This window comes from Pinus tabuliformis, chromosome 9 (genome assembly GCF_031772625.1).
Source record: "Pinus tabuliformis cultivar Carrire ecotype Pingquan chromosome 9, CPIR1, whole genome shotgun sequence".
In the NCBI taxonomy this organism is placed as follows: domain Eukaryota; kingdom Viridiplantae; phylum Streptophyta; class Pinopsida; order Pinales; family Pinaceae; genus Pinus; species Pinus tabuliformis.
This window is the reverse complement of record NC_142307.1, coordinates 1,361,668,429-1,362,245,144: the sequence shown is the minus strand read 5'-3', so window position 1 is coordinate 1,362,245,144 and position 576,716 is coordinate 1,361,668,429. Positions and strand designations below refer to the sequence as shown.

Here is a 576,716-nt window from a genome sequence, read left to right as displayed (position 1 = left end):
ATTGGGAGCTCAACAAGCTCACTATTGAAGATAAATTTCCCATTCCTCTCATTGATGAATTATTGGATGAATTGCATGGAGAAATTTACTTCAGCAAGTTGGAACTTCATGCAAGATATCATCAAATCAGAATGAAGATTGAAGACATTCTGAAAACAACATTTAGAACTCATGAGGATCATTATGAATTTTTGGTCATGCCTTTTGGCCTTACCAATTCACCTTCTACATTTCAAGGTTTGATGAATTTTATTTTCAAACCCTTCCTTCAAAAATTTGTGTTAGTATTTTTTGATGGTATACTAGTCTACAACAAGTCTTGGAAGGATCATGTTCAACATGTTGATAGAGTGCTCAGACTATTGGAGGAGAAACAATTATATGCAAAAACATCCAAATGTTTCTTTGGAGTACAAGAGGTGGAATACTTGGGTCATATTTGATCTCATGAAGGTGTTAAGGTAGACCCTCAACAACAACAAGTTCAACTCTTAAAGTATAACCTCACTTTGGCACAGAATAGAATGAAAAAACAGGAAGATCAGCATTGCAGTGAAAGAAGTTTTGATGTAGGCGACTGGTATTTCTACAGCTGCAACCATACAAATAAATGTCCCTCAAGCAAGCTAATAAGGATAATAAATTATCACAAAAGTATTACGGTCCTTACAAGGTGTTGCAAAATATTGGTACTATGGCATACAGATTGGAGCTTCCTGCATCTTCCCGAGTGTCCCTAGCTCTCCATGTTTCATGCTTAAATAAGGTTATAGGTGACAAGTTCCCAGTTCAAACAATATTTTTGGAACTTAACGAGGAAGGAAAAATCATATTGGAACCCGAAGTGGTCACAGAAACCATAACCCAACCACTACAAAATCTATCAATATCATAGTATCTTATCAAGTGGAAGAACTTACCCGCTGAAGATTTCACATGGGAGGATGAGAATTTTATATAGAAGCATCCAGAACTACTCAAGCATTGAGGACAACAATTTTTGAAGGAGAGGGGTATGTTAGGTCCCTATACTACTAGTGTATCCCTTTATTTTTATTATTGCAACCCCCTTATTGTATTGTTGTGCCCATGTAATCCCTATGTTGTTATTATTATGCCCCATAGAAGCCCACTATTGTTATTGTTGTGCCCCTACAATATTATTGTTATGTAGGCTCTAATTATATTGGGACCACTTAGACTCCTATATATAGAAAGGAGGTATTGTCATTTTTATCATCCAAGAATTGTTCATTTGTGTAATGTAAAGGAGGTTTCACCCTCAAAGACGCTGATTTTGAAGGCGTTGATCTATCTTTTATTCTATTTTGTGAGCTGGTTTCATAACAAAATGTGCCCTCGAAAAGCAAGGGGGTGTGTCTAGTGAGTGTTCAGTCGTTTGTGTGTTAAAGTTATTTTATTATGGAGGGGGGAGGAGAAGTGAACCTTTAAGAGAGAGGTAATAGTACCACCCTAGTAGAGGCACATGTAAACTAGAATAATCCGTTCAAAAATCAAGCAGAATAGTCCACAGAGATGTGATGGTAATTATAACCAATGAAACAAGGAAGATATGTCTAATATCTGATGGAATATTCCACAAGGATGCAACAAGGATAATAACAATTACAACACATTCTCAATATGATAAGTACCAAAAAAACCGAAATAGCTCAATTACTTTAGCATAGATGAAAGCAAACATGAATTACAAACATTCACAGAATAGTCTTAAAAATATCCATAATCCATGCATGAAGAATGTGTTGGCCATAAGGCTTCTGCTATTAAGTAAAATTTCTAAGACACATGTATACAATGAACACCACTAGCTCCAATAGTGGAGTATTGGAGCCACTCCTTGTTCCTCAAAATAACTAGTCTGTCTCTCTAATGCTATGCGAGAGGAGCTAAGGTGAAAATTCCCTTTCTCATATAATGAGGGTTTATATATAACCAATGAGGAGGTGGCGATTCACCTTCCTTGTGACTCTTGACTGTTTGACTTCCTATGACTTTTCAACTTTACATGACTCTTTGTATTTTGAATGTGACTTATGGACTTCCACTTTACAATAAATTTTGAATAGATAATTTACATCATCCTTAATATGGTGTGGCATGGGAAAAATCATGACATGACATGACATGACACTACTGACATAGACTTCTTGATGATATGGAAATTCCAAGCGACTCTTGTTACTCCTTTCTATGTGTCTTCTCAAGAGTGTTATTATATCCACCTCTATATGACTTGAGAGTAAGGATTCTTCAATGATATCAAGCCTTGAGTTGTGGTCACAAGATGGTCCCCCTTTGCTTTTTCTCGGTTGATCATCTTGCATACTCAGCTACAAAGAGTTCTTTCAACATGTTTCCCTTCTTCATCTCCTTCTTCATCATCTTTCCATGGAATAATAAGATACCTACATCTACGATTCACTCATGATGAGACGACATTAGTCCAACAAAACCCCTAGTCTAAGATAGTGCATGTTGGTCCATTGACTAACTCGGAACCGTGTGACAAGCTAGGAGAGGGGCTCAGTGACTTTGTAATTGCATAGTTCAAGTAGTCATGGGTGAGCCTTGAGCCTTGAGACTACACAATGCACGGTTTGGGCTGGGCTGAGGGAGGAAACTGCACAATTTTTAAGGTCAGTGTGACAGGATGAGGGGATGGGCACCGAATCATCCCATTATATCGAGGTATTTTCAGATAGTGATCAAGAGGATGATGTGGACTTTGAGGATGGTGAGGGAGAAAGTGAGGGTCGTACAAAGAGGGGACCACCACCACCACCACCACATGGGGGAGCATCTTTTACACCATCTAGGGGAGTCCTTGCTTCCTTGTGCGGGGTCCCCAAATTTCTGACCCTGAGGATCACATGCATAATGCAAGGGAAACATGTCTCAGTCCTAGTAGACAGTGGGGCCACCCACAATTTCATTGATGCTAAGATGGTCTAGAGGAGGGGAATCACCACAAAAAAGTTTGAGGGGTTTTCCATTCTGATACTAGGGGACAGGACTATGCAGTGCACTCGGTATGTTCCCGCCTTGACAGTAACCATGGGGAACTAATCGATGAGGGGCCATTTCTTTGTAGTGGACATGCTAGACACCAACGTAGTGATGGGTATCCAATGGCTATAATCCCTTGGCTGAGTCACCACCGATTGTAGGAAGCTGGAGATGGAGTTCGTCGGACCAGATGGAAAGTTGGTAGTCCTTAGGAGAATGCACTTTTATCCTCCACAGACAGTTTCAGTACATCCGATGGAGGTAAATTTGATGCACAAGGACATAGCATGGGATGTGTAGCTAAGGATTTCAGAGGCTGGGGGACTAGACCAAACACCACACCTGGACATACAGGTCATCTTAGAAAAATACTCAATAGTATTTGGGGACATCCCACCGAGGCAGCCACTAGACAGGGGATTCGAGCACACCATTGAGTTGGATCCTAGTGTGTAGGAAGTTATCACCACCCCTTATAGGCACGCTAATTCCTATAGGGACGAGATTGAGAGGGCCACCAGGGATTTGTTGGCATTGGGCCATATTAAGCCAAGTTCTAGCCCATTTTCTTCTTCAGTGGTGTTGGTGAAGAAGAAGGATGCAACCTTGCACATGTGCATTGATTACAGAGTGCTCAACAAGAAGACTTTGAAGAACCGATACCCCATCTCACACATTGATGAGTTGATGGATGAGATTAGAGGAGCTAATTACTTCTCTAAGATAAATTTATTCTCATAGTACCATCAAATTATTGTGAGGGATCAGGACATCCCTAAGACGAACTTCGGATGCCACTATGGGCATTTCAAGTTTCTGGTCATGCCCTTTGGGTTGACCAATGCACCTGCCACCTTCCAATCATGTATGAACCATGTGTTCTAAGGGAATTCGAGGAGGTTTTTATTGGTGTTCTTCGATGACATTTTGATATACAGTAGAACCTTTGAGGAGCACCTGCAGCACCTAGAGGTGGTGTTGCGTATTTTGGAGGAACAACAATTTTATGCCAAATTGTCCAAGTGTGAGTTTGGGCTGACATAGATGCTCTACTTGGGGGCACATCATTAGTACAGACGAGATGAAGGTGCATGAGGAGAAGATACAGGCCATTCAGGATTCATTGGTGCCTAGAGATGTGACAATGTTGAGGGGGATTTTGGGCATTTGCACCTATTACTGGAAGTTCATAAAGGGATTCTCACAGTTGGTGGCACCCCTCACAGATTTGACCAAGAAGGGGACTTTTGCATGGATAGATGGAGCCCAGCTAGCTTTGGATCACCTCAAGGAGGTGATGAGTACTTTCAGGGTGTTGGCACTCCCAGATTTCACTCAGTCGTTCACAGTGGAGTGTGACGCATCAATAAAGGAGATTGGGGCAGTATTGTCCCAGGATGGACATCACATTGCTTTCAAGAGATGGAAGCTCCTACCACATGAGAGGTCTTATTCTATATACAACAAAGACATGTTGGCCATCATGCATGTGTAGGCCAAATTCTGGCAGTACTTAGTGGATAACCAATTTCGGTTGAAAAAAGATCACAAAAGTCTTCGCCACTTCATGGGGCAGCATGACCTCAATGACAGATGGAAGAGACAGGTAAGAAAGGTGCAGGCCTTCGATTTTGATATTGAGTACATGCGAAGAAAGAAAAATGTAGTGGTTGATGCATTATTTAGGAGACTCACAGGCCTCTCACTCATGAGAATTTTCCATGACTTGAAGGCACAATTGTTGGTGGAGTACTCCAAAGATCGATGGGAATGCAAGATCTTGGAGGGAACACATGCAGATGAGCGTTATCAAGTGATGGTCGAGATCATATATTACAAGGGGAACATATGCTTTGTTAGGTCCCTATACTACTAGTGTAACTCCTTAATGTTATTAGTACAACCCCCTTATTATATTGTTGTGCCCATGTAGTCCCCATATTTTTATTATTGTGCTCCACAGAAGCCCACTATTGTTATTATTTTTCCCGTACATTATTATTGTTATGTCGGCTCTGATTATATTATGACCCCTTAGACTCCTCTATATAGAAAGGAGGCCTTGTCATTTGTATAATCCAAGAATTATTCATTTGTGTAATGTAAAGGAGGTTTCCCCCTTGAAGAGGCTTATTTATAAGGCATTCATCTATCTTTTCTATCTTTTTGTGAGCTAGTTTCATAACATTTGGTATCAGAGCTTTGGATCTAGGGTTTCGCTGCTCCAAACAGGTCATTGTGGAATTTTCGCTATAACTTTTTTTCTGCGATGTTTCAGAAGCTAAAACAAAAACTCATTTGAGAATAAATCTCACTAAACCTTGGATTTGAATTTTAGATCTTGTTGCACTATATTTTCGGAGATATGATCTGAGGAACTTAGGGTTTTTGCAAGCTCCAGAATTTCAACTAAAACTGGTCATCGTGGAATTTTCTCTATAACTCTTTCGCTACGAAGTTTCAGAAGCTAAAAAAACAACCCATTTGAGAAGAAATCGATCTGAACCTCAGTTCTAAATATTAGATCCTATCTTGCTATATTTTTGGAGATATAATCTGAGGAATTTAGGGTTTTTGCAGACCCTCAAATTACATTCCAAACATGTCACCTTGGGAAAATTGTCATAACTTTCTCTACAAGCATCAGATAGAAATTTCATAAGAAGTTACAAAAAGAGGACGGACTATAGTTTTCTGTGTATCGGTTTCAGGTCCTAAGGTTGAAACAGTGACACGTGGAACTTCGTACAATTTCTCTCTACTGAACCAGTCTATAATCAAGTCATCGTGGGAGATTGGACATAACTATTTCTTGCAGAATCTAATCTTGATCAAACTGATGGGGTTAGAAAGAGGACTCAGAGGGCTATAGTAGGACACAATTTTAGTACTTGAAGATATGAAAGTACAAAGTTATAGTCGTTTCAAGATCGAGCTCCTAAAATCAAGAAAAGGCAATATGAGGAAGTTTGATGGCAAGGATCCATTAAATTGGATTTACAAAATGTACATATTGCATCTTCATATTTAGAACCGGATCAATTTTTATGGTATAAAGGGCTTTGTTCTTGTAAACCACTTGTTACGTTGTCAATTTTCACAGAGGAAATAATAGCACATTATGAGAATACAAAGAGAAACACCTTCTTTATCCAATTGATAAATCTCAAACAAAAGTGTTCAATGGTAGAGCACATTGAGGACTTTCAAAAATTGAATATTAGGGAAAATTATATTCCAGAGAAGTAGAGGATTGATGTCTCCATAGGGACTTTAAAGGATAACATTCAACATGAGGTTCGTCTTTGGGAACCTGATTCATTGGAGAGGGAATTCAGGTTGGCAAGAAAAGTGGAAAGAAAAATTATGGAAACAAAGAAGTCTACCCCTCACAACTATAAATATGGAAGTGTTGTTTCTCCTAGCCTTCCACAACCTACAAGGTTGACACCACAACAATTGGAAGAAAAAGAGCAAAGGGATTTGTTACAATTGTGATAACAAATACATTAAAGGTCATAAGTGTTTTGAGAAGAAACTATTTTACATTGATTATGAAGAGGAGGAAGAAAAGGATCAAGAAACATCAAAAGAAGAGGATATAAAACAGGAACCAACTCCAGAGAAAGAAGAAATGAATCCGGCCATATCTTGTAAAGCATTGGCAAGAATTACCACTCCTAAAACTCTCAAGATAGAATGACATATCAATAAGAAAAAGGTTCAAGAAGTGAAAGATCACATCGAGAAAGAAGAAATGAATCTGACCATATCTTGTAATGCATTGGCTGGAATTTCCACTCCTCAAACTAGCAAGATAAAAGGACATATCAAGAAGAAAAATGTTCAAGAAGTGAAAGATCACATCGAGCATCAAGAAATGAATCTGACCATATATTGTAATGCATTGGAAGAAATTACCACTCCTCAATCTCTGAAGATGGAAGGACATATCAAGAAGAAAAAGATTCAAGCAATGAAAGATCACATCGAGCATCAACAACAAGTTCTCCAACTTTTAAAGGATAAAGCCACTTTGGTGCAGAATCGAATGAAACAATAGGTAGATCACATCGCAATGAAAGAAGTTTTGATCTAGGCAATTGGGTATTTTTACGGCTACATCTCAAGCAAGCTATTTATGAGAAGGAAATGTTGGAAATACTACATGAACTTAATAAATGGTGACCTTACCTAATGGGAAGACACTTCAAGCTAAAAATGGATCATGATAGTCTTAAATACTTTTTAGAACAAAGATTATCTTTAGAAGAACAAAAAAAAAATTGGTCACAAATATGTTGGGCTATGACTTTGAAATCATCTACAAAAAAGGGAAGAAAAATGTTGTTGCAAATGCACTCTCAAGAAAGGATGAGGATGTGGAAGCATTGTTTTGTGCTATTTCTATTATCCAACCAAAATGGATAAACGAAGCAAGGGATGAATGGAAGAAGGATGAAGAAGTGTGGCCACTCATTCAAAAGTTGCAGAAGATCCCAATTCAAACAATATTGCCAGAACTTGACGAGGAAGGAAAAATCATATTGGATCCTGGAGCAGTCACAGAAACAAGAACCTGACAGCTATGAAATCGATCAATTTTAGAGTATCTTATCAGGTGGAAGAACTTACCCGTTGAAGATTCCACATGGGGAGGACAAGAAATTTATACAAAAGCATCAAGAACTACTCAAGCGTTGAGGAAAACACTTTTTGAAGGAGAGAGGCATGTTATGTCCCTATACTACTAGTGTAACCCCTTATTGTTATTAGTACAACCCCCCTATTATATTTTCATGCCCATGTAGTCCCCATACTATTATTATTGTGCCCCATAGAAGCCCACTATTGCTATTATTGTGCCTTTACATTATTATTATTATGTCGGCTCTGATTATATAATGACCCCTTAGACTCCTATATATAGAATGGAGGTCTTGTCATTTTTATAATCCAAGAATTGTTCATTTTTGTAATGTAAAGGAGGTTTCCCCCTCGAAGAGGTTGATTTATAAGGCGTTCATCTATATTTTCTATCTTTTTGTGAGCTGGTTTCATAACATTCTCCATACTGGGCTCATAGTTGAGGGAGAGGGTACTCCATGCAGCACATGATTCCCCATTATCCAGGCATCAAGGGTTTAGGAATACATACATGGTAGTCAGAGAGCGCTTCACCTAGAAGGGCCTCAAGGGGGACGTGTTGATTTATGTGTAGGAGTGTGAGGCATCCCCAAGGAATAATGGGGAGTTGACCTATCAGTCGGGTTGTTGCAGCCTCTTCCCATTCCTGAGTGGAAATGAGAGAGTTTCCCCATGGATTTCATCACGGGGCTTCCAATGGTGCAGGGCAAGGATTGTATTTATGTGGTGTTTGATCGGCTGACCAAATATGCCCATTTATTCATCATCCTGACCTGGAATTTAGCCTCACAGGTGTCTAAGTTGTTCTTCAGGGAGGTGTTTCCTTTGCACGGACTCCCTAAGACCATATTCAATGACAGGCACAGTCGATTCATGGGGGGATTCTGGCAGGAGCTCTTCAGATTAATGGGTACTGAGCTCACCTAGAACATGAGTTACCACCCACAGATGGACGATTATACAAATCAGGTTAATAAATGGTTGGAGGTCTATCTCAAGAACTAAGTGATCAGGAAGAAGAGGGCATGGATTCAATGGATGCACTTGGGCGAGTATTGCCACAACACCACTTAGCACATGTCCATCAGTATGTCACCCTTCCATGCTTTGTATGGTTATGATGCCTTGTCTTTCGCTGACATTTTTTTTGGAGACAAAAGGGCCCCAAAGGCCAAACATTGGATCCTAGAGAGCTAAGACATTCTCAAGGCTCTCAAGGACAACTTATTGACAATGAAAAATCAACAAAAGATGTATTTTGATAGGCATAGGGTTGAGATGCATTTTGAGGAGGGAGACTTGGTGTTCATATGAATACAACCATATAGACAGTCTACCTTGAAGCAGAAAGGGGCCGAGAAGCTGAAACCACATTTCTATGGGCCATATAGAGTGGTTAGGAGAGTTGAAGAGTTGGCCTATGAGATGGAGCTTCCCTCGGGCAGCAATATTAACAACATATTCCATGTTCCATTCCTCGAGAAGGTGCTAGGCCAACAATAGATGACAACTTTATAGTTTCCCTCTCTTGATGATGAGGGGAATTTGGTTCTGGAAGCAGAGTGATGAGGCTCATCAATAGGTAAACTATATGGGTCACAATGCCACTCTCCAACTTATTAAAATTGACTTTTCTCACATTTATTTACATGTTTTGTTATATTTTGCTTAGTGATAAGGGTAAAGGTGATTTTCTATGTCATGTGGCCTAATATGTATTAAATGCAAGAATTGGAGCAGTTTTGGGCTAATTTAAGTGCGGGAACTGAAGGTGGATAGCAAGAGATATTTTAGGAGATTGGTCTCCCTCCTTGAATCCTTAAATCATTCGAAGATTCCTCCACCATATCTCATCAGCTCGGAGTTGCTAGTAGCCAAGCAAGCTGAGTTCATTTCCAGCCAAGAAAGTGACAGTCAAAAACAATTTATTCTTGATTTAGGGAGCCAAGTCCCCCTATTTTTTAGGAATTTGTTGGCAACTTCAGTTTGTATAAATAAGAGAGCCAAGGGACTCATTAGGATTCGAGTTTTTTGTTGTAGCCAAGAGGCCATTTTGAGCTAAAACATTGTAAATGTTATTATTATGTTGTAATTGACATTTTAAAGATAATGAGAAATTATGTTTTGATCTAGCATTGAGTTAACTCAGAGGGCTGAAGCTCTTGGGTTAGGGCCCAACCCTAGCAGTTGAAGTTCCTCTTTTTGTATCTGTATTCTTAGATTAAGATGATAGTTAGTTGCTGAAATTATTTATGTTTTGTTTAGGTATTTTAATGATTGCTTAATCTTGTTTACATTAGTTTGAAGAAGTAGATCAATGGTGCAGTAGTGAAGGAAAGTAATTCAGAAAAGCTTGTGACAATGGCCTCTTCCTCATCTCCCTTGTTGGATCATGATTAAAGGGCCCCACTCTAACAACCCCAAAAACAGGGTTTGTCTTTTGGTCATTACATAGATTAGGTTCCATGATTAAATATATCAGTATTTATGATTTCTTGGAAGCACCTACAATTTTTATTTTGTGTCTTAATTTTTCCATAGCTTAGAAGGCATTCAATTCCATAGATCTAGCGATTAGCAATAGATAGATCAGATTTCTCAAAATTCAACTCATCTTTTCCATGTTGGTATATAGTGATACATAGATGAAGAGGAAAATACGTTTTGTTGTAGGGATTGTTGATCTGCAGGGAGGAAATCATCCAACCAACTTCACCTAAGTCTTCTCCACCTTCTGCCAAGGCATACTAGCCCATAGTTCAAATCTTTATTTCGTAGCCACCATGGACAACCACCTTGGGCAAATCCAACCTTCCTGGAGTGTTGGACTTAGCCTTTGGGTAATGTGAGCCTTCCTTACACCTTCTATCACTGTCATACATCACTCTAACACCTTATTCCACTATTCTTGCCCCCCTAAATCTTTCAGCTAATTTCCTATAGAAAACCAAGACAACCTAAAGCAGTTCTTGTAGCAACTACAAGATCTCCTGTAGCAGCCTATTTGACCCTATTTTGATCAGAAATGTGAGTCTAAGTATAGGTTAGGCCCTCATCTTCGATTCCATGCCTATAAGTGCCACCTGAGACCAACTCTCCCAAGCCTTTTTCCCCCTGCAAGATCAGATAACATAACATAGCATTTACATTTCTGAATTTAGAAATTAAAAGACTCTTTTTTTGAAAATGTTGTTGGCATTATGATGCATGTGTTGTACTTGATGGCAACCCTCTCATAGAAGAATATCTCTCTTATGTATAACTGGATGAATCTTCAGAAGAGATATCAGATGTGACTGATGGAGGACAGCTCAAAGGAATCAGATGATGAATCTTCAGAAGAGATATCAGATGTGACTGATGGAGGACAGCTCAAAGGAATCAGATGATGAATCTTCAGAAGAGATATCAGATGTGACTGATGGAGGACAGCTCAAAGGAATCAGATGATAGTTCTAAGTGTGACAAGTGCTCAAAGGAATCAGATGATGAATCTTCAGAAGAGATATCAGATGTGACTGATGGAGGACAGCTCAAAGGAATCAGATGATAGTTCTAAGTGTGACAAGTTAGTTTTGCCATCAAGTCCAAAGGGGGAGATTGTTGGCATTATGAGATAAGTGTTGTCCTTGATGGCAAACCTCACTGATGACAAATCATAGTACAGAAGGACAGCAGCAAGGAATTGATGATCAGACTATAAGAAGAAGAGAAAGTTCATACACGCAGGTTTGTTAAGCCCAAGTCGCGTGTACACGCAGGTTGGCTTCAGCAAAAGCGCGTGTATGTGGAAAAGTACCTTTGGTCCATGGCGGTTAGTCCTTGGAAGTTGTGCCTATGGTTTCGGACCATTGTGTCTCGACGGGCGTGTCGATCCCTAGTTTTGAAGTTGATGATATTGTGTTACTATGGTTTTGGCTCTTGGTATTGAACAAGGCCTAAGGCTATATAAGGAGAAGGAAATCATTAGGCAAGTGCATCTGAAATGTCTTGAATATCTGATGAAGCATTAGATCCAGTATGCAGGGTTATGGGTTGATGATGCATTGCTAGATCTGAGCTAAGGAGAGATCTCATTGGTTGATGGAGAACTAGATCTAAGGAGAGATCGGGATCAAATGGTTTGAAATGAACTATCTTTATGATGCTTATTCTAGATCTACATACTGACGCATGTATTGTTCTATAAGTGTTATGAGTATGACTGATGTCTGGTACAACTGCAAGTTATGAGAAATTATTTTTAGATCTGTACGCGGGTTGTCTTTGGCAAAAGCGCGTATACACGCGGGTTTGATTCATCGAAGTAGCGTATACATTGAAAAGCTTGATATTTGAAGTTGCAGATGGATCTGATGGTTATTACAGAGTTCTGTGTCTGCTCTGTGTTTTGGTGACTGTTGTTAACAGGGTTTCAGTGATTCAGGGTTTGATGATTGTTTTGAGCTTCAATGATAGTTATGGGTCCAGTATGAAAAGGTGAATGAATTGTGGCCTTCAGATTGTAATGTTGTGCTTCAGGAATATCCAGTCTGAAAATGTATGAAAAGTGGTACCTGGAGATGAGAAGATTGTAGGCAAGCACCTACGTACTAGTATCTAAGCTAGTACAAAAGCTAAAGGAGATCTTTGGAGCATTGTAGCAGGTAGCAGCCTGCGTACTAGTAAATGGATTGGCTAGTACAAGAGCAAAGGGGGTTGTAGCTCCCGTACTGGTATAAGACTGCACCAGTACAAATATTGTAAAAGGATTTTCTTATTAAGAAGAAGATTGAGATGACTTGCAGCAGGTGGTTTTCACCCACATTGGGTTTCCACCTTATATCTTTGTGTTCATGTGTGTGGCTCTTGTGTGATGTTCTGTTCTGTTATTCTGCACCTGTTTACTGTTAATATGCTTAATAATGATCTGATGTATTTACTGAAGATTGAGCTAACTGAATTATAAGATCTCTGGATATACGCGAGTTTCATTAGACACAGTAGCGTGTACACGCGGGTTCACTTAATTGAAGTAGCGTATATGTTTCTGAGTATGAAATTGAAAAATATTGATTGATCTGATAATACTGATTCACCCCCCCCCCTCTCAGTATTATTTCCAACAAATGCAACATGACATAGTGCATGCATATATGAATCATAAGATGATAGAACAAATTTCCATGCCCGATTAGTCCAAATATCTAGATCATAAAATGCAAGGTTAGCTTAGTTATTTCCTGCAAGTAATTTGTGTCATTTCCTAGCTAGATGATTCATGGCATTTTCCATTCAGTAACTTTCATTTCCTAAATAGAAAAGAATTTACTTTCCTGTATTAGAACTAGCTTTACATTCACTGTCAGTAGTCAGACTCCTTCTAGTCAATAGAAGACTAGTTTGAAACCCTAGTGGTCTATCGCCCCAGTTGAGAAGTGACATGAGTAGAATGTTGCATCTGTTGTGCATATAGCACTGTCACCTCCAAGTTTGTACGAAACCTCGGGTTGATAAAGTAAAGTTGGTAGCCCTAGGAGTTGTAGCATCCTTGCTGCAATACTAAGGCTCATCACTTTTTAGCGTCATTGCCGGGGAGGTGTCTAGGTAGATGTAATTTCTACTTTTCTTTCTATTTTGCATTCAGTAGATAGTTGCAATTTCTGCTTTCTTTCTATTTTGCATTTAATAAATAGTTGCAAATTTTGCTTTCTTTCTATTTTTCAAGTGATTATGAAAAATACCTAAAACAAAAAAGATAAATTTTATTTCATGCCTCGTAGGAGTAGAGACAATTTAGGGAAAATTTTCTAAATACCTCCACACCATCAGATAGTCAACCTTCCCTCTTCTTCGGTGGTTGTCAGCTTCCCTCTCTGACTGCAGGGGAGCTAGAGGACCCATTAGGTGAACAACGAGAGATCTTTGAAGAGCTTATTGGGGAAGAATAGGAAGAAACCCTTCAACACACTTACAATATGGTTGAAAATAGAAATGAAAGTGTGTTTCCCATTAGAGAGACTAATGGAGATGCTAGGATGAAAAACATAAGCCCCTATGCCCTTCCTCACTTCCATGGCTTAACCTCAGAAGACCCTGATACCTTCTTGTTTGAGTTTGCTATCATCTGCAGAACTTATGATTATACCTCTGATGACCAAAAGTTGAAGTTGTTCCCATCCACCCTTTAGGATGCATCCTTGCGCCGGTTCATGGGTTTTCCTGGGGACAACATCACTACCTAGGCTCAAATGCAACAATCCTTCAATTCAAGTATAGGGACTACTGTAGGTCTAAGGACACCAAAGAATAAATCTTCAGAATGACCTTGGGACATGATGAATCCTTGGAATATTATGAGGAAAGGTTCCAAATCAACTACAAAAGGGATAGATGCACCCTTGATCTTGAATCACTCAAGTTATTCCTCATTAGAGGGATCAGGGAAGATATCCTAGAAACTCTAAACATTTTGTCTGGAGGGGACATCTATCAGCTATCTTATGATGATATCAAGACATTTTTCAAAAATCATTCTAGGGCTACTAGAAATAAGGGTAGGGCTAGTCAAGCTTTGGCCAATTCATCCTCCTCCAATGCATCTATCAAGAGTGAAATTGGAAACATGTTGGATCACTTTAAGAGTGAAATGTTGCATACCCTTGCTTTGTAAATGGACACCATGCAGATCAAGAGGAAGCAGGAGGAAGCAGAGAGAGCCTTAGTTGTCTTTTGCCCTAGATGCACCAGAAGGCACCTCAAAAATGAATGTCCATTCAATGTTATAGAGGTATGCTCAATTTGTGAGAAAAACCACTCCACAGATAAGTGCCCTTCTCTACCTAGATTGAAATTTGTATATCAAGGAACTGAAGGTGTGGTTGAACAACTCTATTACATCAACCAAAGGAGGCCTCAAGGACCTCAACCATACCAGCAGGGCATGCAAGGGGAATCCTAATTGTATTAAAATTCCAATAAAAATGCATCCCTTCCCCTTTGGTGTTCTCTTGCTCATCCTACATGGTCCGCACCTTCGCCCTGGTCTTATGAACCTCAATACCATTCCCAACCTATGAATCAATCATTTCAGCCATATGCTCCCCCACAACCTCAGTGGAATACCCCATCACAAGGGTGGAGGCCCCCATTCAACCAATCTCCAACCTTACTACCTCCACCTCCATCTCAACCACAACTTCTTCATCTTGCTCCACCTAAGCAACCTCATATGCCTGCTCAAACAAATGCAAACCCGAACAACAAACATACATAGCAGGTCTATAGTGGAGAGACATCTTACCCTGCATATGCTGTGGAAATTCAAGAAATCAACCTCAGCTCTGGAAGAGTGCTTCCAGATAACTAACCTCCATCACCACCTAAGGAGCTTGAAGAGGAAAAGGAAGAGAGTGTTCTTAAATCTAATCAACCTCCTTTTCCTAAAAGATTGATCCATTCCAGTCAACACACCCTAGAAGAGATTGAACTTCTGGGAGAATTGAAAAAATTGTGTTAAAACCCCCCTCCTCCAAGAATCAAGGATGTCCCCATCTACAACAAGCTAATTAACGAGAAATACTTCAAACATCCTGGGAGGAGAAAGAAACACACCCCTACCATTAATTTCATTGGACGGTTGTATGACTTAATGTCAGGGAGAGTGATTTGCCCAAAGTATCTAGACACTGGGAGTCTTATGGTAGATGTGCACATTAATGGTATCAATGTCCCCTGCACCTTGATTGATCTTGGGGAAATATGCTGAGAGAGAACTTGGATGCATTTTCCTAGATCTATAAAGAAATGAAGGGAGTGCACCCTTCAGCGTGTACTCACCACATCTACTTCAAGGAAGGTTGCAAACCAGTGTGCCAACCTTAGAGGAGAATGAAACCAACCCTCAAAGACATAGTCAAATAATAACTACAGAAGTTGTTGGATGCAGGGTTCATTTACCCCATCTCAGATAGTGAGTGGGTGTCTCCTCTAGTTCTGGTCCCAAAGAAGAATTGAAAATGGAGGATCTGTGTGGATTCTAGAGAGTTAAAAATGTCAGGCCAGGAGTAACTCCAGTTTGGCAGAAAAATGATTCGATTTATTTCATTAGGTAGCTATTGTTATATACAAAGGATGTGACTGCTCAGTTCATCTCTTGATGACTGTTCACATTCCTAATTTAACTATTTACACAAATTCACCCAATCACAGAGGATTAGGTGTCAACATTCCCCCCTTAATCTGAAGGGATGTTGGTGAGTCCAAGCATCGTTCTGAATCTTTCAAGCTTTTCTCTTCCAAGCGCTTTGGTGAAGATGTCTGCAATTTTCTCATTTGTGGAACAATGACGGAGATGGATTGTTTTGGCCTCAACATGATGTCGGATCAGATGATATTTAGTATTGATGTGCTTTGTATGATCATGGAACTTTGGGTTCTTGGCCAACTTTATTGTAGAGGTGTTGTCGATCATGAGTGGAGTTGATTGTACTTGTTTTACCTGCAAATCTTCAAGAATTTTCCAGAGCCACACAATTTCTTTTGTTGCTTCAGCTGCTGCCACGTATTTTGCTTCTGTTGTGGAATCTGCTGGAACTGATTGTTGGCGTGATCTCCAGGAGACAGCTCCTGATCCAAGACTCATAGCATATCCTGAAATAGATACCCCAGTTTCTTTGTCTCCATCAAAGTCTGAATCAGAGTATCCAATCAAGCTGAAGTCGTCCACCTGTGTATACTTGATTCCAAGGTCTTGAGTTCCCTTCAAGTACCTTAGAACACTTTTTGCAGCAGACAAATGTCCCTCACAAGGCTTTTGCATAAACCTGGAGAGGATTCCAACAGCAAATGAAATGTTTGGTCTGGTAGTAGTGAGGTAGATGAGACTTCCTACAAGCTGTCTATACTTTGTTGCATCCTCAAATTCCTTTCCTTCAATAGATGTGAGCTTTAAGTTTTGTTCCATTGGAGTAGAAAGAGGATTGCACTCTGTCATGCCAAATCTGTTTAACAAATCTCCAATGTATTTCTTTTGAGAAAGAAATATGGATTTTGGATGTTGGGTTACTTCAATGCCAAGATAGTAATGAACATAGCCCAAATCAGTCATTTCAAAACTTTTCCACAATTCCTTCTTTATGGATGCAATGTAGCTTTCGTTATTCCCTGCCATTAAAAGATCATCTACATATACCACAAGATATACAACTATTTTTCCAACTTTCTTGACAAATAAAGTTGCATCATCAAGATCAAAATGATTGAAGTTGAGTTTCAGAAGATGCTCAGTTAGTTTTTCATACCAGGCTCGTGGTGCTTGTTTGAGGCCATACAAGGATTTCACAAGTTTTCATACTTTATGTTCATGTCCTTTCACAAAAAATCCTTCAGGCTGGGACCTAAAAACATTCTCTTTTATATCTCCATTCAAGAAGGCAGTTTTTACATCCATTTGATGGACTTTCCAACCGTTCTGAGCTACTAGTCAAAGAGTGTCTGGATGGTGGCCCATTTTGCTGTGGGGGCAAAAGTTTCCTCATAATCGACCCCTTCCTTCTGTGCAAAACCTTTTGCCACAAGCCTAGCTTTGCGCTTGTCAAGTAAGCCATCAGCTTTGTACTTGTTCTTGTAGACCCACTTGCAGCCAAATGGTTTGGTTCCAAATGGAGGATCAACCAGCTTCCAAGTGTCGTTCTTTATGAGGGCATCATACTCCTTTTGCATCACTTCTTTCCATTCATCATGAGAAGTAGCTTCTTTGAAGGAAGTTGGTTCAAAATCTGTAGACAAGTTCAATTCACAATCATAAGAAACATCCATATCAACAAGTGAATTAGAGTCATCTACATCACCTCCATTTTGCCGGTTTGAATTTCTAGTTCCTGTTTTTCCAATTTCATCAGGATGAACACTTTCAAGTGTCTTTGTCAACCACTTTGGGGGACCTTTCTAAGATGGTCCAGGCTGTTCTGTTGATTGAGTTGGGACTGAATCAAGATTGAGTCTCCCAATTCTATCAATTACATCACTTAAAGCATCATCCGTTGTTGGAGTTTCATTCGGGGGAGAGTGTTCTTCAGAAGAAGATTCCACATGTTGATCTAGAATAGGAATCCCCCTTCAAGATGTGGAATCTAATTATCAAATTCTTGAAATGATTTTGTTTTAGCGAATCTATCCAAGCGATCAAGTTGCCGCTCAACAACATTGTCAGTTTTGGATGATTCAAGAAAAATTACATCTCTAGATACAACAAACTTTTTATTTACTTCATCATAGAGGCGGTATGCTTTGGAGGTGTTTGAATACCCCAGGAAGATACACTTACAACTTCTAGCACCAAGTTTGTTTCTATGTACCTTTGGTATCAAAGCATAACAGGTGGAACCAAAGACCCTGAGATGTTTTACCGAAGGAACATGTCCATACCACAATTCATAAGGAGTCTTGTTTCTTATAGCATTAGATGGACATCTATTCTTTATATATGCAGCACATAGAACAGCATCAGCCAAAAACATTATCTTTACATTTTTGAAGAAAAGCATGGATCGTACCATATTCAAGATTGTTCTATTCATTCTTTCAGCTACACCATTCTGTTGGGGATTATAAGGCACAGTTGTTTGATGTTTGATCCCATGTTGGCGAAGATAGTTTTCAAATTCATTTGATGTATATTCTTTTCCATTATCAGTGCGAATAGACCCAATATGAGATTGTGCATCATTTTCAATCCATTTATGAAAATTCTTGAATGTTTGAAAAGCATCAGATTTGTTCTTCAATAAATAAACCCAACACATTCTGGTGTAATCATCAATAAATGTCATGATATATTTATTTCCATTTGCAGAAGGAATAGGCATTGGACCACATAAATCTGAATGAATGAGTTCAAGTTTCCTATGTGCTCTTGAATGTGAATCATGAAAAGACTGTTTGATATGCTTTCCTAGAATGCAAGCATCACATTGCTTATCTTTCCTAGGAATTGTAGGCAAACCAACAACACCATTTTTCTTCAATAAGCGGAGACTGTCATAGTTTAAATGTCCAAATCTAGCATGCCATAATAAACTTGATGGAAGTGTACCTTCTTCATGATGAGAAATATATGAGAAATGTTGTGCATGAGCAGAGGTTCCTTGCAGTTTGAGAAGCCTTTCTTCTTCTATTCCCCTCATGACAAGTGAGTGGTCAGATGCTTTTCTTACCTCAAGCTTGCCATCAAACATATGAATGGAGTGACCTTGCTGGCGGATGTGGACCAAGGACAGCAAGTTTCTTTTGAGCTGTGGGAGATATAGAACATGATCCAGAAGAAAGTCTAGAAGACCAAGCAGTTTAAGCCTGATTGTGCCAAGCCTTGATAGCTTGATTTTTGACTGATCTACAAAGTATACTGCTCCATCAACATTGTCAGTGAAATCTTCAAAAAAATCTTTTCTATGAGTCATGTGACAGGTTGCTCCTGAATCAAGCAACCAATCATTTTTCGAAGAAGCAAGTGAAGAATTAAACAAATCTTCATTTACTCCAATGTTACATTGTGCCTCAATATAGTGAGCAGATTCAGATGCTTTACCTTTGTCTGTATCATCAGTTTTACCTTTCTGTTGGTTTCTTTTCTGCTCAATTTTGTCCCATGGTAGCTTGCATGTAGAGGCATCATGTGATCCATTTCTTTTGCAGCGAATGCAGTGTAAGTCCGCCTTTTCTCCTTGAGAATGTCTGCCCCCCCTGCCTCTGAAATATCTTCCTCTTCCTCTTCATCCACCTCTTCCTCTTGTAGAATCTTGAGCAGGATGCTTTTCTTTATGAGCAAGGCACACAGAGTCTTCAGAAGATTCAGGGGCTGTCTTCTTTCCAAAAGCTTTCTCTCTTTCAGCAAACTTTTTCACAAGAGAGTCAAAGGTTATATCTTTGAGATTTCCATTTGCTTGCAAAGACTCAAGATAATTGGAGTAAGTAGGATAGAGTGCCTTGAGAAAAGCAATAAGAGGATATCCAGCTCAACCTTAGTGGAATTGATATCATGCATTATAGACTTTACTTTAGATGCAAGAGCAAGAGGATCATTATTTTTCAGTTCAAGAGTGAAGAGTTTAATCATGAGCTGAACAACTTCAAGTGAAGAATGTGAGTCATAGAGTTCTTTCAACTTTTGTAAGGCTTCAAAGGCAGTTGAATATGACAAAATATGGCGACTCACCTCTTCATTTACAGATGCTGCGATTAATGCATAGGCTTTGCTGTTCTTGTTTTCCCAAATGACGAGCTCTTTGTCTGAGGTAGGCTGTATTGGGTCTTTGTCTCCTTCTCTGACACACACTCCTTTCCACAACTCATTGAAGATGAGGGTGTGTTTTATCATCCGGGACCATTCAGGATAGTTCTCCTTGCCAGTGAGAACTATTCCTAACATAGAGATGATTGAATGCATTCTATAAAAAAAATACTTCTGCTGATAGGAAAAAAAAAATACTTCTGCTGATATACAATGAAATTGTACTCAAAAGGGCATTCTCAAAAGATTTCAAATGTCTTCCTTACGCTACAACTTTATGCACTATATTTTCTTCAAATCCCTCCAATGTTTGATAAAAGCATCAGCATTTCATTGAAATATTATGTACATATCACTTCAATGTTTTAAAATGTAATATATTTATATATTACATATCACTTTAATGCTTTAACTTTACAACGCAGCAGGGTAACATTACCATTCAAATGATTTAAATGATTTTAAAAAAACTGCGCATTGATACTATTCACCTCCACAAAACTTGTGACTATGCGGCTGTTGTGAACGAGGTCTCGGTTCATAGTCGTTCACAAAAATAAAACCGCAGAGACCGACAGTTACCCTTCAGCATTCAACAAACCAATCAACACATATCAGTCTTAAAATGTAGCATTCCGGTCTTCACTGCACAATTCTTCAGCCCATTACACGGTTTTCAATTCAACACACAGGAGTAACACAACGTTCGACGCACTGTAGGTTCCAAGAGACGTATATGCAGGAATTGCTCCAACACAATCGACTTCATACATAAGACTGCTACAACGACTTTTCAAAGAATTAATGCACTGGACTTCATACATAAGACTGCTACAACGACTTTTCAAAGAATTAATGCACTGGATGAAGGAGAAGGTTCATCGCACAGAGAGGTCACAGTGCTGCCGATTCATGTCTGTAACCGAAAGGGTTTGCAGGCCGCTTATGATGCCCCAAGCCAAACGCCCTCTGCTCTTGTTATTCGTGAACAGGTATTCGCACTATGTGAACAAACCTTAAAAACGTCTATGCTGACAAATGCAGAAGCTTCATCGATGGTGGCACCCTGGCATGAAATGCTTGTTTCGTAGCTTGGAGGATGTGAATGAAATGAACGAAATTACAGAAGAGAATGGCCAGCGTATTCAACATACACCACTCAGTATTCAACGCAGATTCAAGGAAACATCGATTGCTAAGGAATCAAAGTAAGGCAGAGATCATTGAACGCAAAATACCATGTCAGACATCAGCGCTAAAACAAGAAATGACAGTGCTATATAAAAAATTTAACGTACAACACTTCTCTCTGGATAGCATGGACAGATGTGCAGCGCTGGCAGAGGTAGGTTATTTCAGGACAGAGGGGAATAAGGCATAGGCAGAGGCCAGGACAGAGGAGTTATAGGAGCATAATAGCTAAAACAAGGAGCTGTCTTTGATACCATGTCAAGCCAGGAGTAACTCCAGTTTGGACAGTATGGACAGATGTGCAGCGCTGGCAGAGGCAGGTTATTTCAGGACAGAGGGGAATAAGGCAGAGGCAGAGGCCAGGACAGAGGAGTTACAGGAGCATAATAGCTAAAACAAGGAGCTGGCTCTGATACCATGTCAGGCCAGGAGTAACTCCAGTTTGGCAGAAAACTGATTCGATTTATTTCATTAGGTAGCTATTGTTATATACAAAGGATGTGACTACTCAGTTCATCTCCTGATGACTGTTCACATTCCTAATTTAACTATTTACACAAATTCACCCAATCGCAGAGGATTAGGTGTCAACAACAAAAAAAACCACTAAAAAAGACTATTTCCATCTACCTCTCATTAACCAAGTCTTAGATGGTCTTGCAAGCAAGAATTTCTTCTCTTTCTTGGATGGATTTAGTGGTTACAATCAGATCTAGATCAACCTAGAGGACCAAGATAAAACCACATTCACTTGTCCTTAGGTTACCTTTGCTTATAGGGTCCTTCCTTTTGGATTATGTAATGCCCCTGCCACTTTTCAAAGGGAAATTCTGAGAATATTTGTTGGGATAGTCCATGACTCTGTAGAAATCTATATGGATGATTTCACTCCCTATGGGTGTTATTTCCTAGAGGCTCTCTCTAACTTGGGGAAAGTATTAAATAAGTGCATCAAAATGAACCTATCCCTTAGTCTTGAGAAGTGTGAGTTCTTGATGAATGCAATGATTGTTCTAGGTCACTCAATATCCTACGAAGGACTACAAGTAGACCCAACTAAAATTGTTATCATAAAAAGGGTCCCTACTCCTCAAAAGCATAGGGATGTCAGGAGTTTCTTGGGCTTAGCAGGATGTTATAGGAGGTTTATCAAAGACTTTAGCAAAGTAGCCTTGCCATTCTTTGGACTACTAGCCAAGGACTTTGAATTTTGCTGGTAAGAAAGTTGCCAAGAGGCCCTAGAAATCTTAAAGGACAAGTTGACTATTGTACCCATACTCTAAGGCCCAAATTGGGCTCTTCATTTCCACATCCATGCTGATACCTCTGATAAATCTATAGGAGCATCTCTAGGCCATATAGATGACATGTTGCCTTATGCCATTTACTTCATTAGCAAAAATATGTCCAATGCTGAATTAAACTACACTGTGATTGAAAAGGAGCTCCTAGCTGTTGTCCATTCAAGTTTAGACACTACATCACTAGTTATGATGAGGTTCATCAATAGGTAAACTATATGGGTCACAATGCCACTCTCCAGCTTATTGAAATTGACTTTTCTCACCATTATTTACATATTTTGTTATATTTTGCTTAGTGAGAAGGGTAAAGATGAGTTGCTATGTTATGTGGCCTAATATGTATTAAATGCGGAATCGGAGTTGCTAGTAGCCAAGCAAGCCAAGTTCATTAGCAGCCAAGACAGTGAAAGTCAAAGACAAGTTATTCTAGAGTTAGGGAGCCAAGTCTCCTTATTTTTTAGGAAGTTTTGGTAACTTTAGTTTGTATAAATAAGAGAGCCAAGGGACTCATTAGGATTTGATTTTTAGTTGTAGCCAAGAGGTCATTTTGAGCTAAAACATTGTGACTATTATTGTTATGTTGTAATTGACATTTTGAAGATAATGAGAAATTATGTTTTGATCCAACACTGTGTTGAGTTAGAGGATTGAAGCACTTGGGATAGGGCCCAAAACTAACAGTCAAAGTTCCTCTTTTTGTATATGTATTCTTAGATTAAGATGATAGTTAGCTGCTACAATTATTTATGTTTTGTTTATATTAACAAGTATTTGAATGATCGCTTAATCTTGTTTCCATTAGTTTGAAGAAGTAGATAAATGGTGCAGTAGTAAAGGAAAGTAATTTAGAAAAGCTTCTGATAGTGGCCTCTTCCTCATCTCCCTTGTGGGATCATGATTAGAGGGCCTCACTCTAACAACCCCAAAAACAGAGTTTGTCTTTTGGTCATTACATAGATTAGGTTTCATGATTAAATATATCACTATTTATGATTTCCTGGAAGCACCTGCAATTGCTATTTTGTTTCTTAAGTTTTCCATAGCTTAGAAGGCATTCCATTCCATAGATCTAGCCATTAATAATAGATAGATCAGATTTCTCAAAATTCAACTCATCTTTTCCATGTTGGTATATAGTGATGCATAGATGAAGAGGAAAATAGGTTTTGCTGCAGGGATTGTTGATTTGCAAGGAGGAAATCATCCAACAAGCTTCTCCTAAGTCTTCTCCACCTTATGCCAAGGCATACTAGCCCATAGTTCGAATATTTGTTTTGCAACAATCGTGAACAACCACCTTGGGCAAATCCAACCTCCCTGGAGTGTTGGGCTTAGCCTTGGGTAATGTGCACCTTCCTTACACCTTCTCTCACTGTCATACATCTCTCCAGCACCTTATTCCACTATTCTTTCCCTCCTAAAGCTTTCAACTAATTTCCTGTAGAAAACTAGGACATCTTGTAGCAGCCTATTTGACCCTATTTTGATAAAAAAAATCTAGTTTGAGTATAGGTTAGGTCCTCATCTTGGATTCCATGCCTATAATTTCCACCTGAGACCATCTCTCTCATGCCTTTTTCCCCCTGCAGATCAGATAACATAACATAGCATTTACATTTCTGAATTTAGAAATTAAAAGACTCTTTTTCTACAAATGCAACATGAGATAGTTAGTGCATGCATATATGAATCATAAGATGATAGAACAAATTCCCATGTCCAATTATTCCAAATAGCTAGATGATAAAATGAAAGGTTAGCTTAGTTCTTTTCTGCAAGTAATTTGTGTCATTTCCTAGCTAGATGATTCATGACATTTTCCATTCAGTAACTTTCATTTCCTAAATAGACAAGCATTGATTTTCCTATATTAGAACTAGCTTTACATTCACCATCACTATTCAAACTCCTTCTAGTAATAGAAGACTAGTTTGAAACCCTAGTGGTCTATCACCCCAATTGAGAAGTGACATGAGTAGAATGTTGCATCTATTGTGCATATAGCACTGTAACCTCCAAGTTTGTATGAAACCCCAGGTTGATAAAGTAAAGTTGGTAGCCCTAGGAGTTGCAACATCCTTGCTGCAATATTGAGGCTCATCACAGAGGCCATTCTAGAGACTCGGGAAAGGATGGTAAGGAGCCAAACCATCACAGAGTTTTTGGTGCATTGGAAGAGCTTACCGGATGAGGATGCCACCTAGGAGGGTGAGAACACATTGGAGCATCAAACAACATTTGGGAGGGGAGGATTGTAATGTCCCTTCCTAAATTATTTTGTTGCAGGTTTAATTTCCCATTATTTTGGATAGTTTTGGAGGACATCGAACCCACTCAATTTTGATATAGAGACTTAGGGAAAAAAAGAAGGCCTTATTATTTTGTTAGTGAAGTGTGGGGGCCACTCACATGAATAAAAATGCACTTGGCCAAGTAAAGAGTTTGAATAGCCTTGGAGGAAAGTTGAATGGAAAGGTGGAAGGGCCCACATGGGAAGGAAGGCCCGTGAAATTATAAATATGATGAGCTCATAATCATAATGGATATTTTTTCCAATTGAACTCATCTTAGTTTCATGAACTGCTTAGCCAGGTCACTTGTTTTTTAGAAACGAGTTTTTCGTGCAAATAAAAACACCCTTTCTTCAGGGGGCTTCAAGTGCCACCCTAGAAAGGTTTTTTCACATCAATCTGGAGGAAAGATGGGGAGATTTCAACATTTACATTAAGACATTCGCTCAGTCATAGCATGTTCTAGGAGGAGACAAGAGGAGCACATGTGGGGCTTATTTTTGGGATTCTTCCAGAAATCAATTGACGGGAGAATTTTGGTGAGGAAAGCTCAAGAAAATAACAGACATGGGGTGGAGTACATGTGGGAGTTGGAGGATTATGTTGTCAGTATGGTACTTGCAGGGGGGATAAGGGAAGCCTTTAGGGGAGTGTTTGCAGCAATTTGGGAGTTCTTGGTGAAGGATTTCACTGGTGTTCAGGTAGGTCATACTCCCTTGTAGTTTGTGGAGGACATGCAACTTTGGGGCCCGAATTTTGGGGGTCAAACCATTTATGGGTTTTGGTGGGTTTTGCTTGAGGAGATTGGGATTAATTTAGCATAATTTTCTAAGCACCAGAAACGGGGTTTTTAGTAGCATCTTCATGGGAGATAGTACAATTTTTCTAAGGTAGCGTAGGGCATCATTGAGATAATTGATTTTCCCATCTGGTTTTGTAGTCTTATCACCTGGGCTTTGCTATGCTTTCCTTTGGGTCAGACCTAGGTGCACTCCTCCCATATTATTGTATTATTGTTCCAGATTCATAATATAATGGCTCAACTACTTCTCACTTTCAGTCTATTTGTGGGTGTGCACTAAAGTTTAAAATTTTATGTTGTTGAATTTCTTGTTTTCTTTGCAAATCACTATTTTTCCTAGTTTGGAACATTACATTTGGAAACACTTGTACATGCCAAATTCTGCTATGGAAGGGCATGCCACCATGAAGTGCCCCATTGATTCCATGACTTATAAGCCCTTGTACTTGAATATTTAGATGTTTTGTTATATTGGAGGGCAAGGGGACACATTGGATCTTATGCATGATTGTAGTTGGGTCTCCATTTTGGGCTTAGTCTCCCTATATGGGGTCCTAGCCCTCCATAGGTCCACATTGGAACTCGTAGGGTGATAATTGAGAGACATGCCCCCCCAACATAGAAGATAATACTTCATGGATCCCCATCACCACTCATTGATTTCTCATGTTCCACCTTTTGGATGAGGATGACGCACCTGGTTAACCATGCCCATCCAACTCCACACATACACCATACACTTGACAGATGCTCCAGGGTCTAGAGGATGTCTCCCGCTATAAAGGGGGGGATTATGCCAGCACAGGAATTTTAAATCCACTTGGAGACCCATGAGGATGTCCTTGTGCCCCCACACTTACTTGGGAGCACCATAGGTTCTTGCTTGGAAACGAAAAGGGCCAACCCCTTTTACACTATGTTTGGAGTCTAGTTCTACATCATGGCACCCCTTGGACTTCATTAGGCCTCCTCAAAGGCCCAACAACTCACTATATTGATCATTCTTCCCTCTTGAGAGGCTTATTATTATGTTATTAATCTATTTTGGTGGGTTTGTCACCAAAAGTATTGTTATTATGCACACTATTTTATTTTAGGGGCATTATTAGTCCAAATTAGGCCATTTGAATCCCTTAGAGGATTCTAGGTAAAATTTTGGAGCTTTCTTGATGCACTATGATGTTTTAATTTTCGCTATTGTCTTTGGAGCTTCTTTCTAATGCAAATTTGATGAATGGATATAATCTCTCTCATGTAAGTCAAATTTTGATGTTATTCTTATTATTTTACTAGTTTAATGCATGTTATGATTATCATTATTCTTGTATGGATTAAAGTAAATGAGAAATTCTTCTAGGAACCATGAATAAGTGATTTAATGCTTGCATTATACTTGAAGAGAGTGGGTGAATTTTCCTAGAGGCACCTCTTAGGTTGAAAGACCTAAAAACTTCATCTCTTTGACTAATTTGAGTATAAATCCCTATTGACCTAGTTGCGGCCATTGGAGAGGCTAGCAATGATCAATTGGGGCTCCTTAGCACATTAAATTCTCAATCTATGTGTATCTTGACTCCATTAAGCCCAAGGAATAAGGCATTGATCCTCGTATCCCTTTCATGGTCAAATTTCCCTCTCTTTTAGTCACTTTTCCCAATTCTAGGACTAACCCCAAAAGGTCTCCTAGCACATCACACAAAATATTTTGTAGCTATCTATTATCACTGTAGTAATTCTTTTGAAGTAATAAGAAATAAAAACCAAAGGTAACCACCATCCACTTCTAGAGATCAGGACCTAGCCTTCCTGATGCTCAAAGAGGGCTCTCTCTTTAAAATTTAACTTTGTTTAGTAAAGATGTTTTTAGGCTAGTTATGATTTTTCAAGGGGTGTTTGATTTTGTGTGAGATTGGGTGGTGGGATCTCTTAGACAGATGGATAAATTGATGTATTTTGGACTATTGGGATATGGAGTTAACTAATAAGGGAGTAAAACTAGATTAACTCAGTAAAGGGGATGTTCCAAGGGTAAGATAGCAGAGTGTATTTCAAATATTTGAGACAGAGGGGTGAAAGGGTTTCACTCGGGGTGAGAGAGCAATTATGGGTTCTCAGACACGGATAATGAATGAGGAAGGAAGGGGTAATCAAAATAAAAGGGAAATTAAGGATCCTTTAACCTGGATTATTCATGAAATCAATCTAAACCAAAGAGAAATCAAGAATTCTTTAATTTAAATATCAGAAGAAAACATTCAAATGCTTAACTGTTAAGACAAAGTGTGATTAAACAAGTTCTGAAATATTATTCCAGTTATAGCATTTATATTGAGAAACACATTTAAGATTATGAATAACTTTGAGAAAGATGAAAATAACATATGAAAATACTTGTCTGAAATTCGCTCAACACATGAATCCTTGGAAAATTCTGATCTTTATTTATCAATCTATCTTGCTGGCTCATCAACTAATACAATAACCTTCTGGGTCTTCTTGATCAAAAAGTCTATAGAAATGTCTAATAGAATCCACCCTACATACTTCAAATTGTGAAGTATTTATACAAAAGTTTATTACAAAATATCTCAAACTAATTTGAGATTTAATCTAAGAAAGAATAATATCTTCTTGCAAGAAGATAGAGACAACTATTGAACTATTTCATGCTAGCCCTTTTATTTTGGTACTGCTGGCTTTTATGCTTTGATTTTTAGCCCTTTATGTTGCTTTGTTGTTTGATCTTTCACACTAGAAGCTTCATTTACTTTAGGCTTTCATCTGATACACTTTGACTCTACAGAACTGGCTACATTCTTTTACCATGTTGTTTTATTTTGACTGTACATTAACTTTTTTACTACATTTTACTATAGTAAATCAGTCAATTTCTCCCATGTTTCAGCATCAGGTAATTGGATTTTTAGCATCTTTCTATATACTTCATCTGCCTCTGTGTATTTGGAAAAAGTAGGCTTATTGATAAACAAGTGTTTTACCTCATGCTAGAGGTAAAACAAGTTTTCAAATGTTTGGTAGAGTACTTTTCATGTTGGCAATGCCTTCATTGATGATGTATTCACTTGATCCTTTGCTACCTCTCTGATTTTCCTATTGTAATCCTCCTCTATCATGAGCTTGTCATTTATCACTAAGGGATTGGGTAATCCCTTTTCTCTCAAAATTTGGAACTTAGCCATAAATTTATCGATGGCTATCTACATATTCTGACACTTATCCTCTAAGTTTTGCATTAAGTTCCTCTTGGAGAGGACCTTTCTAACCTCCAAAATTGTCTCTGTTTTGTCCTCAATTTCCAATTCCTGAAGTCCATACTTATTCTTTTCGTTAAGGAATTGGATAATTCTGGTAGCTTCTTCTGGAATTTGTCCTAATTCTTCTGTTACATTCTAGAAGTCTTGTGTAGTGAGCTTTATCAAATCTACTTGCTCAAAAATCACCTAAATAGATGGCCAAATATCATTGATAGAGTCAATGATATTGGCCCATAGTTGTTCCTTAGCCTGCCCAAGGGGTTCTTTTAGTGTCAAGTCCTTTTCTAGGGCTTTCAATCTTTCACTCATCCTAGTAGCCTTCTGCACTTCTTCTTTGTGCATGATTTTGAAAAGCTTGTAATCAATTTCCAAGCTTGTCACTTTCTCTTTGAGCTTATTCATCTTTGTGGCTTGTATGGACATGGCTTCCATAGCCTTAAGCAACTTTTTTGTTTCATTACCTGATGTACCTGCTGTTGATGTCGATGTTGTAGAAATCGGTTTTGTTGCAGCCATTGGAACTATAGGAGCCAACGAGGTTGTGAATGTGGAAGGAATAGCCATGGTGACTGTTGGGATAACATTCACCAAGGTGGTGCCAAGATCAGTTTGCTTTGATTGGATCAAGTTGTCCAATTCTTTTTCTATCTCCCTCAACTGATTATTTAGTTTAAGGACTAAGTCCATCAACTGTTCATGCTTTGTTTGGATTTTCAAAACTTCATGTGTCTAGGGGTGCTATATTTGAGGCATTTTCAATTGTTTCTTGAGGGTTGCAATGTCCTCATTCTTCTTTTTGATTAGTTGCTCAATAGCCTTGATGTCTTTGGGATCATGTCATGAAACTATTTTGAAACTTTATTTGTTGTAGAATTTGATCTGCTTCCTCCCCTACCTCTCTAGAATTGCAAATGAAAGGGCCTAACTAGTTTTTTACCTTGAACTGAGACCTTTTCTTGGCTGAGACAAAGTTGATCTCATCAGATTTCATTATATGCCTATAATACTCCAGAGAAACTAACCTCATGGGAAGGTATTTGGGGAGTTTGTATAGGGCAAGTTGGCAACCATAGATTCTTATTTTGGTGTGAATTTGGTACAGGTACCAATCTCCCACCTTACTTTGTTTGGACAACTGGAGCACTCTTTTGATTTCTTGTCTTATTCTAGGTGGAGGGCTTCCTGTCAACATGGTCATGACTGGATGGACAAAAGAGTCAATGAAGTCTGTGTAGGTATATGGTGATGAAAACCTGTGGAATAATGGTGTCCAAAATATAACAGACCTAGGGTAGCCTTTAGTATCCAACTTATAGAGGGTGAATGGAAATTTGTCTGACTGATAGTATAAAAACATGTGGTAAAGAACATATTAGTATTTGGATACTCTCTCATTGTGCATTCTGGTAAATTGTTCATGCATCCTTTCAACTATGAACTGGGCATAGTTATACAAAGTAGCAAGAGGCTTTCCTGGGGTGAAAATGGACATGAAGGCCAGGATAATCTCATCAATGAATTCATCTGTGGTATAGCCTAGAATACATGATATCATGGTTACAATTTGCTTCCCCCTTTCAGAGAAAACGGCAGACACATATGGAGGGATATTTGTAGGAATGTGTTGCTCCTTTACAATGAAAGTTTGGATTATTTGGGCTAGTCTGGATGGACTCAATTTGGTGTATTGGTCTAACAAATCCCCAATGGAGAGTGGGGTTAGGTTTGGACCTAGTTGAACTTGCAACATCTCATTTATTGACTCATCTTTAATAGTAAACAAGATTTTTTGGTCTGGGGACATTATAGCTCTCTCACTGGGAATGTAACAAGCGTGACACATATGAAAAATTTTAGGAAAGACATGTACCTCTGGAAACTGGTATTTGGGAAAATTTGACTCCCAAAGGCAAATGTCATCAATATTGTTTAGATATCTATCCTTACTTAAACAATGAATTTTAAGCATGAGAGTATAGGTACTTGTATCTTTGATTTGAAAATTCCTTTCAGCTAGGGGAAGGTGGTCAAGGTCCAAATGGGGGGTTGTTACAGATCTGACATCCATGGCGATGGGGGCAACCATAATTCAGTTCTTGTGGATTTGAATTTGGCAATACAGGTTTATATCAGAGGTTTTGAAGGAAATTTGGAAGCTTTCAGAAGGGTTTGGGTACACACTTTAATTTTTAAAGTAATTTCAATTAATTTTACTTAATTAAAACATTTTAAAGACTGAACATTTTCGAATTGAAAGGGCATCTGGTAATTTGTCTTCAAATACCTGGAATTTGGAAATTCACTTCAAATTCGGTGTTCTCAGCAACTGCAGAAGTTTGAATGGCTCTGGTACGAACTGAGAGGTTGATTGGGGTCTCTGCAACTTCTTTAGGAGTGGGATTTGAGGTCAATTGGCAATTTCAGCATTTGCAGGTGTCGCAATGGTTTGTAGAGGTTTACAAACAAAATGAGTGAAAAAGGCGAAATAGGGCTTCTCGGCCTTTTTATTGAGCAACAATTAATTTTTGGCGAATAAATTACAAATGAACAATGGGCGGTTTTTCGAGTTGGGTGGAGAGGTGGTTTCCCAAGCCATTGCACCGCTCTTATGGAGGAGGCGGTATTTTGGAGGGTCATCCAATCTATTAGCACGTGACACGTAGCATATGGGGGCTGGGGCAAAACCACTTTATCAGATGGGTAAAGGTCGGTCATCGAGTGAACCCGATATAGCTGTGGACCATTGGATGTGAGCGTTGATGATCGGACGACAGTTGGGTGACAGATGTGCACAAATGAAATGTGCAATGGTTTCGGGGGTGGCCAAGGCTTTAATCCTTGGAAGTTTGGGATTATTTATGAGTTAATGATGGGATTAAATGATCAAGTGGGATTTAATGATGGGGTTATCTTAGGTTTACCAAGAAGTGGTGAATTAAGAGGGTTTTTTCGGGGGTATGGGTTAAAAGTATATTTTATATCTAAACTAAGGGTTGGGGTATTATTTACGGGATTTATTTATATACGGGAAAAGGTATATCATGAGCTATAGTATTATGTTAAAAATTTATATGAAATGAAATGAACGGAGTGAACATACCACTAAGCATAATGTAACATTTGCGGATTTTCTTCACATGCACTTTATACTTAGGATAAAATCCTTTTGTGGGTATTTTGAATGAAATGAAATTTAACATGGGGTTGTTTACTTTTCATAAGCAAATGAAGTTTAACCTTAGGAAAAGGGGTTTTATTAGGGTAATGAAGGGAATGAATTTTCTGAAAGGAATTCTAACACTTGATGTCCATAAGTCATTAAGCTGAGGGTCTGGTCCCACCAAAAGTCAGAGAAATGCTCTGAGCCTTTATGACTTGAAGGATTTTTTGTACTAGAATATACTTGTAGATGGGAAATTAGTAAGTATAGGGATGAAATGAATGAGGGGGAGTTAATTAAATCAACTTGTAAACCATTGTTTTTGCTTTCTTAATTGCTCATGCACATTGAAAGATATGATTAAGCATGATAAATGTGCTTTTGTCCAATCAATTTTATACTTCAACAACCTTTCTTCTACTTACCCATTACTTACCCTAAAAATTTTTCTTCATTTATTTTGGTGCATTTAGGCTAGCAAACCCTTATCACTCTTTTTCTTTTTTAAATTAAACTATCTAATTCTAACCTTATATCTTCCTATGGCTCAGATTAAGCTTATGAGCACATTTTATTTCTCTACCTAACTAATGATCTGCCAAGATTAAGTTGTCTGGTCAGATTTTATTCTCTAACTATAAACATAAACTTCAAAGCATGAAATATTCAAGATTAAACAATTTGACTACCATGGGTTGTGGCATGTAAGACAAGCTACACACAACTAATATTTAAAATAGTAAAGCAGTAAAATAGTAGTGGCATTTAGACTTGCACACTTTCATGATCTGTTTTTGTTTTTGGGGTTCATATATTTTCCTTTTTTTATCTTTCCTTATTCTTTTTGTCCTTTGATATTTCTTTTAGGACATACCCTCTTTACATTTTTTATGTTTTAATATGGAAAACATTTGCAGAAAGTAAAGGTATGTACAATATTATAAGGCTTAACCTTAGCCAATTCAAAATTATGAATCCTATCACTATAGGACTCTAAGAGTGGCTCCACATGGGGATGGAATTTCTTAGTGAGATGTCAAGAACTCTAAAGATCAGTAGCCTTTGAATGTGGCTGAAGTTACATTGCAAAGTGTCCTTTGGTGAATCTGTATTATTGATACTTATGACATTTCTTAGTGAGATGGCAAGAACTCTAAAGATCAGTAGCCTTTGAATGTGGCTGAAGTTACCTTGCAAAGTGTACTTTGGTGAATCTGCATTATTGATACTTATGACAACATATCTTTCAAAGCTTAGGGCATTCTCTCTGGGCTTCAACTTCAAAGGATCACCATCCAATCCAATCTACACTCTGCAATGTTATATACAATGATGCAAAGTAAAGTGAACTATTGTAAGTCAGTGGAAAAGTAATGCTTCAGCATCCTACCTTTAACAAGTCCTCCTAGTAGATCTGATCCATCTATGTTTCTCAAGAAAAAGCCATTGTTGCCTATGTAGCCATAAATGACATAAGGCCCTTGCCACAGAAAATCAAATTTTCCATGCTTGCCTTTGTTTTCTATCCTTGAATCCCACTTAAGGACTTTGTCTCCTGTGTGAAAATCGTCTGCTTTAGTCTTTTTTATCAAAGACTCTCTTGATTTTTTCCGGGATTATTTGGGATTCTACATATACTTCTTCTCTGATATGCTGTAGGTTTTTAGTTTGATTTATTCTTCTTTGAATATCATTTGGTTCCACCTGTAATTCCTAAAGGATCTTCATGACTGGCACTCCCAAGGATGATGGGAAAACTGCATCCATACCATAAACTAGCTGATAGGGTGATGTTCGAATGCAATTGTTAGTAGTCATTCTATCTACCCATAAGGCATTGACTAACTTCTTGTTCTGTGTATTTTTGTTATCCTCCAGTAACATTTTGATAATATTAACCAGAATTTTGTTCGATGACTCTGCTAGTCCATTACCTTGAGGGTAATAGGTTGTGGAGTGACCAAGGGTGATGTGGTATTTGTTACAGAAATATACCATTCTTTTGGACTTAAAGGTTGCTTCATTATTAGTAATAAGCTTCTGGGGACACCTAAATCTTGAAAGGATATTACTCTATAGGAAGGTGATTATGACAGTGTATGTGGCTTGCCTAGAAGGTATGGCCTCTATCCATTTGGTAAAATAATCTGTGGCTGTCAAGATCTATTTGTGTTGAGCTGAGGATGCTGGGTCTATTTCTCCAATGAAGTCTAACCCCCATTGTTGAAATGGCATCTTAGTGGAAATTGGTTTAAGAGGTAATGGTAAATTTTTTCTCTTTCCCTAAAAAATCTTGCATTTATGATAGGAGGTCACATGTTTTTTAATATTTGCAAATAAAGTAGGCCAATAAAAAGTATCCCTCAGAATATTGTCAGCAGTAATCTTCTAGTACAAGTTCCCTCCACAATCCCCTGCATGAAACTCTTGTAAAATCTTGTCAACATCATCTTTTAGTAAACAAGTTAAAAGAACACCACTATTGTCTTTCCAAAACAATGCATTATTTATAACACAATATCTTATTGACTTCATTTTTAAGAATCTATCTTTAGTTCGTGTCAATCTAGGGGGAGCTTGTAAGTTTAGTAAAACAAATGTAATATTTGCATACCATGGTGAATCAGTAAAAGGTTCACTGGTTTGTGGAGTCGCCATCTCCTCCTGATCATCAAGGGCACTGATGAAGTTGATATCAAGGGCCTGACAGCTCAATTCAACCATGAGTTTGGCTAAACCTTAGCCTTTTATGAGCTTGGTGGGTTTTACCTCTATGTCATATTCTAATATTGTGGCAATCCATTTGCCTCTACCCATCTTGAGTCAAAATATCCTTAACTACAAAGTTTGGAACATAAGCAATAATGTGAGAGTACAAAAAGTATACTCTGAAGTCTTTGATAGCCTTAACCAAAGCTAAAGCTTGTTTTTCCACGATATTATATTTGAGTGTGGCATCTCTTAAAGATTTACTAAAGAATGCTATTGGCAGTTCATATCCTTGATTGTTCTTTTGCAGTAAGACTATTGCAATGGTGTGTTCTGAAGCAAAAGAAAAAATAATAAAATCTTTATTAAAATCAGGACTAATTGAGACTAGAGTGTTGGTCAATGATTCCTTGATAGCTTCAAAGGATTGTTTTGCCTGCAATGTTCATTTAATTGCTGAGTCCTTTCTTAGCATGTTATTTAATTCCCTAATTAATTCTGCTAGATTTGAGATGAATCTCATAAGAAAATTAATCTTACCTAGAAATTATTGTAGCTCTTTTATGTTTTGGGGATGGGAAATGGTCAAAATGGCTTGTATTCTAGCAGGGTCTATGCTAATCCCATCTTTGGATATGAAGTGTCCTAACAACTTTCCCTCTTCAAGACCGAAAAGTGCCTTTTTAGAATTTAAAGAAATCCCAAATTTCCAGCATTTGATAAATACTCTTTTGAGGTGGTCTAAGTGTTCATTGTCAAATTTAGAGAAGATTGTGATGTCATCTTGGTATACTACTAAGAAATCATGGATTTCCTTTGCAAAAGCTATATCCATAGCTCTCTGAAATGTGGCACCTGCATTCATTAATCCAAAGGGAATCTTCAAATACATGAAGTTTCCCCAAGGAGTGGTAAACGCAGTTTTGGCTTGGTCCTCAAGTTGGACTAATATCTGGTTATAGCCAGAAAATCCATCTAATAGTGAAATCCTAAATGAGCCCACTACCATTTGCAATATATGGTCCAATTTTGGTAAGGGGTAGTTGTCTCTTAAAGAGACCTTGTTTAAGTTTCTAAAATCTACACAGAGTCTAATTTCACCTGTCTTTTTCCTAGTTGTAACTAAGTTTGAAATCCAGTCTGAGTATCTAATGGGGGCTATTATTTGGGCATCAAACATTATTTTAACCTCTTTCTCTATGGATGGCATAAGAACTGGGTTTATCCTCCTTAGTTTCTATTTGAAAGGTTTATGATCTTCTTTTAAAGGTATTTTGTGTTGGATTATGCTGGTGTCATAAGATTTTAAGTCTTCATAACTCCAGGAAAATACATCCATGAACTCTTTAAACAGATTTACATATTTAACCTTTTCCTCTGAGGGTAAGGCTTTAGATATCTTGATGAGTTTTGGATTGTCTTCAGTTCCTATATTAACCTCTTCTATGTCATCTCTCAGAGGTTCCATCTTAGATTTCCTAGCTACATCATTAGAGTCAAAAAAATCTTCTAAAGGTACTAATCCTTTTGGCAAAAAAATATCTTTCAAATTAATAACATCAGGGTTATCATCCATTATTTCATCTATATCTACATTTTCTAAACTATCTATTTCTATTTTAGTAAATTTAGTTGGTTTATGTATATCAAAAATATTTACATCTAAACTGCTTTCTACATTACTGTCTATTGTACAATCAGTGTCTATTTTAGAATTCCAAAATTCACCTTTATTGTTCATGAAATCATAGATCTGAGAGTCCTGGGAGAAAATCTGCCAATACTTTAGGTTGTCTGGTATAACAGGCCTATGTTTGATCTCTGCAGTGTACTGGTGGTTTGGTTGAAATGGTAATTTACAAGTACTAGCAAAGGTAGCTAGACTGTGGGCCTGCATATTTTGTTTTCTAGGAATGGCAACAAAGTTTGATTCTAGGAGGTCCTTGATCAAGTCTAAAATAGTATCCCTATATCTACCAACCCTAGGGTTGTTGACAGAGTATTCACCACTGATCTGTTTGATAATTAGTTCTGAGTCTCGCATGACAGAAACTCTTTTGGCTCCCAATTTCCTAACCAATTATAACCTTAGAATTAGGGTTTCATATTCAGCCATGTTATTGGTACATTTTAAGTTCAATCTTAAAGCATGTCCCTCAGCATGGTTATTTTCTATATTATGGATCCACACTCCCGCATTAACCCCTAACCTATTGACAGATCCATCAAAGTCTAAATGCCAAAGTGACTCATGGAATATGTTCTCACTATCAGTTGTTCTGTACTTAAGGTATTTGGCTATGATTTCCTTTTTATCACTTTATGCATTGTATAAGATGAAGGAGTCCATATATGAATGCATGGAGTATATGGGAAATTTTTTTGAATTTTCCTTACTACTGACCATGTACTTCATCAAGGTCTCCCTGTATAATTTTCTTGGTTGGCCAAAAACAGATATGGTGGCATAAGACATATCCAACTGCAAGGATCCTTGCAGTTTTTCTCCCAGTGAGCGAGATAGTAGCATTCCATATTTTGGTGGGATGTCTGCAACTACAATGTCCATTAGAATGCTCTTTGTAGGTCACTGGACAAGAGTTACACATAAGTCTTTGATTATACCAAGACATTTAACCTGGCTAGAATTAAAAGAAAATAAATCCTTATAAGGCCTGGTAATGTCTAGGTTCAATCTTTCCATTATTACCTTTGGCATCAAGTTGTGGGATGCTCCTGAGTCCAACATAGAATTATGCAAAATTTTATCATGAATGCTTAGGCTGATGTAAAAAGGAGGAACTCCCCCTTGTTGATGAATTCCATTGGCCTCGGGTCCAAACAACAATTTAGGCTAGTCATCATTCAAATTAACAGAATCCTCTCCCTCCCCTATATTCAAAGTCTCAGTTATCTATGACCTATAAGATTCATTCTTTACAAGTTCAGTCAAAGGAACTGATATCTTTAATTTAGCTATTTCATTTTTAATGCTGAAAGGGAGCTGAGTTTTGTTTGTTTGATTTTGATCTTCCTTAGTGTGTGCAGTTTGAGTGTCCTTATTCTATTTTTCAATGGTAGGCATTTCAGTTTGTGTTTCTATTGTTTTGCCTTGATTTCTTTTATTTTGATTATTTTCAGGGATTGTTTCTATTTGGGTTTCATTGAAGGTTATATCTACAATCCTAGGGGTTGAAGTCTCTGGTGTTCCTCTAGTGAGAATCTGCAAGACTTTGTTAACTGGAGCTTCTTTCATTATCTTAATCTAGGTTTGGATGGATATTTTAATGGGAGTCTCATTATTCTTCTTACTTCTCAAGCTACATTGTTTATGTACCTCATATATAGCTAACTCATATCCCTATTTAAAATCAAAGGATTCACTAGATTTTGATTGCTTTGTTGAAGCATATATAACTCTTGTTCTTCTTGAGTAAGAAAAACAGCGTTTTCTTCTATGGTTTCCAGCAAGTTAATATGGGTATCATCCTCTGCTTCTTGGTTCTGTAAATCCTCAACATAGTTTTCATGGAAGGGGGGCCTAATTTGTTGGTCTAGTGTATCATTTTTTGTAGTATTAGGGTTCTTCCTAAAATTTGGGTTTCTTATTGGGGTTTGTTGTTGTTGATTCTCCCATTGATTTTTTCTCTCCATGTTATCTAACCTATCCATGATTCTTTCTAAACTTTTAGCTAAAACACCTACTTTTCCATCTGAAGCTAAAGCTTCTTATTTAAATACAACTTTCTTTTCATTCCTCATTTGTGCTTTCCTAACTAACAGGTTGGCCTCTACATTGACAACGTTACTCTGCATTTGTTCTAGTGTTTCAAGATTTCTTTCCCTCAGCTGGTATGACATATCAGCATCAAAACCATCGGGGAATTTAATTAATGTTAGGTCAAGTGGAGGCTTAATGTTGGCTGGAATTGCATTGTAGCTATTATTAAACCTAGTGCAATAGTTCTGAACTGACTCCTTAGGAGCTCTTTTAATATTCTCATATTTAGGAAGTATTTGCAGTGGGTTTTTCTTTCTCTCCCATCTATCAATGAATAACTTATGAAAATTTGCTAAGTCTGCAATATGGTTATCAAGAAAGGATTTGAACCATTTCTTGACATCACCAGTTACAGTTTGGGCAAACAATCTCATTTCGACATCTACTTCATCTATTTCATGCAATTCAAAAAAGTCAGACATCTTGTTTACATGCTGCTGGGCAGTGTAATGTCCAATAGCATCAAACATGAAAATCTTACTTTGATAATCTGCAGGCATGGGATGGAGTTGGGCAGGTAAAACAAGAGGAGCATATATGTTTGCCATTGCTCTGATTCTAGTTTGACTTGGGGGTAAAGTTGTGGTGGTTGAAGAAGGGCTTAAAACTAATGGAGGTGAACTAGATGATGATGAAGATGATTGATTAATAAATGGTTTAGGTGATTGGATTGTGGTAGATACAATTGATGAAGTTGTGGTAAAGGAAGGTGGATTTACAGGGAGTGAAGTTTGTGAAGAAACTCCAAGGGGAGTAGTAGTAAGGGCAGCTAGTTTTTGTAGATTGTTGAATGTAAGAGTCATCTATATTACTTATCAATTTTGAGGCCCAAGCTTATAATTTTTCAAAAGTCTCAACGACTAATTCATCTAAATCTGAATGAATGACCCTCTTTGATTCAATGAGTTGAAGAAACCCAGGATCTAAGATTGTTTCATGGATTGCATTCTAGGATTTACTTCTGAATAATGAGAGGTCAAATGACAAATAGAAAGGGATGTCTTCTAAAGTTTACAGCTCCTTAGGGAGTAAATTGGATCTAACTAACCTACTACTACTGGCTTGAGTTTCTATTGTTTTAGGTTGTCTTAAAATCCTTTCTCGGTCATCCACTATAGTTGCAGGGTTTGGATCTGGGTTGGCCCTAGTATAGTGAATATTTTTAGGAGCCAGAATTTTAAGTTTTTAAACTCTTTTTATGAAATTTTCTGAAAACTTACTTCAAGTAATGACCTTAAGGGTCTCAGGATTTAAATTAAGGTTTCCTTAAAGTTTTATGAGACTGAGGATTGAAGTTCCCAGTATGGTCGGCAGAAATGTTATCACTCTAGTAATTCCTTTGAAGTAATAAGAAAGAAAAACCAAAGGTAACCACTATCCACTTTTGGAGATCAGGACCTAGCCTTCCTGATGCTCAGAGAGGGCTCTCTCTTTAAAATTTAACTTTGTTTAGTTAAGTTTTTTTTAGGCTAGCTATGATTGTTCAAGGGGTGTTTGATTTTGTGTGAGATTGGGTGGTGGGATCTCTTAGACAGATGGATAAATTGATGTCTTTTGGACTATTGGGCTATGGAGTCAACTAATAAGGGAGAAAAATTGGATTAACTCAGTAAAGGGGATGTTCCAAGGGCAAGATAACAGAGTGTATTTTAGATATTTGAGACAGAGGGGTGAAAGGGTTTCACTCGGGGTGAGAGAGCAGTTAAGGGTTCTCAGACCTGGATAATGAATGAAGAAGGAAGGGGTAATCAAAGTCAAAGGGAAATTAAGGATCCTTTAACCTGGATTATTCATGAAATCAATCTAAACCAAAGAGCAATTAAGAATTCTTTAATTTAAATATCATAAGAAAACATTCAAATGCTTAACTGTTAAGACAGAGTATGATTAAACGAGTTCTGAAATATTATTCCAGTTATAACATTTAGATTGAGAAACACATTTAAGATTATGAATAACTTTGAGAAAGATGAAAATAACATATGAAAATACTTGTCTGAAATTCGATCAACACATGAATCCTTAGAAAAGTCTGATCTTTATTTATCAATCCAGCTTGCTAGCTCATCAACTGATACAATAACCTTCTGGGTCTTCTTGATCAAAAAGTCTATAGAAATGTCGATTAGATCCACCCTACATACTTTGAATTGTGAAGTATTTATACAAAAGTTTATTACAAAATATCTCAAACTAATTTTAGATTTAATCTAGGAAAGAATAATATCTTCTTGCAAAAAGATAGAGACAACTATTGAACTGTTTCATGCTATCCCTTTTATTTTGGTACTGTTGGCTTTTATGCTTTGATATTTAGCCCTTTATGCTGCTTTGTTTGATCTTTCATGTTGGAAGCTTCATTTACTTTAGGCTTTCATCTGATTCACTTTGACTTTGAGACACTTTGACTCTGCTGATCTGGCTTCATTCTTTTACCATGTTGTTTTATTTTGACTGTACATTAACTTTTTTACTACATTTTACTATAGTAAATCAGTCAATTTCTCCCATGTTTCAGCATTAGGTAATTGGATTTTTATCATCTTTATATATACTTCATTTGCCTCTGTGTATTTGGCAAATGTAGGCTTATTGATAAACAAGTGTTATACCTCATGCTGGAGGTAAAACAAGTTTTCAAATGTTTGGTAGAGTACTTTGCGTGTTGGCAATGCCTTCATTGATGATGTATTCACTTCATCCTTTTCTACCTCTCTGATTTTCCTATTGTAATCCTCATGTGTCATGAGCTTGTCATTTATCACTAAGGGATTGGGTAATCCCTTTTCTCTCAAAATTTGGAACTTAGCCATAAATCTATCGATGGCTATCTGCATATTCTGACACTTATCCTCCAAGTTTTGCATTAAGTTCCTCTTGGAGAGGACCTTTTTGACCTCCAAAATTGTCTCTGTTCTGTCCTCAATTTCAAATTCTTGAAGTTCATACTTATTCTTGTTGTTAAGGAATTAGATAATTCTGGTAGCTTCTTCTGGCATTTGTCCTAATTCTTCTCTTACTTTCTGGATGGCCTGTGTAGTGAGCTTTATCAAATTTACTTGCTCAAAAATCACCTGAATAGATGGAAAAATATCATTGATAGAGTCAATGATATTGGCCCATAGTTGTTCCTTAGCCTACCCAAGGGGTTATTTCAGTGTCAATTCCTTTTCCAGGGCTTTCAATCTTTCACTCATCCTAGTATTCTTCTGCACTTATTCTTTGTACATGATTTTGGCAAGCTTGTAATCAGTTTCCAAGCTTGCCACTTTCTCTTTGAGCTTATTCATCTCTGTGGCTTGTATGGACATGTCCGCCATAGCCTTAACCAATTTCGTTGCTTCATTACCTGATGTACCTGCTGTGATGTCGATGATGTAGAAACTGGTTGTGTTGTTTCCATTGGAACTGTAGGAGCCAACGAGGCTGCCAATGTGGAAGGAATAACCGTGGTGACCGCTGGGATAACATTCACTGAGGTGGTGCCAAGATCAGTTTGCTTTGATTGGATCAAGCTATCCAATTCTTTTTCTGTCTCCCTCAACTGATCATTTAGTTTAAGGACTAAGTCCATCAACTCTTCATGCTTTGTTTGGCTTTCCAAAACTTCCTGTGTCTGGGGGTGTTGTAGTTGAGGCATTTTCAACTGTTTCTTAAGGGCTGCAATGTCCTCATTCCTCTTTTTTATTAGCTACTTAGAAGCCTTGATGTCTTTGGGATCATGTCATGAAACTGTTTTGAAACTTCATTTGTTGCAGAATTTGATCTACTGCCTCCCCTGCCTCTTTAGAATTGCAAATGAAAGGGCCTAACTGGTTTTTGACCTTGAACTGAGACCTTTTCTTGGCTAAGACAAAGTTGATCTCATCAGAGTTCATTATCTACCTATAATATTCCAGAGAAAATAACCTCATGTGGAGGTATTTGGGGAGTTTGTATGGGGAAAGCTGGCAACCATTGATTCATATTTCGGTGTGATTTTGGTACAGGTACCAATATCCCACCTTACTTTGTTTGGACAACTAGAGCACTCTTTTGATTTCTTGGCTTATTCTGGGTGGAGGGCTTCCTGTCAACATGGTCATGATTGGATGGACAAAAGAGTCAATGAAGTCTATGTAGGTATATGGTGATGAAAACCTGTGGAATAATGGTGTCCAAAATATAATAGACCTGGGCTAGCCTTTAGTATCCAGCTTCTGGATGGTGAATGGAAATTTATCTGACTGATAGTATTAAAACATGTGGTAAAGAATAGATGAGTATTTGAATACTCTCTCATTGTGCATTCTGGTAAATTGTTTATGCATCCTTTCAGCTATGAACTGGGCATAATTATAAAAAGTAGCAGGAGGCTTTCCTGGGGTGAAAATGGACATGAAGGTCAGGATAAGCTCATCAATGAATTCATCTGTGGTATAGCCCAGAATACATGATATCATGGTTACAATTTTCTTCCCCCTTTCAGAGAAAATGACAGACACATATGGAGGGACATCTGTAGGAATGTGCTGCTCCTTTACAATGAAAGTTTGGATTACTTGGGCCAATCTGGATGGACTCAATTTGGTGTATTGGTCTAACAAATCCCCAATGGAGAGTGGGGTCAGGTTTTGACCTGGTTGAACATGCAACATCTCATTTATTTACTCAGCTGTAATAGTAAACAAGACTTTTTAGTCTGGGGACATTATAGCTCTCTCACTGGGAATGTAACAATCATGGCACATATGAACAATTTCAGGAAAGACATGTACCTCTAGAAACTGGTATTTGGGCAAATTTGACTCCCAAAGGCCAATGTTATCAGTATTGTTTAGATATCTATCCTTACTTAAACAGTGAATTTAAAGCGGAAGAGTATAGGTACTTGTATCTTTGATTTGAAAATCCCCATTAGCTAGGGGAAGGTGGTCAAGGTCCAAATGGGGGGTTGTGACAGGTTTGACATCCATGGCAATGGGGGTAGCCATAAGTCAGTTCTTATGGATTTGAATTTGGCAATACAGGTTTATATCAGAGGTTTTGAAGGAAATTTGGAAGCTTTCATAAGGGTTTGGGTACACAGTTTAATTTTTACAGTAATTTCAATTAATTTTACTTAATTAAAACACTTTAAAGACTGAACGTTTTCAAATTGAAAGAGCTTCTGGTAATTTTTCTTCAAATACCTGGAATTTGGAAATTCACTTCAAATTCGGTGCTCTTAGCAACTGCAGAAGTTTAAATGGCTTTGGTACGAACTAAGAGGTTGATTGGGGTCTTTGCAACTTCTTTAGGAGTGGGATTTGAGGTCAATTGCCAATTTCAGCATTTGCAGGTGTCGCAATGGTTTATAGAGGTTTACAAAGAAAATGAGTGAAAAAGGAGAAATGGGGCTTCTCGGCCTTTTTATTGAGCAACAGTTACTTTTTTTCGGATAAATTACAAATGAACAATGAGTGCTTTTTTAGGTTGGGCGGGGAGGTGGTTTCCCAAGCCATCATACCGCTATTATGGAGGAGGCGGTATTTTAGAGGGGCCACCCGATCTATGTTAGCACATGACACATAGCATATGGGGGCTGGAGAAAAACCACTTTATCGGACGGGTAAAGGTCGGTCATCAGGTGAACCCGATATGGCTGTGGACCGTTGGATGTGAGCGCTAATGATCAGACAATAGTCAGGTGACAGATGTGCACCGATGAAATGGGAAATGGTTTCGAGGGGGGCCCAAGGCTTTAATCCTTGGTGGTTTGGGATTATTTATGAGTTAATGATGGGATTAAATGATTGGGCAGGATTTAATGATGGGGTTATCTTAGGTTTACCGAGAAGTGGTGAATTAAGAGGGTTTTCTCAGGGGTATGGGTGAAACCTATAGTTTATAGCTAAACTAAGGGTTGGGGTATTATTTACGAGATTTATTTATATACGGGAAAAGGTATATCATGAGCTATAGTATTATGTTAAAAATTAATATGAAATGAAATGAGTGGAGTGGAGTGAACATACCACTAAGCATAATGTAACATTTGTGCATTTTCTTCACATACACTTTATACTTAGGATAAAATCCTTTTGTGGGTATTTTTAATGAAATGGAATTTAACATGGGGTTGTTTACTTTCCATAGGCAAATGAAGTTTAACCTTAGGAAAAGGGGTTTTATTAGGGTAATGAAGGGAATGAATTTTATGAAAGGAATTCTAACACTTGATGTCCATAAGTCATTAAGTCGAGGGTCCGGTCCCACCAAAAGTCAGAGAAATGCTCTGAGCCTTTATGACTTGAAGGATTTTTTGTACAAGAACATACTTGTAGATGGGAAATTAGTAAGTATAGTGATGAAATGAATGAGGGGGAGTTAATTAAATCAACTTGTAAACCATTGTTTTTTCTTTCTTAACTACTCATGCACATTGAAAGATATGATTAAGCATGATAAATGTGCTTTTGTCAAATCAATTTTATACTTCAACAACCTTTCTTCTACTTACCCATTACTTACCCTAACATTTTTTCTTTATTTATTTGGGTGCATTTAGGTTAGCAAACCCTTATCATTATTTTTCTTTTGTAAATTGAACTATCTAATTCTAACCTTATAGCTTCCTATGGCTCAGATTAAGCTTATGAACACATTTTATTTCTCTACCTAACTAATGATCTGCCAAGATTAAGCTGTTTGGTCAGATTTTATTGTCTAACTATAAACATAAACTTCAAAGCATGAAATAGTCAAGATTAAATAGTTTGACTACCATGGGTTGTACTTGTGGCATGTAAGACAAGTTGCACACAACCAATATTTAAAACAGTAAAGCAGCAAAATAGTAGTGGCATTTAGACTTGCACACTTTCATGATCTGTTTTTGTTTTTGGGGTTCATATACTTTCCTTTTTTGATCTTTTCTTATTCTTTTTGTGCTTTGATATTTCTTTTAGGACATACCCTCTTTACATTTTTTTAATTTTTAATATGGAAAAAATTTGCAGAAAGCAAAGGTATGTACAATATTACAAGGCTTAACCTTAGCCAATTCAAAATTATGAATCCTATCACTATAGGACTCTAACAACGTCCAAACACCTTGAAAATTGGTCCATAACTACGTTGGGGTCTTCTTAAGGGTCCTCTAAATTTGCGCTGAATTAGACGGTGGAAACTCGAGATATCACAAGCCCTAGCTATAGGATCATTTCTCTCCCTAGGTTGATTTTGGGTTAGCGTCCTCACTTGGATCAGTGCATTCAAATTTCAAAATAAAGTTAGTTATTTGATCTTGTTCTCTTCCCTAATTATCTCAAGCCCCTATTTGGTCCATCAGCTCCATACCCTTGACCTTGTTTGGGTCCACTTGGGTTCTCTCTGGTCCTGCAAATTTATAACTCGAATTCCACAAGGACTACATATAATCCATTTCTCCATAAGGATCCGTAAGTCTGGGAAGCCCATTTTCAAGGCATATCCTCTAACCCTAGGCGAAGGTATTCTCTTGTCCCTTCTTAGAGAACCTATCACCTTACTTCTCAAGCAAGTAAACTATTTAATTGAGTCTCTCTTGTGAATATGCTTTAGGAATCACTCCTTATCCGATCATTGATCCATTTTTCATTTTGATTCCTCTTATACAAGGTCTCCTCCCATCAGTGAAAGTATGTAAAGAGAAGAGAGCCTTAGCTGAGGTGCCATTGGGACATTGCTCCATTTTTTCCCCTTGACCTAGTAGTTGCTCTATAGGATCCACTCCTAGGACCCTTGCTAGTTTGAGAGGTAACAAATCCCATTCAACGTGATCCTTGGTGGCCATGTATGCCTCCAAGGTTACCATCCAATATCCTAATGTTTGAAAGAAATCCTAGAGAGAATCCTCCACCCGTATTACCACTTACCATTTGTGGTGTTCTTCAAACTCTTTAGTGGATGATTCGATCAAATTAACCTTGTTCCAATGTACATTAACTTGAGATGCTACCAAAATTTGAGTTGGACACCACATCTTACAGTGATTTTGCATCCTTGGCCTAAAATTTCTTGACCCATTTCCAGTTGCCTATGAGATATGACATTAATTCTGACCTTTTGTCTAACTTTAAACAAGACAATGCTACCTTAATTTCTAAAAATATCCATGAGTGGCAGCATTGCAAGAGGTTGGTTAGAACCAAAATTCCTTATGAAATATTATGAAAATGGTTCATTTGATCATTACAATCTCAAATTGCTAAATATGTCTCTATGTATAGAGTTGTTATAGAGGAACAAGCCATCTTATTTGCTCAGCCACTAGATTTGATTTATTCTCAGTCTAGCACACTTTGTGAAGTACTCCCAAATTCTCCATGACCTTCCATTGACCCACCTAAACCTACTCTTGGCCCACACGCTGATGGTGTGATTGGGTATGTTTCTGATTCCGTAATCCAACTTGTTACCCAACTTGGGAAATTACTTGTTACATTGCAAGCCCTAGAAGTGTGTCTGCCTCTACAAAAGAACCTCCTTCTGAGCAGTCCACCGATGTTCTAACGGTGAAGTCCACAACACCGAAGAACTATCAGCAATGTGGTGGTAAAAATAATAAGAAGAATAAACAAAAAAATAAAACTACTCGAGAGCCTCAACCAAACCCACCAAATTAGGGAGAGGGCACATTTGAGTGTTGTCATAAGATTAAGTTCCCTTGTAAGATTTGTCAAGGAGATAATTTGACTCATGGGTGCCCTTAGATGTATGAAGTTCATAGGATTCTTGCACCGCCACCTACTACCCAACAACCTGTTGTTTTAACTCATCCATTTCCTACACAACATTAATAACAAATGATTTCGCATACTCTTCCACCTCCACAAAGGGGAAATGAGGGGTCATTTTTCAATCCTACAAACAATTATTTTGTTTTTATGTGCAAAGAAAACATCAACGTGACTATGCGAACTAAATCCTATGATGTTCCTAAGTCAAGTTCTTACTCTAAGGACTCCACCACTCCACTTCCTTCCACTAGACCTCTCACATTAGATAATCCTATGGAACTTGTTTATTGCCCACCTAAGGTTGTCATTCATAAGACAACACACAATCCATCTGTCCAAGCTTCTCATCACTACAATATTGTTAAATATCTAGCCCAAGCTCCCTATGCCATGTTTGCCTTAGAGGCCTCGCAAAGTTGTCTTCATCAACGTAAGGTTTTGTTGTATGTGATTGGCAGAGTGGACCCCTCAAATTTGAATCTTATCACCTTAAATGTTGACAAGGTTGTCATTTCTGTATTCAAGCTTATGTGATCCATAATGAATTAAACAAAGTCTTTCAGAAGAAATCACATGAGAGAATTTTTTGGCCGATGCGTTTCAAACCAACAAGTGTGGTTAATCATCAGGACCAGATGAAGAGGCAGACCATGGCAAAGGCTTAAATAGAGAGCAATGTAGAGACACAATTTCAAGTAACGACTATATTTGAACAATAATGTTTAAATTATAATATTAATTTATTAATATATTAAAAACAAATATTATTAAGTAACGACTAGTTTTTGAAAAAAATATTTAAATAATGATATTATTTCATTAATTTATTAAAAATATTAATAGGTAGTGACTATATTAAATGGCTAGTTTTTGAAAAAATAATATATAAATTAATTTATTAAAACCAAATATTACTAGTTCTTGAGAAATAATATTTAAATGATGATATTAGTTTATTAATTTATTAAAATATTAATATGCAATGACTATATTAAATGACTAGTTTTTGAAAAAATATTTAAATAATGATATTATTTCATTAATTTATTAAAACCAATTATTACTAGTTCTTGAAAAATAATATTTAAATAATGATATTAATTTATTAAAATATTAATATGGAATGGCTACATTAAACAACTAGTTTTTGAAAAATAATATTTAAATTAATTTTTTAAAACCAAATATTACTAGTTTTTGAAAAATAATATTTAAACTGTGATATTAGTTTATTAATTTATTAAAAACAAATATTAATAAATAACTGCTATATTAAACAACTAGTTTTTAAAATAAATAAATAAATAATCAAAGTCAAACTTCAAAGGAGGGGAATAAAAAATTATAAAAACGAGTGAAGACCCTAATCAAGACAAGATCATCTGATAAATAAAATAACTAATGCAAATAAAACAAAATAAATTTAAAATAATTAATGGAAAAATAAATAAAGTAAAACAAATATACACAAGTCAAAATAAATATATAAATTAAAATAAAATTAAAATAAATAAATAGAAATAAATAAATAAACAGAAACAAATATATCTATATATATATACAAAGAAAAATAATCAATAAATAAAACGGGGTCAACAATAAAATATGGGGCTCAGGCCCAGTAAACAAATAACAAAAATACTAAAAGGAGTTAAGAACGAATATGATGATAAAAAACATAAAAAAAAACACGGAGGATCAAGAAAATAAACTCTAATGAAGAATAAATCAACAACAAATACTATAAAAAGGATGCCAATACCTACATAGATGACAAAAAAAAAAAAAAAAAACTAGGAGGACAAGACAGGGACCCAACTTCTACTAATATTCCAACCATCATCTCTATTCAAATTATTGGGTCTTTCTTCAATTTCTAGGGCCTTTCAGATTATCATGCAAGTATTTCATAAGAATATTCATTGCACTTTGGTGGATGAAGGCTCTTCCACTTGTGCCATGTCAGCATCATCTTGGAAGGCTCTCAACTCTCCATCGCTCGCTAAGTCTAATACCACTCTTCAAGCATTTGATGGAAATAATTTTGTACCTAAGGGGGTTCTTCCCAAGTTTTCCATTGATATAGGAGGTAAAATTGTTTATGTCGATGTTGAATTCGTCAATTCCACCTTAGGTTATAACCTTCTCCTTGGGCGTAGTTGGTTTTATGCCATGACCGCAATCTTCTCATCCATTTTCCATGTCCTTTACTTTCCTCATTAAGGAAATATTGTCACCATTGACCAACTGGACTATTGTGTACCATCGTCCCACATTACCACTACGGGGAGTTCGATCCCACTTATTAGAAATCACACTAGTCAGTATGAGAGTGTTGGTACAAGATGTTTTAAATTCTCATCTCTTATTGGGGTATTACCTCAATTACTACTATCCAACATTCCCTCATCCTCTTCTAAAGCTCCTATGCATTTGATCTCTTTCGAAACCTATGGATCCCATAGACCTCCTAATCCTTGGGTGGTGTCTCATGATCTTATGGAAGTTGATCAAGCTAGTAGCATCCTTTCCTACCTATTGCGGAAGATATTTCCTCTTCAACCATTCTGTCAGTACCTCTTGACACTAGTCAAAAACTCCATCACAATATGGAATATGACTAGGATCCTTTTCCCACATGGGCCATCACTTCACCTCTTTATCGTGATTCCCTTGATGATATGTCTTCTTCTCAGGAAGTTATCTCAAAGATCATTTCACCTATTGATCATTGTAGGGAGTTTATGCCTCTTCCTACCTCTAGTCTCTCTAATGTGGAATAGGTAGATATTGGAAAACAAAATCTTGAATCAATATAGAGGGAATCTCCTCGCCCCTCCTTAGAAGTGCCACCCTTGGACTGAGTCAAGTCTTGGGTTTCTAATGCTAAACTTGGTAATGAATTGTCTAACTCACATCCACATGTTGACGAGTGCCTTGTACCCCTTTTATGTCTTTATCATATTGGTCAAGGAGCTACCCTAGCTCATGAGACCACTCACCTTGTATGTCCTCAGGTCATTCCTGATAACATTATGGTTCTAGGTGTTCCCTGGCATCATCAACCTTTAGGAATCAGGTAGTTCAACTTTCTATGGCATGGCCCCATCATGGTGTGCCATATGGTACCTCCACTCCTCCATGAGTTCATGTATGGAAATCCTTGGCATGTGCCTAGCAATGGGCACACTTTGACATGACCTATTAGACTGAGTTGCACTTATACATATTGTATATAAGAGTGTGATGATTTATCTCTTTTTTAGTTTGGTGTGATGTGAATATTTTTCATGCTTTATTTATGCCAAAAATCCAAAAAAAATAAAAAATTTAAAAATATATGGTCATGTTTTTATATCATCCATGTTTATTTCTTTAATTATGTGATTTAACCATGGGTCTAGTATCTCTATATGGATTTTACAGGATAGGGTGGCATTTTTATTGCGACATTCATGAACCTTAGGTACATTTCTCTTGAACCTGACATGTAGGGGGTAGGTCATATATCATCGTCCTCATTTGCATTTTGACCATCAATGCCATATTTATGCCTTAGGTCTGACCCCATCAAGTTACGACTTTAACCAATATCCTTTATGCATGTTGTTTCTTGGTGGTAGAGCTTACCTAATCATCGATACACTAGTATAACACCTCTTTGTCGTCATAGTTTCCACACAGTAATTCTACTCTCTTTTGCAATCCCTCCTTTTGACCCACCATGACCTAAAATCTAAGCTTCATGTTCTCTTCTTTGTCATATTTTCGGCTTTACCTCAAGAGGATTCCACCTTTTATCCCTTGTGATTTCCACTTTTTATCAGCTTACTTTTGCACGATGAGCCTTGGTTTCTTCATTTTTTCACCATCATCTACTTGGCCTATCATCTGCTTTCACTTGTTGTTTTACCCTTTCTTGGAGGAACTGCTGCGATGAGTGGTCTCATTAGCCAGCCTATTGACCTCTACATGTCTTGAGCAGTTCCACCATGACCAGAACTAATTGCTACCCCTTATACCACTCATTACTACAAGAAGACTTTTCTTTAATCTCTTTTTAGACTCCTTAAATTAGAAAATATTGTCGAGGGAACTTGTCTCCTTCACGCTCGTTAAAGTACTTGAAGTGTCTTCCATTTAGTATAAGTTTAAACCTTTTCCAGACTGAGTAGACTAGTTACGAAAAAGGAATACTCTAGTCTCCAATGGCTAGAAGGTTCTCCCTTTTATTTTTTAATCTCTTTTTCGGGCTTGGGGGACTAAAATTATGAAAAAGGAACCTGAAAAGAGAAATGGAAGGGAAAATTCATCTCCATTAGTCACTAAATTGGAAGTGTCAATCACGTCGCCCTTGAACATGACACATGTCTACATCATTATCTCACAATTTGGTTTTAGCTTTCCTAGGAGTCATACCATCCATATGAGTTTATTTATTCCTCCAGCTGGTTACTCTTCCATTCATATGGAGCATGTTTCAAAGCCTCCTACATTGTTGCATGATGCCATGTGGTGCACATTAGTCATGCTTCCAATTCACTCTTGTTTCATGCCATTATGTGTTCAAGGGAAGTCGTCAGCTATGTCAGCCATATGTAGTAGCTTATTGACCTTTTTGAGTCGATCATCCTTGTGTAATTTATACTTCATCACTTCATGACTTCATCCATGCATCACATCATCTTGGTTTGTTTTGTGTGAATTGATGAGGGATACATCAAGGCCCTTGTTGCGACCAATCTAGGGTTCTAGATTAGACTAAATTTAATGTCAACCAAGGTAGGTAAACTCAGAGGCACGTGTCTAAAGTTTATAGACCTAAAAGGATCTAATCTATCTAAATAAGCGTCTATTGTGACAGGCTACAACACTCTTTTACAAGAGATTGAAATATGTTTCCTTTCACAATTTAAACACTTATATCATCTAATTTAATTAACTGTTCAAAAAAACACAGAGTGTTACTAGTCTGAGTTCTCAATCCTCTTACAAGGATATAATTCACAAAAACTCTTTCAAGATAACACACTAAGTAGATTAAAAACCAAATTCATGAAAACGGAGTTCGTAGAAATATTTTGAAATTCAATGTTCAATTAAACCTCTTACAAGGTCTTATTCAATAATTTTGCAATTGAATTTTCAAGCTACTACTACGAATCATAAAATAGCAATCACAAGAACTTCTAATTGAATTGATAAACTCACAAGAAATGGAATGAAATAAAACACTATTCAGATCTGAAGACTAAATTCTATGAAACAGAAAAGAAAGTGTACCAATCTTCATGTAGGGCCCTCCCACGCTTTGATGGCACACTTAGAAAAGCTTCAGGTGATAAGAACGTTAACTCATAAACACCATAATTGATGAAATTCTGCCTTTGATTAAGTTCTGAGAATAGATTACATTCAAACAGAGTTCTGGAATACGCTTAAGTCTTAAGTCTGTTCTCCTCCTTTGTCTTTACTAACATTCCTCTTTTTATTAAAATTTACAACCCAAAAAGGCTATCTTCATTCTTCCTAATCCTAACTGATTTCTATAACTTTAGATTTTTCTACTTTTACAACCAAAAAGGCTATTTTCTAATCCTAACTAATTTCTAAAACAAATCGAAATCAGTTTAGGTAACTTCAGATTTTTCTGCTTTTACAACCAAAAAGGCTGGGTTTGACCAACATTGACCATGTATTCAGGAGCTCCAAATTCGATGCTAAATAGATTTTCCACCATGTATGTACATCCTAGATCACATCCTTATCTTCTGTTTCGATTTTCCTGTCATGCCACATGTCACAACATAAACCAATTACAGGAAGTCATTACATCCCATAATTTTGTTGAAAAATTCCAATTTTTAACATAAAAGCCCATAAATTAAATTTAATGTAAAATAACAATTATAATGCTTCGTTAATTAATTTCAATGGACTATGAGGAGTTTATGGAAGAAAATGATATATAAATGATGGATTTTTAGAAGAAAAGAATAGAAATAAAATAGTACCAACATCTCCCCCAAACTCAATGATTTAGCATGTCCTCATGCTAATCCTGATGTGTTCCCTTTATATTCTGTTTCTACTTGTGCCTCTGCTACTTGTAGCAATACATCTACATTCTTCTGAACTCGGGACTCATGTTTCATATTCTTATATTTTTCTTTGAGAACTTTTTTCTGAGTGTACCATTTTGTCGCCCATTTGCATATTTCAACTTGATCAGTTTCAAGTTCGTTGACTTTGTTCTTCAATTCCTCATTTTCCTGCTGAATCTTCTTGCTCTGAGCTCTCAACATTTCATTTTCCTTCTTTATGACCTTCTCTAGCATGTTTGCTTCCATCAATTCCTCTTTTAGCTCTTTAATTTGTTTCTCTAACCTTCTATGTTTCTTGTTTGTAGGTGCTGGCTCTTTCCTTTCTTCCTTGTTACTCTCAGTTTCCATTTCTGCTTCCTGTCCTGGCTATGAGTTAGCACTGCTTTCAATTTCCATTGGTGCTTTTGCATTCAGCTCTGATTGATCATCTTGTGTCTGATTCCTTCTTATTCTCCTTGATCTTCTCTTATAAGTAGTGAAGATTTTATCTTTTTCAATTTTCTTGGCAGTTTCTTGCCTCATCCTTCTTGTCGTTACACTACTTCTAGGTTGAGGGACATTTCTTGACTTAAGCTTAGGGATTTCCTCATCAATATCAATCATAAACTCTGTTCTTTCTTGCTTTTCCTGTTCATCTTCTTTAATTTTGATTTGATTATCAATTAGAAATTCTTTCCATGTTTTTCCTCTCCTCTGCAACTCAAATTCAATTAAAATTTTGATTAAACCAAAACGATACAAACTCCTATCTTCATTACCTTTTTGTTTCTGAATGGTCTTCGACATTTTAGCCAAGCTTTGTAAGAGGAAGTTGGGAAAACTGATAGTGCATTGACCTTTTAAGTGCAACAGAATTTTTATGTGATATAGGTATACTATATTGTAACGTCCTTCACATGTAACAAATTTTTGAATAATGTATACCATCTCGTCCCATGGGTGAATTAGCCAACTTCTGGGAACACCCTTTTTCCAATTGACAGAGGAAACCCTTGACCTACACATAAACTGAGTCCATGATTTTTCTCTAAATTGCTTGGTTTTGAAATATTTTTCCCCTTCTGGACTGATTTCCAATGTTTGTGCTATGGTATCCTCTGAAATTCTAAAATAGAAATTTCCTATTAAAGCTTTCTCTCCATTGAAGGAAAATGCAAATTGCTTCGTAACCTCTTCATTATTTCCATTAAATTTCTCTAGAAAAGGTAACCAGTGTTTTTCCCTTAAAATCTTGACACAGTCTTCATGATATTTTGAACTATCAAAGTTTTCGGGCTCTGCTCTATTGGTCATTTTAAAAATCTCTGTTCTAACCCTTTTTTTATGCTCAAAAATTCAATCAGGGTTTTCAACTTGTTACCTCTTTTCCTGCGTTCCACTGAGCTGACCTGGTTAACATCCTCAATTCTCTGAGCTTACTTCTTCAATTCCTGAGCTGACCTGGTTAACGTCCTCAAATTCTGGGCGGAAGTAATAAAACTCTGGATAAGCCTGTCTGCTATATTTTCTCCCTTTATAGCACCTACTATCTCGGCCCTCTTTAAGAAATTCAGAGTCTAAACATTAACTCTGTAACTAACTTTATGAACTCAGAGTTTTATAGTATAACAACTCAGCAGCCGACCTTCATTTTGCTTGACGTCACAAGATCTAATTGCTATGATGATAACGCATAGAACAGAGTCTTCAATCAGAGGCCGTAAGTTTGTTTACAGAGCCAGAAGGCACATTCAAATCATGAATACAAAGGAGCAGTACTGATTTGTAGAGGTATAATCATGATAACACAATATGCAAATCGTGTGATGATAACGGATACATTTCATAAGCAGATTTGGGTCAGAAGATTGTTTTTATAACTCCAGCAGTCGAAATGAGTGAAATCATTTGAGGACAGATGGTTTAACAAATGTCTTTCCATTGAACGGACTTCTCCATTGAGTATCCACTACTTGTTGGTACTTTATTGACAGAGGTCAAATGATGAGTTTATGAAAAGGTTTGAAGAGCGTAGTAGGAATAGAAAATGAAAATAGGCTAAGGTGTGATAGGGGAATGGAAATGATAAGCAGAGTGATAATGAGATGAGTATTTAGGAATATTACAAAGGTTATGGGTATAAGGATTTTTGAAATTGATAACAAGCAATAATAATCATCATTTTTAACACTAAAATAATTTAAGAATTTTAAATGTTAAAAATAAAAATTTCAACAATACATTACACTTGTTGGTTGACAAAATGCTGATTTGGCTTGCACAGGTATGACTGATCTGTTTGTACAGGTATGACTGATCTTCATTTTCTAAAATAGGTCCCTTTGAAATGAAATTGAATATAACAGGTCCCTTTAAAATCTGAAGAACTCTGAAGAACCATGCTTGTGAAGCTTCTTTTATCCTTGGTGTTGATGTAGCCTTGATTATAATTCTGATGATAAGCAACCTTTGAAAACTTTGTTGAAGTAGCCTGATGTATCTTGAATGCAGTCTTTAACAGGTCCCTCTGATATTGGTGATGTTGACATAGCCTTCTGAACAGGTCCCTCTGATATTGATAATGTTGACATAGTCTTCTGAACAGGTCCCACTGCATATCTCATTGCTTGAACAGGTCCCTCACTGTTTCTTCAATGTTGACATAGTCTTCTGAACAGGTCCCACTGCATATCTCATTGCTTGAACAGGTCCCTCTAATTAGAACAAAAACAATTCTTTTATTGAAATACTGAATTATTGAAACAAAATCCTTGAAGATTTAAAAATGAGGAGATGATGAGATAGGGAAAACCACTGTTTCTTCTCCCCCACTAAGTCTTTGACTTGTCCTCAAGACATTATTGAAGTGCTGAAAAACAGTAAACAAGTAGAAAAAAGAATTCTTACCAGCCAAATGATTGGTTTTCTAGTAAGAATTCAGGTTTAGAGTGTGCCAGAGTCTGGTTTTCACATCTAAACCATTATTATTTTTATTATTATTTTTTTTTTGTATTTTTTTTTTTTGTTAAAGCGAAAATGAAACTGAATGAACTAAGATAGAGATATCACAGCTGAAGGCTACAATATCTCAACCTCCCTTTGCTGAGATACAGTTTGAAGAAAATCTTCCTTACTGATGGGCTTATGATAGAGTTTCAACCTATGTCCATTGACAATAAAGGGGTTGCCTTCTCCATCAATTGTAGTAAGCTTGATTGATCCATTTTCATATACTTGAACTATTTCATATGGGCCCATCCAATTTGTTGTAAATTTGGCTTTATGATCTCTGAATTTAGAGTCAAAGAGTAAAGCCCAGTCTCCTTCCTTGAACTGTTTCTTTTTAATGTGTGCATCATGCTATTGCTTCCTTTGTTGCTACATTAGGATTGTTCTCTCCTCTGCTTGCTGCCTCATTTCATCTAACTAGTTCAATTGCATAATTCTCTCTTTTTGTGCTTCATTGAGATCAATTCCTAAATCTGCAGCCATCTTATAAGTATGTATTTGAAATTCAATAGAAAGCATTACCTCTTTTCCATACACCAGCTGATATGGTGTAAATCCTGTAGTGTTTTTCCACGTGATTCTGTAAGCCCATAGTGCATCTTTGAGCTTCTCTTCCAATTCTTTCTGTTCATTGCTACTGTCTTAGTGATAATTCCTTCCAATGTTTTATTTGTAGATTCCACCTGGCCATTGGCCTGTGGATGCTAAGGTGTAATTTTCCTGTGCTTGATTTTATATTTTTCTGTGATGTCTTTGACCAACTTTGAAGTAAACTGAGTACCTTGATCTGTCACTATCTGCCTTGGTACTCCATACCTTACAAAAATTTCTTCAAAAAGGAAGTTTACCACTGTCTGTTCAGTTGCCCGGACTAGTGCTTTTGCTTCAGCCCATTTCGTCACGTAATCAGTACAAACTAGGATGTACTTTTTGCCTTTGGAAGTTGGATTGATGGGCCCTACAAAATCTAGAGCCCATTTCTCAAATGGCTCTAAATGTACTTGAGGCTGAAGTGGCATTTCATCTGTAGCTGTTGGTCTGCCCATTCTTTGACAACTATCATAACTTTTCACATACTTCTTGGAATCCTTAAAAATAGATGGCCAATAGTATCCAAGACTGAGAATCTTGAATGCTGTCCTTTTTGCTGCAAAATGCCCACCACACGGTTCATCATGACAAGATTTTAAAATATCAATTATTTCATCATTTCTTACACATCGTCTAATAATCATATCATAACTGATGTAAAATAAATCTCCATTAACCCATGAATATCTAGCACTTTGTTTGATCAGCCTCTTCTTTTCCTTTGGAGTAAAATATGGAGGTGTTTTTCCTGTGGACAAATAATTAGCTAAGTCAGCATACCAAGGATTCACTATTGAAATTGCAAATAAATTTTCATCTAGAAAAGAATCTTCAACGAGAACAACCTCACTTGAATTTTGCAGTCTAGAAAGAAAATCTGCCACCTGATTCTCCTTACCTGGTCTATCTAACACTGTAATATTAAATTCCTGTAATAATAATAGCCAACTGGTAGCTCTGCCATTAGTGATTGGTTTATTCATTAAATAATTAATGGCAGAGTGGTCAGTATGTAAAAAAAACTCATAACCAGTTATATAATGTCGGAATTTATTCACAGCATGTATGATTGCAAGCATTTCTTTTTCAGTGACTGTGTAGTTTAATTCTACAGGTGCTAGATTTTTACTAATGAAATAGATGGCATAATTGAAAGACTCTTCTTTTTGGCCTAATGAGGCACCTACTGCAGTATCAGATGCATCTGTAAAGATGTGAAATGGTAGGGTCCAGTTAGGGCCTTTTAAGACTGGTGTGGTTGATAACTTTTCCTTGAGTGTTTCAAAAGCTTTCTGACAATTCTCATTCCAGTTAAAAGGTGTATCTTTTGCTAGAAGCTTAAACAGAGGTAAAGCTATTTTACTAAAATGTTCAATAAACCTTCTGTAATAGCTTGCATACCCAAGAAAACTTCTTACCTCTTTTTGAGTCTTTGGAATTGGCAAATTGACAATGATCTGGATTTTTGATGGATCAACTTTAATGCCTTGAGGGAAATATAGTGACCTAATACTATCCCTTCATTTAACATCATAAAACACTTTTCATTGCTCAGGGACAGATTAGCTTCAATACATCTCTTCAAAACTTTTCCAAGATTTTCTAAGGAATGCTCAAATGAATTACCATACACTGAAAAATCGTCCATATAAACTTCAACACATTCATGAACTAAATTAGCAAAAATAGCTAATACAACTCTCTGAAATGTAGCTAGAGCATTGCAAAGTCCAAATGGTAAAACATTATAGGCATAAGTGCCCCAGGGACAAGTAAAAGTGGTTTTGACCTGGTCCTCTAAGGCTATCCTGATCTGGTTATAGCCACTGAAACCATCAAGAAAAGAGAATGATGATTTCCCAGCTAATGTGTCTAGCACTTGGTCAATAAATGGTAGTGGGAAATAATCTTTGAGGGTTGCTTTGTTCAATTGTCGGTAATCAACACAAATTCTCCACTTGCCATTTTTCTTGGGCACTACTACCAATGGGGATACCCAATGACTATCAGAGATAGGATAAATAAAATTGACTTTCAATAGTTTTTGTAATTCATCTCTAACAATATCCTGAAGAATGGGATTCATTCTTCTTTGCGGTTGCCTCACTGGTTTGATATTACTATCCATATAAGTATGGTGAGTGCATATTTCAGGGTGAATTCTATGCATATCGGTGTAGTCCCAAGCAAATGCTTTCTAGTATTTTCTCAATAATTGAATCAATTTTTCCTCCTGAGATGAGTCTAGGTGAGTGCTAATATTCAAATTTTTTCCTGGACTAATCTCTATGGTCTTGCTCTGTGTGTTTGTGATAGATTGAATGGGAAAAATGTTCTGAAATGTTGTTTTCAAAGAATGAATGGTGCATGTTTCCTGAAAATTCTGTGCCAAAAGTTCATCTGCAGCATGGTATTGTTCATTTATTAATTCTTCAGAAATATCAAGTTGAGAAAGGAACAATTCTACCAAATCATCATTATTATGTTCTTGAAAATCATAGATTTGATTGATGCTGAAAACAAATTGAACTTCTTCCTTATCATTGTATTTATCATCAAGCCATAAATTGTGTGCTACTGCTGGTGATTGTGCTGATGGGTAGAGAGTGAGTTGTTTTCTTTCATTTCCTCGTGAAGTAATCATATTACCCGATCTACATCCTATGAATGCATCAACAGTTGCTAACCATGGTCTACCAAGGATGATAGGGTGTCCTCCTAAATTAGATTTTGGCTGAAGAACTAAAAAGTCCACTGGATACTCCCAAAAGTCCAGTGAAACAATTATGTCCTCCAAAATCTCTTCAGGAATCACTTTAGACCTATCAGTTAGTTCTAGAACAATTGTTGTGTGCTGCAAGTTTGTGAGCTGTAGTGTTTTCATTGTTTCAAGAGTCATCACATTTATTGCGGCCCCAAGGTCAATTAAGGTGTTTGGAATATGTATGTTGTTAATGATTGTAGTGACTTTGGGAATACCAGGATCAACATACTTTTCCATTGAGATGATGTTTGCCATAAGGCCAGCTAAATGTCCAATAACATGAATAGTTTGTGGATCAAATCTTTTCCTGGTAGGCTTCTTGAGGCATAGTTCTTTGATTGCTTTAGTATATATCAGAATGTCTTTTATGGCTTGCAATAGTGGAATTTTTATATAGACATTCTTTAGCTCATCTAAAACATCAAACTGTGGTATAGACATGGGAAGTTTTGCTTGGACCAATCTTTCTGGAAAAGGTGGTGGATGCAACGGTTGCATTTGTTTATTTTTGATGTCATCATTTTGTTTCCTTTGAGTTGGAGTTTCATTTTCATTTTCTTCGTTTTCTTCTTGTTTTTCAGCTATTGGAGGTTCTTTTTGAAGTACCTTACCAGACCTCAGCTCGATATTTTGTAAAGGTAATGTGGGATATGATGGTCCCTCATCTATACTGTAAGCTGGTCTATCTGCTCTATTATTTGGATTTGGTACAGGTTGAGCAGGAATCTGAGTGGGTCTAGGAGGTTGGTTAGATGGAAGTTGTAATTGAGGTGGATTTATTGGTGGAGGAGCAGGCAATGCTTGTTGAGTGTTTTGGGGTTGATAAACAACTTGCTGCTGAGGATATTGTTGATATGTTTGAGGATATTGCGAATATGGCTGATGATACTGTTGATATGGCTGATGATACTGTTGATATGGCTGAGAATATTGTTGGTATGGTTGAGGATATGGTTGATATTGTTGAGAGTATTGCTGAAATGGTTTCCATTGTTGTTGTGGGTAATTTTGGTGTTGCCATGGCATGGGTACATTCCAAGAATTCTGAACATTCATCTGATCTTGTGCAGGAAATTGCAAATTTTGGTTTGGAAACATACCTGGAAGTGGAGGTATTGGTTGCCATGGCCTCTTAGCGCCCATGAAATACACATTCTCCATATCTGTGTTAGCTTCCACATTACAATTCTGCAAAATATTGATTTTAGAGCAATGAAATATATCATGATTTTCAGTACAAAAGGCGCAAACTTGAATGTTTTCTAATGGGCAGTCTTTCAAAGCATGTTTCTTCTGGCATTTTGGACAAAAGACAGCCATTAATTGATCTTCCTCTTCTTGTCTTTTCTTTTCTTTCAGAGTGTCGATTTGATTTCCTAAGGTACTTAATAGATCTGTTTTGAATTCTTCTAACAAGTTTCCTATTTCAGCCCTTGTGACACTTGCTGAAACAGATTTTGTGGCTTTGGATGATATAGCTCTTTTTCCATTTCTGGCTTTGCTCCTAGAATACTTTTCACATAAATTAGCAATTTCTTCGAAAGGTAAAGTGGAAATATCACCTTTGCCCATCAAATTAAGGTCATCTAAGTATTCCTCTCGAACGCCCTTCAAAAATATTGTTCGAATCAGATCAAGAGACATGGTTCTACGTTTTTTACTTTTGTAAATTGTAAACAAATCATTCCAAATACTCCTCTAAACTTTCATCCTCTTGTTGATTCATTCTAAAGATATCATATTTAGAATCTTTCGATCTACAATAAGGTTGGTATTTCCTTAGGAATATTTTTCTCATGCCATCCCAATCAGTTATTGCATGTTCACCAAGTCCCATGAACCATCTTAATGTTGATGCTTTTAATGTTGTTGGGAAGAGTCTAAGCCTATGGGCATCATCTGTGTAACCATATGTTCGGCATACTATGTCAAATTCAAACAAGAATGAATCTGAATCTTCTGAATCCATGCCATAAAAGTTTGGTAGCACAGATGGAGGTATGTTTTTCATTTTTATTTCCTCATCATAATTTTCTCCTGGTTCTTGAATAGGAAATTTAAAGGTTGACTCTTCCTCCTCTCTTCGATCTTGATTTTGTGGTCCTCTTGCTGATCCTCCTCCTTCCTCAGCCATTTTGATAGGTTCCTCTGTTGATTTAATTTCTTGTTCAGTGTCACTTGTTTCAAAGAGAAGTTGTTCTAGTGATTTTTCTCCTTCTTGAGATTTTTCAAAATCAGTAGGTTCAAGGAGAGATTGTTGAGTTATTTTGCTACTTTCTCTTTTTATAGAGGATTCAGGGAGATGTTTCTTCTGTGATTCGTGTGCCAATAGAATTTGTCTCTCAATGAGTGTGAGTCTTTGCCCTGATTTCTATTTATCCTCTAATTTTTGTATGGTGACTTTCCCAGCTGGTGTTGTGTGTTCAATTTTTCCTAAAGGGTCTGCTCCTAGTGGTGGATTAGTTTTTGGATGGGGGGTTTTTATGAATCTACCTTTATCATCTCTAGATCTAGACATAAGTAAACATGACTTCTAAAATGATCAATTAAAATTAAATCTATGTTTTTGTTTGTTTTTGTTTAATTTTTTTTTTTTTAGAAATCCTCTAGTTGCGCCTCCCCGGCAACGGCACCAAAATGTTGTGACCAATCTAGGGTTCTAGATTAGACTAAATTTAATGTCAACCAAGGTAGGTAAACTTAGAGGCACGTGTCTAAAGTTTATAGACCTAAAAGGATCTAATCTGTCTAAATAAGTGTCTATTGTGACAGGCTACAACACTCTTTTACAAGAGATTGAAATATGTTTCCTTTCACAATTTAAACACTTATATCATCTAATTTAATTAACTGTTAAAAAAAACACAGAGTGTTACTAGTCTGAGTTCTCAATCCTCTTACAAGGATATAATTCACAAAAACTCTTTCAAGATAACACACTAAGCATATTAAAAATCAAATTCATGAAAACAGAGTTCATAGAAATATTTTGAAATTCAATGTTCAATTAAACCTCTTACAAGGTCTTATTCAATAATTTTGCAATTAAATTTTCAAGCTACTACTACGAATCATAAAATAGCAATCACAAGAACTTCTAATTGAATTGATAAACTCACAAGCAATGGAATGAAATAAAACGCTATTCAGATCTGAAGACTAAATTCTATGAAACAGAAAAGAAAGTGTACCAATCTTCACATAGGGCCCTTCCACGCTTTGATGGCACACTTAGAAAAACTTCAGGTGATAAGAACGTTAACTCATAAACACCATAATTGATGAAATTTTGCCTTTGATTAAGTTCTGAGAATAGATTACATTCAAACAGAGTTCTGGAATACGCTTCAGTCTTAAGTCTGTTCTCCTCCTTTGTCTTTACTAGCATTCCTCTTTTTATTAAAATTTACAACCCAAAAAGGCTATTTTCGTTCTTCCTAATCCTAACTGATTTCTATAACTTCAGATTTTTCTGCTTTTACAACCAAAAAGGCTATTTTCTAATCCTAACTAATTTCTAAAACAAATCGAAATCAGTTTAGGTAACTTCAGATTTTTTTTCTTTTACAACCAAAAAGGTTGGGTTTGACCAGCATTGACCATGTATTCATGAGCTCCAAATTCGATGCTAAATAGATTTTCCACCATGTATGTACATCCTAGATCACGTCCTTATCTTCTGTTTCGATTTTCCTGCCATGCCACATGTCACAACATAAACCAATTACAGGAAGTCATTACATCCCGTAATTTTGTTGAAAAATTCCAATTTTTAACATAAAAACCCATAAATTAAATTTAATGTAAAATAACAATTATAATGCTTCATTAATCAATTTCAATGGACTATGAGGAGTTTATGGAAGAAAATGATAGATAAATGATGGATTTTTAGAAGAAAAGAATAGCAATAAAATAGTACCAACAACCCTCCTTCGACAGATCTTCTCCTATCAACTTCAACTCATTATCCAAGAGTTTGATCTAGGAACCAGTAGTACCTTGGAGCTTACAAACCTTAGTGGTAGGATTCCTCACGATCGACAATGGGTTTACATCATTGACTCCTCATTGATCGAGTTGACTGGTGTTCAATGTCATCTCATTCATTCACACTTAGTGGACTATACTAGGTACCTTAGGATCCATTTTCCTCATTGGTGTATCCCCTTGCATCTGTTATGGGTTTACCTCATTGGATGATAATCAAGCAATTTCTACCATGCTCAACCTCAGCACATCTATTCAAATGTTGTAGATTCGTACCATCGAGGTCATGTCAAAGACCCTAGGATAGGGACATACTCTTATTGTTAAAAATAGCAACAAGAAATGATAAAAATAGAATCCAGAATATTCCAATTTTAATTTGTCCTTGGATTAAAATTCGAATTTAGTCTCACCAGCTTCTTGGAAATAATTAATTAATTCATTATGGATTAATTGGTTGGAGAAATTCAAGTTAGAAGTCTTTCTGAAGTAATGCAACAGATATTCCTTAAATTAAGGATATTATCCCTTAATTAAGGAGATAAGATTGAGTTATATTTGAGTTGTGATTAGTTAGCTCAATTTACTGATTTAAGTCTAGTTAAATTAGTTCCAAACTGTTTGAGAAACTAATTGTGAGTTATCAGTTAGTTGATGCATGCATGCACTCAACAAGTGTACTCCAGATAACTGAAGATTCACTCATCAAAAACTCATGCATGTCTATTCTAAGAAAGACCTAGTTGAGCTAAATGTCAAGGACAGTGTACTATCAGTTGCATGTTTTCTCCTATAAAGGAAACTCATGCATGCAGAAGGAACAAGGTTCCTTGAGGATTTTGTAGTTCAGACAGGGTGTGAGATCAATGTTACACTTGGTAATAGTAGGATCACCTAGGAGAAACTACGCAAGGAAATGGGAGGCTTGGAGGGCAGAGAAGAAGGTTTGTGAGAAGCCTTGTTTGCCTGTGAGCATCCAGGAGGATTGTACTGAGAGCTGGCTAGATGTGAGAGCTAATGCTTTGTGTAATTCTGATACATGTCCACCTTGTATGATAATACAGATAGTGGGTTTTTAATTGAGTCTTTCCCCTGAGTATTTTCTTTATTTCATGTGCATTGATTCTTCTTCTTATGGTTAAATGTGTTCAGCTCTGATTCAACTAGATCTTTAAGATTCCACAAAGTAAATTGGTAGTAGAAGTAGATTATAGTATTTTTCTTTGGTATATTGCATTATCGAGTTAATCTACAATCAGATTTTCTACATGATATTAGAGGTAGATTTGTAGAGAATTTGCAGAATTTCTACATTATATCGGAGCTGCGTTTATCGGAGCAATGAACAATATATGGAGAAGAGAATTCGAAGTTTGAAGTTCGGGGTTGCAGGTGCAAATCAAATTCATATCATACTTCGGGTTCGTCAATGGTGTTCTATGGCTTGAGACTCGAATATGCCTTGGATGGTAGCTCGAATTACATAGCATGGAAAGATCGCATGGAGGTTGTATTAGAGGACAATGGATTGAAGGATTTCATTGATCAAGAAATCCCAAAGCCAGGTTCAACTAGTGCACAAGAGTTGGCTGAGTGGAAGAAGTGTGTGGCGAGGGTGAGACGGATCGTCCTTAAGGGAGTTCGAGACCATATTGTCTCGAGTCTCCATGGGAAGGATACTCCATATTCAACGTGGAAGACATTGAAGGACCTCTACCAGAACAGTAGCGACCAAAGGGAATTGGCACTCAAGGATAAGCTTCGAAGAATCAAGATGGAGAATAACGATACTATTTCCACATATCTGAACAAGCTCACCACTTGCAGAGATGAGATTATCAGTGTGGGAATAACTACTGTCGATGATGATATGGTGAGCTTCGCTCTCCTTGGCCTTCCAAAGGGCTGGAATAGCTACCAGGACTCTGTGAATGGAAGGGAGAAACTTCCAGATTAGGAACGAATGTGGTCAGATCTGATGCAGGAGGAGATCAGGAGGAGCACATGAGATGGTTCTTCATCCAAGGATGAGGATGAAGAAAATATGGCCTTAGTGAGTAAGGCAAGGAAAGGGAAGGAGAAGGATTCTCATTCCAAATCAAATTCTTCTCATAGAGGGAAGAAGGTTGATAATTCTAAAGTGAGACGATTTAATTGTCATGAGATGGGTCATTATGCGACTAATTTCCCATCAAAGAAGTCCAAGAAGGGATCCTCAGAAGGATATAAAGGTGAGGCATTAGCCTCTCAGTTCTAAATGTACTTCACCCTCATCGCATGCATGTTGTCATCGATGATGGGTTGTGGTTGGTATCTTGACAGTGGAGCCTCATTCCACATGACCAGCGATAAAAGTTTATTCAGTACCTTGGAGGAGAAAGGCCTCAAGATGCGCATTGAGATGGGTGACGATGAAAGGTATAGTGTTTCAGGAGTGGGCATGGTTTCTTTTCATAGGGAGCATGGAGCTCTTATCACCTTGACAGAAGTGAAGTATGTGCCTAGACTGAAGAAGAACTTGGTATCAATCGCGATGTTGGAGGACAAAGGCTACGATGTTGTCTTCGGTAAGGGAAAGGTTTTCCTTAGACACATCACCACGGGACATGTGAAACAAATCGGTTCACGAGTTAGGAACCTGTATGCTCTTGAGGTTCAAGATGCAAAGCCTTGAGGAGTAAGGAAAATGTTAGAGACTTGGTGGTTGAGAGGGAGAGTAAATTACCTCTTAACATGCAGCCTCAGATGAAGTCTCAGACAACTGTGGAGGAGCCACAATTGGAGAAGTGGACAGAGGGATCACATGCAGCCATACCTCCAGGTGTGAGGTGGGGCGATGTGAAGTGATAGTCCTAAGAAGGCTAAAATTGGGTAGGGTCGATTGAGAGGTTTTATCTCATGGATCGTACCTTGCTACGGGAGCCCAAAGTACATAGTAGCAGGAGGAATCAGGGGATTGATGCAGTCAGAGATCAAAGTGATAGAGGCTAGAGCAGTCAGATACTGAAGAGAACAAAGAAGGATTAACAACTGTGTAGAAAGGCAGAGTCAGTAGAAGCACAAAGTTTTCAGTCGATAGAGGCAATAGCAGTTAGAGACTTTGATGACAGATGCATCATACTGATTTAGGTTGGATGTTTTTTGTTTTTGAATTTGCTGGAGAAATAACACTAGAGAGAAGTGTTGCATGCATAACATTCCAAAGGTTCAGGATCGGGATCAAGTTCAATTCCTTTCTTGTTGAGAGGGAGTGTTGAAAATAGCAACAAGAAATTCAAGTTAGAAGTCTTTCTGAAGTCATGCAACAATTATCCCTTAAATTAAGGAGATTATCCCTTAATTAAGGAGATAAGATTGAGTTATATTTGAGTTGTAATTAGTTAGCTCAGTTTACTAAGTTAAGTCCAGTTAAATTAGTTCCAAACTATTTGAGGAACTAATTGTGAGTTATTAGTCAGTTGATGCATGCATGCACTCAACAAGTGTACTCCAGATAACTAAAGATTCACTCATCAGAAAATCATGCATGTCTATTCTGAGAAAGACCCAGTTGAGCTAAATGTCAAGGACCACTTGTACTATCAGTTACATGTTTTCTCCAATAAAGGAAACTCATGCATGCAGAAGGAACAAGATTCCTTGAGGATTGCACAGTTCAGATAGGGTGTGAGATCAATGTGAGTGATTATTGCTACACTTGGTAACAACAGGATCACCCAGGAGAAACTGCGCAAGGAACTACGAGGCTTGGAGGATAGAGGAGAAGGTTTGTGAGAAGCCTTGTTTGCCTGTGAGAATCCACGAGGATTTTACAGAGAGTTGGCTAGCTATGAGATCTAAGGCTTTGTGTAATTCTAATATATTTCCACCTTATACGATAATAAAGATAGAGGGGTTTTTAGCTGAGGCTTTCCCCTGAGTATTTTTTGTGTTTCATGTGCATTGATTCTTCTTCTTATGGTTATATGTGTTCAACTATGATTCAGCTAGATCTTTAAGCTTCCACAAAGCAAATTTATAGTAGAAGTAGATGATAGTATTTTTCTTTGGTATATTGCATTATCGAGTTAATCTACAGTCAGATTTTCTACATGATCTTAGAGGTAGATTTGTATAGAATTTGCAAAATTTATACGCTTATATGACACCCTCCCCGAGTTGCATTGGATTTACGTATCATTTATGTACTTTGAGGGATATTATGGGGCACCTCATGTCTATCATGTGTCCATAGTCCTACTAATGTATACTATGACATAGATCCACATTGTATTTGCTAGTGGATATGCTCTATCTAATGAGTCACATGGATCCAGTGTTTATTCTTCATGGCCATGCCTTAACATTTCATGTCATGGATCCTCAATGTATGTTTTGGTGGCCATGTTTAGTATTTCTTTATGACTGACCATGGGTATGCCTGCCTCGGGGATGTTATCAACACAAATGAGACTTCATCATTTGGTGTCTTTCAATCTGGATTCTTGGCTTTGTTTCCTTCCTCCCATTTTGACCTCTAAGCTCTATTGCAATGCATTTCGACCATCGTTTCTCTTTGTTAGGTCCCTATACTACTAGTGTAACCACTTATTGTTATTAGTACAACCCCCTTATTATTTTTTGTGCCCATGTAGTCCCCATATTGTTTTTTTTTTCCCCCTAGGAAAAAGTCGTAATTTTATTCATAATTGATAAAATTACATTTTGTAGATGCCAAGGCATATGCAGATGGCTGATCCTGTAATGACAGGCAGCGAAAAAATAGAGACAATAACACTAAATAGAAAAGAACTATTCCTGTAAAGACAGGAACCAACAGAGTAACAGAAAAAGAAAAAAAAAAATGTGTTCCAGCAAGCCTATACTTTTCTTCCCTTCTTCTTCTCCACCCGATGCCATCCACCCGAGTCAGCAATGGGTGTAATAATAGCTAGCTGGTTTTCCATTGTGTTCATTTGTAGTTCTTTGTCTGATTCTGAGCCCTCTGAGCCGTGGGTTCTCTTTATGCCACTTACTTCCATTTGTAACTCTTGATGCAGATCTGTAATGATCGGCCCCGTGTGAGTAGAAGGGGTAATTGCTTCCTGAGTTTGTTTCTGTCCCATTTGAGAGTCTGGTTCCGTCTGGTTCTCTGTGGGTTCCTCATTTATGTCCTCTTCTTCCAATGGGTCTGTGTGCTGCCAGCCTTTGGGCTTTTTTTGTTGTTTCTTAGTTTTCCGGGGGTCCTTTCGAGCTAATGGGCAGTCATATTGAAGGTGCCCTGTCTGCATACAGCTCCTGCATCGGAATGCTGTGTTTTCGTAGTCAAGCTGCTGTATCCATTGAGTATTATTAAAGTTCAGCGTGATGTGGTCAGGTAGCCCCTCACTCAAGTCCACTTCTACACATATTCTGGCAAATGTAAAGATTCCCCTGATAGCTCTATCTTCATCCATTTTTAGGAATTTCCCTAGAGAATTCCCAATGGCGATTAACACTTTTTGATGCCAGAAGTGTAGTGGGAGTCCATGTAGCCTCACCCATACAGGCATTTTTGAGACTATCATTGTAGTAGCATCAAAATCCGAGAACCAGGGGGTGGTAAAGAGGCCGGCACTGCCCCAGAACCAAGGCCCCTGATTGATAATGCTGTCTCTTTCCTGTTCTGTATTAAATCTAACTATGAAAAACCCCTTGGGGCAGAGATAAATTTCATAGTTAGGTGTCCATGTTGAGTAGATCCATTGATGCAAGGCATCTAATTTAGGCCAGAATCCATTGAATCTACAAATAACTGCAGTATTAGATAAATCGGTGTATAGGCTATTTACCTCTGGCATAGTTACTTGTAGAGTTGGTGATTCTGGCTTTTGTTCAACGATGTAGGGTCCTGGCAACCCTGATGGTGGTACTGTTTTATTTTCCATTTTTTTCCCTTTCACTGCATCCCGAAAAGAGCTGGTATTTTTTGAGCTGGAACCAGTGCTTCCACCACACAGTCGCAGATTAAGAGTGATGGTTGAATCGTTGGTAATGCCGTAGTGCTGGAGTGTTTGGTTGTCCTGCAAACTGAACCCAGAATATATAAGGTTTTGATATTGAGCTGGGGTTCCAAGGTGACCCTGGATCTTCTTCTTTAACTCGTGTATGCTCATCCCCTTACTGATTCTCATGCAAAAATGTTTGCCTTCAATCGATTTAATGAAGATCTGGATCAGATCTGTGTTCGTGAGGAGTAGGCCCTGATTCACTGGTTTATGAGCCAGATCTGGCGGAAATATGGCAGATCTGGGGTTCACATATCTTCCTACTGTGGGAGAGAAAAGTCCGCTTCCATCCAACGATTTACCCGATGCTGCTATCGCAGATTCGATGTGAACTGCGGCAGATCCAGCTCTTTCAGCAATGATGTCCATGAGAAAGCCCCAGATCTGGCCATCCTCACTCTGTTTGGCTCCCGCACACATAGCCATCTCCAGCCATTCCGCTTCGCCCTTGTCCAAAAGCGCACATAATGTCTGTGATTCAAGATGGTGTTCTGAATACGTTTGCGGATCTGGTCGTTGGCTAGTTGTATCATCCTTGCCGTGACCTGTTTCAATAGAAGTAAACAATTTGCAATAAAAATGACCCTTAGACAGGTAATAAGGGCTCGTCCATGACCTGTGGGCAGTCATATCGGCCTTCAGGGATCGATTTGGTGCAGAAAGATTGTGTTTTGTTCCGCTACGGTACCAAATCCATGACGGCATGTACATATCCATTATTCCTGCGGTCGATTTCCCCCAAGGTCTCTCCATTTCCTCAGTCCCTTCGCAGTGCTGCAGAGTGTTGGCGGCCCCAAAAACCCTAGCCATCTTCACCGATTTCTCCAGATCTAGTTTCTCCAAGCGAAAACAACTTCCCTCCTCCCTTACAAAGTTCAATTACTTCAAAACAAATAATAATTATTCCCCATATTGTTATTATTGTGCCCTTACATTATTATTGTTATGTCAACTCTGATTATATTATGACCCCTTAGACTCCTATATATAGAAAGGAGGCCTTGTCATTTGTATCATCCAAGAATTGTTCATTTGTGTAATGTACAAGAGGTTGCCCCCTCGAGGAGGCTGGTTTCTAAGTCGTTGATCTATCTTTTCTATCTTTTTGTGAGTTGGTTTCATAACATTTGGTATCAGAGCTTTGGATTCTAGGGTTTTGTTGCTCCAAACAGGTCATCGTGGAATTTGCGCTATAACTTTTTTCTCTATGAAGTTTCAGAAGCTAAAAACCAAACCCATTTGAGAAGAACTTGGTCTGAACCTTGGGTCCGAATTTCAGATCTTGTCTCGCTATATTTTCAGAGATTTGATCTGAGGAAGTTAGGGTTTTTGCAAGCTCCATAATTTCATCTCAAACAGGTCATTGTGGAATTTTCACTATAATATTGTTTCTATGAAGGTTCAGACTCTGAAATTAAAACTTATTTGAACCGAAATATTGGTTACGCTTGGGTACGAATTTCAGATCTTGTCTTGCTATATTTTCAGAGATATAATCTGAGGAAGTTATGGTTTTTGCAAACTCCCGAATTGCATTATAAATAGGTGATCTTGGGAAAATTGTCATAACTTTCTTTATAAGCATCAGATTGAAATTTCGTAAGAATTTATAGAAACAGGACAAACTATATTTTTCTATGTATATTTTTTAGATCCTAAGGTTGAAATAGTGACACGTGGAACTTCGTACAAGTGCGCTCTACTGAACCAGTCTATAATCAGGTCATCGTGGGAGATTTGACATAACTCTTCCTTGCATAATCCAATCTTGAGCAGAATTGCGGGGTTAGAAGGAGAAAAAAGAGGGCTACTGCAAGACACAATGTCAGAACTTGGAGATCTAAAATTATAGAATTACAGTCCTTTCAAGATCAAGCTCCTAAAATCAAGAAAAGGCGATATGAGGAAGCTTGATGGCAAGGACCCGGTAAATTGGATACTACAAATGGAGAAATATTTGATTTACATGAGATGAAACTATTACAAAAGGTATGTATTGCATCTTCATATTTCAAACCGGATCAATTTTTATGGTATAAAGGGCTTTTTTCTCGTAAACCACTTGTTACGTGGTCAATTTTCACAAAGGAAATGATAACACATTATGAGGATACAAAGAGAAAAACCTTCTTTAGCCAATTGATAAATATCAAATAGAAGTGTTCAAAGGGAGAGCACATTGAGGACTTTCAAAAATTGAATATAAGGGAAAATGATATTCCAGGGAAGCAGAAGATTGATGTCTCCATAGGGACTTTAAAGGATAACATTCAACATGAGGTTCCTCTTTGGGAACATGATTCACTGGAGAAGGCATTCAGGTTGGAAAGAAAAGTGGAAAGCAAAATTATGGAAACAAGGAAGTCTACCCCTCAAAACAATAAATATAGAAGTGTTGTTTCTCCTAGCCTTCCACAACCTACAAAGTTGACACCAATTAGAAGAAAAAAGAGAAAAAGGGATTTGTTACAATTGTGATAACAAATACATTAAAGGTCATAAGTGTGCCGAGAAGAAATTATTTTACATAGATTGTAAAGAGGAGGAAGAAAAGGATTAAGAAACATAAAAAGAAGAGGATATATGCCAGGAACCAACCCCGGAGAAAGTAGAAATGAATCCGACCATATCTTGTAAAGCATTGGAAAGAATTACCACTCCTCAAACTCTCAAGATAGAAGGACATATCAAAGAGAAAATGTTCCAAGAAATGAAAAATCACATCAAGAAAGAAGAAATGAATCCGACCATATATTGTAATGCATTGGAAAGAATTAACACTCCTCAAGCTATGAAGATAGAAGGACATATCAAGAAGAAAAATGTTCAAGAAGTGAAACATCACATCGAGCATCAAGAAATGAATCTGACCATATCTTGTAATGCATTGGAAGAAATTACCACTCTTTAAACTCTCAAGATAGAAGGACATATCAAGAAGAAAAAGATTCAAGCAGTGAAAGATCACATCGAGCATCAACAAAAAGTTCTCCAACTTTTAAAGGATAATGCCACTTTGGTGCAGAATCGAATGAAACAACAGGTAGATCAACATCGCAAGTGAAAGAAGTTTTGATGTAGGCGATTGGGTATTTTTACGGCTACATCTCAAGCAAGCTATTTATGAGAAGGAAATGTTGGCAATATTACATGCACTTAAGAAATGGAGACCTTACCTAATGGGAAGACACTTCAAGGTAAAAATGGATCATGATAGTCTTAAATACTCTTTAGAACAAAGATTATTTTTATAATAACAAAAAAAAAATGGGTCACAAATATGTTGGGTTATGACTTTGAAATCATCTACAAAAAAGGGAAGCAAAATTTTGTTGCAGATGCACTCTCAAGAAAGGATGAGGATGTGGAAGCATTGTTTTATGCTATTTCTATTATCCAACTAGATTGGAAAAATGAAGCAAGGGATGAATGTAAGAAGGACGAAGAAGTGTGGCCACTCATTCAAAAGTTGCAGAAGATCCTAGTTCAAACAATATTGCCAGAACTTGACGAGGAAGGAAAAATCATATTGGAACCTGGAGCAGTGATAGAAACAAGAACCCAACAGCTACAAAATCGATCAATTTCAGAGTATCTCATCAAGTGGAAGAACTTACCCTCTAAATATTCCACATGGGAGGACAAGAATTTTATATAGAAGCATAAAAAACTACTCAAGCATTGAGGACAACACTTTTTGAAGGAGAGGGGCATGTTAGGTCCCTATATTACCAATGTAACCCCCTTATTATATTGTTGTGCCCATGTAGTTCCCATGTTGTTATTATTGTGCCCCATAGAAGCCCACTATTGTTATTATTGTGCCCTTACATTATTATTGTTATGTCAGCTCTAATTATATTATGACCCCTTAGACTCCTATATATAGAAAGGAGGCCTTTTCATTTGTATCATCCAAGAATTGTTCATTTGTGTAATGTAAAGGAAGTTTCCACCTCGAAGACACTGGTTTCTAAGTCATTGATCTATCTTTTCTATCTTTTTGTGAGTTGGTTTCATAACACTCTTATAACCTCATGCACTAGAGGGAATCTGTTATAACCCTAGTTTCCACTCCATTATAGTGAGAGAAACCCAAGGTCAACTTACGTTAGTTGTTGGCTAAAATGCATCCCCTTTTCACCTTTTCTTTTACTCATGTGATATTTGTCCCATGTTAAAAGGGTGAAATTACATAATTGAGCAATTTCTCATAATTATTTTACTAAAATATTATAATTATGAGATAATTGAGAAAAAGCTCATAGTTGTGAAAAAGGTTTCTAGAGTTTGTCATTCCTAAGGAGATCAACTTAACCCACTTGTGTATAAGTTGGCTAGGGGTCCATTATTGTAGAATTTTCCTAATTTCTCAAGCCCCTAGGTATTTATATACATTCTCCCAAAGGATAGAATAAACCTATATAATCTCAGCAAGAGGAAAGGGAGACAAAGAGTGAGAATTATATTGAGATGTTGCTACGTTGATTTAGAGATTGAGAGACATACCTTTTTTTGAGGTCGTATTTCTTAGAGAGGGCGAGACTATATTGGATTTTGGAGAGTAGACATTATGCTTGAAGGTATAATTGTACAATTTGATTATTGATTAATAGAGATATATGTTCATTTCCTTTCAGATTTGTACTTGCAACTATTTGTTCATGGTATTGTTTATTACTTTGAATTGATGATATTCTATGAAAGATCACTTCTTGTCCTTGTTTGTTTGTGCTTGTGTGCAGGCTTATATCAATGGTAGAAAATTGGGATCTCCTAATTGAAGTGAGAGGACTCTACATCGAACTCAAGATCCTTCGCCAATCTACAAGGATACTAGGAGTTGGTTCAAACCCTATAGAATTAGGGAATGCACGATTGCTTTTTTGTATGATCATATGGTTGGGGATTTTCTCTTGGATAGGACAAGGAAAACACATGATCTTCCGCAAAATATTTTCAGTTCAAAGCAATAAAATAAATAAATAAAATAAAATAAATAGTTGCAAATACAAATCTGAAAATATATAACATATACAACCATGACAAATTTTCTAAAGTGTAAATACATGTACATATAAACTTATTGAAAAGAGAAATGAAATAATCATGCATAAGAGATATTAATCTTGAGTCAAATATTTTGCAATCGGGAATTGAAGAAAGGTGAGCCACTCTCCACCCGACCATAGTCTCAGTTATGTTGTTGTCCTTCTCTTAGTTGACCACCCTTGAGCCATATTCTGATGCCCTAGTGGTAAAAATAAACTCAGGGATTTAACACACAATTTTCAAGTCATATTTAACACAAAATGTGAAGGCCACTCTCCTCCACACAAAGGAAATAATGTCACTATTCAACATTTCCATTCTTTGACCAAGCCCATAAACATTCACAAAGGACAATGCGGGTCTGCATAACACAAGGGAGTCCTTCTCTAATCTCTACAGTCCCTCATCCCTCCATTCTTCAATGCACTTTGTGCCACACACAAATAAGACACCTCCTAGTCCTCAGAGCCATAAAATCCAAGGAGAAAGCACTGCAATACATTTAATTCTCATTACACAAGTTGTCACTAATTATCATTCCAATTCGAATTTTTAGTGAGAAAGAGAGAGATGTATGAAATAGTAATAGAAGAGAGGAAAAATAGAAGCTTAAGAACAAAGAAGAAGAACCCCTTGGTTGCTTCCTATATTTTTATAATCACACCTTTATCATTCATCTTCCCAACCTTTCAACTTCTTGGGAAGACTAATTAGCACATCAAAGAGAATATTCCCCCAAGGTATATTTTTCTTCTTAAGTCAACTTTTACCCATCCCCAAGGCATCATAATATATTGGTTGTTCCCTATATTCATCTTTAGAATTTTTATTAATAAAAATAAGCATTACATCATATAATAGAATTTGACATCATAGCATCAATACTAGAAATTTATCACTATCTGTTCTTAATTACATCACAAAATTTAAGGTAATGAAAGGGTTGTCACAATCCCCTTCCCCTTTAAGGAAAATTATCCTCAGTGTTCTATTATACGTAGAACCATTATATGAAAAAAATGAATATGTCACTTTCATATTAGCAACATTTTCCATGTCCTTAGTTTCCACTTCGAGCAATGTCATTCATTTTTCACAGTCTATTTACCTCTAAAATTCCTAGCATTCTAGAAAATTATTGCATGGTTTTTCGTTGCTTCATAAGGATTCCACAACGAACAAGTTCAACTCATTGTTTTCTTGGATGCACTTGATGCATTCATGATACTAATGAGTATGCACATGAATCATTGAAAACCAATTCAGTCAAGTCTCCCCTTCCTTGTATTCCCGTCCAAGTTCAAGCATCCCCCTTTCTACCTCTGAAGTCCCTCGATTGATCCATTCCTTGGCAAGGCATCCTCGCATAGGAAGAGTGATCTAAAAATGGGGCTCTTAGGCTTCTTGTCTAGCTTACAAGAACCTCTCCCACTTCCAAAACTTGAATTTTCCTACGTCTTTTATGATTAACCAATGCGGAATTAAGAAATGTTTGAAAATATAGGCATATGCTTGTTTTTATTGTTGGTTGTTATGTGCTTTAAGATCTACTGTGCATGCTAAAATTTAAATGTGCTTGAACATATACATAAATGCATATAACAGTGAGTAAGGCAATAGTAAAAATAGACACATAAAACAACAAATTAATTTGGAGCTCACCCACCACTCTTGGGCTACATCTCCGTGAGCTCTTGTCAATTTGACTTGGCTCTCTGGGATTATGGTGTAAGTCTTTTACAAGTCTTTGCCTCAACTCTTGTTGTTCTACACCTAAACAGTGGGTTCAGACGCCTTTTTATCCCTTGGCTCTTGAAGCTCTGGCTTTTGGCTCTTGCCTCTTGGCTCTGGCTCTTTGGCTCTCGGTTCTGGCTCTTGGCTCTAACTCTGGCTCTTTGGCTCTAGTTCTAGCTCTTGGCTCTAACTCTTGTCTCTTTGGCTCGGGTTCTTGGCTCTTTGTCTCTCCTACTCTAGCTTCTTTCTACCTTTTGCAACCTTCATGCTCTCTGGCTTTTCACTTGAACTTCAAGGGACCCCAAAGGCTCCCTCAGTTGCTTTTCACTTCTCTGCTACTATTACTTTCAGCATTCAACAACAAACAACAACTTGGCCACCAACATTAACTCAACATCAAACATAATTTGGCCACCGTTATACAACCCAGTAGACCTTTGTCTTTGACATTTCATGGCTTAAAAGCCAAATCAGTGCTGCCCGTTGGTTTTTCCTTTTCAAGCTCTCGGTCTTCTAGCCACTGTCCCTTCATTTTCCTCCTCTGAGCATTAGCAATCATTGCTAAACGCTTCCTGGGATGGATGCCACTTATTTGGTAACAGACAAGGCAATCGACGCTTAAAATTCCTCTGAGCAGTCATTTTCTGTTTACATAGAGAAATGCTGCCAAACACGGAAAAATCCATAGAACACACAGTTCTAAACTTCAAAGTTTTATAATCCTACTTTATATCCCTATGGGATCCACTTGGGGATCGCTTATCGCAATCACAATTGGCCTGCCCCTTTCTTTTTCGTTTAATAAATGAAAAGGTGAAATACATTAAAATCGCATTTGGCGGATTTCAAAAAAAAAAAAAAAAAAAATATATATATATATATATATATATATATATATATATATATATATATATATATATATATATATATATATATATATATTATATATATATATATATATATATATATATATATATATATATATATATATATTTCCATTCAGGAACCCTATCGGGTCCGGCCATATCGCATAACTAGTCGCAACGGCCCTTTGGCTTCCCCTTTGGTATCGCCGACGTCGATCCGCTGATATCAGCGATCACAGTCGGACTATCGCACATATATATATATATATCTATATATATATATATATATATATATATAACATGGACGCTCTATTGTGTTCGCCGATGGCGATCTGCCGATTTCAGCGATTGCTCCATCGCATCGCCCCAGTCCATCGCGCCATGCCTCTGCTCTGACCCGTCGATGCGATATGCCGATCAGATCTAGACCATTGATCGGCCAGATCTGACGACCCCTGTGCATTCATTGTGCCAGCCTCCCGATATGCCTCATTTCGCTATTTTCTCATGTTTTTAAGCCTCCGATAGTGTTATCCAATGAGTCCATAACTCCTCCTTTTGTGCTTGTTTTTCTCTTTTGGGAGATTTGGAAGGCTTAGAGGGTTTTAGACCCATTTGCAAGGGATTTTTCCTCTTTTTCCTTTGAAAAAGGGCAGCTTCATTTTATGATAGCTTTCCCATCTGAAATCCATTTTCGCCCATTCAAGTTGCGTTGGATTCTGAATGGAGGGATCCCTACAATGAGACTATGTCTGAGAGCAGCCTACGACTTTCATTTTCCTCTGATTTACAAAGGATGTGTGCCATTTGGTACCTTTCACCTCTTACATGAAGTCTTTTAGACTTAGAGGTTTTTCCAGGATCCAATTTTGGATCAAAGAGTTTGGAGACTTATGGAGTCTTGTAACACTTTTATTCTATTATAAGACTTATGGAGAATTATAACACTTTTTTATTCTATTATAAGACTTATGGAGACTTATGGATATTCCATTTTTTATTCGAAAGAATTTATGTTCCCTTTTAAACCATCCATCATATCATTCATCATTGCTTCCAATTCATTTTTTTTTACTGTTTGTGAGAGTGAAATTTGTCACACTTGGCCTCGTAAATTTGATATATCATGTTGCACTTCTTCCTCTTCTTCATGCATCATAGAAGAGATTTTTGATTTATTACAAGGTGTGTCCATTTTTTTTCGAGGCATTTTGGAATCAAACAATGATATATAAGCTTCACTATGCTTGTTTGAAATAAATTGATTTTTGAAACAAAAGTTATGCAAAATTTAAAAAATACACATTGTTTTATTGCATTTTAGGAGCTCAATATTGAAAATGTTGTATCTCTGTAATTTAATATCTCAAATATATGAAATTTCTTCCTATGGTATCCTTCTGAGTTTTACTTCCAACCCCACAAGTCATTCCAAGAGTGGATTCTTCAGGAAAGAGTTATGACCTATCTCCCACGATGACCTGATTATAGACTAGTTCAATATAGATAACTTGTATGGAGTGCCACGTGTGATTGTTTCAACCTTCGACCCTAACAATGATACTCAAATAACTACAATTCGTTCCCTTTCAGTCACATTTTACAAAATTCAAATCTGACATTCGGAAAGAAAGTTATGTTTATTTTCCCTAGGTCACCTGTTTGAGATGGAATTATGGAGCCTGCAAAAATGCTCACTTCCTTGGATCATATCTCCGAAAATATAGAGAACCAAGATCTTAAATTTGTACACAAAGTGCACCAATATTTTGGTTCCACATGGTTTCAATTTCAGTTTCTCAAGCCTCGTAGAAAAAAGTTATAGCTAAAATTCCAAGTTGACTTGTTTGAGAAGTGAAACCCTAGAATCCAAAGCTCTGATACCAAATGTTATATAACCACCTCACAAAACAAAATAAAATATAGATCAATGACTTAAAAATTATCCTCTTCGAAGGGGAACCTCCTTTAAACTTTCATAAATGAACAATTCTTGGATGATACAAATGATAAGACCTCCTTGGTATATATAAGAGTTTAAGGGGTCACAATATAATCAACACCTACATAACAATAATAATGTAAGGGCACAACAATAACAATAGTGGACTTCTACGGGGCACAACAATAAAAATAGGGGGCTACACTAACAATAACAATAAGGGGAATACACTAGTATTATAGGGACCTAACAATAATTCAATCACTTTCAATTAATTTAAAAATATTAAACTGAAGTGAAGCTAGCATTGCATTATTTGTGTTCATCACAATCATTCCAATCATTCTATAATGCATTCAAACACTTATTCCAACAACCAAAGGGTCAAGATGAAAGATTCATATATCTAAATTCATGAGCAATTAGTGTCCACTTTACTTTGCAGTATGATGGATTCATGCCACTCATGCCACTCATTCCACTACTCAACAATTCCTCAAAACTATTAGGATTTATTTTTTTTAATGACATTCAACCATCCAATTAATTGTCTCATACAAGCATACATGAACTCAATGCACTAAGCATATATTCTATCGTGATTCATAATATGAGTGTCATGACAAAAACATGCCATAGTAGCTCATGGATGCATCAAAAAGATTATATCAATATTTACATACTAAAATCTTCTTCCCTTTGTCATAACCCACTAATTATTATGACAAACTTGCTTTCATATATGGATAATTCCATACAACTTTCACATCTACTAGAAAAAAACCAATCCTTCGATTACATGTTCTTTAATAACAAACTTAACATTATATGATAGAATCATTTGTCTCAAACATAAAGACTATTGTGCCAATACGCATGGAATCATTAACACAATTGCAGTCCCCACATTTGTTTCATACATCCCACATTTTAATGCATTCTCTCAATGCATTACCAAACATATTTTATCTCATGAGTGTATTATTCATTCATTTAATATTTTTTCAACATGGTAGTTCAATGCATGCACACATTATTAATATTTTACTAAATCTTTTTGTGTTGACAATTTTCCTCCTTAACCATACCCCTTCTTGGACATCCATGTAATGCATACATTAATTTGAAAAGTAAAGGATTTGAAATTCAGATAAAAATAATTCTTACCCAATTCGTTTACCATTTTTTTCCTTTGCTTTCTACTTTCCATACTTACTTGGCTACCATCACATGCATTCTTAGCTAAGATCTTCTTAAGGATTTTAACTAAATTGTTAACATACTTGATGTTGCAACATTCAACAACCACTGAAATGATCTCAATATCACATATTAGTCACAACTCTTATCATTTCATCTACTTACACACACATTTAAATGAATATTCATAAAGAAAAATTTCACTTTGTATCCAATTTACACATTCAAACAATTCCTTCATCCATATACCCAAACATGTGCACATACATCTTTTCATGCATGTGCCATACTTGCATATATTCCATGCTATTCATGCAAATTTGTTTTTAGCCTCTCTTTTTTTCAATGATTCACATGACAAGTCTTATAAACATAAGCACACTAGTTTCTTTCATGTGGTAGTTAACAACAAGAGATCACTCTTGGAAAGTTGCCATATGAGCCTTCCATGTGACATGCAATTCATTAGGTAAACTTATTGTATTACCCAAAACATAGCAAGTACCAATTTATATTTTCTTACCATTCAATCATTCTAATTGATTTCATAAGTAAAATAGATCATCTAAGCACAATTTTTAGTTAAGGGAAACTCCTTTCTTAAGCCATTTTCATAGTTTGACTCCACTTTGTATCTAGTTCATATTGACTCAGTAAAGCCCTCCTTGACAAATCGTTCGTCCACATATTCCCTTTAATGAAACTCTACAAGGAAAGCTTCCAATATTATTAGGAATTTCATCACATGAATAAACATGACAATTTTATTAAACAAATAAATATTTTTTCTCAAACTCTTAGTAGGCTCAAAACCAAAATTTCTTCCTTGTAACATTTATGGGGTCCCTCCTCCTTGCACTCTTGTGCATATCATTTGTCTCAACACACAAGTACAATTGTCTCAGAAAATGGTCACTCCTTCATGCAAACTCACAAGCATATACTCATATCATGCACTTAATCAAGAATTCAAATAATTCTTTAAGTGTGCATTAAATTCAAGAGTCATAATCAATCATTCTTGGAACACTTATCTAGAGAAAACCACTGACTAGTAGCAAATCTCTTATTTCCTCTTAGACATAGGATTTGTTGTTTCTTTTTAGTTCAATAATCAGTCTTTCTCATGTTGGATCATGACTCCACAAATACATTGGCTTACCAAGATCCAAGTATGGTACATAACCAATATTGAACAAAAACTAGGTCAAGGAACCAACACTGACAACTTCCAACTAATGGGCTCACATCCCTCATTAGCCCCTATCTTTGTTGGATAAGGATGTATATAGTTCTATGACTCCAAGAGTTATTTTTACCCTCACAATTTTCTAGGCACCTTCTCGTCCCTTATATGGGCAACGTACCAAACCCCACAACCTCCAACCAACAAGCTCACATACCCCATCAACCCACTTGACCCAAGGTAGTGCACCCCCTTCACTAATCACGATAATCTTGCGGGCTATGCCACTATCCTTCTAGGGTCTCCAAATTGATTTGGTCACGAATTTCTTCAAGCCTTATGGATTATAGGAGTTTCATATATCTTCATGGCTCCAGGTACTTTCTAGACCCCACACAAACACTTGTACCTAAACTCTTCCCTTCAGGGCTCCAATTTTCCACAAGGAAACCCAAGGAGAAATGAACTCACAACATTGTCACAACATACATATCAACATGTATAAGTGCCACTTGTACCATTATCTCATAACCACCTTATCCTCCACAACCTTGATTCCAAAAGACTACATTCAACACCTTCATTGGCTTCCCAATTATGTTGTCAACTTGTTCCTGGTTACATGTTCACCATTAACCACTATTAGTCATCTAAATCATGTTATGAAAGCTAACTACCTCGAATATTTATGCATGCACATATATTACTATATGCACCTAACATATCTTCATGCATATAACATATCATTATTTAATATCTATTCAATGGACACACATCATTGAACTATTTTATCACTTTCATTTTTATCATGCCTATACAATTATTCATCAACATATGAAAATTTCTCAAAATATCAAAGAAAGTTATTAAAACTAGAAAGAGACAAGTTAATATATTCTCCCTCATACTTATGGCTACATCACTCAGCCATAACCTTTTATAATTATGTTGAGCTACACTAGGGAATCTAGTCAACACACTACATGTTTATCTTGGAGCATCAAACTCAATTGAATCTTTAAATAGCATCAGTGTTTTTATATATGCAAAAAAATAAATTTAGATAAGTACACATGCATGCATAGATATTAATTTAAAACTTAAATTATTTCTTATACTCGAGCCCATCAAGGTTCAGTTTTGAACCTTAGCTCAGATGCCACTTTTCCACATAGTATTAGAGCTCCCATTTCCTCTGTTCTTGAGCCCATCTAGGTCTAGTGTTGAACCATGCTCTGATACCAATTGGTCACATACCCAGTGCCTTATTGCTTGATTAAATATATGGGGTATTGAATTCTCTTCTTCTTCATGAGCTTAACAATCAAATCTGATACCACTTTGTAACATACAAACTGAAATATATTGCTCAATCATGCAACTTTGAGTTATGCCTTTGATGTATTTTATCAAATAGTTTGTATGCAAATTGTAATAAAACATCTTTAACACATTCCTTCAAATGATTTGCATGCAAACATGCATAGATCAACTACAATAGTTATATCAAAGAACAATACTAACATACAACAATACGATCCCCATCCAAAAAACAACATTTTCATTGGGGAGTTTCATCAAGAAATTTGTATGCAACGAATCATTAAACTATTTAGGCATTTATTCAAACACTTTTCATGCAAACTAATATAATAACTTCCTTAGGGAATATGTCCTAATTATAGTAGTTCAAGTTTTGAAAACTAAGGCAAATGATTAGTGGTAGTTCCTTGCATTATGGTCCAAACTTCAAGCTTTGGAACTTTCCAAATGGAAAATTATAGCACACATTCCAACATGAAATGTTTGATGCATGATTTTAAGAGCATTGAAGCTCAACTTCCAATGATCATATTTCCTAAACTACTGTGACCCAATATCTTAAATTTAGACCATATAATCAGTGATATTTCCCTCACTATGGTATAAGTATCAACTTCTAAAACCTCCTAGATGAAAAGTTATAGCAAAATGACCTGTTTGATGCGTGATTTTAGGACCATCAAGGAAGATTGACTTATTATGATCATATCTGCTAAAATATCATAACCCAAGATATGAAATTTGGATTATATGATCAACAAGATTTCCCCTCAATATGGTCCAAATTTCAACTTCTAGAACGTCCTAGAAGAAAATGTATACCAGAAATGCCAACATGGCCTATTTAAAAAAGAATTTAGTAAGCTTATCTTCCTCAACCAATGTTGTTACAAAATTTAATACATATAAAAATATACATTCAAATCATATAACAATTATAGCCATGATAAATTTGTTGAATGGTAAATTCATGTGCATAGAAACTTGTTGAAAAGAGAAATTAAATAATCATGCATACGAGATACTTATCCTGAATCAAATATTTTGCAATCTGTAACTGAAGAAGGGTGAGCCACTCTCCATACAACCATAGGTTTAGCTATGTTTCAATATTTCTCATCATTTTCCAACCCTGAGCCAAACCTTGATGCCTCGAGAGAAAAGCTAAACTCAAGGATTTAGCACACAATATTTAGACCATATTTAACACAAAAAGTGAAGGCCACTCTCCTCCACACAAAGGAAAGAATATCAATGTTCAACCTTAACATTACTAGACTAGGCCCATAGACATTCACAAATGACAATATAGGTTTGCACAACACAAGTGAGTCCTCTAATATCTGGAGTCCCTTGGCCCTCCCTTTTTTTGTTCTTTATATGCCATGCCCAAATAGGACAACTTCTAGTCCTTAGAGCCATCCAATCCAAGGAGAAACGACTACAACACATTCAATTCCTATTACACAAGTTGTCATCAATTATCATGCCAATTCAAATTTATTAGTGAGATAGAGAGATAGATATGTATGAGAGATTAATAGAAGAGAGAAAAACTAGAAGCTTAAGAACCAAGAAGAATAACCCCTTGATTGCTCCTCCCTCTTATTTGTATAATCACACGTTGACCCTTCATCTTCTCAACCTGTCAACTTATTTAGAAGAATAATCATCACATAAAATGGAAATATTCACCCAAGGTATATTTTTCCTCTGAGGTTAAGTTCCCCCCCACTGAAGGCATCATAATCTGTTGGTTGTCCCATTTCCTAAGCTATAGCATTTTTAATAATAAAATTAAACATTACATCATATAATATAGTTTGACATCATAGCATCAATTCTATCACCCCATCATTATGTTCTTAACTACATTACAAAATTTGGGGTTATGAAAGGGGTCCCACAACCATATAATACACTGCTCATTTTATCTCAACAATGGGTCACCCCTGAATTGGGGCTTCGAGTCCACAAGAAAAAAACTTATCCAAAATCAGGTACATGAACCATACCATCAATAAATAGGGACAAGGTATACCAAACCTTAGCATCCTCCAACCTACAATCTTACATCATCCATCAAACCCACACCCAAGTAATGCACTCCCTTCTTTGTACTTGCGGTCCCTCCAATTGTGCCACTACCTCTAGATTGACTAATTTGGACAACCATGGATGTATATAGAATTATGATTCTAAGACTTTTTGCTTCCTTCAGGGATGTCTAGGTACCCTCAAGGACCTCATACCAAACCCTAGTAGCCTCCAACCTACAAACTCACATCCCCTATCCATCCCACACCCAAGTAATGCACCCACTTCTCTACACTCGTAGTCACTCGAATTCTGTCACTACCTCCATGGTGAACAAATTAGTTTGCCAAGGATTTCCAAATAACTATGGGTCTAGGAGCTCTTGTTGCCCCCATACAAGGAGATCTTCCCCCATAATACCAACATCCTTACTTTTATATGCATGTCATTCCTTCAACACTTGGTACCCCATAAAGTTACTTGATGGATTTTGGTTAAACAAAATGTGCACTTTAATAAATATTAAGTCATAAAAAAACTATTTTAACACATAAGGATTCTTACCCCCCCTCCGCCCACCCCCACCATACTCTTTTCATTTGACTTGGTTTGCAAAAATAATGCATATGTTTTTTATTAACATGCATGAAACTTCATATCTACCAAACAAGGATCTTCAACCTTAAAAAACATCAAAACATATGCACATTGGCACATTTCCCCCAAAACATATACACACAAATGTACATGGGAAAATTGGCCCCAAAAATTCACTCCTGGACTCACCAGCCTAATTAATATGTATTGGCTCATCAACCTAAAATTTGTATGTACATGTTACTTAAAATCCAAGGTCGATTTTGGGTGTTATAGCCCATGACCCCCTCCAACATATTCCTCCCCATCTTGATCTCACAATCAACCTAAAAAGAATAATATTGTTAAGGGTTATTTCACACCTTCCCCTAGCTCTACCTTTGTTAGTGCCTCTCAACCAATCCAAACTGAACCCACCTTAGATACACATTGGGAGAAGAAATGAAAATGAATTTTCTTTTGAATACATTGTCAAATGAAAGTATGATGTATATAACCCCTTCAATGATGTCTTCACACCTTATTACCAAGCTATGTGGGACTCTATTTTTGTTGCATGGAAGGGATTCAAAGGCCATGGTTTGCATGAATTGAGTGGATCTCTTTTTCAAAAGGAGGTTTTTGCCACAAATGAATGTCTTAAGGAGATTAGAGAATCATGGGTCAACATAGCTTGTACTATCATGTTAGATGGATGGATTGATGGGACAAATATACTATCATAAATTTCCTTATAATTTTCCCTCAAGAAACTATATTTTTGAAATTAGTTGATACAACCAATATGGTGAAATATTGAAACCTATTATTTGATTTTTTGAATGAGATGGTTAGGAAAGTGGGGAAGAAAAATGTTGTTCAAGTCATCAAAGATAATGCCTCAAACTATGTTCTTTCTAGCGATGCTAGATTCCAAATATAGGACCATATTCTAGACCCCATGTGTTACACATTGCATGGATCTCATGTTGAGAAAATTGTAGAGCATGTCAAGTGTATCACAAAATGTATCTACAACCACTCATGGGTATTGATCCTAATGAGGAAAAAAACTAGGAAAATGAGATTGTTAGGTCTACCACCACAATATTTGCAAATAACTTTCTCACATTGCACTCTCTACTTTTCCAAACACAAAACTTGCAAGAAATGTTTTCTAGCGACGATTGGAATGTATCTTGGTCGACTTGCAAACAAGATGGAAAATACACCAAAAAGAATGTTTTTGATAATGTTTTTTTGAAAAAAACATTAGAGACTATGAAAATTGGTGAGCCCCTTGTTAAGGTGTTGTAGTTAGTGGCCATGGGTTACATCTATGAGACTATGGATCGAGCAAAGGAGCATATAAAATTAATATAAAAGAATGAAGTAGATAAATATAATCCTATTTGAGAAATCATTGATAATAAATGGAACACTCAACTCCATTTCCTATACATGTAGTTGTGTATTTCTAAAGCCCACAATATCATTACAAAGCTTGGTTAAGATAATCTTAGACTTCAAAGGTCAAAAATTGGTAGCGTGATTGGAGGACATGGTCCCTAATGAGTATGAGCAGCTGGAAATACATCAACAAATTAGTGCTTTCAATAGGGCCCTAGGTACCTTTGGAAAAACATAACAAAAATTGCAAGAGATGTTGACCAACTAGTTAAGAAAATCCAAAGCTTTTTTAAAGTTCAATTTTTCAAAATTCAAACTGTAAATACTTGATTTTTTAGCCAAAGTATTAATTTTACTAGGGAAACGCTAGAACAATTTTCTTATACAGATAACACAATCATTATTAGCATTAACATTTTTCATCTTGAAGCAATAGTTATAAATTCATTCATAAGCATGAAATAGAAGTAGAAAATAATAGTAGAAACACAAAGAAACCATGAGACAAGAAACACATAAGTTAGGCATGAGGCCAAGGAAAAACCCACAAGGGGAAGCCTAGAAATATTTCCTTATGAGAGAGAGAGAGAGTTGAAGATACATCGAGATAATAACCAAACCAATACCCAAGAATGAGAGATATGCCAATTTAAGTCCCATAGACCTCCCTCATATTTTCATCCTCCTTATCTCCTCCTGAAATTCACTGGATCAAAGATGCACAAGATAAATTCAATGTACAAAATGAGTGATCTATTTTACAAACTTGAAGGTGATAGAAAATATGCAAGTAAAATTTTATGTCTTTTAGGCAATGGATCACTTTGTAAAATCACATAAAATAATGGTTTTAAAACTCAGTTTACAGCATAAAAAATAGAGACAAATATACCATATACAGTAACACAAGACAAAAAAATGATAAAGGAGTTCACCTCTCTTGGCGTACATCTCTTGGTCCAGCTTCCAATGTTGGGCCTCTTTTATTAAGTGCTCAAATTTTTGTTTACATGTATTTAAAGTACTTAGAATGTAAAAATAATGTCTCCAATGGCTCCAAAACAATCAAAAACCCCAATTTGGGCTCTTGTTTGGGCTCAATTTGGCCAAAAACTGAAGAAGTTATGCTCTAGAGAAGTTTTGTTGCTAACTGCACTACAAACTAGACTCCCTTGCTAACTGTTCTATGAATTCTTCCTTTTCCGAAACCACCAAGCTACATTTTCACCCAACACTTGCAAGATTCACGTTGTTTCGAGTGTAATTTGTTGGTTCCTTTAAATTCCATATGACCCCTTCGGGCGGAAAATAGGGCAACATGGTCCATACGCCCAGGGACTGGGGATAACCACTCGCCCCCATCGACATAGGCCCCACGTAGTTTGGGTCACGATTATATCACGCCATAAAACCTTGGGCTATCCCAAATCTTCGCACCTGTCATTTAACCCACACCTATGGTTATTTTTCTGTGCCTTATGACATGTGCCTAGGGCTGATGTCTAGCCCCTGTCCAAAACATTTCAACCTCCGCTCTACTATCGGTCTTATGGTTGGCCATGGGACCTTAACCTGAGGCCTTGTCCCAATCCCCCGCTTGTTAAACACCAAAATCCCGTGTTGTTGTGGGCATATGTTCTAGTTCTGGAACCTTGGGATGGGGTTAACGCCAAACCCTCGAATCCTCTCCGCCTGCAATCTCGTGGGTTGTAAGGTGACCAGGGGCTAGGGCTTAGCATCAGCCTCATCCCACATATCACAATCAATGAAACTTTAAATAGAGTTTTCAGCCTCTATGGTTAAGTCCCATCAACATCATAATGGTAGAGAATTGCACTGATGAGAGGTTCTGTGTTCGACCCCCGCGAAGGCTAGTTCGGCCATAAACACAATTTTACACGACCCCTAGGGTGCCATGTGGTAGCCTGTGATTGGGCCACGTGGCACCCAATCATTGGGCCATGAAAAATTCCATCAACCAACCACAAGTTTCCAAATCAAACTAATCTGGTGAGGCCACTTGGTAGCCTACCATTGGCCTGAGAAACACAGTGAGCCTGTTCAAACAGTCTGCCCAATCAGCGTACAAACTTCCCAGTCAACAGTCTTGCACCCAACTTGCAAAGGCTTTACCTATTTGGGAAAACAATCAGAACGTGATATTGGAAGCATACAATATCAGTTTTGAGAAATTCAAGTTGTGTTGGATTCAAGTCAGCGAGATCTACACTTTGGAACTAGTTTCAATCACTTTTGAACATTGTCATTTTTTATCACTTTACTGTTCCCTTGGATCACTCCTCCCGATTAGAAGCTTTTAGACCTCCAAAAGACTATTTTCAGTCAAAAAATAGATTAGGGTACAATTCCTTCACCCTCCCAATCTCAATCCATTTGGATTTTCTTGGATTTGTACCTTTGAGCTTCACACGAAGGTACTCCATGTTCCCTCTTATTGAAGTTCTTGTTTTTCTGTCAAGGATAGTATCTTGCTGCAATTCTTCAAGAAATTCAGGAGAGAAATATTCTATTGAAGGAATTTGAACACTCTCTCCTTAATCTTAAATCAAAGGAGGTTTATATAATATCAAATTCTAAACATTAACAATTGCATAAATTTGCATATATGGAGGCAAATCCAACCAGAAGGCATTATTACCAATATTTTCTAAAATCTTAAAAGGTCCATATCTAATTGGTTTCAATTTTTTACCTTCTCCTTGAAGCCTCTCCTTGCTAATGTAAAGCCAAACTTCATCTCCAACCTAAAAATTGTGGTCAACACGATGCTTATCATGCCTTGTCTTGTACTTGGCTTGACTCTTTTCCAACTATTCTTGAACCATCTAATGCACCAATTGAACTTGTTCAATGAATCACTTGGCCTTATCTATGTCACTATGTCCATCAATAGCAACATCTTTCCCAAAGATAAAATCTAAAGGAGATTTTGGTAAGTATCCCAAGCATGCCTCAAATGGAGATGTTTGAGTTGATGAATGCTTGGCCCAGTTGTAAGCATGTTGAATGTAGTGTAAGTGTTCATCCCAAAGTTTAGGATGTTTGTTGCAATAACCATGAAGAAGATGTACTACTGTTTTGTTCACCACTTCTATCTGACCATTGGTTTGTGGATGGAATGTTGTGCTCTTCTTCAACTTGGTGTCCATGAGTCCCCATAATCTTGACCAAAGTTCCTGACAAATCAAGAATCTCAATCAGAAATAATAGATGTGAGCAACCCATACATTTTGAAAGAAAATTTTTGCAGTCTGTTTAGCTGTAACCTGCTTCTTACAAGGCATCAAAATACACATTTTTCTAAAATAACCCACCATAACATAAAGATAATCATGATTTTTCCTAGACATAGGTAGACCTCCTACAAATTCCATAGAAACACTTTCCCAAGGACGGGAAGGATTTGGAAGTGGAGTATACAATCCTAACTTTCTATTGCTAGGGTTACTAGTAGCACATAAAGAACATCCTCTTACATATCGTGACATAATTTCTTTCATATGAGGCCAATAACAATACTTATGTAATTGTGCCACCGTCTTACTTACACCAAAATGGCTAGCAAGAAGAGAAGTATGCACTTCCCTCATTATGTTGACTCTTTCACCCTATGGAATGCTTAGCTTTCCAAGATGATACAATAATTTATCATCAATATGGTAATCTAATTCCTCTATTTGGTTGCCTTGACACAAAATTGCATATACATCCTTAAAAAATTCATCTAAATCATGTTGTTCAACATAGCTCTCATGTATGATAAACTTGTGCTTAAGAATAATTTATGCACTAATAATAGGTGTAGATATCATATCAACAACTTTGTGATAGATACTTTTCTTATACCTTATCACCAAGTGGAATTGCTGCAAGAAACCCATCCATCTGAAATGCCTCGCTTGTTGTAGCTTGGTTTGTGATTGCAAGTATTGCAATGGTTGATGATCAGTGTGAATGATAGTTTCCTTTCCCATCAAATAGTGTTTCCATTTTTTCACACTTTGCACCAAAGCATACAATTATTTGTCATATGTTGGATAGTTAACTATTGCACTATTAAAAGTTTTAGAATGGTAACAAATAGGCTTACTATGTTGCATCAAGACTGCTCCCATAGCATAGTCACTTGCATCAGTTTGTATCTCAAATGGTTGTCTTAAATCAGGAAGTGCAAGAACTGGTGTTGTACTAATTCTCTCTTTCAATGCATTGAAGGCTTTATGTTGCTTGCCTCCCCACTGAAAAACATGTTTCACACTTTTCAAGGCATGTAATGGAGCTGCAATTGATGAGAAGTTAGAAATGAACTTTCTCCAATATTGGGATGCTCTAAAAAGCTTCTAACCTCTGTTACATTATTGGGTTTAGGCGAATTCATAATGACTTCGACCTTTGAGGGATCTATCTTCAATTCACTCCCTCTAACAATATGACCCAAATATACTAACGATTTTTTTTCCAAATTCACATTTAGAAATATTTAAAAACAACTTTTCTTTCTTTAAGACATCTAAGACTTGCCTAACATGCTTGAAATGCTCTTCACGAGTCTTGCTGAAAATCAATATGTCATCTAAGTAGACTATCACAAAGTCATCAAGAAAAGGTCTTAAGACATCATTGATAACTCTCATGAATGTTGCAGGAGCATTACAAAGCCCAAATGGCATAACCAACCATTCAAACAAACCTTGCTTTGTTTTGAAGGTTGTCTTCCATATGTCTCCTTTAGCAATCCTAATCTGATGATAGCCACTTCTCAAGTCCAACTTAGTGAAATAAACAACATCTTTCAACTGATCAAGTAAATCATCAATTCGAGGAAGAGGGTAACGATTCTTTACTGTGATCTTGTTCAAGGCTCTGAAATCCACACACATGCGCCATGTACCATCTTTCTTTGGTACTAAAACAATTGGAGACCCACATAGCGATGTGCTTGGTATGATAACCCCTTTATCAAGAAACTCTTGGATTTGTTTCTTGATTTTTTCATTCTCCATGACTGACATCCTGTACATGCCAATGTTTGGAAGAGGACAATCTTGTTGCAATTGGATCTCATGTTGGATTCCTCTTTTAGGAGGAAATCCTTCAGGTTCCTAAAACATCTTATCATAGGTGTTAACAACCTCAATCAAATCAGAATTTAATCTTGCATCACATCCTTGGAATGCTACATTTTCAAAATACTCTTTGGGTTTGAACATAAAGAGTAAAAAATTATTACTAGCATTAACAAGCCTCTTCATTTGTCCATCATTCACAAGAGATAAATTCGACTTCTTGCTATGTGCTCTAACAATGTACTCAATCCCATTCCTAAACAAATGATATTTATTCTCATGGCGATGAAAGTTGGTTCTCCTATCATATAGATATGAGCTTCCCAAAACAATACCAAAAATGTCAAGTGGAATTACATCAAGCTCTACCTCATCTATAAAGTTTGCAGTGATAACAAATTTTAGTTTACATCTTTTTGTCACATGCAATTTTTCATTGTCACATATCCAACCTAAAGGATAAGGTTTAGGATGAGGAATGGTTTCCAAGTTTAATTTCCTAACAATGTCTTCTGAAATAAGGTTTTATTGTGATCCACTATCAAATAAAGTATCTACTTTGTTATGTTTTGTGATGAATCTAATATGGAAAAGCTCTATTATTTCTTTTTCATTTTTAATTTCAATGGGCTTGCTAGAAGAACTTGTACTTGCAATATAGTCCTTACCTTTAAATCCCATCGCTGTGATTTTTGTTTCATCTTCAGAATTAGATCCTAGATCTTGTTGATTTGTAGCAACAATCTTTTCTTTCTCCTTGTTGTTAAACTTTTTGGGTCTCATCTCAAGATGAAGTTTCCAACAGTGGTCTTCATCATGGCCTTCTTTTGAACAGTGTTTACATGTAAGTTTTTCTCCCTCCTTCTTGACTGAAGCATTATTTTTATCCTTGCATTTAAACTTCCCATTTCCTTTGCCTTCATACTTAAATGACTTCTCACTAGTTTCTTTAGAAACATTCTTCCCTCTTGCTTCTAAATGAGTTTCCTGTACACAAAACTCATCTAGCTTTCTAGGGTTAAACATGAGAATTGTGTGTATCAAATAAATATGCAAACCTCCAATGTATTTTAGTAGAGTACCTTGAGAGGATAAATCTAGAACCAAAATCAAAGCTCTTTTCCTAAATTTTTGAGTATAGCTTTGCACACTTTGCCCCTTAGATTGCCTAAAGTTTTTCCAATCCATTATAGATTTTTGCATATATGCTAATGGATAAAATTTTCTTCTTAGCTTTTCTTCATGTCCTCTTGAGTTTTGGCCTCCCACCAAATGAGTGTTTCACTTTCCAACCTAAGAGAAGCAAGTTGAATTTTGGTTGCATCATCCTTGATTCTTTGTATCCTGCAATAAACTTCAATTTGACGAACCCAATTATCTAATTTCTCAGCATTTACCTCTCCATCATACATAGGAAATTCAAACTTTATGTCAAGCTTTAAAAAAGGAGTTTTACCATGTCCCTTTGGAGAATGTGGAGGTGTTTGTGAAGGGGTTGAGGTAGAAGAAGATGAGGGTGAGGATGGAGGTGAAGGTGGTGGCTTGTCACCATTCCCTCATTCCCTTTTTGAGGTTTGTATCCATTTCATTTTGAAAGTTTTGAGCTCTCTCCTTGCAATCTTGAGTTCCTCTCCTCATAAAGAACTTCCTTCATTTTAGACATTTCAAAGAAAGTTGTTTTTGAAAGTTCTCTCATCCTTAGATATCCCTTCATGAGCTTCTTCATGTGCCATGACTGGTGAATCTTGAGGTATGTGTAGCTTCCTTGAACCCAATTGAGGTTTTGGCTCTACAAGCACTCCTCCTCTTTTCAGCTTCAACCCTGTAAGCATCAGAAAACACTTGCAGACAAAATTAAACCTTCAAAATAACCTTGAGTTATGATACCAAACTAATATGTTTTACAAACTTGAAGGCGATATAAAAAATGCAAGTAAAATTTTATGTTTTAGGTAGAGGAGGAATGACCTGTTGTAGAGCTTTATGAACCCAACGTTTCGGACTACCAAGTGAGTCCATATCAGGGGAGGATGCGTCAATAGATATTCTTAAGATCTTAATGATGTATCCAAGAGCTATAATTAGGGTATATATATAAGTTATTAAACAAAAGAAATAAGAAAATGGGTCAGCTCTTATCTTTTTATTTAATTAATTAATTAAATTATTTATTATTATTATTATTATTATTATTTTTAATTAATTAATTAATTTATTCAAGGGGATAACTTAATCGAATAATTTTATTATTTATAGAATTAATTATTATGTTTATTAATTCTATTTTAAATAATTGGTTCAATTGATTCATTAATTTGTTTAAATAATAAATTAATTTGTTTGATTAATCAAATTAATTAATTTAATAATGTATTCTTTATTAATATGTTTATTCATTTATTTACATTATTAATTTATTAATTTGATTAATTAATTCATTAATTAATAAGTTTACAGGGTTAAATTAATTACTTATTTTTCTATTTCTTGAATTAATTATTAGGTTTAATAAATTTATGAAAAATTAATTAATTTTTTTTTTATTGATTAATTACTATGTTTTACTAATTAACTAATTTTTGATAGTTAATTAAACGAATAGATTAGTTAACAAATTTATTATTTATTATTATTATTATTATTATTATTATTATTATTTAATAAGTTTATTAATTTAATTTAATGTACTTATTTCTTTGTTTAATTATTTATTTATTTGATTAATTTGTTTTATTTGCTTAACTAATTAATTAATTAATTTTTATTTTTATTTTTTATATTTTAATTATTTTTTATTTTTTATTTTTTTGGTTTTAGTGAGTTATTTATCTATAATTTCTAGAGTTTATTTATTATTATTATTATTTTGAAGTTTTGAGTAATTACACCTATATGCATTCTATTAGTTATTTTTTTAATGATATCAAATGATTATATGTGAAGAAATCTATTACTAATTTATGTTTATGATTGTTAATTAAATCTATTGTTTTAAGGAGGATATTACATAATTGATGATTTTATTATTTGTTTATTTTTACTTTTTTTAAGTTTTTTAAGGGAATATAGTTAATTATTGGCTTTTAAGGTTTCAAGTAACGGTTTCCAAGTGTTGCTTAGTTTTAATCCATCGTCCTGGTTCAGGTTATTCTTCCTTTTTTCTATTTCAATGGCTTCCTTGATTTTCCTTTTGAGATAGTGGTCTTCTTTTCTAACCAGTTTGACGTCTTCTATGCAGATGTAATGAGAGGAAGAGTGAACATGTTCAACTAAGGCTGATTTAGAGGTCCTTTCTCTTCTTAAGTCAGCAGTGTGTTCTTTGATTCTAATATTAAGAAACCTACCCGTTTCGCCTATGTATTCCTTACCGCATGAGCAAGGAATCACATAAACACCTTTTTGAAGTTTAGTGTTTATGGGATCCTTGACAGAGTTGAATAATTGTCTGATGGTATTAGCAGGGGTGAATGCTACATTAATGTTATGTTTATTAAGAATTTTAGAGATTTTATCAGTGGTGCCTTTTATGTATGGAAGGGAGACTTGAGGAGTGGATAAATTTTGATTTTTAATATCATTGTTAATCTTGTTTAGGGATAGGTGCATAACTTTCTTGATGGTATTTCTATTATAGCCATTTAGTTCAAACACCTTGTGAAGATGGTTAAGCTCATCATTTAGATGGTCCGCATCAGATATTCTGGCTGCCCTAGTAGTTAAGGTCCTAATGATGCCAATCTTTTGTTTAGGGTGGTGATGGGAATTTGCATGAAGATATCTTTCTGTATGGGTTTTCTTTCTGTAGACTTGGAAACCAAGAGACCCATCTCTTTTAGTTAGAAGGATATCGAGAAAGGGAAGTTGGTTGTTGTTTTCAATTTCAATAGTGAATTTTATATGGTCAGAGAGGCTATTTAAGTGATTGAGGAATAGGTCAAGTTTTTCTTTTCCATGACTCCACTTGGCAAATATGTCGTCAACAAACCTTTTCCATTCTTCAGGGGTGTATGGAAATGACCTAAGAGCTTTCTGTTCAAAGTGCTCCATAAAGATGTTGGCAATTATGGGGGATAGAGGAGAGCCCATAGCCACACCATGAGTTTGTTCATAAATTTTACCTTTGAAGCTGAAGTAAGAGGATTTCAAGCATAGTTCCAGAAGATCCACAGTTTCTTTATCATTGATGTTTCTCATGATCTCAGTGGCTTCATCAATAGGAATCCTGGTATAAAGGGATACAATATCAAAGCTAACCATAAGGTCTTCATCTTTCATTTCTATGTTATTAATCCATTGAACAAACGAATAGGAGTCTTTAATATAAGAAGGGGTATTGCCAGACAGGGGTCTGAGTTTTTTGGCTAGGTGTTTTGCCAAAAGGTAAGTAGGGGAACCTATGGTATTAACTATAGGTCTGAGAGGAATGTTAGGTTTATGGACTTTAGGAGCTCCATAAATTCTAGGAATAATGGAACTATTAGGGATGATTTTCTTTTTTGTGACATCATCCAGAGATGATTCTTTGATTTTCTTAGTTACTTCACGCATGATTTTCTCACTAGGATCTTTATTGATAATTTTATAACATCCACTATTATTTAAATGTTCTTCCATTTTATTGTCATACTCTATTCTGTTCATAATTACAGTAGCGTTGCCCTTATCAGCTTTTAGGATGACTATGCTTTTATTTTTTCTGAGGTTGTTTAGAGCTCTTTTTTCTTCTCTGGAAATGTTAGATGTAGGCGGTTTAGAGGTTCTCAGAATTTTTGCAATATCTTGTCTGATTTCTTCACTTTTTGCTATATCTAGGTTTTTAATAGCTACTTCAATATTACTGATGACTTCCTCTATAGGAATTTTATTCGGGGTTATGGCAAAATTTAGACCTTTTTTCAAAATGGATTCAGTTGCATAATCAAGACTGATGTCTGATAAGTTAATGACCTGGGCTTTGTCTGAAATCCTACTTTGATCAGGATGAGTGGTTTGAGATTTTAAACTGGTAGATGGGCTGATGGTTTTATCTACATTATTTCTCATATCTACACTGTTCTCATCAGTTGATTTATACCTTTGTATTTTCTTAACTTTTATAGTTGCGTTATCATTATTTTCTATGACATCAAATGGGGGATGCCATCTGGAGTGATCCAGAGTGTCCAGCATATTGCTGTGCCTGATGGAGAGACCCATTATGTCCACATCGCTAATATTCTGAACCATCTCCAAGCTGTTTGTTCTTATTTCGTCATCACTCTTGTTGCTGATTTCATTTATACCCACACTGCTCCATTCTTGATTAATAACTGTGTTGTTTATAGGATTTGAATCTAAACTGGCTTGTGCTCTAGAGGCATCAAGACCAGGCACAGCTTGTAAGCCGGATTGTTCATTTATACCCACGTTGCTCCATTCCTGATTTATACCTGCGCAGTTTCTGACATTTAAATCTAATTTGTTCTGCGCTCTTGAGGAAAGAGGTACAACTTGTAAGCCGGATTGTTCATTTATACATCCATCGATCTTGATGAGGTACAGATTGTAAGCCGGATTGCGTTATGGAGGTATCCTTTCCGTCTATCAAGTTTTCTCTCCACGCATCTTCACTTACACACCCACTATTCTTCACTACGCTGTTTGTTATACACCTACTGTTCTCATTAATTGTGCTATTTAATTCAGAAATGGTGAGAAGAGGAACGTTGTCAGTGGATGAGGAGTTTGGTAGGATGTCATTAAGCGGATTCTGCTGCATTTGTTGAGCTTGAATTATGGTGTGGCCATCAAGATTTCGGATCCTTGAACTAGAATAAGAGTGGTGTTTATGAGAGCACTGGTTATGCTCTTCACAACCATTACGCAAATTGTTTAGCTTCTTTAATTTCTGTCTGGTGTCTTTAATTAGCCATTTATCCGATTTTATAAATGTAACAGCATCCAAAGAATGTCATAGATCCTGTCTAAGATATGAGGAAAGGTATAGATGGGAGGAAAAACGTTTCTGAGAAGTTTTAACTAATTTTGACCTAAACCATTTGATTTCATTTCTAACCAGGGTTTCACTTAATTTTCTGAAGCTTGATAGATTTCTGCCAAACTGGAGAGGATGTTTGCATATAGAAAATTTAGGAATGAGATTGTTATCTCTACAATTTTTAAGAAAATTTAGATAGGAAATGAGTTTAGCTCTGGATAATCTTAATTTCTTGAATTCTGATGCGCTGTCCATCCTATCCCTTCCATGGTAGGATTTGATGTTTTTAAATAATGAATCCATACATGTGAGGATAATTTCAGGTAGAGGAGGAATGACCTGTTGTAGAGTTTTATGAACCCAACGTTTCGGACTACCAAGTGAGTCATCGTATCCCTTCCATGGTAGGATTTGATGTTTTTAAATAATGAATCCATACATGTGAGGATAATTTTAGGTAGAGGAATGACCTGTTGTAGAGTTTTATGAACCCAACGTTTTGGACTACCAAGTGAGTCATCCTATCCCTTCCATGGTAGGATTTGATGTTTTTAAATAATGAATCCATACATGTGAGGATAATTTTAGGTAGAGGAGGAATGACCTGTTGTAGAGTTTTATGAACCCAACGTTTCGGACTACCAAGTGAGTCCATCATCAGGGGAGGATGCGTCAATAGATATTCTTAAGATCTTAATGATGTATCCAAGAGCTATAATTAGGGTATATATATAAGTTATTAAACAAAAGAAATAAGAAAATAGGTCGGCTCTTATCTTTTTATTTAATTAATTAATTAAATTATTTTATTATTATTATTATTATTATTATTAATTAATTAATTAATTTATTCAAGGGGATAACTTAATCGAATAATTTTATTATTTATAGAATTAATTATTATGTTTATTAATTCTATTTTAAATAATTGGTTCAATTGATTCATTAATTTGTTTAAATAATAAATTAATTTGTTTGATTAATCAAATTAATTAATTTAATTATGTATTCTTTATTAATATGTTTATTCATTTATTTACATTATTAATTTATTAATTTGATTAATTAATTCATTAATTAATAAGTTATTAATTAATGAATTAATTAATCAAATTAATAAATTAATAATGTAAATAAATGAATAAACATATTAATAAAGAATACATAATTAAATTAATTAATTTGATTAATCAAACAAATTAATTTATTATTTAAACAAATTAATGAATCAATTGAACCAATTATTTAAAATAGAATTAATAAACATAATAATTAATTCTATAAATAATAAAATTATTCGATTAATTTATCCCCTTGAATAAATTAATTAATTAATTAATTAAAAATAATAATAATAATAATAATAAAATAATTTAAATAATTAATTAATTAAAAAGATAAGAGCCGACCTATTTTCTTATTTCTTTTGTTTAATAACTTATATATATACCCTAATTATAGCTCTTGGATACATCATTAAGATCTTAAGAATATCTATTGATGCATCCTCCCCTGATGATGGACTCACTTGGTAGTCCGAAACGTTGGGTTCATAAAACTCTACAACAGGTCATTCCTCCTCTACCTAAAACTATCCTCACCTATATGGATTCATTATTTAAAAACATCAAATCCTACCATGGAAGGGATATGATGGACAGCGCATCAGAATTCGAGAAATTAAGATTATCCAGAGCTAAACTCATTTCCAATCTAAATTTTCTTAAAAATTGTAGAGATAACAATCTCATTCCTAAATTTGCTATATGCAAACATCCTCTCCAGTTTGGCAGAAATCTATCAAGCTTCAGAAAATTAAGTGAAACCCTGGTTAGAAATGAAATCAAATGGGTTAGGTCAAAATTAGTTAAAACTTCTCAGAAACTTTTTTCCTCTCATCTATACCTTTCCTCATATCTCAGACAGGATCTATGGCATTCTTTGGATGCTGTTACATTTATAAAATCGGATAAATGGCTAATTAAAGACACCAGACAGAAATTAAAGAAGCTAAACAATTTGCGTAATGGTTGTGAAGAGCATAACCAGTGCTCTCATAAACACCACGCTTATTCCAGTTCAAGGATCCGAAATCTTGATGGCCACACCATAATTCAAGCTCAACAAATGCAGCAGAATCCGCTTAATGACATCCTACCAAACTCCTCATCCACTGACAGCGTTCCTCTTCTCACCATTTCTGAATTAAATAGCACAATTAATGAGAACAGTAGGTGTATAACAAATAGCGTAGTGGGTGTGTAAGTGAAGATGCGTGGAGACAAAACTTGATAGACGGAAAGGATACCTCCATAACGCAATCCAGCTTACAATCTGTACCTCATCAAGATCGATGGATGTATAAATGAACAATCTGGCTTACAAGTTGTACCTCTTTCCTTAAGAGCGTAGAACAAATTAGATTTAAATGTCAGAAACTGCGCAGGTATAAATCAGGAATGGAGCAACGTGGGTATAAATGAACAATCCGGATCACAAGCTGTGCCTGGTCTTGATGCCTCTAGAGCACAAGCCAGTTTAGATTCAAATCCTATAAACAACACAGTTATTAATCAAGAATGGAGCAGTGTGGGTATAAATGAAATCAACAACAAGAGTGATGACGAAATAAGAACAAACAGCTTGGAGATGGTTCAGAATATTAGCGATGTGGACATAACGGGTCTCTCCATCAAGCACAACAATATGCTGGACACTCTGGCTCACTCCAGATGGCATCCCCCATTTGATGTCATAGAAAATAATGACAACGTAGCTATAAAGGTTAAGAAAATACAAAGGTATAAATCAACTGATGAGACCAGTGTAGATATGAGAAATAATGTAGATAAAACCATCAGCCCATCTACCAGTTTAAAATCTCAAACCACTCATCCTAATCAAAGTAGGATTTCAGACAAAGCCCAGGTCATTAACTTATCAGACATCAGTCTTGATTATGCAACTGAATCCATTTTGAAAAAAGGTCTAAATTTTGCCATAACCCCAAATAAAATTCCTATAGAGGAATTCATCAGTAATATTGAAGTAGCTATTAAAAACCTAGATATAGCAAAAAGTGAAGAAATCAGACAAGATATTGCAAAAATTCTGAGAACCTCTAAACCGCCTACATCTAACATTTCCAGAGAAGAAAAAGAGCTCTAAACAACCTCAAAAAAAATAAAAGCATAGTCATCCTAAAAGCTGATAAGGGCAATGCTACTATAATTATGAACATAATAGAGTATGACAATAAAATGGAAGAACATTTAAATAATAGTGGATGTTATAAAATTATCAATAAAGATCCCAGTGAGAAAATCATGCGTGAAGTAACTAAGAAAATCAAAGAATCATCTTTGGATGATGTCACAAAAAAGAAAATCATCCCTAATAGTTCCATTATTCCTAGAATTTATGGAGCTCCTAAAGTCCATAAACCTAACATTCCTCTCAAACCTATAGTTAATACCATAGGTTCCCCTACTTACCTTTTGGCAAAACACCTAGCCAAAAAACTCAGACCCCTATCTGGCAATACCCCTTCTTATATTAAAGACTCATATTCATTTGTTCAATGGATTAATAACATAGAAATGAAAGATGAAGACCTTATGGTTAGCTTTGATATTGTATCCCTTTATACCATGATTCCTATTGATGAAGCCATTGAGATCATGAGAAACATCACTGATAAAGAAACTGTGGATCTTCTGGAACTATGCTTGAAATCCTCTTACTTCAGCTTCAAAGGTAAAATTTATGAACAAACTCATGGTGTGGCTATGGGCTCTCCTCTATCCCCCATAATTGCCAACATCTTTATGAAGCAATTTGAACAGAAAGCTCTTAGGTCATTTCCATACACCCCTGAAGAATGGAAAAGGTTTGTTGACGACATATTTGCCAAGTGGAGTCATGGAAAAGAATATTCCTCAATCACTTAAATAGCCTCTCTGACCATATAAAATTCACTATTGAAATTGAAAACAACAACCAACTTCCCTTTCTCGATATCCTTCTAACTAAAAGAGATGGGTCTCTTGGTTTCCAAGTCTACAGAAAGAAAACCCATACAGAAAGATATCTTCATGCAAATTCCCATCACCACCCTAAACAGAAGATTGGCATCATTAGGACCTTAACTACTAGGGCGGCTAGAATATCTGATGCGGACCATCTAAATGATGAGCTTAACCATCTTCACAAGGTGTTTGAACTAAATGGCTACAATAGAAATACCATCAAGAAAGCTATGCACCTATCCCTAAACAAGATTAACAATGATATTAAAAATCAAAATTTATCCACTCCTCAAGTCTCCCTTCCATACATAAAAGGCACCACTAATAAAATCTCTAAAATTCTTAATAAACATAACATTAATGTAGCATTCACCCCTGCTAATACCATCAGACAATTATTCAACTCTGTCAAGGATCCCATAAACCCTAAACTTCAAAAAGGTGTTTATGTGATTCCTTGCTCATGCGGTAAGGAATACATAGGCGAAACAGGTAGGTCTCTTAATATTAGAATTAAAGAACACACTGCTGACTTAAGAAGAGAAAGGACCTCTAAATCAGCCTTAGCTGAACATGTTCACTCTTCCTCTCATTACATCTGCATAGAAGACGTCAAACTGGTTAGAAAAGAAGACCACTATCTCAAAAGGAAAATCAAGGAAGCCATTGAAATAGAAAAAAGGAAGAATAACCTGAACCAGGATGATGGATTAAAACTAAGCAACACCTGGAAACCGTTACTTGAAACCTTAAAAGCCAATAATTAACTATATTCCCTTAAAAAACTTAAAAAAAGTAAAAATAAACAAATAATAAAATCATCAATTATGTAATATCCTCCTTAAAACAATAGATTTAATTAACAATCATAAACATAAATTAGTAATAGATTTCTTCACATATAATCATTTGATATCATTAAAAAAATAACTAATAGAATGCATATAGGTGTAATTACTCAAAACTTCAAAAAAAAAAAAATAATAATAATAATAATAATAATAATAATAAATAAACTCTAGAAATTATAGATAAATAACTCACTAAAACCAAAAAAATAATAAATAAATAAATAAATAAAATATAAAAATTAAAAATTAAAATTAAAATTAATTAATTAATTAATTAATTAAGCAAATAAAACAAATTAATCAAATAAATAAATAATTAAACAAAGAAATAAGTACATTAAATTAAATTAATAAACTTATTAAAAAATAATAATAATAATAATAATAATAAATAATAAATTTGTTAACTAATCTATTCGTTTAATTAACTATCAAAAATTAGTTAATTAGTAAAACATAGTAATTAATCAATAAAAAAAAAAAAATCATAAATTTATTAAACCTAATAATTAATTCAAGAAATAGAAAAATAAGTAATTAATTTATCCCTGTAAACTTATTAATTAATGAATTAATTAATCAAATTAATAAATTAATAATGTAAATAAATGAATAAACATATTAATAAAGAATACATAATTAAATTAATTAATTTGATTAATCAAACAAATTTATTTATTATTTAAACAAATTAATGAATCAATTGAACCAATTATTTTTTAAAATAGAATTAATAAACATAATAATTAATTCTATAAATAATAAAATTATTCGATTAAGTTATCCCCTTGAATAAATTAATTAATTAATTAATAATAATAATAATAATAATAAATAATTTAATTAATTAAAAAGATAAGAGCCGACCTATTTTCTTATTTCTTTTGTTTAATAGCTTATATATATACCCTAATTATATCTCTTGGATACATCATTAAGATCTTAAGAATATCTATTGACGCATCCTCCCCTGATGATGGACTCACTTGGTAGTCCGAAACGTTGGGTTCATAAAACTCTACAACAGGTCATTCCTCCTCTAACTAAAACTGTCCTCACCTTTATGGATTCATTATTTAAAAATTTTATGTCTTTTAGGCAATGGATCGCTTTGCAAAATCACATAAAATAATGGTTTTAAAACTAAATATGTAGCATAAAAAAATAGAGACAAATATACCATATACAGTGACACAAGATAGCAAAATGATAAAGGAGTTCACCCCTCCATGGCTAGATCACCTGGTCTAGCTTCCAATGTTGGGCCTCTTTCATTGAGTGCTCAAATTTGTATTTACATGAATTTACAGTGCTCAAAATGTAAAAATAATGTCTCTAATGGCTCCAGAACAATAAAAAACCCCAAGTTGGGCTCTTGTTAGTCTCAATTTGGCCAAACACTGAAGAGGTTATGCTATAGAGATGTTTTTCCACTAACTGCACGACAAACTGGACTCCCCTACTAACTGTTCTACGAATTCCACCTTTTCTGGAACCGCCAAGCTACATTTTCGCCTAGTGCCAGCAAGATTCGGGTCGTTTCAGGTGCAATTTTCCGCGTCCTTTAAATTCCCTATGACCCCTTCGTGCGGAAAAACATGGCCACATGGGCCATATGACTAGGGGTTGGGGCTAACAGCCTGCCCCTGACAGCAAAAGCCCCACATAGCCTAGGTCACAGTTATATCACGCCATAAAACCTGGGGCTATCCAAAATCTTCGCACCTGTCATTTAACTCGCGCCCATGGTTTTTTTCCATGTTATATGACTTGTTCCTAGGGCTAATGTCTAGCCCCCTGTCTGAAATGGTTCAACCTATGCTTTGCCGCCAATCTTATGGTTGGCCATGGGACCTCGACCTAGGGCCTTGTCAGAAGCCCTGCTCGTTGAACACCAAACTCCTACATTGTTGTGGGCATATGGTCTGGTTTCAGAACCTTGAACCAAGTCTAAGCCCAAGCCCTCAACTCATCTCTGCCTATGGTCTTGTGGGTTGTAAGGTGACCGAGGGCCAGGGCTTAGCCCCAACCCCGTCCCCCATATCACAATAAATGAAACTTTAAATAGAGTTTGTTGCCTTTATGGGTTAAGTCCCACTGTCAACATAATGGTAGAGTGATGCATTAATGAGCTTAAGGTTCTGTGTTCGACCTCCACGGAGGCCAGTTAGACCATAAAAAAAAATTTACATGACCCCCAGGGTGCCACGTGGGAGCCTGTGATTGGGCTAGATGGAGCCCAATCATTGGACCATGAAAACTTCCATCAACCAACCACAAGTTTCCAAATCGAACTAATCTGGTGAGGCCACTTGGCAGCCTGCCATTGGCCTAAGAAACACAATCAGCCTGTCCAGTCAGTGCATGGATTGCCAGTCAGCATTCCTACACCCAACATGCAAAAATTTTACATGTTTGGTAAAATAATCAAAACGTGATATCAGGAGCATACGATATTGGTTTTGAGTAATTCAAGTTGCATTGGATTCAAGTCAATGAGATCTATGTTTTGCCATTGTTTTTTAGCACTTTTGATCACTTTACTTATCCCTTGGATTAATGAGGAGAAACCTTCTCCTTTATATAGACTTCCAAGGGGGTCGAATGGGTGTCTTGTTGGAGCCCAACCGACTTGAAAAGCCATGAGGCCTAGTTTTAAATTTAGGATGGAAAATTTAAATTATAAATTTTACAATTTATTCCTTTTATTTTCATTGAGGGAAATACTAACCATGGCTATAATTTTCAACATTCCCTGTTAATGAGTGAGGTATTTTCATTATCTTCCATCATAAGGAGAGAATATAGCATCACAATCCACTTTCAATGCTTCCTCTCAACTAGGCAGGTATTATTCTGGTAGCTCCATAGATCTCATCTCAATTGAACAATGATGTCTCGATCCACAATGGATGATAGGGGAGATAAATTTTCCACAACCAAGTCCATGGAAATCACATTTGACCTTGGTAAATATCACACACACCCTACTGGTGTCCAAGTCAAGCCCCATGACATAAAAGAGTATATCATAGATATCATCTCATATGTACATGCCTCAACATAAGGAAAGATGATTGTTGCATCGTTATCTCATCTCATCTCATATTGTCTCATCTTAGAAGAATGATCCATAATTACAATAGGGGAGATTGATTTACCATAACCAAGTACACGACATCCATTAATTACCTTCGTAAGCTGACACACACCCTATGTCTACTAACTGATCATCACCCAAATTAATCATCAATGATCAAGTGGTAGAGCACCTACATCCAACACTTAGGGAGATCAATTTACCTTAACCAAGTCCATGGTAGTTGCATTCGACTTTGATAAAGATCACACACACCTAAGTCTCGTCACCCATTGACCAGATGGGTGGAAATCCCGACAAGCTTAACCAAGTCAATGGCCCTTGGTCAATAAAGAAACGAAGGTGACTTGCAGATATGATGCATACTATTGGGTTGTGTTATATTCTTTCCATGACTAGCCCACATAGTTAACTAGGGGGTTAGAAGGGGGGTGGAGTGCCCCCTCCGTTGCACCGATTGCGTAGCGAGGGGAGTCATAGGGGGTTTGAGGGGTGCAGGTAACCTCATTCTATGGTGTCCGGGGCAGCGCCCTAGAAAATTTTGTTTTTGGACCCTATATTAGGTTGGGCGGACCTACCTATGGTTTGTGCATGATTTTTCACACATGGTTTTGGACGTGATGGTTTTCGATCTATGGTTTTGGATGCGATGGTTTTCGGTCCATGGTATTGGATGCTTTAGCATGTCTAAATATGTATTGTAACATTGAAAAGAATATAATGAAAAATCAAGCTAGTAGTCCCGGTTTTGGAATCCAGGGGAAAATCTCTGTGTATACGTATTTTATGTGTTATGCTCTCGCATTGTTTATTTTTGGTGTTTTAGAATTCGTACGCAGGTAATTTCCATATGGGGTTAAAACCTAAATTTTGTACCAGAGTTGTTTTGGCTTCAAGGGGACGCCTTTGTTGCTGAGGGGTTTTGCTCGGGCCTGTGGTAGACCCTGTTCAATGGGAGATCTGCGGGATCAATTATGGTGGTGAAAGAAGATGGTGAGCAGTGGAAAGATAGAGATCGAGAAATTTAATGGTCAAAGTTTTGAGTTGTGGAAACTAAAGATGGAGGATTTGTTGGTGGATAAAGATCAGTGGATCGCAGTAGATCCGGGTACTAAACCAACGGGAGTGTCCGATGAAGAATGGAAGAAATTAGATCGGAAGGCAAAGAGCACAATACGATTATGTGTTTCAGATTCAGTATTGTTGAATGTATCAGGGGAAGCTACGATGAAGGCTTTGTGGGACAAGTTAGGGACTTTGTACCAATCTAAGTCTCTGGTGAATAAACTGTTCCTATAGAAAAAGTTGTATAACCTGAGGATGAAAGATGGAGACTCGGTGACATAGCATCTGAACACATTTAATACTGTGGTAATTCAATTATTATCTGTTGATAAAATTTCAGATGAAGATAAGTGCATCAATTTGTTGTGTTCTCTACCAAATTCATGGGATAGTCTAGTTATTGCAATAGGTAGCAATGCAACTGCCTTGTAGTTTGATGAAATAGTCTCATCCTTGCTGACGGAGGAAATGAGACGGAAAAATATGGAGAGCCAGAATGGTGATTCCTTGTTTGTATGAGGACGGTCCCAGAACAGAAACAAAAATAAGTCATTGAGTGGGAGATTTAAATCTAGAGGGAGATATAAATCTCTGGGAAAGCTGTAAAGGTGGTGTGCTGGAAATGCGGAAAGGAAGGGCACTACAAAAGGGACTGTAAATCTAAAGCTCCTGATAAAGGAAATGGATCTGATGGTGCTCCTTCTGCAGAGGTGAAAACCACCTCAGATGAAGGTGGGGATGTGTACTTGGCTTCTTCAAGTACACATGTAGATCATGAGGCATGGTTGATTGACTCAGGTGCATCCTTTCACTTCACTCCCCATAGAGAGTGGTTCTGTGAGTATGAGAAATATGATGGTGGTGATGTCTTCCTAGGGGATGACAGGAAGGCTAGAATCGTTGGCCGCAGAAAAGTAAAGTTGAAGTTTCAAGGTGGAAGGGTTAGAACGCTTCTGGGTGTTCTGCATATTCCTGCATTGGCCAGAAATCTGATTTCTCTAAGCAAGCTAGATGATGCAGGTGTAAAAATAGTGTTCGAGAATGATACCTGCAAGATGGTTCTGGGAGCACTAGTATTGATGAGGGGAGTTCGGATTGGAACTCTATACAAGCTGCAAGGTAGCATTGTTGTTAATGGGTGCAACAGCTCTGTGGTTCCTGAAAGTGGAGCAGAAAATCTAGTGGTCTCTGGAGAGAAGACCATGCTGTGGCATCAAAGTCTTAGACATATTGGAGAGAAGGGCCTTCGAATACTTCATGGTAAAGGTATGGTAGAAGGTATGAGTAATATCTCTTTGGATTTTAATTTTTGTGAAAATTGTGTATATGGGAAGTAGAATTGGGTGACTTTCCCCTCTGGTGGTAAGAGGGCGAAACAGATATAAGAGCTTGTGCACAATGATGTGTTTGGACCTGTGAAGGTTCCATCATTGGGTAAGTCTATGTACTATGTATCATTTATTGATGACTTCTAAAGGAATACATGGATATATTTCCTTAAGAAGAAATCTGAAGTCTTTGACAGGTTTAAAGAATTTAAGGCTCTAATGGAAAACCAGACAAAGAAGAAGATAAAGGTGCTGAGGACAGATAACGGTGGAGAGTTTTGTAATAATGAATTTGAATAATTTTGTAAGAAGTGTGGTATAGCATGGCAGAAGACTACTCCATATACACCTCAGAAAAATGGAGTTGCAGAAGGAATGAACAAGACGTTGATGGAAAGGGCAAGAAACATGCTCTGTGGTGTCGAGTTATGACAGGAATTCTGGGTAGAGGCGGTGGAGACAACATGTTACCTGGTCAACAGATCACCTTCATCGGCGTTGGAGGATAAGACTCCACAAGAGGTATGGACTGGTAAGAAACCCTCTCTTTCACATCTGAGGGTATTTGGATGTGATGCATATGTACATGTTCCAAAGGAGAAACGAACCAAGTTGGATAGTAAATCTGAAAAGTGCATCTTTATTGGGTATAAGGATGGTTTAAAGGGTTATAAGCTTTAGAACCCAATAACAAGGAAGGTTGTGTACAACCGATATGTGGTGTTCAGAGAGGTGAAAGATGTTATTAAACATGAATTCAAACCAAAGGAACCTGAGGAGATAGAGTTTGAGCTAAAGGAGGAAGAATCATACTCTATAGTAGAGGAGGAATCAAAAGATGAAGAGCCACAAACTCCAGATGTGAGAAGATCAGTTCGAGAAATAAGGCAACCAGAAAAGTATAGTCCATCTGTTTTTTGTTAAAATTTTGTTTTATCTATTACTGATGATGATCCCAGAACTATGAAGGAAGCAGTAGATTCAGAGGAAGGAAAACTCTGGAAAGAGGCCATGGTTGATGAAATGGCATCTTTGCACAAAAATTAGGCTTGGGATCTGGTGGAGTTGTCAGCTGGAAAGAAACCCATTGACAGAAAATGGGTGTTCAAGAAGAAGACAAATGCAGAAGGAAAGGTGGGGAGATACAAATCTCGGTTGGTAGCAAAAGGTTATTCCCAGGTGTTGGGAATTGATTTTGGTGGTATTTTTCTCTTGTTGCCAAGGCAACTTCTATTAGATTACTTTTATCAGTTTCTGTTGCGTTTGATTTTGAGGTAGAACAGATGGATGTGAAGACATCATTTCTTCATGGGGATCTGGAAGAGGAGATCTACATGAAGCAACCTGAAGGCTTTTTGGTGAAGGGTAAGAAAGAACTGGTATGTGTTGATCCTCAAACTTGCACCTTCATATACACCCTCTCAGCCTTCTTTTTCCACTTACTTCATCCACCAAGCTGTTAAATCATTGCATTATAGTCTAAAAAGAGCTTCTGACATGGTTTTCTAACTATGCTTATGACTGTTGTTTGGTTTAGATTTTTGTTCAGGCAGTTGCAGAAACTAGCACAGGTTTCTGCAGCCAGCACAAGTTTTCGCAGTCATTTTGTTAAAGGCTATGCTACAGGTGTCCTATGAAGAAACGAGCCACATGGGCAAGCTACAGGTGACATGTACATGGAACGTGTCCCTTCAGATCATCCAAATCATCCATAAAAGGTCACGGTCAACAAGGGTCAAAGGCAAAGCCAACCAAGGAATTTAGCGGTGGCACGTCTCTGTTTTGAGCACGTGAAGGTTTACGTGGCACAGTCCTCAGCTCACGGAGATATCGGCACACCTGGAGATCAACCCTGTAACCTGAATCCAGCAGCTACCACTCCGAGGATTTAATGGACATAATGACCATTACGCTAAATCTTGGGCTGAAGAGATCTACGTGTCTCTGGCAACGCAGTTAACAACATAGGATTTAGGAGTTAGTTACAACACTTTTCATTATAAATAGCACGTTGATAAACGTTGTATGGTTAAGTTTTTGAAATGTAATTTTTGAACTGTTGTTATCACTCCACTGTACCCTGTTTTACGTGTTTTGCTGCTGCTTTAATACATGAGAAGACTACTTTCCTGAGCTCGTTTTTGTGACTGTTCATTGACTGGCTGAGGTGGCAGAGGGCCCCTGCGCACTAAAGCCCTGTATAGTTTTCATTTTATTTTATTATGTTTCTGCTTTCATAATCATTAGCTTGTATATAACATGTTGTTTTGATGTTTTTAGTTCACTGCTATTTACATTTTCATTTATGTTTTCCTATAGCTGTCAGCTGATCAGTGCTTTTCTACAGGTTTTCTTAGGCAGCCCGGGCAAATTTTCATCTTTTTGATAACTACTGACATATGAGATCATCTTGTCCTTCTTGCTAATTTTCATTTTCTGAAGTTAAATTCCAGCACTGTCATTTTTCAAATTGTGTTTTGCTTATTTATTTTTCTGCTACTTAGACATCATACTACTCATTTGTTTATGGTTTCTTTCTATAGATAAGTGACTCTATTAGTAAGGAATCAGAATATTACTTTTGTAGTGTGATTTAGTTTGCTTTCTTGCAATTTAGATATCATATTGCTTAACTTGTTCATGATTCCTTCCCATAAGGTAGATTGAGCTGAACGGTAAAGGATCAGAAGAGTTGAAGTAGTGTGATTAGTTTCCTTTATGCAATTTAATTTCTTGCAATTTAGATATCATATTGCTTAACTTGTTCATGATTCCTTCCCATAAGGTAGATTGAGCTGAAGGGTAAAGGATCAGAAGAGTTGAAGTAGTGTGATTAGTTTCCTTTATGCAATTTAATTTCTTGCAATTTAGATATCATATTGCTTAACTTGTTCATGATTGCTTCCCATAAGGTAGATTGAGCTGAAGGGTAAAGGATCAGAAGAGTTGAAGTAGTGTGAATTAGTTGCTTTGCTTTCAGTCTTTGAGTTGCTTTAAGTACAATTTTTACTTTCTTTTTCATACAGCAGTAAGGATACTGGGCCATTGTCATTAGTTCATTGTTTGATACATTTACTTCCTTTTAAGAATTGATTTCATTACAGTTGTTTTAGAGCTTTCTTTTCGAACAATTTTAAGTTTGGAAAATCACTGTAGAAATCACCATTACCATCCATACTTAACTTTCATTTTCGCCATCACACATTAGGGAATCCATAAAAGATAAATCCAAAAACAAACTAAACACTTCACTTCATCAGTTTACGAATCTCGGATTGACATTTTAATCAGCAATTTAGAACACACTAAATTGACCAAACAGTATGCAAGTTAAAGAAGTCTCTATATGGGTTAAAACAATCACTAAGGATGTGGTATCATAAATTTGATACATTTATATGGGGACTTGATTTCACTAGAAGCAAAGAAGATCACTGTGTGTATTTTAAATTAATTGGTGATCATTTTATTTATCTGGTCTTGTATGTGGATGATATGTTGCTGGTTGGAAATGACAAAGAAATTATCTAGGATTTGAAGACCCGTTTGTCCTCCAAATTTGACATGAAAGATCTTGGTGCTGCAAACTATATTTTGGACATGGAAATTAAAAGAGATAGGACAAAGAGGAAGCTATGGTTAAATCAAAGGAAGCATGTCAAGACAATATTGCAGATGTTTAACATGCAGGATAGTAAATCAGTGAAGGTTCCTATTCCTGTAGTTGTAAAGTTATTTGTTGAATAGTGTCCCAAGACACAAGAAGAGGAAGAGGACATGTCTCATGTTCCATATGCAAGTGTATTCGGTAGCCTAATGTATGCAATGGTCTATACTAGACCAGACATTGCACATGCAGTGGGAGTATTGAGCAGGTTTATGTCAAAACTAGGGAAGGGGCACTGGAGAGTAGTGAAGCGGGTTTTCAGGTATTTGTGTGGCACTAGTGATTATGGTTTGTGCTACCAAGGAAGACCAGGATTGGACAGAGTGTTGGATATTCGTGGCTTTGTTGATGCAGACTGGGTTGGAGATCTGGATCAGAGAAGATCTACAAGTGGGTATGTGTTTAACCTATTTGGAGGTGCAGTCAGTTGGATGAGTAAGAAACAATCTATAGTGGAACTATCAACTACAAAGGTTGAATACATGGCAGCCACTCATGCAAGCAAGGAAGCAGTTTGGTTGTAGAGATTATGTTCAAGTATGGGGTTAGTACAGGGATCTATAAGGATAGACTGACAGCCAAAGTGCAATTTTCTTGGCAAAGAACCTTGCATATCATTCAAAGACAAAGCACATTGATGTTTAGTATCACTTTGTGAGGGATATGATAGAAGACAAAAAAGTGTTGCTGGTAAAGGTGGACACTTTGAAGAATACTGCAGATGCATTGACAACATCTATGAGCTCTGAGAAGTTCTCTTGGTGTAGAGAAACAATGGGTGTTGCAGGGCTAAATAAATGACTAAGCTCTCTTGTGGCCCCCTATGGAAAGAAAAAAACAAGTGGGAGAATGTTGGTTTGTGTTATATTCTTTCCACGACTATCCCACGTAGTTAACCGAGGGGTTAGAAGGGGGGCAGAGCGCCCCCTTCTTTGCGCTGATTGCATAGTGGGGGGAGTGACAGGGGGTTTGAAGGGTGCAGGTAACCCCACTCTATGGGTTCGGGGCAATGCCCTAGAAAATTTGGTTTTTGGACCCTATATTAGGTTGGGCGGACCTACCTATGGTTTTGTGCATGATTTTTCGCACATGGGTTTTGGACGCGATGGTTTTCGGTCCATGGTTTTGGACGCGATGGTTTTCAATCCATGGTATTGGATGCTTCGACATGTATAAATATGTATTGTAACATTGAAAGGAATATAAGGAAAAAACACACTGGTAGTCTCGGTTTTGGGATCCAGGGGAAAATCTCTGTGTATATGTGTTTTATGTGTTATGCTCTCTCATTGTTTATTTTCTGCGTTTTAGAATCCGTATGCAAGTAATTTCTCTACGGGGTTAAAACCTACACATATTGGAGCATGTATTCAACCAATTACATAGCTTTAAGGAGTACCCTCACATCCAAAAGCCTCATTGCTCATCCCCCCTCACCAAATCCATGGATAGTCAAAATACCGAGGGATAGCATATGGTCAATGTTCCCAACCAGCAATGTTCCCTCCCAAGGAGGGATACATTCTCCTACACTCCAATCTACTCTATGAAGAATAATAAATTTTCTTTCGGCAAAGTCTTTGTGAGAATGTATCCAACCTCCTCATTTGTCGAGATTTGTTGGAGCCTCACTTATCCTCTTTGTACCATATCCCTGACATAAAGGTACTTGATCTTAATGTGCTTTGACATTTCATTGAACACTGGATTCTCTGATATGGTACAAAGTGATGAGTTCTCAAAGTAGATCCAGTAGTCAGGATAGGAGATAAAAGAAGCACAACACCAAGCATGGCACATGAAATCACTATTCGTGCAATGCGACCAACTTGTGCTTATGCTAGTCCTACTAGTAATACTACTACCATTGAGGTTTCAAAGGTCCTTGAGGACTCTGAGGAGTTTGAAGACTCTGAGCTAGATAATGTTTTTGTAGATCCTGCTAATAATCTCATTTCTAGTGGTACTGAATATGGTGATGATTTTGATGAGTAATCATGTTGATCAATGATTTATAGTAGGACAACAACTTATATCATGGTTTTTGGACACTAAAGACCATTTAGAGCCTTGTTAGTTACATATTTTGTTGCTAATATGTATTGCGCTCAGTGCCATTTTGATATCTTTGCATAGGTTATATCTAATGGTTTGGAATCATGTCTTGAGATGTTAAAAATACTTTTTTCATTAAAATTTAATTATTTTATGTATTTTTTAAAAACAAAGTCATTGAATCCAAGTCTATCTGATTCTAAGTTGAAATCCGACTTGACTAGTGGTTAAGTCAAAGTCCAAGTCCATATATTGAAACTATGGGTTGGACCTCTCAGATGCTCATAAACATTGCTTGGACCATATCAATGAACTTCATGAAATTTTTTAGGTTACCTTGCATCACACTTTTGTTGTTCAACAATAGAGGGAAAGGTGACGTGACAAATTTCAATAAGAAGAAGAATTTTTGGGCTAGAGGTTATGCCTTTTTATATGGTTCTAGGTTCAAAGAATTCAAATGAAACTTTTGTACGCTTCCATTAGGGCCATAGGAGGTTGATATTATTTATAATAATGGCTCTATCAAGTTGCATCCCATTTATAAAGATCGAATACCTCTAATGACAAATTAACATTTATTGAGGTTTTATCAAAAGCCGCTATCTAAATATGTCATTTTATCATACCATTTATTGAAATTTGGAGATTTCAATATAGTAACAACACCCCCTTTACTTTCCACAACATGGTACTCTTAGTTACCTATCCAAAAAACAAAAAAAACAAAATTCAATTGTGAAAATGACTTTTGGTATGCGGTCGAATCAATATTGTTGAAAACTAGGTTGCTGGCAAATAATATTTTCAAAAATAAATAAATAAATAGAAGAAAAGAATTTGTCATTTTCTCACTGGTTTATTTACATTATAGATCAATTGTTTGTGACAAAACAAATTATCTTCAATTTGACCATTGTTGTAAATTATGTTCATATTTTCTCATTGCTATGGATATTCTCTAACAACTATTATAGATCCTTCGACCATGTTCACTTTGCTGATTGCTATACAAATCATCACCATTTGTCTTTATTGTTTATTGTTGATCCATAGACCTTGTGTCATTTTATTGTGTCGAGAGGCGCTCTCCAACCTAGTATGGAAGAGAGGTTATAATGTCTTATCGTGTTCTATCTTGTTTAACATTTTGACTCGGTCAAATTATACATAAAAATAAAAATGAAATAAAATTTAAAAACTCTCCAACCTAGCACGAGAGAGATATTGTGATTTTTAACATTTTGTCTCAGTCAAATTACATAAAAACAAAATAAAATTAGAATTTAATAAATAAATAAAATTAAAAACTAATGATTATAATTATTAATAAAACATTTTGAATCCATATAATTACATAAAAAAATAATAATAAAACAATAAATAATAATACAAAAATAAATAAAATATTTTTTTTTTATTAAAATAAAATAGTCAATTTTCCCTTCTAAAGCATTTTGACTCATGGTTTTCACAACTTTGACTCATGGTTTTCATAGCCCATGATTTTTTGCCACGGTATTCCTCTCTAATCTAACCTATAAAATTTAAAATATATATATTTAATTTAAAACAAAATAGTCAACTTACAATTATGTAAAACTTTTGGCTCATGGTTTATACAACCCATGGGTTTTTCAAATGGTATTCTTTTGTAATGTAGCCTATTTAAAAGCATAAATATCTAATGATTTTTCCACATAAAAATAACCAATTGTAAATTTGTTATGCCAAATTTGAATCTTTTTGTGTGAGATCTATATATTGTTCATTTTCTCTTAGAGATATATTATTCTTTGCTTTGATAATTGAATTTATATTCTTTTCATATTTACATATTCATTCACCCCATAACATCATTGCCGTAATATGCAATTAGATAGAAAGAACAACATAATCAACAATGCAATAGAAATAAAAAGAACATCAAAAGAAAAGCATACACATAGAGACAGCAGGATTGGTTGGAGACCAAGGGAAAACCCCACAAGGGGGAAAACCCATAATTCAATTCTTCTTCTTTTATTAGATTTCATTAATTCTTTAGCTGAGATACAAAGTACAATAGGTGTGAGACATCAAACACATGAGGCCTTCTAGGGTGAATAAGAGTCAATTCACAACTACATTTGTGAACTGATGCTAATCCAAAAAGAATTGATATCATATCACCATCTCTAACATGGTGGAATGTCATCATTGTTAAGGCAACACCATCACTGTCATAGCAACATAGTCATTTTTTCTTCACTAAATTACTGGCAATATTTCTAGGTCACATTGATAGGGTTTCAATATTTTATCTAATGCATACAATGTCATATTAATATTAATATGTATAATTCTGCCACATCAATACCAACATTTTCTCATCCCTAACACTCAAATTTATATATTGAAATTCTCTAAAATATTTCATTGTGCAGAGACGACAAACACCATATTGTTGTACCGAGAACATACATATTGTTGAGCCAAGACAATTTTGTTGAACCCCCCTCCACCCCACACACACACACATAAAGTGTTGAGATCATACAAATTATATGTACCATATATAGGGTGATATTGAGACCATACATGTATCATATTGTCGTGACCATGCATATACTGTACTGAAGTAAGATCATATATACACTTCACTGAGGCAAGAGCATACATAACATTATACTGTAGCAAGACATGGATAACATTGCACTGTAGTGCAAAGGGTGTAATACATAGATACTATTTATGAGACACATAAGAGCTATATATATATTGATGCACATACCATTAATCAATCATGATTTCATTATGCAAAGCATCTGTATGTCAAAGCCACGAAGGAGCCATACATCTAATTATGTCTCACAACCAAACACAGAGATGTCAAAGAACTATGTATCAAGATGCCATACAAACTAAGCATAAGCCATTACAATTAATGTGAGAGTCATTTTAGAGATGTGATGCAATAGCCATTACTATGAGACAAGAGGTATTTCAAAGATGTGATATAATATCCATTACCAACGATACCATATATTGCGATGAACCCATACATCAAAGTGGTGCTATGGAATATATATTTTTGAGCCTCATAATAGTGTGATGCCATATATTAAGGTGAAATGTGAGACAACAAAGAATACCATCTATAGAAGATACCATAGAGTATAGCGAGCCAGAGAAATTTTATGCGAACCTCCGTTCCATATCAAGTAACTATAGTTTGTCGAGCCTTCACGTAATTTTAACCAATCCGCACCTCCGAGAATAGTCAACCATCCATATATATTTTTATTCGATAATGCGTCCCTTTTATATATAAGTTCCTTGGGCTAGATAAACACAGAGTCGATGTTGAATTAAGAGGGAAATAATTTTGGATTTTGAATTTCCCTAAATCATTTAATTTTAAATCTCTAAAACCACTTATAAATAAAAATTTTCCGCAAATTAATATTTAAATATATACTTCCAATTATAATTACTTGCCCAAATATTTCCATTTTATAATTCTTCCTTTGACTAAAATTTCTTCAGCTCAAATAAGTTATTCTTAAATTTCACAAGATGAGATTTATATGGGGCTCACGTGTTTTCTCTTCAGGACTTAGGCTTTTCTTTAGGGAAATATGTCCCAAGGTTGCCCAATTTTAATATATATATGGACACAAAAAATTCGTAGTAAGACTTTGAGTTGCCAATCTTATAGGTGGATATTATTGGTAAAAGTAATCCTTCCCCTGCAGAACACCCAGGGAAAATTTTGATAAAATATTTCATTATAATTTCTTAATTAAAAGAATAAATATTTTCTCTTTGTTTTTTTTTTTTAAATTGTATTTTAAATATTTGGTGAATGGTTTATGTAAATAAAAAAAATATCTCAAACCAAAAATATCTTTATTTTTTTTATCAGGGTGTTTTATAGGCAAAGTTTTCAAAAAAAAGAATAGGGAATCTCATTTCAACGATTTTGTCAATGTATCTATAGTCTTTATGTCTAAAAATTTAGGCTTTATTTTTGTATAATTATTGTAGTCCTCCAAAGTGAGAGTGCCTTATAGGAAAAGTTTTCAAAAATATTTAGGGAAAAAAGTAGAAAACATTTTTCATTATAATTTGTTAATTTAAAATAAAATAAAAAGAAGAATTATTTTCTCTTTATCTCGTTTCAATGATTTTGATTCATGTATCTATAGTCTTTATGTTTGAAAAATTAGGCTTTATTTTTTAGAGTGCATTATAAGTAAAGTTTTTTTTAAATTAGGTAATCTCATTTCAATGATTTTGATTTTGTATCTATAGTTCTTATTGCTAATTTTCCATTTTTCTATGCTTAATGCAATCACTTAGCCAAATTCTTTCTTTAATTAGCAATCATTTTCAAAAAAAATAAATCTTCCAATGATAATTGTAGATAGAACATTAAATTCATTATGCAATAGAAGATAGTCAAGAGCAATGACAAGAGATATAAGATTTGGTCAAAGACCCAGGAAAAATCCTACAAGGGGGAAACCCTTTCAAATTCTTCTTCTATTAGATTGTCATCAAATGTTTAGCAGAGAGATACAATGTTCCAATAATGAGTCAAAGGTCAACAAATTTGATTATCTAACAATTCACTAACTAATATCTAAGAGATGATCCCAAAAGTAAAAAATGGTCAACAAGTTAAATCTGCAATTTCTATCAAAGTCAACAACAGTCAAAGATTCCCTAACCAGTCCTCAAGGCAATGGTCAAACAACCTCCAAATAAGCTCGGTCAAAGGTTAAAATATTTGGCCTCCTTTGTTGGTCAAAGTCAAGTCAAAATAATCCAAAAAACAACTTAGTCAAAGGAAAGAGAATATGCGGTCAACCCCAGTCAAACAACCCAAAAATTTCAATTCCTCCACAGAAAAATTTGACCTCCAAAAATCAAAATTTTGCAAGTCAACCAATGTCAAAATGCCAAATCAAACATGGTCAACAATTGATCAAACTATCCAAGCATAAAATTCAACAAAAATTTCAGATTTTCCCTTCTTTCCTTTGCACGTGTGAACTCGACTACCTTGTTTCAGACCTGTATGAAACAATCACAAGAGGGAGAGAGAGAGAAGAGATGTGATGTCAAAATGAAGTTGCTTTGATGTGTATTTATATGCTTCTTTGGAGACCCAATTATGATTTTAAGCCGACCTGTACTTTTGTGTACTTGTGGGTTTTTCATTAAAAATAATATTTTTCCTTGACCAAATTAAATTCTTCCAAGGGAAAAGAGGGTATTCTCTAAATGAGGAGGGTTTTCTAAAGGAGGGAATTTGTCCCCGAGTTGTCAAATTAACACTCCCTCTTAGCTAGGGATAAGTTTACAACTACAACATGGATCTCATCTTAATAGTCATCGCCATCACAGAATCGAGTCATGTCTCATCTCGACTCATCTATACTCATCTTTGCTCATTTTTTGAACATTTTCGAATCTAAAGAAGAAGAAATTGACATCATAGGGAGATCAAGCTACCACCCTCTATCCAAGGACAATAGGCGAGATCTACTTACCACAAGGGTAAGCATCACACTCTATCCTATTAACCTGTGAAATTAGGCAGGATAACACTTACCATAAAGGTAAGGATCACAAACTATCCTATTTTCCATTGATCTTCCTAACATGGCCCTCAAGAGTTAGTGGTAGAACACCTACATCCAATCACTTAAGTAGATACCACTTACCATGAATAGTAAGGATCACAATCTATCTCAAGTCAGCTCACCCATTGGTCGGATGGGGCAAAACAATCCCGACAAGCCCAACTTGTGCGTAGGATGCCAACTGGGTTATACTATGTTAAGACCAAAGAGAGACAATAAAAAGGATATGACTTACTGTGGAAGGTAAGGATCACATGCTATCTTACTGCTCGACAATAGGCAGTATATGACTTACCATGTAAGGTAAGGATCACATACTATCCTATTGTCCAGAGTTCCTTCAAACCCAAGAGCTCTCCAACTTAATTCCTCTCCCTATGATCTCAAACAAGGTTCAAATCCACATTGCTTCTCGTGAATTCAAGCTTCACCAAGTAACTATCAATGTAGACATACCAGGCTCTAAGGGGTTGCTTCAAACCATATAGTGCTTTCTTCAACCTACAAACATGAGTCTTCCTGTACTTCACTTCAAATCCCTGAGGCTACTCAAAATACACTTCTTCCTAGAGTGTGCCATGAAGAAATGAAATCTTCACATCCATCTATTGGAGGGTCCATTCTTGACTAGTAGCAAGGGAAACAATGGATCTAATAGTGGTATAGCAGACAACTATTGAAAATATATCATCAAAGTATCCTCCCTCTTTCTGGGAGAAACCCCTAGCCACAAACCTAGCTTTATATTTTTGAATACTTCCATCAACTTCATGCTTGATATTTTATAGCCACTTTGAAGTCATGATAGAATTTCCTTTGGGTTTCAGAACAACATCCCACGCATCATTCTTCATAATGGATTCATACTCTCTAGCCATGGCATCCTTTCAAACCTTCTCTTTCACTAATTCTTCAAAAGTGCGAGGATCAACCTGAATGATGGAGCTCATAGCTACAACATACCCCTGGTATCAACATGGATTCTTTCTTTCTCTAAAGGTTCTTTTGGTAGCGGCATGTCTTTCGACATCTTGTAATATATCACGAAGCCAAATGGGTCTCTTCCTGGTAGGTGGATCACATGGAGGGGGGATCCAAGGGGTCCATAGGCTCCATGGGATCATCAACAATATCATTCTTAGATTCTGGCACAAAAGGACCTTCTTGTAGGTCCATGATATCATCCTTCTTCTCAATAGGAGGAGGTGGAGGAAGTGCCCTTTCTTTTCCAAAAATCTTCACCAAAGGTTACATCCCTACTAAACTCGATTTTCCTTTGACCAAAAACATATATTATAAAGGTCTTAGAATTTTCACAATATCCGACAAACATACCTCCTTTTTCAGTGGCTTTCATCTTATTCCTCTTGTCCTTCGACACATGAAATTATATGGGGTAGCCAAATATCCTTAGATGACCAATGTCAAACTTCACACTTGTAAACACTTCTTCGTGAGGGCTTGATGAGGAACATTATTTTGAACATAGACTACAGTATTTGTTGCTTCTCCCCAAAGGAACATCGGTAGCTTTTGATCATGCAACATGGCTCAGGCAGCTTCCATGATAGACCTATTCGTTCTTATTGCTTGGGATTATATGGTACAATAGTCTCTTTCTTAACTCTAGCCTCCTTGCAAAAGTCAACGAACTCATTTGAGGTATATTCTCCACCATTTTCGGACCTGAAAAATTTGATTCTCTTCCCTTCTTAATTCTCTATCAACACCTTGTAATCCTTGAACATGTCAAATGCTTCGTTCTTATGCTTCAAATAGAATATCTATGTTTTCCTAGAGAAATCATCAATGAAGATCATATAATAGAGATAGCCACCAAGAGAGTGCACTAGCATGGGTCCACATAAGTCAGAATGAATGAGTTGTAGGATATCATTGATCCTAGTTTTACTGGAGGGGAATAGTACCCTTGAATTCTTTCCACTTGCACACCCTAGACATACACCATCACGACTATATTGAACATCAGGCATCCCAGAAACCATTCTTCTAACTTTAGGCATGGATTCATAGTGTAGGTGTGTCATCTTTCGGTGTCATAGTTCATTTTGATTATTGCTATCATGAACCAATGGTCGCAATGGTCTTCCATTGACTCTATAATGTCCATCAATTCTAGATCCCAAGGTGAAAGAATCCCTCTTGCAAGACTCCATAGGCCAGGTGAGGACCTTTCCTCTTATGAAGGAAACTCTCATCCCTTTATCTTCCAAGGCAGCTATAGATACCAAGTTCTTCTTTAATCCCAAAACAAACATAACACCATGAAGAAGAACAGATTCCCCAGAGTCCAAATGAAATTTAACAGAACCAAAGCCCTTCATAGGATATGTAGAGTTGTCCCAAAAGATGATCTTTAGATTAGACTCCTTCTCAACTAGATTTGAGACAACTTACCGATACCCAGATAAATGTCTAGAAGCCCCACTATATACTAGTAAACTATCACAATAATCTAGAGGAGAGGAAATAGAAAAGTTATAAATAAGAATAAATTCAGATTGAGTGCCAACTACATTATTTCCATACCTAGAATTTCTTGATCTCTTTTGAGGAGGAGGGCCTTCTTCACAATCATCAGGAGCATCTCTCCTTCTTCTATCATCTCCTCTTCTTCTATCATTAAACATGTTGTTGTTGAAGTCATGATTTTTATTGTAATTGGACCTTAGAGAATCTCCCTTTTTTAGACTGTCTCGGGCATAGTGACCATGCTTGTGACAATTGTAGCATTCAATATTCCTTAATCTTCTATTAGAGTCCTTTGATTTAGGGGCAGGATTTCTTGAACTAAATGGTCTCCCTCTTCCTTTTCTCTTCTTGTCTTGAGCAACAAATGCAGAGGGCTCTCCTTCTTCATGCTTTTGAATCCTCCCTCTGGAGATCATCCTGGTTTCTTCTTGAGTACATTTACCAACGAGCTCATCAAATGTCGAGAACTTGTCATTGTTGCTTATAGTAGTAATGAAGGTTTCCCAAATAGGAGGAAGACCTTGAAGAGTAACCAACACCAACTCTCTATCAGATATAGGCTCACCAACAGTCTGCAATTGATCCCTTAGTTGGGATATCCTCATGACATAGGATTGCACATATTCCCCCTTATTCATCTTAATGTCCTTGAGTTGATTCTTCAAGGAAAGATGTGATTCAAATTGTTGACCTCATACATCCCAACCAGCTTATCAAAGATATCCTTAGACTTCTTCAATTTTCCAACATAAGTAAGAAAATGATCTTTCAAAGAATCAATAAGAATTTTCTTGGCTTTGAGCTCACCTTTCTTATATTTGGACTTGGTAGTAGTAGGAGCATTTTCTGGTGGCTCAGGTACTTTTCCTTCCACATATTCCAAAACATCATTATCATCCAATATGACTTCCAACCTGATCTTCCAAGCAACAAAGTTTGATGAGTCACCCAACTTCTCTGTGTCCTTGAAGTAAGAGGTAGACATCTTGACCAAGTCAAATAGGCTCCTTTAGCTTCTTCCAAAGATGATTTCTCTTGTCTCTTGATTCCTTGGGCTTGTCTTCACCTTAGCTCTGATACCATGTTAATTTTCTATTGTTCTATGCTTAGTACAATCACTTAGCCCAATTCTTTCTTCAATTAGCAATCCTTTAAAAATAAATCTTCATTTGAACATTGTAGATAGAACAGTAAATCCAATATGCAATAGAAGACAACAAGATCAATGTCAAGAGACACAAGATTTGGTCAAAGACTAGGGAAAAACCCCACAAGGGAGGAAAACATTTCAAATTCTTCTTCTATTAGATTTTCATCAAATGTTCAGTAGAGAGATACAATGTTCCAATAATGACTCAAAGGTCAACAACTTTGGCTATCCAACAATTGACTAACCAATATCCAAGAGATGAGCCCAAAAGTCAAATCTTGTCAACAAGTCAAATCTGCAATCTCTATCAAATTCAACAACAGTAACAATGGTCAAAGATACCCTAACCAATCCTAATGTCAATAGTCAAACAACCTCCAAATTATCTTGGTCAAAGGTCAAAATATTCAGCCTCCTTTGCTGGTCAAAGTCAAGTCAAAATAGTCCCAAAAAGAACTCGATCAAAGGAGATAGAATTTCTAATCAAACCTGTGGTTAATTTGCAGTCCAGGGTCTATGGTCAACCCTAGTGAAACAACCAAGAAAAGTTCAATTCCTCCATAGAAAAATTTAGCCTCCAAAAATAAAAATTTTGCAAGTCAAGCCATGTCAAAATGTCAAGTCAAAATTGGTCAATAGTTGGTCAAACTCTCCAAGCAAAAAAGTGAACATAGATTTGGAATTTTCCTGTTTCCCTTTACACGTGTGAGCTTGGCTACCGTGCTTCAGACCTATATGAACCAATCACAAGAGGAGTGAGAGAGAAGATGTGATGATATAATGTCCAAATGAAGTTGTCTTGATCATCATATGCTTCTTTGGAGACCCAATTATGACTTTAGGTCGACCTATACATTTGTGTACTTGTGGGTTTTCCATTAAAAATAATATTTTTCCTTGACCAAATTAAATTCTTCAAATGGAAAAGAGGGTCTTCTCTAGATGAGTAGGGTTATCCAGATGAGGGAATTTGTCCCTGAGCTATCAAATTAACACTTATGTCTAAAAATTTAGGCTTTACTTTTGTATAATTGTTGCTATCTTATAGCATCATGAGAATTTTTTATAGTAAACCAAATCTCAATTTGTTGTGTCAAATTTGAGATTTGAATAACAAAAATTGTATTGAGTTCTCATTTTTTTGAGGTAGCAAAAAACCATTATATTTTGAGAAGTGTTGATTCAAAATACACATTTTTTTTGGAGCATATTTTTGACACTTTAAATTTTCTTATGTATAAAATATGAACATTTTTGTTTAATTGTTAATGATTTTCATGTTGATTTTGAAAAGTGTTGGTGCAGCATCAACCCTTTCATTTAGAGGGCTTATTTTTTACACTTTAAATTTTCTAATGTATTAACTGTGGATATTTTTTTTTAAATGTTGGTGATTTTTATGCAGATTTTGAAAAACATCAACATTTTTTTAAGGCATATTTTGACACTCTAAATTTTCTTATGTCCCAAGTATGCATATATTTTTTTTAAATGTTGATTAGTTAACCATTGTTCAAGTTTTCTTATTCCTTTCTTGTTTTTCATCTTAAGATGTTTGTTTTTCAAGGGTTTTCTAAGCATGTTTTTTTTGTTTTTCTTTGCAATATTTTTTTATAATGAGATTTTTAATTATTTTTGTAAAGTTTACAAAAAATAATAACATTAATATTTTCATGTTAATATTTTTTATGTATTTATATATCGTTAATTAATACTTCAATACACATAAAATAATTGCCACTAAAAAATAATAATTTTAAACACTTACAAAAAATACACATTTTGCATATAGATATAATTAAAAAAAAAAGTATTTCAAAGCCTTTTTTGCTAAAAATGACATGTTAAATAAAATCTTTTTATGAAAGATTAAATAAAAAAAAAAAAAGTTGAAAAAATATCAAATTTAATAAAAGAATTATGAATTTTATATCCAAAGATGATGACATTGGAAGTTTTTATTTTTCAAAAAAAATATCCAAATTTTTTTTTAAGTATAAATAACAAAAAATAATGTTAAAAAATAAATAGAACATACAATTAAAAACAAATACAATTAAATTAAATTTAAAAAAAAACAAAAAAAAAAAAAAAAAAAAAAAAAAAAACAAAACAAAACAAAACAATGAAAATAAAAAATAATTAAAATATTAAAAAATAATTAAAATAAAAGAAAACATTAAAATAAAAAGGCATTAAAAAAAAATTAAAATAACTAATAAATAAATAAAAACATTGTTTGAAACTTCCGAATATGAACTATGTGGAAATTTTCACTGTTCGTCGTTTTGGATGGTCACTCCACCCATCTTTAGGGATTAGAAACCAGATAGATATTAAGTGTGAGAGTTGATCAACCTTATAAATGGTGAAAGCATGAAGACCAGAATAACAGTCATTAGGGTGAAAATATTAAAATTCTGAACGATCAAACGAATGAAGGGTCAACAAATTTTGAAGGAAATGACATGGTCAAAGAAATACTTACCAGAATAAATAAATAAATCAATGAGAAATTAGACAAAAGTTAAATTAGAATAGTATATTTTACTGATAATTATCATTAAATGGTAAAAGGTTTCGAAACATGATTATTACTATTAAGGGGAACGATATAGAAATTTTGAGAAATTAAGTCAAAGCTTGATAATATAATAATATATTTAATTAATTAAATTTTTCAATTTTAATAAATACAAAAAAAATTGTGTTTGAAGATTTATATGGTGAAGATCTTGATGTTGTGATGTCAGAAATCGTTACACAATAGACATTTTTATAGTCGATGTTTTGAGTCTAAACCAAGACCCATCATCGAACCTCAACCATAGTTAGATGGAATTATTAGAAAGGGATACTTTGGGAGATTTGTAGATGTCAAATATCCATCAAGAGAGGAAAATGACCAAACAGAAGCACAAAATATTATGGAAGAACACAATAATGAAGCTCTAGAAGATAATGAGCATGGATTATAAGATAATGTTAATTAAATTTAAGTTATTCTTGCAAATCAAGCTCAATTTTGAGAAGTATTCATTAGTTATAATTGTAATGTTGACTTTGAGATTTTATGATCGAGTTGAAGAGAATGAATATTAAATAATATAAATAGGAGAGAGAAAGCTATATAAGAAATTGGCCAACCAATTAAGATTAAATCAAATTAATGAATATTAAAAAGTTCATATATGTGTGTGTGAGAGAGAGAGAGAGATGCTGGAGGTCTTAGTGATATTTATAGTTATAATTAATTAAAATATATGAAGTAATATTAAAAATTGTGATAAAAAAATTTAAGTTGTTAATTGTCAAGTTAAATAAAATTTAAGTTGCTAATTTAAAAAATTTATTTGTTATGATTTAGTAGTTATGTTAAAAAAATTATAAGTTATTACTTTATAAGAAAATATTTCAGAAATAAAAACTAGGGAATAAAAGAGGGAGAGGTGCAGCATGAGAAGGTTGAGGAAGGGAGATTAGTCATGGTTGATTAGAGTTGTGGTTAAATGTGAGCAGGGGGATCCAACTCTTGCTAACCTCTATCCGTCCATCTCTGTTGAGACTGTTGGGATGCTTCATGATTTCCAAAGCCTCACATATCTTCCTTTTGTAATAATGGTTCTCTTTAAAGATCATTTATGTGTCTTCCATGCATACATGGTAATTGGCCTTAGAAGAATATTTGGAAAGTGTTGAGGATCTAATTCTTCCATCCCTGATATCTACTCCATATTCCTTGAGTCTAATTTTGAAGGGTCTTCATGTCTCTCCAATGTAACATTTTCCACACAAACACTTAACTTTGTAAACCCCTTATTGTTGGAAGTTATCCAAGCTATCCTTTATAGATCTCATATTTTGGTGGATAGTATTCAAGGGTTTGAACAAGGTTGGTATTCCCTTCTTTCTTAGCACCCTGGCTAATTTATCAGTAACACCCCAGATGTATGGGAGATACGACTTTTGATTTAGGGTTTAGGAGCTGGGTGAGGGGGTTCTAGCTATGGCTCAGGATTTGGCTTTTTTGACAGCTATATTGATGTCTTTTATCTTGTAGCCAGTATTTAAGAAAAAAATTCTCAGACACTCTATTTATTCATCCACATGCTCTTTGTCGGATATCCTTAATGCTCTGGTGAAGAGTGTATTGAGTACCCCCATTTTTTTCATCAAATGGTGATGTCAATTGGCATGGACGTAGTTATCAAAGTGAGCCTTCTTTGTGTATACTTTGTGCCGGGACAATCCATCTCTTTTTCTTAGAAGAATAATATCAAGGAACGAAATGCAGTTGTTATCCTCAGTATCCATTGTAAATTTAATGTCATCAGGAATGTTGTTTAGGTGGTTTAGGAAGTTGTTCAACTCAGTGTCCCCATGTGGCCAATTCACACTTGTGTCATCAATGAACCTTATCCAATATTTGGGTTTAAGAGGGTAGGATTCCAAGGATTTCTTCTCAAATTTCTCCATGTAAAAGTTGGCTACAATGGAGACCCCATAGCCACCCGAGTGGTCTACTCGAAGTACTCACCTTAGAAGGTAAAGAACATGGAGCAAAGAATTTCTATATATTAAATATTATTATATGGCTAATAATTTAGAGTTTTTGTAGATAAATTATTATAAATAGATTGAGTGATAGAGGAATAAATGGAGGGATTTATTTTAATAATTAAAAAACATAAATAAATAAAAAATTATATATAACCCCCCCCCCCCCCCCCCCAAAAAAAAAAAAAAAAAAAACCGAGGCTCCTACGGGCGAGGCAAGGCCGATTCCCAAAATTGGCCTTGCCACACCCAAGGCCCGTGGGGCTGCGAGTTTTTTTCATTTTTTTTTTTTTTTTTTTTTTTTTTTATAATTTTATAATTGTTTTTTATTTGTTTTTTTTAATGTTTTTTATTTTTCTTATTTTTATTTTAATATTTTTTCTTTAATTCTTTTTTATGTTTTTATTTTTTTTTTGTTTTTATTTTTAATGTTTTTTTTTTTTTTATTTTTTTTTTCCCCTCAGGATAAATCGTAACTTTCATTAATATGTCTGAAAATTACATGATGTAGATGCTTCACAGGAAGCATAGATCAAAATCTAGTGGCAAGCCACATATTGTAAAAGAGTTTGTTACGTAATTGTAACCTATCCCATGATAAATATACAAACGATAATCTAAATATATAAGTCTGAAATAAGAAAAAAAATCTATCATAAAACGTAACGATCCCATAATCAAGGATGATCATCCCGCTGTGAGTGCTGATCATCCCACTGTGAGTGTTGATCATCAAAAAATCTGTGGAAGTAGTGGTAGAATTCATGTCCATTCTGGTCTTGTATCATCCAGTGATTGTATGGATGGAGCATTGCCTCCTTGGAAAGTAGATCGGAAAGGTGGTTCCTCTCTCTATAAATATGATGACATGAAATGATATCAAATTGTGATTTTAGTAATAAAAATTCATCCAATAGGTTCTGAAGTGTGTGCATGTGACATAAAGATCGTTGATTGAATCAATTGATGATAAGTTTAGAGTCTCCAAATATTTGAAGGTGTCTGCATCCATTTTCAAGTGAGAATGAGAGAAGGTGTTTGAGGCTGGGTAGTTCAGCAAAATTGTTTTTTTTAATTGTCCAATATTATTTGTTTGTTTTTTATTTTTAATTTTTTTTCCTTAAATTATGTTTTTTTTGGAAATAATTCTTGTTTTTATTTATTTATTTATTTATTTTATTTGGTTTAAATTTTTTATCTTTTATAGGTTAATTTTAAAAAAAAAATTGGGTCATGCTTTTTATTTTTTTATGTTTTAATATAACTTTTTATTTATTTATTTATTTTAACTTTTTTTTTAATGTTTTAATTTTTTGTTTTCTTTTGAATTTTTCATTTTTATTTATTTATATATTTATTGATTATTTTATTTTATTTATTATTATTATTTTTTTCTGCAAGGTTGTCAATCCTCGACTAGCAACATAATCCCATTATATGTCAATTTGATAGTTAATTTTAAAGTTTTTGTTATAATCGATCGAGTATGCCCCCGCAATGTGTCAATTTCATGGTTGGTCTTTAAGTTTTCATTACAATGGGTCGATTTCATCTACATTGTGTGTCAATTTCATGGTTGATTTTTAATTTTTTGTTGCAATGTGTCAAGTTGACTTAGACTAAGATTTTAAAATCACTATATTTTTAGCATTTAAAAAAAATTATCTTGGTATAATGACTCTTTCATTCAAGTGATCATTTTTAAATATTTTTTAGTCATAAAATTTTTCCATAATTCATGGTTGAAATGTGTTGAAAACTTATGGTTTTTTGTAGACATGATCTTTGGTTTTAATTTCATGATTGAAAATTTATCAAAATTTTAAAGTTATTCTAAGTCATAATATTTTATCTTTAATGTTATGGTTGAAAACAGTTATAAATAATTTTTCTTTAACACCATGGTTGAAAATTGTTGAAATTTTAAGACTTTTCACAAACGTGATATTTTATCTTTAATGTTATGCCTAAAAATCGTTGGAATTTTGAGGCTTTTAAGAGACATGATATTTTATCTTTAATGTCATGCTTGAAAATCATTGGAACTTTAAGGTTTTTCATAGTCATGATATTTTATATTTAACGTCACTATTTAAAAATGTTGAAATTTTACCCTGCAAAAAAAAAAAAAAAAAAAAAAGAGGTTATTCCAACATCAACACTTTCCGTCTTCAGCGTGTTTTTGACCTAAAAAAAAATGGTTTTCACTGTCATTTTTAAAAATGTTAAAAATTTAGCCCAGAGGAAAAAAAAAAAGGTGTTGATGCATCATCAACACTTTTCATTTTTTGGTTGTTTTTTCATGTTTTTTTGGGGTTTTTTCGCTAGAGTTCTCATTTTGAGTTCATAGTTCCTGTTTGACAGTTTACTTTGTTGAATGGTTTGTGTAAATAAAAGAACATTCTCAGACCAAAAATACCTCTATTTATTGTTGTTCTATGGCATGAAAGTGTTTTTATGAAAGTGTATTAACTTCTTCCTTTAAAGCTTTTGTGAATGGTCCTTATGTTTGAAAAGTTAGGCTTTATTTTTATATGTCTTATAAGCAAAGTTTTAAAAAAAAATTAAGAACTCTCATTTTAATGATTTTGATTCATGTATTTATAGTCCTTATGTCTGAAAATTTATGTTTTCTTTGTGTATAATTATCTTTTATGTAAACCAACGTAGATCCTTCTTAACTTTGGATCTATCAAGCACTGAAATGGATCAAATCTCTCGATGTGAAAACCTTTCCTCAAGTTCAATATTTAAACCTCTTTTTGAGTGCAAAACTTAAGGCAATGTTTGCACCTTGAGAGATTTGATCCCTCTCGGCGCTTGACAGATCTAGAGTTAATATGGATCTACGCTGGTGTTTACTACTACTTCATAGGATTTGTCTCACCCTGTCATTTTTATTATCACTAAAAAACTACCATCATGCAATGAATTACAAGTAATTACAAAGGTATGAAATTCCTCTACACTTCCAATTTTCAATAAATGCCATATTTATTTATTAACAATACTAACACGTACATGATTTCCATTCCATCACATCACCACCACCATCCACAATTCCACTTTGTTGCTAAATATTTTTCCATCATTAGGCATATCTCCATAACTATATGTGCTTAAACATGATTTTTCCAATTTTACCCATTCTCGGCATCATTTTTTCATTGACCAGCTTTGTTACGATTCTAAAATTGGAGACTTCATTGCTATTGCATGGTGTATCCTGAACATTGCTCCTATTTGTTGTTACTCAATTTGTTTCACCTCTATCCTATCATTCTGGAGTCATCATGGGTCGAACTATAGTTCAACATGAGCCCATAACTTTGGTCCAATTATGTATCCATCCAAGTGCTCCATATATTTCAAGATCTAGGTTGGCTAGGTTATTTCAAGCATATGCAAGGGTTTGAGACTATTGTTGCATTAAAGTTTGCTTAAATTTTTAGCCACACATTGTCATCGTGAGGTATGTGCATTACAGTAACAAAGGAGATTATGTCCAGGGTAATAGGATTACCCAAAACTAGCGAAATATGGTTCAAATGTAGGGTGGTTTATAATTAGAGGCGTATTGAATTTCTTCTTGAATATGAGAGGGTTGAAGATGGAGGAAACGAGTTAATAATAACCTATTTACAAATACCATGGAACACTATTGCATGATGTTTGCGGAAATACCCCACTTGCAAAGGCTCACACAACTTTTTGTTCATCTATCATGTCAATTTTGTTAACCATCCAAGGAATTGGAGACTAGAAAATATTCCTTGTTATTATAATTCTTGCAATTCATAGCTTAGAAAATTAAGGGGAGCTAGAACCCTATTATTAGTATTACCCATAAAGGTTTAATCAAGTTAATTGTAAATAAATTATCTTTCATGAACAAACTATACCTAAGAAATTCTTCAACAAGAGCCTCAAATGGTTGCGGTAACACTTGTAGCAAAATAATATGTAGAAGTGGAGAAGGAAGAAGATTTAGTAGAAGAGGTTCATGTTGTTGAAGATGGAAGACTTGAAAGGGAAACTCAAGAAGATAATGCAAAGGAAGAAAGTGAAGTTCAAATTATAGGGGAAATGTGTGAGGGTTTGAATTCACAAGATGTCCAATCATAGAATAAACTCATGTGACTGAAGGAGGACTCCTGAGAAGCAAAAAGAGGAAATCAAAAGAGATTGTCCTGCCAACTCATTCTAAAAATGAATACTTGGTTTGATGCTAAATACATCACTAATGCTACACAAGAACCAATAGTTGTAGAACCAGTGGTTGGAAAACTAGTTGCTCCAAAACATATATTCCTTCTCTTTAGGAATATGTTGAGTTTGCTTCCTGAAATTCCAATATATAATTTTCCAGAGAATGTTGAACAAGACGCAATCCAAAATCCAATCATACCTAAGTCAAAAATCAAGAATAGGATTGAAATTGTACTCATAAATGTCATATGAAACCCTCTTAATGCACAATTCTAAAGCTCAATCGTGAACTAAAGAAGACAAATAAGGTTTTTCACTATAAATGGGACTCTAGAAGAAGAGATTTGAAGACACATAAAAACCAAACAAGATTGAACACCTCAGCTCAAACTCTTAACACATTTTCTTGGTCACCTTCTACTTTGCATGAAGGTGACTAAGAAAAAAAAGAAATAATTGATATTGATCCACTATATATTGCCACAAATATTATTAAACATATTCATGAACCTAAGGATGCTATTACATCTATCGCTACCACTCAATTTGTTGAGGCTATAATTAATCTCAGTCATAAAATACTAGTGTTGTTATTTCAATTGATGGAGGAAACTTTTGTGTCTAATGTTTTTGTTATTCCCAAAGATGAGGTTATCGTACCTACTACTAATTTTGATCCCATGCCAAATTTTGATTTTGTTACTATGAAAGAAGTTGTATCTAAAGTTTCCATTGAAGCTGCCATAGAATGAGTTGTCAAAGCAATGTTGAAATCACCACAAAACTCGTTAATGAGATCATGGATATTGTTATGGACCCTAATGACAAAAAAATCACCCAATACTCTACAAAGATTTTGGATGAACTTATTAATTATGTAATAATCTTGTAATCGAATCGAAATTGATCTCATTCTAACTCTAGAGGAGGCTTTGTCTACACAAGTTATTGCAAAATAAACTGTTAAATATATGGAAACATGGAAGTATGTTGAGAATTGTGCTCAAGGTTTACTTGAAGATTATGCTATGGAATTTGAACCTATTTTTCAATCGATAGGAATCCAAATAGAATAAGTCAAAGCCGAAAATTTCCTTAAAATATCCAAATTGAAACTAAGGGATGCTAAGTGCAAAACCAAAACAAGATCCATTGAAGAAGGTTTGTTCCCAAAGGAGGAATGCATATATACTATGCACATAATGAGAGAACAATGGGAAGAATTCTATTCAATGGATAGAATTAAGTTGCAAAAATGGATGGAAGATGAACAAAGAATTCCCTAGTTAGAGGCTAAGATAAGAAAACTACATAATGAAAATAAGAAACTATGTAATCTGGCTCAGAAATTGCCTAGTTGCAAGTGGTATTCACCAGCGTATGCAATAAATCTACAAGAGAGACATTTCATGTTTTATTTAAAGGCATTGACTATTAGGAAACATGTGACACCCATTTCATTACCCCAAAAATTGTGTTATAATTAAGAACATATAATGTTGGGCTATCAGCATTGATGTTATGATGTCAAATTGTATTATATGATGTAATGTTTAATTTTATTAATAAAAATGATAGAGTTGAAGAAATGGGACAACCAACGGATTATGATGCCTTAGGGAGGGGGGAAACTTGACTTAAGACGAAAAATATACCTTGGGTGAATAGTTCCCTTTGATGTGATGGTTAGTCTTCCCAAGAAGCTAAAAGTTTGGGAAGATGAAGGGTTAATATGTGATTATAAAAATTAAAGGGAGGATAAATCAAGGGGTTCTTCCTCTTTGTTCTTAAGATTCTAGTTTTTATCTCTTCTATTACTCTCTCAGTCATCTCTCTTTCTCACTCAAAAAATTGAATTGGCATGGGAATTGGTGACAACTTGTGTGACAGGAAATGAATGTATTACAACACTTTTTCTTTGGAGTAGATCACTCTGAGGACTCGGAATTGTCCTGATTATGTGTGGCACATAAAGCACTGAAGAGGGGAGGGCCAAGAGACTGCATAGATCAGAGAAGGAATCCCTTGTGATGTGCAAACATGCATTGTGTTTTTTGTGAATGCGTGTCTGGTCAAATATAAAAAGACTAATCATAGAATTTTCCTCTATATGTGTGAAGGATAATTGCCTTCACTTCTGGTGTTAAAATCTGGTCAAAATATGAGTGTGTGAAATACCTCTGAGTTAAGTTCTCCTCAAAGAATCAAGATATGACATGGAGGTAGCCATCTATGAGAAAGATAAAAGCACAACTGAGCCTATAGTGGGGTGGAACATGGCTCACACTACTTCATTTTCTAGTATTTTTTAGATGCAATAGATAAATATTTATTTGTGTTAATGATATTTTGGCATTGATGGTTTAGTGACATGCATGATTATTTAATTGTTTTTTCCATCAATTTTATATGTACATGAGTTTTCCCTTCACCAAATTTATCATGGTGGTAGCTATTATACTATTTGGTTGTAGCTTTTTATATGTATTAAATTTTATAACAACATTGGTTAAGGAAGATAGACTTCCTAAATTCTTCTTTAAACAAGTCATGTGGGAATTTTTACTATAAATTTTCTTCTAGGAAGTTCTAAATGTTGAAACTTGGACCACAATGAGGGGAAATCATGTTAATCCTCTAGTCCAATTTTTAGATATTGGGCTGTGAAATTTTAAAAAGGTCACATTGGCATTTCTATTATAAATTTTATCTGGGAGGTTCCAAAAGCTTAAAATTGAACCACATCGAGGGAAAATATTGTTGATAATCTTATCCAACTTTTAGATCTTGGGTCACGATATTTAATAGATATGATTCGAGGAAGTCAAGATATTTATGATTATTGACTATTCATGATATTTATGAATAGTAAATAATTAATACAAAAAAATTGCTCCTAAAATCCCTCCAACGTTCACTTGTTGAGGACCCTCTCAACTCAAGACATTCATATAAATAGTGACCCTCACATCCTCCTCTAGTAGGGATTTTGTGGCTTCAAACAGGTCATCGTGGAATTTTCCCTATAACGTTTTTTCTACAAAGCTTAAGAAGCTAAAATTAAAACCCATTTGAGTCGAAATCTTGATGAACCTCATGACCGAATTTAAGATCTTGTTTCACTATATTTTTGGAGATATGATCTGAGGAATTTAGGGTTTTTGCAGGCTCCCAAATTCCATGTCAAATAGTCGACGTTGGGAAAATCTTCATAAATTTCTCTCCAAGCATTGGATTTAAATTTCGTAAATAGCGATAGAAAGAGGACAGACTTTAGTTTGTTGGGTATCGTTTCCAAGGCCGAAGGTCACAATAGTAACACGTGGCACTTCTTACAAGTTTGCTCTACTGAACTAGTCTATAATTAGGTCATCGTGGGAGATTGGGCATAACTCTTTCTTGAAGAATCCAATATTGATAAGACCTATGGAGTTGGAAAGAGGACTCGGAGGGCTACCACAAGATGAAATTTCATACCATGTAGATCTAAAATTACATAGATACAATAGATTCAATATCAAGCTCCTAGAAGGCAAGAAAAAACATCCATTCAAGGATCACTGCAGCAAGGACCACACATTAACAGTCAAGGGTAAGTTTCCTACAGCAAGATATTTATGATTAGTGTTCACATTTTAATTTTGAGTATCATCTCTCACATGTTTTTGCAAGATAGCTTAAGTATATACAGGGCCTCGGTTATATCTTTATGTCCCTATATGTCACAGTTAGTTTTGATACCACATGTCGGATGTCTTATTCTTGATACTACACATTTGATGCTACATATTCTTGATGCTACACCAAGTCCGCTAAATCTATATGATGTTGTAAGTTCATGTTACTTGTCTTGTCATAGTTGATAGAATGGTCTTTGTTGTTGTAATTAGAACTTGGTCCATCACAAATCTAGGGTATGTCATCAATTTTTATTGTATATATCTTTAGGTCAATTTTGGATATAGTATTGCATAGAGTCCAAGCCTGTATCAAGAGTGGGAGTCTTTCTTTACTACTGCAACAAGTCAATAACAAAAGTGACAAGCACAGTTCAGGTACACATTGTAATTTGTATTTGGATTTATTCATTATTATGCACTTACATGTGTTTTGCAGGCAAAGGTAAGTTGAAGGGTATTTCTTTTTGTTTTGGGATTGGTTTCATCGGGAAAATTTTGCATGCAAGTATAAGAAGATTCAGGTTCAACATCAAGCAATAATTCAAGAGCAGAAGTATCAAATCAAAGGAAGCATTACAGTGGGACATCCTTGAAGACATGACAGCCATCCAGATATTGTAAAGTATTGTTAAGGCCAAGTGTCATCATTATAAAGTTGTAAAAGAGTCATCATTGTAAAAGAGTCATTTGTAATAGAGTCATCATTGTAAAGTTGTAAAAGAGTCATCATTGTAAAGATTGTAAAAGAGTCATTCTGCCTAGAGTCAAATAGGCAATGTTGGGAGGTATAGGAGTCACTGTTGGGATGATGTCATGGTTGGGTTGTAGGTCATAGAGTGATTGGGCATTTGGTCAAGTACACAAAAATCATTATACATCTTATTGTATCGTGGATTGTTGTCCTTGGTTTGGGAATCAACAATCTTGTCTTATTTTAGTCATTATAGGGTGCGAGGGAAGTGCTAGGCAGGTGTATGAAGTCACCTACAGGTTGGGGCCTGTGAACACTTCAGGGTGGTAGGGTGGTGTTACGGCGAGTTGTGGCTCGCTAAGGTGTTGGGGCATCCATTTAGTTGATTACTGAAGAAACTAGGGCGTTGGGGTGTCCTTCAGGTGGGAACGGGAGAAGAATGTTTTTCTAGAATTCTAGCAAGTTGTTGATTTCATTTCAGTTGGGGCTGAAGATTAAACAATTTATTAGAAAAGTGTTCGGTGGTTTTTGACCCGAAGGGGGTTTTCCACCTAAAATTATTGTGCCTATTGTGTTATTTTATTTACTGTTATTACTGTATAAACATTAATAATAATTGGAGATTAACTAATGCTCAGGAAAGATTTAAAAGTGTTAATTGTTAAGGAATACTAATTCACCCCCCTCAATATTTCCAACATTTTGCTCTCGCAAAGAGTAACCAAAAATGAAATGGAAGATAAGATGGATGGTTTTAAGAATGGTTTAAAAGAAGACATGGAATGTTTGAAGGATGGATTAAAAGCAAACATGGAAGCTAAGATAGGTGGTTTAAAAGAAGACATGGAAGGTTTGAAGGAAGGTTTGACAAAGTTGCTACAAGAAATGCTTCCTAATGATGAAAAGTCATTCCATGAAAATCATGATGAGAAAAAAATGGAATATTAATCATGATTTTAGAGCTAACTTCGTATTGAAGAACAACCACATTCCAAAGATCGATATGAGGAATTTTGATAGAAAGGATCCGGTAACATGGATACTACATATGGAGCAATATTTTGATATCCATGATGTGCAACACACACAAAAGGTACGCATTGCATCTTTATATCTAGAACTCAACCAGTTTTTATGGTATCTTTGGCTTTATTGTCATAAACCTCTTATCACTTGGTCAATTTTTATGCAGGAAATGATAGCACATTATGAGGATACAAAGAGAAACACCTTTTTTAGCCGATTGATCAATCTTTAAAAAAAGGGTTCAATGGCAAAGCACATTGAGGACTTCCCAAAATTGAATATTAAGGTAACTGGTATTCCAAAGGAGCATAGGATTGATATCTTCATAGGAACTTTGAAGGATAACATCCAACATGAGGTTCTCCTTTGGGAACCTAATTCATTGGAGAAGGAATTCAGGGTGGCAAGTGTTGAAGAATCTAGGGCAGTTAGCATTAGTAAGATTCTTCTAGACTTGATAACAATTTGTGAAGTGATTTTACAATTTATCTTAGCTTGATCTTATTCTTCTTATTAGTGTGTGTGTTTACTTCATCAAACTGCTACCAAAAACAAAGAGACAAGAACTCAAGAAGTTGGCATTTTGCAAGGGCCAAAACCTCTCCCTCTTGGAGAGGAAAACACACATGTAATTATTCTTATAGAAATTCCAATTGACGAACACCAAGACCATGAACCTTGATCTACTTCCACTCCAAGACCAAGACACCAATCCTCTTCTTTGTCACTACTGAGATCATCATCATTGTTGTGCCATTGAGGCCATCACTACTACATCATCGATATCTCCATCACTATTGCAATATCGAGATTATCACTGTTGTACCACTGAGATCCTTATTGTTGTATACTCATCGAGATCTTCATTTCAACAAAGATATCTGAAATATATATATATATACACACACACACACATATAGGAGAGTTCCACTTAGTTTTACCGAGATATTAAACTTCTCTATTGAGGTCATGACTGTAGCTATACTAAGATCATACTTGCATCTATTATGACTACTTCTAGACTATATATTGAGACAGAGTGTGTCTTCATGAGATCACTGCCTTATGAAAATAATGTCGAGATTGTAAGGTTGCTTCAAAGGTCACTGTATAGATAGACCTAGACAATGAACACCGAGGAGATGAGGACTGTAGCTTTCTCACTATAATTATTGCAGAGATATCTGTGATACACCCTATTGTACCCATCGAAGTTCCTAAGCTTGAGGATAGGCCTCCGAGAATGTCATCGAAATTCTTCCTGTAATTGTCTTGTACTTCCCGCACCTATACGAAATTCAGAGAGAAACTGAGTTCTATTATGTCTGTGGTAACCCTAGCCGCATATAAATTGTGGTTAGTCTCCCATATTTAGTCGATGTGTCAGTGTGAAGTGTTGTGTCTATTATTTGAGTCGACTTGTCATTAATATATATTTTGAAGCCGACTTGATTGTCTTTCACATCGTTTTGTTGGCAATCTTCTTCTTTGGAGGATGGTGCTTGTCTTGGAGGGCTACTTGACACTAGGTTGACCCATGTACATTACATAAATGCTCAAGAAGAGTTTTTTAACATGATTTTGACTATTTGATTTTCCTAGACCTATGGAATGAGCAAGAAACTCATTCATATAATTTGTAAAAATAATATTTCTTTTCTTGACAAGTACAAAGATCAAAATTATATTTACGAATACCGAATCTAGTTACACTTTTCTTCAACACTCCCTCTTAAATAGGGAGGTCTTTACAATGGTACTTGGTTATTATCAATTTGAAGAATTTCTCATAAGAAGAATCAGATTGGTAATCCCATCCATATAACATCATATCAACCAACATCGTCACAGTGTAAGGCCTTGACTAATAGCTCCATCTCTCTACAAGACCATGAGCTACAATGTTGGTGAGACCAATGATTTATAGAAACCTTAATCATTGTCTCTCAAGGTACATACCCACCCGGGTGTTCACTAAGTATGAACTTCTAGAACTATTCTTATCTTGGGTTCCCAACCCTCAAAGAATATTATTCCTCTTGCCTACTCTTATCTTGGATGCCTACACATCCTCAAAGAGTATTGGATGACAGATGATTACCCAACCCTCCATTATTTCTTCCCAGGTGAAGACAATAATGTTGTGTCTATATTTTCATTCATGGCCTTCACCTAGACTTACGCCTGTTAGTCCTGGTCTAGTGCATGACACATGAAATAGAAAAACACAATGGTCACTCCTTTGTAATCAGGGATGATTTAATTCAAGATCCATTTTGATCAAGGACCTGTCAGATCTCCTTCTTAACAAGGGAATCTTATTTTCATCAGCAGCTTCTTCTTCGAGGGTCCTTCAACTGCTTGATAAACTTCTTTCATTGATGTCATAGACTTTAGTTGAGCTTCTTCCTTGTAGGGCATCATTCATTGATCACTTTCCTTCTCAGTTTGTCATGGAAAGTGGCCTTCTTGATACATATATGGAAACATTGTCATGTAGCTACTTCTTTCCCATCATGCTTCTTTTAGGGCCACATGAATGCCAGTTGTACTTGTACTTACAATTCTTGTTTTAGTAGCCCTGCATGCACTCATCCATGATTTAATTCAAGAAATCAAAACATAACATTAAATTAAATTGTACCTTACTAGATGGCTCTTCATCATGACATCTTCATGTAGGTATCATCATCTTGCATTCATGTTGATACATCTCCCAAAGATGTCCATTGTCAAGGGTCTTCATCTTTTCCATCAGAGTCGTCATATCTTTCTGGGAGATTTCCTAGTCAAGTCTTCTTGGTCTTTGGATGTTGATTGCCTTCATTAGGGTTGCATATCTCATGATCTCTTCCTTCCTCACACATTTCCTTCCCAGGTGCTTTTAATCAGAGTTTCTTAATTGTAGTCAACCACCTCATACTTCATATGAAGACATATTATGTTGATTTCATCTAGTGTGTCTTATGTCTTTTTGCATACTTTCATAGGAGGAAATCCTTTTTCTCTTGATCATGCTTCTCAAGATACAAGTAATGATCCATGTTACCTGCAACCATATGACATGTCATTATAATATAAAACACACGCATACATACCTTATTTTACCTTTTGGTCATCGAGGCTTCTTCCAACATCTTCCTTGATCGAAGAGATCTCCAATCCCTTGATCTGATTCATGTCATCACATGATTATCTCATGGATTCCATAAGTTGGAATTCTTTTTGAAACACTTGATTCCTCTCTAGATTAGAGAACCCTTCGATGAGGATTCAATCACAGAATTTTGAGGATCTTGTATATCCCCACCTGGCATATGTTTCCTTTTTGACTTGATGTATGATGAGCCTTAGATGAATCCTTTCTTTTCTTCGATGTCCACTGAGGTTCCCAAGAGCTATATACCCTACATGTTTGTCTGCCATGGATTTTGTCCTTCTTGATTCCCATGGTGATATCACGAGCTCTTTTTTCTAGTGCTTCCATGATGCCATGATGCATCTTATTATCATAGTCATATCTTATAACACAAGATTTAGGAGCTTATGATATGACCCTTTTGTGAGGGATACTATCTTACTCATAGGAGAGATTTGTTACTCCCTCTTTCCTTGGCCCTTTTCTTCAGCTTCCTCCATATTTTAGTGATATGAGCTTCCAAAATATTTCTATAGCATTGAATCTTAGTTATACTTATTATGTCTTGTTTGAGGACCAACCTTGCCTTTCCTTTCTACACATGGTTGAGTTCTTTTGACCTTCAATATTTTTGTCATCAAATGGTATTTCTCTATCTAGCATAGAGACCACAAGTTGTTGAATGAGGTAACCTTCTTGTTCATGGACATTTGTTACCTTTCTTATCAATTAGAACGATGATGATTATATTCCTCCCTGTATCTTGTAGATGAGATCTTATGAAGATATACTACATCCCTTGATATCCTTTACTTTCATGTAGATCAAATTTCATGTGACCTTATTCATTGCATCTTTAGAGAATGAGTTTATCATATACATCACTTTGATGTCTCCAATTTTTCTATGTGAGTGGATGTTTCATAAGCATCCCTTTCCATAAATTCAGAGGAGACTTATCGATATGTTTAATGACTTCAGCTTCTTAGAGGACTATGACTATCCTCCTTCTTCATGCAAGGAATCTTGATGACCCATCCAACCTATAGATGTCCTTGCAATCATGAAATCATTTAACCAAACTTAATTATAGAATGAAAATATACTTATTTGTCATGTGAAGATGAAATCTTCACCTTTATCATGTTGGAAGTGGTTGAAGCAGATGCATTAATGCTTCCTCCGGATGAGATCCTTGTTGTACTGATAGGAAAATTGCCTTCTTTGCCTTCGAGTTACTTAGACTTATACAACTGACAATCTTTTGATGCACTTGGGATGGCATTGCATTTCTATCACATAAGTAGACCATGGAACCTTGTAGTATGCAACATTGTGTAGAATCATAGAGTATTGAGGTCGCTTTCCATGATGTATAGAGACCCATTAGTTATAATTGTTGTATCATAGGACTTCTTCATTTTATATTGAGTATTGTTTATACAAGCTTCTATATATATGCCCTTGAATATATATCATCAAGCTCTGAGAATTTGAGATGTCAAGACTATTCTTTTTATAGAAAGGATTCAATCTGAGGTTGACATCTTCATATAATGGCATCGAGACTGTTGGTAGAATGGGACTTGTATAATAAATGTCATCTGGATGTGTATATCCGAATTGAACTGATGTATGAGCTCTCCTAATCGAGTCTTCTGCCTGTGATCATTTTCATCTTTTCTCCGAGTTTTCAGGGGCTGAGAATGTGGGAAGAATCCCAGTATAGGTCATCAAGTTGAGAGATACTATAATTCAAAACTGTGAAATTGTATATTGTTGTTGTAGATTGATCCTTGAATGTCTCTTTTAGCTGCCATTCCTTTGACTTTAGCACCTTAGCTCTGATACCATGTTGAAGAATATAGGGTAGTTAGCATTAGTAAGATTCTTCTAGACTTGATAACAATTTGTGAAGTGCTTATACAATTTATCTTAGCTTGATCTTCTTCTTATTATTAGTGTGTCTATTTACTTCATCAAACTGCTACCAAAAACAAAGAGACAAGAACTCAAGAAGTTGGCATTCTGCTAGGGCCAAAACCTTTCCCTCTTGGAGAGGAAAACCCGCATGAAATTCTTCTTATAGAGATTCCAATTGACGAACACCAAGACCATGACCCTTGACCTACTAGACCACTCCAAGACCAAGACACCAATCCTCTTCTTTGTCACTGTTGAGATCATCATCATTCTTGTACCATTGAGGCCATCACTACTACATCATCGAGATCTCCATCACTGTTGCAACATCGAGATTATCAGTGTTGTACCATCGAGATCCTTACTGTTGAATACTCATCGAGATCTTCATTTCAACAAAGAGATCTGATATATATATATATATATATATATATATATATATATATATATATATATATATATATATAGGAGAGAGGCACTTAGTTTTACCGATATACTGATCTTCTCCATTGAGGTCATGACTATAGTTATACTAAGATCATACTTGCATCTATTATGACTGCTTCTGGACTATATACTGAGACAGAGTGTGTCTTCATGAGATCACTGCCTTATCACAATAATGTCGAGATTGTAAGGTTGCTTCAAAGGTCACTGTATAGATAGAATTAGACAGTGAACAACGAAGAGATGAGGATTGTAGTTTTATCACTGTAATTATTGCAGATATATCCGTGATGCACCCTAATATACCCATCGAATTTCCCGAGCTTGAGGATAGGCCTCCGAGAATGTCATTCGAAATTAATCATGCAACTGTCGTGTAATTCTTGCACCTATACGAAATTCAAAGAGAATATGAGTTCTGTTTTGTCTGTGGTAACCCCAGCCACATGTAAATAGTGGTTAGTCTCCCATATTTAGCCAACGTGTCAGTGTGAAGTGTTGTGTCTATTATTTGAGTCGACTTGTCATTAATATATATTTTGTAATCGACTTGACTATCTTTCACAGTGTTTTGTTCGCAGTCTTCTTCTTTGGAGGATGGTGCTTGTCTTGGAGGGCTACTTGACACTAGGTTGACCCATGTACATTACATAAATTCTCAAGAAGATATTGTTAACATGATTTTGAATCTTTGACTTTCCTAGACCTATGGAATGAGAAAGAAAATCATTCATATAATTTATAAAAATAATATTTCTTTTTCTTAATAAGTACAAAGATCAAAATTACGTTGATGAATACCAAGCCTAGTTACACTTTTCTTCAACAACAAGAAAATTTGAAAGAAAAATTATGGCAACACAGAAGTCTACCACTCACAACTATAAAGATGGAAGTGTTGCTTCTCCTAGCTTTCCATAACCTACAAAGTTGGCACCACAACAATTGGAGGAAAAAATGGAAAAAGGTATTTGTTACATTTGTGATAGAAAATACATTAAAGGTCATAAGTGTGTTGAGAAGAAATTATTCTACATATATTTTGAAGAGGAGGAAGAAACGGAACAAGAAACATCAAAAGAGGATGATATATACAGGAACCAACCCTAGAGAAAGAATAAATGAATCCGACCATATCTTGTAATGTATTGGCAGGAATTACCACTCCTCAAACTCTCAAGATAAAAGGATATATCAAGAATAAAAAGGTGATAGTGGCTATTGATTTGGGTAGTACCCATTATTTTGTTCATTGTAAGATAGCCAAGGAATTGAATTGCTTCCTATATCTAGCACTAGAGTGCCAAGTGACAGTTGAAAATGGGGGAGCTATAAATTATTCTAGAAAGTGTCATAATATCAAGCTAACCATGGGGGAATATGTATTGAATAGTCCAATTCTTTCCATTCCAATGGGTGGTGTTGATGTTGTACTAGGAGTTCAATAGTTACAATCTTTGGGGATGATAGATTTTAATTTTAAACAACTTTTCTTGAATTTTTTTTGGGAAAGAAAGGAAGCTGAATTAAGAGGTATCACAGGGAAACTAGGAAAGATAATCAACTCTAATGGCATCACAAAGATTCTGAAAAGAGAAAAACAAGGTGTAATTGCACAATTATTCTCACCATAGGTTTGAACATCGAAATCATCTATTTATCTAGATCTCCAAAAAGTCTTGGACAATCATTCCAATGTATTTGAGACTCCCAAAGGCCTCCCACCTATTCGCGATCATGATCATGCTATTCATTTGACTCCATGAAGTGTGCCTCCAAACAACATACCTTACAGATATTCTTATGCCCAAAAGAGTGAAATGGAACTTATGGTTGCAGAAATGATAGAGGCTGATATAATTCAAACTAGTCAAAGTTCTTTCTTTGCTCCAGTAATATTGGTGCACAAAAGGGATGGATCATGGCGTATGTGTCCAGATTATAGGGAGATTAACAAGATCACTATTAAATATAAATTTCTCATTCATGTCATTAATGAATTGTTGGATGAATTACATGGAGAAATTTACTTCACCAAGTTGGATCTTCGTTCAGGATATCAACAAATTAGAATGAAGACTGAAAGCATTATGAAAACAACATTCAGAACTCATGAGGGTCATTATGAATTTTTGGTCATGCCTTTTGGACTTACTAATTCACCTTCCACATTTCAAGGTTTTATGAATTCTATTTTCAAACACTTCCTTAGAAAATTTGTGTTAGTATTTTTTGATGATATACTAATCTACAACAAGTCTTGGAAAGATCATGTTCAACATGTTGACATGGTGCTCAAACTATTGGAGGAGAAACAATTATATGAAAAAACCTTCAAATTTTTCTTTGGGGTATAGGAGGTGGAATATTCGGGTCATATTGTATCTCATGAGGGTGTTAAGATAGACCCTAACAAAATTAAAGCCATTAAGGAATGGAAAATCCCCACAACCATAAAGCACCTTCGAGGATTTCTTGGGTTGATAGGGTATTATCGCAAATTTGTTAAGAATTATGCGAGAATAGCAACACCTATAACAAAATTACTAAAGATAAATGCATTTTCTTGGAATCCAGAAGCAACTAAGGCCTTTGAAAAACTTAAAGTGTAAATGTGCCAAGCATCGGTCTTAGGTACACCAGACTTCACACAAACCTTTAGTGTGGAATGTGATGCCTCAGGAAATGGAATTAGTGATGTTTTAAAGAAAGAAGGAAGACCCATTGCTTTTGAAAGTCATCCAATCAAAGGAAAATATTTATACAAACCTATTTATGAGAAGGAAATGTTGGAAATGCTACGTGCACTAAAGCAAAGGAGACCTTACCTAATGGGAAGACACTTCAAGGTAAAAACAAACCATGATAGTCCTAAATAATTTTTGGAACAAAGACTATCTTCAGAAGAGAAGCAAAAAATGGGTCACAACGATGTTGGGTTATGACTTTGAAATCATCTACAAAAAAGGGAAGCAAAATGTTGTTACAGATGCACTGTTAAGAAAGGATGAGAACGTGGAAGAATTTCTTTGTGCCATTTCTATTGTCCAACCTGATTGGATAACTGAAACGGGGGATGAATGGAAGAATGACGAAGAGGTGTGGACACTCATTCAAAAGTTGCAACAAGATCCCAGTACATTTGTTACATTTAGCTAGCAAAATGACTCATTATGGTACAAAGATCGCTTATATCTTTGTAATAATTCCCAACTCAAGCAAAAGATTCTTTTGGAATTGCACACCTCCCCCTTAGGAGGGCACTCGGGATTTTTAAAAACTTACCATAGGGTCAAAAAGGAATTTTTTTGGAGGGCCTTAAATATGATATTTAGAAGTTTGTGGTAGAATGTTTGATTTGCCAACAAAATAAAGTTGAGACAATTAAGACCCCGAGTCTTTTACAATCTGTAGCCATTCCAAGTCAGTGTTGGGAGGAGGTCTCAATGGATTTTATCACAGGTTTACCCAAGTCTGAAGGAAAGCATGTCATCATGGTGGTAGTTGATAGACTTACCAAGTATGCACACTTTTGTGCATTATCTCATCCTTTTAAAGCTAGTACAATTGCTACTGCATTTATGGAAACAATTCAAAATCTACATGAAAACCCAAAGATTATTGTAAGTGATAGAGATCTCATTTTCGCTAGAAATTTTGGACAAAATTATTTTCTTGTCTTGGTACTCAATTAGCTCATAGCTCATCTAATCATCCTCAATTTGACGGGAAAACTAAGATACTGAACAAATGTTTGGAAGGATTTCTTTGTTTCTTTGTATCTGATAAACAAACACAATGAGTCAAGTGGTTACCTCTAGCTAAATGGTGGTATGACACTTCCTTCCATACTGTAGCAAAAATGTCCCCATTTATGGCACTTTATGGATATCACCCACCGTCCATCACATCATGTTTAAGAGAAAATTCCAAGGTTCAAGCAGTGGAAGATCACATCAAGCATCAAAAACAAAGTCTCCAACTCTTAAAGGATAACCTCACTCTGGCACAGAATCGAATGAAACAATAGGTAGATCAACGTTGCAGTGAAAAACATTTTGATGTAGGCAATTGGGTATTTTTACGGCTACAACCATACAAACAAATGTCCCTCAAGCAAGCTAAGAAGGATAATAAATTATCACCCAAGTACTATGATCCTTACAAGGTGTTGCAAAAGATTGGTACTATGACATACAAATTGGAGTTTCTTGCATCTTCCTGAGTACACCCAGTTTTCCATGTTTCATACTTAAAGAAGGTTGTTGGTGACAAGCTCCCAGTTCAAACAATGTTTCCAGAACTTGGCGAAGAAGGAAAAATCGTATTTGAACCTCAAGCAGTCATAGAAACAAGAACCCGACAAATACAGAATCTATTAATTTCAGAGTACCTCATTAAGTGGAAGAACTTATCCATTGAAGATTCCACATGGGAGGATGATAATTTTATATAGGAACATCTGAAACCACTCAAGCGTTTAGGACAACACTTGTTTAAAGGAGAGGGGCATATTATGTCCCTATAATATTAGTGTATTCCCCTTATTGTTATTGTTAGTGTAGCCCCTTATTGTAAGTTTTTTGCCCATGTGTCCCCCGTGTTGTTATTGTTGTGCCCCATATAAGCCCAATATTGTTATTGTGGTTCCATTACATTATTATTGTTATGCAAGCTCTGATTGTATTGTGACCCCTTAGACTCCTATCTATACCAAGGAGGTCTTATCGTTTGTATCATATAAGAATTGTTCATTTATGTAATGTAAATGAGGTTTCCCCCTCGAAGAGGATAGTTTTTAAGTCGTTGATCTATATTTTCTTCTACTTTGTGAGTTGGTTGCATTAAAATAATCAAGTGTTACCATTTAATGTTTAAAAACATGTTAGTATGAATCACAGGTTGAGTTGGATGATTGACCACTCCTGGTTGTATCCTTGTTCCCATGCTTAAAATTGGTGGTTTTCCTCTACCCCTAGTGCATTGTTACCTTCCTTGAGGCTTTCTATCCATTATCTAAAAGGAGAAAAAATAGGAGGCAATGATTGATGTTCTATGCCAATGGTAATCCATACTTGTCACCTTCCATCTCTCCCTGATTTGGTATCCCTATCATTAGGTTGATTGTTATCTATCACTAGTATTGATTTCATGTTTTCATCATTCTTCAGTAGAGGCCTAGAAACTTTTCCCTAAGAGGATGACGCAATAGAAAGAAAAGAAAAAACATGAAGCATAGTGATAAAATGCAAAATATTGGCTAAATATTAAATTAAGTGCATGGAAAATCCTATCCTAAGCTCTACCCCCTCATTAAACATCACTCAGTTCCCAACAAATGCATGAGAAAATCAAAATAAAAGGAACATTGGTATCCAAAACCTTATGAGTGATAAATTTCTTCATCTTTAAGGGGTAATAAATTCATAATCAAATCTTGTAGCCCAACCTATGTAAGAACCATAAAATCATTAAAAAAAGGCACACAAGATGGGTGGGAAAAGTAGGTCGAGGAAAGGAGTAACTTAAGTCCCATGATTTCTTCCTTTTCTCATTAGAATGCTCAACAATGATGGTATTTCTAGCTAGTAAACCAATGATGGCATCTTCCATGCATCAAACACCCACCATACCACCATTCATTTGCACCCACTAATTTATGGGTCAGCATAGCAACTAATACTCCCCTTGAGGTTGTGTTAGACTCTGTCTTGTCTAGTCCTCCGTCAGAGTCAAATTCAGACAGGTGGCTGTCAAAGTTTCAATAACACTTGCAGGCCAGAAGGGAGCTTCGATAAGTTTTCATTTCAGGATTGTCATCGTCAAAGTGCTCAAAGGTATTTCTTCTTCAAAACTCGGTTTTGAAGAAGAAATTTTCAAATTTGTTTTCTGTAAATATGCTGCCATGCTACTAGTGTACTTCTCAGAGATCAAAAGGTTTACCATGTATCGTGATTGAGATGCCAAAGTTAAAGACTTGTTTTGAAATGCCCTGATTTGGATAAATCAAGTTTATTAGCACCTGCAGCAAGAACTTTTGCTAAGTTTCAAAATATGAACTTTCTCATATTGTTCGAGTAATGGTATGTGGGGCAAACTACCTGATTTGCATAAACTTGAGAGTTTATTGGTAGTGGAGGATTTTATTTCAGAGCAGCTGAACCTGATTAAAGATTCAATTTCTGATATCAAGAAAATTCATTCCAAATCAGAAATTCTCAAAGCAGGGGTTGGAAAATATAATTCTGGAAGCAGGGATAGAAACATTCTTCAACGTGATATACCTCCTCTGCGCGTAGCGCGCACCTCCAGTGTTGTGGTAAGATTCAGTGATCACACAGCTGTTGTTAAGGCCATTGTTTGGTCCCCCATCAACACAGCCTTCTCGCTTCTGGAGGTGGGACAGCAGACAAGCGCATTCGCTTCTGGAACACTTCAACAGGCTCTCACCTAAATAGTATGAACACTGGTAGTCAGGTTCCATGTTGAATGGAGGAGCCTATCCACATCAGTGATACATTATTTGAGCACCATCAAACTGCTAACCTTTATGGTCGAAAGTTCCCTCTTTGGATATCACATGATTCAGATAGGAATATTAAGAAAATCTTTTGCAACAGATCTCTTAATATGAAGAGCATTATAGCAATTGGGTTTGACATGGACTACACACTTGCACAATATAGACCAGAAACTTTGAAACTTTGGCATATAATGGCACAGTTAAGAAGCTTGTTTACAACTTGGGATATCCTAAAGAGTTGTTGCAGTGGAAATTTGATTGGAGATACATGGTCAGAGGTCTTGTCCTTGATAAGAAACGAGGTAACATCCTAAAGATGGACCGTCACAAATATGTAAAAGTAGCATATCATGGCTTCAAGGAAATGTTGAGGGAAGATCGTTTTGCAACTTATGGAAACACCTTATTACAAGAATCCTTTGATGAACCTGATTATGCTCTCATTGATACGTTATTCTCCCTTGTTGAAGCATATTTGTTTGCTCAGCTTGTGGAGTTGAAGGATGTTCATCCAGAGAATCTTCCTGCAGGCACTGATTATAGTCAAATCTATAAAGATGTCCGAGCTGTTGTTGATTTGTGTCATAGGGATGGAACTATGAAGCAGGTTGTTGCAAGTAACCCTTCCAAGTTTATTGATGAAGATCAAATGATAGTACCAATGCTTAAAATGCTTCGTAATTCTGGTCGGATGACATTCCTAGTTACAAATAGCTTATGGGATTATGCCCATGTTGTTATAAATTACCTTTGTGGAAAGTGTGGAGGAAGTGGAACTGCACCTCGTGATGATGAATGGCTAGACTATTTTGATGTAGTCATTACTGGCAGCTCAAAGCCTGGATTTTTTAAGGATGAGAATAGGGTTCCATTGTTTGAAGTGGATATCAGAACAGGGATGCTACAGAACGCGGATAATGGCACTCCACTTGCACAGATTGGAGGAAGTGGATTAAGCCCAGGGTCACTCCCTCAAAAAGAGGTGAAGCAGGGATGCAGGTTTTTCAGGTATGTGCTTAGGGAGGGAACGTTGGTCACCTTCATCAGCTTCTTTCAATTGAAACAGGTTCTCAGGTCCTATATGTTAGAGACCATATTTATGGAGACATTGCGTAGCAAGAAGCAGCTCGGTTGGAGAACAATGCTTGTAGTACCAGAGCTTGAAAGGGAAGTAGAGTTGATTTGTGAGTCAAAGGACATCCGCAAGGAATTTAGGTGGTTGCGCCAACAGAGGGATCTCATTGATGATAAACTACAATGGCTGAAGTGGGCTCTCAAATATAAGGTGAACGATGAAGAAGAACAACATCAAGCATCTTCTGAAGTCAACAAGTTGCAGGTAGAGATAGAAAGAATTCGTGAACTTCATAGAAAGACACAAAGGGAATGTCATGAAAAGTTCCATAAAATATGGGGTCAACTTCTGAAGACTGGCTATCAGAACTCTCGTTTCACAAATCAGGTCGAGCGGTTTGCGTGCCTCTACACAAGCCAAGTTACGAATCTGTGTTACTATTCTCCAAACAAGTGCTACCGAACAAGTGAAGACTGCATGCCTCATGAGTTTGACATCCTAGAACTTTGAAAGATATGTTGTTGAAATTAATTCAGGGAATTGGTAGAATACATGCCAGAAGAAGAAGTCAAAGCACGGAAAAATTAGAACGCAAAATATATAGGAACGAATTTGCCTATTTTTATCCTCAGTCCTGATTCTATGGGATCTGCGCTCTAGTTTTGCCTCTTAATTAGCCAATCATCAGAAGATTTAGAACACATGAAACGCTCTTTTCTAATTTTTGTAATTTCAGTTGAAACAACACCTTTGTTGTTGGGTCGATTTGTTTTCCCACAGAGGAACTTATTGTAATGTATTGAAAAATCATTTTGTAAAGGGAGAAAGAGGAAGAATGATGAGAGGTGTGCGTGGAGAAAAACAGAGCATCTATTGTACAATTTTGACAGGGATTTTAATAAAAATGCAGCTCTGACCCCTAAGATTCCTGTGGTATGAAATTTAACATTTGTGTCATCCTTTGTTTCATATGTAGCCTGTTATGTTTTCATTTCATTTCATAATCATTTCTAAATGAATACTTTTAAGTGAGAAAGGCATAATTCAATTTATTTGCTCTGTCTTGAGGAAGTGTTCATATTTAATGTTTTCTTCTGTTTGACAAGAATTAATCTTCTATGCCCTTGTCAACCCCTCTACAGTTCACCCACTTCACAATGTTTCAAATTTGATGTTAAATTTCTTGCCTATCTTGCCTTAGGAGATAATCTGTGTTTTCTGATTATCTTTCTCTGTTTCAAGCTATTCTTTGCCCATGCAGCCCAGAAACCCCATCATTAAAACCCCTTTTCCTATCAATTTACTAGCCTAAAATCGATATTCCTTATTGGTCATCTCAGCCCATTTGAAGATTTGTCTGTCGAGATAGACCCAGAGAGAGCCCTCTCCTGTCCTCGTAGGGCTATCTATGAGGCTGAGCTTGGTTTGATGTTGCCTCGAATTTTGCCTTCTTCAGCCTGAGGCAAATTTGAGCGTTAACATAGTGGCGACCATACTGGGGAAGATGGTTTGCTGTTGATGTGACATTCGACTTGTAGATTGTCTTGTCCCAGTACATGAAATCAAATTGCAGATCTGATGCTGATGGTGGACAGCAGTCAGACACTTATGAAGGCTGAGACATTCACCGGGCGACTCCAACTCGATCCAGACAGTCCAGTGCTCGCTGATCCATTTATGCAATGGTGGGGTATGTGGCAAACCCTGCCCTGTGTGAAGCTGTAAAAGAAGTAAGAAATCAGTTAGCAGATTCTGAAATTAATGAAGAATTTTTCAGTGCCTTGCTTCAATGTTTGAAATCTCCAAAGTTCCCTCTTGAAGCTAAAACTAGTGTTTGTGAGTTAGTTGTTGAAAGAGTTGAGAAGGAGATTCAGTGTTTAGATGAGCAGACCCAGTCATATGATTTCTGAGACCCTAAAACGTTCTTGGAAATCATTCCTCCTTCGAAACAAGCAATAATAGAGTTGCCTACAGATGTTTGCATTGACAGTGTGCAGCTGGAAATATGTATTGCGGAATTGGGGCAGCCAACAGAGTCTGGCTTCCGCGATCCAATGGCAACATACATGGAAATGTTTTTCAGTTTGATTGATAGATCAGGCTGTTTTCTACGTGATCAGGCTCATTACGTGCATGAAGGGCTGCCAACAATTACATCTGTGTCCTGGTGGAAGCATTCTCAAGCGGCATCATTCTCAGGTTTACTTGAATGGTTGATCTGGCATTTCAGTATTACCTGATCTACTGTTTTTACAGCAAAGTAGGGTAGATTTTGTAAATAAATAAGCAGCCAAAGGGCAACATTTCATTCTGAGTTTCATTTACAGTTGTAGTGTGAAGTTTGCTGAGCAAGTTTTTCGATCATTTCAGTCAAGTTTCAGTCCATAAATGAGTCGGAAGTCTCGTGTTGTCTGTTGAAATAATGACTCCATTGCCCAATGGACGGAGGCACTGTCTGCTCTCCCAAAGCTCTGCGGTTCTTGGCACCTCCAAAAAGCGGCAGCTGCCATCCCCATTGGAGCCAATGTTAGACTCTGTCTTGTCAAGTCCTCTGTCAGAGTCAAATTCAGACAGGTGGCTGTCAAAGTTTCAATAACACTTGCAGGCCAGAAGGGAGCTTCGATAAGTTTTCATTTCAGGATTGTCATCGTCAAAGTGCTCAAAGGTATTTCTTCTTCAAAACTCGGTTTTGAAGAAGAAATTTTCAAATTTGTTTTCTGTAAATACGCTGCCATGCTACCAGTGTACTTCTCAGAGATTGAAAGGTTTACCATGTATCGTGATTGAGATGCCAAAGTTAAAGACTTGTTTTGAAATTCCCTGATTTGGATAAATCAAGTTTATTAGCACCTGCAGCAAGAACTTTTGCTAAGTTTCAAAATATGAACTTTCTCATATTGTTCGAGTAATGGTATGTGGGGCAAACTACCTAATTTGCATAAACTTGAGAGTTTATTGGTAGTGGAGGATTTTATTTCAGAGCAGCTGAACCTGATTAAAGATTCAATTTCTGATATCGAGAAAATGCATTCCGAATCAGAAATTCTCAAAGCAAGGGTTGGAAAATATAATTCTGGAAGCAGGGATAGAAACATTATTCAACGTGATATACCTCCTCTGCGCGTAGCGCGCACCTCCAGTGCTGTGGTAAGATTCAGTGATCACACAGCTGCTGTTAAGGCCATTGTTTGGTCCCCCATCAACACAACCTTCTTGCTTCTGGAGGTGGGACAGCAGACAGGTGCATTCGCTTCTGGAACACTTCAATGGGCTCTCACCTAAATAGTATGAACACTGGAAGTCAGGTTCCATGTTGAATGGAGGAGCCTATCCACATCAGTGATACATTATTTGAGCACCATCAAACTGCTAACCTTTATGGTCGAAAGTTCCCTCTTTGGATATCACGTGATTCAGATAGGAATATTAAGAAAATCTTTTGCAACATATCTCTTAATATGAAGAGCATTGTAGCAATTGGGTTTGACATGGACTACACACTTGCACAATATAGACCAGAAACTTTTGAAACTTTGGCATATAATGGCACAGTTAAGAAGCTTGTTTACAACTTGGGATATCCTAAAGAGTTGCTGCAGTGGAAATTTGATTGGAGATACATGGTCAGAGGTCTTGTCCTTGATAAGAAACGAGGTAACATCCTAAAGATGGACCGTCACAAATATGTAAAAGTAGCATATCATGGCTTCAAGGAAATGTTGAGGGAAGATCGTTTTGCAACTTATGGAAACACCTTATTACAGGAATCCTTTGATGAACCTGATTATGCTCTCATTGATACGCTATTCTCCCTTGCTAAAGCATATTTGTTTGCTCAGCTTGTGGAGTTGAAGGATGTTCATCCAGAGAATCTTCCTGCAGGCACTGATTATAGTCAAATCTATAAAGATGTCCGAGCTGCTGTTGATTTGTGTTATAGGGATGGAACTATGAAGTAGGCTGTTGCAAGTAACCCTTCCAAGTTTATTGATGAAGATCAAATGATAGTACCAATGCTTAAAATGCTTCGTAATTCTGGTCGGATGACGTTCCTAGTTACAAATAGCTTATGGGATTATGCCCATGTTGTTATAAATTACCTTTGTGGAAAGTGTGGAGGAAGTGGAACTGCACCTCGTGATGATGAATGGCTAGACTATTTTGATGTAGTCATTACTGGCAGCTCAAAGCCTAGATTTTTTAAGGATGAGAATAGGGTTCCATTGTTTGAAGTGGATATCAGAACAGGGATGCTACAGAACACGGATAATGGCACTCCACTTGCACAGATTGGAGGAAGTGGATTAAGCCCAGGGTCACTCCCTCAAAAAGAGGTGAAGCAGGGACGCAGGGTTTTTTAGGTATGTGCTTAGGGAGGGAACGTTGGTCACCTTCATCAACTTCTTTCAATTGAAACAGGTTCTCAGGTCCTATATGTTGGAGACCATATTTATGGAGACATATTGCGTAGCAAGAAGCAGCTCGGTTGGAGAACAATGCTTGTAGTACCAGAGCTTGAAAGGGAAGTAGAGCTGATTTGTGAGTCAAAGGACATCCGCAAGGAATTTAGGTGGTTGCGCCAACAGAGGGATCTCATTGATGATAAACTATAATGGCTGAAGTGGGCTCTCAAATATAAGGTGAACGATGAAGAAGAACAACATCAAGCATCTTCTGAAGTCAACAAGTTGCAGGTAGAGATAGAAAGAATTCGTGAACTTCATAGAAAGACACAAAGGGAATGTCATGAAAAGTTCCACAAAATATGGGGTCAACTTCTGAAGACTGGCTATCAGAACTCTCGTTTCGCAAATCAGGTCGAGCGGTTTGCGTGCCTCTACACAAGCCAAGTTACGAATCTGTGTTACTATTCTCCAAACAAGTGCTACCGAACAAGTGAAGATTGCATGCCTCATGAGTTTGACATCCTAGAACTTTGAAAGTTATGTTGTTGAAATTAGTTCAGGGAATTGGTAGAATACATGCCAGAAGAAGAAGTCAAAGCACAGAAAAATTAGAACGCAAAATATATAGGAACGAATTTGCCTATTTTTATCCTCAATCCTGATTCTATGGGATTTGCACTCTAGTTTTGCCTCTTAATTAGCCAATCATCAGAAGATTTAGAACAGATGAAACACTCTTTTCTAATTTTTGTAATTTCAGTTGAAACAGCACCTTTTTTGTTGGGTCGATTTGTTTTCCCACAGAGGAACTTATTGTAATGTATTGAAAAATCATGTTGTAAAGGGAGAAAGAGGAAGAATTCTGAGAGGTGTGCGTGGAGAAAAACAGAGCTTCTATTGTACAGTTTTGAGAGGGATTTTAATAAAAATGCAGCTCTGACCCCTGAGATTCCTGTGGTATGAAATTTAACATTTGTGTCATCCTTTGTTTCATATGTAGCCTGTTATGTTTTCATTTCATTTCATAATCATTTCTAAATGAATACTTTTAAGTGAGAAAGGCAGAATTCAATTTATTTGCTCTGTCTTGAGGAAGTGTTCATATTTAATGTTTTCTTCTGTTTGACAAGGATTCATCTTCTATGCCCTTGTCAACCCCTCTACAGTTCACCCACTCCACAATGCTTCAAATTTGATGTTAAATTTCTTGCCTATCTTGCCTCAGGAGATAATCTGTGTTTTTTTATTATCTTTCTCTGTTTCAAGCTGTTCTTTGCCCATGCAGCCCAGAAAACCCCATCATTAAAACCCCTTTTCCTATCAATTTACTAGCCTAAAATCGATATTCCTTATTGGTCATCTCAGCCCATTTGAAGATTTGTCTGTCGAGATAGACCCGGAAAGAGCCCTCTCTTGTCCTCGTAGGGCTAGCTACAAGGTTGAGCTTGGTTTGATGTTGCCTCGAATTTTGCCTTCTTCAGCCTGAGGCAAATTTGAGCGTTAACAGGTTGGAAGTAGGTAATAGGGCCCTAAGATAGCCATCCCATATCTAAGCCTATTTACAAACCCTAATTTATAAAGACATTTGAAGATGATGGTTGTGTGAAATACTCTTGTGCTTTTTACATTAAACTTTTGTCCACTGTGATACTTTTATGGTTTCTTTACCTATGATGATGATCTCACTTGATTTTGAGAGTATGTTTCAAATATCTTCTCCCAGGTACAACATCTATCCCTTAAGGGATTTGATTGAGATTTCTCCAACACACTAGATAGAATATATAACCCCACTTAATGAAACCTGAGGGGACTATAGTTAGGGCATTGGCCACTCATAGAAGAGCATTGACCTTGGGATTGATCTGAAATTGATGATGACCCTCTTGTCTCCCTCCAAAGCCCACAACACTACCCAAAGAAGCTAGGACATTGCTAATCAAGATGATGTACCCCAGAGATCACAGGACTCCCCCACCCCAAGGTTGGCCTTGCATATTTTTGATGGAGATTTCCCAATTCCTGAACTAGTTTGATGGTGTCGATGACTCGATATACCTTTGGAAGGGATGGTATACATTCCTTAATGATGACATCATGCTCTAACCTTGTGACACCACCCTCATGAGGGATGAAGTGACTATGTATGCTTTTCTCATGGAGATATCTTGATCTAGAGGGTTTTTCTTGACCATTGGACACCTTGTTGATGAGGAGATGACTTTGAGTGAGGAGCACTCATGCTACTCATCTTTATATCTTTTTTATGGAGATCTTCACTCTTGGATGATGACATCACGTTTAGAAGCCTTTTTACTCACATTTGTGGGTAAAAAGGTTAATTATTACGTTTTGTTATTGAGAGAGCTATATTTTAGGTGAACTTGTGACCTAATTAATTTGTAAACACTTAAAACATTTATTTAGGGCATTTAGTGTAAATATTACCCCAAATACACTTGGTTACCTTCCTTTAAAAAAAGGGGATTTGATTTGGAGAGGATCATAGTCATAGACACTCATCATTTCTCTTGTGAGAGAGTGCAGACTACTTCTCATGTCTTGGACGCAATGGATCACTAAAGGATAATTAAATATCTTATGGAGGATAAAATTACATAGAGGATTTTATTTTGGATTGATGAAGTGATGCCAATGGTGAATTATGGTATTTTGTTATATCTTCTTCCATTTTTCAATGTTGTTGGATTTGGATTTCTATGAATTTTTCATGATATGTTGATGATTTTATGGCTCTAACATCTCCTTTGCAAGTTGTGTCACCTAGTACCCATTAATGAAACTTAGAATATCATGCCTTAACCTTAAAACTTCTACTTATTGAAAATCACTAGGGTTTAATTGAGATATTTATCTCTCTTACTCATTCCATCAAGTTCCTTTGCCTTTTACCTCACCCTTTATCAACTTAATATACCCAAGATTGATAAGGCACTAGTCCTCGTGTGTCAATCCACTAAAAATTTTATCCTTTCTTCATTTTTCATGGTGAACTAGAGTTATATTACAAAAAAATCTCTATTAAATAGCATAAAATACCTTAAGTGTCATAGTCTTAGGGTTAGGGTTTGCATCTATTAATTTGAAAAAGGAAAAGCATGATTTTTATGCATTTTTCAATGACGATTCTAGGGTTAACATCTAAGGTTTCCTAATTGTTCTATGCATTTTCAACAATTGAAAATTTTATCTAATCTTTCTCTTGCTTACGCATTCAATATCCCTTGATATTTTATTATCTATTATAAATTATAGGCTATTTTTATTATTGTTATAATAAATTTTGCATGTTGTAAATGGAATTTATTTGAAACCCTATTATATAACAACAATCTCTTGTTTCAAGGTAGCAAGTGTTTGGAATCCATTTCAACATATCTAGGAATTATCTCAGTCCTCTACACTTAGCCATGGGTTTTTTGAAGTCACTACCTTATCTTAGTCTGAAGCATCTCTATATTGAATACTATCCTAGGATGTTTATTTAACAATGTCCTTGTAAGGTATTTAGCTTAGGAATCATTGGGCTATTTAATCCCTTAGACCTATTGGGAAATATTCCCTTGTGGGAATATTATATATCCACAAAACAGAAGGGAAAAAGCCACTAAAGTTGCAATGGTGACCACTCTCATTGTTTCCCATAACCTAGAGAATCTAGTGAGGCTTTGCACTAGGTTGCTAGAAGTATAATAACATTGTTGGCATCATTGTCGGAGACGAGTTCAGTCCTCCTCGTGATTTGAAGTTTATGATTCAAATTATTTTAATGAGATCATCCTAATGCCAAGGATAAAATTGCTCATCTGACAACTCCATTGGAAGAAGGAAGTTCTAATTCTTCATTAATCTCCAAAAAAAATTGTGCTTTTAGGGTGAAGCAAGTGTCTTTCAGGGCATTTAAATCCACCCTAGAAACTCCACAATTTTGGCTTATTAAAATTGCATGGGATATGAAATGGTTCTTTGGGATTTTAATGATATGTACCAGGCTACTTTAGATGTTCAAGATGTTCTTGGATATTCAAATAATCTTCCCCCATATTTCTATAAAATGTGTCCCGAATTTGGTGGTGATCCTTCTTTAGCTATTTGTGATGTGGTAAGATTCCTAAAATATGCTTTAGAAAATAATGTGGTTCACAAAGATGCATTTATGAGACTCTTTGTTAATGCTTTTGAAGAAAATAAAAGGAATTGGGTTAAGTATTTTTGTTATCCAAGAGGCATATCTTCTAATACAATATTTTATGAAGAATTTCTCAAGTTTTGGGGACCAATATCTCAAAATCATGAAGATAACCTTCAAGACTTGACCAAGGCCATGGACAAGGAAAATCTCATACATCTTTTAGAATACATGAAATGGGAAGACACAGAAGAAGAAGATTACCAAAAGAAACAAGAATAATTCCTTCTTGATCATCTAGAAGCGCATATTGAAGAAGATCCTAAGGAAGATCATGTTCTTGATAATGATTTTATTATTGAATATTATGTCTATGAAGAAGATCTTAATGAAGATCACGATCTCAATGAAGATTTTAATATTGATGAAGAGGGTCCTATTAAATATGATGCATTTTACCACAAAGATGAGGTAAGCTCTGTATGCTCCAATGCTTTTGAGTTCAATGATACATCTTCCTAAATCCTGGAAAAGCAAGATCTTATTAGGCCTTCAAAAATTGAAAATAACATTAATGATTTTCTACATGGAAAAGGGTAAATGGGATAGGAGTTGTTATCATTTTGATAGAGATCGAATTTAGGATATTGATAATGATCATGTAGAATCTTTCCTTTAGGACAACCATGCTTCACAAGGATATGTTGGGAGGATGCTTATGATCTCTTCCAACCATACATATCTAGTGGTGATCAGGGTTTTGAGAATCATAAAAAGGACATGATCATAGACTTGTTTGAGCCATCTTATAATGTTGATCTTTAGTTGTCCCCATGTTTATATTCAACCGATTATCAATATGATTTGGTGTACCCTTTTGAATCTGATATTTGTGAAGTGAAACAAGTTTTTCAAAATAGGATCCATTAGCCATTTCTTCCTTTGTGCCATCCACTCATCCCTAGGAACACAATTAAGAATTGGATGTTTGGTGTTGAATTGACTAGGGGACAAGAATGTGTTCAATTCATAATTTGTTGTGGAAATTTTGAGATGAGGGGAGAGATGCAACAAGCCTTGGAATTTGAGTGAAATTTTCTTTCATGTTTTTCCTTCCCTTTTCATCCTTGTTTCGTTCAAAAAATTTCCCACTTTTTGTAGATCTCTAATGAACCTTTATTAGCATTGCCAAGATGATCTCGAGGAAAGTTGTATTGATCACCTTCTTAACTTTCTTGGGTTGCATCATGAGAACCCTACTTCTAATAAGGATGAGCCATTATTGTTTTATTGCAAACCTTTTGCAGCCCATCCTTATGGCTTTGATCCTATTCTTGAGAATTGTGAGATGATCATCTCTAATTATGATATGCCCTTATTTTATCTCATGATTAAGCATAAGGGTAGAGTGTTTGATTTTCATATTGATAATATGTTGACTTCATTTGTTATATTATTATACTTGGCCCTTACTTATAGCATGTTAGAGTAGGTAGTAGGAATATGTGCATTACATCCTCGATTTTGCATCCTTCTTTGTTGTCTTCATCCTAATTTTCTTGGATAATTAAAAAAAAAAATTGCATTTCATACTTTAGTTAAACTTTATATTTTCCTATATTTTAAGGGTGACAATCAACACCCTACTCACTTGCTATCAACTAGTTTTTCTTAAGTGATATGGGTAGTATGTTTGTGAGCACCAGGAATTGATGGTATTCTCATGCATTATTCATTCAAACACATGGATCATGCACTCCACGATGAACACGTCCTTGAGGTGGATCCATATGTTACCCAATGAATTGGGTGACCATTAGGAGAAAACTATTCTCTGATTTTGTTCGACTTGCTATCCAATGGCCCTATATGACCTACGGATAGCTAGCCTCAAGCACCCTCCATTTATGCTCTAGTCAGTGCTTTGTGGCATCTAGCACTTTTCAGATAAAGGTGGGTCATACATCATAAGGTACACTGTTTGTAATAAAAAGTGCTTTCATTCAATGTTTAAGAGCATATCAGTATGAATCGCATGGTGAGTTGAATGATTGACTGTTTTTGTTTGTATCCTTGTTCCCATGCTTCACCTTGGTGGTTATCCTCTACCACTAGTCTAGTGTGATCTTCTTTGATGCCTTTCTTTCCATTACCTAGGAGGGGCACATATAGGATGCACTAATTGATGTTGTGTGCCCATGGTAATCCATACTTGTCACTTTCCATCTCTTCCTCATTCCAAGTCCCTATATTCGAGTTGATTTTTATCTATCAAAAGTATTGTTTCCTTGTTTTCATCATTCTTGAGTAAGGGCCCAAATTTTTTTCCCTAAGAGATTAATGCAGTAGAAGAAAATAAAAATCATGAGCCATAATGATAAAACGAAAAATATTGGCTAGGATAAAATAAAGTGTGTGCACAAAATCCTAGCTTGGGATCTACCCCCTCATTAGTGATCACACAATTCTTGGCAAACGCCTCAAAAAATCAAAATAAAAGGAACTTTAATATCTCAACCCATATTAGTGATAAAGTTCTTCATTTTCAACGGGTAATAAACGCATAATCAAAGCTTCTAACCTAATTTATGCAAGAAAAATATGCACAAGAGGGGTGGGAAAAATAAGTCAAGCATGTTGAAGAAAGTGTATCTAGGTTCAGTCTTCATAAATGTACTTTTGATATTTGTATTTATTCAAGAAAAGAAATATTATTTTTGTTATATTTATCAATGAGTTTCTTGGTCATTGAAATAGGTCTAGCACATGTTAAAGTGCTATAGGTAAGTCAAAGAGTCAAAAGAAAGTTTGAAGATCCTTAAGGGCATGTTACACCATGTACATATTTGTATAAGAGTCAAAGAATATCCCTCCAAGAAAAGACAAGTCCTCTCCATGAAACGACATCATCAAAGGAGAAAAAATGATGAAGGAAACTCAAGTCGGCCTACATTCATCATGTCAGCCTCAATTCGGACTAAGGGAGGGACAATCCTATATATTTATAGGTTGTCCACTCCCTCAAATGACAAGAAATCTACCTCTAAAATAAGCTAGCAGGAAATACCAAGAAAATGGTGAAAAAGGAAGATTATAAGGAGCCTCTAGTGCAATGAAGAAGGAGAAGTCATCACCGAAGGTTGGAGGATTGTTTCTAGGGTAAAACACAGTCACACGTGCGAGAAAAGGAGGCATCTATGCGGTCATAATAGCAGCACCATAATAATCTCATACTTCTCATTTTTTGGGATTGAAACATAGGCCTATAATGCCTCCCACTAGAGCGAAGAAGAGACTCTCCCAATTGAAGAAGAAAGGAACCAAATACTCAAGGAAACCTCCCACACGTGCGAGAATTTAGGGCTGCAGGACAGTCATTTCAAGTCTGTAACTACACCTTGAAGAAGGAGCTCGGTTTGTCAAGAGGAAGGAATGGATCATCACAACTAGAGGTTCTCACTAAATATCAAGGATAAGTGTCTCTTCTAGAGGAAGTGCAACAAGGACTATCAATAGTTGTAAGAAGAACGAAGTGTTGAAAGAAGAAGGGCAAAGTTTTAGAGAACAAAGTGCAGGAAGGAGGAAGGACTTGACTTGTGCTTGGAGGATATTCTTGTCAAGGGTCTAGGGTTTGGCATTGATCAATAGAAGCTTCAAAAAGAGAAATTTATGAAAGGGTTTTCCTCTCTAAGAGAGAGAAGTTTTTCCCTAGCAGAGTTCCAACATCTTGTGTTCTTGCTCTTATTTTTTTGGTAGTAGTTTGATGAAGTAAACACACATGCATTAATCAAGAAGAAGAAGATTAAACTAACAAAATAAATAGAAAAGAGCTTCACAAATTGTTATCAAATCTAGAAGAATCCTACTATAGCCCATTGCCCTAGATTCTTCCACATGGTATCAGAGCTAAGGTGACACATCAAGGAAAGAGCATCTCAAGAACACTCATAAGGTGACTCATCTAGGAAGGACATCTCAAGAACATCTAAAAGGTTGAAGCATCAAGCCAAGATGTCTCAATCACATAAAGGACAAGAAGGTCTACTATATACTATTCATCAAGGAAGACTACAAAACAAGAAGAAAAGACTTATATAAAGGTACCTACAAGAAAAGAAAATCAAAGAGGGACCTACATCAAGCTACAAGTCATCAACCAAATATCATCATCAAGCAAGTCCATTTGGACAAAGCAACATGAAGAACATCAAGATCGAAAGAAGGCAAGCCATCAAGTCTTCAAGAAGAAAGCAAGTCCATTACATCTCAAACTCTATCAAGTATATTTCCCCTTCCAAATATACATCAATGTCTTTTTGCAAGGAAAAAAACAAATTGGTTGGGACCAATAACTTCTTTGCATGGAAAAAGAGGATCGATTTACCTCTCAAAGAGAATGAACTTCTAGATCACATCAAAGGGAATATCACCATCCCTGCTAAGGAACAAACTCAAGCCTTAACCAAGTACAATAAGTATGAGACAAGAGCTCAAAGGATTCTAATAGAATTTATTAAGGACTCTTTCATTCCTTATGTATCCAAATTTGGAACATCAAAAGAAATCTATGACAAGCTAATAGAGCTATTCTCAGTAAGCACAATTGGAGAAGTGATATCTCTACGAAATGATTTGTACAAGATAAAGATGTAAAAGGAAGGAATAAATCCCTAATTCATGAATATGTCTGAGATGAGGGATCAACTTCAAGAGCTAGGAGAATTCATGTCTGACAGAGAAATGACAACTTTAGTACTCAATGCTTTACCTGAGGATTGGGGAAACTTCACATCAAGCATATATGCCAAAAAGGAAGCTACCCCACTAAGTGAACTATGGTCTCTATGCAAGATAGAGGAAACTAGACTCAAAGCAAAAGATGATGTGGGATCAAAGGAGAAAGCATTTGCTACCATGGCCAAGAGAAAGGGAAAATTTGGAAAATTTGGTCCACGAAGATCAAGCAATAGAGATATGTCCAAAGTCCAATGCTTTGGATGCCAAGAATATGGACACTACAAAAGGGATTGTCCTAAACTTAAGAAGGACAACAACAACAAGAGAAAAAGGGAAGAATCTCATGTAACTCAAGAAGTGAAAGAGGAAGACAAGAAGCAGAAAAAGGAAGATCCTGCATATCTATACTATGACTAAGTCAACCTCTTTACTTAAAGTCTTCTTTCAAAGTTTTGAGTAGTATAGGAGCATATAGAAATAGAATAGATTACATGTTTAAAGATATCTTCTAGAATATAGGAGCATGGTATAGATATATCTCAAGATAGTCATATAGAAGTGCATACTTGTTATAGGACCTCATCCACAATGAAAGAATAATTGATCATGATTGAAATTCATACAAGGCCTCCATCATAAAAGAAAGAAACATTTGCAAGATAAGGGTCTTAAAGATCCTCTCATAGAACCTTCAAAAGAAGGTTCATACATAAGGGTAGATGTCTCATTGGGAGTCCCATTTATGGGATTCAAGAAAGGATGATGTGCAAGCAAGAGAAGATGAAGCAAGAAAGGTTACACCAATCGAGGAGAACTATCAAATGAAGTCAAGATGATCAAAGCAGAATCAAGATGAGGTATGTATGCATCAAAGTTTAAGTCATGTCATCATATATATTGGGTCATGGGAAAAGTTCTAGAAGCATGATCAAGAATAAAAGGATCTCTTTCACTAATGATATGCTCAAAGGCATGTACTGCAATGTAATAAAGGTCAACATGAAGAAGTGCTCTCATAAGGAGTATAAGGTGGTTGACTAATAAATCCGAGAAGAAGCAAATGAAGAAATATATCACGAAGGAGAAAATGAAGAAAGAGATCAAGCATGTGAAGAACACCATGGTCACAAAGAAACACTATCTGACAAGATCCATTAAAGACATCTCCCAAAAGAAGGCATGACAACTCTGACAAACAAAGAAAAAGATCAAAGGATGCTTGACACCTATGAAGGCCTTGGAGATAGTGAGGTGAAGATAACTGATTCAACTCTATGAATATGTCATGATGAAGAAGCCATCCAACAAAAACACCATTTGATGTTGGAGAAATAATAGGATGAATTCATGAATGGATACTAAATCAAAGTATGGGAACAAGAAAGTACAACTAAGCATCTATGTGATAAGTATTCTTAAGCATAGAAAAGATGACAAAGGAGTAGCCAGATGACAAAAGGACTTGATATATATCAAGAAGGTCACTTTCCATGAAGGGAGCAACGACATGACAAACCAGGAAGGAAAGTGATTGATGGTCAATTCCCTACAAAGAATAAGTTCAAAAAAAAACTTCATGACATCGAAGGAAAGAAGGAGATCAAGCAATTGAAGGACCCATGAAAAATAAGTTGCTAATGAATGGAAAAGTCCCTAGTCAAGAGGGAGTTTTAACAAGTTCCCAACTACAAAGGAGCTTGGGCAAGTTCCTTGTCAGAGGAAACTTTGGCATGTCTTCCTCAATTAAGAGGAAGAAATAGACACAACATTCATGTCTTCACTTGGGAAGAAAGAATGGGATGATTGGGTAATCATTTGTCATCTGATACTCTTTGAGGATGTGTAGGGCATCCAAGGCAAGAGTAGGCAAGAGGACTGATATTATTTGAGGGCTAGGAACCCAAGACAAGAATAGTCCTATAAGGTCATACTCAGTGAACTCTAGGGTGGGTATGTACCTTGAGAGACAATGACTAAGGTGTCTATAAGTCATAGGTATCGCCAACATTGTGCTCTGATCTTATGAGAGATAGAGTTGTTAGTCAAGGCCTTGCAATGAACAATGTTGCTTATTATGATGCTATAACAGATGGATTGCCAATCCGATTTCTCTTATGTGAATTCTTCAAGATTTAAAAATAGCCAAACACCTTGTAATGATTTATGAATACCTCCCTAGTTAAGAGGGAGTGTTGAAGAAAGTGCAACTAGGTTCAATCTTCATAAATGTACTTTTGATATTTGTATTTATTCAAGAAAAGAAATATTATTTTTGTTATATTTATCAATGAGTTTCTTGCTCATTGAAATAGGTTTATCACATGTTAAAGTGCTATAGGTATGTTAAAGAGCCAAAAGAAAGTTTCAAGACCCTTAAGGGCTGTTACACCATGTACACATTTGTATAAGAGTCAAACATTATCCCTCCAAGCAAAGACAAGTCCTCTCCATGCAATGACATCATCAAAGGAGAAAAAATGATGAAGGAAACTCAAGTCGGCCTACAGTCATCATGTCAGCCTCAAGTCGGCCTAAAGGAGGGACAATCCTCTATATATAGAGGTTGTCCACTCCCTCAAACAACAAGAAATCCACCTCTGAAATCAACTAGCAAGAAAGACCCAGAAAAGGGTGAAAAGGGACAAGTATAAGGAGCCTCTAATGCAGCGAAGAAGGAGAAGTCATCACCGAAGGTTGGAGGACTGTTTCTAGGGTAAAACATAGTCACATGTGCGAGAAAAGGAGGCATCTATGCGGTCTTAACAACAACAACATAACAGTCTCATACTTCTCATTGTTTGGGATTGAAACTTAGGCCTATAGGGACTCCCAACGGAGTGAAGAAGAGACTCTCTCAATCGAAGAAGAAAGGAACCAAATACTCAAGGAAACCTCCCACAGAGAATTTAGGGTTGTGGGACAATCATATCAAGTCTATAGCTACACCTTGAAGAAGGATCTCGGTTGGTCAAGAGGAAGGAAGGGATCATCACAAGTAAAGGGTTTCACTAAAGATCAAGGATAAGTGTCTCTTCTAGAGCAAGTGCAACAAGGACTATCAATAGTTGTAAGAAGAGTGAAGTGTCTAAATAAGAAGGACGAAGTATCGGGGAATGAAGTGCAGGAAGGAGGAAGGACTTGACTTGTTCTTGGAGGATATTCTTGTCAAGGGTCTAGGCTTTGGCATTGATCAATAGAATCTTCAATAAGAGAAATTTATGAAATGGTTTTCCTCTCTAAGAGAGAGATGTTTTGCCCTGGCAGAGAGCCAACATCTTGTGTTCTTGTTATTATGTTTTTGGTAGCAGTTTGATAAAGTAAACACACATGCATTAATAATAATAAGAAGAAGATTAAGCTAACAAGATAAATAGAAAAGGGCTTCAAAAATTATTATCAAATCTAGAAGAATCCTATATACCCCATTGCCCTAGATTCTTCAACAAAGCAAAGGGCTAACTCAAGTCCCATGTCCCTCTTCTCATTATAATGATGAAGAATTGTGGTATTCCATAAACAACAAACTAACAATGGCATCTTCCATGGAGTAAACCCCCACCATCCCATCATTCACTTGCACCTAATGGTTGATGGGTCAACCTAGGAATAAGTCCTCCCCTTGAGGTTGGAAGCAGTTAATACTAGGTCTTAAGATAACTCTCTCATATCTAACATGGTAACTTGTATACAAACCCTAAGATAGAAAGACATTTGAGATGATACTTATGTGAAGTATTTTTGTGCCTTTTGCTTTTAAATATGGTCTAATGTGATACATTTATGGTTTCTTTACCTATGATGATGAACTCACTTGATTTTGAGAGTATGTTTCAAATTTATTATTTGAGGTACGATAACTATCACTTAAGGTATTTGATTAAGACTTCTCCAACACACCATAGAGGATGTCCAACCCCACTAGATGACACCTTTGTTGGAAATACTGAGAGGGGAGTGAATCAATATTTCACTTCAATTACTTAATTTTTAATCTTCAGACCATCAATTAACATTAGCATCAAATCAAAACATAAATCAATAATACCATTCAACAATGCACAATATAAAAGACAATAGACACAAGATTTTTAGATGGGAACCCTTATGGGACAAAAAAACCAATGAATGCTTCTTAATATAGTTATTTTCAAGGTTACATCAATGGTAAGCTCCAACTTCCAAATTTATCAATTCCAATTAAAAGGATGCTCCAACACCCTGGTTTACCATCTCCAACTAGAATGACACTCCAACACCCCAGTTTACCATCTCCAATTGGAAGGATGCTCCAACACTCTGCACAAGCTCCAACCTGCCCTAACACCACCATGTCACCCTAAAGTGTTCTCAAGATCCAACCTAAAGGAGACTCCACTCTCCTGCCTTGCACCACCCTGCTCAACAAGCCACCACTTGCCCTGAAGGCTCTAATGCCCAATTCACCATAGTGGACCAAGTTTCATAATTTTCAAATTGGATTCACTTGTGCTCTCACTCCTTAATCGTAAAAACATCAAAATACCTTTCTACATATCAATATTAATATCAATTGAAAAAAAAAAATCAGTTAGCTTTGTTAATCTGCAATACTGGCACGAGGTCGTCAACAACAATAACAACTTCCTCTGCTCAAGAGATCAAACTCTAGTAGCTTAAAATATCTCAATTCTCTACTTAGCATCTTTGAAACAACAACTGTCAGTAACCAATGTGATCTCTGTGATAAACTGTTAATTTTATGGTATGTTCTATGCTTAAAGCATTTTAATTATCTTTCTTATTATAATCCACAGATTAGCAATCACATGTACATAAGTAAAGTGCATATATAACATTAAACGATCAATAGAAAACAAGCCAAGACAAGAGACACAAGATGTGGCGGCTAGCCAGGGACAAACCCCAATATGGGGAAACCCTTTGATCAAATCTTCTTTTATCTTCAATAATTCAACAGAGAGAAATAGTACATAAATCTAATTTACATCAGCAACAGCAAACCCTAGATCAGCGACATCAGCATCATCGGCATCAATATCATCGGCATCACCGGCATCATCAACATAACCGGCATTAGCATCATCAGCATCACCTTCATCATTGGCTTCATCGACATCATCGGCATCATCAGCTTCACTGGCATCATCAGCTTCACCTGCATCATCGGCTTCACTGGCATCATCGACTTCACCGGCATCATCGGCATCACTAGCATCATCATCATCGACATCACCGGAGTCATCGGCTTCACCGGCATCATCGGGTTCACCGCCATCATCGACATCACCAGCATGATCATCATCGGCATCAACGGCATCATCACCTTCACCGGCATCATCGGTTTCACCGGCATCATCACCTTCACTAGCATCATCGGCTTCACTGGCATCATCAGCATCGTCGACTTCATCAGCTTCACCAGCACCATCAATTTCACCTGCATCATCGGTATCACCGACATCATCAGCTTCATCAGCATCATCGGCATTACTGGCATCATTGGCTTCACCGACATCACCGGCACCATCGACTTCACCTTAGGATCTCTCCTCCTACTAAAACCCAAAGACAAGTAGAGAGAGGAAGAGATCCAAGTGTCTGTAGAAATGACTTGAATTCCTCTTCTATTTATACTAAAACGTAGAGGTTGAATAGACATGACTATTGGGCTTCTGAGCCTACATAAGTTGTTGGTCGACTTAACAATTTTTCCATAACATAAATAAATTCATAACTTCATAAATACTTATCGGAATCGGATGATCTTTAGATCAATCCTACACCTCTCGATGAGAGGAATCTAATAAAAATATTATCAGCCATGAATAAGATGACCCACATGAAGTTTGGCCCTAGTTGCCAATTTTAATACTCCCTCTCAACTAGGGAGAACTTCATCTGCAATCTGTCTGTCCGTCGCTATTATTCATCCATCAAATGCACTGCCCTGTACAGCCTGACCCTTGCCCTGCTCTGCTCTATTTTTCTTGCTCTGCTTTGTCTTATTCTGCTCCGCTTTTCTCCAAATTATGAAGAAGAAGAAATGATCGAGGATGTATCATACTGACTCAAAGTCAGTCTCATAGTATGTACCACTGGTCCCAGACTAGTCTCAACCAACCCGAAGTCAGCGTCATAGTGAGTATAACTCCTACCACTGGTCCCAGACCAGTATCATCCTCCACTGACTCAAAGTCAGTCTCAAAGTGCGTACCACTGGTCCCAGACCAGTCTCAACCGACTCGAAGTCAGCGTCATAGTAGGTACCACTCCTACCACTAGTCCCAGACCAGTATCGCAGTCTCAGAGAGTGTACCACTAGTCCCAGACCAATCTCAACCAACCCGAAGTCAGCGTCATAGTATGTACCACTCTCAATGGACCCAGACCAGTACTGCACTGACCAGAGGTCACTCTCAAAGTATGTACCACTAGTCCCAAACCAGTCTCAACCGACCCGAAGTCAGCGTCATAGTGGGTACAACTCCTACCACTGGTCCTAGACCAGTATCGCAGTCTCAGAGAGTGTATCACTGGTCCCAGACTAGTGTCAACTGACCCGAAGTCAGTGTCATAGTATGTACCACTCTCACTGGTCCTAGACCAGTACTGCACTAACCAGAGGTCAGTCTCAGAGTATCTACCACTGGTCCCAGACCAGTCTCAACTGACCTGAAGTTAGCATCATAGTGGGTACAACTCCCACCACTAGTCCCAAACCAGTATCGCAGTCTCAGAGAGTGTACCACTGGTCTCAGACCAGTCTCAACCAACCCAAAGTCAACGTCATAGTATGTACCACTCTCACTGGTCCTAGACTAGTACTGCACTGACCAGAGATCAGTCTCAGAGTATATACCACTGGTCCCAAATCAGTCTCAACCAACCCGAAGTCAGCGTCATGGTGGGTACAACTCCTACCATTGGTCCCAAACCAATATCGCAGTCTCAAAGAGTGTACCACTGGTCCTAGACCAGTCTCAACCAACCCGAAGTCATTGTCATAGTATGTACCACCCTCACTAGTCTTAGACCAGTACTGCACTGACCAGAGGTCAGTCTTGGAGCATGTACCACTAGTCCCAGACCAGTCTCAACCGACCCGAAGTCAGCGTCATAGTGGGTACAACTCCTACCACTGGTCCCAGACCAGCATCATTGATCCTAGGTCAATGAAGGTCACCCTAGCATAGGGAGTACGGTAGATACAGCGATGCATCCATCGGTACTACTATGGTCCCTATCCTCATTTTCCTGCTCATTGATCAGATGAGAGGTACTTCCCATGACTCCCAAACTACATGGGTAGGATCCCTCGACAGGAGAACTTAATCAATCATGTCCTCACCGAAGAACTAATCATCCTGCTACACAATCACCATGGAGAACACATCATCCAGGCCTCACAGGAGAACTAATCATCCTGCTACACAATTTTCATGGAGAACACATCATCCAGACCTCACAAGAGAATTAATCATCTCGATACACAATCGTCATGGAGAACACATCATCCAGACCTCATAGGAGAAATAATCATCCTGCTACACAATCGTCATGGAGAACACATCATCCAGACCTCACAGGAGAACTAATCATCCTGCTACACAATCATCATGGAGAACACATCATCTAGACCTCACAGGAGAATTAATCATCTTGCTACAAAATCGTCATGGAGAACACATCATCCAGACCTCACATGAGAATTAATCATCCTGCTACACAATTGTCATGGAGAACACATCATCTAGACCTCACAGGAGAATTAATCATCATGCTACATAGGAGAGCGAATCATCCTGTCCCACAAGAGAGCGAATCATCTTGTCCCACAAGAGAGCGAATCATCTTCTTCACATGAGAGCGAATCATCTTGTCCAGAGGAGAGCGAATCATCCTGTCCCACAAGAGAGCAAATCGTCTTGTCCACAGGAGAGCGAATCATCATATCCATAGGAGAGCGAATCATCTTGTCCCACAAGAGAGCGAATCATCTTGTCCCAATGCGCACCACCAGGGGAGGGTGAGTCACCCTGTGGTTATATGTTGCTCCAGTAAGAATCACAAGCCCCCAGAGCTCCCAGAGCTCAATGTATGCAACATGCAGGACCCTTTTACAAGGGTCTCTCGATGACTCCAAGTCGTTTGGGAAAATCACAAATTTGATCTTTCCTCGGGGCTTTGACAAAGTGTAGCGACTTGTACATCATCTCAGTGCGATGGAGCCTCCTTGCTCATCGACTTACCATATCCCCAATAAGGCAGTATCTAATGTCTTTCTACTGGAGCAATCATTGAATATGGGATTCCTCAATAATCGAATCCCACCTCTGGTTGTCACAGAGAATCACAATGGTATTCATCATGTGTACTCACTGAAGACTTTCCACAACCAGGCAACTTCATACGAGGTCATACTCGTAGTTATGTATCCGGTCTCGACGGTACTTATACCAACCAATTTCTACTTCCTGCTCATCCATGATATCGAAGCAGAATCCAAAGAGAACCGGTACTGAGAAGTGCTCTAGTGATCCTCCACACTGCCTGCCCAGTCAACATTCGAATAATCATGCAGTTTTCATATTTTTGGCAATGTATCTCAATCCATGAGAGATTGTGCCTCAAAGATATCTCAGAGGATTCTTGGCACCAATCTAGTGAGCCTCAACCAAATATGAGCTCACCATGCTAACTACAAAACATATGTCCGAAGAAGACCAAGAACATCAACATGATTGAGTTTATGAAACTCAGAGGCATTTCCAAAATCTGGTCTGACATCACTACCATATAAATTCTTAATGTTAATATCCTCGAGGTAGTCACAAGATTGCAGTTTATCATTCCACATTCGAAATCCAACTCCCTCTTACTTCTGCAAATGAGAGGTTCTGCACCTGTCAAAAATAGATTGTCCTTATGAGGTGCCAGTATGAGAGGTCTATCATCCACAACCTTCGGGTAATGGTTTGGATCGGTTTCACTCCTAGTGAATCTCAACTTCATCAAACAACTATCAACCCTCTCATACTACGCCCGGGGTGTTTTGCTTCAAGACATAGAGGGCTTTCTTCCACCTATATACATGAGATTCCCATTCATGAATCTCAAACTCCATAGGTTGTTCCAAACCTATGGACCTGCCACATGAGGGGAATGGTCCCCTTGTAAGATTTTCCTTCGGTACATCTTAGACATGTACCTTCATGTTCTTTTTGAATTCAGGCATCCCATTCACCATCTGACTCACAGACCTCCGGTGTTGTGTCAATGGACATGGTCCCCAGTGGACTTCCTACAACTTGATACAACCCTGAACTCAAAAACATCTTTGAAAAAATCTATTTTCAAACACGTACCTTTCCATTGATGAGTGCCACCCTGTAACCTTTAACTCCCATTGCTGAAATGGACACCAGGTTCTTCTTGCGATCAGGTACATAAAATACATTTTGTAAATGAATCGAGTTACCTTCATTCAATTGAGGGGTAACATTCCCTACACCCTTAGATCTGAACTTCCCAATGAAGTGATCTTTAAGTAGGCCATCAGAAACTTCTGCTGCGCCATTCTGATAATATTCTCTGCTTCCACTTCACCCTTGGTGAATTTGAACCCATTGATCCTTTTGTCTTGTCCCAACTGTTGTCGGTGATTTCTCTTTCACTCTTCCTTGGGTATTGTCTTCACCTCAACTCCGATTCCATGTTAATTTTATGGTATGTTCTATGCTTATAGCATTTTAATTATCTTTCTTATTATAATCCATAGATTAGCAATCACATGTACATAAGTAAAGTGTAGATAGAACATTAAACAATCAACAGAAAACAATCCAAGACAAGAGACACAAGATGTGGCGGCTAGCCAGGGACAAACCCCAAAATGGGGAAACCCTTTGATCAAATCTTCTTTTATCTTCAATAATTCAGGAGAGAGAAATAGTACATAAATATGATTTACATGAGCAACAGCAAACCCTAGATCAGCGGCATCAGCATCATCGGCATAAGCAGCATTAGTATCATCAACATCAATGGCATCATTGGCATCACTGGCATCAGCATCATCGGTATCACTGGCATCAGCATCATTGGCATCACCGGCATCATCAGCTTCACCTGCATCATCAGCGTCACCGGCATCATCAGTTTCACCGGCATCATCGGCATCACCGACATCATCTTCATCAGCATCACCGGCATCATCGGCTTCACTGGCATCATCAGCATCACCGGCATCATCGGCTTCACCGGCATCACCAGCACCATTGGCTTCACCTGCATCATTGGTATCACCGGCATCATCGGCATTACTAGCATCATCGGCTTCACCAACATCATCGGCTTCATCGGCTTCACTGGCACCATCGGCTTCACCTTAGGATCTCTCCTCCTACTTAAACCCAAAGACAAGTAGAGAGAGTAAGAGATCCAAGTGTGTGTAGAAATGACTTGAAGTACTCTTCTATTTATACTAAAACATAGAGGTTGAATAGACATGATTGTTGGGCTTCTGAGCCTACATAAGTTGTTGGCTGACTTAACAATTTGTCCATAACATAAATAAATTCATAACTTCATAAATACTTATCGGAATCGGATGATCTTTAGATCAATCCTACACCTCTCGATGAGAGGAATCTAACAAAAATATTATCAACCATGAATAATATGACCCAGATGAAGTTTGGCTCTAATTGCCAATTTTAACATAAACAAATATATTGAATACTGCATCAAACCTTAGCTGGATAATCCAATAGCAAGACCCTACATAAATAACTCTGCCAAACAACTATGCTCAAGAGATATATGTGCCTTTGTCATACCATAGCCACAATTGGCCACAACATCACTCTTCGTAATGTGTGTACACTTGAAAAACCTTAACAACTCTACACAACAAAATCATCAAGCCAAATTCAAACCCTAGTTCTGAAAAACAATATATCACAAGGTCCATATAGAGGTCGTTATTCATTTGTATAAGACAACAGTCTTTTGATTTTATTGTTCAAATACTTAGCCAAGCAATGGCTGCAATAACCCCTACAACACAGACCATAATTATGGGTAACACATCAGCAAGCAATAAAAACTCTCATAACATCATCATGCAACATTCATTTGCTAAGTAATCATTAGCACTATGGTAACAAGCATTCTTCAAACCTTAATCAACAAGCCTTTGAAGCCGATGATGTCGGTGATGCCGATGATGATGATGAGCTTGTTGTTGTTGGTGTGACTATTTCAGATTCAGATATGGTGAGGATTGCTTTGAAAGGGTTCACCAAGGAATGGAAGCCAATCATCAAGGGGATCATTGCTAGAGAGAGGTTTCCAGACTGGAATAAGATGTGGCATGACTTCATTAAGGAAGAGTTGCAAGATGAGGATCTTCATCTGAAGAAGAAGGATTCAGATGATGACGTGGAACTTGCAACACAAATGAAGAGTAAGTATAAAGACTTGAGTAAATCAAGTGTTTCAACTATGGCAAGATAGGTCTTTTTTGTCGAGATGTTCGATGAAGAAGAAGATGAGAGATGATGAGAAGAAGAAAGGAAAACAGGTCGTCGATGTTGCCACTTCTACCGAGATAAATTCTCTCACTAAGAGGTTGGAGGAGGAGGAATTTTATATGATCCCTCGATCCTTGTAGGGTACCATCAATGATGATGCATGGTACATGGACAGTGGTGCATCAAAACATATGACAGGGTCACAGGAGGTATTCGAGACTCTAGCTGCGTGAGACTCAAAGTTGCACATGGTGTTGGGCGACAAAATTCAGAATGAGATCTAAGGATTGGGAGTTGACATTCAAGATGGAGTTAGGATGGGTAATGTGGGTCCAGGATATCATGTTTGTACCACGACTCAGATATAGTGTGATATATGTCTTAGTGATCGAGGAGAAGGCATTTTAGGTCTTATTCCAGGATGGGAAGGAAAGACTCAGGCCCAGAGGCTCTAGCTTTGCAAGTATTGTGATTGGAGTTAGAGAGCATGGTCTATACAAGTTGATGGGAAAAGAAGAAGCAGGAAGACCAGGTACAGGTTCCAGAGAAGTAGGTGTAGGTGCAGGGTTCAGAGGGGCATGTACATGTTACAGAGAAAAAGGTCCAAGTTCCAGAGGCTCAGAGGGATTCGAGTTCTAGAGGGAGTTTGCAAGTTCAGAGGGGCATGTACAGGTTCTTGAGAAAAATGTCCAAGTTCCAGAGGCTCAGAGGGATTCGAGTTCTAGAGGGAGTTTGCAAGTTCAAAGGGAGGCTTTGCAGCCCAATAAGAGTGTGTGGGTAGTGGGGAGCAAGGGTGCTTCTACCACTACCAAGAAGGAATCATGGAGGGATTGGAAAATGATACAAGAAAAGAAGAAGAAGCGGGAAGCTTCCAAAGACAGCGACACTTCCGACAGAGGTGTAGTTCACACTACAGGGATCGCAGTAGTTGTGAGTGCTAGGAGTTAGGCAAGTGTTACGAGTAGTGATGATGATGATGAGCTACTTCCTAGTCTTGGAAGTACCTCCCTCGCTAAGAGGGATTGTTAATTTTTGATATCTTGGTAGGTACTCCAAGCCCTAGGGTTCAGTGTTTGGAGGTTGGAGCACCACAAAAGTCATTTGTGGGCTTGGAACCCAAGGTTGGGGTTTTGCACCCATTGATGTTTGGGTCAAAACCATGGAGCATTTTGGACATGTGATGGATGGAGATGATAGAGGACATTGAGGAGAATCCAACGCAATGAAAATCGCCGAATTCTGAGTTTTCTATGATGAGATATGAATTTTTGAATGTAATGATGGGTTTTAGACATACAAGTCATGTAGGTTTGAGATGGTTACGTCCAAAAGTCATGTCTCTTCGAGAATTCGTGGAGTCGTTATTTTGTATATAAATAGAAGGTGTGTGGAGGTCATTTCAATCATCCCAAGTGCAATAGTCATAGAATATTAACTTCTCCGAGCTATAGGAGAAGGAGTACGAAGAGAAGAAAGGTTTGTTTTAGGGTGAGTTTATATATGAAACTAGGTCGAGGAGCTACAGGAGGACAGCTGCAAGGAGGAAAAAAAGTAAGAGGAGCTAATCCACAATTGTTAGGAGGCATAGAACAAGTATTGAAGTGGGTTGATGTGGACTGCATTCAATCCCTAACCAGGCATCCTAACCTACAACAGTGTTGAACTAGACTTGAGGTATGTTTGTGTTGAGCTTATGTTGAATTGTTGCTAGGTGGATGGTGTCCAATTGTGGACAGTTGGAAGCCTATGGAAGCCAAGTGTAAGAGGGCTAACTAGGATGGTTAGAGGCCCTTTCCTAGGAGTAGATTCTACAATGAAGTATTGAGCATCTTTGGACTGATGGATGGCAGTGTGTAGATGTCCAAAGTAGCCCTTGAATAGGTGGACAAGAAGGGAATTGACAACTGTGTGTTGGGTGAATATTTGAGCCTATGTGTAGCTCTTTGATGGATGAAGGAGGCTACTAAGAAGGAATATTGATGCTCAGGTATTCGCAACCTAAAGGAGCAGATTGGATCAGCCTGTGTTCATTGTAGCATAAGTGACTTGCAAGAATGATAGGTGGCAGCCCTCCTAGAGTCTCTATGTGTTGTTTCTTGATGGACTAAGGGGAAACAAGAGATAAGATTGAAAGCGAAGGACCAATAGGATGAGATATGACATAGAGGTTGTGATTGTACCCTAAAGTAGCGAGATTGCCATTGTATCTTGTACTCTTGTACTTGTGGATATTTGAGGGTCATTGTCCCTTATACAGGAGCCCTAAACAGTTGTATTATATGTTAATAATATAACAAAGTTGGGTTACATATATTGTTGTCATTGTTCTTATTGCGCACATGGTTGGTTTACTACATTATGTTATTCTGTTGTGTTAAGTAGCTTTGTTGAGATGCTTGGTTTTGGTAGCGTCAGAGATTTAAGATTTTATCCTAGATACCAAGCTCATGGAAATTCAACAAAGGGAAACAGACTTCTACTTCTTTCTTATCCAAGATATCATGGTAGATCCAAGGCTAAAACAACACCTTGATGTGCTCTTCTCATCAATAACATTTCTGGCGCAGTTAGCATCAGTGTAACCATCAAGTCTCACATCTGCAAAAATATATCTCAGACCAAGATTAATCGTCCCATGTAAGTATCTCAGCACATGCTTAGTTGCAACCTAGTGTGTGTGTAAAGGCTCAGTCATAAATTTTATCAAAGTGTTAATTGCAAAACATATGTCTGAATGAGTGTTCACTCTTGATTTTTTATAGCTTGGGAGCTACTCCAAGCCCTAGGGTTCAAGGTTTGGAGGTTGGAGCACCACAATAGGGCATTGTGGGCTTGTAATCCAAGGTGTGGGCTTTGCACCCAAGCATGTGAGTGTGAATCCATGAGGTATATTGGACATGTGATGATTTGAGGATCCTGAGAGCAACCGGCAACATCAAACATCACTCAAATATGAGGTCTAGAACTTGAAATTTGAATTTTTTAATGTAGTTGTGGGTTAATGTGGCACCTAATGGAGGTCGGCTTGATGTTTTAGAGTGCCACAAGTTGTGTTGTTGACACCACATGAGTTTTGTATAAATCTAAGTGAGTGGAGATGTCATTTTTTCCATCCAAGTGCATCCATTCATAGAAGATACACCTCTGAGGCAACCGAGTTAGAAAAGTAGGCATAAGAAGTTTCGTTGGGACGTTTTGTATGGGTTTTTGTGTCTCTTGTAGGGCTAAGTAGCTATAGGAGGAAGCTACAACCTCTAGGGACAACTTGAAGTGGTGTTGTGGCATGATTTTGGGTAGACCTTCTCTCCATCAGTTGGTCGCAACCTTAGAAGCTTGTTAAGGGTAGGTAGCAGGCCTAATCATCCTAGAACAAGAGATCATGTGGCTAAGAGGAAGGCCACAAGCCTATTTTCCTTGAGAAATGGTGGACATGAGGCTTGTTGGAGGGTGAAATCAACCCAAAATAGCAAGGGAAGGTGGGCATATCATTTTCAAGGTAGGTTGTAGCCATGGAGAGGGTCTAGAAGTGGATAAAACGAGTTGTAGCACTCTCTCAACAACCCTAACTAGACTACCATATGTGTAGCAACTACACCAATCCTTAAAGATGTCAGGTATGTGATGTATTTGTGTTGAATTTGATGCTAGAGGATATGTCCAAGTGTGGACAAAAGTATTTGGCACTTTGTGGTTGGTGGAGGGCAACATGTAAGTGTCCAAAGTAACCCTAGAAGCAACAAACAAGAATGATTTGGGACAGTTGTGTGTTGTGTGAAGAGTTGATAGCCTATGTGGCACTTTCATGGACCAAAGTGATAACTAGGAAAGGCAGTTTGGTGCTAAGGGATTGGCCATCCTAGAGGAGCAGATTGGATTAGCCAAAGTTCTTTGTAGCAGAAGAGTCATGCAACAGTGATACGTGGTAGAACTCCTGGAGTCTCTAAGTGTTGTTCCTTGGTGGACTAAGGAGCAGATTGGGAGCAAAAGGACCAACAGGTTTGTTAATTTTAGGTATGTTAATTTTGTTAATCACATCAACATTAAAGTAAATTGCAGATAGAACATAAATATAAATCGCAGAAGACATGCTAGGACAAGAGGACACAAGATGTGGCGCTAGCCAGGGACAAAACCCACAATGTGTGGGGAAACCCTTGATCAATTCTTCTTTTATGTTCTTCAAAATTCAGCAGAGAGAGAGAGAGTACATTTACAACAGAAGTCAACATTTTGACTTATCTAGATCTGAGCATAGATCATCTCCTATAACGATGATACCTAATATTAGTTGAAGACATTCTGCTTCAACTGATTCTCCAAGGTGACGGCTTCACCTATCCATTTCATCCATTTACCACACCTTACCATGTAGCACCATCTCATCTATTTTTATCATCATGCTGCCCATTATTCAACATCTTCCATCGTTATGCAACCCTAGTCATCATCATGCTGCTCATGCCCATTATTCTGCATCATTCATCATCTTCTGTCTCATCCATCAGCATGCAGTCCATTACTGATCATGCATATATATATGATGCTTGTCACTGTTTTCTGAAACATGTTGAGACTACCGTATGCTACGGACCTCTTCATTGAACCCTTATCTCATTACCACGATTGCTTCTTTAGTTCTGTGGCTCCTTAACCAATCCGAGGATGCAGCCAAACCCTATATCCAACCTTGACTGCGGTTGACTGCAGCTTCCTTCCTTACTGCGGCTCTATTATGATTGCAGCTTCGTTGTCTTATGCGTATAGGTGTCATATGAATGACAGCGTATGAATCTTTATGCCCTGCGTAAAGAACAATGTATATAGGTAATACATCTCAGGACAGCGTATAAGTGTCGTGTAACTGCGTCCTTGACTGTGTTCATAACTGTCCCATTAACTCCGTGTAAGGGTTTAGCGTATGAGTGCAATTTTCCTTTGACTGCGTTCATCCCTTGACTGCGTTGCGTGTTGGGGCTTCTGGACAGCTTATGATGCTGCGTTCCCTTGACGGCTATACCTCAGGACTGCGGCTCCTCTTGCAGCTCCATGTATTTACAGTGGCTACACACAGCGTTTATCATGCGTGTGATGCGTGTATATGCCTCCACGAGCAGCAATTATATGACTGCGTTGTGACTGTGTTGATGCGTGTATCCACGAGCAGCGATTATTATTATTATTATTATTATATATATATATATATATATATATATATATATATATATATATATATATATATATATATATATATGCCATGACAGCGTGTATGTACAGCGTGTCTAATTCTGTGTATAAGTTTCATTAGTGACCAGCGTAAGTGTCTCTGCCTGCGTTTTTATGCCCAACGTATATTCCAACATTGTGCGTATATATATTCATGAAGTTGTTGTTGTTGCGTATCCACATACATTCATGAAATTGCTGCATATTCCAGTTTATATGTTTCCATGAACAGTGTAGGGTTTCACTTCCTGAACAGCGTATAGAGATTTATCATACTGACTGTAATTTAGGGCATCATCTGAGTGTGAGCTAGGGCATCATCTAGGCTAGCGTATTCTATGTTCTCTCTTTCTCCAAAAACCCAAGACGTGGAAAGGAGATCACCTCAACAATATGTGTGTGAAATGACTTCAAGTCCTTGCCAATTTATACTAAAACGTAAGTGATAAATAGGCGTGACTATTGGGCTTTTGAGCCTACTCAAGTTGCTGGTTGGCTTGATAATAATTTCATAATCAAAATAAATTCATATCTCCATAAATACTTATCGGAATCGGATGATCTTTAGATCAATCCTACACCTCTCGACGAGAGGAATCTAATAAAAATATTATTAGCCATGAATAAGATGACCCACATGAAGTTTGGCCCTAGCTGCCAATTTAACAAGGTTACAAGGTATGACAAAGCAGTTGTGTGGTGCAATACATCAACTAGACCTCAAATAATATTGTATTTGTTTTCTTGTACTTGTGGATATTTGAGGTCCATTATCCCTAGTATGAGAGCCCTAGATTGTTGTATTATTCAGTTGCATTAATATAACATAGATTCAGTTGTTGCACATATTTGTGTAAAAACTTATGTATATTTTAGTAGATTTACAGTTGTATATCATTTTGCTGTGAAAAGTATCTTCATTGTGATTCTTGGTTTGGTAGTGTCAGTGATCTAAGATTCTATCCTAGACATTGGGATTGTGGAAAAACAACATGGCATCAAAGCATGTCTGAGCTACTTTGAAGGGACAGTGAATCAGAGTGTGCACAGTGAAGTACAACTTAAGAGGGAGTTGGTCACATTGCAGGTGAAGCAGCTCACTACAATGTCGAAGTTGCAAGTTGGTCTCCGATATGAGGATAGGTTGGAAGAGTTGTCCAATAATAGTCCATGGAAGGAAAGGATCAATTTGCTCTTGCAGGTCAACATAATCTGGGAGTTCACCGAGAAATCCATCAAGAAGCCAACTAACCATTAGGAGTTGGAATTGTACGAAGAATTGGAGACGAAGGTGAGATTGATCATCCTAGATGGTGTGAATGTCCAGGAAGAACACCACTCATGAGATGTGGATGTCTCTTCAGAATTTTTTCCAAAATAAGAATGAGAACCTGATGTTGGTGTTGGAGGACAAGTTGAAGCCCACCAAGATGTTGTAAAGTGAAGGAGTGACTTCGTATCTGATGAGGTTGTCTCAGGTCAAAGATGAGCTTGATATTGTTGATGTGACTATTTTAGATTATGATATGGTGGGGATTGCTTTGAAAGGGTTCACTGAGGAATGGAATCCATTCATCAAATGGATTGTTGCCAAAGAGAAGTTGCCAGACTGGAATAGGTTATGGGACGAATTCATTCAAGAATAGTTGAGAGGCGAGGATCTTCATACGAAGAAGAAGGCTTCAGATGACGACATTGTGCTTACAGCAATAATGAAGGGTAAGCATAAGGACTTGAGTAAGATCAGGTGTGTCCATTGTGACAAGATGGGTCATTTTTCAACTAGATGTCTGATGAAGAAGAAGGTGGGAGATGACGATAAGAAGAAAGGGAAGCAGGCCGCCAGGATTGCCACTTCTGCTAAGATAGATGCTCTCCCATGAGATTGGAGGAGGAGGACTTTTCCTTGATCTCTCATTTCTCTTAGGGTACATCGATGAGGCTACACGATACGTGGATAGTAGGGCATCGAAACATATGACAAGGTCATAGGAGGTATTCAAGACTCTAGCTGAGTGGGACTCAAAGTTTCACATGGTGTTGGGCGACAAGAGTCAGAAGGAGATCCAAGGATCTAGAGTTGTTCAATTCAGGATGGAGTCACGAAAGGTGATGTGAGCCTAGGACATAAGTTTGTACCAGGACTCAGATATAGCGTGATATATGTCTTAACAATCGAGTGTAAGGGGTTTTAGGTCTTGTTCGAGACTAGGAAGTCCAGACTCAGGCCCAAAGGCTCTGGCTCTGCAGGTGTGGTGATTAGAATTAGAGAACATGGTTTATATAAGCTGACGGGCAAGCCTATGGATATTGGGAAGAAGCAGGAGAACCTAGTGTAGGTTACAGGGAAATAGGTGCAGGCTTCAAAAGAGTAGGTACATGTTTCAGAGAAGAAGGTCCAAGCTCTATAGGCTCAGAGGGAGTCAAGTTCTAGAGGGAGACTTTACAGCCCAAGAAGAGTGTGTGGTCAGTGGGGAGCAAGGGAGATCCTATAGCTACCAAGAAGGAATCATGAAGGGATAAGAAATTGTTACAGGAGAAGAAGAAGAAGCAATGTTATTCCAGAGACAGCGACACTTCCAAGAGAGGTGTAGTTCACACTACAGGGAATGTTGTAGTTGTGAGCCCCAAGACATGGGCGAATGTTGTGAGTAGTGACGGTGATGATGAGCTGCTTCCTAGTCTTGGAAGTACCTCCCTCACTAAGAGGGAGTGTTGATTTTTGATAGCTTGGGAGGTACTCCAAGCCCTAGGGTTCGAGGTTTGGAGTGCCACAATAGGGCATTACGGGATTGGAACCCAAGGTGCAGGCTTTTCACCCAGGCCTCTGGGTGTGAATCTGCGAGGGCTATTAGACATGTGATGGTTTGAGGTAATAGAGGATCCCGAGAGCAACCGTGAGCATTGAAAATCACTCAAATACGAGGTCTAGAACTTGAGATATGAATTCTTTAATGTAGTTGTGGGTTAATGTGGCACCTAATTGTTGGAAATACTGAGAGGGGGGGTTAATCAATATTCCTTAGAAATTATCACTTTTAAATATTTTCAGAGAATTAGTTAATCTTCAATTATTATTAATGTTTATACAATAATAACAGTAAATAAAATAACACATTAGGCACAAAAATTTTAGGTGGAAAACCCCCTCCAGGTCAAAAACCACCGAAGGCTTTTCTACTAAATTCTTTAATCTTTAGCCCCAACTGAAATGAAAGTAACAACTTCTTAGAATCCTAGAAAAGCATTCTTCTCCAGCTCCCACTGGAAGGACGCCCCAATGCCCTGGTTTCTTCAGTAATCAAGTTAATGGATGCCCCAACACCCTAGACCAACCTACCACCCTGAAGTGTTCATAGGCTCCAACTTGTAGGTGACTTCATGCATCTGCCTAGCACCTCCCTTCCACCCTATAATGACTGAAATGAGACAAGAGTGTGGATTCCCGTACTAGGGAAAACAATCCACGATACAATATGATTTACAATGATTTTGACTGAACACCCAATCACACTATGACCTGCAACCCAACCATGACATCATCCCAACAGAGACTCCTATACCTCCCAACAATGCCTTTTGGACTCTAGGAAGATTAACTCTATTACAATAATGACTCTTGCAATGATGACTCTTTTACAATGATGATTCTTTACAATAACGACTTTTGATAAGACGTGACGCTTCACACTGCTTCTTGGATCACTTGTAGTTGTTGATGCACTGTTGTGCTTGCTTCACATGATGGTATCTTGGTATTGCACGTTCTTCCAATATGTGTCCAAGTTGTCCTAGAGTGTCCTCCTTCCCGCAAATGCATTAACAAACAAGACCTTGTTGTATCATACTTACCCTTGTTGATGTATGGTCCTTGCTAGCTGCAGTGATATTTTGAATGCATCGTAGATATACTTTTAAATTGCAAGGCTTAAAACGCTTCAAAAGACTATTGTCTTTGATTTTTTGCTAATGTCCAAAGCACCTTTTTGTCTTCTTCCTTGACTTACCTTGATGCAGGAAGAATGTATTGCAATGTTGTCTTTGTCACCTTGAAGTCTTGATGGAACACACAACCCTTACTGCTCTTTTTCTATCCTTAACGATGAAACAATTTGTAAATGAAATTGTCCTGTACTCGTGCCACTGTTTAGCGTTGTAGTTCTCATTTTCTTTTATTCAACTACTTCACTGTAGGGTCAGGGTTTTGCTCATCATGTGGACTGTATTAAAAGGATATTGTTAATCTTTGTCAAGGAGACTATCTTAAGAAAATGTGTCTCTTGTGGCAGCAAATGGGACACTTATGCTACCTCACTGCCTTAGTGAAGCTTCTCTCTTGTAGCCGCATATGAGAAACACCCTTTTGAAAGGATTATGGCTAAAACAAGTTTGTGGCCTTACCCATCAAACTTCAGAACAGCATATCCAACGAATCACCAAATCCCAAAAATAATGTAATAAGCCCTCACTTCTGTGTCATTTTCATAAGGATAATGTCTAATGATCTACGTTACTTCCTTAGGGATGACCGAAAATAATCAAAAAAATAATGTAATAAGCCCTCACTTCTGTGTTGCTTTCATAAGGCTGATGTCTAATGATCTACGTTACTTCCTCAGGCATGACCGAAAATAATCAGAAAAAATATGTAATAAGCCCTCACTTCTGTGTCATTTCTCATTAGGTTGATGTTTAATGATCTGCGTTACTTCCTCAGGGATGATCGAAAATAATCAGAAAAATAATGAAATAAGCCCTCACTTTTGTGTCATTTTCATAAGGCTGATGTCCTGCACTCAAACAAGTCTTTAGCAAAATTAAACTTTCAAAAGAGATCAAATCCTGCCCCTTACTAATGATCTGCTTTACTTCCTCAGGGATGACCGAAATAAAATCAGAAGTAACCTTATGGATGAGTCATTATAAAAGTACATTATACAGAATGATGTATATTATCTCTTTTATAGACTAAGGTTTAATTGGAAGGCACTTGTAAATATTAACGTTAGAGAGTTTTATGAGGTACACGTTAGTGAGGCATATTAGGAATTTAGGAATTTAAAAAATTATTTTAAATGTGCCATGTAATCCAAAGGTCTCATATTTTAATAACTTAGTGATTCTTAATAAATACTAAATACTTTAAAAAATAGCTTTAATAAAACTCTTAATACTTATTACTTAAATAATAATAAATATCCTTAATTTAATTAATTACTACCCCTTATTAATATTTATATAGAAAAAAAATTCAATTCCACTAAAATTTTGAAGTCAATGATTGGCTTAGTGCATATGGTCCTACCCGAGAGTAAAGTCAATGATTGGTTTACTATATTTTGATTTTCAATTTATTCAACTTATACGAGGTGAGATTATAATGAGAATCCCTGACATATATTGACAATCATTGGGGAATAAGGTGATATCTCAACCCCTGGGGTTTTAGCCCACTAATGGCGGTTTCCAACTTCAAATGCAGATAACTCTCAAGCTGTGAAGAACTAGGAGGCGTACCATATATCAACGGAAACATCTCGATGAGTAGAATCCATCGAGAAGTTCTTTGATGAAAAATAATATGAGTTGTCAAGTCAAAATGCCCATGCAATATTGGGGTAGCCCCTGATGCTGCTTGGGTTGACATCAATGACAACCATTGTTCAACAATCTCCCCCTTTGGCATTGATGGCAACACAAGTACTCCCCCTATGATCATGACACCTCTTTGTACTGCCTTCTCTCCCCCTTTGTCATCAATTGAAAAGGGTAGCTCCCCCTGAAAAACATCCATCCTGCGGAACTGTACACACCTCCACTCCCTCTTTCTACTCGAGTAGATAAGATAAAGATTCTAATGAAAATTTGGGAGAATCCCTAGCTTTTTGCGAAGATACTCAAATGATTCACGAGATAATGGTTTGGTAAAGATGTTAGCAATTTGTTCCTTTGTGCCAACATATTCAAGCTTGATATCCCTTTTGGCGACCTGCTCTCTGAAGAAATGATATTTAATCGGAATGTGCTTCATTTTGGAATGCATCACAGGATTCTTGGAGATACTGATGGCACTGGTGTTATCACAAAAGATGGGAATAGGTTCATCAAACTTGACTTGAAGATATTGCAAATTTTGCTTTATCCAGAGAACTTGTGTACAACAAGTTGTTGCCACGATATCTTCTACTTCTGTTGTGGATAGCGAGATTGAAGACTGCTTTTTACTTAACCATGAAACAAGATAACAACCTAGATAGAATACTGCTCCACTGGTACTATTACGATCATCAACACTTCCTACCCAATCTGCATTTGTATAAGCTTGGATAACCAGATCATTTCCTTTGGGATACCATAGACCATATTCTGTTGTGCCCTTAAGATATCAAAGAATTCTTTTGATAGAAATAATATGAGATTCTTTTGGTGGTGCTTGGAATCTTCTTACTTGTCCAACTACCTGCATCACATCAAGCTGGAAGGCTGTCACATATAGGAGACTACCAATCATGGATCTATACAATCTTTGGTCCACATCCTTTGACGAATCTTCTAAGCTTAACTTGCAACTTGTTATCATGGGGGTAAGGACTGGCTTGCAATCTTCCATCTGGAATTTTTTGAGCATTTCCTTGATGTACTTGGTTTGATATATGAATATTCCTTTATCCTGCTGAGAAATCTGAAGCCCTAAAAAGTATGTCAACTCGCCAAGCATAGACATTTCAAACTCACTTTGCATTTTTGTGGCAAAGTCTTTACTTAATATGTCATAATTGCTTCCAAAGATTATATCATCCACATATACCTCGATAGTCGTTAGGTTATCATGATCCACTTTCACATAGAGATTGCTGCCAGTGCTTCCTTTCTTGAACCCTTGTTTATGTAGATACCTATCAAGACTATCATACCAAGCCCTAGGAGCTTGCTTGAGACCATATAGTGCCTTCTTTAATCTACAAACGTAGTTTTCTTTGTCAGTGAGCAGAAAACCTTTGGGTTGTTCAATGTAAAATTCTTCTTCCAATTCACCATTTAGAAAGGTTGACTTAACATCCATTTGGTAGACCTTGATTTTTCTCTAGCATGCATAAGCGCGAAACATCCTGATAGCTTCCATTCTGGCAACGGGAGCAAATGTTGCTTCAAAATAAATTCCGTCAACTTGTGCATATCCTTTGCAGACTAATCTTGCTTTATTCATGGTAACCTATCTGTCCTCATTCAATTTGTTTATGAAGATCCATTTAGTTCCAATAACATTTTTATCCTTTGGTCGTGGAACCAATTCCAAAGTGTCGTTCTTCTCAATTTGATCCAGTTCTTCATTCATAGCTTGTTAAGTTATGGTATGTTCTATGCTTATAACTGTTTACTTCTTTTTCTTATTATATTCCACAGATTAGCAATCACATGTACATAAAGTAAAGTGCAGATAGAACATTAAATGATCGACAGAGAACAAGCCAAGACAAGAGACACAAGATGTGGCGGCTAGCAAGGGACAAACCCCACAATGTGTGGGGAAACCCTTTGATCAAATCTTCTTTTATCTTCAATAATTCAGCAGAGAAAAATAGTACAATAAATCTGATTCATATCAGCAGTAGCAAACCCTAGATCAACAGCATCAGCATTAGTGGCTTCTTTATCAAACTAGGGCAGACGATATCTCACAAACTGACCGTCAGATTGACTTCATTCCACCACCAAAAGTTGCGGCTTCCAGAGGAGGTTCAAATGAACCTACAACATAGTTCAGATGAGGATATCTTCTAGGCCACGCAGGTCAATCTTTACTTCTGCAGTTGCAGCTTCAGTTTCAGCAGTTTCCGGCTTCAAACTAGGGTAGTCAATATCTTGCAAACCGTTCGTTGGATTGACTTCATTCCACCACCAAAAGTTGCGGATTTCAGAGGAGATTCAGATGAACCTACAACACAGTTCCAAATAGGAGATCTTCTAGGCCACGCAAGTCAATCTTTACTTCTGCAGTTGCAACTTCAGTTTCAGCAGCTTCCGACTTCACATGTGTGAGAGAGAGACCCATTTCTGCGCAGTATAGAAGAGACCCTTTTTAGCGCAGTAGAGAGAGAGAGATGTGATGAGATGAGTGAGTGCAAATGAGGAAAAGTCCTCTTATATTTATACACAATGTTGGTGTTTGAATAGATGTGACTGTTGGGCTTCTGATCCTACATGAGTTGTAGGTCGGCTTGATAATAATTCCATAATCAAAATAAATTCATATCTCCATGAATACTTATCGGAAACGGATGATCTTTATATCAATCCTACACCTCTCAACGAGAGGAATCTAATAAAAATATTATCAGCCATTAATAAGATGACCCACATGAAGTTTTGCCTTGGTTGCCAATTTTAACACTCCCTCTCAACCTCGGAGAACTTCATCTGCAATCTGTCTATCGGTCGTTACTATTCATCCATCAAATGAACTGCCCTGTACATCCTGACCCTTGCCCTGCTTTGCTCTATTCTGCCTGTTCTGCTTTGTCTTGTTCTGCCCTGTACTGATCAGTACTGTTTTGCTCTGTTCTACTCTGCTCATGCATTGTTCTGTTCTGCTCTGCTTTTGTCCAATTATGAAGAAGAAGAAATGATCGAGGATGTATCATACTGACTCAAAGTCAGTCTTAGAGTATGTACCACTAGACCCAGACCAGTCTCAACCAACCCGAAGTCAGCGTCATAGTGAGTACAACTCCACTGGTCCTAGACCAGTATCATCCTCCACTGACTCAAAGTCAGTCTCGGAGTGCGTACCACTGGTCCCAGACCAGTCTCAGCTGACCTGAAGTCAGCTTCATAGTAAGTACCACTCCTCCCACTGGTCCCAGACCAGTATCGCAGTCTTAGAGAGTGTACCACTGGTCCCAGACCAGTCTCAACCGACCCGGAGTCAGCATCATAGTATGTACCACTCTCACTGGTCCCAGACAAGTACTGCACTGACACGAAGTCACTCTCGGAGTATGTACCACTGGTCCCAGACTAGTCTCAACCGACCCGAAGTCAGCATCATAGTATGGTACAACTCCTACCACTGGTCCTAGACCAGTATCGCAGTCTCAGAGAGTGTACCACTGGTCCCAAACCAGTCTCAACCGACCCGAAGTCAGCGTCATAGTATGTACCACTCTCACTGGTCCCATAATAGTACTGCACTGACACGAAGTCAGTCTCGGAGTATGTACCACTAGTCCCAGACCAGTCTCAACCGACACAAAGTTAGCGTCATACTATGGTATAACTCCTACCACTGGTCCCAGACTAGTATCATTGATCCCAGATCAATGGAGGTCATCCTAGTGTACGGAGTACGGTAGATACAACGATGCGTCCATCGGTACTACTATGGTCCCTAACTTCATTTCCCTGCTCATTGATCAGATGAGAGGTACTTCCCATGAGTCCCAGACTACATGGGTAGGATGCCTCGACAGGAGAACTAATCAATCCTGTCCTCACAGGAGAACACATCAATCCTGCTACAATTGCCATGGAGAACACATCAATCTAGGCTGCCATGGAGAACACATCAATCCAGGCCTCACAGGAGAACACATCAATCCTACTACAATCACCATGGAGAACACATCAATCCAGGCCTCACAGGAGAACTAATCATCCTGCTACACAGGAGAGCGAATCATCCTGTTCCACAAGAGAGCGAATCATCTTGTCCACAAGAGAGTGAATCATCTTGTTCCAGTGCGCACCACCAGGGGAGGGTGAGTCACCCTGTGGTCGTATGTTGCTCCAGTAATAACCGCAAGCCCTCAGAGCTCCCAGAGCTCAATGTATGCAACATGTAGGACCCTTGTACAAGGGTTTCTTGATGACTCCAAGTTGTTTGGGAAAATCATAGATTAGATCTTTCCTCGAGGTTTTGACAAGGTGTATCAACCTGTACATCATCTTAATGTGATGGAGCATCCTTGCTCATCGACTTACCATATCCCAGATGATGTCTATCTGCTAGAGAAATCAACGAATACGAGATTCCTCAATAATCGAATCCCACCTCTGGTTGTTACAGAGAATCACAGTGGTATCCAATGTAAATCCAAACATCTCATTGAAGAGCTTCCACAACCAGACTACCTCACACGAGGTCATGCTAGCAGCAATATATTCTGCTTCGGCGGTTCTCAAAGCCACCGACTTCTGCTTCCTGCTCATCCAGGATATCGAAGCAGATCCCAAGGTGAAACAGCACCCGAAAGTGCTCTTACGGTCCACCACACTGCATGCCCAATCAGCATCAGTATATCCAAGTAGTCTCACATCTTCGGCAGTGTATCTTAACCCATTGTGCCACGAAGATATCTTAGAAGATTCTTGGCATCAATCCAGTGAGGCTCAACCAAATATGAGCTCACAATGCTAACTGAAAAACATATGTTCAGATGGAGGTTCACCAAGAACATCAATGCGAATGAGTTTATGAAACTCAGAGGCATTTCCCAAATCTGGTCCGACATCACTACCATATAACTTCTAAAAGTTAAGATCCTCGGGGTAGTCACAGGCTTGCAGTCCATCATACCGAGTCTTTCCAATATCATTACCACATATTTTCCTTGAGATAGGAAAATTTCCCCCGGCTTCTGCCACACTTCAAGTCCTTGGTCCTTCATTTCAAATTCAGAAGCCAACTCCCTCTTACATTTGTGAATGAGAGGGTTTGCACCTGTTAGAAAGAGGTCATCCACATACAGCACCAGTATGAGAGGCTTGTCATCTTCAACCTTAAAGTAAAGGTTAGGATCGGCTTCACTCCTAGTGAATCCCAGCTTCATCAAGTAGCTATCGATCCTCTCATACCATGCTCAAGGTGCTTGCTTCAGCCCATAGAGAGCCTTCTTCAACCTGCATACATGATATTTTCAATCAAATCCTTCGGGTTGCTCCACGTAGACCTCTTCTTTGATCGAGCCATGTAAGAACGCAATCTTGACATCCATCTGATGTAGGTTCCATCCTTGTGAAGCGACAAGGGCTATGATCGAGCAGATGGTCGTATATCTAGAAACAGGTGCAAATATCACATCATAGTCTATACCTTCCTTCTGGGAGAAACCATGAGCAACAAAACGATCCTTATACTTTTCCGTACTTCCATCTGTTGCATGTTTTATCTTGTAAAGCCATTTGGAAGTAACAACTGTCTTGTCCTAGGGTCTGGGAACTACTTCCCAGACATCATTCTTCATGATAGACTCATATTCTTTGGTCATAGCATCCTTCCATACTTAATGCTTGACGACATCTGAGAATGATGAAGGCTCATTTTGTATGATCGTGCTCATGATGGTCAGGTATCCCTGATACCTGTTAGGTTTCTTACTTTGACGGAAGGTTCCTCAGGGTGCAACATGTCCTTCAGCATCATCAAGTATCCCCCTAAGCCATGAAGGCCTCTTCCTAGAAGAGGAAGGCTCATGTGGATGAGGATCAATCAGATCCATGGGTTCTTCTACATCAGGCATTGATTCATCATCTTTTTCTTTCGGTTCCCTGGTGTTGGCTTCTTGAGAGCTCCTCAAAGTCGGAAGATTGTTCACCTTGCTAAGAGCCATATCTTTGTCAAAGGTGACATCATGACTAATTACAACTTCCCTTTGACCGGCTACATAGATTCTATAGCCTTTAGTATTTTCACCATAGCCCACGAAAATTCCCTTCTTTCCAGATGCACCCAATTTATTTCTTTTCTCTTTCGGCACATGAAAATATACAGGGCTTCCAAAAATTCTAAAATGAGAAACATCAGGTTTCTTACCAGTGAACTTTTCTTCAGGAGTCTTGGAACCCAATGCTTGATGAGGGCATCGAATTTTGTACATATACGGCAGTGTTTGTAGTTTCAGCCCATAGAAACTTCGGAAGTCTTTGATCATGTAGCATGGCCCGGACAGCTTCCACAATCGTGTGGTTCTTCCTTCCCGCCACACCATTCTGCTCAGGAGTATGTGGTGTAGTAGTCTCCCTCTTAATGCCAGCCTCAGATATGCCTGAGTGAACTAACTGTAATATATCAGAGGTCTTGCTTTGGCTTGAGGGGAACAGTCCCCTTTTGAGCTTTCCTTCGGCACATCCCGGACATATACCTTCTTTCTCTACTTGGAATTCGGGCATCCCTGTTACCATCTGTCTTACATCGGGTAGAGCTTTGTAATGAAGGTGGGCAAACCTCCGATGCCAAAGTTCGGACTGAAGAGTTGTGTCACAAGACATGACACCTAGCGGACTTCCATCGACCTGATATAACACTAAACCCAAGAGTAAAGGCATCTTTAACATTATTTTTCCATATACATACCTTGCCATTGCTGAAGGTTACCTTGTAGCCTTTGTCTTCCATTGCCGAGATGGACACTAGGTTCTTTTTGAGGTCAGGTGCATTTAATACATCCTGGACTTTCTAGCCTTCTTGAATGGTTGTCCTCTTCCTTGATTCCCAGCTCTCCTCTTACCTTTGCTATTGAATTTGTCATTCCTTTGATTGCCATCAGAGGGATTTTGATCATCGTCCCAGTGTGAGTCCTTTCTATCAGGGCACTCCCTTGCATAGTGACCTGCTTCATCGCAGATGAAACATCGTCCTTTTCTTCCACCCTTAGATCCAGCCTTTCCTTTTGATTTAGACCCAAAATTATTTCTTCTCTTAGCATGAGAAGAAAAAGCAGCAGGAGGACCTTTAGGCATGGGCATTTCTTGCTCTTCTTCCCTTGTTTCTTCTTGAATGCATCTAGCCATTAATTCCTTGAAACCAGGAATTACATTATAGTTCAGAAGAGTAGTCCTGAACACGTACCATTCGAATGGTAATCCTCCAAGAGTCATGAGTGCCATTTCCCAGTCTATCGTAGATTTCCTTGGAGGTGTCCAGTTCAGAGATGTAGGCCACCAAGTGCTTGTCGATAGAGTCCCGAATGATCTTCTATTTTGACTTCTTCGGTTTTCCATTTGTTCCATGCAGCAGCGGATGCATTTGATGTAGGCTCAACAATATTGCCTCTTACATAGTCCAACACTCCTAGGTCTTCCAAGGTTAGATCGATAGACATCTTCCATGCGTGATAGTCATCTTTCTCACGGAGCTTGTCTTCGGCAAGAAAGAGTGTTGAGGACCCCATAGTTCTTTTAGGATAGCCTTGCCAATCTTCTCTTTGGTGATTGCTCTTGCTCTTTCTCGGGCTTTGTCTTCACCTCAGCTCTGATCCCATGTTAAGTTATGGTATGTTCTATGCTTATAACAGTTTACTTCTTTTTCTTATTATTTTCCACAGATTAGCAATCACATGTACATAAAGTAAAGTGCAGATAGAACATTAAACGATCGACAGAAAACAAGCCAAGACAAGAGACACAAGATGTGGCGGCTAGCCAAGGACAAACCCCACAATGTGTGGGGAAACCCTTTGATCAAATCTTCTTTTATCTTCAATAATTCAGTAGAGAGAAATAGTACAATAAATCTGATTCATATCAGCAGTAGCAAACCCTAGATCAGCAGCATCAGCATTAGCGGCTTCATTATCAAACTAGGGCAAACAATATCTCACAAACCGACCGTCGGATTGACTTCATTCCACCACCAAAAGTTGTGGCTTCCAGAGGAGGTTCGGATGAACCTACAGCGCAATTCAAATGAGGAGAAATTCTAGGCCACACAGGTCAATCTTTACTTCTACAGTTGCATCTTTAGTTTCAGCAGTTTCTGGCTTCAAACTAGGGCAATCGATATCTTGCAAACCGTTCGTCGGATTGACTTCATTCCACCACCAAAAGTTTTGGCTTTTAGAGGAGGTTCAGATGAACCTACAACGCAGTTCCAAAGAGGAGATCTTCTAGGCCAAACAATTCAATATTTACTTCTGCAGTTGCAGCTTCAGTTTCAGCAGCTTCCGGCTTCACATGTGTGAGAGAGAGACCCATTTCTGTGCAGTAGAGAAGAGACTCTTTTTAGCGCGGTAGAGAGAGAGAGATGTGATGAGATGAGTGAGTGCAAATGAGGAAAAGTCCTCTTATATTTATACACAACGTTGGTGTTTGAATAGATGCAACTGTTGGGCTTCTGAGCCTACATGAGTTGTAGGTCGGCTTGATAATAATTCCATAATCAAAATAAATTCATATCTCCATGAATACTTATCGGAATCGGATGATCTTTATATCAATCCTACACCTCTCGACGAGAGGAATCTAATAAAAATATTATCAGCCATGAATAAGATGACCCACATGAAGTTTTGCGCTGGTTTCAAATTTTAACATAGCTGCTACCCAGTGTTCATTTTGACTAGCTTCCTCAAAATTGATAGGCTCAAAAGTCGCTAAAAGGGCAAGATGGGCTTGTTGTGATGAACGAAGCCGCTGACTTCTTCTGGTTCCAATTCCTTAATTTATGTTGCTGATGATATGATTTGATGGATGATTCTTTTGAACCTTTTAGAGAAACTTCTTGTACATCCTGCTGATCATTTCTTATTTCTTCTTGGTTGAATGGTATTTCCTTATTTGATTGGTCTTGTTCTGGATCTTCTTCTTCATCCTTCACATATTCTAACTCAAGCCCCTCAAATTTGCTTGAAAAGACAATCTCATTGTTATCCTTTAGAACACAGTCTTCGTCAAAAGTAACATTTATACTTTCAACTATTTGTTTTTGCCTTAGATTGTAGCATCTATAAGCCTTTCTTTTGCGCGAATAACCAACGAAAATACCTTCGTCAACACGGGAATCGAACTTGCCCAATTTTTGGTCTTCTCTTTTGATGTAGCATTTACTTCCAAATATTTTGAAGTATTTGACGTTAGTTGGTCTTCCTTTCCATAGTTCGTACGGAGTCATGTTACAATTGTTCCTGAGCATACCTCTGTTTATAATGAATATGGCAATATCAATTGCTTGAACCCAGAATTTATCGTCTAAGTTTGAGTCTTTTAACATGGTTCTATCCATTTCCTATACAGTTCTATTTTTTCTTTCAACTACTCCATTCTGTTGTGGTGTTCTGGCTGTTGAGAATTGCCTTTTTATTCCATGTTCGTCACAATATTGCTGAAATGCTTTGGACGTGAATTCTCTGCCATTATCTGATCTTAGACATTTGATCTTCAAATCTGTTTCATTTTCGACCAATTCCTTGTAGATTTTGAAACATTTGAATGCCTTAGACTTTTTCTTTAGGAAACTGACGGCTGTCATTCTGGTGTAATCATCTATCATTAACATAAAGTATAATTCATTGTCTAAACCTTTTGTTCTCATATGACCACATAGATCAGTATGTATTAATTCTAATGGACGTGACACAAAATGTTCCTTTATCTTGAACTCGACTTTTGTCTGTTTGCCATGCCGACAAGATTCGCATATTGTATTGGTAGGTTTTGAGATTTTTAGCATTTCTCTAACTGCTTCCTTTTTGTTGATCTTGACCAAATTGTCAAAATTTATATATTCCATTCGTTTGTGCCATAACCAACTCTTGTCTTCTTTTGCCAAGAAACAACCTTTAGGTGTCTCATCCAAAATATATATGTCATTTGGAGCTCTGCTTACTGTAGCCACAACTTTACCAGACTTTCCTTTCTTGATTTCACATTTCTTCGAGTTGAATAACATCGTGTGTCCTTGATTGCACATCTGTCCAACACTGAGCAGATTGTGATTCATATTTTCAACCAGCAACACATCCTTTGCTAATGCATCCTTGCTTCCAAGAGTGACCGTACCTTCTCCTATGATGTTTGAAGACCCATCATTTCCAAAAGACATTGTTCCATCCTTATTTTCTTTCAGGGATATGAACTTATTTCTATCTCTAGTCATATGCGTTGAACAACCACTATCAACATACCATACGTTTATGTGCTTTGAACCTTGAGAGTGAGAGCACACCTTTCAGTCTTCCTTTTCCACAATTGTTCATTCTAATTTTGCGAGAATCCCTTTGAAGAACTTCCAAGTCTGCAATCTTTATCCAAGTGTCAAAAATTGTTACATTTGTAGCATTCGGCATCATCTCTTAAATGATCAAATCTGTTGATATTCTGTTGAGTTCTGGAATATCCATTTCTGAGAGATCTCCTGGAATTATATTCATTCCAAACATGCATGCGACATTCTATATCTCTATGTCAAAACCTTCCACATGAATAACAATGACCATAAAAGATAGGTTGATACATAAGAGGAAATCTTCTTCGAGGAATTGCCTTCCAAGGTTCTTCTTGTGGGTCTTGATCTCTCGATCTAGCTGGGAGATCTACCTACTTGGTAGATTTTTCATATCCATCTTCTTTAGTTGTCATAGAAGGACTTGACTCCTTTTCGAATTTTTCTTTGTAACCAAGACCAGTCTTGTCGCTGCATGATTGCTAGTTGCCGATGAGTTCGTCCAAAGTCTTTAAGTTGTTGGTGTAGTTTTGAAGAGTTTTTCCATTTTTTACTTCCTTTCGTAAAGAAAAGATTTTAGCTTCCAATGCTTCTCTTTCCTTGTTACTTTCCTTTGATTCTTTCTTGAGCGATTCTTCAATTCGTTCGTATTCTTCAACCTTGATTTTAAGATTTAGGACTTGTTCCCTTTCTATCTTTAATTTGTCTTCAAGAGTGTTGACGTGCTTCTTCTCGGCCTTGAGCTCTTTGATAACCCTGATCACTTCGTTTTGAATTTCAACCTTAATCATTTCTTCTTCTTCGTCTCCTTCTTCGTCAAGTACCTCTTGCTTATTGTTCTTAGCCATAAACAATACTCTTCCGTTGAATTCTTCTTCGTTATCACTGTCTTCTTCGGATGAGGAGCTATCTTCTTTGGAGAAGAAGCTTTTCTTAAACCATTTCTTCTTTCCTTGCTTGTTGAACTTCCTAGGACTTTTCTTTCCTTTCATAACAACCTCATTCTTATGAGGACATTTGGCTGCAAAATGCCCAACCTCACCATAATCAAAACATATTAATGAAAGTTTACCTTTGACTTTTCTCGTACCTGTTATCATTTTCCACGTGAAATAGGCAAAATCTTTATCTGAGAATTCATCTTCTTCCTTTTCCTCATCCTTACAATTGCAATTTATTGCTTTCAGAGTTTTCTTGTCCTTACTATTCTTCTTGGATGCGGAAAATGCAGTTTCTAAGTGAGATGTGTCATCCTCTTCTTCAATCCTCATTTCATATGCCATAAGAATTCCATGCAATTCATCTATGCTGAGATTGGTCAGATTCGATCTACCTTCCAAGACATACCTTAGGGTTAAATCTTGCTGGCAAGGTTATGAGGATCTTTCAGACAACAATTTTTGTTTCAACAGGTTCTCCCAAACCTTCCAATGTATTTGTTGTTTCAATATCTTCATCTCACCTCATTTTGAGTTGCTCAAATTTTTCCCTAAAAATTTGAAGCTTTGCTTCTTTCACCTTTGAATCACCTACATATATATTTTCAAGCTTGCCCCATACCTCTTTAGCATTTTTGCAACTCAATACCTTAAGATAAACAGATTCGATAAGCCCACTGATAACAAGATCTTTAGCCTTTGCATCATCTACCATATTTTTCTTACCTTGTTCACCCTGGGTCAGTGTGAAACCTTTGTCAACGATTTCGCATACTTCGTATCCTTGCGCCAACAAATGAACCTGCATTCTTCCACTCCAAAGTGCATAGTTATTTCCATTGAACAAATTAACTTTATTATTAGTATACTCCATGATCTCCTTCCAGTTGTTACACTAATATTGAAGGAACCAAGCTCTGATGCCAATTGTTGGAAATACTGAGAGGGGGGTGAATCAGTATTCCTTAACAATTAGCACTTTTAAATCTTTTCAAAGCATTAGTTAATCTTCAATTATTATTAATGTTTATGCAGTAATAGCAGTAAATAAAAGAACATAGTAGGCACAAAAATTTTAGGTGGCAAACCCCCTCCGAGTCAAAAACCACCGAACGCTTTTCTAATAAATTCTTTAATATTCAGCCCCAACTGAAATGAAAGAAATATCTTCCTAGAATTCTAGAAAAGCATTCTTCTCCAGCTCCCACTGGAAGGATGCCCCAACACCCTGGTTTCTTCAGTAATCAATTGAATGGATGCCCCAACACCCTAGACCAACCTACCACCCTGAAGTGTTCACAGGCTCCAACCTATAGGTGACTTCATGCACCTTCCTAGCACCTCCCTGCCACCCTATAATGACTGAAATGAGACAAGAGTGTGGATTCTCATACCAGGGACAACGATCCACGATACAATATGATTTACAATGATTTTGACTGAACACCCAATCACACTATGACCTGCAACCCAACGATGACATCATCCCAACAGAGACTCTTATACCTCCCAACAATGCATTTTCGACTCTAGGCAGATTGACTCTATTACAATAATGATTCTTTCAATAATGACTCTTTTACAATGATGATCCTTTACAATAATGACTTTTGATAAGACCTGACACTTGACATTGCTTCTTGGATCACTTGTAGCTGTTGATGCACTGTTGTGCTTGCTTCACATGATGGTATCTTGGTACTGCACATTCCTCCAATATGTGTCCAAGTTGTCCTAGAGTGTCCTCCTTCTTACACATGCGTTAACAAACAAGACCTTGTTGTAGCGGACTTACCCTTGTTGATGTATGGTTCTTGCTAGTTGCAGTGATCTTTTGAATGCATCGTAGATATACTTTTAAATTTCAAGGCCTAAAATGCTTCAAAATACTATTGTCTTTGATGTTTTGCTAATGTCCAAAGCACCTTTTTGTCTTCTTCCTTGACTTACCTTGACGCAGGGAAAATGTACTGCAATGTTTCCTTTGTCACCTTGGAGTCTTGATGCTTTTACACACAACCCTTACTGCTCTTTTGGTATCCTTAACAATGAAACAATTTGTAAATGAAATTGTCATGTACTCATGCCACAGTTTAGTGTTGTAGTTCTCCTGTTCTTTTATTTGATTGCTTCATTGTAGGGTAAGGTTTTTGATGATCATGTGGATTGTATAAAAAGGACCTTGTTAATATTTGTCACCGAGACTATCTTAAGAAAATGCATCTCTTGTTGTAGCAAATGAGACATTATGCTACCTCACTGCCTTAGTGAAGCTTCTCTCTTGTAGCCACAGATGAGAAACACCCTTTCAAAAGGATTATAGCTAAAACAAGCCTGTGGCCTTACCCATCAAACTTCAGAATAACATATCCAACGAATCACCAGATCCCAAAAATAATGTAATAAGCCCTCACTTCTGTGTCATTTTCATAAGGTTGATGTCTAATGATCTGCGTTACTTCCTAAGGGATGACCGAAAATAATCAGAAAAATAGTTTAATAAGCCCTCACTTATGTGTCATTTTCATAAGGCTGATGTCCTGCACTCAAACAAGTGTTTAGCAAAATTAAACTTTCAAAAGAGATCAAACCCTGCCCCTTACTAATGATCTATTTTACTTCCTCAGGGATGACCAAAAAAAAATCAGAAGTAATCTTACGAATGAGTCATTATAAAAGTACGTTATAGAGAATGATGTATATTATCTCTTTTATAGACTAAGGTTTAATTGGAAGGGGCTTGTAAATATGAACGTTAGAGAATTTTATGAGGTAGACGTTAGGGAGGCATATTAGGAATTTAGGAATTTAAAATTTTATTTTAAATGTGCCATGTAATCCAAAGGTCTCATATTTTAATAACTTAGTGATTCTTAATAAATACTAAATACTTTAAAAAATAGCTTTAATAAAACTCTTAATACTTATTACTTAAATAATAATAAATATCCTTAATTTAATTAATTACTACCCCTTATTAATATTTATATAGAAAAAAATTTCAATTCCACTAAAATTTTGAAGTCAATGATTGGCTTAGTGCATATGGTCCTACCCGAGAGTAAAGTCAATGATTGGTTTGCTATCTTTGGATTTTCCATTTATTCAACTTATACGAGGTGAGACAACAGCGATAATCCCTGTCATATATTGACAATCATTGGGGAATAAGGTGATGTCTCAACCCCTGGGGTTTTAGCCCACTAATGGGGGTTTCCGACTTCAAACGCAGATAACTCTCAAGCTGTGAAGAACTGGGAGGCGTACCATATATCAACGGAAACATCTCGATGAGTAGAATCCATCGAGAAGATCTTTGATGCAAAATAATATGAGTTGTCAAGTCAAAATTCCCATGCAAGATCGAGGTAGCCCCTGGTGCTACTTGGGTTGACATCAATGACAACCACTGATCAACACTAATGTAGGTCGGCTGGATGTTTTAGAGTGCCACAAGTTGTGTTGTTGAGACCACATGAGTTTTGTATAAATAAAAGTGCGTCGAGAGGTCATTTTCACCATCCAAGTGCATCCATTCATGGAAGATACATCTTTGAGGAAGCCGAGTTAGAAAAGGAGGCAGAAGAAGCTTGCTTGGGATTTTTTGTATGGGCTTTTGTGTCTCTTGTAGGGTCTAGTAGCTATAGGAGGCATCCATAGCCTTTAGAGGCAGTTTGAAGTAGTGTTGTGGCATGGTTTTGAGTAGAACTTCTCTCCATCAGTTGGCCACGACCCTGGAAGCTTGTTGTGGGTCAGCCGCAAGCCTAATCATCCTAGAACGGGAGGTCGTGTGGCTAAGAGGAAGGTTGCAGGTTTGTTTTCTTTGAGACAAAATGGACATGAGGCTTGTTGGAGGGTGAAATCAGCCCAGAACAATAAGGGAAGGTGGGAAGATCAGTTTGAAGGTCGGTCGCACCCTTAGAGAGGGTCCAAAAGTGGAGAAAAGGAGTTGTAGCTGTCTATCAACAACCCTATCTAGACCACCAGATGTTCAGCAGCTACATCAATCCCTAAACATGCTAAGTATGTGATGTATTTGTGTTGAATTGGATGCTAGAGCATAGGTCCAAGTGTGGATAGAAGTATTCGACACTTTGTGGTTGGTGGAGGGAAACGTGTAAATGTCCAAAGTAGCCCTAGAAGCATAAAACAAGAAGGAATTTGAACAATTGTGTGTTGGTTGAAGATTTGATGGCCTATGTGGCACTTTGATGGACTAAAGTGACCACTAGGAAAGGTAGTTTGGTGCTCATGGATTGGCAAACCTAGAGGAGAAAAATAGATCAACCAATGTTCATTATAGCAGAAGAGACTTGCAGTAGTGATAGGTGGAAACCCTCTTGGAGTCTCTATGTGTTGTTCCTTGATGGACTAAGGAGCAACTAGTGAGCAGATTGGGAGCAAAAGGACCAGCAGGTTATAGGGTATGACAAAGCAGCTATGAGGTGCACTACATCAACTAGACCATCAGATTATCTTGTATTTGTATTCTTGTACTTGTGGATATTTGAGGGCCATTATCCCTGGTACGGGAGCCCTAGATTGTTGTATTATTCAGTTGGATTAATATAACAAAGATTGGGTTGTTGTACATATTTGTGTAAAAAGTTGTATATATTTTGTGCACTAGTATATTTACAATTGTATATTGTTTCGATGTGCAAAGTAGCTTCATTGTGATTATTTGTTTGGTAGCGTCAATCATCTAACATTCTATCCTAGACACCAAGATCGTGGAAAAACAACATTCACGAGGAACATCAGTGCCCCAATCAACTATCTATACTCGGAGGGATTCGCCAAATTGGGTCCAACATCTTCTCCACATAGCTTCTTGAAGTTCATCTCCATTGGTGTGGCCATAGACTTACATTCCACCATTCCAAATATTTCTAGCAGTTTCACAACATATTTTCCTTGTGAAAGGAATATCTCACCAAGCCTTTGTCACACCTCCAAGCCCATAAACTAGTGCATCAATCCAAGGTAATTTCATTGCAAATTAAGAGAACAACTCACTCTAGCATTCGAGAAGAAAAGGCTCACCACCTGTCAAGAATAAGTCATCAACATTTGAAACCAAAATTAGGGGCATACCTTCGACTACTTTGAAGCATAGGTTCAGGTTATCATTTCTTCTCGTGAATCCAAAATTCATCAATTAGCTATGAATACAGGAATACCAAGCCCTAGGGGCTTGCTTCAATCTATATAGTGTCTTCTTCATCCTACACAAATGAGTCTTTTTGTCAGGTACTTCAAATCCTTGTGGTTTCTCAACATATAATTCCTCTTGGAGTATGCCATGTAAAAATGCGGTCTTCACATCCATCTAGTGAAGAGTTTGTCCCCAACTAGCAGCTAGAGCAACAATAGATCAAATGGTAGTGTAGCGGGCAACTGTTGCAAATATGTCATCATAATCTTCTCCCTCTTTCTGAGAGAAACCTCTAACCACGAACCTCACCTTATATTTCTCGATACTTCCATCTGCTCCATGCTTGATCTTGTGCAACCATTTAGAAGTCACAACACACTTCCCTGTTGAAATAGGTAACAAGGTTCGGTCTTCATAAATATGAAATGCACTCTTGATTCTCGTATATTGTAAAAACAAAGAAAAAATATTATTATTATTATTATTAGCATGGGTTTCATGCTCAAGGTCAATTTATTTGTAGGTAAAACCCCCATTGAGTGCTTCTAGGGTTTGTCATAGAGTCAGGAAGTCAATTGAGTCACCATCATCATCGGCATCACCGACATCATCTTCATCAGCATCACCGGCATCATCGGCTTCACTGGCATCATCAGCATCACCGGCATCATCGGCTTCACCGGCATCACCAGCACCATTGGCTTCACCTGCATCATTGGTATCACCGGCATCATCGGCATTACTAGCATCATCGGCTTCACCAACATCATCGGCTTCATCGGCTTCACTGGCACCATCGGCTTCACCTTAGGATCTCTCCTCCTACTTAAACCCAAAGACAAGTAGAGAGAGTAAGAGATCCAAGTGTGTGTAGAAATGACTTGAAGTACTCTTCTATTTATACTAAAACATAGAGGTTGAATAGACATGATTGTTGGGCTTCTGAGCCTACATAAGTTGTTGGCTGACTTAACAATTTGTCCATAACATAAATAAATTCATAACTTCATAAATACTTATCGGAATCGGATGATCTTTAGATCAATCCTACACCTCTCGATGAGAGGAATCTAACAAAAATATTATCAACCATGAATAATATGACCCAGATGAAGTTTGGCTCTAATTGCCAATTTTAACATAAACAAATATATTGAATACTGCATCAAACCTTAGCTGGATAATCCAATAGCAAGACCCTACATAAATAACTCTGCCAAACAACTATGCTCAAGAGATATATGTGCCTTTGTCATACCATAGCCACAATTGGCCACAACATCACTCTTCGTAATGTGTGTACACTTGAAAAACCTTAACAACTCTACACAACAAAATCATCAAGCCAAATTCAAACCCTAGTTCTGAAAAACAATATATCACAAGGTCCATATAGAGGTCGTTATTCATTTGTATAAGACAACAGTCTTTTGATTTTATTGTTCAAATACTTAGCCAAGCAATGGCTGCAATAACCCCTACAACACAGACCATAATTATGGGTAACACATCAGCAAGCAATAAAAACTCTCATAACATCATCATGCAACATTCATTTGCTAAGTAATCATTAGCACTATGGTAACAAGCATTCTTCAAACCTTAATCAACAAGCCTTTGAAGCCGATGATGTCGGTGATGCCGATGATGATGATTAGCTTGTTGTTGTTGGTGTGACTATTTCAGATTCAGATATGGTGAGGATTGCTTTGAAAGGGTTCACCAAGGAATGGAAGCCAATCATCAAGGGGATCATTGCTAGAGAGAGGTTTCCAGACTGGAATAAGATGTGGCATGACTTCATTAAGGAAGAGTTGCAAGATGAGGATCTTCATCTGAAGAAGAAGGATTCAGATGATGACGTGGAACTTGCAACACAAATGAAGAGTAAGTATAAAGACTTGAGTAAATCAAGTGTTTCAACTATGGCAAGATAGGTCATTTTTTGTCGAGATGTTCGATGAAGAAGAAGATGGGAGATGATGAGAAGAAGAAAGGAAAACAGGTCGTCGATGTTGCCACTTCTACCAAGATAAATTCTCTCACTAAGAGGTTGGAGGAGGAATTTTATATGATCCCTCGATCCTTGTAGGGTACCATCAATGATGATGCATGGTACATGGACAGTGGTGCATCAAAACATATGACAGGGTCACAGGAGGTATTCGAGACTCTAGCTGCGTGAGACTCAAAGTTGCACATGGTGTTGGGCGACAAAATTCAGAATGAGATCTAAGGATTGGGAGTTGACATTCAAGATGGAGTTAGGATGGGTAATGTGGGTCCAGGATATCATGTTTGTACCACGACTCAGATATAGTGTGATATATGTCTTAGTGATCGAGGAGAAGGCATTTTAGGTCTTATTCCAGGATGGGAAGGAAAGACTCAGGCCCAGAGGCTCTAGCTTTGCAAGTATTGTGATTGGAGTTAGAGAGCATGGTCTATACAAGTTGATGGGAAAAGAAGAAGCAGGAAGACCAGGTACAGGTTCCAGAGAAGTAGGTGCAGGTGCAGGGTTCAGAGGGGCATGTACATGTTACAGAGAAAAAGGTCCAAGTTCCAGAGGCTCAGAGGGATTCGAGTTCTAGAGGGAGTTTGCAAGTTCAGAGGGGCATGTACAGGTTCTTGAGAAAAATGTCCAAGTTCCAGAGGCTCAGAGGGATTCGAGTTATAGAGGGAGTTTGCAAGTTTAGAGGGAGGCTTTGCAGCCCAATAAGAGTGTGTGGGCAGTGGGGAGCAAGGGTGCTTCTACCACTACCAAGAAGGAATCATGGAGGGACTGGAAAATGATACAAGAAAAGAAGAAGAAGCGGGAAGCTTCCAGAGACAGCGACACTTCCGACAGAGGTGTAGTTCACACTACAGGGATCGCAGTAGTTGTGAGTGCTAGGAGTTAGGCAAGTGTTACGAGTAGTGATGATGATGATGAGCTACTTCCTAGTCTTGGAAGTACCTCCCTCGCTAAGAGGGATTGTTAATTTTTGATATCTTGGTAGGTACTCCAAGCCCTAGGGTTCAGTGTTTGGAGGTTGGAGCACCACAAAAGTCATTTGTGGGCTTGGAACCCAAGGTTGGGGTTTTGCACCCATTGATGTTTGGGTCAAAACCATGGAGCATTTTGGACATGTGATGGATGGAGATGATAGAGGACGTTGAGGAGAATCCAACGCAATGAAAATCGTCGAATTCTGAGTTTTCTATGATGAGATATGAATTTTTGAATGTAATGATGGGTTTTGGACATACAAGTCATGTAGGTTTGAGATGGTTACGTCCAAAAGTCATGTCTCTTGGAGAATTCGTGGAGTCGTTATTTTGTATATAAATAGAAGGTGTGTGGAGGTCATTTCAATCATCCCAAGTGCAATAGTCATAGAATATTAACTTCTCCGAGCTATAGGAGAAGGAGTACGAAGAGAAGAAAGGTCTGTTTTAGGGTGAGTTTATATATGCAACTAGGTCGAGGAGCTACAGGAGGACAACTGCAAGGAGGAACAAAAGTAAGAGGAGCTAATCCACAATTGTTAGGAGGCATAGAACAAGTATTGAAGTGGGTTGATGTGGACTGCATTCAATCCCTAACCAGGCATCCTAACCTACAACAGTGTTGAACTAGACTTGAGGTATGTTTGTGTTGAGCTTATGTTGAATTGTTGCTAGGTGGATGGTGTCCAATTGTGGACAGTTGGAAGCCTATGGAAGCCAAGTGTAAGAGGGCTAACTAGGATGGTTAGAGGCCCTTTCCTAGGAGTAGATTCTACAATGAAGTATTGAGCATCTTTGGACTGATGGATGGCAGTGTGTAGATGTCCAAAGTAGCCCTTGAATAGGTGGACAAGAAGGGAATTGACAACTGTGTGTTGGGTGAATATTTGAGCCTATGTGTAGCTCTTTGATGGATGAAGGAGGCTACTAAGAAGGAATATTGATGCTCAGGTATTCGCAACCTAAAGGAGCAGATTGGATCAGCCTGTGTTCATTGTAGCATAAGTGACTTGCAAGAATGATAGGTGGCAGCCCTCCTAGAGTCTCTATGTGTTGTTTCTTGATGGACTAAGGGGAAACAAGAGATAAGATTGAAAGCGAAGGACCAATAGGATGAGATATGACATAGAGGTTGTGATTGTACCCTAAAGTAGCGAGATTGCCATTGTATCTTGTACTCTTGTACTTGTGGATATTTGAGGGTCATTGTCCCTTATACAGGAGCCCTAAACAGTTGTATTATATGTTAATAATATAACAAAGTTGGGTTACATATATTGTTGTCATTGTTCTTATTGCGCACATGGTTGGTTTACTACATTATGTTATTCTGTTGTGTTAAGTAGCTTTGTTGAGATGCTTGGTTTTGGTAGCGTCAGAGATTTAAGATTTTATCCTAGATACCAAGCTCATGGAAATTCAACAAAGGGAAACAGACTTCTACTTCTTTCTTATCCAAGATATCATGGTAGATCCAAGGCTAAAACAACACCTTGATGTGCTCTTCTCATCAATAACATTTCTGGCGCAGTTAGCATCAGTGTAACCATCAAGTCTCACATCTGCAAAAATATATCTCAGACCAAGATTAATCGTCCCATGTAAGTATCTCAGCACATGCTTAGTTGCAACCTAGTGTGTGTGTAAAGGCTCAGTCATAAATTTTATCAAAGTGTTAATTGCAAAACATATGTCTGAATGAGTGTTCACTCTTGATTTTTTATAGCTTGGGAGCTACTCCAAGCCCTAGGGTTCAAGGTTTGGAGGTTGGAGCACCACAATAGGGCATTGTGGGCTTGTAATCCAAGGTGTGGGCTTTGCACCCAAGCATGTGAGTGTGAATCCATGAGGGATATTGGACATGTGATGATTTGAGGATCCTGAGAGCAACCGGCAGCATCGAACATCACTCAAATATGAGGTCTAGAACTTGAAATTTGAATTTTTTAATGTAGTTGTGGGTTAATGTGGCACCTAATGGAGGTCGGCTTGATGTTTTAGAGTGCCACAAGTTGTGTTGTTGACACCACATGAGTTTTGTATAAATCTAAGTGAGTGGAGATGTCATTTTTTCCATCCAAGTGCATCCATTCATAGAAGATACACCTCTGAGGCAACCGAGTTAGAAAAGTAGGCATAAGAAGTTTCGTTGGGACGTTTTGTATGGGTTTTTGTGTCTCTTGTAGGGCTAAGTAGCTATAGGAGGAAGCTACAACCTCTAGGGACAACTTGAAGTGGTGTTGTGGCATGATTTTGGGTAGACCTTCTCTCCATCAGTTGGTCGCAACCTTAGAAGCTTGTTAAGGGTAGGTAGCAGGCCTAATCATCCTAGAACAAGAGATCATGTGGCTAAGAGGAAGGCCACAAGCCTATTTTCCTTGAGAAATGGTGGACATGAGGCTTGTTGGAGGGTGAAATCAACCCAAAATAGCAAGGGAAGGTGGGCATATCATTTTCAAGGTAGGTTGTAGCCATGGAGAGGGTCTAGAAGTGGAGAAAACGAGTTGTAGCACTCTCTCAACAACCCTAACTAGACTACCATATGTGTAGCAACTACACCAATCCTTAAAGATGTCAGGTATGTGATGTATTTGTGTTGAATTTGATGCTAGAGGATATGTCCAAGTGTGGACAAAAGTATTTGGCACTTTGTGGTTGGTGGAGGGCAACATGTAAGTGTCCAAAGTAACCCTAGAAGCAACAAACAAGAATGATTTGGGACAGTTGTGTGTTGTGTGAAGAGTTGATAGCCTATGTGGCACTTTCATGGACCAAAGTGATAACTAGGAAAGGCAGTTTGGTGCTAAGGGATTGGCCATCCTAGAGGAGCAGATTGGATTAGCCAAAGTTCTTTGTAGCAGAAGAGTCATGCAACAGTGATACGTGGTAGACCTCCTGGAGTCTCTAAGTGTTGTTCCTTGGTGGACTAAGGAGCAGATTGGGAGCAAAAGGACCAACAGGTTTGTTAATTTTAGGTATGTTAATTTTGTTAATCACATCAACATTAAAGTAAATTGCAGATAGAACATAAATATAAATCGCAGAAGACATGCTAGGACAAGAGGACACAAGATGTGGCGCTAGCCAAGGACAAAACCCACAATGTGTGGGGAAACCCTTGATCAATTCTTCTTTTATGTTCTTCAAAATTCAGCAGAGAGAGAGAGAGTACATTTACAACAGAAGTCAACATTTTGACTTATCTAGATCTGAGCATAGATCATCTCCTATAACGATGATACCTAATATTAGTTGAAGACATTCTGCTTCAACTGATTCTCCAAGGTGACGGCTTCACCTATCCATTTCATCCATTTACCACACCTTACCATGTAGCACCATCTCATCTGTTTTTATCATCATGCTGCCCATTATTCAACATCTTCCATCGTTATGCAACCCTAGTCATCATCATGCTGCTCATGCCCATTATTCTGCATCATTCATCATCTTCTGTCTCATCCATCAGCATGCAGTCCATTACTGATCATGCATATATATATGATGCTTGTCACTGTTTTCTGAAACATGTTGAGACTACCGTATGCTACGGACCTCTTCATTGAACCCTTATCTCATTACCACGATTGCTTCTTTAGTTCTGTGGCTCCTTAACCAATCCGAGGATGCAGCCAAACCCTATATCCAACCTTGACTGCGGTTCACTGCATCTTCCTTCCTTACTGCGGCTCTATTATGATTGCGGCTTCGTTGTCTTATGCGTATAGGTTTCATATGAATGACAACATATGAATCTTTATGTCCTGTGTAAGGAACAACGTATATAGGTAATACATCTCAGGACAACGTATAAGTGCCGTGTAACTGCGTCCTTGACTGCGTTCATAACTGTCCCATTAACTCCGTGTAAGGGTTTAGCGTATGACTACAACTTTCCTTTGACTGCGTTCATCCCTTGATTGCGTTGCATGTTGGGGCTTCTGGACAACTTATGATGTTGCGTTTCCTTGACGGTTATACCTCAGTATTGCGGCTCCTCTTACAGCTCCATGTATTTACAGTGGCTACACACAGCGTTTATCATGCGTGTGATGCGTGTATATGCCTCCACGAGCAACGATTATATGACTGCGTTGTGACTGTGTTGATGCGTGTATCCACGAGCAGCGATTATTATTATTATTATTATATATATATATATATATATATATATATATATATATATATATATATATATATATATATATATATGCCATGACAGCGTGTATGTACAGCATGTCTAATTCTGTGTATAAGTTTCATTAGTGACCAGCGTATCTATTGCATGTTTGTTCATGATCCAACGTAAGTGTCTCTGCCTGCGTTTTTATGCCCAACGTATATTCCAGCATTGTGCGTATATATATTCATGAAGTTGTTGTTGTTGCGTATCCACATACATTCATGAAATTGCTGCCTATTCCAGTTTATATGTTTCCATGAACGGCGTAGGGTTTCACTTCCTGAACAGCGTATAGAGATTCATCATACTGACTGTAATTTAGGGCATCATCTGAGTGTGAGCTAGGGCATCATCTAGGCCAGCGTATTCTATGTTCTCTCCTTCTCCAAAAACCCAAGACGTGGAGAGGAGATCACCTCAAGAATATGTGTGTGAAATGACTTCAAGTCCTTGCCAATTTATACTAAAACGTAAGTGATGAATAGGCGTGACTATTGGGCTTCTGAGCCTACTCAAGTTGCTGGTTGGCTTGATAATAATTTCATAATCAAAATAAATTCATATCTCCATAAATACTTATCGGAATCGGATGATCTTTAGATCAATCCTACACCTCTCGACGAGAGGAATCTAATAAAAATATTATTAGCCATGAATAAGATGACCCACATGAAGTTTGGCCCTAGTTGCCAATTTAACAAGTTTACAAGGTATGACAAAGCAGTTGTGAGGTGCAATACATCAACTAGACCTCAAATAATATTGTATTTGTTTTCTTGTACTTGTGGATATTTGAGGTCCATTATCCCTAGTATGAGAGCCCTAGATTGTTGTATTATTCAGTTGCATTAATATAACATAGATTCAGTTGTTGCACATATTTGTGTAAAAACTTATGTATATTTCAGTAGATTTACAGTTGTATATCATTTTGCTGTGAAAAGTATCTTCATTGTGATTCTTGGTTTGGTAGTGTCAGTGATCTAAGATTCTATCCTAGACATTGGGATTGTGGATAAACAACATGGCATCAAAGCATGTCTGAGCTACTTTGAAGGGACAGTGAATCAGAGTGTGCACAGTGAAGTACAACTTAAGAGGGAGTTGGTCACATTGCAGGTGAAGCAGCTCACTACAATGTCCAAGTTGCAAGTTGGTCTCCGATATGAGGATAGGTTGGAAGAGTTGTCCAATAATAGTCCATGGAAGGAAAGGATCAATTTGCTCTTGCAGGTCAACATAATCTGGGAGTTCACCGAGAAATCCATCAAGAAGCCAACTAACCATTAGGAGTTGGAATTGTACGAAGAATTGGAGACGAAGGTGAGATTGATCATCCTAGATGGTGTGAATGTCCAGGAAGAACACCACTCATGAGATGTGGATGTCTCTTCAGAATTTTTTCCAAAATAAGAATGAGAACCTGATGTTGGTGTTGGAGGACAAGTTGAAGCCCACCAAGATGTTGTAAAGTGAAGGAGTGACTTCGTATCTGATGAGGTTGTCTCAGGTCAAAGATGAGCTTGATATTGTTGATGTGACTATTTTAGATTATGATATGGTGGGGATTGCTTTGAAAGGGTTCACTGAGGAATGGAATCCATTCATCAAATGGATTGTTGCCAAAGAGAAGTTGCCAGACTGGAATAGGTTATGGGACGAATTCATTCAAGAATAGTTGAGAGGCGAGGATCTTCATACGAAGAAGAAAGCTTCAGATGACGACATTGTGCTTACAGCAATAATGAAGGGTAAGCATAAGGACTTGAGTAAGATCAGGTGTGTCCATTGTGGCAAGATGGGTCATTTTTCAACTAGATGTCTGATGAAGAAGAAGGTGGGAGATGACGATAAGAAGAAAGGGAAGCAGGCCGCCAGGATTGCCACTTCTGCTAAGATAGATGCTCTCCCATGAGATTGGAGGAGGAGGACTTTTCCTTGATCTCTCATTTCTCTTAGGGTACATCGATGAGGCTACACGATACGTGGATAGTAGGGCGTCGAAACATATGACAAGGTCATAGGAGGTATTCAAGACTCTAGCTGAGTGGGACTCAAAGTTTCACATGGTGTTGGGCGACAAGAGTCAGAAGGAGATCCAAGGATCTAGAGTTGTTCAATTCAGGATGGAGTCAGGAAAGGTGATGTGAGCCTAGGACATAAGTTTGTACCAGGACTCAGATATAGCGTGATATATGTCTTAACAATCGAGTGTAAGTGGTTTTAGGTCTTGTTCGAGACTAGGAAGTCCAGACTCAGGCCCAAAGGCTCTGGCTCTGCAGGTGTGGTGATTAGAATTAGAGAACATGGTCTATATAAGCTGACGGGCAAGCCTATGGATATTGGGAAGAAGCAGGAGAACCTAGTGTAGGTTACAGGGAAATAGGTGCAGGCTTCAAAAGAGTAGGTACATGTTTCAGAGAAGAAGGTCCAAGCTCTATAGGCTCAGAGGGAGTCAAGTTCTAGAGGGAGACTTTACAGCCCAAGAAGAGTGTGTGGTCAGTGGGGAGCAAGGGAGATCCTATAGCTGCCAAGAAGGAATCATGAAGGGATAAGAAATTGATACAGGAGAAGAAGAAGAAGCAATGTTATTCCAGAGACAGCGACACTTCCAAGAGAGGTGTAGTTCACACTACAGGGAATGTTGTAGTTGTGAGCCCCAAGACTTGGGCGAATGTTGTGAGTAGTGACGGTGATGATGAGCTGCTTCCTAGTCTTGGAAGTACCTCCCTCACTAAGAGGGAGTGTTGATTTTTGATAGCTTGGGAGGCACTCCAAGCCCTAGGGTTCGAGGTTTGGAGTGCCACAATAGGGCATTACAGGATTGGAACCCAAGGTGCAGGCTTTTCACCCAGGCCTCTGGGTGTGAATCTGCGAGGGCTATTAGACATGTGATGGTTTGAGGTAATAGAGGATCCCGAGAGCAACCGTGAGCATTGAAAATCACTCAAATACGAGGTCTAGAACTTGAGATATGAATTCTTTAATGTAGTTGTGGGTTAATGTGGCACCTAATTGTTGGAAATACTGAGAGGGGGGGTTAATCAATATTCCTTAGAAATTATCACTTTTAAATATTTTCAGAGAATTAGTTAATCTTCAATTATTATTAATGTTTATACAATAATAACAGTAAATAAAATAACACATTAGGCACAAAAATTTTAGGTGGAAAACCCCCTCCAGGTCAAAAACCACCGAAGGCTTTTCTACTAAATTCTTTAATCTTTAGCCCCAACTGAAATGAAAGTAACAACTTCTTAGAATCCTAGAAAAGCATTCTTCTCCAGCTCCCACTGGAAGGACGCCCCAATGCCCTGGTTTCTTCAGTAATCAAGTTAATGGATGCCCCAACACCCTAGACCAACCTACCACCCTGAAGTGTTCATAGGCTCCAACTTGTAGGTGACTTCATGCATCTGCCTAGCACCTCCCTTCCACCCTATAATGACTGAAATGAGACAAGAGTGTGGATTCCCGTACTAGGGAAAACAATCCACAATACAATATGATTTACAATGATTTTCACTGAACACCCAATCACACTATGACCTGTAACCCAACCATGACATCATCCCAACAGAGACTCCTATACCTCCCAACAATGCCTTTTGGACTCTAGGAAGATTAACTCTATTACAATAATGACTCTTGCAATGATGACTCTTTTACAATGATGATTCTTTACAATAACAACTTTTGATAAGACGTGACGCTTCACACTGCTTCTTGGATCACTTGTAGTTGTTGATGCACTGTTCTGCTTGCTTCACATGATGGTATCTTGGTATTGCACGTTCTTCCAATATGTGTCCAAGTTGTCCTAGAGTGTCCCCCTTCCCGCAAATGCATTAACAAACAAGACCTTGTTGTATCATACTTACCCTTGTTGATGTATGGTCCTTGCTAGCTGCAGTGATCTTTTGAATGCATCGTAGATATACTTTTAAATTGCAAGGCTTAAAACGCTTCAAAAGACTATTGTCTTTGATGTTTTGCTAATGTCCAAAGCACCTTTTTGTCTTCTTCCTTGACTTACCTTGATGCAGGAAGAATGTACTGCAATGTTGTCTTTGTCACCTTGAAGTCTTGATGCTTGAACACACAACCCTTACTGCTCTTTTGCTATCCTTAACGATGAAACAATTTGTAAATGAAATTGTCCTGTACTCGTGCCACTGTTTAGTGTTGTAGTTCTCATTTTCTTTTATTCAACTACTTCACTGTAGGGTCAGGGTTTTGCTGATCATGTAGACTGTATTAAAAGGATATTGTTAATCTTTGTCAAGGAGACTATCTTAAGAAAATGTGTCTCTTGTGGCAGCAAATGGGACACTTATGCTACCTCACTGCCTTAGTGAAGCTTCTCTCTTGTAGCCGCATATGAGAAACACCCTTTTGAAAGGATTATGGCTAAAACAAGTTTGTGGCCTTACCCATCAAACTTCAGAACAACATATCCAACGAATCACCAAATCCCAAAAATAATGTAATAAGCCCTCACTTCTGTGTCATTTTCATAAGGATAATGTCTAATGATCTACGTTACTTCCTTAGGGATGACCGAAAATAATCAAAAAAATAATGTAATAAGCCCTCACTTCTGTGTCGCTTTCATAAGGCTGATGTCTAATGATCTACGTTACTTCCTCAGGCATGACCGAAAATAATCGGAAAAAATATGTAATAAGCCCTCACTTCTGTGTCATTTCTCATTAGGTTGATGTTTAATGATCTGCGTTACTTCCTCAGGGATGACCGAAAATAATCAGAAAAATAATGTAATAAGCCCTCACTTTTGTGTCATTTTCATAAGGCTGATGTCCTGCACTCAAACGAGTCTTTAGCAAAATTAAACTTTCAAAAGAGATCAAATCCTGCCCCTTACTAATGATCTGCGTTACTTCCTCAGGGATGACCGAAATAAAATCAGAAGTAACCTTATGGATGAGTCATTATAAAAGTACATTATAGAGAATGATGTATATTATCTCTTTTATAGACTAAGGTTTAATTGGAAGGCACTTGTAAATATTAACGTTAGAGAGTTTTATGAGGTACACGTTAGTGAGGCATATTAGGAATTTAAAAAATTATTTTAAATGTGCCATGTAATCCAAAGGTCTCATATTTTAATAACTTAGTGATTCTTAATAAATACTAAATACTTTAAAAAATAGCTTTAATAAAACTCTTAATACTTATTACTTAAATAATAATAAATATCCTTAATTTAATTAATTACTACCCCTTATTAATATTTATATAGAAAAAAAATTCAATTCCACTAAAATTTTGAAGTCAATGATTGGCTTAGTGCATATGGTCCTATCCGAGAGTAAAGTCAATGATTGGTTTACTATATTTTGATTTTCAATTTATTCAACTTATACGAGGTGAGATTATAATGAGAATCCCTGACATATATTGACAATCATTGGGGAATAAGGTGATATCTCAACCCCTGGGGTTTTAGCCCACTAATGGGGGTTTCCAACTTCAAATGCAGATAACTCTCAAGCTGTGAAGAACTAGGAGGCGTACCATATATCAACGGAAACATCTCGATGAGTAGAATCCATCGAGAAGATCTTTGATGAAAAATAATATGAGTTGTCAAGTCAAAATGCCCATGCAATATTGGGGTAGCCCCTGATGCTGCTTGGGTTGACATCAATGACAACCACTGTTCAACAATCTCCCCCTTTGGCATTGATGGCAACACAAGTACTCCCCCTATGATCATGATACCTCTTTGTACTGCCTTCTCTCCCCCTTTGTCATCAATTGAAAAGGGTAGCTCCCCCTGAAAAACATCCATCCTGCGGAACTGTACACACCTCCACTCCCTCTTTCTACTCGAGTAGATAAGATAAAGATTCTAATGAAAATTTGGGAGAATCCCTAGCTTTTCGCGAAGATACTCAAATGATTCACGAGATAATGGTTTGGTAAAGATGTCAGCAATTTGTTCCTTTGTGCCAACATATTCAAGCTTGATATCCCTTTTGGCGACCTGCTCTCTGAAGAAATGATATTTAATCGGAATGTGCTTCATTTTGGAATGCATCACAGGATTCTTGGAGATACTGATGGCACTGGTGTTATCACAAAAGATGGGAATAGGTTCATCAAACTTGACTTGAAGATATTGCAAATTTTGCTTTATCCAGAGAACTTGTGTACAACAAGTTGTTGCCACGATATCTTCTACTTCTGTTGTGGATAGCGAGATTGAAGACTGCTTTTTACTTAACCATGAAACAAGATAACAACCTAGATAGAATACTGCTCCACTGGTACTATTACGATCATCAACACTTCCTACCCAATCTGCATCTGTATAAGCTTGGATAACCAGATCATTTCCTTTGGGATACCATAGACCATATTCTGTTGTGCCCTTAAGATATCAAAGAATTCTTTTGATAGAAATAATATGAGATTCTTTTGGTGGTGCTTGGAATCTTCTTACTTGTCCAACTACCTGCATCACATCAAGCTAGAAGGCTGTCACATATAGGAGACTACCAATCATGGATCTATACAATCTTTGGTCCACATCCTTTGACGAATCTTCTAAGCTTAACTTGCAACTTGTTATCATGGGGGTAAGGACTGGCTTGCAATCTTCCATCTGGAATTTTTTGAGCATTTCCTTGATGTACTTGGTTTGATATATGAATATTCCTTTACCCTGCTGAGAAATCTGAAGCCCTAAAAAGTATGTCAACTCGCCAAGCATAGACATTTCAAACTCACTTTGCATTTTTGCGGCAAAGTCTTTACTTAATATGTCATAATTGCTTCCAAAGATTATATCATCCACATATACCTCGATAGTCGTTAGGTTATCATGATCCACTTTCACATAGAGATTGCTGCCAGTGCTTCCTTTCTTGAACCCTTGTTTATGTAGATACCTATCAAGACTATCATACCAAGCCCTAGGAGCTTGCTTGAGACCATATAGTGCCTTCTTTAATCTACAAACGTAGTTTTCTTTGTCAGTGAGCAGAAAACCTTTGGGTTGTTCAATGTAAAATTCTTCTTCCAATTCACCATTTAGAAAGGTTGACTTAACATCCATTTGGTAGACCTTGATTTTTCTCTAGCATGCATAAGCGCGAAACATCCTGATAGCTTCCATTCTGGCAACGGGAGCAAATGTTGCTTCAAAATCAATTCCTTCAACTTGTGCATATCCTTTGCAGACTAATCTTGCTTTATTCCTGGTAACCTATCTGTCCTCATTCAATTTGTTTATGAAGATCCATTTAGTTCCAATAACATTTTTATCCTTTGGTCGTGGAACCAATTCCAAAGTGTCGTTCTTCTCAATTTGATCCAGTTCTTCATTCATAGCTTGTTAAGTTATGGTATGTTCTATGCCTATAACAATTTACTTCTTTTTCTTATTATATTCCACAGATTAGCAATCACATGTACATAAAGTAAAGTGCAGATAGAACATTAAATGATCGACAGAGAACAAGCCAAGACAAGAGACACAAGATGTGGCGGCTAGCAAGGGACAAACCCCACAATGTGTGGGGAAACCCTTTGATCAAATCTTCTTTTATCTTCAATAATTCAGCAGAGAAAAATAGTACAATAAATCTGATTCATATCAGCAGTAGCAAACCCTAGATCAACAGCATCAGCATTAGTGGCTTCTTTATCAAACTAGGGCAGACGATATCTCACAAACTGACCGTCAGATTGACTTCATTCCACCACCAAAAGTTGCGGCTTCCAGAGGAGGTTCAAATGAACCTACAACATAGTTCAGATGAGGATATCTTCTAGGCCACGCAGGTCAATCTTTACTTCTGCAGTTGCAGCTTCAGTTTCAGCAGTTTCCGGCTTCAAACTAGGGTAGTCAATATCTTGCAAACCGTTCGTTGGATTGACTTCATTCCACCACCAAAAGTTGCGGATTTCAGAGGAGATTCAGATGAACCTACAACACAGTTCCAAATAGGAGATCTTCTAGGCCACGCAAGTAAATCTTTACTTCTGCAGTTGCAACTTCAGTTTCAGCAGCTTCTGACTTCACATGTGTGAGAGAGAGACCCATTTCTGCGCAGTATAGAAGAGACCCTTTTTAGCGCAGTAGAGAGAGAGAGATGTGATGAGATGAGTGAGTGCAAATGAAGAAAAGTCCTCTTATATTTATACACAATGTTGGTGTTTGAATAGATGTGACTATTGGGCTTCTGATCCTACATGAGTTGTAGGTCAGCTTGATAATAATTCCATAATCAAAATAAATTCATATCTCCATGAATACTTATCGGAAACGGATGATCTTTATATCAATCCTACACCTCTCAACGAGAGGAATCTAATAAAAATATTATCAGCCATGAATAAGATGACCCACATGAAGTTTTGCCTTGGTTGCCAATTTTAACACTCCCTCTCAACCTCGGAGAACTTCATCTGCAATCTGTCTATCGGTCGTTACTATTCATCCATCAAATGAACTGCCCTGTACATCCTGACCCTTGCCCTGCTTTGCTCTATTCTGCCTGTTCTGCTTTGTCTTGTTCTGCCCTGTACTGATCAGTACTGTTTTGCTCTGTTCTACTCTGCTCATGCATTGTTCTGTTCTGCTCTGCTTTTGTCCAATTATGAAGAAGAAGAAATGATCGAGGATGTATCATACTGACTCAAAGTCAGTCTTAGAGTATGTACCACTAGACCCAGACCAGTCTCAACCAACCCGAAGTCAGCGTCATAGTGAGTACAACTCCACTGGTCCTAGACCAGTATCATCCTCCACTGACTCAAAGTCAGTCTCGGAGTGCGTACCACTGGTCCCAGACCAGTCTCAGCTGACCTGAAGTCAGCTTCATAGTAAGTACCACTCCTCCCACTGGTCCCAGACCAGTATCGCAGTCTTAGAGAGTGTACCACTGGTCCCAGACCAGTCTCAACCGACCCGGAGTCAGCATCATAGTATGTACCACTCTCACTGGTCCCAGACCAGTACTGCACTGACACGAAGTCACTCTCGGAGTATGTACCACTGGTCCCAGACTAGTCTCAACCGACCCGAAGTCAGCATCATAGTATGGTACAACTCCTACCACTGGTCCTAGACCAGTATCGCAGTCTCAGAGAGTGTACCACTGGTCCCAAACCAGTCTCAACCGACCCGAAGTCAGCGTCATAGTATGTACCACTCTCACTGGTCCCATAATAGTACTGCACTGACACGAAGTCAGTCTCGGAGTATGTACCACTAGTCCTAGACCAGTCTCAACCGACACAAAGTTAGCGTCATACTATGGTATAACTCCTACCACTGGTCCCAGACTAGTATCATTGATCCCAGATCAATGGAGGTCATCCTAGTGTAGGGAGTACGGTAGATACAACGATGCGTCCATCGGTACTACTATGGTCCCTAACTTCATTTCCCTGCTCATTGATCAGATGAGAGGTACTTCCCATGAGTCCCAGACTACATGGGTAGGATGCCTCGACAGAAGAACTAATCAATCCTGTCCTCACAGGAGAACACATCAATCCTGCTACAATTGCCATGGAGAACACATCAATCTAGGCTGCCATGGAGAACACATCAATCCAGGCCTCACAGGAGAACACATCAATCCTACTACAATCACCATGGAGAACACATCAATCCAGGCCTCACAGGAGAACTAATCATCCTGCTACACAGGAGAGCGAATCATCCTGTTCCACAAGAGAGCGAATCATCTTGTCCACAAGAGAGTGAATCATCTTGTTCCAGTGCGCACCACCAGGGGAGGGTGAGTCACCCTGTGGTCGTATGTTGCTGCAGTAATAACCGCAAGCCCTCAGAGCTCCCAGAGCTCAATGTATGCAACATGTAGGACCCTTGTACAAGGGTTTCTTGATGACTCCAAGTTGTTTGGGAAAATCATAGATTAGATCTTTCCTCGAGGTTTTGACAAGGTGTATCAACCTGTACATCATCTTAATGTAATGGAGCATCCTTGCTCATCGACTTACCATATCCCAGATGATGTCTATCTGCTAGAGAAATCAACGAATACGAGATTCCTCAATAATCGAATCCCACCTCTGGTTGTTACAGAGAATCACAGTGGTATCCAATGTAAATCCAAACATCTCATTGAAGAGCTTCCACAACCAGACTACCTCACACGAGGTCATGCTAGCAGCAATATATTCTGCTTCGGCGGTTCTCAAAGCCACCGACTTCTGCTTCCTGCTCATCCAGGATATCGAAGCAGATCCCAAGGTGAAACAGCACCCGAAAGTACTCTTACGGTCCACCACACTGCATGCCCAATCAGCATCAGTATATCCAAGTAGTCTCACATCTTTGGCAGTGTATCTTAACCCATTGTTCCACGAAGATATCTTAGAAGATTCTTGGAATCAATCCAGTGAGGCTCAACCAAATATGAGCTCACAATGCTAACTGAAAAACATAGGTTCAGATGGAGGTTCACCAAGAACATCAATGCGAATGAGTTTATGAAACTCAGAGGCATTTCCCAAATCTGGTCCGACATCACTACCATATAACTTCTAAAAGTTAAGATCCTCGGGGTAGTCACAGGCTTGCAATCCATCATACCGAGTCTTTCCAATATCATTACCACATATTTTCCTTGAGATAGGAAAATTTCCCCCGGCTTCTGCCACACTTCAAGTCCTTGGTCCTTCATTTCAAATTTAGAAGCCAACTCCCTCTTACATTTGTGAATGAGAGGGTATGCACCTGTTAGAAAGAGGTCATCCACATACAGCACCAGTATGAGAGGCTTGTCATCTTCAACCTTAAAGTAAAGGTTAGGATCGGCTTCACTCCTAGTGAATCCCAGCTTCATCAAGTAGCTATCGATCCTCTCATACCATGCTCAAGGTGCTTGCTTCAGCCCATAGAGAGCTTTCTTCAACCTGCATACATGATATTTTCAATCAAATCCTTCGGGTTGCTCCACGTAGACCTCTTCTTTGACCGAGCCATGTAAGAACGCAATCTTGACATCCATCTGATGTAGGTTCCATCCTTGTGAAGCGACAAGGGCTATGATCGAGCAGATGGTCGTATATCTAGAAACAGGTGCAAATATCACATCATAGTCTATACCTTCCTTCTGGGAGAAACCATGAGCAACAAAACGATCCTTATACTTTTCCGTACTTCCATCTGTTGCATGTTTTATCTTGTAAAGCTATTTGGAAGTAACAACTGTCTTGTCCTAGGGTCTGGGAACTACTTCCCAGACCTCATTCTTCATGATAGACTCATATTCTTTGGTCATAGCATCCTTCCATACTTAATGCTTGACGACATCTGAGAATGATGAAGGCTCATTTTGTATGATCGTGCTCATGATGGTCAGGTATCCCTGATACCTGTTAGGTTTCTTACTTTGACGGAAGGTTCCTCAGGGTGCAACATGTCCTTCAGCATCATCAAGTATCCCCCTAAGCCATGAAGGCCTCTTCCTAGAAGAGGAAGGCTCATGTGGATGAGGATCAATCAGATCCATGGGTTCTTCTACATCAGGCATTGATTCATCATCTTTTTCTTTCGGTTCCCTGGTGTTGGCTTCTTGAGAGCTCCTCAAAGTCGGAAGATTGTTCACCTTGCTAAGAGCCATATCTTTGTCAAAGGTGACATCACGACTAATTACAACTTCCCTTTGACCGGCTACATAGATTCGATAGCCTTTAGTAATTTCACCATAGCCCACGAAAATTCCCTTCTTTCCAGATGCACCCAATTTATTTCTTTTCTCTTTCGGCACATGAAAATATACAGGGCTTCCAAAAATTCTAAAATGAGAAACATCAGGTTTCTTACCAGTGAACTTTTCTTCAGGAGTCTTGGAACCCAATGCTTGATGAGGGCATCGAATTTTGTACATATACGGCAGTGTTTGTGGTTTCAGCCCATAGAAACTTCGGAAGTCTTTGATCATGTAGAATGACCCGGACAGCTTCCACAATCGTGTGGTTATTCCTTCCCGCCACACCATTCTGCTCAGGAGTATGTGGTGTAGTAGTCTCCCTCTTAATGCCAGCTTCAGATATGCCTGAGTGAACTAACTGTAATATATCAGAGGTCTTGCTTTGGCTTGAGGGGAACAGTCCCCTTTTGAGCTTTCCTTCGGCACATCCCGGACATATACCTTCTTTCTCTACTTGGAATTCGGGCATCCCTGTTACCATCTGTCTTACATCGGGTAGAGCTTTGTAATGAAGGTGGGCAAACCTCCGATGCCAAAGTTCAGACTAAAGAGTTGTGTCACAAGACATGACACCTAGCGGACTTCCATCGACCTGATATAACACTAAACCCAAGAGTAAAGGCATCTTTAACATTATTTTTCCATATACATACCTTGCCATTGCTGAAGGTTACCTTGTAGCCTTTGTCTTCCATTGCCGAGATGGACACTAGGTTCTTTTTGAGGTCAGGTGCATTTAATACATCCTGGACTTTCTAGCCTTCTTGAATGGTTGTCCTCTTCCTTGATTCCCAGCTCTCCTCTTACCTTTGCTATTGAATTTTTCATTCCTTTGATTGCCATCAGAGGGATTTTGATCATCGTCCCAGTGTGAGTCCTTTCTATCAGGGCACTCCCTTGCATAGTGACCTGCTTCATCGCAGATGAAACATCGTCCTTTTCTTCCACCCTTAGATCCAGCCTTTCCTTTTGATTTAGACCCAAAATTATTTCTTCTCTTAGCATGAGAAGAAAAAGCAGCAGGAGGACCTTTAGGCATGGGCATTTCTTGCTCTTCTTCCCTTATTTCTTCTTGAATGCATCTAGCCATTAATTCCTTGAAACCAGGAATTACATTATAGTTCAGAAGAGTAGTCCTGAACACGTACCATTCGAATGGTAATCCTCCAAGAGTCATGAGTGCCATTTCCCAGTCTATCGTAGATTTCCTTGGAGGTGTCCAGTTCAGAGATGTAGGCCACCAAGTGCTTGTCGATAGAGTCCCGAATGATCTTCTATTTTGACTTCTTCGGTTTTCCATTTGTTCCATGCAACAGCGGATGCATTTGATGTAGGCTCAACAATATTGCCTCTTACATAGTCCAACACTCCTAGGTCTTCCAAGGTTAGATCGATAGACATCTTCCATGCATGATAGTCATCTTTCTCACGGAGCTTGTCTTCGGCAAGAAAGAGTGTTGAAGACCCCATAGTTCTTTTAGGATAGCCTTGCCAATCTTCTCTTTGGTGATTGCTCTTGCTCTTTCTCGGGCTTTGTCTTCACCTCAGCTCTGATCCCATGTTAAGTTATGGTATGTTCTATGCTTATAACAGTTTACTTCTTTTTCTTATTATTTTCCACAGATTAGCAATCACATGTACATAAAGTAAAGTGCAGATAGAACATTAAACGATCGACAGAAAACAAGCCAAGACAAGAGACACAAGATGTGGCGGCTAGCCAAGGACAAACCCCACAATGTGTGGGGAAACCCTTTGATCAAATCTTCTTTTATCTTCAATAATTCAGAAGAGAGAAATAGTACAATAAATCTGATTCATATCAGCAGTAGCAAACCCTAGATCAGCAGCATCAGCATTAGCGGCTTCATTATCAAACTAGGGCAAACAATATCTCACAAACCGACCGTCGGATTGACTTCATTCCACCACCAAAAGTTGTGGCTTCCAGAGGAGGTTCGGATGAACCTACAGCGCAATTCAAATGAGGAGAAATTCTAGGCCACACAGGTCAATCTTTACTTCTAAGATGGCATGTGTTTGGAATTTATTTCAACATCTGTAGGACTTATCTCTTTCCTCTAGACGGTAAGTTCTTTTTAACTCACTACCTCATCCTCACCCAAAGGTTGTCTTCGTTGAATACTATTATGGCATGTTTATTTGACAGTGTCCTTAAGGGGTATTTATCGTGGGAATCAATGGGTTACTTAATCTCTGAAAACTGTCAAGGAAGCCTCCCTTGTAGGAAAAATATCCATCCACAAAACAATAAGAGAAAAATCACTAAGGTGACAGTGGTGGCTAATCTCATTGTTTCCCTTAACCTATGTTTCCTAATGAGGCATTACATTAGGTTATTAGATTTTGCAGTAATAGTTCCTTCTGATCCCCTCTTTGTTTGTGATCTCAATGGTATCTACCTTTCCCTCCCATGTTTGTGTTTGATCCTCACACAATAGTAAACTAAAATTTTCACCAAGAAAGACTTTGCCACCAAGTCCTTCAACTCCTTAAACCACTCTATATGTGAGTTATATGTAGAGAAACTCCAAATCTACCAACCATGCCTCCTCTTGGACATTTATTGCCAAGCATGTAGATGAAAGATACATGCTTTCTTTCATGCCATTAAAAGAGTATTTTTTCTCCTTAGAAAGCTTAGTAGTACACTCACTTTTCTTGTGCCCATTTTGTTTTCACTTCAACAAATCAATTCATGTTTCTTCCTCCTCTAGTCAAAGATCTTTCTCTTGAGTTTGCTTTGTTGAATTTGTAACTATGGTCGGTCTTCATAATGTATATTTGGTCACTTGTTGTATTTATATTAATTATTATAAAGCATATTTAAATGCTAGAGTCAAAAGAAAATATATTTTGAGTCAAAGTCCCATTGTGACTTTTAAAAGAAGAAAATTTGAATTTTTGACTTTGAAATTTTGGCTCCAAGTTGTCAAGTCGACCTCCCTCCAAGTCAAGTCAACCCAAGGGATAGGACACACCCATTAGACCCAGCAGATCACTATATAAAGGCAGTTTGACCTCACTCTCTTGGCACCGATTCCCACTTCCTCAAGAAGACATTTTTGGGCATCTCGGTGAGGATCGAGAAGGAAAAGGAGGACGAAAAAGAAGATGAATTAGTTATCTTTCTCTCTCTCTCAGGCTCGCACTTGTGAATAGTCTCTTCTTCTTCTAGTTTGTAGTTTTGTTGCAAGGGGGAAGCAGGGGGGTCATTTTGGGCAGTTGCAGGGGCCAAAGGGGTAATTGGCAGCTGCAGGAGGGTTGAAATTATGGGTCAGATCAGGTAGAGCAATATTTTGGATCAGATTGGGAAGCTTGACTTGGAGGAGTTGACCAGGATTGACCATAGGTCTAGGTGTGTCTCTTGTTGAACAAAAGAATTTCTTTATTGAAAAGGTTGTTTGGTTTTTCCCCTTTGTGGGTTTTCTCAAGGTAAGTATTGTTTTCTCTTTATGCATTGTGATCTCTATTATTCTACTATTCTTGTATGGTTGAATTTCTAAAGTATAATTGTTAAATGATATATTGGAATAATTTAAAAGAAGATCAACATCAAAAGTAATTATCAGTATTTTAGAAATATTGTGCTAGTCTATATTGCACTTAGAAAATCAACATTCTTTACTCCCACTATTTTTTCATTCTTCTCCTTGACATGTCATCTTTGTGAAAATTTCTAACCTGAAATTCTACTGCAGTAACTTATTTATTTTACCTATTTATTTCTCACAATAAGTTATTTACAAAATCCCTTCAGCAAACATTAAAATAAATTCTACTGCAGTTATCACATAATTACATAGAGAAAATAACAAGCACAAGAACCAATCACATCAACACAGTTGTTTTTGGACAATTGTCCCCGGAAAAACCCAATGTGGGAAAACCAATGCAGCAGATGAGGGTTTTATTAATCTTCAGCAACAATCGCTTTACAAGGAATGATTTTATAGAGAAACTGAGACACTACTAAGAGAAAACACCTGAGACAAGGTTCATCCCTTTCCTGGAAACTTTCTAACACCCTGGAGACCCTTCTCCCACTTCTGTGTCACTTTTACGTCACTCTGCATGGTTCTGCATCCCTCTGTGTCAGCCTGTGAGAGGATTGCGTCTTCCCTCTACGTTGTCTCTCAATACCCCTGCGTCACCTCCTCCTCAGTCATTGACTGCTGCTGATGCCCTCCTCTTTCTCCACCCTACAACTCTCACTCTAAAATCGATCTCCTTCTCTTTGAGAATCGATTTTCCTTGGGATATTGAGTATTCCCTAGTGTCTCCAAATGATCCTCAAGTATTCTCTTATACTTTCCATGTTGATCAATCAATGGCCAAGATTAAGTCTCTAATCAACGGCTAAGATTAAAACAAACTTTATCCTCATCTCTTAGAAGCTTCTCACTCTTATTTTTATTAATACCCATTAATATTTTTATTTTCCTAAGTTTAGACTTAGGAACCCATTAAAAATATTAATTATTTTAATAACTCCTCATCCGGGTGGAATTTCTCCAAACGATTTCTAGGTCTTGGAGATCTCATGTATTCTAGCCCCTCCACAAAATTTTGGAGCTAGAGCACATCCAATGCTACCCAAAATCAACACTCCCTCTTAGCAAGGAATGTGCTCTAGCAGTGTTTCCCAATAGAAGCAGCACACTGATCCATGGCATCAGTCCTCTGCCCCTCATCTACTGCACTGCTACAACCTGTATTCTTGCCCATGACACTGCAACTATCACTACTACATCTGTACTGCGACTCCCTCTGAATATGCTGCATCATGTTGCTCATAGCACTGCCATTGCTAACTGTTGCACTGCAACTCTCGATACTTATCCATTTTTGCTCCTGAAATGGATTCTTCACCATCCCCATCTTCTCCCTTAAATAAACAAACTTTGTTCTTCCTAGAGCCTTGGTGAGGATGTTTGCCACCCGTTCTCCTGTAGGAGTGTACGTCAACTGTACTGCCCCTTGTTGAACACAGTCTCTAACAAAGTGACACCTGATATCAATGTGTTTTGACCGATCATGAAATAATGGATTCTCAGGGTGCTTGATGCAACTCTGGTTATCACACAAAATCCTGGTCGCTTCCATCCTTCTCCTAAATAGATTCACAAACAATTTCCTAAGCCATATGGGTTCGCACGAAGATGTGCTCGCTGCCATATATTCTGCTTCAGCTAAGCTCAGAGCCACGAATTTATGTTTTCTACTACACCAAGAGGTCATTCTTGATCCAATGTTGAAACAGTACCCAGTTGTACTTTTCCGATCCACTGAACTTCCAGCCCAATCTGCGTCAGTGAACCCACTCAGCTTGATTTCATTGCCTTAGGTGTACAATAGTCCATGCTCGATTATTCCTTGTATATACCTGAGAACATGTTTGGTTGTCGCCCAGTGCGACCTCTTAGGTTCCACCATGAACAAACTGAGGGTGTGGATAGCGTAACAAATGTCTAGCCTAGTATTGACCAGATACATCATGGACCCTATAAGTTGCCTGTAAAAGGTGGGATCGACGTATTTATCTTCTAATGCATCAATCTTCTTCCAGTTGGTGATCATTGGAGTAGCCATAGGTCTACAGTCCTGGATCCTGAATCTCTTCAAGATCTCTGTAGCATATCTCCCTTGTCCAAGGAAGATCTCACCCTTCCGCTGCCAAACTTCCAACCCTAGGAAATAATGAATCTGTCCCAAATCCTTCATGTCGAATTTTGTGGCTAGGTTCTTCTTGCAGACTCTGATGAGCCTGGATGATCCTATCAGGAAAAGATCATCCACATATAACACCAGGATTAAAGACTCATTCTCTATGGCAAGATAGTAGAGATTAGGATTTGCATCACTCTTGACGAACTCCATCTTCTACAAGTAGCCATCAATTCGACCATACCATGCTCTAAGTGTCTGTTTAAGCCCATATAAGGCTTTCTTTAATTTGCATACATGAGATTTCTTCTCGTGTGTCTCAAAACCTTCTGGATGTTGAATGTATACTTCTTCTTCTATAACCCTATTCAAGAACGTCGTCTTAACATCCATCTGGTGAATCTCCCACCCCATTTGTGCTACAAGGGATATCACAGTTCTAATAGAAGTATACCTGGCTACTAGGGCGAAGGTTTCTTCGTAGTCTATCCCTTCCTTCTAAGCATACCCCTTAGCCACAAACCTGGCTTTGTATTTCTCCACACTGTCGTCTGCAACATATTTGACTTTGTAGATCCATCTCGAACCTACCACTGACCTATCCTGAGGCCTAGGTACCACTTCCCAGACATCATTGACCATTATAGAACTGTATTCCTCCACCATAGCATCTACCCATACTTGATGTTGAATGACCTCCTGAAAACTAGAGGGTTCCCCAACTTGAGCTACTAGGGCCTGGTATTTGTCTGGTTGTCTTCGCTCCCTTTTATCATTCCTGGGTGCACCAATGAAGTCCTCTACATCCTGTAGAATCTGTCGAAGTTCCCGGCTCATTCTTCCACTAGTAGTGGGTACATCTATCAACTCTTTCTCTTCCTGAGATTCCTTTTGTTATGAAGCTTTCTCTTTAGGAGAATTGCTGGTACTAGTTTCTGCTAGTCGAAGTGGTTGGACCAACGAATCGTCTTTAGATTGCTCCTTAAAAGGCATTTCTCGGGATTTCCTAAAAGCTCTGTCCTCCATGAACTTTACATCCTGCCGAATTATTACGTTCCTACTCCCTGGAAGATAGGCTCTATATGCCTTAACATTCTCGCTATATCCCACAAGATATCCTTTCTCAGCAGTTTGATCTAATTTCTATCTCTTTTCTTCGGCTATACGACAATACACCAAACTCCCAAATATCCTGAAATGACTGACTTCAAGTGTCTTCCCGATGAAGACCCTTTCCAGAGTGATTTTTCCCAATGCCCTATGTGGAGCCCTGTTTTGGACATAAACTGTCGTGCTGCATGCTTCTTCCCACAAGAATTTGGGCATATCCTAATCATACAACATCGCCCTAGCTGCTTCCACAATAGTCCTATTTTTCCTTTCTGCTACTCCATTATGCTCCGGATTTTAGGGAATTGTCCACTCTCTTTTGATGCCTTCCCTAGCGCAAAAATCGGTGAAGTCCTTGTCAGCATACACTCCACCATTGTCTGAGCACAACACTTTTATCTTCTTTCCTGCCAGATTCTCTAATAGAGCCTTGAACTCTTTGAATCAACCAAAAACTTCATCAATGGTTTTCAGAAAGTAGATCCAAGTCTTCCTGGAATGGTCATTGATGAAGGTGACGAAGTATTCAGCACCACTAAGAGCTTTTGTGGACATAGGTTTTGAGATGTATGAGTGTATCAATCCTAGAACACTCTGAGCTCTTTTGTTACTTCTGGAAAACACTACTTTGGCGTACTTGCCTAGAGCGCATCCTCTGCATACATCATCTCGTTCGGTACTTAATTCTAGAACTCCTGATACTGTTTTCCTGAGAATTCTCAGAGCCCCATGATGTAAGTGTCCCATCCTCCTGTGCCATAGTTCATTCAAATCTTTATCTCCATTGTTGCCTATCAGTGCCATTGGAGATTCTGGTTGTAATATATACAAACTGTTACTTTTGATTCCAATCTGGGCCTTCCTTTTCCAACTCGGGTGTTTGACATATACTTTCTCCTTAATGAAGAAAACGTCATAGCCCTTGTTTTGAAGTTGAGATACGAAGAGTAAGTTCATCCCCAATCCTGGCACATCCAACACATTGGTTGCTCAAAGCCGCTCTCCTCCTTCGATTTGAAAGACTGCAGTAACTCTTCCTACGGGGGTACACTTTGCCTTATTTCCCATGGTGATCTGAAAATTCATCCTTTCTTCCTGATAATTTGAAAAACATTCTCGAATTCCTATCATATGCCAAGAAGCTCCACTATCTATATACCAAACCTCAGAGGAGGCAAAGCTTGCTAGGCAAGCAACTTCTTCCAGTCTAGAAGCTAACATAGAGTAATCGTGATCCATGTCCCTCGTGCTTTCTTCTGGAAATCTGCGTGAGTCCCTTTGAGTTGATGCCTCTGCATCATGCTCCAAACCCATAGCTGATTCTTCTCTCCTGTTGCCAGATCTCTCCTCTGATACCATGTGAAAATTTCTAACCCGAAATTCTACTGCAGTAACTGATTTATTTTACTTATTTCTCACAATAAGTTACTTACAAAATCCCTTCAGCAAACATTAAAATAAATTCTACTACAATTATCACATAATTACATAGAGAAAATAGCAAGCACAAGAACTAATCACATCAACAGTTTTTGGACAATTGTCCCCGGAAAAACCCAATGTGAAAATCGATGCAGCAAATGAGGGTTTTATTAATCTTTAGCAACAATCACTTTACAAGGAATGATTTTACAGAGAAACTAAGACACTACTGAGAGAAAACACCTTAGACAAGGTTCATCCCTTTCCTGGAAACTTTTTGACACCCTGGAGAGCCTTCTCCCCTTTTGCATCACTTCTGCGTCACTTTGCGTGGTTCTACGTCCCTTCGCGTGAGGACTGCGTCTTCCCTCTACGTTGTCTCTCAATACCCCTATGTCACCTCCTCCTCAGTCACTGACTACTGCTGATGCCCTCCTCTTCCTCCACCCTACAACTCTCCCTCTGAAATCGATCTCCTTCTCTTTGAGAATCGATTTTCCTTGGGATACTGAGTATCCGCTGGTGTGTCTCCAAATGATCTTTAAGTCTTCTCTTATACTTTTCTTGTTGATGAATCAATGGCCAAGATTAAGTCTCTAATCAACGGCTAAGATTAAAACAGACTTGATCATCATCTCTTAGAAGCTTCTCACCCTTATCTTTATTAATACCCATTAATATTTTTATTTTCCTAAGTTTAGACTTAGGAACTCCTTAAAAATATTAATTATTTTAATAACTCCTCATCCAGGTGGAATTTCTCCAAACTATTTCTAGGTCTTGAAGATATCATGTATTCTAGCCCCTCCACAAAATTTTGGAGCTAGAGCACATCCGATGCTACCCAAAATCAACAATCTTCTCACCAACTCTCCTAAATTCAAAAATAATTTGAAAGTACTCTTTGTTTCTTCTTGTAACAACTAATTGGCAACGTCATTTATCTTGAGATTCTCCACCTTAGTGCTCCCACTAAAGGCACCAATAAGATTCTCCCAATAATCAAGTAAACTACAAAGGAAGAAACTACATTGCTCAAAATCCTTCACCACATCTCCATTGGCCTTCAACTAAGTTATGAGAGTATTGAAAATTCTTAGGTAATAAATCACCCTATCACGCTCCATCTTAAGGAGATATAACTTCTTCCTTAGGAATATTAGGGTCATCAGAGACTTGGATTCATACATCATTATGAGCCTATCCAAAACCCCTTTGTTCTAGTTTTCCTCTACGTGTTCATCAATCCTAAGTCAACAAGTTAAGGCCAATCAAGGCAATGGCCTTCTCATTCATTTTGTCCAAATACACCTACAACACAATGTCAAGCTTCCTGTCCTTCATGACTCCTCTCTCAATTGGCAAATACTCCATTTTTAATTTCCAGAGATTGAAGTTGTGTCCAACAAATTTCTCAATCCCTCACTTCTTAGAATCCATTTTGTACTACATAAATCCTCACATCCTCCCATTGAAGATCAAGTGACTGGGATAGACCAAACTAAAGCTTCTCAATCACAGACAATCATAAACCCTCCACAAAATCTAAACAGAACAGTCTCCAAACACAAACTCTCTTCCAACATAATCGTCTGGGGTCCTAAGTTTTCCTCAACTTGACAACAAATGTGTCCCCTGAATATTGATGCCAACAAAGGTTTGATACAAATTGTTATCTTCCGAGTAGAGTTTTAGAGTGTATATAACTTTAGCAGTTGAAAACAATTAATAAAATGCAGAAGGATCTTCAACATATATATATATAGCTTATGACAAGATCAAGAACAATAATACAAAACACAGAAGTGGAGAGTTTTAATCATGGGAATCGAAGTGACCACTAAATTATTGATTAAGCACCAAAAATCACAATGAATAGATAACAGATACCAATGAGGCCACATATTGATCTTCTTATGCTTGCTATCTATACAAAAAGTGCCCATGGGTACGGCACTTAGCATGGAAACCCTATATGAGATAATGATTATTCTAAAAACACAACACATTATAATAATTTTCATTCATACTCGTTAATGAATAATTATGGCATTTGATAAGCATGCTGACTAGTACACTTTCTGCATCCTCATAATGTCATTATTGAGGAAAATTTGGCACACTCCCCAACAAAGGTTATGTGTAGTCTAAACTAGCAGAAATACACAACCATAGAGAGATGTATGCAGATGGAGAGGATGAGTATACTAGCAGCTTCATATAAACTTCAGATAAGAGACACCTCCTATTGTGAAGTTTCAAATGCTGCTACATATAATCGAAAATTAACAAGCCTTAACATCAAAGTTACATCCTCTCCTTTGACCCTTCACTGAAAATGAAAAAACCTCGGAACCAGATGCATTGTTTGGCATTCCTTTAATTGAAGGCCAAACAAAGTAATGCCAGTGGGTTTTGATGTATCCTCGTTGAATTTTTCAGGCCAACCAAGTTTAATGATCTGTCTCTAATATCTATTCCAAAATGTAAGAGCTTCTGAGTTCTAACTTCTACTTAAACATTGTCAGAAATTCCTAGGCAGATATGCATATCTTGGTAGAAGTTGGGACAATAACCAATCTACTTAAATGTAACCATGTTCCCAGAGAAGCTCAGTATAACATTTCTAGGCATTTGTGTATATTGGGTTTCATCATGGAAACTCATAGGCATGAATAATCACATCATAGAAATTTTGACGAAAGAATTGCAATCATCTTAAACCTTAAAAAATGAATAGAATTCCAGAAATTACTGATGTTTTGCTATGTATTGCTCAAGTCACTATGTAAATCCTTGCATGACCATCAGTCAAAATGCCTTACAACCTATGCGTGAAGAAAACAATGGAGGAAGTTGTGCTTGAACAATGAGAAGGATGATAATATTATCAGTACAAATTGCTTCAAGGATCTTGATCTCATGATTTAACATGATTTTTTTCCTATTTGATGATTCAGCTTTCATATTCTGTCACTTCACCTGTGACTAAAGGACTGCCATCCAACCTAGAAAGAATGCTTGGCACTCCAGCAATATCCCTTACAATCTGCAGAGGTGCAACTATCCATAAGTAATGGGATTTTGTTCTTTAAAAATAACCCAACCCCTCGAAAGAGAGTACACCTATGATCAATGCACACAACTAACTCAACATGACCACAACCTTCTTGATCACCCCTTCATAATGTATAGTTTGCAGATGTAACAATCTGTTTTGCATCTATTGATGGAAACTGTGTTTTCTGTTCATTGATTTACTTTTTGCATTTTCTCTCCTTCCCATGTGAGGTTGGCTTGCTGCTTTTACCAGATACTAATTTCTGCAGGATGAAATGTATTAGGAAATTACCAGCATTTCTTCGTCCAGATATGATATGAGAAACAGCCTCTGAAATGTCCCACCTGAAAACATTATTTTGTGTTCAGATAGGCATGGTACTAGTATACCAACAAAAAGAAACCATCAAATAACATATAAACAAATTTTCTACGTGGCAAGGAAAACTCCTGAAAAGCAATAAATGAATCATTACAAAAAGAAAACCTGAATTTCATTACTACGGCTGCTAAATGAGATATCTCAGTCTGCCCAAAATCTCTGATCAACCTCATAGCACATATACATAATGCCTTAAGTTTGTAGATGCACATGCACTGCATGAAAGATAAGTATCAAACATGTGGATATAAATTGGTAGTGAGGGCTATATAAACCCCTTTAAGGTCAAATGTATGATCATCATTCGTGGATTATGAATTGAGGTTCTCTCTTGTCAATTTTACAGCTTACTCCTTGGTTTAGTATTTCTTCTTATCTTGGGTTTTCAATTTTCTCTTCTCAGCTTGAGATTGCAAGTTATGTATAGTTTGGTTACATGTCACAAACTCGTACTAGTTTGCTACACAGTAAATGCTTTTATGAGGATGAATGCAAGACAGAGCAGTTGTTTCATCATCTCCATGGTGAAAGAGGTATGTGGAACTATGTAATCTAGACTGGTGAAACAAGAATAAGTTTCTAACGAAACGGCAAAAAAAATATACCTCATATTGAAGTATAAGTAGGGAAGAAACTTTTAATACACATAAATGTGCATAAAGATAGCTAGGAAATCCCAAATTTTCATTTTTTAAACTGCTCTTTCTTTATAATTTTATTAATATTTTTTTTATTTTCTAGTTTCTAAGTCATAAGACCTGCCCATGCTTATTTTTGCTTAAAACTGTTTTTACAGTACAGAAATGGTTTTTATGAATATAAACCTGTAGCTCACCAAATTTGACCACAATTTGACAAAAGGCTGCGTTAAATTGAATAAAAGCTTCTCTCCTAACCAATGTTATCAGAACCGAACCGGTCATCAAATTGGTAGACACCCCGGACCGGGAACCAGTCAGAACCGGTAAAAAAACCAGACCAAAAAACTGGTCAACCAAAAACACATAAAATATTCAAATTTAAAAAAAAACCACATATATTCATGTGCATCCATATGAATCCAAACCATTTATACACATAAGAAAAATTTTATGTACGGGGGCACATAACCAAAGATAACACCGAGTGCAATCTATCCTTAAACCGAAAATACATAAAAAAAAAAGCAAGACCTAGATGGCCTCTAGCATCCAAAACAAAATCATGCTACAACAAATACCTACATATCATCAAAATATTTTCCTATATTGGAATCTTCATCATCAATATCAACCTCTAAGCATTACAATAAGATAAAAAAAATGCTTAGCATGTCAATTCAAGATTTTGTTTGAGTGATGGGTAGTAGGATCATGACAGAAGAGGTCAACAATCAATGCCACTAACGTCAAAGTACATAGAGGGATTGGTGCACTTGATTAAATGTTAGTTCGATACCCTCATACATGACAAAATCTAATGAAAACATTGCAATCCCCCCAATCCTAGAATCCTGAAAAAATCTTAAGTCTGCTAGATTTTAAGCGAGATCTAAAATTCTATTTTCTCCATATGAAATCCAATGAGGTTGGAACCAATCTCAAACATCCTGAGTCATTTCATGGTAATGTTAAAAATTTAAGTAAACATTTTTACTTTAAGAATTTAACATTACCATGAATTGCATAGCAATAATAGGGCCATAGGCTTGAATATTAGGCAGCGATTGTGGGTTAGTGCCAAGCTAAGACAAAAATTAAAAAAAAAAAAAAGAAAAACAAACACCACTTGTTGCATTCTACACGGCTTTACTGAATCAACCGAACCGGCCAAAAATGGTTCAAGTTAGCTGTCCGAACCGGTTTTTGTCTCAAAACAGTCAGATTGACCAGTTCATAATAGTTCGGTCTGGTCCTAATAACACTACTCCTAACTAAATATGACAAAAGCACAACACAAGCATTCTCATTGATGGAGGAGGAAAAACATTCGAATATAATTTTGGAGCTCACATATCCATCCCAACAGTCTATAATAGGGAAGGATTTGTTGCATACATTTTGTCAAAGTTCCAAGGAAGCAGTTGTGCCAATTTTTTTCAAAGATCAAGATCATCAAGAAATAATTTTGAGTCATTAGAAACCCATTCTACAAATTTGTAATGTAAATGATGCTAGTAAGACCGTGTATTTATGTAACAACCTAGGTAAGCCTATTATTTTGGTGATGAATTTCATCCTAGGAGGTTTTTCGTCTCACTGATTATCTGTGTTTCTAAACACGAATGATCGACAGAGTTTTTCCCTCCAGCCTCACCCAAAGCTAGGGTGGAATTTATCGTCAAAGTCTTAAGTGAGTCTTAGTTTTCTAGTCGAGTCTTTTGTAAAAGTGATTTGAGAATAATTTAAGCTAATTGAGTAAATTATTTTATTACAAGTCACTTGGTCTACTAGATCATATTGTGTCACAGAATTGGGTAAGTTATTTGAAGGTATATAATGAACAGGTATTCCCCCTTTGAAGGTTGAATTATTGTAAAATCTTATGTATATTTTAGTGCATGTTCCCTCATACTTAGACACCATGGCTAAAATATTTGAAGGTGGAAAAATTATTAATCTCCTCAAGTGTCAATTAATTAATTTTTCTGACAAAAATAAAATTAAATCCTAAGCCAGAAAATTAATTAATTAGAGTTAAAAATTAAAATGTTAGAGAAATTATATTCTTCAAGTGGAAAAATTCGTGGGTCTTAAAGAAGTCAAATTTTGAAGGTCCCCCACCAAGGGAATATTGAAATTTTCAAAAAAAATTGAACCCTTTTGACCTTGGTGGTTAAGTCAAAGTCAATTTTTTTAGGACATTAGCTCAAAATAATTATTTTTGAGCTAATAAAAAATGGTTTTAATGAGAAATTCAAAAATTCCTCAAAAATATTATTTTGACGGCAGAGATTAAAATATCATCAAAGATTTATCGATGGCCAAGATTACTTTGACGAGAATCAAGCCAACTAGTCGTTATTTTCCACTTGGAGGAATTTCTCTATAAATAGAAGTCCTTTTGCTTCTATTTTCATCTAGATCTTGAGCTTTGCTCTGATGCAACTTTGTAAAAGTTGGTGTGTAAAGCCACTATCCCACTGGAAACATTCTGATCATCATAATAAAAGACGTTGGGGTACAGTTCATGGTGTTCTTGTCTCGTTGATTTGTGATATGTGTTGGATACGGGCATTCCTATATTGTGCTTCAAATATTAATTGAATTGTTATTTCATTTGTAGACGATAGGAACATTCTATTGGTAAGTTTTGGGCTTATCTTAGGTGATTTGATTCATTGTATGTTCTAACGGTTTCTTCTTGAGAAAATATATAGAGTTTACAGGTTCCCCAGTCCTTGGGCTCCAAGTTCACAAACTGTGAGCACAGGCCAACTATGTTTGGATTCTGAATATTTTATGTGATTTTCCAACTTTGTTGAGGTTCTGGTTTAACATTTATCTTTCAAAATACAACTAGTCATTGTCAAGATCTACAAAAATTATACTTTTCAAAAAAAAATCTCAAGCATTGTATATTTCTATATAATTTGTAAATTATTTTTGTAAGATAAATTTTTCTAACCCTTGTTTTGTAGCAATTGGGGTTTTGGATTTTTATTTTATTTTTGTATATATTGGGCTTTTTGTGAAATTTTATTTTTATTTGTACAAGTCAAATCTCTCAAAGGATCAAAGAAAGGAGTAAACTTTTGAAGTCTCCAACCCTTAAAAACCCTAGACTTCTAGGGTTTTTGAGCCCATTTTTGCAAGTTGCTTATTTTCAAATTGAGGAAGAAACCCATTTTTTGAAGGCCCTAGCCCTTACCCAACCTAAAAGGTTAGTGTTTGGGACCTATTTTGCAAGCATTAAGAAGACCCTAAGCCCTGCAAGAGCTAGATCTCATTGCAAACAAGGGTTTCTTAAAGGGATTGACAATTTATCTCTAATAATTTGTGATTGCAATAGTCATAAAAATCTGATCTTTGGGTTTTGAGCTAACATTTTGTGAGTGTAGGTGTTGAGGAGTGATTTCTCTCACATCTCCAAACTTGGCATAAGCCATTAAACCTTGGGGTTTGCTTCTATTGCCTTCTTCTCTCATTTTAATTGACTGCATAATTTATATCAGATCTGATATGTTTATATAACAGTGGCATAATCATCATAATACAAGCCTAAAGAACCCAAAAATTAAGCTAATAACTCATACAAGACATCAAAGATTACAAGGGTTTGATCTATCAATTTTATTGTTGGTTGTCATTGCACAGGTCTGATCTAAAAGGTTCAGGTCTCATATAATTGTTACAACAATGTATTCAGGGCATAAACACACATAAAATAAGTCTAAATTAATTAGCAAGTCACTTAAGGCATTAAACATTAATCTTGTGGTTAAATTGATTGCATATAAGTTATTTTTTAGGACTGTTGGGCAATTTTAAAATCTGATGTGTTTTCTATAACCATTTATGCAGTCATATAAACTAAATAAGAATCATCAAAATTGACTAAAGATCATCTAAAAATCACTCAAATTGATTAGCTAATCATTGGAACTTATTTGGCATTAATATTTAGGCACCTTGTTGGTTTATTAAGGACTAAATCACTGATTTTCTGAGTTATTACAGATCTGATATACATCATTTTGACGTCTGATCTGAGCATAATAAATTTAATCTATAGTGTCTAAGCAGTCCTATAATCAAGTGAATATCATTGGAAGTTAAATGCATTGATTTTCTAGCTTATCTTTGGCATCTTGCATCACTTCTTGACTGCTGATATAAAATTGCAGACCTCTGAATACAAGGTTGCAGCGATAATAAATCACATATAAGTCTCTAAAATTGGGTAAGGAAATTTTACAATTCATAATCATTCATGGTTGAAGTGATTTGGGCTTAATTTTAGTCATTGGCATCTTTTACACTCTTGCATTCACACAAGTGCTCTAATCAAGTTGGTAAGTGTTTACTAGGTTATTTGATCTAAGTGACATTGTGGATTAATGCTCTTAATTTCTCATTGTCATTACTGTCATTAAGTGGTTTCATTGCTCATTGTTAAATTGGATATCTCTTGTGGATGCTATTTTGATCATAATTGTGATAAGAGATTTAAATTTCTCTCTTGTATCTAAGTGGCATATTGGTGATTTATTGATTATAATCTTGGAGATTGTTAATTGTCTTAAGTAGCATTAATCTTGTCTTTGAGCAATTGTCTATTTATATTATTGCCGCATTTCTCTAACGCTGTTAAGCTTGAACACTTTCTTTTCTGGTTGAGATTTTATTCATTTATTGTTTAAGTACCTCATTATTCTTAATTGAAAATCATTGTCATTAAGTACTTAACAAATTAAGTAATCTCACTTTAAAAGCATTCATCTCTTGCACTTGCATACTAAGGATAGCCTCTTGCATTAATAATTTACCTCCAAGCATAAGCTTGGTTGATAGAGAATAGGACCACCTTTTTCAAATTAGCTTGAGGGGCTTGGCATCTCTTTAGTGGTTAACACAGTGACCTTGCAGTCGTCAGAGCCACAGTCACTACATCATCAGAGGCATCGGGTGGTTAGAACACAGGGAGAGGTATCGTTAATCAAGCTTTTGTTTGCTTCCCATTGGCTTCTATCCCACAACCTACTCTAGAGACTGGTTCCAAAATAATTAAGAGGAGGGTTATACTTAAAATAGCCATCTAACTTAAAATCAATCAAGATTTTGCATTTCACCTAACTTGTAGGATTTTCACTTCATCTAGGATAGTCAAGCATCCAAGCAGTGATTGTTCATTTGATTACATGGCATCAAATTGATAATAAGCAAGAAGTTGACTCCATAAGGCACTGGTCTCACATTTAAATCTAATATAATTTTTAAGTCTTGCTAAATTTAACCAAGTAGCTAGGCCATTCAATCGTGTCTCCCGGACTTGTTGGTTGCCAACTTGTCCTTCGTCTTCACATTTCCATAGGGACTACCCCCCATAGCCTACTCTTGGGAGACAACTAGAGCAGAGAGGTCAAGGATCAGAGTGACAACCCCCGACCTAAGGCGTTGTCGCAATGCCTGTACAATCTGAGCGACAACATGATCAAAAGTCCAAGTGAAAAAAAAGAGGGAAGATTGAGAGTAAAGAGGCCATCACAAATTGAAGATATGCCTAGAGCACCACTCTTTCTGTATACAGCAAATAACTTTTCTTTTATTTCCATTTATCTCCATTCTCATCCTCCAAATATGTAGAGCATGCCTAGAACAAAGTGCCCTTGCCCCAAAAAGTCACTTTATCATGCTTTTAAGGCCCCTCTTGAACCAAATGACCCTATTGCAAGAGGTATATTCATGGCAAAATAAGATTGCCACGATGCTTCCTTGATGTGGAATGTTCATCATCAAGTCATCTCCTTTGACAAAAATATAGTGGTCCAAGCCAAGGCATTCCTCTAACAGGTTTTCCTTTGTCACGACTCACATGTCATGCCCCAAGCCTCCTCCAATCCTAGGGCATTTTCTCAACTTTATGCTTTTGACCTCCCATGTGCAAGGTGTTCTTCATCTAGGTTGTGTTTGATCCCTCAACTCATCATATATGATGTTCTAGACATCTCTTGAAGCATGTTATTCCTGTTTTGGGGATTTCTCAATTGTGCCAAGTGTGCCAAAATGCAATAATATCCTGATGCAATGTACCTTCATCAACTTGTAACTACCCTTAAACTCCAAGGGCCTTCTTGTATGCTCGGTGAGAGAGGAAAGGCCCATGAAGATGCAAAATGAACCATGTTTTTCAAAGGGTAATAGGGCCAATCAAGCATTTTAATTACCATCATTGATTTATTTATTTTTCGTGGAGTAGGGATTGATTGCTATCCACGGCTTTTCATTTTCCCAAGTATATGTTAAAATTCCACCATATAAATAGTTTTTTCTTCTAGATTTATGCAATGACTTTCTAGTATCTACTTATTGCTTGTCCCTGTTATCCACCCAAGTGGGTAACCACTAGGAGAAAATTTTCTCTTCTTTGGTCCACCAGCCAATCGACAGCCCTATGATGATCGAAAGATAGTTTCACTTCAGAGCTCTCCACTTATGCTCCAGCCAGTGCTCTCTCCCATCTAGCATACTTCTTGAAAGGAGATGGCTCATCAATCAAAATGTACATTAAATATTTTAGTAATCATGTGCTTTCATTTAATTGTTACGGCATTCACTCTTGATTGTCTCCTTGTTCCCATACTTCACCTAGAAGGTTATCCTTTGCTGCTAGTCTAGTAGGACCTTCCATAAGGCCTATTTCTTTCCACTATTCAAGAGGGGCACAAATAAAGGGCATTCACTGTTGATTGTATCCTTGTTCCCATACTTCACTAGGAGGTTATCATTTGCCTCTAGTATACTAGGACCTTCCATAAGGCCTATTTCTTTCCACCATTCAAGAGGGACACAAATAGGAGGCATTGATTAATGTAGCATGCCCAAGGTAATCCACGTTTGTCACTTTCCATCTATCCTTGATATCCACCTCCATTCTTTCAGTTGATTGTTGTTTGTCACTAGTACTAACACCCTTTATCCATAGCCACAAATGAACGAAAATGAAAAATGTAAAAGATGGTCGGGCCTGATAATAAGCACATGGGAAAAAGCCTAGCCTAAGCTTTACCCCCCTCATTAGCCATCACCTGATTCCTAAGCATATCATGATATATCCAAATCAAAGGAACTCATAAATGTCCCAACCCCAATGAGCAATAAACAACTACATCTATCAAATCACACATTGTATTTTCAATATTTGAGCTTAATGAATATTTTGTATTATTATTATTTGGGCTTAATAAATATTTAGTGCCTCTAAGACACCATGCACCATTTCTTGACTTCTTATGCATTGTTCTTAAGGTTATAATTGTGAATTGGGTCAATGATTAATGTGCCTAAATTGATAACAGGCCATCAAATGTAATGCCCAACTTCTATACAAGATTGGACATTGTTTAGTGACAGATCAAGATGGTTGATGATGTAATATAGAATTTCTTATTACTGCATCAGTGTAGGAAAAAAAACATTGTGACATGGCTACTGCAAACCCCTATTGCTCATTTGGCAGGTTGTACATTATAGTCCCATTGACCTACTTTGGTCATCTGTGGACATTAATATAATTTTATTTCTCCTCTCCGTGATAAATTAATAATAGAAACTAGATCTTGAAAAAAGAACTGGGAATTAAACTCACAAATTTTATTTTTGGCATACCTATTTAGTATTCTATCCTAGCACTAGAAATAATTGCTGCAAATCACTAAATACATAAGACTACAAGTGACGAATGAGATTTAGAAAACAGAAATGTACATACTTAGTGGGATTTTCAATCCATTGGACAGAGTCTCCTTCACAGAGGCAGGAAGTTGTTCAAAAGCAGTAAGAACTTGCCCATAGGAATCCTTCAATTGAGTTGGTATTGAGCTTTCAGGTACGTTTGGCATTTCAATCACTCCATCAATATATTCTTCTTTCAATCTAAGAGGCCCTTCCACTGAGAGTTTGGTTGTCAAGATAAAATTACTTTCGAACTGGTGGGAAACAACATAAGCACTTTGTAAGTATGACAAAAATGTTTGCTTTCACTAAACATGCTGGACTGTCTCTTAGTGAAAAATAAATCCATAAATGCCCTTTTAACGACCAAGCTAACAATTATTAATGAATTTCATTGCATCAATATTAGTGCCTAATTTACATTCATTTGAAGAATTCACGTTGACAGTCTTGCAAAATGTTGTATTTTATAACTGATTTATGACTCATCATAGAATGTATTCAAGAAAATATTACACAGATCTAATATTCTTCCCCTAAGAAAGACTATCATGCATCTTCTTAAATCATATCCCCCCTAAACAGCTCCAGATGAAGGGGTATATTGCTCTGTGCAATCAAGATTGTTGTTTAGGAGTAAACAACACATAGAAGCTTGCCTATATATTTGCATCTCAATTCAAGTTTTCATTTCGCTCTAGCAATTATCTGTCTATGAAAACACTCGGGTGATCATCATCACAGTCCGTGATAAACATTCCAGCAGTTCTTATCCCTGAACATTATCATAGCCTGAACTACAGAGCAGCTTGCCAACATCGAACATAACTATGGAGAAAAAAAGTATATTAATGTAATAATAAAAAAGCATTCAATGGAAATGGAAAATACATCATAAAAACTACATCAAGGGAGTGCAAAAGACATCTCTAAGCTAGCTTAGCTAAGTACAAGCAGTAAAAGTGCTATAAATATAATACAGAGAAAACATAGTATATCTATGAGGTAGAAAGAGTGGCTAACTGATATACAAAGATCAATGAAAGATAATTTCATCTTCTCTCATCCACCACTAAGACCAACAAAGTCCCTGGCAGGAAATATGATCCAGTCTTCTGGAAGGGGGAAGTTGCTAAAAACATGCTCAGTCCTGTGGTCATTATTGTCCAAGGGAAAGCACTCCAAACGGGTAACATCAGGTAATGTTTGAAAAACAAATGCTACTTTACAGTAAAGAGAAATCTATTCAGTGTGCTATTAACATACTATTGCAAGTAGAATACACAATTGAACACCTTTCAGGAAGTGTAGAAAGAGCTCCAGATATTTCACACCCAGGACATGGTCTTATTGACAATAAATGAGGACCATGAGGCAGTAAACTTAGAAATATAATGCTACACTTTTCACTGATTTGAATATGAGATTATCAAATCAAGTAGGAAACTAAAGAAAAATCCTTTTGTTGCATTCCTCATAGCACCAAAGCAGCTATACAAACTGAACAAGTAGGGCATAGAGGCATACAATTAAGGCAAAATAAGAGTATGATAGTTGACAACTTACACTCCTACAGTGCTTCAGTTCAGATGCAGCACAGTGCAACAAAAAAGTGAGGATGAAAGCTACCTTTCAAATTTACACAAATTGATCAAGCATGAAGAGGATCAATACACTTGTTACAGCCCATTTATGTCCAGGAAATCAATCAAACAACCATGCAATTTATCTAGTATTTGATTTCCATTGGAAGACAGACCATATGAAGGATTCAGCGCTCTCACCAGACTTGGTCTCTGCCAGAACAAGGGTACTTAAAGGTCAACTTTAACAGAGCAGCTAAGGGAAACCATGTTAAAGGAGAAGCTATAGTAATAAGCAACAGGACTGGCCAGTTCAGATAATTCTGACAGGGTTCTTGGGATGTGGAATTAATAACCCGGAAAAATTATGTGTCAAATGTCAGAATAAAGCTTCATCTGAAATTAGGAAACGAAAGCAAATTTTTAGAAGGGGACTCAAAAATTATAGTTGTTCTTATTCACATCTGGAAAGACAATTGACCTAGATAGAAGAAGCCGTTAAAGGCCTTGAAGCCTCTGTCATCTCTTATGGGATGTTCACTGCTGGTTTGTCCATAAAAATCCCATCTACGATACAGATAGTAAAATCTTGGTGGCAGAAAACATGAATTTACACCTTCCTTTTGTAACCAACCAAGAGAAAAAATTAATGGTGCTTGAAGCTAACAATTCAGGCCTGGTTCCCCATAGTTATGGCCCATGGGCAACCAAAGGATGTTGAGGTATGTTGTACATTTGCTTCTATTTCTGATGATCAACATCCATACATTTTCTGAGTAAATTTGTTGCATCATGAAGCCAACGGTTATCATGAGATAGTTGTGCACGAAGGAGAACCCCAACAAATGATATTTATAGCCAGCACTTGTACTTTTCACATGAAATCAGCAAAAGAATTCAATTTTCATGGCAGCTGCATGTATGGGCCAGCACCATAAAGATATGTTGATATATAGCAGTATAATTTTGCAGCCATTGAAAACTAGGAAGCAATCTCTAACCTCCAATTTGATAAATGTTTCCAGATTTGAACTTTTCCAGCAAATGACACAACAAGGATTGATGGATGGCACCAAAAGAGGGCTAACCTCCTGCACATTTTTCTTGAGGAAGCCCACTCATCCCCTGCTGCTTGAGGTGGTACTAGTGGATTAATCGCAGAAAAGGAGGAGGATTCTCAGAAGATCAAAATCAGCTGTTGGAGACACATTTTGCAGGGCAGACAAATGGATCATTGCTTGATGATGGGCTGCCCTATTATGGTATTGTATCAGCCTATCCACCAGTGGACAGACTATGCATGTGGAAAAGCAAACCATCCTTGCTATGATCCAGATATTTCATTCTTTGACCAGGAGTTGACATATGTTCCAGCCACAATGAAAAAATTTCCAAAATATTCCTACATGATGCTTGACGAAGCCTTGTTGTCATTCATCACCAAACACAAGAGAAGATTTATGTCTTTCATGAGATGATACAATGGCTTGGTTATTTGATTTCACTTAGCATTGCATTTTCCCAAGTACATTTTCCTGTTGTAATAGTGTAGGAAGAATAAGCATGACATTTATGAGCAATAGATTTCATGTGTGCTCTCTTTGATATGTTTGGGCTTGTACCTTCTTTGTAGAACCCCTTGAAAATGAGCAGTTAGATGAAGACTCTCAAGTTTTTGTAATAGATTATGATTGAAAATATTCTAAAATATGTGGTGTGGATTTGAAGTTTTTGATCTATCCTGTTAACAATATGCAATCCTGGTGATCCACATTGCAGCTAGATCGTGCAGAATTTTCTAGAGTTCTAGATTCTGGATTAACAATCTCAATCTTTGTGAATGCTTGGATAAACCTGCAAATGAAGATATTTCCCCTTTACAATATTTCAAAACATATATTTTTGCATCTTCTTCCAATGTATATACAAACATTTTCATCATGACACCCACATGGACTGTTGAAGAATCATGGGCAATGATGTATATTAGGATTCTTCTCTTCTTGGTAACAATTTGTGAAGCACTTTTAAATTATCTTAGCTTGATCTTCTTCTTATTATTAGTGTGTGTGTTTCATCAAACTGCTACCAAAACCATAAAGACAAGAACACAGATGTTGGCTCTCTGCTAGGGCCAGAACCTCTCCCTCTTAGAGAGGAAAACCCTTCAGTAAGATTTATTGATCAATGCCAAACCCTAGACCCTTGACTAGGATGTCCTCCAAGCACAAGTCAAGTCCTTCCTCTATTCTGCACTTTAATCCTCAGCACATAGACTTCCTCCTTCTGACACTTTGCTCCCCAGCACTTCGTCCTCCTTCTCTGCTGCTTGTCTAGAGATAGACCTTGCTTATGTGAGCTTCTTGATGAGATATGCTTCTTCTTCTCTTAGAGATGTTCTCTGCTTAAGGAGACACCCTTCCCTTGATCCAACGAGATTCTTCTTGAGATAGGTCTGCAAACTGATGTAACTGAACAACAGCCCTAGTTTTGCCACGTGTAGTAGGAACCCTAGAGAATTAGGGTCCTTTTTCCTTCGCTAGAGAGATAGGCTTCTTCGCTTGACTTGGGAGGCCTTGTAGGCCTAGTTTCTAGCCCAAACAACACTAGTTCATGGACTGTTTTGTCACTGCTGTCATACCCGCAGACTTGACCTCTTTTATCTCGCACATGTGACTGTATTCTGCCCTAGAAACAGTCCTCTTCACTTCGGTCTTCTTCCTCCTTTCTTCGCTTGTCTTGGAGACCCTTAGACTTGCCTTTTCCTTCACTTTCCTCGGCTTCTACCTTCGCTGATTTCAGAGCTTGCTTGTTGGATGTTGAGAGGGAGTGGACAGCCTCTATATATAGAGGATTGTCCCTCCTTTAGGCCGGCACTAGGCCGACATGATGTCTTTAGGCCAACTTGACTGTTTCTTCATTATTTTCATTGTTTAGCTTCTTTTGGAGGGCATTGCTGAATGGAGAGGACTTGCACTTGGCTTGGAGGTATTCCTTTGACCTTATACAATTTTTATACATAGTGTAACATGCCCTCTAAGGGTCTTACATAAATACATTGACCTTTTGACTTCCTAGAAGCACTTAAACATGTGCTTGACCTACTTCAATGAGCAAGAAACTCATTGACAAATAATATAAAAATAATTTCTCTTTTCTTGAATAAAAAAAAGATGTCAAAATTACATTTATGAAGACCGAACCTAGTTACATTTCCTTCAACATGGACGACATTGATATCTAAAATAAAATAAATGAAAGATGTAGCATGTTGTGCAACTAGACGTGGGTTTCCATGGTACATCCAAGCACATGAACTATTTTGAATGAGGAAGCTCACTGTGATATCTAAGAATACCTGAGAAATCCAAAGGACCAAACAATTAGGCCTCCAAATTTTCTAGGAATGATGTCATGCTTCACCTCAAAATCTTCAAAAAGAAAAACTAATATGAAAATTTGAAAACATATTACAATCAAGCCACTTTTCCATAGCAATGGAGTCAACAAGGGAGGCTTCAAATGCCTTTAAACCCTGCTAGATGCCCTCAACTCCACAAATAGTATGTCCCTAAAAAATCTTATGTAGGGCTTTGTTATTTCGTGGAGCCATTGGATGAGAAAAGATTTTCAAAGAAATGCCTACATCAAATCACTATAGCCAGTCTACTAAATCTTTGGAAAACTGGAGTTTGACCCTGTTACCACTCAAACTAGCAGGGGACCTAAGGGGAATCCCTAAAGGGAAAATGCTAGGCCAAGGGCAACAAATGGAGACTTAGCCCACTGTCACCTCAGCTAAGGCTCCCTTCTATTTACGAACTTTCACCAATGGGAGGAGACCCAGTATGTATGGAGTCACCGATGAAGGATAAGTCAATGGATATGAGTGACCCAAATAAACCCTTTCCCAAAAGAGTTTGAAGGATGGAGCTTGCTTGCTTTCTAAGAAAGGTACTATGTATTCTAGGGAAAGGAAGAGAGGATTTGAGGGTTAGGTTTATGGGATAAGACTTGTGAAGGAGTTCCCCAATCCCTAAAATCATTGTTAGAATTGGTATCCCGGATGGTTCTTGAAGAATGATCTTTCAAAGGAGCAGGACCACACGAGGCCAAGTAGACCTAGTCTAGGGTATGAGGAAAGTATGTAGCAACTAATGATATTCTTACCCTGGACAAGGTGGGGGAAAAGGATCAAAGAAAGGATTTCACTTGAATGTGTTGTTTTGACCCTATGAGGTACTAGCCTTGGGAATGGCAGGGCAAGTTTTGATCCCAAAGCTAGGGCTTGGCTTTCCTCCCAACTCCATCGTTGAAATGGTTTCAAAATTGGAGGAGAGCTTGAGGAAAGCCAGCGCAAGAGACCGTAGGAGATCGAATTTTTTTGATGGCTAGCTTGTCGGGAAATTGATGCCCTAGCTACCCCAACTTGGCTAGACCTGGAAGGAGGTGAAAGAATATGAGTAGGATTTCTTGGTTCCCAGTCAAGGAGGCCTCAAGATCACTTTGCTTACCTTCTAGGTCAAGAAGAAGCAACCTTACAGCTTTTATACTTCGATGTACAAAAGGAAATAGCTTATCAAGGTCAAATTCTTTGATAGAATTACCCCTAGGAGATTTCACTCATATTACATGGCCCATAGATTGAGAGATGCTATAATAGAGACAAATTCCACAATTTTAAGCAATAAATGCATGTAGCAATTAGCCTTAGAACAGCGAAAATCCCAGTCCAATGTATATGACAAAAGTAAACAAGAATAACATCAAAAAGCATGTACTTACATGTAACAAAGTATATCCAACCATTCACAATTGACAAGAGAGAAGCTCCAAGAGAAGATAGACCAATATCCACACATCAAAATTCATCCATAAAGCTCCAATTCATCCACTAAGAAAAAGTGTGAAATTCTCAAGAGAGAGAAGGGATCTAATCCAAAGTGATGATGAGAAATGAACTCATCTCACTTGTATTTATACACAACTTAGGAGTTTGAATTAGCCTCCTTGTCTTACATAAGCCCCGAAAATAAAATAGTGTTTTAATAATTCAACTTTTGCTGACAAGCCCACCAAACTAGCTCATAAATGAAAAAATAAGCCTCTCAAGAGGTCAAATAATAATCTATGCATGTCGTAGGAACCTCTAAGAGACCTAATGAGGTCGATGGGTGCCACAATGAAGAATGGGACCCTCAAAAGCAGTGGACAAGGGGTTGGCCCCTTGTAATAACTTGTGGTGCTCCAAATGACATGTGGGGGCATACAAGTGTCCTCATGGGTCTCCAAGCATATGGACGATGCTTGTAGATCGCCTGCAAGGGATAGGATGATGGTGTAGGTGGTGCCACATCATCATGCAAGTCCTGGATCATCTGCCAAGTGTATGGTGTAGATCTGGGGCCAGCTAGGCGTGATGGATGAGTTGCATCCTCCTCGTCCAATAAGTGAATCACGAGCAATCTCTAAATGGTTGTGGGGATCCATGGAGTGCAATTTGTTGTTGCGGAGGCCCATGGCTCTCAACGCTCACCCTACATGTGCCAATGTAGCCATCTGGAGAATTAGGACCTCGTATAAGGAAACCAAACCCAAGATGGAAACCATCTGCAATCCTACATAAGATCCAATGTGTCCCTTAGCCTTCCAGTACAACAAGTCACTAAAGAAATCAAGTAAATGAGCTTACCAATCATGGACCATAGGTGGGAACTTCATAATGGCTTGCCCTTCCTTAATGGGCTTCGAGATGTGCCAACGTCTCCTAAACTGCAAATGGAGTTAACCAATAATTCTATTAGGTGGTTTCTACTTCAAAAGGGGATAATATAGTTAAGGTACATCCTTCAAAAGGTGGTGGCAAGTGACAAATAGGTGAATGAAATCGGGGATAAGAAGGGGCAGCCCTAGGTCACGTGTTGGGGTACAAGGGTAGCTAATAAGAGGGAAGCCCACACTTGGGTTTATAATGTGTAGGAGGGAGCAATCATGGTACATGAGGTGACCCAGCCTTGATTTTTCCACCCTTCTTTATATGTCTTTTGCCTTTTTATGATTTTCTTTGATTAACTGCTCAAGGCTCAAAGGGGTAAGAGCATGATGTATAAGATATAGCAGTGAGTATCCCCTTTTTAAGGTGGGGTGGTTCATTGCCCACCAAGGGTTGGGACAATATGATGAAGGAGGCTCATAGAACCTGTAGGAACCAGGGTGATGGCCATCATGATGAGGTAGAGCTCATGTATTGGCTTTTGCCCACGTGCTAAATGTGTTTGTTCCAGGCATCTTTTGCATTTTGTGGTACATTTTCCTGTTGAATGTGGCCATATATGCTTTTACCTTTCTTTTTAGTTGCACTAACCTCTAGGATTCATTCCGGGTCGTGACCCATGGTGTGGGCAAGGGGAAGGGGCATGCTATGTTGAAGAATCTAGGGCATGTAGATATTAACTTGATTCTTCATTACATGATAACAATTTGTGAAGCATCTATACAATTTATCTTAGCTTAGTATTCTATTCATTATTAGAATATGTGTTTACTTCATCAAACTGCTACCAAAACAAAAAGAGACAAGAACACAAATGTTTGCCTCTCTGCTAGGGCCAAAACCTCTCCCGCTTGGAGAGGAAAACCCATGCATAAATTCTTCTTATAAAAATTTCATTGACGAATAACAAGACCATGACTCAATTTGCCTCTCCAAGACCAAGCCATCAATCCTCTTCGTGTCACTGCTGAGATCATTCTCTTCGCTGCACCACAGAGGTCATCACCATCGTGATCTTCATCACTGTTGTAGCACCATGCCCTTCATCACTGTTGCAACACCATGCCCTTGATCACTGCTGCAACACTATGCTCTTCATTACTGCTGCAACACTATGTTCTTCATTGAAGTCTTCATCATGATTATTGTGCATTATATCTTTATCATGACTTTATACTTGCTGAGGTAGTTATTATTATTGTTGCTTCTCATCATGATGCCGAGACTACTACAGAGACATCATTCCTTCATTGTCAGTATGCTACTGCTTCTTCTTATTATACATTGACTACACTACTACTCCTTAGTGACTGCGTCTTATTATGAGATCATCGTATACATACAGATCCAAGTCTTCACTGAGATATGTTCAAGATCATGTCACAGTCTGTTAAGACTTTGTGTAGAATTCGGAGATCTATCAAAGGATGATCATTGTGCTTCCTATCATTGAGATATGCACTACTGAAGAGGAGAACACTATCATCCATATCACAGTGATCATCACCGAGACTTCATGTTATCTGCTAAAGGAATACCTTCAAGATTCATAAGTGAGATCACGTTGTCTTTAATGCCGAGGTCATCATGAAGATTAGGACTAAGCTAAGAGCGTATCTAACCTAGAACTTAGTTCATTGCCGCATCCATCAAACAAGGTCATTTTGCTCCATTTAGCCGAGGTTATGATTGCACTTATACCCCAAACGAAGTGCAATGAAACCCTCCTTTTGTTGCGGCTTCTTGACACACTAGTCTATGGCTCCTTAACCCTACTGCGGTTCCATGCCTTGACTGCGGCTTCTCTTCTATGCCTGCGACTCCATCACACTGCGGCTCCATCTCTTCAAGACTGCGGCTCCATCTCATGTGAGTTCTGCCTTTTGAGCTGACCCTTTGTGGGTATTTATAGTGATGATGGTTCTATATGTGAGCCGACATAACTTCATGAATTGATGTGTCTTTATACCAAGCCAACATAACTTGTATTTATGTATTTAATTCATATTTTGGGCTGACATGAACTTCCATTGACGTTTTCGCTTGCAGACTTCTTGTGCTTGTTCTTGAGGCATTGATCTTGGTCTTGGAGGGCTGCTACACTTGTTGAAGACTTGTATGGACTCATCACATGATTCTTTGACATAGAAATAAATCCTAAAGACATCAAGAAGAAGTCTTTTACCTAGAGACACTTCTTGCTCATGAAACCCATGTAGCAAGATTACAACAATAATTTATTTCCTTTTTTTACATCAAATACAAAGATCATGTCATTATGAAGACCGAACCTAGTTACACTTTCTTCAACATGCTAACCCTATGTAGGCCTAATGGGGGAATGTGGACCTAGGTGGGAGAAATGATTGGGGTAATAATGAATGGAAAGAGGGTAATATAAGCAGATAAAGGAGCGGGACCACACAACCAAAATTGGGGTTTCCCATGAAATACCATCCCTAGAGCCAAATGGTCAGTAAAAGAGATCCCATGAGACTAGAATCCAAGGTTAATACCTAAAAGGGGTCTAGGGGACAAGAGCATAGACCTAGCCCATTCTTTCCGCCGAATCCCCCCATTAATCCATGCCAAGAAGTGTCCATGATAAGCAAACTACAATACTTAATTTCCAAATGACAAGGCATACTTTTAGGTTCGGGAGGCCCACCTTCAAACATACGACCATGGCAAATGGACGAGGGACCACATCGCTGGCTCAGGTGGCAAAGAAATGGCACAATGAGCTAAATGGTGGCTACAGGGGGTTGTTGGCTACCTACTGAGCACCACCTTGGAGAAAAAAAATTCTCCTAGGGATATTACCCACAAAATGGTGGGTAACAAACCCTAAGAATAACGCCCACTTTGTTACCTCACAAGCCTACACTTCAACTGTTACAATGTCCTTTAACAAAGTGCAATGCTAGGGACATTTTAAAAGGTTGAACATTGTCACATCAACAACTCTTCGACTCACTTTATGTGAAATTTCCACGAATGCAGTAATGGATATTTATCTCCTAAATTATGCAGTCTATTTGTCTTCAGAAAATTAATTCGGCAAATAATGATAAATTCACTACTGCAATTCTTCACAAATTTAAACACTGGAATTGAGAAAACTAATGCACACACACAAGATAAATGACTCCAATATTTTTGGACAATCATCCCTGGAAAAACTCCAATGTGGGGAAAACTAGTGCAGCAGATGAGGGTTTTATTATCAATAATCTTCAACAAAATAGAGAATACAACTGCTTTCCTATTCACTGGCAAAGCTTCCGGCAATTTATCTCAACTGGGAAAATAATTGGAATCACAAAGATCCCTCCTCAAAATCAACCCGACCTCCTCCTAGCCACTCGCACTCTTGCCTGCAACTCGCACTAGCTAACTGGACTACACAAAAGTGTTGTTGGGTAACTCGGACTACCTCCAAAAACCCTCTCTAGAACTCGCACTACCTATTGCTGCTCACTGAGACAACTCGCACTTCCTCTGGATCACTTCCCTGAATTGGAAATTGAACTACTACCTCCGAAACACACCCTAGCTAACTGGCAACACGCACTGGCAATTGACACTACTTGCTTTGGCCTTCTCTGTTGGAAATCTCGACCTCCCTTCCTTACTCTGGAATGCTGGAAACCTCCTGAGAATTTCTCTGAAAATTCACACTGCTGAAAACCCAGTTATTGGCTCTCTCTCTGGCTGAAACGACACCTTGCTCTCTGCAACTGGCCAATTCGCACTACCACCCTCTGAACTCTTGTGTCATGTGTCACCTCTCCAAACCCATCGACTTGCTCTTATAATCTCTCGTTGAGCTATCAACGACCAAGATCTAGTCCCAATCGATGGCTAAGATCATCTTGACTCCATCAAGTGACTTTTCCAAAATTCTCTAAGAAAAATCGATTTTCCACAATTAATTTTATTTAATTAACCAGTTTTTCTAAGTTAGACTTAGGAAATATTTAATTATTGGTCAATTAATCTAATTGAGGTGTTTTTAAAGAGTTTCTAACGAAACCTTTTTTGGTTATGGAGATTTGTGTTCCTTTGTCTCTTAGACATCATAGAGACTAGAACATTTGTTTGTTGTGTTAACCACTCAAATTGGATTTGAAGATTTTTCAAAGACTCCATGCCTAAAGTACACCTCAGAGCATTCCAGCACCAAAAGATCAATCAGAATTCCAACCTTCATCAGAGCTTTCAAGCCTCTTTCTTCTTCTTCTCTTCAGTCAGTGCCTCAGATTCCACAGCCCTGCGAGGAAATTGTAAAAATGATTCTAGTATGATGAAAAAGAGTCATGTAACAGGCCTAGGTAGCTTAGGATTTTACTAGCAAGTGAGTTCACTCGAGGGAGTTTTTTTTCCTTGGCTAATTATTTGTGTTTTTTAACACTTATAATTAGTTAAGTTTTTCTCCCAGATATACCCCAAAGTTGGAGTGTGGCTTGATGGTAGAGTCTTAGGTGAGTCCTAGTGTCTAGAGGCAATGTATATTACCATACTAGATCATCTATAAAGTCTCGCGGAATTTGGTTAAGTATAAGTGTCATTTTTTAATTGTTAGAAATTTACCGCAGGACAGGATTTTTAATAAATTTTTGATGTAACATGTAATAAGTGTTGTCTAGAGAAGTTGTCGGGGGTATGAGTACTCAAAACTAGACCTCTACACCTCAAATTTATGTTTTGGACACCTTTGAGGGTCAAAAAGTGAATATTCACCCCTCAAAACCCATTTTTCCTAAATTTTGGCAAAAAACTGGCTAATAAATTGGTCAAAAAATAAAAATTCTCTCCTAGTGAAAAATACTCAAAAAAGAGGAGGAAATTCACGAGGGATAAAATCAAGTAAAAAAAGTGATGTAGATTCCATTTACCAAGGAAGATAACCAAAGAAAAAAGTTCAATGGTCCATGGCAATAGCTAATGTCTCAGGGAATTCGCATTTTTGAGGGAGTAGTCCAAGTTTGTTGATTTGAATGGGATTTGATCGAGGAAAAATAAGGAGAATATTTCAAAAGTGGTCCAAACCACTCCCACTTACATTTCACACTCCACCCATTTACCATTTCTATAAAATGGCTACCTCTCCTCAAGATGTGTACAAGGTCTTTCAAGGGTTTCGATTTGCTTGGACAAAATCTAAACTTTTCTCCTTGGGATCTGTTACCCACCACCAGTGGGTGACACCCATAGGGGAATGTTTCTCCTAGATATGTCTTCAGTCGACAGCCAACAATCCCTTGCAGCTACCGGATAGCTCAATGTGCCACCATTCTCCGCCACCTGAGCCAGCTATTATGTGCCCTAGTCCATCTATTATGATCGTATTTCGAAGGTGGGCCTTCTAACGCCAAAGGTATGCCTTTCATTATGAAATTGGGTATGTTTGTTTGCTTTTCTGCGACACATTTGGACATGGATTAGTGGAGGGATTGAACAGAAACAATAAGCTTGGACTGTACTATTGTTCGCTCACCTCAATTTGGTGATTAGTCTTGTATCCTAGTCTCGTGGGATCTCCTCTATTGGCTACTAGCTTTAGGAGTGGCACTACATGGGAAACCCTGATTTTGGTTGCGTAGTCCCGCTTCCTGACACCATATATCTCACTCCCCTCCACTCATTATAACCCCTTTTCATATTTTTCCAATCTTGGTCCACATTTGTTCATTGGGTCCACGAGGAGTTAGCCTCCCCCTCCACTTATCCACACTTTGGGTCGAGCCTGGAACGATGCCCCGGAGGTTGATGCAACTAAAAAGAAAATTGAAAGCATAATTTGGATACTTACAATAGGAAATGTACCATAAAACGCAAAAGATTGCCAGGACATAAGAATTTAGCACGTAGGCAAAAGCCATGCATGATCTCTACGCCCTATAATTATGGCTATCACCCTGGTTCCTAGGGCCCCTATGAGTGCCCCCTGCATCATTTAGGAAGCCATGATAGTCCCAACCCCTGATGGGCGATGAACTACCCAACCTTAAAGGGGTATTCACTATTTTATCATGCACACCATGCTCTCATTCTCTAGAGCCCCAAGCAGTTAAAGGAAAGAAAAATCAATAAAAGGAAAAAGGCATATGAAGAAAGGTGGAAAAACAAAGGTCAGAGTAACTCATGCACCATGATTGCTCCCTCCTACATCTATATACCCAATGTGTGGGTTTCCCTCATTACAGCTACCTTTGTACCATGGCATGTGGCTTGGAGCCTTCCCTGTTGCCCCACTCTGTTCCACCATCTTTTCATATGAAACCTACCATTTGACAGATGTACCATGGACTTGTTACTCCCTTAGAGGTTGAAACAACCTAATAGGGTCCTTTATTAACCTCTCTTGTTGAGCTCGGTGACACTTGTACACTCTAAACCCAGTTAGGAAGGGCATGCCACTATGAAGTGTCCACTTTTGCCCCTGGTTAGCAAGCTTATTTACTCAATTACACTAATGAATTGTTGTATTGGAAGGTAATGAAACGCATTGGATCTTATACAAGATTATAAGTGGGTCTCCATTTGGACTTGGTCTCCCTATACGGGGTCCGAGTCCTCCAAAGGGCCATAATGACACTTGTAGGGTGAGCGTTGAGGGCCATGGGGCTCCTCCACAGCAGAGCATTGATTGTCACACCATGGGCTTCTTCAACACTACACATTACTTGTTCGTGCCCCAGCCATACAGAGATGATGATGCACTTGGACCATGGTGCCCAGTTAGCTGGATACTTGAACCTGACACTTCGCAGTTGACCAAAGGCCCAGATGGGATGTTGTCTCATCTAGAGAGACATGGCAAGCCCTTTGTTGTAATTCTAGCCCTTATTGATGGATCATTAACATCTTTGATCCCATTGGAGACCCATGAGACCATTGATTGTGCCCCACAGCCACTTGGGAGCACCACAGATGTTTTGCTTGGAAACCAAGGGGCCACCCCCTTGGTCATCATTTTGAGAGCCCTCCTCTTCATCATGGCACATGGAGGACTTATCTTGGCCTTCCAACGGCCCTTTGCACCATTATTTTATCATTTCGACCTCATTAGGAAGGCTTATTTCACACTTTTGAGCTATTTGGTGGGCTTGTCACCAATAGGGTTGTTATTTTGCACATTAAAGTGATCTTAGGGACTTAATTAGGCTAATTATACCAAATTGAAGTCCTAAAGGCTCATATAAATTAAAGGAGAGCCTCATCTGTAAATCATCATGATGCAGGAAAATTTGACTTTTTTTGTAACGCAGGTCTGCTCTAAACAAATTAGCACTTCACTATTTCTCTTATAATCATTAACACAAGTTTGTCAAGACTCTTGCATAGTAATAATTAATCATTCACATTATGTAAACATCCACTATATATCCATGTATTCATGCATAAACACACAAAATCAAAGCACACCAATTAATGAACTCCTCTTCTTATTAATAAATACCATAACTGCACATACATAATAAAAATCTTGACCTATTCTCCTTTGGCCTAATTCTACATTCATTTGGTCATTTGTTTTCCCTTTAGGCTTACAATATTTATAATAACATATACAAACAAAATAAATTCTCCTATATCCATAAATCAATCCACAAATCACTCATGCTTTTCAAGGTAGACTCGTTTTTTTCTTATTGACAAAATCTTGCCTATCCATAGCAGTGTTGCACACATCGCGATCGGGATTTAATCGGCGCCGGGAAAAAAGCGGAAAAAATCGTTAAAATCGGGAAAAAATCGGAAAAAAGCGGGAAAAAATCGTTTGGCACAAATTGAAAAAAAATTGAAAAAAAATGAATATTTTTGTGCCAAACGATTTTTTCCCGCTTTTTTCCGATTTTTTCCCGATTTTTCCGATTTTTTCCCGATTTTAACGATTTTTTCCCGCTTTTTTCCGATTTTTTCAAAAAATCGCGATTTTTTCGATAAAAATCGCTATAAAAAAAAGGGGCGATTTTTTCGATAAAAATCGCGCTTTGAATCGGCAAAATTAAAAAATCGCGATTTTACGATTTTATCGCGATTTTATCGCGATGTGTGCAACACTGATCCATAGCCTTTCTAAATCCTAAAAGCACCCCCAATAGTTTCTAAGATTTCTAAACTTTTTCTTATCCTAAAAACTTGTTAATTGCTACCAAGATTTTTTCTCCTACAACCTCTCATGATTTATTTCCTAAATTTTTCATGCCTTAAAAGGTAGATTTTCTTCTTAAAAATCTTATCTACTAAATCTTATCTCTATCTATAGTTCTCTAAGAAATAAATAAATTAAAATTATTTACAATAAGGAAATAAAATTATTTTTCCATGTTAAGACTCGGTTTGAACCTTTGTCTCCAAAAAGCTTGCTGACTTAGATGTCTAATGCTCCTACGTCACACTCCCAAGGTAGAAAAAGTTCATGACCTCTTGATCATGTGTCATAAATTTATGAATCCTCCAGGATCCCTGATGCCGGAGCATCTAACCCCCCCTAATCAAACAAAGGAATCCAAAGCAGACGTGGACCATCGAGCTAAACAAGGGGACTTTCTGTTTAAAACAAAGCTTAAATGATGGAATGGATAAAGTCTCTCGAAGACTTTATTTAATGTAATCTGCCATGTATGCATTATGGAGTGGTTTGTTAGAGGATTGATCGGATCCTTTCAGTGATCCGATCCAATGTGATATATATATATATATATGTGTGTGTGTGTGTGTGTGTGTGTTGAACCTGCGCATTCAAAGTGGTAGAGAGAGTAATAGAGAGAGTGATAGACTTGATTTGTAAATCTGAGTGTTAAAATGTAGTCGAGGGAGAACTCATTCTAAGGCTGAAACGCCTTAGATCTGTAATCATATCGTGTATAATATATAAATGTGTTCAAGTGTTGAATTTGTGCGTTGTGTGTATTCGATAGATAACTTGAATGTGTTAGTGTTGTGGTTTTGATCGACCACCGATCACTGAATGGATCGATGGCGATCCAAAGATAGCGAGTGATTGTTATATGTATGGAGTTATCGTGTGTTTAGACAGAGGATGGCAAAGGAAACTTGTGGAAAGCACAGATTCCATCAAAGGAAAACGAGACCAAGTGAAGAGGAATGAATGAGAGAATGTACAGGAGCCATTAGATCTTATGGATCAACGGTCCAGATCCAATCGCAAAGGAGCGGAGATCTCATATCACATCAGCGAAATCATTGAAACGATATCGGAACGGAGCGGAACGATGATGCGATAGCGAGTTGTGATTGAACAACAACCGTCGGATCAGATCCAGGATCGATAGTTGCGATCAAATCGCTAATCACAATATGGAGAGTCAAAGGACCAACGACAGTGGAATGGTGGAACGCCGACACACCGATAGCGAAGTACCGATCAGTGATCGGAAGTCGGGGTGATCGGAGTTCAAGAGATAGCGGCAGTGCGATGGATACTCCGACAGCCGATTATGCGATATGCCGAAACTCCGATATCGCTGATAGCCGATAATCGAAGTTCGGAGATCGGCGAAGGGACGGTACAGCGCTGTGGAAGGTGCGGACCCAATGATAATTCTAGACGCGGGTTTAATGAATTTGAAGTCCGACTTTTGTGTTCCGGCGGGGTTTCCATGTGCATTCCCTTGTTCTCGTGTATTTTGATAAACATTGTGGTCCCGATTTTTATAAAGAAATCCGATAAAGTGTTAAAGTCCACGATTTTAAAGGCTTATAGCCTCAAAACGCTTCCGATAGGCTTTGTGGGCCATAACCCACAGGCCTCAAGATCGATTTTTGTAAAGCAAAGGGATTTTGGTTAACCCCCAAAATCTCTCTGCATCAATCCCAAACCTTGTGTTGTAGTTGTCCTTTCATCTTTGCATGTTGTTGTCCTACTGTTGATGTTTCTTTCACTTCTCCAGGCTTCCAAACTCTATGTTGTTCTCGTCCACTTGCCTTGCTGATGCAAAGTTGCTCAGTCAACTGTACTTTGTTGTTGGATGTCCTTTTCCTCTTGTTGTACTTTCTCCTGGTCATCCTCTTCATCAGCATACACAACCTATCAATTTCCTCATCCAAGTTTGTCCTTGACTGCTGAAACTTGCTATCATCTCTCGCTTGCTACTACACATCTTCTTTGTGCATAAGAGTTTCAAGACTATTGGCACACTTTGGTTTATACACTTGCTTCACTATCTGCTGCTCAAGCCTTGTAAATTCCTCTCCATTATTGTCTTCCAAGACAATTTCCTCTTCTTCCAAGTTCAACTTTACAAGTTGAATATGCACTTTCTGATTTACTAATCTCTCCTCAAGAAGTTTCATCTCTTCACACAAATCAGTAAAATTACCTTGAACTAAATTTGTATACTCATCACTTATGTCCTTTGTTGACCATTCCTCCAAAATTTTTGCTTCTTCCTTGAATTCCACATCTCTTTCCTTTGTCATAAAAATTTCATCCACAATTCCATTAATTGGAATTTCCTTGGTATTGCCTTCATGAGGAAACTCTCCATCATCTACACCCACATGACCTACATTCACAAACATTTCATTAGTTTTAAAATCATGAGATCCTTGGATCTCATCAACTCTTTCATCTTCATCTTCACCAAGAACTGGTCCTTGTTCCAGTTCACAAATGCAAACCTCCATCTCTGCTACCCTGTGCTCTTCTTCCCTTTGTTGAATGCTCAACTTGTGCTTCAACTTCACCTGCAACTTGTGCCATTTCACTTTCTTCCATAGCACCCATACACATCTTTGATCTTTAACTTCTTGTTGTAGTATCTCCATAAGCACATTCAATTGTGCCTTCATCTCAGTCATCTCTTTCTCAAATTCCTTGTCCTCATCTTTCTCATGCCAATTGCTTTGGCATTCTCTTTCATCTGCTTGTGACTTCTCCTTGAACCCTTGACATGACTATCAATAGTCATTGTCACTTCCTTCTTTCGTGAACTCTCCTTGTCCACTTGTGAGCTGCAATCTAGCCAACACCTCACCAAGTTATCTCCTCTAAACTTGGCCAATGGTTCACTTCACTTGAACCTTCTTTCTGAGCACTCCCTGCTCTCTTGGTTTCTGTAGTCACTCTTTTCCCTCCATCGTAGTTGCGCTAGCTAACAGAATTCTCACCAAATCCTCCTTCTCAATTGTTGCTACCTGTCATCAATATCCACAAATTATAAAAACCCAAAATCAATTTACCTGCCACTGTCTTAATCTCATTCTAATTTTTCCTCCATACTGTAGTGCACAATTCTTCTATTGTCTCCAGATCTCCTGCTTTGATACCACTTGATGCAGGAAAATTTGACTTTTTCTGTAAGTCAGCGCTGCTCTAAACAAATTGGCACTTCACTATTTCTCTTACAATCAGTACAGTAATAACTAATCATTCACATTATGTAAACATCCACTAGATATCCATGTATTCATGCATAAACACACAAAACCAAAGCACACCAATTAATGAACTCTTCTCATTAATAAACACCAAAACTGTACATACATGATAAAAATCCTAATCTATTCTCCTTTGGCCAAATTCTACATTCATTTGGTCATTTGATTTCCCTTCAAGCTTACAATATTTATAATAACATATACAAACAAAATAAATTTTCCTAGATCCATAAATCAATCCACAAATCACTCATGCTTTTCAAGGTAGACTCGCTTTTGCCTTATTGACAAAATCTTGCCTATCCATAGCTTTTCTAAATCCTAAAAGCACCCCCAATAGTTTCTAAGATTTCTAAACTTTTTCTTATCCTAACAACTTGTTAATTGCTACCAAGATTTTTTCTCCTACAACCTCTCATGATTTATTTCCTAAATTTTTCATGCCTTAAAAGGAAAATTTTCTTCTTAAAAATCTTATCTCTATCTATAGTTCTCTAAGAAATAAATAAATTAAAATTATTTACAATAAGGAAATAAAATTCCTTTTCCATGTTAAGATCTGGTTTGGAGCTTTGTCTCCAAAAATCTTGATGACTTGGAAGCTCTAATGCTCCTGCATCACATCATCACTTGCATTTGGGATATATCTCTCTAAAAAATTCACACCTCCAATTGTGGAATGATTTGCATCATTAAATGCATTTTGATGTATGGAAGATTTTCGCTCTCTCTTGGAGCTTCTTGTTGGCAAATTTATGGATGGATATACTCTTCTTTATCTTGTAAGTCTAATATAATGTTATATTTTTGTTTTAATAGATGTTTAATGCATGGAATTATTTTCTCATGGTGAAATAACGTGACCTAATTAATGCGAATTAGTGGAATCATTGAACTATTGGAGATTTTTGCATGTGTTACTCATTGACAAAGAATGAATGAATGTTCCTAGAAGACTAGTTGCATATGCATCCTTGAAACTCCATAAAAAATTGCCATCGACCTATAAAAGTCTAAGGTTGTCGTGTAGCTACATCTATAGATAGCGAAGCTCCTTCCTTAGGCCTCCTTGAAGAGCAAAGTACCTAGATCATGATCATTTGACTCCAATCTTCCCAATAGCTAGGCATTAGCCTTAATCCTTGATGATCAACCCTAAATCACTTTCTTTTCACCTTTTTCTCAAATTCTGCCCTAACCCTAGAACGTCAACTAGGGCCTAGTGCGAATTGCTTTAGGAGGGGTCCCTTTGAGCTAAAATTGGTAGCCTACTGCGCTATAGTGTCCTCCACTAACCCTCCGAATTTGAGGCAATTCCCTAGCTCAAAACTCAAGCCCTAGCTCCATCATCGATTCGAGCTTTAAGCTTCGTTGGTTAGAGGCATTCCAAAGGTCATTTTCTTTTGAAAACTCGAAGGAAGTTAATTATTCGTTGACCTTTCTCATCCTTGCTTGACTTAGGAATTGCATTAAAGACTAATCTCTCAAAGCCCTAGGCCTTGCTTGGATCCCCCCCAGGTCTCTCTCTTGTGGTCCCAAACCTTCATTTGGTTGTTACGTTGCAAATCCATTAGAGAGATGGTGAAATAATATGACCTAATTAATGCGAATTAGTGGAATCATTGAACTATTGGAGATTTTTGCATTTGTTACTCATTGACAAAGAATGAACAAATGTTCCTAGAGGACTAGTTGCATATGCATCCTCGAAACTCCATAAAAAATTGTCATCGAAGTATAAAACTCTGATGTTGTTGTGTAGTTGCATCTATAGATAGTGAAGCTCCTTCCTTAGGCCTCCTTGAAGAGCAAAGTTCCTAGATCTTGATCATTTTGACTCCAATCTTCTCGATAGCTAGGCATTGGCCTTAATCCTTGATGATCAACCCTAAATCACTTTATTTTCACCTTTATCTCAAATTATGCCCTAACCCTAGAAGGTCAACTAGGGCCTTGTGCAAATTTCTTTAGGAGGGGCTTTTTTGAGCAAAATTTGGGACGCTACTGCGCTATAGTGTCCTCTACTGACCCTCCAAATTTGAGGCAATTCTCGTGACTAGTTTGAGAGAAATCTCAAGCCCTAGCTCCATCATTGATTCTAGCTTTAAACTTCATTGGTTAAAGGCATTCCAAAGGTCATTTGCTTTTGAAACTCGAAGGAAGTTAATAATTCGTTGACCTTTCTCATCCTTACTTGACCTAGGAATTGCATTGAAGACCAATCTCTCAAAGCCCTAGGATTTGCTTGGATCCTCCCCTAGGTCTCTCGCTTGTGGTCCCAAACCTTTATTTGGTTGTTACCTCGCAAAGCCATTAGAGAGATCTTGCCTCCTTTGGAAGCCTTTGGTCTAGGAGTAATCTTTGTATTTGAATAACCTTTCCTCCTAGGTCTAGTTATCCTCATAAGCCTTTCTTGGAGAGCCATTAGCTGCTTTTTGAAGCAATTGAACCATTATTTGAGCCTCTCCTTTGAAAGGGCTTCGGAAATCACACCACACCTTGCCATTGATTCTATCATTCAAGTGATTTCCCTTACACCGGGATTGGTGAAAGTCCATAAAGATCAGGGGACACTGACTGAGGTGACAATGGGTCCTTGTCCCATTGTTGTCATTTAGTCTAGTAGTTGTCCCTTAGGTACCACTCCTAGGACCCCTGCTAGATTGTGTGGCAACATTTTTGGCATCGTTGTTGGGGACACGAAACGTGTGTCTTGTTCCCTTACGACATCATTGATATATCATTTTCACGACTCCATTGAAAGAATGAAGCCCTAGTTCTTCAATTGAACTTCAAAGTCAATGCTTGTAGGGTGAAGCAAGCATCTATCAAGGCACTAAGAATTCAACCTGGCGACTCTACATTCAATTTATAATCAAGATCATGAAAAATGGTTGATTGTGGAAAAGAAATTGTCCATGACCTTGATCCTAAAATCCTTCAAATATTGCAAGAATAACTAGATGGGTGGAATGAACTTTGTGAGCATGTAGTAAAGCGTGAGGATGAGGACTTCTTACTCAACTTCTATAATAAGAGCAGCCTAGACCTCTATAGTATACAACAGGAATATGAAGAAAATCCCTATAACTATCTTTTCTTCGAGCTTGCCTATTACACTGGTGCATTCAAATCCTTGTGTCATGCAATCAAAGAAGAATATAGCTCTTTGCCCGATGAGGAATTGGACGACCAAGATGGCCAAGAAAGCAAGGATGATGTGGAGTTGTCAATTGCAGATTTGGGAATCAATAGCAATGAGCTGGAAAGCATCTCCTATGGGAAGGATGATGAGGATCTGGATCTTGAAAGATGCCAAATTTTGCAAGAAAGAATGGAAGAATATAATTAATCCTGTCGAAAGTTGGTAGAAGGATATAAATCCAAAGATCTCCTTTCCCAATTTTGTCATCAAGGAGCAATGTACCATAAATTGCAAAAGATGGTTGGGACATAAGAATTTAGCACGTGGACAAAATCCATGCATGAGCTCTACCCCCTATCATTATGGCTATCACCTTGGTTCCTAAGGCCCCTATGAGTGCTCCCTACATCATTTAAGAACCCATGATTGTCCCAACCACTGGCGGGTGATGAACTTCCCAAACTTAAACGGGTATTCATTACTTTATCATACACATCATGCTCTCATTCCCTAGAGCCCCAAGCAATTAAAGGAAAGAAAAATCAATAAAAGACAAAAAGCATATGAAGAAGGGTGGAAAAACAAAATTCGGGGTAACTCATGCACCACGATTGCTCCTTTCTACATCCATATACCCAATGTGTGGGCTTCACTCGCTACAGCTACCCTTGTACCATGCAATGTGGCTTGGAGGCTTTCCTGTTACCCCACTCCGTTCCACCATCTTTTCACATGACACCTACCATTTGATGGATGTACCATGGACCTATCACACTCTTGTACCTATATACTTTTGGTAGTACTTATCAAATTAATGTTGTAGGTACATATAGACATAAGAATATTGATGCTTCATGGTGAAAGGAAACCCTTCCAAAAGGAGCTTCCACATCCTCACAAAAGGTAAGTATCATTTTCAATCTCCTATATATTTAGATTTATCTTTGTTACTTCAAAAATATAAGCCTGCAGGTATAAATACTATGTCTAGATTCAAAGGAAGACGTCAAAAGAATTGTATTATGGAAGAAGCCTTGTTGCAGAAGAAACCCTACAAGGTTTGCAAGAGAAGCAACTCCACATATGTTTAAGACCACAAGATTTGTAGCCAATCTTTTCATTATAAGGGTACGATCATTTTAAAATTTGCTTTGTATTACTATCTCTTTTATGTTTAGGGTTTTGAATCATAAATATTCTTATTTAGGGTGATTAATCTCTAGATTAAATCAACCCTTGTCATATTCTTTATATTTTGTTTTGGTAAAACCCTAACCTTTAGGGTTCACTGTAAAACCCTAGTCTACATAGGGTTTGTTACCCATCATTTTGTAGGTAATATCCCGGGGAGAAAATCTTTCTCCATGATGATCCTCAGCCAGCAACCAGCAGCGCCTTGCAGCCACCAACTAGCTCACTGTGACATTTCTCCACCACCTAAGCCAGCCATGTGGTCCCTCACCCACATGTTTGAAGGTGGGCCTCCCAAACCTAAAGGTATGCCTTGTCATTTGGTGATTGAGTATATTAGTTTACTTATCATGGAAAGTCTAGGGCATGGATTAATGGGGGATTTGGCAGAAAGAATGGACTAGGTTTGTGCTCTTGTCCCCTAACTCTCTTTGGATGTTAACCTTGGACCCTAGTCCCATGGGATCTCCTTTACTGACCTTTGGGCTTTAGGGATGGTACTAGATGGGAAACCCCGATTTTGGTTGCGTCGTCCCGCTCCCTGATCCACATATATCACCCCCCTTCCACTCATTATAATCACTCCTCCCACTTGGATCTGCATTCCTCCATCGAGTCCATACAGGGTCAGCCACCCACTCCCCTTTGCCCACAACATAGGTAGTGCATGGAATGATGCTCGGAGGTTGATGCAAAAGAAAAGAAAAGAAAAATCATAATTGGCCACATTCAACAGGAAATTGTACCGCAAAATGCAAAAGATGGTCAGGACAAACACATTTAGCACGTGGGCAAAAGCCAACACATGAACTCTACCCCCTTCCTTAGTTCCTATAGGCCCTAGATGAGCCTCCTCTATCATTCAAGAACCCATAATTGCACCAACCCCTGGTAAGCGATGAATTGTCCCACCTTAAAGGGGGTATCCACTATTATACTTTACACATCATGCTCTCATTCCCTTGAGCCTCGAGCAATTAACTGAAGAAAAATCATAAAAAGCAAAAGGCATATGAAGAAGGGTGGAAATATCAATGTCGGGGTAACTCATGTATCACGATTTCTCCCTCCTACACATTGTTTACCCAAGTATGGGCTTCCCTTTCAGTAGCTAGCCTTGTACCATGGCATGTGACCCAAGTTTTCCCCTTCATCCCCTACTTTGTTCCATCACTTTATCACATACCACCACCATTTGAAGGATGTACCATAGACATAACACCGTCTTTAGAAGCAAAAACCACCTAATAGGGTGCTTAGTTAACCGCCCTTTGAGCTTGGAGACATTTGCTCATGCCAAAGCCCACTATGGAAGGGCATGCCATTATGAAGTGTCTGCCTATTTTCCATGGTTTGTAAACTCTTTTACTTGATTTATTTAATAAGTTGGTGTATTGGAGGGCAAGGGAGCGCATTGGATCTTATGCAGGATTACCAATGGTCTCCATTTTGGTTTTGGTCTCCCTATATTGGGTCTTAACCTTCCAAAGGGCTACATTGGCACATGTAGGGTGTGTGTAGAGAGCCATGGGTCTCCACAGCAATAAACAGCATTCCATGGATCCCTAGAGTCATCCAAAGATTGCTCGTTGTTCACCTATTGGACAAAGAAGATGCAGTTGGTTACCAATGCCCAACCGGCTCCACAGTTGCACCATACACTTGGTAGATGATCCAGGATCCATATGATGATGTGGCATCACTTATATCATCATCCTAGCCCTTGCATATGGTCTACAGGCATCTTCAATCTGTTTGGAGACCCATGAGGACATTTGTGTGCCCCCACATCCATTTGGGAGCACCACAAGTTTATTACTTGGAGAACAAGGGGCCAACCCCTTGTCCACTATTTTTGGAGTCCTATTTCACATTATGGCACCTATGGACTTCATTAGGCCTCCTCTAAGGCCCAACGACACATGTTATTGATCATTCGACCCTCTTGAGAGGCTTACTCCTTTGTTATTGAGCTAGTTTGGTGGGCTTGTCACCAAAAGTACTTGTTATTTTGCACATTATTTTATTCTAGGGGCTAAATTAGGCCAAAATAAGCTAAATCGAATTCATTAGACATTGTATAAATAGATGATGAGTTGATTCATTCTCTCATCATCACTTGGATTGATCATATTCTCGTCTCTATTCTCTTTGGAGGACGAAATTGGATGGATGGATGAATTTTGATGTTTGGATATCTTCATTTTTGTCTTGGAACTTCTAGATTGGCATATGACGATGATTGGATACTTGTTCTCACATGTAACTACTCTTTTAATGTTATTTTCTCATTCTTTTCTATGTCACATAAATGATGTTGGGATTTTCGCTATACTAGGCTGAAATTTTGTTGCTTTTCTTGAGTGAAAGGGTATAAATTTGTCTTTTATTAGCGTTGCATCATGTTATGGGCCATGTTTGAATAAGTGAATGTTCCTAGAGATATTTCATTGAAATTTATCTTGACAAGTCATCACATATTGCACATTGAAGTATAAAGACCCTGAAGCAATTTTCCTCATGCCCTAATTGCCATGCGAAATTGTTTTAGAGGCCTTCTTGACTGAATTAAACCATCCTAATCATTGGAATCTTCTTGACTCCATTTCTCCCAAAGGAATAGGCACTGGTCTTCCATGGGTGATCACCATAAATAGTACTCTTTAACACCTCCCTCTTTCTTCTAGGTCACCTAGGGCATCAATTATCTCACAATCTAGCCATCCAAACACTTCGATTTTTGGTCCACATCTGTACTGGATTTTTCTCTAGAGGCCCTCCAAATTTGAAGCAAATCTGGCTGTGGGATCTCAAGATTGAAAGCCCTAGCTCGAGGACCATTTCTTGCCCCAAGTTTCCCTTGGCTAGTGACCTCATCTTGATCATTGCATTCTATTCCAAGAAGATTTGTCCATTGATCCTCCTCTTTCACAAATAGGTCAAGCCCCTCCTTGACGAACCAATTCCTCTTGACCTAATTTTGGGTCCACTTGGTCCTGCAACTTTTTGAAGATAATTTCACAAAGACCACTTGGATTCCAAGTTTCCACAATAATTTTGGGGTCTACGAATCCTAATTTGAACCTCTCTTGTGAATAGGCTTCTAGGATCACCTTTTATCCTATCATTGATCCATTCATCTTCTTGATTCTTATTATACCAGGTCTCCTTCCATTGGTGAAAGTACGTAAAGAGTAGGGAGCTTTAGCTAAGGTGACAGTGGGCTATTGCTCCATTGTTGCCCTTGACCTAGCAGTTGCCCCTCTAGGATTCCCTTCTAGGACCCCTGCTAGTTTGAGCGGTAACATTTTGGCATCGTTGTCGAGGACCGAGACGTGTGTCTTGTTCCCCATACGACATATTGACATATCATTATTGGTGACTCCACTAGAAGAATGAAGCCCTAGTTCTTCATTGAACTTTAAGGTCGATGCTTGTAGGGTGAAGCAAGCATTTCTTTAGGCATCTTTAAATTCACCTTGGCGACTCCTACATAATTTACATGTATATCTCAAATAGGTTGTCTTTCTTTGATGATTTTCCCGCTTTGGACATCGCTAGCATCCTTGGCCACCCTAATCATGTCATAGAAAGGATGGTACGTGGGGTGCCTGTGTTTGATGGTGATCCACTCTCCGCAATTGACCATCTAGAAAGATTTAATGCACATGCTTCAAAAGAGAAAGCCATTCACCAAGATGTCCTTATGTTGTCATTCATGAGATCTCTCGGTGGTCATAGTTCATGGTTTCATGATCATGGACCTAAGCGCATCTCATCTATTGAGGAGTTCATTGATGGCTTTCTTAGACACTTTCAAGTATACCCTACATTAAGCATCCAAGAGGAAGCCTTCATCGAGCATCATGATGACATTGAGAATCTAAGTAAGAACAAGAAGACGAGTCATCATTGGGTCCGCACAATGGAAAAGATGATTCTAACATGTGTGTAGGAAAGAATGAGTCTGATGAAAGTGAAGTTGAGGCTAACCTTACCTTTCTCAAGCATATTACTCCTGATGATTCTCCTTTTGAGAACCTTGAGGAAGGTGATCCCATTAGCCCCTTGGAGGATGACATTGGAAATTATTTCCATATTGAAAAGGAGAAATAGGAAATTGTTGGTTCTCAATTTTACTGTGCTCCCATTTATGACACTGATAAGGAGGATGAGGTTGAGAGTGGTCCTCCCTTTCTCCCAGGCATTGTTTATGATGACATGTCCATTGACACCTTTGGGAAGGAGAATTATCATTTTCCCTTGCATAAAAGGGAGAAATTGGAGATGATTGATTCTCCTTTTTGGGAATACCTTATCTTTGATACCAACAATGATAGGATTGATAAGGCCCTTGCTCATACCTACCTTCCTTATGATTCTGGGAGTATATTCAACTCACTTGAGCCTCTAGAGTTGGATTTTCAAGAAAAGGATCTCATTGAGACTGTTGAAGAAAGTGTAACTAGGTTCGGTATTTACAAATGTAATTTTGATCTTTGTGCTTGTCAAGAAAAAGAAATATTATTTTTGTAATTTATAAGAATTGAGTTTCTTGCTCATTTCATAGGTCTAGGAAAGTCAAAAATTCAAAGTCATGTATAAGGAGCTCTTCTTGAGCCTATGTAAAATGTATACAAGTCTAGAAATGCCCTCAAAGACAAGCACAATCCTCCAAGACAAGCACTAGAAGAAGTCTGCCTGCAAAACGATGAAGAGAATAGTTAAGTCGGCTCAAAAATAAGACACATCAGTTCACCCTAACATGTCGGCTAATTATGGAGAGATGACAACTATATATACCCATCTTAGATCACCACAGGAAACAAGAAATCTCGGACAAGTCTGCAATCTCGGATGGGTACAGGATCTTGGTGATAAGGTACAAGATCTCAATGATGAAGTACTATGTCTCGGTCCAAGTAATAAAGTGTCTTGACCTCCTTATAATCACAATCTCAATACTGAAACGCAGTCATACAAGAATGCAGTCACTATCTCAGAGAATTTCGGATATACCTCTGCAACTTCGGATAAGTGCAGGAAGCTTGGACAAAAGTACAGTGGACGGTATTCGAATGGATAAGGTGTTACAGGTATCTCGGAGAAGGAGCAGTATAATGTTTCGATTGGGAGATAATGTTGATTAGGGGTAGATCAGATGTGATCTAGGCCTCAAATTTTGCAGGGAGGCTTGGGCACATGTATTCCAAAGAACCCAGAAAGCGTTTTGGGAAATTCCACCCATAAATTTTTTTATTAAAATAATTAATATTTTTTAATGGGCCCCAAAGTCTAAACTTAGGAATTAATCTAATTGTGGGTCTAACTTTTAGAAGAAGATGAGGATCAAGCTAACATGATCTTAGCCATTGATTATCTTTTAATATGGACCGTTGAATGTCAACGAGAAGATTATTTAAGGAAGCTTGAGGATCATTTGGAAAACACACCGAGAAGATCAAGAGATCAAATTTCTGAAGTGAGAAGTTCTCCGAAAGAAATTCTAATCGAGTAGATTTCTTGCAGTTGAGGGGCAGAGATAGCATCTGGAGAGAGATTTTCTCAGCCAGAGAATCATCATCAGAGAGAGGCAGAGAGTGATCTAGCAGCTTTCACGTAGGGGCTGACGCAGGGCCATGCAGGGCCACACAGAGGCAGTGCAAAGGGTGGGAGAGAGTCTAAAATTTTGCAACAGAGTCAGTTTCAGAAGCCAGGAGCCGGGGTGTGAGACCGGGAGGCTGAGTGTAGTGACTCTGAGCAGCAAATCAATCAGTTGGCTGGGTGACATAGTGCCTAGAGGGGCTAATGCAGGGATTGCGCGAGGACTGCGCAGAGGCAATACAGGACCTGCCAGAGGCACCTCATCCAGTGACCAGATCAGCCGGGATTTTTCTCAGTGATTGTGTGAGGTAATCTCACAAATCTTTCTGCCAATATTTCTCTCTATAACTGAATAACCCTTGAGGTATTCAAAGATTTATTCAGAATTTGCTACTTCTTGATAATAATAAACCCTCAAGTCCGCTGCACCGGCGTTCCTACGTTGGTTTTTTCCAAGGACATTTGTCCAAAAATAACGGTGTTATTGTGTTGTATTTTCTTTCTTGTTCAGACTCTTGTTTACGCATATAAATTAATTAAGTTAAGGTTGCAGTGTATATATTTCAATATTTGCCGTAGGAAACTGCAAATAACTTGTTCATGTAAATCTAACAAGTAGGAGAAATATCATCAATTGCTGCAGTAGGTATTCCGGTTTAGGAATTTTCACACGGAACCAGAGCTACAGGTGGAAGAAGAAGAGAAGTGCCAGAGAACCCAGAGTTGAGAAAAAGGGAAATCGAAAAGTTGTAGGAGGCAGCAATTCGAAACCCCAGAGGGCTTGCGCAGTTCTTAGTCGAAGGACTGAAATTTCGAGCAGTCTCTCTCCGAGTGAGATGACGGAGAGAAGGGCTTCTAGATCGAGCCTTTGTCGGGGTAGAGGGAGCAGCGCAGAAGCCTCAACGTGAGGAGAGCTCGTGGGACGTAGAATTTTCTGCAGGCAGTTTGCTAGGTACAAAATCATCAGAAGAGAGAGGAGAAGCACGGCTAAGGGAATTTCTTCCTCAGAGAATTCCTAGCCAAGGAATTAAAATTTTCTAGAGTTGAGTAGCAGCAGGGGCAGCAGTTTTACTAGCTCCAGCAGGGAGTGTGTAAGCTAGCCCAGCAACAGCACAGAGGAGAGAGGAGATTTTCGACATTTGTGGCAGAAATGGCAACCAGTGGCTTGAGGGATCAGGACAGGTTGGATGGAGCATCCAACTATGTCATCTGGAAGGCAAGAATGTTATTCCTTCTAGATGAGCATGCCCTCAAGACATACGTCAACAGCGTGGTGGTTGTCCCTGCAGATGCAGATCCGTTGAAGAAATACAAGGCTGAGATGGCGAAGGCGAAAAGAATGATCCTCGACAGAGTGAAGGATCATGTGGTCTATCACATCGCTAGCAGAGGGACTGCTAAGGAGATGTGGGACGCTTTGTCTACGTTATATCAGGGATCTTCCGAGCAGTGGAAGATGTACCTTGAGCAGAAACTAAGATCTGCTCAGATGCAGAAAGGGGAGCGTGTGGATCCATTCCTCATGAAGCTTCAGGAGACCCATGATGAATTGTTTGTTGTGGGGCATACACCTCAAGATTCAGAGTTGGTTAGATTGGCCCTCAATTCTGTCTCAAATGAGTGGCAAGTCTTTGTCCAGAGTATCCTAGGCAAAGCAGCGTTGCCAAATTGGGATGAGATGTGGGCGGCTCTAAAACAAGAGGAGCTAAGGAGAGACTTAGTCAAGGTTAAACTTGACGGAAGCAGCAGAAGTGGGTCGAAGCCCACGGAGGAGGAGGAGAATGCAACCCTTGCATCGAAGGGACAGTATGAACAGCGAAGACGTAAGAAGGATTTCTCGAAGATCAAGTGTTTTAGGTGTGGTGAGATGGGTCACTACGCTACACAGTGTACTCTCAGGAATAAGGACAAGAATGAGAAACACAATCCAAAGGCTGCACCCGCGAAGATCGAAGAGGAGGAGTTCGCCATGACAACCGAGATAGCTCCACGAAGGAGGTGGGCTGATTTGGAGTTGTCGTTTGAAAGAGCTACAGATGGGCAAGATCCTTGAGGAGCCCACCTCTTGGATCAATTCCATGCTACAAGAGCCCAAATCAAAAGTAGCAGGATGGACTAGTGTCGGATGGTCCCGAGGAGTGTCAGAGAGACAGTTGCAATGGCTAGGAGCGCCAGAGACTGAACAGCGCAGAGCAGAGATGGCAGCAATGCAGATGGCACAGAGCAGAGGTCAGCAACACCGCAATAGATTCAGAAGGTCGACGCAGAGACTAGCAGCAGTCAGCATCCAACATTCACATGGTATCATACTCAACATAGTTCAGTAATTTGAGATGTGTTTTCGTTGCTAATGCAGTAGTAGAAGCAATTTGCAGTACAGGCGCAGTTGGCAGTGGCAGTGGCAGTGCCAGCAGCAGCACGGATGCATATTTTCATAGGGAGTTGAAGTACAGATGCAGTGTTGACAGTGGCAAGGTCAGTGGCAGTACAGATGCAGCATTTACGCAGAAGTTGGTGGGCAGCACGTCAGACATCAGCAGCACAAAGTACGATGCTTCAGAGTCAGAGCAGTATGCAACAATGTATATTGCTAGAGCACATTCCTTGCTAAGAGGGAGTGTTGATTTCAGGTAGCATTGGATGTGCTCTAGGCCTCAAATTTTGTAGGGAGGCTTGGGCACATGTATTCCAAAGAACCCAGAAAGCGTTTCGGAAAATTCCACCCAGAAGCAATTTTATTAAAATAATTAATATTTTTTAATGGGCCCCTAAGTCTAAAATTAGGAAATTAAAAATATTAATGAGTATCAATCTAATTGTGGGTGTAACTTATAGAAGAAGATGAGGATCAAGCTAAAATGATCTTAATCTGGACCGCTGAATGTCAACGAGAAGATTATTTAAGGAAGCTTGAGGGTCATTTGGAAAAAACACTGAGAGATCAAGAGATCGAATTTCTGAAGTGAGAAATTCTCAGGAGGGAACTCTGATCGAGATTTCTTGCAATTGAGGGGTAGAGATAGCATCCGGAGAGAGAGATTTTCTAAGTTGTAGAATCATCACCAAAGAGAGGCAGCGAGCGATCCAGCAACTCTCACGCATGGACTGACGCAGGGCCATGCAGGCGCTAACAAAGCCAGCGCAAAGGGTGAGAGAGAGTTTGAAATTTTGCAGCAGAGTTAGTTTCAGAAGTCGGGAGCCGGGATGTGAGACCGGGATGCTGAGAGCAGTGACTCCGGGCAGCAAATCGATCAGTTGGATGGGTGACACGGTGCCTAGAGGGGTTGACTCAGGGACTGCGTGAGGACTGCGTAGACGCAGTACAAGGTCTGCCAAAGGCAGCTCATCCAGTGACCGGATCAGCCAGGATTTTTCTCAATGATTGTGCCAGGTAATCTAAAAAATCTTTCTACCAGTATTTCTCTCTGTAACTGAATAACCCTTGAGGTATTAAGAGATGTATTCATAATTTGCTACTGCTTAATAATAATAAACCCTCAGATCTGTTGCACCAATTTTCTTGAATTAGTTTTTTTCGAAGACATTTGTCCAAAAATAACAGTGTTATTGTGTTGTATTTTCTTTCTTGCTCAGTCTCTTGTTTATGCATATAAATTAATTAAGTGAAGGCTGCAGTGTATGTATTTCAATATTTGTCGTAGGAAACTGCAAATAACTTGTTCATGTAAATCTAACAAGTAGGAGAAATATCATCAGTTGCTGCAATGGGGATTCTGGTTTAGGAAATTTCACACGGAATCAAAACTACAGGTGGAACAAGAAGAGCAGTGCTAGAGAACCTAGCACTGAGCAGAATAGGGAAATCGAAAAGTTGAAGGAGGCAGCAATTCAAAACCCCAGAGGGTTTGCACAGTTCTTGGTCGGAACACTGAAATTTCGAGGCAGTCTCTCTCCGAGTGAGACGACAAAGAGAAGGGCTTCCAGATCGAGTTTTTGCCGGGGCAAAGGGAGCAGCGCAGAAGCCTCAGCGTGAGGAGAGCTGGTGGGACGCATATTTTTCTGCAGGCAGTTTGCTAGGTACAAAATCGTCAAAAGGGAGAGAAGAAGCATGGTTGAGGGAATTTCTTCCTCAAAGAATTCGTAGCCAAGGAATTTGAATTCTCTAGAGTTGAGTAGCAACAAGGGCAGCAGTTTTACTAGCTCCAGCAGGGACTGTGTAAGCTAGCCCAGCAACAGCACAGAGGAGAGGAGATTTTCGATATTTGTGGCAGAAATGGCAACCAACGGCTTGAGGGATCAGGACAGGTTGGATGGAGCATCCCACTACATCATCTGGAAGGCAAGAATGTCATTCCTTCTAGATGAGCATGCCCTCAAGACATACTTCGACGGCGTGGTGGTTGTCCCTGCAGATGTAGATCCGTTGAAGAAATACAAGGCTGAGATGGTGAAGGCAAAAAGAATGATCCTCGACAGAGTGAAGGATCATGTGGTCTATCACATCTCTAGCAGAGGGACTACTAAGGAGATGTGGGACGCTTTGTCTATGTTATATCAGGGATCTTTCGAGCAGCGAAAGATGTACCTTGAGCAGAAACTGAGATCTGCTCAGATGCAGAAAGGGGAGTGTGTGGATCCATTCCTCACGAAGCTTCAGGAGACCTGTGATGAATTGTCTGTTGTGGGGCATACACCTCAAGATTCAAAGCTGGTTAGACTGGCCCTCAATTCTGTCTTAGATGAGTGGTAAGTCTTTGTCCAGAGTATCCTGGGCAGAGCAGCTTTTCCAAATTGGGATGAGATGTGAGCGGCTCTAAAACAAGACGAGCTAAGGAGAGACTTAGTCAAGGTTAAACTTGACGGAAGCAGCAACAGTGGGTCGAAGCCCAAGGAGGAGGAGAATGCAGCCCTTGCATCGAAGGAACAGTAGGAGCAGCGGAGACGTAAGAAGGATGTCTCGAAGATCAAGTGTTTCAGGTGTGGTGAGATGGGTCACTATGCTACACAGTGTCCTCTTAGGAAGAAGGACAAGGATGAGAAACACGATCCGAAGGCTGGGCCCGCGAAGATCGAAGAGGAGGAGTTCGCCATGAAAGCTGAGATACCTCCAGGAAGGAGGTGGGTTGATTTGGAGTTGTAGTTCAAAAGAGCTACAGATGGGCAGGATCCTTGAGGAGCCCACCTCTTGGATCAATGCCTTGCTACGGGAGCCCAGATCAAAAGTAACAGGATGGACTAGTGTCAGATGGTGCCGTCGAGTGTCGGAGAGATAGTTGCAGTGGCTACGAGCACCAGAGAATGAACAGCGCAAAGCAGAGTTGGCAGCAATGTAGATGGCACAGATCAGAGGTCAGCAGCAACGCAGTAGATTCAGAGGGTCAGCGCAGAGACTAGCAACAGTCAGCATCCAGCATTCACATAGTATCATACTCAACATAGTTAGTTCAGTAATTTGGGATGTTTTTCCGTTGTTGATGCAACAGCAGGAGCAGTTTGCAGTGCAGGGGCAGTTGGCAGTGGCAGCACCAGCAACAGCGCGGATGCAAAATTTCAGAGGGAGTTGCAGTATAGATGTAGTGTTGAAAGTGGCAGGGTTAGCAATAGTACAGATGCAGCATTTACGCAGAAGTTGGTGGACAACATATCAAACATCAGCAGCAAAGGGGACGATTCTTCAAAGTTAGAGCAGTATGCAACATCGTATATTGCTAGAGCATATTCCTCGCTAAGAGGGAGTGTTGATTTGGGGTAGCATCGAATGTGCTCTAGGCCTCAAATTTTGCAAGGAGGCTTGGGGACATGTATTCAAAAGAACCCAGAAAGTGTTTTGAGAAATTCCACCCATAAACAATTTTATTAAAATAGTTAATATTTTTTAATGGGCCCCTAAGTCTAAACTTTTGAAATTGAAAATATTAATGGATATTAATCTAATTGTGGGTGTAACTTCTAGAAGAAGACGAGGATCAAGCTAAAATGATCTTAACCATTGATTAGCTTTTAATCTGGACCATTGAATGTCAATGAGAAGATTATTTAAGGAAGCTTGAGGGTCATTTGGAAAACACACCAAGAGATCAAGAGATCAAATTTCTGAAGTGAGAAGTTTTCAGGAGGAAATTCTGATCGAGTAGATTTCTTGCAGTTGAGGGGCAGAGATAGCATCTAAAGAGAGATTTTCTCAGCCGGAGAATCATCAACAAAGAGAGGCAGAGAGTGATCCAACAGCTCTCACGCAGAGGTTGACGCAAGGCCACACATAGGCAGTGCAAAGGGTGAGAGAGTCTGAAATTTTGCAGCAAAGTCAATTTCAGAAGCCGAGAGCCGGGGTGTGAGACCGAGAGGCTGAGAGCAGTGACTCCAAGCAGCAAATCGATCAATTGGTTGGGTGACACAGTGCCTAGAGGGGTTGACGCAGGGCTGCGTGCGAACTGCGCAGAGGCAGCGCAGGGACTGCAAGAGGCACCTCATCCAGCGACCGGATCAGTCTGGATTTTTCTCAGTGATTGTGTGACGTAATCTCACAAATATTTCTAACAATATTTCTCTCTTTGTAACTGAATAACCCTTAAGGTATTTAGAGATGTATTCAGAATTTGCTACTTCTTAATAATAATAAACCCTCAAATTTGTTGCACCGGTTTTCCCGCATTGGGTTTTCCCGACGACATTTGTCCAAAAATAACGGTGTTATTGTGTTGTATTTTCTTTCTTGCTCAGTCTCTTATTTACGCATATAAATTGATTAAGTGAAGGTTGCAGTGTATGTATTTCAATATTTGACGTAGGAAACTGCAAATAACTTGTTCATGTAAATCTAACAAGTAGGAGAAATATCATCAGTTCCTGCAATAGGGATTCCGCTTTAGGAATTTTCACAGAAGGGTCATGTCTTGACATACTTATGAAGAGAAGAGTCAAGGAGAGACATTCTTCATCCCGGCCTACTCTCTCAATACAATCATAGTCTCGGCATAATCATAAGGAGAAAGATTACAGTGATCTCACAATAGTAAACTCTGTCTCATGAATACAGTCATGACCTCAGCGTAATTGTAGTCATGACCCTAATGAAGACAAGGTCAACATAGTAATGAAAAAGGTGCAGTCATAGTGCAGCAGTGATCTAGCTGAATAAACAGTCATGGTACAACAATGATGATGATGATGATCTCAGCAGTGACAAAGAAGAGGATTGGTGTCTTGGTCTTCTTGGATTGGTGTTTTGATCATGCTTCTTAAGATAGAAGTAATGATCCTTGTTACCTGCAACCATATGACATGACATTATAAGCTTAAACACAAGCATACATACCTTACCTTGCCTTTAGGTCATGTAGGGCCAAACTCCATGTGGGTCTTCTTATTTATGGCAGCTGATAATTTTCTTGGATTCCTCTCATCGAGAGGTGTAGGATTGATCTAAAGATCATCCGATTCCAACATGTATTCATGGAGTTATGAATTTATTTGTGTTATGTGACAATTCGTCAAGGTCGGCCAGCAACCAAATTACCCCCACTTATCCTCAACGTTTTATTATAAATAGAAGAGGTCTTCAAGTCATTTTCACACACACTTCTCCTAAGATCTCTCTCCACTTGTTTTGGGTTTTGGTGGCTAGAGAGATCAAGAGGGAGAAGCCCTAAAAGCAAGAGGAAAGGAGACTAAGGGAATTGCCCTAGAGGAGATGCCCTAGCCCTAGTCACAGTCGAAAGGAGAAGGCTCTACACTGCCCTAATGAAGATCAAATTATAGCCATGGAAGGGACCTATACGCTAGGAGATGCCCTAGCCCTAAACACAGTCTTAAAGGAAAAGTCATAGCCGCAGCCTTGGAGGAGCCCTAGCTACTGTAAAACGTGCCCTAGCTGCAGGTCTTATATGTTGTCCTAAAGGGATTAAATCTCAACGAAGAGAGGCTCCTTCACTATCCCAAAAGAAGGCTCTCCTACGCATCAAGGAGGCTTTCATACGCTGTCAAAGTGAGCCTCTATACATTGTCAAAGGAAGCTCCATAAAATCCCTAGCCGCAGTCTTCTATCCACAGCTAGACACAGTCAAAGGGAGCCTAAATGAACTCCTAATCCGCAGTAAGAAAGAGACTCAATACACAGTCCTAAAGAATGTGATTTAGGTGTTGTTCAAGTAAGGAGACCTAGTACATCTTAGTCACAGTCCTGAAGCCTAAACCGCAAGTCAAGAGGTGACCTCAATCCGCAGTTAAGGGTGACTGTTCTTAGAAGCCCTTACACGTTGTTTCACATCTAGAGGGTGATCCACAGCTACAGGAGGATGGTCATAGGCAGTACAGTTGGTTGTTTTCCAGAAGGAGGCCTTTCATAGTCACCCAGTCGTTGGGATAATGCCACATTGTTGTAGGTGACAGCATGGCCATTTCTGTATTGTTTGGGTATGATATGTTGGGTAGAAGTATCCAATAGGAAGGAGCTATAGGGTTGCTGCATAAAGTCTGATTGGGTCACTGTATGAAGGGACAAGGTTTCAGTCAACTGTTGGGGTAAGCCGCAAGCCATAGCCAGCAGTTGAAGGCCTCTTTAAGTGTTGCGCCCAGACCCTATTATGCAGTCCTCAGTAAATAGGTGCACTGTGGAGTATGATTAGAGTGCAGTAGCTCTTAGATCTTGTGCTCTAACCAGAGATCAGATTTACCAAGATATGCTTCAGTCCTTTCAGCTTACACAAGTTGCCAGATGGGCAGCCTTGACATGATCAATGAAGCAGCAAAGGAGGAAGAGCGTTATCGAAGGAAAGCTTCAGTATTCTGGGTAATTGGTTGAGCGGCTCTAGGCCTATCATCTGCTGCATTGTGTCATCTTCATGGTGAAGATCTCTGATGTCTGATCTCTTATTTTGGCAAGTCAAAGTGTTGACTTCAAATGTATTTATACTATCTCTCTATCTGCTGAACTATTGAAGAACATAAGAAGAATTGATCAAGGCTTTCCCCACATTGGGCTTTGTCCCTGGCTGGTGCCACATCTTGTGTCCTCTTGTGTTGGCTTGTCTTCTGATGTTTATGCTTATGTCTATGTTCTATCTGCACTTTACTATCATGCTGATATGATTGCTAATCTGAATATTGTCATTGGGCTAATATGAAAATTGAAGTAAATTGTGCTAAGCATAGAACAAACCTAAATTTAACAAAAAAGGATCTCCTCCTCTGAAAGGATGCAGGACGGCATAAAACACACTGGATGAAATCAACATATTATGTCCTCATATTAAGTATGAGGTAGTTGACTACAATTAAGAAACTTTGATTGAAAGCACCTGGGAATGGAATGTGTGGAGAAGGAAGAGATTGTAAGATGAGCAACCCTGATGAAGGTGATCAACATCCAAAAGACCAAGAAGACTTAATTAGGAAATCTCCCAGAAAGATATGAAGACTCTGATCGAAAAAGATGAAGACCCTTGACAATGGATATATTTGGGAGATGTTGCAACATGTATGCAGGATGTTGATGTCCATAGAAAGATGTCATGATGAAAAGCCATCTCGTAAGATATGATTTGATTTAAAATCATGTTTTGGTTTCTTGAAAAGATATCTAGATAACTTCATGCAGGGGTACTGAAACAAGAAATTGGAAGTACAAATACTACTAGCATTCATGTGGTGGATAGAAGAAGCATGAAGAGGAAGAAGTAGCCATATAACGAAGGTTCCAGATATGAAGAAGGTCACTTTCCATGAAGAAAAAATGACATGATGAACAAAGGAGGAAAGTGATCGATGGTTGTTGCCCTACAAGGAAGAAATTCAATTGAATTTCATGACATCAAGAAGAGAAGTTGATCAAGCAGCTCAAGGAGCCACAAAGAAAAAGTTGTTGATGTATAGAAGAGTCCCTAGCTAAGAGGGAGCTCTGACAAGTTCCTAATTAAAAGGGAGCTTGGGCAAGTTCCTGATCAGAGGGGGCTTGGGCATATCTTCCCAAGTTGAGAGGGAGAGATAGACACAACATTCTTGTCTTCACTTTGGAAGAAAGAATGGAGGATTGGGTAATCATTTGGCACCCGATGCTCTTTGAGGATGTGTAGGGCATCCAAGAAAAGAGTACGCAAGAGGATTGATATTATTTGAGGGTTGGAAACCCAAGGGAAGAATATTCCTAGAAGGCCATACTCAGTGAACACCTGGGTGGGTATGTACCTTGAGAGACAATGATGAAGGTGTCTATAACCATTGGTCTCACCAGCATTGTAGCTCATGATCTCATGGAGAGATGGAGTTGTTAGCAAGACCTTGCACTGTAACAATGCTGGTTGATATGATGTTATACAAATGGGATTACCAATCTGATTCTTCTTATGAGAAATTCTTCAAATTGAGAATAACCAAGTACCATTATAAATACCCCCCTAGTTAAGAGGGAGTGTTGAAGAAAGTGTAACTAGGTTTGGTATTTACAAATGTAATTTTGATCTTTGTACTTGTCAAGAAAAAGAAATATTATTTTTGTAATTTATCAGAATGAGTTTCTTGCTCATTTCATAGGTCTAGGAAAGTCAAAAAGTCAAAGTCATGTATAAGGAGCTCTTCTTGAGCCTATGTAAAATGTATACAAGTCTAGAACAACCCTCCAAGTCAAGCATAATCCTCCAAGACAAGCACTAGAAGAAGTTTGCCTACAAAACAATGAAGAGAACAATTAAGTCAGCGTCAAAATGAATATTAATGACAAGTCAGCTCAAAAATAAAGACACATCGGTTCACCCTAACATGTTGGCTAATTATGGAGACGTGACAACTACATATACCACGTTGAGATCACCACAGGAATCAAGAAATCTCGGGCAAATTCGCAATCTCGGATAAGTACATGATCTCGGTGATAAGGTACAGGATCTCAGTGATGAAGTACTATGTCTTCGTGCAAGTAATAAAGTGTGTCTCGGCCTCCTTATAATCACAGTCTCAATACTCAAACACAATCATACAAGAATGTAGTCATTGTCTCAGAGAATTTCGAATATACCGCTACAACTTCAGATAAGTGCAGGAAGCTCGCACAAAAGTATATTGGACAGTATTCTGATGGATAAGGTGTTATAGGTATATCGGAGAAGGAGCAGTATAATGTTTCGGTTGGGACAAGGGTCATGTCTCGGCATACTTATGAAGAGAAGAGTCAAGGAGAGACATGTCTCGGCAACCCTGATTATGAGTAGAGATTGTGATAAAAAATTCTTAAGGATAATCATTCATTCCACCATTGTGTACTTAGAGGGAAGGCTCCGTATTAATAGATTGACTCGTGTTCCTTCTCTTAGGGATTCCTCTTACCTCGCATTGAAACCATATTTTCCCACCTCTCGCCCGCAGCATCCTCCATGTGTTTAGGCTTGCAGTTCCTTTGGGATTTGCTACATGAGTAATCATATAAGCAAGCATATTTATATTGATTTGATGATATGTTGGTTGCATTGGCTTTATGATTACACTTAATATTAGCTTTGTCGTATGCATGATAGGGTAGGATGCATTGCATGCTCATTTTCTCATTAGAACTAACATCATATGATATTTCTCATGGTAGATTAGATGCACTTAGAATGGCCTAACACTAAGCATGGATGATCATAAGACACCATAGAAACATGTCTCCCTGTGTGTTTAGTCTTTGATATGTGCAGGTAACAAGTCTACAATGACCAAGAGATTGTTGGTGTTCTCATGACCTCCCGTTCGAGTAGCTTCGCCCACTTGTCTGAGAGCTCATGTCCCAGTTGGATCCAGATGTTACACACCATTTGTGGATGATATCCCTAGGACAAAAAAAAATCTCCATGACCGTCCTCAACTTGCAGCCCCTTGCAGCCACCAACTAGCTCATTGTGCCATTTCTCTGCCACCTGAGCCAATCATGTGGTCCCTCACCCATCTGCGATGATCCTATGTTTAAAAGTGGGCCTCCCAAACCGAAAAGTATGCCTTGTCATTTGGTGATTGAGTATGTTAGTTCACTTATCATGGAAACTCTGGGGGATGGATTAATGGGGGGACCAGGTTTGTGCTCTTTTCCCCTAGGTCTCTTTGGATGTTAACCTTAGACCCTAGTCCCGTGGGATCTCTTTTACTGACCTTTGGGCTTTAGGGATGGTACTACAAGGGAAACCCCGATTTTGTTTGTGTGGTCCCGCTTCCCAATCCACATATATCACCCCCCTTCCGCTCATTATAATCCCATTCATCACTCCTCCCACCTGGGTCCACATTCCTCCACTAGGTCCACACAGGGTTAGCCACCCCCTCCCCTTTGCCCACACCTTGGGTAAGGCCTGGAACGATGCCATGAGGTTGATGCAAAAGAAAAAAAAGCATAATTGGCCACATTCAACAGGAAATTGCACCACAAAATGCAAAACATCGTCGGAACAAACACATTTAGCACGTGGGCAAAATCCAATACATGATCTCTACCCCTTCCATGGCCATCACCCTGGTTCCTATAGGCCCTAGATGACCCTCCTCTATCATTTAGGAACCCATGATTGTCCAGACCCCTAGTGGGCGATGAACTACTTTACACATCATGCCCTCATTCCCTTGAGCCCCGAACAGGTAATCGAAGAAAAATCATAAAAGGGAAAAGGCATATGAAGAAGGGTGGAAAAATCAAGGTCGAGGTAACTCATATACCACGATTTCTCCCTCCTACACATCATTTACCCAAGTATGGGCTTCCCTTTCATTAGCTACCCTTGTACCATGGCATGTGACCCAAGTTTTCCCCTTCATCCCCTACTCCATTCCATCACTTTATCACATGCCACCACCATTTGAAGGATGTACCATGGGCATACCACCCCGTTAGAAGCAGAAACCACCTAATAGGGTGCTTGGCTAACCCCCCTTTGAACTTGGAGACATTTTCACATGCCAAAGCCCACTATGGAAGGGCATGCCATTATGAAGTGTCCACCTATTTTCCATGGTTTGTAAACTCTTTTACTTGATTTCTTTAATGACTTGGTGTACTGGAGGGCAAGGGGACACATTGGATCTTATGTAGGATTACAAATGGTCTCCATTTTGGGTTTGGTCTCCCTATACGGGGTCCTAACCCTCCAGAGGGCTACATTGGCACATGTAGGGTGTCTGTAGAGAGCCATGGGCCTCCATAGCAACAAACAACATTCCATGCATCCCCAAAGTCATCCAAAGATTGCTCGTGGTTCACCTATTGGACAAAGAAGATGCACCTGGTTCACCATCCCCAGTCGACTCCACAGCTGCACCATACACTGGGCAAATGATCCAAGATCCATATGATGATGTGGCATCACTTATATCATCATCCTAGCCCTTCCAGATGGTCTATAGGCATCTTTGATTTGTTTTGAGACCCATGAGGACATTTGTGTGCCCCCACATCCATTTGGGAGCACCATAGGTCTCTTACTTGAAGAACAACAGGTCAACCTCTTGTCCACTATTTTTAGAGTCCTATTTCACATTATGGCACCTATGGACTTCATTAGGCCTCCTCTAAGGCCCAATGAAACATGTTATTGATCATTCAACCCTCTTGAGAGGTTTACTTCTTTGTTATTGAGCTAGTTTGGTGGGCTTGTCACCAAAGGTACTTGTTATTTTGCACATTATTTTATTCTAGGGGCTAAATTAGGTTTGTTACCGCTCAAACTAGCAAGGGTCCTAGAGGGGCACTTGCTAGATCAAAAGCAACAATGAAGCTAAAGCCCACTGTCACCATAGCTAAAGCTTCCTCCTCTTTATGAATTTCATTGATGAGAGGAGACCCGATATATAGAGAATCGCTTACGAAGTATAGATCGACTAAGATATATGTGAAGTGATCTCGATGACCCTTTCCTAGAAGAGACTCAAGAGTGGGACTTGCTTGCTTCTTAAGCAAGGTGCAACATTCTCTAGGATAGGGGAAATAGGGCTTTGAGGGATTGGCTTAGGGAATGCGACTTGCAATGGAGCTTCCTAAACCCTAAAATCTTAGTGGAACTCAATTTCCCAAGTGGTTTTTGAAGAGTTGACTTTGATCAGATATGGGACCACACGGGACCAAGTGGACCCATGGGTAGGTCAAGGGGAAAGGGACCTATCCCAAAGGGGGAAAGGGACCAAAGAAAGAATTTTTAATGCAAGACAATGTGAGGGTCCCAATTAGGCTTCTGGCTTAAGGAAACCAAGGGCAAGATTCAATCTCTAGGCCAGGGATTGAAATATCTCAAAATCCCACCATTGAAATCTCCTCAAATTTGGAGGGTAACTAGGAGACACACTAGTGTAGGAGAGGCCAAGAGATCGAAGTTTTTCTATGGGTGGTTTGCAAGATAAATGATGCCCTAGGAGACCTAATGGGCTAGGCCTAGAAAGGGAGAGGGAGTTGGCTGAGAAAGGTTTAAGATGATCACCTTTGGGTGGACCAGTGCCTTATCCTTTGGGGAGAAATGGAGTCAAGTAGAATTATGACTATGGACCTTCAAATTTTCTAGGTCCAGGTGGCCTCAAAGATAACTTCGCTTGGCACTAGGGCAAAAGCAAAAGTAGCTTGAAAGACTTTATACTTCGTTTTGCAAGATAAATGGCTTATCAAGATGAATTTCAGTAATGAAACATCCCTAGGAACATTCATTCATTATACATGGCCCATACATGAAGCATTCACTATCCAGAAACAAAATTTCCACAACTTCACATAAGAGATGCAACAAATAAGCCCTAGTATAGTGAAATCCCAGCAACAATGTATGTGAAAAAATTAGAAAGAAAGAATAGCATTAAAATGTACTTACATGTATAAGAACATATCCAACCATCCAAAAACTTGCCATCAAGAAGCTCCAAGACATGAAAATTATCCAAACATCAAAATTCATTCCATGCTCCAAAAATTCGTCCTCCAAGAAGGATAGTGAAAATCTCTAAAGAGATATAAGTTCCAAATCCAAGTGATGATGCTAAAATGAATCCTCATCACTTCTATTTATACACTTCTAATGAGTTCGATTTAGCTACTTGGGCCTACATTAGCCCCTAAAATAAAATAATGTGCAAAATAACTAACTTTTGGTGACAAGCCCACCAAACTAGCTCATAAACAAAATAATAAGCCTCTCAAGAGGTCGAATGATCAACAATACATGTCATTGGGCCTTCTAAGAAGCCTGATGAAGTCCATAAGTGCCACAATGATGAATAGGACTCCCAAAAGTAGTGGACAAGGGGTTGGCCCCTTGTTCTCCAAATAATAAACATGTGGTGCTCCCAATGGGTGTGAGGGCACACAAGTGACCTCATGAGTCTCCAAGTAGGTCGAAGATGCCTGTAGACCATATATAAGGGCTCAAATAATGGTGTAAGTGATGTCACATCAACATACAAGTCCTAGGTCATCTGCCAAGTGTCTCGTACAACTATGGGGTCGACTAGGCATGGTGAACTAGTGCATCTTCCTCGTCCAATAGGTGAATCTCGAGCAATCTCTGAACAACACTAGGAATCCATGGAGTGTTGTCTACTGTTGTGGAGGCCCATGGCTCTCAACACACCCTACATGCGCCAATGTAGCCCTCTGGAGGGTTAGGACCCTGTATAGGGAGAACAAACCCAAAATGGAGATAATCTGCAATCTTGCATAAGATCCAATGTGTCCCCTAGCCTTCCAATACAACAAGTCATCAAAGGAAATAGAGTAAAATTGCTTACAAACCAAGACAAAAGGTGGGCATTTCATAATGGCATGCCCTTCCATAGTGGGCTTTGGCATGTGCCAATGTCTCCAAGCTCCAAATGGGGTTAACCAAGCATCATATTGTGTGGTTTCTACTTTTAAAAGGGATAGTATGCCCAAGGTACATCCTTTAAAGGGTGGTGGCATGTGAAAAAGAGATGAATGGAGTAAAGTATGAAAGGGGCAACCCTGAGCCACATGTTGGGGTACAAGGGTAGCTAATAAAAGGGAAGCCCACACACAAGTATATAATATATAGGAGGGAGCAATCGTGGTGCATGTAGTGCCCAGGCCTTGATTTTTCCACCCTTCTTTATATGCCTTTTTCCTTCTATAATTTTTCTTTAATTAACTAGGGCTCAAGGGATAAGAGTATGATGTGTAAGATATAGCAGTGGATACCCCCTTTAAGATAGGGCAGTTCATTGCCCACCGAGGGTTGGGACAATCATGGGCTCTTAAATGATAAAGGAGGCTCATCTAGGACCTATAGGAACTAGGGTGATGGCCATGATAATGGGGTAGAGCTCATGTATCGAGTTTTCCCACGCGCTAAATGTGTTTGTCCCAATCATCTTTTGCATTTTGTGGTACATCTTCCCGTTGAATGTGGCCAATTATGCTTTTACTTTTCTTTTCAACTACATCAACCTTCGGGGCATCATTCCAGGCCCAATCCAAGGTGTGGGCAAGGGAAAGGGGAAGGCTAACCCTATGTGGACCTAGTGGAGGAATGTGGACCCAAGTGGGAGAAATGATGAATGGGGTTATAATGAGTGGAAGGGGAGTGATATATGTGGATGAGGGAGTGGGACCACACAACCAAAATCGGGGTTTCCCATGTAGTACCATCACTAAAGCCCAAAGGTCAGTAAAAGAGATCCCATGGGACTAGGGTCCAAGGTTAACATCCAAAAGAGGTCTAGGGGATAAGAATATAGACCTAGCCCATTATTTCCATTGAATCCCCCCATTGATCCATGCCCAGAAGTATCCATGATAAGCAAACTACAATATTACCAAATGAGAAGGCACACTGTAATGACCATCTCGAATTACGGACAAAACACGATTATTAGCATTCATACGAAGCATGCATATGATAGCTACATATGCATGCATCGAACATACTGTGCTAGTATACATATTAACTTATTATGAAATTACCAAGTGAAAGATAAATGAATTAATTATGGAAAATTCTAAGTGAATACATAACTGACAAAATACTAAATATAATGAGTGAGGTACTTCATGTATGTACCATCACCATATATATATAACTTTACAAAATAAAAAGGAAAGACATGTACTATATAAAAGGGGATATAATATATCTAATACAAAAATAAATTGAATAAATACAGATTATATAAAATATATAAAGGAATTATAGAAAAATATTATTATAAAGTTATAAAAATAAATAAAAAGGAGAAATTATAATATACCAACTAAACTAACTAAAAGAATCCATTATATATAATCATAATATAAACTGACAAGGAGTTTTAAACATGAATTCAAATAAGGCAGATATTTTATAAAGAAGGGATTGTTGTCAACCACTAATCCAAGTGATGTATGATGGCTCAATCTATAAATTTAAGCTTATACCTTATCCCTCTTTAGAGGAACCTTGAACATGAGAAATCACCGCTTGGAGGCAAGGGGGAATTCTATTCAAGGCAAAGGAGGAAAAATCGAGGGAGGAGGAAGGAGAACAAACACAGAGTACAGATAGGAAGGAAGGAGTCTTGATTGTACTGGAGTTTTTGGGCACGGGGGATCAGATTGCATCGATTGGGAAGCATTCTGAGACTGAGTACCTACGTTGTACCCAATTTGGCAGGGAGGTTTTGGTCGTTTTGGTAACGCAACCAGAACAAGATTCACGGTAGAGCAGACAGGTTCGTATTCATTAGATGAATTGTTAAATTTTGTATTTAAATTACAGATTCTACTATTTTATGAACAAATTATTGTTAAACCCTCTTAAGTTTCGAATTTAGGGATCTTACACATACCTTCAAGTTCAGGAGGCCCACCTTCGAACATACGATCATGACAGATGGGTGAGGGACCACATGGATGGCTCAGGTGGCGGAGAAATGGCACAACAAGCTAGTTTGTGGCTATAAGGGGCTGCTGGCTACGGACCATCTTGGTGAAAAAATTTCTCCTAGGGATATCACCCACAAAATGGTGGGTAACAAGGCCAAAATAAGCTAAATCGAATTCATTAGACATTGTATAAATAGATGATAAGTTGATTCATTCTCTCATAATCACTTGGATTGATCATATTCCCTGTGAGATTTTCGCTATTCTCTTTGGAGGACGAAATTGGATCGATGGATGAATTTTGATGTTTAGATATCTTCATTTTTGTCTTGGAGCTTCTATATTGGCATATGATGATGATTGGATATACTTGTTCTCACTTGTTCTCACTTGTTCTCATTCTTTTCTATGTCACATAAATGATGTTGGGATTTTTGCTATACTAGGCCGAAATTTTGCTGCTTTTCTTAGGTGAAACGGTATAAATTTGTCTTTTATTAGCGTTGCATCATGTTATGGGCTATGTTTGAATAAGTGAATGTTCCTATAGATATTTCATTGAAATTTATCTTCATAAGTCATCACATATTGCAGATTGAACTATAAATACCTTGAAGCAATTTTCCTCATGCCCTAATTTCCATGCGAAATTGTTCTAGAGGCCTCCTTGACTGAATGAAACCATCCTAATCATTGGAATCTTCTTGACTCCATTTCTCCCAAAGGAATAGGCACTGGTCTTCCATAGGTGATCACCATAAATCATATTCTTTATGACCTCTCCCTCTTTCTTCTAGGCCTAGCCTACATAGGTCACCTAGGGCATCAATAATCTCACAATATAGCCATCCAAACACTTCGATTTTTGGTCCACAACTGCATTGGAGTTTGCTTTAGAGGCCCTCCAAATTTGAAGCAAATCCGATGGTGGGATCTCGAGATATTGCAAGCCCTAGATCAAGGATCGTTTCTTGCCCTAGGTTTCCCTTGGCTAGTGACCTCTTTTGGATCATTGCATTCTATTCCAAGGAGATTTGTCCATTGATCCTCTTCTCTTCCACAATTAGGTCAAGCCCCTCCTTGAGTGACCAATTCCTCTTACTTGAATTAATTTTGGGTCCACTTTGTCTTGTGTGGTCCCACAACTTTTTGAAGACAATTTCACAAAGACCACTTGGAATCCAAGTTTCTACAAGGATTTTGGGGTCTACGAATCTCCTTGACAAGTCATATACTCAAACGTTATCCCTTGGAATCCAAGTTTCTACAAGGATTTTGGGGTCTACGAATCTCCTTGACAAGTCATATACTCAAACCCTATCCCTTGGAATTCTCTTAAGCCCTTCCTAGAGAGCCCTTCATCTTGCTTTCCAAGCAAATTAGCCATATATTTGAGCCTCTCTTGTGAATAGGCTTCTAGGATCACCTTTCATCTTATCATTGATCCATTCATCTTCGTGATCCTTATTATACCGGGTCTCCTCCCATCGATGAAACTCTGTAAAGAGTAGGGAGCTTTACTTGAGGTGACAGTGGGTTATTGCTCCATTGTTTCCCTTGACCTAGTAGTCGCCCCTCTAGGATCCCCTTCTAGGAACCCTGTTAGTTTGAGCAGTAACAGGGCTTGTTGATAAAGTCTAGAATATATAATGAAATCCTAAGCCCTTGATGTTTAAGGTTTGTTAATATGAACCCCTAGCCTTTTAGGGTTTATTGTTGATGTCTTGGTTATATAATGAAACCCTAGATTTTTAGGGTTTGATGAATTAGGATTTATGACAAAACCCTTGAAATAATTAATGAAAGATCCTAGGAATGAAACCCTAGGTGTATATGCTTCTGTATGATTGAAACCCTAGCTTGGTCAAAATTATTAAATATCTAACATTGAAGTTTTGATGTTTATTTCTAGGACAAAAACCCTAGTAAAGATTAATATGAGACTCTAGGGCATGATAATGATTTCCCTATGATTGAGTTTAGTTGCTAATATCTAAAGTTTAATTTTGGCAAAGGAATCTAGGGTTTGTGACAAAACCCTAGCATAGATTGCTATGAAATTCTAAGGCATGAAAGGTGTAACCCTTATTGATTGTAAACCAAACTGGGTTTAGGTTTTGATAGCTAAAGTTTGATTTATTATGCTCCCATTGTGATGACATGCTAATCCTATATTGATAAAGTTGACTTCATGCTCTATATTTGTGCTTGGTTGAACTTCTTGTTGAAGATTTGCAGGTACATAGTCTTCAAGATGTTCAAGATGCTTATCTATACTTGATGATGACTTGATGACGATGTTGAGCATTATGAAAACAGGGAGTTGTAAGAATCTTGGTAACATTAAAGTATATACTGTTGATGACCTTGTTGATTAAAGTGACATTGTTAAAGTATTAAAGGAATGATGTTACAATAGGTTGTAGTTCTTTGATCATGTGATGATGCGAAAGAAAGAGCCTATGTAATTTGTTCCCTAGTAGAGAAGAAGCTTGGATAAAAAAAGTGCATATCTCCCTAGTTGAGAGGGAGCTCGGTAAAATTCCTCCATAGTTGAAAACATGATTTGAAGGCCATGAGGATGTTTGAGATCAGAGAATAACTAAAGCACTATAGATGGTTATTTGTGAGTTGTATTCGTTATTAATAAAGTTGTGATTGATGAAAGTTGTTAACAAGAATTGGATGTTTGGATATTGTGATGACCTAAGCAGCATCTGAATAGTTGGAGACCCCACAGATTATACTACCATACAAGAACATGTACATTGGAAGTTTGGACACTGGTTAAGATCGTGAAGCTATAATACGTGCCAACAAATGAACAAGTAGTTGATGTGTTGACAACATCTCTTCCCACAAAAAGTTAGGTTTAGGAGCATGCTCGGGTTAATGGATGTGTTGATCTCTTCCTAAAAATTTGGCATATTTATAAAGTGTCCCTGATTTGGTTGAGTGGGAGAGATGAAGTACCATAAAACTTCTGGTATGATTATGATACTTGGGAGGACATTGTGGCTTGGTTAATATCGAGACCTCAGTTAATGTCTAGATCCTAGAGGGAGGGTATCGTGTGGACCACCCCCTTGGCTTAGCTAGGAGAGACTCTAATCAAAGAGAGTTGGGATCAGGTGACAGCCCCTTCTCTGAGTGTTCCCACAAAGAACACACCTTGTGGGGTTGAGAATTTTTCCCACTTGTCTTAGGTGTGCAAATTTGTGGACAACACGTTGCTACCAAAAACTAACACTTTACACCAATATTACATTTATCGCCTAGGTGAATTTATTGGTTAGAGATCGAAATATAAATTATTACCAATGTTAGGAAAATTATCGGAAATTATCAAGAAAGTTAAAAAAAAAAACATTTTCTTTTCAATTTGTTAAACAACTAAAGCAACAACATCAAACAATGTGATGGAAATAAATACCAATACATTTTAAAGGCGTGATGGAAGGGTTAGGGTTTCCGCAAGGATGTGCAAGGACTTTGCAGGTTGTCAAAGCCTATCAAAACAGAAGGAAGTTGTGTAAGTTTGTGGTTGTGCCGCACGTTTCCCTTCCTCGAAACGCCCATCATCCTTTTCTTTTCATTCACTATGGCTCGAACAATTTACTCATTGTTCCTTTAAAGGCAAGGTTTGACATTGCGTTTTTACCCAAAGAGTCGAGCGGTTCACCAATGATTCCGAAAGAATTTTACGATGGTAAAAATGGAAGTATTTATCAAACTGGACTCGGAGCCATTGGACATCTTAGTGCTGTGGGGTTTGGAGCCAAATCAGCGAAATATGGCCATGGTGCAGCTTCTAGCTAGCACCCCACTTGTCACATTGATTGACTATTCCAGTGATATGGGGGAAGGAGGGGCTTCAGGCGGCACTATTCTAGGCCAAGTGGAGATAAAACAGTGAGAGTTTTGGGATGAGGTATGGTCTTGGGAGAAGAGTGCAAAGGTCTCAGCACCGAGAGCAGACTGGAAAAAGGAGTCAATAGCAGTGGGCTTGGAAAAGTTTTCTCCTCAACTTTCCAAGAAATCCCTCATAACCTCTCCAAAGCCTGTATTCACGGGTGGTATTGAAGATGTAGTAATCATTTGCAGTCTCAAGCCTATCAGTGCTCCTCAATAAAATTTGTTTCCCGAGGTTTCGTTGCAAGAAATCAATGTGCCATTGGATTTGAATGTAGACTTTGGGGAGGAGGTTTCACAAGTGAGACCTCAGTTGAAAACCCTAACTCTGAAAAATGTTTCGAAAGCAGTGGTTAAACGAGGGGTCTCTAGTTTTGGTGCAACACATTTTGAAGAAGCTTTGTGTAGTTGGGTGGAAACCCTTGTCACCAATGGGCATGGTGGGTTTGAATTTGATGTGAGCGGGGAAATCACAGTAGGGGCTACAGATTCTGGGTTACAAAGTATTCAAGTGCATAGTTACCTTCACTAGATGAAGAGGGGCAACTAGTATTGAATTTAGAAGAGATCTTGGATGTCAAGGAAGGGAAGCTGAGACATCAAATATTCAAGGAATATCTTGTTAGGTGGAAGAATTTGCCAATGGAAGATTCCACATGGGGGGAGATCAGATCTTACAACATCCCAACTTACAATTGCTTGATGACAAGCGATTTGGGACTATAATGTTCCTTTCCGAATAGTGACTGCAGAGGGGATGACTTAGTAGCCTATCTTGATTCCCATAGGCTATAGTCGAAAGAAAAAAGGGGATAAATTAATTATTTAATGTCACCAAGGGGAAAAACAACATTTCTAAAGTGATATTAGATAATTAAATTAAAAAGGGTGGTAAAGTCAAGTGACCCATGATCTTCAGGTGAGGAAAAATTTATAAAAAGAATATAGAAGCTCATTTTGGGACATGATTGGAATATTTGTGAATTGAATTAAGAAAGCTCTTGTGGCTTGTTGTGTAAGGGGAAACCCTAGTGAGAAACTAGTTTTGGTGGTGAGACTATCCACCCTAGCTAGTAAGATTGGTTTTAGTGGTGAGACTTATCCACCCTAGCCAACCCAAGGGGATCACTCAAGTTCTCCATAAGGACTTAACGGGGAGACGAATGAATTTGCCAAAGATCGTGGAGCTAGAAGACAACATCAAATTATCAATTGCAGCAATTCCAAGATTTTTCTGGGCGAGTCGCATATGACTGGAGAAGGTTAAAAAAAAAATGGAGAATCGAGTTACTTGGCAGGAGACCGATTTATTTTCTGGGCTAAATCAATTTGTAGAAAAGTCCTCCTTTTTGCAGAAGCCAATTTAGTTGTTGTGGCCAAATTGGTTTTGTTACCCACCAAAATTGGGTACCCCTAAGACAGCATTTCTTGTATTAATCTTCTTCCAATTGGAAGCTAGCAACCCTTGACAGCCACCTTATAGGAAATGTGATGTGTCACTTTATCTCCGCCACCCACATCAATTGTATGTTTCCTCACCCATTTGTCAAGAGCACGTGTTAGAAGGTGGCCAATCTAACCCAAAAGGTATATTTTTCATTGTGCAATTGGGTGCTTATGCTTGTATTCCATTTGGGGTCTAGGCATCTTGGGCATGGATAATTCGGTGAATTGGAAGAAGGACGGACTTTCACCATTGTTTTGTTCCCTAACCTTAAATGGGGGGTTGATCTTCAATCCTAGTCCCATTGGACCTTCCCTATTGGCTTATGGCTTTAGGAAGGGCACTACTTAGGAAACCACGATTATGGTAGCATGGTCCCGTTTTCCCATTCCATATTTTTCACTCTCCTCCACACATTACAAGCCCTATTCCATCATTTCCCTTCTCTGGGTCCACCCTAGCCAATCCAGGGGGATCACTCAAGTTCTCCACAAGGACTTAAAGAGGAGACGGATGAATTTGCCAAAGATCGTGGAGCTAGAAGACGACATCAAATTATCCATTGCAGCAGTTCCAGGATTTTTCTGGGCGAGTCACATTTGACTAGAGAAGGCTAAAAAAAAATTGGAAAACCGAGTTACTTGGCGGGAGACCAATTTATTTTCCAGGCTAAATCAATTTTGTAGAAAAGTCCTCCTTTTTGCAGAAGCCAATTTAGTTGTTGAGGCCAAATTGGTTTTGTTACCCACCAAAAGTGGGTACCCCTAGGAGAGCATTTCTTGTATTAATCTTCTTCCAGTTGGAAGCTAGCAACCCTTGACAGCTACCTTATAGGAAATGTGATGTGTCACTTTATCTCTGCCACCCACATCAGTTGTATGTTTCCTCGCCCATTTGTCAGGAGCACGTGTTAGAAGGTGGCCAATATAACCCAAAAGGTATATTTTTCATTGTGCAATTGGGTGCTTATGCTTGTATTCCATTTGGGGTCTAGGCATCTTGGGCATGGATAATTCGGTGAATTGGAAGAAGGAAGGACTTTCACCGTAGTTTTGTTCCCTAACCTTAAATGGGGGGTTGATCTTCAATCCTAGTCCCATTGGACCTTCCCTATTGGCTTATGGCTCTAGGAAGGGCCCTAGTTAGGAAACCACGATTATGGTAACGTGGTCCCGTTTTCCGATTCCATATTTTTCACTCTCCTCCACACATTACAAGCCCTATTCCATCATTTCCCTTCTCTGGGTCCACATGACCATTGGGTCCACAGGGTCTAGTGCACCCCCTTCCCTTGTCCACATATCAAAGTCGGGCCTGGAAATGTTGCCCCGAAGGTTGATGCAGCTAAAAGAAAGTTAAAAGCATGCCATGGCCACAAGCAAGAAACAAAAGAAAAAGAAAATAATAAAATGCAAAAGATGGCCAAGACATTAATATTAGCACGTGGACAAAAGCTAAGCATGAGCTCTACCCCTTATCATTATGGCCATCACCCTAGTTCCTAGGGCCACTGATTGCCCCATCACATCATTAAATGAACCCATCCATGTCTCGGTCCCTCATGGGCGATGAACTATCCCACCTTTAAGGGCGTAATAATTGTTATACATCATTCACAGCATGCTCTCATTTCCTAGAGCTTTGAGCAGCAACAAAAAGAAAAAACAAAAGGCTAATAAAGACTAGTGGAAAAACAAAGGCTGGGTAACTCATGCATCCACGATTGCTCCCTCCTCACATCTGTATACCCAATATGTGGACTTCCTCATTATTGTTATCCCTTGGACTGTGGCATGTTTATTTGGGGTAGCATTGGATGTGCTCTAGCCACGAAATTTGGTGGAGAGGTTGGGGCACATGAGATCTCCAATACCCAGAAAGGGTTTGGGCAGATTCTAAACAAATCAGGAGATATTAAAATAATTAATATTTTTAATGGAGTCCCTAAGTCTAAACTTAGGGAAAATAAAATATTAATGTGTATTAATATGAATCTGTGTTAGAATGGTCCAAAAGACATGGATCAAGTCAGATCTAATCTTAGCCGTTGATTAGGGACTTAATCTCAGCCGCTAAGATGTCAACAGGGAAAGTATAAGAGGAGGCTTGAGGGTCACTTGGAGAGGACACCAGAGTGATCAGTCATTCTATTCTCTAGAGAGGGGTTTGCTAAGAGAAATAGAATTAGTGATCGGGAGTTGCAGCTAAGGGGCATTGAGTACAGAGAGATAGTGTCGGGAGAGCAGCGCAGTAGCCTGGAAGAGTGACACAAAGCCAGCCAGGACTCACATAGGGCCACGGAGAGGCAATCGGGAGTTGCACAGAGCCTCAGAGAGGCCAGCGTTGCTAACGCAGGGACTCCTAAGGCTGACGCAGACCCATCCGGGGTGACGCAGGGCCAACGCTAGGCAGAGAGGGGCTGACACAGTCCAGAGAAGGCTGACGCTGGGGTTTCTAGGGCAGATTGGTGCTGGGGAGCTGCCGGAAGGATTATTCGGGGTTTCAACTAGGAGATTTGTCTCAAAGTGAGAGGTATTACTGCTAAGGAAATCCTCTGTTGGGTAGGCCAGTTGCGGCACCCAAATTGTACTCTGATATTGCTTAATAAGAAAACCCTCAGATAGTTGCACCGGTTTTCCCACATTTGGTTTTTCCAGGGACATTGGTCCAAAAATAATGGTGTCATATGGTGTGATTGTTTCTGTTTCATTCAGTTGTTGATCTGTAATATGTTGAGCATGCACTAGTGTTTATTTTCAGTATTTACATTGTAAATAACTTGTTAACATAACAAATAGGTAGGAATAAATCAGATAAAGTGCATGGATGGTTTCTAACTAAGTAGACTTAGAAACTTCAACATGGTATCAGAGCGTGATTGCAGATCACAGGAGGACTAAGGACATCAGCCAAGCAAAGCAATAGCAGCAGAAAACAGCGGTCCTGAGGTGACAGAAGTTGTTTCTAGCAAAGCAGCAACAAGGGAAGGGTGACATAGTGCCTGTGTCATCAAGGGTGAGCTGGGAAGAGGTAGAGCAGAGGCTAAGTAAGGCAAAGGGAGCCTCATGCAGAGCCACGCAGAAGCTGGGAGGGCTAACACAGTTGACTGAGGAGGCCAGGTTGCTAGCGCCAGGATTGCGCAGAGCCTAGGAGCTCTCGCTTTCAGGTTGTTGGGCTTTAGAAGGCTGTTGGAATTTTGCAGAGTGGAGCTGGTGAAGTACTGTAGTCAGAACAGTGCTTGACAGAGCAAGGCCAAGAGGAGGGAGTTGCTACTGAGGGTTTCTAGCCGAGGAACCCGAATCACTGTTGCGGTTCCACAAGACGATCAGAGTAGGGGGCATCTCAACAGCGACAGGAGGATTTCCAGGAGGGAAATTAGAACTCAGAGAGTCCAAAAGAGAACTTCTAGACGGGAAGTAGAGACTCAAAGGAGTCGAACAAAGAACTTCCAAGAGGGAAGTAGAAGAGCATCATGGAACTACACGGAGTAAGAGACCAGGATAGACTGGACGGAGTGTCGAACTTCGCAATCTGGAAGGCCAGAATCTTATCCGTACTTCACAGAAATCGTGTCAAGAACTTCGCCTTGAAGGTTATATCTATCCCAGTTGACCCCAATGATAACGACAAGTAGGAGGAGGCAATGGCAAGGGCCAAGAGCATCATCCTTGACGGGGTCAAGGACCATGTAGTACCACACATTGTCGAGAAGGAAACAACATATGAGATGTGGGAGGCCCTCAAGAAATTGTACTAGCATACTTCTGTGCAGAGAAGAATGCTACTTGAGAATCAGTTGAGGTCATATCAGATAAAGAAAGGAGAACCGATTGACACCTTCCTCAAAGGACTGAATGAGATCTGAGATCAGTTGACTACTATAGAAGCCATGCCAGATCAGGAGTTGATGGTGAGGACAGCCCTGAATGTTGTCTCAAAAGACTGGAGGTATTTGTCCAGAGTATACTGGGTAGACGGACTCTTCCACCTTGAGATGAGATGTGGGAGGCTCTTCGCCAGGAAGAGATTAGACGACAGTCGAAGACAAGTAGCAACAACAAGGGGATCAAAGTCAAGCAGGAGGAAGATGTTGCCCTAGCATTTGAGGAAAAGCAGGAAAAGCAGAAGAAGAAGGATCTCTCCAAGATCAAGTGCTTCCACTGTGGGGAGATGGGTCATTATGTAACCCAATGCCCAAGGAAGAAAAGTTAAGGGAGAGTCTTCTGAGACTAAGGCAGCGCCAGCACGGGCAGAGAAGGAAGTTTTGACAGACGATGGTTGTCCCATGAGTGCACACGCACCACTTGAGCGGAAGTGGGGAGACATCGAGTTGTAATCAAATGGACTACAAGCGATGAGGGGCAAGATCCTTGAGGTACCTAGCCTCTTGGATTAGACCTTTCTACAGAAGCCCCGACGAGGAGTGGGAGGATTGGCTGATGTGGGTAGAGACGGATGCGGATGGAGCGACAGAGAGAGCTACAGTGCAGGAGTCCCAAGACAGCGCAGAGCTAGCAGGCTGCAACAGTGCGAGAGGCACAGCAGTGTTGCACCAGTGCAGGAAGGCACAGAGAGGTGTGCAACAGTGCGAGATGCAGGGAGTTGTTGCAACAGCGCAAAGGTCAGAGAGGGAGCACTTGTCAGCAGCATAGGGAGCTTCAGCATCAATGGGTGTCTCTAGCCCAATATGGAGGTCAGATTGGGAAATTAGTTATTTACTTCTCAGTAACTGAGTTGCAGTGCAGCAGTGGGCAGCACGATGCAGCATGATGGGAGGAGGTGCAGTGCTGGGAGAAAGGACCAACAGCAGCACGGATGCAGAGGGAGTTGCCGTACAGATGCAGCAGTGGCAGTGGTAGAACCATGGGCAGCAGTGCAGAGGATGGTGGGCAAGAAGGCCTAGCATCAGCACAGGAACCGATGCCGGATGATCAGGATGATACTTAGTGAGGAGTACGGCTAGAACACAGTCCTCGCTAAGAGGGAGTGTTGATTTGGGGTAGCATCGGATGTGCTTTAGCCACGAAATTTGGTGGAGAGGTTGGGGCACATGAGATCTCCAATACCCAGAAAGGATTTGGGCGGATTCTAAACAAGTCAGGAGATGTTAAAATAATTAATATTTTTAATGGAGTCCCTAAGTCTAAACTTAGGGAAAATAAAATATTAATGTGTATTAATATGAATCTGTGTTAGAATGGTCCAAAAGACACGGATCAAGCCAGAACTAATCATAGCCATTGATTAGGGACTTAATCTCGGTCGTTGAGATGTCAACAAGAAAATTATAATAGGAGGGTTGAGGGTCACTTGGAGAGGACATCAGAGTGATCAGTCATTCTATTCTCTAGAGCGGGGTTTGCTAAGAGAAATAGAATTAGTGATCGGGAGTTGCAACTGAGGGGCATTGAATACAGAGAGATAGAGAGGCAGAGATAGTGCCGAGAGAGCAGTGCAGTAGCCGGGAAGAGTGACGCAGAGCCAACCAGGGCTCACACAGGGCCACGCAGAGGCAGCCGAGAGCTGCGTAGAGCCTCAGAGAGGCCAACGTTACTGACGCAGGGCCTCCCAAGGCTAACGCAGACCCATCCGGGGTGACGCAGGGCCAGCGCTGGGCAGAGAGGGGTTGACGCAGTCTAGAGAAGGCTGACGCTGGGGTTTCTGGGGTAGATTGGTGCTGAGGAGCTGCCGGAAGGATTATCTGGGGTTTCAACTAGGAGATTTGTCTCAAACTGAGAGGTATTATTGCTAAGGAAATTCTCTGTTGGGTAGGCCATATTCGGCACCCAAATTGTACTCTGATATTGCTTAATAAGAAAACCCTCAGATAGTTGCACCAGTTTTCCCACATTGGGTTTTTCCAGGGACATTGGTCCAAAAATAATGGTGTCATATGGTGTGATTGTTTCTGTTTCATTCAGTTGTTGATCTGTAATATGTTGAGCATGCACTAGTGTTTATTTTCAATATTTAAACTGTAAATAACTTGTTAAGTAACATAACAAGTAGGTAAGAATAAATCAGATAAAGTGCATGGAGGGTTTCTAACTAAGTAGACTTAGAAACTTCAACATGGCAATTGGCTTTGAGACCCCCTTATCTCTATCCATTCCATCATTATTCATATGCCACCTGTTGAGTGAAGGATGTACCAATGACTTGTCTTTCCCATAACAGTTGGAAACACCAAATAGGATTGTTTATTAGCAACTCCTACCTAGGGAGATAACACTATTACATTATCAAAGCCCCAAATTTAAAAGAGAATCGCCATATGAAGTCTCAACTTACCCTTGACTAACAAGCTTGGTTTACTTAGATGCACTAATGATTGATTGTGCCTAATGGTGAAGATGCCACACTGGACATTGTGTGTGATTGGCAAGTGGTTTTCATCATGGGATGGGCAACTTAACTGGGGCCCAAGCGTTGTTCTGATAGCATCGTATGTGCTCTAAGCCTCAGAATTTGCAAGGAGGCTTGGACACATGTATTCCACAATACCCAGAATCGTTTTGGGAAATTCCACTCAGAGATAGTTTTATTAAAATAATTAATTTTTTTTAATGGGTGCATAAGTCTAAACTTAGGAAATTAAAATAATTAAAAGGTATTTATCAAACTGTGGGTGAAACTTCTAGAAGAAGACGAGGATCAAGCCAAAATGATCCCAGCCATTGATTAGAATCTAATCTGGGCCGATGGTTCTCAACAAGAAGATTATAAGAGGAGGCTTGATGGGCATTTGGAAAATACATCAGTGAGAGATCAAGAGATCGAATTTCTCAGAGAAGGCAGCGTAGCAGTTGCTAGAGAGAAGATTGAAGTGATTTCCTACAGTGAGGGGCAGGGATAGTTCCAATTGGAGAGTTTCCTGATCCGGGAATACATTGCAGAGGAGGCGGAGAGAGATCCAAAAGAGGCAGCATAGAGGCCACACTGGGCAGCGTAGTTTCACGTAGAAGCAGTGCAGAGCCTAAGAGGAGATCTGTATTTTGCTAGAGAGGTCGAGTTCTAGAGTTGGAAGCCGAGGTGTGAGACCAGGAGGGCAGAAATCGAAGTCTAAGAGGCAAATCCATCAGCAAAAGGAGTGACGCAGTCCCCAGAAGTTGTGACACAGGGCCTACACAGTGATTGCGCAAAGGTTGCGAAGAGGCAACAAGGGACTAGCCATTCTGTGGCTGGATCAGTCAGGATCTCCAGTGATAGTCAGAGGTATATCTCACTCATCTCTCTATCAGTCATATTCTCTGTATTGGATAGCCAACAAGGCATCCAAATATTGTATTCAAAAAACTACTGCATAATAATACAAACCCTCAGGTGTTGCATCGGTTTTCCCACATTGGGTTTTTCCAGGGACATTTGTCCAAAAATAACGGTGTAATGTATTGTGTATTTCTTTCTTGCTCAGTGTCTTGTTTCCGCATATAATTTTAATTGGTGAAGGTTGCAGTGTATTAATTTCGGTATTTGTTGTAGGAAGCAGTAAATAATTTGTTTAGTAGTTAACAAATAGAAGGAACTTAATCAGTTGTTGCAGTAGAAATTTGGGCTTCCAAATTTTCACATGGTATCAGAGTTGCAGGTGAAGCAAGAGTGCAAAACCGAAAAGCCCAGCACTAAAGAGAAGGAGGGAAGTCGAAGTGCTGCATAGGCAGCAAATCGAATCCCCAGAGGGATTGCACAGTCCAGGTCAGGAGGGAAAATTTTTTGAGGAAGATCACTCTTTGAGTGAGTTGACAGAGAGGTAAGACTTCCAGAACGAAGTTTCCCAGTGTTAGAGGGAGCAGTGTAGAAGCTTCAGCGAAGAGGAGGTTTCTGGTGAGATGCAGTGTTCTGCAACAGCTGCTGGGGAAGAAAAACGTCAAAAGGAAGAAGAGAGACATTGTTGAGGGAATTCTTCCTCAAAGGACATCCAACCAAGAAGTATGAATTCTTATTCGCTGAGCAGCAGCAGGGAGTAGCAGATCTACTAACTTCAATAGAGAGTGTGTAGGCCAGCCCAATAGCAGCGCAGAGAAGAGAGGAGGCAGTTCGATATTTCGCTGGCAGAGATGGCAGCTCATGGGTTGCAAGATCAGGATCGGTTGGAAGGTGCATCCAACTATGCAATCTAGAAGGCAAAGATCTCATGCCTTCTGGATGAGCACGATCTCAAAACCTATGTCGACAGTGTGGTAGTTGTCCCTGCGGATCTAGATCCGCTCAAGAAGTACAAGGTCGAGATGACGAAGGCCAAAAGGTTGATCCTCGACAAAGTGAGGGATCATGTAGTGTGTAACATTGCCGGCAAGGATACTACTCGGCAGATGTGGGAAGCTTTGGCCACGCTATACAAAGGATCTTCCGAGCAGAGGAAGATGTACTTGGAGCAAAAGATTACTTCCACACAGATGCAGAAGGGGGAACGCATTGATTCGTTCCTAACGAAGCATCAAGAAATTCGAGACTCATTGGCAGTTGTGGGGTCAACACCTCAGCCTACCAAGATGTTGAGGCTGGCCCTGAATTCTATTTCAGAAGAATGGCAAGTGTTTGTCCAGAGTATCCTGGGCAAAGAGAGATTGTCGGATTGGAAAGGAATGTGGGCCGCTCTTCAGCAAGAAAAGATGAGGAGAGACTTAGCCAAGTGCAAACTTGATAGTAGCAGCAACACCAATGGAACGAAGCCAAAAGAGGAGGAAGAAAATACAGTTATTGCATCTAAGGGGCAGCAGGAGCAGCGGAAGAAAAAGAAAGATGTTTCGAAGATCAAGTGCTTTCGGTGTGGTGAACTTGGTCACTATGCTACACAATGTCCTCTCAAGAAGAAGGACAAGGACAATAAGCATGATCCGAAGGCTGAATCTGCAAATATCGAGGAAGGGTTTGCCATGGTTGCCCAGATACCTCCAGGGGAGAGGTGGGGTGATCTAGAACTGTAGTTCGAAAGAACTGCAGATGGGCGGGATCCTTGAGGAGTCCACCTCTTGGATCAATACCTTGCTACAGGACCCCAAATCAGATGTAGTAGGATGGACCAATGTCAGTTGGTGCAGGGGAGTGATGGAGTCACAGTTGCAGTGGCTAGGAGCACCAGAGACTGAGCAGCGCAGGGCAGAGTTGGCAACAATGCAATTGGCACAGTGCAAAGTTGGCAGCAACGCAGAGGCTTCAAAGGGTCAACACAGAGAATAACAGCAGTCTGAACTCCAACAACAGATGCATCATGTTGAACACCTATTTAGTAATTTTGGATGCTTTTTTGTTGTTGATGTTGTAGCAACAGCAGGTGTAGAACGTTGTAGTGCAAATGCAGTGTTGGTAGTGGCAGTGCCATCAACAGGACAGATGCAAAACTTGGTGGGTAGCGATGTCAGACATCAGCAATGCAGAGGGAGATGTTTCAGAGTCACAGTGATGCTTCAGCAGGTTGCATTACTAGAGCACATTCCTCGCTAAGAGGAAGTGTTGATTTTTGGTAGCATCGGATGTGCTCTAAGCCTCAAAATTTGCAGGGAGGCTTGGACACATGTATTCCACAATACCCCGAAATTGTTTTGGGAAATTCCACTGGAGACAGTTTTATTAAAATAATTAATTATTTTTAATGGGTGCCTAAGTCTAAAATAAGGAAATTAAAATAATTAAAGGGTATTAATCAAACTGTGGGTGAAACTTTTAGAAGAAGACAAGGATCAAGCCAAAATGATCCCAGCCATTGATTAGAATCTAATATGGACCATTGGTTCTCAACGGGAAGATTATAAGAGGAGGCTTGATGGGCATTTGGAAAATACATCAGTGAGAGATCAAGAGATCGAATTTCTCAGAGGGACAGCGCAACAGTTGCTAGAGAGAAGATCTAAGTGATTTCTTGCAGTTAGGGGCAGAGATAGTTTAGGTTGGAGAGTTTCCTCATCCATGAATACATCGCAAAGGAGGCAGAGAGAGATCCAAAAGAGGCAGTGTAGGCTGACGCAGAAGCAGTGCAGATCCTAAGAGATTCGTATTTTGCTAGAGAGGTCAAGTTCTAAAGCCGGAAGTCGAAGTGTAAGACCAGGAGGGCAGAAATCAAAGTCTCATAGGCAAATTGATCAACAGAAGGAGTGACACAGTGTTAAAATTGGCAACTAGGGCCAAAGTCCACATGGGTCATCTTATGTATGACAGCTGATAATTTTCTTGGATTCCTCTCTCCGAGAGGTGTAGGATTGAACTAGAGATCATTTGATTCTGACATGTAACAGTGAAGTTATGAATTTATTTTGATTATGGACAAATTGTCAAGGTCGGCCAGCAAACTTATGTAGCCTCAGAAGCCCAACAGTCACGTCTATTCATCCCCAACGTTGCATATAAATAGAAGGTGACTTAGCCTCGTTTCGACACATTCATCTTCACACATCTCTCTCTCTCTCCTTATTGATTGGGTAGGTATTTTTGGGCAGCATCTCTCTCCACACGTGCAAAGGAAAGAAGGTGAATTTTTGGTTTTGGGCATTCACTGTGTTGACCGAATTTCTGGGACAGTTTGACCAAGTGTTGGCCAGCAGTGTTGACCTCTTTGACTACAATTTTTGGTGGAGAAATTTTGTCTCAGCAAGCCGCATTTCTGGGCACATAAATCGAGGTAATCTGTTGACTTTGACCAGCATTGACTGCTGCTAGGGCTGACCGCAAGTCGACTATTTGACCAAATTTTGACTGGTCTGATTTCGGACTGTGTTGAGGGTTGATTCATCTTGTTGTTTGTAGGCTGAAGTTGACTGAAGTTGACCAATTTGTTCTGGATCAAATTTTCCCTGTTGACCAACGCTGAGATTTCTGGTTAAAGCTCTTTTGTTGCGGTTATTAATTATCAGAGTTGTAAATTGTACTATCTCTCTTTGCTGAACTATTGAAGACTATAAGAAAAATTGATCAAGGGTTTCTCCCCACATTGGGGTTTGTCGGTGCCACATCTTGTGTCCTCTTGTCTTGGCTTGTCTTCTACTGTTTATGTTTATGTTCTATCTACATTTTACTATAATGTTGATGTGATTGCTAAATTGAATATTGATATTCGGCTTATAAAGAAATTGAAGTAAAATTGCTCTAAAGCATAAGAACATACCATTTTTGCCTAAAATTAACACGTAGTCCCAGAAGTCGTGACGCAGGGCAGTGATTGCGCAGAGGCAGCAAGGGACTAGCCATTTTGTGGCTGGATCAGTCAAGATCTCCAGTGATAGTCTGAGGTATATCTCACTCATTTCTCTGTCATTCATATTCTCTGTATTGGATAGCCAGCAAGGCATCCAAAGATTGTCTTCAGAAAAATACTGCTTAATAATACAAACCCTCAGCTGCTGCACCAGTTTTCCCGCATTGGATTTTTCCAGGTGTTATCACTCAGGTTGTTCCCAAAAGTTGTAAGAAAGGGAATACGGTCGAGGTAACCACAAACCAATCTTTTAGATATAGATTCTAGCCGATCTGCATCCAGAGACGGCTCTCTCTTTATGATTTAGCCTTGTTTTGAAAGGTATTAGGCTAGTTATGAAGTTCAAGGGGTTTTGTTTTGAGTTTGAGGTAAAACAGAACAGTTCAGTCCATTGGGCATGATGGAGTCAAAGAAGGATGGTTTCCTGGATTTGGTTTCTAACAGAGGATGGCATCACAGAGCAAGGTACTCAAACATGGAACAATTAAAGCGCTGAAAACAGATGGAATGGGCTCAAATGGGTGAAGGGCAGTTAAGAATCCTTCAACATATTGAAAGAGGGAAAATGGATGCTTATCGATAAGGAGCAGTGAAGAATTCCTTAGCAAATACTCAACATGAGAGAATCAGGAAACAGGAGCAATTAAGAATTCACTGTTTATGCTAATTCTGAAGAAAACACAGAGAATAATAAAGACTGAAAACAGAGTGCAGTCAAGCAAATTCTGAATTAATCTTTTTCTTTATCATTCAGATTATGAAACACAGATGATATAAAAAACTCAGAAAATTGTAAAACATAAGATATAGGGGACTTATTGATCCGGAGTTTGATTCAAGAATTCTATGACAAGTCCTCTACATCAATTCTTCATCCAGTAGGCCAGACAACAGTTTGTTTCCAACAGCTCTTTATTCCAAAGTTTCAGTATTTATAGCAAAGTCTAGAAAATCTACACATACCCAACCTCTTCAAAACTCTGATGAAGGGGGTATTTATACAACAAAATATGTACAACAAAATATCTCATCACAGCTATGAGATAATATCTAGATTTTAACCTAAAGTAATTTACAAGTAACATAGAAGCGGCTTGAGGAAGATAACTGATGTTGGGTTGGATGCAGGCCTTTAGGGTTCGGCCCGCAGCTGTCCTCTGTAGTAGCTCTGTGCATCTGCCTATCTTAATTGCGCTCTTAAATTCTGATCTGTTTCTCCTTATCGGCTCGAATACTTTTTGATTCTGACTTGATTTGCCTTTAATTCTGCCCTGATACTCTTTAAAGCTTGATCTGACTTCTGCTCACCGTTGCCCGGCAAAAAAGAACTGCAACGTGTCCTCTGAGTACCTTTCCTCTAGTAAATCATGTCTCTGACGGTCCACTGGATAGGGCAGCAAGTATCCCTGTATATCTTCATTTCTGTCTTCTGCAAGCTCGGAAGTCCCTCTGTTTGCTCTCAACTATGTTAAACGAGGAAGGAACTGTACTGTGCGGGCTGAATGGCAAGCTGCGGAGCTCGCTATGGCCTTTCTGATGAAGAGGCAGTCGGAAAACTAGAGCTGAGTCGGTCGTTTGTTGTGCCCGGAACACAGTTTACAACAAAAATATAACAAAAATGACTCTTTTCCCCTTTATTCGACAAAAAGAATTTTTGGCGGGAAATTTTGGTTTCAAGGACGGATGACACAAGCATGACATCGGCGGGGGGTACGAGACAGATGACGTGGCAGGTGACGTGGCAATGATGTCAGCAGGGGACGTGGCAAGTGACGTCAACAAAGGACAGCTGACGTCAGCAGATGATGTCAGCGGGGGGAGGGCGGTAAATGGTTTTGCCCGCACTGCTTTTGGGCTTGGGCGGTTTTGGGCGGAGGGGCAGCGAACATAGCGGGCGAGCGACGCGTGTCCACGGTATGGGAGCAATACCGCCAATTCCGCCGGAGGTAATGTTCAGTGGAAAGATGGGTTGTGAAATGGTTATCAGCGGTTCGATATGCGACGGTTGATCGGACAGTGGGCGCTCTACGGAGATGGCGGGGAGTTAATGTGCGGGCCCAACATGATTAACATTTAATAAATCAAATCGGGAGCGTTTCTATTGGTTCGCGAGGTGAGCTTAGTTATTAATTAACCAGGGGTTAATTAATCCTTTTATTTGCGCGGTGGGAAGGCTATTAAAAGGTTCCAAATGAACCATTAATCCCTGCTTTATACGATGCTATGGTTATAGCTAACTGGGGCGGGGAATATTAATACATGGGGATTTTTTTATTATATATTTACATACGGGATAGGGTAAATATATGGGATTTATATAATAGAAGTTAAGAAATTAATATGATTTATGAAATGGGAAGCGCTAAGTGATAAACTTAGGCTTAGGGTGAAAAAGAGTTTATATGCGGAATGTAGCCATTTTCCTAAGTTCAACAAAGTTTTACTTAGGCAAATGTTATGAAATGAAATGAGTTTTTAAGAGGGATATTAAGCAGATCTTAATATCTTTGGGGGGAGATTAGTAAGTGATTGGGGAGAAGTGTGAAGGGGAGTTAGTCATGCCTCGCTTGAGCTGCTCCAAGAGTAATGTCTGCCATAGTACTTGTGATAGAGATAAGATTAACACATTTTAAAAGACAAAACCTATCACAAGTCTCATTCTGCAACAGCAATCTACTTACCCAGCCTACTTTGCCTAGCATTTTTTCTTCTCTTTCTTTGGGTGCACTTAGACTGGCAAACCCTTTTCAACATTTCTTTTCTTTACATGGTAAGCCTACCTAAGTCTGCACTTATTTCTTCCAAGGGCTCAGATTAAACTGTTGAGCTCCTTTGCTTCTCTACCTATCTACTTATCTTCCAAGTTTAAACAGTTTGGACAGATTTTTATTCTCTATCTCTAAAACATGAAATTCAAACATGAACTGGCCAAGATTAAGCTGTTTGGCCATTCATCAATTGTGGCAAAAAGTTTCAACAAGCTGTACATAATGCTTTATTTACAGAAAATGAAATAGTAGTGGCATTTGGACTTCCACACTTTCCTGGTCTTTTTTATTTTGGGGTTCATTTCTTTTCATTTTTTCTTTTGACCATTTATTCTTTTTACCCTTTGATTTTTCTTTTAGGGTATACCCTCTTTACATTTTTTACATTTTTTTTATTTTTTTGATAATATGAAAACCTTTACAGCAAGGAAAGGTATGAACATATTACAGAGCTCAACCAATCAATCATGAAATATGACACCCATTACTATAGGAGTATAACACCAAGGACATTTGTCCAAAAATAACAGTGTAATGTATTGTGAACTTCTTTCTTGCTTAGTCTCTTGCTTCTTCATAAAATTTTAATTGGTGAAGGCTACAGTGTATTAGTTTCGGTATTTGTTGTAGGAAGCAGTAAATAATATGTTCAGTAATTTAAAAATAGAAGGAGCTTAATCAATTGTTGCAGTAGAAATTTGGGCTTCCAAATTTTCTCATGGTATCAAAGCTATAAGTGAAGCAAGAGAGCAGAGCCGAAAAGCCCAGCAAGGAGGGAAGTCGAAGTGCTACATAGGCAACAAATCGAATCCCCAGAGGGATTGCGCAATCCAGGACAAGAATGAAAAATTTTCGAGGAATATCTCTCTCTAAGTGAGTCGACGGAGAGGTGAGACTTCCATATCGAAGTTTCCCAGTGTCAGAGGGAGCAACGCGGAAGCTTCAGCGAAGAGGTGGTTTCTGGTGAGACGTAGTTTTCTACAGTAGTTGTTGGGGAAGAAAAACGTCAGAAGGAAGAAGAGACACTGTTGAGGGAATTCTTCCTCAGAACACTTCCAACTAAGAAGTTTGAATTCTCATTTGTTGAGCAACAGCAGGGAGAAGCAGATCTACTAGCACTAATAGACAGTGCGTAGGTGAGCCTAGCAGTAGTGCAAAGGAGAGAGGAGGCAGTTCGACATTTCCCTGGCATAGATGGTAGCTCATGGGTTGCAAGATCAAGATCGGTTGGAGGGTGCATCTAACTATGTAATCTGGAAGGCAAGGATCTCGTGCCTTCTGGATGAGCACGATCTCAAAACCTATCTCGACAGTGTGGTAGTTGTGCCCGCGGATCCAAATCCACTCAAGAAGTACAAGGTCGAGATGACGAAGGCGAAAAGGTTTATCATCAACGAAGTGAGGGGTCATGTAGTGTGTAACATTGTCGGCAAGGATACTGCTCAGCAGATGTGGGAAGCTTTGGCCACGCTATACAAAGGATCTTCCGAAAAGAGGAAGATTTACTTGGAGCAGAAGATGAGATCCACGCAGATGCAGAAGGGGGAACGCATTGATCCATTCCTAACGAAGCTTCAGGAAATTCGAGACTCATTAGCAATTGTGGGGTCAACACCTCAGCCTATCGAGATGGTGAGGCTAGCCCTGAATTCTATTTTAGAAGAATGGCAAGTGTTTGTCTAGAGTATCCTGGGCAGAGAGAGATTGCCAGATTGGGAAGGAATGCGGGCCGCTCTTCAGCAGAAAGAGATGAGGAGAGACTTAGTCAAGTGCAAACCTAGTAGTAGCAGCAGCAGCAGTGGAATGAAGCCAAAAGAGGAGGAAGAAAATGCAGCTCTTGCATCTAAGGGGCAGCAGGAGCAACCGAAGAAAAAGAAAGATGTTTCGAAGATCAAGTGCTTCCGGTGTGGTGAACTTGATCACTACGCTACACGGTGTCCTCTCAAGAAGAAGGACAAGGATGAGAAGCATGATTTGAAGGCTACATTTGTAAAGATCGAGGAAGAGTTTGCCTTGGTTGCCCAGATACCTCCAGGAGAGAGATGGGGTAGCTAGAACCGTAGTTCGAAAGAACTGCAAATGGGTAGGATCCTTGAGGATTCCACCTCTTGGATCAATACCTTGCTACGGGATCCCAGATCAGAAGTAGCAGGGTGGACCAGTGTCAGCTGGTGCAGAGGTGATCCAGGTGGATGTTGGTGGCCACCCACCTATTCCATTTGGACCCCCACAACTGTCTCTTTTAGCTTTTTCAGTTTCCTAAATTGTAGCACAGTTTACTATTTTTAGCAGTTTTTCGGGTCCTGAACTTCCGGAGCCGTTTTGAGGCCCTAAACGACGCTTTTTTGGGAATCTGGGGCAACATGGGTCCATGGACCGATGTTGCCTCCCAAAGTGGTAGTACTCGGATAGATCTTTCTAACGAGCTATCGTACGCGTCAAACGAAGATCGTATGCCAAAGTTACGACCCCGGGAAATTGATGTACCAATTTACCCAAACGGGGCCCACAATTTGGCGTTTCATCTTCTAGGGTTAGGTTTCAGGATGTGAAGGGTTTTCCATTGTTTCTCAACAATAAATAGGCCTTCGAGCCTCATTGTAACACAGTTTAGAGGCATGTAGCCGCCACATCTCTTCTTAGAGATAAGCTACCATTGCCCTAACTGGTTTCTTTCCATTTCTGGTTGTAAGCATATTTCAGTATTTTACAGTAATGAAATAAAGTATTATTTCCGCTGCATCTCAATATTTATGGTTATCTCATCTCTGTATTTATGGTTATCTCTGTAATTTGTTGCGTTCCTGTTTAAATCCGGATCAGTGGTATCAGAGCGGTCTGCTTTTTCTTTGTTTTTCTTTGCATGTCCCCAACGAGGTCGGGATATAAGGAGTTAGGGCTTGAACTGGTTGAACCTTTGCAAGACCAGCCTCGCAAATCCCGAAGGCCTCCCATGGCGGATGAGAAGAAAGATGAGGGGGCAGGAGATCCTATCAAAATCTTGCTCGAAGAAGCACTCGAGCGGCAAAGGAACGCGATGATGGATAGCTTTGCGCAGATCCTTCAGCGGCTACCCAGAGGCGACGCATCGGCTTCCAACAGCGACTCTGGAAACACCACACCGTTTAAGATACAAGTTAATTTTGAAATCCCCATCTTCGAGGGTCAAATAGATGCAAATGCCGTAGATAAATGGTTAAATCTGCTAGATGGGTATTTTTCTGTTCATGAATTTTCAAATCGGGAAAAGATTATTTTCGCTCTTCTCAAAGCAGCCCCCCACGTCAAGGACTGGCGGGAAACCTACTGCGAGCAGAAGGATGAAAGTACAGGCTCACTATTTTCAGCCGCACCCACTTGGAATGACTTTCGAGATGCCATAAAGGAGCAGTACTACCCTGTCGGAAGCTATGAGGACAAATACATCAAATGGACCACACTGCGGCAGGGACGAGACCAAGATGTGCCGGAGTTCACAAACATTTTTCATACCCTTCGCACACAGTTGGGTATCAAAGATTCTGAGCTGCATCTGGTACTCAAATACCGTGGCTGCCTGCACAAGTACATCCAGGAAGAGATGGTGTTCTTGAACATCTCCTCACTTGGCACAGCATACCGATACGTTGTCAAAATCGAGCAAAAGTTCAAACAGAAGAAGCGAGACTTTGGATCTGCAAATCCGAAGCCCAAAGGACAAAGCCAAGGCGGGGTGACCCAAGACAACCCGTCGAAGCCGCAAGAAAAGAACAACACCACGAAGCCGAAGAAGGACACAGGAAAGTGGTGTGAGTTCCACAAGAGTCCCACTCATAACACAAGTGAGTGTCAGACCAAGCAGTCGCTTGTGGCCGAGTTGAAGGCTTCCGAATCAGATGCATGTTCTGACCCTGAGCCAGAACCCGCCAAGGGGAATGGCAAAGGGAATCACATCATTGATGCGGATCCCAGCGCCACTGTTGCCACCGCCAAGATCCAGAAAGATGAGCCCGAAAATCCAGAGGAAGGGGAGCGTCTTTTCCACTCACAGATGTGGGTGAAGGGTTCGCCGCTACAATTCATTGTCGACAGTGGCAGCCAAAAGAACCTCATTTCAGCAGAGGTCGTGAAGCGGTTGGGCCTACCGACTACACCGCACCCGCAGCCGTACAGTATCGGGTGGCTTCACGAAGGACGAGATCTCAAAGTTCGCCAGCAGTGCCGCCTTCCCTACAGCATCAAGCCCTTCACAGACAAGGTATTGTGTGATGTTACACCTCTGGATGTTTGTGATGTATTATTAGGCCAACCATACTTGTGGAGGCGACATGTTGTGTATGAGTCAAGGCCTCGTGCTGTCATTATTTCTTTAAATAATTCATTATACAGGATACCGGAGGTAGCCCCACCTACTGCCACATCTTTGATCACTGCTAAGAAAGGCAGCAAGCTCATATCACAGACCAGGAAATTCATCTGTCTGGTTCACTCCCAAAGTAAGGGGAAGATCGTTGCTACATCCATGACCCCTGCAAAGGGTTCCTCTACGCAGCAACAGCAGCAAAGGAATACGGTCATGACAGAACACAGGAACAACTTCTCCTCATCCACAGGGATACCACACAAGCTTCAGGTGGGCGACAAAGTTTGGTTACATCTGCAGAGAGAACGCCTTACCAGAACCCATCAGAAACTCAAACCACTCCGACATGGTCCTTACACCAGTACCAAGGCTACGGGAAACAATGCTTTGAAGCACAGCATTCCTCCATTCCTTCGCTTGCACCGAGTGTTCAATGTAGACCATCGTCGACCATGCTTCCCACCATTTCTGGACACATCAGAGATTGCAGAACAGCTCACCAGAGACCCAGATCAGCAAAAGCTTCCTCATCTCAAGGAGGAACTCAATGCAATGGGGACCATTGCTTCCTAAGGGGGGAGGAATGATCCAGGTGGATGTTGGTGGCCACCCACCTATCCCATTTGGACCCCCACAACTGTCTCTTTTAGCTTTTTCAGTTTCCTAAATTGTAGCACAGTTTACTATTTTTAGCAGTTTTTCGGGTCCTGAACTTCCGGAGCCGTTTTGAGGCCCTAAACGACGTTTTTTTGGGAATCTGGGGCAACATGGGTCCATGGACCGATGTTGCCTCCCAAAGTGGTAGTACTCGGATAGATCTTTCTAACGAGCTATCGTACGCGTCAAACGAAGACCGTATGCCAAAGTTACGACCTCGGGAAATTGATGTACCAATTTACCAAACGGGGCCCACAATTTGGCATTTCATCTTCTAGGGTTAGGTTTCGGGATGTGAAGGGTTTTCCATTGTTTCTCAACAATAAATAGGCCTTCGAGCCTCATTGTAACACAGTTTAGAACAGTTCAGAGGCATGTAGCCGCACATCTCTTCTCAGAGATAAGCTACCATCGCCCTAACTGGTTTATTTCCATTTCTGGTTGTAAGCATATTTCAATATTTTACAGTAATGAAATGAAGTATTATTTCCGCTGCATCTCAGTATTTATGGTTATCTCATCTCTGTATTTATGGTTATCTCTGTAATTTGTTGCGTTCCTGTTTAAATCCGGATCAAGAGGAGTGTTGGAGTCACAGTTTGAAGTGGCTAGGAGCACCAGAGACTGAGCAGCACAGAGCGAAGTTAGCAGCAATGCAATTGGCACAGTGCAGAGTCAGTAGCAACACAGAGGCTTCAAAGGGTCAGTGAGAAGAATAACAACAGTCATAACTCCAACATAAGATGCATCATGTTGAACACCTATTTAGTAATTTTGGATGCTTTTCCGTTGTTGATGCAGTGGCAGCAGCAGTTGGAGAACGTTGCAGCACAGACGCAGTGTTGGCTGTGCCAGTGCCAGCAACGGCACAGATGCAAAACTTATGAGGGTTGCAGTACAAATGTAGTGTTGGCAGTGGTTGTGTCAGTAGCAGTACAGATGCAGCATTTACGCAATAGTTGGTGGGCAGCGATGTCAAACATCAGCAGCGCAGAAGGAGATTTTTCAGAGTCAGAGTGATGCCTCAACAAGTCGCATTACTAGAGCACATTCCTCGCTAAGAGCAAGTGTTGATTTCTGGTAGCATCAGATGTGCTCTAAGCCTCAAAATTTGCAGGGAGGCTTGGACACATGTATTCCACAATACCCAGAAATCGTTTTGGGAAATTACACTCAGAGACATTTTTATTGAAATAATTAATTATTTTTAATGGGTGTCTAAGTCTAAACTTAGGAAATTAAAATAATTAAAGGGTATTAATCAAACTGTGGGTGAAACTTCTAGAAGACAAGGATCAAGCGAAAATGATCCCAGCCATTGATTAGAATCTAATCTGGGCCATTGGTTCTCAATGAGAAGATTATAAGAGGCTTGATGGGGATTTCAAAAATACATTAGTGAGAGATCAAGAGATCCAATTTCTCAAAGAGGGTAGCACAGCGGTTGCTAGAGAGAAGATCGAAGTGATTTCTTGCAGTGAGGGGCAGGGATAGTTCTAGTTGGAGAGTTTCCTGATCCGAGAATACATCATAGAGGTGGCAGAGAGAGATCTAGAAGAGGTAGAGTAGAGACCACGCTGGGCAGCGTAGGCTGACGCAGAAGCAGTGCAAAGCCAAAGAGGATATCCGTATTTTGCTGGAGAGGTCGAGTTCTGAAGTCGGAAGCCGGGGTGCGAGACCGGGAGGGCAGAAATCAAAGTCTCAGAGGCAAATCGATCAGTAGGAGTGACACAGTCCCCAAAAGTTGTGATGCGGGGCCTACGCAGTCATTGCACAGAGTCAGCAAAGGACAAGCCATTCTATGGCTGGATAAGTCAGGATCTCCAATGATAGTGTGAGGTATATCTCACTCATCTCTCTGTCAGTCATATTCTCTGTATTGGATAGCCAGCAAGGCATCCAAAGATTGTATTCAGAAAACTACTGCTTAATAATACAAACCCTCAGTTGTTGCACCGGTTTTCCTGCATTGGGTTTTTCCAGGGACATTTGTCCAAAAATAACGGTGTAATGTGTTGTGTATTTCTTTCTTGCTCAGTTTCTTGTTTCCGCATATAATTTTAATTGGTGAAGGCTGCAGTGTATTAGTTTCGGTATTTGTTGTAGGAAGCAGTAAATAATTTGTTCAGTAATTAACAAATAAAAGGAACTTAATCAGTTGTTGCAGTAGAAATTTGGGCTTCCAAATTTTCACATGGTATCAGAGTTGCAGGTGAAGCAAGAGAGCAGAGCCGAAAAGCCCAGCGCTGAAGAGAAGGCTTGAAGTCGAAGTGCTGCATAGGCAGCAAATCAATCCCCAGAGGGATTGCGCAATCCAAGCCAGGAGGGAAAAATTTTCGAGGAAGATCTCTATCTGAGTGAGTCAATAGAGAGGTAAGACTTCCAGATTGAAGTTTGTCAGTGTCAGAGGGAGCAGCGCAAAAGATTCAGCAAAGACGAGGTTTATGGTGAGACGCAGTTTTCTGCAGCAGTTGTTGGGGAAGAAAAACATCAGAAGGAAGAAGAGAGACAGTGTTGAAGGAATTCTTCCTCAGAGGACTTCCAACCAAGAAGTTTGAATTCTCATTTGATGAGTAGCAACAAGGAGCAGCAAATCTACTAACTCCAATAGGGAGTGCGTAGGCCAGCCCAGCAGCAGCGCAGAGGAGAGAGGAGGCAATTCGAAATTCTGCTGGCAAAGATGGCAACTCATAGGTTGCAAGATCAGGATCGGTTGGAAGGTGCATCCAACTATGTGATCTAGAAGGCAAGGATCTCATGCCTTCTGGATGAGCACGATCTCAAAACCTATGTTGACAGTGTGGTAGTTGTACCCACCGATCCAGATCTACTCAAGAAGTACAAGGTCGAGATGACGAAAGCCAAAAGGTTGATCCTCGACGAAGTGAGGGATCATGTAGTGTGTAAGATTGCCGGCAAGGATACTGCTCGGCAGATGTGGGAAGCTTTGGCCATGCTATACGAAGGATCTTCCAACCAAAGGAAGATGTACTTGGAGCAAAAGATGAAATCCACACAGATGCAGAAGGGGGAACGCATTGATTCGTTCCTAACGAAGCATTAGGAAATTCGAAACTCATTGCCAGTTATGGGGTCAACACCTCAACCTACCGAGATGGTGATGTTGGCCCTGAATTCAGTTTCAGAAGAATGGCAAGTGTTTCTCCAGAGTATCCTGGGTGGAGAGAGATTGTCGGATTGGGAAGGAATGTGGGCCACTCTTTAGCAAGAAGAGATGAGGAGAGACTTAGTCAAGTGCAAACTTGATAGTAGCAGCAGCAGCAGTGGAACGAAGCCAAAAAAGGAGGAAGAAAATTAAGCTCTTGCATCTAAGGGGCAGTAGGAGCAGCGGAAGAAAAAGAAAAATGTTTCAAAGATCAAGTGCTTCTGGTGTGGTGAACTTGGTCACTACGTTATACAGTGTCCTCTCAAGAAGAAGTACAAGGACAAGAAGCATGATCTGAAGGTTGCATCTACAAAGATCAAGGAAGAGTTTTCCATGGTTGCCCAAATACCTCCAAGGGAGAGGTGGGGTGATCTAGAACTGTAGTCTGAAAGAACTGAAGATGGACAGGACCCTTGAGGAGTCCACCTCTTGGATCAATACCATTCTACAGGAGCCCAGATTAGAAGTAACAGGGTGGACAAGTGTTAGTTGATGCAGAGGAGTTTCGGAGTCACAGTTGTAGAGGCTAGGAGCGCTAGAGACTGAGCAATGCAGAGCAGAGTTGGCAGCAATGCAGTTGGCACAGTGCAGAGTCAACAGCTGCCAGCGACGCAGAAGCTTCAAAGGGTCAACACAAAGAATAACAGCAGTCAGAACTCCAACAACAGATGCATCATGCTGAACACCTATTCAGTAATTTTGGATGCTTTTCCGTTGTTGATGCAGTAGCAACAGCAGTTGGAGAATGTTGCAGTGCAGATGCAATGTTGGCAGTGCTAGTTACAGCAGCAACACAGATGCAGAACTTATGAGGGTTGCAGTACACATGTAGTGTTGGCAGTGGCAGTGTCAGCAACAATACAGATGCAGCGTTTGCACAGTAGTTGGTGGGCAGCGATGTCAGACATCAGCAGCGCAAAGGGAGATGTTTCAGAGTCAGAGTGATGCTTCAGCAAGTTGCATTACTAGAGCACATTCCTCGCTAAGAGAGAGTGTTAATTTCTTGTAGCATCGGATGTGCTCGAAGCCTCAAATTTTGCAAGGCGTATTGGACACATGTATTTCACAATACCCAAAAAACGTTTTGGGAAATTCCACCAAAGACAGTTTTATTGAAATAATTAATTATTTTTAATGGGTACCTAAGTCTAAACTGAGGAAATTAAAATAATTAAAGGGTATTAATCAAACTGTGGGTGAAACTTCTAGAAGAAGACAAGGATCAAGACCAAATGATCCGAGCCATTGATTAGAATCTAATCTAGGCCATTGGTTCTCAATGAGAAGATTATAAGAGGAGGCTTGATGGGAATTTGGAAAATGCATCAGTGAGATAAAAAGAGATCGAATTTCTCAGAGAAAGTAGCGCAGCGCAGAGCAGAGTTGGCAACAATGCAGTTGGCACAGTGCAGAGTCAGCAGCAACACAGAGGCTTCAGAGGGTTAACACAGAGAATAACAGCAGTCAGAACTCCAACAACTGATGCATCATGTTGAACACCCGTTCAGTAATTTTGGAAGTTTTTCCGTTGTTGATGCAGCAGCAGCAGCAGTTGGAGAACGTTGCAGTGCAGATGTAGTGTTGACAGTGGCAATGCCAACAGTAGTACAAATGCAGAACTTATGAGGGTTGCAGTACAGATGTAGTGTTGGCAGTGGCAGTGTTAGCAGCAATACAAATGCAACATTTGCGCAATAGTTGGTGGGTAACGATGTCAGACATTAGCAACGCAGAGGGAGATGTTTCAGAGTCAGAGTGATGCTTCAGCAGGTTGCATTACTAGAGCACATTCCTCGCTAAGAGGGAGTGTTGATTTATGGTAGCATCGGATGTGCTCTAAGCCTCAAAATTTGCAGGAAGGCTTGGACACATATATTCCACAATACCCATAAATCGTTTTGGGAAATTCCACCCGGAGACAGTTTTATTAAAATAATTAATTATTTTTAATGGGTGCCTAAGTCTAAACTTAGGGAATTAAAATAATTAAAGGGTATTAATCAAACTGTGGGTGAAACTTCTAGAAGAAGACAAGGATCAAGCCAAAATGATCCGAGACATTGATGAGAATCTAATCTAGGCCGTTGGTTCTCAATGAGAAGATTATAAGAGGAGGCTTGATGGGCATTTGGAAAATACATCAGTGAGAGATCAAGAGATCGAATTTCTCAGAGAGGGCAGCGCAACAGTTGCTAGAGAGAAGATCGAAGTGATTTCTTGCAGTGAGGGGCAGGGATAGTTCCGGTTGGAGAGTTTCCTGATCTGGGAATACATTGCAGAGGAAGCAGAGAGAGATCCAGAAGAGGCAGCATAGAGGCCACGTTTGGTAGTATAGGCTAAAGCAGAAACAACGTAGAGCCTAAGAGGAGATCTGTATTTTGCTGGAGAGGTCGAGTTCTAAAGCGGGAAGTCGAGGTGTGAGACCAAGAGGGCAGAAATCTAGGTCTCAGAGGCAAACTGATCAACAGAAGGAGTGACGCAATCCCCAGAAGCTATGATGTTGGGCCTACGTAGTGATTTCTTAGAGGTTGCGCAGAGGCAGCAAGTGACTAGCCATTCTGTGGTTGGATCAATCAGGATCTCCAGTGATAGTGTGAGGTATATCTCACTCATCTCTTTGTCAGCCATATTCTCTGTATTGGATAGCCAGCAAGGCATCCAAGATTGTATTCAAAAAACTACTGCTTAATAATACAAACTCTCAGTTGCTGCACCAGTTTTCCCGCATTGGGATTTTCTCGGGACATTTGTCCAAAATGACGGTGTAATGTGTTGTGTATTTCTTTCTTCCTCAGTTTCTTGTTTCCGCATATAATATTAATTAGTGAAGGCTACAGTGTATTACTTTTGATATTTGTTGTAGGAAGCAGTGAATAATTTGTTGAGTAATTAACAAATAGATGGAACTTAATTAGTTGTTGCAGTAGAAATTTGGGCTTCCAAATTTTCACACCAAGTCCACTAAAGGAGCATATGACACCCTACAAGTGAAGCGTTGAGAGCCCCATGGGACTCGTATCACTTGCATCGCATCACTCCATTCCAAGGGTACCTACAGCACTCTAACAATCAGCACATTGCCCCGCATTTTTTATGAGATGATGGACTTATACCAATGTGCCGCCAGCTGGCTTTGCAGTACATATAAGTTGTGGTCATTGATTTGATGCCCAGATGAGGTTTGTCTCACCCCTAGAGGCATTAGAGGGCTAGCACCATACTCTGAGTCGTTAACATTGGAGCAGAACCAGCTTATTCTATCATGAGGAGACCCATGAGACTAGGGTTGTGGGGGAGTGCCCCTCCCTCAAATTCGCGCTCCGAGTGGGAGCGCATCAAGAGTGACCCCAGGAGCGCGATCCCTAAAAGAAATTGCACTCCTTGCCAATTCGAGAGCAATAGAGGGAGCTATTGAAGATTGGAAACAGAATTTTTTAATGGGGCAGCCTAATATTCAAGCCTATGGCCCTAGTATTGATATGCAATTCATGTTAATGTTTAAGAATGTGACAATTCTTCTGTCTTTCATTTTCCTCCTTTTACTTAAATTTTGGACATTACCATGAAATGACTCGGGATGTTTGAGAGTGGTTCCAACTTCCAACCTCATTGGATTTCACAAGGAGAAAGTAGAATTTTAGATCTCACTCAAGATTTAGCAGACTTATCAGTTTTTAAGGATTTCAAGATTGGGGGAATAGCAATGTTTCCGTTGGATTTTGTCATGGACTAGGGTATGGAACTTGCATTTAATCAAGAGCACCAAGCCCTCTATGTACCTTGATGTTAGAGACATTGGTTGTCGAACTCCTCTATCATGACCCTACTAAAAATGTACCCATCACTCGAACAAAATCTTGACTTGACATGCTACATTTTTTCTATCTTATATTAATGCTTAGAGGGTGATATTAATGACAAAGATCCCAAGATAGGCAATGATTTTGATGATATGCAGAAATTTGTTGTAGCATGACTTTTTTGGATGCTAGAGGCCATATAGAGCCTATTTGTTAATAAATTTCTAGTTCATAGATGGATTGCACTCAATGCTATTTTAGTTATGTGCACTCTTACATGCTATATGAATGAGAACTTGTAATTTGTGGACCTATGGTTGATGAATATTATAACTACTATGAATGATGTTATATCGTTTATGCCATGTTTTTATGTTTTTTATCACTAATCCATCATTCTTCATGATTTTGTTGACATATATGCATCAAAATATATAAAAAATATATATTATATAAAAATTGTTCCTGACCCAGGAGCTTTTGAATATGTCACTCCTCGCTCCTCACTTCCAGTCTCGCTACCAAGCAACCTTACATGAGACCATAGTTTTAAAAACCGGAACCGGGTTTTGAACCGGACACCTATCTAACTATGATTCAAACCGAAAATAGATCAAACTAGATCGAACTGGATTCAATAAACCGGAATTGGAAAAAATACATAAAATAATTTATTTTAATGAAAAAAAAAAAAATTTAAGATTACAAACCATGATTCCAAACCATTAGAGACGAAATATGGAAAGTATTCTCATTTGTATGCCATGCAAAGGTGCATATAACAAAATGGCACTGAGTGCAATACATATCAGTGACATCATTAACAAAATACATAACCAATGAGGCTCTAAATGGCCTTTAGAGTCCAAAAACACTACTACAATGAGGCTCAATATGGCATCCAGAGTCTAAAAACAATGCTGAAACTCAAGCTACTAGGCCACTAGCCTACTACAAATCACTAATCGACATGATCACTCATCAAACTCATCACCACTACTATACATGGGATCATCACCAGGAGCTACATAAACATCATCTAGCTCATAGTTTGAGGACTCCTCAAACTCCTCTCCAAACTCAATATCAGTACTAGTAGTAGCATAAGCAACAACACTAGGCCTAGCAGAACTAGAAGCAAGAGTTTGCCAAGTTGCATGACTATTTCTTTGCTCACGAGTCACCATGTCCCATGCTTGGTCTTGTTGATTCACTTCCTTCAACTCTTGGTTCAACTACCAGATCTACATTGGGATCAACGCCCCCAACTCCACTAGACAGCTCCAAACTAACTCTAAGATGACAAAGAACCTCCAAACTTGTTGTTGCTCCAAAACTCAATGTTGTTGTAGAATTGTCCAAGCTCTCATATGCACACAAACACTAGAAATCAAATGTGTGAGGAAAATGGGAGCTTAGGCATCCTTTTATAAGCTTAGGGGGGCAGATTTAGAAGGGAACCTACCATGCTTTGCTAAAAACCACCTAGGAGTCCCATCAACATGCCCAACCATATGGCTCCCTAGCTAGTCGATCTTTTACAAAAATCAGTCGGTCAGGCACCAAATCAGCCGAACCGACCGAATTGGTATCAAAATCGACCGATTTGGTACCCACTCGGTCCTGACCAACCAACTAATTGGATTTGTTGGGCTGGCTTGACCGATTTTCGATTCGACCGGACCGGTTTTTAAAACTAGGCATGAGACCCATTTGGTATCCCAAACACAAAACTGGGGTCAACACGATGATTTGTCGAGGTAACTAGGGGCCAACCCCTAGAGGATGATTTTTGGAGCCCCCTTAACTCAGCGTGGCACTAGATAAGCCCAATGCTTGCCCTAAAAGATCCTACACAAGCATGACGTCAAAATTTTGGCCTCCTTTGTGGGCTTATTCTTATGTTTTGCATTGGCTATGAGGTTGCCTTGTAGCCTTAATTAGTTTTGTCGGTCATTTTACAACTAAGAGGGGCTTTTAGGCTAAATTAGAGATCATAAGACATGTATATGTTAATCAAGGTTGTCATTGATGTCAATATGGCATTGGCCGAGATGGAAATACTCTTAAGATGACTGGTTCCAGATGATGATGTCATGACTCTTGTTTGACAAGGATGCCATCAATTAAAATGTTAAGCCACTAATGAAGAAGTCTTAAGGAGTGCCAAGTGCCAAATGCCAATCATGTGCCTTATTTAGTGATCTAGACCTTAACCCTTAATGACATATGGAGGACTACACTTGATGAATGACCACACTTGATGAGGTCTTGATAACATGGTTGGAAGACTAGATGATGACGTGGAAGATCTCATTTGATGGTTGAAAGACTATCTTGGAACTTTCCTAATGATGCTGCCTATGACATATCACTGCACCATTATATGATGACACAGGATGATACACTCATTGTTGGATACTATCATGATGACATGGATGTCCTACATGATCTTATGATGATGAAGAAGCCAAACAATGGAGAAGCCATATTCTCCAAACATTCCTCATGTTGTCCCAAACATTCCTCATGTTGTCCCAAACTTTTTATGTATAAAATTTAAGGACAGTCACAAAGAAAAATTAGTTTTGCCACTTTAGAGGCATCTTTTCTTAATGGGACCTAGACCATCTTAAAGAGGATTTTTTCCTCTTTCTAATGAGCCCTTACTTTCCCCGAAACTCCCAGTGGTTGCTGAGAAAATGAATTTTTAAGTTGAGAAATATATATTTTAATGCAAGCCGACATGAGCCAACTCATGCAACTTGGCCTCTCATTCAAGTGACATGTCTCCTCACCTTAACGCAAAACCAATATAAATATAAGTCTGTCTCCTCATTCTAGCCATCAAATTTCGGTGATCTTTTCTGAGATTGAGCACAAATTTAGACAAGAATTACAGGAGCAAATAAGAGGTCGAGGAGGACATTGAAGTTCATTGTTTGGGCAACTTTTTAAGGAAGTCGTGGTCAAAGTTGTCGCAGTTGTCGTAGTTGAAGCTGTTGTAGTTTCTGTGGTTGAACCTACCGTGGTCAAAGTTGCCGTAGTTGTCGTGGTCGAAGCTGTCGTAGCTGTCATGGTCAAAGTTGTTGTAGTTGCGGTGGTTGCAGTTGCCATAGTTGAAGTTGTCATAGTTGCTATGGTTGAAGCTACCGTGGTCGAAGTTGTCATAGTTGCCGTGGTCGAAGTTGTCACAGCTGCCATAGTTGAAGCTGTTGTACTTGTCGTGGTTGAACCTACTGTGGTCGACGTTGCCGTAATTTCCGTGGTTGAAGTTGTCGTAGTTGTCATGGTCGAAGATGTCGTAGTTGTCGTGGTCGCAGTTGTCGTATTTGAAGTTGTCGTAGTTGTCATGGTTGAAGCTACCGTGGTCGAAGTTGTCGTAGTTGCCTTGGTCGAAGCTGTCGAAGCTGTCGCAGCTATTGTAGTTGAAGTTGTTGTAGTTGTCGTGGTTGAATCTACCGTGGTCGAAGTTGTCATAGTTGCCATGGTCAAAGTTGTCATAGTTGTCGTCATCAAAGTTGTCCAATTGTCATGGTTGAAGTTGTCGTGGTCGAAGTTGTCATAGTTGTCGTGGTCGAAGTGTTGATTTATTGGGATTGGACAAATAGAGCTTGTTGAAGTCTTCTTTCGAGAACAAAACAGGGCAGAGTTGGAGAACTTTGTGAAGCAGCATATTGAAGATTTGTGGAGATTGTTGAAGACCATGATACATTGAAGCCATCATGAGGTGACCTTGAAGAAGTTTTGTTTGGGTAACATGAAGAGCAATGGTGACACCTTCATGTGAAGAACAAGGTTGTCATTGATGACGAGACGTGGAGACTAAAGTGAAGGGATAGTTGAAGATTGACAGGGCTCGTTGAAGAAGACATTGGGAGCCGTGAAGTATAACCAAATATATCTTGACGAAGTAAAGCTAAGGGTTGGAGCCCAAGAGGTTGGAGCCTCGAAAAGATAAGGTTGGTGCCTTGGAAGATAGGGTTGGAGCCCTAGAGGATCAGAGTCCTCAAGAAACCAAGTCGGAGCCTGAACCGAATATAGGGTTGGAGCCCTTGAGGTTGGTGCCTCAAAATTGACAAGGTTGGAGCCTTGGAAGTCCAAGTCGATGCTTGGCATATTACAGGTTGGAGCCTGGGAGATTGAAGATTGGTGTCTTCATCTAGGGTTGGAGCCCTACATATATTGTACTTGATTTATTGTAAAGAAGAAATTAATAAAAGCATTTATTCTTATTGTTCATTTTGTGTTCTAAATATAAGTGATCTAACTGGTAAAAATAACAATTGAAAAGAAATATTGATTCACCCCCCCCCCTCAGTATTTCCAACAGTATAAATAAGAGAGCTCATTTGACTCTCTCATCATAATCACTTGGAGAATTCGGACCTCATAAGAGAATTTGCACTTGTTCCTTCTTGGCTATTAGAGATTCTTGGAATGCATTTTGATGTTTGGAAGTGATTTTGGATTGTCTTTGGAGCTATTTCTTTGGTGAATGGATGGATATACTACATGTTCTCTTAGAAGCGCCTAGTCTTGAAGATTATCATTTTGAATTTGGCTAATGTATGGAATTGTTGCTTCTAGATTATGCGTGTTTGTGCCCTAATTTGTTGAAAATTAATTTTGAAAGCTACCTAGTTGAGAATTGCATATGTTATTGATTGTATCACATGTAATGAATGTTACTAGTGGAGGAATTCTTATAACTATCCATCAAAGTTCGGCCTCCTTAGTGACAAATTTGGTTTATCTGTCACATTCTTGACTCCATATGCCCAAAGGACCAGGCACTATTCCAAGTCTTTGGTGATCATCTCGAAATCTTCTCCTTAAATTTGGTCCTTTTAAGGCTAGGGCGAAAATCTAGGGCTTGTAGCGAAATTTTAGGGAGGAGGCTTTTTGGTGATTTGAGAGCCTAAACATCAAGAGATAGGTCTAGGAAACCTAACTTACTAATCTGGTGGGCATCCACTCAAATTTCATCCATAAAATCTCTTTCCCTAGGTGTTGCTCCATGAGGGAAACCCTAGTCTCTTTTCCCCTCAACTTGAGGACTTTCTTGAGGGTTTCATGAGCCTTGGCTTAGTTGAATATCATTGTAAGAAACCCTTTCCCTCAGGCCTTGACCTTGTGAATACCTATCACCATCGAAAAATCTCGAAAACCTAGGTCTTGAGCCTTCTTTTCTAGGGCTTTTCTTTGAGAGTGTTTTGCTTCTTTCAAGCCTTGAACCATTATTGAGCCTCTCTCTTGAATGAGCTCTAGCTTGATCACTTTGTGCCTTATACCTAGCATATCTATTTTAAGTGATCTCCCTCCTACCGGGACTCCTGTTGTCGCCCAGATTGTACAGGCACCTGCGACAACACTCAGGACAGGGGTTTTCACTTTGATCCCCACCCACTCCGTTTTAGTTGTCTCCCGACAGCAACCTATGGGGGGTAGTTCCTATGGGATGAGGTGAAGGAAAACAAGTTGGAAACCAACTTGTTTGAGAGACACGGATGAGTGGCCTAGCCACTTGGTTGAATTTAAGCAAGATTATTAGTTAGATTAGATTTTAAAGTATGAGACCAGTGCCTTAATGGAGTCACAAATTCTTGCTTATAGTAAATTGGAACCAAATGACTGGATGGACACCCACTGCTTGAGATGATTGACTAACCTATATGATATGCAAGTCCTAGGACCTATGTGTGATGCAGTGATCTTGGTTAGTTTTAATTATATGCCTAGTCTAAGTGTAACCTTCCCTTAATTATTTTGAAACTGAGCTCCAAGGTAGGTTGTGGGAAGGAGGCTAACAAGAAGTAGGCTAGGGCCTAATTAATGATACCTTCTGTTGTGCTCCTATAACCCGATGCCTTCGGCGCTGCAGAGACTATGGCTCTGACAACTGCAAAGTCACCGTTTTAACCATCGATGAGTTGTTGAGGCCCCTCAAGCTAGATGAGAAGGTTGCCCTATATTTCTATCAATCTAGCTTATGTTAGGAGGTAAATTATTAATGCAAGCTAGATCTAGGATTCTTGATGCAAGATGATGAGTGAAATTTATCTTGAGTTAAGATTATTTAAGTTACCTAAGTACTTAGTGAGAATCAGCGTATTACAAGAGTACTTGATAATGATGAGAAGATAATCTTGAATAAGATAAAACTAAAAGTGCTTTAGAGACACAAGTGCAAACTTCAATAAATTTCCACTAGATGTTTAACCAATTATATCAACTTATCCACAAAGATATGAGATGCCAATCACAATAATGCCAATGCTCAAAACCACTTTAGATCACCAATGAGAAAAGAGTTAGATGTTGGAGTGTTTTTAGTGCAAAATTTAGAATTTTTTGTAAAACTTAGAGCAAACCACACAAGAGTTAGATCCCAATAGTCAAATCAGCAATATCACTTCAGAAAATTCAGCATTCATTAATGTTATGACAGCAATAAGGAAATGCTAAATCAATAATGCTTGCGCTTGCCAATGCTACAAAAATTTGCTCAAGTGCCAAGTAATCTTGATTAACTGTAAAAAAATCAGATATGTTAGCCTTCTTAAGATGTATTCTTTAGTAAATTTTCAGATCTGAAATATTTGTTACAGCAGTAGATTAACCAACAGATCAGCAAGCAAATGATATCAACACCAATACCCAAAATGCCCAAAAATAGTAAAACTCACCAAACTTGAAAAAATCAATTTTAGCGCCTTCAGAGGGTATGACTCAGAAAATTTTAGATCTGATATGTTTATTACAGCAGTAGATAAATGACAGATCAGCGAATTATCAATGCCTAAGATAATGCCCAAAATGTCCAAAAATTGCAAAAAATTTACTGAATACTGAAAACTTCCAATTTTTTATCCTAATTAAGGATGTGCTTCAGAAATTTTAGATCTGGAATTTTCAGTTATGCAGAAAATTCCAGCCAACAGAAAATCAGATCTAAGCCAAATCCAAGATGCCCAAGAGGCCAAAATTCATGAAAATCAAGATTTAACAATTTTGACCATTTAGTATGTGATTTTAGAGCTTAATTCTTACTGATTTAATTGTTGTAATAGAACAGAGATAAAACTAGGGTTTAGAGATCAAATCTTTAGGCCCTAGGCCTTGAAGTTCACTTGCCCAACTTATGCAAAATTTTGTTCAAGGACTTGAATCCTGAAAACACAAGCTTTGGACCAATTTCTCTGCAAAACACACCAAGAATTATCAAAAAAAAATTCAGAGGGTAACCAAGGGAAATTTAGGGCCAAGAGAGGGCAAGGAAGAGGCCAAAAATGAAGGGAAAGGCCTAAATAGGCATGCGACTAGGGTAAAGAGGCCTAATAGGCCTCACGACAAGCCCAAAAGGGGTTGTCGTTGGGCTAAGGAGGGGCCTAAAGGCCCACTAGGGGCTACGGCCTAGGGTTTTGAGGCCCTAAGGGCTACGGCACCCTTGGAAGGCCTCAAAAGAGGTAGCCACAAGCCCTTTTAGGGTTGCAGCTTAAGGGAGGAAGGAGTCGAAGGGAAGAGGAGAGGCCAAGGGAGGGTGTCGGTCGAGAAGAGAGGGCAGTGGAGGAGGACGGAGGCTGCAGAGGTTGAGGGGAGTTGGACAGAGGGCCATAGAGGGGATAGAGGGTCAAGAAAGAGAAGAGGAGGCAAAGGCCTCAAAGCATTATGGCAAGGCCAAAAAATGGCCCTAAACCAAGACGTTGGGCCAAAAAGGGCTGACGTAAGGGCTACTAGGCTGACACAGGGGCTGAGGAGGCCGGATCTAGACCCGGGATGCCCAAAAATGAAAAACCCATGTCTTAAAAAAAAAATCCTTCTTTGCATCTGAATTTTGCTGAAAAAACCTTTAGTAAATAGCCCTGCAAAATTCACAAGAGGCTAGATCTTACCCTCAAGGGCCCAAATCTAGCTCTTCCTTTACTTGATTCCTTGATCTAACCTGCAAAAATAAAAAATAAAACACCTGTTGACGGTGCTGGACCAGCCAACATGTAAGGGGATCTCCCTGGTAAGAAGTCCCAATCAGACCTCAAACCGCTTGTTGTAAGAGTCCCAGCAGTGGGTCGTAAAGCAATGCCTTTGACCACGATAGGGCCATAGAGGGGATAGAGGGTCAAGAAAGAGAAGAGGAGGCAAAGGCCTCAAAGCATTATGGCAAGGCCAAAAAATGGCCCTAAACCAAGACGTTGGGCCAAAAAGGGCTGACGTAAGGGCTACTAGGCTGACACAGGGGCTGAGGAGGCCGGATCTAGACCCGGGATGCCCAAAAATGAAAAACCCATGTCTTAAAAAAAAAATCCTTCTTTGCATCTGAATTTTGCTGAAAAAACCTTTAGTAAATAGCCCTGCAAAATTCACAAGAGGCTAGATCTTACCCTCAAGGGCCCAAATCTAGCTCTTCCTTTACTTGATTCCTTGATCTAACCTGCAAAAATAAAAAATAAAACACCTGTTGACGGTGCTGGACCAGCCAACATGTAAGGGGATCTCCCTGGTAAGAAGTCCCAATCAGACCTCAAACCGCTTGTTGTAAGAGTCCCAGCAGTGGGTCGTAAAGCAATGCCTTTGACCACGATGTCGCACACAGGCAAGTAAGATAACTCTGTCAGTAGCAACGGTGTGACTGTTGCAGTCAGTCAAGGAAGGTGTATGAGAGGTTCTAACACAGGTGGGTTGAGATGAGGGTGAAGGTGAGTTCCAGGTTGAAAGGAATCAGTCCCAACTCTGCTAGGAACACACAACACACAAGACATAAACAGCTTCCGGCGAAGCAATCCACTCGGATGCGGTAGTCACAACATACAAGGTAAGATAACATGTACAGCACTCACGGATCAGTCCGAACAAGTGCAACAATTGTTACAGCAAGGTTCATGTGAAAGGTCTGTCTGATGTCCAGCAAATCATTCAACACGGACGGGACAGCGTTAATATCATATACAACACATTTCCATTAATAGATTATGCATTACAACAAATGAATCAGTTCAGATGTAGAACACAGGTTAAAGCAACATGCATTACAAGCTAAGTAACCTAACATGGGGATTCGGGATTCGGGATTCGTAGGATACGGGGATTCGAGTGTCGGATTCGGACACGTTCACCCCCCAGAACAGGACACGTAGGATTCATTGTATATTATTTTATTAAATATATATATATATATATATATATATATATATATATATATATAAAAAATAGATATGTCTTACACAAATTTTCATTAATGATACAAATTCATTGATTTCAAAAAAGATCTTCATCTAGATGTTAGTTTTACTGTTTACAAAGTAAGTTAGTAACATTATAGCATGCATAGTACATACAAAATTCAAATACATGTCACATAAATCATAAATGATAAATCAATGAATCATAAATTCTAAATTCATAAATGATAAATCATAATACATATTCAATTCATCAATGATCCAATAGGAGAAAGACAAGATAGTAAGATAAAGACACTGACAGCTGTAGTTTTCCCATTAAGTCATCAAATCAAAATGTGTTACATAGGTAGTGCAATGCCAATGGAAAATAGAAATAGAAATAGAAAATATAAAACAACTACAGGTATACAAGCCTCAAGGCAGTAGGTAGCCCATGACTCATGAGTCATCAATCCTCATAGCCATCATCAGAATCAGCATCAATGTCCTCATCACCATGGTCACCATTGCTCTCCTCTGCATCCTCCTCCTCCCCTAAATCCATAGCCGCCTTTGCATCTGCTGGTGTGGAGGATGACCCCTCTACAATATCACTGTCATCAAATCTAACAAGCTCTAGCACTAGATCATTGAGATCCATGTTGGCCAATGCCAACTCAACACTGTTGTCCAGACCCATATCATCAAGAAAGACATCCCACATCTTTGTCTTTCCCTTCAACCACTCTTCCCTCTTCCTGTAAATAAGACAAAGGTTGGTGTGCACATACACCTTGTCTTTGCCGTGGACTGCTCAAGCTTGCTCTTCTTCACACTATACAAATTCCCATATGTGCTCCAATTCCTCTTGCAACAAGAGGATGAAGTCACGTGAGAGAGGAGCCTCATGGCTAACTGTTGAAGAGGAGGGCTTGTTGCCCCATGATTTTCCCTCCAAGAATAGGGCTTCTTAGCCCCCTATCTCTAATCACATAATATCCTGCAAATCGACCAATGCCAGTGGAAAACTCTGCAAAGGCATCCTCCACCTCATCAAGCAATGCTCTATCCTGAAAAACCCGCCTGAATGCATCTTTCCTCCCCTGTGAGATTTCACCATCCATGTGAGGAGGGAATCTGCGAGAAGGTCCACCATTCAGCCACTCATGGCTGTAGTATTTTGGGTTTAATGAGTGAGCCAAACAATGTAAAGGTGTGAAATTCTTGTCCCATCTGCTGGCAAGAATATCCTGTATAATACCACAGAAGGCCTCTAGTGATCTCTCATACTCAGGGCACTCACTCTGTAGAATAATGCTCCTCACAGACTCAATCATGGAATCCCATCCCTCATAAACCTCTCCTAGGATGGGTTTGTCTGTATCTGCAAATCGAAGCAAATAAATGATAGGGTCCATAATCTGAATAATTAGATCTACCCTCTCCCACCAAGCATCATCTAGCACTGTGTCCTTCACTCTTTTATAGGCTAGTCGATTTGTCTTTCTCCAAAAATACCAAAACTCAGAAATAATCATGGCCCCAAGATCAGTGTTGACCTCCCTCAACCTCTTCAACATGATGAATGAAGAGGCAAACTGTGTATCAACAATCTTCAACAATGATAGATTGTTGTACTCCTTGTAGATAGTGAGGGCATTTGTATGATTTTGCACGAAGTTACGGATATGCCGTGCATCCTCAATAATGTTACCAATCCAAAGCACATCAGAAGCAATGGATTTCAATGCTAAGTTCAATGAATGGACAATGCAAGGTGTCCAAAACAATTGTGGATATTTAGCTTCCACAATCATGCCAGCAGCCTTGCAAACAGGTGCATTATCTGTAATGATTTGCACACAAGAATCAACACCTACATCTTCAATAACTTTAATAAACAACTCACCCATAAATTGTGCATCCTTGTATTCTCCAAGTATATCCACTGCTTTCAAGAAAACTGGACCATTCAAGGAAGACACCATGAAGTTGATGAGTGGGTGTCATGTTGGATCGATCCATCCATCAGAAACAATGCTAACCCCAGATGTTGGTCGTGATGCTTCAATAGGCTCAAGCATTTTTTGCACCTCTTTTTTTGCCTTCGTCAACAATGTGGTTCTAAGCTTCTCTGAACCAGGAGGCACATACCATGATGGAGATCTGTTAGTTAGAGCTTGGCACATCTCAATAAATAGAGGTGAGCGTGCAACATTAAAGGATATGAAGTTTTGATAGAAAAAGAAGGCAATGGTGAGATCAAGCTCTTCCCGTTTCTCTTTTTGAAAAATCTTGTCCATTGGACCAAGTGAAATTGCCTTTCTTTTTGCTGCTTGTCCCCCAATAGAACTCTCAAATGGAAATTTGGTGGTGCCTTTCCTCAAAAATGGAAGGGGGTCATCATTCTTGGCTTTTCTTGATTTTGCAGCCACATTTGCCATACCAACAGTGAACTCTTTTTCCATTTCTTTCCTCTTTTGTAAAGGAACAACTATACAAGCTCCAACTCGACAACCTGGTAAAGCCAACAAATGGCCTTTCACACGAAAATATGTCATTGTGAAAGTATTTTGGCAAAACTTGCATCTCCAATGCACACTGCCTCCTCCCTTCCCCTTGGTGCTTGGCCCATCCTCTCTTGTGACATATTTCCACAAGGGATATTTCTCAATGTTACCTTTAGGAGGAAGTCTTCCCTCAGCATTACTTGCAGCAGACTCTGATGATATTGGGGGAGGAGGGGCATCTCCAATGGGGACATTCTTCACCTTCCTTTGCCTCCTACCAGCTGCCCTTGATTGAGCCATGAATACTGTAAAAAAATAAACAAAACATGCACAAATTTGTAAAATAAATGCATCTACAAACTGTTGTAATACAGATGAAAAAAAATAGAAATGAAATACACTTACCTGGAGCTCGAATCTCCTTGCCAAGCGCTCCAAACCGTTGGCTCCTTGCTCCAAACTTCTAACAAGAAACCCATAGCTCAATGTTTGCAAAAGGAATGAGAGAAAATGGTAAATAAAAATAGGAATGTGTTGTTTTTAAAGGTCGTGGGTTCCTTTTTTGCTGGATTCGAATCCAGCTTTCGAAACACGTTGTGTCCTAACCGGAAATGACCCGGATTCGAGCATCTCCCGTTGGGACACGACGTGTCCCGAATTTACGATTCGAATTAGGGAAAATCGTGTCCGATTCGTAGGATTCGGACACTTGAGGAAAATCCAACGAATATGGTTTCATAGATTACAAGTGTTAAAGATCAGTCTTACAACAGATACAATACATGTGTGAAAATGTGTTGGCTCTTATTATATAAAGAAGTGTAAGTTCCCATCATACAATACATCCATGTAAACCCGCTAGCCCCAACAGTGGAACGTTACAGCCACATCCGCCTGCTCCTCCAAAGAGACGAACCAGCTCTGTACAGTGGAGAAGCCAAGGAGAGTTACAATACTGTCCAAGCTCTTTCCAAAACAGTCTTATCAGAAGCTTGGTTGACCAAAAGCCCATACAATGAGTTATGAGGGACTATTTATAGCAAAGGGTGGGGTGACCCTTGACATTCCCCTTTGTGACAGTTCAACTACCCTCATGACTCTTCACCTACTCTATGACTGTTACATCCAACTATTGACACTTGACTTACACTTGACATGACTCAATGTTACAATGCAGATGTACTCAAGTGAGGCAACATGGCTTGAGCAAGCCAAGCAAGACATCACTAACACTCGGTCCATTGTGATGAGACCAACTCTTTGACATGCTTGTGATGGTGAAGGTGGTGAGCTGATGCCAAGCTTGGTCATCTGTGATGTTGTGCATGCACCTCATGGTGACATCTTGTTGAAGCGAACTCTTGCCTCCGTTGCAATCGGTGCATTGGTTCGACCCCTTCATCCAACTCGTCTACTATCATGCGCATGGTCTTCTTGGGTGCAGCTGAACCGGCAACACACTGATGCATAGTGTCTATGTTGATCTTCAAGTGTGTGTTGGTGGTCATGCGCATCAACTTGTCGAAGTACATGTTCAGCTCCAGTTGGACTTGCTTCTTGTCTTCGCCTTGGTGAGTGTGTTGAATAGGTTGGGTTGCATGCATGCGCACAACAACATGCATGCTGCTGAATCCCTTGCATGCGATCAACAACACTGCTCACCATTTCTGCTCAGTGTCAGCTGCTGGGATGAATCTTTAACTTGTACAGGCGCAGTTCCATCCGTGAGTGCATGTTGTGCCCGTTGTTGTTCCTATTCCTGTTGCAACTCATTCGCTTGTCTGTGCAGCTTCATGTTCTTCCTTGAGTTGCTGCTTCGACACATGCAACTCCCTCTTTGTTCCATTCTTTGTCTCTGTGCAATCTTCATGTAGCACCGTCACCTCATAACCTGAGTCTCCAAAGTTGCTTTCATCATCAGTGGATCTGCTTGAGCTTGCAACTTTGTTCCGCCTCCGTGTTGTCAACAACCCTCCTCTTGCATTCGTTGCATCCGGTATGTTGCCTTCAACTGTTGTTCATGATGCTTCTCGCTATGATGTTGTTGCTGTCATATCTTGATGCCCTTGTCTACGAACAGCTTGATGTCTTCGTGAGTAGGCAAGCTCATAGACACTTGATCGACTACATCCCCAAGTGTGCTCTGAACGGTGTCTTCGACTCTGCTCTCCTGGAACCATTGTACCTGTGCTGCTGAGAGGCAGATGAAAACCTGTGATACCTGGAGACATGGCAACACTCATGGCAAGCAACCTATCAGTCGAAAACCGAAATGAACTTGAGCATTGACTTGCAACATACCTGTGTGACTGATCATGAAGGTTGCACAATTTCGACCAGGAGGTCGAGAGACTGACTGCCAAGACCGCACAAGGCATAGTCTGGGTTGTCATGAGGCTGATTGGCTACTGGAACTGCGCAATGCACAGTCCAGCTTGACTGCTGACTACTGGAATTGCGCAATGCGCAATTTCAACTAGCAATGATTGCAGGCTCAGTGACTGCATTGCGCAATTTTCTTGGCCAACAATCACAGTCCCTCAGAAATGCACAAAACAGTCCAGGGGGACAGACACTAGGCAGAAATGTGCATTTCCTACAGGAAGACAAAGCCTTCCCTCTCAAGATTGCGCAATGTTGTCTTGGTGAGGCTCTTGGTGAGGCAGAGTCCGGGCCAAGGCTGGCCAGACTCGTCGATGGGCAACTGAACGTGAATGTGAATGTGAATGCATGTTGATACTGAGTGTAAGCATAAGTGAATGATCATGCATGCAAATGGTGAATGACAGATTCAAAAAATGGAACAACATGCATGTGGGTGAGGCGAGTCGCCGAATCGGCGACCGTTTGCGAAAAACAGTTTCATGCATGCGACAGCAATGAGATGTTGACGAAAATTGAAACGGTGCTAGGACAAGCTAATATACATGTAAACGACAGCAAGCATTCAAAGAAATCAAGCAAACAGTACTCATACAAGCGAAAACACAAAAAGTGACAGAAATGCAACACAAGGCATGGGAAGCGGGCTTACCCCAAAACCATTGAGTTGAACGTGCTGACTGCACCTAGATGTGATGTGGGATGTCAGCGCTGCAAGGTTGATGTGAGGAATGAGCTTTGCAATGTCCGGTTGATGAGTTTTGATAACATCGAGGTTGTGACGCGCATGCCACAAATCTAGGGAAAGCAAAACTTGGTGGGAGGTTTCTGAAATGATCCTTGCATGTAACCTCCAACTGCTAAACTTAGATCCCTGAAACAAGGGATGCCTTTGCATGCTGCCTTGGGAGAAGCAACCCATGCATGCAAATCCGTTTTGCTCGATCCCGAAGGGAACCAGTCAACACAACTACACATGCAAGAGGTTGTTTGATTGCTTAAAGGAAATGCGCATTTATGGCTGGAAGCTGGGCTGACTGCCTAGGAGATTTGCGCAATTTCTAGGCAGAGCAGCTGACCGCTGCCCAGATTTGCGCAAATTCTGGGCTGAGCAGCCATGCTGGAGAAAATTGCACAATTCCCGCTGGGAATGTTCACTGGCAGAATTGCGCAATCTTGAAGCCCAGCACGCTGCCATACAGGATTGTGCAATTTCTAGAGGGAAGGCTGGTTGTCCTCCAGAAATTCGCAATTTTCTTGGGGAAGTTGCTCAGCCTGCAGCTAGGCCAAGTCCGGGTGAACAGCCTGTAAGGAAAATGCATCAAGATGTGATCGACAGGCTGCCTTTGTGCAAGAAATACTCTGAAGCTTGTGAACTTGACAAAGCAAGGCAAGCTACTATGAAGGTTGGAAGGGAAGCTCCAAAACGAAGCTAAGGCAAAATTTTGGAGAGTGGTTGTAGCTGCTACAACAACACCCAAACCCCAAATATATACAAAATACTAAAAATCCCCAAAACCCAAGTTAGAAAAAATAATTTACAAGTTAGATCTAGAAAATTATTTACAAGATTTACAAATATACAAGGGTTTTGAAATTTTTAAATTTTTGAGAAAAATATTTTTTATGGAGTTTTTTCCTTTGAAGAATGACTAGAAATGCTTCAGAAAATTTATGCTCACTATAGCCTTAGTGAAGATTTAATCCACCATATAAAAACTAAGGATCCAAGCAAAATGATCCTTGCCCACAGTCTGTGAACTTGGAGACCAAGGATTGAGTACCTGCAAACACTATGTATTATCTGAAAATAATCACATAAAGCACAACATAGGAAGACCGTAGTCAACACATACAACAGATCAACGAATAAGAACACCTCAAGTTGCACCCCAAAGTATTTTATTACAGCAAAAAAAATAGTTCTCAGTGGGACAAGACTAAATAGTTTACAAAAATGCTTCAGCGGCAATATTCTAGCAAGAGATCAAGATCTAGACACTCAAATGACTCTCTAATTTATAAATTTATCCTCCAAATGGAAAAATACCGACAAATTTATTTGATCCTTGTCAAAATAATCTTGGTCGTTGATAAACACTTCAAGATCTTTTAATCTTGGCACTTGATTTTTTATTTTTGAGGAATTTTCAAATTTATCGTTTAATTCCATTTAATTATAGCTCAAAATTATATATTTTGAACTAATTTCCTCAAAATTTTGACTTTGACTAAACCACCAAGGTGTTTAGAAATCTAGGGCATCAAGATTAGGTGATTTCTCTATTAACGATAACTGCTTGTGAATGATTTTATTACTTCAATAGATTAAGATCTTCTCTTTAGTTATGTTATTATAGTACTCTTCTTCATCAAACAGCTACCAATGCATAAACAATAAAGAGACAAGAGGCACAAAATATAGACGATCAATCAAGGCCAAAACATCTCCCACTTGAGAGGAAAACCCAAACGAATTCTTCTTCTTATAGAGACTTCAATTGACAAATACTAAGACCCTTGACACAACAACCTCTCCAAGACCAAGTCACAAACCCCTTCTCCACTTCTTCTTCTTCTTGCCCAAGTCAAACTGCTTATCTTCCTTTGTATTTTGGATACTCTTAAGATTTTGGCCTTCCTCAATAGACCTACAGTACTTGGCTGCTTAAGATTTCTGCAAGATCACACGTGTGTGCAGAATCATGGACTTATATGGTGTCTTCCTTCTTCGCTTGACTTGAGAACCTTTACTTGTAACTTCAGCTAGCAAAACAGATGGTGGGGAGACCTTTTACTTGTCTTTTGTATGGGCTAATTTAAGCCTGTAGAAACCCTAGTTTCTACCACACGTGAGGAAATTCACCCAAGAAACATTCCCAAAACTCTTCATCCTTCCCTTCCTTCTTCTTGTTGGTTAGAGGCTCCTTATCGTACTTCTTATTGCAAACTTGTCCCTTGACCGAAATTTTGTCTCTCAAGTGAGGCTGAGCTGCCCTATTTATAATGGTCTTCCCATCCAAAATAAGTCAACTTGAATAGGTGCCTAGGCCAACATGTCATTTGGAGTAGCATCATTATTTCATTTAAGGCCGACGCGATGGAGCTTTAGCTTGGTCTTGGAGGGTCTCCTTGACTCTTTTAATGACTCACATATATATGTAACATGCCCAAGAAGGGTCCTTTATACATGACATTGACTCAATTTAACTTTACGACCAATCCTAAGGGCTCACAATGGGAGACATAACTTAAAATAAAATTCCTTGCTCATGAAACCCATGAGACAAGCATTACAAGAAAAAAATTATTTTCTTCTTTACATCAATTACATACAATCACAATTACATATGTCATTATGAAGACCGAACCTAGTTACATTTTTCAACACTCCCTCTTAACTATGGAGGTATTCATAATCCATACAAGGTACTTGGACATTCTCAATTTGAAGAATTCATAAGAGTCAGATTGGTAACCCATCTGTATAGCATCATATCAACCAGCATTGTCACATAGCAAGGCCTTGCTTAACAGCTCTATCTCTCCATAAGATTTGAGCTCAATGTTGGCGAGACCAATGATGTATAGACACCCTCATCATTGTCTCTCTCGAAACATACCCCACCCGGGTTCTCGGGGTGTGTTCCACCAAAACTATTCTTATCTTGGATTCCCAATCCTCGAATAATATTGGTCCTCTACGACTACTCTTATCTTGGATGTCGTAACTCATATTCAAAGAGTATCGAATGCCATATGTTTACCCAATCCTCCATTTTATCTTCCCAAGTGAAGACAAGAATGATGTGTCTATCTCTCCCTCTCAACTTATGGAGGACATGCCTATTCCAATGAAAAAATGTACTCATTCCTATGGAAGGAATGTACCTAAGCTCCCTCTTGGCTTAGGAATTTTGCTCCCAAGTTTCTAACAAGTAAGAAACTTGTTTCCAAGCTCCCTCTTAATTAGGGACCTACAGCAGTTCCTCAGGTGGAGATGATGGGACAACCAATTGCTTGAAGAACTCCTCCTCACGATGTCATGAACTTCTCTTCCTTATTCAGGAGTCTTCATGTTTTGGGACTTCTTCTTAGGGCACAGACCATCCATCACTTTCATCCATGAGTCAATGATGTCATTATTCCTTTCATCGGAAAGTGATCCATCAGTTCCTATCTGGCTTCCTTCATGCCATGCTGCCTTCTTCATGCCATGCTGCCTTCTTCATGCCATGTTTCCTTAAGGAACTTTCATCCTACTACACGGAAATCATGGGTGGAAGATATCCATAGATCTTTCCTTGGTAGCCCTGCATAAGCCCATCCATATATCATTAAAACATAAAGGAATGAACATTAAATCAAAATCACCTTTGTGATGGTCTTTCATCATGACATCTTCTAGTTTGCATCGGCATCCTGCATACACATTGACACATCTTCCAAAGATGTATACTGTCAAGGGTCTCTTTCTTTTTCAGACTTCAGCGAATTCCTTATATCTTTCATGGAGATATCCTAGTCAAATTTCTCAGTCCTTGAGCATTGATTGCCTTTTTCCATAGTTGCATATTTCATGATCTCTTCCTTCCTTTCTTCACACATTTCCTTCTAGGAACTTCCAGTCATAGTTCCTCTAATTTTGTCAACCACCTCATATTTCATGTTGATTTCATCTAGTCAATGTGTGACCCATGCCTTCCAGCATCCTTTCAAGGGAGTAGGTCCTTTCTTTTGATCATGCTCTTGAGATAGAGCATTTATCCATGCTACCTGCAAACATATGACTCTATAATATTGAACATAAGGATACATACCTCATTTTCCTTTAGGTCATCCAGACTTCCTTCAACAGCTTCCTTGATTGAAGGAACTTCAATCCCATGATCTGCTTCACCTCTTTTGTCATCATACCATGAACTCCACAAGTTGGAATTCTTGATGAAACCCTTGCTTCCTTTTGATTAGTGAACATTTAGATGAAGATTCCAATAGAAGATATTGAGTATCATCATCCAACATATGTTTCCTTTTGACAGATGTATGATGAGCCTTGTACTAGATGACCTTTTCTTTCTTTTCCCATAAGTACCACCTATGTCACTAATGAGGTTTTCAAGAGTTATATCCTTCCATGGGTGACTGCGATGGACTTCAATTTCAACCATCTTTCATTCTTCTTTATGATGATGTCACGAGCTCTTGCTTTCAATGCTTCTATGATGCCACTATGAATGCCATCATTTTTCTTAGTGAATCATGATAGCCATATCTTACAACATAAGGCTTAAGAACAGTAACTTGAAAAGAACTTAGGTGAGGAAGACTATCTCAATCACAGTAGAGATATCTTACTCCCTCTTTCTTGGTCTTCTTCTTTTCAGCTTCCTCCACTTCTTCAATGATATGGGCTTCTTCTCTACCTCTTTTGTTATTTTCCTTCTTGAGATTAGGACAATCTCTTTTGTAATGCCCATATTCTTGACATCCATAGCATTGAATCTTAGACATGTTTCTTCTCTCTTTTTGAGAACCAAATTTTTAAGACTTTCCTCTTCTCTGTCATAGCAACATATGCTTGATTTTGCTCACTGGTTCCCACATCATATTTAGCCTTCAACCTGGGTTCTTCAATCTTGCATAGTGACCATAGATCTTGGAATGGAGTAGCTTCTTTCTTCCCATAAATACTTGAAGTAAAGTTACCACATTCCTCTAGTAGTGCATTTAGTACTACAGTGGTCATTTCCTTGTCAGGCATTACTTCTCCCAAAACTTGAAGTTGATCCCTTATTTCAAATATCCACATAAAGTATGAGGTTTTTCCCTTTCCTTTCAATATTCTTAGCTTGTAGAGTTCTTACCTTAGAGAGATAACTTCTCTTACAGTGCTTACAAAAAACAACTCTACCAATTTGTCATATATTTCTTTCAAGGTGTTGAGTTTAGATACATATGGAATGAGGGGATCCTTGATGAATTCTATGAGAATCCTTTGAGCCCTCACTCCCCCTTTCATAAACTTTGCAAGTGCTTGAGCATCTTCTTTCGTTGGTTTAGTGATAGATCCTTTGACATGCTCCATAACCTCATTTTCAATGAGATTCATATATGTCCTCTTCTTCCATGCAAGATAATTTGAAGCCCCAACCAATTTGTTGCTTTCCTTGCAAAAAGACATTTTGACAGATTCAAACATAAATATACTTACTTGAGAATATGCTTCTTCCACTCGTTGCCTCCTTGAATTTGATGATAATATAGATGATAGAGAACTTCTCCTTGATGAGGATAGATCTCTTCAAGAGTGATCCTTGACTTCACAAAGAAGGAGATCACTTTAGATCCTTTGATGGAGATCCCCTTGTTGATGATGATCAATGATGACTTCTTGATGCTTCTTGGATGATCTTTTATGATGGTAAGTTCCTTGCTTCAATGAGAGGTAATTGTCTTAGAACTTTTGAAGATGATGACAACGTCCTTGATCTAGAAAGGAACTTGATTTATAAGTCCCTTCAACTTGAGTAGGGTCTTAGTGGTCTTTGGAGGGTCCCAAGACTTCTTGGTGTAGACTTCTTCTTTGACCTATGGTTTTGACACCTTTGTAGATCTTGACTTCACTTTGATATCCTTCAATTTGCTTTGATGTCTTTCTCGAGATTTGATCCCTGAGTGTCCCTTGATAAGATGCCCTTCCTTGACTTTGTCACCTTAGCTCTAATACCATGTTGAGAAATCTAGGACATCAAGATTAGGTGATTTCTCTATTAATGATAACTGCTTGTGAATGTTTTTTTTACTTCAATAGATTAGGATCTTCTCTTTAGTTATATTATTATAGTATTCTTCTTCATCAAACAGCTACCAATGCATAAACAATAAAGAGACAAGAGACACAGAATATAGGCGATCAGCAAGGGCCAAAACATATCCCACTTGAGAGGAAAACCCAAACGAATTCTTCTTCTTATAAAGACTTCAATTGACAAATACCAAGACCATGACCAAGACCCTTGACACAACAAGCTCTCCAAGGCCAAGTCACAAATCCCATATCCATTGCTTCTTCTTCTTGCCCAAGTCAAATTGCTTGCCTTCCTTTGTATTTTGGATACTCTTAAGATTTTGGCCTTCCTCAACAGACCTGCAATACTCAGCTACCTGAGGTTTCTGCAAGATCACATGTGTGTGCAGAATCATGGACTTCTATGGTGTCTTCCTTCTTCGCTTGACTTGAGAACCTTCACTTGTAACTTCAGCTAGCAAAATGGATGGTGGAGACACCTTTTACTTGTCTTTTGTATGGGCTGATCTAAACCTGTAGAAACCCTAGTTTCTACCACACATGCGAGGAAATTCACCCAAGAAACATTCCCAAACTCTTCATCCTTCCCTTCTTTCTTCTTGTTGGTTAGAGACTCCTTCTCCTACTTCTTATTGCAGACTTGTCTCTTGACCGAAATGTTGTCTCTCAAGTGAGGCTGCGCTGCCCTATTTATAGTGGTCCACCCATCCAAAATAAGCCGACTTGAATAGGTGCCTAGGCCAACATGTCATTTGGAGTAGCATCATTATTTCCGTTAAGGCCGACTTGATGGAGATGCTTGAGCTTGGTCTTCGAGGGTCTCTTTGACTCTTTTGATGACTCACATATATTTGTAACATGCCCAAGCAAGGTCCTTCATACATGACATTGACTCAATTTGAATTTATGACCAATCCTAATTTCTCACAATGAGAGCCATAACTTAAAGTAAAATTCCTTGCTCATGAAACCCATGAGACAAGCATTACAAGAATAATTTTATTTTCTTCTTTACATCAATTACATAAAATCACAATTACATATGCCATTATGAAGACCAAACCTAGTTACACCTTTCAACACAAGGGTCCAAATTTCTTGAAATATACAATATTCCCTTGGTGGAGGACCTTTAAAAATTGATTCCTTTAAAACCCATGAATTTTTCCACTTGGAGAATTCTTTTTCCTAAGACAATTTAATTTTGACTCTGATTAATTAATTTTCTAGCTTAGGATTGAATTTCATTTTGCCAGAAAAATTAATTAATTTACACATGGGGATTTAATATTTTTCCCACCTTCTAATTGATAAGATTTTACATTTATAAGACTCAAAGAGGGAATACACATTTGGCCTAGACCCTCAAGACACATAACCCATCTGCGACATAATATGATCTAGTAAACCAAGTGATTTGTAATAAAATAATTAAGCCAACTAGCTTAAATTATTCCCAAACCACTTTTACATCAGACTCGACTAAAAACACTAGGGCTCACCTAATAATTCGATAATAAATTTCACCCTAGCTTTCGGTTTTAAGCTGGAGGGAAAAAACTCTTCTGATTAGCCATGTTTAGAAACAGGAGGTAATCAGGGAGGTTAAAAAACCTCCTAGGATGAAATTCATCATCAAAATTATAGGTTTAACTAGGTTGTTACATAGACTTACTAAGATCATTTACATTACACAACTCACAGAATGGGATAACGATGACACATGGACTGCTGATATGTGATCCGATCTTTGTTGAAAAATTTGTTACTTCTACTTCCCTGGAACTTTGACAATTTGAGTGCAACACCTCCCATCGTTGAAAATCCATAAAGAGCAAGGGTTTTGGCTGAGGTGACATTGGGCCTCTACCCCATTATTAGAACTTGGTCTAGCTACTTGACTTCTAGGGTTTCCCTATCCAAGGCCTACTAGATTTTGTGGTAACAGATTTAAAGGCAAAATTTTCCTTTGTGCAGGTCCAGTTCTCCTCTACTGGCATAATTAATTGTACAAATCAAATTTTCTTTTGGGAAGCAGATTTATTTGTGGAGGCTGATATATTTTCTGGGGCTGTATCATTTTGCATTAGGAGGTCAAATTAATTGGAATTAGCCTAATTGTTTTTGGGGGGACGAATTGTATGTGGGAGGTGGAATTATTTACAGAAGATCAAATTTATTCCCGGACTTATTCTTCCTCAGAAGACCAAATTATTGGGTAGTAAAGTGAATTGCCTAAAGAGGCTGAATTCTTCCTTGAAGGCCAAATTGATTATCAAGAGGAGCCAGACCATGCTAGTGCCGGAGCAAGATTCCAAGTTACTATTTTTGCATGTAATTTCCATGATAAAAATTAAATAAACTAGGCTGGAATTTTTGGTGTTTTACCCAAGTAAAACTACTGCGCAGAAATTTATTAGCAGTGGTTTCTTAATTTTGTATGTGAATAAATATATGTTGTCGAAGTGTTTGATGCAATACCTGAAAGGAAATTGGGAACATTTTTGTAAATTAAATGAGTAAGATTATTAGGGGGGCATTACAGTAACATTAATATGTTAAGGTTTGTAGTTAGGTGCATGGTTAGGTAGTTAAACCACTACAACTGCTTAAGAAATGATTGATGAATATGTCAAGCGAGACCTGACATGTTGTATGAGGAATGTGTCATGGCAAAATTAATATAAAGTATATTATTTATCTTCTCCATCTACCACCATCTCGATGAATGTACGCACCCTAAATTCTTACAGTTAAAACATTCACAACTGGTCTTGTTTTCCCTCTGTTACAAGCAATTAGTATTATAACAGTTCAAAAAAACTAAAAAATCTTTTTCTAGTACCAAATTATGTGGCGTCCACTCTGTAATCACATCTGCACAAGCAAGACTGAACTAAATATTACAATAGTATTAATTATTAAATAAACACTTGTAACTACTAATAAAAGCTACACACAACTATTGAGCAAAAACTAAACATAAAAAATGTTAGGAAAAATTATTACCATGGCAAATTTAGGCAAAGGGATTGGCCTATATTTTACATAGTACTTCAAGATCTACATAATAAGCTGTCTGAAAACCAATTAAATTGCAAGAAAAGATGCACTTCTGAAAATCAATGAACCTAAGGACATAAAGGATGTCCAACATCCATAAAACCTTCTTCTAAGTGACAATTACCAAGTTTAAGAACTTAAGGCCTGCAGTGGATTTTGCATATCCATCCATGATTAGGAGATCCAATTGCTTAATCGAAGCCAAGGCAGATGGAAATCTCCTATCAGTGGAGATCAAGAAATAGTCAGTACTTTAGAATTGGAATTCAATTCAGCACAATATACATAATTGTCAAGGTTCTTTAAAACAATAAGAACATCACAATTCAATTTAGTTTTTAAGTGAATTTTATGTACAACCTCTTTCTTTTCAAATTACTAGAACCAGAATATTGTTATGTCCTCACATGCAAGCAAAAATTGGTTTCGAGTGCATGGATATTTTCTAACACAAATAACATTTGCATTTAAAAAGTAAAACCATGTAAAACAATAAGAGACAAGTTGCCTTTAAAGTACGTCAAACTATGTGCACTAAAAACAGATTATCCTGTTCTTTTGATATATAAAAAACAAAATGAAAGTGTTCCTCATGTAATTTTTTATTGATTTGGCTGACCTTTTGATAGTGAATTTCACAGTTGACCCTATAGGACACCCTCAAACTTATAGAGATAAATTGCAGATAACATTTATATCTAAGTTACCAGAAACTCCTGAAGAATTTTCCGGAAACGCGGATCCCCGTTTCCGATACATAAACGGATACGATTCTTGTCCGAAACGTTGTAAAAACGTTTTTGTGCCGTTTCAAAAAATTGGAAACTTTAGATTTGGAATTGGATACGTTTCCAAGGGATTTAAATTTTTTTTGGATCCGTTTCCGGTAAAACAGATCCACGAAAATTGTGATCAGAATCCACCCTTAAAATGTTAAAAAGATTGAAAATTCGCATAGCCATAAATAAATAATAAAAATGAAGAAATCAGATTTGCAAATAAACTCACTATAAACAGAGTCTCATAAAATCTTTTCTAAATCTTTAGAAACAACGACACTCCATATATTTATCAAAAATTCTTACTAAGAAAAAGATAGATGTTCAAAAATGCAAATAAAGGGGTTTGATGAATGTCTTCATAAAGATATTTATTTGAGCGATTAATTTTCATTTTGGTTAAGGTTTTGTTAATTGTCATTGATTTTGCTTTTGATTTCACAAATCCCTCCAATATAACAAATCTTCTCTAGCCAATCTTGTGCCTACATATAGTCACGAGACCAAGCTGACATTGAGAAGATTGAAATGTTCAAATAGGTCTTGATGGAATATCCCAATGATCCCATGGGACTTTTAATTGTCATGCAAGGAAGATAGATATCATCTGCCATGCATGACACGTTCTTTGAAGGAGTTGGACCCGAAAGCACAAAGGCTGTTGCATTTCTGATTACATTATTAATGATGATGATAATATGTTGAATGTTATAATAATCACTAATGATGATGACAATGTTTATGCTGAATTGATGATGATGATTTGTTTATGTTGAATTCATGACGATGACTATGCATTTTTAGATATAGATTCTAGATTCTAAAAGATGAATGGTAATATGAAATATATATATATATATATATGTGCATGCCGTTTCCTTGCCGTATCGTATCCTCATATTTTGAAAATTTGTCGTATCCGTTTCAAACCCCGTATCCGTATCCGTTCCCGTATCCGTTTTAGTGCAACTTAGATTTATATACACAATCCCATGGAAGGGAACCAATGAAGATGTCTGTAGGCCAAAGCAACAAGGAAAATGCTACAAATGCAATCTGGACAAAAGTTTTCATGAAAATATTTTCACGAGTGATAAAGTCTACGGCAAGTTTAAAAGACATGACGAAGGATGATATCATGCAGGGGATAACATGCCTCGTAAGCAGTCCTGACTTAATGAATATGAAAGTATAAAAATTGACACAATACAGGATTATATACCTAATCCCTTCTTAAGGGTCTGTAAGCTGGAGAGAAGCCCTCAACTGAGGGATCTAGGAGGCTGGAGAAAAGCCCTCAACTGAAGAATCTAAGAGGCTGGAAGCACCCTTGACAGGTCCCGAGCCAAAGCCCCAAAATTTCATAACATACATGAAGCAATGATGCATTGAAATTCAAAAAATTATCATTGATCGTGTCATTAAAATAGAAACTGACTTAGAAAGACATAATAAAATTATTTATTGAAAAAAGTCCTCAATGACGACGACAACCTCAGTAATGAGGATAGCCTAGTAAAGGAGGGCAACCTCATTAATGAGAATGTCCTAGTCAATGGAATCAAAATATGCAATGCGCATGTCATCAATATGAAGGACATGCTATTGAAGATGTATAGTTCATTGAATGAGGATGTTAATTTTTAGGTTAACATGTTCTTTGCTTAGGACAGTTGCTTCAATATTCCATATTACCCCATTTATTAATCCATTAGCAATCACATGAATCATAATTATATTGACAGTAACTGAAGAAAGAACATATGCAATAAATGACAAAGACAAGACAAAACAAGAGGACACAATAATATGGCACAAGCCAAGGAAAAACCCCAAGATGGGGAAAACCCTTGATCAAATCTTCTTATTATTAATATCAAATCAGCAGAGAGAGAGTACAATAGATCAAAGTCAAAATGACTTGTTAATTTGAAAGTCCATGTAATGTCCCTTCCTAGATTAATTTACCTTAAGTTTATTTCCACAATTTTGGCATTTTTGGTGACCATGGGACCCACGAATTTTTGGAGAAAGACTTAGGAGAAAAGGGAGGCCGAAATGTTTTTGCTAGTGGACCGTGTGGGCCACACGCATGGGGAAAACACGCTTGCCAAGGAGGGAATTCAAATAGGCAAGGAAGGGGGTCGAAAAGCTTGTTGGAGGGACCCACATGGGAAAAGGAACTCACAAATTATAAATAGAAGAAGCTCACCCACTTTTGGGGCCTTTTGCCAATTGAACTTTCTATTGTTACTCGAGCTGCTTAGCCGAGACACATTGTTGTTCAGCACCGATTTTTCCAAGCGGAGAGCTCACCCTTTCTTCAAGGGACTACAAGTGCCACCCTAGGGAGGTTACATCGTACCAATTTGGACAAGAGATTGGAGGGATTTAGAGCTCAACACAGCCACTCACTCAGCTAGAACGTATTCCAGGAGGACGCAGGAGGGGATCACGCTAGGCTCATTTTAGTTGTCTTCCGGATAGTGTTTGCCAGGAGAAATTTGGCATAGGAGCTTCAGGGGTAGATCAGTCTAATGAAGGAGTTTTGGGGCAAGAGGTTGTTGATTGAAGGCAACACAAATTTGTGCATCTAGGGCCTGCACAGTAGCTATTTTCTGGACACGTAGGAGTTTGAGGGAAGTGTTTTGGAGCTGGGTTTTGCCGGGAGAAATAAGGAGAACTTTGGGGTAGTGAGACTCAGCATTTTGGGAGTGTTGGGAGGGATTTTTCAGGGAGTTTGCAGATAGGCTGTATTTCCCAGCTGTTGGAGGAGGACGTGGTAATTGGGGTCAAATTTCGAGGGTCAGAACCAGACCAAACCCTTTCTAGGTTTTGGTGGGTTATTTGAGAGGATCTTGGGGCTAATTTTACAGAATTTTCTGAGCACTAGAAGTGGGGTTTCCAGCAGTATCTTTCCAACAGACAATGCAGTTTTCTGGGGCAGCGCAGGGCATCATTGGAGCAGCTCGTTCTCTCATCTGGGCTTTCTATTTTATCACCTGGGTCTTGTCAAGCTTGCTTCTAAGGCAAGCCCAGGTGCACTCCTTCCACACCATTGTACTCTTGCTCCAATTATTTAGTAAAATGTCTCAGTTGGTTGACATTTCTGGATTTTTTATGGGTGTTCACTGAATGTTCTAAAATTGTGTTGCATGTACTGTTTTGCTTTGCATATCACTGTTTTTCCTAATTAGGAACATTACAGTGGTATCAAAGCTCTGATCTTGGCTCAGCCATGGGGGAACTTTCCTATGAACGAGGAGGATAGGCAGAACGTGACTTACCGAAGACAGAGGTACTGAAGCAGGGAGAGGGAGTTGGAGATTACACCTGATACTGAGGCATGTGGGAAGGCAATAGTAGTAGCAAATATGGGGGAGCCAAAGAGTAAGGAGGAAGCAACATTTGATAGCCTCTTGAAGGCCCTAAATGATTTAGCTAAGGGGCAGAAGGAGATGTTGGAGGAGATCAAGCAGTAGAATAGGGACAAGAGCATCCATCGTGAGTTCCTATTTGGAGAGACTTCAGGGGCCTCACAACAGTACGACCACCCTTCACCAACCACTCACCCACCAGCTTTCAATGGGCCAACCAGGACCACGCTGCCTACTTTTCTACCATCAACACCTAGTGAGCAAGGTGGGTCAGATGACCAGATGCCCATGGGAGATTATTTCAGGGAGTGGCAATCCATGGGGGAAGATTTCAAGGCAGCCTTGTCCTTTAGAGATTATTTCCAACTCAAACAAAATGAGAAGGGCAGGTACAGTGGGGGACCGAGCACACAGAGTTCAGAGTTGCAACGTACTATTGGGAGGATGTATTTCCCCACGTATGATGGCTCTACCAAGTGCACAGCTCGAGCTTGGGTGGAGAAGTTGGATACCTATTTCCAGCTTAATCAGATGACGGAGGTGGAAGCCATCAAAATGGCTACCTTGCACTTGGAGGGGGAGGCACACGATTGGTGGTTTCATGGCTTGTCCACACTAGGGCATGCCAGCATGACCTCCTATGAGGACTTCACACGGAGAGTGGTGAAGCATTTTGATAGGAGGGACCCAGAGGCTCACTTCAGGGAGTTGACCCAACTTAGGCAAACTAGCCACCCAAAGCATTACATATCGGAGTTTTTGAGGGTTTCAGTCATGGTGCCAAACTTGTCCAATGCCAAGAGAGTGTACACATTTATAAAGAAGTTGCTTGAACCATTGTGTGGATTGGTGAAGTCTTGCAAACCCACTACTTTGCAGGAGGTTGTGACTTGTGCTAGGGATTTGCAGGGGGTAATCCCCAAGACTAGAGCACCCATTCCATCACGGACTCCCTACCCACAGAAGGGGAATGACACTAGGCCCCCACCACAACAAGTAGCCCAGGGGCGTGGGCAGTTAGATGAGGAGACCAGGAGAGACCTCTAGAGGAGGAAACTATGTTTTACTTGTCGAGAGCCATGGGCACTAAGCCACCGGTGCACAGCGGGCAAGGCCCACTACATCGAGGTCTTCTCGGATAGTAACCAGGAGGATGATGTGGAGTTGGAGATTGGCGGGGGAGGCAATGAGGTTCAAGTAGAGAGGGGACCACCACCACCTGGGGGAGCATATTTTGCACCATCTGGGGGATACCTCGCTTCTTTCCGTGGAATTGTCAAATTTTTGACCTTGAGGATCCGAGGCACAGTGCAGGGACAGTGTGTCTCAGTCTTGGTAGACATTGGGGCTACCCACAATTTCATTGATGCCTAGATGGTTCAGAGGTGGGGTATCACTATAGAGGAGTTCAAGGGGTTCTCATCTTTGGTGTCGGGGGATAGGACTATGCAGTGCACCCAATATGTCACTGCATTGACAGTGACCATGGGGAACTACTTGGTGACAAATCATTTATTTGTTGTGGATGTGTCAAACACCAACGTGGTGATGGGTGTCCAGTGGCTCTGCTCCCTTGGTCGGGTCACTACTGATTGGAGGAAACTGGAAATTGAGTTCACAGGGTCGGATGGCAAGCTAGTGGTTCTTAAGGGCATGCATTCATATCCTCCATAAACAGTTTCAGCGCACAGGATGGAGGCTGACTTAAGGCATGGAGACATAGAATGGGCAGTGGAGCCGAGGATTTCAGAGGTTGGAGGGCAGCCCAAGCCACCACACGCAGACATATAGGCCATCTTGGACAGGTAACCGGTAGTGTTTGGGACATACCACCAGGGAAACCACGTGACAGGATTTGAGCACACGATTGAGCTAAAGCCTAGGGTGTAGGTAGTTATCACCACTCCTTATAGGCATCCCAAGGCCTACAAGGACGAGACTGAGCGTGCCATTAGGGAGTTGTAGGCGTTGGGGCACATTAGGCCGAGCTCTAGTCCCTTCACTTCATCAGTTGTTCTAGTGAAGAAGAAGGATGGGACTTTGCGCATGTGCATTGATTGTAGGGCGCTCAACAAGAAGACTTTGAAGAACCACTACCCCATTCCGCGCATTGATGAGTTGATGGATGAGCTTAGAGGAGCCAAGTACTTCTCTAAGATAGATTTGTGCTCGGGGTACCACCAGATCAAGGTGAGGAATCAAAACATCCCCAAGATGGCTTTCAAGTGCCACTATGGGCATTTTCGAGTTTTTGGTCATGCCCTTTGGGCTAACCAATGCACATGCCACTTTTCAGTGGTGCATGAATCATGTATTCCGTGGGCAGTTGCAAAAGTTTGTATTGGTGTTCTTTGACGATATTTTGATTTATAGTCGGACGTGGAAGGAGCATTTGCAGCACCTGGAGGTGGTGTTGCACGTCTTAGAGGAGTAGCATTTTTACGCCAAGTTGTCCAAGTGTGAGTTTGGGCTGACAGAGATGCTCTACTTGGGGCACATCATTGGCGCAGACCTATGTTTCCAGGAAACGTGGGTTCGGGGATGGGAACGGGGACGGGGACGGGGACGGCATTTTTGGAAACATGGTGCGTGGGTTCGTCGGGTAATATAATAATATTAAATTTTAATAATTATATTTTATAAATTATAAATTTAAAATTAATGATATATATGAAATTTGAATTTGTATATTTTTTCAACTTTAAACAAGAAAACTTTAATAATAATCATTTAAACATGCACATCATTGAACATTCAACATTGACATTGAAATTTCAAAATTTATCACCAAAAAACTGTTCATTGTTTACATATTAACATGAATCATGACATGGGACAGATTTTGTCACACACAACTGACTGAGATACACTAGCCAAGTTTCCTACAAACTCAGGAGTACGCTCAAAAATCCTAAAGTATTCTGAGTTCTCAAAGACTCAACATTTTAAACTTTATTTTATTGGGCTGCCTTGTGTGTTTTGTGGGACAGCAGTGAAATATATGCTGCCAGCAGCCATAATTTATACTTTAATGTAGCCACAAGCCTTAAAAAAACCACAGAATTTATATGTTAATGTAATGATTCAATTTTTCAAAAATTAAAATACATATACTATGAAATGTTTTACTTTTTCCTGAACAAATTCTGAACCATTTAATTGGATTTTGTTGATCCATGGTGAAATTACATTGCAAGGGCAAGCAACACCATTGATAGAGGGTAGATAATGAACTGGCTTGAATGTTGTGTAGATGATTGAGTTGAAATACATTCTCACTGAACGGTTTATATTGTAAAGAATAGCACAGAGCTATATTCAGTGTATGAATGCATTTATGTAATGCCATTCATTAATGCAAAAAATGATGAAGATTTTCTGTGCTTTATTAATCTAATTGCAACTATTTCAGGTTAAAAGAACTGAAACGTATACTTCTCATATTATAGTATATAGTATAAAAAATTAAAAATTTAACAAGTCTGGCCTGAGTAGAGGTAAGTTTGTGGCATTGTCATCTCTGTTTAGGGCTTCGGTTGGGTACAGGAGTTTGCATAGGGAGGTCAAGGTCTGTTCCTTAGTGAACAGTGAGCTGTTTTATGTAAACAGTGGCATGAATCAAGCCCTACAGCTCAGCGTTTGACAACAACAAGGAGGAGGGAATATGCCGCAGCTGTAGGAGGCAAATTGAGTGTATAGAAGTGGACTGACAGTTGTGGCTCATGTTGCAGACAGTCCGAAACAGCAAGAAATTGTGACATTCATTCCGGCAAGCCTTAAAAGAACCCAAAGAACCCAACCCGAAGAACCCAAGAATCCAAGAACCCATTAAAGGAAAAGAACCCAATTTTTTTTTGAAGAACCCGGTTCTTCTGGGTTCTTCTAGGAAGAACCCGTACCCGAATCCGGTACTTGGGTGCGGGAACCCGGGACGGGTTCGAGAACCCCACCCCCGGGTGCGGGAACCCGTGCAACATAGGCGCAGACAGAGTGAGGATGCATGAGGAGAAGATCAGGGCCATCCGGGATTGGTCAAAGCCCCAGAATGTGACCGAGTTGAGGGTATTTATAAGCATATGCACCTATTATAGGAAGTTCGTAAGGGGCTTCTCACAGTTAGCAGCTCCCCTCACAGATTTGACGAAGAAGGGGGCTTTTGCATGGACATACAAAGCGCAGTCGGCATTTGTTCGCCTTACTGAGGTGATGAGTAGTTGCCCAGTTTTGGCACTCCAGGATTTCACTCAGTCGTTCAGCTTGGAGTGTGATGCATCAGGTGAGGGGGTTGGCACAGTTTTATCACAAGAGGGACACCCCATCTCTTTTGAGAGTCAAAATCTCCTTCCACATGAGAGGTCGTATTCTATTTACGACAAGGAGATGTTGGCCATCATGCATGTGTTGGCCAAATTCCGGCAATATTTGGTGGGCAATAGATTTCGAGTGAAGACTGATCACAATAGTCTTCACCATTTTATGGGGCAGCAGAGATGGGTCAGCAAGGTGCAGGCCAACGACTTTGATATTGAGTATGTCAAGTGCAAGCACAATGTGGTAGCAGATGCATTATCCAGGAGGCCCACGACACTTTCACTCATGAGCATTTGCCACAATTGGAAGGCGCAGTTGTTGGTGGATTACTCCAAGGATCAACGGGCATCCGAGATTTTGGAGGGTATTCACACTAATGAGCGTTACAGGGTGATGGTTGGCATCATATACTACAAGGGGCACATATTTTTGGTGTCGGGTTCACAATTGAGGGAGAGGATTCTCCATGCAACTCATGACTCTCCACTATCAAGGCACCAGGGGTTCCGGAAGACATATATGACGATTAGAGTGATTCACATGGAAAGGCCTCAAGGGGGACGTATTGAGATATGTGCAGGACTGTGAGGCTTGCCAAAGGAATAAGGAGGAGTTAACCTATCCAGCTGGGTTGTTGCAGCCACTTCCCATCCCTGAGGGGAAGTGGGAGAGTATCTCCATGGATTTTATCATGGGGCTCCTATGGTGCAAGGCAGAGATTGTATGTATGTGGTGGTGGATCGGTTGACCAAATATGCTCACTTCTTCGCCATTCTGACACGGTATTCAGCATCACAGGTGGCTGAGTTGTTCTTCAGGGAGGTGTTTCACTTGCATGGACTCCCTAAGACCATAGTCAGTTATAGAGACAATCGGTTCATGGGGGCATTCTGGCAAGAGATTTTCAAATTAGTAGGCATTGAGCTTACCCCGAGCACTAGTTAACAACCACAGACCAACGGTCAAACTGAGAGGGTCAACAAATGGTTGGAGGGAAATCTACGGAACTATGTGACCGAGCAGCAGAGAGCATGAATTCGGTGGTTGCATTTGGGCGAGTACTGCTACAACACCACCCATCACATGTCCATTGGTATGTCACCTTTCTGTGCCTTGTACGATACTGATGCTTTGCCTTTCGCTGACATTGTTTTTGGAGATAGTCGAGCCCCAAAGGCCAAAGATTGGATCCAAGGGAGCCAAGATATCCTCAAGGCTCTCAAGGATAACTTATTGACAAACCAAAATCAGAAAAAATATGTATGCAAATAGGCACAGGATTGAGAGGCAGTTTGAGGAGGGGGACTTGGTCTTCCTGAGGCTACGGCCATATCGCCAGTCTAGATTGAAGCAGAAGGGGGCCAAGAAGCTACAACCACGTTTCTTTGGGTCGTAAAGGGTGACTAGGAGAGGTGGGGAGGTGGCCTATGAGTTGGAACTTCCACCAGGGAGCAAGATTCACAACGTCTTTCATGTCGCATGCCTCGAGAAGGTGTTAGGGCCGCAGGTGACAGCAGCTACAAAGTTGCCTCCACTTGATGATGACGGGCATTTGGTTCTGGAACTAGAAGCTATTTTGGAGACTAGGGAGTGGAAGTTGAGGAGCAGAACCATCATGGAGTACTTAGTACGCTGGAGGAGCTTGCCGGATGAGGATGCCACTTGGGAGGGTGAGCACATACTTGAGCATCCTGCACTAAAGTTGCTTGGGGAAAAGCAATGTTTGGGAGGGGAGGATTGTAATGTTCCTTAATAGATTAATTTACCTATAAGTTTATTTCCAAAATTTTGGCATTTATGGTGACCATGGGACCCACAAATTTTTGGAGAAAGACTTAGGAGAAAAGGGAGGTCGAAATGTCTTTTCTAGTGGACGTGGGGGCCACATGCATGGGGAAAACACACTTTCCAAGGAGGGAATTCAAATAGCCAAGGAAGTGGGTCAACAAGCTTGTTGGAGGGGCCCACATGGGAATAGGAACTCACAAATTATAAATAGAAGCTCAATCACTTTTGGGGTCTTTTGCCAATTGAACTTTCTATTGTTGCTCGAGCTACTTAGCCAGGTCACATTCTTGTTCAGCACCGAATTTCCAAGCGGAGAGCTCACCCTTTCTTCAGGGGACTACGAGTGCCACCCTAGGGAGGTTAGATCATACCAATTTGGAGAAGAGTTTGGAGGGATTTAGAGCTCAACACACAATCACTCACTCAACTAGTACGTATTCCAGAAGGACGCAGGAGGGGATCACACTGGGCTCATTTCAGTTGTCTTCCAGATAGTGTTTGTTGAGAGAAATTTGGCAACAATCTTCAGGGGGAGATCAGTCTAATTAAGGAGTTTAAGGGCAGGAGGTAGTTGATTGAGGCAACACGAATTTGTGCATCCAGGGCCTGCGTAGTAGCTATTTTCTGGACACATAGGAGTTTGAAGGTTTTGTTTTGGAGCTAGGTTTTGCTGGGAGAAATAAGGAGAACTTTGGGGTAGTGAGGCTCAACATTTTGGAAGTGATTGGAGGTATTTTTCAGGGACTTAGCTGACAGGCCATATTTCCCAGCTGTTGGAGGAGGGCGTGGTAATTGGGGCTGAATTTCAGGGGTCAGAATCAGACCAAATAATTTCTATCTTTTGCTAGGTTATTTGAGAGGAGCTTGGGGCTAATTTTATAGAATTTTCTCAGAACCGAAAGTGGGGTTTCCAGCAGACAGTGCAGTTTTCTGAGGCAGTGCAGAGCATCATTGGAGCAGCTCGTTCTCTCATCTAAGCTTTCTATTTTATCACCTGGGTCTTGTCAAGCTTGCCTTTGAGGCAAGCCGAGGTGCACTCCTTCCACACCATTGTACTCTTGCTCCAATTATTTAATAAAATGGCTCAGTTGGTTGACATTTATGAAGTTTTTATGGGTGTTCACTGAATGTTTAGAAAATTTGTGTTGCATGTATTGTTTTGCTTTGCATATCATTGTTTTCCTAATTAGGAACTAATCCAGGTGGATATTGGTGGCCACCCGCCTATTCTACCTAGACCCCCTAGTCAGTTCATATGTTTCCTTGTTCATTTCAACGTTTACTATTTTTAGTAGTTTTTAGGGTCCTGATCTTCCGGAGCAGTTTTGACCCCCTAAACAGCGTTTTTTTGGGGTCTGTGGCAAGCCCATAGCTGTGGGCAAGGGCTTGTGGCGAACCCTGTAGTACTCGGTGAGACCTTTCCAACAAGGTATCGTACGCGCAAAACGAAGATAATATGACCAAGTTACGACCCCAGGAAGTTGGCTGCCCAACTAAACCCAATAGGGCCCACAAACTCTTGGTGTTACATCTCCTGGGATTAGTGTTTTGGTTGTTTAGGGTTTTCTCATGTTTTCCATTAATAAATAGGCCCTTAAGCCTCATTATAACATAGTTCAGAGGCATGTAGCCGCCACATCTCTTCTCAGAGATAAGCTACCATCACCCGAGTTATCTTATTTCCATTCTATTTGTAAGCATAGTTCAGTATTTTTCTATTAATGCAATGAAGTGTTTTTCTGCTGCATCTTTGTGTTTATGATTATATATGTATGTTGCTGCGTTCCTGTTTATGTTTAGATCAGTGGTATCAGAGCGGTTTGCTCTTTCTTTGTTTTTCTTTGCATGTCCCCAACGAGGTCAGTGTATAAGGAGTTAGAGCTTGACCTGGTTGAGCCATTGTATGATCAGCCTCACAAAACTCGACGACCTCCCATGGCAGAAGAAAAGAAAGATGAGGGGGTAGGAGATCCTTTCAAAATGTTGCTCGAGGAAGCCCTCGAGCGACAGAGGGACGCGATGATGGATAACTTTGCCCAGATCCTTCGATCGTTACCCACAAGCAATGCATCTTCATCCAGCAACCACTCTAGAGGTGCCACTCCTTTTAAGGTACAAGTTAACTTCGATATTCCCATATTCGAAGTCTTGATAGATGCAGACATCGTAGATAAATGGTTAAATCTGTTGGAAGGATATTTTTCAGTTCATGACTTTTCCAATTGGGAAAATATTACTTGTGCACTTCTCAAAGCCTCCCCACACGTCAAGAACTGGTGGGAAACCTACTGTGAACAAAAGGACGAGAGTGAACCCTCATTGTTTTCAATCGCACCCACTTGGAATTATTTTCGAGACGCCATCAAGGAACAATATTACCCTGTTGGGAGCTATGAAGACAAATACATAAAGTGGACGACGCTACGGCAGGGAAGGGACCAAGATGTGCCAGACTTCACAAATATTTTCCATACCCTTCGCACGAAGCTGGGTATCAAGGGTACTCAGCGGCATTTGGTGCTCAAGTACTGTGGCGGTCTACACAAGCACATCCAAGGCGAGATGGAGTTCATGGACATTTCCTCACTCAGCACAGCGTATTGGTACGCTGCCAAGATTAAGCAGAAGTTTAAACAGAAGCGGGACTTTGGATCTGCAAATCTGAAGCAACGGAAAGGCGCCCCCAAACCACAAAACAAAGGACCAAGCCAAGGCGGAGCTACCCAAGACAACCCGCTGAAGCCGCAAGCAAAGAACAACACCACGAAGACGAAGAAGGACACGGGAAAATGGTGTGAGTTCTATAAGAGCTCCACTCACAATACAAGTGAGTGTCGGGCCAAGCAGTCACTGGTGCCCAAGCTGGAGGCTTCTGAATCAAACGCAAGTTCCAACTCTAAATCAAAACCCGATAAGGGAAATAACAAAGGGAAGCAAGTCATTGATACGAAGCCTAGTGTCACTATGGCCACCACCAAGATCCAAAAGATTGAGCCTGACGATCCAGAGGAGGGGGAATGCCTCTTCCATTCACAGATGTGGGTGAAGGGTTCTCTGCTGCAGTTCATTATCGACAGGGGGAACCAAAATAACCTCATTTTAGCAGAGGTCGTGAAGCGGCTAGGCCTAAAGACTAGAACACATCCACAGTCGTACACCATCAGGTGGCTTCACCAAGGACGTGATCTTGGCGTCAACCCACAGTGTCGCCTTCCCTACAGCATCAAGCCCTTCACGGATTAGGTACTGTGTGACATTGCTCCGCTTGAAGTTTGTGATGTATTGTTAGGACAACCATACTTGTGGAAGCGACGTGTTGTCTACAAGTCTAAACCTCGCTCTATGATTATTACTTTGGCTAATAAGTTGTACAGGATACTGAAGGTAGCCCCGCCTACCGCCATCTCTTTGATCACTACAAAGCAATGCAGTAAGATCATTTACCAGACCGGAATTTTTTTTCCTTATGATTCGCCCCCATGGAAAGAAGAAGGTTATGGCTACGGCTTCTAGGCAGGGCTCCTCTGCACAGCAACAACAGATGGACAAGGTCATGGAGGAGTACAGGGATATTTTCTCCTCACCCACAGGGCTACCTCTGCACTGTCAAGTCAAGCAATCCATCGATCTGACCCCGGGCGTGTCGCTGCCCAATGGACCGATCTATCAATGCTCTGTTCTGGAGAACGATGAGATTAAGAGGCAGATTCAGGAACTATTGCAGAAAGGGCACATCAAGCCAAGCTCATCACCTTGTGGGAGCCCGATTGTATTGGTACAGAAGAATGATGGGACCTAGAGGCTCTATATTGACTATCAGGCACTAAACAATATCACTGTCCGGAATAGGTATCAAATCTTGTGGATTGATGACCTTCTGGACCAGCTCAAAGGGCCCAAATATTTCAACAAGATTGACTTGAAGTTAGGTTATCACCAGGTTCCTATCGAACCCTCTGATGTGTGGAACACTGCCTTCAAATCCAAGGAGGGCTTTTTTGAATGGTTGGTCATGCCGTTCGGATTGACGAACGCCCCTGCAATCTTCATGAGACTGATGGACGACATCTTGCGACCCTTCACCAATGCATCCATGGCAGTGTATTTAGATGACATCTTGATCTTCAGCCAGAGCTGGGAAGAGTACCTCCACCATATCCGACAAGTCCTTCAAACCCTGCAACAACATACGATGTATGCTAACTTGGAGAAATGCACCTTTGGCCTGACCCAGGTTCAATATCTAGAATACATCATTGATGAGCAGGGTGTACATGTGGACCCATCCAAGACACAGTCATTCGGGATTGGCCAGCCCCAACCACTCTAATAGAGCTCCGCATCTTTTTGGGTCTTGCCAATTTCTACCATAGGTTCATGTTGGGGTTCTCTCATATCACTTGGCCTCTAAGTCAAGTCAACAAGGGCAAAGCAAAAGCAAAGTTTTTTTGGTCGAAAACCCAACAAAAAGCGTTCTCTGAGTTGAAGAATCGTCTATGTTCTACACCAGTGCTCACATTACCAAACCTGCAACAACCATTTGAGATTGAGACAGACGCCTTCGACTATGCTATTGGTGGGGTTCTTACTCAGCATGGGCATCCAATGGCTTACCACAGTGAGACACTTTAACACACAACCCGAAAGTACCCCACTTACGACAAAGAAATGTATTCCATTGTGTAGACATTCCGTCAGTGCAAGCACAGACCACCGACCTCTACAATTCATATAGACACAAGGGAAGTTGTAGAACGATCGCCATCAGAAACAGTCCACCTATCTGCAATAGTTCCATTTGAACATTAAGTATAAGAAGGGTAGCACCAATAACGCCGCTGATTGCCTCAGTTGACCACCGATCATGGCGCTGATCACTGTGCTCGACTCCTATGGGCACGAGACATCGAGGTGGCCACATCTTTACAAGAGTGATCCAGAATTCTGCAGTATATACCAGACACTCCTGGAAGGGAAGCAAGTTCCAAATTTTCATCTTCAAGATGCATTGTTATGCCACCTAGGACACATTTGTGTTCCTTCAAGTGAGTGTGCCAAGATGATTTGGGAGGTGCACTACAGTCGGGTCGTTGGACATTTCGAAGTAGAGAAAATTGTGGCAGTATTGCAGAAGTATTTTTATTGGCTGAAACTTCATCAGGATGTTAGGAAGTACATTAGATCCTGCACCATTGCCAAACCAACCATCAAGAAGCAAGGCCTGTATACTCCTCTACCTACTCCTAGCCGACCTGTGAAATCTGTCTCCATGGATTACATGTCGGGCATTCCTTCTACTAAGCACGGCAACGATTGCATTTTCGTGGTCATCGAAAAATTCTTTAAGATGGCCATCATAGTGGCCTGCAAGAAGAGTATCACAGCAAAGGCCACTGCTAAGCTCTTCTTTGAGCGAGTCTGGATACACTTTGAGATCCCACAATCCATTGTCTCAGATCGGGACAGCATATTCCTGAGTGCATTTTGTTCAAGTCTTTGGTTGATGATGGATACAAAACTTATTAAGTCCACGACTTTCCATCCCCAAATTGTCCCCAAACTGATGGCCAAACAGAGGTTGTCAACAGCATGATCATACACATTTTGCGCATGTACAACTCGAAACATCCACGCACGTGGGATGAAAGTCTCCCCTATGTCCAAAACAACTACAACAGAGCTCTCCACAGCTCAATAGGCCACAACCCCTTTCAGGTAGGGCTGGGATTTTAGCCATTATGCTCCATTGATGTGGCCATACCATTTGCAGCCACTCAGGTAGATTTGGTTCATGCTCAGTCCGAAGCTGAAAGGGCTAACAGCTTCATTGAGCACATTCAACACATCCACCAAAATGTCCATGATATATTGGATAGAGCCAATGCTAAGTACAAGCAGCGCAATGATTAGCATCGAGTGTCGCACAAGTTCCAAGGGGGCGACAAAGTTTGGCTACATTTGTAGAAGGAGCGCCTTGCTAGACACCACTGCAAGATTCGCCCACTGCAATATGGCCCATACACCATCACCAAGGTCATCGGTGACAATGCCTTCGAGCTCAGCATCCCACCGTTCCTTGCTCTGCACCAAGTGTTCAATGTAGATCTCCTTCGGCTATAGTTTCCACCATTATTGGACACATCTAACATTGCAGAATAGCTCACACCAACAGAGCTCAACCCGGACTGCAAGGAACAAGCCACAACTGATCAAATTATGGACACACAAATCAAGAACACTCGCCCACAGAGGATACAGTTATATCGAGTTGTCAAAGCAGGCCAACGCCTTCACCAGGGCAAGTGGTTCACTAGGGACCAGGTTCAACAGAAATTTCCTCACCTCATGGAGGCTTTGCACGCAATGGTGACTATTGCTTCCTAAGGGGGGAGGAATGATCTAGGTGGATATTGGTGGCCACTCGGCTATTCCACCTAAACCCCTGTTAGCCCTCAATTTTGGTCATTTTTGCCTATCCTAAATCCATTTATTTACCACCATATTCCATCTTATTTCACCTATATATGCCTCATTTTAGTCCTATTTTGCATATTCAGGTAACTAAATTAAGTTTTTCAATTTTTGGAATTTTTTGTAAAAATTGGGTTTTAAGAGTAAATTTGGACTGCATTAAAAATTCTCGTAATAGCTTCATGGAAGTCATATGTGCAGGACACCTAGGCGAGATCTGAGCGCATATTTGGAAAGCTTGGGAACCATGGATGAAGAAACACCTATTGGTTCAGTCAAACTGAGCAAAAACAGGCCCGATCAACGCTAGTCAAACTTGACTTGTCATTTAGGAATTCCTAGTAAAAAGGAGCAGATTTATTATTTTGTGGGATTTTTCCTAATTTTGTGAACCAGACTTGATGAGTTCGACCTGTATGGATGGATTAGGATTGATAAGGCTGTTAGAGCCATTATAGCAAAGTTTGTTTATGATTTTCTTATTTAAACAGAGTTTATGGACCATTCAAAGGAGGGTAATTTTGTATTAAGATTATTGGAGACTTTTGAGATAATTTGAAGAATCATTTCTACTATTCTATTTGTTGTTCATGCTGTGGATGCTTTATTAAGTTAGTTGTAGTTGAAGAGTTCTTCAAGTGTACAAGGCAAGGTTGGAGGGCCCCCATACCAAGCTAAGTACACTTTGGTTAAATTTTGTATAAATTAGCATAGTTTTGATTCAGTGTTTCTTGTTTTAGTTTTATGATTCAGTTACTTAGATGTGTTATGATTTCTATATGATTTTTGGATGATTTTGGTTTAAAATCTAATTTGCGTACAAAAGTACAACCAAGGATTTAAGTTAAATTCTCTTTCTATCAAATTATGAATCACAACTAAAAATCATCATTTTGCATTTCTTGAATTGTTTCTTGAATTCCAGTTTATGATTTGATGCAATGGTAATATTGTTGGAGTAGAACTGTGAGGAAGGACAACCAGGACCTTCTAAGTTAGGAGCCTCTTCTCTTGCTTTCTACACATCACAAACTGTTGCTCTTTAGTTTCTCTTCTTGAGGACAGTATTGTGGGGAAGGACAACCAGGACCTCCTAAGTTAGGAGCCTCTTCCTTCGCTTACTGCATCTTGAATCAGAGAATTTTTAGTTTCTTTAAACTTAGAACTTATTTGTAATATGCATTTCCCTTAACCTTTGAACTTTGCCTTCCAAAATTGACTTTACCTGAAATCCATATACTTTGGACGTGCTTCCAAGTCTACAAACTCGGATTGACAAGTAAAACCCCTGCATTAGTTTACTTAGTAAATTGACCTGACAACCCCCGAGTCAGTTTCATCTGTTTCTTTGTTCATTTCAACATTTACTATTTTTAGCAGTTTTTCAGGTCCTGAACTTTCGGAGCAGTTTTAACCCCCTAAACAACGTTTTTCTGGGGTTCGTGGCAGGCCCATGGACTTAGGCAAGGGCCTGCGAAACCTGTAGTACTCGGCGAGACCTTTCCAACAAGGTATCGTACAGGCCAAATGGAGATAATATGATCAAGTTACGATCCTGGGAAATTGGCTGCCAAACTAACCCCAACAAAGCCCACAAACTCTTGGTGTTACATCTCTTAGAGTTAGGGTTTTGGTTGTTTAGGGTTTTCTCATGTTTTCCAATAATAAATAGGCCTTTGAGCCTCATTGTAACACAATTCAGAGGCATGTATCCGCCACATCTCTTCTCAGAGATAAGCTACCATCACCCGAGCTATCTTATTTCCATTCTGTTTGTAAGGATAGTTCAGAATTTTTCTATTAATGCAATGAAGTGTTTTTCTATTGCATCTCTATGTTTATGAATATATCTGTAAGCTGTTGCGTTCTTGTTTAAGTTCGGATCAGGAACATTACAGTACAACCTTAGACAAGATGGTGGCCCACTAGCTGCCACTCCAACACATTGTCAACGAAAGTAACTCTTGGTCTCGTTAGGGTTTCTTACTGTATGTTGTTGTCTCACTCAATCAACTCAAAACACCTCCCTTCCAATGTGGATAACCCTGGCATAGAAGGAGTTTCCCTTCGATAGCCCTTAGGGCTAATCTGAATCGAAGATAAGCTGCTCGGTTTCTTGATTTAGGCAAGAGCACAACTGCGCCCTTTCCTGAAGCAGCTGATCTAAAGTACGATGACACAAATGGGGAGAATTTCATCCAATGAGTATGCATAAACTTGGCTACCTATACTGTACTTGAATGTGGTCCTGTAATAATAAATAGACCCAAACACATAGTCCAGAATTTCCCTTAATTCCTGCGGTTGTTCATCAGAAACCCTGTTGTAGAAGAGAAACCCAAAAACTAGTCCTTCGTCCTCCTCCAAAAGCTCAGCTAACTCAGACATAATGAAGTCCTTTTTGTTGTGTCTAATGAGGGAGGACGACATCTCTATTTATATAGAATGGAGAGGGGTTCAACTTGATAATTTACCCCAAGCGGACCTTGATAAATTACCCATGTGAGGGTTTACTTCCAAAACTATATTTTTCCTTATCCAAATTTAGTGATCTTTAGGTCAATTTTGGTTCCTCTCGAAAAGAGGAATTCAAGGCCACAATTATCTTCTTCAAAGGAGTTGACCAAAGTGGAATTTGCCCCTAGTTTCCAATTTTAACACTCCCTCTCAACTAGGGAGAATTCCACCTGCCAATCCATGCCATCCTGTCATCACGATCCATATTCACATCCCATATCATCTCTGTTGAACACTGATATAGAGAATAAAAAATTCATGAGAATGAGTCACAAGACCTTACCACTCTCCACTGAAAAAAGTCATTCCATATAAACAAGTGTAAAACCATAATCAGACTTGATCCCAAGTGATCAAGTTTTGTTGAACATCATGCATTCAAGACATAGAGAGTACCATAGCACACGATGCGTCCATCTGTAGTGCTATGGTCCCTATCCACTTGTCCCAACTCATTGGCCAGATGAGAGGTACTTCCCATGTGTCCTAGACAACATGGATAGGACGATGTTGGGGAAACAGTAGAGAAAGAATAAATCACACCCTGCTCACAACCACATGTAGGGAAAGCATGAACCACATCCTACAATCAAATGCCACGGCCCACAACCATCGTAGGGAAAGGATAAACCACATCCTACACACATGCAAACCACTGAGAGTAGGGATAGGATGAACCACATCCTACATGCATGCCAACCAACAATTGTAGGAAGGATCCTACACGTGGGGAAAGGATGAACCACGTCCCACCGACATGTCAACCATCAATTGTAGGGAATGAGCATCCTACATGTGGGGAAAGGATGAACCACATCCCCCTAACATGTCCACGTGTGACAACAAGCAAATGCCTATATGGATCTCTCACTAGGGTATCTGCAGGAGAAGGTGAACCACTCATCCTACTCATATGCCATAGGAGAAGGTGAACCACTCATCCTATGCACACTCATCCATCATAGGGGAGGGTGAACCACTCACCCTATGTGTCGTATATCATATGACAGGGGAAGGTGAACCACTCACCCTGTATGTAGCATACCTATAGGGGAAGGTGAACCACTCACCATGTATGTAGCATACCTATAGGGGAAGGTGAACCACTCACTCTATGGTCGCTCATATCTTCAATAAGTACCCCAAGTCCCCAGGAGCTCTAGGAGCTCCCAAAGCTCAGAGTTCAATCGGGGCCCTCATAGTAGGGTCTTTGCATGACTCCCAACTTCTCCTTGAAGGAAGATCAGCTTCCTCTTATAATGATAAATGAGAGGATCATTATCTGATGGACAGGCATTATCAATAAACATCATATCTCCCTCTGAATATTGGGAAAGTAAGCTTGCTCATAACCATCAAGCCATTTGCAACCTGCTATTAATCCTTTGGTCCATGTGCTAGAATTATCCAATCATAATTATGCAACTTATATGCAGTTCATCAGAGTCATTAAACTCAGTTGTCATGACTTGCTTCCATCAAAAATCGGACAAGCAAAGTCATCAGGGATTTTATACCTCCCTCTGAAGTCTTGCTTTAGGTGGATTATGGTCCTTCTTCAACCAAGAAGAAGAAATCTTCCCATGAGATTATCTCAACACAATTGTATGATCCTTCATTGCTAGATGACAACTACCAACGCATCAAATTACCCAATCCATGATGAGGAGGAGTCTTTCTCATTCGGGTATTCATACCTATAGAACCATTCTTCATAAGATTCTAACTTAATGCAACTAGGATATCGAACTCAGGGTCTTCTGCTTATCGTGCTTGTCAAGGCATAGAATCTGACATGCACTTTCTTCCGGGTACCTCTATTTTTCATGTTGATAAGGACTGATACAGAGAACTTGTTCCAGAGTGCCATGCACTTCTTCTTCTAGCTGTTCTTCAAGAATAAAAGCTTCAGGTGAGCTGCACCTTTTATCAAAGCCAAAAGGTGCTGCAAATTCTTTTACTGGCAGATCCCTGTAGCTTCTTTATAGTAAATAACCTTTCAAAAGATAAGCTATCAAAATTTACATCTGTCTTGTTCACAACTTCGATTGTGAACAAGATCATCAATCGTTACAACATATCATCATGGCTATTGAACTGTAATGATATTATACATAATGCAGGACTGAAAAGAGACCATAAAAGATGCTGAGTTGTATATGCTGAGAAGCCATACATAGGGTAGAGCCACACATAGCAGGACTGATGCCATATATAACGATGAAGTAACCAAGAATCTTTACTGGACAGGGTTCTATCCTTGACTGGTAGCTTCAGGTTTCCATACTTCCAGGAAGACTATTCCTCCTTGAAAGATTCAAGATCTTATCCTAGAGACCTGCCTTCAACAAAGTTTCTGCTCTGCTACTGAAGTTTCCTATCACTGTATAGGAGTTCCAATTTTTCTTTTCAAAACAGAAGGAGGATTAGATCTGTTACTAGAATCAGATGCTTTCAGAAGCTTTCATTTCTTGATGCCTGAAGCTACTGTAAAACTGAAGGTTTCCACAAGATGGCTCAACTAATATTGAGCTTGTTTATGTCAATTGTGCAAGTCATGGATCTCAAACAGAAACATAAATTATCATCATTTATCTCGGTAGAATGAACAGATGTATTAATCCTTTCGAGCTACTGTCCAAACACTGAAAAGCAAGGCGATAAGCTTTTACTAACGTCCAAGGTCTCCTTTACACATAGAAGACTCGACTCCTTTTTCTTTAGAGATGCCTAGAATAATAGGAGAACTGTGCCTCTTCTTTTCTAGACTTTATTTGTATGATGAGGATTTTGAAGAGGGGCTAGAAGTTCAACAGAGAGGTAAATGTCCAAGGTCATGACTTGATCCAACTTAGATCAGAATTTCAATGACTTGCAAGGATGCCAGACACATACCAATTACCTTTTTCTAATGCTGACTGTATGTATGTGTGTATGATGATGCCGATATAGGTCTGCCTGTAAATATGATGCCATTCCTTCCTCATGCAGAAGTCATACCTTATGTGAGTTGAAGTGCTGTTGTGACTAGAAATACTTGAGGATGAGCTCCATAGATGCTTGCTCTATTTAGATGGAAGTGATGAGCCTTTAACTTTCAGAACTGAAACTTCTGCCTAAATTGTTGAAATTGATCCTTGACCTTGAAGACCTCTTACCTTTATTCAGTCAGAGACCTGTATAGATGCCAGATCAGTTAACTATTGTACAAGGTTGACTTCACACAGGAGAGAAACCACAGATGCCTAACAGGTACCCTTAAACTATTTAAGCATTCAAGCCAAACAACAATTGCTCCAGCCAACCATTAAGCTTAAGAACTTATTTCTTGCCATTATCTTCTGAAGTTTTACGGACTTGTGAATTTGGGGCACAAAACCCTTATGAACAGATGGGATTGATGTTCCTTGAAACATGCCCTGTGAAATCAAGGTTCCTCACAGTATCTCAAAATCCTCAGAATTATGCTTCAAAAAATTATCCACAGATGTATCCATCTTGATAGGGCATCACCGATCAGACTTACATTCTTGAGGCTTGATAGGGCATCACCGAACAGACTTACATTCTTGGATTAGCCTCAAGAAGTAAGTTCCAAATACTTGCTTTAGCCACGGATCAGTCGAATGAATGTTAGGGGATTTAAGAACATCGGATAGATATCATCACAAAAGATTAAGTATATGTGTCGGCCATGTAGATCATCTATGCATGTCTGCCATGTCACCACACCATGTATGTATGTCTGCCATGTTTGACAACCCAATTTAAGGGTTGAATCATGCCTTTAACAGATCGGAGAGCTGCCACAGAGATAGCCTTCTCTAGCTGCAGATTTGTTCGATGCCGAGGTTCCAAAGTTCTTGTTAGCACAATGCTCTTGAGGTAATGACAAAAAGGCCTTGTTGACTGATGATACTATTGCTGCAGAAGATGCCAGGCTTTTCACAGATTCACCGAAGTATCACAACACCGATCTTGTCATCTGGATGAAAATGTTACAAATATGGCAAAAGAGTGCCATTGAGGTCAAAGATTCATGTTTCCCAAAACTGTGGCAAGACTTCTGCAGACCTTACTCAACAACGACAGTTGTAATGTGAAGCGGCTCTGAAACTCAATAGAACCTAGTGTGACAATGAATCGCCTTTTTCATTATTGCAATAGGTCGACTTCACTTAGGGCTGCAGACAAGTATACATATATAAGAGTAGGACTGCTTAATGCTCACGCAAGGATCTATGGATCAGAAGTGCTACTTGAAAGTAAATATTTTGACTGTTGGTACGCATCTCAGAATTTAACAATTTCTCCATAGTGATGACTGCAAAGAATAGCATGATACACAGGACCAAATTTTTCAGAATGCAAATGTAGAGATAACCTCTTAAATAAGGCCAAACAATTCCACATACATGGTGCACCACAGTCCTTGATCTTTCAGCTCTTCGCTTGTCTTATTGGGCTTCAAAAACAGTGTCCTAAACCCTGTTCTTTCTTTGTGTAACGAATAAAATATATAAATAATATAAATATAATGTAAATGATAATAATCATAATTAATTATTAGTTAAGTAGTAATTAGGTTGAAGAAGCATGTCTAATTGAGACATGACTCTTCATAAAAAGACACTTGCGTGGTATATAAGCAAGCCTCTCGTTCTCATTTGTAAATCATTCATTCTTATTTCACACATTTAATATATAGTATTTGTATCCTCATAGATATCTTGATATTCCAAGTCTTTTGGAGTAATTAATATATAGAAGGAACTTTGTTCGCTTCATTTGGTATCAGAGCAACTCGGTCCTCTAGGTTACTTAACCGGTGCACAGAGCTTGTTCTCCGATCCAGGTCCTTGGTTATCGAAATTCGTCAACCTTGTTGCCGTACAATTGAAGCATTTTGCTCAGAATTTGGCAGTTTCTCCTTTTCTCTGTTTTTCTAGGCCTTTGACCATTAAAAAAAAAAAAAAAACTAACCAAAAAAAATATAAGTAAACAAATTAGAAAAACATGAAGAAAAAAAGTAAAAGAAAAAACAAAACGGATACAAAATCTCATACCAAGTATATTTAAAACTTTTTACGTGGAGAAGCCCGTGGTTTTAAAAAAAACCATGGTAATTGCCCATTGTATTTTAAAAAGTTAAAAAAAAAAAACAAAAAACAATTTACTTTTTACGTGGAAAACATTTTAACGGAGGTTTTAAAAACAACCCATGGTAATAGCCCATGGTATTTTAACATCGTGAGCGTGTCATATGAAAAGACGTGACCTTTATATTTATTAAGTGGGGTGACATTAAAAATTTATCAAGGAAGTAATTAAGTATATTAAAAAAAGGGACCAATTTATTATTAAAAAAAAAAGAAGTGAAACTATTATTATTATAAGATAATAAAGTTATTTTGAAAAGGGGTCTTAATATAAAGAAATACATACATATATAGAGGGCAACAATATAAAGGAGTATTTTTTTTAAATAAAAGGGTATTCAAGTTTTAACAATCCACATTGAAGGAGAATATTTGGAAAATATAAAAAAAAATAATAATAATAATAAATAAATAAGAGTAATTTAAAAAATATTTAATATTCAAGAAGCAAAAATGGAGTCTAATACAAAAATGAAGGCCATAAGATTCCCAGAAACCGTACCCAGAGACGGTAAAGCGTTATTTAACATTAAAGGAACTCTCGCAGGAAAAGATGTTATTATTTCTATTTCTCCGGCAAAAGATGCAAATTATATAACACCTAAAATCGCAAACCAACTAGTAATTCCAGAGTCAAATGCAACTAAAAAATTAAAATTAGACCTTTTTCGCAATAAAATATATGACATAGCCAATTTACAGTTAAACATTGAAGATTATACATTTGTATCACAATTCTCAGTTCAGACCCTATGGAACAATCAAGGTGACATTATTTTGGGTTTACCTTGGATGGAAACTCTAGGTTCCTTTATTCTAAATACAAAGAAGAAGTTTTTAACATTTTCTTACAAGAAGAAGAAAATAACGCTCCAAGATTTTACACTAAAACCAAATTCAGTAACACCAGAAGATATCTCAGATATTTCAAAAGTAATGTCTCAAGAAGGTAAAAAGGTATTACAAAACAAGCAAAAAGGAATTGACAAAATCAATGTTGACAAAAATGAAGAAGTTTTTCGATTTAAAAACCATAGTGAAAAATTACTGTCGCAAATTAAGAAACTTAAGAAGGATAAGAAGTCATTAGAAAACAAAGTACAACAACTTATCGAGAAAGAAGCATCATATGTAGGGATTCAAGTTGATGACAAAACAACAAATACCGATCAAGTGAATATGACAACTCAAGAAGACAAGTTAGTTAAAGAAACGACACACTTAGATGTTGCAGTTCAGCCAATGGACATCCCAAGTGAATGTTCCATAACCAATTCAATAACATCTTCGCCAAAAGAAAATCTAAAAACTCCATATCGACATCCGAATCACGAGAGTAGACCAATCAACCATGCTACGTATCGGTACCATTTAGACCAGAAACAACAAACTGATGTTCCAGAGAATAATGACGTAAAATCAATCCAGTCTTATGCTAACAAGTCGTTACAAAATTCCAGTGATCAGAATACTATACAAAAGATTAATCTGGGATGGTCTGATCCCTTCTCAGTGTGACATTTTTGTTTGTCACTAAGAAAATCATATCAACTTGTATCGACGAGGCTGACTATTCCGAGAGAGAAATACATTCGAAGCCGAAAAAGAGATCAAGTTTTTTTTCATCGACAAGCTTTGAGGACAAAGCTTTTTGGGGAAGGAGGCAATGTAACGAATAAAATATATAAATAATACAAATATAATGTAAATGATAATAATCATAATTAATTATTAGTTAAGTAGTAATTAGGTTGAAGACGCATGTCTAATTGAAACATGACTCTTCATGAAAAGACACTTGCATGGTATATAAGCAAACCTCTCGTTCTCATTTGTAAATCATTCATTCTTATTTCACACATTTAATATATAGTATTTGTATCCTCATGGATATCTTGATATTCCAAGTCTTTTGGAGTAATTAATTTATAGAAGGAACTTTGTTCGCTTTACTTCGCTGGATTTAAAAAAACTTTCAAAACAAGATATCCACAGAACTGCAACCCTTAGAGCTTCTGAAAAGAGATTCCCTAATGAGGGCCGGATTAGTTGTTCCTTCAACTTTCAAATCTCGCTCTTTTGCCTGCAATAAACAGAAATTCCAGCAAATCCATATAACCCAGAAATTAGAAACCTTCATAATTCAATGTTGTCTGATCTTTGAGGAGGAAGGAAGCCATGGAGACTTGTCAGTATTTCTTAGTGATTGCTTTCTCTCTTGCTTGGGCTTGTCCTCACCTTAGCTCTGATACCATGTTAATTTTTAGGTTAACATGTTCTTTGCTTAGGACAGTTGCTTCAATATTCCATATTAGCCCATTTATTAATCCATTAGCAATCACATGAATCATTATTATATTGACAGTAACTGAAGAAAGAACATATGCAATAAATGACAAAGACAAGCCAAGACAAGAGGACACAATAATATGGCACAAGCCAGGGAAAAACCCCAAGATGGGGAAAACCCTTGATCAAATCTTCTTATTATTAATATCAAATGTTCAACAGAGAGAGAGTACAATAGATCAAAGTCAAAATGACTTGCTAATTTGAAAGTCCAACCTTAGACAAGAAAGTGGCTCAATAGCTGCAACTCCAACACATTGTCAACAGAAGTTACTCATGGTCTAGTTAGGGCTGCTTACTGTATGTTGCTGTCTCACTCAATCAACCCAAAACACCTCCATTCCAATGCGGCTAACCCTTGGCATATAAGGAGCTTCCCTTCGTTGGCCCTTAGGGCTAATCTGGATCCACGATAAGCTACTTGGTTTCCTGATTTAGGAAAGAGAAGAACTGTGGAGTTTCCTGAAGCAGCTGACCTGAAGTACGATAACACAAATGGGGAGAATTTCATCCAAAGAGTATGCATAAACTCGACCTCCTATACTGTACTTGAATGTGGTCCTGTAATAACAAATAGACCCAAACACACAGCCCAAAATTTCCCTTAATTCCTGCGGCTGTCCATCAGAAAATCTCAGCCATGTTGTAGAAAAGAAACCCAAAAACAAGTAGTCCTTTGTGCTCCTCCAAAATCTCACCTGTCTCAGACATAACGAAGTCCTTTTTGTTGTGTGTAATGAGGGAGGAGGACATATCTATTTATACAAAATGGATAGGGGTTCAACTTGATAATTTACCCCAAGCCAATCTTGATAAATTACCCATGTGAGGGCTTACTTCCAAAAATATATTTTTCCTTATCCCAATTTAGTGTTCTTTAGGTCGATTTTGGTCCTCTCGAAAGGAGGAATTCAATGCCACAATTATCTTCTTCAAAGGAGCTGCCCAAAGTGGAATTTGGCCCTAGTTGCCAATTTTAACAAAGGAAAATGTGCATCAAGAAAACGTCATGCATAATAAGGGTGTCTCCCTGACAAGTTGAAAAATTATGTAGAAAAAGTGCATGAAAAGTTGATCAATATTGCATCAACCATTACTTTTAACTATTTGAATAAACATAAATCAAAAGGGTCCCTGTTGAAAAGTGTAACAAGGTTCGGTCTTCATAATGACGTGTAATTATGATTTTATGTAATGAGGATACTAGAGTCAAGGGTCTTTGTCATGGTCTTGGTACTCATCAATTCAAGATCTAGAAGAAGAATTTTGATCGGGTTTTCCTCTCAAGAGGTGAGAGGTTTTGGCCCTGACTCATAAGCCTACATACTGCGTCACTTGTCTTTTATTGTGCATATTGGCAATTGCCTTGATGAAAATTACACAATAATAACATAACGAAGAAAAGACTATAAGCTAAGAAATAAAAGTATATCACAAGCAATTATCAAGTAGAGAAATCTTTTAACTATCCATGCCCTAGATTTCTCAACAGTCCCAAGTTCCAACTATTACGCAAACATACATAAACATTTACACAGGCAAACAAAGTTTTGAACTAGAGAACCTTCCTAGGGAAAAAAACACTCCAAATTCAATTCTAGCTTGTAGCCCAATGTGTTGAAATTTCATTCTAAGGTGATTAATGCAAATTCAGAAATTTCACCCCACAAGGCTTCCCGAATCTAATCCCTGTACAATTTCAACCTTAGGGTTGACCTAAAATATTAATTTACAGCGACAATCAGTGAACAATATTTCAGCCTAAGTCACCGTGTTCGGCGAACAAAATCCTTCAGATTCAAAGTTCGTCGAACTTAAAAGCAATTCGAATTTGTTCGATTTTGTTTGCCAAACATGAAGGCGGACTCGATTTCAAACAAAATTCGAACCGAAACACAATCACGAACTTGAACAAAATTAAAAAAACCGCCCTTCATTTGATTAAATTTGGGTTTGAGTTGAGGTTGTTTTGGCAGTTTTTTTAATCAGGTTGTTTTGGCGGTTTTTTTAAATCAAGGTGTTTTCGCGGTTGGAACAATAGGTGGATGTTTCTCAAGAAAATTGATTGCAAGTTACCATTTGTGCCAAAAGCTTGACAATTATGCAGAACTTTAGGCAAAGAAAACTCCAAGAATTAATGGAATTACAATAAACATGTTTGTATAAGAGTGAAACAACTGCCAACGCGTCACTGAAAGTGGGATTACTATTTGACTATGAGTTTGCAAGGAAATGCAGTGTAATTAGAGTCAAGTAACTGAAGCATATAGATTGTACTGTATATATGTGCTTTTCACCCTACCATATGTGTTTAAAACTTCAAATTTTTATTCTATTATTATTATCAGTGTTGATAATATCGGTATCGGGAAAATATCGGCGAGGGTCCAGAAAATATCTTATCGGCGAAAATATCGGCAAATATCGGCAAGCATAAAAAATGCATAATATATTCATTTTTTTTCAGATTTTTAAACATATAAAGCAATAACAACATGAAATAAACACATTGGCACATAAATATGAAGAAAACACTGATATATATGATGTCAAATAGAAATGATATATCAAAGGCGATACCAAATCCTGCTGATCCCTGATAATTGTCCATTCAAGGACTCAAATGTGGAGAACTAATACAAAATAACATCACATATATAAAAGTATCTCATCATCATGAATTATATGTAGCATAACAAATAAAACTAGCAGCTATCTATCTACTACCCTCTCCCCCTTTTACGGGAAAACATGATGGGTTGTTTGCCAGACCTGCCCCTAGTAGTAGAGGCCCTGACCCTGCCTCTGCACCTAATGTCAAATAATGAGTGCTAGGTATGGAGCTATGCTCTCCTATATCTATAGCAGATGGTGTTGATGCTGATGCTCCCACAGTGTCCTCCTGCTCCTCTAAGTGCTGCTGCTCCTCTGACTCCGAGTCCTCCTCTTGTTGCCCCTGCTCTAATGGATCATCTGCCACTGGCTCTAACCATGAAGGTGACTCCTCCAATATGGGCTCCTCAGACTCCACCCTCCACGGAGACAATACATCAATATTGTCTAAGGAAATGGCATCTGGATCCATTGGTGATTCTATTTGCCTCACTCGAAGTCGGATGTTGTAATGCACATACACCAAATCGTTGAGGCGTGCGAACTCCAACCTATAAGAGTGTCAAAAATAGTAATGAGTCTTGACTCTTGACTATTGACACTTGAAGGTCATAAATTAAAAATTAAAAATTACAATAAGTGTAATTGCTCAACTGAAGGCTTGAGCTCAAAGTTATACCTGTTGCGCTTTTTGACGTGTATTTTCTCAAATACACTCCAATTGCGCTCACACCCTGAAGAGCTACATGTTTGACTCAAGATTCGTATGGCCAATTTTTGCAAATTTGGTGCCCTTGCACCATAGCTTCGCCACCAAATATCTACAACAAAATAATGAAATAAAAAATTCAAAAACTTAAAACATAATTAAATTTTAAAAAAATAGAATTATAAATTTATAAGTAAGGAAATTCTAAATTGAAAATTCTAATTTCTAATGAGTGATGATTTGTCACTTGCGTGGCATGAAGAGGGTCATTTCCCTAATAGCATCATCAAAGCCAAATAGGCCAACACAATCCCGATAAGACTGTATCTCGCGATTGATTTTGCTACGAAGCTCAGGATCAGGTACTATCCTCTGAATACAGGAATGGAGCCCTTCCATCACCTCGCCATCAAAATCAAAGTTGAATTTGTATGAAAATGCGGGGTTGAGGAAGAGTGTTGTTGCATCAATGGGTCGATGAAGCATCCCTGTCCACCAACTATCGATCACATCCCATAACATCATCTGCCTATCAAGGCTAGCAGAACCCTTGTCTACATAATAGGAACGAATGGCCTCCTTGGCCCTATCCATGCCCTCATACAAATAAGGCATTGCAGGCTTCTCTCCATCCACCAATCTAAGAACCTTTACTATAGGTTCGCTAACTGCACATGCTTCTTCTACTCCATGCCAAAATGTCTCAGAGTACACCATTTTTGCAATGGCTTTCCCATCAGGTCTCCTGTTGTATCTACAATTACGCCAATCATCAGACACAAACATTTGCTTCAACTCGAACTGACATCGAAGCAAAGACTGAAGAGTAATAAAGGTTGTGGCAAAACGTGTGATGGCAGGACGCCGCAACTCCTTGTTTCTAGTGAACCTCCTCATAAGGCTAAGAACAAAAGCATGGTTATAAATAAACTTGGGGATGCTCCTAGCCATATCAACCGCCTCCTTGATGAAGGAGAGTTTCCCCATATCCTCAAGCAACAAATCGAGACAATGCGCTGCACATGGAGTCCAGAACAATGTGGGATGCCTCTCCATAAGCATCCTGCCGACAGACACATAATTAGCTGCATTGTCTGTTATGACTTGCACCACATTCTGCACACCAATCTCCTGAATGAACCCATCTAACAACTCACATATCGTTGCTGCATCTTTGATATGTTCTGATGCATCCAACGATTTAATAAACATGGTACCTTTAGAACAATGTACCAAGAAATTTAGAAGGGTCCTACCCTTCCTATCTGTCCAACCATCAGACATCACTGTGCATCCAGTAACTTCCCATGTCTTTTTCAACTCCGCCAATCTAGAGTTGATGTCATGTTTTTCTGCTTGAAGAATTGGCCCCCGCAACTCCTCATATGTGGCACTTTTGTACCCTGGGCCCACAACAGCAATAGCATCACACATTGGCTGCCAAAATGGATTGGTTTTGGTGACGCTCAGAGGTAAGTCGCTCTAGAAAATACACCTCCCCATGACTCTATCTGCTTCTTGCTTCTCCTTCTTTTTAACAAGCGATTTTATGCCAGGTTGTGCTCCAGCTCCTGTTCGTGGAACAAAAAATGATGACCTCGCATTCACACTAGCAGTAGCACGTGATGATGTGCCAGTTGTGGAGCCCCTCCCACTAGGGCCACTAGGCCCACTACCCTCAACACCAAAATCAGGAGAAGATATCCCGAAAGATCTACCTGCACGTTCAGCTTTGTTTCTTTCCGCCTCTTCCTTCTTTTTGTCCTTTTCTTCAATTGCCTCAAGAGCTTTTTGTATAAGCTCCGGACTAGAAACTGTACAAACCCCAACATCATGTCCACTAAGTCTAGCAAGATGGTATTTCAGTCGTGTAATCCCACCTGTCATCTTGGTCCCACACAATTTGCATGTAAGATATGCACGATTTGTCCCACCATCAGGGCTCCCATACTCCCAAAATGGGTCCAAGGTTTTTGGCATATTTGTATTTTGTAGTGGGCTAACTCAAAAGGAAACCTAGGGCACCAAAAAAAATTGGAATTAGTAACTTAATAAGTAATACAAAATTACAAATAACCACATCATTTTACAAAACAGTTTTAACTTTTTTTGCTACATTATTTGCAAATTTGCAATTTTGCAATGGGCATGAAAAAAAGAGCAGACTTAAGAGGGCAGTGAGCTTGTATCATGCAATAATTGCCACTTTAACCAAAGATGCCAAGCAATGAAAGAGCCTAACAATGCAAATGATATGCCAAGGAAATGAGGTGACTGTATATTACTTATTATATCACTGTTACGTAATTATACCACTGTTGTAGGTGCATTATCAGAGCTCGGTATTCAACAAATAGTCTTCCAAAATTCACTTGTATGACACCAGTCTTTCAGACAAGGTTCCTTATGAATTAGATTTATTTCTTCATTAATTTATAGAGACTTTAGAAGCCAAATTTTACCATTGTTAACTTATTACCAGAGATCCAAATCATTCATATTAAACATTGAAACTAGCATGTCAATCCTAAAAATTTATGAAAAAAATGCTAAACAGTGACTCACTGACTAACAAATGAATGCAAATGATTTCTCAATATATTATGGTGATTGTTAATTAGCTTTCTGGCCACTGTTTAGATGTATTATACCACTGTAAAGTTGTAAACAATGTTTCTCGAAGTTGCAAGTGAAACAGTGAGGAAGAGAGAGGGATAAGGAGGCAAACTTAAAAGTTAAAAGTTACAAATAGCAGTGCAGTATTATTTGGCAACAGATTCCACTTTCTTGCTTAATGATTTGCTATCTTATATTCAAAATAATGTTCATGTGACTCCTCTTTGGCAGGCATGGTATGATGCTAGAGTCATCTCAGATTCTCAATTGATAGGAAGCCCCATCAACTTTCCTATGCTTGCAAGTTTTATGTGAAATTTTATAAATTTATTGTGCTTGTATAGAAGATGTGCTTGATATTGAGCACCGGCCACTAGTTGCAAGCAAGAAAACAAAACTTGGGATTGAGAAACTTAGTGTTTTGCAAGCACCATATCAGTTGAATGTGCAGCCCAATCTGACTGACAAAGTAGAGTTTTGGGGTGGAGATTCTTCATCACTACGTATGCCAGCACTTATTAATGAATCTATAAAATTAATCACTATGAATCACTATGTTTTGCAAAGAGTTTCAATGCATCTCTCTCCTACACACTATGATGATAAATTTAAAACCCTTGCATTTTGAAATGGAAAACAAAAATCAAGCAAAATGATTGTAGGGAAGAATGAGATTGTCTCACTGTTCTTGGCACTTGCAACTTAGAGAAATCTTCGTTGTTGGTGGCAAATTGGCAATAATGGCTATGGAACGTTCAAACCCTCCTTGGCAGCAACCACATTCCTTCTCCAGCGCTCAGAAAAATAAAATGACATGAAAAAAACCAAAAACGGATTTTTATAGGCCGCGCGGAAAGTTTTGCCTGTCACCGGGCGATTTTTTCCATCGTCGCGCGATATTTTCCGAAATATCGGCGATATTTCAGAAATCGCGCGATATTTTCGAAACCCTAAAATATCGCGATATTTCGGCTCGCCAAAAATATCGCAATATTTTCGAATATCGCCGATATCTCGGCGATATTATCAACACTGATTATTATTATTATTATATTTGCAAATTTCTAGTATGTCAAATTTAATATCGAACTTTATTGCTAAAATTTTTAAGTGTCAAATTTTATTCAAATTTCAAAGTCGTCTAACTTTAACACAAACACGAACGCAATGACTTAGATTAGCTAGCATCAACATCGTCAAATTCTCCTTGGCTTCAACACTTGTCTCTTACAAGTGTCCAAGATGTCTCCTATCCACCTCTTAAATCAAGCTTTTCTATAGTTTATCACAAACCCTAGGTTCTTTGCCCACTTAAGGTAAAACCCTAACGCTAGAGAAACCTTGAACTTCTCCAAGAACCCTCGCACTCCAAAACAGTGAGAGATGAAACAATGAAGAGTACAAACAGAGAGACATTAGCATCAAGAACGAACAATAATGATGAATGAATAACGAATGAAAAGGCTCTCTCCTTCCCCTATTTATATGAGACGTAAAGGAGGCCAACAATATAAAATGGCCCTAAACCCTTGCAAGCAACCCGTCTATGGCAAGTCAATCTATGTGTGAAGTGCTACACACCAAAAGGGCACATGTAAGGCTCGAAGGTGATGAGAGCAACAAGCAAACCTATAAGATGTGAATGCTCCCCAAGGAAGGTCCAACGCTCCTCCTTTGAGAGCTCCAAGGCTCAAATGCATCTCCTAAGTTGTGTGCATCCTCTGAGCCCACTCCACCTACATGATCACTCCCTCAAACCAAGCTAGTGTAAGTCGAGTACAATCATCCATGCAAGCAATCAAAGAGTGTCCATGTCATCTACAACACAATTCCCTCCTTAGGAATTCCCAGCATTCCTCCTTGTCACCCCTCATATTGCATAAGAGGTAAATTTGTGATTTTCATAACATGACACAATTTTCAAGGTCACACATTTAGATGCTAATAGCCCTGAAGTGTACACCTATTTGCTTGGAGTTAGTGGATTTTGGCTGAGCATGTTGATGATTGTGGATCCTCTTACTTCAACAAGGTGTTCAATGGGATGTTACACATTGATTCAGTGGCTTGTCTTTATGCATAGTTTTCTCTTGATGGTTAAACTTGATGCTTAGATGGATAATGGTGACACACTCCTTGGTGCCATCATATAATATTCGTGGATGGCCCATCTATTGGTTATCTTCATGCCTTTGCAATAAACTTGCTTGGTGATGGTACTAGTTCCTTACTTCATAATATTGTTCCTTGCATTTGTATTGATTCAATAGATATGACTCTTGTCGAAGAGCACCTTTATATTTGACATGTCTAATATGTTCCTTTGATGGTATTGTTACCAATCAAACTAGTAAGGGTCGTAGGAGAGGATCTTATAGAGAAAATACTAGGTCAAGGGGAAACAATGGAACGATAGCCCATTGTCACCTCAACTAAAGCTCCCTGCTCTTTACGAACTTTCACCAATGGGAGGAGTCCCAATATGAGAGGAATCACAAGAATAGATGGATCAATGATAAGACATGGGGTGTATTGACCACTACGTGTCAACTTCCCATAGCAGTACACCCCCTTTTTTCGCAAAAGGGATAACACTTGATTGACGTGTCCGTGCCATTCGACAGTCATCGACAGCTTGATCATATTATGTTGTAAACCCAGTCTGCATGTGTGAATTGTAAATAATCTTAGCAGAACTGAGTCATGTCTGTAAATTGCCTAGGTGGACCTAATTTTCTAGTGATAATCTACGTTCCGGAAGGTTTTTTATCTCACCGATCCATGATCGGCAGAGTTTTCCTTCAACCTAACCCCAAAGTCGGAATGAATTTTGTCATTAGAATCTTAGGGGAATCCTGGTGCGTTGATCTGTTAGATTATATTTGGTCGCAGAACTGGGTGGTCCATGAGGGTCTATGTCAAATGGCTTTTCCCCTTGAGATGTAAAATTGTAAAAGTCATGATGTAAAGTGTCTTGAGGGTTAGAAAATGCTTTAATCCCCTCATAAGTCTTAAGTCCTAGGTCCTAGGTGATTTTTCCAAAGGCTAAGTTCGAGGATCCAAAAATAAAAATTAAAAAATCATATTAAAAATAACTAAAAAATAAAATTTAAAAAAATAATAATAAAAATAAAATAAATTAAAATTTAAAAAATAAATAAAAATTTGAAAAATAAAATAAAATAATAATAAGTCAAATTTTTGAGTAAATAAATGCAGAATTTTAATTGTTTAATATATTAAAATGCATTTAAAAATTCGACAAATGAGATTAAAAGAAATCTTGATCCTCATCGACGGTCGAAATTAGTTTGACATGGATCACTCGAATTAGCCGTTGGGAATTTTTTCTTTAAATAGGGTGCTAGTGGTCATTTGAGATCAGATTTGATCTGAGAGTCTGGTGCTAAAGAAAGCTCTCTTGTAGTCATTTTTTGTGCAATAAAGAAAGACTTTGGGGTTAAAAATCTTGCTGGTGTTACTCTTCTAGAAATGCTATAAGATTGTTTTATTTTTCTGCATAATTTTATTTTCAACCATTGATATAGCTTGATGAAGATTGATTCAGGCACAGGTATCTTGTCTGATCTCTGGGTTTGAATGATAGTTTAGATTCTGAAAAATAATGGCAGGTATCTCCATTTGATCTGGATTTCACTATTGTTTTTTCCCTCTATGTTAATGGTTGATTTTAAGCTGTGCAGGAAATCTTAGTTTTGAGTTTACCGGGCGTTAGGGGAAGTTCTCGGCTGAACCAGCCAACTCCCGGATTGTGTTTTCTGCAAGAGCCCAGCTAGTTTTTAATCCCGGGCTTATCATCTGAATTTTTTTTATGAATGCATGCAGGGTTTTCTGAAGTATCTCACATTAAAATTAAATTCTGATAATATTACTGTGATTATTGACAAATTTGGCTGCTTAAGAGTCGTTAATCTGTAAATATTGTAATTATTTAGCTGATTTAGGGTTTTCAGTTTTGTTTTTGGCACATTTTACTTCTGGGTTTTCTGTTTTTGCCATTGCAGGTTGCAGGGTTTTCTGAAGATTTCCGAGGGTTTGATCAGATCTTTGCTATTGCTCAGGGTTTCATTGTGTTACAAGGGCATTTTGAATTTTTTTTGGAGGCAAATCTACATTTCCACAATCTTCAATCGCTCAGCTGCACAGGCCATACTCTCCTCTGCATGAATTCATTTTTATTTTGTTACGCTGGCCATTCCAGCTTCTACGCATCTCTCACGTTTTTACACTACACGCAGTCTTTTTCTCCGCCTGCAGCTGCTCCTCCCCGTGGCTTTCCTTTCCCCTGCCGTCGACTACACCTGCAATTACAAACACAACTCAAAATATATATATATATATATATTAAAAAAACGCAGTTCCCTTCCCAACGGCCTCATTCGCTCACCTGCAAACTGTAGCATCTCTCTGCCATTCTGCAATCGCCCTCTCCGTCATAACGCATCTGCTCACTGCCGCTGCTGTCCAAGCCCTTGCAATCTGCTCAGCCATTCATTTCTGCAGCTTATCGTTTCACCATCGCTCAGATTTCTGTAGCTGCCATCAAACTTCTCTGCTCCAAACGCCGTACCTGCAGCAGCAAAACATTCGACTTCATTGTATATGCGTTAGTTCTTTTTAGTTTTGGGTTTGGATATATTTCGATTTTCATTTTATTTGTCTTAATTAGGTTTTATATATATATATATATATATATATATATATATTTAGTTTATGAATTTAACTTAGGCTTTAGTTCTAGAATTAGATTTAATTTTCATTTTGTTTTATTTTGAACAAGTCATAAAATCTAAAAAATAATAAAATAATTTTAAAAAAAAGGGGGTTAGATTTTTTTTTGTTTCATTTTGATTTTCAAAAAAAAAATCATAAAAAGTTTTTCATATTTTGTTTTAATTTTATTTGGCTTTAGGATTTAGGATTAATAACATTGGCATTTGATTTTTTTAGTTAGCGTATTTTGTTTTGTTATATGTTTGATATGATTAAGTGTTAGATTTTAATTTTATATTGAGACTTTATTTATTTTTTGTTATATATATATATATATATAGATAGATAGTTTAGGTGTTAGCTTTATTTTGATTTCTCTTTTCATTTCTTTTAGTTTTAGAATTAGTTTAGTTTAGCTTTATATTCATAAAATCAAAAAATAAAATAAATAAAAAAAGGGCATAAAAAAGTTTCTTTTTTAAGTTTTAGATTTGAGTTTTTTTAGAATTTAGATTTTATAAATTTTCCTTTTATGTATATATGATAAGGTGTTAGATTTAAATTTAGATTTAGATTTTATTTATTCAGACTTTAGTTTTGTTTTATTTTATTCTTAAAATTTAAATATATATATATATATTATAAAATTATAAAAAAAATATTTAAAAAATTAATTTTTTTTTGAAAAAAGACTAATTAAAAATTGGAAATTCTTTTTAAAGTCTTTAAATGTTTATATCTGGAGATTAACTATTTGAAATCTGGTCAGCATTTAAGTTTTGTGGTTGTTTAAAGCATTTATTCTTTAGAAATTTAAATGCTAGATTATCGTTTAAGGCGTTGTGAATTTGTTGAATATCTTATATTTTGCTTATAAATGATTGTTAATCATGGAATTATAAAGTTCATGTTTCTGCAACTTTTGATAAATAATCATTTAATCATTAACTCCATAAGGCACTGGTACTTTAATTTCCAAAAATCAATCAGGTGCTAAATCGCCTTGTTGTGTCTCCCAACCCAACTAGTCCGCAGTTGGTCATCCATTATTTTATAGGGTCTACCCCCCTTAGCCGCAGGAGACAGGCTTAAACGGAGAGATTGGGGATCAGGGTGACAGCCCCCGATCTGAGCGTTGTCGTGACAATCTATGCGACAACAGGGTGATTCCGAAAACCTATTCACAAGAGAGACTCAATTGAATAGCCTACTTGCTTGAGAGGCAAGGTGATAGGCTCTCTACGAAGGGCTAAGAGGGTACTTGAGCGTAGGTTTAGAGGATACGCCTTGACAAGAGGCTTCCTAGACTTAAGGTTCCTTGTGGAGAAAAGGATTCTATGTAATCCATGCCGAATTTGAGCTGTAGAGTTGCGGGACCACAAAGAACCCAAGTGGACCCAAACTAGGTCAAGGGTATGGAGTTGATCAATCACAAAGGGGCTTGACCTAATTAGGGAAGAGGAAAGGATCAAAGGACTAATTTTCTTTTGAAATTTGAATGCAATGATCCAAATGAGGACACTAACCCAAATCAACCTAGGGAGAGAAATGGTCCTCGAGCTAGGGCTTGCGATATCTTGGGATTCCACCATCAGATTTGCTTCAAATTTGGAGGACCTCTTGAGCAAACTCCAGCATAGTAGTGGACCAATTTTCAAGGTGTTTGGATGGCTACAAAAGATTTTACTTGATGCCCTAGGTGACCTTCTAGGGTTAGGCCTAGAATTGGGAGAGGTGAAGAAAAGAAAGATGAATTTGACCACCAAGAGGATGCGAGGATCAGTGCCTTGCTTAGGGGGCTTAATGGAGTCAAGATACACCTAGATTGAGAAATTTCGAGAGCTAAGGAGCCCTAATTAACCATCGCTAGCCTATTCAAGGGCAGCAACTAGGTAATTAGAGATTTACACTTCAAATTTGCCAAAGAGATGAAGTTTTGAGGCTTAAAACCTATTAGGTGCCTCTAGGAACATTCACCCACTCTCTTCAAGTACAATGCATGCATTAAATTACTTATTCAAGGTTCCCAGAAGAATTTCGCATTTACTTTAACCCATACAAGAATAATGATAACCATAACATGCAGTAACCAGTAAAATAACAAGAATAGCATCAAAATTCGACTTATATGTGAGAGAGTATATCCATTCATCAACTTCACATTAGAAAGAACCTCCAAAGACAATAGCGAAAATCCAAACATCATAGTGCATCAAGAAAGTTCCAAAAAGTTTACCCAACAAAAAGTGTGAAATTCTCTCAAGACATACTAATCCAATCCAAGTGATGATGATGAAAATGAATCACCTCACTTCTATTTATACAATCACTAATTAGTTTTAATTTGGCCTAATTCGGCCTCAAATAATAAAATAATGTGCAATAATAACATCCCTTGGTGACAAGCCCACCAAGATAACTCAATAACATAATAATAAGCCTCTCAAGAGGGTAGAATGATCAATAAAGTGAATCGTTGGGCCTTTGAGGAGTCCTAATGAAGTCCAAATTGTGCCATGATGTGAGAATGGACCTTGTTCACCAATGGGATGGCATTTGATGATTATATGAAAGAATCCATGCCCAAGGATGATCGAGAGGACACTTGTACCATCAGATATCATCAGTCAACAAAGTTTTTTAACTCTACTTCTATCTTCTCATCATCTTTCTTGTACCCAGATTCCACACCCTGCAGAGAATCGTAATAAGTGATACTAGCTATGAAACCGGATTCGTTGATTTTTGCCCAAGTGTCTAAATCCTACGAATCAGATTCGATTCAACCTAATTTGAATCTGATTTTCGTGACACGACGTGTCCTAATGGGACACGATAGAATCCGGATCGTGTCCCGTTAGGACACATCGTGTCACAAAAACCGGATTCGAATCCGGTGAAAAGGAACACCCAGGCCATTAAAAAGGGCGCATTTCTAATTTTCTTTACCATTTTCTCTCATTCCTTTTGCAAATAGTGAGTTGTGGGTTTGCTTTTAGAAGTTTGGAGCAAGGAACCAAGGGTTTGGAGTGCTTTCAAGGAGATTCAAGCACCAGGTAAGTGCATTTCATCGCTATTTTTTTTGCATCTATATTACAGCAGTTTGTATATGCATTTCTTTTACAAATTTGTGCATGTTTTGTTTTTTTTTTACAGTATTCATGGCTCAATCAAGGACAGCAGGTAGGGGGCAAAGGAAGGGGAAGAATGTCCCCATTGGAGATGTTGGCATTATGATTCTGGTATGGCTCTATGATACAGATGTTGTACTTGATGGCAACACCCTCAAGTGGCAATGCTCTGATCAGGCTCTCAAAATGTTGGAAATTAAGAAGTACGCAGGAGAATAGTTCAAAATGTGCGTACCCGCAGTTACGCCGTGAAGGGACTGCGGCCACACACGCAGGTCACCCGTTCAGAAGGTGCGTACCCCCAGTTCACTTACTTCAAGGCAGAGAAGCGCGCTCACGTGGGGTTTCCTATGTTTGGCCCGTGGTATTTAGCCCGCCGTTCTTGATTCTATGGTCTTGGCCCGTGGTATTGTTTTATATTATTATTATTATTGAGCCCCATGTTTTTGGGTCCCTTGTATTGGTTATCTATGGTATTGATCCATGATTTTAGGAAGAGCTTGCCTATATAAAGCAAAGGAGATCACTTGGCTAAGTATCTTTTGCAAATTGAATATCTTAAGATCTGAAATATTGGGTTATTGTTTTAAAAGCTTGATCTATATAAAAGTGAAGTTGAAATCGAATCTATGAAGGGTGATCTCTCGAGCGCATGATCAGCTCTGAGCATCTGACTATCTGTGGCACACTGGGGGACTGCCAATTCGGCCCTAATCAGAGGTACGCAGGTGATTAACGGTGCAAGTGCGTGGGTACGCATAGTAGAAGAAGGCGCAGTGCGTGGGTACGCAGAGCAGAAGAAGGCGCAGTGCGTGGGTACGCTTCAGGTGCGGAGGCACAGTGAAAGTACGCGACACTACAGAAGCCGCATGTGCGTAGATACGCGGCGCGATAGCATCTGAGAGTGCGTGGCCACAGTAGTAGTACGCAGCGCGATAGAAGCAGTGGGTGCGTGGGCACAGTGAAGGTACGCGACGCGTTTAAAGGAACAGTGCGTAGATACGCAGTGCAGCTCAAGGCTCTCTGCGGGGATACGCAGAGGTGCAGAAGGTGAAGTGCATAGCAACGCATGCCAGATAAAGAAAAATTGCGTATCTGTCTTAAGGCATTTATTTGACTGACTTTTCTCTGTTGATAAGGTGTTCTGGGTTTAGTTTACTGTTCTATTGATCTGGTTACTGCAGTTGACTGGGTGATTTACTTGTACTTGATGATCATTTGATGTTCATGGATCCAGTTTGAAAATTTATGAAAAGTGGTCCTTGAAAGAAAAGAAGTAGGGGGTTGTAGCTCCCTTCCAGGAGAGACTGGAAAACGAGAAAGAGTTGTAGCTCTCTGCAGGTTGTAGCCTGCGTACTGGTAAAGGACTGCACCAGTACAAAACCATTGTAAAAGGAGTTTCTAATTTGAAAGAAGATAGAGACATATTGCAGCAGGTGGTTTTCACCCACATTGGGTTTCCACTTTATATCTGGCGTTCTTTGGTGTGACTATCTATTTTTCTTGTTCATGCTCATTATTTTATGGTACTGACATGCAAAAATAGTTCAAAGTATAAATAAGGAAGATTTATTAAAAGAACTTGATAATACTGATTCACCCCCCCCCCTCTCAGTATTATTTCCAACATATTTTTCCTTACTTGTCATGGACACTTTTGGGAATAGATTGGTGCGGGGATATGGCGGAAAGAGTGGGTTAGGTTTGAACTCTTGTCTCCACTACCCGATTTCATTGTTACCCTTGTATCCTAGTCCCGTAGGATCTCCTTTACTAACCATTGACTTTAGGGTTGGCACTACATGGGAAATCCCGATTTTGGTTGTGTGGTCCTACTTTCCGATACCACCTACATCACTCCCCTTCCACTCATTTTAGCCCCATTCATCTGTTTCCCATCCGGGTCCACATGTGTCCATTGGGTCCTTTTGCACTCAAATTGTCAAAGTTCCAGGGAAGCAAAAGTACCCACTTTTTCAACAACGATCGGATCACATATCAGCAGTCTATGTGTTATTGTTATCCCATTCTGCAAATTATGTAATGTAAAAGATCTTAGTAAAACCTTAAGTCTATGCAACAACCTAGGTAAGCCTATAATTTGATGATGAATTCCATCCTAAGAGGTTTTTTAGCCTTGTTGATTACCTATGTTTCTAGACACGACTAATCAGAAGCGTTTTTTCCCTCCAGCTTAAACCCCAAAGCTAGGGTGAAATGTATGTTGAATTCTTAGGTGAGTCCTAGCGTTTTTAGTCGAGTCTGATGTAAAAGTGGTTTGGGAAAAATTAAAGCCAATTAGCTTAATTATTTTATTACAAACTACACAGTTTACTAGATCATAGTGTGTCGCATATGGGTTATGTGTCTTGAGGGTCTAAGCCAAATGTGTATTCACCCTTTGAGTCTTGTAAATGAAAAATCTTATGTATTGGAGGGTTGGAAAAATAATTAAAACCCCTCAGGAGTAAATTAATTAATTTTTCTGGCAAAATAAAATTAAATCTTAAGCCAAAAAATTAATTAATTAGAGTCAAATTAAATTGTCTTAGAAAAATAAATTCTTCAAATGGAAAATTTCGTGGGTCATAGAAGAGTCAAATTTTAAAGGTCCTCCACCAAGGGAATGTTGTATATTTCAAGAAAAATTAGACCCTTCAACCTTGTGGTTAAGTAAAAGTCAATTTTTTGAGGAAATGAGCTCAAAATAATTAATTTTGAGCTAATTAAAATGGAATTAAATGATAAATTCAAAAATTCCTCTAAAATAAAAAATCAAGGGCCAAGATTAAAAGATCTTGAAGTTTTTATCAACGACCAAGACTATTTTAACAAGGATCAAAGAAACAAGCCATTATTTTTCCATTTGGAGGATTTATCTATAAATTAGAGAGTCAGTTGAGTCTCTAATCATCTTGATCTCTAGCTAGAATTGCTGCTAAAGCATTTTGTAAACTATTGTCCTGTTGGGAACTATTTTTTCTACTATAATAAAAGACTTTCGGGTGCAACTCGAGGTGTTCTTGTTCGTTGATCTGTGGTATGTATTGACTATGGGATTCCTATGTGGTGTTTTATATTGTTATTTTGAAATAATACATAGTGTTTGCAAGTACTCAATCCTTGGTCCCCAAGTTCATAGACTATGGGCAAGGGTTACTTTGCTTGGATCCTTAGTTTTTATATGGTGGATTGAATCTTCGTTAGGGCTATAGTGAGCATAAATTTTTCTGAAGCGTTTTAGCCATTCTTTCAAGGAAAAAATATTATAAAAAATATTTTCTCAAAATCTATCGAAAAAAACCCTTGTATAATTTGTAAATAATTTTGTAATTTTAATTGTAAATTATTTTTCTAAGTTGGGTTGGAGTTTTTAGATTCATTTTGTATATATTTTGGGTTTGGATGTTGGTAATTTTATTTTTTGCAAGTTAGATCAAGGAGTCAAGTGGAAGAAGAGCTAGATCTAAGCCCTTGAGGGTAAGATCTAGTCTCTTGGAAATTTTGCAGGGTTTCCACGGAAGAATTTTCAGAAGATCAAAGGGCGGAAGCATAAAAAAAACTTTTTCAAAGGTTTCAAGGATTTTCAAGGCTCCTAGCCCCAGTTTTCTCCTCCAAACCCCCAATGTCCCCTCTCTAGCCTCCTACGTCAGCGTTTTCAGCCTTCCTAAGGTTGGTTGTAACCTTTAGGGGCTGCAATCTCCCTTCTACTCCTTAGCCACAGGCCCAAAAGGCCTTGCTGCCTCCTTTTCAGCCCTCCTAGGCCTGTCGCAAGCCCTCCGTCCCCTCCTCGGCCCTTTGTCCAGCGTCCCTCGACCTCCTCTCCCTCTGTCCTCCTCCGCTCCCTCTCCTCTCGACCTCCTCGCCTCTTTTCCCTTGGTCGCAACCCTCTAAGGGCTTACGGCTCCCCTTATTGGCCTTTAGGCCTTTGGGCTTTTTCCCTAGGCCTCTAAGGCCTCTGTATCCCCTACACTAGCCTCATTAGGCATAACATTGGCTGTTTGTGGCCATTTCCTTCATCCTTCAGCCCCGATCTATCATTCTAGCCTTTTTATCCCCAGAAATTGGTTTTCCTTAGCCTATCTTGCCCTGGCTTGACCTAAAACCCTAGATCTGAATTTTTGGCACTAAATACTTGGTGGTTTTGAAGGTTCAAGGTCTCAAAATTTATATTTTTCTAGCGCAACTTGGTCCCAAAGTTTCAACGAATTTTCAACCAAGGGATCTTCAAGGCCTTGGGCCTAGGGTTTGACCTCTAAAGTCTAAACCCTTGTTCTGCTTCAGTTTTATTAGAGTAATCAAATCATTAATAATTTAGGCCTAAAATCACATAATAAATGGTCAAAATTGGTCAAAGTTGATAAAACTTGAATTTTGTAAGTTTTGGCCACTTGGGCATCTCAAATTTGGCCTTAAACCTTTTGCTTGCTGGAATTTTCTGCGTAAATTGTTGAATCAAGTTTGCAAAATTTTCTAAATCAAATATTTACAGAGGGCTAAGAAATTTGAATTTTCAATTTCCGGCAAGATTTTACTACTTTTGGATATATTAGGGATTATCTTGAGCATTGTTGAGTTGTTGATATGTCATTGTTTCACTGCTGTAATAACATATCAGTTTTGAAATTTCTGAATCACATCCTCTAAATAACTCCAAAAATTGAATTTTTTCAAGTTCGGCGAAATTTTATTATTTTTAGACATCTTGGGCATTGTCTTTGGCTTCATTAGCTTGCTGATTTGCAATTTATTTACTACTGTTATAAATATTTCAGATCTGAAGAAACCACTGAAAACATATCTAAAAGCCCTAACACATCTGATTTTTCAGTTAACTAAGCTTACTTGGCAATTGGGCATATTTTTGTGATATTGGGCAAGCATAATCATCGTTGATTTAGCATTTCATTACTGTTGTCATAACATTAATAAATGCTAAATTTTCCGAAGTGATACCGCTGATTTGACTATTGGGATCTAACATTTGTGCGGCTTACTCTAGGCTTTACAATCTTTTCTGAGTGTTACACTAAAGAGCACTCTTTCATAAGTTTAAAGTCTTTGATCTTGTGGAATCTAATTGTATAATTGTTATATCTTAAGAAGCTTAACTTATTGATTGTTCATCTTAAGTATTTGGCAATTTATGTTCATTAGTTATTTGGCATCTTGCGGAATATTGTTGAAGTTTACACTGGTATCTCTAAACACGTATCTTGTCTAAGATTGCATTTCGCTGTAGTTAAGTACTCTTGGTTTAATATAATCCACAATAAGTACTTAAGCATCTTAAACAATCTTTACTCAAGATAATCTCACTCATAACCTCTTACATAAGCATACTAAGTCTAGATTGCATTAATAATTTACCTCCTAGCATAAGCTAAGTTGATAGAAATATAGGGCAACCCTTCTCATCTAGCTTGGGGGGCTTGGCAACTCTGCAATGGTTAACACGGTGACTTTGCAGTCGTCAGAACCACAATCTCTACAGCGCCAGAGGCATCGGGTGATAGGAGCACAATAAAAGGTATCGTTAATCAGGCTTTAGTGTGCTTCCTGTTGGCCTCCTTCCCACAACCTACCTTGGAGCCCAACTTCAAAATAGTTAAGGGAAGGTTACATTTAGATTAAGAATTTAACTAAGAATAACGAAAATCTTTGCATCACACATAGGTCATAGGTTTGCATACCATTCAAGTTAGTCAATCATCTTAAGAAGCGGGTGTCCATCCGGTCATTTGGTTCCAATTTATTATAAGCAAGGATTTGTGACTCCATTAAGGCACTGGTATCATACTTTAAAATCTAATCGAATTAATAACCTTGCTTAAATTCAACCAAGTGGCCAGGCCACTCATCCGTGTCTCCCAAACAAGTTGGTTCCCAACTTCTTTTCTTTCATCCCATAGGGACTACCCCCCATAGCCTGTTGTTGGGAGACAGCGAGAACGGAGTGGGCGAGGATCCGAGTGACAACCCATGTCCTGAGCATTGTCGCAGTGCCTATACAATCTGGGTGACAACAGGTCCACATAGGGTTATCCTCCCCCTTCCCTTGTCCATGCCTTGGGTCAGGCTTGGAACAAGCCCAAGAGGTTGTTGCAGCTAAAAAGAAAGGAAAAAACATAATTTGGCCACTCCCAACAGGAAATGTACCACAAAATGCAAAAGATGGTTGGGACATACAAATTTAGCACGTGGGAAAAAGCCAAACATGAGCTCTACCGCTTATCCATGGCCATCAGCGTGGTTCCTATGGGCCCTAGATAAGGCCCCTCTATTATTAAGGAACCCATGATTGTCCCAACCCCTGGTGGGCAATAAACCGCCCCACCTTAAGGGGGTATCCACAGCTACATATTACACATCATGCTCTCACCCCCAGAGCCCCGAGCAGTGGTGAAGAAAAGTCAATAAAAGGCAAAAGCCATATGAAGAAGGGTGGAAAAACAAGGGCGAGGAACTCATGTACCACGATTTGCTCCCTCCTACACTCCCATACCCAGGTGTGGGTTTCCATTATTGTCGCTACCCATGAACCATGACATGTGGTCTGGATGATTTCCCCTGATCCCCACTCCGCTCCATTATTATATCATTGCCACCCACCATTTTAGGGATGTACCATGGACATGTCACCCCCTTTAGAGGTTGAAACCACCTAATAAAGTCTTTGGTTAACCCCCTATTGAGCTTGTAGACATTTGTACATGCCAAAGCCCACTATGGAAGGGCATGCCACCATGAAGTGACGCATTGATTCCATGACTTGTAAGCAACCCAAGAAGAGTGTGTGGTCAGTAGGGAGCAAGGGTGTTTCCACAAATACCAATAAGGAATCATGGAGGGATTGGAAAATGATACAAGAAAAGAAGAAGAAACAGGAGGCTTCCAGTGACAGCGACACTTCTGAGAGAGGTGTAGTTCATACTACAAGGATTGTTGTAGTTATGAGCACTAGGAGTTGGGCGAGAGTTGCGAGTAGTGATGATGATGATGAGCTACTTCCTAGTCTTGGAAGTACCTCACTAAGAGTGAGTGTTGATTTTTTATAGCTTGGGAGGTACTCCAAGCCCTAGGGTTCGGGGTTTGGAGATTGGAGTGCCACAATAGGCTATTGTGGGCTTCGAACCCAAGGTGTGGGCTTTGCACCCAAGCTTGTGGGTGTGAATCCATGAGGGTTATTGGACAAGTGATGGATGAAGATGATAGAGGACGTTGAGACAAATCCAACGCAACATCAAATTCCAAGTTGTCTATGATGAGATATGAATTTTCTAATGTAGTTGTAGGTTAATGTGGCACCTAATGGAGGTCGGCTTGATGTTTTGGAGTGCCACAAGACATGTTTTAACACCACATGAGTTTGTATATATAGGAGTGATGTTGGAGGTCATTCCTCACCAATCCAAGTGCATCTCTCATGTGAAATATACCTCTAAGGCAGTCGCAGGTTGGGAGCATACCTCACGAAGGAGAAAGGGTTGTAGGTTGGGTTCCCTTTGTGACTGTGAGGAGGCCGAAGAGATTTGGAAGCTAGGCCGCATTACAGGAGGGTTGTTTGAAGTCCATTGTGTGGGTTTTGTAGGTCTGGAGGGAAGCTGCATTGCTAGAGAGAAATTTTGGGCTTGTTTTTAGGTGATTTGGGTGTGGGCATGCCTCTAAAAGAGAGGCCACAAAGTTGTACAGGAGACTAAAGGAGGGCCGAGTCCCTTAACTCAGGAAGAGGAGGGACCGAAGGCTAGTTTAAGGGCTGGCAACAAGCCCAGACTTTCGCATATGATGGCAGACCCTATGTGGACGCTAGTCGCCGCTGTGAGGAGGTTGTTTGGATAGTTTTGAGAGGTTTAACAGTTACCCTAACTAGGTAGCAAGCTACATGTTAATTTTAGGTATGTTCTATGCTAGAGAAATTTATTTTAATTTTCCAATACCTTTTCCAGATTAGCAATCACATCAGCATTAAAGTAAATTGCAGATAGAACATAAATATAAATCGCAGAAGACAAGCCAAGACAAGAGGACACAAGATGTGGCACCAGCCAGGGACAAACCCCAATGTGGGGAAACCCTTGATCAATTCTTCTTTTATGTTCTTCAAAGTTCAATAGAGAGAGAGACAGTACATTTACAACAGAAGTCAACATTTTGACTTATCTAGATCTGAGCATAGATCATCTCCTATAACGATGATACATGAGATCAGTTGAAGACATTCTGCTTCAACTGATTCTCCAAGGTGACGGATTCACCTATCCATTTCGTCCATTTACTACATCTTACTGTGTAGCACCACCTCATCTGCTTTCGTCATCATGCTGCCCATTATTCTGCATCTTCCATCATTATGCAGCCCTATTCATCATCATGCTGCTCATGCCCATTATGCTGCATCATACATCATCATGTTGTCTCATCCATCAGCATGCAGTCTCATTGATGTTGCCTCATATATCAGCATGCAGTCTCATTGTCTAATCATGCTGCCCTTTAGATCATCGTGATCATGTTGCCCTTTAGATCATCGTGATCATGCTACCCTTTACATCATTATGCAGTCCCATTACTGATCATGCTCATATACATATATATGATGCTTGTCACTGTTCTTTGAAACATGATGAGACTACCGTATGCTACGGATCTCTTCATTGAACCCTTATCTCATTATCGAGTCATAGCTGGGCTGTGATTTATCTAGAGGAGATAACATTTGTCATAACAATCATTGATCCGAGAGAATAGGTCATTCTCTGTTATCTGATGACTAGTCTGCTAGAACTGCCACCAAGATCAAGACTGCTATTTGTTATACCACGATTGCTTATGCCAAGAATGGATAATCTTTAGTTCTGCGGTTCCTTAACCTATCCGAGGACGCAGCCAAACCCTGGATCTATCCCACATAAAATGTGGATTCATTTTCTTTATGAAACAGCCTTGACTACGGTTCCATTACCTTGACTGCAGTTTCATTATCCTTACTGCGGCTCCATTATTATGACTGCGGCTTTGTTGTCCTGTGCGTATAAGTGTCATATGAACAGCGTATAGAATGATCACAGTCATGAATGCTTCATTATGTTGAGACCACCGAGAGGGCTTCATCAAGACTGCGGCTCACCATGGTTATGTCCAAGACTATAAATAGCCCAGAACTCATATAAATACAACGTCCTCATCTAAGACTTGATTGTCTTGATTGCTACTATGGTTTACCATGACTGTGGCACCCTTACACTTGACTGCAGCTCCATTGCGGCTTCCCTCTCCATCACTGCGGCTTTCTGCTGCTCGACTCTTCATCACTGCAGCTTGATTGCGGCCTCATGTCCTTATGACTGCGGCTCCCTTTACTACAGCCTTCACCCTTGACTGTGGCCTTATCTCCAAGCGAGTTTATTACCATGGACAGACTTCTCTGCGGCTGTGGATAGACCCTTCCTCTTGCTGCGTATAGATTCTGCGTTTTAGATCTAGGGCCTCATTTTCAGCTAGGGCATCATCTAGGCCAGCGTACTCTTTAGTGTCTTTCCTTCTCCAGAAACCCAAGACGTGGAGAGGAGATCACATAAAGAGTGTGTCCCTAATGACTCCAAATCCTCTCTTATTTATACTAAAAATGTAGAGGTTGAATAGACACGTCGGTTGGGCTTCTGAGCCTACATAAGATGCTGGCCGACTTAACAATTTGTCCATAACATAAATAAATTCATAACTTCATAAATACTTATCAGAATCGGATGATCTTTAGATCAATCCTACACCTCTCAATGAGAGGGATCCAATAAAAATATCAGCTGCAATAAATAAGCTGACCCACATGGAGTTTGGCCCTAGTTGCCAATTTTAACACTCCCTCTCAACTAGGGAGAACTCCATCCGCTGATCCATATGTCCGATTGTACTGTCTCTGCCATCACTGCCCTGCTCAGCTCTGCATAGCTCCGCTAGCTCTGTTGGCTCTGCTCAGCTCTGTTGGCTCTGCTCTGCTTTGCTCAGCTTCGCTAGCTCTGCTCAACTCTGCTCGGCTCTGCTAGCTCTGCTCAGCTCGGCTCTGTTGAACCATGAAGAAGAAGAATTGATCGAGAATGTCTCATATCATTCTCCACTGACCCGAAGTCAGTCTCAGAGTGCATACCACTGGCCCTAGACCAGTCTCAACCGACCCAAAGTCAGCGTCATAGGGGTTACCACTCCTACCACTGGTCCCAGACCAGTATCATCAGTCTCAGAGTGTGTACCACTGGTCCCAGACCAGTATCATCAGTCTCAGAGTGTGTACCACTGGTCCCAGACCAGTATCATCAGTCTCAGAGTGTGTACCACTGGTCCCAGACCAGTCTCAACCAACCCGAAGTCAGCGTCATAGTATGTACCACTCTCACTGGTCCCAGACCAGTCCTACACTGACCTGAAGTCAGTCTCAGAGTATGTACCACTGGTCCCAGACCAGTCTCAACCGACCCAAAGTCAGCGTCATAGTAGGTACAACTCCTACAACTGGTCCCATACCAGTATCATTGATCCCAGATCAATGAAGGTCATCCTAGCATAGGGAGTACGGTAGATACAGCGATGCGTCCATCGGTATTACTATGGTCCCTATCCTCATTTCCCTGCTCATTGATCAGATGAGAGGTACTTCCCATGAGTCCCAGACTGCATGGGTAGGATGCCTCGACAGGAGAACTAATCAACCCTGTCCTCACAGAAGAACTTATCATCTTGCTACACAATTGCCATGGAGAACACATCATCCAGGCCTCATAGGAGAGCTAATCATCCTGCTACATAACCGTCATGGAGAACACATCATCCAGACCTCATAGGAGAACTAATCATCCTGCTACATAGTCGTCATGGAGAACACATCATCCAGACCTACAGGAGAACTAATCATCCTACTACATAGTCGTCATGGAGAACACATCATCCAAACCTCACAAGAGAACTAATCATGCTGCTACGTAGTGGTATCCAAACAGCTCATTGAAGAGCTTTCGTAACCAGACTACCTCTCAGGTAGCCATGCTAGCAGCAATATACTCTACCTCGGCGATGCTCAAAGCCACCGACTTCTGCTTCCTGCTCATCCAGGATATCGAAGCAGATCCCAAGGAGAACCAGCACTGAGAAGTGCTCTAGTGATCCTTCACACTGCCTGCCCACTCAGCATTTGAAATATTCCAGGCAGTGTATCTCAATCCATGAGAGATTGTGCCCTGAAGATATCTCAGAAGATTCTAGGCACCAATCCAGTGAAGCTCAACCAAATATGAGCTCACCATGCTAACTGCAACACATATGTCCAGACGGAGGTTCTCTAAGAACATCAACGCGAATGAGTTTATGAAACTCAGAGGCATTTCCCAAATCTGGTCCGACATCACTACCATATAACTTCTTGAAAGTTAAGATCCTCGAGGTAGTCACAGGCTTGCAGTTTATCTTTCCACATTCGGAATCCAACTCCCTCTGTCTCCTACAAATGAGAGGGTCTACACCTGTCAAACATACGTGCCGGTATGAGAGGTCTATCATCCACAACCTTTGAGTAATGGTTTGGATCGATTTCACTCCTAGTGAATCTCAGCTTCATCAGACAGCTATCAATGCTCTCATATTATGCCTGGGTGTTTTGCTTCAAGCTATAGAGGGCTTTCTTCCACCTGCATACGTGAGATTCCTAATCATCAATCTCAAACTCCTCAGGTTGTTCCAAGCCTGTGGACTTGCTGTATGAGGGGAATGGTCCCCTTATAAGATTTTCCTTCGGTACATCTCAGACATGTACCTTCATGCTCTTTTTGAATTCAGACATCCTTGTCACCATCTAACTCACAGACCTCCGGTGCTGAGTCAATGGACATGGTCCCCAATGGACTTGATACAACCCTAAACTCAAAAACATCTTTGAAAAATCTATTTTCAAACACATACCTTTCCATCGATGACTGCCACCCTGAAACCTTTGACTTCCATTTCCGAGAAGGACACCAAGTTTTTCTTGTGATCAGGTACATAAAAGAGATTTTGGGGTTCCTTGCTTTCTTTGAAGAGTCGACCATTTCCTTGATGACCTGCATTACCAGTCATTCCTTTGATCATTGAAGATGTCCCTGGAATGATTGTTATCTTCATCAAGAGATGTGTCCCTGTCCTTCGGACACTCCTTCGCATGATGGCCGAACTTATTGCAACCAAGGCATTTGCCTTTCCTTCCACCCTTAGATCTGAGCTTCCCAATGAAGTGATCTTTAAGTAGGCCATCAGAAACTTCTGCTTCGCCATTCTGATAATATGCTCTGCTTTGACTTCACCCTTTGTGAATTTAGAAGAGAGATGTGGAACCCATTGATCCTTTTGTCCTATCCCTATTGTCTTCGATGATTGCTCTTTCACTCTTGCTTGGGCATTGTCTTCACCTTAGCTCCGATACCATGTTAATTTTAGGTATGTTCTATGCTAGAGCAATTTATTTTAATTTTCCAATATCTTTTCTAGATTAGCAATCACATCAGCATTAAAGTAAACTGCAGATAAAACATAAATATAAATCGCAGAAGACAAGCCAAGCCAAGAGGACACAAGATGTGGCGCCAGCCAGGGACAAACCCCAATGTGGGGAACCCTTGATCAAGTCTTCTTTTATGTTCTTCAAAGTTCAGCAGAGAGAGAGACAGTACATTTACAACAGAAGTCAACATTTTGACTTATCTAGATCTAAGCATAGATCATCTCCTATAACAATGATACATGAGATCAGTTGAAGACATTCTGCTTCAACTGATTCTCCAAGGTGACGGCTTCACCTATCCATTTCGTCCATTTACTACACCTTACCATGTAGCACCATCTCATCTGCTTTCATCATCATGCTGCCCATTATTCTGCATCTTCCATCATTATGCAACCCTATTCATCATCATGCTGCTCATGCCCATTATGCTGCATCATACATCATCATGCTGTCTCATCCATCAACATGCAGTCTCATTGATGCTGCCTCATATATCAGCATGCTGCCCTTTAGATCATCGTGATCATGCTGCCCTTTACATCATTATGCAGTCCCATTACTGATCATGCTCATATACATATATATGATGCTTGTCACTGTTCTTTGAAACATGATGAGACAACCGTATGCTATGGATATCTTCATTGAACCCTTATCTCATTATCGAGTCATAGCTGGGTTGTGATTTATTTAGAGGAGATAACATTTGTCATAACAATCACTGATCCGAGAGAATAGATCATTCTCTATTATCTGATGACTAGTCTGCTAGAACTGCCACCGAGATCAAGACTGTTATTTGTTATACCACGATTGCTTATGTTGAGAATGGATAATCTTTAGTTTTGCGGTTCCTTAACCTATCCGAGGACACAGCCAAACCCTGGATCTATCCCACATAAAATGCGGATTCATTTTCTTTATGAAACAGCCTTGACTATGGTTCCATTACCTTAACTGCAGTTTCATTATCCTTACTGTCGCTCCATTATTATGATTGTGGCTTCATTGTCTTGTGTGTATAAGTGTCATATGAACAACGTATAGAATGATCATAGTCATGAATGCTTCATTATGTTGAGACCATCGAGAGGGCTTCATCAAGACTGCGGCTCACCGTGGTTATGTCCGAGACTATAAATAGCCCAGAACTCATATAAATACAACGTCCTCATCTGAGACTTGATTGTCCTGATTGCTACTGCGGTTTACCATGACTGTGGCACCCTTACACTTGACTGTGGCTCCTATTGTGGCTTCCCTCTCCATCACTGCGGCTTTCTGCAGCTTGACTCTTCATCACTGCGGCTTGACTGCGGCTCCCTTTACTACAGCCTTCACCCTTGACTGCGGCTTTATCTCCAAGCGAATTTATTACCATGGACAAACTTCTCTACGACTGTGGATAGACCATTCCTCTTACTACGTATAGATTCTGCGTTTTAGATCTAGGGCCTCATTTTCAGCTAGGGCATCATCTAGGCCAACGTACTCTTTAGTGTCTTTCCTTCTCCAGAAACCCAAGACGTGGAGAGGAGATCACATAAAGAGTGTGTCCCTAATGACCCCAAATCCTCTCTTATTTATACTAAAAATGTAGAGGTTGAATAGACATGTCGGTTGGGCTTCTGAGCCTACATAAGATGCTGGCCGACTTAACAATTTGTTCATAACATAAATAAATTCATAACTTCATAAATGCTTATCAGAATCGGATGATCTTTAGATCAATCCTACACCTCTCGATGAGAGGGATCCAATAAAAATATCAGCTACCATAAATAAGCTGACCCACATGGAGTTTGACCCTAGTTGCCAATTTTAACACTACAGCAGCATATCAGTCTAGGAAAACAAAAGCGGGTATGTATTTGTGTGGTATATTTGAGTTGAGTAGATGCTAGTTGGATAGATGTTTGGATTGGGCACCTTTGGTTATTAGAGGGCAACGTGTTGTTCTCCAAAGTAGCCCTAGAACAAGTGAGCAAGATGGACATTGACAGTTGTGTGTTGGGTGAAGAGTTGATGGCCTAAGTAGCTCCTTGATGGACAAAGGAGGCTACTAGGAAAGGCAGTTTCATGCTCAATGATTGGCCAACCTAGAGGAGCAAATTGGATCAGACAAAGTTCATTGTAGCAGAAGAGAATTGTGGTAGTGATATGAGGCAACCCTCCTAAAGTCTCTATGTGTTGTTCCTTGATGGACTAAGGAGCAACTAGTTGTTGATTTTTGAGTAGCTTGGGAGGTACTAAAAGCCCTAAGGTTCAGGGTTTGGAGAGTGGAGCACCACAAGAGTCACTTGTGGGCTTGGAACCCAAGGTTGGGGTTTTGCACCCATCATGATTTGGGCCAAAACCATGAACACATTTCGACATGTGATGGATGAGGTTGATAGCTCTCGTCGAGATGAATCCGACAGAACAAAAATCATCTGATTCAGAGATGTAGAAATGAAGCTATGAATTTCTGAAGTATATGGTTGGGATTTGCACATGTATGGTCAAGTTGGCCTAATAATTAGAAGGCTTATGACAATTGTACAAGCCCAATATTGACGTCCACGGAAGCCCTCCTTTAGTGTATAAATAGTAGGTGAGGAGAGCTCAATTATTCATCATCCATATTGTGCAACGCAAGGCAAAAAGGAAGCATAAGAAACTCAGCTTAGGAAGAATTTACACCTCTGTTTGGGCCGCAAGAAAGAGGGCACTTCAGCGAAGGAGAGAGGTTGTTCTGGAGGCTTCTTGTGACTGTTTGGAGGGTTGTTTACACCTGCAAGAAGGCCGATATAGGAGAGGTAAGATGCAGGTCTGTTGGGGCATGTTTTATGGAAAAGGATCTCTATTTTGAGTAGGCCGCAAGCATTGGAAGAAGGGTTGGGTAGGCTGCGAGCCTTAACACCCCAAATCAAGGCATGCGTGGGATTGTTTGAGGATATTAAAGTGCCCAAAATCAACAGCATAGAGGCAGAGGATACTTGTGGAGGAAGCCACAATTGTTTAAGGGACTGTGTGGGTGTGTTTTAGGGTTGACGTGGGTCACTGTGATGCCCTAACTAGGACACAATTATAACAGCAGTTGTACATCAGACTTGGAGCTAGATTTGTCTTGTGTTGGGTCAAAAGATTGACCAGTTTTGGATCAGAATTAGTTGCAACCTGTGGGAGCCATGCGTTGAGGTCGACTTGGGCAGTTGGAGACCTCAACTAGGAGCAGATCTTGCAGTGAGTGGATTGGGCATCATTGGATTGATGGAGGGCAATGTGTTGATAGCCCAAAGTATCCCTAGAGCAGCATACAAGAAGGACATTGATTGTTGCGTGATTGGATGAAGTTTGTAGCCTAATGTGTATCTCTTTGACGGACAAAAGCGGCTACTAGATTGGCAGATTGGAGCTCAGGTATTGGCTAGCCTAGAGAGAAGATTGGATCAGCCCGTGTTCATTGTACCCAAAGTGAACTGCAGCAATGATAGGTGGCAGCCCTCCTGGAGACTCTATGTGTTGTCCGTTGATGGAGTAAGGGGCAACTAGAGCGCAGATCAGGAGCGAAGGAGCCGCAGGATGAGATATGACATAGAGTTTGCAGCATGATTGTCATTGTATCTTGTATTCCATAGACTATTGTATTATTAGGATTGGTTTAATATAAGGAAGATTGGGTTGTACATTATTGTACAATATTTTGTTAAAAATTGTGTATACTTGTGCATATGTGATTTACTGCTATATATTTTCCGCTATGCAAAGTAGCTTTTTGTTGAGATTCTTGGTTTGGTAGCGTCAGAGATTCTAAGATTCTATCCTAGACCTAAGATCATGGAAAGTGAACATGGTTTTAGAGCGTGTCTGAGCTACTTTGGAAGACAGTGAATCATCAGAGTGCACAGTGAAGTACAGCTTAAGAGGGAGTTGGTCACAATGTACGTGACAATGTCGAAGTTGCAAGCTGGTCTCTGGTATGAGGATATGTTGGAGCGGTTGTCCAACTTGTCCATGGAAGAAAAGGATCAAGTTGGTCTTGCAGGTCAACAGGATCTGGGAGTTCGCCGAGAAAGCCATAAAGAAGCCAACTGACCCAAAGGAGTTGGAAGTGTACGAGGATTTGGATATGAGGGTGAGATTGATCATCCTTGATGGTGTGAAGGATCCCCTAATACCTCATTTGTCTGGGAAGAACACTACACATGAGATGTGGATGGCTCTTCAAAATTTGTTCTAGAATAAGAACGAGAACCGGGTACTGGTATTGGAGGATAAGTTGAAGTCCACCAAGATGATACAGGGTGAAGGAGTGACTTCATATCTGACGAGATTATCTCAGGTCAAAGATGAGCTTGTTGTCGTCGGTGTGACTATTTCAGATTTTGATATGGTGAGGATTGCTTTGAAAGGGTTCACCGAGGAATGGAAGCCTTTCATCAAGGGGATAGTTGCCAAATTGGAATAGGTTGTGGGACGACTTCATTCAAAAAGAGTTACGAGATGAGGATCTTCATCCGAAGAAGAGGGTTTTAGATGATGATATGGCACTTGCAGCTTGAATGAAGGGTAAGTAGAAGAAGGACTTGAGTAAAGTCAAGTGTTTCAACTGTGGTGAGATGGGCCATTTTTCTTCGAGATGTATGATGAAGAAGAAGGGAGATGACTAGAAGAAGACAAGGAAGCAGGTTGTCGATGTTGCCACTTCTATTGAGATAGGTGCTCTCACCAGGAGGTTGGAGGAGGAGTACTTCGCTATGATCTCTCATTTCTCACAGGGTACTATAGATGACGATGGAGGGTACATGGACAGTGGTGCGTCGAAACATATGACAAGGTCATAGGAGGTTTTTGAGACTCTAGTTGAATGGGGCTTGAAGTTGCACACAATGTTGCAGGAAACGTCCCCCCCTCTCGCATCTAACCCCTGAAATGTTGTTCGTATGGATGCGTTGGGGAAGCGCCTCCCGAAACACGCTTCGGAAAAACCGAAACGCATTTCGGAGCTTCCTGGAAATTTCAAGAAGCGTCTGCCCGAAACGCGTTTCGGTTTTTCCGAACCGCGTTTCGGTTTTTTCCGAACCGCGTTTCTATTTTTTCGAAACGCGTTTTGGACGGCGCTTCGACCGTACGAAGCGTCAAGCTTCCGAAAAAAATTATAAATAAATAAAAATAAAAATAAAATAATATATATATATAGCAAAAAAAATATAAAAGAAATATAAATATAGCAGATGCTCCCTCATGGTAATGTTTAAGAATATGGAGAAATAAGGATTTCATATCCTATTCAAAATTCAGCAGACTTAACAGTTTTTAGGAATTCAGGATCAATGGGATTTTGGCATTTCATTAGATTATATCAAGTATGAACGTATGTGATTAGCATTTAATCAAGAGCACCAAGCCCTATATGTACCCTAGTGTTGGTGGTGTTAATTGTTGAACTCCTTTGTCATGCCCTTAGCAAAAAATTACCTTTCAATCAAGCCAAAATCATCGATCAAGCATGTTAAGCTTTTTCTACCATATTTTAAGTCTTAGATTAGGTAGTTTGATCAAAATTGGGCAATGTTGACTAATATCCCTAGACAATCGAGGTAGAGGCAAAGGCTAGACAAGAGGAGAAGAATCTAGATTCTAGATGGTTGATGCATCTAAATGGTTCATGCTCGAATAATTAATCATTAATGTACAATGGATGCTATATCTATCTTGATTTATGCAAAAATATGCATGTTTTCATGTCTTCTACAACTAATTTGGTATTTGGGATGTTTGTTTTGAGTATAAATGCAAAAAAATATAAATATATATATAGCAGACGCTTCGCTTCCTAGATTTTTGGAAAATGACGCTTCAGCATCCCCGCTTCCAAAAAACATCCCCGTTTCGTCCCCGCTTCGTGCAACATTGGTTGCACATGGTGTTGGGCGACAAGATTCAAAAGGTGATCCAAGGATCGGGAGTTGTGCCATTCAGGATGGAGACAAGATGTGTAATGCAGGTTCGGGATGTACTGTTTGTACCAGGACTCAGATATAGCGTGATATCTGTCTCGACGATCGAGAAGAAGGGGTTTGAGGTCTTGTTCCAAGATGGGAAGGCAAGACTCAAACCCAAAGGCTCTAGGTCTGATGGTATTGTGCTTGGAGTTAGAGAGCATGGTCTATACAGGCTGACGGGCAAACCTATGGATCATGGCAAGAAGAAGGAGCAGGTGCAGGTTCCAGAGAAGTCGGTGTAGGTGCAGGCTTCAGAGGTACAAGTACAGGTTCCAGAGAAGAAGGTCTAGGTTCCAAAGGCTCTAAGGGAGTCATGTTCAAGCGGGAGCATGCAAATTCAAAGGGAGACTTTGCAGCCCAAGAAGAGTGCGTGGTCAGTGGGGAGCAAGGGTGCTTCCACATCTGCCAAGAAGGAATCATGGAGGGATTGGAAAGCGATACAAGAGAAGATGAAGCAACAAGATGCTTCTAGTGACAGTAACACTTCCGAGAGAGGCGTAGTTCATTCTACAGGGATTGCTGCAGTGGAGCGCTAAGAGTTGGGCAAGTGTTGCGAGTAGTGATGATGATGATGATGAGTTACTTCCTAGTCTTGGAAGTACCTCCCTCGCTAAGAGCGAGTGTTGATTTTTTAGTAGCTTGGGAGGTACTCCAAGCCCTAGGGTTCAGGGTTTGGAGGGTGGAGCACCACAAGAGTCACTTGTGGGCTTGGAACCCAAGGTTGGGGTTTTGCACCCATCATGATTTGGGCCAAAACCATGAACACATTTTGACATGTGATGGATGAGGATGATAGCTCTCATTGAGACGAATCCAACGCAACGAAAATCATCCAATTCCGAGTTGTAGAAATGGAGTTATGAATTTTTGAAGTATATCGTTGGGTTTCGCACATGTATGGTCAAGTCGGCCTAATGATTAGAAGGCTTATGACAGTTGTACAAGCCCAATATTGACGTCCAAGGAAGCCCTCCTTTAGTGTATAAATAGGAGGTGAGGAGAGCTCAATAGAACATCATCCATCTTGTGCAACACAAGGCAGAAAGGGAGCATAAGAAACTCGGGTTAGGAAGAATTCACACCTTTGTTTGGGCCGCAGGAAAGAGGGCACTTCAGCGAAGGAGAGAGGTTGTTCTAGAGGCTTCTTGTGACTGTTTGGAGGGTTGTTTACACCTGCAAGACAGCCGATATAGGAGAGGTAAGGCGCAGGTCTATTGGGGCATGTTTTATGGACAGGGATCTCTGTTTTGAGCAGGTCGCAAGCATTGGAGGAAGGGTTGGGTAGGGCAAGCCTTAACACCCTAAATCAAGGCATGTGTGGGACTATTTGAGGTGATTAAAGTGCCCAGATCAACAGCATAGATGCATATGATACTTGTGGAGGAAGTTGCAGCGATTTAAGGGACTATGTGGGTGTGTTTTAGGGTTGACGTGGGTCACTGTGATGCCCTAACCAGGACACAGCTATAACAGCAGTTGTACATCAGACTTGGAGTCGATTTGTCTCATGTTGGGTCAAAGGATTGACCAGTTTTGGATCAAAATTAGTTGCAGCCTATGGGAGCCATGTGTTGAGGTCGACTTGGGAAGTTGGAGACTTAAACTAGGAGCAGATCTTGCAGTGAGTGGATTGGGCATCATTGGATTGTTGGAGGGAAATGTGTTGATAGCCCAAAGTAGCCCTAGAGCAGCATACAAGAAGGACGTTGATTGTTGCGTGATTGGGTGAAGTTTGTAGCCTAATGTGTAGCTCTTTGACAGACAAAAGAGGCTACTAGATTGGCAGATTGGAGCTTAGGTATTGGCCAGCCTAGAGAGCAGATTGGATTAGCCCGTGTTCATTGTAGCAGAAGTGACTTGCAGCAATGATAGGTGGCAGCCCTCCTGGAGACTCTATGTGTTGTCCTTTGATGGACTAAGGGGCAACTAGAGAGCAGATCAGGAGTGAAGGACCGGCAGGACGAGATACGACATAGAGTCTGCAACATGATTGTCATTGTATCTTGTATTCCATAGACTGTTGTATTATTCAGATTGGTTTAATATAACGAAGATTGGGTTGTACATTATTGTACAATATTTTGTTAAAATTTGTGTATACTTATACATATGTGATTTACTGTGTTATATTTTTCGTGGTGCAAAGTAGCTTTTGTTGAGATTCTTGGTTTGGTAGTGTCAGAGATTCTAAGATTCTATCCTAGACCCAAGATCATGGAAATTCAACACTATGAGCAGAATGGGAGCGACAGATCGGCAGGACGAGATACGACATAGAGGTTGTGATTGTGCACTAGATCAGCAAGATTGTCATTATATCTTGTATTCTTGTACCATTGGATGTATGAGGGCCATTATCCCTAGTATGAGAGCCCTAGACAGTTGTATTATATGTTGATAATATACTGACGTTGGGTCACATATATTGTTGTTGTGGTTCTTATTGTGCTCATGATTGATTTACTGCATTATATTGTTCCGTTTTGCAAAGTACCTTTGTTGTGATTGTTAGTTTGGTAGCATCAGAGATTTAAGATTCTATCCTAGACACCAAGGTCATCGAAAAACAACAAGACACACATATCTCTAATCTCAAGCGAAGAAAGACAAGACAAGTGGAGCGAAGTTTTTGTGGCTTATCTCTATGGAAGAAGAGCGAAATTTTTGTGTCTTATTTCAGTTGAAGAGGAGCAAAAGACTATGGGATATCTATGTGCTAGAGGAGCAACTCCCTATGACTATATCTTTGTGCTAAAGGAGCGAGTTCTTGTGACTATATCTCTATGCTAGAGGAGCAAAAGATTGTGATTATATCTTTGTGCTAGAGGAGTAAAGGTTTGTGATATATCTTCTATGGAAGCCAACAAAACTATGTGATATACCTTTTGTGGAAGCCAGGGGAAACTCTACGAGGTATCTTCTGTGGAAGCCAGTGAAACTCCGTGATATATCTTTTTTGGAAGCCAGTGAAACTCTGTAGTATATCTTTGTGGAAGCCAACGAAGGTCTGTGGTATATCTTCTATGGAGGAGGGTCGAATATACTTTGTAAAGAAGACCAAAATATGTGGTATATACCTCTATGGAGAAGCCCAAGTTCTTGTGGAGAAGAAGCCTGCCATCAAGTCAGAATTGCATGTGGGTTGAAGCAGTGTACAAGATTGAGTTTGTTGAGGTGTGACTATGAAAGAAGAAGGTAGAAACTAGGCCTCCATCACAAACCCTGATCAAGCTACTCAAGAAGGATTTTATGGAAAAATAAAGGAGGTCTGACTTGGCATCTTTGTGGTTGTCTTGTGATAGTATCTTGCTGGTGAGTGTGACCATAAGCATTGACTTTGATGTATCTCTTGTTGAATTGAATATTTCTCTAAGAAGAAGGTTGTTGGGTTTTGCCCCAAAGTGGGTTTTCCCAGGGTAAACATTGTGTCTCTATTGTGCATTGTGATCTCTACTGCTTCATTGTATTTATCGTTGAATTTCTAAATGTATAATTACTTAATGATACATTCAAGTGCTAAATTATCATCTACATCATTCGAAGTAATGATCAAGAAGTGCTAGTATATTTTTGCACTCGAAAAATCGACATGGTATCCGAGGATTGGTAAAGGAAGGATCACCGAGATCACTCTTGTAGAAACCTCATAGAGATCACTATTGTTGAGTCCTTCTTGTTGATCTACATCCATGGCTTCTATGAAATCAAAGAACAAGTTAGAAAGTGCTTCAAATTTCATTGGGATTGATCTTATTCTTGTAAATAACAATGCCTTGGATATTGTGAAGGGCAAGGTTTTAGAACCAGTAGATAATGCATGGAAGGAGAAGTTCAAGTAAGATGACATCATCACCATGAGTCTTATTGTGGACTCCATTACAAATCATTTGATCCCCTATATTGCAAATCTTGATAATTCTAAGATGTATGATGCCCTAACTAATCTCTTTACTGTCAAAAGCATTGGTCAAGCCATGAGCTTGAAGAATGAGCTTCGTGATATAAGAATGACAAGTGATGACACCATGGCTTCATATTTTGTAAGAATCTCTCAAATAAGGGACCAAATTCAAGCAATTGATGAAACTGTCTCTAAAAAGGAACTTGTGACTACAACACTCAATGGTCTACCTAGATCATGGGATGTATTTGCAGCAGGTATAAGTAGTTGGAATGAAGTTCCTTCGTTTGAAGAAATATGGACCTCTTATGCTCAAGAGGAATCAAGGCTTATATCAAGAGATAGAAAGGAAGATGATTCTCAAGCATATGCCACTCATTTCAAGAAGACTGGAGGAAAGAAGAAGTTTAGCCTTCAGGAAAGAACGAATTTTGATAAAATACCTCGTCCTCAAGGAAAGAAAGATATATCAAAAATTCAATGTTACCATTGTCACAAATTTGGTCACTATAGAGACCATTGTCTTGAGAGATCAAATGACAAAAAGAAAAGAGGAAGACAACATGTTGCCACTACAAACATTGATGAACATCCAAAGAAAGCTAAAGTTGAAGACTCAAGTAACAAAGATTTCTTCTATTAAGCTGGAATCAACAACATACTTTATGTATCAAAAAAAAGTGTTTCCTTTTCATGTTTAAATATAGAGGAGATAGAGTAGCATTCATTGATAGAATAGGGTCTGCTAGAGTAATTAGGATTCGTGAAGGAAGGATTGAGACTCTATCTGAACTTGTAAATGTCAAAGGCTATTGGACTTGCAAAATAGATTCTTAAAGATCTAAGGTTTGAAAAACTAAAAATCTCTAGGGTTTATGAACAAAACCCTAGATTGAACCATCACTTGTGTAAAGAACATATTGATTCTAGGGTTTTGACATTTGGATATCTAGGGTTTGTAAACCCTAGCCATCTAAAAAGGACTTGATTAAGAGAAACCCTAGGATGAGACATTTCCACTGAAAGAAGAAACCCTAGCTCATGCAAGGAAGGTATGTCATCATGTTGATGTTGAGTACAAGGATGTTGATTTGCAAGATGAATGCAAGAAGTATAAGATCAAGAGGGAGTTGATATTCTTCTTAAAAGATAAGTATTCTCTCTTTTCTTTAATCATTACTATTGTTGATTTCTCTAGTAATTAGTCTCTTGTTTTTGTATTCCTTGCTTGGTTGTAACTATTTTTCCATGACCTCCTAGTGAGGATTGCAGGTATATGATGGAGGCTATCTAGGTTTTGATAGCAAATGATAGAAATAAAAAAGCAAACTTTGTGACAAAGGCTAGATTCAAAGGCAGCAAATTTTGGATGCAGAGAGAGCATTCAGATCATCAAGCTTGAACTATGTCTTGAAGTGACATCTTGTTAGGACTCATGTGTTAAAAAGAGCAGTTGTGGCAAAAAGATTTGACTCTATTATAGATTAAGGAGTTGACTATTGAATTTGATATAAAGGGTTTTTGTTTGATGTACTACTTGGGACTGGAAGTTTGGAATGATGGATTGTATGTCCATGATGAACAATTTGAGTTTGAGTAGTTGATTGGCTCCCTAATAGGTTGGACATTTGTTTTGCAGTGTGTATTGAGTTATTTGCATGATACTATGGTTTGAGGTGTTGCAGGATTATATTGATTGGGCAAGGAATGTTGAAAGATAGGAAGAGTACATCTGGAAGGAGCAGTGAAGCTCGTGTGTATTTCCTCTGATAAGCAGACAATCGATATTTCGTCAAAGCCTCTTTCTAGAAGGAAGTTTGTGCACTTCCGGGACAAGCTTGGATTTGTGGAGATTACATCCCTAGTTGAGAGGGAGCAAGGATGATATTGCATCATGGATATGGATTCTCCTTGTGTCATGTACTTTGACTGGAATTAGGGAGGTTATCCCTGTGTCAAGTACATTGACCAAAATTAGGGAGAATGGGTTGATAGATTTGATAACATCATGAGAAGACATTCTTCATGTGCCATGTACTCTGATCAAAATTAGGGATGTTGTCCTTGTATCAAGTACATTGACTGGAATTAGGAAGAATGATCCAGTGGACAGACATTCTTCCTGTGTCAAGTACTGTGATCGGAATTAGGGACGTTATCCCTGTGTCAAGTACTATGACCAAAATTAGGAAGAATGGTCTGGTAGAGACTACTTAGTTGAGTGGATGCCTTTCAATGTTTTGGCCTAGTTACTTGTAAGAGTAGGTTCCTTTTCAGCATCAGGCTCGGTTACTCATTGAGTGAGCACATATAGCATCATGGCCTAGAATGAACCCTATGGTGTGAGGATGTGGATGTCCTCTAGGGTTTGGCCAACCCTGTGAAGTTGGAACGTGGATGTTCCCTAAGGTTTGACCGTGGTAATGGAAAACCTGTACTAGTTTGTATACCATGAGGTTGAGGCGCCGACTAGATCATGGTGACTAGTTGTTATACCATAGGCTAGGTGTGTTAGCCTAGATGATGGTACCTAGTGCATATTGATGATGTACCATAGGTTAGGTGTGCTAACCTGGATGATGGTACCTAGTACCATAGGTTAGGTGTGCTAACCTAGATAATGGTACTAAGTGGATGCTATGATTGTTATAGGTCAAGGGTGTTGACTTGGGTAACTATGAAACCTTATTATTAGAGAAAATATCTCAACAAAGAACATATGGATAGTCATTATGAATACCTCCCTAGCAAAGAGGGAGTGTTTAATTTTTGTAGCTATGGTTGGTCTTCATAATGTACAATTTGTACTTGTAAAGATAAAAATATAAATTTGTGATGAAAGAAAATTTGTTTAGCATGTTCTTCATGCTTGTGATAAAAGAAAATTTATTGATTTGATTATCTTAAAAGGCATGTTCTTCATGGCCTTCTCAAAAGAAAGAATTTGAATTTTTAAATTTATTTAAGACACCACAAAGATGCCAAGTCGGCCTACCTATTGATTAGGTCGGCTTTGCCCCATGTGGCATTGAGTCATTGAGTCATGTAGTGAAGACCCATTTGGGCATGTTACATATTATAAAGAAAATTTATTTGAGTCAAAATAGAGTTAAAAGACCCTCCAAGACCTAAATATGGCACAAAGATGAAGTCGTCCTACATGAAGGGACAAGTCAACCTAAAGAGAGCAATTTGTACCCCTCACAAGCCTCCTATAAATAAGAAGGAACTCGACCTCAATTGGACACTCACTCAAGCAAGTTTGATCTCCTCAAGAGAGAAGTTGGGAAAAGGACGAAGAAGGAGAAGAAGAACAAGTTCGAAGTTTTTGGCCTCTCTCTCTCTCTCTGTTTTGTTAGGGTTTTTACAATTACTAAGCAAGACAAAATTCTAAAGTTGCATCGAAGTTGTGAAGTTAGCTATGAAGTTGCATCGAAGCTGTGAAGTTGAATCGAAATTGTGAAGCTGCATCAAAGTTGTGAAGCTGCAAGGTTGAGGTTGTGAAGTTGTAAGGTCGAAGTTGTGAAGCTACAAGATCAAAGTTGTGAAGTTGCTACTAGGTTTAAGTTGTTGAAGCTGCATCAAGGTCTAAGTTGTAGAAATTGTTGTTGGGGTCGAAGTTGTTGGAGAAATTGCTGGAAGGTCGAAGTTTGTTGCTGGAAGCCGTTCATGAAAGAAAAAGTTGACTTGGTCTTGGAGGGTCTTGCTCAAAGGTCACAGGTCTTGGAATTCGTTAATTGAAGTCCTATAAGAAAAGAAGAATTCTGATGGGTTTTCCTCTTAGTAGGAGAGGTTTTGGCCCTCGCTGATTGCCTACATCTTGTGTCCTATTGTCTCACTGTTCTTTATGATTTGGTAGTTGTTTGATGATAGAGAACACTAATAATAATAAAGGAAAGAAGAAGTTAATCAAGTAAAGTAAAAATACATCACAAGTAGTTATCAAAGTAAGAGAAATCATCTAGACTTTCTGCCCCTAGATTTCTCAACATGGTATCAGAGCTAAGGTGACTACATCAAGGAAGGGCAGCACAAAGAAGGATACTCAAGGGCCGAAGTATGAAGAAATCATCTTGGAAACATCAAGAGCATCAATCATCAAGAAGATTTCGATCAAGGAAGAATAAAGAAGAGCGAAGCATTTTCTGATCTATTTTGGGCTAATTCTCCTCCACACATGTGAAGGTTAGGGCATCATTTGCAGCAGTGAAAGCCGAAAATTGCAGTCACTTAAAGGAGCCAAATTTTGGGTCAAAGAAGGACTATTTAGCAAGCCAAATTGTCAAGAGAAGGAGTCAAGGTCAAGCGAAGTCAAAAGGAGGCAAATCTATCCATATTCCAGCCACACGTGTGACCTAGGGTTTCTGCAAAAAACGCTGAAATCGCAGACCTGCTACAGCAAGAAATTCTGAAGAAGGGCTGAAAATTTGAGGTTGTGAAACAAGTTTGACTAGCGTTGACTTGAAGGAAGAAAAGCAGGAAAAAGCATTGTCATCATCAAGGAATCAATGTGATCTCCTTGTGAGCCAAGGACCACTTTTGAAGGAAGACATCTTCACCAAGAAGACATCTTCTATTATCTACATCATCATCAAAATCAAGAAGGCATCAAGCTGAAGATTTCATCATCTAGGAGTATCTTCACTTGACAAGTATCTTTATATCTATATTTATCTATCAAGATGACTTCATTTTGCAAGGAAAGCAACAAATTGGTTGGGTCGTCAAAATTTTCTTGCATGGAAGAAGAGGATAGATTTGATCCTCATAGAAAATGAAGTCGTTGAGCATGTTAAGGGTTTAATTGTCTAACCGTCAAAAGAAGAAGCTCAAGCTCTACAAAATGAAGATATCAAAAGAAGAAGGAATAGCCTCATACTTTATGAGGGTGTAAGAAATAAGAAACCAACTCCAAGAGTTGGGAGAAATAATGTCTGACAAGGAAATCACTACCATAGTGCTCAATGCACTGCCAGAGGAATGGGGTAACTTCACATCAAGCATCTATGGGAAGAAGGAAGCTACTCCATTCAATGAACTATGGTCATTGTGCAAAATCAAAGAGACCAGGTTGAAGGCAAAAATCGATGTAGGATCAAGTGCGTAAGCTCAAGCATTTGTTGCCATGGCTAGAAGAAAAGGGGAGTTTGGGAAGCTTAGTCCTTATAAAAAGAAAAAGAACATGTCAAAGGTTCAATGTTATGGTTGTCATGAATATGGGCACTACAAGAGAGATTGTCCAAAGCTCAAGAAGGACAACAACAAAAGAGGAAGGGAAGAAGCCCATATCACTGAAGAAGTGGAAGAAGTTGAAAAGAAGAAATCCAAGAAAGAGGAAGTAAAAGATCTCTACTATGATTGAGATAGTTTTCCTCACCTAGTTCTTTTCAAGTTTCTATTTCAAGTTTTTTGTTGTAAAGTATAACTATCATGGTAGGAATCATTAGAAGCATGATAGGATGCATCATGTTAGGAGATGGCATCATAGAAGCATATGATTGAAAGCAAGAGCTCGTGACATCATCATAAAGAAGCATGAAAGATAGTTGAAATAGAAGTTTATGGTTGTCACCTATAGAAGGATGTAGCTCTTGGTAACCTCATTAGAAGCATAAGTAGTACTTATGGGAAAAATAAAGTCATCTAGTATAGAGCTCATCATACATCATTCAAAAGGAGCATTTGCAAGATGAGGACGATCAAGATCCTCCATTGGAAGGTTCACCTACTGAAGAAGCAAGTGTCTCACTGGGAATTCCAACTTGTATGGGATTCATGGGATGATGGTATGATGTCAAAAGAAGTGAAACAGGTCAAGGGATTGAAGTTCTTTCAATCAAGGAAGTTGTTGAAGGAAGTCTAGATGACCAAAAGAAAGAGATGAGGTATGTATGCTTGTACTTGATAAAATAGGGCCATGTCATATGGTTGCAGATATCATGAATGAGTACTCTACCTCAAGAGCATGATCAAAAGAAAGGATCTCCTCCTATGAAAGGATGCATGAAGGCATGGTTCACACATTGACTAGATGAAATCAACATAATATGTCCTCGTATGAAATATGAGGTGGTTGACAAAAGGAACTATGATTGAAAGTTCCTGGGAGGAAATGTGTGAATAAAGAAAGGAAGAGATCATGAAAAATGCAACTATGGAGAAGGCAATCAACATCCAAGGACTAGAAGATTTGACTATGATATCTCCATGGGAAAGATATGAAGATCTTGATAAAGTCTGAAAAAGAAAGAGACCCTTGACGTTGTATATCTTTTTGGAGATGTGTCAATATATATGCAGGATGTTGATGCAAACAAGGAGATGTCATGATGAAAGACCATCACAAAGGTATTTTTGATTTAATGTTCATTTTCTATTTTTGAACAATATCTGGATGGGCTAATGTAGGGCTACCAAAGGAAGAGTTGTAGATGTCATCTACAACTGACACTCATGTGGTAGGATGAAAGATCTTGAAGGAAACATGATGCAAAGAAGGTAGCAAGGTATGAAGGAAAGGCCAGATATGGACTAATGGATCACTTTCCAATGAAAGAAAGGATGACATGACTGACATGATTCATGAATGAAAGTGATGGATGGTCGATGCCCTACGAAGAAGTCCCAAAAAGATGAAGACTCCTGAATAAAGAAAAATAAGTTCATGACATCGAAAGGAGGAGCTCTTCAAGCAGCTGGTTGTCCCATGATCTCCACCTAAAGAGTTGTTGGAAGCAAGTCCCTGGTCAAGAGGGAGCTTGGTCAAGTCCCTAATTAAGAGGGAGCTTGGGTACATTCCTTTTATAGGAATGGGTACATTCCTTTTATAGGAATGGGTACATTCCTTCACTGGAATGGGCATATCCTCCCTAATTGAGAGGGAGAGATAGACACATCATTCTTGTCTTCACCTGGGAAGATAGAATGGAGGATTGGGTAAGCATCTAGCATCTAATACTCTTTGAGGATGTGGTAGGGCATCCAAGATAAGAGTAGTCGTAGAGGATTGATATTCTTTGAGGACTAGGAATCCAAGATAAGAATAGTCCTAGTGGAACATACTCTGAGAGAACCCGGGTGGGGTATGTTCCGAGAGAGACAATGATGAGGGTGTCTATAAATCATTGGTCTCGCCAGCATTGTGCTCTAATCTTGTGGAGAGATAGAGTTGTTAGTCAAGGCCTTGCTATGTCACGATGTTGGATAATATAACGCTATATAGATGGGTTACCAATCTAACTCTTCTTATGAGAATTCTTGAGATTGAAGCTACATCGAAGCTATGAAGCGGCATCGAAGCTGTGAAGCTGCATTGAAGCTATGAAGTTGCATCGAAGCTGTGAAGCTGCATCAAAGTTGTGAAGTTGCAAGGTTGAAGCGTGAAGTTGTAAGGTCGAAGTTGTGAAGCTGCAAGGTCGAACCTGTGAAGTTGCTACTAGACAGAAGCTGCTGAAGCTGCATCAAGGTCAAAGTTGTAGAAATTGTTGTTGGGTCGAAGTTGTTGGATAAATTGTTGGAAGGTCGAAGTTTGTTGCTAGAAGTCGTTCAAGAAAGAAAAAGTTGACTTGGTCTTGGAGGGTCTTGGTCAAGGGTCATAGGTCTTGGAATTCGTCAATTGAAGTTCTATAAGAAGAGAATAATTTTGATGGGTTTTCCTCTCAGTTGGAGAGGTTTTGGCCCTGGTTGATCGCCTACATCTTGTGTCCTATTGTCTCACTGTTCTTTATGATTTGGTAGTTGTTTGATGATAGAGAACACTAATAATAATAAAGGAAAGAAGAAGTTAATCAAGTAAAGTAAAAATACATCACAAGCAGTTATCAAAGTAAGAGAAATCACCTACACTTGTTGCCCCTAGATTTCTCAATAGCTGGGAGCCTATATCTTGTGTTCTTTGTTTTCATGTGATCTTCATGTTTACGTTTTGATAATTGTTTGATGAAGAAGAATATAATTAAATAAATAAGAAGCCAACAATTTTCACAAGCAGTTATCAAATAAAGGAAAACATAGTCTAATCGTAAAGCCAACCGATTTTCCAACAAATCTCACAAACTCGTGAACTATCTTGTCTCACAAACCTTGTGTACAAAACTTATGATTTCATGTGCCTTTGTCCTCCCCTTTATAGACCCAATTCGAGCATGCAAGGAAGGCCTAGTTCAATTTTAGAAGTCGAATTCGGATTGACGAGTTAACTGAGAGTTGTACTCTTTCTCTCTCCAATCAACACTTGGATTCTAAACCCGTTCTCCCTTCAATCAAAACTGAAGACTAACTTGCTTTAACTGGACTTGTAACTGCCACCTCGTTATGTATTCAAACTAATTAAGACTCCACTTAACTGAAGCTCCAACTCTACGCATGCTAATTTGATGATTATTCTAGTAAACTGGAAATAACTCATCCTAACTGAAGTCTAACTCATGAGCTCACACTCATACTGGGAGAAGGACAATTTGAGGTCTTCGTCGGCCATGGCACAAGCTAAAAGACCTTTCTCTCTACATTTTCAACACTTCATATATATAAATTGGAAATAACTCATCCTAACTGAAGTCTAACTCATGAACTCATGCTCATACTAGGAGAAGGACAATTTGAGGTCTTCGTCGGCTAAGGCACAAGCTAAAAGATATTGCTCTCTACATTTTCAACACTTCCTATGCATATATATAAGAAGACTCGTCCTCCCTCCAAGGACATGATTCGAATCACACAAGAGATGCACATATCTTTGATCTCAAGCAAAGAAAGACAAGACAAGTGGAGCGAAGTTTTTGTGGCTTATCTTTGTTGAAGAAGAGTGAAATTTTTGTGTCTTATCTCTGTTGAAGAGGAGCGAAATACTATGGGATATCTTTGTGCTAGAGGAGCGAGTTCCTGTGACTATATCTTTGTGCTAGCGGAGCGAGTTCCTATAACCATATCTCTATGCTAGAGGAGTGAGTTCCTATAACCATATCTCTATGCTAGAGGAGTGCAAGATTGTGACTATATCTTTGTGCTAGAGGAGAAAAGGTTTGTGATATACCTTTTGTGGAAGCCATCGAAACTCTGTGATATACCTTCTATGGAAGCCATCGAAACTCTATGATATATCTTCTGTGGAAGCCAGCAAACTCTATAGTATATCTATGTGGAAGCTAGCCATGGTATGGGGTATATCTTCTGTGGAGGAGGGTCAAATATTGTTAATTTTAGTTAACAATGATATGTTTTATGCTTAACACAATTACTTCAATGTCCTTTAGCAGCGCAATGACAATTTCCAATTTATTTTTCCCATAGAAATCACATTAACCATAAATCACATTGATAATTGTAGATAGAACATGAATAATAAAAAGCAGAAGACAAGCCAAGACAAGAGGACACCAAATTTGGCGGATGTTATGGAAAAACCCCAAGATGGTGAAAACGCTTTGATCAGTTCGTCTTATTATTATATCAAATGTTCAACAGAGAGAGAGTAAAAGTCAAAATTGACTTGCCAAATCAAAGTCAAAAGAACCCTGTCAAATCTGCAGTGAAATTCAGCCCTAACCAAAAAGCCAAAGATGGTCAACGCAGCAGCAAAACATCCCCTTTGAAGCTCGGTCAAAGGCAGTCAAACTCGGCCTGAGCAGGTGCTCAAAGTCAACCCAAAACAATCCCAAAGTTAATAGTCAAACTTGGTCAAATTTTGCCTTGGAAATCTCTGGTCAAGCTACAATTTATCTCTGCAATCAAAGTGCTCATACCACCTCGATTTCTGTGCCAAATGGTACAGCTTGCCGAAACAGAAAATTTCCCAAAAGATAGAACTCAAGTTCTGCCTAGAAATTCAAAGTCAACACTGGTCAAACTACAGGAGAATTCTAAAATTTCCGGCCATGTAATTTTCTCTTGAAATTCATCCTCCTTGCTACACGTGTGAGAGAACAGATATGCCCAATAGTTGTATGAACCAATGAGAGGAGTGAAAAGAATGTGAGTGAGTGAGGTGCCAAATGAGGTTGGAGGTCACTTATATTTATACAAGTCGTTGAGGGTGAAGTGACATGTCCATTGGGCTTCATGAGCCTACATGATGATGTGGCCTACCTTGACAATTTGCACATGTGGCCTTGACCACAAAAACATATTTTCCCTTGTCCAAATTTAATGATTTTTAGGTCGATTTTGGTCCTCTCAAAAAGAGGAATTCAATGCAATAATCATCTCCATCAAATGAGCAATCCAATAGTGGAATTTGGCCCTAGTTGCCAATTTTAACACTCCTCAACTAGGGAGAATTCCACCTACCAATCCATCCATCATCATTGATCATCATGCCATCCTGACATCATATACCATCTTTGTATTTCATCTCAACTCTATTGAACACTGATATAGATAATAAAGAAGAATCGATCAAGAGTGAGTCACAAGACCTTACCACTCTCCATTGACAAAAGTCAGTCCAGCGGTAGAACCCCAACCAGACTTGATCCTATATCAAGTTGTTGAACACCAAGCATCCTAGACAGGGAGTACAGAAATACACGATGTGTCCATCTGTAGTGCTATGGTCCCTATCCACTTTTCCCTACTCATTGGCCAGATGAGAGGTACTTCTCATGAGTCCCGAACTACATGGGTAAGATGTATGTTGGGGCATCCGCAGGAGAAGGTGAACCACTCATCCTGCTCATATGCCATAGGAGAAGGTGAACCACTCTTCCTATGCATATAACATCAATCGCAGGGGAAGTTGGACCACTCACCCTACACGTGTCATCAATCGTAGGGAAACATGAACCACTCACCCTACACATGTCAACAATCATGGGGTATCACAGCGGAAGCTGAACCACTCACCTTGTACACAACGCACCTATAGGGGAAGGTGAACCACTCACCCTATGGTCGCTCATAGCTCCAAAAAGTACCCCAAGCCCCCAAGAGCTCCTAGAGCTCAATGTCCAACTCAAGTAAGACCCTCATGGGAGGGTCCTTCCACAACTCCAAGTCTCTCTCAGAAGGCTAAGAATTTGACCTTCCCCAAGGGCTTTGTGAGGATGTCAGCAACCTGTTCATCGGTCCTAATGTGTTGGAGCCTTATTGCTCCCCATTGTACCATATCTCGGATAAAGTGGTACCTAATATCAATGTGCTTGGAGTGGTCGTGGAACACGAGATTCTCTGAAAGTCGAATCCCACTTTGGTTGTCGCAATAGATCACAGTGGTATCCAGCGTGTGCTCAAATAGCTCACTGAAGAGCTTCCTCAACCAAATAGCTTCACCACAAGCCATACTAGTTGCAATGTATTCAGCCTCGGCGGTGCTTAAAGTAACCGATTTTTGTTTCCTACTCATCCACAAAATCGAGGCAGACCCCAATGAGAAGCAACATCTAACGTGCTCTTTCGATCCACCACACTGCCAGCACCAGTCAGCATTCATATATCCATGCAGCCTCAAATTCTCAACAATGTATCTCAACCTATAGTTGATTGTGCCACAGAGATATCTCAAGAGATTTTTGGCCGCAATCTAATGTATGTGATGAGGCTCAACCATAAATTGACTCAAAATATTCACAGTGAAGCATATGTCTGGTCGAGGGTTTACCAAGAACATCAAGGCCCCAAGTTGTCGATACTCGGAAGGGTTTGCCAATTCGAGCCCAACAACACTTCCACATAGCTTCTTGAAGTTGAGTTCCATCGGAGTAGACACAAATTTGCAATCCACCATCCCAAATCTCTCTAGTAGCTTCACAATGTATTTTCCTTGAGAAAGGAAAACCTCGTCTAGCTTTTGCCAGACCTCCATGCCTAGGAAATAGTGCATCAGTCCTAGCTCCTTCATCTCGAACTCGGAAGTCAACTCCCTCTTGCATTGATAAAGGAGAGGGTCTGCACCAATCACAAAGAGATCATCTACATAAAGGACAAAAATGAGAGGCATGTCCTTTTCAACCTTTAAGAATAGGTTTGGATCAACATAGCTCCTCGTAAATCCCAACTTCATAAGATAATTTCCAATCCTCTCATACCAAGCCCTAGGGGCTTGCTTTAACCCATATAGGGCTTTCTTCAACCTGTATACATGTGTCCTTTGATCTTGTACTTCGAACCCCTGAGGTTGTTCCAAGTAGACTTCCTCCTTAAGCAAGCCATGAAAAAAAGCAATCTTGACGTCGATTTGATGTAGGCTTCATCCTTGATTGGCAGCGAGAGCAATGATAGATCAGATAGTAATATATCAAGCAATCAGTGAAAATATCTCGTCATAGTCCACTCTTTCCTTCTGAGAGAAACCTTGAGCAACGAACCTAGCCTTATACTTTTCAACACTCCCATCAACTCCAAGTTTGATTTTATAAAGCCATTTAGAGGTGACCACGGACTTGTCCTTGGGTCTAGGCACCACGTCCTAGACATCATTCTTCATGATCGATTCATATTCCTCATTGATCGCATCCTTCCATACTTGGTGTTTTACAGCGTCTTCGATCATGCATCGTTTAGCTTCAACAATAGTACTCATGGCAGCCAAGTACCCTTGATACCTGTTCGACTTCTTACTTTCACGAAATGTCCCTCTTGGAGCAGAATGTCTTTCAGCATCTTCGAGAGAATCTTTGAGCCATAGAGGTCATTTCCTTGAGGTAGAAGGAAAACCAAAAGGTGGATCAATAGGATCCATCGGACCATCAACATCGGGCATAGGCTCATCTATCGGAATTTCATTTTGTTTTTCCGTAGCATCATCACTGTCCTTCCTTGGAATGGGGAGATCTCTGCCTTTCCCAAGGGCAATATCTTCATCAAAGGTGGCATCACGACTTACTTTGGCAGCCAAGTACCCTTGATACCTGTTCGACTTCTTACTTTCACGAAATGTCCCTCTTGGAGCAGAATATCTTTCAGCATCTTCCAGAGAATCTTTGAGCCGTAGAGGTCGTTTCCTTGAGGTAGAGGGATCACCAGAAGGTGGATCAATAAGATCCATCGAACCATCAACATCGGGCATAGGGTCATCTGTCGGAGTTTCATCTTGTTTTTCCGTAGCATCATCATTGTCCTTCCTTGGAATGGGGAGATCTTTGCCTTTCCCAAGGGCAGTATCTTCATCAAAGGTGGCATCACGACTTACTTCCACGTCTCTTTGACTAGGTACATATATCCTATATGCTTTTGTATTTTCATTGTAGCCAACGAATATACCCTTCTTCCCAGAAGCTTCCAACTTGTTCCTTTTCTCTTTCGGCACATGAAAATACACGGGACAACAAAATATTCTAAAATGAGAAACATCAGGTTTCTTGCCAAGGAAGACCTCCTTGGGTTTCTTGAAATCCAATGCTTGATGCGGGCTCCTATTTTGAACATACACAACAGTGTTGGCAGCTTCTCCCCATAAGAACTTCAGTAGACCTTGATCATGGAGCATGGCACGGGTGGCTTCCATGATTGTTTGATTCTTCCTTTCAGCAATTCCATTTTGCTCAGGAGTGTATGGAACAATTGTCTCCCTCTTAATGCCAACCTCTCTGCAAAGGTCATTGAATTCATTTGATTCATATTCAGTTCATTATCGGTCCTCAATATCTTGATCTTCTTCAATGTTTGATTTTCCACCAATGCTTTGAAAGAGCGGAACCATTTGAACACTTCATCATTCTTCTTCAAGAAATAGATCCATCTTTTGCATGAGAAGTCATCCACAAAGTTTGCATAATATAGGTATCCTCCTAATGATGTTACAGGCAACATACAAGATAGATTGGAATGGACCAATTGAAGAATATCGGTAGTCTTGCTTTCACTAGAAGAGAATGGTCCCTTTGTAAGTTTCCCAGCGGCACAACCCTAAAAAACACATTCATGGTTCATATTGAAATCGGGAATAACTGTGACCATCTTCCTTGCCCCAAGTAAGGGTTTGTAATGTAAGTGGGCGAACCTCCAGTGCCATAGCTCAGATTGAAGAGAAGTATCGCTTGCCAAAGCTCCCAATGGACTTCCTCCAACTTAATAAAGACCATCAACCCTAAATCCAAGAGTAAATGCATCTTTAGGGTTTCTTTTCCAAATACGTACCTTTCCATCAACGAATGCTACTTTGAAACCTTTATCGTCCATCACAAAAATAGACACCAAGTTCTTCTTTCAATCAGGCACATACAACACTTCTTGTAGCTGAATGGTTTGACCTTGATTGAAGTGAAGAGTGATAGTACCTATCCCTTTTACGGGTTAGGTATTATCTCCAAGTCTAATCTCCAAATTAGTCTTATTTTCAACCAAATTTGAGAGGGCCTCCTTGTACCTAGCGAAGTGCCTTGAGGCTCCACTATCAATCAACCAATGATCCAAAGTATCTGAAGGAGAGGCAGTAAATAGAGCGGAAATAAGATAAAACTCATTTTGTTTTTCTACAACATTACTTTCATCATACCTAGTATTTCTTGTCCTTTTGGGAGGTCGACCATTTCCATTTCAAGCAGCGGAAGCATTCCTCTTTCCATTGTTGTTGAACTTATTGTTCCTTTGATTGCCATTTCCTTTGAAATTTTTGTTGTTGTTGTTGTCATCCCTTGGAGTATTCTTCTTGTGAGGACACTCTCTAGAATAGGGGTTGCACTTCTTGCAATTGTAGCACCTTCATTTTCCCTTGTTGAATACTTGACCCTGTTTCCTTGGACCAAAATTATTTTTCCTCTTTACATGAGCAGAGAAAGTAGTAGGTTCATTTCCATTTGAGCGCTTGTCTCTCTCCATCATCCTTGTCTCCTCTTGAGTGCATCGAGCCAATAATTCATCGAAACTAGGTATCCTGTCATTGTTGAGAATGGTGATGTTAAACACATCCCATGATCTTGGAAGACCTCCAAGCGCAATGAAAGTGAGCTCCATGTCAGCAATAACTTCTCCAATAAATAGTAGGTCATTCTTGATTTCTGTTATTCTCATGAAGTAGGATTGGATATTGTTAAAATTGGCAACTAGGGCCAAACTCCACATGGGTCACTTTATTTATGACAGATGATATTTTTCTTAGATTCCTCTCTCTGAGAAGTGTAGGATTGATCTAGAGATCATCCGATTCCGACATGTACAAATGAAGTTATGAATTTATTTTGATTATGGACAAATTGTCAAGGTCGGCCAGCAAACTTATGTAGGCTCAGAAGCCCAACAGTCACGTCTATTCATCCTCAACATTTGCTATAAATACATGATGACTTAGCCTCATTTGGACACACTCACTTCACACATCTCTCTCTCTCCTCATTGATTGGGTACGCATTTCTGGGCAGCATTCTCTCTCACACGTGCAAAGGAAAGGAGGACGAAATTCTGTTTTTGGCCATTGACTGTGTTGACCGAATTCTGGAACAGTTTGACCATGCGTTGACTAGCGGCGTTGACCTATTTCATTGTCTTTTTGGGTGAGGTATTTCTGTTTGGGCAGGCCACATTTCTGGGCACAAAAATCGAGGCCAAATGTTGACTTTGACCAACGTTGACTGCAACTAGGGCTGACCGCAGGTTGGTTGTTTGACTAGATTTGACTGGGTTGATTTTGGACTGTATTGAGGGTTGATTCATCTTCTTGTTTGGAAGTCGAAGTTGACAGAAGTTGACCAAATTGTTGAGGGTCAAATTTGCCCTATTGACCAACGTTGACTTTTCTGGTTAGGGCTCTTTTGCTGTTGTTATAAATTATCAGATTTGTAAATTGTACTATCTCTCCCTCTATTGAACTATTGAAGACTAAAGAAGAATTGATTAATGGTTTCCCCACATTGGGGTTTGTCCCTGGCTGGTGCCACATCTTGTGTCCTCTTGTCTTGGCTTGTCTTCTACTATTTATGTTTATGTTCTATCTGCATTTTACTATCATGTTGATGTGATTGCTAAATTGGATATTGATATTGGGCTAATAAAGAAATTGAAGTAAAATTTCTCTAAAGCATAGAACATACCATTGTTGCCTAAAATTAACATGGTATCAGAGCTGAGGTGAAGACAAAGCCCAAGCAAGAGTGAAAGAGCAATCACCAAAGACAATTGGACAAGGACAAAAGGCTCAATGGGTTCCTCATCCTACTTCCCGGCTGAAGACAAGCTCCATGATAAATCTGACTATCATGGATGGAAGATGTCTCTTGATTTGACCTTGGAAGAAAAAGAAGTGATGGATTATGTGCAAGGTAAAATCCCTGAGCCTCCTTCAAATGCACCAGCTGCTGTGAAGACCAAGTACAATAGAGCTGAAGTCAAAGCGAAAAAGATTATCAGGGATTCCATTGACAAGCATATGGTGGCCTATATCTCTGAATTGAAGACCTCCAAGGAGATCTACGACAGGTTGGTCACCATGTTCAAGGTTAGTAATGCTAACCAATTTCTATTTCTCAAGAATAAGTTGATGGATATTAAGAAGGGCAAGGACGAGGACATTCAATCCTATTTCTTGAAGATTACTGAGATCAAAAACGATATAATCTCGATTAGAGAAGTCATTTCTGACAAGGAACTTACTCTTACCACCCTTGGAGGACTCCTACCTGAGTGGTATGTATTTAGAACAACCATACTCAACAATGATCGAATTCCAGGGTTTGAAGAATTGATGTTGAGATGCATTCAAGAAGAAACAAGAATGGTGGAGCAAGAGATGCCTTCTAATACAAGCAACCCCACTGCATTCTCCGCTCATGCCAAGAGGAAGAACAATGCAGGTTCAAAGAAGCAAAGTCAAGGAAGACCAGGATTCAAAATTGGAAGGAAGGGAAGATGCTTTGTTTGCAATAAGTTTGGCCACTATGCAAGGGAGTGTCCAAATAGAAGGGACACAACGCATGATGATGATCATAATCATTCCAGGGGCAACTTCAACAACAACAATCAAAGGAATGGCAGGTCCAATGGCAAAGGAAAAAGGAATGAGATACATCAAGGAAATGGTCGACCCTCCAAGAAATCAAAGAACTCCAGCTATGAAGAATCCAATGTTGTTCACAATAAGCAAAAAGAGTACTATCTTATATCGGCCCTCTCCATTGCCTCTCCTTCAGACACTTTGGTAAATTGGCTGATTGATAGTGGTGCCTCAAGGCACTTCATTGGATACAAGGAAGCCCTCTCTAATCGGATAGAAAAGGAGACAAACTTGGAGATCATCCTTGGAGATGATGCGACCTATCCCATGAAGGGAGTAAGGAATGTTACCCTTCAATTGAATCAAGGTAACACTATTCATTTGCAAGAAGTACTATATGTACCCAATCTCAAGAAGAACTTGGTGTCCATTTCGGCAATGGAAGACAAAGGATTCAAGGTGGCTTTTATCGATGGAAAGGTACGTGTTTGGAAAAGAAATTTTAAAGATTCTTTTACTCTTGGGTTTAGGGTTGACACTTTATATCAAGTTGGAGGAATTCCATTGGGAGCCATGTCTTGTGACACATCTCTACAATCTGAACTATGGCACCGGAAATTCGCCCATCTTCATTATAAGGCCCTACCCAATGTGAGACAGATGGTGACAGGTATGCCCGAGTTCAAAATAGAGCATGAAGGTGTATGTCTGGGATGTGTCGAAGGAAAATTTACAAGGGGACCATTCCCCTCAAGTAATAGCAAGACAACAGACATATTGCAATTGATCCACTCCGACATATCTGGTATGATGCCCGTAAACTCTTTGGGAGGATACTTATATTATCTTACCTTTACGGATGATTATTCTCACAAGACCTGGATCTACTTCTTGAAGAAGAAGGATGAAGTGTTCACCTGGTTCCGACACTTCAAAGCCTTGATCGAAAACCATTCGAGAAGAAAATCAAGATACTGAGAACTGATAATGGGACCGAGTACGAATCCAATGAATTCCAAGATTATTACAAAGAAGCTGGCATTAAGAGGGAGACTATAATGCCATACACCACCGAGCAGAATGGTGTGGCTGAAAGGAAGAATCACTCTATTGTAGAAGTTGTTCATGCCATGCTTCATGATCAAGGCCTTGTGAAGTTTCTATGGGATGAAGCAACAAATACCGTCGTGTATGTTCAAAATCGATGCCCTCATCAAGCATTGGACTCCAAGACACCCGAGAAACGTTCACTGGTAAGAAACCTGATGTCTCTCATTTTAGAATTTTTGGAAGCCCCGTATATTTTCATGTGCTGAAAGAGAAAAGAAGCAAATTGGGTGCATCTGGGAAGAAAGGAATCTTTATGGGCTATAGTGAAAATTCTAAGGGATATAGAATTTATGTGGTTGGTCAAAAGGAAGTTGAGATAAGTCATGATGTCACCTTCGACGAAGATATGGCCCTCAGGAAGATCAACAACCTTCCTATCCTAAGGAAGGACAAAGAAGCTGACACTGGAAATCAGGGTGAAAAAGAGGACGAAACGATGCCTGATGTTGATGAACCTATGGATCCTATTGATCCTCCTCCTCATGAGCCTTCCTCCTCCAAGAGGAGACCCTCATGGCTTAGGGAGACTCTTGAAGATGTCGAGAGACACATTGCACCAAGGGGGACTTTCCGTGAAAGCAAGAAGCCAAACAGGTATCAAGGATATTTGACCGTCATGAGCACTATCATTCAAAATGAGCCTTCATCATTCGAAGAAGTCGTGAAGCAACAAGTATGGAAGGATGCTATGAATGAAGAATACGAGTCAATTATGAAGAATGATGTCTGGGATGTGGTCCCTAGACCCTAGGACAAATCGGTTGTCACCTCCAAGTGGCTCTACAAAATCAAGCATGGAGTTGATGAAAGTGCAGAAAAGTTCAAGGCTCGCTTTGTTGCTTGAGGCTTCTCTCAAAAGGAAGGTGTAGATTACGATGAGATATTTGCACCTGTTGCCTGATACACCACCATCCGCTCGATCATAGCCCTTGCTGCCTCGCAAGGATGGAACCTACATCAGATGGATGTCAAGACCGCTTTCTTGCATGGTTCAATCAAAGAGGAAGTCTATGTGGAACAACCTGAGGGGTTTGAGGTTCATGATCGGGAATCTCATGTATGCAGGTTGAAGAAAGCTCTCTATGGATTGAAGCAAGCACCTCGGGCTTGGTATGAGAGGTGTTAGGATATTCCGACACATAGGAAATACTTAAGTATAACTTGGTCTAGTGTAGAGTTAGGTAAAGTGTGTTTCTTTACTATGTACTTTTGTAACTTACAATCCGACGGTCACGATATGTTCTAGACATGAAGTGATATGACGGTTCATTCTCTCCTCGGTATTACCGACACTTGATCCGTGGCTTAACACCCGATTGATCCATGATCTCTATTTAAAGAGCATGGAAGGTCATTTGTAGGGTAACCGTTCATGAGAGAAGCTTATGTAAATTTTCATTTTTTTATTAATAAATTGCCTGAAGTGGCCATGTTGGCTCAGGCCGTGCACTGTTTCCCTCTTTGAGGGTTTTAACCACGTCAAGAATATTGGTGTATTGATCTATGATCTATTTGTGAGCGGTGTCCTTTGGTGTTCTGTCTGAGGAACTTACGCTGTAAATTCTTACTGGCATCAGAGCTATTTGACGGCCGCATCAGTTGGTGATCCAAATCTGAAGCCAATACAACTGCATCCGACAGTCGTTTCCTAGATCTATTGTGTCTGACTGCTTTCGGGCCGAGAGGACTGCTCTATTGTGTTAGGAGCATCTGTTCCAGTGAGGAACCCTTTTCGTTTCATGTGAAAAGGTTTCCGGTAGCCCTAGCTATGTCATTTTTAAGATCTTGAGGTATACAGTGCTTATTTGCAGTTCTAGCTATTCATCTCTCTGTTTATTTCGGTTTATTTAGCTCTCTGTTTTTTATTACCGGACCTATACCTTTCATTTCTGCGTATGCTCTTTGCCCCGCGACTCTGTGCGATCTGGGCAAATCAAAAACAATAAGGGAAGATTTTTCTCATGCGTATGCTCTTTTCCACCGCGGCTTAGTGTGATCTCGGAAAATCAGAAGCATTGAGGAAAATATTTAGTTTCCAGCTAAAGCTAACTTCAAGCCGTAAGGTTTGTTTTTTTGTATGTCTGTGTTGGGTTTTGTGGTTTTGTTTTGTAGGAAAAATTAATTTTTTTCAAGTAAGCACGCACCCCAAAGCTTCAGTGACTAAAAAAAAAAAACCCTTCCTTTTTTCCAAAAATTTATAACCTTTTAAACTAGCTCACTTGGTCCAAAGTTACTTTATGAGAATAGAGGTCTTGAGTTCAAATCTTTCTTTTTGTTGAGTTACTTTTTCAAAAAGCACATGTAACTTATGTTTTAAAGTTACTTTATGTAAAAGTGTTCTCACCCATTATAAAAAGTGAGTCACTTATAATTCTAAAGTCTCTTTATCTTTTATTTAAGTTACAATTTAGTGGGTAGCTCATAAAGTACCATTGTAAAAGTGACTTTCACTTATTTATAAAAATGAGTCACATAAAATCTTTTTTTTAAAGTGAGCTAATTAGATTAAGTTTAGAAAGGGGGGTTGCGGGGGGGGGGGGGGATTTTTTTAAATATAACATTATCATTCATTTCCGCACATTCACGCACTTCGTCGGCATCTTCAACAACTTTTCTTCAAAAAGCGAAGCCATTTTCAAAGCCGTTTTTTTTTAATCAGCCTAATTTTTCGAGATATTTCCATTGGAACACTTAGTTTCAGCATCTACAGCTTCATTTTCTGTTAAAATGGAAAGTCCATGCCAAGTTATTCTTGACAGCACCAACTACTTCCAATGGTGGTCCTACATTGTGGATTTACTTAGAAGTAAAGGTCTTTACAGAATAGTCTCAAGCCAAGAAACCAAACCTCAAGATGAAGATAAGGTAACCAAATGGGAAAATAGGCAAGATCAAGCACGTGGGTTGATAGGGATGTCTATTTCTCCAGACCTTAGATTCCATATCGCAGAACTTGATACTCCTAATGAAGCAATGAAACAGCTCACTAAAGTTTTTGGAATTAAAAATGAAATTAGAGCCCATCAACTCGAAAATGAGTTGCTTACATTGGACCCCAATAATTTTTCTTCCATTGAAGATTTTTTGTCCAAGTTCAAGACCCTTAGACTTCTCTTGGAAGGTGTTAAGGTTAAGAAAGAAGATAGTAGCATTATCTATTCCATTCTTACTAAGTTGGGACCAGCCTACTCTGTGTTTGTTTCCACCTTCCATTCTACTAGAGAAGCCTTTATTTCTCAAGGACAAGACTACAAGTCCCCCTCTTTTGATGCCTTTTGTGATTCTTTAATAAGAGAACAAGAAAAGCTCTTATATCTTAGTCTTCTTAATCTTGGAAACTCTTCTAAGAAAGCCTTAGCCGCCCAGCAGCAACCAAATTCAAAGAATCCTAAGAAGCAATATCCTAAAAAGAATGGTCATAAACCAAACAAGGGTCCTAAGCAAAATTAGTCTCAAAATGATAAGGCAAATAAAAACAAAGGGAAGAAGACTGATAGACATTGCCACTTTTGTAATCGAGATGGCCACTTAGAATCCAAATGCTTTAAGAGGATGGAAGCCTTGGAAGCAGCAATGAAGAAGCATAACATCCATTTGGAGCACTCTTCAACTTCAACTTCATCTTCAGGAATAGCACTTTCTACATGTGGTTGTCAAGCATATCGGTCTGGTTATGCACTAAATGTATCTTCTTCTTCTCATTCTCATGAGTGGCTCATTGATTTTGGAGCTTCTTATCACATGGCCAAAAACAAAGGCATGTTTTCTTCTTTAAATGATTGTAACACCAAAAATATATATGTTGGTGATGATAGATCTCTTAGTGTTGTAGGTACTGGAACTGTGCATCTAAACAATGGTCAATTTAATGATGTATTATGTGTTCCAACCTTATCCTACAACCTTCTATCTGTATATCAGATAACTCATTCAGGTAAAGGTAAAATCATTGAATTTTCACCTCACGATGTTGTAATTAAGGACCTAAGAAATCCTAGACAGATTTTAGCTACTGGCATTGCTGATGATTCTACAAGCTTGTATAAGTTTAACAACTTTGGGTCATCAAATCTTCCCTCGGTATTTGTTGCTCATAATGATGAAGTGAGCAAACTTTGGCATGAGCGACTTGGTCACTTAAACTATCGCTCCCTTCATAATCTACGTAAAGAAAATATGGTGACGGGTCTTCCAATGGTATCTTGCAGAGATGGTGTTTATTCTGGATGTGTACTCGGAAAACATCATCGAGATAGTTTTGAAAAACGTGCCTCTTGGCACGCCTCAGCCCATTTACAGCTTGTGAATAGTGATTTATGTGGTCCACTTCCAGTTGTTTCATTCTCTGGCTACAAGTATTTCTTAACTTTCATTGATGATTTCTCCAAACGCACTTGGGTGTACTTCTTAAAACTCAAGAGTGAAGTATTTAACATGTTCTTGGCCTTTAAGGCCTTTGTTGAAAAACAATCTGGACATAAAATTCTTAAGCTAAGATCTAATAATGGCAGAGAATATGTTAACAACAAATTCATCAACTTTTGCACTGAGAATGGAATTCAAATGCAACATATTGTTCCATATACTCCACAACAAAATGGTGTAGTTGAAAGGAAGAATCGCACCTTCAAGGAAATGGCTAATTGTATGCTTCAATCTAAAGGACTCCGACTTAGTCTTAATTTTTGGGCAGAAGCAATTAACTGTGCAAATTACATAGTAAATCGCACTCCTATTAAGGTTTTAAAGAATATCACTCCAGAAGAAGCATGGAACTCAATTAAACCAGATGTAAGTTACTTTCGTATTTTTGGAAGTGAAGCATGGGCCCATATTCCAGATGAGAAACATAAAGCTTTAGAACTTAAGAGTGAAAATTGTATTTTTGTTGGATATTCTGAAGATGTCAAAGGATATAGACTTATTCCACTTAAGTCCAAAAATGTTATCATTAGAAGAGATGTAAAGTTTGCTGAAAATATATCGGGCTACGAGCCTAGTTCAGCGGATGTGCCACCTCTCTCTATCCCTTCTACTTCTGAAAATATTTCTTCTTCAGATGATGACAGCGAGAATGACAATCCTCCACCGCCTTCTCAGGATCCTCCTTCAGCTCCTCAGCTTCCAAAATGGGTCCGTGCTACTTGGGATGCAGCAAGTGCTCTTGTCGGCGATCCTACAGATCAGCGACGTACACGTTCTCGGTTCGATAGAGCCTCTTCTTTACTGGCTCAAGCTTCGGCGAATTATGATCATGACACCTTTGCAGAAGCTTCAGGCCATCCAGATTGGGACACAGTTATGAATGAAGCATATTGTTCATTATTGGCAAATGATACATGGGATATTGTTCCTCTTCCAAAGGGATGAAAACTTGTTAGATGCAAATGGGTTTATAGAACCAAGTATGGCCCAGATGGAAAAGTTGATAAACATAAAGCTCATCTTGTTGCTAAGGGTTTTTCACAAGTTGAAGGCATTGATTATACTGAAACCTTCTCCCCTGTTGCCAAAATGAACTATATCCGCCTTATTCTTTCCCTCGCTGCCTCTTTCCAATGGGAAGTCCATCAGATGGATGTTAAATCTGCCTTCTTGCATGGGAACTTGCATGAAGAAACCTATCTGGAACAACCTACCAGTTTTATACAAACAAACTCTAGGTGTCATTCTGACAATACTGTCTACACCAAGAAAGTGGGCAAGTCTCTTATCATTCTTGTTCTTTATGTTGATGATCATATCCCTACTAGTAGTGATCCCAACCTTATAAACCATGTGAAGTCCAGCCTTAAAAAGAAGTTTGAAATGACAGACTTAGGACACTTGCATTATTTTCTTGGTCTTCAAGTCTTGCAATCCAAGGAAGGTATTTCCCTTTCCTAGTCCAAGTATGCCTGTGATCTTCTATGCCATTTTCACATGGAAGACTATAAGCCAACCCCTTCTCCCTTTCAGTCTGGAGCCAAATTTTCAGTCACTTGTACTTCCCCTGAAGTTGATGCTACCTTATACCGTCAACTTGCAGGAAAACTTTTGTATCTGACCCATACTCGTCCTGACCTTTCCTTTGTTGTTGGCCTTATTGCTCGGTTTATGCAAAACCCACATGAAAGTCATTGGAAAGTAGCTAAAAGAATACTTCGTTATGTTCGAGGTACAGTTCAGTTTGGGATTCATTACAGTGCAGAAGCATCTCCTCTATTGGTTGGTTTCACTGATTCCGATTGGGCTAGTGACCCTGATGATCGAAAGTCTACTGCAGGTTATGTGTTCACTCTTGGTTCAGGACCTATTACATGGGCTTGCAAGAAACAAAGTGTCGTTTCTCATTCTTCAACAGAAGCATAGTATCATGGTGCCGTAGAGGCTAGTAAGGAAGCCCTGTGGCTTCGTCAGATCCTGTCAGAGTTTGGTTTCAGTAGCAGCATCCGACTACACTTTGGTGTGATAATCAAAGTGTCGTTCAACTATGCAAAGATCCAATCCAACATCAGCATAACAAACACATTGAACTGCACATGCACTTCATCAGAAAGCTCATTCATGACCATGTTCTTGAAGTGCAATATTGTTCAACAGATGATCAAGTTGCAGACATCTTTACAAAGGCTCTCACAGAGGCGAAGTTTACTAAACTTCGATTTATGGTTGGAGTTCAGGAAGTTGTCACTAAGGGGGGATAGGCTCTAATACCTCCTTCCCTCTCCTATTGTGTCATATTTGTACATCCTTCAATCCTATCCCAAGTTGTTCTTAAGGGGGGGTGTTAGGATATTCCGACACATAGGAAATAGTTATGTATAACTTGGTCTAGTGTAGAGTTAGGTAAAGTGTGTTTCTTTACTATGTACTTTTGTAACTTACAATCCGACAGCCTAGATATGTTCTAGACATGAAGTGATATGACGGTTCATTCTCTCCTTGGTATTACCGACACTTGATCTGTGGCTTAACACCCGATTGGTCTATGATTTCTATTTAAACAGCATGGAGGGTCATTTGTAGGGTAACCGTTCATGAGAGAAGCTTATGTAAATTTTCATTCTTTTATTAATAAATTGCCTGAAGTGACCGTGTTGATTCAGGCCGTGGACTATTTCCCTCTTTGAGGGTTTTAACCACGTCAAGAATATTGGTGTATTGATCTGTGATCTGTTTGTGAGCGGTGTCCTTTGGTGTTCTGTCTGAGGAACTTACCTTGTAAATTCCTACAAGAGGATTGATAGCTATCTGATGAAGCTGGGATTCACTAGAAGGGAAGTCGATCTGAACCTTTACTTTAAGATTGAAAATGATAAACCTCTCATTCTGGTACTTTGTGTGGATGACATATTTCTAACAGGTGCAGACCCTTTCATTCACAAATGTAAGAGGGAGTTGGTTTTTGAATTTGAGATGAAGAACCTAGGACCGATGCACTACTTCCTAGGGTTGGAGTTCTGGCAAAAGCCAGGTGAAATTTTCCTATCTCAAGGAAAATATGTTCTGAAGATATTGGAAAGATCTGGGATGGTGGACTGCAAGCCTGTGACGACCCTGATGGAACTTAACTTTAAGAAGTTATGTGGTAGTGTTGTTGGACCTGAATTGGGAAATGCTTCTGAGTATCGTCAACTCATAGGAGCATTGATGTTCTTGGTGAACTCTCGTCCAGACATATGTTTTGCAGTTAACACATTGAGCCAATACATGGTTGAGCCTCATCATATACATTGGATTGTTGCAAAGAATCTTCTGAGATATCTTCAGGGCACAATCACTCATGGACTGAGATACACTGCCGGAAATGTGAGGCTACATGGTTATTCTGATGTTGATTGGGCTGGCAGTGTGGTGGATCGCAAGAGCACTTTTGGATGTTGTTTTTCTTTGGGCTCTGCTTCAATATCCTTGATGAGCAAGAAGCAGAAATTGGTTGCCTTGAGCACCGTCGAGGCCGAATACATAACTGCTAATATGGCCTCCTATGAAGCTGTCTAGTTGAGGAAGCTCTTCAGTGAGTTGTTTGGACATGTGCTGGATACCACCGTGATCCTCTGCGACAACCAAAGTGGGATCCGATTGTCAGAGAATCTCGTGTTTTATGATCGCTCCAAGTATATAGATATCAGGTACCACTTTATCAGGGACATGGTACAACAAGGAGCAATAAGGCTCCATCACATTGGGACTGATGAGCAGGTCGTCGATATTCTAACGAAGCCCCTGGGGAAGGTCAAGTTCTTGGCCTTCCGAGAACGACTTGGAGTCATGGAGAGGCCCTCTTATGAGGGTCCTATATGAGATGGACATTGAGCTCTGAGAGCTCCGGGGGGGCTTGGGGTACTTCTTGGAGCAGTGAGCAACCATAGGGTGAGTGGTTCAACCTTCCCCTAGTGGTTAGCTATGTACAGGGTGAGTGGTTCAGCCTTCCCCTGTGATACCCCTTAGCAACATGTAGGCAAGATGAGTGGTTCATCCTTCTCCTTCTGAGACATCCTACCCATGCAGTCTGGTACTCATGGGAAGTACCTCTCATCTGGCGAATGAGTAGGGAAATGAGGATAGGGACCATAGTGTTACCGATGGACACATCGTGTACTACCATACTCCCTATGCTAGGATGACCTGTAACACTTGTTATTGTAATTACATTTTTACAGTATATGCATATCTATCTAATTTCATTTCCAACAAACTGTAATTTTAATTTCATATAATTTCATTTCTAGCAGAATATACTTTTCAATTTTATAACTAAATAAATCAATTTAGACATGTACATACCTGGTTTTTCTGAGTTGGTGTTGATGCCTGTTTTTTCTGAGTTGGTGTTGATGCCTGGATGATGTTGTTCTCCTAATACCAAACCAACCAAATTCCTCCCTGCCTATCTGGGATCAATCTTTCTGGATCCCAAACCCAGAAGGCTTCGAAAGGGAAACCTTCTGGCCCCCATGCCCAAAACCTCCAAGAACAGGGCCCAATTCTCATAGATCTATATTGAAATCCTGAGCCCCAAGGCTCATTCGTTACTTCACAAAATTTCTCTCCCAGATTCTCCATTTTCCTTCTTCTCGTCCAAAAGTACCCCCCCAACTCACTTCTCCTTTTTGATTTTATATAGGGAAGGATCCTTCCCTCCGAAGAAATCCCACCCTCTTTTCCTCCAATCAACCTTGTCTTTATCCTTTAATATTTTATTACTTGAGTCAGTCCTCTTTATTTTAAATTACACATACATTAAATCTTATTTTTACTTAAATATATATTAGATGGAATTTTGAACTTTATCATATCAACCGACTTTGAGAATAGGATCTTTTAAGTATCTTAGCATGACTTGCCAAGGATTATGAAGTTAATTAACCTTGTCCTATAGTAATATTAATAATTATTTATTATTTAATTAAAATGTTATTAATGAAACTAAATTAATATATTATAAAATAAGGTATTAATTAATTCTTTTACTATTTAATTCATTTTCCATACATAGACACTTCATCTAATTAAATTGGTATGAATACTACTAAAATACTTTCAATAATTAATTCGTTTATCTTTTACTTGGGAATTTTCATCATAAGTTAATATGCATACTAGCGCAGTGCATGCATATGTAGCTATCATATGCATGCCTCGAATACATGCTAATATTCCTATGTTGCCTGTAAGTTGAGATGGGTCGTTACATGACCGATATTGATCTAGGATCAATGGGAACTGACTTTGGGTGAGTAAGAGTGGTATGACACACTCTCTTTTGATTGGAACTGACTTCGGGTCAGTAGAGAATGGTATGATACATTCTCAATCACTTCTTATTCTTCATAGTTAAGCAGAGCAGAGCAGTGCATTGATGGCAGAGATAGTACAGATTGGTAGATGGATTAGCAAATGGAGTTCTCCCTAGTTGAGAGGGAGTGTTAAAATTGGCAACTAGGGCTAAACTCCACATGGGTCATCTTATTTATGACAGCTGATATTTTTCCTGGATTCCTTCTCCGAGAGGTGTAGGATTGATCTAGAGATCATCTAATTCCGACATGTACAAATGAAGTTATGAATTTATTTTGATTATGGACAAATTGTCAAGGTCGGCCAGCAAACTTATGTAGGCTTAGAAGCCCAACAGTCGCGTCTATTCATCCTCAACGTTTGCTATATAGTATAGATACATGATGACTTAGCCTCATTTGGACACACTCACTTCACACATCTCTCTATCTCCTCATTGATCGGGTATGCATTTCTGGGCAGCGTTCTCTCCCACACGTGGCGTTGATTGCGTTGACCGAATTCTGGGCCAGTTTGACCATGCGTTGACCAGCAGCGTTGACCTATTTGACTCCGTTTTTGGGTGAGGTATTTCTGTTTGGGCAGGCTACATTTCTGGGCACAAAAATTGAGGCAAAACATTGACTTTGACGAGTGTTGACTGCAGCTAGCGCTGACCGCAGATTGGTTGTTTGACCAGATTTGACTGGGCTGATTTTGGATTGTTTTGAGGCTTGATTCATCTTGCTGTTTGGAGGCCAAAGTTGACTGAAGTTGACCAAATTGCTGAGGATCAAATCTGCCATGTTGACTAGTGTTGACTTTTCTGGTTAGGGCTCTTTTGTTGCTGTTATAAATTATCATATTTGTAAATTGTACTATCTCTCTCTTTGTTGAACTATTGAAGATTAAAGAAGAATTGATCAAGGGTTTCCCCACATTGGGGCTTGTCCCTGGCTGGTGCCACATCTTGTGTCCTCGTCTTGGCTTGTCTTCTACTGTTTATGTTTATGTTCTATCTGCATTTACTATCATGTTGATGTGATTTCTAAACTGGATATTGATATTGGGTTAATAAAGAAATTGAAGTAAAATTGCTCTAAAGCATAGAACATACCATTGTTCCCTAAAATTAATAGAAAGACTCCCCTTTATCCATCTTGATGTCCTTCAACTTGTTCTTGAGAAAGAGGATTTGATTAGCATTGTTCAATTTGAACATCCCAACCAGCTTATCATACATCTCTTTAGATGTTCCCAAATCAAAAATATAGGCAACCAAATGCTTTTGAATGGAGTCTATGATAATTTTCTTAGCTTTGACCTCACCTTTCTTATACTTCGTCTTTGCAACAGCAAGTGCATTTGAAGGAGGCTCCACCACTTTTCCCTGCACACAGTCCATTGCATCATGCTCTTCCAAAGTCAAGTCCAAAGTCATCTTCCATGCATCTTCTATGCGTGATAGTCAGAGTTATCTTTGAGCTTATCCTTAGTATTGAAGTAAGATGTAGAATCTATTGAAACTTGTCAAATAAATCTCTCTTGGTGATTGCTTTTCTCACTCTTGCTTGGACTTTGTCTTCACCTGGCTTTGATACCATGCTAATTTTAGTTAAGAATGGTATGTTCTATGCTTAACACAATTACTTCAATGTTCCAATTTAGTTTTCCAATAGCAATCACATTAACCATAAATCACATTGACAGTAATTGTAGATAAAACATGAATAATAAAATGCAGAAGACAAGCCAAGACAAGAGGACACCAAATTCGGCAGATGCTATGGAAAAACCCCAAGATGGGGAAAACACTTTGATCAATTCTTCTTATTATTATATCAAATTTTCAATAGAGAGCATACAAAAACACAAAACTAACTTGTCAAAACAGCCATGTCAAATATGCAGTGCTGCAGTCAAATTTAGCCCCAACAAGAAAGTCAAAGATGGTCAAAGCAGCAGCAAAACATCCCCTTTGAAGCTTGGACAACGGCAATCAAACTCGGCCGAAGCAGGTGTTCAAATTCCGCTTTGCCGGCAGTTTCGGTTGTTTCCGACAGTTCTGGCTTCTGCCCTCTGCGTCAGCTTTCCCGTCTGTTCCAGCAGTTCCCGACAATTCTAGTTGTTCCCGACAATTCCGGCTTTTGCCCTTTGCGTCAGCTTTCCCAACTGCTGCGCTGATCCTCCCGGCACTATCTTTGCCTCTCTACTTCTGTATTCACTGCCCCTCAGCTGCAACTCCAAATCACTCTCTCAACTTTCTCAACAAACCCAGCCCCAGAAAGTCGAAATCTTGATCTCTTGGTGTGTTCTCCAAGTGACCCTCAAGCCTCTTCTTATACTTTTCTCGTTGACAAATCAACGGTCGAGATTAAGTCCCTAATCAACGGCTAAGATTAGATATGGCTTGATCCATGACTTTTTGACCATTCTAACACAGTTTTATATTAATTCACATTAATATTTTAATTTCCCTAAGTTTAGACTTAGGGACTCCATTAAAAATATTAATTATTTTAATATCTCCCGAACTGTTTAGAATCTACCCAAACCCTTTCTGGGTATTGGAGATCTCATGTGCCTTAGCCTCTCCACCAAATTTCGTGGCTAAAGCACATCTGATGCTACCCCAAATCAACATTGTGATCTCTACAGCTTCATTGTATTTATAGTTGAATTTTTGAATGTATAATTGCTTAATGATACATTGAAGTGCCAAATAATTATTTACATCATTGGAAGTAATTGTCAAGTTTCAAAAATAAAGTGTTAGTATATTTTTGCACTCAAAAAATCAATACTAAGGAGATGTTTACAGGAGTGAGACCGGAGGTGAGTCGTATGCGCATCTTCGACAGTTCATTGTATGTCCACATTCCTACAGAGAAGAGGACAAAGCTAGAGCCCTCATCAAAGAAGGGCATTTTTTTTTCTACAGTGGGATCTCAAAGGCCTACAGGGTCTACATTCCAGGATAGAGGAGAGCATCGTCAATTGGGATGCTAACTTTGAGGAGGGCAGAAGCTCTATGAGGCCTCATGATACGAAACCAACAAGGGTAGAGGATCAGGAGCAAAAGGTTCCTAAGGTTGAGCAGGGACCAGCAGTAGGCACACAGGCTATAGATCGGCAGGAGGAGTGAGAAGTTCCCTCGAGCTCTACCAGGGGGAGGTTGAGATGAACCAAACAAACTTTAAGAGATGCTAAGGAACATGTGGAGGAACCTCGCAAAACTTTCAAGCATAGAAGACCACTAGTGAGATTTCCTGGTTATTTGGCCTTGTCGAGCAACATCAATGAGTCCAACGTTCCACCTTTGAGGAGGTTGCAGATGAGCAGGTCTGGAGGGATGCCATGGTGGAGGAGTATAGCTCCATTATTAGGAATGATGTGTCTAACATAGTGTCGAGGCCAGAGGGAAAGCTTGTGGTCACTTCTCGATGGATCTTTAAGATCAAGCATGGTATGTGGCGAAAGGGTTCTCCCAGAAGGAGGGAGTGGACTATGAGGAAACATTTGCTTTTGTCACCAGATATGCATCTATTAGGTGGTTATATCTATTGCTTCAGAGATGAAGTGTTGGATACATTAGATGGATGTGAAGATTTCCTTCCTCAATGGGGTGATTGAGCAAGAGGTGTATATTCAGCAACCTCAAGGCTTTGAGGTGCATGGGAAGGAGTCTCCTGTATGTACAATGAAGAAGAAATTTATGGGCTAAAGCAGGCTTCACATGCATGTATGCCAAGATTGATGGATATTTCTTGCTTTGGGCTTCACCAAGAGTGAAGCGAACTCCAACTTGTATTATGTACTTGTTGAGGGTGAAACGCTTATCCTAGTCCTCTATGTGGATGATCTCTTCTTGAGAGGATAGGAGAAGCTCATAACTTATAAGGATGTGTGAGGACCTTACTTCGGAGTTTGAGATAAAGGACATTGGCTTGATACATTGCTTTTTGGGATTGGGGGTGTGGCAACAGCCAGAAGAGATTTTCCTAGGCCAAGGCAAGTATGCAATTTAAATTTTGAGGAGATTTCAAACGGTAAACCGCAAGTCGATGTCTACACCTATGAAGAAGTTTATGTGCTTCTGAGGGAGAGTTGGTGGATGCCACATTGTATAGGCAGTTGATTGGATCCTTAATGTATCTAGTCAACACTACGCCTCATATATGTTTTGCTGTGAACACACATAGCTAGTTCATTTTGGAGCAAAGACACGTTCATTGGGTGGCAGTGAAGCATGTGTTGAGATACCTGCTAGGTACAGTGGACTTTCGATTGAGATATGTTGGAGTTGGCAGAGTATATTAACAAAGTTACCAACTTAACGAGACCTACAACATCACCCCAAAAATTCCAACAAAAAATTAACGACGGCTTTACAAACCAAAATTGTTGTGCAATAAGCACGGAAAAACACCCTAAAAACAAAAAGTGTTGATGCTATATCAAAAGTTTCTTTCTTACTTTTTACTTTTTTCTTTTTCCGGTCAAAACTCCAATTTTTTTAACAATGGCATTAAAAACTAAATTTTTTGTGCAAATAAACGTGAAAAAACAACCTGAAATTGAAAAGTGTTGATGTTGAATAAACTTTTTTTCCTTGTTAAAATTCCAACGTTTTCTAGCAATGACATTAAAAATAAGATACCATGACTTCGAAAAACCTTAAAATTCCAATAGTTTTCGGCGATAGCATTAAAGATAAAATATCATGACTCTAAAAAACTTAGAAATTCTAACAATTTTCAACCAGAGCGTTAAAGATAAATATCATGACTCCGAAAAACCTTAAAAGTTTGACATTTTTCGTCCACGGCGTTAAAGGTAAAATATCATGACTCAGAAAAACCTTAAAATTTCAAAAAAAATCAGCCATTGAATTAAAACAAAATATCGTGACTAAAAAAATCCTAAAAAATGAATACGTAAATCAGAGAGTCATTATACAAAGAGTAAATTTTTTTAAATGCTAAAGGTATATCTCTTTAAAAATCTTAACCTAAGACAACATGACACAATGCAAGCAAAATTTAAAAATCAACCATCAAATTGACACGCAATGGTGTTAGACTTGACCCATTGCAATGAAAACTTAAAAATAACCATGAAATTGCCACACAATGGGGACGGACTTGATCCATTGTAACGAAAACATAACAATCAACTAACAAATTGGCACATAGTGGGGTCAATTTCCTAGACGAGCATCGACACAGTGCTTGTAAAACTAAAAAATGGTTAAAAAATGAAAAAATAGATAAATAACTAAAAATTAAACAAAACAAAAAATTAAAAAATTAAAACAAAAAATTATTTTAAAAAATTAAAACATAAAAGGAGAGTTAATAAATTAAAAATGACAAAATAATAACAATAATACTAACAAAACAAAAAAATTTCAAGCATAAAAAATTCAAAAAAATAACTCATAAGAAAAAAATCAGACATTAAAAATAACTACAAAGAAATTAAAAATATATATATTAAACAAAAACAAATTAATAATAAAAAAATCAAATTCGAAAAATAACAAACAGATTGTATAAAAAAGAATTATTAAAAGCAATTAATATATATATAAAAGAATGGTCCCTGTTGATTCCAAGAATCAACGAGGGGTTGTGCCCTCGTCGAATTTGGGAATCGATGGGAAGCCCCTCCCATGCGGGAAGGGTTGCAAGCAAGGGCTATGGAACAACACTCGCCAGCGACCCTTATAACCCGGGTGGCAAGGGCCACAAATAAGGGTTGTGGAGCGGCGCCTGCTCACAGCCCTTGCCACCCGAGCGGGGCTCCTCGTTGATTTCGGGAATCGACGAGCGGCCCCACCCACCAAGAGCGAAAAATCTATTTTTTAAAGATTTTTTAAAACTAATTTATAATATCTTTTTTTTTTTAATTTATGTTTTAGTTTTTTTTTAATTTGTATGATATTTTTTATTGATTTATTTTTTAGATATTCTTTAAAATTTGGTGTTTTTTTCAACTCTGTTTTTGTTTTTTAATTTTATATGTAAATTTTTTATAATGTTTTAATTTTTTTTATATTTTTTTTCCAATTTTTGGAACATTTGTTTTTTTTAATTGTTTAATTAGTTTGTTCTTTATATATATACTCCAATTTTTTTTAAACAAATTTTGGTTTTAAATGTTAATTCTTTCTTTCTTTCTTTCTTTTTGGCTACTTGTAATTTTTTTTTATTGCAAATTTATTTAAATTTTAAACAATTTATTTTTTATTTTTTCTATTAAAGCTATTTTTGTTATTTTGTGAAAAAAAACAAAAACAAAAAAACTTCAAATATTATCATCTTTGGACATAAAATTTGTTATTTTTCAACTTTTTGTGTTCAGTTTTTTCCATAAAAAACATTTCTTTGACATGTCATTTTTTGCGAAGAAGTCCCAAGATGTGTATTTTTTTAATATATTTATATGCAAAATATGTATTTTTTTAATCAAGTATTTAAAATTATTACTTTTTAGTGACAATTATTTTATGTGTATTGACGTATTAATTAACAATATATAATTGTACAAAAAAACATAACTTGTAATATATATATATATAATTTGCAAAAAAATTAAAAATTTCATTACAAAAAAAATTTGCAAAGAAAAAAATACAAACTTGAAAAGCTCTTAGAAAAACAAACATATCAAGAAAAAAAAGAAGAAGACAATTTGAAAAATGGTTAAATAAGGAACATTTAAAAAAAGAATTTTGCATACTTACGAAAATTTAAAGTGTCAAAAATATGTGCCCTACACCCCCTATCCCCCACCAAAATATATATTCCAATTTTTTTTAAACAAATTTTGATTTTAAATGTTAATTTTTTCTTTCTTTTTTTGGCTAATTTGTTTTTTTTTCAAATTTTGGTTTTTTATTTTTTTATTGCAAATTTATTTAAATTTTAAACAATTTTTTTTTTCTATTAAAGCTATTTTTGCTATTTTTATTTAAATTGAATGCGAATCATCATTTTTGAAAAAAAACTTCAAATATTATCATCTTTGGACATAAAATTCATAAAATTTGTTATTTTTCAACTTTTTATGTTCAATTTTTTCCATAAAAACCATTTGTTTGAGATGTCATTTTTAGCGAAGAGGTCCCGAAATGTGTATTTTTTTTAATTATATTTATATGCAAAAATGTGTATTTTTTAATCAAGTATTTAAAATTATTACTTTTTAGTGACAATTATTTTATGTGTATTGACGTATTAATTAACAATATATAATTGTACAAAAAATCATAACTTGAAAAATATATATATATATATATATATATATATAATTTGCAAAAAAATTGAAAATTTCATTACAAAAAAAAAATTGCAAAGAAAAAAATACAAACTTGAAAAACTCTTAAAAAAACAAACATATCAAGAAGAAGAAGACAAATTGAAAAATGGTTAAATAATGAACATTTAAAAAATGAATTTTGCATACTTAAGACATAAGAAAATTTAAAGTGTCAAAAATATGCGCTGCCGACCCCTTCCCCCCCCCCCAACCCAAGAGAAAAAAGGTTGATGTTGCATCAATGTTTTTCAAAATCAGAATGAAAATCACCAACATTTTAAAAAAATTATTCATACTTAATACATTAGAAAATTTTAAGTGTCAAAAATAAGGCCCCCCTGCCCCCCCCCCCCCAAAAAAAGGGGGGGTTGATGCCGCATCAACATTTTTCAAAATCAACATGTAAATCACTAACATTTTAAAAAAATGTCTATACATAATACATAAGAAAATTTAAGTGTCAAAAATATATTCAAAAAATAAAGTTATTGTTGCATCAACACTTTTCAAAATCAGCATGAAAATCATGATTTTTTGCGACCTCTAAAAAACGAGAACTTGGTACAGTTCTCGTTAAGTTGGCAACTTTGTTTATTGTGTCAATCATTACTTTTAACTAGTTTAATAAACATAAATCAAAACTTAAAAGGGTCCCAACTATTAAGCAAACATACATAAACATTTACACAAGCAAACAAGATTTTGAACTAGAGAACCCTCCTAGGGAAACAACTCCAAATTCAATTCTAGCTTGTAGCCCAATGTGTCAAAATTTCATTCTAAGGTGATTAATGCAAATTTAGAAATTTCACCTCACACTTGAGTTTTCCCAAATCTAATCCCTGTAAACTTTCAATCTTAGGGCTGACCTGAAATATTAATTTACAACAACAATCAGCGAACAATATTTCAGCTAGCATCAACGTTGCCAAATTCTCCTTGGCTTCAACACTAGTCTCTTACAAGTGTCCAAGATGTGTCCTTTTGTCCACCTTTTAAATCAAGCTCCTCTGTAGTTTACCACAAACCCTATCTTTTTTCCCTACTTAAGGTGAAACTGTAACACTAGAGAAACCTTGAACTTCTCCAAGAACCCTCGCACTCCAAGACAATGAGAGATGAAACAATGAAAAGTACAAGGAGAGAGACATTAACATCAAGATAAAAATGATGATGAATGAATAATAAATTAAAAGAATCTCCCTCCCCTATTTATATGAGAGGTAAAGGAGGCCAACAATATAAAATGGGCCTAAACCCTTGCAAGTAACCCATTTGTAACAAGTCAGCCTGCATGTGAAGTGCTACACACCAAAAGGGCACATGTAAAGCTCCAAGATGATGAGAGCAACAAGCAAGTCTATAAAATGTGAATGCTCCTCAAGTAAGGTCTAATGCAACTCCTTTGAGAGCTCCAAGGCTCAAATGCATCTACTAAGTTGTGTACATCCTCTGAGCCCACTGCACCTACATGACCACTCCCTCAAACCAAGCTAGCACAAGTCGAGTACAAGCCTCCATGCAAGCAATTAAAGAGTGCCCATGCCACCTACACCTCAATTCCCTCCTAAGGAATACAAGCATTCCTCCTTGTTACCCCTCATATTGCATAGAAGGTAAATTTGTGATTTTCATCACATGACACAATTTTCAAGGTCACACATTTGGATGCTAATGGACCTGAACTGTACACCTATTTTCTTAGAGTTAGTGGATTTTGGTTGAGCATGTTGATGATTGTGGATCCTCTTACTTCATCAGGGTGTTCAATGGGATGTTACATGTTGATTCAGTGGCTTGTCTTGATGCATAGTTCTCTCTTCATGGTTACACTTGATGCTTAGATGGATAATGGTGACATGCTCCTCGATGCCATCATATAATATTGGTGGATGGCCCCATCTATCGGTTATCTTCATGCCTTTGTGATCGGTTTGCTTGGTGATGGCACTAGTTCCTTACATACTAATATAGTTCCTTGCATTTGTATCGATTCAAGAGATATGACTCTTGTCGAAGAGCACCCTTGTAATTAACATGTCTACTATGTTCCTCTGATGGTACTAAACAAGATAGACTAACTTTTGGGGAACACCCACCTTTCTGCCACATAGAATGCATGCATGCTACTTGATGTCTTGATGGAGTGAGAATACGAGGCCAACTTGGCATGGTTTTGGGCCTTGGCACTTGAGTATGATCTATGAGGAGTGCCTCACTTATCTCACTGGTGACTTTATGACACAAACACTTTGCAAATTTAATGAAATTTGCTTGCCTTAGGAAACATGACTTCCATAGGAATCATGATAGGTTCCTTGAGAGTTGTAACAGATGTTCTCTAAGGCATTGTGAACCATGCATCAAAAGTTGAGACATTGCCTCAGGCATTGTGATTTTGTCTAGGGCATTGTGCATGCATTGGGAACCATGAATCTGCTTAGAACATTGCAAGAGCTTTGTCAAAAGTCTTACATGATGATCTCTCTTCAGTGGATATGGTATTAGCATTTTAACATATGATTCAAGTGATTTTCAGCCTATGGATGAGGGTTGATGATGTTTCCCTCAAGCAACTCCCCCGGAGAGACACTCAGTTGGCTGTAATTTGTTGCTACCTGGACTTCTTTTTCCATCAAATCAAGTGCATTCTTGTGCTCGTAAATCTTCATGGATTCAGTGGTATATCATTCCTTATGCCCAATTCTCTCAAGATCAGCCGTGCTAGATAATGTTGCTTCAAGCTACAGTTGATACGATTTAACTATGTAGAACCCCTTACATAGAAGTGATGCATGAGTTTTGACTTGCTTGTGAAATGTCCATGGTATTAGATGGATAATTTATCACAAATAATTAAGTAAAGACGTTACCTTGTCACTATATCAAACCATGTCAGGACCTAGTTGCCTCTAGATAAGTGTCTTAACCTAGGCCATTAGTTACAACTAGGAATACAAGGCAGATAGCGTACCCGCAATACCTTCATACTTAACATTTTCCATTAATTTCCCTCTATTTCATCCATAAATCAACACCCCCAAACTCATGTGAAACTCATCAAATGTTATCAAAAGGGTCAAAAAAAAGTGAAGAAAAAAAAAAGACAAGAAAAATGCGAACCTTAGATGAATCAAGCCAAACAAGGACTAAACAAGACATGAGCAAATCATATAAAGTATAAATACTTCACTATGGTCCCCCGCCTTTCAAAGTCTTAAGAACAAATTTGAGATATGTTGGAGTTGGTGGAGTATATTATGTTGCTCATTACTTTAGGGAATTCAAAGGCACCTAGCATAGTTACATTACCTTCATACTCAACACTTTCCGTTAATTTCCCTCTATTTCATCCATAAAATCAACACCCCCTAACTTATGGGAAACTCGTCAAATGTTAAAAGGGTCCAAAAAAATGAAGAAAAAGAAGACAAGAAAAGCACAAATCTTAGATGAATCAAGCCAAAAAAGGACTGAACAGGTCATGAGCAAATCATATAAAGTACAACTACTTCATTATGCTTCCCCACCTTTCAAAATCCTAAGAACAAAATTGAGATATGTTATAGTTGGAGTATATTTCTCTTCCAAGTTCTTGCATTCTTGGTTTCTTTGAGTCCAGCTGCTTTCTGTTATAATGTGCATTCCCTTTTACTGTAATAAAAGGCATTCCTCCAGGATTCTCGTCCTCAGCAGTATTTACACTTCTGTATCTGCACTCTAGATTTGTACTTCGCTTTTAGATATTACATCTTAGATCTTATAGATTAGATCTACATTTATCTTGCTTTAATGAGAGTAGCCCTTGTCCTCCTACTTTGTATCAGCGCTGATTACTATTGGCCTATTTGTGGTCATCACGGAACAATTTGAAAGGTTAACTGCAAGCCTTTAAACTTTTAAAACAATGAAAGGGACAAAAAGAAAAATAAGCCATGATCAAGGGCAAGTCCTTTTCACTGGAAACCATGTTGCAGACATGTTTTGTATAATGTTTGTTACAAAAAATAGAAACAGCTAGCCTTGAAAATAGGGAAAAGATGAACTGATGTTGTGCTAGTCCTGTTTTTGTTGAATGTGCTGGAGGCTGCTGATTCAATTCAGAAGCTATAAGATGCATTCTTATAAAAAGTTTGATGCCTGCAATTTTTTTCCTTTGCTAACTCTTCACCCTAATCATTTTAAATTTTGAGTTTTTTCCTCATCTAACTTCTGACAGTCTTGTCCTGTCCATTTAGTCAACTTATTCCTGAACCATTGCCAGTTGTTTTTTTGTACAATAAAAAAACCATACTAGTCGACAAAAATTGATGACAACATACCATAATGGAAAATCCTGACTCTTTGATAGCCTTCCAGAAAAAATTACTATTGATCATTAAGTTCTTTCTCCAAATACTCAACAGTCCAAGTGCAGGCAAGATGCTTTGATATGTTATCTAGAGATTTTATACAGAACATATTCATGTAGACCTTTTTTTCTTAAATTATCACATTACAGTGTCAAAAGGACAGCCTGGGAATAATAAAATTGATGTCATTATGACACCACATAAGAGATGTGAGTAGTAGTATTGACAGTCAATATAAGAAGAGACAGAGTAATCATATTCTGGTCACCAAAGCATTAAATAAATTCTTGCAACAGTTAAGAGAGCATACTCAAGTAAAAACTTTACAGCAAACAATCCCAGACTATCAGCTCCAAACCATTGAAATTGCCAAAGACCTTCTAGGAAAGGTGATCTGAAAGAGGAAACCTCAGCATCAAGTTGCTGTCAGTACACAATGCTGATAAAATGCAATACAATAAATAAGAACTTATATGGCAACGAGAAAATAAACTTTGCCACACAATTAGTCATAGTTTACTGTTAGGAGGAAACTAAGAAAAACAAAAAAGAATCCATTATGCAAAGAATTTTCCTTCTCGAATTTTACCATAAAACCTCTATGGCTACAACCTCTTGATGTAAAATATCAATGAACAGGTTCAATCATAACATGTTACAAAATGCCAAACACATTATACATTTTTATGGTTACTTTAGCTGCAATGAATCTTACAATAATGCAAGCAATGTGAAACAATGCACTTATTCGTCCACTAAGAACTTTTGTCCTTCACATTTCAGATCACTACAAATTGCAAAAGCCTAATTTTCTCAAAATTGAACAGTAGGAGAACATGAGACATGTTAGGTGGGATTTCATTCCAACGATGAAAAACAAGACAAAAGGTGCACTATTCACCTATTCTTCTAATATTACTTATTCTTGCAGTTTATATTTTATCCTAATCCTAGCTCTTGCAGCAAATTAATTCCCTCTCATATAGTAGCTCCCACATTTACTCCATGTGCAAAGTTGCGAGTGTAGCTGCTTTTTTGTCTGCATCTATGGGATCACTAAGAAACAGAACACATCCCTCAAGGCCTGCATGTCCATATCCTGCATGTTGGGCACGTGACATGCTCTGCATTTCCATATGCGTCTATGGGAGGCTAAGAAACAATAAACATCCTCCAAGGCCTGTGCATCCAGATCCCACATGCCAGCACGTGACACACTTTAGGACACATGTCAGACATGCATTTGACCCATCCTAAAATAAGCCCCCTGGCAAGCATGTGCCCTAGCAGTGTCCCAATGTGTCAGACACCAGCACACAAAAAGGGAATCCGCAAAGGGCCAAACAAAGGTAAAAAAGTGATTTCAACTTCCTATTTTTCACTTTCAGGTATAGAAAAACACTCTTAACATTGTGTAGGTGATGGAGAACAACTAGATATGGGAATTTTGAAAGTGCAAAATGTTGCTTCTAGGAAAACATGATAAAATCAAATCTATCCTAGGTACAGATCCAAGATGGATTTATGAAGAAGAATTGAATGCTCTAAATAGGCAATCGAATGACCTCAAGTCGTAAGTGAACAACAAACTAACGATTGCAGAATGACCCATACAAAATAGTTTAACTATACAATCTGACCACATACCACAAGTGTAGAGCATCATACCATAGGTTTTTCCCCTATAACTAGCCATATATGCCAAGAGCCATGAGAAATATTTACAGTACAGCCAATAAAAAGTCACAATTGGCTTAGTGCCCTAAGAGTCTGAGACCAAGAAAGATTAAGGAAGATTTGACTCATTTGACTTTGTAAATAGCAAATCCAAACAAATTGGTGTTGTCATAGGCCAATAGTAAAGCATCTTAAATAATCATGGATGCAATTAGGGGCTTGAACAAGGTTGCTTGGGAGCGGGAGCAGAAGCCGGTATTGAAATATGTCACTAGGTTCGGTCTTCATAATGACATATGTAATCATGATTTATGTATTTTATGGAATGAGAAAAATAAATTTATTATTGTTGTTCTTGAGGAATGGGTTTCATGCTCAAGGAAATTTATTTTTAGGTCAAGCTCCCATTGTGAGCTCTTAGGGCTTGTCATTGAGTCTACAAGTCATTAAGTCATTGTCATGTATGAAAGAACCATTTGGGGCATGTTACATATTGTAAAAGAAATTATTTGAGTCAAAAATAGACCCTCCAAGACCAAGTCAAAATGCAAGCAACAAGTCGGCCTTCCCATCATGACAAGTTGGCCTAGAGATAGTAACAAGTCGGCCTAATTTGAAATGACCAGAAGCCTATATATAGGGAACTCGGCCTCATTCAAGGAGACACACTTCACACATCAAGGAGTTCGATAAGAAGGTCAGAAAGAAGCATCAAATCAAGCAGGAAGTCAAGAAGGAAGAAAGATCGAAGTAATTTTGGGTCTGTTTTGGGCTATTCTTGTTCACACATGCGAGGAGACTAGGGCACATCTTATTGCAGCAAATCAGAAGTACAGTCACCTCAAGAAGGCTGAAACAAGGCAAGAAGAATATCCCTCTTGCAAGCCGAAGTCACAAAGATACTAGTTCAAGTCAAGCGAAGGAGAAGGGCTAAAATTGCCCTAATCCTATCACACATGCAAAAGTTGCAGTCAACTGCAGAAGGCTGAGAGTTGCAGAAAGAGAGGTCGAAAATTTCAGACCAGTGTTGTAGGGCCGAAAGTTAAGGACGAAGGAGATATTGCAACAGTATCAAGGAGAAGTTGACATTGTTCAAAAAGAGGCAAGGTTTGACTTGGTCTTTGAAGAGTTTTAGTCAAGGGTCTAGGTTTTGGAATTCGTCAATTGAAGATTCTATAAAAAGAAGAATTGTTGTGAGGTTTCCTCTCAGAGTGGAGAGGTTTTGAGTCTTGACCCTGGTTGATCGCCTATATCTTCTGTCCTTTGTCTTATTGTTCTTTATGGTTTGGTAGTTGTTTGATGAAGAAAACACTAATAGTAAACAAGTGAAAGAAGAAGCTAATCTAATGAAGTAAAAATACTCCACAAACAGTTATCAATATAAGAGAAATCACCCTATGTTGTTGCCCCTAGATTTCTCAACATGGTATTAGAGCTAAGGTGACAAGACAAGGTAAAGCAGCTTAGAGAAGAACACTCAAGGGCAAAAGCACTAGAAGATCATCAAGAGCATCAATCGTCAAGAAGGACCTCTCATCTAAAAGGCATCACAAGGACAAGGATTACATCATCATCTTGAAGAAGGAAGTTCTAAAGAAGATCTCAAAACCCTCATTTGTTCAAAAAAGGATTCTACACTTGAAGACATTCTTGGGAACCTCGCTCAACCATCACCTTGAGAAGAAGGAGACCTCAAATACCTTACCTCTAATCAAGGAAAGTTAAGGCCTACAAAGCCTCTACATCAAAGAAAGGCTAGGAGAAAGGCATTGTTATCATCATCAAACCAAGGTGATATCTCTGTTGAAAATTCTAAGTCTGATAGGTCAGAAATTCCTACTGCATTATTTGGTTTATTTCACCTACTCGTTTATTCCTTAACAAGTTATTTATCCATATAAATACTGAAAATAAAAACATATGCAGTCTCAACCCATATACAAATCATGAACTGAAGTAATAGACAAACACAAAAGGGACATCGTTATTTTTGAACAATCTTCCCCGGAAAAACCCAATGCGGGAAAATCGGTGTAGCAGTTCTGAGGGTTTTATTATTATGCAGATTTCTTGAGTACAACAAGGGTGCGAAACTGGCTCACCCAACAGAGAATTTTACATGGCGGTAATACCTCTTCTCGGAAGTAGATATTCAGCTTCTCAACACTAGTCTACCCCACGAAAATCCTTCTAGCACTTCTCCAAGGCTCTGCGTCAACCCTGCTAGCCTCTGCGTAGCTCTGGAACCCCCTGCGTCAGCCCTGCTAGCCTATGCGTAGCTCTGGAATCCCCTGCGCCAACCCTCTGCCTCTCTGCGTCAGCTCTCTGGCCTTCTACGTCACCCATGCAGGCCCCTCAGCCTCTGCGCAGTCTTTAACTGCCTCGTGGCTCCTGCTGCCTCTACGTAGCCTCCTCTGTCACTGCGCTGACCCTCTGGCACTATCTTTACCTCTCTGCTATGTACTCACTACCCCTCGCTGCAACTCAGATCACTTGTTCGAATTTTCCCAGCAAACCCCGCTCCAGAAAATCGAATAGATTGATCAATCTTGGTGTATCTCCAACTGACCCTCAAGCCTCCTCTTATACTTTTCCTGTTGAGTCTTCAACAGCCGAGATTAAGTCTCTAATCAACGGCTAAAATTAGATTTGGCTTTGATCCATGTCATTTAGAACATTCTCACCCAGTTTTATATTAATACCCATTAATATTTTAATTTTCCTAAGTTTAGACTTAGGAACCCCATTAAAAATATTAATTATTTTAATATCTCTCTGACCGAGTGGAATTTCCCCAAACCATTTCTGGGTCTTGGAGATCTCATGTGCTTTAGCCTCTCAACCAATTTTCATGGCTAAAGCACATCCGGTGCCACCACAAATCAACACTCCCTCTTAGCGAAGAATGTGCTCTAGTAATGCTCCACCACTGAACATCGCACTGATCCTCTAGCACCGGTACCTGTGTTGATGCTGGGTCTGCTGCCCTACATCCACTGCACTGCTGCCTCCTATATTGTTGCCCTACATCCACTGCACTGCTGCCTCCTGTACTGCTGCCCTACATCCACTACACTGCTGCCTCCTGTACTGCTGCCCATGGCTTTGCCACTGCCACTACTACATTTGTACTACATCTCCCTCTACATCCGTGTTATTGTTGGTCCTTACTACCAACACTGCAACTCTCTCTCAAATGTTGCATCATGTTGCCCATAGCACTGCCACTACTAACTGTTGCACTTCAACTCAGTTACCGAGAAGTAAGTAACCGATCTACCCAAGTCATGACATCCTTGTCAGTCCGCAAGCCTCCTGATGTTGAAGCTACTTCTATTGTTATCTTGTGCTTTCTCTGCTGCCTTTGCGCTGCTGCAAACACCTTTGTGCCTCTTGCACTGCTGCAACCACCTTTGTGCCTTTCTGCACTGCTGCAACCATCTTTGTACCTCTCGCACTATTGCAACCCCCACTGTGCTGCTGCATACCTTTGCACTCTAGCACTGCCTTGTCGCTCCATCCGCATCTTGCTTCTACCAACATCCGCCATCCTGCTACTGTCATTCGGGGCTCCCGTGCCGGATATGATCGAAGAGTTTGGGTACTTCAAGGATCCTGCCCCTCATCTTCTGTAGTCCTCCTGACTATAGCTCGATGTCTCCCCACCTCTTCTCCAGAGGTGCATGAGCACTCATGGCACAGTCGTCATCCGTCTCGACTTCTTTCTCCACCTTAGCCAGAGTTGCCTTGGAGTCAGAAGCCTCTCCCTTATTCTTCTTCCTAGGACACTAGGTTGCATAATGACCCAGCTCCCCACAATGGAAGCACTTCACCTTGGAGATGTCCTTCTTCTTCTTCTTCCCCTGTTGTCCTGCAGATGCGAGAGCCGCATCCTCCTCCTCTTTCTTGATTCGACCTCCTTTGCTACTACTTCCTGCCTTGGTCAGTCATTTGATCTCTTCTTGGAGAAGATCTGCCCACATCTCCTACCATCCTGGAAGATTAGCTCTGCCCAAAATGCTTTGGACAAATGTCTCCCAATCCTCGAGACTACATTCAAGGCGGTCCTCACCATGAACTCCTGATCCGGCATGGCCCCTATGGAAGTAAGTTAGTCCCGACTCTCCTACAATCTACTGAGGTATAGATCTATCTGCCCCCCCTTTTGTATCTAATACGACCGCACCTGATTCTCTAATAGAATCTTCCTTTGCACGGAAGTTCCATGATACAATGTCGTCAAAGTATCCCACATCTCCTTTACCGTGTTCTTTTCGGCAATATGTGATACAACATGATCCTTGACCCCATCAAGGATTATGCAGTTTGCCTTCGCCATTTCATCGTCATACCTCTCATTATCAGCTGGGTCGACTGGGATAGCCACGGTTCTCAAGGTGAAGCCCTTGATGCGATGTTTATCCAAAACAGACAAGATCCTGGCCTTCCAGATGAAAAAGTTAGAAGCCCAGTCCAACCTGTCCTGATCCCTCAATTCGTTTATTGCCATCTTCGCTCGTCTTTTGGAGTCCCTCTTAGTCTCGACTTCCCTCCTGGAAGTTCTCTCTTATACTCCCTCTGAGTCTCAACTTCCCTCCTAGAAGTTCTCTCCTAGACTCCCTCTGAGTCTCGATTTCCCTACTGGAAATCTTCCCGCCAACTGTCGATTCGCTCCTCTCCAATCCTCTTCGCAACTGCAACTCTGACCTGGATTTCTTGGCTAGAAATCCGTCAAGGCAGCGGCTCCCTCTACCTTGGTTCTGTCTTGTTAGGTATTGTTCTGCTTCGACAGCAACAACACCCCACCAGCTTCCTAATCCACAATCTGCCCACAGCTCCCTATGCCCCAGCAACTGAAGAAACTGAGCCTTCCAACTCTGCACAATCCCGACAAAGGTTGAATCACTCCTCTAGCCAACTACGTCAAGCCTACCTGACTGAGTAGGATGACGTGGCTCTTCGTGAGCCTCTTCTGCCTCTCTCTGCCTCTGCGCTGGCCCTCTCTCTGGCTCGAAATGATGATGCAGGCCCTCTGCGTCACTCCTTTGCTGCTTTCTGCTTAGGAGCAGCTCTATCTCTCAAGATAGCTGCTACTGCTGCAAATACTTCTGATTATGCTGGTGCCTTCAGTTCTCCTGTGATCTGCAACGCTCTGATACCATGTTGAAATTTCTAAGTCTGACACGTCAGAAATTCCTACTGCATTATCTAGTTTATTTCACCTACTTGTTTATTCCTTAACAAGTTATTTATCCATATAAATACTGAAAATAAACACAAATGCAATCTCAACTCATATACAGATCATCAACTGAAATAATAGACAAACACACAAGGGACACCATTATTTTTGGACAATCGTCCCCAGAAAAACCCAATGCGGGAAAACCGGTGCAGCAGTTCTGAGGGTTTTATTATTATGCAGATTTCTTGAGTACAACTAGGGTGCCAAACTGGCTCACCCAACAGAGATTTCTACACGGCAGTAATACCTCTTCTCGGAAGCAGATATTCAGCTTCTCAGCACTAGTCTGCCCCACGAAAAATCCTTCTGGCGCTTCTCCAAGGCTCTGCATAGCTCTGGAACCCCCTGCATCAGCCCTCTGCCTCTTTGTGTCAGCTCTCTGGCCTTCTGCGTCACCCACGCAGGACCATGAGCCTTTGCACAGTCTCTCGTTGCCTCTGCGTGGCTCCTACTGCCTCTGCGTAGCCTCCTCAGTCACTGCGTTGACCCTCTGGCACTATCTCTGCCTCTCTACTACGTACTCACTGCCCCTTGCTGCAACTCAAATCACTTGTTCGAATTTTCTCAGCAAACCCCACTCCAGAAAATCGAACTCACTCCAGAAAATCGAACTAACTGATCAATCTTGGTGTATCTCCAACTGACCCTCAAGCCTCCTCTTATGTTTTTCCTGTTGAGTCTTCAACGGCCGAGATTAAGTCTCTAATCAACGGCTAAGATTAGATTTGGCTTGATCCATGTTATTTAGAACATTCTCACCCAGTTTTATATTTTTTTTTCTTAATTGGTCTACTCCTATTATTGATACAAAAAGATATTACAGAGAGGCAGATGCCTTGAGAGTTCTAGCCATGGAGTTGGCATTCTTACAAAAAACTCTTGACATACTAACCAGAGAACCTGCATGTTGACTTACATCAGGGTTTGTAGTATCTGAAAACATAAGATACCAAATCTTAACAGTAACCATACCAAAATTAACCCATACAGTGACTAAAAACTGACCCATACAGTACCAAGGATTGACTTGTGCACAGCTAGCTTTTGGACAGATTTCACCATAAACATAACCGTAAACAGACACCAACATATAAGAAAAAGTTGCCCTCATTGTAGAGACCGACATATAGAATTGACAGAGACCTGATTCGGCAAGCTTACAAGCCTGAAAACTATGTGTCCAGAGGGAGTAGAACTTCTTTCTTCGGCAACTAACCAAAAAACCAAAGGCGCAGACTAGTTCAATCTTCATCCGAGGTTGAAGGTTGTTCTTCTACAATTCGGCACCCAAATTGATCTGAGTCTTTGGATTCAGAAGGATGGGCCACAGAACTTGAAGGGTCACCTCCCGCTGGCGCGCTTGGGCCAGCATTAGCGTTTGTATTCATGGTTTGCAAGCCTCCTGAGTCTTGGCGCTGGGAGACGTTCTGGTCTGCCATCCTATGGTCCAGAGGAGCCCCATGATTAACCTCCCCCGAACCCACAGCGTCCTCACACATTTCGACAGTCACTAAAACGATGAATGATGAGTTTCCCAAAGAACAGGGAATGCGGAATCGGGCTGTATGCGAATGAGAATGATGAGAGCAGACTTCAGCTATTGCTTGCCCTCTTCCCCTGCCCCTGCCACTTCTTGTAGCAGGATATCTATTGCAGCAGAACTCCGAAGCGTCCAACGAGGGGTCCGAAGTGGTGGAGGATGGCTGGCGGGAGACTCGGCCACGAGAACTGCCCCGTCTGCACCCCATTCTAGGTCGTTCTCTTGGCATTTTGTTAAGAGCAGGACTGACAAACGGAGAGGGAATGGCAGGGAAGCACTTGAGGAGAAAGCACACCGAATATAATGGAGACTGAGCACGCTGATCACTGTCAGCACCATGAATCAGAGCCGTCGGGAAGCAGTGAATGGAGTTGGTGCTTGAGGAGCAGCAAGGAGCTGCTACCTTGTTGAATCTGAAAGCGCGCGGAGGAAAGACCGGAATGAGGATTAAACCAGATGCCATCGCACATAAAACGAACTCCAGGGAGGGCAGCGTTAATGCTGCCATTAATATGTTTGTGCGAGACCATGTCTCCGGCCTGCTGCATTTACATCTGGCGCTTGTGAGCGGCCACGCGCCCACCCTCCACGCCACCTTCGTACCCTTGAACCGACTATTCACCCGCATCCGAGACACCCAGTTTTATATTAATACCCATTAATATTTTAATTTTCCTACGTTTAGACTTAGGAACCCCACTAAAAATATTAATTATTTTAATATCTCTCTAACCGGGTGGAATTTCCCCAAACCATTTCTGGGACTTGGAGACCTCATGTGCTTTAGTCTCTCTCGCCAATTTTCATTGCTAGGGCACATCTAATGCTACCACAAATCAACAATCTCTCTCTTTGAAGGAAGACATCTTCAGCAAGAAGACATCTCCTATTATCAACATCATAATCAAAATCAAGAAGGCATAAAGTTGAAGATATTGTCATCAAGGAGCATTTTCACTTGACAAGTAAGTACCTTTATATTTATGACTAAATCTGCTATCAAAATGACTTCATTTTGCAAGGAAAGCAACAAATTGGATGGGTCATCAAACGTTCTTGAATGGAAAAAGAGGACAAATTTGATCATCATAGAAAATGAATTCGTGGAACACATTAAAGCCTTGTTGACCACTCTGTGTCAATGACCCCATAGCAGTACACCCCTTTTTTTCCGCAAAAGGGATCTATCGTGTTCGAGTGTTTGCGCCTTTCAAATTTCATCATCAGTCGGCAGTTTTGTAAAGATGTCAACCCATTTTACATATGTATAATGTAAATAATCCTAGTATGACCACATTTGTATGTAACAACTTAGATAAACCTATTGTTTTGGTGATGATTTCCATTCTAGGAGCGTAGAAAATTTTAGGGGCTAATATTCGTAGGTGGGCTAATTTTCCATGATTTTTCCACAAAAAAGATTCGCCAATTTCCATTTTTTATAAAAATGATTCGCCCAAATTTTACAATATAAAATTATTTAACCTTAAAAAACGCCAACATTATATAGACGCTATGTATAGAATCATTATAAATTTGAATAATTTTACAAATATATCAATAAACATTTTAGAGTTCGCATATTAGGGACTAGTGAGATTCACCAATGTTTTTAAACTTCAAGATAATTTTCCATCCTTAAAATTTTCCCTGTCCATGAGGTTTTTTCTCTCACTAATTCGACACAAATGATCGACAGAGTTTCTCCCTCCACCCTCACCCCAAAGCTAGGGTAAATTTTGTCGTTAAGATCTTAGGTGAGTCCTAGTGTTTTAGATCGAGTCTTTGTAAAAGTGACTTGGGAATAATTTTAGCTAATTGGCTAAATTATTTTATTACAAGTCACTTGGTCTACTAGATTATATTTTTTGTGTCGCAGAAATGAGTAAATATTGAGGGTCTATAACGAATGGGTTTCCCCCTTCATGTATTAAAATGTAAAATCTTCATGTAAAAATATTTAGTGCATGGTCCTTCATAATTAGACACCATGGCTAAATATTAGAGGGTTGGAAAAATTATTAATCCCCTCATAAGTCAATTAATTAAATTTTCTGGCAAAATTAAATTAAAATCTTAAGCCATAAATTTAATTAATTTTGTGTCCTAGGTAAAATTAAATTCTCCAAAGGTAAAATTCGTGGGTTTTAAAGAAATTAATTTTTGGAGGTCCCCAGCCAAGGGAATATTGAAAATTTCAAGAGATTTTGGACCCTTGGGCCTTGGTAGTTAAGTCAAAGTCAATTTTTTGGGGAAATTAACTCAAAATTATTTTTGAGTTAATTAAAAAGGAATTAAATGAAAAATTCGAAATTCCTCAAAAAATAAAATAATTTCAACAGAGGAGATTAAAAGATAATTAAATCTTTTTCAACGGTCGAGATTACTTTGACGAGGATCAAGCGAACTAGTCGTTGGAGAATTTATCTATAAATTAGAGGTCGGTGTCAGTTTATTATATCCGATCTTTGAATCGTGTACTAAGCTCTCGAATCTCTCTTGTAATATTTTTGGAAATGTTGACCACTACGTGTCAACTACCCATAACAATACACCCCCCTTTTTCGCAAAAGGGATAGCGCTTTATCGACGTGTCCGTGCCATTTGATTGTCATCATCTACCCGATTATGTTATGTTGTAAACCCAGTCTGCATATGTAAATTGTAAATAATCTTGGCAGATCTGAGTCATTTATGTAAATTGCCTAGGTAAACCTAATTTTCTAATGATAATCTATGTTCCGAAAGGTTTTTTGTCTCACCGATCCATGATCGGCAGAGTTTCCCTTCAGCCTAACCCCAAAGCCGAAATGGATTTTGTCATTAGAATCTTAGGGGAATCCTAGTGTACTTGGTCAAGTCTATGTAAATGATCTGCTAGATTATAGTTGTGCTGCAGAACTGGGTGGTCTATGAAGGTCTATGTCAAATGGGTTTTCCCCCTTGAGATGTAAAATTGTAAAAGTCATGATGTAAAGTGTCTTGAGGATTAGAAAATGTTTTAATCCCCTCATAGGTCCTAAGTCCTAAGTCCTAGGTCATTTTTCCAAAAGGCTAAGTTCGAGGATCCAAAAATAAAAAATAAAAGATATAAATAATAAAAAAATTAAAATAAATAATAATAAAATAAAATTAAAATAAATAAATAAATCAATTAATTAAAAATAAATAAAAATTTGAAAAATAGAATAAAATAATAAAATAATAATAAGTCAAAATTTTTGAGAAAATAAATGCAGAAGTTTTAATTTTTTAATATATTAAAATGCATTTAAAATTTCGACGGATGAGATTAAAAGAGATTTTGATCCTCATCGACGGTCGAGATCACTTTGACATGGATCACTCGAACTAGCCGTTAGGAATTTTTCCTTTAAATAGGGTGTCAGGGGTCATTTGAAATCAGATTTGATCTGAGAGTCTAGTGCTAAAGAAAGCTCTCTTGTAGTCATTTTTTGTGCAATAAAGAAAGACTTTGGGGTTGAAATCTTGCTGGTGTTACTCTTCTGGAAATGCTGTAAGATGTTTTATTTTTTTGCATAATTTTATTTTCAGCCATTAATGATAGCTTGATGAAGATTGATTCAGGCACAGGTATCTTGTCTGATCTCTGGGGTTTGAATGATAGTTTAGATTCTGAAATATAATGGCAAGTATCTCCATTTGATCTGGATTTCATTATTGTTTTTTCCCTATGTTAATGGTTGATTTTAAGCTGTGCAGGAAATCCTTTTTTTTAGATTACTAGGCGTTCGGGGAAGTTCTCAGCTGAACCAGCCAACTCCCGGATTGCATTTTCTGAAAGAGCCCAGCCAGTTTTGATCCCGGGCATATCATTTGAAAAAAAAAATTATGAATGCATGAATGGTTTTCTGAAGTGCCTTATCTAAAGTTCAAAATTCTGAAAATATTTCTGTGGCATATTGACAAATCTAGCTAGTTAAAGCCTCTAATTTGTAATTACTGTAATTATTTAGCTGATTTTTGTTAGGGTTTTAGGTTTCTTCCTTGCACAGTATAGATTTTAAAAAAAATTCAGGGTTTCTATCAGGCAATCTGGAGCAGGAAGGATTCAAAATTTTGATTAAGTTTCTGGATTACGGGTTTGTTACCTCTGGTTTAAGTTTCTCTACTACCCAAGATCGATTTTCTTTAGCCTGCTCCGTCAAAACGCAGCTTCATTTCACTGCACTATTCCATTACACCCCTTCGCTGTCACCTCCGCACCTGCATATTACTTGCATCCGCCCAACTCATCTCTGCCAAACCGCAGCTCAATTCTTCTTTACGCTGCCAGGACCATACGTTGCCTCTGCACGTTCAGAGTCTTTTATGCTGCTCTCCTTTCCCCGGTCGGGATTTCATCAAGCTGCCTACAGTCAATCCGCTGCCTTTCCATTGTCAAGCTGTCTTCTCCACGTTGTTTCCTACACTGTCAACAAGCATTGAAACCCTGCCTCTCACACAGCTGCAGCGTCGACCTCTCATTGGTGCCATTCAACGCTTTAAAACTGCGGCCTTATTCCTCCACGCAACCCCTCAAAGCCTTGCCAACTCCCTTTCTCCTCTGTGCTACTCCATCTAGCTCATTCGTCCACCAAATTTTCGTGCCTGCAATTTCATTATTTCCCCACTGCCTCATCCACAGTTCCATTGCTGTCCTTTCTCTACTCGTTTTCATTGAAACGCTGCGTCCTGCGCAACCCCATTCACTTTTCCGCGTCTCGCTCTCCAACCTGCGTATTTCTTCTTTGTCGTCCCCTGCACCAAAAGCAAAAAAAAAAAAAAAAAAAAAAAACAACAACAACAACAAACAAACAAACAAACAAACAAAAAACAACGATTTTTCTTTATATGCATAGGATAGCGTAGGTATTTCTTCTTTTTTTTTACGATGAGCTTCATTTAGTTTAGATCTTAAAACTAAATTTTTAGTTTTAGATATTAGATTTTATAAACTTTCACTTTATATATTAGATCAGGTTTTGATTTTTAGATTTTAGTTTTAATTTTAAACATTGGATATAAATGATGTTAGTTTAGTTTTAAATTTAGATTTAATTTTGTTTAAAGTTAGACTTTAATAAATAAATAAAAATCAAAAGAATAAAAAGGGGTTTTATGGTTTTGTTTTATTTTCTGAGTTAGTGTTAGTTCATTTAGAGTTAGATTTAGGTTAGATTAAATTAGATTTTGATTTTATTAATCTAAGTTCTAGTTTAGAATTAGATTTTTTTTTTTTTAGTTTTGTTCTATATTAATTTTAATCTTAGAACTTTATATCATAATAAACATATATATATATATATATAATTATAAAAGATTTTAGTTTTAATGCTTTGGTTCATTTTTTTTATTTTAGACTTATTTAAGTTTAAATTTTGATAAAATATATATATATATATATATAAATAAATAAAATAAAATAAAATTCCAAAAACATAAAAAAGTAATCCTTAGCCTTTTTATTTTTTTAGAATTTTTATTTAGATTTAAGTTTTAGACGTTAGTTCATTTTAGTTTTAGATCCATTAAATTTTTGTTTTAATTTTAGAATTAGATTTCTTTAAAATTAGATTTAGTTTTGTTTAAATTTTGATTTAACGAACAAACAAACAAAAATTCTCATAAAATATAAAAAGGTCCTTTTAAGTTTCTTTGATTAGCTGTTAGATTTATTTTTTTAAAATTTTGATAATATCAAAAAATCATTAAAAAATTTATAAAAAGTCCCAAAAAAGCATAAAAGTTTTAATCTTTAGTTTTTTTTTAATATTGTCATTAGCTTTTGATTTATTAGTTTAATTTTTAACTTAGGTTTCAGTTTTAAATTAGGCATTTTCAGTTTCATTTAAAAAAAAAATTGAAAAGCCTAATTAAAAATTGAAAATTCTTTTTCATGTCCTTTTTTTGTTATGGGATTAATATTTATCATTTTCATATAGTTAAATGTGCTTAAATATTTATCTAAAGTTAGCTATATGAAAGTGGTAACCGATCAGCATTTAAATTTTACGATCATTTAAAGCATTTGATTTTTCTTAAAATTTAATTGCTGGATCCTTATTAAGGCATTGTGCGTCTGTTGAATATCTTGCATTCTGCTTGGGTGATTTGATGATAAATGATCGTTTTACATGGTTTATATTTCTGCAGCATTTAATAAATAATCATTTAATCATTAACTCCATAAGGCACTGGTACATTAACTTCTAAAATTAATCGAGTGCTAATTTGCCTTTTTGTGTCTCCCAACCCACCTAGTCCACAGTTGGTCATCCTTTATCCTATTGGGTCTACCCCCCTTAGCCTCGGGAGACGGCTTAAACGGAAAGATCAGGGATCAGGGTGACAACCCCCGGTCTGAGCGTTGTCGTGACAATCTATGCGACAACATTTTTTGGCGCCATTGCCAGGGACATTTTATTCTCGGCGTTTCAACAACATTCATCTTCTCATTTCTCATCATTCTTTCATCTTTCTCATCTCTCATTTGAGCTGGCAGATTCATCATTTTTTGACATCATTTGGATCTTTTCATCACCTTATCTTTCGTCATATCAGCAACTACTCTTCAGTACGTTTCTTGTTTGGGTGGCGACTCCATTTCTTTTATTTTTTCCCAGACAAGAAGCCTCCCTCATATCTGCTTGTTGGTTGCTTTTTGTATCCTAGAATTAGATTCATTGTTCAAGTGGCGACTCCACTTCTTCCATCTCTTGATTTTCTTGAGCAGAGATCTCCTTCTATCATCCATTTGGTCCCTCGTTATTCATCATGGATTATTCGTTTAAACCATGTCATTTTACTAATGATCTCCATGATGTTCCAGAAGTGGCCATTTCTAAATTACCTGTGTTCTCGGGTGGTGATTCAGTTGTTGTTAAAAATCATCTAGGCAGGTTTACTCGTATAATGATCATGTATTGTAGATCTCCTCAGTATAATCATGAAGATGTCCAAATGCGTCTATTTGTCCTTTCTTTAGAGGATGATGCTTTGAATTGATTTAATAATTGTCCTAAAGATTCTTTCACTTCTTTACAAGACATTGTCAATGCTTTTAAAGATAGATATGGTGATCCAGATAGCTCGCCTTGTGCCCCTAAAATTGTGCAACGGAATGAAAGTAATCTTATAAAAGGTCCAGCTGTCGATGAAAGATTTCAAGACAATTCTTCATATCAGAATGTGCCATCAACCTGTACCATTGCAGATCAAATCCACGATAGTGGAAAAGCAGAGACAAATTATAAAATCAATGTCGACAATCAAAAGGATGATCAGAAGCAAATTATACAAGAACTAATGCGGCTGGTAAAAAATATGGAAATCAATCAAACTAATTACGTCAATGATGTGAGAACTTTATGCACCCACCTGGAAAAATGTAATAAGGAGATGGAGATCATGCAAAATCAACATGCTAAGGAAATTGAGGTCATGAAAACTAATCATGACACAGAAATTAGTTTTATGCAAAGCAAGTTATCAGGCTTATAGGAAAATATAACAACCATGCAAGCAAATCATAAGAAAGAGATAAACTCTATGCAGCATTGCTTCATGACCTAAAGGAAAACGATGATAAAGTAATAAAAGATATGGAAGCTAATCAGATATGTTTTCAGAAAAAGTTATTAACCATGGAAGAAGACCATGCCAGGGAAATCAGTGCTATAAAGGTTGAACACTCTAGTCAGATAGATCAATGTTGTGAAAAGCGCGAGCGGGATTAAATCGGCGCCGGGAATGAAGCGGAAAAAATCGGAAAAATCTGAAAAAAAAAACGGAAAAAAGCGGGAAAAAAGCGTTTGGTACAAAAAAATTCATTTTTTTTCATTTTTTTTCAATTTTTTTAATATCTAAACCATCTACAACATAAAAAAATACATTGACACATAAATATGATAAAAAAACTAATATATAAGATGTTTAATATCATTTCTAGCGCTAAAATCACACATAACATTGAATCATGTCCTAAATAGTAAGTCCTGACCCCTGAGTCTCAGCTCAGCCTCAAAATATCAACAAAAAATATGATAATGTATCTCATCATGTCATAATGTCATAGACTCATATACAATAAAATGAAAGTCTAATCCTATTGATTTCCTCTGCCCCTCTTGCAAGAAAATGTCACAGCTTTCCCTTTCCCTCTAGATGTAGATGCTGGTGCCTGTGCTGGTGGAAATGGCAGTGGAGTCTGATGTGCTCTAGAAGCTGAAGAACTAGAAGTATGAGCTACAGGAGGTAGACGGAGACCACGTCCTCTATTGGTGGCAGTGGTAACCCGGGTAGGCGGTGTCACCTCCTCTTCCTGCTCCTGCTCCTCCTCCTCCCCCTCCTGCTCCTCCTCCCCCTCCACTACATCCTGCACTAACCAATCATCAACAGAATCCATGAGAGGCCTCTCGGCCTCAACCCTCCATGCAGCAGTGGTGTCAATCCCATCCAATGAGATGGCATCCACAACAGGTGTCCTCTCAAGTTGCCTCACCCACAATCGAAGATTGTAGTAGACGTAGACCATGGCATTAAGTCGCTGGGACTCCAACCTGTACAAAGATCATGAAATAATAATTAATAATAAAAAAAATATTGTTTAATGAATTCAAAAATTTATTTGGAAATTTGCAATATTTTAAATGTTTAAGTGTTAACCTGTTGCGCTTCTTGTTGTGTATTTTTTCAAATACACTCACTCATCAATCACTCCCCATAGAAGGAGTTGTTTCTGAAACCCATCATCTCCCTTATCATCATAGTAGGCCCGAATGGCTTCTTTGGCCCTGTCCATGGCTTCATACAAATAGCCCATTGCGGGCTTCTCACCATCAACCAACCGAAGAACCTTTACCAAAGGTTCAGTAACGGCGCACACCTCCTGCACTCCCGCCCAGAAGTCTTCCTAGTATGAAACTAGTCTGCAGATGGCCTCTCCTTCTGGTTTGCGGCTCATTGACATAGCACGCCACTCCTCTGAAAGAAACATTCTCTTCACATCCCACATAGAATTCAAGAGGGATTGAAGAGATATGAAACTCGTGGCAAACCGTGTAATGGCGGGGCGCACCAACTCTTTGTTGTTGGTGAATCTTCTCATCAAGCTAAGCACAGATGTATGATTATACATAAATTTTGTGATGCTTTTTGATGAGTCAACAATATCTTTGACAAAGGGAATTTTCCCTATGTCCTCTAACATCAAATCAATACAATGGGCAGCACAAGGTGTCCAAAATAAAGTAGGATGCCTGTCCATAAGCATTCTACCAGCAGCAACATAATTTGCAGCATTGTCCGTTATGACTTGGACAACATGTTGTTCACCCACCTCCAAAATAAACACATCCAGCAAATCACATAAAGTTCTTGCATCTTTGATTTGATGAGATGCATCAACAGATTTGATAAACATAGTCCCCTTGGGACAACTAACCAAGAAGTTTATGAGGGTTCTCCCCTTTTGGTCAGTCCAACCATCTGACATAACAGTGCATCCTGTTTGTGCCCATGATGCCCTAAAATCCTCCAATCTTTGGGTGCAGTCACGCTTTTCATCTTGAAGAATCCGGCCTCTGAAATCATGATAAGAAGGGATTTTGTACCCCGGGCCAACACTGGCAATAGCATCAACAGTAGGTTGGAAAAATGGATTATTCCTTACAATGCTGAAAGGAATATCACTCCAGAGGAGAAATTTTGCCATCAACCTGTCAGCTTGTTCTTTTTCAGTTCTTTTTAGCATTGAACCGATAGATGGTTGTGAACCAGGTGTGGTTCGAGGAACAAAAAATGATGATGCAGCTACCGGATTGACTGATGCTGAAGTAGAACCAATGCCACTTGGCCCACTTCCTTCAGCTGACCTTTTTAGTTGCCTTTTGAGTTCTTCTTTGGCCTCTCTAGTGTGCTCTAATTCTCCCAATGCTCTCATGGCTCTTTGGATAAGTTCAGGATTTGTATTTATACAGGGCCCCACATCATGCCCAGGGATTTGTGCAAGGTGAAACTTCAACCTGTACACCCCCCCGCGTATCTCCTTTCCGCACAACTTGCAATTCAAGTTTTGTCTATCATTCGGAGCTTTAGGTTCACCATATTCCCAGAAAGGATCCAATTTCCTCGGCATGTTTGTTTTTGAATTTTGAATTTGCAAACCTATGGGAAAATAAGGATTAGGAAATAGGAATTTAGGATTACAATTTAGCATTTACAAAATTACAAGTTACAAATTTCCAGAATCCAAAGTTCCAAACCCAAGTTACCCAACCAAATGGCAAATGCCAAAAACAATGAAAAAACATAAACAATGTTCAAAAAAAATGAAAAAAAAATAAATAAATAAATTGGTTCCCATAGTCATACCAATTTACCCATCCCAAATCAATGAAAAAATACAAAAAATTCTTTAAAAACAATGAAAACAAAAGGAAAATGGTGCCCATATGAAGTTTCCCAACCAAAAACAATGAAAAACAATGTTTTTAAACAAGGAAAACAAAAAAAAATTAATCTACATACCGTTTTTATGGAGAAATTGGTGGTCTCCTCTTGAATTTGTCCTACAAGCACTTAGATTTGCTCACAAACCCTCCAGCTGCTCTCTCCAAGACGTTCTCCTCCTCCTACGCGCGCCCACAGTCCAAATGAACAAAAAAAATCAAAAATCGGATTATAAAACTCGCTGCCCCGACACCCCACGCTTTTTTCGGAAAAAAAACGCGCAAAAAAAATTTAGCCGCTTTTTTCACATAAAACGCGCGATTAAATCGTCTTTAGGGAAAAAAGCGCGATTTAATCGTGCTTTTAACAACACTGAGATAGATGCCATTAAAATACAGGTTCAGAAATTTCAACCGCTGTCAGAGGATGAAAGAAACCAGGGAACGTCAATAGATCAGGAGCCTCCTTATCTGTTGCAACAAGCTCCATCTTATTATGAGGTCCTTTTTTTCATTGAAAAGTGGATAATTGAAGGTGACCTGGATAAAAGGGAAATTAATAATAAGGTTGATGCTCACACGATTAATCCACCAATCATAGAAGATCAAGTTATAACTCATGGCACCTATGAGATTGATCCATCATCCTTGGCAGGGCAGATGCAGAATGAAGAAAGACATGTCACGCATATCTTACATACTTCATCTATGAGCTTTGAAACAAAAAGTTCAACGTCATCAGTGATACAGCTTGCCACAAAAAAAAAAATGTAAGAAAAAGAAAACAAGAAGATTTAATGCATCAGACGGCCGCGAGCAGCTTGATTTTCAGATAGGGAAAAGTCCTACTGTATGCAGAATTGGACATGGCACATCCGACAAGCAGCCGACAGATTTGCCTAAAAGTAGGCAAATGCTCAGTATACACTATATTGAACACATCTGATGCCATGGGGCATCCTCTGTATTTCTAACCCTACTCCTTGTTTTTTTCAGCATTTTCATTTCTGTTTTAGGATTAGATTTACTTTTCATGTTACTAGATAGTTAATAAATGAAAAACTTATACCTTTCCTGTGCTTAATGTTATATGATGATTTTTGGATGGACGCTACTTATGTTTGGTTGTGTGTTGCATGGATGTAAATTCTGGATTTTCACATTCCTACAGTGCAGCAATGTGTCCCCAAGTAGAGCCAGATGTTAACCACTACGTGTCAACTACCCATAGCAGTACACCCCCCCTTTTTCGCAAAAGGGATAGTGCTTGATCGACGTGTCTGTGCCATTCAATTGTCATCATCTACCCAATTATGTTATGTTGTAAACCCAGTCTGCATGTGTAAATTGTAAATAGTCTTGGCAGATCTGAGTCATTTATGTAAATTGCCTAGGTAAACCTAATTTTCTAGTGATAATCTACGTTCCGGAAGGTTTTTTGTCTCACCGATCCATGATCGGCAGAGTTTTCCTTCAGCCTAACCCCAAAGCCGGAATGGATTTTGTCATTAGAATCTTAGGGGAATCCTAGTGTACTTGGTCGAGTCTATGTAAATGATCTGTTAGATTATAGTTGTGTCGCAGAACTGGGTGGTCTATGAGGGTCTATGTCAAATGGGTTTTCCCCCTTGAGATGTAAAATTGTAAAAGTCATGATGTAAAGCGTCTTGAGGGTTAGAAAATGTTTTAATCCCCTCATAAGTCCTAAGTCCTAGGTCCTAGGTGATTTTTCCAAAGGGCTAAGTTCGAGGATCCAAAAATAAAAAATAATAAAAAAATAAAAGATATAAATAATAAAAAATTAAAATTAAAAAAAAATAATAATAAAATTAAAATTAAAATTAATTAATTAATTAAAAATAAATAAAAATTTGAAAAATAGAATAAAATAATAATAAGTCAAAAATTTTGAGAAAATAAATGCAAAGTTTTAATTTTTTAATATATTAAAGTGCATTTAAAATTTCGACGGATGAGATTAAAAGAGATTTTGATCCTCATTGACGGTCGAGATCATTTTGACATGGATCACTCGAACTAGCCGTCACGAATTTTTCCTTTAAATAGGGTGTCAGGGGTCATTTGAGATCAGATTTGATCTGAGAGTCTGGTCCTAAAGAAAGCTCTCTTGTAGTCATTTTTTGTGCAATAAAGAAAGACTTTGGGGTAGAAATCTTGCTGGTGTTACTCTTCTGGAAATGCTGTAAGATTTTTATTTTTCTGCATAATTTTATTTTCAGCCATTGATGATAGCTTGATGTAGATTGATTCAGGCACAGGTATCTTGTCTGATCTCTAGGGTTTGAATAATAGTTTAGATTCTGAAATATAATGGCAGGTATCTCTATTTGATCTGGATTTGACTATTGTTTTTTCCCTCTATGTTAATGGTTGATTTTAAGTTGTGCAGGAAATCTTTTTTTTAGATTACCGGGCGTTTGGGGAAGTTCTCCGCTGAACCAGCCAACTCCTGGATTGCGTTTTCTAAAAGAGCCCAGCCAGTTTTGATCCCGGGCATATCATTTGAATTTTTTTTTATGAATGCATGAAGGGTTTTCTGAAGCGCCTTATCTAAAGTTTAAAATTCTGAAAATATTTATGTGGCATATTGACAAATCTGGCTAGTTAGAGCCTCTAATTTGTAATTACTGTAATTATTTAGCTGATTTTTGTTAGGGTTTTAGGTTTCTTCCTTGCACAGTATAGATTTTAAAAAAAATTCAGGGTTTCTATCAAGCAATCTGGAGCAGGAAGGATTCAAAATTTTGATTAAGTTTCTGGATTACGGGTTTGTTACCTCTGGTTTAAGTTTCTCTGCTGCCCAAGATCGATTTTCTTTAGCCTGCTCCGTCAAAACGCAGCTTCATTTCACTGCGCTATTCCATTACGCCCCTTCGTTGTCACCTCCGCACCTGCATATTACTTGCATCCGCCCAACTCATCTCTGCCAAAACGCAGCTCGATTCTTCTTTACGTTGCCAGGACCATATGTTGCCTTTGCACGTTCAGTCTTTTACGCTGCTCTCCTTTCCCCGGTCGGGCTTTCATCAAGCTGCCTACAGTCAATCCGCCGCCCTTCCATTGTCAAGCTTCCTTCTCCAAGCTGCTTCCTACGCTGTCGACAAGCATTGAAACCCTGCCTCTCACGCAGCTACAGCTTCGACCTCTCATCGGTGCCATTCGACGCTTTAAAACTGCGGCCTTATTCCTCCACACAGCCCCTCAAAGCCTTGCCAGCTCCCTTTCTCCTCCGTGCTGCTCCATCTAGCTCATCCGTCCACCAAATTTCCGCGCCTGCAATTTCATTCTTTCCCTGCTGCCTCATCCGCAGTTCCATTGCTGTCCTTTCTCTGCACGTTTTCATTGAAACGCTGCGTGCTGCTCAACCCCATTCACTTTGCCGCGTCTCGCTCTCCAACCTGCGTATTTCTTCTTTGCCGTCACCTACACCAACAACAACAACAACAACAAAAAAAAAACGATCTTTCTTTATATGCATAGGATAGCGTAGGTATTTCTTTTTTTTTTCTTACGATGAGCTTCATTTAGTTTAGATCTTAGAACTAAAGTTTTAGTTTTAGATGTTACATTTTATAAACTTTCACTTTATATATTAGATCAGGTTTTGATTTTTAGATTTTAGTTTTAATTTTAAACATTGGATATAAATGATGTTAGTTTAGTTTTAAATTTAGATTTAATTTTGTTTAAAGTTAGACTTTAATAATAAAAAAATCAAAAAATCAAAAATCAAAAGAATAAAAAAGGGTTTTATGGTTTTGTTTTATTTTCTGAGTTAGTGTTAGTTCATTTAGAGTTAGATTTAGGTTAGATTAAATTAGATTTTGATTTTATTAATCTAAGTTTTAGCTTAGAATTAGATTTTTTTTTTTTTTTTTAGTTTTGTTCTATATTAATTTTAATCTTAGAACTTTATATCATAATAAAAATTAAAAATTAAAAATATATATATATTAAAAAAAAAAAATTAGTCTTAATGCTTTGGTTCATTTTTTTATTTTAGACTTAATTAAGTTTAAATTACAATAAAAATAAATAAAAAATGAAAAAAACATAAAAAAGTAATCCTTAGCCTTTTTATTTTTTTAGAATTTTTATTTAAATTTAAGTTTTAGACGTTAGTTCATTTTAGTTTTAGATCCATGAACTTTTTGTTTTAATTTTAGAATTAGATTTCTTTAAAATTAGATTTAGTTTTGTTTAAATTTTGATTTACAAACCAAAAAAAAAAATTCTCATAAAATATAAAAAGGCCCTTTTAAGTTTCTTTGATTCGCTATTAGTTTTTTTTTTATTTTTTTTTCATAATATCAAAAAATCATAAAAAAATTTATAAAAAGTCCCAAAAAAACATAAAAGTTTTAATCTTTAGTTTTTTTTTTTAATATTGTCATTAGCTTTTGATTTATTAGTTTAATTTTTAACTTAGGTTTCAGTTTTAAATTAGACATTTTCAGTTTCATTTAAAAAAAAAAATTGAAAAGCCTAATTAAAAATTGAAAATTCATTTTCATGTCCTTTTTCTATTATGGGATTAATATTTATCATTTTCATATAGTTAAATGTGCTTAAATATTTATCTAAAGTTAGCTATATGAAAGTGGTAACTGATCAGCATTTAAATTTTATGATCATTTAAAGCATTAGATTTTTCTTAAAATTTAATCGCTGGATCCTTATTAAGGCATTGTGCGTCTGTTGAATATCTTGCATTCTGCCTGGGTGATTTGATGATAAATGATCGTTTTACATGGTTTATATTTCTGCAGCATTTAATAAATAATCATTTAATCATTATCTTCATAAGGCACCGGTACATTAACTTCTAAAATTAATCAAGTGTTAATTTGCCTTTTTGTGTCTCCCAACCCAACTAGTCCACAATTGGTCATCCTTTATCCTATAAGATCTACCCCCCTTAGCCTCGGGAGACGGCTTAAATGGAGAGATCGGGGATCAGGGTGACAGCCCCCGGTCTGAGTGTTGTCGTGACAATCTGTGCGACAACAGGAATATAATGCAAAAGTCTTTGGGGTTTCGATTGATGGTGGTGTTCCTCTTCTCGAATTTATGGTAATATTGTTTTAAATTTTTCTGCTGAATATTATTTGAAAATTGTCAATCAATAGCTCTCGTGGAATAATTTGTGCACAGGTATCTTGTTCAATTTATTGGATCTAGGGTAATAATTTTAATTTGATTGAATTAGCAGGTATCTCTAGTTCTTGAAAATTATATTATTATTTTATTTCTCTACTTGATCTGACAGTTGGATCTAGTGTTTCTAGAAGATCATTCGAATTTTAATTGAATGTTTGGGGATAGTCCTTGGTTGGACTAACCAACTCTCAAAGCATAATTCCTGAAGAGCCTATTTGATCGAAGCCTCGGGATTTATCTAACGATCTATTTTTCTGCAGGGTGTTTTTGGGCTAGTATCTCATTAAAAATTTTAAATATCTTTTATAACTTGTGCAAAATTGATAGATCTAGCTAGGAAGAACCTTAGATCTATAAATATGAGAGTGGAGTTGGACTCATACTCCTCAGATCTAATAGATCTATAACTCATTTGTATAGATCTGTAATTATCTTGTATAGATCTGAGATTTTTTTTTTTTTGGGTCTTGGGGTTTTATTTATTTTTTGTATATATTGGCATCTGGGTATTTTTGTTTTCCATTTTGCAGGTGCGGATCTGAAGGAAAAATTTAATTTGGAGCCAAATCTAGACCCTGGAGGGCAAGATCTGGCCTCAACAAAAATTGGCAAGGAAGAATATTCAGAGAAATTTTCTTCAAGGGTTTCAAATTTTGAATTTTCGGAATCTCCATCAAAATTTCGTGGAAGAGAAATCATCAAAAAAGAATTTGCTCAAAAGGGCCAGCGTTGGCCTCGCGGCAACTCCTTCCCTTGTTGTGTTTTTCTTCCTCCACTGCCCAGCAGGGCCTGCGGCTTCTTACCCTGCCTCCGCTGCCTATTTCCTTCACCCCTTATCTCCCTCTGCAGCCTCCCCTAGCCTGCTACGCTTAGCTCTTGTTTTTGCTACCTTTTTTCCATTTTTCAAACCCTCCTTTACAGCAATAACCCAAGGGTAATAGCAGCCCTTAATTGGGGTCTTTTGTGGCAGTGACATCAAGAAGACGAAGGGGTATTACAGCAGTTGGAATAAGACTTTTGTGAAAGGTTTTCAGTCACATTATTTGGCATCATTTTACACAGTGACAGCAAGAGGATCCAAGGGCATCACAACAGTTCAAAAGAGACATATTTTCAGAGGTATTACAACAATCAAACAAGGATCCATTTGTCACTGTTATGACAAATTTCTGAAAGTGAATTTTCTGAGTTTGAAGGGTTTCTGAGCGTTTAAATCCAAGGGTGAGTTCAGCATTGGTCTTCAAGGCATTAAACCTTCCAGGTTCTATTTCTAAACTCATTTATCTCTCTAAACTCCAAACAGTAAACACACTAATAATTATAAATTTGGAAATTACTTAATACATTTTTGAATTAATCCTAACTCAGAAATAAATCCTAATTGTCTAGGCATTTAATCTACGATATATATTGAAACAATTTTCTGAAGTTGAATGTGCTGGACATATATCCAATTCACTGATTAATCACTGCTTTTCCAAAGGAATTTTCTGAAGTTAAAGAGGGCTGATCTAAATTTGAAATCACTGATATAACTGAAGATTAATATTCGGAAATTTATTTGTTCTGCTCTTTCATAAGAACGCTGATCTGAAAATTATATTTGGGCAATTGGTTGTGTCTCACAATTTTCCTCTAAAAATTAATTGTCTAATTGTCATTAAATATTTAGAGATAATTGAGAAAGTTTTTTTGTTCTCTTTGAGCTACTAAATATAATCGACAGGCTTGTGATCTAGCTTACTATTGGGCATTATATTGTGATATTTCATGTTTAATGTTCCAAGTGCATTTACTGTGGTATTTTTGCTGAGCTGAATGTTTTAAGAAGTTTATCTTTCAGTTATTGTCTTGTGAAGTGAATATTTATTTTGGCAATTAAGGCTTTGGCATATAACTCAGAAATAAATCGTGATATAAGCGTTTTGAATCCGTCGTCTAATCATCTCGTGCACTTGCATATTAAGTTAGTCTTCCATAATTAAAATTTACTTCCAAGCATAAGCTTGGTCGATAGAAAAATAGGTACCCATCCATCTTTGCTTGAGAAGTCTGGTTTTAATAGTACTTAAAACGGTGACCTTGCAGTCGTCAGAGCCACAGCGCTCTGCAGCGTCGGAGGCACTAGATATGTTAGATTTTCAAGAGAGGTATCGTTAATCACACCTTAGTGTGCTTCACCTTATCTTCTCTCTGCCACTTACTACAGAATCAGGCTCAATATAGAAAGGATCAAAGGGTTAAAACTTAGATAGGAATTTAACTAAAATTAACCAAGATTCCTGCATCTCACATTAGCTTTAGGATTTGTGTTTCATATAAAATAGTTATTCATCCAAGCAGTAGTTGCTCATCAATTACTTGGTCCTAAATTTCCTAACAAGATAGTTGACTCCATAAGGCACTAGTATCAATCGTCTAAATCTAATTGAATCCTATAAGTCTTGCTAAATATAAAACAAGTACTTGGTTGTTTAACTGTGTCTCTCGAACTGGTTGGTTTCCAACTAGTTCTCCTTCATTCATTTCTGTAGGGTCTACCCCCCTTAGTCTATTATTGGGAGACAACTTAAACGGAGAGATTGGGGATCAAGGTGATAGCCCCTGATTTGAGTCGTCGCGGTGCATAGACATTCTGTGCAACAACAGGGCTCAATCACTAAACCTCCAAAGGAAGAAGCTCAAGCTCTAACAAAGTATATGAAAGGGGAAGTAAGGGCTCAAAGGATTCTTATAGAATCCATCAAGGATCCCCTCATACCTTATGTATCAAAATTAGAGACATCAAAAAAAATATACAAAAGGTTAATAGAATTGTTCTCTATAAGTACCGCAGGAGAAGTGATATCATTAAGACAAGAACTCTACAAGATGAAGATATCAAAGGAAGAAGAAATAGCCTTATACTTTATGAGGGTGTCAGAAATAAGAGACCAACTACAAGAGTTGGGAGAAATAATGTCCGACAAAGAAATGACCACAATAGTGCTCAATGCACTACTAGAGGAATGGGACAACTTTGAATCATCTATGGAAAGAAGGAAGCTACCCTATTCAATGAAATTTGGTCACTACGTAAAATTGAATAAACCAAGTTAAAGGCAAAAAGTGATGTAGGATCAAACAAGTAAGTTCAAGCATTTGCTACCATGGCTAGAAAGAAAGGGAAATTTGGAAAGTTTCATCCTCAAAAAAAGAACAAGAAGGATATGTCGAAAATCCAATGTTATGGTTGTCATGAATATGGGTATTATAAGAGAAATTGTCCTAAGCTCAAGAAGGACAACAACTAAAGAGGAAGGGAAGAAGCCCATATCACCGAAGAAGTGGAAGAAGATGAAAAGAAGAAATCAAAGGAGGAGGAAGTAAAAGATCTCTACTATGATTGAGATAATCTTCTCCACCAAGATTTTTTCAATTTTTGTAAAGTATAGCTATCATGGTAGGAAACATTAGAAGCATGATAGGATGCATCATTTTAGGAGATGGCATCATAATAGCATACAATTGAAGCAAATGTTAGTTTTTGTAGCATCGGATGTGTTATAGCCACAAAATTTGGTGGTGAGGCTAAAATATATGAGATCTCCAAAATCCATAAATTATTTCTAGAAATTCCACCTAGAAGTGTCTCAATTAGATCATTAACCATTTTTTAAATATTTCCTAAGTCTAAACTTAGGGAATATCGTTAATTAATCAATATTAATTGAGATAAGGTGAGAATCATCTAGAAACTCACACGGGTTGACTTCAAGATGATCCTAGCCATTGATTAAGTTTTAATCTTGGTCGTTGGTGCTCCAACAGTGGATTATAAGAGGAAGTCTATGGGCACTTGGAAAATACACTTGAGAACGCCAAAAGTTCGATTTTCTTGGTAGATCGAATTCCAGAGTAGCAGTAGTCAATTGTCAGAGGGCTAGAGATCGAAGCAATGAGTGAGGGGCAGAGACTGATCCGGAGGAAGTTTTCCAGATCTGAAGAGGCAGCAGCAAGTGATAGAAGTGATCCACGCTGAAGCAATGCAAAGACTGCGCAGAAGCTGACGCAGAGCAATTCGATTTAGCTGAGGAGGTCGATTCAGTTTCCAGAGGCTGGGAAAGTCTTCCAAAGGACCAGAGAGTTACTTCCAACAGTAGAGACAGGTTAGACGGCTTGCTCAAAGACAGAATTAAGCCACACGTGTGAGAGACAGCGCAGAAGGGCTCACATTTGGGTTTGGACGACCAGTTTTGTGTAGAAGCCCGTGTCGAGATTGCTTGTGGGGTGCATAGTTTTAAGCCGATTCGAAACGGAAACGGCCGAGTTGATCCGTTTCAATGCCCAGAATTGTGACTCGGTGGAGGAAACGGTTCGGGAGGCCGAGTCAGCCATGACTCGGCCAACTCGGCCGTTTCCGTATTGACTCGGCCGAGTCATAACCTGCGGCCCGTAACCCCATCAAAACAGCGATTTGTCATTTTTTTAATGAAATTTTGAAGTGTTTGCTGATTGGTTTGGACTCCAAGGTGTTTTCTAAATTAGTTAAATGCTATTTGGGGTCCATTCCCCTCTCCTAGTATTGATATGCTATTCAAATTTCATGGTAATGTTAAATTCTTAAAGTAAAAGTGACATTCTCCTTAATCTTCATTTTCATCCTTTTACTTAAATTTTTAACATTACCATGAAATGACTCAGGATGTTTGAGAGTGGTTCCAGCCTCATTGGATTTCATATGGAGAAAGTAGAATTTTAGATTTCATTCAAAATCCAGCAGACTTATCAGTTTTTTAGGATTTCAAGATTGGAGGATTGCAATGTTTCCATTGAATTTTGTCATGTATTAAGGTATGGAACTCGTATTTAATCAAGAGCACCAATCCCTCTATGTACCTTGACGTTAGTGACATTGGTTGTCGAACTCCTCTGGGATTCGCTCCCAAACCAGGAGCTTCTGAAAATGTCGCTCCCGCTCGCGTTTTCGTTCTCGCTCCCCACTTTCACTCCCGCTCCCAAGTAACACTGAGCCAGGTGATGTTGGCAACTCTAGCAGTAGCCAGTAGTACTGGTCAGAGACTTTTGTTGTAGAGGCCATTTATAGCCTCCTTGGTTATGTGTTTTTGTTTTGATCTCTATATCATCATCGTGTATGTATTGGACAGTGCACTGGGTGCCATTTTGATATAATGGATATATTCATGAGCCTACTTTGATCATATGTTGTCTTCTATCTATATTCTAATGCTGTGTGTTTGGAAACATGAATGAAAATCTTTAAAATTATGTGTTTTTATAAAAAATAAATATTTAATGTATTTTTTACAACGACCGAGTCATTGAAATCGAGCCGGCCGAGTCGATACCGAGTCAGAGTCGGAGTCGGAGTCGACCCTCGGCCGAGTCAGAGTCAAAGTCGGAGTCGAAGTCGACCCTCGGCCGAGTCCGAGTCCGAGTCGGAGTCGGAGTTTTAAAACATTGGTGGGGTGAGAGAATTTTCTCTCTAATTATTTCTATCAGATACTTGCTAATTGGATTGCCAGTTGGGCATCCATAGATTGTACTCAGAATTCACTACTGCACGATAATAAAACCCTCATCTGTTGCGCCTGTTTTCCCGCATTGGGTTTTTCCAGGGACTTTTGTCCAAAAACAATAGTGTCATTTTTATTTTGTGTGTGCTAGTATTTTCTCAGTTTCCAACGCTATTTATTTCCGTAGTTTTATTTGTGAAGGTTGCAGCATGATTAATTTGGTATTTGTTGTAGCAAATAAATTGTTAAATTAATTAAAATTAGAAGAATTAATTCCAATTGCTGCAATAGGATTCTAGTTTGTGGTATTTTCACATGGTATTAGAGCGTAAGTAATCAGTCGGAAGCTCAGAAGCAAAGGAAAGAATTTTGTTGCTCAGGAGGACCAGTACGCCGAAATTCTTGAGGCAGTGCACTTCGTTGCCAAGCAGGCCGAGTTGCTTGGTGAAGTATGATATTTCAGTGCAAGAGGCAAAAAAAGTTCGAATCTCCCAGATCAGTGATTCCATCAGGTAGAGGGAGCTACAGCAACTCAATTTTTCACTAGGCAGATCCCTGGTTGGACATAAAGGGTTTTGTTGCATGTTGTAGAAGCAGAATCCACGTCGGGTGGAAGAGAAAAGCACACACAGCAGAGGGAAAATTTCTCTCAAGGAACTTCGAGTCTCGGAAGTTCGATATTCCCAGTTGCAGATTGGTTGTAGCAGCTAGCAAAGCCACACATTCCAGAAGGGAGTGTGAATAGTACAACAGCAGCCGAGCACAGGGAAAGAGGGAGTTTTCGACAATTTCAGAGATGGCCATTGCAGGGCTTAGAGATCGGGATAGGTTGGATGGATCATCCAACTAAATCATCTGGAAGGCTAGGATGTCCTTCTTTCTAGATGAATATGGCCTGAAAACCTGCATTGATAATGTAGTGGCAGTTCCCCATCATGCGGATCAGCTGAAATAATACAAGAAGGAAATGGCGAGGCCAAAGCATTTGATCTTCGATGGAGTCCGGGATCATATAGTCTCACATTTAGCGGCCAAGAGAACAGCCAAAGAAATGTGGGATGCTCTCTCCATGTTGTACCAGGGTACTTCTGAGCAGTGGAAGATGTTCCTAGCGGAGAAGCTGAGATGCATCAGGATGCAGAAGGAGGAAGGCATAAATCCCTTTCTCACTAGGATTCAAGAGGCCCGAGACCAGCTGTCAGCGGTTGGGGCAATGCCTCAACCTTCAGAGCTAGTACAATTGGCACTCAAAGTGTCTCAGAGGATTGGCAAGTCTTCGTCCAGAGTATATTGGGGAGGGACACACTACCAAGATGGGACAGAATGTGGGTCGATCTGCAGCAGGAGGAGTTGAGATGAGCTATGTTAAAGAGATCCATCAGTGGCAGCAACAGTAGCGGATCGAAGGTGGTGAAGGAGGAGGAGAATGTGGCCCTCGCATCAAAGGGTCTCAGTCAAGGGCAAGGGGAGCAGAGAAAGAAGAAAAAGGACATGTCAAAGGTCAAGTGCTTCAGGTGGTGTAAGCTTGGTCACTATAGCATGCAATATCCTCTCAAGAAGAAGGACAAGTCGGAGAAGCAGGACTAGCAGGCAGCATCAGCTAAGATCGATAAGTTGTCCTTCAAGTTGGAGGAAGACTTCGCGATGATGGAAATAAGGTGGGGTGACTTGGAGTTGTAGCCCCAAAGAGCTACAGAGTTTGGGCAGGGTCCTTGAGGAGTCCACCTCGTGGATCATTACTTGGCTACAGGGGCCCACAGTTTTCAGTAGTAGGATGGATCGATGTTAGTTGATAGAGTCATTACCAGATTGACAGTTGCAGAGAATAGTAGCAATCAGATGTTGGAGAGCACAGTGCAAAGTTGGAAGCAGTGTAGGTGGCACAAAGCAGAGTCAACAACAGCACAGATTCTTTAGAGACAATGCAGAGGCTAGTAGCAATCAGAGGCTTGGGTAACAGATGCATCATACTAAACACAGTAGATTCAGTACTTTGGATGTTTTTCACTTGCAGATGTTGCAATTACAACAGCGACAAAGTTGCAGTGCAGATGCAGTGTTGGCAGCGGTACACCAGGGTCAGCAGCAGCACAGATGCAGCATGAGAGTTGCGCAATGGTTGGTGGGCAGTGGCAAGCTGTCACAGTAGCCAAATATCAACAGTGTGACAAGAGATGATAGAGAGACAGGGTGTTGTGTCAGGGTGTGCGGCACTAAAACACATTCCTCGCTAAAGGGAGTGTTAGTTTTTGTAGGATCAGATGTGTTATGTTGATTTCTAGTAGCATCGGATGTGCTCTAAGCCTCAATTTGTAGGGAGGCTTGGACACATGTATTCCACAATACCCATAAATCGTTTTGGGAAATTCCACCCGGAGATAGTTTTATTAAAATAATTAATTATTTTTAATGCGTGCCTAAGTCTAAACTTAGGAAATTAAAATAATTAAAGGGTATTAATCAAACTGTAGGTGAAACTTCTAGAAGAAGACAAGGATCAAGCCAAAATGACCTGAGCCGTTGATTAGAATCTAGTCTAGGTCGTTGGTTCTCAACTGAAGGATTATAAGAGGACGCTTGATCGGCATTTGGAAAAAACATTAGTGAGAGATCAAGAGATTAAATTTCTCAGAGAGGGCAGCGCAGCAATTGCTAGAGAATCAATTGAGGAGATTTCTTGCAGTGAGGGGCAGACATAGTTCCGTTTGGAGAATTTCCTGATATGGGAATACATCTCAAAGGAGGAAGAGAGAGATCCAGAAGAGGCAGTGCAGAGGCTATGTTGGACAACGTAGGTTGACGCAGAAGCAGCGCAGAGCCTGAGAGGAGATTCGTATTTTGCAGGAGAAGTCGAGTTCTGAAGCCGGAAGTCGAGGTGTGAGACCAGGAGGGCAGAAGTTGAAGTTGCAAAAGAAAATCGATCTGCAAAAGGAGTGACACAGTCCCCAGAAGTAGGGCCTACGCAGTGATTGCGCAAAGGTTGCGCAGTGGTAGCAAGGGACTAGCTATTCTATGGCTGGACCAGTCAGGATCACCAATGATAGTGTGAGGTATATCTCACTCATCTCTGTCAGTCATATTCTCTGTATTGGATAGCCACCAAGGCATCGAAAGATTGTATTCAGAAAACTATTGTTTAATAATACAAACCCTCAGCTGTTGCACCGGTTTTCCCGCATTGGGTTTTTCCAAGGACATTTGTAAATTGTAATGTGTTTTGTATTTCTTTCTAGCTCAGTTTCTTGTTTCCGCATAAAATTTAAATTGGTGAAGGTTGCAGTGTATTAGTTTCGGTATTTGTTGTAGGAAGCAGTAATAATTTGTTCAGTGATTAACAAATAGAAGGAACTTAATCAGTGGTTCCAGTAGTGATTCGAAATTTCTTGAATTTTCACATGGTATCAGAGCTGCAAGTGAAGCAAGAGAGCAAAGCTTGAAGAGCCCAGCGTTCAAGAGAAGGAGGGAAGTCGAAGTATTGCATAGGCAGCAAATCAAATCCCTAGATGGAGTGCCTAGTCCAAGCCAAGAAGGCAAAAAATTTCGAGGAAAGTCTCTCTCTGAGTGAGTCAAGCGTGAGAAAGACTTCCAGATCAAAGTTTTCCAGTGTCAGAGGGAGCAGCACAGAGCAGATTTCTAATGTGACGTAGTTTTCTGCAACAGTTGTTGAGGAAGAAAAACGTCAGAAGGAAGAAGAGAGATATTGTTGAGGGAATTCTTCCTCGGAGGACTTCTAGCCAAGAAGCCTGAATTCTCATTTGCTGAGCAGCAGCAGATCTACTAACTCCAGTAGGGAGTGCATATTCCAGCCCAGCAGCAGCGCAGAGAAGAGAGGAGGCAGTGCAACATTTCATTGGCAGAGATGGCAGCTAATGGCTTGCGTAATCAAGATCGGTTTGATGATGCATCCAACTATGTGATAGGGAAGGCAAGGATCTCATGCCTTCTAGATGAGCACGATGTCAAAACCTATGTCGACAGTGTGGTAGTTGTACCCACGGATCCAGATCTGCTCAAGAAGTACAAGGCTGAAATGACGAAGGCCAAACGATTGATCCTCGACGGAGTGAGAGATCACGTAGTGTGTCACATTGCTAGCAAGGATACTGCCTAGCAGATGTGGGAAGCATTGACCACGTTATACGAAGGATCTTCCGAGCAGCGGAAAATGTACTTGGAGCAGAAGATGAGATCCACGCAGATGCAGAAAGGGGAATGCATTGATCCGTTCCTAACGAAGCTTCAGGAGATCTAAGACTTGTTGGCAGTTGTGGGGTCAACACCTCAGCCTATCGAGATGGTGAGGCTGGCCCTAAATTCAGTCTCAGAAGAATGGCAAGTGTTTGTCCAAAGTATCCTGGGCAGAGAAAGATTGCCGAACTGGGAAGGAATGTGGGCCACTCTTTAGCAGGAAGAGATGAGGAGAGACTTAGTCAAGTGAAAACTTGATAGTAGCAGCAGCAGCAGTGGGACGAAGCCAAAGGAGGAGGAAGAAAATGCAGCTCTTGCATCTACGGGACAGCAGGAGCAGCGGAAGAAGAAGAAAGATGTTTCGAAGATCAAGTGCTTCTGGTGTGGTGAACTTGGTCACTAAGCTACACAGTGTCCTCTCAAGAAAAAGGACAAGGAAGAGAAGCATGATCCGAAAGAAGCATCTGCAAAGATCGAGGACAAAGAGTTTGCCATGGTTGCCTAGATACCTCCAGGGGAGAGGTAGGGTGATCTAGAATAGTAGTTCGAAAGAACTGCAGATAGGCCGGATCCTTGAGGAGTCCACCTCTCGGATCAATACCTTGCTACGAGAGCCCAGATGAGAAGTAGCAGGATGGACCAGTGTCAGTTGGTGCAGAGGAGTGCCGGAGTCACAGTTGCAATGGCTAGGAGCGCCAGAACTGAGCAGCGCAGAACAGAGTTGGAAGCAGTGCAGAGTCAGCAGCAGCGTAGAGGCTTCAGAGGGTCAATGCAGAGACTAAAAACAGTCAAAACTCCAGCAATAGCTACATCATGTTGAACATCTATTCAGTAATTTTGGATGTTTCTCTATTGTTGATGCAGTAGCAGCAGCAGTTGGAGAAGGTGCAGTGCAGATGCAGTGTTGGCAGTGGCAGTGTCAGTAGTAGTACAGATGCAGCATTTGCGCAGTAGTTGGTGGGAAATGATGTCAGACATCAACAACGCAGAGGGAGATGTTACAGAGAAGGGTGATGCTTCAGCAGGTTGCATTACTAGAGCACATTCCTCGCTAAGAGGGAGTGTTGATTTCTGGTAGCATCGGATGTGCTCTAAGCCTCAAAATTTGCAGGGAGGCTTGGACACATGCATTCCACAATACCCAGAAATCATTTTGGGAAATTCCACCCGGAGACAGTTTTATTAAAATAATTAAATATTTTTAATGCGTGCCTAAATTAAAATAATTAAAGGGTATTAATCAAACTGTGGGTGAAACTTCTAGAAGAAGACAAGGATCAAGCCAAAATGATCGAAGCCATTGATCAAAATCTAATCTAGGCCGTTGGTTCTCAATTGAAGGATTATAAGAGGAGCCTTGATGGGCATTTGGAAAAAAAACATCAGCGGCAGATCAAGAGATCGAATTTCTCAGAGAGGGCCGCACAGTAGTTGCTAGAGAATCGATTGAGGAGAGTTCTCGCAGTGAGGGACAGGGATAGTTCCGGTTGGAGAATTTCCTGATCCGGGAATAAATCGTAGAGGAGGCAGAGAGAGATCCAGAAGAGGCAGCACAGAGGCTACACTAGACAGTGTAGGCTAACACAAAAACAGCACAGAGCCTGAGAGGAGATCCGTATTTTGCTGGAGAGGTCGAGTTCTAAAGCCGGAAACCGTGGTGTGAGACCAGGAGGGCAAAAGTCGAAGTTCCAAAAGAAAATCGATCTACAGAAGGAGTGACATAGTCCCCAGAAGCTGTGACGCACGACCTACACAGTGATTGCACAGAGGCTGCATAGAGGTAGCAAGGGACCAGCCATTTTGAGGCTGGATCACTCAGGATCACCAGTGATAGTGTCAGGTATATCTCACTTATCTCTCTGTCAGTCATACTCTCTGTATTAGATAGCCAGCAAGGCATCCAAAGATTGTATTCAAAAAACTATTGTTTAAAAATACAAACCCTCTGCTGCTACACCGACTTTCCCGCATTGGGTTTTTCCGAGGACATTTGTCCAAAAATAACGGTGTAATGTGTTGTGTATTTCTTTCTTGCTCAGTTTCTTGTTTCTGTATATAATTTTAATTGGTGAAGCCTGCAGTGTATTAGTTTCGGTATTTGTTGTAGGAAGCAGTGAATAATTTGTTCAGTAATTAACAAATAGAAGGAACTTAATGAGTTGTTGCAGTAGTGATTCGGGGTTTCTCGAATTTTCACATGTTCTACCCACGAAATTTGGTGGAGAGGCTATAATACATGAGATCTCCAAAACTCATAAATCGTTTCAGGAAATTCCACCTAGAAGTGTCTTGTCTCAATTAGATTAGTAACCAGTTTTTAAATATTTCCTAAGTCTAAACTTAGGGAATATGGTTAATTAATCAGTATTAATTGAGATAAGGTGCACTAGTTGACCTATTCTTCTAATATTAGTCTTATTCTTGAGGTTTATATTTTATCCTAATCCTAGCTGTTGCAGCAAATTAATTGCCTCTCATATAGTAGCTCCCACATTTACTCCATATGCAAAGTTGCGAGTGTAGCTGCTTTTTTGTCTGCATCTATGCGATCACAAAGAAACAAAACACGTCCCCCAAGGCCTGCATGTCCATATCCTGCATGTTGGGCACGTGACATCCTCTGCATTTCTATATGTGTCTATGGGAGGCTAAGAAACAAGAAACATCCTCCAAGGCCTGTGCGTCCAGATCCCACATGCTAGCACGTGACACACTTTAGGACACATGTCAGACATGCATTTGACCCATCCTAAAATAGGCCCCCTGGCAATCATGTGCCCTAGCAGTGTCCCAATGTGTCAGACACCAACACACAAAAAGGGAATCCGCAAAGGGTCAAATAAAGGTAAAAAGTGATTTCAACTTCCTATTTTTCACTTTCAGGTATAGAAAAACACTCTTAACATTGTGTAGGCGATGAAGCACAACTAGATATGGGAATTTTGAGAGTGCAAAATGTTGCTCCTAGGAAAACATGATAAAATCAAATCTATCCTAGGTACAGATCCAAGATGGATTTATAAAGAAGAATTGAAAGCTCTAAATAGGCATTGGAATGACCTCAAGTTGTAAGTGAACAACAAACTAATGATTAGAGAGAGACCCCAACATAATAGTTTAACTATACAATTTGACCACATACCACAAGTGTAGAGCATCATACCATAGGTTTTTCCCCTATAACAAGCCATATATGCCAAGAGCCATGAGAAATAATTATGGTACATCCAATAAAAAGTCACAATTGGCTTAGTGCCCTGAGACTAAGAAAGATTAAGGAAGATTTGACTCATTTGACTTTGTAAATACCAAATCCAAACAAATTGGTGTTTTCATGGGCCAATAATAAAGCATCTTAAATAAACATGGACACAATTAGGGGCTTGAGCAAGGTTGCTTGGGACCGAGAGCAGGAGCCGGTGTTGAAATATGTCACTAGGTTCGGTCTTCATAATGACATATGTAATCATGATTTATGTATTTTATGGAATGAGAATAATAAATTCATTATTGTTGTTCATGAGGAATGGGTTTCATGCTCAAGGAAATTTAATTTTACGTCAAGCTCCCATTGTGAGCTCTTAGGGCTTGTCATTGAGTCTACAAGTCATTAAGTCATTGTCATGTATGAAAGAACCATTTGGGGCATGTTACATATTGTAAAAGAAATTATTTGAGTCAAAAATAGACCCTCCAAGACCAAGTCAAAATGCAAGCAACAAGTCGGCCTTCCCATCATGACAAGTCGGCCTAGAGATAGTAACAAGTCGGCCTAGCTTAAAATGACTAGAAGCCTATATATAGGGTACTCGACCTCATTCAAGGAGACACTTCACAAATCAAGGAGTTCGATAAGAAGGTCAAAAAGAAGCATCAAATCAAGCGGAAGTCAAGAAGGAAGAAAGATCGAAGTAATTTTGGGTTTGTTTTGGGCTATTCATGTTCACACGTGCGAGGAGACTAGGGCACATCTTATTGCAGCAAATCAAAAGTACAATCACCTCAAGAAGGCCGAAACAAGACAAGAAGAAGATCCCTCTTGCAAGCCGAAGTCACAAAGAGACTAGCTCAAGTCAAGCAAAGGAGAAGAAGGGCTAAAATTGCCCTAATACTATCACACGTGCGAAAGTTGCAGTCCACTACAGAAGGCCGAGAGTTGCAGAAAGAGAGGCTAAAAATTTCAGACCAATGTTGCAAGGCCGAAAGTTAAGGACGAAGGAGATATTGCAGCAGCATCAAGGAGAAGTTGACTTTGTTCAGAAAGAGGTAAGGTTTGACTTGGTCTTGGAGGAGTTTTGGTCAAGGGTCTAGGTTATGGAATTCGTCAATTGAAGATTCTATAAGAATAAGAATATTTGTGGGTTTTCCTCTCAGAGTGAAGAGGTTTTGACTCTGGTTGATCGCCTATATCTTGTGTCCTTTGTCTTATTGTTCTTCATGGTTTGGTAGTTGTTTGATGAAGAAAACACTAATAATAAACAAGTGAAAGAAGAAGCTAATCTAATGAAGCAAAAATACTCCACAAACAGTTATCAATATAAGAGAAATCACACTATGTTGCTGCCCTTGGATTTCTCAACAGTGGGGAGCAGAAGGGAGTGACATTTTCAAAAGCTTCTAGGTCGGGAACAATTTTTATATAATATATATTTTTAAATATTTTGATGCATATATGTCAACAAAAGCAAGTAGAATGGTGAATTAGTTACATGAAAACATGATTAAACCATATAAAACCAATCATCTAGTGGTTACAATCTTCATCAACCACAAGTTCACAAGTTACAAGTTTTGATTTATATAGCATGTAAGGGTGCACATAACTAAAATAGCATCAAGTACAATCCATCTCTGAACCGAAAATACATCAACAAACAGTCTCTAGATGGCCTCTAGCATCCAAAAAAATCATGCTACAACCTAAGTCACAGGACACGTCCTCCAAGGTCCCGTGTCCCGTATTTTACGTGTTGGACACGAAAACGGCCCTAAAACGTGTCGAAAACGTTTTTTATCATGTCCTGTAAAATGTAAAACGTATTCGTCGGTTTTCGTCGTGTCCTGCATTTGGAAAACGCGTATTCCGTTGATAGAAAACGTTGCCTGCATCAACTGCAATTTTTTTTGAAAGAAACAAATAATTTTTGAGCGAGGCAGCTTAATGATCAAGTCTAGGCCCTAGTATTGATATGCTATTCATGGTAATGTTAAATTCTTAAAGTAAAAGTGACATTCTCCTTAATCTTCATTTTCATCCTTTTACTTAAATTTTTAACATTACCATGAAATGACTCAAGATGTTTGAGAGTGGTTCCGGCCTCATTGGATTTCATATGGAGAAAGTAGAATTTTAGATTTCATTCAAAATGCAGCAGACTTATCAGTTTTTCAGGATTTCAAGATTGGGAGATTGTAATGTTTCCAGGTGACACCACCTGCCCGGGCTACCCCTGCCACTAGTAGAGGACGTGGTCTACCTCCTATAGCTCCTACTTCTAGTTCTTCAGCTTCTAGAGCATAGCAAACTCCACTACCAACTCCACCAGCACCAGCATCTACATCTAGAGGGAAAGGGAAAGCTGTGGCATTTTCTCGCAAGAGGGGCAGAGGAAATCAATAGGATTAGACTTTAGTTATTTGCTTATGTGCTTGTAAGTTGTATATGAACAAAGAACATTGAATATTCAAGAATCAAGACCAAGCATATCACATTCTAATTTCTAAATAGTAAATTTTGATTCTATTTATTTTTTTAAAGTGAACTATGAACTTTGAGAAGTAATTATATTTTAATTTGATTAGATAAGCTGCAACCTGCAATTTAATATGGATAAAAAACTATATTTCGGTATGTATATATATATATATATATATATATTATTAAATATATATAAAACGTGTCCCCCGTGTCCTGTTTCCAGGTCGCTGCGTTTCGTATTGAATACTCGTATTTACGTGTCCTCCGTGTCTCGTGCCCTCGTGTCATGTGACTTAGGCTACAACAAATACCTACATATCATCAAAATCATTGCCTATCTTGGGATCTTTGTCATTAATATCACCCTGTAAGCACTAAACATAAGATAGAAAAAACGTAGTATGTCAAGTCAAGATTTTGTTTGAGTGATGGGTATATTTTTAGTAGGTTCATGATAGAGGAGTTCAACAACCAATGTCACTAACATCAAGATACATAGAGGGATTGGTGCTCTTGATTAAATATGAGTTCCATACCCTAGTACATGACAAAATCCAATGGAAACATTGCAATCCCCCAATCCTGAAATCCTAAAAAACTGATAAGTCTGTTGGATTTTGAGTGAGATCTAAAATTATATTTTCTCCATATGAAATCCAATGAGGTCAAAACCACTCTCAAACATCCTAAGTCATTTCATGGTAATGTTAAAAATTTAAGTAAAAGGATGAAAATGAAAGATAAGGGAGTGTCACTTTTATTTAAATTCTTAAACATTACCATGAATTGCATATCAATACTAGGGCCTAGGCTTGATCATTAGGCTGCCCCACTCAAAAATTCTTGTTTCTTTGAAAAAAATTGCATTTGGAACGCGTTTGCAAAAAAAAATTGTGAAAAAAGCTAAGGAGCAAAATTTTTTTTAGGGAGCGCGTGTTGGGAGCGAGTTCAAGGGGGGAGGGGCGCTCCCTCGCAACCCTAGGCTTGAGCCCCAAATGTTAATTTTTGGCAGCTCGGGGATAAATTCCCTCCTTTGGACAGTGTTCCTCATCAAGAAAGACCCCTCCTAGCCCTTGGAAGAATTTAATTTGGTTAGGGAAAAATATATTTTAATATGGAAATCCAAATGTGCACAAAAAAGACAGGTCAGCCCAAAAGGAAATTGGACACCCTTGGATGACTATAAATACAAGTCAAGTGACCCTCATTTGGAGATCAACAATCATTCTTTCTTCTTTGGTTTGACTCGCACAAGTCTGAAGTGGTTCGCAGATATTGGTTCGTACAAGTTCCAAAATTGCAAGGTTCAAAGCTCACACCTGTGTTTACGGTTTTGGTTCTTAGTCGCAGGGATGCTTCAAGATATTTTTGGTTGCAGCCGCAGGCACACAAGCATATGAGTGCGGTTGGATGGTTTCAGCCACATGCACATCTTTCTCCGTGCAGTTGGAACCTAGGGTTTGATTTTGACAATTGACAACAGTTGACCACAGAATCCAACAGTTGATGACAGTTGACCATAGGCTTCTAAATCAAGGTTTTGATTATTAGCATTATTGGGTTCATCTCTTGGATGTTGTTTAGTTTTATGATTAAAGATATGGATCATGATACTCTCTCTTTGCTGAAACATCCAATGACAATCTAATAAGAAGAAGAATTTGAAAGGGTTTTCCCCCTTGTGGGGTTTTTCCCTGGTCTCCGACGAATCCTGGTGTCTCTATGTGTGAATACTTTTCTTCTATTGCTCTTTTATGTTTCATTGCATTGTTGATGATATTGTTCTTTCTACATAATTGCATATGATGTAATGATGTTATAATGTTGTAGGGTGAATTAAATATGTAAAATAATGAAATGCAATTATCTAAAGCAAAAAACAATGTGGCCCTAAAAAAAATTAACATGGTATCAAAGTTGGGTTGAAGAAAAGTAATTGAAGATCACCCCTGTGAAGACACCATTGATGGAAGGAAGAGAAGATGGAGGAGACCTAAAAGAATGCTAGGGTTTGAAGGAAACCCTCAACAATTTGGTTATTAGGGTTTGATGGATATCATGAGGTTAGGGTTTGGAAAAAACACTGGGATAAGATAATGGCTTGAGCTTTTGCAGTTTTGAAACCCTAGCATGATCAGTGAGAAGTTCTAGCACTTGTGTCAGATTTAGTGTAACCCTAGTTGGGCTAGTCTCAATTAGGCCTGATTGCTGATGAAGTCGATGAAAATATTGAAGGCAAGGTTGGTTCAAGAGGAAGATGATCACCTCTCATTAAAGATAAGTACCTTTTAGATTTATGTTATTTCTTTATGATTTTATTCTTGTTCAAGATTATTGATTTAATTATTGCTTCCTGCATATTTGAATATGTGGATTCTTCTAACCTCTAGATGAGATGTGATAAGCAGATCCTTCTTGAGGATCATCTAAGTTGTAGGCAAAGAAAGCTAGTGCAGGAAGAGAAGAGCTAGTGGAAAGTTGACAAAATGCTATAGCTGCCAATGAAAAATAAGTGTTACAAGCTTCAAAGGTACATGAATACTACAAGGTATGTATAGTACATTGTTTCAATATTATAGCTACAATATTGGATGGCAAGGTAAGCCCTGAGGTATGACAAGAATATCACCCTCATGCATGCATATGAAAGTAAGTTTGATTTATGGTACATGTGATATATTGATGTTTGGCAAGTATTTTACATTTTAGACATGATGAATTTCCTGAAGCAGGCTAGATACATTGATTTTGATATATGGAAACTTGATACTATTGTTAATGCTTATGATAAGCATGATGAAAGTGTGACAATAAGATTGATACTCTTGTTGATCTTGGTAAGGTTTTGTTAAGCTTAGTAAATCTAACAAGTGGTAAAATTGGATGCCCTGACTTGATGTTGTGATTATGATCCTTGAAGTATGAAGATACACTTAAATGACACTAACCCTTGATGAATGTTTGATGACATGTTCATATGTGATGATGAAGCAACTGATGATGACTTGTTATGATATATGTCTAAGAACCTGATATAGTTTGTGATCTAACAGTTTTTTTGTAGCATGACAATATTATGATAGACAGGTTGATGTCGTGAATAATGATGATTGAAGAGGCTTCTCATTCAGAGGGAGAAACTCTTCATGAGATTTTAACACCTAGTATTATTTGAAAAGAAGACACTTGATTGTTGAAGAAAGGATTCTGGACATGAATAACCATCTAATGTTGTTGAAGAAGTTTTGGCAAGTTCTGATTTGTGCAAAGAAGGTTTCTCCTAGTCCAAGCCTCAACCGCTAGGAGAAAGGCTTAAGGGTGTGGTTATAAGCCTCCCAACCGCACAAAAGAAGGCATATGGGTGTGATTGAGCCTATAGGATACAAAAACTAAAATCTTATGCACGAGACCAGGAGCGCATCAGGAGTATGATAGACCTACAGACATGGAGCAGATGATGGAGAGTTCTATGAGTAGAAAGCATTGTATGGTTTGAAGCAAGCTCCCCGGGTCTGGCATGTCCACATTGACAGTTACCTAGTGAAGCCTAAAAGCAATTCTGATCTACACCTCTAATTTGGTCCAAGGTGTGCCTTTGATCTTGATTTTATATGTTGAAAATCTATTCTTGACAGGTAGTGAGCCTCTGATGATTGAGCGTAAGAGGGAGTTGACCTCTGAGTTCAAGAAGAAAGATTGTGAGATATACTTCCGGAGATATTACACTGATGATTGGGCCGAAAACAGAAAGAGCACATCTAATCTACAATGATATCATGGATGAATAGGAAATAGAAATTCGTAGCTATAAGCACAACCGAGGTTGAGTACATTGTTGCTAGCATGGCTAGCTGTGGGGCAATTTGGTTAAAAGAGCTCTTTGGAGAGTTGTTTGAGAAAGTTCTGGATATGATAGTTATATATTGTGATAATAAGAGAGGGATTTGATTGGTAGAGAATCTCGTATATAGCTGGGACAGAGATATCTTCAAAGATTGAGACAATGTTGTATGAGACAAGCTTAGGCTTGTGGATGTTGCCTCCGTGAGAGGAAGGATGAATAATGTATCCTTTTGTGGCATATATTTGTTCTAACATAATATTTTATTTGATGTCCTGCGTGAACACGAAAATAGAGGATTGTTGCTCTTGGTAATGTATGAGGCAGTGTGATTGAACTCTTCAGTGAGTTGGTTAAGTTGGTACAAGATATGGGTACAGAGAAAAGCATGGATTGATGGATGTGACCCTCCGAGTAAGGGTCTGGGTTGATCGAGGACACTGAGCCGACTCTTCCCCCTGTCTGAGCTCCCAAGGTGACGAATTGAGATGTAGGACTCCTAGGGTTGAGGGATCTCTCAATAATAAGGTATCGCCCCTATCTGTTACCCATAGGGTGGAAGATGCAGCTCCCCTATCTGTTACCCATAGGGTGGAAGATGCATCCCTATTTTAGTCTATGCAGAGTATACCCCAGTTGGCATCTGTCTTTCCCACCCATCTGGCCAATGTGTCTTGGTTGCTTGAGTTAGGCGCGATCCTTACCGCTTATGGTAAGTGGCATCCCACTCAAGCTAGAGATGTAGGTGTTCTACCAATGACTCTTGAGGGTCAAGTTGGGAAGATCAGCAGATAATAGGATAGGCGCGATCCTTGCCATTTATGGTAAGTGTTATCCCTCCTATTATCGCTAGCCAGTGGAAAAGGGTGGACTGTTGGAGCTCGAACTAGACTCCAACACCTCGGATTAGATCCTAAACATTACTCAGAACTATGTTAAAGAGCACGGATTTGTGACAGGCAATAAGCACAGTTTTGGAGCTCGGAATAGTGTGAAGACCTCACCTCAGACTTCTGTTTCGGACCAAAATTTGAACCATAGTTTCGGTCCTGTAGCAGCATATCAAAATTCGGATCAATAAATTGGTGCAGCATGGTGCTAGAATATTATTGCTGAAGTTTTGGTGCAGTAAGGACATTGGTGAAGCTGTGGTGGAGAAGTCTTGGTGCAATGTTGAAGTCTTAGTGCAAGAACATTGGTGCAGAATAGATGGTGCAATATGGTGTATAAATCCTTGTGTAGAAGTATTGGAACAGTTTGAACAGTGGTCTGGTGTAGTGTGGTGCAAGGACATTTGTAAAGAAGAATTGTCACAATCTAGTGCTGAAGTCTTAGTGCAACAGTGGTCCAGTAGTCTTGAGATAATCTGGTGTTGAAATATTGGTGCAGTGTAGAAGTCATGGTGCAAACTTTGGTACAGACCTTTGGAGGTAACTTGAAGTAATCTTTGGGACTAACCTTGGACCAGATTTGAAGAAGGTGTAGAACTATTATTAGAGTTGGTGCAGAACTTGGTGCAGTTCATTGAAGACACATTGAAGTGTTGTATTGAAGATCATAATGCAATGTTGATGTCATGATGAGGTAACTTGAAGAGATTGATTGGGTATTATGAAGAACAGTGGTGACACTTTCTGTATGACAAGGTTGTCATTGATGACGTGACGTGGAGACTAAGTGAAGGGATAACTGAAGATTGACAGGGCTCGGTGAAGAAGACTTTGGGAGCTGTGAAACCAAACATATCTTGACAAAGCGAAGCTATAGGATTGGTGTCCTTGGAGTTGGTGCTCCTAAACTCAAGGTTGGTGCCTTGGATAAGATAGGGTTGAAGCCCTAGAGGTCAGAGCCTCACTAAAGTCCAAGTAGGTGCTTGGCACATCCCAGGTTGGAGCCTAGGTGTCTTCTTCTAGGGTTGGAGCCCTACCTATATTGTACTTGATTCATTGTAAAGATTATATTAATAAAAGCATTTATTTCTATTGTTCATTTTGTGTTCTAAATATAAGTGATCTAACTAGTAAAAGTAACAATTGAAAAGAAATATTGATTCACCCCCCCTCTCAATATTTCCAACACAAACTATACCCATAGAGGAAGGAAATACTGCAAACAAGTGCCCCAAAGGGTTAAAGTGAACCAAACTAGTAACTAATGGAAAAAAAAAACAAGAAAGAAATGGCAACAAAGGCCAACACCTAAGCACTAGACATCCCTAAAAAAGCATACATCTAGGCTAAGGTAAGGGGATTCAAGGAAGGTGATATGGCTCCCTAGTGGGTACATGCATGTGAGTGTTAAAGTGTGAAATCCATATTCTACAAGGAGCAATTCCTAGGCGACTTTCGAAAAAAAAATATTCCCCATTCATCGTTGCTTAGCCGAAGAACGACCAAATTGAATTGTGCTAATCTATCCCCTCTAACGCTAAATTTTGGCATGTCAACCTCAATCATGGAGACAGAAAATAAAACATATATATCCTTCCACTTTTTGCATTGGTATTTGTAACTATTTCTCTTTACATAAGACATATTTTTCAACCATAAATAATCATGATGAAATAAAGCTTGTCCAAAAAAAGGTGGGAAAGTAATCACTCTCTTTTCTTGGAAGAGGATATAACTTATTATCGCATTTTTCAGATCTCTTGTACATTTTCTTCTATTAGTCTAAGACATATTTTTTTTTTGTAACTGTCTAAGATGTATTATTTTAAAATAAAACAAAGAAAAATCTTTTCAAATGTCTTTGTATGAGACAATAATAGTCTTTAACTTTCTCACATTGGAAGCACTAAAAATAGATAAGTGACAATAGGCCTAGTGCTCATCAATATCACAACTAACATGATTGCAACAAAGAGCATGATTCATGACACAATGGAAACAATATTATTAAATCTAACTCTCAACATTAGGATGAAACCAACCTATAACACATGACACCTGCTTTCCAAAAAAAATATGCATTCCCTCATACAAACTAAAATAGTAACATATATCTAAGTAATAGTACCCAACATATAAAGTTGATCACTTACGTGGTCGGTCGAGGCGTAGGATTAAGGCGTTCAAGACTAATAACTCTTTCATTTACATCAATACGATCGATATCATTAGCATTGCCAAAAAGCAACACATCAAAGCCCCCAGCATCTTTAATCTACAGAAATTAAATAAACGAAATAGAAAGGTTGGATTACATAAAGCATTTACATAAACTAAACTCCATAACAAGCGTAACAAAAAATAGCATGGAGAAGTAATAGGCATAATGTTGGAAAATGTAACTAGTTTTGGTCTTCATAATTGTCATTGTACTCATGTCAATATGTATATCTTATGTTACAAGAAAAAGAAGAAAGAAAAATATTATTTTTAAGCATGGGTTTCATGCTTCATTTTATTGGTCATCTAGGTCAAGCATGCATTTCATGCTCCTAGGGTTTTCATGTCAAAAGAATATTTTTCTTGAGTCAAGAGAGTCCTTGTCAATTGTATAAGACCCTTTTGGGCAAGTTGTAACATGTAAAAGATATTGATTTTGAGTCTAGAAAGTCCTATGAGCCTCCAAGCACAAGTCGACCCTGGAAGTGACAAGTCGGCCTAAAGAAGGGTATTTGACCTCATGGAAAGCCTATAAATAGAAGCAAATTTGACCTCATTTAGTCACCAATTCGATCTCTCAAGAAGAAGTTCAATCTGAAGCCGGGAACATCAAGAAAGTTAGAGCGAAGGTCAAGGAAGCAAGGAGAAATCAAGAAGAAGAAGAAAAATCTATTTTTGGGCCATTTTTCTCTCACACATGCGAAGAAGCTAGGGTTTCTACAGCTACTACATGGCCGAATATTGCAAGTCGAAGTTGCAGGGACAAAGTCGGGGGCCGAAGTTGAAGTTGGAAGCTAGTTGAAGCAGAATTAGCCTTTGTTAATTTGGTAAATCTCTAACCTAATTGGAAGGGCTTCTTGGAGGGTTGACTTGGTGCTTGCCGGAGGACTGGGTCTAGGGTTTTGGGTCTTGGTTTTCTCATTTGAAGCAGGTTATATAAGAAGAGAAAAGGTTTTCTGGATTTTCCCCTTGGAGGGGTTTTGCACTGGCTTGGAGCCTAATTCTTGTGTCCACTATCTTTATTGTTTTTGCTCTTCATAATTGTTTGATGAAAAGATCTAATAAAGAACCATAAGAAGATAACTAAAGTTCACAAGAAATTATTAAGGTTAAGGAGAATTTGAATTAATAGTTGCCCTACTGCCCTTCAGTGACATAAGAAAGGATTACTTGTCAAGGGGAATCATTTGCAAGAAGACGCAAGGAAGAAGAAGACCTATTGATCTAAAAGGAGGGTTACTACACAATTTTTCATCAAAGATCTCATCATCTCAAAAAGGATCAATCTCTCATTGAAGAAAGGAAGAATAAAACTCTTGTTGAAGGCTCTCTAGTGCACTTCATCATCTTGAAGAAAAGGAAGCATCAAGGAATCTTGGGATCATCATTCACTCTTTGAAGTTGTTCAAAGACACCATTATTGAAGGCATCCTAGAAGTCATCATTCTAGGGCATCTTTGAAGTCTCCTTGGAGGTCTTGAAAACATCAAGATAGTTGGAGACATCATCAAAAGAAAGGACTCTTGGTTGACAAGTATCATATTGTTTTCTATGTCTCAATCTGCAGATCATATGGCTACATTTTGCAAGGAAAGCAACAAGCTCATTGGATCAGCAAACTTCCTTGCATGGAAGAAGAGGATTGACTTGGCACTCACAGAAAATGAAGTCATGGAATATGTCCTTGGTGAAGTAGTTGTACTAAACAAAGAGAAGACTCAAGAGTTAGCAAAATACAAGAAGGGAGAAGTAAGGGCACAAAGAATCATTGTTGAATCTATAAAAGATCATCTTGTTCCCTTTGTTGTTGATTTGAAGACATCCAAGGCTATGTATGATAAGTTGGTAAAGTTGTACTCTATAAGTACATCAGGTCAAAAGATTTCCTTGAGGAATCAACTATATAGAATAAGGAAGTCAAAGGATGAAGACATGGCCACTTATCTCATGAAGATCTCACAAATAAGGGATCAATTGCAAGGGCTTGGGGAAACTGTTTTCGACTCTGAAATGACCATTTGTGTATTAAATGATTTGCCACTTGATTGGAGCAGTTTTGCAACTAGTATCTACTCTAAGAAGGATACTACATCGTTTGATGAGTTATGGGCTCAATTTATCTTGGAAGAATCTAGGATCAAGGCAAAGGATGACACCGAATCAAATGAAAAGTCTCAAGCCTTTATTGCAAGGTCCAAGAATTTGAAGAAAGGGAAGTTTGGAAAGTCCAAAAGAAAGACATATGTCCAAGATTCAATGCTTTGGATGCAACGAGTATGGACACTTTAAGAGGGATTGTCGAAACAAGAAAGGTAACAAAAGAAAAAAAAGAAGTGAACCCCATATAGCTGAAGAAAATGGAGAACCAGAGAAAAACCCGAAAGGAGAAGATCCCAAGGATCTTTACTATTGAAGGGAGCTCCATCTTCATCAAGTTCTTTATGAAATTTGCCTTTCCTTTATTAAGTAGAAAGTAGAGTAGCATGCATTGTTGTATACTCTGGAAGAGTCTTGATTTTTGTAAAAGCATGGCATCATAGATAGAAGCATTTGATAGTAGAGGTATTAGAGTCTACATAATCAAATTGATTTGAAAAGTCATCTAGCTATCAAAGAATGAGAAGATTGGACCATATTGCATATTAAAGCTCATCCAAGCATTTTCTAACATATTGTTAGTTATTTTGCAAGAAGGATCATTAGAGATCATCCTATAAGAACTATCATTCAAGAAAGTTCTTGGAAGAAGCATTATGACTAGTATATATTCCATCTAGTATGGAAACAATACTCTTTAAGGATGAAGGAATGCAGATGGTCAAGTTGCAGTGTTTCTTGGGAAAAGAAACCTTTCTCCGATAGGTATAAGAAGCAGGGTCATTCAAGAAAGGATGGCTAGATGGTTGTATGGAAGCAAAGGAATGCATATTTTAAGCAACTCTTCTCTAAGGTAGGGTTCATATCTACAAGAATATTACTAAGGGTTGGTTGGCAAGTCTTCCATTTGGCTACATGATGCTTAAAAGAAGAAATTTGACATGCTTTGGAATGGCTAGAGATCAAGACTCTCATACAAGATTGCATGACATAAATATAACAATATTGATCAACATCAAGTACAAGTCCCTCGAAGAAAGAAAATGAGTTAACAATATCAACTCCAAGGAAGATATTATGATTTGTTAATCAATTTTGATCCATGGGCACCCAGATTAAGATGAATGCATGGAGAAGGATTCTTGTACAATATGGAGGTGGATCATGCGAAAGGATGTTGATCTCAAAAGATTCAAGTAAGCTAATACTTTGATGAGAGGTCCATCATGATAAGGTAAGTCATAAATTAATATTTTGATATTGGTTATCTGGTCAACATATTATTTTGCTACCTGAAAGGATATTGCATAAATGCATAATGGCAGTTGAGGCAAGATCGATTGTTAGTGTTGAACTCGATTCAAAGAACATATGGATTGAGTGAATGATTTTGTTTATGTAGTCAAGATGTTTACATTATCATCTTGGAATTGAAAGGTAGCAGTATAAGAAGATAACATGCTATTCATGAAGATCATTTTCATGTTTAAGAGGGAGCTATGATTAACTATATTTTGGAAGGCTCAATACAATGCCTTCATTAATGATGACTAGAGGAAAGTGATATGAAAGGTTGATGGCTTGAATCCTGTCACCAGATTGAATGAAGAAGATGGCTCTACAACATCCAAGAAGAAAGAAGCTCAATATGATGAGATACAAAGGAAAGAAGGAGCCATGTAGCTATCTCCATGAAGAATTGGTAGTTGATACACTTATGGAAACAAGCTAGAGAGCTTGTGGTTATGACTTCCCAATTGAAAGGAAGTGAAAGAATCTCCTCTATACTTTAGAGGGAGTATGAAGTCTCCTTAATATTTGTGAAGGAGCAAGGATCTATTCCCTAAATCAAGTGGGAATAGGGATCTCCTCTTTGGTTGAGAGGGAGTGATGATAAACATCACATTTGTATTCTCTTCTTCATGTGTCATGCACTAGGCCAGGACTAACAATCATACGTCTAAGTGAAGGCCATGGAGAAAGAATGGTGGATGGAGGATTGGATAAGCATATATTATTTCCTTGAGGATAGAAAATCCAAGATAGGAAGTGGATCGACACTCTTTGAGGATTGGACAGGTATCCAAGATAAGAGTGGTCGAAGAGGACCGATATTCTTTGAGGATTGGGAATCCAAGACAAGAATAGTCCTAAAAGGACATACCTAGTGAACATCTGGATGGGGTATGTACCTTGTAGAGGTAGTGTGGTATCTCACATAAAGCTCCCAGCATTATGCTCTTGTGTAATAAAGAGCTTGTCAAGATAAGGCCTTATTATGTTGACAATGTTGGTCATAATGTTGATACTTAAAGATGGCTTACCAATCCGACTATTCCTATGAGAACTCTTCAGTTTGAGAATAACCTTGTTTCAGTTGTACAATTATGAATACCTCCCTAATTAAGAGGGAGTGGTGGAAAATGTAACTAGTTTCGGTCTTTATAATTGTCATTGTACTTATGCCAATATGTATATCTTACGTTACAAGGAAAAGAAGAAAGAAAAATATTATTTTTAAGCATGGTTTCATGCTTCATTTTATTGGTCATCTAGTTCAAGCATGCATTTCATGCTCCTAAGGTTTGTCATGTCAAAAGAATATTTTTCTTGACTCAAGAGAATCTTTGTCAATTATATAAGACCCTTTGGGGCAACTTGTAACATTTAAAAGATATTGATTTTGAGTCTAGAAAGTCCTATGCGCCTCCAAGCACAAATCGACCCTGGAAGTGACAAGTCGGCCTAAATAAGGGTATTCAACCTCATGGAAAGCCTATAAATAGAAGCAAAATCGACCTCATCTAGTCACCAATTCAATCTCTTAAGAAGAAGTTCAATTTGAAGCTGGGAACATCAAGAAAACTAGAGCGAAGGTCAAGGAAGCAAGGAGAAATCAAGAAGAAGAAAAATCTATTTTTGGGCCATTTTTCTCTCACACGTGTGAAGAATCTAGGGTTTCTGCAGCTACTAAAAGGCCAAAGATTGCAAGTCGAAGTTGCAGGGTCGAAGCTAGGGGCTGAAGTTGAAGCTGGAAGTTGGTTGAAGCATAATTGATCTTTGTTAATTTGGTTAACCTCTAACCTAATTGGAAGGGCTTCTTGGAGGGCTGACTTGGTGATTAGAGGAGGACTTGGTCTAGGGTTTTGGGTCTTGGTTTTCTCATTTGAAGCAAATTCTATAAGAAGAGAAGAGATTTTCTGGGTTTTCCCCTTGGAGGGGTTTTGCCCTGGCTTGGAACCTAATTCTTGTGTACACTATCTTTATTGTTTTTTCTCTTGATAATTGTTTGATGAAAAGATCTAATAAAAAAACATAAAAAGATAACCAAAGTTCACAAGCAATTATTAAGGTTAAGGAGAATTTAAATTAATAATTTCCCTACTGCATTCTCCAACACATAAAGACTAGATGTTTGAAAATATAAAGGAATTCAAATAAAATTATCATTTGGCTATAGTCAAACATGTTAATACATTGTTGTTTCCTATGAATAAATAACAGTTTAGGCCATATCTACATATATATAACAATGCACCAAAGTAAGATATTGCCCACAGCTGCACAAACAAATTTTTAATGGGGAGAAGAATGAGGTTCAAAAAACAATATCTTGAACTAATCAATAAGTGAAAGAATTAAATAATGTTTACATCCTAGACGTAGATTGATAGCATTCAAGGATGCACCTTAGTAGGAACCCCTCAACAGAATCATATAATTAATTAGGCCATTCTTGCAAGAGTATTCTTCAATTTAGATTTCAATAGGCTATTAAAAGAAACCCAAGTCAAGCCAAGGGAAGGAGGAACTATAAGTGACCAAAAAGAGAAAGCAATTTACGACTTCTATACTTTAATGATACAAACCTCAAATAATGATGTTGAAATTATGGTTTTGGTTCTATGAGCAAAACTTTATCTTCTCTAATGGTGTCCACGTTTGAGCGAGTGTAAAAGCTTGACCTGGAAATTAAATGGTCCTTTTAAAGAATTCAGTGTTATAATCACTAAATTAAAAGTTTGGAACAAAATTACATCCCAACAAGTCACAGTAAGTTATCAACCTAGTGGGTTACGTCGAGTGGTTGAGTGTTGTGAATTACAACTAGGAGGTCATAAGGTCAAGTCCTTCGGTTGGCTGCCTCTGTGGATATTATTGAGCCTCACTCAATGTCCTTGTTGGGTTAGGTTGCTAAAACTGCAACCGGATGGTTTACCTCGAGTACCATCCTCAACATGAGGGAAAGTGCTCGAAGGGTTTCCCCAAGATGTGTATTCCATAAAAAAAAATTAAGGAAAAAAACAAAAGTCACTATAAGTTATCATATCTCAGGGAAAATGAAGGAGACTAATTAAAAGTTAATGCCAACTAAAACATGGGTGAGAGAAATCAACAGGAGGGTAAGAACAAATGATCTAATTCACAAGGATTGAGCATGAAAAAAAAATATCTCCCCTTAATCCTCTTGTACCAATCAAATGGAAATCCTCTAAGAAGGCTTCGAGATGATTAGCATTACAAGCCTTAATTATGTCCCAATGATAGAATGTAGTGGTCGATCAAACACTTAGATTTTCATAATGCAAATTGGAGGGGGGGGGCATCTTGAGATAGTTATTCCCCATAAGCTACTATGTTTAGCTCTACTTTGACAAACCTCTGCACTTGTCACCCACATTCTTAAAATTTATAAATGACTTTACATCAATCTAGACACAAGCCCATTAATGTCTAGAGCCATAGGAGAAATGCCTTCTTACTAACAAAGGAGAAATATATGTAGACTGTTGGAAACAATAATGTTGAAATGAGAAAGGGGCAATTTCATGATGCCATTTGTAGTCATGTAGCTGAAGTTTGTGCATAGATCACATGAAACATGGTGAACAACAAATTATTGGAGGAACTACTACAAGGAAATCCTACATTTGGGTAGGTTTAGAGACTAAAGGTTGGGTTCGAGATATCATGGAATACAAAAACTACTTTCTCAATAAAGCCATTTCAATTTTCACCTTTAAGCAGTGACTTCAAGGTAATTTCCAATACCTCTATGAATCAGTGAGAAGATGTGTTTCACAAAGGGGTTTGAGCAAACCCACAAAGCAATTTCAGACAAAAGCATTAAATCTTGGGAAGCCTTTCAAGAAGCCTTCATCAAAAGGTGGGATGATAAAATAGATATGAAAGCTTTATTTACCAATTGAAAAAGGACATTTAGAAGATGTTCGGAGTTTTAACCAAAGATTTAATGGCTTCATAAAATCCATCCCTAAAATTCTGAGACCTAGGGATGATATTATCCTGTTAAAGTACATTGATTGCCTTCAAAGGTCAATTTGCCTTTTTCCTTAGAGATAAGTACCCTAATAATATTTCCCAAGCCAAAGAGTATGCTTCCAAGATTGAGGAAAATATTTTAATATAACAATCCACCATAGAGGCCATAAACATAATCAATCCATGTAGTGACTTTGCGATGAGTGCAAATAAAACCTTTGAAAAAGTGATTCCCCAAATACTTCAAACATACATACGTTACTATCACTAATAGCATTGACAGTTTGGAAAGAGGAGGATTGAAGCAAGACTATCCACATAACCCCATCTTTTCCTTCTTAGGTGGGACAAGAAAGACACATAGAGGATTCATACTGTAAAAAAACAAGGGAACACAAAAAGGTCGTGCCTCCCTCTAAATACAAAAGAGATAGATCCTCCAATCATATTGGATACAAGAAACCATGATGCGAGCCACCCCCTTTCTTCATAACATTAGTAGTGTATGAGTTCCTTATCCACAATTGTATGTCAAACTCATGTGCTTCTACTAATGTAATGCCATTGAAAGTCATGAACCAATTGGGGTTCGAAATCATCCAACCATATAGAAATATATGTGGCATCAATTCAAGGGCAATCAATGTTTGTGACATAATTAAGAATTTATGGGTGAGCATAGAGGGTTATGCTAAAATGCCTATAGTAATGGATGTTGTCATTATAGATATTCCTAATTCTCGGGGTATCCTTTTATCTAGAAAATGGTCAGCTAGTTTAGGTGGTACTATTCAAATGGACTTGCCTTATGCTAAAATCTCGCAAGGAGAACAGTGTGTTGCTATCTTATATAGGCAGCTAGCCATATGACCTCAAGTTGAAGATTATTGCATCCCTTGGAATAATTAAAAATGTGAGGATAAAGAATTCAAAAATTTACACATCCTTGCTAATTCAATCCCTCCTAAAGATGATATAACTTAAGTTATATTAGCAGACCGAAAGGTGTGAAGGAGGAGGAGAATGTGGCCATCACATCATAGGGTCCCAAACAGGGGTGGGGGGAGCAGAAGAAGAAGAAGAAGGACCTATCTAAGGTCAAGTGCTTCAGGTGTGGCGAGTTTGGCCACTACAATACCCAGTGTCCTCTCAGAAAGAAGGACAAGCAGGAGAAGCAGGACCAGGCAATAACACATGCTGAGATAGATAGGTTGTCCTCCAGGTTGGAGGAAGACTTCGCAATGATGGCAGCCATACCTCCAGGAGTGAAGTGGGGTGATTTGGGATGTAGCCCCAGAGAGATATAGAGAGTGGGCAGGGTCCTTGAGGAGTCCACCTCATGGATCATTACCTAGCTACGGGGGCCCATAGTATTCAGTAGCAGGATGGATTAGTGGCAGTTGATGCAGTCAGTACCAGAGTGACAGTTGCAAACTAGTAGCAGTCAGATGCTGAGAAGCGTAGTGCAGTATTGACAGCAGAGCAGGTGGCTCAGTGCAGAGTTAGCAGTAGCGCAGATTCTTCAGTGACAAGTGCAGATGCTAGTAGCAGTCAGAGACTCAAGAGACAGATGCATCATACTGAACACAGATGATTCAGTATTTTGGATGCTTCTCAGTTGCAGTAGTTGCAGTTGCAACAACAACAGATGAGAGGTAAATGCAGTGCAAATGCAAAGTTGGTATGTTGTATGGCACTGTCGATAGTAGCACAGATGCAGCATCAAAGTTGCACAGTGGTTGGTGGGCAGTATGGCTAGACATCAGCAGCGTGACAGGAGGCGATATAGAGACAGGGTGTTGTGGCAGGATGTGCAGCACTAGAGAGAACACAGTCCTTGCTAAGAGGGAGTGTTGGTTTTTGTAGCATCGAATGTGTTCTAGCCACAAAATTTGATAGAGAGGCTAGAATACATGAGATCTCCAAATCCCAGAAATTGTTTCTAGAAATTCCACCTAAAGATGACTTAATTAGATTATTAACCCATTTTTTTAATGTTTCCTAAGTCTAAACTTAGGAAAACTGGTTAATTAAGTCAAGATGAGAATTCTCTAGAAACTCACACGGATCGATCCAGAAATGATTTGAGCCATCGATTAAGATTTAATCTTGGCCGTTGGAGTCCCAACTGGAAGATATAAGAAGGGATCGATGTGGTGATGGAGATGACACCGGAGTCACTCGGAGAATTCGATTTTCTAGAGAAGCAGTAGTCAATTGCGGGAGAGTTCGAGCTTCAGTGAGGAAGCAGAGACGGTGAGGGGCAGGGACAGTGAGGTTGGAGGAAGATTTCCAGATCCAATGAGTGCATTTGCAGAGACAGAAGAGCCACAGTGAGGCTAACGCAGGAACAACGCAGTAGCCTCTAAAGGCAGTTCAATTTGCAGATTCGAGAATTCGTTTCAGTGTTTCGGTGGCAAAAGAACTTTTGCAAAGGTCGGGAGAAGCGTTTCCAGAGTCAATGGCAAACAGAAGAAGCAACGCAGATTGAGATCCAGGCTATACGAATTAGAGTCTACGCAGAGCCCACACAGAGGGTGACGTAAGGCAATTCGTAGAGGGTTTCAAAGGCCAGTATTCAGTGTCAGATATGCCTATGGCGTGAGAAAAATTCCTCACTAGATTTTTTCCAGTATTTTTCTCTGTAGGATTGCCAGATTCAGCATCCAGATTATTGTACTCAAATTTCAATGTTGCTTAATAATAAAACCCTCATTTGTTGCATTGGTTTTCCCAAGTTGGGTTTTTCTGGGGACGATTGTCCAAAAATAACAATGTCATTTTTATTGTGTGCATGTGCTAGAATTTTCTCAATTTCCAATGCTATTTTCTTCCACATTTTATTTGAAAAAATTGCAGTAGAGAATTATTCATTGTTTGTATGGGAAAATAAATTGTTAACAATCAGAAGAATAATTTACAGTTGTTGCAATAGATGAAATTTTCACAGTAGAGAGTTGAGTTGGTGTCTCCTCTTCTAGCCCATCAAGTTTGAAGACAATCCCACAGTTGGTTTTAGAGAAACATCAAGCCCTAGTTCCAATACCATTTTGGTGTAGGTCTCCTTAGGTTAGTGGCATTTCAAGGGGTCTATTGTGCTTGAAAACTCAAAGGAAGTTCATCTATTATTGATCCCTCCTCTTCCCCTTACTTGACCTTGGCATTGGGTTGAAGATCACCCTAAAACCTAGGTCTTGTACAGGTGTCCTTGGTCTCTTCATGGTCCCATTCCTTATATGGCAAAATACCTTCCAAAGCTACAATAAAGATCATTCTCCTCTCCTTGGGAAACCTTGATCTAGGCATAGGCATCATATTGATCAATCTTTACTTAGGTCTTGACTTTCCCAAATTAGCCTTTCTAGGAGAACCCTTTACCTTGCTTCTAAAGCAAGCAAGCAAGCCCTTATCCGAGCCTCTCTTGTGAATGGGCTTTGGGAATCACTATATATCCTATCATTGATCCTTTCTTGTGATTTCCTTCATACCAGGACTCCTCCCATCAGTGAAAATCCGTAAAGAGGAGGGGACATCGATTGAGATAACAATGGATCCTTGTCCCATTGTTGTCACTTGGTCTAGTAGTAATCCCATTGAAACCCCTCCTAGGACCTCTGCTAGATTGAGCAGTAACATTTCCCTTAGAAGCCTTTATGTCTTCTCATACCTTTAAAACCTAGAATACCTATTAGGTGACCTTTATATTGGAACTCCTCCCATTGGTGAAAATCCATAAAAAGCAGGGGTAGTTGTTGTGATGACAACGGGCTACTACCTCATTGTTGTTTATTGGTCTAGTGATTGCCTTGTGGGGTACCCCTCCACAACGCCTACTAGATTTTGCAGCAACATTTTTGGCGTCAGTGCCAAGGATGAAGCGTGTGTTTCATCCCCATAATCTGAAGATCTATCCCTTTGAGGAGAATATCTCTAACAACAAGATTGATCCTCTTTTGGCGACTCTATTGCAAGAATGAAGCCCTTGTTATTCATTGAACTTTCAAATCCAATGCTTATAGGGTGAAGAAAGCATCTCACAAATCCCTATCAAATGTGAAGGTGAAGTCCCTATGAAATGTGAAGGTGAGAGACTTGTTGGGAACCAACAAGTCCGGGAGACACAATCGAATGGCCTAACAACTTGGTTGAATTAGCAAGTTAAATGATTTGATTTATTATGAAGATCAGTGCCTTAAAGGGAGTCAATTACTTGCTTAAAATTAATTACCAAGTCACCGGATGAACAGTTGTTGCTTAAGGATGCTTCATTATCCTAAGTGAGATGCAAATCCTACAATCTAGGTGAGATGTAGAATCTTGGTTTATTTTAAGTCATATGCCTATTCTAATTGTATCCTTTCTCTTAATTGTTTTGAAGATAGTCTCTAGAGTAAGTTGTGAGAGAGAAACCAGGGGGAAGCAAGCTTAGGCTTGGTTAACAATACCTCCCCTACGGTTCTAACCACCCGATGCCTCTGGCACTGCAAAGACTGTGGCTCTTATGACTACAAGGTCACCGTGTTAACTACTAAAGAGTTCCTAGACTCCTCAAGCTAGATGAGAAAGGTGGGTCTATCTCTCTATGGACCAAACTTATACTTGGAAGTAAATTAATTAATGCAAGTGCAAAATGCCAGTGCTCTTAAGGGGAGATTATTTGATTACTTAAGTACCCAATTACAATGATCTTCAATTATAAACAACGAAATACTTAAACAATAAACAATCTCAACCACAAGAGAAAGTGCTCAAATTAAATGGTGCCAGAAAATGTTGTCGGTAATATTATTAGACAATTAGCTCAAGAGATAAACAAGACGAGATCAATGCTACTTAATACAATTAGTAATTTTCAGGTGCAATCACCAATATGCCAATTAGATACACAATTAGATCTCTCATCGCAATTAGAATTTAACTTGATTATGAAATCCACAAGAGATATCCAATTTAACAATGAGCAATAAATCCACTTATCCAATGACAATAATGGCAATGAGAAATTAAGAGCATTAATCCACAATGTCACTTAGAGCAAATATCATCAACAATTACCAATCCAGTGTGTGAATGTAAGAGTGCAACTAGATGCTAATGATGCATAAGGAAATATGGATCAGCCAATAACATAAGATTGTAGCATTAAGAAAATCATCCAACTACTCAATTTAACACTTATCTAAGATCCACAAAATATAAGAAACACAAGCTAAATGAGACTAGATGACTTTCAACCACTTTATATCACCGTTGTAATTTTTATATCAGACCTTATGCAGTAAATTTCAGACCTTGAAATATTATTACAGCCTTCAGAAAATGATCAAATATGCATAGAGGAGAAAGCCCAATGAGTGCAAGTGACAATATAATGATGAAATATGATTACCAATGAGTTATTATGCCACTTTTATGAAATTTAATCACTGTTGTAGATGTTTTTATGTGGCTGTAGCAAACATATCAGATCTGAAATAAACCAAACAGCCCACAAGAAAACCACTTATATGCACTCAAATTAACTTAGGCTTACTTCTTAATGCACTAGGTGAATTATTGATGAATTAGGCTTGTTTAGAATGTGCTAGGCCCTTGAATATATTCTTCTCATAAAATACTTCAGAAATTAAAATATGAAAGTGTTATAGAGCAAACTAAGACACCTTAAGACCTAGTTGATGCTTCTTTGACTTCCAATGAGATTGCCCACATGCAACCACCAAGTTAGCTCTAATATTTGCTTCAAAACCATAATCTTAGCCCACTAAGACAATGCAAAACCAGATATGATTGAATACAAGGCTAGGGCAAGTGCTAGAAGGCTATGAAACCCCAAGAATAGGGCTAGAAGGGTCAACAAAGGGCTAGAAATGGCAAACAAGGGTGGAGAAAGGCCAAGGAGGAACACGGAAAAGGGAAATGAGACACTTATGGTTGACGTCAAGCTCAGAACGGCTGACGTTGGGCAAGAAAAGGCCCTAGAGAGACTGCGGCAAGGGTTTCAAGGGTGTCAAGGGCTCCTGAGGGCAGCCCAAGGTTGCAGCCAAGCTGGAAGAGGGGGATCGAGGCCTTTAAAAGGCTAGACGGCTCCCCTAAAGGGAGGTTGAGGCCCTTGGAGGCCTGCGACTAGGCCAAGGAAGATGGACGGAGGGCCTAAGGGTGACGGCAAGCCCAGAAAGGGCTGCAGCTAGGCCAGAGAAGGGGGATGAGGGCCCTGTAAGGCTCCTAGGCCTCACGGCTAGGTTAGAAAGGCTAGACAGCTAGGCCAAGGACTTCAAAAAAATTCCAAAAACCTGCAAAAATACCAAAATGCCAGAAAATCACTTCCAAATTGCTGGACCCTGGGCCTAGAGGATGAGTGGGGGCTAGATCTGTTGATTAGTGGTTGTCATTGATGTCAACCCAAGCAGCACCAGGGGCTACCCCGATCTTGCATGGGCATTTTGACTTGACAAATTACTCTATTTTGAGTCAAGGATATTCTAGATGTATTCTACTCGTCGAGATGTTTCCGTTGATATATGGCACGCCAAGTAATTCTTCACAGTTTGAGAGATATTCATGTTTGAAGTTAGTAACCCTAGTTAGTGGGCTAAAACCCTATGGGGTTGTGGCATGGCACTCATAATTGGTTGTGGTCATTGAATAGTCAATAATTAATAAAAAAAAATTCTCCTAAAATCCTCCAACGTTCACTTGTTGAGGACCCTCTCAACTCAAGACATTCATATAAATAATGACCCTCACATCCTCCTCTAGTAGGGATTTTGTGGCTTCAAACAGGCCATCGTGGCATTTTCACTATAACTTTTTTCTGCAAAGCTTCAGAAGCTTAAATTAAAACCCATTTGAGCTGAAATCTTGATGAACCTCGTGACCGAATTTCAGATCTTGGTTCACTATATTTTCGGAGATATGATCTGAGGAAGTTAGGGTTTTTGCAGGCTCCCGAATTCCATGTCAAACAGGGGACGTTGGGAAAATCGCCATAACTTTCTCTCTGAGAATTGGATTTAGATTTCGTAAATATTCACAGAAAGACTACGGACTGTAGTTTGTTGAGTAGCGTTTTCAGGGCGGAAGGTCGCAACAGTGACACGTGGCACTTCGTACAAGTTCGCTCTACTGAACTAGTCTATAATCAAGTCATGTGGGAGATTGGGCATAACTCTTTCTTGAAGAATCTAATCTTGATCAAACCTGTGGGGTTGGAAAGAGGACTCAAAGGGCTACCACAGGATGAAATTTCAGACCCTGGAGATCTGAAATTACGTATATACAACAAATTCAATATCGAGCTCCTAGAAGGCAAGAAAAAACATGCATTGAAGGATCACTGCAGTAAGGAGCACACATCAACAGTCAAGGGTAAGTCTCTTACAACAAGGTATGTATGATTAGAGTTTACATTTGAATTTTGAGTATCATCTCTGACATATGTTTTTGCAGGACAACGTAAGTATATACAGTGTCTCGATTATATCTCTATAGAGATATGTCACAATTAGTTTTTCGGATGTCCTATTCTTGATACTATACATTTTATGCTACATATTCTTGACGCTACACCAAGTTTGCTAAATCTATATGATGTTGTAAGTTCATGTTACTTGTCTTGTCATAGTTGATGGAATGGTCTCTGTTGTTATACTTAGAACTTGGTCCATCACAAGTCTAGGGTCTATCATTAGTTTTTATTGTATATATCTTTAGGTCAGTTTTGGATATAGTCTTGCATTGAGTCCAGGCCTATATCAAGAGTGGGAGTCTTTTTCTACTGCTGCAACAAGTCAACAACAAAAGTGACAAGCAAACTTCATGTACGCATTGTAATTTTAATTTGTATTTGTTCATTATTATGCACTTACGTGTGTTTTGCAGGCAGAGGTAAGTTGAAGGGTATTTTGTTTTGTTTTGGGATTGGTTTCACCGGGAAAATTTTGCATGCAAGTAGAAGAAGATTCAAGTACAACTTCAAGCAAGAATTCAAGATTAAAGTATCAAATCAAAGGAGGCATTGTAGCGGGACATCCTTTGAAGACATGACAACCATCTGCATATTGTGAAGAAGTATCAAGGCCAAGAGTCAACGGGACATCCTCTGAAGACATGACAGCCATCTGCATATTGTGAAGAAGTGTCAAGGCCAAGAGTCATCATTGTAAAGTTGTAAAAGAGTCATTTGTAAAAGTGTCATCATTGGAAGAGTCATTATTGTAAAAGAGTCAACCTGCCTAGAGTCGAAAAGGCATTACTGGGAGATATAGGAGTCTTTGTTGGGATGATGCCATGGTTGGGTTGCAGGTCATAGTGTGATTGGGTGTTCGGTCAAAATCATTGTAAATCATATTGTATCGTAGATCGTTGTCCCTGGTACGGGAATCCACACTCTTGTCTCATTTCAGTCATTATAGGGTGGCAGGGAGGTGCTAGGCTGGTGTATGAAGTTGCCTACAGGTTGGAGCCTGTGAACACTTCAGGGTGGTAGGTTGGTCTAGGATGTTGGGGCATCCATTCAGTTGATTGCTGAAGAAACCAGGGTGTCCTTCCAGTGGGAGCTAGAGAAGAATACTTTTCTAGAATTCTAGGAAGTTGTTGCTTTCATTTTAATTGGGGCTGAAGATTAAAGAATTTATTAGAAAAGCGTTCGGTGGTTTTTGACCCGGAGGGGGTTTTCCACCTAAAATTTTTGTGCCTACTATGTTCTTTTATTTACTGTTATTACTGCATAAACATTAATAATAATTGAGGATTAACTAATGCTCTGAAAAGATTTAAAAGTGCTAATTGCTAAGGAATATTGATTCACCCCCCCTCTCAGTATTTCCAACAAGATCTTGCCTTCCTGGGTCTAAATCTACCTCAAAACCCCAGCAAAAATCTCTTGATCAGCTTGAAGTTCACCTGCACAAATGAATCAAAAATGCCAAAACCCCAAATATATATACAAAATATCAAACCCCAAAAAATATTAAAACCCCAATTGCTACAAAACAAATGGGTTAGAAATAATTTACAAATATACAATATTTACAATTTTTTATTTTTTTGGAAAAAAAAGGTTTTTAGATAAATAACAATGGATGAGTATATTTTCAAAAAATAAATATTGGCCAAACCCTTTTGCAAAATTAAATACCATAGAGAAATCTCAAAGCCCAAACATAGTCAGCTCTTCCCCACAGTCTGTGAACTTGGAGCCCAAGGGCTAACGTACCTGTAAATCTCTATTATATTCTCAAGAAAATTGTTAAATCATATAGTGAATCAGATCACCTAAGATAGAATATATCGAAATAATGTTCTTATCGCCGACAAATAAAATAACAATGATTAATCAATAGTCAGCTCAAAATAGGATCACACATAGCACACATCAGCGAAAGAAAAACACCATGAACTGAACCCCAAAGTCTTTAGATTATGATACAAAATGTTCCTAACAAAGCATCAGCTCAATATCAACGTTCAAGAATTATATCACCCAAAGATATCAAATAGAAGCTCAATAGCTTCTTTATATAGAGAAATCCCTCCAAGTGGAAAATAATGGCTAGTTGGCTTGATCCTCGTCAAAATAATCTCAATCGTCAAAAATAACTAATCATCTTTTAATCTCCAACGTCGAATTTATAATTTTGAGGAAAATTTTAAAAATTTTCTTAGAACTCACTTTTAATTAAATCCAAAAATTAATATTTTGGATTAATTTCCTCAAAAATTTGATTTTGACTTAACTACCAAAGTCCAAGGGCTCAAATTTTCTTAAAAATCCATTTTTGCCTTGGTGGGGGACCTCCAAAAATTGACTTCTTTTTGACCCACGAATTTTCCACTTGGAGAGAAATTAATCTCTATAATTATTTTAGACTCAATTAATTAATTTTCTGGCTTGGGATTTTAATTTAATTTTGCCAGAAAAATTAATTAATTGACACTAGAGGAGATTGATTTTTTTTCCACCCTCAAATACTTTAGCCATGATGTCTAAATAAAAAGGACATTGCACTAAATTATTGTTTACATCAAGATATTACAAATAATTCAACCCTCAAAGGGGGGATACACCTTTACACATAGACCCTCAATAATTTACCCAATTTCGCGACACAATATGATCTAGTATAGACCAAGTGTGTTTGTCATAAAATAATTTAGTCAAATGTGCTTAAATTATTCCCAAACACTTTTACAAAGACTTGATATAACACTAGGACTCACCTAACACCTTGTCAAGAGATTCCACCCTAGCTTTGGGATTTAAGCTGGAAGAAAAACTATGTCGATTATTCATGTTTAGAAATAGACATAATTCGGTGAGGTATAACAACTTCCTAAGATGAAATTAGTTGCCAAAATCAAAAGCTTACCTAGGTGTTGTTACATAAATAAACAGTATCACTGGAAGAAATTGGGTTTACAATGATAAAATTGTGTTGGATGATGACTTTGAACTCTGAAAAAATTTATTCATGTCTTTGCATTCTGCTTTCTTGGATTGTTGACAAAGTGTAGTCAACAAACCTAATCCTTAGTCCTCATAAAGTAGATCCAGGTCTTCCTAGAAAATTCATCTATGAATTTGCCAAAATTACCATACCCCATCAATGATGTAGCTAACATCGGACCATAAACGTTTATATGCACCAAATCCAAAATCTCTTTGGACCTGTTATCCCTACTTGGGAAAAATGTCTTGACATATTTCCCAAGTGCATACCCTTTACACACATCCTGCTAGTCTGTGTTGAACTCTGGAAAAGCGGTGGAAATCTCCCTCAACACCTTAAGTGCCCCATGATGCAAGTGTGCCATCCTCTTATGCCAAAGCTCGCACAAGTTTATGCTACTATAACTCAACGCCCACGCTGGCTCAAATTGTAACCTGTATAGCTTCCTCCTCCTAACTCCAATCACCTTAGTTGTTTTGAAGCTAGCTCCCTTGGGACGAAGATACACCTGTGACCTTCCCATCCTAGAAAGTAACAATATAATCTTTGTCCTCCAATGTTAAGACTGAGATGAGGTTCTTTTTCAACCTCAGAACATACAGCGCCTATTTCAACATCAACAATTTCTTAAGCACCCTCTGGAACATGACTGTCCCTGTCCCTAGGCTTGTTGCCTTACACTTGGCATTGTTGCCAAGTTCAATGTGGAAATCTAGGTTCCTCTATGTCAGGCTAGTGAAATACTCTCGTACTCTAGTCATGTGACATGAAGCACCACTGTCAATGTACCACATGCCTGTGGTCATTGTACTCAAAAGACAAGCTATCAGCGAGAACTCATTCTCGAACCGATCTGCCAAATCATCAACCACCACCGAAGTTGCTACCTGTGACTTCCCCTTGTCCCTCTTCTTGTTGGGACACTGGCTAGCATAGTGCCCCAATTGATGACATGCAAACCACTTAACTTTGTTCATGACCCTCTTCTTCTTCTCTCCTTTTGAGGTGGCTCCAGTACTAGAGATTTTCTTTGCCTTTCCTCTGCACTTTCCTGCAAGAGCAATGTTTTCCTCATCCTCACTTTTTTGTTAACCTGTATGCTTGGAACTTGTCCTTATCTCCTCCTGTATAAAGTCGTCCCATAGCCTCTCCCAGTTGGGATGGTTTTCCCATGCTACGATTCCTCAAACAAAATCATTCCACTGTTTGAGAAGCCATTTAAGGCGATTCTCACTAACTTTGAATCCTACATTGTTTCCGCCACTATTGCCAACTCATCCCTGATCTGGGTCATTTTATTGAGATAGGTGGAAACATTTTCAGATCTGGCCATTTTGGTGCTTCTGAGTTTCTCTCTATGCACCATCTTGTGGTTCAAGTTATCACTCTAGTAAAGCTTGGTTAGGGATTCCCACATCTCCCTAGTTGTTTTCTTTCCCGATAGGTGAGGGATAATATGGTCCTTCACATCTTTCTTGTTGTGAGCTGCAAGCTATGTAGGATCAGTTGGAGGTGTTTGACTTTCATCATGAAACTCCCAAATCTCATTTTCCTCCAAAACCAAAGTGATTTGATCCCTCCAAGGACTAAAGTTGGAAGCCCCTCCCAATCTGCCTCGAACCTTAACCCTACAACCATTTTCATGAAAACCCAGAAAAAATATTGACCTTTCCTTGAAAACCCAAAAAGGAATAATCACCTCTTAAAGAACCTTTCCAACTTGTGTCAAAACTTGGTTTCCCTTTCAAAGACGAAGCTTTGGTACCATGTTAATTTCTCTAGAACCTAGATCTGATTTATTGTTCCAATAAATTTTATAATCATATTTGTATGCACAGAAAATAAAATATTTTCCATATCTGATTTATAAACAGAAATACACTAAGTTCTTTAATTTAGAAATACATAGCAAAAAAAAACGAAAACCACACACACATAAATTTGACACAGTATATACCCTGGAAACCTTAATGGGGAAAACCAACAAATATGTGTTTATTATTCAGCCCACAGAGAAACTGAAAATTAATTTACAGCCATTTTTGGAACCTAATACAACCCGGAAATCTTGAGAAACGTGCCCAGAAATCAGTCCTGCAGTGTTCCAACAAATGAATAGTCTGAATGTTGCCTTTGTGTGCACTGTATGGTCATCTGTATGACCATACAAACTGTACGGAATCCGTACAGTGCTGATCCATATAGTACAATTGCCTTGGGATTTGTGCGCTACTGGAAAACTCACCTCTTCCTGTTTCAGCAATCTCTCTCTCTGCGATTCGATTTTCTCCTCTTCTCCAAAGCCCTGTTCATGTGTCTCTTCCTCTCCTTAGATCTGCCCTTTATAACTTTCAATGACTAAAACCCTATCTCCAAAGTGATCAACGATCAAGATCTCATCTCAAACACTTGATATCGACGGTTGTGACTCAATCTTTCATTGACATGACTTAAGTCACCTTTTAGTCATAAAGTAAAGTGACATTAACTTTATAAAATAAAGTTAATATCTAGAGTGTACCTTTTGGACATTTCCACATGCTAGACACCAAGCCAATGTGGAAATACCTATCCGAGCTACAATATTCAACATCTTGAGTCTTTACACTCACATGTGTAACCTTCTTAAGGGCATTTTCATTGTATTTTTGTCTTTGAGGCTACTTTGTAGATTCGACCTATGCACCTTGTATCATGGATTTTATGTTTTTAGGGACTTTTAGCCCAATTGGAAGTAACGCACTTGGTTACCCTAATATAAATAGGGAAGCTCTCACCTCACTTTGGATGATTCCACACCTTTTTTTTAATATCTGGAGGAATCGATAACACGGCGGTTCTCGTACTCGCATGACATGGGGTTGATACCCATTGGCTGCCACTATAACCCCCACTTGCAACTGCCCTTCCCCCAAGAACAAAGCACGGGTAAAGCGAGCACTGGACCTGTGATCTACACAACGGCATGAACGCCTTAGCAACACATTCACTGGCCATCAAGCTGCACCCCTGGGGGCTTGGATGATTGCACACATGAGAGATATACTTCTCTTGAATTATTTCCTTTTTTCTCTAATTCGCTAAGGAGCACTAGTTGAGCGACTTTCTTCAAGAACTTCTTAACATGGATTTTGCACTCTTTTCGTGGATGGATTATGGTGAAGCTTAAACGAATACATGATAAACCTAGTAAGTGGACTTCTTTTATCTTCGTTATTTTTTATGGATGAGCTAATTAGGTACTAAGTAAGTGGGCATATATTTTGTTTTCATTATCCCTCTTAAACAAACCCTTCTTCCAAGACTTTGAGGAAGTAGCAAGTGGGACCCTTCCCTTATCTCATTTTTGAAGGTTCGAGACCTTGATTCAAACTCTAGGGATAAGTGAGTGGACTTACCCTAGTCTTCTGAGTCTTGAATCTACTCCAATATTTCAAGCTTGTTACTCATGGACTCCATTAACCCTAAATTGAGAAAGGCATTAGTCCTATAAGAAAGGCATTAGTCCTATGCCTTGCGTCAATTAGTCAAAACTCTAAAAATCATTTTCTTTACTTGTTTTAGGGTAAATTAGGGTTTAATTACAGAAAAATCATATATTTTTAGCATTTATTGTCTTAGATGGTGTTGTCCTAGGGTTAGAAATTGTTTGAAAGACATTAGAATAGCAAATGTGTCATTTTAAGTGTAATTTCCAGCCATAAATTAGCATGGATGTCTAGGGTATAATTCTTGTTATATGCCTTTTAAACCATAGAAAATTGTTGTAATTCTCTCATTTACTCCTATATTTAGCACTCAATTTTCACTTTATTATCATAGTTTCTAGGGCTGAATTTGTTGTTGTTATTAAGTAGTTGATCACTGCAATTGCTAATTTTACATACTAGTTTACTTCAGCTAAAAATGATTTCTTGATTGTGTGTGTTTGGGGACATTCTTTGAGCCTTTATTGGTTGACCTAAGCCCCTAGAAGAGCCATAAGATCCTTTGAATTCAAATCTAGAAATTACTTATAAACCACCATGATCCCTAATTACCTAGCCTTATTCCTTGGTGGTAAATCATTGTAGGATCCTTAGGGTGCACTTAGCATAATTTGATTCGGTTATTTGATTACAAAATCCCTGAGATCTACTAGGGAAGCCTCCCTTGTGTAGGATTGTGTCCATCACTAAAACAAAGGGACTGGTTGCTAAGGTGACAATGGTGACACTGTTAATTTTAGGCAACAATGGTATGTTTTATGCTTTAGAGCAATTTTACTTCAATTTCTTTATTAGCCCAGTATCAATATTCAGATTAGCAATCACATCAACATGATAGTAAAATGTAGATAGAACATAAACATAAATAGTAGAAGACAAGCCAAGACAAGAGGACACAAGATGTGGCACCAGCCAGGGACAAACCCTAATGTGGGGAAACCCTTGATCAAATCTTCTTTTAGTCTTCAATAGTTCAGCAAAGAGAGATAGTACAATTTACAAATCTGATCATTTATAACAGCAGCAAAAGAGCCCTAACCAGAAAAGTCAACACTGGTCAACAGGGCAGATTTGACCCTCAGCAAATCGGTTAATTTCAGCCAACTTCGGCCTCCAAACAGCAAGATAAAACAGCCCTCAAAACAGTCAAATTCAACCTAGTCAAAGTCTGGTAAAACAACCCACCTACGATCAACCCTAGCTGCAGTCAACGTTTAGCCTCGATTTTTGTGCCCAAAAATGCAGCCTGCCCAAACAGAGATAGCCCTCACAAAAACACAGTCAAAGGAGGTCAACACATGCTGGTCAACGCTTGGTCAAACTGTCCAAAAATTCAATCTCCTGAAATTTTGGCCTCCTGAAATTTCGCTCTCCTGAAATTTCGAACGTGTGGAGAGAGAGAGGCCCAGAAATCCGTACCCAATCAATGAGGAGAGAGAGAGAGAAGTGTGAAGATGAGTGTGTCCAAATGAGGCTAAGTCACCTTCTATTTATATGCAACATTGAGGATGAATAGACGTGATTGTTGGGCTTCTGAGCCTACATAAGTTTGTTGGCCGACCTTGACAATTTGACCATAATCAAAATAAATTCATAACTTCATTTGTACATGTCAGAATCAAATGATCTTTAGATCAATCCTACACCTCTTGGAGAGAGGAATCCAAGAAAAATATCAACTGTCATAAATAAGATGACCCATGTGGAGTTTGGCCCTAGTTTCCAATTTTAACACTCCCTCTCAACTAGGGAGAACTCCATCTGCTAATCCATCTGCCAATCTATACTATCTCTGCCATCAATGCACTACTCTGCTCTGCTGAACTATGAAGAAGAAAAGTGATCGAGAATGTATCATACCATTCTCTACTAACCCGAAGTCAGTCCCAATCAAAGGAGAGTGTCATACCACTCTTACTGACCTGAAGTCAATTCTAATCAAAAAAGAGTGTCTCATACCACTCTCACTGACCCGAAGTCAGTTCCAATTGATCCCAGATCAATATCGGTCATCCTAGCATAGGGAGTATGGTAGTACACGATGCGTCCATCGGTAGTAATAGGGTCCCTATCCTCATTTCCCTACTCATTGGCCAGATGAGAGGTATTCCCATGAGTCCCAGACTGCATGGGTAGGATGTCTCAGCAAGAGAAAGATGAACCACTCATCCTGCCTACATGTCGCCAAGGGGTATCGCAGGGGAAGGCTGAACCACTCACCCTGTACACAGCAAACCACTAGGGGAAGGTTGAACCACTCCCCTATGGTTGCTCATCGCTCCAAGAAGTCCCCCGGAGCTCCCAGAGCTCAATGTCCATCTCATACAGGACCCTCATGAGAGGGTCTCTCCACGACTCCAAGTTGTTTTGGGAAGGCCAAGAACTTGACCTTCCCCAGGGGCTTTGTCAGAATATTGGCGGCCTGCTCATCAGTACCAATGTGATGGAGCCTTATTGCTCCTCGTTGTACCATATTCTGGCTAAAGTGGTACCCGATATCTATATGCTTGGAGCGATCATGAAATATGGAATTCTAAGATAATCAAATCCCACTCTGGTTGTCGCAGAGGATCACGGTGATATCCAACACATGTCCAAACAGCTCACTGAAGGGCTTCCTCAACCAGACAACTTCATAGGAGGCCATACTAGCAGTTATGTACTTGGCCTCAGCGATGCTCAAGGCAACCAATTTCTGCTTCCTGCTTATCCAGGATATCAAAGCAGAACCCAAAGAAAAACAACATCCAGAAGTGCTCTTGCGATCCACCACACTGCCAGTGCAATCAGCATCAGAATAACCATGCAGCCTCACATCTCTGGCAGTGTATCTCGGTCCATGAGTGATTGTGCCCCAAAGATATCTCAGAAGATTATTGGCACCAATCCAGTGTATATGATGGGGTTCAACCATATATTGGCTCAATGTGTTAACTGCAAAACACATGTCCGGACGGGAGTTCACCAAGAACATCAATGCTCCTATGAGTTGACGATACTCAGAAGCATTTCCCAATTCAAGTCCAGTAGCACTACCACATAACTTCTTAAAGTTAAGTTCCATCGGATTAGTCACAAGCTTGCAATCCACCATCCCAAATCTTTCCAATATCTTCACAACATATTTTCCTTGAGAGAGGAAAATTTCACCTGGCTTTTGCCAGGCCTCCAACCCTAGGACATAATGCAACGGTCCTAGGTCCTTCATCTCAAATTTAGAAGCCAACTCCCTCTTACATTTGTGAATGAAAGAGTATGCACCTGTCAAAAAGAAGTCGTCCACATAAAGTACCAGAATGAGAGGTTTATCATTTTCAACCTTGAAGTAAAGGTTCGGATCGACTTCACTTCTAGTGAATCCCAGCTTCATTAGATAGCTATCGATCCTCTCATACCAAGCTCGAGGTGCTTACTTCAATCCAGAGAGAGATTTCTTCAACCTGCATACATGAGATTCTCGATCATGAATCTCAAACCCCTCGGGTTGTTTCACATAGACTTTCTCTTTCATTGAACCATGCAAGAAAGCGGTCTTGACATCGATATGATGTAGGTTCCATCCTTGCAAGGCAACAAGGGCTATGATCGAGCGGATGGTGGTGTATCGGGCAACAGGTGCAAATATCTCATTGTAATCTACACCTTCCTTTTGAGAGAAGCCTCGACCAACAAAGCGAGCCTTGAACTTTTCTGCACTTCCATCAGCTCCAGGCTTCATTTTGTAGAGCCACTTAGAGGTGACAACCGATTTGTCCTGAGGTCTAGGGACCACATCCCAAACATCATTTTTCATAATTGACTCGTATTCTTCATTCATAGCATCCTTTCATACTTGATGCTTCATGGCTTCTTCGAATGATGAAGGCTCATTTTGAATGATAGCGCTCATGCTGGTCAAATATCCTTGATACCTGTTCCGCTTCTTGCTTTCACAGAAAGTCCCCCTTGGTGCAATGTGTCTCTCGGCATCTTCGAGAGTCTCCCTAAGCCATAAGGGTATCCTTTTGGAGGAGGAGGGCTCATGAAGAGGAGAATCAATAGGATCTATAGGTTCATCAACATCAGGCATTGTTTCGTCTTCTTTTGCACCCTGATTTCCGGTGTCAACTTCTTTGTCCTTCCTTAGGATAGGAAGGTTGTTGAGCTTTCCGAGGGCCATATCTTCGTCGAAGGTGACATCATGACTTATCTCAACTTCCTTTTGACCAGCCACATAAATTCTATATCCCTTAGAATTTTCACTGTAGCCCACAAAGATTCCTCTCTTCCCAGATGCACCCAATTTGCTTCTTTTCTTTTTCGGCACATGAAAATATACGAGACTTCCAAAAATTCTAAAATGAGAGACATTGGGTTTCTTACCAGTGAACATTTCTTCGAGAGTCTTGGAGTCCAATGTTTGATGAGGGCATCGATTTTGAACATACACGGCGATATTTGCAGCTTCAGCCCATAGGAACTTCGGAAGGCCTTGATCATGAAGCATGGCACGAACTGCTTCTACAATAGAGCGATTCTTCCTTTCAACCACACCATTCTGTTCAAGAGTGTATGGCGTTGTAGTCTCCCTCTTATGTTGATTTGGGGTAGCATCGGATGTGCTCTAGCCACAAAAATTGGTGGAGAGGATAAGGCACATGAGATCTCCAATACCCAAAAAGGGTTTGGGCAAATTCAAAACAGTTTGGGAGATTTTAAAATAATTAATATTTTTAATGGAGTCCCTAAGTATAAACTTAAGGAAAATAAAATATTAATGTGAATTAACATAAAACTGTGTTAGAATGGTCCAAAAGTCATGGATCAAGCCAGATCTAATCTTAGCCGTTGATTAGGGACTTAATCTCGGCCGTTGATTTGTCAATGAGAAAAGTATAAGAGGAGGCTTGAGGGTCACTTGGAGAACACACCGAGTTGATCAAGATTTGCTGAGGAAGTCAAGAGAGTGATTAGAGTTGCAGCTGAGGGGCAGTGAATACAGAAGTAGAGAGACAGAGATAGCACCACGAAGATCAAGGCAGTAGCCGAGAGTGAGGGACGCAGAACCAGTCAGGGGTTCACGCAGAGCCAGCCAGGGCTCACGCAGAGCCAGCCAGGAGCTATGCAGTGCCTCAGAGGACCAGCGTGGGTGACGCGGAGGGCCAGAGGGCTGACGTAGTGCCTCCAGAGGCTGACGCAGGCCAAGCCAAAGTGACGCTAGGCAAACGCTAGGCCAGAAAGGGCTGACGCTATCCCTAGAGGCTGACGTTGGGGTTTCGTGGGGCAGATTGGAGCTGAGAAGCTGCCGGAGTGATTATCCAGGGTTTCAGCCGAAACATTTGTCTCCGACTAAAAGGTACTACAGCCGAGATTATTCTCTGTTGGGTGAGCCGGTTTTGGCACCCAGATTGTATTCTAAAACTGCATAATAATAAAACCTTTAGATAGGTGCACCAGCTTTCCCACATTGGGTTTTTCCGGGGACATTGGTCCAAAAACAACAGTGTCACTTGTGTGCTTGTTTTGTTTCCTTCAATTGATGATCTATAATGTGTTGAACATGTCCTTGTATTTTTTTTGCAGTATTTACATGGTCATAGTTGCGGGGAAGCGCCTCCCCCCCCCCCCCCCCGATCCCGCTCCCAATCCGCGCTCCGAGCGGGAGCGGGTCAGGAGCGCGCTCTAAAAAAAAAAAAATCACTCCTTGCCTTTTTGGGAGCGTTTTGCCTTTTTTGCAAAAATAAATTTGCAATGATGTTCCAAATGCAATTGTTTTTCAAAGAAACAAATAAGTTTTTAGTGGGGCAGCTTAATGATCAAGTCTATGGCCCTAGTATTGATATGCGATTCATGGTAATGTTAAATTCTTAAAGTAAAAGTGACATTCTCTTTAATCTTCATTTTCATCCTTTTACTTAAATTTTTAACATTACCATGAAATGACTCAGGATGTTTGAGAGTGGTTCCGACCTCATTGGATTTCATATGCAAAAAGTAGAATTTTAGATTTCATTCAAAATTCAACAGACTTATCAGTTTTTCAGGATTTCAGGATTGCATTGTTTCCATTGAATTTTGTCATGTATTAGGGTATGGAACTCGTATTTAATCAAGAGCACCAATCCCTCTATGTACCTTGATGTTAGTGACATTGGTTGTCGAACTCCTCTATCATGACCCTCCTAAAAATGTACGCATCACTCAAACAAAATCTTGACTTGACATGCTATGCTTTTTCTATCTTATGTTAATGCTTAGAGGGTGATATTAATGACAAAGATCCCTATACAGATACAGAGGCAATGACAAAAATACCTTTGGATATTAATGCTTAGAGGGTGATATTAATGATAAAGATCCTGATTTTCCAACAAGACTAAAAAATTAGACATTTCTCGTTGTGGCAAGAGGCCCAAGCATAAGCAATAGATAATAGATTTACTTGTCTTTTCTAGTTTCTAGTAGTTTTTATAACTATTGACTCTTTCATATTTATTATGATAATTAAACAATATATGACAATTTAAGTTTGAAGTTCGCAATTATAACTCAGTAGTAATGAATTATGAATATGATGCTTCATGAAAGTTGAAAGTTGTTTCATTTCATTTTATAACATTTCATTTCATGTTAGATATTATTTGTTGTAATGGTTACACTTAGCTTACAAGTACAACTTTGGTGATCAATGATGATAAATGTTATATATTGAATTTTGAAAGCTTGAAACTTTAAGATTGATGAATCATGACTCAATATGTTGTATGTTACTATGTTACTAACTTGTGGACATGGTTGATGAAGATTATAACTTCTAGATGATTGTTGTTCTATGGTTCAATCTATGTTTTTTTATGTTTTTAATATCTAATTCATCATTTTACATGTTTTTGTTGACATATATGTATCAAAATATAAATATATATATATATATATACATAAAAAACGCTCCAGGATTCGCTCCCAAACCAAGAGCTTCTGAAAATGTCGCTCCCGCTCCCAAGTAACACTGTACATGGTAAATAACCTGTTAATTAATAGAACAAGTAGGTAGGAATAAATTAGTAAAGTACATGAAGGGTTTCTAACAGTTAGACTTAGAAATTCCAACATAGTATCAGAGGGTGGTTGCAGATCACAGGAGAACTAAGGACATCAGTGGAGCAAAACAGCAGCAGCAGAAAATAGTTGTCCCGGGTAATAGAAGTTGTTCCTAGCAGAGTAGCAGCAAGGAAGGGGTGACACAGTGCCTGCGTCATCAAGATTGAGCCATGAAGAGGCCAGCGCAGAGACTGAGGAGGGCAGAAAAGGCTCACGCAGAGCCACGCAAAGACCGGGAGGGTTGACGCAGTTGGCTAGGGGAGCATTTCAGCCAGTGTCTGATTGCGCAGAGCCTAGGAGCTCTAACCGTCAGTTTGCTAGGGTTTAGGAGGCTGTGGGTAAGTTGCAGAGTGGAGCTAGTGGGGTATTGTAGTCAGAACAGTACCTAACAGGGCAAGGCCAAGGAGGAGGGAGTTGCTACCGAGAATTTCTAGCCAAGAAATTCGGATCGGTGGTGCAACTGCACTAACGATCAGAGTGGGGGCATCTTGACATTGGCAAAAGGGTTTCCAGGAGGGAAATCGAGGCTAAGAGGGAGTCACACCAAGAACTTCCAGGGGGGAAGTAGAGGAGCAACAAGATGGCAGTGAACGGGGTAAGAGACCAAGACAGACTGGACGGAGCCTCAAACTTCGTAGTCTGGAAGGCAAGAATCTTATCCGTTCTATACGGGAATCATGTCAAGCACTTCGCCTTGAAGACGATAGCGATCCCAGTTGACCCAGCTGATAACGACAAGTACGAGGAGGCAATGGCGAGGACCAAGAGCATCATTCTTGACGAGGTCAAGGACCATGTAGTACCACATATTTGCCGAAAAGGACTTGGCAAATGAGATGTGGGAGGCCCTAAAGAAATTGTACCAGCATACTTCTATGCAGAGAAGGATGTTACTAGAAAATCAGTTGTGGTCATACCAGATGCAAAAGGGAGAACAGATCGACATCTTCCTCGGTCGATTGAAGGAGATCCGGGATCAACTGACTTCCATAGGGGCCACACGAATCAAGAATTGATGGTGAGAACAGCCCTGAACGTAGTCTCAGAAGACTGGGAGGTGTTTGTCCAGAGCATACTGGGCAGGGAGACCCTTCCAGATTGGGAGGAAATGTGGGCGGCGCTTCGCTAAGAAGAGATCAGAAAGCTGAGCAAGGCAGGAAGCAGCAGCAAGGGGATCAGAATCAAGAAGGAGGAGATGGATGTTGCCCTAGCATCTGAGGGAAAGCAGGAGAAACAGAAGAAGAAGGACCTCTCCAAGGTCAAATGTTTCCACTATGGGGAGTTAGGTCATTATGCGACCCAGTGTCCATGGAAGAAGAGCAAGGGAGAGGCCTCCGAGACCAAGGTTGCGCCAGCGAGGGCAGAGAAGGAAGTGGAGACAGACGATGACTGTGCCATGAGTGCACACACACACTTGAGCGGAAAAGGGGAGGCATCGACCTGTAGTCAGACGGACTACAAGCGATGAGGGGCAAGATCCTCGAGGTATCCAGCCTCTTAGATTAGACCTTGCTACGGGAGCCCCGAAGAGGAGTAGCAGTATTGGTGGATGTCAGTAGAGACAGATGCGGATGGAGCGACAGAGAGAGCTATAGTGCAAGATCCCCAAGACAGCGTGAGGCAGCAATGCAAGAAGCACATGAGTGTTGCACCAAGTGCAAGATGGCACATAGAGGTGTGCAACAGTGCGAGATGCATGGAATAGTTGCAGCAGCGCAGAGGACAGAAAGGGAGCACTTATCAGCGACAGTGGGAGCTTCAGCATCATGGGTGTCTCTAGCCTGATGGAGATGTCAGAGTTGGGAGATCAGTTACTTACTTCTCAATAACTGGGTTGCAGTGCAGCGATTAGTAGTGACAGTGCTATGGGCAGCACGATGCAACAGGATGAGAGGGAGTTGCAGTACGGATGCAACAGTGGCAGTGGCAGGGCCATGGTAGCAATACAGGATGCAACAGTGCAGATGATGGGCAGCAGGCTTAGCATCATCACAGGGACCAATGCCGGATGATCAGGGTGATATTCAGTGAGGAGTATTGCTAGAGCACAGTCCTTGCTAAGAGGGAGTGTTGATTTGGGGTAGCATCGGATGTGCTCTAGCCACAAAAATTGGTGGAGAGGACAAGGCACATGAGATCTTTGATACCCAAAAAGGGTTTGGGCAGATTATAAACAGTTTGGAAGATATTAAAATAATTAATATTTTTAATGGAGTCCCTAAGTCTAAACTTAGGGAAAATAAAATATTAGTGTAAATTAATATAAAACTGTGTTAGAATGGTCCAAAAGTCATGGATCAAGCCAGATCTAATCTTAGCCGTTGAATAGGGACTTAATCTCGGCCGTTGATTTGTCAACGAGAAAAGTATAAGAGGAGGCTTGAGGGTCAGTTGGATAACACACCGACTTGATCAAGATTTGCTGAGGAAGTCAAGAGAGTGATCAAAGTTGCAGCTAAGGGGCAGTGAATACAGAAGCAGAGAGGCAGAGATAGCACCAGGAGGATCAGCGCAGTAGCCGTGAGTGAGGGACGCAGAACTAGCCAGGGGTTCACGCAGAGCCAGCCAAGGCTCACGCAGAGGTAGCGAGGAGCTGCACAGTGCCTCAGAGGGCCAGCATGGGTGACGCAAAGGGCCAGAGGGCTGACACAGTGCCTCCAGAGGCTAACGCAAGCCAAGCCAGAGTGACGTTGGGCAAACGCTGGGCCAGAAAGGGCTGACGTTGGGGTTTCGTGGGGCGGATTGGCGCTGTGAAGCTGCTGGAATGATTATCCGAGGTTTCAGCTGGAACATTTGTCTCCGACTGAGAGGTACTACTACCGAGATTATTCTCTGTTGGGTGAGCCAGTTTTGGCACATAGATTGTATTCTGAAACTGCATAATAATAAAACCTTCAGATAACTGCATCGGTTTTCTCACATTGGGTTTTTCCAGGGACATTGGTCCAAAAACAACTGTGTCACTTGTGTGCTTGTTTTGTTTCCTTCAATTGATGATCTGTAATGTGTTGAGCATGTACTTGTATTTATTTCCAGTATTTACATGGTAAATAACTTGTTAATTAACAGAACAAGTAGGTAGGAATAAATCAGTGAAGTACATGAAGGGTTTCTAACAGTTAGACTTAGAAATTCCAATAGCTTCTCTACAATAATCTTGGAATTCATTGGATTCGTACTCGGTCCCATTATCAGCTTCAGTTTCTTGATTTTCTTCTCGGATTGCTTTTCGATCAAGGCTTTGAAGTGTCGAAACCAGGTGAACACTTCATCCTTCTTCTTCAAGAAGTAGATCCAGGTCTTGCGAGAGTAATCATCGTAAAGGTGAGATAATAATAGTATCCTTCCAAAGAGTTTACGAGCATCATACCAGATATGTCAGAGTGGATCAATTGCAATATATTTGTGGTCTTACTATTACTTGAGGGGAATGGTCCCCTTATAAGTTTTCCTTCGACACATCCCATACATACATCTTCATGCTCTACTTTGAACTCGGGCATACTTGTCACCATCTGTCTCACATCAAGTAGGGCCTTATAATGAAGATGGGCAAACCTCCAGTGCCATAGTTCAGATTGTAGAGACACATCCCAGACATACACCTTCATGCTCTACTTTGAACTTGAGCATACCTGTCACCATCTGTCTCACATCGAGTAGGGCCTTATAATGAAGATGGGCAAACCTCCAGTACCATAGTTCAGATTGTAGAGATGTGTCGCAAGACATGGATCCATAGTTTTAAAAAACAGCCGTTTCGAAACGGAAACGACCGAGTTGGTCCGTTCCATTGCCCTCTGGAGTGACTCGGTACAAAAAACGGCTCGGTTGGCCGAGTCAGCCATGACTCGGCCAACTTGGCCGTTTCCCGTACTGACTCGGCCGAGTCACAAACAGCGGCCCATAACCCACTAAAACAACGATTTAACATTATTTTAATGAAATTTTAAGGGGTTTGCTGATTGGTTTGGACTTCGAGGTGTTTTATAAATTAGCTAAATGTTATTTGGGGTCCATTTCCCCCTCCAAACCCTATTTAACACACTCAAATGCTCTCTACTGTTGATATGCTATTCAAATTTCATGGTAATGTTAAATTCTTAAAGTAAAAGTGACATTCTCCTTAATCTTCATTTTCATTCTTTTACTTAAATTTTTAACATTACCATGAAATGACTCAGGATGTTTGAGAGTGGTTTCGGCCTCATTGGATTTCATATGGGGAAAGTAGAATTTTAGATTTCTTTCAAAATCCAGCAGACTTATCAGTTTTTCATGATTTCAGGATTGGAGGATTGCAATGTTTCCATTGAATTTTGTCATGTATTAGGGTATGGAACTCGTATTTAATCAAGAGCACCAATCCCTCTATGTACCTTGATGTTAGTGACATTGGTTGTCGAACTCCTCTGGGATTCGCTCCCAAAGCAGGAGCTTCTAAAAATGTCGCTCCTGCTCCCGTTTTCGCTCCTGCTCCCAAGTAACACAAAGAAGAGAAACCCTTTGGATCAAAAACGGTTAAATGATCTAGTTTATGTCCAATACAACCTCTGGCTCAGACGAAACCATACACTGAACAAAAGACCTGATTCAGATCCCATTGTGTTGGAAGACATTGATCCAACATCAGATTGGGTAGTGGAGAGTCGTCTAGCAGAGTTTGATCCTGATGAGGATCTTGATTTAGATTTAGATATCGAGACATCAGTTGAACTTGAACATGCTGTTCAGTTGAATGCAGATCCCAATCCACCAGCCTCAGTCTCACAGCTAGCAAGGACTCCAGTTGTAGGTGCTTCCTCTGCTCAGCCACGACAGAAGCGCAATCGCATATCTACTCTATCTCAGCTTGCATCTGCTGCAATTGCACAGCCTGCTAATGGTACCACTTATACAACTACAGTTGGAGAAGATGATGATGATGAGGAGCCATGGGGCCCCCTGTCTGACTCTGATGATGATCCAGAGATTGATCGACATGATCTTGGCTCCTCTGGCAGTAGCTACTAGCCAGTAGCTGTAGTACTAGTACTGGAGTCTGGTCACTGTTTACTTTTGTTGTAGAGGCCATTTCTAGCCTCCTTGGTTATGTGTTTTTTGTTTTGAGTCTTTGATCATGTATGACAGTTGACTATGTATTGCCATTGGGTACCATTTTGATATAATGGATTGGCTCATGAGCCTACTTTGATCATATTGATCATATGTTGTCTTCCATCTATATTATAATGCTGTGTGTTTGGAAACATGAATGAAAATCTTTAAAATTATGTTTTTTAATAAAAAAAATAAATATTTAATGTATTTTTTACAACGACCGAATCATTGAAATCGAGTCGGCCGAGTCATTACCGTTTCGAAGTCGGAGTCGGAGTCGATCCTCGGTCGAGTCGGAGTCGGAGTCGGAGTTTTAAAACTATGCATGGATCTCAATGGACTTCCTTCAACTTGATACAAAGTGTCAACCCTTAACCCAAGAGTAAAAGCATCTTTAAAATTTATTTCCAAACACGTACCTTTCCATCGATGAATGCCACCTTGAATCCTTTGTCTTCCATGGCTGAAATGGACACCAGGTTCTTCTTGAGATCAAGTACATATAGTACTTCTTGCAAATGAATAGTGTTACCTTGATTCAATTGAAGGATAACATTCCCTACTCCCTTCACGAGATAGGTGGCATCGTCTCCAAGGATGATCTCCAAGTTTGTCTCCTTTTCTATCAAATTAGAGAGGGCTTCCTTGTATCAGGTGAAGTGCCTTGAGGCACCACTATCAATCAGCCAATTTCCCAAAGTGCCCGGAGGAGAGGCAATGAAGAGGGCCGATATAAGATTCTACTCTTTTTGCTTATTGTTAACAACATTTGATTCTTCATACCTGGAGTTCCTTGATTTCTTGGAGGTTCGACCATTTCCTTGATGTCCCACATTCCTTTTTCCTTTGCCATTGGACCTGCCATTCCTTTGATTGTTGTTATTGAAGTTGCCCCTGGAATGATTGTGATCATCATCATGCGATGTCTCCCTTCCATTTGGACACTCCCTTGCATAGTGGCCAAACTTATTGCAAACAAAGCACCTACCCTTCCTTCCTCCCTTAGATCCAGGCTTTCCATGGAAATGACCTTTAAACCCTGCATTATTCTCCTTTTGGCATGAGCGGAAAATGCAGTGGGGTTGATTCTATAAGAAGGCATTTCTTGCTCCACAATTCTTGTTTCTTCTTGAATGCATCTCGACATCAATTCTTCAAACCCTGGAATTCAATCATCGCTGAGGACAGTGGTTCTAAATACATACCACTCAGGTGGGAGTCCTCCAAGGGTGGTGAGAGTAAGTTCCCTGTCAGGAATAACTTCTCCAATCGAGAGTAGATCATTCTTGATCTCAGTAATCCTCAAGAAATAGGATTGAATATCCTCGTCCTTGCCCTTCTTAATACCCTTCAACTTATTCTTGAGAAATAGAATTTGATTAACATTACTAACCTTGAACAAGCCGACCAACCTGTCATAGATCTCCTTGGAAGTCTTCAATTCAAAGATGTAGGCCACCAAATGCTTGTCAATGGAATCCCTGATAATCTTCTTTAATTTGACTTTAGCCTATTGTACTTGGTCTTCGTAGAAGCTGGTGCATTTGAAGGAGGTTCAGGCATTTTACCTTGCACATAGTCCATCACTTTTTTTTCTTCCAAGGTCAAATCAAGAGACATCTTCCATCCATCATAGTTAAATTTATCATGGAGCTTGTCTTCAGCCAGGAAGTAGGATGAGGAACCCATTGAACCTTTTGTCCTTGTCCAACTGTCTTTGGTGATTGCTCTTTCACTCTCACTTGAGCTTTGTCTTCACCTCAGCTCTGATACCATGTTAATTTTAGGCAACAATGGTATGTTCTATGCTTTAGAGCAATTTTACTTCAATTTCTTTATTAGCCCAGTATCAATATCCAGATTAGCAATCACATCAACATGATAGTAAAACGCAGATAGAACATAGACATAAACAGTAGAAGACAAGCCAAGACAAGAGGACACAAGATGTGGCACCAACCAGGGACAAACCCTAATGTGGGGAAACCCTTGATCAAATCTTCTTTTAGTCTTCAATAGTTCAGCAAAAAAAGGTACTACAATTTACAAATTTGATAATTTATAACAGCAGCAAAAGAGCCCTAACCATAAAAGTCAACGTTGGTCAACAGGGCAGATTTGACCCTCAACAAATCGGTCAACTTCAGCCTCCAAACAACAAGATAAAACAGCCCTCAAAACAGTCAAATTCAGCCCAGTCAAAGTCTGGTCAAACAAGCCACCTGCAGTCAACCCTAGCTACAGTCAACGCTGGTCAACTGTCAATGTTTAGCTTCAATTTCTGTGCTCAGAAATGCAGCCTGCCCAAACAGAGATAACCCTCACAAAAATGCAATCAAAGGAGGTCAATGCATGCTGGTCGACACTTTGTCAAACGGTCCAGAAATTCGATCTCCTGAAATTTCGGCCTCTTGAAATTTCGCTCTCCTGAAAATTTTGGCCCCCTGAAATTTCAGACGTGTGTAGAGAGAAAGGCCCAGAAATCTGTACCCAATCAATGAGGAGAGAGAGAGAGACAGAAGTGTGAAGATGAGTGTGTCCAAATGAGGCTAAGTCACCTTCTATTTATATCCAACGTTGAGGATGAATAGACGCAACTGTTGGGCTTCTGAGCCTACATAAGTTTGTTGGCCGACCTTGACAATTTGACCATAATCAAAATAAATTCATAACTTCATTTGTACATGTCAGAATCAGATGATCTTTAGATCAATCCTACACCTCTCGGAGAGAGGAATCCCATAAAAATATTAGTTGTCATAAATAAGATGACCCATGTGGAGTTTAACCCTAGTTGCCAATTTTAACACACACATTGTTGCATGTTGTCTAAATCACCTAGTGAGGATTTACAGTTAGGTGCTATATTTTGCTGTAACAAGCACACGTTGACATGGGTCAGCATCCACACTTAATGTTTAACTTGAATCCTTTCCCTTACAAAAATTCTCCCTCTTTTCTCCAAATAAGCTTCTTCAATGTATTTAAAATGCATATTGCTGCTTTTATTTTCAAGCAATTTTCCTAGGTAGGGCTTTAGCTGGAACTTACAGCTTCCAGTGTTGCATTGGCCGCCCAAGCATTGCAAGATTGAATGTCATTAAGAAAGATGTGGATTCCTTAGGGCTTGAAGCTAGGGCTGATATGACGGGTTTTCTTGCCTATGAACACTTGACAAAATCTTTATGAAAAATTAAGTAATTACAAGATGCATTTTCCAAAAAAACGGCATGTGCATGCCTGTGTCTTAAAGGTATATGTGATTGATTTTCCAAAAAGGAGGCCATGTGGATAACTGTGTCTTGAATGTTCGTACCTCTAGAGAATTTGAAAAGAAAAATAATAAATTGATTTTTTAGTCAACTGAACCTGCACATTTGCAAGGATTTATTAGTTGTTATAAACCACCAGTAATTAGTTGATTTTGTTCATTAAAATTCAAATAATCAATCTCATGGTTACGATTTAACGTATTTTCACTTTTTACCAATAATGAAAATAGAGATGTCGAAACCATTATTATGTACTTCCAAATTGTCTTGCAACTGTGGTGTCCACCAACATTGACAATACCATAGATCTTTCTAGCTTCTGACTATTACAATCTCGTCGACTTCCTATAGGTCGTAGTTAATTGCATGCGTTATTTGAGGCCAATCAATCTTTCCATAGTGCCGATTCCCATAACCAAAGGTAAGGTCCGCCTCTGCAAAACAAAAAGGTTAAATTCCAGAGTTTGCAACCCTAATGTCTCATTGATGACTATCGATGAACATTTGGCCTTATGGTTGGTAGGCAGCATTCAGCACCATGGCCAGAAGAACAATCTTCATAAAATCATCATGTGCAAACACAATTTATGCCGCCAATGCCAAGAGCAGACCAAACCCAGGGCAAAGCCTAATCTTTAAAACTTGGACAGGCTAAGAATTGAACACATGACCTGCCACTGGCCACTGAGCTCTGTGCCCTTTCATGATGAGCATCCTTACAAATTCAATGTAAAGGTGCGGATTGCTACTTCCAGCATCAATCACTTAAGTAGAAGCATAAATTCAACGCAACATGATTCTATTTTCTTCACTACCGAGGTAACCATAGTTCTCCTTTCACATTCAGTATTCTATTCTATCTAACAGCATGATTCTATTTTCTTCACTACCGAGGTAACCATAGTTCTCCTTTCACATTCAGTATTCTATTCTATCTAACAAAACTATGGTTCTCATCAATCCCTTTATGAACCTGAAAATTATTTCTGTGGATGTAAACCAATATTCAGTGAGCCCTGATTGTAATCTAAGCAAAGAAGAGTACCTTACCCAATTCTTCTTAGCCAAGATTGCAAAGGTTGAAATCTCATAAGAATGCTACCTTTTTTCAATACGCTTCTTATAAAACAACAAGGTCCAGATAGATAAAGGAGCATACCAAACACAAGGGGTTAGCACCAGTACCACGACCACCAGTTTAAAGAGGGAGAGGAAAATGTAAGCACGGTAGAAGGAAAACGATGTCATTGGCTACTTCCTTTAGACTTTCAACATTTAAAAAAAAGAATGTCGAATGTAGCATTCCCAAAGGAGCACTCGCAGTTGTTGAATTGCAATGAAATGCGCAGCAGCAGAAGAAGCAAAACGTATTGAGAGAATGAAATGAAGCACTCACTGCGAGAAACAGAGATTCTTTAGCAGCACGGCGTTCCATTTGTTTAGCATATAGCGAAGCAGCAGGGCCTTCCATTCCCATTCTGCAATGGACCCCCTTCCTTCTCCTGATATTCCATTTACTTACTGACAGTGGGGGAAAATGCACGAAAATTGACTTTGGCGGTCCAGTGAAAGAGGATTCAGAGGAAGACAGGGCCCTGCAAACTGATCGGGATAGATGTTCAAATGCAATACTCCCCATAGCCAAATTTAACTGGATAATAAAAACGAGTTCCTTCGAATTTAGTCCCTCCCGGCCAACTGTTGCAACTTTAGAAACCAATCCTCGTCCCTCTTCCTCACGTTATATATACACATCATCAAGGGTAAGGTCAACCTTTCACTCTATTCCATATTTCCAACTAAAAATAACGATTCTGGCCATATAACACCCTGCACTCTTCCTACAGTTTTTACTCTGCATTGTCGATGTGAAGATAACTAGTCACCCCTCCTCTGAACTGCCACGTATGTTATAGTAAGCGTCAACCATTCTTAATCTTACATGCGTTGAACACGTAGGATTGAACGAATGATTGATTTTAATGAAGTACACTAGGTTGAGCCGCCTAAGGGACCCACAGGATAACAATTTTAACTCATTTTCATATTTTTTTGAATGTTGAATCTTTTGCTATGAATCTGGACTAGAAAGTTAGTAATGAATCTGATTCATTGATCTTATTTCTTAGCCCGAGGCATTCGCTCTTATCAATTGGAATAAGTTCACTAGTTGTCCAAGTAAAAGTAAGTACAATAGGAATAGGTAGGAATAGGTTCACTCGATCTTTGTGTAAAAAGTTTGTTTTTATTTTATGTTATTTTTATTAGATATTTTTTAAGCTTTTTTTGGACGGTTTTTCTGATTATAAAATTGTTTAGAATCTAGCAAAAAATCGTTGAAAAATTGGATATGTTTTTAGACCACTTTAATTTTTAATCTGAGTCCATTAAGTTCACGATGGAAGTTGAGGTTGACGGTTGTCTTCCTTTCCTGGACATTCTCCTCGCTAGAATGGATGATGGTTTCGTTTCTCACCAAGTCTTTCGTAAAAAAACTCATACGGGGCAATATTTTCATGCTAGTTCTCATCATTTTCCTGCTCAAAATTTTGGCATTCTCAGCACCCTAGCTACCCGCGCTTTGAGAATCTCTAATGAAAACCACCTAGAGCAGGAGAAATCTCATCTCCTTGAGGTTTTTATAAATAATGGGTATAGTAGAACTCAGAGCCTCAAGGCCTTTCAAAGGGCCCGTAAAGAATCTAGAGTTAAAACTGCTCGTATGGATCCTATCTCCAAGGTTCATTCCAAGGGACCACTCGTAGGATTGCCCATATCCTTAGGCGAAATAATGTTTCCTCTTTGTTCAAACCTCTGAGGACCATTAGAAATGCTCTTGGTTCGGTTAAAGACCCCATCAACCCAAAGGACATGAAAGGTGTTTACCTGATTCCATGTTCCTGTGGTATTCCGTATATTGGGGAAACAGGTCGATCTATAAACCAGAGGATCCGTGAACACGCTGCAGACATAAGACACAATCGTTCCCACTCATCAGCTCTAGCTGAACATGCGGAGAAATCCAAACACCATGTCTGTATCGAGGAATCCAGAGTCATTGCCAGGGTGGATCATTTCCACCATAGGAAGCTTAGGGAGGCTATTGAGATTGAGAGGCATGCTAGCAATCTCAACAGAGATGATGGTTGGAAACTAAGTAAAAGTTGGATTCCAGCCCTCTCCTTATGATCCTCTTGTCTTTCTTCCCCCCTTTTTCATTTTTCCTTTTCCCCCCTTTTATATATTTATATTATTTTTAACATATTTTAATTCTTTCTCTTTCTCCTTTATTCTTCCCTCCTCTCTATTTATTTATATCCTCTTTTCTAATTCTTTTTAATTAACATCAAATTTTCTTCATTAATATATATAATATAATATTTTAATTCTAAACCTTATTAGGTTTCCTTATTATTTTTAACCCCCTTATGATTTTATGACACTAAATCTATAATACTTATTAATTCCTATCCCTTTGAGATTAATTTGACCCCTGCTCTTAATCTCTTTTCTCCTTATTCGTTATTTTAGGGATTATGTTAAAACTAATCTTGGTTATTATTTAATATTGCATAACAAAAAAATTAGTATCTATAACTTTATTATTTTTAACAATCCCTAATTCTATTAACGGATTAATATTACCCAACAACTTTCTTTGGGATCCTTTACTTAAAGCTTTATTAGTATTTAATAAACATTATTTTATTAAGAATTATGCTTAACCCCATTAATTAGTTTTCTTATCAATATATTTACTACTATTTTGAGCACTCAGAACATCTATTTTTCAACATTTAGATTATTTAATAATTTTTAACTAAATTAAATCTATTAAAAATATAAATAAATAAATTATTTACTTATCCAACTAATTTTCAACGACTAGTTTCATCTTATAGCTTTATTATTCATAACATATATTTTTCAATCATTTAGATTATTTAATAATTTTTAACGAAATCAAATTTAATAAATAAATAAATTATCTATTTGTCTAACTAATTTCCAACGACTAGTTTTCATTGGCTGACCTTGGATCATGATGCATCCTTGCTATTTATACATGAAGATTGTATGATTTTCTCACCTTGTCCTGAGGATGAACCACATTAGTTGGTTCGAAAACGTCAACCAAATCCTAATGATGTGATTTATCCGAAAGACATTTATCTGCAATATGGATCACAAAAGTCTCAGATCTAACATCACTTGACTTGTTAGCTCTCCACAATTCCAATGTCTGAAAGGTTTTTCATCATGCTAAATTCATATATAAAGTGAAAAATCCAGTTTAAAAAACAAAGATGAAGATTTGGCAACAAAAAAATTGGTCGGATTCTAGCCAAAAACTCCAAAAAATCTAATAGTTAGACAAGGCCTTTTTAGCTAGATTGTGTATTAAGTCTAGGCCAAGGCCACCATCTATTGGATGGGAAAGTTTATTACATTTATATCAAAAGAGTTTACAATTTCATGTCAATTTTAAAATCTTTGTACATTTCTCTTAGGCTTTCTTACATCTATCTTATTCGTTGTTTCCAATACTTTCATGGGCAATGTATTTAAGTGAAACACAGTTCAATAGTGCGGTGATTTTGTTTCATGTATTCTTGTATAGGTGAAATTTTTAAAGTAATTGTTTGCATAAATAAATGTAAAATTAGTACATTAATGTAAATAGTATATGATCTTAATTAATATGATCATCTAAGAAAATATATTTATGCAAAAATAAAATAATTTACATATGACATTTTCATTAATCTTCCATCTTTTTAAAAGAAATCATAAATCAATCGAGGTTAAGACATGAATGAATATAGGCATTAGTATTGAGGAGAAACTAAATTGTTGGATCATTTTTTTTTATAATATAACTCTCACCATCAAATTAGATAAGTACAATGTATGCTAAAGAAACACACTTTAGCTAAAGATACATCAAACAAAGAGAGGGGCCTTGGAATTTTGAGGCTCGTTCTGTAAATGATATGACTCCTTCTTTGCAAACTACAAACCTATTTCAAATTTGATTACTATAAACATCTTGGGATTTGTGTATTAAATATTGTGAGGGGGGGAATGATGAGTTGTATGATATGCCTTGATCTAGTTATGATTTTGATGAATGTATTCATTTCTAAATATGTATTGATCATTTGCTCAAGCTAGGAAAATTCTAATGAGAGCCTTCAAAAACCTACACCTGAGACAAAGGGGGGATTATGTCCCCTCTTCAACCTCCAAAGCATGTCAAGTTTTTAATATCTTAATAAAGCGAATTAGCGGTATCTCAACTTGATTTTCTAATTGAGGAAGATCCAATTAACAAGGAATTTTAACCTTGAAACAAGGATTCCTTGAGCTAGGGATGCTAAAGAAAAGTACCTTTGATCAATAACTAATTGAAGGGCTAATTGACAAGTAGTATAAATAGTTGTTGGGAGTTAATATTTAGCCAATCTTATTATTCTTAGCATTGAGAATTGTCTTTTAGAGCCAATATATTTGAATTTGTCAAGTACCATTAATAGAGGTATGACTTCAAAAGCTTAGAAGGATAGAGTATCCCCTTTTTCTCCAACTATAGTATCGAGAAGACAGATCAATTATTCTCCCTCCATTTGTCACTCCATTTTATAGCCTTGTGCAATCAATTTGTCTTATTCATATATCCTCTGCTGAGAAGGAATAACCAACGCAACGGAAAGGAATAGTTGGACTACCCATGTAACACAACATCAAGTTTTCTAATGCAAAATATTTGTTTCCAAAATTTAAGCTCTTACTTCTTTCTTCGGTATTCCTATAGAGAACTTAAGTAGGGCCCACTCAAGGTCGTACAAGGGACCTTTTTTTTGTTATCTTTCATTTATGTAGTTGTCTTTACTTAGCTTCATCATTATTTGTTGTTATGTACTATTCCATGCAAGTATTCTTAGTGTCTTATAACAAATTTCAAGCATGTCATTACAGTCAAATTAGTTGCTTTAGTCATTTCATTATTAGATAGCATTAAGAGTATATTTTATAGCAATCTCAATTATGTTTTTCCAGCAAGTACATTTACTTTATAACATATCATTTCCAACTATTTAATTTCTGCATATTCATTTTGTGTTATTTATATTGTAGCATTTTTTCTCGCACATGAAGTATTTCAGCGTATCCTATGACACTAAAGTTATCATTCCTTTACATCATTCATTGATTGGTTACCCTTTATAACTATTGTTTAATTCCCCTCTAGCAAATAGTCAAGCACTCTCATCATCCCTTTCTCTTGGTGCATTTGACTTGGGGTAAACAAAGTGCAGAGCCACTAGTAGTGAAAAGTAAGGAAACAATGGTAAAGAGGTTGAGATTGGACACCCTTCTTGTCATTAAAATAGTTCTTTCATTGCTAGGATTAGCATGGTTTACTTCTAGTGCACTAATAACTCTATATTTGTAGACCACATCAGTAACACAATGAAGAAGTCTTTCCATCTATGACACATACACTTACTAAGTTACAAGGATCTTTGTTAAACCAACCCTTTTACCTTAGCTTGTACAAGTGTATTTTGCACATACTATTCACAACACCTCATCAAAGTAGCATGTTATTGGGTTAATGATTTAAAATTAAGTGGATCAATTCAACAATCTTGTTGCAATTCTTTGTCCTATCACTTTTTGGCATCGTCACTGAGGAGGTGTTAAGAATTACATCACGTCATTTTTATCAAGAAAAAACAAATCTTATTAAATTGCATGTATCAACCTAGAGATAGGCTTGGTAGATTCTTATCAAGAACTCACATTATTGAAATAGGTACAACTTAACAAGAACAAGAAATTTGAGAGACTTACATCCAATAAATCATTAAAGAATTTAGAGTGTTACTTTGAGGAGGAAATAAAACTCTTGCAAATTTCTTTGAATTAGGAAAAGGATCCCTATCTCACCATAACTTGGCTAAAAATGGAGATCATGAATTTGCAATCTTTAAGTTTGTGGAAACCAAAATGAAGAATATTAATCATTCTATTGTTCCTCACTTTCATGGCTCACGCAAGAAGATCTTAACACTTCCCCTTTGGGTTGAAGTTGTTTGTGTGACTTGAAATAGAATTCACAGTTGGGATAAAACGAAAGAAACATTCCTTGAAAAGTATAAAGACTACTACAAGGCCAGGGATACCATAGATGAAATCTTCAAAATGATCTAATGAGAGAATGGATCCCAGGAAGAATATGATGAAAGATTCCATCTCAACTAGAAAATAGTTCATAGTTGCACATTGGATGATAACTCTCTCAAACTTGTCTTTCTTATAGGAGTAAGAATGGAACCCATGGAGACCTTGAATCTCCTTGCAAACAAAGACATCTTCAATTTGGAGTATGAAGGTGCCATATATGTATTTAAAATCTACTCTAGCTCTACAAGGAAGAAAAGTAAGAATGGAAAAATTAAGGTACTACAATTATTTAACTATGAAATTCTTACTAAAAATGAATTAGGAGGCTTGTTAGAGGATAAGAAAACTATTATTTTACACTCATTGGTCATGTGTATGGAGGAATTGTGGATAAAAAGGAAGCAAGAAGGAGAAAAAAGAGCTATGGATATTTTATGTCCTAAATGCACAAAATAACATACTAGAAATATATGTCCACCTAACAATGTAGAAATTTTGTGTAATTTGTAAAGAACAACATACAACTAAAAAATCTCTTCATCGTCATGTGCCAAGGCTTCTTATCATTGATTTGAGGAGACTGTGCAACCACTATGCTTCATCAACCAAAGAACACAAGATTTAACTTGCCCATTCTAAAAATAAATTCCTTAGTCCCCATTCTCAATACTTCATTAGGTATAACACACTAATGCATACTCAACCTTGGTATCCTCCTAATTAACCTAACTATCCAATGCAAAGTCAATGGAAATATCAAAGCCAACCTCAACAATTCAACTATTTCCACCTGAACCTCCAATGCAAAACCACCAACAAACTAATCCCCACAATGATGGAGACCTCTAAACTAGTAGTAACAAGCATTGCGTCCACCTCCACCACAGTAGAATTCTTCGATAATAAATAGTCGAGAAGTTCCAAAACAACCCATGTTGCATGCTCAAACAACTCTCAATCCAAACAATAAGTTAGTCCAAGAAGTGCATAATAACAAGATGAATTGCAAAACCTACCCTATATATATTCAAGAGATCAATCAAGGGTCAAGGAGGTACTAAACACCCCTCTAATCATTACACAACCTATAGAAAATATAAATCATGAGAAAGAGGAATCTCCTCCTTGTGAACAACGTATCCTTGAACCAATCCCACTTTATCTTGAAAGGCTAAACACCAAGAAGGCTTGCACTTCCTAATAAAATGACTTTTCTTATGTGCCAAAATCCTTATCCTTCAAGCTATTAAGAATGTCTCTATTTACAACAAATTCATCAAATAGGAATGCATTGAGAAGCATGGAAGAAGGAAGAAAGATTCTCTTACAATGATTGTTATAGACCAAGTAGCATAACTCGTGCAAGGGAGAGCATTTGCCTCTAAGTTCTTTGATCTAGGGAACCCTACAGTGAATGTCTATGTCAACACGCACCTCATATGGAGTACCTTAATAGACCTAAGGTTAGCCATTAACATCATGAAAAATACATTATGCTTAAACTATACCTTTAGGAACTACTAAGAGACACACCCACTATACTCTAGCTAGCAAATAAATAAACTATAAATCCCAAGAGAGTATTATCTTCATGAAAAACTTGTGTCCTAGTTTTGTTAAAATTGAAGGCTTAATGACCAAGGACAACAAGAACAATCTAAAATCGCTATTGATTTGAAAGAGGTTTCTTGGAAATATTTACTCAATGCTAAGATTGGTCATATAACAGTTGAAACAGTGGAAATATGTTGCTCTAAAACTCTAAAAATCAATGTTAATTTCATAGTTGTCCAAGAATATCAATTGCTTGTTGTCCTTAAGAATCATATAAAAACATTTGCCTTGGATTACATGGATATGAAATGAATTCATCCAGACATCTATACACACCGCATTTATGTAAAGAATGATTTGTACCCATTAGGCAACCTCCAAGAAGAATGAACCCTAGCTTAAAAAACATAGTTAAAGGAGAATTACAAAAAAAATTAGATGCAAGATTCATTATCCAATATCTTATAGTGAATGGGTTTCACCTAAAATTATAATTCCAAAGATGAATTAGAAATGGAGGATGTGTGTAGATTACAGAGAGATCAACAAAGACACAAGAAAAGGCCACTTTCGATTACCTTTAATTAGTCAAGTATTTAATGTCCTAGAAAGAAAAAAGTACATTCCTTTTTTGGATGTGTTTAGTGGATCAAACAAAATATATATTAGCCTTGGGGATCAAGAAAAAATTATATGTACTTGTTCATGGAGGACATTTCCCTACAAGATCCTTCCCTTTGGCCTTTGCAATGCTCCTGCAACTTTCCAAAGAGTTGTATTAAGCATGTTCTCAAATATTATCCATGACACTATAGAGATTTACATGGATGATTTGACACCTTATGTTAATTCATTCTAAGAAGCCTTGAAATTTTTTAATGAATGTATTACTAAGTCATGAAAAATGAAACATGCTCAAGAGTGTAAGGATTTTCCTAGATCAACATGTTTTTTTAGAGGTATTGAAGTTGACCAAGTTCGAGTGAAGGTAATCAAGTCCTTGCCTAGACCCCAACAACAAAATGATGTAAAGAGTTTTCTTAGTCATGTGGAGGTATTGTTGGAGGTTTATCAATAGTTAGCAAGCCACCCCCCCCCCCCCCCCCACCCTTGTTCATATTGCTATCCAAGTACATTGACTTCTGTCTTATAGCGAAATGTCAAACATCCTTTGAAAATACCAAAAAAAGCTCATCTTGGCCCCTATATTGCAATGTACCAAGGGGAACATTCCCTTCAATTTACATATGGAGGCATGTGAGAAGGAATTAGAGGCAACTTTAGGCCATCGAGAAGATAAAATCCCCTTTGCAATCTATTTTGTCAGAGAAAAATGATCTCATGCAGAGTTGAATTATAATCCCGTTGAGAGAAAAATTGTATTTATATATGCCATTAACAAATCCATACACCAAATCATTAGATACCCAATATTTGTATATACAAATCATGTTGTCATCAAGTATTTAATGAGCAATGTTGATATTAATGGTGGGATAATTAAATGGCTTTTATTGTTGCAAGAATTTGATCTAACAATCCTTGACAAGTGTGGAAAATAGAATGTTGTTGCAATTTTTTTATTATCAAGATTGACCAATATTGCAAATGATAGTTTTCCTTACAAGACTCTATTTGCAACATCCATGGAAAATCCTTAGTTTGTTGACATATACAACTACTTAGCTATGGGGAGGTTTCCTCAACCCTTCTCTTACAAAGAACATTGCAATATTGTTAGGGGAAATTTACACCTATACTTGAATCAAGGGATTTTTATTCAAGATTGGACAAGACTAGATCCTATGAAACTATGTTAGGAAAGATGAAATACATGATATCCTCCATTTTTTCCATGATGAGCCTTGTGGAGGCAATTATGTTGCTGCAAAGAGGATATCTTGCAAGATTTTACAATCAATATATTATTAACCTGCTCTTCATAAAGATTTTGAGCATCACATCTCTTATTTTGTTGAGTAACAAATGATGGGAAAAACTACTAAGAGGGATGAATTGCCATTAGAACCTTGGGTTTCATTAAATATTTTGACAATGGGGCCAACAATTTGTGGGGCCCATTAACCCTCCTTTAAACCAAAACATTGCATTCTAGAGTACGCTAGTTATTTGATGAAATGGGTAGAAGAGAAGGGTAGCCATTTATGGATTAGGGTTGAGGCCATTAGGCTTGTGGAGATTATTAGCAGCCATGTAACCCTGACCTATGATTTAGAGCTCATCCCCACTATGGAAGAGAAATAAAGAGGGGTAATTTCTCACTTTGATGAAAACATTATACTTTCTAAGGAAATGGCACAACAAGCATGCCAAAATAGATGTATTGGCCTTCCTCGTGATCTTCAAAGGTGGGATCCTCACTCCCCTTACAACTTACACGATGCTCTATTTAAGGCTCAACTATGCAAAGAATCCTTTAGGAAGATCAAGCTAAAGTGGATTGGGCTTAGATTCATCCTTCCTCTCTTGTTTCATCCTACATCTAAATGAGAAATGGATTTAGAAAAGGAGAAGGATGAATGGATGAAAGTGGAAAATGACATAAGGTATCATGGTAAGGGAGTCATTACCCAATTTGTAACATGTGACTTTAGACAAGCATCCAAACATCAACATGAGTGAAGCAAAAAAAGGATAAGATGGATAATAAGAACTACAAACAACATTCTTGGATTGCTGAAGGGTGTGCAAGATTTCCAACCATGGGGTGATGACGAGCCTCCAAATATTGGAACTTTGAGGCCCATTTTGTAGATGAGATGACCCTTTCATTGTAAAGTAAAGGCCTATTTTGAATGTGTTTAATATGATTAAATGTTGAGTTGTGTGATATGTATTGGTTTAGTTATGATTTTCATAATCTTATGCATTTCTAAAGTTGTGCTAATCATTTGCTTAAGCATGTTTAATTTCAACGGAAACCTTCATCAACCTATACCTAAGAGAAAGCAAGGATTATTCCCCCTCTTCAACCCCCGAAACATCAAAGTATTTAACAACTCAAAACATTCGATCAACAATATTTCAACTTGATTTTTTTATTAAGATCGATCAAAGTAGGAGGGGAATTTACTCTTGAGAAAAGGATTCTTGATTTGAGGGATCCCAGACACAAGAGGCCTTTGATTAAGGACTAATTAAAGGGATGACTGATGATTCCTTTTTGTATAAATGGTAGCTAGAAGATAGTCTTTAGCCTGTTGTATTATACTTAGCATTGAGAACTATATTTGAAACTATTGTATTTTTGAATTTTTCAAAAACCATTCACTATTATGAATTGATCTCCTAAAGCAAAATTTATGTTATCTCCTAAAGCAAAATTTATGTTTCTAGTTTTTGTGCTCTTAATGCTTTATTTAGGACACCTATAGAGACCTTTAGTAGGGCCCACTCAAGGCCATACAAGGGACCTTTCTTTGTTTCAACTTTCATTTTTGCAAGTGTCTTTAGCTAGCATTAGCATTGCTTGTTGTTACGTATCATTTCCTGCAAATATTCTTAGTTTCCTATAACAATTTTCAAGCACATCATCATAGTAGGATCAGTTATTTTATACCATTTCATTATTATATGATTTTAACTCTATTTTATAGCAATCTCAACGCTATTTTTTTGGCATGTAAATTTACATTATAGCATGTCATTTCCAATTGTTCAATTTGTACATATTTACTTTATGTTCTTTATACTGCTACCTTATTTTCCCATGGTGCAATACCCTAGTTTTGATCCCCAAAATGCGATGTAATATATATATGTATGAGTTAGGTCATGGGCGAAACAGTATGACGAAGGGCCAAGTAATATAAATGATGTACATAATGTTATAAATAAAAATACATTGTTGGCTACATGACAAGGGAAACTAAAACAATGGGGGCTATGACTCCATGAGAGAGGAGTGAGAGGGGGATTAAGGGAGCTCAAAGGGCCCAAATCCAAAACAATGATATTTTATTATTTTCCAATGTAACCTTACCTTAGGTTATATAAAGGGACAATCAACCTTAGGACATATGCCAAGGTAGTTAGGTGGACTTCTTGGCATGCCAAGTGACAAGTTAAAATCATGCATACATAATCCTTACATCTAAAATTTGAGTTCCATATCATGATAATTCTCACCATCATGTTATTCAAGGTCCATCTTGGTATGAGTGGAAAAGGAAATGGAATGAAGCTTTTAATGCAAGATGAAATGTGAAGGTAATTTTGTTGGGAAAACTATCATGGGAAATCCTCGTAGATCCCAACATTGATATTTTCTTAGGAAATCTATGTTGGAGCCCATAAAAGAGGGGTGATAGCTGGTGAGCTCCAGTATTGTAGCAATAATGCTACAACTCCTGGGGCTTCCTGTCTCTCATTTTATCAACCCGGTAGTTCGTACAAACTTGGAAGCGACGGTGCTATATGCACAAGTACTAGCTCTTGTCGCAGCTGTCACTTGGTCAGCTGGCACAAGTCCGCTAGGGCTCAAGCCAACTTCTATAGGCTCTCAGAAGAAGCTTGCTAATTGATGGACGAAAGCTATTCTCAAAGGAAAACTACTCTACTTGACAAAATGGACTGAAAGCAAATCAAAGCATGTAAACCTAGGAAACCCTAATCTAACTAGTCTAACCTCTACAATGCAAAAAATGGGAATGAAACTTCTACCAATGCTGCTGTTACCTCTAATAAGTGCAAAGGCATGGATCTAAACTACTTGCATCATGAAAGATATGTTTTTGTATTTTTCCTTTAAGTGTGTGGAATGATTGTGATCTTGTGCTAACTAGGGTTTGGTTGTGCAGATGGGATGGAGAAGGAAGGAAAGCGTGGGACAGGTTAGGGAGGCTAGGAGAGGTTCCTAGGGATCCTTAGCATCCATCCACAGAGGTCCCTCACATTCAGAAGCTCGGCAACCGAGTGAGTGGCCTCCTACAAGAAGCCTGCAGAGGATCCTACAGGATACTCTGTTTTCTACAGGATGTCTACAAATGGCTACAGGATGACCTACCGTGAGTGTTTGGCGTGATGGAGGAGTGATGAAATGGTAGAGGGAGATGTGTAAGGTAGGAATGAGGCTGGTGATGGCTGTAGAAGTGGAGGAATGGGGATAGGGAGTGAATGTAGGGAGTAGGTTGGAAGATAGAGGGCTAGGTCAACGAAAGGGCTAGAGAATGGAAGTACGTGAGGAGTGAAAGACTTTGGGAGATAACAGAGCGGAGCAGAGGTCAGAGATGTGGTTGCATGCGTGATCAAGATGGAGGACGAAGTAATGGAACGAGAGAAAGCAGTGTAAATGGAACACATTGTTTATGAGTGTCACCAAAACAAGAATGCTTCAACCTGAGCTACCTGTGACATAAAATCAATGAACAGCAATATAAATTGTGAAGGAAACTCATGCATGGCAGTGGAATGAAGAAGTAATGCTAAATATAAAAGTGCATGAATGGATCTAAGTAATGCCTCAGCCTACTTCCAAACAACTACAACAATTCTAACTGATAAAACCAATCTGTTTGACTTCTACAGGAAATCCAAATCAGCAGCTATACTCAAATGCATGTAAAGGAAAATGGAAACGAAATGCGAAAGGAACAATATTGATACAAAGGAAGGAGGCCTGAGCTCTCAGGTTGGGCCCAACCCCGAGAGCTTTAGGCTCCTTTAAAAACTCAAAATCTGATCCAAAACTGCTTGCTTTTATTCATAATCAAAAGTCTAATGTCATGCCAAAACTGGCTTACAAAGAGCAAAAACCAAATTGACTAACTAGCTGCTACGAAATGACTAACTACTAGCTACCAAAAATGACTACCAACTAGCTACAAAATGACTACTAACTAGCTAACCAAAATGAGGCCCCAAGCCTTCTTATTTATACAATTTGAGGACCCAACAGTCCTCCTAAAAGTTAGGGACTTGGCTGCCCAAGACTTGGAGTTAACAGCAGTCCAACTTGACTTGCTTGGCTGCCCTTGAGCTGATTGATTCGGTGGCCCTTGAACTCCGAGCTGATGGTGGAGAATTCGAGGTAAGGGCCCATAAATGAGGGGGACACCTTCCTACAAATCCTCTAGCTTGTTCTCCCACGAATTTGGCTGCCAAGTGCTCATTAAGACCTTCAAATTTGTCTCCAAGTTGACCAACAAGGCTACACAAAGCACCCATTAGACTTGTTGGCATAATGACTAACCAAATTCACTCTATTAACATAAAAATAATCAAAAACATGCAATAAACAAATGAGAATGGTGGACTAAGTCAAATTAGGAAGTTGAATGAGCCCAAATAATTGTACATTGTTGGGGCTCATCATCACCCCCCTACTGAAAGTGTTGCTCATCCTCTGAGCAACCAAATCTCTCCCCTTGTCTTTGATGGCCTTGGTGACTTCCTTGGCTAGCATTTCGGCCGATTTCTCCTTTGGCTTCCCGCTTTTCAGACTTTCTTGTAGAAACTGTTCTGTCTTCCTGTAGAAACAGACTCTGTCTTCCTGTAGAAACAGACAGCACCATTATATCCTGCTCGGCTGTGGGTGATTTTCCTTTCAACTTGGTTGTGGCTATCCTAGACTCAAGCCTGTAATATCCCATCCCGGGGTAAAGCACAAACCATTTCGGGATAGAGCACATAGCCACAATCAAAACTACTCAAGAATCTGTTAAGTGGGGAACGATAAAACCTCATCTTGCTGCAATCAGCCCATACTGTAATTCCTTGGCCCTATTAACTCTCAATCAGTAAGGTAGCTCTCTGATAATGTCCCCTTAGCATATGATAGACCAAGTCATCTGCCACCAAAGACAGGTGCCAATCTTCATAACTTTTCGACTGACAGCTACACCTTGTTTTAGTCCATCTGTTCATTTTTCACTGCAGCGCACAGGACCTTGCAATCATTTTCAACTGAGAAAAGATCTTGCAGGCTCAGATAAAATTGGTAGTCAATTGTTTCATTTATGGCTCTGCATGTGTTTCAAGGAAAATAAGAACTATAGACACTGCTGAATTCATTTATGTTATCAACATTCTACTGCTCTGTTTTGAATTCATGATCATATTGCAGAGATGGCATCTTTCCTCAACAATTAATTCTCCCCATGTTCCATATTGGTCCAAGATAAATTCAAATTATTTTGAAGAAAATCTCATACAACTCCTAAGAGATGAAAGAACCTACCAAAGGTATTCTTACTCTTTGATTTCCATATCGTTCAATGAAGCCGGGGCTTTCTCCAAGAAGGATTCAAATGAATCACTTCAAAATATACAGCTCTGTCCCATAATCAATTCCCTGGTGAAGACTCACCAATGAAGAAGCATAACATTTCAAATCAGAAAATAATGTTCTATTTGGAAAAACTTCGTAATCTCGAGCTCTTTTCCTCGCTTTCATTCAAGTGCTTCTTGTGCTCAAGACTTCGCGCTTTATCCCTGTTTAGCCTGTCCAAACTCTGCCGCGGAGAAGCAATCCATTTGTTCCTGGGCTGTAGTTGTTTTGCAACAACCTTGACTTCATTTCTTCAAGCTTCTCTACTCTGCTGCACTTTCCTGTAGAAGACCCACCCGTTTCCTGTAGAACGTGATTGCATAGGTGGGTTAAAAAAAAATATATGGCCGAGAAAGCTTGGTGGAGGATGACAAGTTAATAGGTTGTGCAGACTTCAGTTGATGATGTGGCAAGTGCAGGTGAACAACAGCCTTCGAATTTCAGCTGAGCGCTCAGATTACATGCGTGATTTTTGGGGTGAGGTGGCACATACGTGTGCTAGCCCATGCAATTGTTGTGCCATCATGAACTGTAGTTGTCGACTGTGTGTTCTTTGCCTGTGATCTCATCCACCCGTTGCACTGGAGTTTAAACAACCAACACTGTCCGTTTTTTCCTTCACGTGCATGGCTGAGCGCACGTGTCTCATTCACCCGCCAAGTGCTGTTGAACTAGATGTGGGTGGCTAGTTAGCTGGCCACCGATTTTTTTAATCCTAACCATCTCATTCATTCATGCAATGTTCAGATTAGATTCATGCAAACAGAGGAATCGGTTTTGTCACGTACCTGAAAGTCAGTTGGCTGCTGTGAAGCTTTGCTGCATGCATGTGTTGATGTGGTTGCATGGAGGCTTGATTGATGATTCATGGCTATTTTTTTCTCTGTGCAGGTGTCCTCTGGACGGATCCAAGCTCCAGACAATCGTTTCCACGTTCAGATCTGCCCGTTCAAGCTGCTGCTGCTGCATGGTCACAAAACCAGAACTTCTTTTTGCCATTTCTCCCAAACGGCAAACCGGATTGAGCTGAAACTTGGTGGGCATGTTCCTACCATCATGATGCATCTCCCATAGCAAATTCGTGATCAATGGATGCACGGATTTCGAGAAAATTGGAAAATGGCTGAAGATTTCAGAGCTCGATTTCTCGGAAACCGTGCATCGGAATTGGCTGAAACTGCTTGGGTAGGCTACTATCACCCACGTGCATCTCCCCATGAAACAAGTTTTGAAACGGATGCACGGTTATGGAGAAAATGCAAAAATGGCTGATGGTGATGGAGGCTGATTTCTTGGAAACCGTGCATCGGAATTGCATGAAACTGCTCAGGCATGTTGTCATCAACCTTGTACAATTCCCCATAAAGCGGTTTGTCAAATGGATGCATGGTTTTCAAGTTATGGCAAAAACAAATTTGGTTCTATGGATTTTTGCCTCAAGGCTTTTTGCATGTGCTTGCATGGGATGACAAAATGAATTTTGTTTGTGATGCAGGTATGGGGATGATGGAGGAGGAGTTGGAAGACTGCATGAGGACCTCTGAACCCTTGAGGAAGCTAGCATGTTCGCCAAACCACGTTTTGAAATGTATGCCTAGTTTCCCACAATTTCTACAGGAAGATCCTGTAGAAGCACAATGAGAAGCACAAGGAGGTGAAAAAATGATGGATGAAGGCAAGGGATGGACACACAAGTGCTTGTAGGCCTAATCAACAGATTCCCACCATTAGATTCACTTTTGAGATTGAATTTGGCTCGTCCAAAGGTTCTACAGGATGTTTCCTGTAGAAATACAGAGCATCCTGTAGAAAACACAGTTTTGAGGAAAGAAGCATAATGACATGAAAAGAATGATGGAAAAGGGGTGAGGAGTGGAAACATAGATGAGTGTAGGCCTCATGGACATATTCCAAGCCTTCAGGTCCTCTTTGGAGATCAATTTGGCTTTTTTGTAAGCTTCCTGTAGAAGACACAAAAACTCCTTTGTCTTTGATTTGAGTGCTCCTCCTGTCATGAAACATCCTTCTTTAACCTGCAATGTCATTGCTGCAACATGAAATGGAGATTAGCTTTTTATTTTTTATTTTTTCTCTTTTTTTTTTTTTTGAAAAACAACTAGGGCGCCTCATGGAGGTTTTCACCCTAATTGCCTGCCTTGGGCGCCTCCAAGGGAGGTTTTCACCCAAAGATCTTATTCTCTTTTATTTTCTTTTCTTTCCAACCCATTGACCGCCTCATGGAGGTTTTCAATCAATGAGCCAATCTAAGGCGCCTCCAAGGAGGTTTTCACCTTAGATTTCTATTTTCCTCTTTTTTCATTTTTTTCTTTTTCTTTTTTTCTTTTTTTTCATTTTTCTACCCTAACCTACTTGAAAAACAAAATCATTTTCAAGTATAAGAATACTTCCAATGGAGCCATGTGCACATCGAGATTAGAGACAAGATGATGTAAAGGCTCGGAATGCATGCTTTGACAACTATCCAACTTTCAGAGACAAAATGATCTGACTTTGAAAGTACAAAACATAGCTGAGGAAGAGAGTACTGCTGCAACTTAGTGACTGTCTGGAACCATGTCTCAATATAGCTTTGATATCCTTGGTCCTTTTGTTGATCTGGATCATTCTTCATGCCACCTTCTATCAGGACCTTCTGATCTTCCTCTTTTTGTTGATCTTTCTCTTGAATACATGGAAGATTTGATGGTAACCATGAAGGAACTCTCTCGATCTCTGATTCTGATCTCTTCTCTTCATCAAGTGCAGCCCATGGTTCTTTGATCTCCTCTTTTGATTCTTCTTTTGCTGGATGTTGGGTCCCTATAATACTAGTGATTACCCCATTACTATTGTAGTTATACCCCTTATTTATATTGTTGTGCCCCTATTACCCCCATATTGTTATTTCTGTGCCCCATAGAATCCCTCTATTATTATTTTTGTGGCTTTATATTATTATTGTTAGGTCGGCTGGATTATATTGTGACTCCCTAGACTCCTATATATAGAAAGGAGGTTTTGTCATTTGTATCATCCAAGAATTGTTCATTTATGTAATGTAAAGGAGGTTGCCCCCTCGAAGAGGCTGAATTCTAAGGCGTGGATCTCTCTTTTCTATCTTTTTGTGAGCTGGTTTCATAACATTTGGTATCAGAGCTTTGGATTCTAGGGTTTCGCTGCTCCAAACAGGTCATCGTGGCATTTTCGCTATAACTTTTTTTCTGTGACGTTTCAGAAGTCGCAAAAAAAACCCATTTGAGAAGAATTGGCGCTGAACCTTGGGTCCGAATTTCAGAGCTTTTCTCGCGATATTTTCGGAGATATGATCTGAGGAAGTTGGTCTTTTTGCAGACTCCTGAATTACATTCAAAACAGGTGACCTGGGGAAAATCGTCATAACTCTCTCTCTGAGGATCGGATTGAAATTTCGTAAAAAGGTACAGAAAGAGGACGGACTGTAGTTTCTTTTGTGTGTGTTTCAGATTCAAAGGTTGAAACAGTGACTCGTGGCACGTCGTACAAGTTCGCTCTACTGAACGAGTCTAAAAGCAAGTCACTGTGGGAGATTTCACATAACTCTTCCTTGGAGAATCCAATTTGGCTCAGACTTGTGGCATTGGAAAGAGGACGCAGAAGGCTACTACAGGTAGCAATTTCAGAATTGGATGATCCGAAATTACAGAGATACATCAGATTCAATATCAGGCTTCTATAAAGTGAAAAAAGGTGTGTAGTTTTTTTTTAATTTTTGTGTAAGCTTGGTTTAACGGAATTCAAAGGGCATAGTAAAACATTATTATCGGTAACTGATGCCCCGAGGAAAGAAAATGCAAACACCTAGTAAGGAACCTGAAAGCTCTAGCATGACTCATGAAGAAGAGGAAGAAATGCTACATGATATATCAAAATTACAAGAACAAGTGCAACAAATGTCACGCTCACAAAAGCTAACAGAAGCTAAGATAAGTGGCGTGGAATCTAAGGTAAATGGCGTGGAATCTAAGATAAAGGGAATGGAAGCTAAGATGGATGGCATGGAAGCTAAGATTGACGCTAAAATTGATGGCATGGATGATAAGATGGATGAATTGAAGAAGTTGCTACAAGAAAGGGTCACTAATGGTGAAAAGGTAGTAAAGGAAACTCATGATGAGAATAAAAGAAATGTTAATCATGATTCCATAGACTCTAATGTTGGATCGAAGACTCACCATGTTCCAAAAATCGATATGAGGAAGTTTGATGGCAAGGATCCCGCCACATGGATATTACAGATGGAGCAATTCTTCGATCTCAATAATGTGCAAAACACACAAAAGGTACGTATGGCAACTTTATATTTGGAACCAAATCAGTTTGTATGGTATCAATGGCTTTGTTCTCGTAAACAATTTATCACTTGGGCAATTTTTACGGAAGAATTGATAGCACATTATGAGGATACAAAAAGCAACACTTTTTTTAGCCAATTGATAAGTCTCAAACAAAAGGGTTCAATAATGGAGCACATTGAGGAGTTCCAAAAATTGAACATAAGGGTAAAAGATATTCCAGAGGAGCATAGGATTGATGTGTTCATAGGGTCTTTAAAGGATAATATCCAACATGATGTGCGCCTTTGGGAACCTGATTCATTAGAGAAGGCATTCAGGTTAGCAAGAAAAATGGAAAGCAAAATTATGGCAACTAGGAAGCATACCGTTCACAACTATAAAGACGGAAGTGTTGTTGCCCATAGTCTTCCACAACCTACAAGGTTGACACCACAACAATTGGAAGAAAAAAGAGCAAAAGGGCTTTGTTACAATTGTGATAGCAAATACACAAAAGGTCATAAGTGTGCTGAGAAGAAATTATTCTACATAGATTGTGAAGAGGAAGAAGAAAAGGAGCAAGAAAGGTCAAAAGAAGAGGATATATTCCAGGAACAAAGCCTAGATGAAGAACAAATAAATCCGACCATATCTTGTAATGCATTGGCGGGAATTACCACTCCTCAAACCATCAAGATAGAAGGACAAATCAAGAAGAAAAAGGTAATAGTGTTGATTGATTCAGGAAGCACCCACAATTTTATTCATTGTAGGGTAGCAAAAGAATTGAATTGCTTCCTATATCCAGCACCAGAGTGTCAAGTGATGATTGCAAATGGAGGAACAATAAATTGTTCTGGAAAGTGCCATAATATCAAGCTATCCATGGGAGAATATGTATTGACTAGCCCAATGCTTTCCATTCCAATGGGAGGTGCTGATGTTGTACTAGGAGTCCAATGGCTACAATCCTTGGGTACAATAGCTTTTAATTTTCAAGAACTTTTCATGAAATTTTCTGTGGAAGGAAAGGAAGTTGAATTAAGGGGTATTGCAGGGAAACCAGGAAAGATAATCAGCTCTAATGGCATGACAAAGCTTCTAAAAAAGGAGCAAAGAGGTGTAATTGCACAATTATGTTCGCTAGATGTTTCCACATTGGAATCATCTATTTCTCCAGATCTCCAAAAAGTCCTGGACAATCATTCCAAGGTATTTGAGACTCCCAAAGGTCTCCCACCTATGCGTGATCATGATCATGCTATTCATCTGATTCCAGGAAGTGTTCCTCCAAACATCAGGCCGTACAGATATCCCTATGTCCAAAAAAGTGAAATTGAACGTATGGTTGCAGAAATGCTAGAGGCTGGTATAATTCAACCGAGTCAAAGTTCTTTCTCAGCTCCAGTAGTATTGGTGCACAAGAAGGATGGATCATGGCGCATGTGTCCGGATTATAGGGAGCTCAACAAGCTCACTATTAAAGATAAGTTCCCCATTCCTGTTATTGATGAATTACTGGATGAATTGCATGGATCAATTTACTTCACCAAGTTGGATCTTCGTTCGGGATATCATCAAATCAGAATGAAGATTGAAGACATTCCGAAAACAACATTTAGAACTCATGAGGGTCATTATGAATTTTTGGTCATGCCTTTTGGCCTTACCAATGCACCTTCAACATTTCAAGGTTTGATGAATTCAATTTTCAAACCATTCCTTAGAAAATTTGTGTTAGTATTTTTTGATGATATACTAATCTACAGCAAGTCTTGGAAGGATCATGTTGAACATGTTGACAGGGTGCTACAACTATTGGAGGAGAAACAATTATATGCAAAAAGATCCAAATGTTTCTTTGGAGTCCAGGAGGTGGAATATTTGGGTCATATTGTATCTCATGAAGGAGTTAAGGTAGACCCTAGCAAAATTAAAGCCATTAAGGAATGGAAAATCCCCACATCCATAAAGCATCTGCGAGGATTTCTTGGGTTGACAGGGTATTATCGCAAGTTTGTTAAGAATTATGGGAGAATAGCAGCACCTCTAACAACATTATTGAAGAAAGATTCATTTTCATGGACTCCGGAAGCAACAAAGGCCTTTGAACATCTTAAAGAGGCAATGTGCCAAGCACCGGTCTTAGCTACACCGGACTTCACAAAAACCTTTATTGTGGAATGTGATGCTTCAGGAAATGGAATTGGTGCTGTTCTAATGCAAGATGAAAGACCCATTGCTTTTGAAAGTCGTCCAATCAAGGGAAAGTTTTTAAGCAAAGCTATTTATGAGAAGGAAATGTTGGCAATACTCCATGCACTTAAGAAATGGCGACCCTACCTAATGGGAAGACACTTCAAGGTAAAAACGGATCATGATAGCCTTAAATACTTTTTAGAACAAAGATTATCCTCTGAAGAGCAACAAAAGTGGGTCACAAAGATGTTGGGTTATGACTTTGAAATCATCTACAAAAAAGGGAAGCAAAATGTGGTGGCAGATGCACTCTCAAGAAAGGATGAGGATGTGGAAGCATTGTTGTGTGCCATTTCTATTATCCAACCAGATTGGATAAACGAAGCAAGGGAGGAATGGAAGAATGACGAAGAAGTGTGGGCACTTATTCGAAAGCTACAACAAGATTCCAGTACTTCTGATACATTTAGCTGGAAAAATGATTCGTTATGGTACAAAGATCGCTTATACCTCTGTAAGAATTCCCAGCTAAAACAAAAGATTCTTATGGAATTGCACACTTCTCCCTTAGGAGGGCACTCAGGATTTTTAAAAACTTACCACAGGGTTAAGAAGGAATTTTTTTGGGATGGCCTTAAATCAGATATTCAAAAGTTTGTGGCGGAATGTTTGGTTTGCCAGCAAAATAAAGTTGAAACAATTAAGACACCGGGTCTATTACAACCTTTATCCATTCCAAGCCAACGTTGGGAGGAGGTTTCAATGGATTTTATCACAGGTTTACCCAAGTCTGAGGGAAAGAGTGTCATCATGGTGGTAGTTGACAGACTTACCAAGTATGCACACTTTTGTGCATTATCACATCCATTTAAAGCCAGTACAGTTTCTACTGCATTTATGGAAACAGTTCAAAAGCTACATGGAAACCCAAAGATTATTGTAAGTGACAGAGATCCCATTTTCACTGGAAATTTTTGGACAGAATTATTTTCTTGTCTTGGTACTCAGTTAGCTCATAGCTCATCTTATCATCCTCAATCTGATGGGCAAACTGAGATAGTAAACAAATGTTTGGAAGGATATCTTCGTTGCTTTGTATCTGATAAACAGACACAATGGGTCAAATGGTTGCCTCTGGCTGAATGGTGGTATAACACTTCCTTCCATACAGCAACAAAAATGACCCCATTTATGGCACTTTATGGGTATCAACCACCATCCATCACATCATATTTAAGAGAAAATTCTAAGGTTCAGGCAGTGGAACATCACATCGAACATCAACAACAAGTCCTCCAACTCTTAAAGGATAACCTCGTGTTGGCACAAAATAGAATGAAACAACAGGCAGATCAACATCGCAGTGAAAGAAGTTTTGATGTAGGTGATTGGGTATTCCTACGGCTACAACCATATAAGCAAATGTCCCTAAAGCAAGCTAAGAAGGATAATAAATTATCACCAAAGTATTATGGTCCGTACAAGGTGTTGCAAAAGATTGGTACTATGGCATACAAATTGGAGCTTCCTGCAGCTTCTCGATTGCACCCAGTTTTCCATGTTTCATGTTTAAAGAAGGTTATAGGTGACAAGCTCCCAATTCAAACAATATTGCCAGAACTTGACGAGGAAGGAAAAATTATATTGGAACCGGAAGCAGTCACAGAAACAAGAACTCGACAGCTACGAAATCGATCAATTTCAGAGTATCTTATCAAGTGGAAGAACTTATCCGCTGAAGATTCCACATGGGAGGATGAGAATTTTATGCAGAAGTATCCAGAACTACTCAAGCGTTGAGGACAACACTTTTTTGAAGGAGAGGGGCATGTTGGGTCCCTATAATACTAGTGATTACCCCATTACTATTGTAGTTATACCCCTTATTTATATTGTTGTGCCCCTATTACCCCCATATTGTTATTTCTGTGCCCCATAGAATCCCTCTATTGTTATTTTTGTGGCTTTATATTATTATTGTTAGGTCGGCTGGATTATATTGTGACTCCCTAGACTCCTATATATAGAAAGGAGGTTTTGTCATTTGTATCATCCAAGAATTGTTCATTTATGTAATGTAAAGGAGGTTGCCCCCTCGAAGAGGCTGAATTCTAAGGCGTGGATCTCTCTTTTTCTATCTTTTTGTGAGCTGGTTTCATAACACTGGATGTGATCCTTCAATGCTTTCAAGATGATCTCTTTTTTGCAACACTCTTCCTGAGCTTTGGTGAAGATCATTGGGCTCATGAGGAGTTGTTTGGATATGTTGTGCCTCAGATTTGCAATGGGATTGAGCTACTCCATTGCATGGCTTTGGAAATGGTACGGGTAGATGAGTGGAGGTGTGAGTTTGAGATGGAGATGGATGGCATTGTGGTTGGGTAGGCATTTGGGGTTGCCTTGGTGGAGGAGGAGGCGATGGTTGTGGATGAGCAGGTGGTGGAGGAAAATGAGCGGGATGGGAGTTATACTGGGGCCTCCACTCCTGATAAGGTGCATTCCACTGAGGTTGTGGCTGAGCATAAGAGTGAAATGAATGAGCAACTGGTTGGGCATAGTATGGATCTGTGAAGGAACAAGGAGAATATGACCAAGGAGGAGGTGTAGACCAGGAAGGATGAGCAGGGGGATCCCAAGAAGGCATGAAAGTGGCTTGATAAGGGTCATAATAGGTCTCGGGTATCCCTTGCATCTCCTGCTGGTAAGATCTAGGTCCATGTGGCCTCCTTTGGTTCATATAATAGAGTGATTCAGTGGCTCCCTTGGCTCTTTGATATGCAGCTTTGATTCTGGGCAAGGAAGGGCACTGATCTGTAGGATGGTATTCTTCACATACAAAACACACTTCTAGGGAGTGCATTGGACATTCGTTCCTAGGATGCTTTTTAAGGCACCTAGGACAAAAAATGACCAAAGCCCTCTTGGCTTCTTCTTGCTTCTTTTGGATCCACAAGGTATCCAGTTGCATGGCAAGAAACTGCCTCATGTCACTCTTAAAATCTTCGATCTAATTTGCAAATTCATCTTTGGATAAGGGACTGCTCCCAACATTTCTGCTTGTAGCCATTTGCTTCAGAGGAATGTTTCTTCTTCTTCTCCCCTAGAGGTTCTTCAGATATGTCTTGATGTCCACCCAGGGGTTCTTTCATCACAGCCATCGAAGAAGAACGTTGGCTGTGTGAAGCAGTGGGGGTGTTGTGCAATCATTTTTCTAACTTATCTCTACTCCTACAAAGCATGAAATAGATTGAACTGCAACTAACTATCTTGCGAAATTGAAATGAAAGCAGGAAAGGACTAATCTATTTTGCTCAAATGAAATTGCAAGAATGAAATGCTAATCTACGCTTGCAGAATTGAAATGCTAATCTACGCTTGCAGAATTGAAATGCGGAATTGAAAGGCTATTCTAGGAAAGCAGGAAATGCTAATCTATGAAAGTAGGAAATTCTAATCTATGAAAGCAGGAAATGCTAATCTATGAAAGCAGGAAATGCTAATCTATGAAAGCAGTAAATGTCTATGCTACTTTTGCAGAATGGAAATGAAGTAAACTACTTAGCAGAAGGTTGTAGTAGAAAATAGAAGAATAGCAACAATCACCAATACTCTGCCGCTTCCCCGGCAACGGCGCCAAAAAGATGGTGAGCTCCAGTATTGTAGAAATAATGCTACAACTCCTGGGGCTTCCTGTCTCTCATTTTATCAACCCGGTAGTTCGTACAAACTTGGAAGCGACGGTGCTATATGCACAAGTACTAGCTCTTGTCGCAGCTGTCACTTGGTCAGCTGGCACAAGTCCGCTAGGGCTCAAGCCAACTTCTATAGGCTCTCAGAAGAAGCTTGCTAATTGATGGACGAAAGCTATTCTCAAAGGAAAACTACTCTACTTGACAAAATGGACTGAAAGCAAATCAAAGCATGTAAACCTAGGAAACCCTAATCTAACTAGTCTAACCTCTACAATGCAAAAAATGGGAATGAAACTTCTACCAATGCTGCTGTTACCTCTAATAAGTGCAAAGGCATGGATCTAAACTACTTGCATCATGAAAGATATGTTTTTGTATTTTTCCTTTAAGTGTGTGGAATGATTGTGATCTTGTGCTAACTAGGGTTTGGTTGTGCAGATGGGATGGAGAAGGAAGGAAAGCGTGGGACAGGTTAGGGAGGCTAGGAGAGGTTCCTAGGGATCCTTAGCATCCATCCACAGAGGTCCCTCACATTCAGAAGCTCGGCAACCGAGTGAGTGGCCTCCTACAAGAAGCCTGCAGAGGATCCTACAGGATACTCTGTTTTCTACAGGATGTCTACAAATGGCTACAGGATGACCTACCGTGAGTGTTTGGCGTGATGGAGGAGTGATGAAATGGTAGAGGGAGATGTGTAAGGTAGGAATGAGGCTGGTGATGGCTGTAGAAGTGGAGGAATGGGGATAGGGAGTGAATGTAGGGAGTAGGTTGGAAGATAGAGGGCTAGGTCAACGAAAGGGCTAGAGAATGGAAGTACGTGAGGAGTGAAAGACTTTGGGAGATAACAGAGCGGAGCAGAGGTCAGAGATGTGGTTGCATGCGTGATCAAGATGGAGGACGAAGTAATGGAACGAGAGAAAGCAGTGTAAATGGAACAATTTGTTTATGAGTGTCACCAAAACAAGAATGCTTCAACCTGAGCTACCTGTGACATAAAATCAATGAACAGCAATATAAATTGTGAAGGAAGCTCATGCATGGCAGTGGAATGAAGAAGTAATGCTAAATATAAAAGTGCATGAATGGATCTAAGTAATGCCTCAGCCTACTTCCAAACAACTACAACAATTCTAACTGATAAAACCAATCTGTTTGACTTCTACAGGAAATCCAAATCAGCAGCTATACTCAAATGCATGTAAAGGAAAATGGAAACGAAATGCGAAAGGAACAATATTGATACAAAGGAAGGAGGCCTGAGCTCTCAGGTTGGGCCCAACCCCGAGAGCTTTAGGCTCCTTTAAAAACTCAAAATCTGATCCAAAACTGCTTGCTTTTATTCATAATCAAAAGTCTAATGTCATGCCAAAACTGGCTTACAAAGAGAAAAAACCAAATTGACTAACTAGCTGCTACGAAATGACTAACTACTAGCTACCAAAAATGACTACCAACTAGCTACAAAATGACTACTAACTAGCTAACCAAAATGAGGCCCCAAGCCTTCTTATTTATACAATTTGAGGACCCAACAGTCCTCCTAAAAGTTAGGGACTTGGCTGCCCAAGACTTGGAGTTAACAGCAGTCCAACTTGACTTGCTTGGCTGCCCTTGAGCTAATTGATTCGGTGGCCCTTGAACTCCGAGATGATGGTGGAGAATTCGAGGTAAGGGCCCATAAATGAGGGGGACACCTTCCTACAAATCCTCTAGCTTGTTCTCCCACGAATTTGGCTGCCAAGTGCTCATTAAGACCTTCAAATTTGTCTCCAAGTTGACCAACAAGGCTACACAAAGCACCCATTAGACTTGTTGGCATAATGACTAACCAAATTCACTCTATTAACATAAAAATAATCAAAAACATGCAATAAACAAATGAGAATGGTGGACTAAGTCAAATTAGGAAGTTGAATGAGCCCAAATAATTGTACATTGTTGGGGCTCATCAATAGCTTTAGGGACTACATTGCAAAGGAATGGATCCCCTCTAAGGTTGTATAGATTTAAGAGGAAAATGGAGTTGGTGTTTGGGATGATTGATTGGATAGGTTGAGTAACCAATGGGAAATTGGCTTGGATGAGAGAAGAGAGTTCTAGTTCATCCTTGTAGGTTCATAGCCCCAACGTGGGTGTAGTATATTGCAGAAATACCTAGTGCATAGTGCTTATAAATGGGAGGAACATTCCATGCTAGTAGTCAATTGGTGTAAATTATTATTCAAGATAATTTTTATGTTGTGGATGTTTTATATGCTTTTTATGTTATGTATTTAGGTGTATAAATTGTTGTATACTTGATAAATAATTTCACATCTACGTGTATGTACATTCATATGGGTTTTGCATGAACTTACATGTTATTATGCATATGTATTTGTATCACATTATGGGGTGTATTATGATTATGATATTAGAGCATTAGTGAGATGGTTTAAGAAATTTGGAAACTATGAAATTGATAGAGACAAAATTGTCATAACGTGTCTCAAATTAGTAAATGGGGACGTTACATATTGGTATCAAAGTGAGCTACAACATTGGGCTTGCATGTGCCAGATTCATCATGATGAATATAAAATTACAAAGGCAAACAATTTTGATGATGTCTAGAGATTATTTTTCAAAATTCCCCAATCACAATTGGGGAAATATATTCCAGATTTGAAGAGGTTGGGTCTTAAGGGTTAAAATACCTATTTTAAATTATACATTATTGACTTAAGGTCTAGAACTAGGTAAAATTTTGAACTACAGAGTGGTCATGGAAGAAATTGGGTAAAAGCTCCATTTTCTAGGTCAAACCTATTGAAAAAATAATTCAAGGATGTTTGAATTTTAGGCATAGAGGTATAATTAATGTGCATAGGTCCAAAATTGACCATGAGAAGCTTAAATAGGCCTTCCATGGTGGCTGAGGGTGAAATTTTGGAAAATGAGCATTTTTGGAAAAAATGGAGTTTTTGGATTAAGGGAATTTTTCTATATAATGGTGATTTCGAAGCCACATGTTAGATGACGTGGTAGTGGTGATGTGGACTACCACAGTGGTATCATAAGTTGTGAATATGTGGCAAGGGCCGCTAAGGTAGAAAGCCAGGGGTTGAGTGTGCAGATGGGGCTCACAATGATGTTAGTGCCATGACATAAAAGTATTTTATGGGAGTTTGAAAAGGTGAATTTGGCGTTGGTCCTCAAATCCTTACAACTAATTAGAGGTTGAAGTGTGATGGGACAATGGTAAGTGTTTACCATACTTTGAGATTGAGCTAACTCCCATGCAACACAAAACCTTGTAGTGCATGGTAACCATTATATCCAATCAAACCATTGAGCAAGTTGTGCACTAGGAGGAAAAGGTTGTGGGATTGGATCCATGAGCACTAGGTGATCCAGATATTTTACTTCAAGGATTCATACAGAATTGCATTTAAAAGAGCATGTAACAAAGTGACACATACACATAAAAGAAGCGGAAATCAAAAGCTACCATGAGATCAAAGGCACATAAACAACTTGATAACGGACTTCACCCAATGTGGGCTACGTCTTCGGGCCCTGCTCAATGTGGGGAGGTCTCTTTCATTAATTGGAAGCGAAATAAAATTACAAGCAATTACAAAATGAATACCTCTACTGAAGAAACAAACTGCATGGCTGGATTCATGGTGAAAAAAAAAGATTATAAATTCAACCTTGTTCTATGTTGGTGACCTCTGGGCTCTAGGGAATCTTCTAGATTCTTTGTAGAATATTCCCTCAAAGAGTCCTTGGAATATTTCTCGAAATTTGTGCCCAAATGGGGAGTGGTTCATCTCTGAGTTCCGCAGGTATTGACCGTCGGTTTTTGTCGACCGCTCCTCCCCCCACCCATCGCATTGGTTAGGTTTAAATATATGTTGGAGGGAGGACGTTACAAATCCATCCAGCGGGCACATCTGTTATGGTGGTAATGTTAAGGCTTTGTTAGTCAGGGGTCGCAAGATCAAACCCCGGATTCGCCCACCTGTATATATATATATATATATATATATATATATATATATATATTGAATCAAATAATAACCACCCACTAGCCCCTTGATCACCAGTGGTATTCCTCTTATCGTGACACTATATATATATAACTATTTGTGTAATAGTCGTCGATCGATGACCATATATATATGCGTGTGTGTGTGTGTCTGTGTCTGTGTGTATACATGTATATGTATATGTATATGTATATCTACATATATATACATATACATATACATATACATATACATATACATATACATATACAGACACACACACACACACACACACACACACACACACACACATATAACAATTGGGCCACAACGACCCTTTTTTCTGCCAACGATTTTTGGGGTTACTAGAAATTTTAAACAAGAAACAAATTCACTGTCATCAACCACCAGAAAGGTCCAAATTGTCACCTCCTTAGCAGAATCTAGTGATGCTGACTGGGCTACCATGTGTCGCTCTCTGATTAGTCTGTATGGTTGACTAGGCTGTTGACTAGATTGTTGACGTCATGCTGACATCAACTGCCACATGTCACATTCTGGTTGGCTCCTCCATCCATATGACCACGTCACCTACTAACATCATCATCCATATGATTGATGTTAGCATCTATACTTCTAACATCAGCATGCCAAGTGCCCCTCTGGGTCCTGCTTGCAAGAAAGTTAGTTGTTTCCAAAAAACTTTAGCAAGCCATAACTTTCTCATACGATGTCGGATTGAGGTGTCGTTCATGCCATTGGATTCAAAACAACGAGCTCTTCGATTTGAGGCTAGTTGTGTTTCATTTCAAGGACTTCGAAAATTTGGCCTTTTACGGTCCTCCTGGATCATTCCTCCCCACTAATGATATTTTGGGCTGCCAAAAGATTTATCAGTCAATTGGAAAGTGAGGGAATTGCTCCCTCACTTTCTCCTTTTCAATCCAACGAGCCTTACTTGGATGCATTCCCTTGAAACCAATACGAAGGTACTCCACGTCTCCCTGTCATGAAGTCCTAGTTCTCTTGTCAAGAATTATATATTTAGGTAGCTTGTCCAAGTATTCAAGTGCAAAATCGTCCACTTTAGGAACCTGTCCAACCTCTTCGGTATCATGGTCAAAGGAGGCTCATAAAGCTTCAAGTTTTCAATGTTCACTACTGAGTACATCTGCATGTATGCTGGTGAATCGAGATGAAAATTATTGTCTCCAATCTTCTATAATATGGTGAATGGCCTATATCAGATTGGTCTCAACATATTTCCTCCCCCTTTCATTCCATCTTTGGTAATGTGGAGTCATGTCCTGTCTCCAACCTGGAATTGGTGATCAACTTGGTGCTTGTCATGTCAAGCCTTGTATTGAGCTTGAGTTTTCTCCAATTTCTCCTTTACTACTTGGTGAATCATCTGAATTCGTTGAATGAACTTTCGTGCCTTGTCCTTGTCATTTTGCTCACGGGAATATTCATCTCTCCCAAAGACCATGTATTAGGGATCCTTTGGAAAATATCCAAAGCATGTCTTGAACGGTGAGCTTTGAGTGGATGAATGCACTGCCCTGTTGTATGCATGTTGTACATAAGGAAGATGCTTGTCCCACAACTTGGGATGCTTTTCACAATAGCCCCAGAGTAGATGTATCACTTTGCGGTTGAAAACCTTTGTTTGCCCATCGGTCTGTAGATGAAATGTCGCACTCCTCTTCAGCTTGGTGTCCATCATTCTCCACAAACTCGTCCAAAACTCTCTAAGGAAATGAAAGTCTCAATCATACACTATGGATGTGGCAACCCAAAGTGGACCCATACAAATTGGAAGAAGAGATGAGCAGTCTGCTCTGAAATGATCTGCTTTTTACAAGGCATTATTCTAAATTGATCCACAACGACATACAAATAGTCATGACCTCTCCTTGACAAAGGCAAATTACCAACAAAATCCATGTACGCACTTTCCCATGGATGACACCAAAATGACCTGACATAAGCGAGGTATGTGCCTCTCTAATTACATGGATTCTTTCATTGGTGGGGATACAAAGTTTTCCAAGGTGGTACAACAATTTTCCCTACAAATGGTAATTGTCTACCTATGATTCATGAGTCAGCTTTGCATAAATATTCTTAAAATATTCATCATCAACGAAGTGTTCAACATAACTTTCAGAAGATAAAGAAGCATTTTCCAAAACAATAGATGCAGAAATAGGAGGGCGAGAGAGCATATCTGCCACTTTGTTACTAGTGCCCTTCTTGTACTTTATTACCAGATGAAACTGTTGAAGGAACCCCATCCATCTGAAATGACGTGCTTGTTGAAGCTTGGTTTTCAATTAGAGGTACTGCAAAGGCTGGTTATCTGTGTGAATGATGGTATCCTTGTCAATCAAATAGTGCTTCCATTTCTTCACGCTTTGGACCAAGGCATACAACTCATTGTCATATGTGGGATAATTTACAAGAGATTGGGAGAATGTCTATGAATTGTAACATACAGGTTTCCTATGCCACATCAACATGGATGCCATGGTGTACCCACTAGCATTTGTATCAATATCAAAAAGTTGCGGGAGGTCAGGTAAGAATTTTTGTTACTTTCCTCCCCACATAAAGGTTTCCTTCATAGTTGTCAATGCATGCAAGGGGGATGCAATGACATATAAGTTGGAAATAAATCTTCTCCATTATTGTATTGCACCCAAAAAGCTATGAACCTCTGTAACATCGGTGGGCTTAGGCCACTTCAAAATCACATCAACTTTAGAAGGATCTATTTTTCACTATCCACCTCCAACAATGTGACCAAAATAAACCAAAGAGGTCTTACCAAATTCACACTTAGACATTTTGATATACAATTTTTCCTTTTGCAAAACATCAAGCACCTTTTTAAAATGACTCACATCATCTTCCCATGTTCTACTGAAAACAAGAATGTCATCAAGATACACAAGTACAAAATTATCAAGAAACGGTCTGAAAATGTCATTCATCACCCTCATGAATGTGGTCAGAGCATTGCTTAGTCTGAATGGCATCACCATCCATTCAAACAACCCTTGTTTTGTCTTGAATGTATTCTTCCGTACATCCTTCTCTAAAATCTTGAACTAATGATAGCCACTGCGCAAGTCCAGTTTTGTGAAATAGACAACATTTTTCAATTGGTCTAATAAATCATCAATGTGAGGGAGAGGATACCGATTCTTCACCGTTATTTTGTTGAGTGCCCTCTAGTTCATGCACAACCTCCATGTGCCATCCTTCTTTGGCACCGGCACGATGGGTGAGCGGCATGGAGAAGAAATTGACATTATGACCCCTTGGTTCAACAATTCCTGCACTTGTGTCTTCATCTCCTCCATCTCAATGGATGACAACCTGTACATACCAATATTTGGTAGAGGAGCATCTTACTGCAAGTGAACTTCATGTTGGATCTCATACTTTAGAGGCAACCCACTTGGTTTGTTATGAAACCATCTCACAAAAAGATAGAAAAGATAGATCAACGCCTTAGAAATCAGCCTCTTCGAGGGGGCAACCTCCTTTACATTACACAAATGAACAATTCTTGGATGATACAAATGACAAGACCTCCTTTCTATATATATGAGTCTAGGGGGTCCCAATACAATCAAAGCCTACATAACAATAATATTGTAGGGGCACAAGAATAACAATAGTGGGCTTCTATGGGGCACAATAATAATAACATGGGGACTATATGGGCACAATAATACAATAAGGGGTTAAACTAGTAGTATAGGGACCTAGCATGCCCCTCTTCTTCAAAAAGTGTTGTCCTCAATGCTTGAGTAATTCTGGATGCTTCTGTATAAAATTCTCATCCTCCCATGTGGAATCTTCAGCGGGTAAGTTCTTCACTTGATGAGATACTCTAAAATTGATCGATTTCGTAGTTGTCGGGTTCTTCTTTCCGTGACTTCTTTAGGTTCCATTATGATTTTTCCTTCCTTGTCAAGTTATGGAAATATTGTTTCTACTGGGAGCTTTTCACCTATAACCTTATTTAAGCATGAAACATGGAAAACTAGGGGAACTCGGGAAGATGCAGGAAGCTCCAATTTGTATGCCATAGTACCAATCTTTCGCATCACCTTGTAAGGACCATAGTAATTTGGTGACAATTTATTATCCTTCTTAGCTTGCTAGAGGGACATTTGTTTGTATGGTTGTAACCGTAAAAATGCCCAATCGCCTACATCAAAACTTCTTTCACTGCGATGTTGATATGCCTGTTGTTTTATTTAATTTTGCACCAAAGTAGGGTTATCCTATAAAAGTTGGAGAACTTGTTGTTGATGCTCAATGTGTAGAAATTCTCACTGTAGATCAACAGATTATGCAATATACTAAAGCAAAATACAAGATCTACTTCTACAACAAACTTGCGGAAGCTTAATCGAATATGAGCAAGATCAAATAGAACACATATAAATGAGAATGAGAAATCAATCACACATGAACACAGAAGAATACTCTGGGGAAAGCCTCAGCTACAAACCCCTATCTCTGTATTATCATACAAGTGGAAATATGTTCAGATTACACAAGGAATCAACTTACAAGTTATCCTGCTCTCTGCACAATGAAACATTACAGCTCATAGACTGAATAGGCACAAGATATGCCTTTCCTCAGCCTCCCCAAGTCCCCTATGATCTGAATGGAAAATGGCATCAACCCATGGTATTCATCCACCCATGTTATTCATCCACCCATGGAATTTACCCATGGTATTGTAAGTGGCATCCACCCATGGTATTGTAAGTGACATCCACCCATGGTATTCATTCACCCATGGTATTTTCCCATGGTATTGTGACATCCACCCATGGTATTCATTCACCCATGGAATTGACCCGTGGTATTGTGACATCCACCCATGGTATTCATTCACCCATGGAATTGACCCGTGGTATTATGACATCCACCCATGGTATTCATTCACCCATGGAATTGACCCATGGTATTGTAACTGAAAAATACTATAAGTAACAAGTCACATTTTGTAAAAGGACAGTTTGTTTGCCATAATGTAGCTCTTACAATTATTCTCAATTTTTAATAAAAAAAATTCTTTTTGGTTTTGTTTATTGGGCATTCTCCTCTTTTTATTCTGGCATTTCAATCTTCTAGATCTTGAGGGCCTCCCCCCAAGATCCGGATCAGTGGTATCCGAGCAGGTTACGATTCCTTGGGAATGAGGGTTTCATGCATATTTCAATTTCAAATTTTTGTAGAAATATTCAACAAACTTCATGCGTTGCAACCTCCACATAGCACTTTCTTGGGCCAAGGAGGAAGAATTTTTCTTTTTTTCATTTTTTGCAGGAATTGTTTTTTGAGTGGCGAGTTTGAAGATCAGATCTGAAACATTTGGTGCAATATTTACAAAAACAAATAACAGATCTGGATTCCTTGTGAAAAAATACCAAAATTAAAAAAAAAATGGCCGAATCGGAGTCTAGATGAGGCAGATATCGCTGATTTAAATAAGCTATGTTGTAGAATTTGTTTTCTGATGACAACTGGTGGACGACGACTCTCCCATCATTTTTTGGAGTTTTTTGTACAGAATTTCAGAACAATGATTGTAGATCTGAGCTTCTCTTGAAAAATCACCCAATTTCAAACAAAAAAATGGGTTGAATCGAAGGCTGTGGGAGATATCGTTGATTTAAAATCAGCTATTTTTTTCAGAACTTTTGTGACAAAAAAATAAAAATAAATAAAAGAATAAAAATAAATAAAAATTAAATTAAATTAAAAATAAAAAAATAAATATAAATAATAAATATAAATATAAATATAAATAAATAAATAAATTTGCAGCGTGAATATGAGATTCTAGAGTGTCCAGATAAGGATTTCCGATACATTGGAAGATGCAAAATGGTCCTTTTGTTTCCAAAAATAGGTTATAATAAATATTCAAAGTTATATTAACTGAGTTACGTCCATTTTAATTTTGGAGCAGCATTCGGAGCGGGTTCCCTTTCGAGACGTGCTCTCCCACCCCACTTTAGTAGGCACCTGCTTCACATTCATCAATTTCAGCATAGCAGCATTCAGCTTGGTTTCTTTGGAGACGTGCCCTCCCACCCTAGGCTATGTAGGCACCTGCTACTTCATCAATAACCAACATCACAGTTATGGGTCAACCACACAAAATCCTTGTCATCGAAGTCCATTTGCTAGGCTGCACACTGTTAAAATCACAGTTGGTCATAAGCATTACAGGGTATCTCTATCCTCGGATCTTCGTTTGTCATGGTTATGTGTCATCTACAAACCCACACTTCATCGAAGTCCATTTGCTAGGCCGCACACTGTTAGTATCACAGTTGGTCACAAGCATTGCAAGGTATCTCTATCCTTGGATCTTCATTCTTCATGGTTATGGGTTAACCACATAAAACCCTTCTCTTCAATGGCTCTTCATATTCAGCAAAGGCTTTGCAGGAGGGAACTTCACGCAATGGGGACCATTGCTTCTTAAGGAGAGAGGAATGATCCGAATGAAAAATGGCATCAACCCATGGTATTCATCCACCCATGGAATTTACCCATGGTATTGTTAGTGGCATCCACCCATGGTATTGTAAGTGACATCCACCCATGGTATTTTCCCATGGTATTGTGACATCCACCCATGGTATTCATTAACCCATGGAATTGACCCGTGGTATTGTGACATCCACCCATGGTATTCATTCACCCATGGAATTGAGCCATGGTATTATGACATCCACCCATGGTATTCATTCACCCATGGAATTGACCCGTGGTATTGTAACTGAAAAATACTATAAGTAACAAGTCACATTTTGTAAAAGGACAGTTTGTCTACCACAATTTAGCTCTTACAGTTATTCTCCTTTTTTAATAAAAAAAATTCTTTGTGGTTTTGTTTATTGGGCATTCTCCTCTTTTTATTCTGGCATTTCAATATTTTAGATCTTGAGGGCCTCCCCCCAAGATTTGGATCACCCTATTTCCTTGCGTAGTTTTTCTTGGGGTCCAATGATGCCACCTGTGTGATTGGCCTCATCACACACTCACTAAACTGAAGAAGTAACTGCGCAATCTACAAGGAATGAATTCCTTCTGCATGCAAGAGGCATCATCCATGGAATATTCCTGAAACTGATAGTACACTGTCCCATCATTTGATCTCAAATGGGTCTCTGTCTGAACTGACATGCATGAGTTATTTATGAGAGAATATTCAATTATTTGAAGTGCAGTAGTTACATGCATGCATGCATTAACTAACTGAACTCACAATTAGTTCAACAAACTATTTGAACTAATCTAACTGGACTTAACTCAGTTAACTGAGCTAACTAATTATAACTCAAATTACAACTCATCCTTATCTCTTTAACTAAGGGATAAATTCCTCAATCAATGGGATAACTGTTGCATGTCCTCACATAGACTTCATGTTTGATTTTCTCCAACTAATTAACTCAAGATGAATTAATTAATTATTAATCAAAGAGCTGCTAAGAACAAATTCGAAATTTACTTCTCTATTTTAGTTCAGGGACTAACTAAAATAGGAAGGTATCCTAAAATTCTATTTATGGCAGTGTTATTTTTAGCACTTCTATATTTAGCATTTCTTGTTTCTATTTTCAACACTCCCTCACAACAAGAAAGGGATTATCAAAAACCCCAATTGTGTCTCCGTGGAACTCGAACTTGCATTTTGACAATGCCTTAGTCAAAATATCTGCATCCTGTTTCTCGGTCGAAACATACAGCAACAACATGATTCTCTTGACCACACAGTCTCAAAGATGGTGATACTGGATATCAATGTGCTTGGACCTATCATGAAAAACTGGATTCTCAGAGAGTTTGATACAACTCTGATTATCGCAGTAGATCACAGTTGGATCCATCCTCTGACCAAACAAGCCCACTAGAATCTTCCGCATCGAAATGGCCTCACATGCAGCCTGACTAGCAGCCATGTATTTAGCCTTTGCTGAGCTAAGTGCAACTGATCTCTTTTTCTTGATGTACCATGAAACTGCAGCTGAACCAAGGTTGAAGATTCCTCCAGAAGTGCTCTTTCAATCTGATGGACTCCCTGCCCAATCTACATCTGTGAAGCCCTGAAACTTCACTCCCTCTATCCGTTTGTACCACAATCCAAACTGAGATGTGCCTTTGAGGTATCTCAGCACATGCTTCACTGCCTTCCAAAACAACTTGGTAGGCTGAACCATAGCTTGACTCAGTTGGTTCACCGCAAAGCATAAGTCTGGTCATGTGTTCACCAGATGCACAAGTGAACCCACAAGCTGCCGATAAACAGTAGCAACTACTACCTCACCTGAAGTAGCATCCTCCTTCCTCCAGTTCCCAACTAGAGGAGTATGCATGGGTTTGCACTTCTCCATGTGAAAGCGCATGAGTATCTCATTGGCATACTTGCCTTGAGACACAAATACTTCACCATCTTTCTGTCACACCTCCATGCCTAGAAAGTAGTGCATAAGACGCATGTCTTTCATTTCGAACTCTCTTGCAAGGTCCCCTTGAAAGACTAGATCAGCTGATCATCACCTGTCAAAATCAGATCATTGACATAAAGAACAATGATCAATGGCTTACCTTCTACCATGGTGTGGTAAAGGTTCGCATCTGCTTCACTCTTGTTGAAGCCCAACCTGGTGAAATAGCTGTCAATCCTGGTGTACCAAGCACAGGGTGCTTGCTTCAGCCCATACAAAGCCCTCTTGAGTTGGCACACATGCGACTCACGATCGAAGGTCTCGAAACCCTCTGGCTGCTCAATGTACACCTCCTCCTCAATCTTCCCATTGAGGAATGTTGTCTTCACGTCCATCTGATGGATCTTCCAACCCATCTGAGCTGATAGTGCCAACATCGATCTAATAGATGAGTACCTTGCTACAGGAGAAAAGGTCTCATTGTAGTCGATCCCCTCGACCTGTGAGAAACCACGGGCAACAAACCTTGCCTTATGTTTCTCAACACTGCCATCAGCTGCCTGCTTTACCTTGTAAAGCCATCTAGAACTCACCACTGACTTGTCTTGAGGTCTTGGGACAACATCCCAAACACAGTTCCGAACGATGGAGTCGTACTCCTCCACCATTGCATCAACCCAGACTGGTTGTTGCACTGCCTCCTCGAATGAAGAAGGCTCGGAATCTACACACTCCCCAACCAGGGCCATGTAACCAATGTACTGCTCGGGTGAAATCCTCTGTTTGCGCTGAGAAGATGGTTGTCCCACATTCTCCCGCACATCCAGTGTCAACCTGTCATCTTCCCTTGAGCGTTTCCACCCATATCTGGAAGTCTCAGCACGAGTGGATGTCTCCAATCACAGATCCTCTGCTTGCGGCTGCTCCGCATCAATATGAGGCTCCTCCTCCTTAGGAACTAAAAGTTCCTCCTCTGCGTGCAAATTGAGCTCCCTCTCAAGTGATACTCGCATGTCTTTCTGCTCGTCAAACTTCAAATCTCTGTGTACCATTGCCTTTTGACTGGTAGGTAGATACACCCGATAGTTATGGGGTGTATCAATGTACCCAACAAGTATTCCCAACTCAGCTGTTGGATCTAGCTTCTTCCAGGTATCTTTGGTCATATGGTAATAAACCAATGTTCCAAATATTTGGAAGTGACTCACATGTGGTCGCTTCCCGGAAAAGGCCTCCATAGGTGTCTTCTTTCCCAGTATACGGTGCAGGCTTATGTTCTGCAAGTATACTGTTGTATTGCATGCCTCAGCCCACAAATGTAGTGGTAGGCTTTGGTCATGCAACATCGCTCGAGCTGCTCCCACAATCGATCTGTTCTTCCTTTCGGCCACCCCATTCTGCTGTGAGTTATGGGCTGCTGTCAACTCCCGTTTAATTCCTTCTGCAGCACAGAAGTCCTTAAACTGTTGGGAGACATACTCTCCACCATTGTCGCTACACAAGGCTTTTATTTTCTTTCCAAATTCTTTCTTTTCCAAGGCTTTAAATTCACAAAACCTCAAGAAGGTCTGATCCTTCTTTTGCATAAAGTAGATCTAGCATCTACAAGAAAAATCATCAATAAAAATAACATAGTACCTTTGTTTAGTGGTGGAGGCTGTAGAGAAAGGTCCGCAAACATCTGAGTGAACTCGCTCCAGGATTGCTCCAACTCTATTGTCTTGATCCAGAAAGAAATATTTCGCATACTTACCAGAGGTACAACCTTTGCATGTATCCGTCTGCTCCAATTTTCCCTTGGGAAGTCCGGTAGAAATCTGCTGCATGATCTTCAGGGCTCCATGGTGCAAGTGACCCAATCTTCTATGCCATAGCTCGCCAACATCTTGGCTCTGCACCATCTCAGCTTTGGAACTCAATGCGGCATAGTCGTCTACCTCCAGCTTGTAGAGATTCTGTTAGGTCCCTATAATACTAGTGATGCCCCCATTACTATTGTAGTTGTATCCCTTATTAATATTGTTGTGCCCCTATTGTCCCCATATTGTTATTATTGTGCCCCATAGAATCCCTCTATTGTTATTTTTGTGCCTTTATATTACTTTTGTTAGGCCGGCTTGGTTATATTGTGACCCCTTAAACTCCTATATATAGAAAGGAGGTTTTGTCATTTGAATCATCCAAGAATTGTTCATTTGTGTAATGTAAAGGAGGTTGCCCCCTCGAAGAGGCTGAATTCTAAGGCGTTCAACTATCTTTTATATCTTTTTGTAAGCCAGTTTCATAACAGATTCTTTACTCGAACCTTGATTTGCTTGGTCTGTCTAGTGTCGATATGCCTCAAGAATACCTTTCCTTTACTAAAGACTACATCATAGCCTTTATCTTCTAGCATAGCAACAGACACAAGATTCTTCTTCAAACCTGGTACATACTTTACATCAGTCAGGGTGAGAGGAGCTCCATGCTCCCTTTGAAACACAATTGTACCTTCACCTGAAACACGGTACTTTCCATCATCGCCCATCTCGATCCGCATCTGGAGATCCTTCTCCTCCAAGGTACTGAAAATATTCTTGTCACCTGACATGTGGAATGAAGCTCCACTGTCCAGGTACCAAACACATCCCACCATGGATGAAACCATGCATGCGATAAGCGAGAAATCTAACTCAAACTGTGAGACCAGTGCCTCACCATCAAATCCCTTCGAGGATCCCTTCTTGGATTTCTTATGTGGACAATTCGTAACATAATGGCCCACTTCATGACAATGAAAGCATCACACTTTCGATTTGTCAAACTTCTTCCCACCATTGGAAGAACTGGATTTGGAATGGGAAGTCTTCCCTTTCCCCTTCCTCACCTTACTCGCTAAGGCTAGATTTTCCTTATCATCTTGCTTTGATGAGGATCCATCTCCGGTGCTTCTTCTTATCTCCTCCTGCATCAGATCTGACCAAAGTCGTTCCCGATATGGCAATTTTTCTCTTCCCTTGACCGAGTCTTGGTAGCTATGCCAGCTCTTAGGAAGACCGAGGAGCGCAAGACTCACCATGTCATCATCGGCTGTCGTGATCCCTACACTTCCAAGCTCATCCCTGCAGGTGGTGAACTTGTTTAGATATGTAGAGATCATGTCGCCCTTTTCACACTTGATTTTCTGAAGCTTGCCTTTCAGCGCTAGCTTCCTTTGATCGTTGTTGTTCTGATATAGATCTTTCAATGTTTTCCACATCAAAAATAGTGTCTCCTTCCCATGGAGGCTCAAGACAATGTGGTCTCGAACTCCCTCCAGGAGGATTCTCCTTGCTCTAGCCACACATTTTTCCATTCCGCCAATTCTATAGCATTAGCCACTGTCGGCTTAGTGACTTCTTGATCAATGAAGTCCTTTAGACTGTTATACTCTAATACTGCTTCCATGCGATCCTTCCCGGCTATATAATTCGATCTGCCATCAAGGGCATACTTGAGTCTTAAACTGTTGAACGCCATTGGTGAAATTGAGATGTGATAAGAACTCAATTTCTATATTCAGGAACCTCAAACTTCGAATTTCTCCCTTCTTGTATATTGTTCTTCGCTTTGATCACCTTTGCTCCAATACCATGTAGAAATTCTCACTGTAGATCAACAGATTATGCAATATACTAAAGCAAAATATAAGATCCACTTCTACAACAAACTTGCGGAATCTTAATCGAATATGAGCAAGATCAAATAGAACACATATAACTGAGAATGAGAAATCAATCATACATGAACACAAAAGAATACTTTGGGGAAAGCCTCAGCTAAAAACCCCTATCTCTGTATTATCATACAAGTGGAAATATGTTTAGATTACACAAAGAATCAGCTCACAAGCTATCCTGCTCTCTACACAATCAAACAATACAGCTCACACACTGAATAGACACAAGATATGCCTTTCCTCAGCCCCCCCAAACCTCCTATTTCCTTGCGCAGTTTTTCTTGGGGTCCAATGATGCCACCTGTGTGATTGGCCTCATCACACACTCACTAAACTGAAGAAGTAACTGCGTAATCTCCAAGGAATGAATTCCTTCTGCATGCAAGAGATATCATCCATGGAATATTCCTGCAACTGATAGTACACTGTCCCATCATCTGATCTCAACTGGGTCTCTATCTGAACTGACATGCATGAGTTATTTATGAGAGAATATTCAGTTATCTGAAGTGCAGCAGTTACATGCATGCATGCATTAACTAAGTGAACTCATAATTAGTTCAACAAACTATTTGAAATAATCTAACTGGACTTAACTCAGTTAAGTGAGCTAACTAATTACAACTCGAATTACAACTCATCCTTATCTCTTTAACTAAGGGATAAATTCCTCAATCAATGGGATAATTGTTGCATGTCCTCACATAGACTTCACGTTTGATTTTCTCTAACTAATTAACTGAAGATGAATTAATTAATTATTAATCAAACAACTGCTAAGAACAAAATCGAATTTTACTTCTCTATTTTAGTTCAAGGACTAACTAAAATAGGAAGGTATCCCGAAATGCTATTTATGGCAGTGCTATTTTTAGCACTTCTATATTTAGCATTTCTTGTTGATATTTTCAACACAATGTGATCTTTCACTGCTTGAACCTTTTTCTTTTTGACATGTCCTTCTATCTTGAGAGTTTGAGGAGTGGTAATTCCTGCCAGTGCATTCCAAGATATGGTCAGATTCATTTCTTGGTGCTCGATGTGATCTTTCACTTCTTGATCCCTTTCTTCTTGATATGTCCTATATTGAGAGTTTGAGGAGTGGTAATTCCTGCAAATGCATTGCAAGATATGATTAGATTCATTTCTTCTTTCTCTGGGGTTGGTTCCTGGTGTATCTCCTCTTCTTTTGACGTTTCTTGACCCTTTTCTTCCTTCTCTTCACAATCAATGTAAAATAATTTCTTCTCAGCACACTTATGACCTTGACCTTTAGTGTATTTTCTATCACAGCTGTAACAAAGGTAATTTTCTCTTTTTTCTTCCAATTGTTGTGGTGTCAACCTTGTAGGTTGTGGAAGACTAGGAGAAACATTGTTTCCATCTTTATAATTGTGAGTGGTAGGATTTCTTGTTGCCATAATTTTGCTTTCAATTTGTCTTGCCAACCTGACTGCTTTCTCCAATGAATCAGGTTCCCAAAGACGAACCTCATGTTGAATGTTATCCTTTAGTCCCTATGAAGACATCAATCCTATGCTTATCATTTACCCTTATATTCAATTTTTGAAAGTCCTCAATGTGCTCTTCCATTGAACCCTTTTGTTTGAGATTTATCAATTGGCTAAAGAAGGTGTTTCTCTTTGTATCCTCATAATGTGCTATCATTTCCCCCGTGAAAATTTACCACGTGACAAGTGGTTTGCGAGAAAAAATCCATTTATACCATAAAAATTGATTCGGTTCTAAATATAAAGATGCAATACGTACCTTTTGTAACAGTTGCACCTAATGTAGATCAAAATATTGCTCCATCTATAGTATCCAATTTACCGGATCCTTGCCATCAAACTTCCTCATATCGCTTTTTCTTGATTTTAGGAGCTTGATCTTGAAATGATTGTAACTCTATAATTTCGAATCTTTAAGATCTGAAATTTTAGCCTATGATATCCCTCTGAGTCCTCTTTTTAACCCCACAAATATGATTGCAATTGGATTCCCAAAGAAAGAGTTATGCCCAATCTCCCACGATGGCCTAATTATAAACTAGTTCATTAGAGCGAACTTGTACGACGTGCAACGTGTCACTGTTTCAACCTTAGGTTCTGAAAATGATACCAACAAACTGCACTTCGTATGATTTATGTCACTTTTTACGAAATTTGAATCAGATTCTCAGAGAGAGAGTTATGACGATTTTCCCAAGGTCACATGTTTGGGATGTAATTCGGGAGCCTGCAGAAACCCTAAATGTCTTAGACTGTATCTCCGAAAATATAGCGCAACACGCTCTGAAATTTGGGCTCAAGCATCACGAAGATTTTGGCTCAAATGGGTTTCAATTTCAGAGTCTAAACTCTTGTAGAAAAATTATTATAGCAAAAATTCCACGATGACCTGTTTGAGATGGAATTCTAGAGCTTTCAAAAACCCTAACTTCCTCAGGTCATATCTCTGAAAATATAGTGAGACAAGATCTGAAAGTCGGACACGAGGTTCAACGAGATTTTGGCTCAAATTGTTCTTTTTTTTAGCATCTGAAATGGTGCAGAAAAAAAGTTATAGCGAAAATTCCACGATGACCTGTTTGGAGCAGCGAAACCCTAGAATCCAAAGCTATGATACCAAATATTATGAAACAAGCTCACAAAAAGATAGAAAAGATAGATCAATGACTTATAAATCAACCTCTTCGCGGGGGCAACCTCCTTTACATTACAAAAATGAACAATTCTTGGATGATACAAATGACAAGTCCTCCTTTCTATATATAGGAGTCTAAGGGGTCCCAATACAATCAGAGCCTACATAACAATAATATTGTAGGGGCACAACAATAACAATAGTGGGCTTCTATGGGGCACAATTATAATAACATGGGGACTATATGGGCACAATAATACAATAAGGGGATTGCACTAATAACAATAAGGAGTTAAACTAGTAGTATAGGGACCTAACATGGTTCCTGAAAAATCCCATTATAGTTAGAAACAATTTCATGTAACTATTATTTATGAGTGGGATCACAACCTTGGAAAGCTTCAGATTCCTCTGCATATTTTTCTCTCACAACCATGAGCATGCACCATTTGCTGGAATTGATCAATCTCTTCATCTGACCTGCACTTACAAGACTTGCACTAATCTTTTCAGGATGAGCCCTAATAATGTATTCCACCTCATCTTTCTTAAGATGATACTTGTTTTCATGGTGAAAGAAAATTGCTTTCCTGTCATTCAAATATGGACTCAACAATAGAATGCCACAAATATCCAAAGGCACAACATCAAGGTCAACCTCATCTACCAGTTTGGATGCAATCACAAATCGATCCCTACATTGTTTGGTTACTTGTAATTTGGTTTTGTCACACACCCAACCAAGAGGGTAGGGTTTCAGATGAGGCTTGGTAACAAACCCTAATTTCTTAACCAAGGATTATGAAATCATTTTTACTTGTGAGCCTAGATTAAACAAGGTTTTCGATTTAGTATGTTTCATCACAACTCTAATATGGAACAATTCAGTCCTCTTTCGTTCATTAACAAGAGACTCATTTGAAGAACTTGTACTTGCATGCAATTCAGAATTTTCATTAGCATGAAGAGAAAGGTTACCTTGTATTCCCACTGTTGTGATCTATGCCTCATCACCGGAGTCAAATCCAAGGTCTTGTTGCACGATCTCCACCATCTTTTGCTTGCCCTTTCCACCAAATCTCTTTGGCTTCAACTTTGGATGCAACTTATAACAGTGTTCATAATCATGGTCTTCCTTCTTACAATGTGTGTAAGATGGTTTTTCTCCTTCTTCTTTCTTGGTTGTAGTTTTCTTCTTGTATTTTCCCTTGCATTTTCCTTTGAACTTGCCATTATGAGGTTTGAAAGATGATTGCTTGGGTTGATCTTATTTTTCATTCTTTCCCCCGCTTTCAAGGTGAATGGCCTTCACAATGGTCGCATTAATAGTGATAGGCTCAAATAACAAAAAAGAATGCATGACATAACTATGTAAAGCACCAATATACTTGTTACAGTTTCTAGCGAATCAAATGAAATGCCCAAATTTAAAGCTTGTTTTCTAAACTCTTATGTGAAGCTTTATACATTTTAACCCTTTCCTTGTCTCAAATATTGCCATTCCATTAAAGCCTTTTGTCGATAAACCAAATGATAGAATTGATCTTTTAATGCAGAAACAAAATTGGACCAAGAAGAAAGGAGATTACCTAATATTTTGCTACCTTTATGCAACTTGCTCTTCCACTATATGAGAGCGGTGCCACTCAACCAAAGAGATGCTAATTGGATCTTGGCCTCATCTTACTTGATCTTCTGAATCCGACAATATACCTCGACCTGTCTAATCTAATTTTCCACAAAATGATATTGATTGTTAAATCAATAATTCGAATAATTAAACAAGAATATGAGGAAATAGTTCTTAGCATATCATTATTTGTTAAATCGATATTAAGATTTTTGAGTAAATAGTTACTCAGAAATCCAAATTCAACACATAAGACCAGAGATAAATAATAACATATGATTGAGACAAATAACTCATACCGACAATAGTATACAAATATGAATAAAATGACACATTCTTGCCATTAGAAAATGAAACTGGTATTTAAAACAATAGTATTAAGAATACCAATTTATTAAATGAATTTCTCTTGCTCTGGTCTCCAATAGTCTTTTACAATGCTTGAACTTCTGCTTTTACAACTAGAGTTATAATAGTACGAACTCTGCCCATCAAGACATAATTCAGAGTGCAAAAGAAAAATCCTCAATAATCCTTCAGATCCGAGTTTTCTCCTCTAACCTACAACTCTAAATCCTTTATACAATAGTGTCTTCAAGAATTCGTGAATTGCAGAGAAGAGTAGAAATACCATGTAATAAGAAATCTGAGAAGAAAAATTCACTATTTATTTATGAACAAAAAGGAGGCACAAAGATGGAAATACTAGATGCACGTTGCTCAGCTCATAAAAGAAATAACAACAATTTAGTCTTTCTCACAAAGATGATTCTAGGAGTACAATAGTGCAACTTCTCAAAAATATTTTATGAAAAATCCTAAAACAATGTTGTAGTCGTTCTATTGAGAAAAGTGTGAAAGTACAATAGTGTGAGCTTTCGTAAGCCTTTCTTCATAAAATTATGAACCTTTATTTCATACAATGAGTAAGCTTAAATAGCAGAAAACAACTGAATCTATTGTGCAGAGCGTTGAGGGCATTTAAACAGATCCCTTCAACAACGCTTAAAGGAAAA

General features: G+C 38.8%; 3 protein-coding genes and 2 pseudogenes across 3 annotated transcripts; 3 read left to right on the top strand and 2 right to left on the bottom strand.

Annotated features, from left to right (window-relative positions):
• Window positions 1-149,583: 149,583 nt before the first annotated feature.
• On the top strand, window positions 149,584-151,226 carry LOC149153565 (uncharacterized; annotated as a pseudogene).
• A 2,924-nt stretch (window positions 151,227-154,150) lies between these two features.
• LOC149153564 (uncharacterized) lies at window positions 154,151-154,651 on the top strand. Its single transcript, XM_089439397.1, has one exon. It carries the CDS (start codon window positions 154,151-154,153, stop codon window positions 154,649-154,651), a length of 501 nt encoding a protein of 166 aa, XP_089295523.1.
• Window positions 154,652-154,693: 42 nt separating this feature from the next.
• Window positions 154,694-155,632, top strand: LOC149153563 (uncharacterized; annotated as a pseudogene).
• Window positions 155,633-232,225: 76,593 nt separating this feature from the next.
• LOC149153561 (putative plastid-lipid-associated protein 13, chloroplastic) lies at window positions 232,226-530,827 on the bottom strand. Its single transcript, XM_089439975.1, has 7 exons — window positions 530,376-530,827; window positions 492,142-492,263; window positions 446,072-446,155; window positions 343,510-343,606; window positions 241,744-241,960; window positions 233,245-233,297; window positions 232,226-232,941 (listed from the first exon to the last, which is right to left on the bottom strand). Exons 1-7 carry the CDS (start codon window positions 530,616-530,618, stop codon window positions 232,849-232,851), a joined length of 909 nt encoding a protein of 302 aa, XP_089296101.1. The 5' UTR covers window positions 530,619-530,827; the 3' UTR covers window positions 232,226-232,848.
• On the bottom strand, window positions 369,763-380,586 carry LOC149153562 (uncharacterized). The gene is made up of 5 exons (XM_089439328.1): window positions 380,483-380,586; window positions 380,328-380,380; window positions 373,429-373,570; window positions 373,030-373,300; window positions 369,763-369,870 (listed from the first exon to the last, which is right to left on the bottom strand). The coding sequence occupies exons 1-5, from the start codon at window positions 380,584-380,586 to the stop codon at window positions 369,763-369,765; spliced, it is 678 nt and encodes a 225-aa protein (XP_089295454.1).
• Window positions 530,828-576,716: the final 45,889 nt, after the last annotated feature.

Excerpts from the sequence above, each read along its gene's own strand:
- LOC149153564 (XM_089439397.1), top strand. The coding sequence starts at position 154,151 with ATGAAGAGCATTGTAGCAATTGGGTTTGACATGGACTACACACTTGCA.
- LOC149153561 (XM_089439975.1), bottom strand. The coding sequence starts at position 530,618 with ATGGGGAGTATTGCATTTGAACATCTATCCCGATCAGTTTGCAGGGCC. Across the intron at positions 492,264-530,375 it reads AAGAATCTCTGTTTCTCGCA|ATTAAAGATGCTGGGGGCTT; the intron begins GTGAGTGCTTCA and ends TAATTTCTGTAG. Across the intron at positions 343,607-446,071 it reads GCTGTAAAGTTTTTACTTGA|GAGATTTCCATCTGCCTTGG; the intron begins GTATGCTCTCTT and ends CTCCACTGATAG.
- LOC149153562 (XM_089439328.1), bottom strand. The coding sequence starts at position 380,586 with ATGGCTGAGCAGATTGCAAGGGCTTGGACAGCAGCGGCAGTGAGCAGA. Across the intron at positions 373,571-380,327 it reads GGCGGAGAAAAAGACTGCGT|ATATTTGGTGGCGAAGCTAT; the intron begins GTAGTGTAAAAA and ends ATTTTGTTGTAG. Across the intron at positions 369,871-373,029 it reads TAGAGGAGCAGGAGGACACT|GCAAAAGAGCGAGATTTGAA; the intron begins GTGGGAGCATCA and ends TGTTTATTGCAG.